The sequence below is a fragment of the Schistocerca gregaria genome, chromosome 5, assembly GCF_023897955.1.
Source record: "Schistocerca gregaria isolate iqSchGreg1 chromosome 5, iqSchGreg1.2, whole genome shotgun sequence".
NCBI lineage: Eukaryota > Metazoa > Arthropoda > Insecta > Orthoptera > Acrididae > Schistocerca > Schistocerca gregaria.
Window position 1 is genome coordinate 97,891,744 of NC_064924.1, and position 576,716 is coordinate 98,468,459.

Consider the following 576,716-nt stretch of genomic DNA (forward strand, 5'->3'; position numbering starts at 1 on the left):
CATCTCGAGAAATCTCGTGCACTTGGATGGGTTGGGGCTTGGAGAGAGATTTTCATTCATGAGACGTGGAGTGGAGCACTCTTCTTCTGATCCCTTGGAGATTAATTCTCCAGCGGTGCTGCAGGGAGTGTTGGTCAGTGGCTGTATAAGGTTGGACTTTTACCCTAAAACGGGGAGAATGCTCTGTGACTCCCATACTCTGAGAGATAGATCGTAAATGCTCGAAGTGTTACAAATATGTATAGTTTTGTCTGATGTACTTTTATCATGAATGTGTTGGAGAATTAACAATGAATGCACGTACTGCACAGTAATCTACCCACGTTCGCAATCATACTCGCGAAGTGATGTAAAAGGGGCGGTTTAGCTGTGATACTGAAATTGCGGTGCCATGCTGTCTCATCAGTGGCCGTTGCTGAACTTAGTGTAAAATTCTTCGCACTATCAAGTCTGATGCTTAATATTACAGTACATGGAAGATTTCTTTTCCATCACATCCACACATCGGTTACCACATAATAATTGACATAGCTTGTTTGAGTTGGGGGAGAAGTTTTGTGGGTGGGAGACAACTTCTGGGGGCTGCTAGCGGCTATACAGCGGTCGTGTACATGAGTGCAAAATTACCAATAACCCGAAATGGAAGGCCGAGTCATCATCTATTCCGTCATGATGACATATGAACTTTAATGTAGAGGTCATTAAAGACACAACGCTACCAAGCACTTCTACTTTCTTTATGTTGTAAGTGTATTTTATTTTATTTTTAAATAATTCAGTGTTAGGCTATCCATGGTAAAAATATGATTTACATAGCGTGATGCCTAGTATTCTGTGAGTGGTCATGGATTAGAGAGTCTTAATGCCAGTTTAGAATGTGCCATAGCGGTGGAAGTTGTGGCAGAAAAAAGAAATGTTTGGCAGTGTACCAAGCTCTTTAGAAAACAGAGTTTCAAACAAGTAAATGGGGCCACAGTGGGCGTTTCTTGCGATTTACAATATAGTACGTGGGATACGATCATTCTCCTAATGGCGTCTATGTGCGGCTTTTTGTCAACGCGCGAGTAATGGCGTCTATGTGAGATCTATATCGGATGGTGTTATTTGAGCTTCTATAGTTGTTAATTTTTGTTTGCTGGGGGGGGGGGGGGGTGTAAAGAACAACGATGAAAGGATGCTGGGCTTATAGATTTGACTGGATGTGACTCTGTGGTACTAGGGGATGGACCACAATGCGAATGGTCAAAACACGACCCTGTCGCAGTAACTCAGTTCGCTTTGTTTCTAGACGGGCGGCAGAAGGTGATGGATATGGTTTTGCCCGACTTCTGCTCGGTCCTGACTTAAGATGGTATGATCACATGTGCAAAGCTGTATAAATGGGAGCAGTTGCAAGATGTGTAGGGACTGACTAAGACCACGCTGGATTTTTACTGTAGCAGATAGGTACGAGAAAGGTGACTCGTTTCGAGATATGATTCACTTGTGGCTGTGATTTTTCTCAATGAGTCATCGCCTGTAACTCAGTGGATATATAAGGGAACATCTGACATGGTATCGGGACATAATGCGTTACACATACTGGATAAATATCTAGCGGCGTGAGGGAGTTGCAAATACCGGTCACATACTGCGTTCCGTAGCCGAATGACTTTCAAAATTCATCGGGCGTGTGTGTGATATGTCCGCATTTGAGGATCAGGTGTATAAAGTATATCTATTTGTGTAATGGAAATGTCTATTTGCTGTTGTAGGGGGATGTATGGGTTTGACTTGAGGTTGACCGCAAATGCACGCGAAAGAGATTCTAGCATTTGTGCTCTGTAAGTATGTCTTTGCTCCCTTCTGATTGGCATCTAGGTGAATACATATTGGGATAAGACTTTATCAGAAATGAAGTATGAATGAGATGGCGCCGCTTGTGGGACGCGGGCAGGGGCCTGTGTGTGGTTTGACAGTTGACTGATGTGTAAGTTATTGCTACCTCCTGTGTACTTTACTGGCAGGAGCGGTGGATTGTGCTTGCGAATGTCGACTGCATTATTTTGCGAGCATGTTGCGACCGAACCGCCGAGTCTTTTCGTCAGTAAATACGGTATGCTTTCAACTGACTCGATTGTTTTAACCCCCTCCACTGACGGAATGACCCACTTCCTAATTCCGTATGTATATCACCAATACGGACTTGTAGGTGTCATGACTTTGTGATTACTGCTACATATTTTAACAGTAAATAGCTCAGTCCTAATGGTAAGAGGTATTAGTGACTTCCAGTTGTTAATATTTCAATACAGCACAGCTTCCACAAGCTCAGTTCACTTTTACTCCGCTCCTACCCTCGCCATTGCACAACTTTAACTATGGGCTACGTGGACCTTGCTAAGCTATTAAATTCACTTGCATGTACATTTTGACCGTTACTCGCCAGTATTTACCTAATGATTAAAGCACACTCCTAACTGAACTATTTCCCAAAGATCTGTGATGATTGAACGGGTTCGATCCACGGACTACAATGCCCTACAGTTCACATGGTAACACTGCCTACCTGACCCACTTAACTTGGTAGTGATCCCTTGTATCGAATCATCACTGCTACCAGCAGTGGATAATCCAATCAGCACGACAAGAGCAGCAGACTTACTGTAGAATCCTCCTGAAAATACTTATAACTACAGTCACCAGCTCTGAAGGAGCAAAAGAATAAATCAATTTTTGGCTCGTTTCAAAGTGAAATGGCTTGAGTTGAATATAAACTTATTTGGAATATTACTATTACTGATCATTCAAGGTGATTCAACAAAGCAAATACTCTTTCAATTTCTGTGTGTTGACTTGGTAATTACTACCAAGGCTATTTATGCAACTTGGGCTAACAAAATTCTATCCTTCAACTTTATGTAATGATTTTGGATATTACTCTTTGAACAATTGATATAGAATTATTTAAGTGACGTTACTTAAAAAGTTACTCAGAATAATTTAAGTTAACTATGAAATGACGACTCATTCTGGTGTGACCATTGCTCTTTTCAACATTCTTATACACTAAAGTATTCTACAACAAAAGGAATTGTAAATGAATGAGGTGATGGTGGCCTCAGTCTGATTTCACTTTACTATGTTTAAGGTTACTACACTTTACAATGAACAACATGCGTCGTAATTTTACTCATAACTGTATTCTGTCCTCTGTACTTGCATAAAAAGAAAACTGGTATTCTCCTTTTACATTTCTATAAAGTACGAATTAACAATTGGAAGCAGTTTTGCCTTGGGTAGACGTGCTGGTGGTGAGATGTATGTGGATAACGCAACTCTGCACGCCTCATGCCCTTAATGGCGGCTGGAACCACTAGCCGTAGCACTCGTATAAGCTACTGCACGTTCACCAAAAAATCTGGGCGCAGGAACTCTTACAATCAGCCCCAGTGACATAGTGGCGACTGCGATAACCATTCGAAGCGTTTTACTCCACAAACGGCCACGACATTCGCCTCTTCGCCGTTGCACAATCACTTTTGTATGAGCACAGTTACACACGTCCGATCACGTCAACACTACCCAGGCCATTCTATTGTTCAGTCCCAGTGTCTCCAGCTACCACGAGCGAAGCTCGTATCACCAAGAGTGGGGGCCTTCCCCCACCACATTTTTATCGAAATCATTTAGTGTTTAAGAAATTTTATATTTATTACCCTGGAGTTCATACCAGTCAGAGTGATTTATTACTAGAGCTTAACAACATTAAATTATACAGTAAAACTTATAATTAACAAAAAAGCAATACATTTGTGTCCCAGAGCTTAGTGAATTGTCTGACAGGTAGTGCTAATTCCCGGTTTCGGCAATAGATGGCATCACGGTGCGCTCCCTGGCAGTCTCAGGCCAGCGCGCCCGTTTCCGACGCGTGGGCTCCAAATTACTGGCAGCCTACCATCATTTCAGTTACATTACAAGGTCTGAAGGCTGTGATATGCGCTATTTGGACAGTTTACGAGTACTTAGCGTGTCTAGACATCAATGTGCTGTATTATTTAGGAGTAGTTTGCTATTGTGTGCTGAAATTACGAGTTGGATGCGTGTCTGTGGGCTGTGCAACATGGCATGGCCCCCGGCACATCTGGGTTGGTGTTTTGTGATAGTGTGATAGATACACTCTATCGTTAAATAAGTTGCTTCAAAATAAATAGAGTGTTGTCAATCCTTACTCTCCTTTGCATCTCAGAGCAGCCTGAGTCGTTTCCCCTCACCTTCTTGGTTCACATAACGGAAGAGGCTATAGCGTCCTCTGCTGGTGGTACTGGGTACTAGACCTCGTGGAGAACACACGGCTTGCCGCCATCATGGACAACTGTACTTGCGTCATCAGTTGGACTCACTGTGGCGTCCTCTGGACACGACGAAATGTAGTAGGCCAGTTGGGATCTGGAGCGTGTGGTGAACCTACTAGGTGGCGCCATCTTAGATTACGGTACTTACGTCACTACAGCATCCTCTAGTGGCATCGATATGAACTAAGTCAGTAGGGCTATGGACTTAGTGGTGAATACACTTGGTGGTGGTGCTGCCTCTAATTGTTTAAATAAAGGCTGGTGTTGACGATTAGCAAGCAGAGTCTTTTGGATGGATTATTATTTTGACAATATACGATTTGATTGGCTATCAGGACATAAAATCTCTGCATTGTTTATGAGTAGTTCACATGTCTGCAGGTTGTGCAATGTATAATTTTTGATGGTTTACAATTAGCAAGAGTGTGTTTAGAGCTTCATACATTAGTTATGTTGGAGTAGTTTGCCAGTCTATATGCTGTGTGGCATGTCAGAGCATGTGTTCTGTGATACATATACTCCATCCATAAATACATTGCCTCCCAAATAAATAATGTACACTCCTTCCTCTCTCCATCAGCATAGGGCATGCTAATTCCTTTCACCACCCGCCCCTAGGAAGAGGTAGCGGTCTGGCGATTTAGGTTAGTGGTGGTGGTGGTGAGCTTTGTTTCCAGCAATTTTCTTAAGTTGGTATCGAAAACGCAAGTCAGCTTTGTTTACTGGCAGATTTCACACCTGACACCGGTTCCTAGGAGGAAGTGGCGGTCGGGTGGCTAAGGCTAGTACAAGTGTCGTTTCTTTTGCACAATTTTGTTCGGTTGGTAGCGAAAATGCAAGTGACCTTTCTTTACTGCCAGAATTCAAACTCGGCGATGGTTTCTAGGAAGATGTGGTGGTCTGATCCTTGAAAATTAGTTGAAATTAGATATTTGAACGCCTTTTCATACCTCTATGAAATTGTAAATTGAATTAATATGATTAAAATTAAAATGCAGTTAAGTACTTAGGTAATTGTTAGGTTAATGCGCGATGAGCGTGTTAGCATATTTACGGAAGACTATGTCCGGCTCGTGTATGGAGGGTGGCGGCCGAGGGTGTGTGACGTAAGGGGTCAGTCGCTCGCTGATCAGTGGCGTGGCACGTGTCTGGTTATAATGCGCGTGTGAGAGAGAAAGAGAGAGCAGACAATCTTGTGTCATCAGGTGACGTCTCGGTAGTGTGCTGTGCCGGTCACGATATGAACTGAGCTCCGGAGCTCGTGGCAGATACATTGGGTGCAGCCATTTTGAATAACTGTACTTGTGTCCTGATCTGACGTCAAGAGAGTGCCCTTTGGTGGCACCAATATGAACTAAGCCAGCTGCAGTGGAGAACACACCTGCCTGAAATTCGTTAAATAATAAAGTCAAGTGCATTTCCTACATGTGATGCATTATCATTTTGGAAGTTGGACTTCCCCCCATTTCCTAGGGGGTGGGGAGGGGGTTTGTTTAGTGGAGGTAGCCCAATTGACCTTCTTCCTGCCAAAAATCAAACTTCCCACCAAATCAGTGGCGCTCTCTGGTGGCGACGATACGAACTAAGCTGGTTGGGCTTTAGAGCTCGTGGAGAACACACATGCTTGAACCTGGTTAAATAATAAAGAGAAGCCCCTTTTTCCCGCCATGTTTCTTGGTGTGATGCATTATCATGTTGGAATTTGAACTTCCCGCCATTTTTCGGGGCCAGGTGGGTCAGGTTAGTGGACGTAGCCCAAATGACCTTCTTCCCCCAAAATTCAAACTTCCTGCCAAAAACCACTATCTTGGATGACGTTATCGCCGCCATCTTGGGTGACGTTACTTTGTGCTAGAACACAGGTAGTTCCAATACTCACTGGGCTTTTGCCCCACTTACATCCCTCCTTCCCCCCCCCCCCCCCCCAGACAGACCCCCTCTCAAACTACTTCTATAGAGGGCGATAACTAGCTCTCAGCAACTCCGATTTACACGAAAACCCTGTTGGTGGTGGTGGTGGGGGTGATGCCACGATATATTCTGTTCTACAGTAGTTTTTGCACATTACAATTTGCTGCTCTGTCGTCTTGAGTTGAGTGTAATATTATGTCGATAATTGTTATTTAAATCTGTCTATCACAAATGAGTAAAACAATTTTTTCTTACTATCTTCAATGGCAAATTTCATAGATACTATCTACATGTGTTTTTTTCCTATTTTCATCCATTTTGTAGTGCTGTGGAAAGTAAATTTCGTATGGCGAAAAGCAGATGAAGAACAGTTGTGTAACAGGAAAAAAGAAGGCAGGTAGAACAGAATATATATGAAATTTGCCACTAAAGATGCTGTACAAATATTAAGTCGTCATTTAAGTGATAAGAAATATTTGTTTTATTCAGTTGTGATAGGTGGATATGAAGTAATAATTATCATATAAACTTTCCAGCATCTTGTAACAGAAGCTTAGTAGTGGGAGAGGAAGGTAGTTCGCTGTATCTTCTTTAGATTTTACTTGCTCTAGTACAGCAATTGTTTTTGCAATTTTATATTGCTGAGAGATTTTTCCGCTGTTCAGCTTTTCACAGTAAAATTTAAGTAGCTATTGTCATGCTAACCATCCTAGTTACTTAATGAACTCGGGAAATATGTCATACAGTCCAGTAACTTTCCTATTTTTGGAGGAATGTTGTTACTAAGTCAGGTTCCTCATCAGCAAAGGGCAGGGAGATGATATTGTCTCATACTTTATCTCCCTTGTCCCTCTCTTTTTCGAAAACGGTCTTTGGGAAGATGTTATATCAAATTCCTGATCCAGAATGACTATTTCCCCTGTTTTCCTACTCCTGTTAGTGCTGCGAGACCTTGCTATTCCTGCTCCCACACCACCTTTCCTCCTGCAGGCAACTAGCAAAAGGTCTACAGGTAGTACATAGTGTTGTTTCGGTTAAGTATTTTTAAAGAAAAGATGTTAACAAGGGCCGAGTGAATGGTAGAGCAATATAAGCGAGGTGAAACTATACTACTGGCCATTAAAATTGCTACACCACGAAGATGATATGCTACAGACGCGAAATTTAACCGACAGGAAGAAGATGCTGTGATATGCAAATGATTAGCTTTTCAGAGCATTCACACAACGTTGGCGCCGGTGACGACACCTACAACCCGCTGACGTGATGAAAGTTTCCAACCGATTTCTCATACACAAACAGCAGTTGACCGGCGTTGTCTGGTGAAACGTTGTTGTGATGCCTCGTGTAAGGAGGAGAAATGAGTATCATCACGTTTCCCGATTGTAGCCTAACGCAATTGCGGTTTATCGTATCACGACATTGCTGCTCGCGTTGGTCGAGATCCAATTACTGTTAGCAGAATATGGAATCGGTGGGTTCAGGAGTGTAATACGGAACGTCGAGCTGGATCCCAACGGCCTCGTATCACTAGCAGTCGAGATGACAGGCACCTTACACGCATGGCTGTAATGGATCGGGCAGCCACGTCTCGATCCCTGAGTCAACAGATGGGGACGTTTGCAAGACCACAACCATCTGCTCGAACAGTTCGACGACGTTTGCAGCAGCATTGACTATCAGCTTGGAGACCATGGCTGAGGTTACCTTTGACGATGCATCACCGGCAGTAGTGCCTGTGATGGTGTACTCAACGACCAACCTGGATGTACCAATGGCAAAAGGTCATTTTTTCAGATGAATCCAGGTTCTGTTTACAGCATCATGATGGTGGCATCCGTATTTGGCGACATCGCGGTGAACGCACATTGGAAACGTGTATTCGTCATCGCCATACTGGCGTATAACTCGGTGTAATAGTATGGGGTGCCGTTGGTTACACGTCTCGGTGACCTCTTGTTCACATTGACGACACTTTGAAGAGTGGACGTTACATTTCAGATGTGTTACGACCCGTGGCTCTACCCTTCATTCGATCCCTGCGAAACCCTACATTTCAGCAGGATAATACACGACCGCGTGTTGCGGTTCTGTACGGGCCTTCCTAGTTACAGAAAATGTTCAACTGCTGCCCTGGCCAGCACATTCACCAGATCTCTCACCGACTGAAAACGTGTGGTCAATGGTGTCCGAACAACCGGCTCATCACATTACGCCAGTGACTACTCTTGATGATCTGTGGTGTCGTGTTGAAACTGCATGGGCAGCTGTACCTGTACATGCCATCCAAGCACTGTTTGACCCAATGCCAATTGGTATCAAGGCCGTTATTACGGCGGAGGTGGTTGTTCTGGGTACTAGTTTCTGAGGATCTAAAACAGAATTTATATTTTAAACAAACACATTGTATAGTTTTAGAAAAACCCACGTAACCAGAAGGGCAATTCATTTACACAGCTAAGAATAACGAAACTTTCAACAGCGCCAATTATTGTTTGCCCGTACACTGTTTTGATTCTACTTACTGTGACATTTAGTGCGTAATATCGCTCTGGTTTCTGACAAGGGAAACTCCTCATGGCACCCCCCTCAGATGCAAGGTTGAGGTGGTTCAGACGTCGGCCGTTGTGGCCGAGCGGTTCTAAGCGCTTCAGTTCGGAACTGCACTGCTGCTGCGGTGGCAGGTTCGAATACTGTCTCAGGCGAGGATGTGTGTGACGTCCTTAGGTTGGTTAGGTTTAAGTAGTTCTAGGGGACTAATGACCTCATATGTTAAATCCCAGTGCTTAGAGCCATTCGATCCATGGTCCAATGGACAGGCCGTCAAGAACTGAACATAGATGAACCATGAAAGCAGGAAGGAGGTGAACTGAACAAAATAGGAACAGTGAACGGTCGAAGGACGGCAAGTTCAATATAGAGCAGCACGCAACAGCAGCGGCGCTGTGGCTTCATATTAACTGCCCGCTGTACTTAAAACAATCGAGTTAATGGAGCAAGCAAGTATGTTTTGACAGAGCTTAATTTGTGTGATTGTGAAACTTGTGTTTCTTTGCATCAGCTTATGTGACAAACTATTGTTTCCATCATTTCTTTGACAGTGATCACATTCATACAAACACCTAAATCTGACAAGGAGGCATGCCTCACGTACCAGGCGTAGAAATTAGATGTGTCGCTAGTAGATTCTTCTTGTATGACACGTGCTGTCACCAGTGCCATGTATGACACACCAGACTTGTTTTCCAGGGAGGATTCAGATGACGTGTCACCTTGTCATCGAACATTGCGGTTCGCATTCGAAAGCCGCTGCCTTTCAGCTGTTAATAGGGTAGTTGTGCAGAATCAATTTTCATTATAGGTCCCTTCCTTACATCTCACTGTCTCAAATGGACGTTACTTAACAACACACACACAAATTTGAATGCCGCGGACAGTGGGGTAAGAAGAAGGGGGTGGGAGGAGGAGGAGAAGAAGAAGAAGAAGAAGAAGAAGAGGGGGAGAAGAAGAGGGTAAGAAGAAAAAATGCACGTATGAGGTTTGAACTCTGTTCGCCCACTCGGGAGTCCAACGCTGTGACAATTTATCTTATTTTGCTCATCGCGTTTATCCAGGGCGGACATCCCGTGACACACAGCAAGTTCATTGTCCCGTTCAATCAGTTTTTTTATTACAGAGGGCACCTAACCCTATGAGCGAACACAATGAGCTACCGTGCCGGCTATCAGTTCACTGTTTCTATTTTGCCTTTTTTTTTACAATTTTTTTTTTACAATTCAGTACACCAGTACACCTTCCTGTTCTCGTGCTTTATCTGTGTTCAGTTTTTGACGGGCTATCCACTGCGTCAACTTGATCTCGGAGGGGGGCGGGGGAGAGATACGATGGGGAGTTTCTGTTGTCAGTTAAAGCTAATGTCTAGACACTGTACAATCTAAGATATTGTTGTTTGCTGCATAACTCAAACTCTGTTTGAACCCCGCATAAGCTAGAAAAAAATTCGTGAATTGTATTCGCAGTCGCAAATATGCAGAAGCACTCATACAACAGTGAAAACGTGCCGGACCGGGCACTTCAGGAGAGCCGTCGCCTTAAGTGCTTTGGCTATCCGTGCAGGACTCACGGCAAGGGTGCCTGTTCTGTATCTTCCCGCCACTGTGCCGCTAGTTTCGGTACGCAAAAGCTCCGAACAATCTAGTACTGGAACTAGAGTGCCATTTTTAATCAGTATGCATTTCGGTAGCGATACCGTTCGGGTCTAGAGAACCGAAGCGCTGTTGTCGGTTCGCGTCGCGCAAACCAATCAAAAGCAAGCGGCCGCACATCCTCGCATGCGCACAGCGCCACTAACAAAAGCGGGTAGCAGACGACGCAGGCGCGCTATTCTTCGCAGTACCGAACTTGCGTTTTCGCAGTACGAAGTGTTGCTAAAATACCAGAGTAAATGTCGGACGAAAATGAGGTTAGTAGGTTCAACAATGACATTGAAAGTGCATTAAGGATTGCTATTGTGATTATCGTTTATGGGTATTTTGGTTCAAATGGCTCTGAGCACTATAGGACTTAACTTCTGAGGTCATCAGTCCCCTAGAACTTAGGTTAGTTAGGTTTAAGTAGTTCTAAGGACATCACACACATCCATGCTCGAGGCAGGATTCGAACCTGCGACTGCAGTGTCGCGCTGTTCCACACTGTAGCGCCTAGAACAAGACGGCCACTCCTGCCGGCAATATGGGTATTTTATTTGTAACAAAAACGGCAAACCTGCGTATGGAGAGGCACTTATAATTGAAGTCTAAAAATATTACGGTGGAGATCTTTCATTTCTGTTTACTGTTGTTGACGATTCGATCGCAGATAAAGACTTGTGACAAGCAAGATTATGAGGATGACTGCTGCTAATTACATTCCCAGTAATTTAAGTTGTGCTCTTAGATTCCTGTCCAACCGCATACTCGGAAATCGCTACATATTCGGAAAAAATGGTGAATATTTCTGACAAGAAAAAATATAAAGGTCACTGTCGGTTGTTTCACTCACAGCAATGTCATCTCCAACAATTTCGTATTTTAAACACACAGAAATCACGAACTCAATACTGAGGAAGTGCGCTCTTACTTGTAAGTAATATTGCAGAAAAATCTTAACTTACACGAATAACAATGTCTCAGAACGTGTTGTGTATATGAAAAGGAAAAAAAATTTGCACCCATCTGTGCGCAAACCTGTGTCCTTTCGAGTAGCAATCCCGCGCGCGCTAACCACTTTTTATTTATTTATTTATTTATTTTGTTCGATATAGTTCGCTGATTTTGGTCTGGGCGGACGTCCCAAGACATCAGTTCAAGTTGATCGTCGATGCCTTGACTCCCGTATTATTATTATTATTATTTTTTTAATCGCAGAGGGCGAGCAGCTCTCTGACCGACCACGCTGAGCTACCGTGCCGGCTCTACTTGTCTACTCTAAACAACAGCTACGCGTGGCTCAATTCTTGTACTATTGTGGAGGAACGTCGGCTGACTTCGTTGCCAAACGATGCTGCGTAAGTCAGAAATACGTAATAGTTTGGAAGGTTTCTAATATCAGGCTTCACATAATTGCTTTCCATTGTTACTTGAAAGTTGTTAACACGTTTCGATAATTACTAACTAAACCATTTGTGGGAAAAAGTACACAAAGTCACTAGTAACGTCAGTTCACACTGCTGTAAATATACGTAAGCAGAGCCGATGACTTGCTATCTAATGGTCTGTAAGCCATTATTAGCATTAAAGTAACACGTATTTCGAGAGAATATTGACCGAAAACTTTTTCTTTTTGGATTTAATCATTCACAGTAACAATATAACATAACCATATTTCTAACAAAGGAAAATAGTCTATTATGAACTGTAGTGCTACAACGATGAAAATAAATAATACAACGATGTCAAACCTTATTTTCGTTATTTAAGGAAGTATTCATGATATTAAAAATGTAATTATAATTTTATTATTTTCATTTTTGTGCTCAGTCTATCAAAGACTTTCTAGTGCACGGAATAAATTAGCATTGTTTGTACTACGAAACTATATATGATTGTTAAGGGTTAAGCATGTAATAATTCGATGTAAGTCATTTTGTTGGGTGTGAATATTGTTGTCGTAGTGGTCGGTAGAGAAGGAAAAGTTCCTTAATCGATGTGAAGGTATAAAGGCTGTAAAGAGAGAGAGAGAGAGAGAGAGAGAGAGAGAGAGAGAGAGAGAGAGAGAGAGGGTAAATACAAGTTATTCAAAACAAATATCTCTAAAGTGTAAAGTCTTGTGATTTCGTATAACTAAAAGTTGCAAGGTCAAATCTGAGCCTGTCCTGACTAACAGCGACGATACATTTATGTTATCAATATTTTCTTCGTTTGATCACAGTTGTGATTCGCATGTTTCATTTTTGTTACGCGACGTGTTATGAATATTTTCATTATATGCGCAAAAGTGCACACAGATTTACTGGAACTTGCGTCTTTCGGAAACGATAACTTTTAATCAGCACAATTACGCGAATACCGTCTAAATCGCAACCGTGATCGCAAAAGTGTTTCCTGGACCAAATAATTCTCATAAAATGTGTATTCTTCAAAACGCGCAGCATTTTACTATAGCCAACTCGCAACAATCGAAAGAGTAAAAACAGTGCTTAAATAAAATTGCCACATTTTAACAATTATTATTATCCCATTAAATAAATAAATAGCAATTCAGTGGCTATCCAATCAATAAACAGATAGGGCAATTCACAACTCACTTTCCAACCGGATGCGTCCTCTGGTGATTCCTTAGTAACACAATCACTAAATCCAAAGCTAAAACAGCTAAATATGTTTAAAATAACAAATTATAGGTGTACATAAACCACAGCTCACCGATCGACAGGGCCACACCGAAATCCAAAACCTCTCGGTACAATTGTCGTAAAAGTCGGTGGGAGGACCTTCGGTAACATGTCTCAGAAGCTCACTGTCGAATTACTCAGTCTAGCTGCAGTCTCTAAGCTAGCATCAAAGCGTCTAAACTTTTGCTTTGTGTGGGCAGTTATCGAACGTATATTGTTCGTAATAGCGGCTAATGAACCGACACCTGGACCTTCAAATGTGAAAAGGAGCAGGAAAAGTGTTAAATAGACAGAGGAACAGTTACTTAAGTGTACTAGACGACAGTGATTTTCTGCGTAGTGAGGACGAGGCATACCACGGAGATTGTCATTTAGAGGCTGCAGAAGAATTGCAGAGTGAGGATAGCGTGGAAGCACAGCTTCAGAATCATCCTGCTAGCAATTCTCCTATGGATTTCTTCTGATTTTGGTAACAGACGAATTATTCCGACTTATAGTTGACGAAACGAACGATAAAGCAGTCAACATATTCTGAGCGAAAATACAGAAGAGGGATCTAGGATCTGTAAATGGAAACCTCTAAGTATAGGCGAATTACTAGTTTCGTTACATATGGGTTACGTTAAGTATCCGCGAGTACAAGACTACATGAAGAAAGAACCGGTGTTTGAGAATAGAGCAATAGCGATGAGTATAGGCAGAGGCCGGTATTTGATCATATTACGCTCTCTGCATTTTGCAAAAAATCCACTTCGAGGAAACCCAAAACAAGGCGATCGTTTATATGAGATACGACCCATATTGGATTATTTCATCACGAGAATGCCTCAAGTGTATTACCAGGGAAAAGATGTATCAATAGATGAATCAATGATTCTTTGGAGGGGAAGATTATCATTTAGCCAATACATAAAAAGCAAAGGTAATGAATATGGCATTAAATGTACATGCTCAACAATCCAGACGGTTTCATAAATAAGTGCGCTGTGTACACGGAAAGTAGTGGAGACATGTTTTTGATGGCAGAAAAGCTGCATGTTGGTCATCACATTCACTTGGACTATTATTATAGCAGTTTTAATTTAGCTACAACTCTGTTGAACCTTAAAACACATTCCACAGGTACCCTGAGATTAAATAGGAAATACACCCCCGAAGACGTTATATCGGCAAAACATGTGAGAGGAGAGACAGTTGCGAGGTATTCTAATGGAGTTGTGATTGTAAAATGGAAGGATCGACGAGAGGTTTCCCACATTTCCACATAACATCTAAATGTTATGCAGCAAGTGACTAATGCGCGCCAGCAAATAGTCACGAAACCTAGTTTTCAGTTCTCTATATTTGTACAACAAATACTCAGGAAATAAAATGACCATTCCTTCCACCAATGGACGTTCCACGAGATGTGAGAAAGAAACATCACACACACACGTTGTCAAAAAGCGGGAATCTACTGCAGTGAAGAAGCAAGTTATGACAAAGTGGTGTAGAAGTGCGCAGAACAAGGCAAGCTCACTGATACGCCATACGAGTGTACAACCTGTCCAGACACACCTGGATACTGCTGGAATTGCTGTATAATTTCCCATGAGTAGCAAAAAACGCGATAATATCGGGGAAATTCCGATTATGAAAGACAACTTCTTTTATTTCTTTTGCCATTGCATGGTTTCTTTTCATGACGAGAAAGGTTAGCACTTTTATTCGCGAATACTCAGAAAATGAGGTTTTCTTTTTTGTTATGTCGGCTTATTTCTTATTGCGTTGTAAAGCATTCACTTCAGCTTTTTGCGAAAGAATTTGTTGTGCTAAATTTGTTTTGATAACACCGCAATTGAAGTGATGGGGGACACGAGAGAAGCCTCCCCGTAGGGTGTGTTTCGCTTACAAATTTCCACGCATCCGGGCGCCCCTTGGGCGTCTATGATAAATGTAGACAGCTAATTCTCTCATTTCAGGAGCAAACATGCTACTAAATTGACGACCCCTATCAGAGTCAATCTTAAAAATGCCCATTTCTTGTAAATATAATTTCAAATCAATCCAGTCTCCTTTTTCCTTCTTAAGAATTTGCGTTTTGGAATCCAAATTTTCCCTGAATGCTGTGGATGTGTTGCTCGTTTGAATTGTATTTTTTGTTAGATTATCAACAAATCACGAACATTTAAATGACACCTGTGACCCCTATAGGTGTCAGACAGCAAACAGACTTTGAAACATGACCACAATACAGTCGAAGCTTATTGGAAGTAGTGTATCTCAGGTGTGATGATTAAGTCAGTATAGAACATGATCCAACAGATCTTACAAGGGCTTGACGTCAGGCTGTAGCTGAGGTGTGCTTAGGAGCGTCGGCTACGAGCGTTACCGGCCCTCACTCGCATGTTGCCGGGCCACACTGGAGAGTTGCGCGCCTGCACCGATGCCGCAGCGAAAGTGTTTATGAATAGGATATTGCGATAAAGAACCGAAAATGACGTCACTACTGAAACGAACCAACTACACCGATCGATATGAACGATACAGAATAGGGCCCCAGACAAAGTTCCACATGTCGTAGTTCCTGTGTCACTGCCTGTATTCTAACTCAAGGGACGTAATTCCTGAACAGCGATGACATTCGTAATGGGAAGACGCCGCTTGGTATCTGCGGATATACACGATATTGCAGTTCCTACGTTGAGATGAACGGTGCAATGTTCGCAGCACAGGCACCGCACTATCGTAAGAAAGGAACACGTTCCCAATCTTTTCCACTTGAATTTGACGGAATTTTTCTAGTTTCGTTAGACATCTTACGAGGTCTACTGAAATGTAGTGGAGGTTCTAGTGTTCCATATGAGTCCTACTAGGTTATCTTAGTATCTGCATTACATCCTGAATGATTTAGCACTTTCGTGTTCGTCCACTAACTTTAATTTCTAGTGTCTAATACCTTCGAAATTTGATACTCGATTGTGACAGCTTCGCAATTAACCTTGTTAACAGAGCTGAATATTAGTAGAGAAAGCAAGCTTTGTGTAGTAAGTGAAAACAAATTCTACATTAGTTCCCATGAGAACTTTTCTGCCCACAGATTTAATACGGCACGTTGGCTTGCTGAAACAATTTCCAGCGATGTTGAAAGCGTTCTATAGTTCATTTCTTTTATCTTGGCGGTTCGCCCATGCACACCCACACGCGGGAGATTGCTGCGTTGGCACGCGCGAAGAGGAGAAGCGCCATAGTGTAGCTCGCAAACTTACGTACGTTTAGGGGGAGGGCGCAGTCTATGAAGTAAAGCCACCGCGGCCGCATTAACCCTTTCGCTGCTACAGAGACGTGCTCCCCGCACTCCTCGTGATTTTGTCTTCACTGCACTGCTCGCCTGTGCAAACACATGGAGTTTCGACTGCTTTGACACACATTGTCATTCGATTCCAGAAAAACTATTTCGCCCAAAAATTTGATTTTTACCCATCTCGACTGATAACTTCCCCTCATAAATGAATGAATTTTGTTTCGATGTTCGACGCAGTTCTTGTGCAGCATTAGATGTAGTAAACCATTGCTCGAACTTTTGAAGAGTTTGCAGAGGGAAAAATCCATAGCGTATAGTTTCCGTATGGTCGATTTTAGTTGCCACTAGAAATTTCAAAAAATTTCATTCAAACGAACAAAATTCGTGACGTAAGACACTTCGATATCTACATCTACATGACTACTCTGCAATTCACATTTAAGTGCTTGGCAGAGGGTTCATCGAACCACAATCATACTTTCTCTCTCTACTATTCCACTCCCGAACAGCGAGCGGGAAAAACGAACACCTAAACCTTTCTGTTCGAGCTCTGATTTCTCTTATTTTATTTTGATGATCATACCTACCTATGTAGGTTGGGCTCAACAAAATATTTTCGCATTCGGAAGAGAAAGTTGGTGACTGAAATTTCGTAAAAAGCTCTCGCCGCGACGAAAAACGTCTATGCTGTAATGACTTGCATCCCAACTCGTGTATCATATCTGCCACACTCTGTCCTCTATAACGCGATAATACAAAACGAGCTGCCCTTCTTTGCACCCTCTCGATGTCCTCCGTCAATCCCACCTGGTAAGGATCCCACACCGCGCAGCAATATTCTAACAGAGGACGAACGAGTGTAGTGTAAGCTGTCTCTTTAGTGGACTTGTTGCATCTTCTAAGTGTCCTGCCAATGAAACGCAACCTTTGGCTCGCCTTCCCGACAATATTATCTATGTGGTCCTTCCAACTGAAGTTGTTCGTAATTTTAACACCCAGGTACTTAGTTGAATTGACAGCCTTGAGAATTGTACTATTTATCGAGTAATCGAATTCCAACGGATTTCTTTTGGAACTCATGTGGATCATCTCACACTTTTCGTTATTTAGCGTCAACTGCCACCTGCCACACCATAAAGCAATCTTTTCTAAATCGCTTTGCAGCTGATACTGGTCTTCGGATGACCTTACTAGACGGTAAATTACAGCATCATCTGCGAACAACCTAAGAGAACTGCTCAGATTGTCACCCAGGTCATTTATATAGATCAGGAACAGTAGAGGTCCCAGGACGCTTCCCTGGGGAACACCTGATATCACTTCAGTTTTACTCGATGATTTGCCGTCTATTACTACGAACTGCGACCTTCCTGACAGGAAATCACGAATCCAGTCGCACAACTGAGACGATACCCCATAGCTTCGCAGCTTGATTAGAAGTCGCTTGTGAGGAACGGTGTCAAAAGCTTTCCGGAAATCTAGAAATACGGAATCAACTTGAGATCCCCTGTCGATAGCGGCCATTACTTCGTGCGAATAAAGAGCTAGCTGCGTTGCACAAGAGCGATGTTTTCTGAAGCCATGCTGATTACGTGTCAATAGATCGTTCTCTTCGAGGTGATTCATAATGTTTGAATACAGTATATGCTCCAAAACCCTACTGCAAACCGACGTCAATGATATAGGTCTGTAGTTCGATGGATTACTCCTACTACCCTTCTTGAACACTGGTGCGACCTGCGCAATTTTCCAATCTGTAGGTACGGATCTATCGGTGAGCGAGCGGTTGTATATGAGTGCTAAGTAGGGAGCTATAGTATCAGCGTAATCTGAAAGGAACCTAATCGGTATACAATCTGGACCTGAAGACTTGCCCGTATCAAGCGATTTGAGTTGCTTCGCAACCCCTAAGGTATCTACTTCTAAGAAACTCATGCTAGCAGATGTTCGTGTTTCAAATTCTGGAATATTCCATTCGTCTTCCCTGGTGAAGGAATTTCGGAAAACTGAGTTCAATAACTCCGCTTTAGCGGCACAGTCGTCGATAACAGTACCATCGGCACTGCGCAGCGAAGGTATTGACTGCGTCTTGCCGCTTGTGTACTTTACATACGACCAGAATTTCTTCGGATTTTCTACCAAATTTCGAGACAATGTTTCGTTGTGGAACCTATTAAAGGCATCTCGCATCGAAGTACGTGCCAAATTTCGCGCGTCTGTAAATTTTAGCCCATCTTCAGGATTTCGCGTTCTTCTGAACTTCGCATGCTTTTTCCGTTGCCTCTGCAACAGCGTTCGGACCTTTTTTGTGTACCACGGGGGATCCGTTCCATCTCTTACCAATTTATGAGGTATGAATATCTCAATTGCTGTTGCTACTATATCTTTGAATTTGAGCCACATCCCGTCTACATTCGCATAGTCAGTTCGGAAGGAATGGAAATTGTCTTTTAGGAAGGCTTCTAGTGGCACTTTATCCGCTTTTTTAAATAAAATTATTTTGCGTTTGTTTCTGATGGATTTGGAAGAAATGGTATTGAGCCTAGCTACAATGACCTTGTGATCACTAATCCCTGTATCAGTCATGATGCTCTCTATCAGCTCTAGATTGTTTGTGGCCAAAAGGTCAAGTGTGTTTTCGCAACCATTTACAATTCGCGTGGGTTCGTGGACTAACTGCTCGAAATAATTTTCGGAGAATGCATTTAGGACAATCTCGGAAGACGTTTTCTGCCTACCACCGGTTTTGAACAAGTATTTTTGCCAACATACCGAGGGTAGGTTGAAGTCCCCACCAACTATAACCGTATGAGTGGGGTATTTATTTGTTACGAGACTCAAACTTTCTCGGAACTGTTCCGCAACTGTATCATCGGAGTCTGGGGGTCGGTAGAAGGAGCCAATTATTAACTTAATTCGGCTGTTAAGTATAACCTCCACCCACACCAATTCGCACGGAGTATCTACTTCGACTTCACTACAAGATAAACCACTACTGACAGACACCAACACTCCACCACCAATTCTGCCTAATCTATCTTTCCTGAACACCGTCTGAGACTTCGTAAAAATTTCTGCAGAACTTATTTCAGGCTTTAGCCAGCTTTCTGTACCTATAACGATATCAGCTTCTGTGCTTTCTATTAGCGCTTGAAGCTCGGGGACTTTTCCAGCGCAACTACAACAGTTTACAACTATAATTCCGACTGTTCCTTGATCCAAGCACGTCCTGTATTGTCTTTAACTAAATAAAATATGAAGCACCAAACACGGTCTGAACTCTGAACCGTGCACTTAGCAGCCAAACACTTCAACCATTAGGCTAACGCAGCTTCTCGTTTAATAGACCTCCTGGAGGACTAAAATATCACGCAGAATACCGACAAATGCTGTTTCTACGACTATGAAGTACTCACGTCTCGTCGAAGTACAACAGGAAATAAGCAATTACCGCTGTTCTTTATTGCGAAAAAGCGGTTAGTGAGAATGATACAAACGCCTTTCCTTGCTATCGCCTGAATTACGAGGCTTAGTGCTCGATTGGATTAATTAATTAGTAGAATATGAAGCAATTATAATAAATAATGCTTTATCCAAACGTTCTTTTATAGAAAGTCTGCTATCGAGACATTGCTTTTGTTGTATTACCTATTTTTAACACTGAACGTTTCTAAAACTGAAGACATTCGTCCGTGCACTGCACTGCAGTTGAGCTCTGGCAACGTTCTCTGTTCATTGTTTTGTGACGTCAGATGCGGAGAACGAACCTAAGCTCGTCCGCCGTCGTAAATGACACGCACTTCAGTATGCCATTATTTGAGTTATGGATTGAAAGTAGTGTACACATAAATAGCAGCATTTTGTTTTATTTCACCAATAACTTAAAATTGGTTGACTACATGCATTATACAAAATTTCGAATTACGGGAAGATATCTGGCGGTGATCACTGCTGCGGCAATGGGATCAACTGCTCCGTGTGGAATGAGTCCGTGGACTGAGCTGTGGGCAACGGCTGCTCCTCGGAAGTCGTCGGAGTCGGCAGTCTGGCGGATGGGGCGCCACTGGAGGACGAAGACGGGGAAGGGGCGGCTGTGGGCGGCGGCGCCTCCCTGAAGAAGCGGCCCACGAGCGGCGCCCGCGACAGCAGCCAGAGGGCTGCCCCCACCTGGAAGGCGGCCAGCGCCGTGGTGGCGCCAACTCCCAGCCGCAGCGCCTGCCGAACGTGGCCCGCTGGGGGCGCAGGTGTCGGGCTGGCGGTGGTTGTTGTCTGGGTCCGTGCCGCAGAAGATGTCGCCTCTGCCGCAGCTGTCTCTGAATCTGAACAAGGAGACACACCGAGTCACGCCAAGGCCGGCAAGCAGCGTTCTCGCAGTGTGAACAACTTCGGAAGTAAACACTGTTTTGGACGTGTTACCTCCTTTTGTTTTGTGTACTGGGGGACATGGTCCTGAAAGGAGGATATAAGATGATGAACAAAAGCAAAACGAGGATAATGGAATGTAGTCCAATTAAGTCGGGTGATGCCGAGGGAATTAGATCAGGAAACGAGACACCTAAAGTAGTAAAGGAGTTTTGCTATTTGGGGAGCAAAATAACTGATGATGGTCAAAGTAGAGAGGATAGAAAATGCAGACTGGAAATGGCAAATAAAGCGTCTATGAAGAAGAGAAATTTGTTAACATCGAGTACAGATTTGAGTGTGAGGAAGTAGTTTCTCAAAGTATCTTTATGGCGTGTAGCCATGTATGGAAGTGAAACATGGACGATAAATAGCACAGAAGAAAAGAAGCTTTCGAAATGTCGTGCTGCAGATGATTAGATGGGCAGATCATGTAACTAATGAGGAGGTATTGAATAGGATTTCGGTGAAGAGAAATCTGTGGCACAACTTGACAAGAAGAGATCGCTTGGTAGGGCACATTCTGAGGCATCTAGGGATCTCCAATTCAGTAATGGAGGGCAGCGTGGATGGTAAAAAATCGAAAAGGGAGACCAAGAGATGAATACACTAAGCAGATTCCGAAGGATGTGGGTTGCAGTAGGTACCGGGAGATGAATAGCCTTGTACAGGCCAGAGTAGCATGTAAAACTGTATCGAATCACTCTCTGGAGTGATGGCAACAACACTGGGGGAGTGCTTAACAGAAAACTAAAGTGGCAAAGGTATTGTGCATGAAGCAACGAGTATATAGAACTACGATTAATTATTTAATACGACTCATCAATTCGAAGGTGAACACAGACACAGACACATCGCCAAGTCCTTGCAAATCAGCAACATTGACTGGATATGCCAGCTGCTATTAAATCCGACCAGCTCGCATACTAACGCACAAACCGCTAACACTACCCGTCGATGTTAATGCGATATATTACCTGACACTGAACGATGAACCAAACCACTATAGGAATGATGATGCTGACCGAGAACCAGGACTGGACCTAGCTGCAGCCGCCGACTAACACCACCCCACACCAAAGGAGTCGGCCTGCATAGTACCTAGTGAGGCGCTTCAGTCTGGAACCGCGCGCCCGCTACGGTCGTAGGTTCGAATTTTGCCTCGGGCACGGATGTGTGTGCTGTCCTTAAGTTAGGTTGAAGTAGTTCCAAGTTCTAGGGGGACTGATGAACTCAGTCCCCTAGTGCTCAGAGCCATTTGAACCCACCAGTATTAAAGATTATCTTTCCGTGACTCGCAGGCGGCAAGAAACCCGAACTTTCAACTGTCTGAGGTTTTCCGTCCGTTCTCCCTCTCCTTCCTTGGCTCTTGCCTTACCACTTTTGTCTGTTCTTTAAACCGTTACCCGTCGTTCAACTTTCGACCCAATTTATCCCCAGATAAGAACGTGTTAGTCGTCAACTTAACAGTACTCACATCTTGCGATACGTTACCTAGTGAAAACCATTATGGAAGACATGGTATTAGATCTTTGGCGTTGACCATCATGCCGGTATGGGCCTTGAGTGGCTTTAAGTTATAAATTAAAATATTTTTTCATGTCTGAATTGCATGCTAGGTGCAATAGAGATATTAAATTGATGATCCTTTTGAGATAAGGAAACGCAACAGGAAATTCAAGCTTCTGCAGTATCATTCCATGTAATGCACAAAATGTTGTATGCAACCTTTTCCAGGATAAGTACATATTCCACGCATTTGTGAAAAATGAGTAGATAAGTAGGAAGTCTTGCGTCACTCTTGTTTCATTGAATACTAACTGTTACTGCTAAAAACTCGGCACGTTACTCACCAGAAGCTGTTTCAGCTTCTAAGCCGTTCAGTTGGTTCTCCAGCTTGTCCATCCAGCTGTCCACTATCTTGATCATACTATTGTATTTGTTTATTATCGTTTTAGCAACCCTGTCAAGTCTCTTCCTGCCGATTTCGCTTAACGCTTCGGTTTTATCTAGTGCGGGGCGCACGATCTTCGTTATGTGTTGTGTGATAGCATCGTAAAGCTGAAAAGGAAAAAGATTTGTTATGCTGTTTTCACGTAACCATTTCGGAGTTCACATTTATTAACAGTTACCTTTTCCGGCGACTCCCTCACTGCGGGAAATTTCTTCTCTATTACTACCACGCCTTCGCTAACTGCTTTGTCTGCGTACTGAATAATTGGCCGCAAGCTGCTCAGTTTGCGTTCTGCAAATTCGAGAACCGAAGCAACAACTTTCTCGGACAAGTTAAGTGACCAGGTGATAATGCTGGCCTTTTGCTTTACAGAGCAATACGCATCTCTGCTCTTCTGGATAGCGATTACCACCGTAGGCCAGTGTTTCAGCAGCTCAGCCATCTTGTATGTCTGCTCTGGCGCCTCCCCAACTGCAGAAAGTTTGGCCGGTGCAGTAGTAGGTGCTGCTGGAACAGAGCCCTCAGACTGGACTGGCTTGCCATCTTCAGACTTCATAACGGTTGATTCACACATGTCGGGTTGCTAAAACTAATTTAAACATACAATTACCACTCATACATTATAAAATTCAGTTACTTATAACCACCACTATTAAACTGTGCAATGAGATCGGAGAACGTCCCCATACCAGGCTGTTAAGAAACCGGTGATCACCACAAGACTACGTTCAGATTGGGCTCAGGCGGGAATTTATAGCACTGAGGCGCTCGTCATTGTGCGTTCCACGGTAGAGGGCGTGACTGTCTGACGTGTCTCACTGTTACTAACATTACCGTTAGCTCTTTCATGCACACATTTATTTTCAAAACAAGTAGCAATATTTATTCAGTATCTAGATGCTTTTATGTTGATTCATCTAAATACAATACTTCAGTAGTATAATCCGCCCAACAAATTGTGTGCTGTGTGTAGCGATGTAGTGCCAATCGCCCAACAAAAATATGTCTTTCGCCACTGCGCACGGGTCTAAATGCTGTTCTAATACACACGACATGGTGCAAGACGGATAAAATTTTAAAGACTGCAGATGTCTGTGGAACACTTCATGCGAGAAGTATAGCAGTATATATGAAACAAATGAGAAGCACTTTTTTTTTTTCATGTTGAGTACGTAACGGTTTCGTGTGGCACATAGAGGGGACAAAAGTCCTCAGCCGTGTGTATTTAAGTTTATAGGTTTTGTTTCCGATATTTAACGGAATATTTAACGGGAATGACATCTAAAAACCGAATCACCGATAGATTAGATATTAGATTTCACTTCCGATACACATCGGAAAAACGCTGAAAAACAGACAGTTGATGGACTCGTATTCATGAAGCATACTACCTTCACTGTTAGAAATGTGACAAAAGTCCAGGCTACGTCCACACCTTCTATTACGAAGAGGAAAGTGTAGGACCATTTTTACAGTTCTAACAGCTGGTAAATGCTTCATTTCTTATATGTCTGTTCCTGTATTTATTAGACGATGTGCGCTGATACTGCTGTTGCCTTTCTTCTTCTAGTTCGAAATTTATTTGTTAAACTTACAAATGACTCAAATGGCTCTGAGTACTATGGGACTTCTGAGGTCATCAGCCCCCCAGATCTTTGAACTACTTATACCTAAGTAACCTATGGACATCACACACATCCACCCCCGAGGCAGGATTCGAACCTGCGACCGTAGCAGTAGCGCGGTTCCAGACTGAACCGCCTAGAACAGCTCGGCCACTAGGGCCGGCTGTTAAACTTACAGGGGACGCCGTTTCTTCTACATACTTAATTTGAGGTTCTCGTAGCTTTCGCCAATGGCTAGAACTGACATCATCTCCTTGCAAGCTTGCAGCCTCTTTCACGTATGCACCGTATTCTTTTTCGTTAAGAATGGTTTGGTGATTTTCCAACAGTTCCGGGAAGCACTTTTCATCATTACTTAGACGATAACGAAAATAATTAACTGCCAGCTGATTAAGTAACAGAATGGGGGTGAATTGCTTTCCTTGTATTAGCCACTTTGCGCACAGCTTCTCCCGACTTTCTTTTCGTCTTTTTTTTTTTAATTTGGGTCTTGTTGCACCTATAACAGCCAAGGTAAACTCCCGTTTCTGTTTCTGTGTAAAACCAAGCGGGATCTCAATGAATTTAAGCAAACATATCACAACAACAGCACGGTGCTGTAATCACCGAGTTCAGTCGGTTGGAATGTGTGTAGGCTGGGACGAAAGTGGGCGGTCGGTCGGCCGATAAATTGGTGCGCGTGTAGACGACCGAAACCGTGACGCCATGGCAAAATTGCTTGCTACACCAGCGCCACATTCGTGGGGTTTCTACCGGGAAACATTTACACTAATCAGTCAGACGCAAAGTTTTAACTCCTATGCATGTACTTTATTCCGGTAGTACTGTTGAATAGTGCATGTTTGTTTTCGTTTTACTGGAGATACGTTGTTTTTGAAAAACTGAAAGAATTCCGAAATAAATGTGTCATTAAGCTTTCGGTATACAGGTGTTGCATTCCTGTTTTTATTCACTCTGCTACGATTCTTCTGAAATAATGTAGCATTTCTAATGTAGGTAGTTCGTTAATTATTTTTTAATGTTGCTGGAGCTCTATTTGATACGCGAAGATGTCATACATAGCTAAATGCTGAAGATTGTCACGTAAATTACGCTGCCTTATGAAATAGCGTAACGCCATCAAAAAATCCAAGTCCTTTCACTTTCCGTAACAGACCAGCGTAGTCCACATAGCCGCGTGTAGGACACTTTACATTTCTCCCGAACAATAAATGTTTTATTTAATATTTGGCATAAAATTTTCTGCATAGAATATTAGCAAGTTTAGCGAAAATGTTTTAACCAATGTGATAATTTTTTTTTGTTATGTTGAAAGCTGACATTTAGTGGTTGACTTGTAATTAAAATTCAATTAGTAAAATGCACTCAGGGCCTCCGTAAGGAATTTTTGTAGTTTCACACCAAATTTAGAGGTGTCCACACTGACTTGCTTCCGTCCCTATGACGGTGAGATGGTACGTTCTTATTTTTCTAACTGCTTTTTCTAGTATTACTAACAACCCCCAGACACTGCTAAGCAGGTGCCATATGCGTATGGCTGTTTAATGGGCGGTGCTTATCTTATGTACATAGTTGTTGGACCTCTCTCGTAATGTAGAATAAGTGAGATATTTTGGAGACTTTGGTGGTCTTTTCTGCGAGACGTTGTTGCATGGTTCTAGTGCATGATACTGAATACATAACATGTGGGCAGTGCAATGCAAATTTTGCTTACCCTGATACAGCGGGTAAGACTCTACAAATTTCTATTACGCATTAATGGAACCTCGTTTAATGGAGTCTGCTGTCTGGAACGAGAGGGGACATCGATTAACTTTAAGGAAAATTTAAACCCGTCGGTAGGTGGTGATTTGGGCTGGAATTTACAAAAATTTGAGTCAAGCTTTTACGTAAAGTTGTTTTCTTTCCAGACAAGATAGAAAATTTAGAGTAATTCATACAGCCGTAGTGAATTATTTACTGCTACTGTGCCTCGTGTAGCTTTAGTTACTCACCATTCTAGAACAATAGTTTTCCAAAGGCACTAAGCTGTTGATGATCCTTAAGGAAGCAATCGTATATCAGGACACCGAATGTTTAAATAAGTAGCAGAAAGTAATTGAACCTAGTTTTGTACTTCGTACAACAATTTAATATACGTTGGATGGACATTTGTGTACTTACGTATTTAAGGTCGAAACCGAATAACTATTCGAACAGATATGGCAAATCGAATATTACAGTAAAAGCAGATTCTCTCATTGAGCACAAAAATTCACCAGAGAAATAAATTTTAGGACTAGAAACGATATATAATCAAATCGCATTATTTTGTCTCTCGCTGGGTTGCTTTTAACATCGTGAAATATGCAAAGAAAGATAAGGTTCTAAATGAACTATCAAAATGTCTGTAGACTATCAACTAAATTTCCGGTGTTTAAAGAGAAAAATAGATTTGTCCATGTTATATCCATTTGAGTTACTTAGTCACATACATATATCAAATTTTGTGCCATTACATAGTTGTCCACCTAAATTACGTTTAAGAATAGCAGGACGCATTTCATTGCCTGTATGACGTGGTAGTTCGATTTTGAAATTTTCTTGTAATTTGATGATTTGCGCAAATCAAAGTTCCTCTGGAATAATCAGCGACTGACCATGCAGCTACAATAATTGCTTTTGATGCCATCTGAAAATCATTTATATTATAGTTATACGTTGACAACGAGACAGACTGCAAATTAGTGATGTCAACTTTTCAGCAATTTTAACATGAGTATGTAAAAAAAAACAGGCTGACCCAGGAGGAATGTACATTATACAGGTATATGGCAGGAAACATAAGAGCCAAAAAATACAGTAAACATGACCTCTAAAGTGCATACCTTAAGAGCAATGAACACTTGTTCATCTTCACGACTGTAAAACACATTTCTACTGAACACTTACGGTATGCATATTAGAGGCAATATTTACCAGACGTTTATGGTTCGAATGATAGGAACTATCGTAGGAACTGAAATTTGACCATTCCTTTGATTTGCAGCCACATATATACTGAAAAAATTAAGTGCATAGTAGAGAGTACTTCGGACTGTACCAGTTATTAGTGTTTTCTTCTTGTTCCATCCAAGTATGAAGCGCGGAAAGAATGACTTAAAATGACTGTGCGCGCCATAAGTAAACTTTGTCCTCATGATCACTATGGGAGCGATGTGTAAAGAGTTGTAGTATATCCTAACAATAGTATTCAACACTGTACGTTTAAATTCAGAACGAACGGTTGTGAAGCTCTTGTACCTTCACAAAATGTGTACAGTGCTTTCGTAACTGTAGCAGGTAGCTGCTGATCAAGAATTCTTCCCCAATGTCTCACGTAATACCCATCCTTTCTGTATTTTTAAAGTTTTAGGGTGCTGGTAACTTTGCATAATTTTGTATTCCTTGGCGCTCTTCCAGTCGGCAGGCTATTTTTAAATGTCGATTCAAAATTTACAAATTTGTTTCACTTATTTTGGTGTATCCGAGTTAATTCCCGTTCTTGGCAGTTCGCGTGTAGTCTCCTCTCGTATGGCCCATGGTAACGATAATCCGTAAAAAGTAGAGCTCTTAGGCTAGAACACAATACAGGGATCTTGTTAGATTCGTAGTTAATCGGAGATAGTAGGGCAAACGTAATTTTGGTAACAAATGGAAGCCTTACAGTGAAAAGCAGCTACATCAAAAAACACACAAGTTATAGCTTTCCTAAAGCTTGGAGAACTAGAAGCCTCATTCCATCTCCCAGAGAATTAAGACAAAAACCACGAGGTACATTCTAGAATATGACAGTGACACATTCACCCCGTTGACATGAGGCTGCCAAAACCGGATTTCGTAAATAGATTTCCCAACACTGCACCTGGAATTGATTTTGGAAATCCGCTTCTTCTTGCCGGATTTCAAATTCCGCAATCGATTTTATCTCCCATGTGAACGCAACCGCTTTCAAACGTGTTTCTGTTGCCAGGTTACATCTTGTTTTTAAAAATTTTCGGCTAGTGTAGACAGGATTTTTGTACAATGAAGGATAAGTAGAAATATTAGACTAAAGCTGTTTATACCTCATCTAACTGATGAGAAATAGCGATTGTGCTGACTAAATCAGAAACTCTGACATCGGTTTTCCAGGCACCGTATTTACTGGCCTCGCAAATGGGCTTCCTACCTTAACATGTAAACACGACAGCGAAAAACGGTTTCCGAAATTAGGTTTTTGTCTTTCGGAAGGTGTCGTCTGAAAACGTAGGGAATGTACCAACTAAAAAAACAGTTGGTATCTGATTTTGCTTTTTAAGAGTATGTCAGCCTTACATTTTGGACGTTGTAACCTTGATATTTGACACCGCGTGACTTCGTTGAGAAAACAATGAATGTGGGCAGTAAACAATGCTTCATGAAGAGTATAACTTAGAAATGGGAGTATGGCGAGGATTCAAATGAACTTCGAAGAGATGAATGATAAATTTCGCATTAATTTCCTAGTGCCGTGCTGAATGAAATGTTTTCAAAATGCTCGACAAAAAAATTACAGAAATGTGTATAGAACAGCCATACCTGAATGCATCTAAAGATTATACATAAGTGACGACCATTTTTTAGAAATAAAATTAACAATTTTTAGAAGGGGTTGTTTTGCATTTGCAGTTTGCTTTTAAAGTTTCGTTGACAATGTAATCATTACATACGGAGCACAAGCTTGATCGGAAAACATGGTAAAGGAAATCAGCCATGTCTTTTTCGAAGGCACCATTCTAAGCCTCTGAAGGGCCCTGTGGAAAATTGAAATCTGTGACTGGATGAGGTTATAACTGCTGTCCTCCCAAACACGTGTCTAGTGTTTTTACCACTGCAGCACCTCACTTGGTTAGTGGTGCTGATCTACTTTTTGTCCAAATTGTTGTTGAAATACTGAGCTCTGTTCCTAACATTTTCGTATGCTGTAGTTTAAATTTCTATATTTTTTTTCGTGTAGAATCTCTCCTCCCTGTCACATCCCTCTCCCTCCCCCCTCTTCCTCTCGCCCTCTCTCCCTTTCTCCCTCCCCCTCTTCCTCATGCCACCTCTAAGTCTCTCGCCCCCCCTCTTCCTCTCTCGCCCCCCCCGTCTTCCTCTCTCGCCCCCCCCTCTTCCTCTCTCGCCCCCCCTCTTCCTCTCTCGCCCCCCCCTCTTCCTCTCTCGCCCCCCCCTCTTCCTCTCTCGCCCCCCCCTCTTCCTCTCTCGACCCCCCTCTTCCTCTCTCGGCCCCCCTCTTCATCTCTCGGCCCCCCCCTCTTCATCTCTCGCCCCCCCCTCTTCCTCTCTCGCCCCCCCTCTTCCTCTCTCGCCCCCCTCTTCCTCTCTCGCCCCCCTCTTCCTCTCTCGCCCCCCCTCTTCCTCTCTCGCCCCCCCTCTTCCTCTCTCGCCCCCCCTCTTCCTCTCTCGCCCCCCCTCTTCCTCTCTCGCCCCCCCCTCTTCCTCTCTCGCCCCCCCTCTTCCTCTCTCGCCCCCCCTCTTCCTCTCTCGCCCCCCCCCTCTTCCTCTCTCGCCCCCCCTCTTCCTCTCTCGCCCCCCCTCTTCCTCTCTCGCCCCCCCCTCTTACTCTCTCGCCCCCTCTCTCTTGCCCCTTTCTCTCTCTCTGCCCCTCTCTCTCCCTCTCCTCCCTGCACCCTAACATCCTCCCCTCTCTACCCTTCCCCTCCCCTATCCCCCCTCCCTCCCCTATCACCCCTCCCACCAGCTCTCCCTTTTCTCCCCTTCCCTCCCTCTCTCGGCTACTTCTATAGAGAGAATCACAAAGTGCTTAAAACATACTAATACGTACAACACAGTGTTGACCTCTGTATGAATTGTATGTTATTTTCAATTTCGTGTAGCACAGGAAATAATTAAGATGACTTATTCTTAATATCAATGGTAAATACAGTTGTAATTGCAGAATACTCAATTCTACTAATGTGTAATGATGTTCTCTGATATGAAAGGTTGCAAATTAGAAAGTGCAACACCATTAAAGCCAACTTAATTGAGTTCTGCTATTTTCAATAAAAAGTAATGTACATTCATTGGGCGCCTTAGCCCCACACACTTTAGTTTTCTGAGGGCCTCTCGTTATTAGACTATTATGTTTCACATACCTTTCGTCGTTTGCAGACGCACAGTATCACTCTGTAACACGAAGCTGAAATGCTGTTTTAAAAGTGCACCAAAATCTTGTCGGTTACGTGAAAGGATTTAGTTGTTGTGCGAGTAATGTTAATTTGTTTTCAACTGCGAGTTTAAGCAGTCTAGTATGTTTGTGTTTAACGTATTAGACATGAAATGTAGCAAAGCTAAATGTCGCACACATTAAAATCCGACAGGCTTCGTTGTTGTGTTAAAGAAATGAGACTGTGGGTTTTTTATGAGGTTCGCATTGAAACCTTGTTATAGCACCGATTACAAATCTCCGAAAGCTATTTTCTATTTACATCTGAATTACAATTATTTTTTATGTATGAATCGTGAGACCTGATCCGTGCTGACTGGTCCAGGTTAACACAAAAATCTCTTTCTGCAATGAAATATTAAGTCACTTTCAGGTGAAACACTTAAGCAGATAATTATCAGCGAGTGAGTTCCTATTTTCAGGCCGTGTGGCGTAATACAAAACTTGAGATTATGTTATCGCCCGTAAAGGAGTCTTTGAAACAAAATCTGCTTTTTATATGAAAGCTTCAAATTATTCAGTGATAATTATGGGATGCCATTCCCTACACTATTGAAAGGAAAACACAAGTTCACACATTTATATGATTAATAATTTTCATAAGAATGCTTTTTCTTACAGTATTAGTAACAAACACATACCATTCTCATCACGAATCGTCAATGGCGTCGTTCTACAATCAAGAACAAAACGAAGAGTAGTTGGGTTTTTCTCTTTCATCCTCGTTAGAGGATTGTCTATTCATTTTTGTCTTTGTTCACATATTATCCTTGAAATACATAGTTTTTGTATAATACTAATTTTCATTGTTATTTTCTGTATTTTACAATATTCACTGCAATAATCACTATACATCGTCTTTATGGCTTTTATCAATATTTTCGTTACTACGATTGTCTTTATATCGTCGCACTAGTTTCGCAAATTTTCACAATGTCATTGGTATGGCACATGGCCCCCAAAAATGTTGTAGTTATTTGTCCCTTAGCAAGCTACGAACAGTACCCACATTTTTAGATCTTGAGTCCATTTAAAATTTGTATTATTGCATTTCTCTCTTAATTAGGCATTACTATTTTACTGGGATAAGTTGTACTAAGTAACAAGTATTATCCCTGTAGTTACTTCAGTGATCTTTCCTACTCCCCTATATGACTTGCGTGTTGTGTGTTACGAAGCTAACAAAGTCAACGGGTTAAAAAAAAGAAAAAACCGCCTATTCAGGTTTAGACAGGAGTGGAAAAACCCAGGAAAGAACCACCCCAGGGCCTCATACTACGCACAAAACAAGTGTCTAATTTGCTTCAATACAAAGACGAATATTGTAATTTCCCATGAATTTGTTATGACAAGTAACATATTATATGAGAAAATCGTATTATAGAAACGTTTCAAATTTACAATATAGGTAGATAATTGTAAGGCTGCCATCCCAGAAATGGAAATTGAAGAAACAAGAGTCATTTGCTTCTTATAACGAAAAGTTTCTCTCTTTCGTTGGTGGTGATTTGTTGCGTCGCTCTTCGGTAAGATGAAGACGGCATGCTGCTGCGGCGTTGAGACTGCAGTCGTCCACCCGCTCTGCAGTATTGTCCATCCACTAGCCCGCTCGCGTGTCTTGTCCACAGCAGTACCGTCGTGTAGATGAAATAAGTCACATACGCATTAGAATACACAATTAGACATCTTACATCTGGAAGGATGTTTTATTAACACAGTTCACTTTGTGTCCCCTTCTGTATAGTTACTGTTCGAGTATGTTTGTGAACTTATTTAGTTCGTCCAGTTCTTTTCGTCTACACGTAACTTGATTATTTAAAAGTGTAGCAATCTTTCTCCATATTGCACACAGCACAGTTTAAGAAAGTGGCTACTTTCTGCACATATGCACTATGGTGGATGTCCATGTATATACCGTATATCGAAAAGATGATCTGACGGGGGAAAGGGCAAAGGGTGGTGTGGCGGTTTTTGTCAGTGACATGCACCCCTCATCTGAGCTCCCTCTCATCACCGACTTGCAAGCAGTCAGTTGACATTCTTGTGGGTCGGAGGCTCACAGTTTGTTCAGTTTATTTCCCTCCTCAGGATGCAATAGACTCTGAGGCTCTCACAGACCTTATTAGCCAACTCCCCCACCCATTTCTTCTTCTGGGGGACTTCAACGCTCATAATGTCTTATGGGGCTCTCCGACTACTTGCCCCAGGGGTCTCATTCTGGAAAGCCTCATGATGTCTGAAGAACTGTGCATCTTCAATTCTGGTGCTCCCACTCATTTCTGTACTGCTTCCGGGTCGTCATCGGCTATTGACGTTTCCTTTTGCTCTCCAGCACTCGCGGATTCTGCTCTGTGGGAGGCTGCAGCTGACCTCCATTCTAGTGACCACTTCCCCCTTTGGATTCGCCTCCTGGATGAGGCTGTGGCATTACCAGTGCCACCCCGGTGGCACCTCTGCAGAGCTGACTGGACACTTTTCAGCCAACTGGCTGTTTTGGAACACCGTACCAGCATCCACGAATGGGTAGACCATGTTTCAGCCGTGATCTCCCATGCTGCTGAATTGTCAATCCCACGGTCATCCGGTCATCCCAAGACGCGTCCTGTTCCTTGGAGGACCACTGAGTGCCGCTCAGCCATCCGAGCCCGCCGTGCAGCACTGCGCCGCTTCAAGTGCCGTCCCTCAGCTGACAATCTTGCGGCCTTTCGGGTGACAAGCGCCAGAGCGCGGCGAGTGATTAAAGAGAGCAAACGACGGTCATGGCAATCGTTCTTGAACTCCATCTCTCGCTCCACTACTTCTATGAAAGTATGGGAAGCCATCAGGAGGATTTCCGGGAAACTCAGCCATCTCCCTGTCACGGCATTGCTGCATCAGGGATGTCTCCTCACGGCGCCGAGAGACATTGCCCAGACACTGGCCATGCATTTTGCGGACTCTACTGCCACTATTAACTGTGATCCAGATTTCTGCCGCTACCGCACTGCCATCGAGAGGGGTCACTTGGACTTCCGGTCTCTAAATTCTGAACCCTATAACTGCCCGTTCACAATGTGGGAACTGGATTCTGCGCTGTCTGTGGCTCATGAAACTGCGCCTGGTCATGATCAAATCCGGTACAGCATGCTGCGGCACCTGTTGCTGCCATCCAAGGACGTTCTCCTGAACTGTTTCAATATGATATGGTTATCTGGCACGTACCCTGACTCGTGGAGGGAGGCGATTTTGATTCCCCTCCTCAAACCAGGGAAGGACCGAACGCATCCCAGTAGTTATCGGAGTATTGCTTTGACGAGCTGTGTTGGGAAGACGTTGGAACGCATGGTCAACCGCCGCCTGGTTTGGCTGCTCGAGACCAGGCAGCTCCTTAGCCCCTCTCAGTGTGGCTTTCGGAGATGTCGTTCCACTATAGACAACTTGACCCTGCTTGAGGCCGCCATCCAGCAGGCCTTTCTACGTAACCAGCATTGTCTAGGGGTCTTCTTTGACATTAATAAGGCGTATGACACTACTTGGCGCCGCCTTATCCTCAATCAACTCCATGAATGGGGCTTTCGTGGCCGTCTCCCCATCTTCATTCGGTCCTTTCTTTCTCACCGCCTCTTTCGGTATCTGGTTGGTAATGTGCTATCGGATTTGTACGTGCAGGACAATGGTGTTCCTCAGGGCAGCGTTTTAAGTGTCACCCTCTTTGTCGTCGCTATTAACAGTATCACGTCCACTATCCGGAGTCCTGCCCAATGCTCCTTGTTTGTGGACGATTTTGCTGTTTTCTGTTCTTCCTCCAGTCTTGTCACTGCTAGTCGGCAGTTGCAGCTTACAATAAAGCGCTTAGAGGCATGGACTCCAAAGACGGGTTTTACCTTTTCTACAGACAAATCTGTGTGTGTTCATTTTAATCGTTCTCGGCGTCTTTTTACCTCCCCTGAATTGCGTCTGAGGGACACCGTTCTTCCTTTTAGAGACACTGTGAGGTTCCTGGGCCTCACTTTTGATTCAAAGTTGTCGTGGTTGCCTCACCTTGAAGACCTCAAGGTGCGGGCCCTGAAGGCACTGAATATTTTGAAGTGTCTGAGCCATCTGTCCTGGGGAGCAGATTGGGCGCGTCTGCTGCAGTTTTATAGGGCTTTCGTCCGATCGCGTCTTGACTATGCTTGCACCGTGTATGGGTCAGCAAGGCCTTCGTATCTGAAGATCCTTGACGCAGTACACTATGAGGGTATCAGGCTGGCCACTGGTGCCTTCCGTACCAGTCCCATCCCCAGCCTGTGTGCTGAGGCAGGGGAACCGCCGCTCGCCATCCGGCGGAAACTCCTCATGGTGCGACGGGTGTGTCATTTCCTTGCCTGTCCCACCTCCCCTGCGTACCCTACCGTTGCCCGACCGCCTATGGAACGTCTCTTTTCCAGTCGTCCCAGGGCAACGAGACCATTTGGGATTCGTGCCAAGCATTTGCTTGAGTCCCTTGGTGTGGAGCGTGTGGCCCCCCAACGACAAGGTTTTACTCCCCTGCCTCCCTGGTTGCTCCAGAGGCCCAGCATCCTTCTAGACTTGTCGGAGAACCGGAGGAACTGCACTCCGGCGTTTGTTTTTACCTCCTTATTTTACGATATTTTAGACCAGCGTCCGGACCCTGTACCTGTATTCACAGATGGCTCTAAACCGGGGGACTCTGTTGGTTGTGCTGTTGTTTTCCCTGATCGAGTCGTCAAGTTACGGCTTCCTGCGGCGTTTACCATCCTCGATGCCGAATTGTTTGCAATCTTGCGGGCATTGGAGCAGATGAGATATGTTCCCAGTCTTAAGTTCCTCGTCTGTTCTGACTCCCTGAGTGCCCTTCAGACCATGCAACACCTGTACCCAGTGGATACGGTCGTCCAGAACATCCATGATGCCCTACTCCACCTGCAGCGGCAGGGGAAGGAGGTTTCTTTCTGCTGGGTGCCGGGGCACGTGGGTATTAGGGGAAACGAACTGGCGGATGTGGCTGCCAAAGATGCATGTTCCCTCCCTCACGTTGTTGAATGTGCCGTCCCACTCCATGCTGTAACCTCCCTTTTGCGTTTTCGTGTTTGCATCAATGGGAAGAGGAGTGGCTGGCAGTTTCTGACAATAAGCTGCGTCTGGTAAAGGCCACTACGCGACCATGGCGTACGTCCTACCAGTCATACAGGCGGGATGAGGTTCTCCTCACTCGCCTCCGCATCGGGCACAGTCCCTTAACGCATGGTTTTTTACTCCAGCGGGAGGACCCCCCAATCTGCAGTGCTTGTGGCGTCCAGATTACTGTCCGCCACATTTCACTTGACTGTGTTTTATTCTCTGACCAGAGGGCGGTGGTTTCTTTGCCACCGGATTTGCCCTCTATTTTGCAAGACGACGCAGCGACTGTGGTTAAGGTCTTACGGTTTTGTGTCCTGTCCAATCTGTTGCCTCGGATTTTAGGGATAGGGTTTTAATGTGCTGCTGGGTGACTGGCTCACCCAGGTTTTAGGTAAGAGGTCCGCCAGTTACGATTACCTCCTTGTTTCCCTTCGGTTTCTGTTCTCTTTTCCTTGTGTTTCCTTTCCTTTTTTAGTGTGTTTTTTCTCCTCTTGTTTTGCCTCTGTATGTGAGCATTTGGAACTACGTCAGGCCTGTGTCTTTTAGCCGTTCTCCTTGTTCGGTGTCCGTCTTCGTCCCTTCACCGCATGTGTTCCTGTTTCTATGCGTTCGGGCGCTGATGACCACGCTGTTTAGCGCCCGTAAACATCAAACACCCACACACTTAATTGTAAGTATAATGATAGAAGAAATATGTGAGACGTTTTCTAGAATGTGTTCGTCTATGCAAAGTCTGTGGTGGTATTGTCTCGCGTTCCCACGTTAATGGTAGCTGTCTTCCGAATGCAGAGGCCTCTAGGAGTGTAGGAATGTATGATAGTTAACTTTACCATGTTCTAGACGACCGAATAGTGAACTAAGTATGTCCTGGGCTGCTTTCGTGATCAAGTGTAACTTTAAGCAGATATAAATTATTCAGTCTACTGCTTCCACACATTTGATGCCTTTATTTAGTTGAGGTAATATGGACTGTCGTGTGTTGGACACACGTCTGCCTGTTCTCTAGACGTAGGAACGATGATAGTTGGTTTGTAGCTAATATTTATCATCTCGGATCGGTTAGATGAGCGACTTTGGTATTCGAGACTGCTAATATCAGTTATCTCTACTTGTTTCTAGTTAGTCAAGGGTTTACAGCACGCCGCACATCGCTAAAGTTTTGTGTGTGTGGAGAAATAATTTATAGTGTACATGTTGTGCATTATGCTACGTTAGCGATCGGGAGGCTAGTGGGCTGTTCTTGATATCGAGTACAGCGAAAATTGACGGTACTCGGTGATATATTCCCTGGTTGGAGATCGGTTAGACGGTCCAATATTCTTGCGAGTATGGTTTGTATTTGATGACCTGAACACAACTTCGTGATGTTTAGTTGTCTGTGAAAAATAATCAGTGTAAAATAGTTTATTACCATTGCGTGTAGCGTCTGTAGAAAGAAAGAACAGGTTGGCGGTGTATAGATTGAGGGCACTGTCCGTGCAAATTAGCAATCTTTGCAAAATAACGAGAGAGAGCGCCAGAAAGAAACGGTGGATGTTGCTTCGATAGCGACAGCGTTAGTAATTCGACTGTTAAATTGGATAAGACCTAATGAGAATGCTCAATTGATTGTGATGTGATGTAGGAGCGGTGAGAACATTTGCTTGTGTTGTGAGCAGGAAGGCTATCACGTAAATTCCGGAGGAAGACTGGATTCGGCGATATTTCGGTAAACAGGTTCTGTTATGGAAGGAATTTCCATGCGTACAAGCTAAGGCATGAAGAAAGCAAGCGTTAACTATTTCTAGGACACTATACAGTCCCCGAGAGGTCGACTTGGCCCTAATTTTGTGCAAAGAGATGTGACATAAGAATACTGTTGAGAACGGTTTAGATAGCGAGTCGTCACGCAGACGTTTCGCGGCGAGGCGAGAGCCGTGCTGGGTAATTAAGTATGGTTGAACGCGTGTGTTTGTGTCAACACGCCTTGCATTCAACAGGAGGGACAAGCAGCACCTGGAGATGCCTCGAATATGAGACTTGTGTGAGCGCTGCTTGGAATGCATCTTTCACCGGTGTTCGGTGTTGGCCGCTGGCGAGTGCGAGCTGTGGCTGCCTCAGTTCGCGGAGGTTGTGGCGCGAGCCGTGAAGTGTCAGTCAGTCTTCACTTATGGTCCGTTAGAATCGCAAAGGGGGGAAAGCAGTTTCTGATATTGTGGAATGGAATGCTGAACTCTCTTCGCCGGACCGCAGTTAGAGTGTGAAGGCTGAACGCGTGCGGCTGTGCCTGGAGTGCGCGTTGTGTGTAAATAAACGGCCGCTCATCAACGGCGCCTGCATACAGCTTTGGCCTGCGTTCGGCTGCAGCTCGCGGTTGCGCTTCCCCTCGATCACATCAGCACGTGTGTGTAGGTGAACACGTATTTGGATAGGAATTTCATGGACGTCAAGTATGAGTGTGGCTGTCGCCATCTCATGTTTGCAGACGCCGAGCAGGGACCTATGCATTGTTTGACAGCTGACGTACATGTGACTTCGCTTGGGGGGGGGGGGGGGGGGGGAGGTTTGGTAGAGAGTGCTTGCGTGCGTCTGTTGTGTCATTTTGAGAGCGGCCCTGTAGTCTGTTATATGCTTTATTTGGGCAGTTTACGTGTATTTGCGGATAGTATACTGCATTATTTGGGAGCAGTTTGCTATTGTGTACTGAAGTTTGGAGTTGTATGCGCGTCTGTGGGCTATGCAACATGGCCCCAGGCACATCTGGGTTGGTGTTTTGTGATAGTGTGATATGGATAATCCATGAAATAACAAAACGTTCTCGAAAATAGCGTGCAGTCATTCCTTGCTCCCCCCCCCCCCCCCCCCCCCCCCCCCCCGACCATCGTCAGCGGCCCAGAGCGGGCTGAGTCGTTTTCCCTTACCATCTTGATTTACATCAGGAACAGATGACAGCGTCCTCTGCTGATTGTATTATTTTGCGAGCAGCTCTGTAGGCTGTGATATTCACTCTTTGGACAGTTTACGAATCCGTAGCGTGTCTAGAAATCAATGTGCCGTATTATTTAGGAGCAGTTTACTATTGTGTGCTGAAATTACGAGTTGGTTGCGTGTGTGTGGGCCGTGCAACGTGGGCCCCGGCACATCTGGGAGGGTGTTTTGTGATTGTGTGATAAATATACTCTATCGTTAAATACGTTTCTTCAAAATAAATAGAGTGCTGTCAGTCTTTACTCTCCCCTGCAGCCCAGAGCAGGCGGAGTCGTTTCTCTCATCATCTTGGTTTACGTCACGAAAGAGGCGATATCGTCCTCTGCTGGTGGTACTGGGTACTAGACCTCTTAGAGAACACACGGTTTGCCACCATCATGGATAACCGTACTTGCGTCATCAGTTGGTCTAACTGTGGCGTCCTCTGGGCGCGACGAAATGTAGTAAGCCAGTTGGGATCTGGAGCTCTTGGTGAACCAACTACGTGGGGCCATCTTAGATTACGGTACTTGCGTCACTACAGCGTCCTCTAGTGGCATTAATATGAACTAAGTTGGGCTATCGAGTCAGTGGTGCATGGACTTGGTGGTGGTGCTGCCTCTAATTGTTTGAATAAAGGCTGGTGTATGGCTTTGGCAGTTGACGATTAGCAAGCAGAGTCTTTTTGATGGATTATTATTTTGACAATTTACGAGTTGTTTGGCTATCTGGATGTAAATGCTCTGCATTGTTTATGAGTGGTTCACATGTCTGTAGGTTGTGCAATGTGTTATTTTCGATGGTTTACATTTAGCAAGAGTATGTTTAGAGCTTTATACATGAGTTACATAGGTGTAGTTTGCCTGTCTGTATGCTGTGGGGCATGTCAGAGTGTGTGTTCTGTGATACATATACTCTATCCATAAATATATTGCCTCCCAAATAAATAAAGTACACTCTTTCCTCTCTCTGCATCAGCGTAGCACATGCTGACTCCTTTTACCATCCGCTCGCAGGAAGAGGTGGCGGTCTGGCGATTTAGGTTAGTGGTGGTGGTGGTGAGCTTCGTCTGCAGCAATTTTCTTACATTGGTACCGAAAACGCAAGTGAGCTTTGCTTACTGGCAGATTTCACACTTGACGCCAGTTTCTAGGAGGAAGTGGCGGTCGGGTGGCTGAGGTTAGTACAAGTGTCGTTTCTTTCGCACAATTTTCTTCGGTTAGTAGGGAAAGTGCAACTGACCATTCTTTACTGCCAGAATTCAAACTCGGCGCTGGTTCCTAGGAAGACGTAGCGGTCTGGACCATTGAAAAGTAGTTGAAATTAGATAGTTGAACACCTTTCAATACCTATATGAAATTGTAAATTGAATTATGTAATATAATTAAAATAAAATGCAATTAAGTACTTAGGTAATTGTTAGATTAATGCGCGATGTGGGTGTTAGCATATTTACAGAAGACTATGTCCGGCTCGTGTATGGAGGTGGCAGCCGAGGGTATGTGACGTAAGCGGTCAGACACTCGCAGATCAGTGGCGCGGCACGTGTCCGGTTATAATGCGCGTGCGAGAGAGAGAGAGAGAGAGAGAGAGAGAGAGAGAGAGAGAGAGAGAGAGAGAGAGAGAGAGAGCAGACGATCTTGTGTCATCAGGTGATGTCTCGGTAGTGTGCTCCGGCGGTCACGATATGAACTGAGCCACTTGAGCTCTGGAGCTCGTGGCTGATACATTGGGTGCAGTCATTTGGAATAACGGTACTTGCGTCATGATCTGATGTCAGGAGAGCGCCCTCTGGTGGCACTACTATGACCTGAGCCAGTTGCTGTCCAGCTGCAGCGGAGAACACACCTGCCTGAAATTCGTTATATAAGAAACACAAGTGTATTTTCCTAGGTGTGACGCATTATCATGTTGGAATTTGAATTTCCCGCCATTTCCTGGACGGAGGGGGGTTAGGTTAGTGGAGGTAGCCCAATGAACCTTCTTCCCGCTAAAATTCAAACTTTCCGCCAAAATCCGCCATCTTGGATGATGGTACTTCGGGTTCTCAATCTACCTCTATAGAGGGCAAAAACTTGCTCTCAACATCTCCGATTTACACGAAAACCCTGTTGGTGCTGGGGGTGGGGCTATGCCTCTATATATTCTGTTATACAGAAGTTTTTGCAACATCACTATTTGCTGCCCTGTCTTCTTGAGGTGCATGTAATATTATGTCGTTAAATGTTATTTAGATCCGTCTATCACAAATGAGTAAAACAAATTTTTCCTGCCATCTTCATTGACAAATTTCATAGATGTTATCTACATGTGTTGTTTTTCCTATTTCCCTATTTTCATCCATTTTGTAGTGCTGTCGAAACGAAATTTCCTATGGCGAAAAGCAGATGATGAACAGCTGTAAAACAGGACAAAGAAGGCAGGTAGAACAGAATACATATGAAATTTGACACTGAAGGTGCCATACAAATAATAAGGCGTCACATAAGTGATAAGAAAAATTTGTTTTATTTAGCTGTGATAGGTGGATATGAAGTAGTAATCATTACATAATCTTTACAGCATCTTGTAGCACTAGCTTAGTACCGCGATAGTCAGATAATTCGCTGCATCTTCTTTAGATTTTCCTTGCTGCATTACAGCAACAATTTTTGCAATTTTAAATTTCTGAGAGATTTTTCCGCTGTTCAGCATTTCACAGTAAAATTTTAGCAGCCATTGTCGTACTATCCATCCTAGTTGCTTAATGAACTCGGGAAATATGCGATACCGTCCGGTAACTTTCTTATTTTTCCAAGGATGTTGTTACTAAGTCAGGTTCTTCGTCAGCAAAGGGCAGAGAGATGATATTGTCTCATATCTTTTCTCTCTTGTCCCTCTCTTTTCCGATAACTTGTACGTTTCATGCCCGTTTTTTTGGTGTGTAGCGGTCTTTGGGAAGATGTCATATCAAATTCCTGATTCAGGATGACTGTTGCCCGCTGTTTTCCTACTTCTGTTAGTGAAATCTAGATTTTCGTTGTTTCCTGCGTCTTCCTTTGTGCGATTCGTTGAAAGACTGTAGGATCCTTTCTCCTAGGGCTGGACTGACACGTATTTGATATTCTCTACGTAGGTTTCCGCACCCTTGCTCCAAAAGAGGGCGTATTCTTTCCTGCAACGTCACGAAATATGAGTTTTGCTGTCATTCCAACGCACATATTCTGGATGGTTTCTCTAGGTGTTATCAAGTACGTGAATGAATCAATCACATTCCGGGCCAGCCAACAAAGCAGTCAAAGTGCTGCGCGACCTTGCTACTCCTGCTCCCACACCTCCTTTCCTCCTGCAGGCATCTAGCAAAAGGTCTACAGGTAGCACTAACTGTTGTTTCGGTTAAGTATTTTTAAATACAAGATGTCAACAAGGGCCGAGTAAAGGTTAGAGCAATATCAGCGAGGTGAAAACTACACTACTGGCCATTAAAATTGCTACACCACGAAGATGACGCGGTACAGACGCGGAATATAACAGACAGGAAGAAGATGCTGTGATATGCAAATGATTAGCTTTTCAGAGCATTCACACAAGGCTGGCGCCGGTGGCGACACCTACAACGTGCTGACATGAGGAAAGTTTCCAACCGATTTCTCATACACAAACAGCAGTTGACCGGTGTTGTCTGGTGAAACGTTGTGATGCCTCGTGTATGGAGGAGAAATGCGTACCATCAAGTTTCCGACTTTGATAAAGGTCGGATTGTAGCCTATCGCGATTGCGGTTTATCGTATCGCCACATTGCTGCTCGCGTGTTGCAGGTCCTGTACGGGCCTTTCTGGATACAGAAAATGTTCGACTGCTGCTCTGGCCAGCACAAGCTTCAGATCTCTCACCAACTGAAAATGTGTGGTCAATGGTGGCCGAGCAACTGGCTCGTCGCAATACGCCAGTCACTACTCTTGATGAACTGCGGTATCGTGTTGAAACTGCATGGGCAGCTGTACCTGTAGACGCCATCCAAGCTTTGACTCAATGCCAAGGCGTATTAAGGCCATTATTGCGGCCAGAGGTGGTTGTTCTGGGTACTGATTTCTGAGGATCTAAAACAGAATTTGTATTTTAAACAAACACATTGTACAGTCTTAGAAAAACTGAGACATTAAGTACGATGTATCGCTCTGGTTTCTCACAGGGGAAACTCTCGATCGCACCCCCGTCATATAGAAGGGTGAGACGGCTCAGTGGCCGGCCAGTGTGGCCGAGCGGTTCTAGGCGCTTCAGTCCAGAACTGTGCTGCTGCTACGGTCGCTGGTTCTAATCCTGCCTCGGGCGTGAATGTGTGTGATGCCCTTAGGTTCGTTAGGTTTATGTAGTTCTAGGGGACTAACGACCTCATATGGTAAGTCCCATAGTGCTTAGAGCCATTTGAACCATGGTTCAGTGTACAGGCCGTCAAAAACTGAACACAAATGAACCATGAAAGCAGGAAGGAGGCGAACTGAACTGTGAAGAAGAAAGAAGCAAAATGGGAAAAGTGAACCGTCGAAGGACGGCAAGTTCAATATAGAGCAGCACGAAACAACAGCGGCGTTGTGGCTGCATATTAGCTGCCCGCTGTACTTAAAACAATCGAGTTAATGGAACAAGCACGTATGTTTTGACAGAGTACAATCTGTGTTATTGTGAAACTTGTGTTTATTTGCAACAGCTTATGTGACAAACTATTGTTTCCATCATTTCCTTGATAGTGATCACGTTCATACGAACACCTAAATCTGACAAGGAGGCATGGCTCACTTACCAGGCGTACAAATTAGATGCGTCGCTAATAGATTCTTATCGTATGGCACGTACTGTCAGTAATGCCGTGTATGATATACCAGACATGTTTTCCAGTGGAGGATTCAGGTGGCTTGTGGCCTTGTCATCGAACTTTTGCGGTTTGCATTCGAAAGCCGCTTTCTTTCAGCTGCTGAAAGGGTAGTTGTGCGGATTCAGTTTTCATTATAGGTCCCTTTCTTACATGTCGCTGTTGCAAATGGTCGTTACTTAACTACACAAACACAAATTTGAATGCCGCGAACATTGGGGTAAGAAGAAGGGGGTGGGAGAAGAAGAAGAAGAGGGGGGAGAAGAAGAGGGTAAGAAGAAAAAATGTACGTATGAGGTTTGAACTCTGTTCGCTCACTCGGGAGTCCAACACTGTGACAATTTATCTTATTTTGTTCATCGAGTTTATCCGGGGCGGACATACCGTGACACACAGCAAGTTCATTGTCCCGTTCAATCAGTTTTTTTTTATTGCAGAGGGCACCTAACCCTATGAGCGAACACACTGAGCTACCGTGCGGGCTATCAGTTCACTGTTTCTATTTTGCCCTTTTTTTTACAGTTCAGTACACCTTCGTGTTCTCGTGATTTACCTGTGTTCAGTTTTTGATGGGCTTTCCACTGAGTCAACTGCCATCTTGATCTCGAAAGGGGGGGAGGGGGGTTGGAGAGAGACGATAGGGAGTTATCCCTTGCAGTTAAAGCTATTGCCTAGACATTGTACAATTTAAGACTTTGCATCGGCTATAAAAAATTCGTGAATTGTATTAGCAGTTGCGAATATGCACAACCAGCCATACAAAAGTGAAAACATGCTGGACCAGGCACTTCAGGAGAGCCGTCGCCTTAAAGGGGGGAGGGGGGGGGGGGAGGGCGTCAAACGGGCCGACTTTGAGCAAGAGGATATTTTAATTTCCAATGTCTATACTTTTACAAATAAATTCATAAAACTTTGTCAGCATCACCACGAACGATTCAGCATTCACATTCATTGCAGTGGAACTTCGAAAACATGACAACTTTTTTTTAACATGTGAAATTTCATCATTTTTTCCACCTACTAAAGTCTGCTTTTCTTCATAAGTTAGAGAGATTCTTCGATGAATTTTGCACAGCATACATACCATAGTTAAAGGTGTATGAAACTCTAGACTTTATTTAATTTATGAAAAAACGAATGAGCTGCTTTATTTTAAAGTTCATGTTTAGAAGAAACACAAATTTCATTATTAATTACCTCAATTTGTACCACAGTTTTTAATAGATTTGGAAAATTCTAGAGTTTCATACACCTTTAAGTGTGGTTTGTATGCTGTGCAAAATTCATCTCTTACTTATGAAGAAAAGTGTACCTATAACAAGAAACGCTGCCATTAGTAAGTCAAAAAAAAATTATCAAATTTCAGATGTAAAAAAAATTACTTCCTTATGTTTACGAACTTCCACTGCTGTGAGTGGAAATTCTGAATCCTTTCTGGTCATGCTGACGAAGTTTTATGAATTTATTTATAAAAGTATAGACAGTGGAAATTAAAATGTCCTGTGGACCTCTGCTGCTCCAAGTCGGCCTGTTTGACGCCCCTTCACCGCTTTGGCTATCCGCGCAGGACTCAGGGCCATACCGAGAGTTCCACATGTCGTGGTCCCTGCCTCACTGCCTGTACTCTAACACAAACGGCGTAATACCTGTACAGCGATGACGCTTGTAATGGAAAGTCGCCGCTTCGTATCTGCGGACGTACAAGATATGGCAGTGCCTACGTTGAGATGAACGGTGCAATGTCCGTAACACAGACACCGCACTATCGTAAGAATGGAACACGTTCCTAATCTTTTCCACCTGAATTTGACAGAATTTTTCTAGTTTCTTAGACATTTTACAAGACCTACTGAAATGTGGGAGACAAGTAAACGAGTAACTTTCCTTTTGGTGGAGGTGTTTACTTGATTGGTCATGTATATGTCCCAGTAACTTTGAGCGCCAGTTCGAGTGTCGGGATATAAGTTACCCAGCTCTGCACGGTGCTGCCATCTAGAGACGACTGTACTGAACCTGAGAAAAAATCGGGACTGCACTGCAAAGGCAGGAGTGCTAGTTCTGCAAGGTTCGCAGAAGAGCTTCTGTAAAGTTTGGAAGGTAGGAGACGAGATACTGGCAGAAGTAACGCTGTGGGGATGGGGCGTGAGTAGCGCTTGGGTGGCTCAGTTGGTGTGCAGTCGGCTTTTGGCGGCCGTGGTGTGCGGACCTGCGGTCTGCTGTGCTGCGCTCGGTAAGTCAAGCGGCTGTTGCAGTAGTTAGCTGCGTTATTTGAGACTCATGATGGATTCATATTAGAAGGAGAGATGGATCAGCCTAATAGAAGAGACACATTGAAATTTGTGTTTGGTCAGAAAGGGTGGAGACCGAATTCGTTCGAAATTGAGACATGGTTACAAGAAGTTGTGAAAATTTCGTTTGAGGATATTATGGGTATTCACCTTTCAATTGTGAGTAGCATTTTGTATGTCAAGCTTAAAAACACGGAATTGTGTGACAAAATTGTTGAATCTAGTGGCAGAACATTTAAGTTCAAACATCACGATGGCAAAGTTAGTGAATTTCGTGTTAGGCATGCTGGCTTTGGATTAAGGACTGTCCGTATCTTTGAGCTACCATTTGAAATCACCGCTGAGCAGATCAGTTCTGTGATAGCACCTTATGGGAGGATAATTAGCAATTTTGCAGAAAAGTGGTCTCCTGCTCACTAGTTCCCCATCTTGAGTGGTATCAGGCAACTGCGAGTTGATTTACACAAGCACATACCCTCGTATATAAATGTTTGTGGTTATCGGGCTTTAGTAATATATGATGGGCAGCCAAGAACATGCGCGTCTAGCGGCGGCACAGGCCACGTCCGCTCGCAGTGTATCCAACGCCGAGTGGCCCAGCTACCTGCGGGCGAAGCAGTGAGACCCCAGCGATGTGAACATTGCCTCCAACTTATGCAGCGGCAGCCGCTGGACAACTCCATACGCGTGACGCTCCAGACGCTACTCGGGACGCTACTCAGGTTGATGCGGCTCGCGACATTGACGTGATAATGGAAGTTAGCGACTCGGCGGTGACAACACAGCCAACGAGTCAAGAAAAAGATCCAAATATCTCTGTTCAAATAGAAGAACCTCCTGAACCGGTTATAGTGCTTCAGAATGAGCAGTCTCCAGAAGACCACAAGGAAACCAACCCATCACTTGCCAGCGAACAGGACCGAGCGGAAGAAAGCCAAGAGGTAATGGAAAACGATGAAACGTCCCCAAGAGTCAGTTCTAAAAGGACACACAAGAAAAGGAGACTAGCTCATAAGGGCGCTGAAAAACTGGCACCGCCTTTGCGAGAAAAAGCAAAGCAGATTAGCAACAAACTGCATGAAGAACAACATAGTAATCCGGTTCTGAATATGCAGGCACCTGAACCCTTTTTAGCCAAATCAAATACACTATGCCCCATGTCAACGGACCATTCGTCACACAAGAGGTCGAAGCTGCTAGCAAATTTCGATGCAGACAAGGTTTTCCTTGATACTAGAAATGCAGAAAAAAGAGACATCGAACGCTAATCAACACAAAACCTGGGCTGATGAATCGGATGAAATGAATCAAGATGAGTAATTGAATGAAACTGGAGGAACGGAACAGACTCCTTCCCCAAGAGATCAACTGAACACGATGGATACATCAGTGCCGGAACATACATGTGAAAAAGGATTTTCCTCCGACAGCACTTCGTATGACGAATATTGACTTCGGTAATGAATAGGACAATATGAACGCAACACAAGCCTACAAAATCGCTACGTTGAACATTAATAAGATACGCTCCTCTCTGCATTTACAACATCTGCAAGACTTGCTATACGCAGCTGACGTTGATATACTACTGTTACTGGAAGTAACAGATATTAAATTAGAAAACATACGTGGATACAACGCCATAATAAACCCCGGTATCGGTGCAGAGCTGGGAACCGCAATTCTAAAGAAAGAAGGCATCCGTGTCACACAACTAGCAAAACTTGAGAACAGCAGAGGGGTTGCAGTGACTGTTAATAATGCCCGCATCATCAACGTTTATGCACCGTCAGGCAACAACAGGCGTGCTAGAGCGGATTTTTTAAAAGGTGAAATCGTTTATCTCTTCGTTACACGTCAAGATTATATAATCCTAGCCGGCGATTTTAATTCTGTACTTAGCCCGAAAGATCACACACCGAATTTCAACAAGTCCTTAGAACTGGAAAGAATAGTCCGCCAAATCGATACCTGGGAACATACCCATGGCACACAGCCCGGTTTCACATATTTTACCAAGCACTCAGCAAGCAGGCTAGACAGAATTTACGTCTTGTCCAAACTTAAGAACCATTTACTCCAGTCTGAGGTCTGGCCCACACTGTTTTCTGACGACGCCGCGTACATCACCGCAGTAACTTTGGAGAAACAAGAGATTTACCGAGCGAGGGGCATATGGAAACTCAACATTACACATCTAAAAGATGAGGAATGTCGCGTAGTATTTCCTAATGGGTGGCAAGAATGCGAGAAACGATTCCCGCTTTACAGTTCTGCCATACTTGGTGGTTACAATGTGCGAAGCCTAAAATAAGAAGAATGCTGATCGATTACTCACGACAGAAAAGTTTCTGGATTAAAAAGACGACTGAATTTTATTTTAGCTCCCTTAGAGACCTTTACATCTTGGACACACAATTAATGGGGAATTTTAGCCGGATTCAGAAAGTTAAAGCAAAACTTTTAGCACTGAAACGGCGACAGTCAGAACGTTTTAAAGTCAGATCGAGAATACACAACATTGTAGAAGGGAAAGAAACAGCTATGTGACATTTAATGCGTGAGAATAAGAGAGGAAACAGAAAAATACTGACAGAAGTTAAGTTACCTGATGGGACCAGGCACACAAAACAGCATGAAATTCGAAACGCTATTCATAAATATATCTCAGATATGATGTACACCAAACCTACCGTCGACGAGGCGCGGCGTGATCTTGTTAGAAGCGTATCAGGACGAATTAGTACAGAGCAAGAAGAAAATCTCACGGCTGAAATAGAAGAGGACGAATTGAAAGACGCAATAGCACAGAGTCCTAAAAATAAGTCTCCAGGACCTGATGGTATCCCGGTGGAATTCTACCAAGTGTTCTGGCCACAAATGAAAAGCAAGTTGCTATGTATGTACAACGAAATCATGAATGGCACTTTTGCCGCTCCCAAAGAATTTCCTGAAGGGATCATAGTTCTAATTCCTAAAAACTCTCTTAGCTAAGCAATTGAAAACCTTCGCCCAGTGACATTACTCAACAGCGATTAGCGTATTAGCAAGAAGAATAAAAATGGTTATTAACTCTGTAACTGGCACGGTACCAAACATGACAGAAACATATATCAGAATATATGCGAATATAGGGATATAATATCAACCGCAAATGTATGCCGAATAAAATGAGCTTTAGTGTTATTAGACTTCGAGAAGGCGTTTGACAGAGTAGGTCGTAAGTATCTCCTTGGTATCATGGAAGTAATGGGATTCCCACCAAGATTCGTGAGGATTATTCAACAAATCCTGAACAATAGTGTAGCACGAATAATGATAAACCGACAACTAAGTAGAGAGATTGAATTGACTGGAACCGTACGTCAAGGTTGCCAAATGTCAATGGCCCTTTCGCAATAGCAATAGAACCTCACCTGGTAACACTCACGCATCACCTGCAAGGATTGTATATAAACGGCAAAAAAAATAGTGTGCAACACCTAAGCAGATGATGTGGGCGTCCTGGTTATAAATGAAGATGATGTGGTGAAAGCTCTTCAGATTGTAGACACATATGAACTTGCTTCTGGCGCCAAACTAAATAAAAGGAAGTCCGGCATCATGAACCTAGGCAGAGGAATATGCATGCAAAATCGGGGACAATTGACGGAAGTATCCACATTGAAATGTTTGGGTATCGAATTTAGGAGCAACATCCAACACACTATTGCCATCAATTATTAAAAAAAAAACTACTTGCAAATGTACGAGCCTCTGTACAAGGAAAGAGTATGAGGCTACTGGACGAGATACAGAAAACCAAACTACTAAATGTGTATATAACATCCAAACTTAACTATGTTGTCCAAGCTTTTCCGATGCCATTAGAAACAGCCAGAAGAATTTTTTCCGCGATAGGAAGCTTTGTAGGCCAAGGCAACATTTTCAAAGTGAAGTTTAATACACTAACCGTCCCAACAAGGAAAAGAGGTTTAAACCTTATTGATGTCAGTTACAGGTCACGAGCGTTATATGTGTATCGGATGTGCAAGCAATGGAAACAGATGATCGACAGCTTAACGGCCTACTTGCTGAATGAAATTGCTCCAGCAAGCATGCAGCCGCCAATAGATGTAAAGCATATGCCAGCTGGTCTTTGTCACCTAAAAACGTTTCCCGCTGAGTGCAGTTATATCTCCTCGAGGCTCTCAGAACAGCAGTTGAAGGGAGTAAAGGACATCTATACATAGATCCACGATCGGAACTTACCCTCTAAGGTGAAAGCAACTTGGTATAATGCAGTCAACAGGAAAATAGCAACTAATTCCAAATTGCATGCTATACATCTCACAAATTCGCCCTTGCGCGCGTCACGCAACCTTCTTGACACTGAAGAACACCGATTCGTGTGAGAAATAGTAAGAGACATTTGGCATATAGTTAACCAGAAATTATCGACCGTCAACAGAACATGTCCAACCGTTTTCACAGCCGCAGATTTTCTGACTCCAGACGCATGAAAAGACATGCTGTTAACTGGCTAAAAGGGCACACAGTGCACTATATCTTGAAGGCAGAAAATAAAAGCAAAGAAGATTACTCGGTGTATCTAACGACTCAGCACCATCATCTCATGCGGACAAAAGACTACAAAAAAAATTACGCATGCTTCCTAAATAGAATCATGGAATAAAATTATACAGAGAACAATAACAGATTAAGGTTGGTACGGAATTCAGAGATGTCAGCCTTGCACGATAACAGATAATCTGGAACCGGAATGTCTTCGATTCTTTCACGAGACACTACAGAAAAGAAATCAAGTCCGTGGCAAGACGCACCGGACTCCATCCTCATGAAGGAATTAGACATCAAATTTATGTATTTAATTTTTTTAATCATCTTATGCCATACGCAGAGAAGTTTTAAGTTCTAAAAAACGTTTTTCAAGGAGATGCAAAATTTTATGTTTTCCTTATAAGATGAGAGACTTTATGTTTCAGTTTATTTTAATACACTTGTCTTTCCATTAGCAAGAGGAAGATTCATCACCTTTAATTAATATTAAGAAGAAATATGCGTTCTCATTTATGTTAGCTAAGGTAATTTTGGCATCTAGCTTAAAAAAAGCCAAAATAAAAAAATAAAAAACTACAAAAAGAAAAAGTGGCCGAGCACTCGCAAAAAGTAAGAAAAATGAGGAGTTGGCATCAGAAACATAAAAAAGTACATAAAACAAAAAATAAAAAAAAGAAGTTGGTAAAGGACGGACTCTTAATAATAAAAACGACAAAAGCAAAGAAGGTAGCCAAAGAAGGCAAAACAAGGTGAGCGTGTGGAAGGGCTGGCTGTGAGGGGAGAAGGGAGGCCCTAAAACTAAAAAAAAAAAAAGTTGGTAGAGCACTTGCCCACAAAAGGAGAAGGTCCCGAGTTCGAGTCTCGGTCCGGCACACAGTTTTAATCTGCCAGGAAGTTTCATATCAGCGCACACTCCACTGCAGAGTGAAAATCTCATTCCGAGAACAAAAGCTGTTTGCACTGCTTGTGGTGTACCACTTTGTGCCACACCATGTTTTTCCAAGTTTCATGGAATGTAAAATTTTGTAAGTATTGGTCATGTATCATGAAAACTGAAATATAATGAATATTTTTTACACTGGCTCTACACAAATAAAAAGATTACATGCATGTATAATTTGTAGTTATTTTATTCTCCACAAAATCCAGTTTATGGCTAAAAAATAAAATTACAAAATCAGTCGGTCAGCAGAAAAAGTATCTCGCATTGGTTCATGGGACATGTTTGTCCCATTTCCTGTTGTGAAAAAATGGAGAACTTAAAAAACATTTTGGTGGTGAAAAGAAAATAATGGGACTGAAAAGAAAACGTTATCACCTTAATATTTTAAAAATCTGTAAAACATGAATTTTATCCATGAAAGGGTTAACTTGGTTCTGGATGCAACAAACGCAAAATAGTTTTATTTAAAAAAGCGGATAAAGTGTCACTACAAGCCTTCCTAAAAGACAATTTCCATTCCTTCCGAACTGACTATGCGAATGTAGACGAGATGTGGCTCAAATTCAAAGATATAGTAGCAACAGCAATTGAGATATTCATACCACATAAATTGGTAAGAGATGGAACGGATCCCCTGTGGTACACTAAAAAGGTCCGAACGCTGTTGCAGAGGCAACGGAAAAAGCATGCCAAGTTCAGAAGAACGCGAAATCCCGAAGATGGGCTAAAATTTACAGACGCGCGAAATTTGGCACGTACTTCGATGCGAGATGCCTTTAATAGGTTCCACAACGAAACATTGTCTCGAAATTTGGTAGAAAATCCGAAGAAATTCTGGTCGTATGTAAAGTACACAAGCGGCAAGAGGCAGTCAATACCTTCGCTGCGAAGTGCCGATGGTACTGTTACCGACGACTGTGATACCTTAGGGATTGCGAAGCAACTCAAATCGCTTGATACGGGCAAGTCTTCAGGTCCAGATTGTATACCGATTAGGTTCCTTTCAGATTACGCTGATACTATAGCTACCTACTTAGCAATCATATACAACCGCTCGCTCACCGATAGATCTGTACCTACAGATTGGAAAATTGCGCAGGTCGCACCAGTGTTCAAGAAGGGTAGTAGGAGTAATCCATTTAACTACAGACCTATATCATTGACGTCGGTTTGCAGTAGGGTTTTGGAGCATATACTGTATTCAAACATTATGAATCACCTCGAAGGGAACGATCTATTGACACGTAATCAGCATGGCTTCAGAAAACATCGCTCTTGTGCAACGCAGCTAGCTCTTCATTCGCACGAAGTAATGGCCGCTATCGACAGGGGATCTCAAGTTGATTCCGTATTTCTAGATTTCCGGAAAGCTTTTGACACCGTTCCTCACAAGCGACTTCTAATCAAGCTGTGGAGCTATGGGGTATCGTCTCAGTTGTGCGAGTGGATTCGTGATTTCCTGTCAGGAAGGTCGCAGTTCGTAGTAATAGACGGCAAATCATCGAGTAAAACTGAAGTGATATCAGGTGTTCCCCATGGAAGCGTCCTGGGACCTCTGCTCTTCCTGATCTATATAAATGACCTGGGTGACAATCTGAGCAGTTCTCTTAGATTGTTCGCAGATGATGCTGTAATTTACCGTCTAGTAAGGTCATCCGAAGACCAGTATCAGTTGCAAAGCGATTTAGAAAAGATTGCTGTATGGTGTGTCAGGTGGCAGTTGACGCTAAATAACGAAAAGTGTAAGATGATCCACATGAGTTCCAAAAGAAATCCGTTGGAATTCGATTACTCGATAAATAGTACAATTCTCAAGGCTGTCAATTCAACTAAGTACCTGGGTGTTAAAATTACGAACAACTTCAGTTGGAAGGACCACATAGATAATATTGTCGGGAAGGTGAGCCAAAGGTTGCGTTTCATTGGCAGGACACTTAGAAGATGCAACAAGTCCACTAAAGAGACAGCTTACACTACACTCGTTCGTCCTCTGTTACAATATTGCTGCGCGGTGAGGGATCCTTACCAGGTGGGATTGACAGAGGACATCGATAGGGTGCAAAAAAGGGCAGCTCGTTTTGTATTATCACGTTATAGGGGAGAGAGTGTGGCAGATATGATACACGAGTTGGGATGGAAGTCATTACAGCATAGACGTTTTTCGTCGCGGCGAGAGCTTTTTACGAAATTTCAGTCACCAACTTTCTCTTCCGAATGCGAAAATATTTTGTTGAGCCCAACCTACATAGGTAGGAATGATCACCAAAATAAAATAAGATAAATCAGAGCTCGAACAGAAAGGTTTAGGTGTTCGTTTTTCCCGCTCGCTGTTCGGGAGTGGAATAGTAGAGAGATAGTATGATTGTGGATCGATGCCAAGCACTTAAATGTGAATTGCAGAGTAGTCATGTAGATGTAGATGTAGATGCTATTTACAACTGACAGTCTGAAGTTCCTTTGGTCTTTGTATGTTAATCTTATTCTCACATATCTCTGATACTTGACAAAGTGTCTATACATTTATCTTCATGGCTATGTACAGGAATATGATAATCTTATTAGGTGCAGACTGAAACTTGACTACAGGCTAATGCAGACTGACTAATCGGAGGTCTGTACACCCGTTATAATACCTCGCACGTTCAGGTATCACTATGCGAATGTGATCCGCGAGGAGAAAAGGATCTACGTTAGCAGCAATCTCATTGGCTGCGTTACGTATTAATACGCGGATCGGCGGAAGCAGAATTTGGTCTGTCTCTAAGGCAGCGCAATCTCGTAGTGCGGAGACGGACGAGCGCTGCGGCTGTACTGTTGTGCTTAGCGGGGCGCGCTCTAGTGGGCAAGTTGTGTACGCGCCGACTACGCAGAACTATGTACACAACAGAAACTATGAAAAAATAAGCAAAATATACAAACTGAGTAGTCCATGTGCAAGATAGGCAACATCAAGGATAGTGAGAGGTCAAGAGCGCCGTGGTCTCGTGGTTAGCGTGAGCAGCTGCGGTACAAAAGTGCTTGGTTCAAGTCTTATCTCGAGTGAAAAGTTTATTTTTTTTATGTTCAGACAATTATTATCTGTCCGTCCGTCCGATCCGAGGTAACTGCGCCGTGGTATGGGGACGCTACACCTAAACAAACATCGAAACACACGACGTCAGTCGACTACAGCGCACGGAAGAGAGAGTATTCCTGCTAACGACGTTCCCTGGCTGGCAGTTGACTGCTCGCTACTTTGGACGAGAGTGTACCAAATACGTGAGATGTATTGCGTGGGAAATATGAATTCTGCAAATATAGCTCGCGACTTCAATGACAAGGTCAATGAATATTTTCCGAAATGTAGGGAATCGGAAAGTTCCTTAAGGGATCGAATCGATTGACCTATGACCTTAGGATCAAATGTTTTCGTTTCCCATTGTAGAGGCACGTCCTTTTGTCTACTAATCGCACGGTTTTGCGGTGAGGTCGCAAAACACAGACAGTAAACTTATTACGGTGAACAGAGGCGTCAATGAACGAACGGACAGATCATAATTTTGCGAAAATAAAGAAAGTAAACTTTTCACTCTAGGGATGACTTGAACCAAGGACCTCTTGTTCATAAGCTGCTCACACTAACCACGGGACCACGGCGCACCTGACATCAAACTATTCTTGATGTTGCTTACCTTGCACATGGACTACTCAGTTTGTACGTTTTGCTTATTTTTTCATAGATCCACATAACTTCTTCCTGTTTTCTTGATTCCTCTGTGTTCAATTTTTCCAAGGCCTATCCACTGTGTCAACTTATAACTAAATATGAGGAGAGGGGGGGTGACAGGTAAGGTTCCCTTGTAAGTAAAAACAAATTCTGCTTTTGTTCCCATGACAACTTGACTGGCCACAGATTTAACACGGCACGTTGGCTTGCTCAAATTCCAGCGATATTGAAAGCGTTCTATAGTTCAATTCTTTTATCTTGGCGGTTCGCGCATGCCCGCCCACACGCAGGAGATTGCTGCATTGCCAGTTTGCACGCGCCAAGAGAAGCTGCGCCGTAGTATACTATAGTTTTTTTCTTGTTGGCCGGGGGGGGGGGGGGGGGGGGGACGAGCGCGCAGTTTATGAAGTAAAGCCACCACGGCCGCATTAATCCTTTCGCTAATGTGTTGTTGTCTTCAGTCCTGAGACTGGTTTGATGCAGCTCTCCATGCTACTCTATCCTGTGCAAGCTGCTTCATCTCCCAGTACCTACTGCAACCTACATCCTTCTGAATCTGCTTAGTGTACTCATCTCTCGGTCTCCCTCTACGATTTTTACCCTCCACGCTGCCCTCCAATGCTAAATTTGTGATCCCTTGATGCCTCAAAACATGTCCTACCAACCGATCCCTTCTTCTAGTCAAGTTGTGCCACAAACTTCTCTTCTCCCCAATCCTATTCAATACCTCCTCATTAGTTACGTGCTCTATCCACCTTATCTTCAGTATTCTTCTGTAGCACCACATTTCGAAAGCTTCTATTCTCTTCTTGTCCAAACTAGTTATCGTCCATGTTTCACTTCCATACATGGCTACACTCCAAACAAATACTTTCAGAAACGACTTCCTGATACATAAATCTATATTCGATGTTAACAAATTTCTCTTCTTCAGAAACGCTTTCCTTGCCATTGCCAGTCTACATTTTATATCCTCTCTACTTCGACCATCATCAGTTATTTTGCAACCCAAATAGCAAAACTCCTTTACTACCTTAAGTGTCTCATTTCCTAATCTAATTCCCTCAGCATCACCCGATTTAATTTGACTACATTCCATTATCCTCGTTTTGCTTTTGTTTATGTTCATCTCATATCCTCCTTTCAAGACACTATCCATTCCGTTCAACTGCTCTTCCAAGTCCTTTGCCGTCTCTGACAGAATTACAATGTCATCGGCGAACCTCAAAGTTTTTACTTTGTCTCCATGAATTTTAATACCTACTCCAAATTTTTCTTTTGTTTCCTTCACTGCTTGCTCAATATACAGATTGAATAACATCGGGGAGAGGCTACAACCCTGTCTCACTCCTTTCCCAACCACTGCTTCCCTTTCATGCCCCTCGACTCTTATGACTGCCATCTGGTTTCTGTACAAATTATAAATAGCCTTTCGCTCCCTGTATCTTACCCCTGCCACCTTTAGAATTTGAAAGAGAGTATTCCAGTCAACATTGTCAAAAGCTTTCTCTAAGTCTACAAATGCTAGAAACGTAGGTTTGCCTTTTCTTAATCTTTCCTCTAAGATAAGTCGTAAGGTCAGTATTGCCTCCCGTGTTCCAACATTTCGACGGAATCCAAACTGATCCTCCCCGAGGTCTGCATCTACCAGTTTTTCCATTCGTCTGTAAAGAATTCGCGTTAGTATTTTGCAGCCGTGGCTTATTAAACTGATAGTTCGGTAATTTTCACATCTGTCAGCACCTGCTTTCTTTGGGATTGGAATTATTATATTCTTCTTGAAGTCTGAGGGTATTTCGCCTGTTTCATACATCTTGCTCACCAGCTGGTAGAGTTTTGTCAGGACTGGTTGTCCCAAGGCTGTCAGTAGTTCTAGTGGAATGTTGTCTACTCCGGGGGCCTTGTTTCGACTCAGGTCTTTCAGTGCTCTGTCAAACTCTTCACGCAGTATCGTATCTCCCATTTCGTCTTCATCTACATCCTCTTCCATTTCCATAATATTGTCCTCAAGTACATCGCCCTTGTATAAACCTTCTATATACTCCTTCCACCTTTCTGCCTTCCCTTCTTTGCTTAGAACTGGGCTGCCATCTGAGCTCTTGATATTCATACACGTGGTTCTCTTCTCTCCAAAGGTCTCTTTAATTTTCCTGTAGGCAGTATCTATCTTACCCCTAGTGAGATAAGCTTCTACATCCTTACATTTGTCCTCTAGCCATCCCTGTTTAGCCATTTTGCACTTCCTGTCGATCTCATTTTTGAGACGTTTGTATTCCTTTTTGCCTGCTTCATTTACTGCATTTTTATATTTTCTCCTTTCATCAATTAAATTCAATATTTCTTCTGTTACCCAAGGATTTCTAGCAGCCCTCGTCTTTGTACCTACTTTATCCTCTGCTGCCTTCACTACTACATCCCTCAGAGCTACCCATTCTTCTTCTACTGTATTTCTTTCCCCTATTCCTGTCAATTGTTCCCTTATGCTCTCCCTGAAACTCTGTACAACCTCTGGTTCTTTCAGTTTATCCAGGTCCCATCTCCTTAATTTCCCACATTTTTGCAGTTTCTTCAGTTTTAATCTACAGGTCATAACCAATAGATTGTGGTCGGAGTCCACATCTGCCCCTGGAAATGTCTTACAACTTAAAACCTGGTTCCTAAATCTCTGTCTTACCATTATATAATCTATCTGATACCTTTTGGTATCTCCAGGGTTCTTCCACGTATACAACCTTCTTTCATGATTCTTAAACCAAGTGTTAGCTATGATTAAGTTGTGCTCTGTGCAAAATTCTACTAGGCGGCTTCCTCTTTCATTTCTTAGCCCCAATCCATATTCACCTACTATGTTTCCTTCTCTCCCTTTTCCTACACTCGAATTCCAGTCACCCATTACTATTAAATTTTCGTCTCCATTCACTATCTGAATAATTTCTTTTATTTCATCGTACATTTCTTCAATTTCTTCATCATCTGCAGAGCTAGTTGGCATATAAACTTGTACTACTGTAGTAGGTGTGGGCTTCGTATCTATCTTGGCCACAATAATGCGTTCACTATGCTGTTTGTAGTAGCTTACCCGCATTCCTATTTTCCTATTCATTATTAAACCTACTCCTGCATTACCCCTATTTGATTTTGTGTTTATAACCCTGTAGTCACCTGACCAGAAGTCTTGTTCCTCCTGCCACCGAACTTCACTAATTCCCACTATATCTAACTTTAACCTATCCATTTCCCTTTTTAAATTTTCTAACCTACCTGCCCGATTAAGGGATCTGACATTCCACGCTCCGATCCGTAGAACGCCAGTTTTCTTTCTCCTGATAACAACATCCTCCTGAGTAGTCCCCGCCCGGAGATCCGAATGGGGGACTATTTTACCTCCGGAATATTTTACCCAAGAGGATGCCATCATCATTTAATCATACAGTAAAGCTGCATGTCCTCGGGAAAAATTACGGCTGTAGTTTCCCCTTGCTTTCAGCCGTTCGCAGTACCAGCACAGCAAGGCTGTTTTGGTTAATGTTGCAAGGCCAGATCAGTCGATCATCCAGACTGTTGCCCCTGCAACTACTGAAAAGGCTGCTGCCCCTCTTCAGGAACCACACGTTTGTCTGGCCTCTCAACAGATACCCCTCCGTTGTGGTTGCACCTACGGTACGGCCATCTGTATCGCTGAGGCACGCAAGCCTCCCCACCAACGGCAAGGTCCATGGTTCATGGGGGGGGTTTTTCGCTAATACAGAGACCAAAAATTTGATTTTCACACATCATCTTGACTGATACCTTCCCCCCATAAATGAGTTTTGTTTCGATGTTCAACGCAGCTATTGTGCAGCATTAGATGTAGTAAGGCATTGCTCGAAATTTTGAAGACTTTGCAGAGGTAAAAGTCCCTACTTTCCGTATGGTCGATTTTAGTTGCCACTAGAAATTTCAAAAAATTATATTCGGACTAATAAAATTCATGAAGACACATCGATATTGTTTTTAAATGAAGAAAATATTAAGCACCGAACACGGTTTGAACTGAGAACCGATCACGTTGCAGTCAAACACTTTTTTTTAATCTCATTTTGTTTGCTCATGTTCATTTCATCTGCTGGGGGCAGACGTCGTAAGACATCCGGTTTAGTCCATAGTTGATCGATTAAGTCTTTTTTTATTATTACAGAGGGCAGCTAACCCTCTGACCAAACAGGCTGAGCTACCGTGCTGGCTGTCTAACCATTACGCTAACGCTGTTTGTCGTTCAATAGACCTCCTGGAGGAGTTCAAAATGTTACACAAAATACCGACAAAACACTGTTGGTACGACTATGAATTACGTTTTGTCGAAGTACAATGGGAAATGAACAATTACCGCTGTTCTTTATTGCGAAAAAGTGGTTAGTAACGATACAAACACCTTTCCTTGCTATTGCGTCAATTAGGAGGCTTCTTGCTTGTTTGGTTTTTGTTTAATAGAATATAAAGCAATTGGTATGAAGAATACTTTCTCCAAGCTTTCTATAAAAGAAAGTCTGCTATCAAGACATTGCTGTTGTTCAGTTACTCTATTTATGACTGAACGTTTCTAAAACTGGAAACACTTATCCGTGCTCTGCACTGCGGTCAAGCTATGGCAATGTCGTTCTCTGTTCATTGGCTGACTTTTGTGACGTCAGATGCGCAGAACAAACCTAAACTGGGGCGCCATCGTAAATGACGCGAATTTTAGTATGCCATTTCTGCAGCAATACGAGTTAAAGTAGTGTACACATAGATAGCAGTATTTTGTTTTATTTCACCAATAAATAAGTTGAAATCAATTCTGTGGACTATATACATTAAGCAAAATTTCGAATTACGGGAAGATATCTGGCGGTGATCACTGTTCCGGGAATGAGATTAACTGCTCTGTGTGCAATGAGCCCGTGGACTGAGCTGTGGGCAACGGCTGCTGCTCCTGTGAAGCCGTCGGAGTCTGGAGTCTGGCGAATGGGGTGCCGCTGGAGAACGAAGACGGCGAAGGGGCGGGTGTGGGCGGCGGCGCCTCCCTGAAGAAGTGGCCCACGAGCAGTGCCCGAGACAGCAGCCAGAGGGCTGCTCCCAACTGGAAGGCTGCCAGCGCTGTTGTGGAGACAGCTCCCAGCCGCAGGCCTGCCAAACGTGGCCCGCAGGGGGCGCAGGATTCGGGCTGGTGGTGGTGGTGGTGGTGGTGGTGGTGGTGGTGGTGGTGGTTGTGGTGGTGGTGGTGGTCGTCGTCGCCGTCTGGGTCCGTGCCGCAGGAGATGTCGCCTCCGCCGCAGCTGTCTCCGCATCTGAACAAGGAGACATACCGAGTCACGCTAATGCTGGCAAGCAGCGTCTTCGCAAGTTTTCACTTCCGGGACGGCTGCATTTTGAACAACTTTGGAAGTAAACATTCTGTAAGACGTCGTGGTCTGACCTTCATTGCTTACATATTGCGCCCTCAATCATATTCTGCAAATCAAGACGCTTCCTTCGAACCCAAACTCGATAAGATAAAGTCAGTGTTTTATGAATTCATGTAAACGATATGACAATATCTTTGGGGTTGAAATACTCCAGACTGGCGGACACACACACACACACACACACACACACACACACACACACACACAGAGGAAAAGGTGGGAATTTAAGGACATGGGATCTGGATAAGCTGAAAGAACCAGAGGTTGTACAGAGTTTCAGGGAGAGCATGAGGGAACAATTGACAGGAATGGAGGAAAGAAATACAGTAGAAGAAGAATGGATAGCTCTGAGGGATGAAGTAGTGAAGGCAGCATAAGATCAAGTAGATAAAAAGACGAGGGCTAATAGAAATCCTCGGCTAACAGAAGAAATATTGAATTTAATTGATGAAAGGAGAAAGTATAAAAGTGCAGTAAATGAAGCAGGCAAAAAGGAATACAAACGTCTCAAAAATGAGATCGACAGGAAGTGCAAAATGGCTAAGCAGGGATGGCTAGAGGACAAATTTAAGGATGTAGAGGGTTATCTCACTAGAGGTAAGATAGATACTGCCTACAGGAAAATTAAAGAGACCTTTGGAGAGAAGAGAGCCACTTGTATGAATATCACGAGCTCAGATGGAAAACCAGTTCTAAGCAAAGAAGGGAAGGCGGAAAGGTGCAAGGAGTATATAGAGGGTTTGTACAAGGGCGATGTACTTTAGGACAATGTTATGGATATGGAAGAGGATGTAGATGAAGACGAAATTCGAGATACGATACTGCGTGAAGAGTTTGACAGAGCAATGAAAGACCTGAGTCGAAACAAGGCCCCAGGAGTAGACAACATTCCATTAGAACTACTGACAGCCTTGGGAGAGCCAGTCCTGACAAAACTCTACCATCTGTGAGCAAGATGTATGAGACCGGCGAAATACCCTCAGACTTCAAGAAGAATATAATAATTCCAATCCCAAAGAAAGCAGGTGTTGACAGCTGTGAAAATTACCGAACTATCAGTTTAATAAGTCACAGCTGCAAAATACTAACGCAAATTATTTACAGACGAATGGAAAAACTGGTAGAAGCGGACCTTGGGGAAGATCAGTTTGGATTCCGCAGAAATGTTGGAAAACGTGAGGCAATACTAACCTTACGACTTATCTTAGAAGAAAGATTAAGAAAAGGCAAAAATACGTGTCTAGCATTTGTAGACTTAGAGAAAGCTTTGGACAATGTTAACTGGAATACTGTCTTTCAAATTCTGAAGGTCGCAGGGGTGAAAAACAGGGAGCGTAAGGCTATTTACAATTTGTACAGAAACCAGATGGCAGTTATAAGAGTCGAGGGGCATGAAAGGGAAGCAGTGGTTGGGAAGGGAGAAAGGGAGGATTGTAGTCTCTCCCCGATGTTATTCAATCTGTATATTGAGCAAGCAGTAAAAGAAACAAAAGAAAAATTCGGAGTAGGTATTAAAATTCACGGAGAAGAAATAAAAACATTGAGGTTCGCCGACGACATTGTAATTCTATCTGAGACAGCAAAGGACTTGGAAGAGCAGTTGAATGGAATGGATAGTGACTTGAAAGGAGGATATAAGATGAACATCAACAAAAGCAAAACAAGGATAATGGAATGTAGTCGAATTAAGACGGGTGCTGCTGAGGGAATTAGATTAGGAAACGAGACACTTAAAGTAGTGAAGGAGTTTTGCTATTTGGGGAGCAAAATAACTGATGATGGTCGAAGTAGAGAGGATATAAAATGTAGACTGGCAATGGCAAGGAAAGCGTTTCTGAAGAAGAGAAATTTGTTAACATCGAGTATAGATTTAAGTGTCAGGAAGTCATTTCTGAAAGTATTTGTATGGAGTCTAGCCATGTATGGAAGTGAATCATGGACGATAAATAGTTTGAATAAGAAGAGAATTGAAGCTTTCGATATGTGGTGCTACAGAATAATGCTGAAGATTAGATGGGTAGATCACATAACAAATGAGGAGGTATTGAATAGAACAGGGGAGAAGAGGAGTTTGTGGCACAACTTGACCAGAAGAATGGATCGGTTGGTTGGACATGTTCTGAGGCATCAAGGGATCACCAATTTAGTATCGGAGGGCAGTGTGGAGGGTAAAAATCGTAGAGGGAGACCAAGAGATGAATACACTAAGCAGATTCAGAAAGATGTAGGTTGCACTAGGTACTGGGAGATGATGAAGCTTGCGCAGGATAGAGTAGCATGGAGAGCTGCATCAAACCAGTCTCTGGACTGAAGACCACAACAACAAACAACAACATATAAGTGATAAGAAATATTTGTTTTATTCAGTTGTGATAGGTGGATGTGAAGTAATAATTATCATATAAACTTTCCAGCATCTTGTAACAGAAGCTTAGTAGTGGGAGAGGAAGGTAGTTCGCTGTATCTTCTTTAGATTTTACTTGCTCTAGTACAGCAATTGTTTTAGCAATTTTATATTGCTGAGGGATTCTTCCGCTGTTCAGCCTTTCACAGTAAAATTTTAGTAGCTATTGTCGTGCTATCCATCCTAGTTGCTTAATGAACTCGGGAAATATGTCATACAGTCCAGTAACTTTCCTATTTTTGGAGGAATGTTGTTACTAAGTCAGGTTGCTCATCAGCAAAGGGCAGGGAGATGATATTATCTCATACTTTATCTCTGTTGTCCCTCTCTTTTTCGATAACGATCTTTGGGAAGATGTTATATCAAATTCCTGATCCAGGATGACTATTTCCCCCTGTTTTCCTACTCCTGTTAGTGCTGCGAGACCTTGCCACTCCTGCTCCCACACCACCTTTCCTCCTGCAGGCATCTAGCATAAGGTCTACAGGTAGTACATAGTGTTGTTTCGGTTAAGTATTTTTAAAGAAAAGATGTCAACAAGGGCCGAGTGAATGGTAGAGCAATATAAGCGAGGTGAAACTATACTACTGGCGACATCGCGGTGAACGCACATTTGAAGCGTGTATTCGTCATCGCCATACTGGCGTATCACTCGGTGTAATGGTATGGGGTGACGTTGGTTACACGTCTCGGTCACCTCTAGTTCGCATTGACGACACTTTGAAGAGTGGACGTTACATTTCAGATGTGTTACAACCTGTGGCTCTACCGTTCATTCGATCCCTGCGAAACCCTACCTTTCAGCAGGATAATACACGTACACGACCGTGGGTTGCAGGTCCTGTACGGGCCTTTCTAGTTACAGAAAATGTCCGACTGCTACCCTGGCCAGCACATTCACCAGATCTCTCACCGACTGAAAACGTCTGGTCAATGGTGGCCGAGCAACCGGCTCATCACAATACGCCAGTCACTACCCTTGATGAACTGTGGTATCGTGTTGAAGCTGCATGGGCAGCTGTACCTGTACATGCCATCCAAGCTCTGTTTGACCCAATGCCAATTCGTATCAAGGCCGTTATTACGGCCGGAGGTGGTTGTTTTGGGTACTAGTTTCTGAGGATCTAAAACAGAATTTATATTTTAAGCAAACACATTGTACAGTTTTAGAAAAACCCACGTAACCAGAAGGGCAATTCATTTACACAGCTAAGAATAACGAAACTTTCAACAGCGCCAATTATTGCTTGTCTGTATACTGTTTTGTTTCTACTTACTGAGACATTTAGTGCGTAATATCGCTCTGGTTTCTCACAAGGGAATCGTCTCATGGCACCCCCCCTCAGATGTAAGGTTGAGGTAGTTCAGTGGTCGGCCGTTGTGGCCGAGCGGTTCTAGGCGCGTCAGTTCGGAACTGCACTGCTGCTACGGTCGCAGGTTCGAATCCTGTCTCAGGCGAGTATGTGTGTGATGTCCTTAGGTTGGTTAGGTTTAAGTAGTTCTAGGGGACTAATGACCTCCTATGTTAAATCCCAGTGCTTAGAGCCATTCGATCCATGGTCCAATGACAGGCCGTCAAGAACTAAACACAGATGAACCATGAAAGCAGGAAGGAGGTGAACTGAACAAAATAGGAACAGTGAACGGTCGAAGGACGGCAAGTTCAATATAGAGCAGCACGAAACAGCAGCGGCGTTGTGGCTGCATATTAGCTGCCTGCTGTACTTAAAACAATCGAGTTAATGGAACAAGCAAGTATGTTTTGACAGAGCACAATCTGTGTGATTGTGAAACTTGTGTTTTTGTTTGCAGCAGCTTATGTGACAAACTATTGTTTCCATCATTTCTTTCACAGTGATCACATTCATACAAACAGCTAAATCTGACAAGGAGGCATGCCTCACGTACCAGGCGTACAAATTAGATGTGTCGCTAATAGATTCTTCTTGTATGACACGTACTGTCATCAGTGCCATGTATGAGACACCAGACATGTTTGTCAGTGGCTTGTGACCTAGTCATCGAACGTTTGCGGTTCGCATTCGAAAGCCGCTGCCTTTCAGCTGTTAATAGGGTAGCTGTGCAGAATCAATTTTCATTATAGGTCCCTTCCTTACATCTCAGTGTTGCAAATGGACGTTACTTAACTACACAAACACAAATTTGAATGCCGTTAACAGTGGGGTAAGAAGAAGAAGAAGAAGAAGAAGAAGAAGAAGAAGAGGGGGAGAAGAAGAGTAAGAAGAAAAAATGCACGTATGAGGTTTGAACTCTGTTCGCCCACTCGGGAGTCCAGCGCTGTGACAATTTATCTTTTTCATCGCGTTTATCCAGGGCGGACATCCCGTGACACACATCAAGTTCATTGCCCCGTTCAATCAGTTTTTTTTTATTACAGAGGGCACCTAACCCTATGAGCGAACACACTGAGTTACCGTGCGGGCTATCAGTTCACTGTTTCTATTTTGCCCTTTTTTTTCAATTCAGTACACCTTCCTGTTCTCGTGCTTTATCTGTGTTCAGTTTTTTACGGGCTATCTACTGCGTCAACTTGATCTCGGAGGGGGGCAGGGGAGAGATACGATGAGGAGTTTCTGTTGTCAGTTAAAGCTAATGTCTAGACACTGTACAATCTAAGATTTTCTTGTTTGCTGCCTAACTCAAACTCTGTTAGAACCCTGCATAAGCTAGAAAAAATTCGTGAATTGTATTCGCAGTCGCAAATATGCAGAAGCACTCATACAACAGTGGAAACGTGCCGGACCGGGCACTTCAGGAGAGCCGTCGCCTTTAGGTGCTTTGGCTATCCGTGCAGGGCTCACGGCAAGGGTGCCTATTCTGTATCTTTCCACCACTGTGCGGCTTGTTTCAGTACTCAAAACCACCGAACAATCTAGTACTGGAATTAGAGTCCCATTGTTAATCAGTATGCATTTCGGTAGCGATACCGTTCGGGTCTAGAGAACCGAAGCGCTGTTGTCGGTTCGCGCCCCGCAAACCAATCAAAAACAAGCGGCCGCACATCCGCGCATGCGCACTGTATCAGACGACGCAGGCGCGCTATTCTTCGCAGTACCGAACTTGCGTTTTCGCAGTACGAAATGTTGCTAAAATACCAGAGTAAATGTCGGACGAAAATGAGGTTAGTAGGTTCAACAATGACATTGAAAGTCCACTAAGGATTGCTATTGTGATTGTCGTTTATGGGTATTTTGGTTCAAATGGCTCTGAGCACTATGGGACTTAACTTCTGAGGTCATGAGTCCCCTAGAACTTAGAACTACTCGAACCAAACTAATCCAAGGACATCACACACATCCATGCTCTAGGCAGGATTCGAACCTGCGACCGCAGCGCCGCGCTGTTCCACACTGTAGCGCCTAGAGCAAGTCGGCCACTCTGGCCGGCAGTATTGGTATTTTATTTGAAACAAAGACGGCAAGCCTGCGTATGGAGAGGCACTTATAATTGAACAGTCTAAAAATATTACGGTGGAGATCTTTCATCTCTGTCTACTGTTGTTGACAATTCGATCGCAGATAAAGACTTGTGACAAACAAGATTATGAGGATGACTACTGGGAATTACATTCCCAGTAATTTAAGTTGTGCTCTTCGATTCCTGTCTAACCGCATACTCGAAAATCGCTACATATTCGGAAAGAATGGTGAATATTTCTGACAAGAAAAAATATAAAGGTCACTGTCGGTTGTTTCACTCAAAGCAATGTCATCTCCAACAATTTCGTATTTTAAACACACAGAAATCACGAAGTCAATACAGAGGAAGTGCGCTCTTACATGTGAGTAATATTGCAGAAAAATCTTAACTTACACAAATAACAATGTCTCAGAACGTGTTGTGTATATGAAAAGGAAAAAAAAATTGCACCCATCTGTGCGCGATCCTGTGTCCTTTCGAGTAGCAATCCCGCGCGCTAACCACTTTTTATTTATTTATTTCGTTCGATATAGTTCGCTGCTTTTGGTCTGGGCGGACGTCACAAGACATCAGTTCAAGTTGATCGTCGATGCCTTGACTCCCGTATTATTATTATTATTATTATTTTAATCGCAGAGGGCGAGCAGCTCTCTGACCGACCACGCTGAGCTACCGTGCCGGCTCCACTTGTGTACGCTAAACAACAGCTACGCGTGGCTCAATTCTTGTACTATTGTGGAGGAACGTAGGCTGACTTCGTTGCCAAACGATGCTGCGTAAGTCAGAAATGCGTAATAGTTTGGAAGGTTTCTAATATCAGGCTTCACATAATTGCTTCCCATTGTTACTTGAAAGTTGTTAACACGTTTCGATAATTACTAACTAAACGATTTGTGGGAAAAAGTACACAAAGTCACTAGTAACGTCAGTTCACACTGCTGTAAATATACGTAAGCAGAGCCGATGACTTGCTATTTAATGATACATATGCCATTATTAGCATTAAAGTAACACGTATTTCGAGAGAATATTGACCGAAAACTTTTTCTTTTTGGATGTAATCATTCACAGTAACAATATAACATAACCATATTTCTAACAAAGGAAAATAGTCTATTATGAACTGTAGTGCTACAACGATGAAAATAAATAATACAACGATGTCAAACCTTATTTTCATTATTTAAGGAGGTATTCATGAAATTAAAAATGTAATTATAATTTTATTATTTTCATTTTTGTGCTCAGTCTATCAAAGACTTTCTAGTGCACGGAATAAATTAGCATTGTTTGTACTACGAAACTATATATGATTGTTAAGGGTTAAGCATGTAATAACTGTATGTAAGACATTTTGTTGGGTCTGAATTTTGTTGTCGTACTGGTCGGTAGAGAAGGAAAAGTTCCTTAATCGATGTGAAGGTATGAAGAACGTAAAAAATAAAGAAAAAGAGAGAGAGAGAGAGAGAGAAAGAGAGAGAGAGAGAGAGAGAGAGAGAGAGAGAGAGAGAGAGAGAGAGAGAGAGAGATGGTAAATACAAGTTACTCAAAACATATATCTAAAGTGTAACGTCTTGTGATTTCCTGTAACTAAAAATTGCAAGGTCTAATCTGAGCCTGTCCTGAATAACAGCGAAGAACATTTATGTTGATCACGGTTATGATTCGCATGTTTCATTTTTGTTACGCGACGTGTTATGAATATTTTCATTATATGCGCAAAAGTGAACACAGCTTTAATCGAACCTGTGTCTTCCGGAAACGATAACTTTTAATCAGCACAATTACGCGAATACCGTCCAAATCGCAACCGTGACCGCAAAACTGTTTCCTGGACCAAATAATTCTTATAAAATGTGTATTCTTCAATGCGAGCAGCATTGCACTATCGCCAATTCGCAACGATCGAAAGAGTAGAAACAGTGCTTAAATAAAATTGCCACCTTTTAATAATTATTATTATCCCTTTAAATAAATAAATAACAATTCAGTGGCTATCCAATCAATAAACAGAGAGGGCAATTCAGAACTCACTTTCCAATCGGATGCGTCCTCTGGTGATTCCTTAGTAACACAATCACTAAATCCAAAGCTAAAACCGCTAAATTTTTAAAAACAACAAATCGTAGGTGTACATAAACGACAGCTCACCGATCGACAGGGCCACACCGAAATCCAAAACCTCTCGGTACAATTGTCGTAAAAATCGGTGGGAGGACCTTCGGTAACAGGTCTCAGAAGCTCACTGTCGAATTACTCAGTCTAGCTGCAGTGTCTAAGCTAGCACCAAAGCGTCTAAACTTTTGCTTTGTGTGGGCAGTTATCGAACGTATATTGTTCGTAATAGCGGCTAATGAACCGACACCTGGACCTTCAAATGTGAAAAGGAGCAGGAAAAGTGTTAAATAGACAGAGGAACAGTTACTTAAGTGTACTAGACGACAGTGATTTTCTGCGTAGTGAGGACGAGGCATACCACGGAGATCGTCATTTAGAGGCTGCAGAAGAATTGCAGAGTGAGGATAGCGTGGAAGCACAGCTTTCGAATCTGTTTCGTGACAGTTCCGAATCTGACGATACGGATCACGACGATTGTGTGGAAATCGACGACGAAAAGAGCCCGACATGTCACACGGAGATAATCCAGCTGAGTCCTGGCATAAAGAACCACATAATATGAAGTATCACCCACTTACGAAGGAAGAAAGTTTTCAGATTCGTCCTGCTGGCAATTCTCCTATGGATTTCTTCTGATTTTGGTAACAGACGAATTATTGCAACTTGTAGTTGACGAAACTAACGCTAAAGCAGTCAACATATTCTGAGCGAAAATACAGAAGAGGGATCTAGGATCTGTAAATGGAAATCTCTAAGTATAGGCGAATTACTAGTTTCGTTACATATGGGTTACGTTAAGTATCCGCGTGTACAAGACTACTTGAAGAAAGAACCGCTGTTTGAGAATAGAGCAATAGCGATGAGTATAGGCAGAGGCCGGTATTTGATCATATTACGCTCTCTGCATTTTGCAAAAAATCCACTTCGAGGAAACCCGAAACCAGACGATCGTTTATATGAAATACGACCCATATTGGATTATTTCAACACGAGAATGTCTCAAGTGTATTACCCGTGAAGAGATGTATCAATAGATGACTCAATGATTCTTTGGAGGGGAAGATTGTCATTTAGCCAATACATAAAAAGCAAAGGTAATGAATATGGCATTAAATGTACATGCCCAACAATCCAGACGGTTTCATAAATAAGTGCGCTGTGTACACGGAAAGTAGTGGAGACATGTTTTTGAAGGCACAAAAGCTGCATGTTGGTCATCACATTCACTTGGACAATTATCATAGCAGTTTTCATTTAGGTACAACTGTGTTGAACCTTAAAACACATTCCACAGGTACCCTGAAATTAAATAGGAAATACACCCCCGAAGACGTTGTATCGGCCAAACTTGGGAGAGGAGAGACAATTGCGCGGTATTCTAATGGAGTTGTGATTGTAAAATGGAAGGATCGACGAGAGGTTTCCCACATTTCCACATAACATCTAAATGTTGTGGAGCAAGTGACTAATGTGCGCCAGCAAATAGTCACGAAGCCTTTGTCTATTATTAGGTATAATGCCCGTATGTCTGGTACTGATAAACAAGATCAGATGTTGTCTTATTATTTATGCGAACGAAAGACTATCCGCCGGTCGAAAAAACAATTCTTTCATGTCATTGACATGCTAGTTTTCAGTTCTCTATATTTGTACAACAAATATTCAGGAAATAAAATGAGCATTCCTTCCACCAATGGACGTTCCACGAGATGTGAGAAAGAAACATCACAAACACACGTTGTGAAAAAGCGGGAATCTACTGCAGTGAAGAAGCAAGTTATGACAAAGTGGTGTAGAAGTGCGCAGAACAAGGCAAGCTCACTGATATGCCATACGAGTGTACAACCTGTCCAGACACACCTGGATACTGCTGGAATTGCTGTATAATTTCCCATGAGTAGCAAAAAACGCGATAATATCTGGGAAATTCCGATTATGAAAGACAACTTCTTTTATTTCTTTTGCCATTGCATGGTTTCTTTTCATGACGAGAAAGGTTAGCACTTTTATTCACGAATACTCAGAAAATGAGGTTTTCTTTTTTGTTATGTCGGCTTATTTCTTATTGTGTTGTAAAGCATTCACTTGAGCTTTTTGCGAAATAATTTGTTGTGCTAAATTTGTTTTGATAACACCGCAATTGAAGTGATGGGGGACACGAGAGAAGCCTCCCCGTACGGTGTGTTTCGCTTACAAATTTCCACGCATCCGGGCGTCCCCTGGGCGTCTATGATAAATGTAGACGGCTAATTCTCTAATTTCAGGAGCAAACATGCTACTAAATTGACGATCCCTATCAGAGTCAATCTTAAAAATGCCCATTTCTTGTAAATATAATTTCAAATCAATCCAGTTTCCTTTTTCCTTCTTAAGAATTTGCGTTTTGGAATCCAAATTTTCCATGAATGCTGTGGATTTGTTGCTCGTTTGAATTGTATTTTTTGTTAGATTATCAACAAATCACGAACATTTGAATGACACCTGTGACCCCTATAGGTGTCAGACAGCAAACAGACTTTGAAACATGACCACAATACAGTCGAAGCTTATTGGAAGTAGTGTACCTAAGGTGCCATCATTAAGTCAGTATAGAACATGATCCAACAGATCTTACAAGGCCTTGACGTCAGGCTGTAGCTCAGGTGTGCTTAGGAGCGTCGGCTACGAGCGTTACCGGCCCTCACTCGCATGTTGCCGGGCCACACTGGAGAGTTGCGCGCCTGCACCGATGCCGCAGCGAAAGTCTTAATGAATAGGATATTTCGATAAAGAACCGATAATGACGTCACTACCGAAACGAACCAACTACACCGATCGATATGAACGATACAGAATAGGGCCCCAGACAGAGTTCCACATGTCGTAGTTCCTGTGTCACTGCCTGTATTCTAACACAAACGACGTAATTCCTGTACACCGATGACATTTGTAATGTGAAGTCGCGGCTTGGTATCTGCGGATATACACGATATTGCAGTTCCTACGTTGAGATGAACGGTGCAATGTTCGCAGCACAGGTACAGCACTATCGTAAGAAAGGAACACGTTCCCAATCTTTTCCACTTGAATTTGACGGAATTTTTCTACTTTCGTTAGACATCTTACGAGGTCTACTGAAATGTAGTGGAGGTTCCTAGTGTTCCATGGGAGTCCTACTAGGTTATCTTAGTATCTGCATTACATCCTGAATGATTTAGCACTTTCGTGTTCGTCCACTAACTTTAATTTCTAGTGTCTAATACCTTCGAAATTTGATACTCGATTGTGACAGCTTCGCAATTAACCTTGTTAACAGAGCTGAATATTAGTAGTGAAAGCAAGCTTTGTGTAGTAAGTGAAAACAAATTCTACATTAGTTCCCATGAGAACTTTACTGACCACAGATTTAATACGGCACGTTGGCTTGCTCAAACAATTTCCAGCGATGTTGAAAGCGTTCTATAGTTCATTTCTTTTATCTCGGCGGTTCGCCCATGCGCACCCAGACGCGGGAGATTGCTGCGTTGGCACGCGCGAAGAGGAGAAGCGCCATAGTGTAGTTCGCAAACTTACGTACGTTTAGGGGGAGGAAGCAGTCTATGAAGTAAAGCCACCGCGGCCGCATTAACCCTTTCGCTGCTACAGAGACGTGCTCCCCGCACTCCGCGGGATTTTGTCCTCACTGCACTGCTCGCCTGTGCAGACACATGGAGTTTCGACTGTTTTGGCACACATTGTCATTCGATTTCAGAAAAACTATTTGGCCCAAAAATTTAATTTTTACACATCTTGACTGATACCTTCCCCTCATAAATGAATTAATTTTGTTTCGATGTTCGACGCAGTTCTTGTGCAGCATTACATGTAGTAAACCATTGCTCGAACTTTTGAAGAGTTTGCAGAGGGAAAAATCCATAGCGTAGAGTTTCCGTATGGTCGATTTTAGTTGCCACTAGAAACTTCAAAAAAATTACATTCAAACGAATAAAATTCGTGATGTAAGACACTTCCATATTGTCTTTAACTAAGTAAAATATGAAGCACCAAACACGGTCTGAATTCGGAACCTTGCACTTAGCAGCCAAACACTCCACCACTTTTTTTTTTTTTTTGATTCTTGGTCTCACGTTTGTTTTTCTTGTTCGTCCTAAATATCCACGAAAACTTCAGTCCAGGTTTAGAAAAGTAGTTTACAGAAAGGCGGCAAATCCAGAAACAGTATATAGGAAATCGGCTAACACAGGCGACCTTAGCCAACACCCTCCCTTTCAAATGTCAGGCTAAGCACATTTGCAAAATCTTCACGGAGTCCTGGCAAGCGCAATCGGTTCCAGTAAGCAGTAAGAATGTACTGTCGAAACGTTAGGTGTTCATCCTCTTCATGACAACTAATAACAAAATGTACGAAATGTCCAATCAACCACATAACGGTATTGAGCTTCGTTCGCGGATAAAAAGAAGAATCGGGCCGTACGATGATGTCAATGGTATAAGCGGCTTCAGCAGTTCTAGTGACAAAAGCCAGTTGTTTCCTGAGCCAACGCCAATTAGCAAGGTGCCCACAGCAGGTGAATCGATGGTCAAGGGTGTCCAGGAGACCACACCGAGTGCAGTTGTCCGTGTCGGAAAGACCAATACGGTGCAGTCGTACGTTGGTGGGGACCAAACCATTAACTACCCTATACCACGTGGACGCCACAGCCATAGAGTGGATCGGCAGACTAACATTCTTCCAGACGTTCCTCCAGGACACTGATGGAGACGCCAGTTCGATTGGATTGGGACCGGCCAGCCCCTCCCAACGGGCACTCAAGCTCTTGGTCGTTGGCACCGGTCGTCGCAAGAAGACGTCACCGAGGTAACTAACCGCAATATAAAATTCCCGGACGTGTTTCAACTTAAAATTGAGGCGACCGACGTCGACAGGTGGAGCAAGGCTCTTCGGACGCACAACAGTAAAAAGTCTGGATGTAATTGAAGTCACTTCTTGCGTAACAATTAGAGTCGTACGGCGGACGTACAAGGCAGATGCCTTGCGAGTAATGTCAGTGAGGCCCAAGCCTCCGGAGATACGCGGTTTCGTCATAACCTCGTAACGCAACTTGAATAGATGACCCTTCCATATAAACCTGCTAGACAATTGGCGCAACCGTTTCGCCACCATAATGGGAAGGGGGAACAGCTGAGCAACATAATAGGCTTTACATAACACGTATGTGTCTAAAATTCTGATTTTTTGCAAAATGGTAGCAGAGCGCTGCTCATGGACCATCAGAGCCCCCTGTATCTTCTCGGTGACAGATTTCCAATTAAGAGCCGCCATTTTTATAGGACACCGATCAATGGTAATCCCCAATGACGTATGGCGATCGACAAAAGTGGCCCAGGGGACATCAGCATCGCGAAACCCTCGAATATCAAGGAACTTACACTTACCCTGATTAAGACGCGCTCCAGAGACACAACAGTATGCATCGACTGCCCCTTTCAACAATGTGATATCATCACGTTGACGGAGGAGAACAACAACATCGTCCGCGTACGCCTTAACAGTGAGCTTCCCGCCAGAGAGGGTCATACCCTGAAGCTTGAAAGCAAGAGTCCGAAGCAGCGGTTCCAGGGACAATATGAATAGCGACATAGAGAGCGGACTACCCTGAGGTACCCCTCGGCAGATAGCAAAGGGCGGCGTCAGCTGCCCATTGACTGACACCCGAGCTGTTATTCCCCTATACAAATTGCCAAGAACACCACGTGATGAAGCGTTAAAACCTATTGTATCTAAAACATGATCTAAAAACAGATGACTGACGTGATCAAAAGCCTTATAAAAATCGAGGAAAGCAAAGGCACAATGAACGTTTGTAACCGCCGCAACCGAGACAACATCCCGATATTCGGCTACTGGGGTCAGAATAGATCTACCAGAAAAACAACATTGATGTGCACCAATGTGCAGTGAAGTCAATCGACTATTGAGTGCTCTAGCAGCTGTCTTGTAATCAAAGTTCAGCAATGTGAGCGGACGAAGATTGGCAGTAGATAAACGACCAGTGGACTTCGGAATTAAAACAATTTTCCCTACTTTAAAATCGGCAGGCACATCCATCCCCCTGACAATCTCATTTAAAATCTGCGTAAAAGTGCCACCCAAAAGAGGCCAAAAACGGAGATAAAATTCTTTAGGCAGGCCGTCTGGACCCGGCGATTTACCGGACGGAGAGCGAGCAATAAAATCAAAAACATCATCTACCTGGAACTCCCGGAGAAAGTCGCCGTTCGCGTCAGGCGTGATCGTCGCAGGAAGATCCTCAAGGACATCATCAGAAAGTGGCGCATCAGAATCATCGGCAGAATAGAGACTAGCGTAATACTGATGAAGAGCACGAGTCATTTCCTCCTGTACAATAAGCTGTCGTCCAACATCCACCATAAGAGAAGAAATGAAGGAGCGACGACGTCGAGTCTGATGCCGCAGCAGGTGGTACAAAGAAGTCAGTTCACCTTCAACAAGAGAGTGAGATTTCGACTTTACTCGCAGACCATCCAACTGTCGTCGTTTGAGGGTCAAGAGCTTGGCTTTAATACGACGAACATCATGGATCCGCAGAGGAGAAGGACCCGCCGCGTCATACAGTTCACGCAGGACAGAGTAGTAAAATTCATACGTGTTCTTAAAATCCCGCGCCCTTGCGGCACAGTAAAAAATCAAAGTCTGACGAATCTTGGGCTTGGCAAACGCTGTCCACCAAACGAGCAAGGAGGGGTAACGCGGGACAGAGCGAAGACATCGCTCCCACACGGCACTTACAACTTCATCAATGGCACTGTCGGCAAGGTGGGAAACATTTAACATCCACTAGGAACGATAAAGTTTTGCTGGTTGGTGACTAAGATTTACAGTTTCAGTAAAAGCACAATGGTCAGAAAAACTAGTAGGAATAACATCGACAGAAAGAATGTTATCACATAAAAAATCAGAGAAGTAGAATCTGTCGAGTCTACTGCATGAGGACGCGGTAAAAAACGTAAATTTCACCAGGGTGGGATATTTGTGTTCCCAAACATCACGCAGGTGCATCGTACGAACCAAGTCATGTAGATCTCGGCAATGATTAAAATTGGGGGACTGGTCTTCAGGGCGTAAAACACAATTAAAATCGCCTCCGAGCAGGAGACTCCGAGGACTCTTGCGCAAAAGATAAATAAGCTCTTCCTTATAAAAGCGCGATCGAGCCACAGTGCGACCCGAACCAGAGGGGGCATACAAAACAACTAGGTGGAGATCAAAAAGACGACAACCAATCCCACGGCCAGAGTCAAGGAATTCAATGTCAGTAATAGGAATACCTTCTCGAAAGAAAAGAGCAGTTCCTGTTGAATTCTCCGGTGCGACATTAAAAACAGTTTGAAATCCAGGTAGAGAGAGATCAGAAAACAATACTTCCTGCAAAAATACTACGTCCGCACAGGAGTCGTAAAGAAACTGCCGCAAAGAGGCAATTCGAACGTCGGACTCAATACGGTTAACATTTAAGGTAATAAAGGTGTATGCTTGAACCATGGAGAGAAAAGCGAGGGAAGAAACCACCTACACCGACGCATCAACATCACAGTCCATAGCAGGGGAGACGGAGGCATCCGAGGGAGGGGGACTGCTACCCCCTTCCGCGGATCCCTTACGTTTCGGTTTTTTACGAACAGCATTGACGTTCGGCTGAACGCGCAACTTGCGTCGGCTGACGGGCAAGGAAGCGGCAGCCGCCGGTGACGTAGGAGGGTCAAGTTCTGTATCCGACACCACCCGCGCCGGTCCACAATCAGGGTCCGGGGTCGCGGGGGAAACATCTGACGAAACGGACTGGTCTACACCAATACTAGCTTCCGGCAAACATGGACTACACGGAGGCGAAACGTGAGCAGGAAGCTCCGAAGCTGCTAAGTGGGAAGGAAGCGGAGCAGCTCCGCTGGCAGAGGTGTGGGGCAGCGAAGCAGGAAGTTGTTGCGACTCAACTTGTTGTGACAACGAAGTCGGTTCGGAAGGCGGCGCAAACAGGCCCGACCGACGAGCCGACTCGAGAGAAGCCGCGTCGGAAGCCGGAGGGGCGTCAGCAGCCGCTACCGGAACAGCTACTTCAGGGGAACAGGGAGCATCTACTCTACTCTGTGGCTCGGAGGATGTCGGTCTCTCGGATTGGGGCATCTCGGGGAGATCCTCATCCGTACTATTTCCATCTTGTGCGCGACGCCGTTTATTATTCAAAGGCGGCACACCCACCTGAGGAACAGACGGAACAACATCAGATTTGGCACGCAAAGGAGGAAATTCTGTGTCAGGGGCGTGCAAAACCTGCGGTGGGGCGCTACTACCACTGGACTGTTCGACACCAAGAGCAGAAGCACCTGCGACGAGGTCAGCGACCGTTAACTTGCGACGCTGTTCGAGAGAATTCTTTAACACAAAAACCCTCCGCGGACAGTTGGTACGCACGTGGCCACTCTCATTACACAAAAAACAGGTGCCAACCTGACCACTATATGTTACATGGACACGATATCCACCGATCTGCAGGTGCGAGGGGATATTCTGCTTCACGTGCATTTCGACGGAACGAATGCCACTGTAACACTGCAGGCGATGTTGGCTGGACCAGCGTTCAAGGCGAATACTCTTAACATCACCATACTTGAGTAAACCCTCCTTAAGATACACATTATCAACCTCCGGCGGAAGGTTGTAAACACGAACACTGGTGTACGTAATGGAAGCATTTGAAAGCAGTACGGTACTGACAGAATCATCCCGATGCCGAAAGAGAACCTGATGACCAAATTTGGAAATAATTTTATCAACCTGTAGGGGGTCCATAAATTTAACAAAGAAAACATAGAGTTCTGTATCAAAATATGCAGTGTGCACCTGATCCGAATTAATGGCAAAGGTATCCGCTAACCAATCATGAATCTCAAGGGAACTAGGTTGCACATGGCGGGTGGACTTGTCGAAAGCAAAACTAACTGTAGCCTGACGAGGAATAACCTGAGACGACATTTTCAAAAACTACGCGGTCTAAACCGCTACACAAAAAACACTGAAATACACACAGAAAGTAACACAAGGAACGAAACAACGACGGAGAAAAACTTACAGAAGATACGACACTACACGTAAACAAACGATATCCCACTATACGTAACGCTAGGCGGAGCGGAAGACTAGGCACGTCCACACTGCACGGCGTCTGAAGCGGAACTTCCACTAGGCTAACGCAGCTTCTCGTTTGATAGACCTCCTGGAGGACTAAAATATTACACAGAATACCGACAAACACTGTAGCTACGACTTTGAAGTACTCACGTCTCGTCGAAGTACAACAGGAGATAAGCAGTTACCGCTGTTCTTTACTGCGAAGAAGCGGTTAGTGAGAATGATACAAACGCCTTTCCTTGCTATCGCCTGAATTACGAGGCTTAGTGCTCGATTGGTTTAATTAATTGAAATTAAGCAATTAAAGAATGCTTTATCCAAACGTTCTTTTATAGAAAGTCTGCTATCAAGACATTGCTTTTGTTCTATTACCTCAGATATCACTGAACGTTCCTAAAACTGAAGACATTCGTCCGTGCACTGCACTGCAGTTGAGCTCTGGCCACGTTCTCTGTTCATTGTTTTGTGACGTCAGATGCGGTACACATAAATAGCAGTATTTTGTTTTATATTACCAATAACTTAAAATTGGTTGACTACATGCATTAAGCAAAATTTCGAATTACGGGAAGATATCTGGCGGTGATCACCGCTGCAGCAATGGGATGAACTGCTCCGTGTGCAATCAGTGCGTGGACTGAGCTGTGGGCAACGGCTGCTCCTGCTCTGCAGCCGTCGGAATCTGGAGTCTGGCGGATGGGGCGCCGCTGGAGGATGAAGACGGCGAAGGGGCGGCTGTGGGCGGCGGCGCCTCCCTGAAGAAGCGGCCCACCAGCGGCGCGCGTGACAGCAGCCAGAGGGCTGCCCCCACCTGGAAGGCGGCCAGCGCCGTGGTGGCGCCAACTCCCAGCCGCAGCGCCTGCCACACGTCGCCCGCTGGGGGCGCAGGTGTCGGGCTGGTGGTGGTTGTTTGGGTCCGTGCCGCAGAAGATGTCGCCTCTGCCGCAGCTGTCTCTGCACCTGAACAAGGAGACACACCGAGTCACGCCAAGGCCGGCAAGCAGCGTCCTCGCAGTGTCTCACTGCCTGGACGGCTGCATTTTTGAACAACTTCGGAAGTAAACATTGTTTTGGACGTGTTACCTCCTTTTGTTTTGTGTGCTGAGGGACATGGTCCTGAAAGCAGGATATAAGATAATGAACAAAAGCAAAACGAGGAAAATGGAAAGTAGTCCAATTAAGTCGTGTGATGCCGAGGGAATTAGATTAGGAAACGAGACACCTAAAGTAGCAAAGGAGATTTGCTATTTGGGGAGCAAAGTAACTGATAATGGTCAAAGTAGAGAGGATAGAAAATGTAGACTGGAAATGGCAAGGAAAGCGTTTCTGATGAAGAGAAATTTGTTAACATCGAGTACAGATTCGAGTGTGGGGAAGTAAAGGCTTTCAGAAATTACTGCAACCAGTCGCCTTTTATGTAGATGTATTTTATTTAACCATGACCGGTTTCGAGCTGCCCAGCAACTCATCATCAGATGGTACATACATTCAGTGCTTTTTTGTACCCATTGTGTGGGTGGTTGAGTATCTGTGGCTAGACAGAAACGAGAACAAATAATCGCTACATGTGGTACAGTAACACGAAATATTTACAGCATAATTTATGTTTAACGTATAAGAGCAAATAATCACTACATGTGGTACAGTTACACGAAATATTTACAGTTTAATTTACGTTTTGAGGTGTTACTTACAGATAAATCTTTCTGCAGGTATATATATCTCTTTTAGGAGATATTTTTGAAACCATTGTTGTTCTTGTTTTTCACAATTTCACAAGTTAAAACTTTCTCTAGATGTATATTACTTTTATGAGGCACTGTTGGAAACATATATCTTGTTTTTCGTAATCATCGCTGAACACACTTAGCCACAGATACGAATACAGGATTTACACATTATAAACAAGTCAAAGATTGCAATATAACTACAGTATCAAAGATTCCAAGTTGACCAGAGACATTATTAGCCATCACTCACACTGACAAGAGATTTGTCTTTATTACATAGAAAATAAATGTAAATTAGCTTAAACTAGTAAAATGTATTTATAAATTAACTGTGCAATTTTAACAGGTATATAAAACTAGATTTTTTACATTATATTTCAGTTACATTCAAGATTATTGGTATTGAGACTATTATGACAGCTAATTTCTTGCTCCTTCCATTGGCTGATCTGGGCATATGATGTCTGGGATGAGAAGGTTGATGGTTAACTTAAAATAATAAGTAATGCTGGTATTTGATAGGGTGTGGAAAAGGAGTTGGCGATGGAGGGGGGGAGGGGGTATAGGAAAATAGAGAGGGGGGGGGGTTGAGAGGGTGATGTGGAGAGAGAAGAGAGCTGAAGGGGGGGGACAGAAGTGGCAGAAGCTTTTATGTGTGTGTGTGTGTGTGTGTGTGTGTGTGTGTCTGTTTAGTTTTTTAAGTTCAAAGAATCTTTAAAATTCTGAAAGAAGGAGTTATTCGCCAATTCTGTCTGCTCATTTAAAATGGTATGTGGGGAATTATGTTTGTGGGTAAAAATCTCTAATTGTTCGAGAAGATCCATCTTGATTCCCTTGTCTACAGTGTGTAGGATTTGAAGGTTAGTTTTAATGTCTGTTATGGAATGTTTATTATCTGCTAGATGGGTAGCAAAAGTGGATCTATTTAAGTTGTTTAGGCGAAGTGCATCAGTGTGCTCTTTGTATCGGATCTCAAAATTTCTACCTGTTTGCCCTATGTAGTAGCAGGAGCAGCTGTCACATCTTAATTTATATATACCAGATTTTTGGTAGGGTGTGCTGGCTCTTTTGGTGTTGTGGACTATTTTGTTCGGTATTTTGTTGTTAGTGTGAAAACTTATTTTGACATTATGTGGTCTGAATAGCTTAGCAAGTTTGTATGAGATATTGCCGAGAAAAGGCATACAAACTAATTTGGTTTCTTCTGCTACTGATGTCTGGTTTGCTGGTTTTGCTTTGTTAGATATAATGTTTTTATCTAATTTTTCAATTATGCTTGGGTCATAAGCATTGTTTGATTTAATTAATTTTTGCAGTAGGATCAGCTTGAATCTTGTTGATACGGTTAAGTTCGGATTTGAAAAAAGCTAGTTTATGCTGATTTGGGTGGCATGATGTATTGTTTATTATGACATCTGAAGTGGTGGGTTTCCTATATATCTGAAATTTATGTTTGTTGTTGTGATGTGTTATGTTTAGGTCAAGAAAATAGATTCTTTTTTTTGTTTGGTGTTCTACTGTGAACTGTATTTTGGGGTGAACATTATTAAGTTGACCAGCTAAGGCCTCAATTTCAGTGGCTGTCCCATCATATAACAACAGGGTGTCATCAACATAACGTTTATAATAAATGATTTTGTCTGTTTCTATTGGGTTTGCCCAGAACCTGAGTTACAGGTTTTAGTCACCAAACAAGCGTCTATCATCTGTTGTCATATCCTAACAATAGTATTCAACACTGTACGTTTAAATTCAGAACGAACGGTCGTGAAGCTCTTGTACCTGCACAAAATGTGTGCAGTGCTTTCGTAACTGTAGCAGGTAGATGCTGATCGAGAATTCTTCCCCAACGTCTCACGTAATACTCTTCCCTTCTGTATTTTTAAAGTTTTAGGGTGCCGGTAACTTTGCATAATTTTGTATTCCTTGGCGCTCTTCAAGTCGGCAGGCTATTTTTAAATGCCGATTCAAAATTTACAACTTTGTTTCACTTATTTTGGTGTATCCGAGTTAATTCTCGTTCTTGGCAGTTCGCGTGTGTAGTCTTATCTCGTATGACCCATGGTAACGATATTCCGTAACAAGTAGAGCTCTTAGGCTAGAACACAATACAGGAATCTCGTTAGATTCGTAGTTCATCGGAGATAGTAGGGCAAACGTAATTTTGGTAAGAAATGGAAGCCTCAGAGTGAAAAGCAGCTACATAAAAAATTCACAAGCGATAGCTTTTCTAAGACTCTTGGAGAACTAGAAGCGATATTCCATCTCCCAGAGAATTAAGATAAAAAACACGCGGTAGATTCTAGAATATGACAGTGACACAGTCACCCCGTTGACATGAGGCTACCGAAACAGGATTTCGTAAATAGATTTCCCAACACTGCACCTGGAATTGATTTTGGAAATCCGCTTCTTCTTGCCGGATTTCAAATTCCGCAATCGATTTTATCTCCCATGTAAACACAACCGCTTTCAAACGTGTTTCTGTTGCCAGGTTACATTTTGTTTTTAAAAATTTTTGGCTAGTGTAGACATAGGATTTTTGTACGATGAAGGATAAGTAGAAATATTAGACTAAAGCTGTTTACACCTCATCTAACTGATGAGAAATAGCGATTGTGCTGACTAAATCACAAACTCTGACCGGTTTTCCAGGCACGTATTTACTGGGCTCGCAAATATGCTTCCTACCTTAACATGTAAACACGACAGCGAAAAACGGTTTCCGAAATTAGGTTTTTGTCTTTCGGAAGGTGTCGCCTGAAAACGTAGTGAATGTACCAACTTAAAAAACAGTTGGTATCTGATTTTGCTTTTTAAGAGTATGTCAGCATTACATTTTGGACGTTGTAACCTTGATATTTGACACCGCGTGACTTCGTTGAGAAAACAATGAATGTGGGCAGTAAACAATGCTTCATGAAGAGTATAACTTAGAAATGGGAGTATGCCGAGGATTCAAATGAACTTCGAAGAGATGAATGATAAATTTTGCATTAATTTCCTAGTGCCATGCTGCACGAAATGTTTTCAAAATACCCGACAAAAAAAAATTACAGAAATGTGTATAGAACAGCCATACCTATATGCATCTAAAGATTATACATAAGTGCCGGCCATTTTTTACAATTAAAATTAACAATTTTTTGAAGGGGTTGTTTTGCATTTGTAGTTTGCTTCACCTTGATATCCTGAAAGTGTTTGATTTTTTTATCTGTGCCTTTTGTTTTTTGAGTGTAGTCATCAGATATAACGGTCTTGTCATTGAAAAGTGAGAATGGGGTTTTAAAGTTTCGTTGACAATGTAATCATTACATACGGAGCACAAGCTTGATCGGAAAACATGGTAAAGGAAATCAGCCGTGTCTTTTTCGAAGGCACCATTCTAAGAGTCTGAAGGACCCTGTGGAAAATCGAAATCCGTGACTGGATGAGATTTGAACTGCTGTCCTCCCAAACACGTGTCTAGTGTTTTTACCACTGCAGCACCTCACTTGGTTAGTGGTGCTGATCTACTTTTTGTCAAAATTGTTGTTGAAATACTGACCTCTGTTCCTGACTTTTTCGTATGCTGTAGTTTTCTCCACCCTGTCACATCCCTCTCCCTCCCCCCTCTTCCTCTGGCCCCTTTTTCTCTCTCGCCCCCTCCGCGCCCCCTATTCCTCTCTCGCCCCCTTTTCCTCTCTCTCGCCCCCTCTTACTCTTCACCCCGTTCTCTGCCGCTCTCACTCCCTCTCCTCCCTGCGCCCTCCCATCCTCCCCATCTCCTCCCTGCGCCTTCCCATCCTCCCCCTCTCTACCCCTCCCCCCCTCCCCTATCCCCCCTCCTGCCCCTATCACCCTTCCTACCAGCTATCCCTTTCCCTCCCCCTCCCTCCCTCTCTCTGCTACTTCTATAGAGAGAATCACAAAGTGCTTAAAACATGCTAATACGTACAACACAGTGTTGACCTCTGTATGGATTGTATGTTATTTTCAATTTCGTGTAGCACAGGAAATAATTAAGATGACTTGTTCTCAATATCAATGGTAAATACAGTTGTAATTGCAGAATATTCAATTCAACTAATGTGTAATGATTTTCTCTGATATGAAAGGTTGCAAATTAGAAAGTGCAACACCATTAAAGCCAACTTAATTGAGCTCTGCTATTTTCAATAAAAAGTAATGTACATTTCTTGGGCGGCTTGGCCCCACACAGTTTAGTTTTCTGAGGGTCTCTCGTTATTAGACTATAATGTTTCACATACCTTTCGTCGTTTGAAGACGCACAGTATCACTCTGCAACACAAAGCTGAAATGCTGTTTTAAAAGTGCACCAAAATCTTGGTTACGTGAAAGGCTTCAGTTGTTGTGCGAGTAATGTTAACTTGTTTTCAACTGCGAGTTTAAGCAGTCTGGTATGTTTGTGTTTAACGTATTAGACATGAAATGTAGCAAAGCTAAATGTCGCACACATTAAAATCCGACAGGCTTCGTTGTTCTCTTAAAGAGACGAGACTCTGGGTTTTTTGTGAGATTCACATTGAAACCTTGTTATAGCACCGATTAAAAATCTCTGAAAGCTATTTTCTATTTACATCTGAATTAGAATTATTTTTATGTAGTGAATCGTGAGACATGATCCGTGCTGACTGGCCCAGGTTAACACAAAAATCTCTTTCTGCAATGAAATATTAAGTCACTTTCAGGTGAAACACTTCAGCAGATAATTATCAGCGAGTGAGTTCCTATATTTAGGCCGTGTGGCGTAATACAAAACTTGAAATTATGTTATCGCCCGTAAAGGAGTCTTTGAAAGAAAATCAGCTTTTTATATGAAAGCTTCAAATTATTCAGTGATAATTATGGGATGCCGTTCGCTACACTATTGAAAGGAAAACACAAGTTCACACATTTATATGATTAATAATTATCATAAGAATGCTTTTTCTTACAGTATTAGTAACAAACACATACCATTCTCATCACGAATCGTCAATGGCGTCGTTCTACAATCAAGAACAAAACGAAGAGTAGTTGGGTTTTTCTCTTTCATCCTCGTTAGAGGACTGTCTCTTAATTTTTGTCTTTGTTCACATATTATCCCCGAAACACATAGTTTTTGTATAATAGTAATTTTCATTGTTATTTTCTGTATTTTACAATATTCACTGCAATAATCACAACACATTGTCTTTATGGCTTTTATCAATATTTTCGTTACTACGATTGTATATCGTCGCACTAGTTTCGCAAATTTTCACAATAACGTCATGGGTATGCTACATGGCCCCCAAAATGTTGTAGTTATTTGTCCCTTAGCAAGCTACGAACACTACCCACATTTTTAGATCTTGAGTCCATTTAAAATTTGTATTATTGCATTTCTCTCTTAATTAGGCATTAGTATTTTACTGGTATAAGTCGTACTAAGTAACAAGTATTATCCCTGTAGTTCCTTCAGTTACCTTTCCTACTCCCCTACCTGACTTTCGTGTACTGAAGACAACAAAGTCAACGGGTAAAAAAAAATAAATAAAAAAATAAAAATAAAAAAATGCTCTCCTATTCAGGTTTAGCCGGGAGTGGGAAAACCCGGAAAAGAACCACCCAAGTGCTTCAAACTGTGCACAAAACAAGCGTCTAATTTGCTTCAGTACAAAGACGAATATTGTAATTTCCCATGAATTTATTATGAGAAAATCCTATTACAGAAACGTTTCACATTTTCAATATAGGTAGATAATTGTTAGGCTGCCATCCCAGGAATGGAAACTGAAGAAACAAGTCATTTGCTTCTCATAACGAAAAGTTTCTCTCTTTCGTTGGTGGTGATTTGTTGCGTCGGTCTGCGGCAAGATGAAGACGGCATGCTGCTGCGGCGTTGAGACTGCAGTCGTCCACACGCTCTGCTGTGTTGTCCGTCCTCTAGCCCGCTCGCGTGTCTTGTCCACAGCAGTACAGTCGTGTAGATGAAATAAGTCACATACGCATTAGAATACACACTTAGACATCTTACATCTAGAAAGATGTTTTATTAACACAGTTCACTTTGTGTCCCCTTCTGTATAGTTATTGTTCGTGTATGTTTGTGAACTTATTTAGTTCGTCCAGTTCTTTTCATCTACACGTAACTTGATTATTTAAAAGTGTAGCAATCTTTCTCCACATTGCACACAGCACAATTTAAGGAAGTGGCTACTTTCTGCACATATGCACTATGGTGGATGTCCATGTATATTTCCTGTGCGTATTTCACCAGTCCATGTTGTCACAGATTGCATGTGGTTGGCTACACCGTCACTGACGTCTATGACAACGTGCACTGATTTGTATCACTGATCCAGGTCCACCACATCGGATGATGCACTTCTATTTCAGGAAATTGTCATATACTGTGACGACAACATTTAATACAGTTATAAAACACCGTTCAATTTAAAGATTGCTACTGCGTCGTTTGAAACAGCAACAGTCCTTTTACTAAATATACTAGTTTGCAGGCAAGAGTCTTTCACAAAATGAAACTGTAATCATCTAATAATGACAGTAATCAAATGAAGTTTGTTTATTCACAACCCAACGTTACACATAGTAAACATCCTTCTTAGTGTCTCGGAAAAGCATCAGCTAAATAACCATCCGGACGAGCCAACGCTTCAGGTTTAAAATGTTGTTGCCCATATTATTTACTGATTTAGCCCTTGTTCATTTTTTGTTTTGTCATTTATTGATCGTGTGTAGGACATTAGTTCAAGTAAAACCAGCAACCAGTCCCTAACTGAACGATCGCGGTCGCGAAACATTATTTCAAATTCTTACAACTTTTCAAGATGGGATTCTATGTAACTTTGGAATAATTTCACGTAATCCAGATTAGTAACAAGTTCCCATTGTGGAGCATGCTATATTTATTGATCCAAGGTGCACTTATTCACACATCTCTTTAACTGAAATTGCAAAATTCTGAAGCGTCTTCGCTGGACCGCAGTTAGAGTGAGGAAGGCTGAACGCATGCGGCTGTGCTTGGAGTGCGCGTTGTGTGTCATCAACGGCGCCTGCATACAACTTTGGCCTGGGTTCGGCTGCAGCTCGTGGTTGCGCTCCCCCTCGATCACATCAGCACGTGTGTGTAGGTGAACACGTATTTGGATAGGAATTTCATGGACGTCAAGTATGAGTGTGGCTGTCGCCATCTCATGTTTGCAGACGCCGAGCAGGGACCTATGCATGGTGTGACTTCGCGGGGGGGGGGGGGGGGGGGGGGGAGGAGGTTTGGTGGAGAGTGCTTGCGTGCGTCTGGTGTGTTATTTTGAGAGCGGCGCTGTAGTCTGTTATATGCTTTATTTGGGCAGTTTACGAGCATTGAGCGTATTTGCGGATAGTATACTGCATTATTTAGGAGCAGTTTGCTATTGTGTACTGAAGTTAGGAGTTGTATGGGCGTCTGTGGGCTATGCAACATGGCCCCAGGCACATCTGGGTTGGTGTTTTGTGATAGTGTGATATGGATAATACATGAAAAAACAAAACGTTCGAAAATAGAGTGCAGTCATTCCTTCCTCCCCCCCCCCCCCCCCACCCCCCCACCCGACCATCGTCAGCGGCCCAGAGCGGGCTGAGTCGTTTTCCCTTACCATCTTGATTTACATCAGGAACAGATGACAGCGTCCTCTACTGGTGGTACTGAGTACTAGAGATCGTGGAGAACATACTTTTTTCTGACATCATGGATAACTGTACTCGCGTCATCAGCTGGTGTCACGGTGGCGTCCTCTGATGGCAACGAAATTTACTAAGCCAGTTGGGGGTCTGGAGCTCGTGGTGAACCCACTAGGTGGCACCATTTTAGATTACAGTACTTACGTCACTATAGCTTCCTCTAGTGGCATAGATATGAACTAAGTCAGTTCGGCTATCGACTCTGTGGTGAGTACACTTGGTTGTGGTGGTGCTGCCTCTAATTGTTTAAATAAAGAGTAGTGTACGATTTCGACAATTGACGATTAGCTAGGAGAGTCTTTCAAGTGGATTATTACTTAGACAATTTAAGAGTTGTTTGGCTATCCCGACGTAAATGTATTGCATTATTTAGGACTGGTTTGCATGTCTGTAGCGCCGCGCGGGATTATCCGAGCGGTATAGTGTGCTGCAGTCATGGACTATGCGACTGGTCCCAGCGGAGGTTCGAGTCCTCCCTCGGGCATGTGTGTGTGTGTGTGTGTGTGTGTGTGTGTGTCTTTAGGATAATTTGTCTTTAGGATAATTTAGGTTAAGTAGTGTGTAAGCTTGGGGACTGATGACCTTAGCAGTTAAGTCCCATAAGATTTCACACACATTTGAAAATTTTTTTGAACATGTCTGTAGGATGTGCAATAAGTTATTTTTGAGAGTTTACAATTAGAAAGCGTGTGCGTAGAGCCTTATAAATGAGTTATGTAGGAGTGGTTTGCAGGTCTGTATGCTGTAGGGCATGTCAGCGCGTGTGTTCTGTGATACATATACTCCATCCCTAAATAAAATGCTCCCAAATAAATAACGTACATTTCTTCCTCTCTCCATCAGCCTAGTGTGGGCTGCCCTTTTACAGCTGCCCCTAGGAAGAGGTTGCGTCCTGGAGTCTTAGGTTAGTGGTGGTGAGCTTGGTTTGCAACAATTTTGTTGGGATGGTAGCGAAAGCGCAAGTGACCTCCTTTATGTGCCAGACTTCAAATTCGGCGCCAGTTCCTAGGTAGAGAAGGCGGTCTGGTCCTTGAAAAGAAGTTGAAGCTAGGTGGTTGAAAGCGTACCGAACCCCTTTTCTAACCTATATGACAGCATAGAGCAGACTTTCACCTGCGATCGGCGGCAGTCCTGGACGGACGTCTGTGTGCTTTGACAGCTGACGGGTGCGTCGACCGCAAATGGGCGCGAAAGAGATTCTAGTCTTTGCGGTCTGTAAGTATGTCTTCGCTACCTTCCAAAAAAAAAAAAAAAAACAATTTCAAAAGGCTCTGAGCACTATGGGACTCAACTGCTGTGGTCATCACTCCCCTAGAGCTTAAAACTCCTTAAACCTAACTAACCTAAGGACATCACACACATCCATGCCCGAGGCAGGATTCGAACCTGCGACCGTAGCAGTCGCACAGTTCCGGACTGCGCGCCTAGAACCACGAGACCACCGCGGCCGGCCGCTCCCTTCTGATAGGCGTATAGATGAGTACGTATTGGGATAGGAATTTATCAGAAACGAAGTACGAATGAGATGCCGCCACTGGCAGGACGCGGGCGGGGGCCTGTGTGTGGTTTGACAGTTGACTGATGTAAAAGTTATCGCTACCTCCTCTGTACTCTACTGGGCAGGGAGCGGTGGATTGTGCTTGCGAGTGTTGATTGTATTATTTTGCGAGCAGCCCTGTAGCCTGTGATATGCACTCTTTGGACAGTTTACGAGTACGTAGCGTGTCTAGCAATCAATATGCTGTATTATTTAGGAGCAGTTTGCTATTGTGCGCTGGTTGCGTGTCTGTGGGCCCTGCAACGTGGGCCCCGGCACATCTGGGTGGGTGTTTTGTGATAGATATGCTCTATCGTCAAATACGTTTCTTCAAAATAAATAGAGTGCTGTCAATCTTTACCCTCCCCTGCAGCCCAGAGCAGGCTGAGCCGTTTTCTCTCATCATCTTGGTTTACGTCACGAAAGAGGCGATATCGTCCTCTGCTGGTGGTACTGGGTACTAGACCTCTTAGAGAACACATGGTTTGCCACCATCATGGATAACCGTACTTGCGTCATCAGTTGGTCTAACTGTGGCGTCCTCTGGGCGCGACGAAATGTAGTAAGCCAGTTGGGATCTGGAGCTCTTGGTGAACCAACTTAGATTACGATACTTGCGTCACTACAGCGTCCTCTAGTGGCATCGATATGAACTAAGTTGGGCTATCGAGTCACTGGAGCATGGACTTGGTGGTGGTGCTGCCTCTGATTGTTTGAATAAAGGCTGGTGTATGGCTTTGGCAGTTGACGATTAGCAAGCAGAGTCTTTTTGATGGATTATAATTTTGACAATTTACGAGTTGTTTGGCTATCTGGATGTAAATGCTCTGCATTGTTTATGAGTCGTTCACATGTCTGTAGGTTGTTCAATGTGTTATTTTCGATGGTTTACATTTAGCAAGAGTATGTTTAGAGCTTTATACATGAGTTACATAGGTGTAGTTTGCCTGTCTGTATGCTGTAGGGCATGTCAGAGAGTGTGTTCTGTGATACATATACTCTATCCATAAATACACTCCTGGAAATGGAAAAAAGAACACATTGACACCGGTGTGTCAGACCCACCATACTTGCTCCGGACACTGCGAGAGGGCTGTACAAGCAATGATCACACGCACGGCACAGCGGACACACCAGGAACCGCGGTGTTGGCCGTCGAATGGCGCTAGCTGCGCAGCATTTGTGCACCAAGCCGTCAGTGTCAGCCAGTTTGCCGTGGCATACGGAGCTCCATCGCAGTCTTTAACACTGGTAGCATGCCGCGACAGTGTGGACGTGAACCGTATGTGCAGTTAACGGACTTTGAGCGAGGGCGTATAGTGGGCATGCGGGAGGCCGGGTGGACTTACCGCCGAATTGCTCAACACGTGGGGCGTGAGGTCTCCACAGTACATCGATGTTGTCGCCAGTGGTCGACGGAAGGTGCACGTGCCCGTCGTCCTGGGACCGGACCTCAGCGACGCACGGATGCATGCCAAGACCGTAGGATCCTACGCAGTGCCATAGGGGACCGCACCGCCACTTCCCAGCAAATTAGGGACACTGTTGCTCCTGGGGTATCGGCGAGGACCATTCGCAACCGTTTCAATGAAGCTGGGCTAAGGTCCCGCACACCGTTAGGCCGTCTTCCGCTCACGCCCCAACATCGTGCAGCCCGCCTCCAGTGGTGTCGCGACAGGCGTGAATGGAGGGACGAATGGAGACGTGTCGTCTTCAGCGATGAGAGTCGCTTCTGCCTTGGTGCCAATGATGGTCGTATGCGTGTTTGGCGCCGTGCAGGTGAGCGCCACAATCAGGACTGCATACGACCGAGGCACACAGGGCCAACACCCGGCATCATGGTGTGGGGAGCGATCTCCTACACTGGCCGTACACCTCTGGTGATCGTCGAGGGGACACTGAATAGTGCAAGGTACATCCAAACCGTCATCGAACCCATCGTTCTACCATTCCTACACCGGCAAGGGAACTTGCTGTTCCAACAGGACAATGCACGTCCACATGTATCCCGTGCCACCCAACGTGCTCTAGAAGGTGTAAGTCAACTACCCTGGCCAGCAAGATCTCCGGATCTGTCCCCCATTGAGCATGTTTGGGACTGGATGAAGCGTCGTCTCACGCGGTCTGCACGTCCAGCACGAACGCTGGTCCAACTGAGGCGCCAGGTGGAAATGGCATGGCAAGCCGTTCCACAGGACTACATCCAGCATCTCTACGATCGTCTCCATGGGAGAATAGCAGCCTGCATTGCTGCGAAAGGTGGATATACACTGTACTAGTGCCGACATTGTGCATGCTCTGTTGCCTGTGTGTATGTGCCTGTGGTTCTGTCAGTGTGATCATGTGATGTATCTGACCCCAGGAATGTGTCAATAAAGTTTCCCCTTCCTGGGACAATGAATTCACGGTGTTCTTATTTCAATTTCCAGAAGTGTACTACTGTTACAGGAAGTAACAGATATTAAATTAGAAAACATACGTGGATACAACGCCATAATAAACCTCGGTATCGGTACAGAGCTGGGAACCACAATTCTCAACCCGTGTCACACAACTAGCAAAACTTGAAAACAGCAGAGGGGTTGCAGTGACTGTTAATAATGCCCGCATCATCAAGGTTTATGCACAGTCAGGCAACAACAACAGGCGTGCTACAGCGTATTTTTTTAAAAGTGAAATCGTTCATCTCTTCGTTACACGTCAAGATTATATAATCCTAGCCGGCGATTTTAATTCTGTACTTAGCCCGAAAGATCAGACACCGAATTTCAACAAGTCCTTAGAACTGGAAAGAATAGTCCACCAAATCGATACCTGGGAACATACCCATGGCACACAGCCCGGTTTCACATATTTTACCAAGCACTCAGCAAGCAGGCTAGACAGAATTTACGTCTCGTCCAACCTTAAGAACCATGTACTCCAGTCTGAGGTCTGGCCCACTATGTTTTCTGACCACGCCGCGTACATCACCACAGTAACTTTGGAGAAACAAGACATTTACCGAGCGAGAGGCATATGGAAACTCAACATTACACATCTAAAAGATGAGGAATGTCGCATAGCATTTACTAATGGGTGGCAAGAATGCGAGAAACGATTCGCGCTATACAGTTCTGCCATACTTGGTGGTTACAATCTGCGAAGCCTAAAATAAGAAGAATGCTGATCGATTACTCACGACAGAAAAGTTTCTGGATTAAGAAGACGACTGAATTTTATTTTAGCTGCCTTAGAGACCTTTACACCTTGGACACACGATTAATGGAGAACTTTAGCCGGATTCAGAAAGTTAAAGCTAAACTTTTAGCACTGAAGCGGCGACAGTCAGAAGGTTTTAAAGTCAGAGCGAGAATACACAACATTGTAGAAGGGGAAGAAACAGCTATGTACCATTTAATGCGTGAGAATAAGAGAGGAAACAGAAAAATACTGACAGAAGTTAAGTTACCTGATGGGACCAGGCACACAAAGCAGCATGAAATTCGAAACGCTATTCATAAATATATCTACCGTCGACGAGGCGCGGCGTGATCTTGTTAGAAACGTATCAGGACGAATTAGTACAGAGCAAGAAGAAAATCTCACGGCTGAAATAGAAGAGGACGAATTGAAAGACGCAATAGCACAGAGTCCTAAAAATAAGTCTCTAGGACCTGTTGGTATCCCGGTGGAATTCTACCAAGTGTTCTGGCCACAAATGAAAAAGCTAGTTGCTATGTATGTACAACGAAATCATGAATGGCACTGTTGCCGCTCCCAGAGAATTTCCTGAAGGGATCATAGTTCTAATTCCTAAAAACTCTCTTAGCAAAGCAATTGAAAACCTTCGCCCAGTAACATTACTCAACAGTGATTACAAAATTATGGCCCGCGTATTAGCAAGAAGAATAAAAATGGTTATTAACTCTGTAACTGGCACGTACCAAACATGACAGAAAAATATATCAGAATATATGCGAATATAGGGATATAATATCAATCGCAAATGTATGCCGAATAAAATGTGCTTTATTGTCATTAGACTTCGAGAAGGCGTTTGACAGAGTAGGTCGTAAGTATCTCCTTGGTATCATGGAAGTAATGGGATTCCCACCAAGATTCGTGAGGATTATTCAACAAATCCTGAACAATAGTGTAGCACGAATAATGATAAACCGACAACTAAGTAGAGAGATTGAATTGACTGGAACCGTACGTCAAGGTTGCCCAATGTCAATGGCCCTTTACGCAATAGCAATAGAACCTCACCTGGTAACACTCACGCATCAGCTGCAAGGATTGTGCATAAACGGCAAAAAAATAGTGTGCAACGCCCACGCAGATGATGTGGGCGTCCTGGTTATAAATGAAGATGAAGTGGTGAAAGCTCTTCAGATTGTACACACATATGAACTTGCTTCTGGCGCCAAACTAAATAAAAGGAAGTCCGGCATCATGAACCTAGGCAGAGGAATATGCATGCAAAATCGGGGACAATTGACGGAAGTATCCACATTGAAATGTTTGGGTATTGAATTTAGGAGCAACATCCAACACACTATTGCCATCAGTTATATAAACAACTACTTGCAAGCGTACGAGCATCTGTACAAGGAAACAGTATGAGGCAACTGGACGAGATACAGAAAACCAAACTAGTAAATGTGTATATAACATCCAAACTTAACTATGTTGTCCAAGCTTTTCCGATCCCATTAGAAACAGCCAGAAGAATTTTATCCGCGATAGGAAGCTTTGTAGGCCAAGGCAACATTTTCAAAGTGAAGTTTAATACACTAACCGTCCAAACAAGGGAAGGAGGTTTAAACCTTATTGATGTCAGTTACAGGTCACGAGCGTTATGTGTGTGTCGGATGTGCTAGCAATGGAAACAGATGCCCAACAGATTAACGGCCGACTTGCTGAATGAAATTGCTCCAGCAAGCATGCAGCCGCCAATAGATGTGAAGCATATACCAGCTGGTCTTTGTCACCTAAAAACGTTCCTCGTTGAGTGCAGTTATATCTCCTCGAGACTCTCAGAACAGCAGTTGAAGGGAGTAAAGGACATCTATACATAGATCCACGATCGGAACTTACCCTCTAAAGTGAAAGCAACTTGGTATAATGCAGTCAACAGGAAAATAGCAACTAATTCCAAATTGCGTGCTATATATCTCACAAATTCGCCCTTGTGCGCGTCACGCAACCTTCTTCAAACTGAAGAACACCGATTCGTGTGAGAAATAGTAAGAGACATTTGGCATATAGTTAAGCAGAAATTATCGACCGTCAACAGAACATCTCCAACCGTTTTCACAGCCGCAGATTTTCTGACTCCGGACGCACGAAAAGACATGCTGTTAACTGGCTAAAAGGGCACACAGTGCACTATATCTTGAAGGCAGAAAATAAAAGCAAAGAAGATTACTCGGTGTATCTAACGACTCAGCACCATCATCTAATGCGGACAAAAGACTACAAAAAAAATTACGCATGTTTCCTAAATAGAATCATGGAATAAAATTATACAGAGAACAATAACAGATTAAGATTGGTACGGAATTCAGAGATGTCAGCCTTGCACGATAACAGATAATCTGGAACCGGAATGCCTTCGATTCTTTCACGAGACACTACAGAAAAGAAATAAAGTCCGTGGCAAGACGCACCGGACTCCATCCTCATGAAGGAATTAGACATCAAATTTATGTATTTAATTTTTTTAATCATCATATGCCATACGCAGAGCAGTTTTAAGTTCTAAAAAACGTTTTTCAAGGAGATGCAAGATTTTATGTTTTCCTTATAAGATGAGAGACTTCACGTTTCAGTTTATTTTAATACACTTATCTTTCCATTAGCAAGAGGAAGATTCATCACTCTTCTTTAATTAATATTAAGAAGAAATATGCATTCTCATTTATGTTAGCTAAGGTAATTTAGGCATCTAGCTTTAAAAAAAGCCAAAATAAAAAAAAACTACAAAAAAGAAAAGTGGCCGAGCACTCGCAAAAAGTAAGAAAAATGAGGAGTTGGCATCAGAAACATAAAAAGTACATAAAACAAAAAAGCAAAAAAAGAAGTTGGTAGAAAGACTGACTCTTAATAATAAAAACGACAAAAGCAAAGAAGCTAGCCGAAGAAGGCAAAACAAGGTGAGCGTTTGGAAGGGCTGTGAGGGGAGAAGGGAGGCCCTAAAACTAAAAAAAAAAGAAAAAAGTTGGTAGAGCACTAGCCCACAAAAGGCGAAGGTCCCGAGTTCGAGTCTCGGTCGGCACACAGTTTTAATCTGCCAGGAAGTTTCATATCAGCGCACACTCCACTGCAGAGTGGAAATCTCATTTTGAGAACAAAAGTTGTTTGCACTGCTTGTGGTGTACCACTTTGTGCCAACCATGTTTCCCAAGTTTCATGGAATGTAAAATTTTGTAAGTATTGGTCATGTATCATGAAAACTGAAATGTAATGAATATTTTTTACACTGGCTCTACACAAATAAAAAGATGACATGCATGTATAATTAGTAGTTATTTTATTCTCCACAAAATCCAGTTTATGGCTAAAAAATAAAATTACAAAATCAGTCGGTCAGCAGAAAAAGTATCTCGCATTGGTTCATGGGACATGTTTGTCCCACTTCCTGTTGTGAAAAAATGGAGTGCTTAAAAAACATTTTGGTGGTGAAAAAATAATAATGGGACTGAAGAAAACGTTATCACCTTAATATTTTAAAAATCTGTAAAAAATGAATTTTATCCATGAAAGGGTTAACTTGGTTCTGGATGCTATTTACAATTGACAGTCTGGAGTTCCTTTGGTGTTGGTATGTTAATCTTATTCTCACATATCTCTGATACTTGACAAAGTGTCTATACATTTATCTTCATGGCTATGTGCAGGAATATGATAATCTTATTAGGTGCAGACTGAAACTTGACTACAGACTAATGCAGACTGACTAATCGGAGGTCTGTACACCCATTATAATACCTCGCGCGTTTATGTATCACTGCGCGAATATGATCCGCGAGGAGAAAAGGATCTACGTTAGCAGCAATCTCATTGGCTGCGTTACATATTAATACGCGGATCGGCGGAAGCAGAATTTGGTCCGTCTCTAAGACAGCGCCATCTCGTAGTGCGGAGACGGACGAGCGCTGCGCCTGCACTGTTGTGCTTAGCGGGGCGCGCTCTAGTGGGCAAGTTGTGTACGAGCTGACAACGCGGAACTATGTACACAACAGTAAGTATGAAAAAATAAGCAAAACATACAAACTGAGTAGACCATGTGTGATATTGGCAACTTCAAGGATAGTGAGAGGTCAGGAGCGCCGTGGTCTCGTGTTTAGCGCGAGCAGTTGCGGTACAAAAGTACTTGGTTCAAGTCTTATCTCGAGTGAAAAGTTTATTTTTTTGTGTTCAGACAATTATTATCTGTCCGTCCGTCTGATCCGAGGTAACTGCGCCGTGGTATGGGGACGCTACACCTAAACAAACATCGAAACACACGACGTCAGTCGACTACAGCGCACGGAAGAGAGAGTATTCCTGCTAACGAGGTTCCCTGGCTGGCAGTTGACTATTTGCTACTTTGAACGAGAGTATGAAATACGTGAGATGTATTGCGTGGGAAATATGAATCCAGCAAATATAGCTCGCGACTTCAATAACAAGGTCAATGAATATTTTCCGAACTGTAGGGAATCGGAAAGTTTCTTAAGCGATCGAATCGATTGACCTATGACCTTACGATCAAATATTTTCGTTTCCCATTGTAGAGGCACGTCCTTTCGTCTTCTAATCGCACGGTTTTGCGGTGCGGTAACAAAACGCAGACACTAAACTTATTACGGTGAACAGAGGCGTCAATGAACGAACGGACAGATCATAACTTTGCGAAAATAAAGAAAGTAAACTTTTCACTCTAGGGATGACTTGAACCAAGGACCTCTTGTTCAGAAACTGCTCACACTAACCACGGGACCACAGCGCTCCTGACATCAAACTATCCTTGATGTTGCCTACCTTGCGCATGGACTTGTCAGTTTGTATACTTTGCTTATTTTTGTATAGTTCCACATAACTTCTTCCTGTTTTCTCGATTCATCTGTGTTCAATTTTTCCAAGGCCTATCCACTGTGTCAACTTATAACTAAATATGGGGAGGGGGGGGGGAGACTAGTAAGGTTCCCTTGTAAGTAAAAACAAATTCTGCCTTTGTTCCCATGACAACTTGACTGGCCACAGATTTAACACGGCACGTTGGCTTGCTCAAATTACAGCGATATTGAAAGCGTTCTATAGTTCAATTCTTTTATCTTGGCGGTTAGCGCATGCCCGCCCAGACGCAGGAGATTGCTGCATTGCCAGTTTGCACGCGCCAAGAGAGAAGCTGCGCCGTAGTATACTATAGTTTATTTTTTGTTGTGCGGGGGGGGGGGGGGGGGAGGAGCGCGCAGTTTATGAAGTAAAGCCACCACGGCCGCATTAATCCTTTCGCTAATACAGAGACCAAAAATTTGATTTTCACACATCATCTTGACTGATACCTTCCCCCCATAAATGAGTTTTGTTTCGATGTTCAACGCAGCTATTGTGCAGCATTAGATGTAGTAAGCCATTGCTCGAAATTTTGAAGAGTTTGCAGAGGTAAAAGTCCCTACTTTCCGTATGGTCGATTTTAGTTGCCACTAGAAATTTAAAAAAATTACTTGCAAACTAATGAAATTCATGAAGACACATCGATATTGTTTTTAAATGAAGAAAATATTAAGCACCGAACACGGTTTGAACTGAGAACCGATCACGTTGCAGTCAAACACTTTTTTTTTAATCTCATTTTGTTCATTTCATCTGCCCAGGGCAGATGTCGTTTGACATCCGGCTTAGTTCATAGTTGATCGATTAACTTAGTTTTTTTTTTTATTACAGAGGGCAGCTAACCCTCTGACCGAACAGGCTGAGCTACCGTGCTGGCTGTCTAACCATTACGGTAACGCTGCTTGTCGTTCAATAGACCTCCTGGAGGAGTTCAAAATGTTACACAAAATACCGACAAAACACTGTTGGTAAGACTATGAATTACGTTTTGTCGAAGTACAATGGAAAATGAACATTTACCGCTGTTCTTTATTGCGAAAAAGTGGTTAGTAACGATACAAACACCTTTCCTTGCTATTGCGTGAATTAGGAGGCTTCTTGCTTGTTTGGTTTTTATTTAATAGAATATAAAGCAATTGGTATGAAGAATGCTTTCTCCAAGCTTTCTATAAAAGAAAGTCTGCTATCAAGACATTGCTGTTGTTCAGTTACTCTATTTATGACTGAACGTTTCTAAAATTGAAAACACTTATCTGTGCTCTGCACTGCGGTCAAGCTATGGCAATGTCGTTCTCTGTTCATTGGCTGACTGTTTTGTGACGTCAGATGCGCAGAACAAACCTAAACTGGGGCGCCATCGTAAATGATGCGCACTTTAGTATGCCATTTCTCCAGTAATACAAGTAGTGTACACATAGAGACCAGTATTTTGTTTTATTTCACCAATAAATAAATTAAAACCAATTCTGTGGACTATATACATTAAGCAAAATTTCGAATTACGGGAAGATATCCGGCGGTGATGACTGTTCCAGTAATGAGATAAACTGCTCTGTGTGCAATGAGCCCATGGACTGAGCTGTGGGCAACGGCTGCTGCTCCTGTGAAGCTGTCGGAGTCTGGAGTCTGGCGGATGGGGCGCCGCTGGAGCACGAAGACGGCGAAGGGTCGGCTGTGGGCGGCGGCGCCTCCCTGAAGAAGCGGCCCACGAGCGGCGCGCGAGACAGCAGCCAGAGGGCTGCCTGGAAGGCGGCCAGCGCCGTTGTGGAGACAGCTCGCAGCCGCAGCGCCTGCCAAACGTGGCCCACAGGGGACGAAGGAGTCGGGCTGGTGGTGGTGGTGGTTGTGGTGGTGGTGGTGGTGGTGGTGGTGGTGGTGATCTGGGTCCGTGCCGCAGGAGATGTCGCCTCCACTGCAGCTGTCTCCGCATCTGAACAAGGAGACACACTGAGTCACGCTAAGGCTGGCAAGCAGCGTCCTCGCAAGTTTTCACTGCCGGGATGGCTGCATTTTGAACAACTTTGGAAGTAAATATTCTGTAAGACGTCGTGGTCTCCTGACCTTCATTGCTTACATATTGCGCCCTCAATCATATTCTGCAAATCAAGACGCTTCCTTCGAACCCAAACTCGATAAGATAAAGTCAGTGTTTTATGAATTCATGTAAGCGATATGAAAATATCATTGGGGTTGAAATACTCCAGACTGGCGGAGACACACACACAGGAGCTTTTAGTTCGAGAGAGGCAACCTCACGCCAGGAGGCCAGTCCCAACCCATCTATGTCGGCCGGTGGACGCCTGTGGAGCAGCCAGCGTTCGCCCGAGGGAAAGAAGGAACGACCCCGTGTTCAGCTTAAAAGCAAATTCCGTTGCATTGTGTGGGAGCGGCCAGCCTATGCATTCTTTACACATAGCATGCAGTTTCAGAGATTTTCACAGGGAGACAGAAAAAGCCAAATGCCGACACTACAGATTTCCGGATTGGTCGCCTTAAACACAAGGTCATTAACCAGTTTTAGAAGAGCAATGCTGATTGGCAGACGAAATTTCTGTCGCCTTGAGCTGAAGGAGTAATGGAAGAGACCGAAAGATATAGCCCTTCACGTCTGGCGTGAAGAGGGGCCGCTCTTGGAGCGAGAACACGTAACGAGAGTGTGTGCGCTCGTACATGTACTCAAAGAGAGAGGAACAAGTCTCTCCTCAGTACTTCACTGGGAGAGCACTTCTGTCGAGAGTGAATTGGAGTGCGATTCTATACTGGGTCCTTGCGATTAAGCGTGGTTCACTGTGTTGGATGCCACACTTATCGTGTCGTATGAACGGAGAGAGTTTTAGCTTAACGCATGCGAATTAATTTTTTTTTTTTTAGTGGCTTCACGGTGGACTGTTTATCTGACTAGTGTACCACGCCAATAGTTAGATTAGGGGCGAATAGGAGTCCTCGACTTCATCAAGGCTGATGGTAGTTTGGCGATGGTCAATCCAGATAGAACGAGAGCTATCTTATTTGTCAGCAGCGAGCGGCGCAGACAGCAGTCATCGCAGCTTTACGGTATTGTGCGCTACGGTTATAGCGACCCCCCCCCCCCCCCCCCATATTTTCTTCACGACAGTACACTTCACTGTATTTCACACGCGACAGCTTCGACCATACCCGACAACCTTCTAACGGATAATTATTCAAGTTGAGTAGGTGTGGTTCTCAGCCATTCTGCCAAGTCAACAACCATCTTAAACCATGTATAGATATTTCGTTAGCGAATATTATCCTTGAGAGGAAACTTCACATTACAAAAAGAACCAGGATATAACTTGTTCAATTCATAACTAAAAGTGTCATTGTGATTTCTAGGATTTTTGCAAAATAAATAATAACCTTCCGTTAGTTTCATGTTTTTCTTACACTAACTAGCGCTACTTCAGTACCCAAATATCCCACTAGTTATGTAAGAAATATTGTCAATTCTTGTGTCATTTCCTTACAGTGGACGACTCCAGAAGATATTTATTGCTGAAAGTTTTTCAGGCATTTCTCTTCAGAACGTTAGGAGCGTCTGTCTGACTTCTGTAGTAGTGTGGGGGTGGAAATTGTATCTTGCAGGAGCCACAGGGTGAAGGGTACATCTCACATTAATCCGTTGCTCAGAACAACAGAATAGCAACCCACATGCTAAATTTTTTGGCCGTTTTAACCACTTTTGTTTTGTGCACTAAAAAAATAACAACTTTGACAAAGTGCCGAAGGAGGTATTGAATAGAATTGGGGAGGAGTTTGTAGCACAAATTGACTAGAAGAAGGCAACGGTTGGTAGGGCATATTCTCAGGCGTGAAGGGATCTCTAATTTAGTATTGGAGTACAGCGTGGAGGGTAGCAAAATCGCAGAGGGAGATTAAGAGACGCATACACCAAACATATTCAGAAGGATGTAGGTTGCAGTAGGTACTGGGTGATGAAGAAGCTTGCACAGGATAGAGTAGCATGGAGAGCTGCATCAAACCAGTCTCTGGACAGAAGATCACAACAACAGCAACAACAACAACCCTTCGTTCAATTTCGACCCAATTGATCTCGAGATAAAAAACGTATTATTCATCAACCATAACCAGACAGGTGCAAACGCAATAGTACCCACATCTTGTGGGACGTCACAAGGGAACCTCCGCATCGCACCACCCTCAGATTTAGTTGTAAGTTGGCACAGTGGATAGGCCTTGAAAAACTGAACGCAGATGAATCGAGAAAACAAGAAGAAGTGTGGAACTATGAGAAAAAAAATAAGCAAAATATACAAACTGAGTAGTCCATGCGTAACATAGGCAACATGAAGGATAGTTTAAGCTTAGGAGCGCCGTGGTCCAACGGTTAGCGTGAGCAGCTGCGGAACGAGACGTCCTTGGTTCAAGTCTTCCCTTGAGTGAATAGTTTCCTTCCTTTATTTTCGTAAAGTTATGAGCTGTCCGTTCGTTCATTGACGTCTCTGTTCACTGCAATACGTTTAGCGTCTTTAGGTCAACCGATTCCTCCACAGGAAGACATGTCTGATACATTCTATACGACACTGGTGACGGCATGTGCGCCACATGACAGGAATATGTTGTCGACCCACCTAACTTGTACACTCGGCAAATGGGTAAGAAGATTCTTTTACATTGCCCGATTTAGGTTTTTTTGTGGATGTGATAATTACTCACAAAAAGTGACGAGAACAGAAGAGTGTCACAAACTGCAACAAATGAATGCACACAGTTTTCTCTGTGCTCTGTCAAAGCATGTTTCTAACGTTTTCTAATTTCTTTGTGTGTAGACCGCCAAATCCCGCATATGTCCAAGCAAACCTGAACGTGTCCTGGAAATTTGTAGAGCGAAGTTGATTGTGTGTGAGTGCCTGAACTTTGATAATTGTCTGAAAATAAAAGAAATAAACTCACTCGAAGGAACCAGGGACGTCTCGTTCCTCACTCGCTCACTCTAACCAGTGGACCACGGTGCTCCTGAGCTTCAACTACCCTTCATATTGCCTATGTTGCCCATGGACTACTTTGTCTCTATTTTGCTTACTTTTTTCATAGTTATATACAACTTTCTCTTCTTTTCTTGATTGATCTGTGTTCAGGTTCTCAAGGCCTATCCACTGTGCCAACTTACAACTAAATCTGAGGGTGGTGCGATGGGGAGGTTCAGTTGTTAGTGAAATTGAAAATTCAGAGATAGCATCAGGTCTTCCGCGATGGCCATGATGTCGGTGTGGGCGTCGAGGAGCTCCACGCTATAAATAAAAAAAGAAATATTCCATGTTTGAGGTGGATGCTAGGTCCAATATAAATAATTTTGAACTAACGAGTCTTTCGAAAGAAAAAAACAGGAAATTCAGGATTTTGAAGTACTACTCACATAATGCACAGGCTGTTGCATACAACTTTTTTCAGAATGAAGACGTTTTCCATGAAATTGTGGAAAATGAGTAAACAGTTAAGAAGTCGGTCTTGTCTTGTTTCATTGAATTAACAGTTAACACTAACAACTAAGCAGAGGCTGTCCACGATCTTGATGACACTGTTGTACTTCTTGATTATCGTTTTAGCAACCCTGTCAAGTTTCTTCCTGCCGATTTCACTTACAGCTTCGGTTTTATCTTGTGCGTGGCGCACCATCTTCGTTATGTGTTGTGTGATAGCATCGTACAGCTGAAAAGGAGAAAGATTTCACATTTATTAACAGTTACCTTTTCAGGCGACTCCCTCACTGCGGGAAATTTCTTCTGTATTACTACCACGCCTTCGCTAACTACTTTGTCTGCGTACTGAATAATTGACCGCAAGCTGCTTAGTTTGCGTTCTGCAAGTTCGAGAACCGAAGCAACAACTTTCTCGGTCAAGTTAAGTGACTATTTGATAATACTGGCCTTTGGCTTTACAGAGCAATACGCATCACGTCTTTTCTGTATGGCCATTACCACCTCTGGCCATTGTTTCAGCAGCTCAGCCATCTTGTATGTCTGCTCAGGAGCCTCCGCAGCTGCAGAAAGCTTGGACATTACAATAGCAGGTGCTGCTGTAACAGAGCTCCCAGGTTGGACTGGCTTGCCTTCTTCTTGATACCAGTTGACTCGCACATGGTGGATTGCTGAAACTATTAATTAAAACACAATTACCACTCTCATGTTATAAAACTGTTGTACGAGAACTGCGAACTTTCACATACCGGGCTGTTAAGGCACCGGTGATCACTACAAGACTACGTTCACATTTGGCTCAGAGCGGGAATTTATAGCAATGAAGCGCTCGTCATTGTGCGTTCCACGGTAGAGGGCGTGACTGTCTGACGTGTCTCACTGTTACTAACATTACCGTTAGCTCTTTCATGCACACATTTATTTTCAAAACAAGTAGCAATATTTATTCAGCATCTAAATACAATACTTCAGTAGTATAATCCGCCCAACAAATTGTGCTGTGTGTAGCGATGAGGTGCCAATCGCCCAACAAAAGTTTGTCTTTGGCCACTGGGCATGGAACTAAATGCTGTTCTAATGCACACGACAGGGTGCAAAACGGATAAAATTTTAAAGAAAGTGTTTCTGGAAAAATTTAAAGACTGCAGATGTTTGTGGAACACATCATGCGAGAAACATAGCAACGAATGAAGCACTTTTTTTTCATTTTGAACACATAGTGGTTTCTTGTGGCACATAGAGGGGACAAAAGTCCTCAGCCTTGCATTTAAGTTTATAGGTTAAATTTCCGATATTTAACGGAAATGAAATTTAAAAACCGAGTCACCGATAGATTAGATCTTAGATTTCATTTCCGATACTTATCGGAAATAAGACCGAAATACAGACAGTTCTGTGTAAAACCAAGCGGGATCTCGTAGAACATAAACACAATGAACTTAGGTATACATATCACAACAACAGGACGGTCTTGCAATCGCCGTGTTTAGTCGGTTGGAATGTGTTTAGGCTGTGACGAAATTGATCGGTCGGTCGGCCGATCAATTGGCGTGTGTGTAGAGGCCCGAAACGGTGACGCCATGGCACAACTGCTTTGCTACACCAGCGTCACATTCGTGAGGTTTCTACCGGGAAGCATTTACACTAATCAGTCAGACGCAAAGTTTCAACTGCTATGCATGTACTTTATTCCGGTAGTACTTTTGAATAGTGCATGTTTGTTTTCGTTTTACTGGAGATTCGTTGTTTTTGAAAAACTGATAGAACTCCAGAATAAATCTGTCATTACGCCTTCGGTATATAAGTGTTGCATTCCTGTTTTTATTCACTCTGCTGCAATTCTTCTGAAATAATGTAGCATTTTTATTGTAAGTGGTTCGTTAATTATTATTTAATGCTGCTGGAGCTCTGTTTGAAGCGCGAAGCTGTCAAACATAGCTAAATGTCGACGTTTGTGTCCCGTAAATGACTCTGACTTTGAAGTAGCGTAACGCCATCAAAAAATCCAAGTCCTTTCACTTTCCGCATCAACCAGCGTAGTCTACATAGTCGCGTGTAGGACACTACATTTCTCCCCAACAGTAAACGTTTTATTTAATATCTGGCATAAAATTAATTTTCTGCACAGAACATTAGCGAGTTTCGCGAAAATGTTTTCACCAATGTGATAGTCACTTGTTTTGTCATGTTGAAAGCTGACATTTATTGGTAGACTTGTAATTAAAATTCAATTAGTAAAATGCATTCAGGGCCAGTGTAAGGAATTTTTGTAGTTTCACACAACATTCAGAGTCGTCCACATTGACATGCTTCCTTCTCTCTGACGGTGAAATGGAACGTTCTTATTTTTCTAACTGCTTTTGCTAGCATTACTGACAACCACCAGACACTGCTAAGCAGCTGCCATATGCGTATGATTATTTAATGGGCAGTGCTTATCTGATATACAAAACAACGGGTAAGAGTCTACAAATTTATATTAGAAGACACTAATGGAACCTTGTTTAATGGAGTCTATGTGGAACGAGAGGGGACATCGATTAACTTTAAGGCAAATTTAAACCCGTTCGTAGGTGGTGATTTGGACTGGAATTTACCAAAATTTGAGTCAAGCTTTTACGTAAAGTTGTTTTCTTTCCAGACAAGATAGAAAATTTAGAGTAATTCATACAGCCGTAGTGAATTCGTTATTGCTACTGTGCTTCACGTAGCTTTAGTTATTCACCATTCTAGAACAATAGTTTTCCAAAGGCGCTAAGCAGTTCATGCTCCTTAATGTAGCAATTGTATATCAGGACACCGAATGTTTAAATATGTAGCAGAAAGTAATGGAACCTAGTTTTGTACTTGGTAGCACAATTTAATACAAGTTGGATGGACGTTTGAGTACATAGGTATTTAAGGTCGAAACCGAATAACTAATTCGAACAAATATAACAAATCGAATATTACAGTAATACCAGATTTTCTGAGTGAACATAAAAATTCACCAGAGAAATAAAATTTAGGACTAGAAACGAAATATAATCAAATCGCATTATATCTCTCGCTGGGTTGCTTCTAACATCGTGGAATATGCAAAGAAAGATAAGGTTGCAAATGAACTATCAAAATGTTTGTGGACTATGAACCTAATTTCCCTATGTTCTCCTAAGGAGAAAAATAGATTTCTCCTTGTTATATCCATTTGAGTTATTTAGTCGCATACATACATAAAATTTTGTGCCATTACATAGTTGACCTAAATAACGTTTAAGAATGGCAGGACGCATTTCACTGCTTGTAAGTTGTAGTAGTTTTATTTTGAGATTTTCTTGTAATTTGATAACTTGCGCAAATCAAAATTTCTCTGGACTGATCAGCAAATATGACCATGCAGCTACAATAATTGCTTTTGAAGCCATCTGAAAATCATTTATATTATAATTAAATGTTGACAACGAGACAGATTGCAAATTAGTAATGTCAACTTTTCAGCATTTGCAATATACGTATGTAAAAAAAAAAAAAAAAAAAAAAAAAAAAAAACAGGCTGACCCAGGAGGAATGGTCAATATACAGGGGTATGGCAGGAAACATTAGATCGAAAAAATACAGTAAACATGAGCGCTAAAGTGCATACCTTAAGAGCATTGAACACTTCATCTTCGCGACCGTAAAACACATTTCTACTGAACACTTAAGGTAAGCATTTTAGAGGCAATGTTTACTAGACGTTTTTGCTTCGAATGTTAGGAACTATCGTAGGAACTAAATCTTGAAAATTCCTCTGGGGACGTCATGTATATTTCACATCTTGAGATGCCGATTGTTGATTTGCAGCCACATATGTACTCAGAAAATGAAGTGCATAGTAGAGAGTACTTCGGACTGTACCAGTTATTAGGGTTTTCTTCTCGTTCCATTCAAGTATGAAGCGCGGAAAGAATGACTTCAAATGACTGTGCGCGCCATAAGTAAACTTTGTCCTCATGATGACTATGGGAGCGATGAGTAAAGAGTTGTAGTATATCCCTAGCATCATTTAAAACCGAGTTTTCAAATTTACAAGTAGACTTTCACAGCGTAGGGTGCCTCTATCTTCGTGTCAGTTTGCTTAAATAATTCCTTGTTGGTCAACAGCCAGATGAAAGTCTTTCGACTGGACTACTTCGACAACTTGCGGGTCCCTAATCTACACCAGGTAGCCAGCCGGGGAAAGCGAACTTCCGATTTAATGGGGAACCACTTGGCGTCACTGGCGACTCCTTACATCTTAGATAGATGAAGACTTGAAATTTCCTTGTTCCGAATGGAATGTGACCAAACACCAATCGTGTTTCACGGTCGCGCTTGTCAGACAACCAAGCTCCTAATACAAACTTAACTGTGGACTGGAATGGCTTCCTAGCGTAACAGTTTCGCTGAGAAACAGGTGTTAGTCACCAAACAGGCGTCTATCATCTGTTGCAATATCTTAACAATAGTATTCAACACTGTACGTTTAAATTCAGAATCAGAACGAACGGAAGTGAAATTGTTGTACTTTCACAAAATGTGTGCAGTGCTTTCGTAACTGTAGCAGGTAGCTGCTGATCTAGAATTCTTCCCCAATGTCTCATGTAATACTCTTCCCTTCTGTGTTTTTAAAGGCTTAGGGTACTGGTAACTTAGCCATTTTTGTATTCCTTGGCGCTCTTCACGTCGGCAGACTATTTTTAAATGCCGATTCAAAATTTACAAATTAGTTTCACTTATTTTGGTGTAACCGAGTTAATCCTCGTTTATGGCAGTTCGGGTGTATAGTCTTCTCTCATATGCCCCTTGGTAACGATATTCCGTAACAAGTAGAGCTCTTAAGCTAGAACACAATACAGGAATCTTGTTAGATTCGTAGTTCGTCGGAGATAGTAGGGAAAACGCCATTTTGGTAACAAATGGAAACATTAGAGTGAAAAGCAGCTACATCAAAAAATTCACAAGCGATAGCTTTTCAAAAACTCTTGGAGAACTAGAAGCGATATTCCATCTCCCAGAGAATTATGACAAAAACCATGTGGTACGTTCTTGAATATGTCGGTGACACATTCACCCCGTTGACATGAGGCTCCCAAAACCGGATTTTGTAAATAATTTCCCAATACCGCACCTGGAATCGATTTTGGAAATCCGCTTCTTCTTGACGGATTTCAAATTCCACAATCGAATTTCGCCCCCATGTAAACGCAATCGCTTTCAAACGTGCCTCAGTTGTCAGGTTACATCCTGTTTTTAAAAATTTTCGGCTAGTGTGGACAGAGTGGATTTTTGTACAGTGAAGGATACGTAGAAATATTAGACTACAGCTGTTTACACCTAATCTAACTGATGAGAAATAGCGATTGTGCTGACTAAATCAGAAACTCTGACAGCAGTTTTCCAGGCACCGTATTTACTGGGCTCGCAAATGTGCATTCTACCTTAACATGTAAACACGACAGCGAAAAACGGTTTCCGAAATTCGGTTTTTGTCTTTCGGAAGGTGTCGCCTGAGAACGTAATGAATGTACCAACTTACAAAACAGTTGGTATCTGATTTTGCGTCTTAGGAGTATGTCTGCCTTACATTTTGGATGTTGTAACCTTGATATTTGACAACGCGTGACTTCTTTGGGAAAACACAATGAATCTGGGCGGTAAACAATGCTTCATGATGAGTATAACTTAGAAATGGGAGTGTGGTGAGGATTCAAATGAACGTGGAAGAGGTGAATGATAAATTTTGTATTCATTTCCTTGTGCCTTGCTACATGAAAAGTTTTTCAAAATCGACAAAGAAAGAAAATTACAGAAATGGGTATAGAACTGCCATACCTGTATGTATCTGAAGATTATCCGTTAGTGACGACCATTTTTTTAGAACTAAAATTAACAATTTTTAGAAGAGATTGTTTTGCATTTGCAGTTTGCTTGCCCTTGATATCCTGAAAGTTTTTGTTTTTTATCTGTGCGTTTTTTTAGTGTAGTCATCAGATATAACGGTCTTGTTGTTGAAAAGAGAGAGAGAGAGGTTTTAAACTTTCGTAACTTATGTAATCATTACATAAGGAGCACAAGCTCAACGGAAAACATGGGAAAGGTAATCAGCCGTGTCTTTTTTTAAAGGCACCATTCTAAACCTCTGAAGGGCCCCACCGGATATAGAAATCTGTGGCTAGATGAGGTTTGAACTGCTGTCCTCCAAAACACGTGTCTAGTGTTTTTACTAATGCAGCACGTCACTCAGTGTTGCTGATCTACTTTTTGTCCAATTCGTTGTTGATATACTGAGCTCTGTTCTTGACTCTTTATATGCTGTAGTTGAAATTTCCATATGTTTGTGGTGAAGAATCTCTCCAACCTGTCACATCCTTCTTCCTCTCCCCCCCCCCTCCCTCCCCCCCTCCCTCCCCCCTCTCTGCCCCCACCCTCTCTCTCCCCACCCTCTCTCCCCACAATTCCCTGGGAAAGAACCGCCCCAGGCCACGCACAAAATAAGCGTCTAATGTGCTTCAATATAAAGAGAAATATTGTAATTTCCCCTGAATTTGTTATGACAACTAACATATTATATGAGAAAATCCTATTATAGAAACGTTTCACATTTACAATACTGGTGGATGATTGTAAGGTTACCATCATAGAAACGGAAACTGAAGAAACAAAGTCATTTACTTTTCATGAAGAAAAGTTTCTCTTTCGTTGGTGGTGATTTGTTGTGTCGGTCTGCGACGAGATGAAGACGACGTGCTTCTGTGGCGTTGAGACAGCAGTCGCTCACGCGCTCTGCATTGTTGTCCGTCTGCTCTCCGCAGCAATACAGTCGTGTAAATGAAATAAGTCACACACGCATTAGAATTCACATTTACACACCATAATCTGGAAAGAAGTTTTATTAGCACATTTCATATTGTCCCCCCCATTCCGTGTTCTTACTGTTCGTGCATGTTTGTGAACTTATTTTGTTCGCTCAGTTTTTTTCGTCTACAAGTAACTTAATTCTTTAAAAGTGTAGCAATCTTTCTTCGTATTGCACACAGCACAATTTAAGAAAGTGGGTACCTTCCGCACACAAGCACTGTGGTGGGTGTCCATGTATGCTTCCTGTACGTATTTCACCAGTCCGTGATGACACACAACGGATGTGATTGGCTACACCGTCACTGACGTCTATGACAACGTGTACTGATTTGTATCACTGATCCAGATCCACCACATCAGATGATGCACTCCTTTTCCCGAAAATTGTCATATACGGTGACCACAACATTTAATACAGTTATATAATAATACTGTTCGTTTTGCAGATCGCTACTGCGTCGTTTGAAGGAGCAACTGTCCTTTTACAAAATATACTAGTCGGCAGACAAGAGTCTTTCACAAAATGAAACTGTGATAATTTAATAATGACGATAATCAAGTGTAGTTTGCTTATTGACAAATCAACATTACACATAATAAACATCCTTCGTAGTGTCTAGGAATTGAATCAGCTAAATAGCCATCCGGACGAGCCAACGCTTCAGGTTTACAGTATTGTTGACCAGATTATTTACTGATTGAGCCCTTCTTCATTTTTTGTTTTGTCATTTGTTCATGGTGTGTAGGACATTAGTTCAAGTACAACCAGCTACCAGTCCCTAACTGAACGGTCGCGGTCGCGAAACATTATTTCAAATTCTTCCAAGTTCCTAAGATGGAATTCTATGTACCTTTCGAATAATTTCACGTAATCCAGATTGGTAATAAGTTCCCCCCTGTGGTGCATACCATATTTATTCACCCAAGGTGCACTTATTCACACATTCAAGATATATTTACAAAGAACATAAAATAGTAACTGCAAAAAAATCTCTTTAACTGCAACTGCAAAATTTAAAGAAATAAATTTGACCTTCCAATCGTCTTACGTTTTCTTTTCATTAGCTATCTTAACTATATTTACCAGAAAAAGCTAAGTCCTGACAACTTCCTTCTTTTCATTATCAGTTAACTCTAACTCGATGAAATTATTCCTTCCAGAAACAATGCTTTGACTTTGTAGTCAATGATATATACTAATATTTACATCTTATGGTATCACTTCTATACATTTTCACATATACACAGTTATCGTAAAAAAATGAGATACAGAGTAATAGTAAAAAACACAAATACATTACAATCCTATAAACACCGATGAAATTTTCATCCTTACTCTGCCAAAGTGCGCCCCCCCCCTCCCTCCAAGGACCCAGTCCCATCGGCTGGTGGACCAAACTTCGAACGTGTCCGGACGTAACGCTTGATTGGTCCACCCACGAACCCTATCGTAGATGTGGCGCTTGGTGGATCCGTCTCCGAAAATAGCTCCATACATACAGTCCGCAGCAGAGCCACACCCGAACGCTAACTCGCATGTGATTGTGGATCTGCATCCCAACAACGTTTCATACATTACGCGTAACGGATCCACCTCCGGACCCTATCCCGTGAGCGGTATATTGTGTGGATTCGCATCTCAACACCGATCTTTCGGCGGATCCACGGTCGAACACTAAAGGCCGGTTCCCACTAGAGCGCGGCAGGCGTCGCGTGGCAACGGCAGCAGGAAGCGTTTTCCGCGGGCCGCGGAATTTGTGTTCCCATCTGGAAGTGGCAGACGCTAGCGGTAGCCAATGGCGGACAGCCACTGAAGTACGGGGCGCGACCCACTGCAACGCCTGGTGCGTTTGACTAACTATATCTTACACCTACTTGAAGGAAAGACGAAGTTGGGTGAAGACATACCAATTTCTCATTTTCTGTACAATGTACTCTTTCACATATTTCATTATTTATGTTTTCTCATTTCGCTATAAACAGGTTTCATGACTACCGTTTATGATTGTTCACTACCTTTTAACACATTGAAACAATGTACAGCAAAAGAGATTATTCAGATAATTAAGCAAGACAAAAATTTAAAATGTGATACAGTAGCAGGTACACAAAAACAGTAGGAACACAAAGACTTGGGGGAAGGGATGAAAGTGGAAGCCACCTGATAGAATTTCGCACAGAGCATAATGTAATCATCGTCAGCACCTTGCTTAAGAATCATGAAAGAATAATACATATTTGGAACAAAGTTTTCAAAATCAGGTTTTAAATTATAAGACATTTCCCGGTGCAGACGCAAACCTACAATACCTTAGTGGTTACGAGCTGCAGTTTACAACTAAAGAGACAGTAAAGGGTAGCAAAATAAGGAAATGGAACTTGAATAAGTTAAGACCCACAGTTTTTAGATAATCTTAAAGTTACCGTAATGCAACAACTGACTGAAACAGAGGAAGGAATCAGCTAGAATACGAATGGATATCTTTGAGAGAAGAAGTGGTGAATGCAGCAGAGAATGTGAATGGGAAGAAGGTACAGTAGAAATCGTTAGATAAAACATGATATATGAAATTTGACAAGAGGGAAAAATATTAAAATGGAGCGAATTAAGTAGGCCATGGGAAACAGAAATGTCTAAACATGACGTTGACAGAAAGTCCAAAATTGCAACACGATTTTGCATTTGTAAAACATAGGGGAATAAAAATGAGAAAGAACAAAGAAAACTTTGCTCAAAGGAGAAGCAACTGTCAAGAAATCATTTGGCAAGCCAGAACTAAGCAAATAAGAGAAGGCTAGAAAGTTGTAGGAATATGTAGAGAGGAAATGGGGAGGGGTTGTACAAACTAATATAAGCACAATGTGAGATGTCTGAAGACACAAGGCAATACTGATCCTACCATTTGGCCAAGTAGACGCACTGAAGAACTACGAAACTGTGTTTATAGCACTTGCATGTTTAGAGAAAGGTTTTGACAATCATAATTAAAACATTCTTTGAAACTCTGGAGATGTCACCGATAAAACACAGGGCCACAAGATTATCTACAGCTTGTACAGAAACCAAACAGCATTTCTAAGACTTCAATGACTTGAAAGGGAAGCAGTAATTAAGAAGGCAGAAGTAGAGAGGATATAAAATGAAGACTGTGAATAGCAAGAAAAGCGTTCTGAAAAAGAAAATTTGTTCACGTCAAATATAAATTCTAATGATTGGGTTCTATTTTACAAAGGTATTTGTGTGGAGTGCGGTATTTGTGTAGAGTGCAGCCTTGTATGTAAGTGAAATATGGGCGATGAACAGTTCTGTCAAGAAGACAATGGACGCTTTCAAAATGTGGTGATCAATAAGAATGCTGAAGATTAGTATGAGGATGGTGTAACTAAAGAAGAGGTACGGAATTAAACAGAGTAGGAAGAGGAAATTACGGCACAAATTTGACTACAAGAGGGGTAAGTTGACAGGACATATTATGAGGCGTCAAAGAGTGAGGATAAAGGGGTTGGGTGATAATATTCTCATAATAATCATCTGTTGAAATGCTATTCTACTGTTTTATCTATTAATGTAAGCAGTGAATTTACTCTTCCATGCACTCCTCAACAAAACATTTACACCAAAACTGAAATCAGCTGAACATATCTTTCAACCACTGTCTGACAACTACTGCATTCACTTCCTACTTTCTGTAACTATCACTGGATAACCGCACACACATACAGATATAAGGAGAACAGAAATAAACATACATTAGTTTTCAGCATATAATTCTTTAGGTTGGCAACATGTACATAAACAAACCATATGGGAAGGGACATGAGGTGAACACACTGTAGTTACGACTTCAAATCAGTGTTTTCGGTAAAATGTCTACATCTAGTGACAGAAGAAAACAGAGCAAACATAAAAATGTGCTTATGTTCCATAATCTAAGTTTTAGTTCAACCTCCAGCACGTGACCAGCTGAGGGGAAACGCGGATGTCCGCCAAAAACTCGATTCACTATAAGTAATCAGTTATTCACTTCAAAAAAGATGTGAACTGTTTTATGATCTCCAAGTATCACATATCAAAACAAAACTGAATTATTCTAGATTACACCGAAGATGCCTTAAAGTAAATGGCGAAACGCGTCTTGAACCAATAAAGTACACTGGACAAAGAAAAAAAAAAGGTTTGTTACTTAGCAAAGGAAATAATCAATAGCTGTAGATACTTAGCAAATTACATCTTATGACATACCAGCAAATTAGTCTCGGTTTAACTTCTCATTGCACATGCTATTAAATGCCGTTTTAAAAGAATTCATCTATCCCTTCTGCAAAACTGTAGTTACTTTCATATCTCGGTACATAAACAGATTTTGGATATTTATCATGCGACGAAATACATGACTTTTTACGAGTTATCCCTTGCAAAAAAAAAAAAAAAAAAAAAAAAAAGAGAGAAACACGTTTCGATTTCCTGAGCCGTTTACGAAATTTGCAGTTGATACAACCACATGGTTTACGACGAGCAGGACTTCGTATCGGTCACCGCACAGCCCGTCCGCCGACATATCATTCAATATCTCGAGATCGGTGATAGCTATCGTTCTGCTCTCAGCTTTAAAAACAATTTCAATATGTTGACTAAACTTCATACGCAATAATTTATTACCTAAAATGAACTGTACGCAAAGTCCACGCAATGCGTTTTTACCTCTGCACACTCATTAAAATTTCGTGTAAAGGTTTACGTAAACGCGATACAGCAAGTAACCACGAAGAATAACGAAAATAAATTGGGTCCTTTATCGAGAGAAGATATCAGGCTGTAACATGCCCAAGAATCAAATTTTTCTACCGATTAGTTTTCTTGGAATCGGATCATATGTATTTCATAGGTGCCGCCGCGTCAGCGCCAGCGGTTCGACGAAAGTTCGTGTGGCCCGGGGTTCCGTACCCTTGTCACGCTCAGCGCGTTCTGTGATTGGCGGCGCGCACCTGGAGCGCGGATCGCGGCAGCGGAAGTGGTTCGATATGGGCAAACTGCGACGCAGAGCCCGCCGCGCCGTGCCGCGGACGGCGTTTCCATGGCAACCACGCCGCTCACGCGCAGTTTTGAAGCGCGGCAGCCATAGTGGAAACCGGCCTTAACTCTGCTCTCCTGCGCGTCCTGGGAATCGTCCGCGAGGCGTACATATACAAAGACATACAGAAAGCAGAGTAAACGCTCTCCGAATGTGGAGGTGACTGGATACAGTCGAGTGCAATGCTGTATTACACATTCCGATCAATGCATTTGGTCTAGGTGGTGGCATCTGTGCTACATTTATACTACATTTTAGAACACAGAACGAGATGTTATGAGATGATCGCACGTATAGATCTGGTCTCAAATCGATAGAATTGCGAAAAGTGATCAGGGAATATGTATATATCGACCAAATATAGAGCCTTATGGTTCGCACCGAACAATTTGTATATCGGACCTAGTATGCTGCAGTGGGAGGAATCCCGAAAAAAACGTGGACATCGAAACGAAGGGAATAAGGGGGGCAGTCAATTTTATTCCCTTTGAGGGTGATTATACTGTATGTCTATTGATGTACCAGTGATTCCAGACGCATCAGTCACGTGACATAGTCTGCGTTCTAAACGTATACAGCTACGTGTCCCGTATGTGTTTTAAAGCACTCTCTACTTGCGATCGTTAACGATAAAAATGTTGGGCATCACAAGGCTTCCAACTCATGTGTGAAGAAACTTGACACACGCCTCTAAAGGAGCTTTCATTTATGCGATCACCCCTGTCGCATCTTGGGTGTAAAATCGAGAATTCAGGGCCATAACTAACTTAGCGGTAAGAGCTTGTGACGTGCTGCAATCGCTGTGTATGCATTGCCCGACTGATGCACTGTTTACAGAGTTAGTGACAGAAGGAGTTGTAATTTTCTCATGTCACACGCTGCTGCTTTGCGTTTATCTGTCTCCTTGTAGGATGTATCCCCCTCTTTATCATTTTATGTAGGCCTTATGTAGGCATCGTATAATTTCTGAACCGTGATCGCATGTGAACAGTGGACACTATACGTCTTCGCAAAGCTATATTGCGTTCGTATCATGAACAGGGAATGTTTTACGACTCGATAAGATTGTTCAGTGCAGAGAAACTGTGGACCAAGATGTTTGTCTGATAGGAGAGAAAGGTTTTCGATCTAATGTTACAGCCAGTTTATAAGTGCAAAACGCCGTAGTCGTAGGAGTGAGTATGTTTATGTTCTCCATCTTACGAATACCCTCCAAGTACAGATCTAAGACTCTAGAACAATAATTTAGAGTTGATACCTTCGTTGATTTAGGTAAAAATGTATCCAACTCAATTCGTCTCGAACGCCATCGCGTATAAAAATAAGTCTTGTCTTGCTCTTCTTAACTGTGTGCTATTACATTACAGCACTTTGAAATCTGTTACTACACAGTGGTAAGGAGTGCTAAAGCTCCTCGACATGGTAACATCTCGAAAAATCTCGTGCTCTTGGATGGGTTGGGGCTTGGAGAGTTATATTCATTCACGAGATGTGGAGTGTAGCGCTCTTCTTCTGATCGCTTGGAGATTAATTCTCTAGCGGTGCTGCAGAGTGTGTTGGTCAATTACTGCGTGAGGTTAGTCTTTTACACTAAGATGGGGAGAATGCTCTGTGACTCGCATACGCTGAGAGAGATAGATCGTAAATTAAACACTATGCTCGAAGTGTTACAAATATTTAGAGCGTTGTCTGATGTAATTTGATCATGTATGTGTTCGAGAATTAACAATGAATGCACGTACTGCACAGTAATCTACCCAAATTCGCAATCATACTCGCAAAGTGATGTAAAAGGGGCGGTTTAGCTGTGATACTGAAATTGGGGGTTGGGGGGGGGGGGGGGGGCATGCTGTCACAACAATGGCCGCTGCTGAACTTAGTGTCAAATTCTTCGCACTATCAGGTCTGTTGCTTAACATTACAGTACATCGAAGGTGTCTTTTCCATCACATCCACGCATCGGTTACCACATAACAATTGAGAGACATAGCTTGTTTCAGGTGGGGGATTGCGTACATGAGTGCAGATTTACCAGTAACTCGAAATGGAAGGCTGAGCCATCATCTGTTCCGTCACGGCGACATATGGACTTAAATGTAGAGGTCATGAAAGTCTTTCGCACGGTAGTTTGGAAACCCTCACACAACGCTGCCAAACTCTTCTACTTTCCTTATGTTGTAGCGTGTTTTATTTAAAAGTAATTGTTATGCTATCCACGGTAAGAATATGATTTACATAGTGTAATGTCTAGTTTTCTGTCAGAGGTCGTGGATTAGAGCGTCTTAATGCCAGTGTAGAATGTGACATAGAGGTCGAAGTCGTGGCAGAAAAAAGAAATTTTTGTCGGTGTCCAAGTGCGTTAAAAACACTGTTTCAAACAAGTAAACAGGGCCACAGTGGGCGTTCCTTGCGATTTACAGTATAGTACGTCGGATACGATAATTCTGCTAATGGATTAGGTTATTTCAGCTTCTATAGTTGTTAATTTTTATCTGTTTGGCGGTGGGGGGGGGGGGGGAGAATAACGATGACAGGATGTCGGGCTTGTTGACTTGAATGGATGTGGATCTGTAGTTCTTGTATGTAGTTTGGGGACGCAACACAATGCGCGCATTTCGGCCGAATGGTCAAAACACGGTCCTGTCGCAGTAACTCAGTTCGCTCTGTTTCTACACGGGCTGCAGAAGGTGGTGGATATGGCTTTGTCCGACTTCTGCTCAGTCCCCGACTTAAAATGGTATGATCACATGTGCAAAGTTGTTGCAAGATGTGTACGGACTGACTAAGACCATGTTGGATTTTTACAGTAGCAGATAGGTTCGAGAAAGGTGATCTTTCTCAATGAGTCATCGCCTTTAACTCAGTGGATAATTAACACAACATCTGACATAGTATCGAGACATAATACGTTACACATACTGGATAAATATCCAGCGGCGTGAGAGAGTTGCAGATACCGGTGACCTACTTCGTTCCGTAGCCGAATGACATTCAAAATTCATTGGGCGGGTGTGTGATATGTCCGTATTTGAGGATCAGGTTTAAAAAAGTACATCTATTTCTGAAAAGGTAACGTGTATGTGCTGTTGTAGGGGGGGGGGGGGGGTTGTTGATTTGACTTGGGGTACTGTGATAGTGAAGGAAAGAGTATGTCTAGTGCTAAGGAAGGTACAGGTATTTCCAGAGCCACAGCATTCAACAGAGTGTATTTCCAATACTTCGCTCATTGCCGAATACCTTTCAGCTGAGATTAAGGTCGTAAGATTTAATTGTAAGTATAATGATAGAAGAAATATGTGAGGCGTTTTCTAGAATGCATTCGTGTATGCAAATTCTGTGGTGGTAATGATTCGCGCTCCCACGTTAATGGTAGCGGCTTTCCGAATGCAAAGCCTGTTGGAGTGTAGGAATGTATGATAACTTTACCATGTTCTAGACAACCGAATAGCGAACTAAGTATGCCCTGGGCTGCTTTCGTGATCAAGTGTAAATTTGAGAAGATGGCGCGTTTGCGGTGGAACATTATTCCCTCCCATGTAAATTGTTAGGTCGACTGATTCTGCACTTTGATGCCTTTATTTAGTTGAGAAAATATGGATTGTGGTGTGTTGGACACACGTCTGCCTGTTCTCTAGACGCGGGAACGATCATAGTTGGTTTGTAGAGAATATTGATCATCTCGGATCTGTTAGATGACCGACTTCGGTATTCGGGAGTGCTAATTTCACTTTACTCTACTTGGTTCTAGTTAGTCAATGGTTTACAGCACGCTGCACATCGCGAAAGTTTGGTGTTTGTGAAGAAATAATTTACAGTGTATATGTTGTGCATCTTAGATTACAGTACTTACGTCACTACAGTGTCCTGTAGTGGTATCGATGTGAACTAAGTCATCTGGGCTATCGACTCGGTGGTGAATACACTTGGTGGTGGTGCTGCCTCTAATTGTTTGAATAAAGGCTGGTGTATTACTTCGGCAGTTGACGATTAGCAAGGAGACACTTTTAGATGGATTATTATTTAGAAAGTTTACGAGTTGTTTGGCTATCTGGAGGTAAATGCTCTGCATTGTTTATGAGTGGTTCACATGTCTCTTGATTATGCAATGCGTTATTTTTTACGGTTTACAGTTAGCAAGAGTGGGTTTAGAGCTTTATGGATGAGTTATGTAGGAGTAGTTTGCCGGTGTGTATGCTGTGGGTCATAACGGAGCATGTGTTCTGTAATACATATACTCCAACTATGTGGTGTGCGTACTGTAAGACCTTCCATACACACACCATCAGATTATGTGACTTGTCGCTCTAACGAAGTACGCGAGCGTCAGCAATATGTCTCATGATCTTATTGTGGCGTGTTTATCTTCTGCCGTTAGGTCAGAGGATAGAAATGCCACTTGCACGCTTAGAGTAGCAGATTGACGGTGACCAACTTTAAAAAGAATTGATTAATTTTCACACACATTAATTAAAATAATAACAAGCATAAAATTACTTAACTTGCTTCTGGATGATCTTCATAATTCACAATCTGAAGCTCCTTTGGTCTTGGTGCGTTATTCTTATTCTCACATATCTCTGATACTTGACAAAGTGTCTATACAGTTATCTTCATGGCTATGTACAGGAATATGATAATTTATTAGGTGCAAGCTGAAACTTGACTATAGACTGGTACAGACTAATGCAGACTGGTACTGACTGGTGCAGACAAATGCAGACTGGTTCTGACTGGTGCAAACAAATGCAGACTGACTAATCGGAGCTCTGTACACACATTATAATACTTCATGCGTTCAAGTATCACTGCGCGAGTGTGATCTGAGAGGAGAAAAGGTTCTACATTAGCAGTAATCTCATTGGCTGCGCTAAATATTAATGCGCGGATCTGCGGAAGCAGAATTTGGTCCGTCTCTAAAGCAGCACCATGTAGTAGCGTGGAGACAGATGATCGCTGCGCCTGCTCTGTTGTGCTTAGTGGGGCGCGCTCTAGTGGGAAAGTTGTGTATGCGCTGACTACGCGGAACTATGTACACAACAATCCATAAATAAATTGCCTGCCAAATAAATAAAGTACATTCCTTCCTCTCTCCATCAGCGTAGTGCGTGCTGAGTCCTTTTACCACCTGCCCCCTAGGAAGAGTCTGGCGACTTAGGATAATGGTGGTGGTAGTGAGCTTCGTTTGCAGCAATTTTCTTGCGTTTGTAGCGAAAATGCAAGTGAGCTTTGTTTACTGTTAGAATTCAAACTCGGCGCTGGTTCCTAGGAAGAGGTGGCGGTCTGGTCCTTGAAAAGTAATTGAAACTATATAGTTGAACACCTTTTCATACCTATATGAAATTGTAAATTGAATTATTTCATATAAATAAATTTAAAATGGATTTAAGAACCAAGGTAATTGTTAGGTTAACGCGCGATGTGGGTGTTAGCATATTTACAGAAGGCTGTGTCCGGGGGTGGCGTCCGAGCGGTAACGTAGGCGGTCGGTCGCTCGCGGACCGGTGGAGCGGCGACTTTCCGGTTATAATGGGCGCGCGAGAGAGAGCAGATAATCTTGTGTCATCACGCGACGACTCGGTAGTCTCCTCTGGCGTTCACGATATGAACGAAGCCACTTGAGCTCTGGAGCTCATGGTGTATACATCGGGTGCAGCCATTTTGAGTAACTGTACTTGCGTCATGATCTGACGTCAGGAGAACGAACTCTGGTGGCACTGATATGAACTAAGCCAGTTCCTGTCTAGCTGCAGTGGAGAACACACTTGCCTGAAATTCGTTAAATAATGAAGACAAGTCCATTTTCCTAGGTGTGACGCATTATCATTTTGGAATTTTAACTTCCCTCCATTTCCTGGTGGGGGGAGGGGGGTTAGGATAGTGGCGGTAGCCCAATATTCCAATTGACCTTCTTCCTACCAAAATTCAAACTTCCCGCCAAAATCCGCCATCTTGGATGACGTTACTTTGGGCTAGAACACAGGTAGTTACAATACTCACTGGGTTTTTGCCACACTTACACACACACAACCCCCACCCCCAAGACAGACCCCCTCCCAATTTACTTCTATAGAGGGCGACAACTTAGTCTCAACAACTCCGATTTATTACACGAAAACCCTGTTGGTGCTGGTGGTGTGGGGGCGATGCCACGATATATTCTCTTATTCAGAAGTGTTTGCAACATCACTATTTGCTACCCTGTCGTCTTGAGGTGCGTGTAATATTATGTCTACAATTGTTACTTAGATCCGTCTATCACAAATGAGTAAAAAACAAATTTTTCTTGCCATCTTCGTTGGCAAATTTCATAGATGCTATCTACATGTGTTGCTTTCCCTACTTTTATCCATTTTGTAGTGCTGTCGAAACGAAATTTCGTATGGCGAAAAGCAGATGAAGAACAGCTGTGAAACAGGAAAAAAGAAGCCAGGTAAAACAGAATATATATGAAATTTGCCACTGAAAATGGCATACAAATATTAAGTCGTCACATAAGTGATAAGAAAAGTTTGTTTTATTCAGTTGTGATAGGCGGATATGAAGTAATAATTATCATATAATCTTTCCAGCATCTTCTAGCAGAAGCTTAGTAGCGCGATAGGAAGGTAGTTCGCTGCATCTTCTTTAGATTTTCCTTGCTCTAGTAGAGCAATATTTTTTGCAATTTTATATTTCTGAGAGATTTTTCCGCTGTTCAGCCTTTCACAGTAAAATTTTAGTAGCTATTATCGTGATATCCAACATAGTTGCTTAATGAACTCGGGAAATACGTCATACAGTCCAGTAACTTTCCTATTTTTGGAGGGATGTTGTTACTAAGTCAGGTTCCTCATCAGCAAAGGCCAGGGAAATGATATTGTCTCATACTTTTTCTCTCTTGTCCCTCTCTTTTTCTAAAACGGTCTGTGGGAAGATGTTATATCAAATTCCTGATCCAGGATGTCTATTTCCCCCTGTTTTCCTACTCCTGTTAGTGATCTCTAGATTTTCGTTGTTTCCTGCATCTTGCTTTGTGCAATTCATTAAAAGACTGTAGGCTACTTTCTCCTAGGCCTGGACTGACCGTTATTTGATGTTCTCTACGTAGGTTTCCGCACCCTTGCTCCAAAAGAGGGCGTATTGTTTCCTGCGAGTCACGAAATATGAGTTTTGCTGTCATTCCAGCGAACATATTCTGGATGGTTTCTCTAGGTGTTATCAAGTACGTGAATGAACCAATTACTTTCCGGGCCAGCCAACAAAGCAGTCAAAGTGCTGCTACTCCTGCTCCCACACCACCTTTCCTCCTGCAGGCATCTAGCAAAAGGTCTACAGGTAGCACTTACTGTTGTTTCGGTTAAGTATTTTTAAATACAAGATGTTAACAAGGGCCGAGTGAATGGTAGAGCAATATCAGCGAGGTGAAACTATATTGTGCTTGTTCCCAAGGATAATACAGAGATGATTTTCTTTGGCATAATTATACACTCCTGGAAATTGAAATAAGAACACCGTGAATTCATTGTCCCAGGAAGGGGAAACTTTATTGACACATTCCTGGGGTCAGATACATCACATGATCACACTGACAGAACCACAGGCACATAGACACAGGCAACAGAGCATGCACAATGTCGGCACTAGTACAGTGTATATCCACCTTTCGCAGCAATGCAGGCTGCTATTCTCCCAGGGAGACGATCGTAGAGATGCTGGATGTAGTCCTGTGGAACGGCTTGCCATGCCATTTCCACCTGGCGCCTCAGTTGGACCAGCGTTCGTGCTGGACGTGCAGACCGCGTGAGACGACGCTTCATCCAGTCCCAAACATGCTCAATGGGGGACAGATCCGGAGATCTTGCTGGCCAGGGTAGTTGACTTACACCTTCTAGAGCACGTTGGGTGGCACGGGATACATGCGGACGTGCATTGTCCTGTTGGAACAGCAAGTTCCCTTGCCGGTCTAGGAATGGTAGAACGATGGGTTCGATGACGTTTTCGATGTACCGTGCACTATTCAGTGTCCCCTCGACGATCACCAGAGGTGTACGGCCAGTGTAGGAGATCGCTCCCCACACCATGATGCCGGGTGTTGGCCCTGTGTGCCTCGGTCGTAAGCAGTCCTGATTGTGGCGCTCACCTGCACGGCGCCAAACACGCATACGACCATCATTGGCACCAAGGCAGAAGCGACTCTCATCGCTGAAAACGACACATCTCCATTCGTCCCTCCATTCACGCCTGTCGCGACACCACTGGTGGCGGGCTGCACGATGTTAGGGCGTCAGCGGAAGACGGCCTAACGGTGTGCAGGACCGTAGCCCAGCTTCATGGAGACGGTTGCGAAATGTCCTCGCCGATACCCCAGGAGCAACAGTGTCCCTAATTTGCTGGGAAGTGGCGGTGCGGTCCCCTACGGCACTGCGTAGGATCCTACGGTCTTGGCGTGCATCCGTGCGTCGCTGTTGTCCGGTCCCAGGTCGACGGGCACGTGCACCTTCCGCCGACCACTGGCGACAACATCGATGTACTGTGGAGACCTCATGCCCCACGTCTTGAGAGATTCGGCGGTACGTCCACCCGGCCTCCCGCATGCCCACTATACGCCCTCGCTCAAAGTCCGTCAACTGCACATACGGTTCACGTCCACGCTGTCGCGGCATGCTACCAGTGTTAAAGACTGCGATGGAGCTCCGTATGCCACGGCAAACTGGCTGACACTGACGGCGGCGGTGCACAAATGCTGCGCAGCTAGCGCCATTCGACGGCCAACACCGCGGTTCCTGGTGTGTCCGCTGTGCCGTGCGTGTGATCATTGCTTGTACAGCCCTCTCGCATTGTCCGGAGCAAGTATGGTGGGTCTGACACACCGGTGTCAATGTGTTCTTTTTTCCATTTCCAGGAGTGTATTTCTTGATTAGGGGTGTAACTGTGACAAGCTGCTTGTATCACAGTAGATTAGGCAGAAAAAGTTTGTACAGACCAGTTCTCACGCTACGGTACCCGTTCACTGTGGCGCACACATTCGTTCAAGAAACTGGAGCACAGCTCATTTTACGACGAGGTATTTTCCGTGTTCGACATTCAAATTGATTGCTAAACTGTTGCCGGTCGGTGTGGCTGTGCAGTTCTAGGCGCTTTAGTCTGGAACCACGCGACCGCTACGGTCGCAGGTTCGAATCCTGCCTTGGGCATGGATGTGTGTGTGATGTTCCTAGGTTGGTTAGGTTTAAGTAGTCTAGGGGACTAATGACCTCATGTGTTAAATCCGATAGTGCTTAGAGTCATATGAACCATGAAAAGAGGAAGGAGGTGAACTGAACTGTAAAGAAGAAAGAAGCAAAATGGGAACAGTGATCGTTCGAAGGACCGCAAGTTCAGTATAGAGCAGCACCAAACAGCAGCGGCGTTGTGGCTGCCGGCACGGTAGCTCAGCACGTATGTTTTGACAGAGCACAAATTGTGTGATTGTGAAACTTGCGTTCATTTGTTGCAGTTTATGTCAAACTATTGTTTCCATCATTTCCTTGATAGTGATCACGTTCATACGAACACCTAAATCGGACAAGGAGGCATACCTCACTTACCAGGCGTACAAATTAGATACGTCGGTAATAGATTCTTATCGTATGACACGTACTGTCAGTAATGCCGTGTATGATATACCAGACATGTTTTCCCGTGGAAGATTCCGGTGGCTTGAGACCTTGTCATCGAACATTTGAGGTTCGCATTCGAAAGCCGCTGCCTTTCAGCTGCTAATAGCTGTGCAGGATCGATTTTCATTATAGGTCTCTCCGTTACATCTCGCTGTTGCAAATGGACGTTACTTAAAACACATACACAAATTTGAATACCGCAAACGGCGGGGGAGCAAGAAGAACAAAGATGCACATATGAGGTTTGAACTCTATTCATCCACTTAGCAGTCCAACACCGTTGGAATTTTTCTAATTTTGTTCATCGCGTTCATTCTAGTCGGACGTCCCATGACACCCGGCAAGTTCATTTTTCAATGAGTTCTTTTATTACTGAAGGCAACTAACCCTCTGAGCTACCGTGCTGGCTATCAGTTCGCTGTTCTACTTTTTTTTTTTTTACATTTCAGTACACCTTCCTGTCCTCATGCTTATCTGTGTTCAGTTTTTGATGGGCTATCCACTGAGCCAACATTATCTCGGAGGAGGAGGAGGAGAGGGCGGGGGGGGGGGGGGGGGGGGGAGAGAGAAACGATGGGGAGTTTTCCCTTGTCAGCTAAAGCTATTGTCTAGACACTGTACAATCTATATCTCCATTGTTCGCTGCCTAACTCAAACTCCGTTAGAACCCTGCATCGGCTAGAAAAATATTCGTGAATTGTGTATGCACACAACCAGCCGTACAAGAGTGAAAGCGTGCCGTACCGGACACTTCAGGCCATACCGAGAGTTCCATATGTCGTAGTTCCTGTATCACTGCCTGTACTCTAAACACAAACGACATAATTCCTGTACAGCGATAACATTTGTAATTGAAAGTCGCCGCTTGGTATGTGCGGATATATACAATACAGCAGTGCCTACGTCGAGATGAACGGTGCAGTGTTCGTGATACAGGCACCGGACTATCGTAAGAAAGGAACACATTTCTTATCTTTTCCACCTGAATTTGATGGAGTTTTTCCTAGTTTCCTTACACATCTTACCAGACCTACTCAACTGTAGGAGACAGTTAACTTTCCTTTGGTAGAGGTGTTAAGTGTTCCATGGGAGTCCTATGTTATCTTAGTATCTGCATGACATCCTGAATAATGTAGCAGTTTCGTGTTCGTACACCAATTTTAATTCTTTCTGTGTCTAATAGCTTGCAAACTTGATACTCGATTGTGACAACTTCACATTTAACCTTGTTGGTTATGGCTCTGAGCACTATGGGACTCAACTGCTGTGGTCATTAGTCCCCTAGAACTTAGAACTACTTAAACCTAACTAACCTAAGGACATCACACACATCCATGCCCGAGGCAGGATTCGAACCTGCGACCGTAGCAGTCGCACGGTTCCGGACTGCGCGCCTAGTACCGCGACCTTGTTGGTTAACAGAGCTGAATATTAGTAGTGAAGGCAAGCTTTGTGTACTAAGTAAAAACAAATTCTACCTTAGTTGCCACGACAGCTTCACTACCCACAGATTTAATACGGCACGTTTGCTTGCTCAAACAATTTCCAGCGATACTGAAAGCGTTCTATAGTTCAATTCTTTTATCTTAGCGGTTCGCGCATGCCCGCCCAGACGCGGGCGCCCCAAGAGAAGTAGCGCCATAGTATAGTTCGCAAACTTAAGTTTATGGGGAGGGCGCAGTTTATGAAGTAATGCAACCACGGCCGCATTAACTCTTTCGCTGCTACTTTTTTTGTGGTTTTAGGGCGCACAACTACAATGGTCATTAGCGACCTTAATTTTCGCTGCTACAGAGACGTGCTCCACGCAGTGCGCGATTTTGTCATCACTGCACTGCTCACCTGTGCAGACACATGGTATTTCGACTGCTTTGACACTATTCACGAAAACTATTTGACCCAAAAATTTGATTTCTTTTTTTACACATCTTGACTGACGTTCTCCCCATAAATGAATTAGTGTTGTTTCTATGTTCAACGCAGGTATTGTTCAGCATTAGACGTAATAAACCATTGCACGAAATTTTGAAGAGTTTGCAGAGGTAAAAGTCCATAGCGTATACTTTCTGTATGGTCGATTTTAGTTTACACTATAAATGTCAGAAAATTACATTAAAACTAATAAAATTCATGGAGACACTTCGATATTGTTTTTAAATAAAGAAAATATTAAGCACCGAAGACGGTTTGAACTCTTAACCTTTCACTTAGCAGCCAAACAATTTAACCATTATGCTAATGCACCTTATTGTTCAATAAAGCTCCTGGAGGACTTTAAAATACTAAGCAACATACCGAGGAACACTGTTGGTGTTACTATGAATTACGCATGTTTCGTCGATGTATAATAGGAAATAATTACCTCTGTTTATTGCGAAAACGCGCTTAGCGAGAATGATACACCTTTTCTTGCTATCGCCTGAATTATGAGACTTATTGGTTGTTTGGTATAATTAAATACTAAGCAATTGGTATAAAGAATGCTTTTTACAAACTGTCTATAAAAGAAGGTATGCTATAAAGACATTGCTTTTGTTCAATTGCTTTATCTATGACTGAACGTTTCTAAAACTGAAGACAGTCGTCCGTGCTCTGAACTGTAGTCGAGCTCTGGCAACGTCGTTCTCTAATGATTGGCTGACTGTGTTGCGACGTCAGATGTCCAGAACGAATCTGAACTCGTCCGCCGTCGTAAATGACGCGCACTTTATTATGCCATTATTCCAGTAATACGAGTGAAAGTAGTGTACACACGGATGCCAGTATTTCGTTTTATTTCACCAATAAATAAGTTAAAACCAATTCTCTGGACTACATACATTAAGCAAAGTTTCGAATTACAGGAAGATATCTGGCAGTGATCACTGCTGCGGCAATGAGATGAACCGCTCCGTGTGGAATGTGTCCGTGGACTGAGCTGTGGGCAACGGCTGCTCCTGTGAAGCCGTCGTAGTCGGGAGTCTGGCGAATGAAGCGTCCCTGGAGGACGAAGACGGCGAAGGGGCGGCTGTGGGCGGCGGCGCCTCCCTGAAGAAGCGGCCCACGAGCGGTGCCCGAGACAGCAGCCAGAGGGCTGCCCCCACCTGGAAGGCGGCCAGCGCCGTGGTGGCGCCAGCTCCCAGCCGCAGCGCCTGCCAAACGTGGCCCGCAGGTGTCGGGGTGGTGGTTGTTTGGGTCCGTGCCGCAGAAGATGTCGCCTCTGCCGCAGCTGTCTCTGCATCTGGACAAGGAGACACACCGAGTCACGCCAAGGCCGGCAAGCAGCGTCCTCGCAAGTTTTCACTGCCAGGATGGCTGCATTTTCCAACAACTTTGGAAGTAAACATTGTGTAAGACGTCGTGGTCTCCTGACCTTCATTGCTTAGATTTTCCGCCCTCAATCACATTCAGCAAATCATTCGAACCCAAACTCGATAAGATAGTATCAGTGTTGTAGGAATTCATGTAAACGATATGCAAATAAGTGCGCACCGGGGTTGAAAACTCGAGGCTGGCGTACACATACATTCCAGACAACGTTCACAGGAGCTTAGTCCAAACACATCTATGTCGGCCAGTGGACGCCTGTGTAGCAGACAGCGTTCGCCCAAGGGAAAGAAGGAACGACCCCGTGTTCGGCTTCAAAGCAAATTCCGCTACATTGTGTGGGAGCGGCAAGCCTACGCATTCCTCACATATAGCACACAGTTTCAGAGATTCACAGGGAGACAGCAAACGCCAAAAGCTCATGCTACAGATTTCGGGATTGGTCGCCTTAAACGCAAAGTCATTCTCCAGTTTTAGGAGAGCAATGCTGATTGACAGACAGTATTTCTGACTCCTTGAGCTGAAGGACTAATGGAAGAGACCGAAAGATATAGCCCTTCACGTCTGGCGCGAAGAGTGGCCATTCCGTAGTCGCTCTTGGAGCGAGAACACGTAACGAGAGCGTGTGCGCTCGTACGTGAACTCGAAGAGTGAGGAACGAGTCTCTCCTCAGTACTTCACTGGGAGAGCACCTCTGTCGAGAGCTAATCGGATTGCGATTCTATACCGAGTCCTTGCGATTAAGCGTTGTTCACTGTGTTCGTTGCCACTTATTGTGCAGTGTGAACGGACAGAGATACAGATAAATGCCTGTGAGCTAATTTTTTGAGTGGCATTGCAGTGGACTTTATCTGACCAGTCTACCACGCTAATAGTTAGACTGGGGGGGGGGGGGGGGGGCGGCCGACAGGAGTTCTCGACTTCCTCAAGGCTTAGGGAGAGTTTGTTGGCGAAGGTCAATCCAGATATATTTCGCTCTATGTTATTTGTCAGCAGCGAGCGCTGCAGACAGCAGTCATCATAGCTTACAGTATTGTGCGCTACAGTTATTGCGACCTCCATGTTTCCTCCACAACAGTACAGTCCAGTGCAATTAATTATAATTGATAATTATTCAAGTTCAATCAATAACAATATTAAACTGTATAGAAAGTTTATTGGTGAATCCTGTTCTTAAGAGTAGACTCCACATTCCGAAAACAAACCAGAAGTAACTTGTTCAGTTCGTAACTGAAAATGCTATTGTGACATTTCAGATCTTTAGCAAAACCTGAATTATCGTTAGTTTCATGGTTTTCTTACACTAACTACAACTACTACAGTACCCAAGTATCATTAGTTACGTAAGATATTGTTAATATCTGTGCCATTTCCTTACAGCGGACCACTCCAGAAGATGTTGCTGAAAGTTTTTCCTGGCATTTCTCTTTAGAACATTAACAGGTCAGTTCTGAAGTAGTGGGGTGGTGGTGGGGGGTGGAAATTACATCTTGCAGGGGCCACAGGGTAAAGGGTACATCTCAGATTAATCCATTGCGCAGCATAACAGAACAGCAACCCACACGGTCAATTGTTTTAGCCGTTTAAGCCTTTTGCTGTGTAGTGTGGCGGAAGGGGGGGGGGGGGGGGGGAGGAGAGAAGAAAACTTTGACAAAGTGCTAAAGGTATCGTACATGAAGTGACAAGTATATAAAACAAAGAATCAGATTATTTTGATATGACTCATGAATTATGAACTCAACAACTGTCAAGTGATTGAGCAGAGCATTTAATAATGCATGTTGCCCCTCATGTCTACCCAATGTTTAACAAGGAAGGTATCCTGAGTAGGAAGGCGTGGAGGTCCATATATGTCATTGATTAAGCCTCTGAAGTATTCAGCTTCTACATACCCGCAGGTCCTACGGAAAGTGCTATCATTAGCAACGCTCCACGTGCTACTTGGTAGAGCGGAACCACCTACGCCGAGATAACACACAAAACACCATGAGGAAGTCCTTGCAAAGGAGGAACATTTGCTTTGGATATGCCAGCTGCTATCAAATCCGACCAGCTCTTATACTAACGCACAAACCACTAACACTACCCGACGATGTTAATGCGATATATTGCCCGACATTGAACGATGAAATTAAATACAGCAATGCTGACGGAGAAGCCAGCACCGGTACCTAGCTGCAGCAGCCGCCGCCGCTGAGTACCCACTCCACATCAAAGGTATCGGCCTGTGTGATACCTATTACTAATAACGACTACCACTGCACGACTTTTTTCGCAGGCATCAAGAAAACCGCTGCTGCATTTACAACCCACCGCAACTGTTTCCCTGACACTTTCTCCGTTCAACTTTCGACCCAATTTATCTCCAGATACAAATGCATAAGTCATCAACCATAACCCGACACGAGCGAACTGAACAGTACCAGCCTGTTGTGATTCGTCACCGAGTGAAAACCAGAGACATGGCATGAAGTGGCGCTACGTTATAAATAAAACTCTTCGATGTCCGAATAGGATGGTATGTGCAAAATAAACATTTTTAAACTAACGACTCTTTGGAAAGTAAAGAAACAAGCTTTTTAAGTATTATTCACGTAATGTACAGATGAAGTATGCAACTTCCAAAATAAAGACGTTTCCATGAATTTGTGGAAAACGAGTAGCTAAGTAGGAAGGCTTACGTCGCTCTTGTTTCCATTGACTTATTGTTGCCGCTAACAACTCCGAATGTAACTCACCACTGGCTGCTTCAGCTTCTGCGCCGTTCAGTCGGTTCTCCAGCTTGTCCATCCAGCTGTCCACGATCTTGATCACACTGTTGTACTTCTTGATTATCGTTGTAGCAACCCTGTCAAGTCTCTTCCTGCCGATTCCGCTTACAGCTTCGGTTTTATCCAGTGCGGGGCGCACGATCTCCGTTATGTGTTGTGTGATAGCATCGTACAGCTGAAAAGGAGAGAGCTTCGTTATGCTGTTTTCACGTAACCATCTCAAAATTTACATTTGTCAACTGTTACCTTTTCAGGTGATTCCCTCACTGCGGGAAATTTCTTCCCTATTACTACCAAGCCTTCGCTAATTGCATTGTCTGCGTATTGAATAATTGGCCGCAAGCTTCTCAGTTTACGTTCTGCAAGTTCCAGAACCAAACCAACAACTTTTTCAGTCAAGTTAAGTGACCAGGTGATAATAGTGGCCTTTTGCTTTACAGAGCGATACGCATCTCTGCTCTTCTGGACTGCAATTACAACGGCAGGCCATTGTTTCAGCAGCTCTGCCATCTTGTATGTCTGCTCTGGCGCCTCCCCAGCTGCAGAAAGCTTGGCCGGTGCAGTAGTAGGTGCTACTGGCACAGAGCCCTCAGACTGGACTGGCTTGCCATCTTCAGACCTCATAACGGTTGATTCACACATGTTGGGTTGCTAAAACTAATTTAAACATACAATTACCACTCATACATTATAAACTTCAGTTACTTTTAACCACCACTATTAAATTCTGCAATGAGAACTAGGAACTTCCACATACCAGGCTGTTAAGAAACCAGTGATCACCACAAGACTACATTCTGATTTGGCTCAGGCGGGAATTTATAGCATTGAGGCGCTCTGCATTGTGCGTTCCACGGTAGAGGGCGTGACTGTCTGACGTGTCTCACTGTTACTAACATTACCGTTAGCTCTTTGATTTATTTATTTTTTATTTTCAAAACAAGTAGCAATATTTATTCAGCATCTAGATGCTTATAGGTGGTTTCATCTAAATACAATACTTCAGTAATATAATCCGCCCAACAATATGTGTTGTGTGTAGCGATGTAGTGCCAATCGTCCAACAAATGTTTGTCTTTCGCCACCACGCACGGGACTAAATCTGTTCTAATACACACGACATGGTGTAAAACGGATAAGTTTTTGAGGAAAGAGTTTCTGGAAAAATTGAAAAACTGCAGATGTTTGTGGAACACATCATGCGAGAAGTATATCAATATATATGCAACAAATGAGAAGCACCTTTTTTGGTTTTGAGTACGTAATGGTTTCGGGTAGCACGTAGAAACGACAAAAGTCCTCAGCCTTGTGTATTTAAGTTTATAGGCTTTGTTTTCCGATATTTAACGGAATATTTAACGAAAATGAAATTTCAAAACCGAATCACCGATAGATTAGATCTTAGATTTCATTTCCGATACATATCGGAAATAAGACCGAAATACAGACAGTTGATGGACTCGTATTCATGAAACATACTAACTACATTGTTAGAAATGTTACAAAAGTCCAGGCTACATCCACAACTTCTACTACGAAGAGCAAAGTGTAGGTCTGTTTTTACAGTTATAACAGCTGTTCAATGCTTCATTTCTTATATATATATGTTACTGTACTTATTAGACGATCTGCGCTGATACTGCTGTTGCCTTTCTTCTTCTAATTCGAAATTTATTTGTTAAACTTACTAATGACTCAAATGGCTCTGAGCACTATGGGACTTAACTTCTGAGGTCATCAGCCCCCCAGAACTTAAAACTACTTAAACCTAACTAACCTACAGACATCACACACATCCATGCCCGAGGCAGGATTCGAACCTGCGACCGTAGCAGTCGCGCGGTTCCAGACTGAAGCGTCTGGAACTGCTCGGTCACTCGGGCCGGCTGTTAAACTTACAGGGGACGTCGTTTTTTTACATACTTAAATGTGAGGTGCTCGTAACTTTCGCCAGTCGCTTGAACTGACATCCTCTCCTTGCAAGCTCGCAGCCTCTTTCACGTCTGCACCGTATTGTTTTTCGTTAAGAATGGTTTGGTGGCTTTCCAACAGCTCCGGAAAGCACTTTTAATCATTACTTAGACGATTACGAAAATAATTAGCTGCCAGCTGATTAAGTAACAGAATGGAGGTGAATTTCTTTCCTTGCATTAGCCACTTTGCGCACAGCTTCCCTCGATTTTATTTTTATTTTTTTTAGACCTCGTTTCTTCTAAAACAGCCAAGGCAAACACCCATTTCCGTTTATGTGTAAAACCAAGCGGGATCTCGTAGAACATAAACTCAATGAACATAAGTAAACATATCACAACAACAGGACGGTGCTGTAATCGTCGAGTGCAGTCGGTTGGAATGTGTGTAGGCTGGGACGAAATTGGGCGGTCGGTCGGCCGATAAATTGGTGCGTGTGTAGAGGCCCGAAACGTTTACGCCATGGCACAACTGCTTGCTACACCAGCGCCACATTCGTGAGGTTTCTACCGGGAAACATTTACACTAATCAGTCAGACGCAAAGTTTCAACTCCTATGTGTGTACTTTATTCCGGTAGTACTTTTGAATAGTGCATGTTTGTTTTCGTTTTATTGGAGATTCGTTATTTTTGAAAAACTGAAAGAACTCCAGAATAAATCTGTCATTACGCCTTCGGTATATAAGTGTTGCATTCCTGTTTTTGTTCACTCTGCTGCAGTTCTTCTGAAATAATGTAGCATTTGTAATGTAGGTGGTTCGTTAATTATTAATGTCTCTGGAGCTCTATTTGAAACGCGAAGATGCCAAACATAGCAAAATGTCGACGTTTGTGTCATGTAAATGACGCTGGGTTATGAATTAGCGTAACGCCATCAAAAAATCCAAGTCCTATCACTTTCCGTAACAGACCAACGTAGTCTACATAGTCGCGTGTAGGATAGTTTACATTTCTCCCGAACAAGAAAAGTTTTATTTAATATCTGGCATAAAATTAATTTTCTGCATAGAATATTAGCGAGTTTCGCGGAAATGTTGTCACCAATGTGATAACCACTTTTTTTTGTCATGTTGAAAGCTGACATTTAGTGGTCGACTTGTAATTAAAATTCAGTTAGTAAACTGCATTCAGGACCTGCGTAAGGAATTTTTGTAGTTTCACACAATTTTTCGAACTGCTTTTTCTAGTATTAGTAACAACCCCCAGGCACTGCTAAGCAGGTGCCATATGCGTATTGCTACTTAATGGGCAGTGCTTATCTGATATACATGGTTGTTGGACCTCTCACGTAATGTAGAATAAGCGAGATATTTTGGGAACTTTGGCCTTTTTTGCTAGACGTGGTTGCATGTTTCTAGTGCATGATACTGAATACGTAACAACCTGTGGGCAGTGCAATGCAAATGTTGCTTACACCGATACAACGGGTAAGAGTCTACAAATTTCTATTACACAACATCAATGGAGACTCGTTTAATAAAGTCTGCTGTCTGGAACGACAGGGGACATAGGTTAACTTTAAGAAAAATTAAAACCCCGTCGGTAGGTGGTGATTTGGGCTGGAATTTACCACAATTTGAGTCAAGCTTTACGTAAAAGTTTTCTTTTCAGACAAGATAGAAAATTTAGATTAATTCATATAGTCGTAGTTCATTTATTACTGTTACTGTACCTCATGTAGCTTTCGTTATTCACCCATCTAGAACAATAGTTTTCCAAAGGCACTAAGCAGTTCGTTCTCCTTAATGTAGCAGTCGGGTATCAGGATACTGAATGTTTAAATAAGTAGCAGAAAGTAATTGAACCTAGTTTTGTACTTGGTACTACAGCTTAATGTAAGTTGGATGGACATTTGTGTACATACGTAATTGAGGTCGAATCCGTATACCTAATTCGAACAAATAAGGCAAATCGAATATTAGTGAAAGCAGATTCTCTGATTGAGCACAAAAATTCACCAGAGAAATAAATTTTAGGACTAGAAACGATATATAATCAAATTGCATTATTTTGTCTCCCGCTGGGTTGCTTCTAACATTACACGTGGAATATGCAAGGAAAAGAAAAGATTGCAAATGCACTATCAAAATGTCTGTAGACTATCAAGCTAATTTCCCGATGTTCTTGTAAGGAGAAAAATATATTTGTCCATGTTATGTCCATTTTAGTTATTTAATCGCATACATATATAAAATTTTGTGCCATTACATAGTTGACTACCTAAACTACGTTTAAGAATGGCAGGACGCATTTCATTGCCTGTATGTTGTGGTAGTTTGATTTTGGAATTTTTTGTAATTTGATAATTTGCGCAAATCAAATATGACCATGCAGCTGCAACAATTGCTTTTGATGCCATATGAAAATCATTTATAATTGTTGACAACGAGACAGATCGCAAATTAGTTATGTCAACATTTCAGCATTTGCAATATACGGATGTCAAAAACAGGCTGACCCAGGAGGAATGGTCAATATACAGGGGTATGGCAGGAAACATTAGAGCCAAAAAATACAGTAAACATGGGCTCTAAAGTGCATGCCTTAAAAGCGATGAACAATTGTTCATCTTCACGATTGTAAAACACATTTCTACTGAACACTGAAGGTATGCATTTTAGAGGCAATGTTTTGTAAGGTGTCAGGCAAATCCAACACCTTACATGAAAACCCTGACATGATAAGCAAATTCAGTAGTATGTCACATAGCTCCAAATAAATCGTGACATTAAATTAACCAAAGTAATACGAGTAACGAGTGAGCAAATGGAATACCACAGACTAACACAAGAATGCCTAAATGCATGTCGTACCTTCCCACCGTGAGGCAGACGCAGTTCCGAGGGGAGAAACGAGGACAGAAGCCGAGAGCAGAACTGTGTTAAGCTAGAAAAGGGAGGGGCTGGGCACCCACGCCGCGAGCCTACCTGTACAACTATACAACCCGCACGTTTTAGCGTGAGGCTTTTTCGCGTCTCAGGTATGTCAAGGACAACCCCCAGCCCATGTTAAAAGCTAGAGCCCTCCAGAAAAGCAGTATAGATCTTACTATAACACAAAAAGGGCCACTACCACCCGCAAGTTTTAGCGTAAGACTTTTTCGCGTGTCTGTTACATTAGGATCACTCCCCAGCCCATGTTAAAAGATAGAGCCCTCCAGAAGAGCAGTATAGATCTTAGGATAACGCTAAAAGGACCACACTAGCTGCAGGTTTTAGCGTGAGACTTTTTAGCGTCTCTGTTACGTTGCAAACTTTAAAAACATTGCCCCCCCACGAAAAGTATAACGTTTCCCATTGGATAGACAGAATTTTTGTAGGCGGAGCGTAAGGTTAACATTGAGACCCTGATTGGTCAGATGAAAACACAGCCAGATAGCTTTTTTAAACTAACTTCGGTAAATTGTAGTAAGGAGAAGTTCGAGAGTTAGTTCCGAGACGGCGGGCTGGACGGCTGGTGCGCCGGCCGCTGTCGCCCTGACGCTGCCTAAACACCGACAAGGTAATGAACGCACGCGATGCCGCATTTTTGAGCGCATAAGGCTTCACTCAGAACTGCAGAAGTCTCATCTGTTACACCCCCTTTTTGCGTAATACTAGTGTCGATCGTTAATTAAAACTCATGGTGTTCACATTTGCCACTTGAAGTAAAGATCTGAAACGCGATGATTTTTCTATTTTATAGTTATTGAGAAGCCACATCAGCCACTGTAATTTACGACAAGTTAGATAAGTTATTAAAGATAATTGAGGGTCACTGTAGACCATTTTTATAGTTTTCTCTTTTGTGAAACTTAAATTAAACCTAGATTATAGATGTGATATGGCATAGGTCATCCTTCGATCGATTGTAGAACTTGGAAACCCATTTAGGGAATATTCGTTCACATTTTTGTTGAACGCTGTTGGTTTTTACCATCCTGTATTAAAACATTCCCTTTTATCAATAGTGCAATTTATAAACGATGTTTTGTGATTAGAATAAATTTCCAATGGTAAACTTAACTGCTTTTTCGACGTTATTTTACCAGCTAACTAAAAATAGGAAAGCCTTGAACCCTTTCCACTATATTTAGTTAGAATTAAGATTCTTTTACAGGGAGTGCAGTGGAGCTGACGCTGAGATCATTTAGTATTTGGTTATATCATCGCTAGTCTCACTGAACTCTTCTGAACTCTACATGTCATGTGTGGTCTGGCGTCTCCTTACCAGCAACAGGTCCCAGGTTCAAGTTAATTCCCTAAAAAACACGCTCAGAGCGTCGTTGCGCAAAAGTGGTAGGGAGACACGATATAGTACAATCAGACACCACCATGAATGTTTAGAGTTTACCAGACGTTTTTGCTTCGAATGATAGGAACTAGCGTAGCAACTGAAATTTGACCATTCCTTTGATTTGCAGCCACATCTATACTCAAAAAATTAAGTGCATAGTAGAGAGTACTAACGAACTGTGCCCGTTATTTGGGTTTTCTTCTCGTTCCATTCAAGTATGGAGCGCGGGAAGAATGACTTCAAATGACGTTGTCCTCATGATCACTATGGGAGCGATGAGTAAAGAGTTGTAGTATATCCCTAGCATCATTTAAAGCCGAGTTTTGAAATTTACAAGTAGGCTTTCACAACGTAGTGTGCCTCTGTCTTCGTGTCAGTTTGTTTAAATAATTCCTTGTTGGTCAATAGCCAGATGAAAGTCTTTCAACTGGACACCACTTGGAAGACTTGAGGGTCCCTAGTCTACACCAGCTAGCCAGCCGGGGAAAGCGAACTTCCGATTTAATGGGGAACCACTTGGCGTTCCTGGCGACTCCTTACATCATAGAGAGATGAAGACTTGACATTTCCTTGGTCCGACTGGAATGTGACCCACACACCAATCGGGTTCCACGATCGCGCTTGTCAGACAACCAAGTTCCTAATACATAAATAATTGTGGATTGAAATGGTTTCATAGCGTAACCGTTTTCCTGAGATACCGGTATTAGTCACCAAACAGGCGTCTGTCATCTGATGCCATATCTTAACAATGCTATTCAACACTGTACGTTTAAATTCAGAACGAATGGTCGTGAAGCTGTTGTACTTTCAAAAACTGTGCGCAGTGCTTTCGTAACTGTAGCAGGTAGCTACTGATCAAGAGTTCTTTCTCAATGTCTCATGTAATACTCTTCCCTTGTGTATTTTTAAAGTTTTAAGTTACTGGTAACTTTGCCAATTTTTGTATTCCTTGGCGCTCTTCACGTTGGCAGTCTGTTTTTAAATGCCGATTCAATGTTAACAAATTTGTTTCACTTATTTTTGTATATCCAAGTTAATCCCCGTTCGTGGCAGTTCGCGTGTATAGTCTTCTCTCGCATGGCCGATGGTAACGCTATTTAGCAACAAGTAGAGCTCTTAGGCTAGAACACAACACAGGAATCTTGTTAGATTCGTAGTTCATCGAAAATAGTAGGGCAAACGTAATTCTGGTAACAAATGGAAGCCTCAGAGTGAAAAGCAGCTACATAAAAAATTCACAAGCGATAGGTTTTCTAAGACTCTTAGAGAACAAGAAGCGATATTCCTTCTCCCAGAGATTTAAGAAAGAAAAGAAAAATGAGGTACATTCTAGAATATGACAGTGATACATTCACTCCTTTGACATCAGGCTCCCAAAACCGGATTTTGTAAACAGATTTCCCAATACCGCATCTGGGTTGTCATGTACACACTTCAAAATCGATTTTGGAAATCCGCTTCTTCTAGCCGGATTTCAAATTCGGCAATCGATTTTCGCCCCCATTTAAACGCAACCGCTTTCAAACGTGGTCCAGTTGTCAGGTTACATCTTGTTTTTAAAAACTTGCGGCTAGTGTAGATATAGTGGATTTTTGTACAGTGAAGTATAAGTAGAAATCTGTTTGCCCCTCATCTAGCTGATGAGAAATAGCGATTGTGGGGACTAAATCAGAAACTCTGACGGCTGTTTTCCAGGCACCGTACTTACTGGGCTCGAAAATGCGCTTCCGACCTTAGCATGTAAACACGACAGCGAAAAACGGTTTCCGAAATTCGGTTTTTGTCTTTCGGTATATGTCGCCTGAAATCGTAGTGAATGTACCAACTTACAAAACAGTTGGTATCTGATATTGCTTCTTAAGAGTATGTTTGCCTTACATTTTGGATGTTGTAACCTTGATATTTGACACCGTGTGACTTCTTCTGGAAAACACAATGAATGTGGGCGGTAAACAATGCTTCATGAAGAGTACAACTTAGAAATGTGAGTATGGCGAGGATTAAAACGAACGTGGAAGAGATGGGTGATAAATTTTGCATTCATTGCCTAGTACCACGCTGCATGAAATGTTTTTCAAGATACTCGACAAAGAAAGGAAAATTGCAGAAATGTGTGTAGAACAACCATACCTGTATGTATCTACAGATTATTCATAAGAGATGATCATTTTTTTAGAATTACAATTAACATACACTCCTGGAAATTGAAATAAGAACACCGTGAATTCATTGTCCCAGGAAGGGGAAACTTTATTGACACATTCCTGGGGTCAGATACATCACATGATCACACTGACAGAACCACAGGCACATAGACACAGGCAACAGAGCGTGCACAATGTCGGCACTAGTAGAGTGTATATCCACCTTTCGTAGCAATGCAGGCTGCTATTCTCCCATGGAGACGATCGTAGCGATGCTGGATGTAGTCCTGTGTAACGGCTTGCCATTCCATTTCCACCTGGCGCCTCAGTTGGACCAGCGTTCGTGCTGGAAGTGCAGACCGCGTGAGACGACGCTTCATCCAGTCCCAAACATGCTCAATGGGGGACAGATCCGGTCGTCTTGCTGGCCAGGGTAGTTGACTTACACCTTCTAGAGCACGTTGGGTGGCACGGGATACATGCGGGCGTGCATTGTCCTGTTGGAACAGCAAGTTCCCTTGCCGGTCTAGGAATGGTAGAACGATGGGTTCGATGACGGTTTGGATGTACCGTGCACTATTCAGTGTCCCCTCGACGATCACCAGAGGCGGTACGTCCACCCGGCCTCCCGCATGCCCACTATACGCCCTCGCTCAAAGTCCGTCAACTGCACATACGGTTCACGTCCACGCTGTCGCGGCATGCTACCAGTGTTAAAGGCTGCGATGGAGCTCCGTATGCCACGGCAAACTGGCTGAAACTGACGGCGGCGGTGCACAAATGCTGCGCAGCTAGCGCCATTCGACAGCCAACACCGCGGTTCCTGGTGTGTCCGCTGTGCCGTGCGAGTGATCATTGCTTGTACAGCCCTCTCGCAGTGTCCGGAGCAAGTATGGTGGGTCTGACACACCGGTGTCAATGTGTTTTTTTTCCCCATTTCCAGGAGTGTATATCCAGATCGGTGTTGAGATGCGGATCCACAATATGCCGCGCACGGGATAGGTTTCGGAGGTGGATCTGTCACGCTCGATGTATGAAGCTTTGTTGGGATGCAGATCCACAATCTATCAAATGCGAGTCAGCGTTCGGGTGTGGATCTGCAGCAGACTGTATATAAGGAGCTATGTTCAGAGACGGATCCACCACCCGCCACATATATGATAGGATTCACGGGTGGACCAGCCAAGCGTTCCGTACGGACACGTATTCCATGTTCGAAGTTTGATCCACCAGCCGATGGGACTGGGTCCTGAGAGGGAGGGGGAGGGGCACTTGGCCAGAGTAAGGATGAAAATTTCATTGGTGTTAATAGGATTGTAATGTATTTCATTTTTTTTACTCTGTATCTGTATCTGTATCAATTACTGTGTACATGTGAAAATGTATGGGAGTGATAGCGTAAGATCTACATATTAGTGTATATCATTGACTACAAATTCAAAGCATTCTTTCTGGAAGAAATAATTTCATTGAGTTAGAGTTAACTGATAATGAAAAGAAGGAAGTCATCAGTACTTAGAAGCTTTTCCTGGGAAATATAGTTAAGATAGCTAATGAAAATGAAACCTAAGTCCATTTGAAGGTCTAAGTTATTTCTTTACATTTTCCAGTTTCAGTTAAAGACTTTTTTTTGCAATTGCCATTTTATGTTCTATGTAAATATATCTTGAATGTAAGTGTGAATAAGTGCCCCTTGGGTGAATAAATATGGGATGCACCACAGGGTGGCGAGAGGGGGGGACTTGTTACCAAGCTGGATTCCGGGAAATTATTCCAAAGTTACATAGAATCCCATCTTGGGAACCTGTAAGAATTTGAAATAACGTTTCGCGACAGCGCCGGTTCGGTTAGGGACTGGTAGCTGGTTGTACTTGAACTAATGTCCTAGGCACCATGAACAAATGACAAAACAAAAAATGAAGAAGGGCTCAACCAGTAAATAATCTGGGCAACAATACTGTTAATCTGAAGCGTTGGCTCGTCCGGATGGCTGTTTAGCTGATGCTTTTCCGAGACATAAGAAGGATGTTTACTATGTGTAAAGTTAGGTTGTCAATAAGTAAACTTCACTTGATTATTGTCATTATTAAATGATTACAGTTTCATTTTGTGAAAGACTCTTGTCTGCGGACTAAAATATTTTGTAAAAGGACTGTTGCTATTTCAAACGACGCAGTAGCGATCTGTAAAACGAACAGTGTTATTATATAACTGTATTAAATGATGTTGTCACCGTATATGACAATTTTCGAAAACAGAAGTGCATCATCTGATGTGGTGGATCTGGATCAGTGATACAAATCAGTGCACGTTGTCATAGACGTCAGTGACGGTGTAGCCAACCACGTCCGTTGTGTGTCATCACGGACTGGTGAAATACGTACAGGAAACATACATGGACACCCACCACAGTGCGTGAGTGCGGAATTTACCCAATTTCTTAAATTGTGCTGTGTGCAATATGGAGAAAAATTGCTACCCTTTTATATGATTAAGTTACGTGTAGACGAAAAGAACTGGGCGAACTAAATAAGTTCACAAACATACACGAACACTAACTACATGGGAGGCGACACAATATGAAATGAGCTAATAAAACTTCTTTCCAGATTATGGTGTGTAAGTATGAATTCTAATGTGTGTGTGACTTATTTAATTTACGCTACTGTACTGCTGTAAACAGACGCATGAGAGGGCTAGCGGACGGACAACAATGCAGAGTCTCAACGTCACAGCAGCACGTCGTCTTCATCTCTGCGCGGACCGACGCAACAAGTCATCATCAACGAAAGAGACAAACTTTTCGTCATGAAAAGTAAATGACATATTTATTTCTATAATTTCCATTTCTATGACGGCAAATTAACAATTATCTACCTATATTGTAAATGTGAAACGTTTCTGTAATAGGATTTTCTCATACGTTACTTGCCATAATAAAGTCATGGTAAATTACAATTTTTGTCTTTGTACTGAAGCAAATTAGACGCTTGTTTTGTGCACAGTCTGAAGCCCTGGGGTGGTTTTTTCCCTGGTTTTCCCACTCCCGGCTAAACCTGAATAGGAGAGCATTTTTTTTAATTTTTTTTTATCCGTTGTCCTTGTTGTCTTCGGTACACGCAAGTCAAGTAGGGGAGTAGGAAAGGTAACTGAAGGAACTACAGGGATAATACTTGTTACTTAGTACGACTTATACCAGTAAAATACTAATGCCTAATTAAGAGAGAAATGCAATAATACAAATTTTAAATGGACTCTAGATCTAAAAATGAGGGTAGTGTTCGTAGCTTGCTAAGGGACAAGTAACTATCACATTTTCGGGGGCCATGTGCCATACCCATGACGTTATTGTGAAAATTTAGAAAACTAGTGCGACGATATAAAAACAATCATAGTAACGAAAATATTGATAAAAGCCATAAAGACCATGTGTTGTGATTATTGCAGTGAATATTGTAAAATACAGAAAATAACATTGAAAATTACTATTATACAAAAACTATGTATTTCAAGGATAATATGTGAACAAAGACAAAAATGAATAGACAGTCCTCTAACGAAGATGAAAGAGAAAAACTCAACTACTCTTATTTTTGTTCTTGATTGTAGAACGCCGTCATTGACCATTCATGATCAGAATGGTATGTGTTTGTTACTAATACTGTAAGAAAAAGCATTCTTATGATAATTGTTAATCATATAAATGTGTGAACTTGTGTTTTCCTTTCAATAGTGTAGGGAATGGCGTCCCATAGTTATCACTGAATAATTTGAAGCTTTCATATAAAATGTTGATTTTGTTTCAAAGACGCCTTTACGGGCTAGAACATAATTCCAAGTTTTGTATTACGCCATACGGCCTAAAAATAGGAACTCACTCGATGATAATTATCTGCTTAAGTGTTTCACCTGAAAGTGACTTAATATTTCATTGCAGAAAGAGATTTTTGTGTTAACCTGGACCAGTCACCACAGATCAGGTCTCACGATTCACTACATAAAAAATAATTGTAATTCAAATGTAAATAGAAAATAGCTTTCAGAGATTTGTAATCGGTGCTATAACAAGGTTTCAATGCGAACCTCACAAAAAACCCAGAGTCTCGTCTCTTTAACAGAACAATGAAGCCTGTCGGATTTTAATGTGTGCAACATTTAGCTTTGCTACATTTCAGGTCTAATACGTTAAACACAAACATACTAGACTGCTTAAACTCGCAGTTGAAAACAAATTAACATTACTGGCACAACAACTAAAGCCTTTCACGTAACCGCCAAGATTTTGGTGCACTTTAAAACAGCATTTCAGCTTCGTGTTGCAGTGCGGCAGTGTGCGTCTGCAAACGACGAAAGGTACGTGAAACAATATTCTAATAACGACAGGCCCTCAGAAAACTAAAGTGTGTGGGGCGCCCATGAAATGCACATTTCCTTTCATTTAAAATATCAAAGCTCAATTAAGGTGACTTTAATGGTGTTGCACTTTCTAGTTTGCAACCTTTCTTATCAGGGAACATCATTACGTGTTAGTAGAACTGAGGATTCTACATTTACAACTGCATTTACCATGATACTACGAATAAGTCATCTTAATTATATCTTGTGCTACACGAACATTGACAAAAACATCATACAGTTCGGATAGTAGTACACTGAGGTCAACACGGTGTCACACTTATCTAAGGATCATATATTAGTACGTTTTAAGCACATTGCTACTCTTTCTATCAAAGAAGGGGGATGAGTGGGTAGGGGAGGAGAGAGTGCGGGAGGAGGGGAGGGTGGTGGGGGGAGGAGGAGGAGAGGATGGGAGGAGGAGGAGTGGGCAGGGGGAGGAGAGGGGGGAGGGGAAGGAAGGAGAATTGGAGGGGAGGGGGAGAATAAGGGAGGGGAGAGAGGGTGTGGATGAGAGGGTGAGGGGATGAGAGTGGGAGGGGCTAGGGTGTGGGAGGGGTTAGGGGGTGGGAAGGAGAAGGGTGATGGGAGGAGAGGGTGGATGGGAGGAGAAAGGGAGGGGAGTTGAGAGGATAGGAGTTGAGGGGCAGGGGAGGAGAGAGGATGGTGTGGGGTAGAAGGAGGGGTGGAGAGGGGGAGGAGAAGAGAGGGGGAGGTGTGGAGAGGGTGGGGCCAGAATGAGAGGGTGGGGCCAGAATGAGAGGGTGGGGGAAGAGGAGAGGGTGGGGGAGGAGGAGAGGGTTGATGAAGGATGAGAGGGTGGGGAGGAGGAGGGTGGGGGAGGTGCAGGGAGGGGGAGGAGGAGAGGGCACGGAGAGGGGAGGGTGGTAAAAAAACTAGACATGTGTTTGGAAGGACAACGGTTCAAATCTCCTCCAGCCACAGATTTCGATTCTCTGCAGGGCCCTTCAGTTGCTGACAATGGTACCTTTGAAAAAGACATGGCTGATTACCTTTCCCGTGTTTTCACTTCGAACTTGTGCCTCATATGTAATGACGACATAATCAAAGAAACTTTAAAACCCCTTTCTTTTCAACGACAAGACCGTTACATCAGATGACTACACTCAGAAAAGGCACAGATAAAAAAAATCAAACACTTTCAGTATTTCAACGCAAATCAAACTGCAAATGCAAAACAATCTCTTCTAAAATTCACTCCTGGAAATGGAAAAATGAACACATTGACACCGGTATGTCAGACCCACCATACTTTCTCCGGACACTGCGAGAGGGCTGTACAAGCAATGATCACACGCACGGCACAGCGGACACACCAGGAACCGCGGTGTTGGCCGTCGAATGGCGCTAGCTGCGCAGCATTTGTGCACCGCCGCCGTCAGTGTCAGCCAGTTTGCCGTGGAATACGGAGCTCCATCGCAGTCTTTAACACTGGTAGCATGCCGCGACAGCGTGGACGTGAACCGTATGTGCAGTTGACGGACTTTGAGCGAGGGCGTATAGTGGGCATGCGGGAGGCCGGGTGGACGCACCGACGAATTGCTCAACACGTGGGGCGTGAGGTCTCCACAGTACATCGATGTTGTCGCCAGTGGTCGGCGGAAGGTGCACGTGCCCGTCGACCTGGGACCGGACCGCAGCGACGCACGGATGCACGCCAAGACCGTAGGATCCTACGCAGTGCCGTAGGGGACCGCACCGCCACTTCCCAGCAAATTAGGGACACTGTTGCTCCTGGGGTATCGGCGAGGACCATTCGCAACCGTCTCCATGAAGCTGGGCTACGGTCCCGCACACCGTTAGGCCGTCTTCCGCTCACGCCCCAACATCGTGCAGCCCGCCTCCAGTGGTGTCGCGACAGGCGTGAATGGAGGGACAAATGGAGACGTGTCGTCTTCAGCGATGAGAGTCGCTTCTGCCTTGGTGCCAATGATGGTCGTATGCGTGTTTGGCGCCGTGCAGGTGAGCGCCACAATCAGGACTGCATACGACCGAGGCACACAGGGCCAACACCCGGCATCATGGTGTGGGGAGCGATCTCCTACACTGGCCGTACACCTCTGGTGATCGTCGAGGGGACACTGAATAGTGCACGGTACATCCAAACCATCATCGAACCCATCGTTCTACCATTCCTAGACCGGGAAGGGAACTTGCTGTTCCTACAGGACAATGCGCGTCCGCATGTGTCCCGTGCCACCCAACGTGCTCTAGAAGGTGTAAGTCAACTACCCTGGCCAGCAAGATCTCCGGATCTGTCCCCCATTGAGCATGTTTGGGACTGGATGAAGCGTCGTCTCACGCGGTCTGCACGTCCAGCACGAATGCTGGTCCAACTGAGGCTCCAAGTGGAAATGGAATGGCAAGCCGTTCCACAGGACTACATCCAGCATCGCGACGATCGTCTCCATGGGAGAATAGCAGCCTACATTGCTGCGAAAAGTGGATATACACTGTACTAGTGCCGACATTGTGTATGCTCTGTTGCCTGTGTCTATGTGCCTGTGGTTCTGTCAGTGTGATCATGTGATGTATATGACCCCAGGAATGTGTCAATAAAGTTTCCCCTTCCTGGGACAATGAATTCACGGTGTTCTTATTTCGATTTCCAGGAGTGTAACATGCAGCGGATCCACAGTCGAACGCTAACTCTGCTCTCCTGCGCGTCCTGGGAATCGTCCGCGAGGCGTGCACATACAGACACATACAGACACATACAGAAAGCAGAGCAAACGCTCTCCGAATGCGGAGGTGACTGGATACTGTCGAGTGCAGTGCTATATTACACGTTCCGATCAATGCATTTCGGCTAGGTGGTGGCATCTGTGCTATATTTACAATCCATTTTAGAACACAGAACGGGATGTTATTTCATGATCGCATATATAGATCAGACCTCAAATTGATAGAATTGTGAAAAGTGACCAGGGAATAGGCGTATATCGATCGAATATAGAGCCTAGAGGAGTGAACTTGAAGTCCTTTTCTGTCTTCTGGTTCGCACCGAACAATTTATATATCGGACCAAGAATGCTGCAACAGGAGGAATCCCGGAAAAACGTGGACATCGAAACGAAGGGAATAAGGGGGCAGTCAATTTTTTTTCACATTGATGATGCATTAAAGTGTATGTCTATTGAGGTACTAGTAAGTCCGGATGCATCAGTCAGGTGACATAGCCTGCGTTCTACTCGTATACAGCTACGTGTCCCGTATGTGTTCGAAATCACTACCTAGTTGCGATCATTAATGGTAAACCTGTCGGTTATCAGAGGACTTCCATCTCATGTGTGAAGCAACGTGACACACTCCTCTAAAGGAGCTTTCATTTATGCGATAACCTCTGTCGCATCTTGGGTGTAAAATCGAGACATCAGGGTCGTAACTAACTTAGCGGTAAGAGCTTGTGATGCGCTGCAATCGCTGTGTACGCACTGCCCGACTGATGCGCTGTTTACAGAGTTAGTGACGGAATGAGTTTTAATTTTCACATGTTATACGCTGCTGCTTCGCGTTTATCTGTCTCCTTGTAGGATGTATCCCCCACTAGTAAGCATCATTTTATGTAGACCTTATGCAGGCATCGTATAGTTTCTGAACTGTGATCAGATGTGAACAGTGGACACTATATGTCACTGCAAAGCTATATGGTGCTTGTATCATGAACAGGAAATGTTTTACGATTCAATAAGACAGTTCAGTGTAGAGAAACTGTGGAGAAGGATGTATGTCTGATAGGGGTGAAAGGTTTTCGATCTAATGTTACAGCCAGTTTATAAGTGCAGAACGCCGTAGTCGTAGGAGCGTGTGTATTTATGTTCTCTGTCTTACGAATACATTCCAAGTACAGATCGTAGACTCTAGAACAATTTAGAGTAGATACCTTCGTTGATTTAGGTAAAAATGTATCCAACTCAATTCACCTCGAACTCCATCGCGTATAAAAATAAGTCGTTTCTTGCTCTTCTTAACTGTATGCTTTTACATTACTGCACTTTGAAATCTGTTACTATACATCGGTAAGGTGTACTAAGCTCCTCGACATTGTAACATCTCGAGAAATCTCGTGCACTTGGATGGGTTGGGGCTTGGAGAGAGATTTTCTTTCATGAGACGTGGAGTGGAGCACTCTTCTTCTGATCCCTTGGAGATTAATTCGCCAGCGGTGCTGCAGGGAGTGTTGGTCAGTGGCTGTATAAGGTTGGACTTTTACCCTAAAACGGGGAGAATGCTCTGTGACTCCCATACTCTGAGAGATAGATCGTAAATGCTCGAAGTGTTACAAATATGTATAGTTTTGTCTGATGTACTTTTATCATGTATGTGTTGGAGAATTAACAATGAATGCACGTACTGCACAGTAATCTACCCACGTTCGCAATCATACTCGCGAAGTGATGTAAAAGGGGCGGTTTAGCTGTGATACTGAAATTGCGGTGCCATGCTGTCACATCAGTGGCCGTTGCTGAACTTAGTGTAAAATTCTTCGCACTATCAAGTCTGATGCTTAATATTACAGTACATGGAAGATTTCTTTTCCATCACATCCACACATCGGTTACCACATAATAATTGACACAGCTTGTTTGAGTTGGGGGAGAAGTTTTGTGGGTGGGAGAAAACTTCTAGGGGTTGCTAGCGGCTAAACAGCGGTCGCGTACATGAGTGCAAAATTACCAATAACTCGAAATGGAAGGCCGAGTCATCATCTATTCCGTCATGATGACATATGAACTTTAATGTAGAGGTCATTAAAGACACAACGCTACCAAGCACTTCTACTTTCTTTATGTTGTAAGTGTATTTTATTTTATTTTAAAATAATTCAGTGTTAGGCTATCCATGGTAAAAATATGATTTACATAGTGAGATGCCTAGTATTCTGTGAGAGGTCGTGGATTAGAGCGTCTTAATGCCAGTTTAGAATGTGACATGTGGAAGTCGTGGCAGAAAAAAGAAATGTTTGGCAGTGTACCAAGCTCTTTAGAAAACAGCGTTTCAAACAAGTAAATGGGGCCACAGTGGGCGTTTCTTGCGATTTACAATATAGTACGTGGGATACGATCATTCTCCTAATGGCGTCTATGTGCGGCTTTTTGTCAACGCGTGAGTAATGGCGTCTATGTGAGATCTATATCGGATGGTGTTATTTGAGCTTCTATAGTTGTTAATTTTTGTTTGCTGGGGGGGGAGTGTAAAGAACAACGATGAAAGGATGCTGGGCTTATAGATTTGACTGGATGTGACTCTGTGGTACTAGGGGACGGACCACAATGCGAATGGTCAAAACACGATCCTGTCGCAGTAACTCAGTTCGCCTTGTTTCTAGACGGGCGGCAGAAGGTGATGGATATGGCTTTGTCCGACTTCTGCTCGGTCCCAACTTAAAATGGTATGATCACATGTGCAAAGCTGTATAAATGGGAGCAGTTGCAAGATGTGTAGGGACTGACTAAGACCACGCTGGATTTTTACTGTAGCAGATAGGTACGAGAAAGGTGACTCGTTTCGAGATATGATTCACTTGTGGCTGTGATCTTTCTCAATGAGTCATCGCCTGTAACTCAGTGGATATATAAGGGAACATCTGACATGGTATCGGGACATAATATGTTACACATACTGGATAAATATCTAGCAGCTTGAGGGAGTTGCAAATACCGGTCACATACTGCGTTCCGTAGCCGAATGACTTTCAAAATTCATCGGGCGTGTGTGTGATATGTCCGCATTTGAGGATCAGGTGTATAAAGTATATCTATTTGTGTAAAGGAAATGTCTATTTGCTGTTGTAGGGGGATGTATGGATTTGACTTGAGGTTGACCGCAAATGCACGCGAAAGAGATTCTAGCATTTGTGCTCTGTAAGTATGTCTTTGCTCCCTTCTGATTGGCATCTAGGTGAATACATATTGGGATAAGACTTTATCAGAAATGAAGTATGAATGAGATGGCGCCGCTTGTGGGACGCGGGCAGGGGCCTGTGTGTGGTTTGACAGTTGACTGATGTGTAAGTTATCGCTACCTCCTGTGTACTCTACTGCGCAGGAGGCGGTGGATTGTGCTTGCGAATGTCGATTGCATTATTTTGCGAGCATGTTGCGACCGAACCGCCGAGTCTTTTCGTCAGTAAATACGGTATGCTTTCAACTGACTCGATTGTTTTAACCCCCTCCACTGACGGAATGACCCACTTCCTAATTCCGTATGTATATCACCAATACGGACTTGTAGCTGTCATGCCTTTGTGATTACTGCTACGTATTTTAACAGTAAATAGCTCAGTCCTAATGGTAAGAGGTATTAGTGACTTCAAGTTGTTAATATTTCAATACAGCACAGCTTCCACAAGCTCAGTTCACTTTTACTCCGCTCCTACCCTCGCCATTGCACAACATTAACTATGGGCTATGTGGACCTTGCTAAGCTATTAAATTCACTTGCATGTACATTTTGACCGTTACTCGCCAGTATTTACCTAATGATTAAAGCACACTCCTAACTGAACTATTTCCCAAAGATCTGTGATGATTGAACGGGTTCGATCCACGGACTACAGTGCCCTACAGTTCACATGGTAACACTGCCTACCTGACCCACTTAACTTGGTAGTGATCCCTTGTATCCAATCATCACTGCTACCAGCAGTGGATAATCCAATCAGCACGACAAGAGCAGCAGACTTACTGTAGAATCCTCCTGAAAATACTTATAACTACAGTCACCAGCTCTGAAGGAGCAAAAGAATAAATCAATTTTTGGCTCGTTTCAAAGTGAAATGGCTTGAGTTGATCATTCAAGGTGATTCAACAAAGCAAATACTCTTTCAATTTCTGTGTGTTGACTTGGTAATTACTACCAAGGCTATTTATGCAACTTGGGCTAACAAAATTCTATCGTTCAACTTTATGTCATGATTTTGGATATTACTCTTTGAACAATTGATATAGAATTATTTAAGTGACGTTACTTAAAAAGTTACTCAGAAAATTTTATGTTAACTATAAAATGACGACTCATTCTGGTGTGACCATTGCTCTTTTCAACATTCTTATACACTAAAGTATTCTACAACAAAAGGAATTGTAAATGAATGAGGTGATGGTGACCTCAGTCTGATTTCACTTTACTATGTTTAAGGTTACTACACTTTACAATGAATCATGAGCCGTACACACGTACAAGCTACTGCACGTTCGCGAAAAAAATCTGGGCGCAGGAACTCTTACAATCAGCCCCAGCGACATAGTGGCGACTGCGATAACCATTCGAAGCGTTTTACTCCACAAACGGCGACGACATGCGCCTCTTCGCCGTTGCACAATCACTTTTGCATGAGCACAGTTACTCACGTCCGATCATGTCAACACTACCCAGGCCATTCTATTGTTCAGTCCCTGTGTCTCCAACTACCACGAGCGAAGCTTGTATCACCAAGAGTGGGGGCCTTCCCATACCACATTTTTATCGAAATCATTTAGTGTTTAAGAAATTTTATATTTATTTTCCTGGAGTTCATACCAGTCATAATGATTTATTACTAGAGCTTAACAACATTAAATTATACAGTAATAACTTATAATTAACAAAAAAAGCAATACATTTGTGTCCGAGAGTTTAGTGAATTGTCGGACAGGTAGCGCTAATTCCCGGTTTCGCCAATAGATGGCATCACGGTGCGCTCCCTGGCAGTCTCAGGCCAGCGCGCCCGTTTCCGACGCGTGGGCTCCAAATTACTGGCAGCCTACCATCATTTCAGTTACATTACAAGGTCTGAAGGCTGTGATATGCGCTATTTGGACAGTTTACGAGTACTTAGCGTGTCTAGACATCAATGTGCTGTATTATTTAGGAGCAGTTTGCTATTGTGTGCCGAAATTACGAGTTGGATGTGTGTGTGTGCGCAACATGCCCCCCCGGCACATCTGGGTTAGTGTTTTGTGACAGTGTGATAGATACACTCTGTCGTTAAATAAGTTGCTTCAAAATAACTAGAGTGCTGTCAATCCTTACTCTACTTGCATCCCAGAGCAGCCTGAGTCGTTTTCCCTCACCATCTTGGTTCACATAACGAAAGAGGCTATAGCGTCCTCTGCTAGTGGTACTGGGTACTAGACCTCGTGGAGAACACACGGCTTGCCGCCATCATGGACAACTGTACTTGCGTCATCAGTTTGACTCACTGTGGCGAACTCTGGGCACAACGAAATGTAGTAAGCCAATTGGGATCTGGAGCTTGTGGTGAACCTACGAGGTGGCGCCATCTTAGATTACGGTACTTACGTCACTAGAGCGTCCTCTAGTGGCATCAATATGAACTAAGTCAGTAGGGCTATGGACTTAGTGGTGAATACACTTGGTGGTGGTGCTGCCTCTAATTGTTGACAAGCAGAACCTTTTAGATGGATTATTATTTTCACAATTTACGATTTGTTTGGCTATCAGGACATAAACGAGAGAGCAGACGACCTTGTGTCATCAGGTGAAGTCTCGGTAGTGGGCTCTGCCGGTCACAATATGAATTGAGCCACTTCAGCTCCGGAGTTCATGGAGGATACATCGGGTGCAGCCATTTTGAATAACTGTACTTGCGTCATGATCTGACGTCATGAGAGTGCCCTTTGGTGGCACCGATATGAACTAAGCCAGCTGCAGTCAGGCTGCAGTGGAGAACACACCTGCCTGAAATTCGTTACATAATAAAGACAAGTGCATTTTCCTAGGTGTACTGCATTATCATTTTGGAAGTTGGACTTCCCCTCAATTCCTAGGGAGGGGGGGGGGGTTGGTTAGTGGAGGTAGCCCAATTGACCTTCTTCCCGCCAAAAATCAAACTTCCCACCAAAATCACCCATCTTGGATGATGTCACAGTGGCGCTCTCTGGTGGCGACGATACGAACTAAGCCGGTTGGGCTTTAGAGCTCGTGGAGAACACACTTGCTTGAACCTGGTTAAATAATAAAGACAAGCCCCTTTTTCCCGCCATGTTTCTTGGTGTGATGTATTATCAAGTTGGAATTTGAACTTCCCGCCATTTTTCGGGGCCAGGTGGGTTAGGTTAGTGGACGTAGCCCAATTGACCTTCTTCCTCCAAAATTCAAACTTCCTGCCAAAAACCACTATCTTGGATGACGTTATCATCGCCATCATGGATGACGTTACTTTGTGCTAGAACACAGCTAGTTCCAATACTCACTGGGCTTTTGCCCCACTTACATCCCTCCTTCCCCCCCCCCCCTGCCCGCAGACAGACCCCCTCTCAAACTACTTCTATAGGGGGCGACAACTTGCTCTCAACAGCTCCGATTTACACGAAAACCTTGTTGGTGCTGGTGGTGGGGGTGATGCCACGATATATTCTGTTATACAGAAGTTTTTGCAGATCACAATTTGCTGCTCTGTCGTCTTGAGTTGCGTGTAATATTATGTCGACAATTGTTATTTAGATCTGTCTATCACAAATGAGTAAAACTATTTTTTCTTGCTATCTTCAATGGCAAATTTAATAGATGCTATCTGCATGAGTTTTTTTTCCTATTTTCATCCATTTTGTATGGCTGTGGAAAGTAAATTTCGTATGGCGAAAAGCAGAAGAAGAACAGTTGTGCAACAGGAAAAAAGAAGGCAGGTAGAACAGAATATATTTGAAATTTGCCACTGAAGATGCCGTACAAATATTAATTCGTCATATAAGTGATAAGAAATATTTGGTTTATTCATTTGTGATAGGTGGATATGAAGTAATAATTATCATATAAACTTTCCAGCATCTTGTAACAGAAGCTTAGTAGTGGGAGAGGAATTTTCCTTGCTCTATTACAGCAATTGTTTTTGCAATTTTATATTGCTGAGAGATTTTTCCGCTGTTCAGCCTTTCACAGTAAAATTTTAGTAGCTATTGTCGTGCTATCCATCCTAGTTGCTTAATGAAATCGCGAAATATGTGATACAGTCCGGTAAGTTACTCATTTTTCCGGGGATGTTGTTACTAAGTCAGGTTCCTCGTCAGCAAAGGGCAGAGAGATGATATTGTCTCATACCTTTTCTCTCTTGTCCCTCTCCTTTGCGATAACTTGTACGATTCAGGATGACTGTTGCCCCCTGTTTACCTACTTCTGTTAGTGAAATTTAGATTTTCGTTGTTTCCTGCGTCTTCCTTTGTGCTATTCGTTTAAAGACTGTAGGATCCTTTCTCCTAGGGCTGGACTGACCCGTATTTGATGTTCTCTACGTAGGTTTCCGCACCCTTGCTCCTGCGAGTCACGAAATATGAGTTTTGCTGTCATTCCAACGCACATATTCTGGATGGTTTCTCTAGGTGTTATCAAGTACGTGAATGAACCAATCACATTCCGGGCCAGCCAACAAAGCAGTCAAAGTGCTGTGTGACCATGCTACTCCTGCTCCCACACCACCTTTCCTCCTGCAGGCATCTAGCAATAGGTCTACAGGTAGCACTTACTGTTGTTTCGGTTAAGTATTTTTAAATACAAGATGTTAACAAGGGCCGAGTAAAGGTTAGAGCAATATCAGCGGGGTGAAAACTACACTACTGGCCATTAAAATTGCTACACCACGAAGATGACGTGGTACAGACGCGGAATTTAACAGACAGACAGACAGAAGATGCTGTGATGGACAAATGATTAGCTTTTCAGAGCATTCACACAACGTTGGCGCCGGTGACGACACCTACAATGTGCTGACGTGATGAAAGTTTCCAACCGATTTCTCATACCCAAACAGCAGTTGACCGGAGTTGCCTGGTGAAACGTTGTTGTGATGCCTCGTGTAAGGAGGAGAAATGAGTACCATCACGTTTCCCGATTGTAACCTAACGCAATTGCGGTTTATCGTATCACGACATTGCTGCTCGCATTGGTCGAGCTCCAATTACTGTTAGCAGAATATGGAATCGGTGGGTTCAGGAGTGTAATACGGAACGTCGAGCTGGATCCCAACGCCCTCGTATCACTAGCAGTCGAGATGACAGGCACCTTATACGCATGGCTGTAACGGATCAGGCAGCCACGTCTCGATGCCTGAGTCAACAGATGGGGACGTTTGCAAGACAACAACCATCTGCTCGAACAGTCCGACGACGTTTGCAGCAGCACTGACTATCAGCTTGGAGACCATGGCTGAGGTTACCCTTGACGATGCATCATCGGCAGTAGTGCATGCGATGGTGTACTCAACGACGAACCTGAGTGCACCAATGGCAAAAGGTCATTTTTTCGGATGAATCCAGGTTCTGTTTACAGAATCATGATGGTCGCATCCGTGTTTGGCGACATCGCGGTGAACGCACATTGGAAGCGTGTATTCGTCATCGCCATACTGGCGTATCACTCGGTGTAATGGTATGGGGTGACGTTGGTTACACGTCTCGTTCACCTCTTGTTCGCATTGACGACACTTTGAAGAGTGGACGTTACATTTCAGATGTGTTACTACTACCCGTGGCTCTACCCTTCATTCGATCCCTGCGAAACCCTACATTTCAGCAGGATAATACACGACCGCGGGTTGCAGGTCCTGTACGGGCCTTTCCAGTTACAGAAAATGTTCGACTGCTGCCCTGGCCAGCACATTCACCAGATCTCTCACCGACTGAAAACGTGTGGTCAATGGTGGCCGAGCAACTGGCTCATGACAATACGCAAATCACTACTCTTGATGATCTGTGGTGTCGTGTTGAAGCTGCATGGGCAGCTGTACCTGTACACGCCATCCGACATCTGTTTGACCGAATGGCAATTCGTATCAAGGCCGTTATTACGGCTGGAGTGGTTGTTCTGGGTACTGATTTCTGGGGATCTAAAACAGAATTTATAATTTAAACAAACACATTGTACAGTTTTAGAAAAACCCGCGTAACTAGAAGGGCAATTCATTTACACAGCTAAGAATAACGAATCTTTCAACAGCGCCAATTATTGCTTGTCTGTACACTGTTTTGTTTCTACTTACTGAGACATTTAGTGCGTAATATCGCTCTGGTTTCTGACAAGGGAAACGCCCCATCGCACCCCCCTCAGATGTTAAGTTCAGGTGGTTCAGTGGTCGGCCGTTGTGACCGAGCGGTTCTAGGCGCTTCAGTTCGGAACTGCACTGCTGCTACGGTCGCAGGTTCGAATCATGTCTCGGGCGAGGATGTGTGTGATGACCTTAGGTTGGTTAGGTTTAAGTAGTTCTAGGGGACTAATGACCTGATATGTTAAAACCGAGTGCTTAGAGCCACTTGATCCATAGTCCAATGGACAGGCCGTCAGAAACTGAACACAGATGAACCATGAAAGCAGGAAGGAGGTGAACTGAACTGTGAAGAAGGAAGAAGCAAAATGGGAACAGTGAACGGTCGAAGGACGGCAAGTTCAATATAGATCAGCATGAAACAGCAGCGGCGTTGTGGCTGCATATTAGCTGCCCGCTGTACTTAAAACAATCGAGTTAATGGAGCAAGCAAGAATGTTTTGACAGAGCACAATCTGTGTGATTGTGAAACTTGTGTTTATTTGCAGCAACTTATGTGACAAATTATTGTTTCCATCATTTCTTTGACAGTGAACACATTCATACGAACACCTAAATCTGACAAGGAGGCATGCCTCACTTACCAGGCTTACAACTTAGATGCGTCGCTAATAGATTCTTATCGTATGGCACGTACTGTCAGTAATGCCGTGTATGATATACCAGACATGTTTTCCAGTGGATAATTCAGGTGGCTTGTGGCCTTGTCATCGAACATTTGCGGTTCGTATTCGAAAGCCGCTTTCTTTCAGCTGCTAAAAGGGTAGTTCTGCGGAATCAATTTTCATTATCGGTCCTTTCCTTACATCTCACTGTTGCTAATGGACGTTACTTAACAACACACACACACACAAATTTGAATGCCGCCAACAGTGGGGTAAGAAGAAGAAGAAGAAGAAGAAGAAGAGGGGGGAGAAGAAGAGTAAGAAGAAAAAATGCACGTATGAGATTTGAACTCTGTTCACCCACTCGGGAGTCCAACGCTGTGACAATTTATTGTATTTTGTCCATCGCTTTTATCCGGGGTGGACATCGCATGACACACAGCAAGTTCATTGTCCCATTCAATCAGTTCTTTTATTACAGAGAGCACCAAACCCTATAAGCGAACACACTGAGCTACCGTACGGGCTATCAGTTCACTTTTTCTATTTTGCCTTTTTTTTACAATTCAGTACACCTTACTGTTCTCGTGCTTTATCTGTGTTCAGTTTTTGATGGGCTATCCACTGCGTCTACTTGATCTCGGAGGGGGGGACGGGGTAGAGATACGATGGGGAGTTTTTGTTGTCAGTTAAAGCTAATGTCTAGACACTGTACAATCTAGGATTTTGTTGTTCGCTGCCTAACTCAAACTCTGTTAGAACCCTGCATAAGCTAGAAAAAATTCGTGAATTGTATTCGCAGTAGCAAATATGCAGAACCAGCCATACAACAGTGAAAACGTACCAGACCGAGCACTTCAGGAGAGCCGTCGCCTAAAGCGCGTTGGCTATCCGTGCAGGACTCACGGACTCTGTGTGCCTATTGTGTATCTTTCCACCACTGTGCCGCTTGTTTCAGTACTCAAAGCCACCGAACGATCTAGTACTGGAATTAGAGTCCCATTGTTAATCAGTATGCATTTTGGTAGCGATACCGTTCGGATCTAGAGAACCGAAGCGCTGTTGTCGGTTCGCGTCGCGCAAACCAATCAAAAGCAAGCGGCCGCACATCCACGCATGCGCACTGCAGCGCGCACAGCAGCGCGCACAGCGCCACGAACAAAAGCGGGTAGCAGACGACGCAGACGCGCTATTCTACGCAGTACCGAACTTGCGTTTGCACAGTACGAAGTGTTGCTAAAATACCAGAGGAAATGTCGGACGAAAATGAGGTTAGTAGGTTCAACAATGACATTGAAAGTGCATTAAGGATTGCTATTGTGATTGTCGTTTATAGGTATTTTGGTTCAAATGGCTCTGAGCACTATGGGACTTAACTTCTGAGGTCACGAGTCCCCTAGATCTTAGAACTACTCGAACCAAACTAATCCAAGGACATCACACACATCCATGCTCTAGGCAGGATTCGAACCTGCGCCCGCAGCGCCGCGCTGTTCCACACTGTAGCGCCTAGAACAAGTCGGCTACTCTGGCCGGCAATATGGGTGTTTTATTTGAAACAAAGACGGCAAGCCTGCGTATGGAGAGGCACTTATAATTGAACAGTCTAAAAGTATTACGGTGGAGATCTTTCATCTCTGTCTACTGTTGTTGACGATTCGATCGCACATAAAGACTTGTGACAATCAAGATTACGAAGGTGACTGCTGCTAGCTACATTCCCAGTAATTTAAGTTGTGCTCTTAGATTCCTGTCCAACTGCATACTCGGAAATCGCTACATATTCGGAAAAAATGGTGAATATTTCTGAAAAGAAAAAATATAAAGGTCACTGTCGGTTGTTTCACTCACAGCAATGTCATCTCCAACAATTTCGTATTTTAAACACACAGAAATCACGAAATCAATACTGAGGAAGTGCGCTCTTACATGTAAGTAATATTGCAGAAAAATCTTAACTTACACGAATAACAATGTCTCAGAACGTGTTGTATATATGAAAAGGAAAAAAATTGCACCCATCTGTGAACGAACCTGTGTCCTTTCGAGTAGCAATCCCGCGCGGTAACCACTTTTTGTTTATTTATTTATTTATTTTGTTCGATATAGTTCGCTGCTTTTGGTCTGGGCGGACGTCACAAGACATCAGTTCAAGTTGATCGTCGATGCCTTGACTCCCGTATTATTATTTTTTTTTTTAATTGCACAGGGCGAGCAGCTCTCTGACCGACCACGCTGAGCTACCGTGCCGGCTCCACTTGTGTACGCTAAACAACAGCTACGCGTGGCTCAATTCTTGTACTATTGTGGAGGAACGTAGGCTGACTTCGTTGCCAAACGATGCTCCGTAAGTCAGAAATGCGTAATAGTTTGGAAGGTTTCTAATATCAGGCTTCACATAATTGCTTTCCATTGTTACTTGAAAGTTGTTAACACGTTTCGATAGTTACTAACTAAACCATTTGTGGGAAAAAGTACACAAAGTCACTAGTAACGTCAGTTCACACTGCTGTAAATATACGTAATCAGAGCCGATGATTTGCTATTTAATGATCTGTAAGCCATTATTAGCATTAAAGTAACACGTATTTCGAGAGAATATTGACCGAAAACTTTTTCTTTTTGGATGTAATCATTCACAGTAACAATATAACCTAACCATATTTCTAACAAAGGAAAATAGTCTATTACGAACTGTAGTGCTACAACGATGAAAATAAATAATACAACGATGTCAAACCTTATTTTCATTATTTAAGGAAGTATTCATGATATTAAAAATGTAATTATAATTTTATTATTTTCATTTTTGTGCTCAGTCTATCAAAGACTTTCTAGTGCACGGAATAAATTAGCATTGTTTGTACTACGAAACTATATATGATTGTTAAGGTTAAGCATGTAATAATTGTATGTAAGACATTTTGTTGGGTCTGAATTTTGTTGTCGTACTGGTCGGTAGAGAAGGAAAAGTTCCTTAATCGATGTGAAGGTATAAAGGCTGTAAAAAAGAGAGAGAGAGAGAGAAAGAGAGAAGGTAAATACAAGTTATTCAAAACAAATATCTCTAAAGTGTAACGTCTTGTGATTTCCTGTAACTAAAAGTTGCAAGGTCAAATCTGAGTCTGTCCTGAATAACAGCGAAGAACATTTATGTTATCATATATTTTCTTCGTTTGATCACAGTTGTGATTCGCATGTTTCATTTTTGTTACACGACGTGTTATGAATATTTTTTTTATTATATGCGCAAAAGTGCACACAGCTTTAATCGAACCTGTGTCTTCCGGAAACGATAACTTTTAATCAGCACAATTACGCGAATACCGTCTAAATCGCAACCGTGATCGCATAAGTGTTTCCTGGACCAAATAATTCTTATAAAATGTGTATTCTCCAAAACGAGCAGCATTTTACTATCGCCAACTCGCAACAATCGAAAGAGTAAAAACAGTGCTTAAATAAAATTGCCACCTTTTAATAATTATTAGTATCCCATTAAATAAATAAATAGAAATTCAGTGGCTATCCAATCAATAAACAGAGAGGGCAATTCAGAACTCACTTTCCAACCGGATGCTTCCTCTGGTGATTCTTTAGTAACACAATCACTAAATCCAAAGCTAAAACAGCTAAATATGTTTAAAATAACAAATTATAGGTGTACATAAACCACAGCTCACCGACTGACAGGGCAACACCGAAATCCAAAACCTCTCGGTACAATTGTCGTAAAAATCGGTGGGAGGACCTTCGGTAACAGGTCTCAGAAGCTCACTGTCGAATTACTCAGTCTAGCTGCAGTGTCTAAGCTAGCATCAAAGCGTCTAAACTTTTGCTTTGTGTGGGCAGTTATCGAACGTATATTGTTCGTAATAGCGGCTAATGAACCGACACCTGGACCTTCAAATGTGAAAAGGAGCAGGAAAAGTGTTAAATAGCCAGAGGAACAGTTACTTAAGTGTACTAGACGACAGTGATTTTCTTCGTATTGAGGACGAAGTATACCACGGAGATCGTCATTTAGAGGCTGCAGAAGAATTGCAGAGTGAGGATAGCGTGGAAGCGCAGCTTTCGAATGTGTTTCGTAACAGTTCGGAACCTGACATTACAGATCACGACGATTGTGTGGAAATCGACGACGAAAAGAGCCCGACCTGTCACACGGAGATAATCCAGCTGAGTCGTGGCATAAAGAATCACATATTATGAAGTATCACCCACTTACGAAGGAAGAAATTTTTCAGATTCATCCTGCTGGCAATTCTCCTATGGATTTCTTCAGATTACTGGTAACAGACGAATTATTGCAACTTATAGTTGACGAAACGAACGATAAAGCAGTCAACATATTCTGAGCGAAAATACAGAAGAGGGATCTAGGATCTGTAAATGGAAATCTCTAAGTATAGGCGAATTACTAGTTTCGTTACATATGGGTTACGTTAAGTATCCGCGAGTACAAGACTACATGAAGAAAGAACCGGTGTTTGAGAATAGAGCAATAGCGATGAGTATAGGCAGAGGCCGGTATTTGATCATATTACGCTCTCTGCATTTTGCAAAAAATCCACTTCGAGGAAACCCAAAACAAGGCGATCGTTTATATGAGATACGACCCATATTGGATTATTTCAACACGAGAATGCCTCAAGTGTATTACCAGGGAAAAGATGTATCAATAGATGAATCAATGATTCTTTGGAGGGGAAGATTATCATTTAGCCAATACATAAAAAGCAAAGGTAATGAATATGGCATTAAATGTACATGCTCAACAATCCAGACGGTTTCATAAATAAGTGCGCTGTGTACACGGAAAGTAGTGGAGACATGTTTTTGATGGCAGAAAAGCTGCATGTTGGTCATCACATTCACTTGGACTATTATTATAGCAGTTTTAATTTAGCTACAACTCTGTTGAACCTTAAAACACATTCCACAGGTACCCTGAGATTAAATAGGAAATACACCCCCGAAGACGTTATATCGGCAAAACTTGTGAGAGGAGAGACAGTTGCGAGGTATTCTAATGGAGTTGTGATTGTAAAATGGAAGGATCGACGAGAGGTTTCCCACATTTCCACATAACATCTAAATGTTATGCAGCAAGTGACTAATGCGCGCCAGCAAATAGTCACGAAACCTAGTTTTCAGTTCTCTATATTTGTACAACAAATACTCAGGAAATAAAATGACCATTCCTTCCACCAAAGGACGTTCCACGAGATGTGTGAAAGAAACATCACAAACACACGTTGTCAAAAAGCGGGAAGCTACTGCAGTGAAGAAGCAAGTTATGACAAAGTGGTGTAGAAGTGCGCGGAACAAGGCAAGCGCACTGATACGCCACACGAGTGTACAACCTGTCCAGACACTCCTGGATATGGCTGGAATTGCTGCATAATTTCCCATGAGTAGCAAAAACGCGATAATATCGGGGAAATTCCGATTACGAAAGACAACTTCGCTTATTTCTTTTGCCATTGCATGGTTTCTTTTCACGAATACTCAGAAAATGAGGTTTTCTTTTTTGTTTTGTTAAGTCGGCTTATTTCTTATTGTGTTGTAAAGCATTCACTTCAGCTTTTTGCGAAGATAAAGAACCGAAAATGACGTCACTACTGAAACGAACCAACTACACCGATCGATATGAACGATAGAGAATAGGGCCCCAGACAGAGTTCCACATGTCGTAGTTCCTGTGTCACTGCTTGTATTCTAATACAAACGACGTAATTCCTGTACACCGATGACATTTGTTATGGGAAGTCGCCGCTTGGAATCTGCGGATATACACGATATTGCAGTTCCTACGTTGAGATGAACGGTGCAATATTCGCAGCACAGGCACCGCACTATCGTAAGAAAGGAACACGTTCCCAATCTTTTCCACTTGAATTTGACGGAATTTTTCTAGTTTCGTTAGACATCTTACGAGGTCTACTGAAATGTAGTGGAGGTTTCTAGTGTTCCATGGGAGTCCTACTAGGTTAACTTAGTATCTGCATTACATCCTGAATGATTTAGCACTTTCGTGTTCGTCCACTAACTTTAATTTCTAGTGTCTAATACCTTCGAAATTTGATACTCGATTGTGACAGCTTCGCAATTAACCTTGTTAACAGAGCTGAATATTAGTAGTGAAAGCAAGCTTTGTGTAGTAAGTGAAAACAAATTCTACATTAGTTCCCATGAGAACTTTTCTGCCCATAGATTTAATACGGCACGTTGGCTTGCTCAAACAATTTCCAGCGATGTTGAAAGCGTTCTATAGTTGATTTCTTTTATCTTGGCGGTTCGCCCATGCACACCCACACGCGGGAGATTGCTGCGTTGGCACGCGCGAAGAGGAGAAGCGCCGTAGTGTAGTTCGCAAACTTACGTACGTTTAGGGGGAGGGCGCAGTCTATGAAGTAAAGCCGCCGCGGGTGCATTAACCCTTTCGCTGCTACAGAGACGTGCTCCCCGCACTCCGCGGGATTTTGTCTTCATTGCACTGCTCGCCTGTGCAGACACATGGTGTTTCGACTGCTTTGGCACACATTGTCATTCGATTCCAGAAAAACTATTTGGCCCAAAAATTTGATTTTTACACATCTTGACTGATACCTTCCCCTCATAAATGAATGAATTTTGTTTCGATGTTCGACGCAGTTCTTGTGCAGCATTAGATGTAGTAAACCATTGCTCGAACTTTTGAAGAGGTTGCAGAGGGCAAAATCCATAGCGTATTGTTTCCGTATGGTCGATTTTAGTTGCCACTAGAAATTTCAAAAAATTTCATTCGAACGAACAAAATTCGTGACGTAAGACACTTCGATATTGTCTTTAACTAAATAAAATATGAAGCACCAAACACGGTCTGAACTCTGAACCGTGCACTTAGCAGCCAAACACTTCAACCAATAGGCTAACGCAGCTTCTCGTTTAATAGACCTCCTGGAGGACTAAAATATCACGCAGAATACCGACAAATGCTGTTTCTACGACTATGAAGTACTCACATCTCGTCGAAGTACAACAGGAAATAAGCAATTACCGCTGTTCTTTATTGCGAAAACGCGGTTAGTGAGAATGAAACAAACGCCTTTCCTTCCTATCGCCTGAATTACGAGGCTTAGTGCTCGATTGGTTTAATTAATTTATAGAAATGAAGCAATTAGAATAAAGAATGCTTTATCCAAACTTTCTTTTATAGAAAGTCTGCTATCGAGACATGGCTTTTGTTCTATTACCTTATTTATCACTGAAAATTTCTAAAACTGAAGACATTTGTCCGTGCACTGCACTGCAGTTGAGCTATGGCAACGTTCTCTGTTCATTGTTTTGTGACGTCAGATGCGGAGAACGAACCTAAGCTCGTCCGCCGTCGTAAATGACGCGCACTTCAGTATGCTATTATATGAGTAATGGATTGAAAGTAGTGTACACACAAATAGCAGCATTTTGTTTTATTTCACCAATAACTTAAAATTGGTTGACTACATGCATTATACAAATCCGTGTGCAATCAGTGCGTGCACTGAGCTCTGGACAACGGCTGCTCCTGCTCTGCAGCCGTCGGAGTCTGGAGTCTGGCGGATGGGGCGCCGCTGGAGGACGAAGACGGCGAAGGGTCGTCTGTGGGCGGCGGCGCCTCCCTGAAGAAGCGGCCCGCGAGCGGCGCCCGCGACAGCAGCCAGAGGGCTGCCCCCACCTGGAAGGCGGCCAGCGCCGTGGTGGCGCCAACTCCCAGCCGCAGCGCCTGCCAAACGTCGCCCGCTGGGGGCGCAGGTGTCGGGCTGGCGGTGGTTGTTGTTTGGGTCCGTGCCGCAGAAGATGTCGCGTCTGCCGCAGCTGTCTCTGAATCTGAACAAGGAGACACACCGAGTCACGCCAAGGCCGGCAACCAGCGTTCTCGCAGTGTGAACAACTTCGGAAGTAAACACTGTTTTGGACGTGTTACCTCCTTTTGTTTTGTGTACTGGGGGACATGGTCCTGAAAGGAGGATATAAGATGATGAACAAAAGCAAAACGAGGAAAATGGAATGTAGTCCAATTAAGTCGGGTGATGCTGAGGGAATTGGATTAGGAAACGAGACACCTAAAGCAGCAAAGGAGTTTTGCTATTTTGGGAGCAAAATAACTGATAATGGTGAAAGTAGAGAGGATAGAAAATGTAGACTGGAAATGGCAAGGAAAGCGTTTCTGAAGAAGAGAAATTTGTTAACATCGAGTACAGATTTGAGTGTGAGGAAGTAGTTTCTCAAAGTATCTTTATGGCGTGTAGCCATGTATGGAAGTGAATCATGGACGATAAATAGCACAGACGAAAAGAGAATAGAAGCTTTCGAAATGTCGTGCTACAGAAAAATGCTGAAGATTAGATGGGTAGATCATGTAACTAATGAGGAGGTATTTAATAGGATTTCGGAGAAGAGAAATTTGTGGCACAACTTGACAAGAAGAGATCGCTTGGTAGGTCACATTCTGAGGCATCTAGGGATCACCAATTCAGAAATGGAGGGCAGCGTGGAGGGTAAAAATCGAAAAGGGAGACCAAGAGATGAATACACTAAGCAGATTCCGAAGGTTGTAGTAGGTACCGGGAGATGAACAGCCTTGTACAGGCCAGAGTAGCATGTAAAACTGCGTCGAATCACTCTCTGGACTGATGACAACAACACTGGGGGAGTGTTGAAGAGAAAACTGTAAAGGGCAAAGGTATTGTGCAAGAAGTGACGAGTATATCGGACTAAGATTAATTAATTTAATACGACTCATCAGTTCGAAGGTAAACACACAGACACATCGGCAAGTCCTTGCATATCAGCAACATTCACTTTGGATATGCCAGCTGCTATTAAATCCGACCAGCTCGTATACTAACGCACAAACCGTTAACACTACCTGACGATGTTAATGCGATATGTTACCTGACACTGAACTATGAACCAAAGCACTATAGGAATGATGATGCTGACCGAGAACCAGGACTGGACCTAGCTGCAGCCGCCGACTAACACCACCCCACACCAAAGGAGTCGGCCTGCATAGTACCTAGTGAGGCGCATCAGTCTGGAACCGCGCGCCCGCTACGGTCGCAGGTTCGAATTTTGCCTCGGGCATGGATGTGTGTGTGCTGTCCTTATGTTAGGTTGAAGTAGTTCCAAGTTCTAGGGGGACTGATGAACTGAGTCCCTTAGTGCTCAGAGCCATTTGAACCCACCACTATGAAACATTACCTTTCCGTGACTCGCAGGCGGCAAGAAACCCGAACTTGCAACTGTCTTTGAGGTTTTCCGTCCGTTCTCCCTCTCCTCCCTTGGCTCTTGCCTTACCACTTTTATCTGTTCTTTAAACCGTTACCCGTCGTTCAACTTTCGACCCAATTTATCCCAGGATAAGAACGTGTCAGTCGTCAACCATAAACAGACACGTGGAAACGGAAGTCACCTAGTGAAAACCAATATGCAGGACAGGGCATTAGAACTTTGGTGTGGGCCATCACGCCGGTATGGGCGTTGAGTGGTACTACGTTATAAATAAAAACATTTTTGATGTCCGAATTCGATGGTAGGTCCAATATGAATATTTTTAAATTTAAGATTCCTTTGAGAAAAGAAAACGCAGCAGGAAATTCAAATTTTTGACGTAATAATCCACGTAATGCACAACATATATGCAACTTACTTCCAGGATAAGGACGTATTCCATGAATTTGTGAAAAATGAGTAGATGAATAGCAAGTCTTCAGTCGGTCTTGTTTCCATTGAATTAACTGTTACCGCTAAGAACTCAGCATGTTACTCACCAGAGGTTGATTCAGCTTCTACGCCGTTCAGTTGGTTCTCCAGCTTGTCCATCCAGCTGTCCACGATCTTGATCACACTGTTGTATTTGTTGATTATCGTTTTAGCAACCCTGTCAAGTCTCTTCCTGCCGATTTCGCTTAACGCTTCGGTTTTATCTAGCGCGGGGTGCACCATCTTCGCTACGTGTTGTGTGATAGCATCGTACAGCTGAAAAGGAGAAAGATTTGTTATGCGGTTTTCACGTAACCATTTCGGAGTTCACATTTATTAGCAATTACTTTTTCCGGCGACTCCTTCACTGCGGGAAATTTCTTCTCTATTACTACCACGCCTTCGCTAACTGCTTTGTCTGCGTACTGAATAATTGGACGGAAGCTGCTCAGTTTGCGTTCTGCAAGTTCGAGAACCGAAGCAACAACTTTTTCAGTCAACTTAAGTGACCAGGTGAGAATGCTGGCCTTTTGCTTTACAGAGCAATACGCATCTTTGCTTTTCTGTATGGCGATTACCACCGCTGGCCATTGTTTCAGCAGCTCCGCCATCTTGTAAGTCTGCTCTGGCGCCTCCCCAGCTGCAGAAAGCTTGGACGGTGCAGTAGTAGGTGCTGCTGGAACAGAACCCTCAGGCTGGACTGACTTGCCATCTTCAGACTTCATAACGGTTGATTCACACATGTCGGGTTGCTAAAACTAATTAAAACATACAATTACCACTCATACATTATAAAATTCAGTTACTTATAACCACCACTATTAAAGTCTGCAATGGGATCTGAGAACATACACATACCAGGCTGTTGAGAATCCAGTGATCACCACAGGACTACGTTCAGACTTGGCTCAGGCGGGGATTTATAGCACTGTGCGTTCCACGGTAGAGGGCGTGACTGTCTGACGTGTCTCACTGTTACTAACATTACCGTTAGCTCTTTCATGCACACATTTATTTTCAAAACAAGTAGCAATATTTATTCAGCATCTAGATGCCTATATGTCGATTCATCTAAATACAATACTTCAGTAGTATAAACTGCCCAACAAATTGTGTGCTATGTGTAGCGATGTAGTGCCAATCGCCCAACAAAAATATGTCTTTCGCCACTGCGCACGGGTCTAAATGCTGTTCTAATACACACGACATTGTGCAAGACGGATAAAATTTTAAAGACTGCAGATGTTTGTGGAACACTTCATGCGAGAAGTATAGCAGTATATATGAAACAAATGAGAAGCACTTTTTTTTCATGTTCAGTACGTAATGGTTTCGTGCGGCACATAGAGGGGACAAAAGTCCTCAGCCGTGTGTATTTAAGTTTATAGGTTTTGTTTCCGATATTTAACGGAATATTTAACGGGAATGACTTCTAAAAACCGAATCACCGATAGATTAGATATTAGATTTCACTTACGATGCACATCGGAAAAACGCTGAAAAACAGACAGTTGATGGACTCGTATTCATGAAACATATTACCTTCACTGTTACAAATGTGACAAAAGTCCAGGCTACATCCACAGCTTCTATTACGAAGAGGAAAGTGTAGGACTATTTTTACAGTTCTAACAGCTGGTAAATGCTTCATTTCTTATATGTCTGTTCCTGTATTTATTAGACGATGTGCGCTGATACTGCTGTTGCCTTTCTTCTTCTAGTTCGAAATTTATTTGTTAAACTTACAAATGACTCAAATGGATCTGAGTACTATGGGACTTCTGAGGTCATCAGCCCCCAGAACTTTGAACTACTTAAACCTAAGTAAGCTATGGACATCAAACACATCCATGCCCGAGACAGGATTAGAACCTGCGACCGTAGCGCGGTTCCAGACTAAAGCGACTAGAACTTCTCGGTCACTAGGGCCGGCTGTTAAACTTGCAGGGGACGCACTTTCTTCTACATACTTAATTTGAGATTCTCGTAGCTTTCGCCAATGGCTAGAACTGACATCATCTCCTTGCAAGCTTGCAGCCTCTTTCACGTATGCACCGTATTCTTTTTCGTTAAGAATGGTTTGGTGATTTTCCAACAGTTCCGGAAAGCACTTTTCATCATTACTTAGACGATTACGAAAATAATTAACTGCCAGCTGATTAAGTAACAGAATGGGGGTGAATTTCTTTCCTTGTATTAGCCACTTTGCGCACAGCTTCTCTCGACTTTCTTTTATTTTCTTTTTTTTTTTTTTTTTGTTAATTTGGGTCTTGTTGCACCTATAACAGCCAAGGTAAACCCCCGTTTCTGTTTCTGTGTAAAACCAAGCGGGATCTCAATAAATTTAAGTAAACATATCACAACAACAGCACGGTGCTGTAATCGCCGAGTTCAGTCGGTTGGAATGTGTGTAGGCTGGGACGAAAGTGGGCGGTCGGTCGGCCGATAAATTGGTGCGTGTGTAGACGACCGAAACGGTGACGCCATGGCAAAATTGCTTGCTACACCAGCTCCACATTCGTGGGGTTTCTACCGGGAAACATTTACACTAATCAGTCAGACGCAAAGTTTTAACTCCTATGCATGTACTTTATTCCGGTAGTACTGTTGAATAGTGCATGTTTGTTTTCGTTTTACTGGAGATACGTTGTTTCTGAAAAACTAAAAGAATTCCGAAATAAATGTGTCATTAAGCCTTCGGTATACAGGTGTTGCATTCCTGTTTTTATTCACTCTGCTACGATTCTTCTGAAATAATGTAGCATTTGTAATGTAGGTAGTTCGTTAATTATTATTTAATGTTGCTGGAGCTCTATTTGAAACGCGAAGATGTCAAACATAGCTAAATGCCGACGATTGTCACGTAAATTACGCTGCCTTATGAAATAGCGTAACGCCATCAAAAAATCCAAGTCCTTTCACTTTCCGTAGCAGACCAGCGTAGTCAACATAGCCGCGTCTAGGACACTTTACATTTCTCCCGAACAATAAATGTTCTATTTAATATCTGGCATAAAATTTTCTGCATAGAATATTAGCAAGTTTAGCGAAAATGTTTTCACCAATGTGATAACATTTAGTGGTTGACTTGTAATTAAAATTCAATTAGTAAAATGCACTCAGGGCCTACGTAAGGAATTTTTGTAGTTTCACACCAAATTCAGAGGTGTCCACACTGACTTGCTTCCGTCCCTATGACGGTGAGATGGTACGTTCTTATTTTTCTAACTGCTTTTTCTAGTATCACTAACAACCCCCAAACACTGCTATGCAGGTGCCATATGCGTATGGCTGTTTAATGGGCGGTGCTTATCTTATGTACATAGTTGTTGGACCTCTCTCGTAATGTAGAATAAGTGAGATATTTTGGAGACTTTGGTGGTCTTTTCTGCGAGACGTTGTTGCATGGTTCTAGTGCATGATACTGAATAAATAACATGTGGGCAGTGCAATGCAAATTTTGCTTACCCTGATACAGCGAGTAACACTCTACAAATTTCTATTACACGACATTAATGGAACCTCGATTAATGGAGTCTGCTATCTGGAACATCGATTAACTTTAAGGAAAATTTAAACCCGTCGGTAGGTGGTGATTTGGGCTGGAATTTACAAAAATTTGAGTCAAGCTTTTACGTAAAGTTTCCTTTCCAGACAAGATAGAAAATGTAGAGTAATTCATATAGTCGTAGTTAATTCATTACTGCTACTGTGCTTCATGTAGCTTTAGTTATTCACCATTCTAGAACAATAGTTTTCCAAACGCACTAAGCTGTTGATGATCCTTAAGGAAGCAATCGTATATCAGGACACCGAATGTTTAAATAAATAGGAGAAAGTAATTGAACCTAGTTTTGTACTTCGTACAACAACTTAATGTAAGTTGGATGGACATTTGTGTACTTACGTATTTAAGGTCGAAACCGAATAACTATTCGAACAGATATGGCAAATCGAATATTACAGTAATAGCAGATTCTCTCATTGAGCACAAAAATTCACCAGAGAAATAAATTTTAGGACTAGAAACGATATATAATCAAATCGCATTATTTTGTCTCTCGCTGGGTTGCTTCTAACATCGTGAAATATGCAAAGAAAGATAAGGTTTTAAATGAACTATCAAAATGTCTGTAGACTATCAACTTAATTTCCGGTGTTCCCGTAAAGAGAAAAATACATTTGTCCATGTTATATCCATTTGAGTTACTTAGTCGCATACATATATCAAATTTTGTGCCATTACGTAGTTGACTACCAAATTACGTTTAAGAACAGCAGGACGCATTTCATTGCCTGTATGACGTGGTAGTTAGATTTTGAAATTTTCTTGTAATTTGATGATTTGCGCAAATCAAAGTTCCTCTGGACTGATCAGCGACAGACCATGCAGCTACAATAATTGCTTTTGATGCCATCTGAAAATCATTTATATTATAATTAAATGTTGACAACGAGACAGATTGCAAATTAGTGATGTCGACTTTTCAGCATCTGCAATATACGTATGTCAAACAGGCTGACCCAGGAGGAATGGTCAATATATAGGGGTAGGGCAGGAAACATAAGAGCCAAAAAATACAGTAAACATGACCTCTAAAGTGCATACCTTAAGAGCAATGAACACTCGTTCATCTTCACGACTATAAAACACATTTCTACTGAACACTTAAGGTATGCATATTAGAGGCAATATTTACCAGACGTTTATGGTTCGAATGATAGGAACTATCGTAGGAATTGAAATTTGACCATTCCTTTGATTTGCAGCCACATATACACTGAAAAAATGAAGTGCACAGTAGAGAGTACTTCGGACTGTACCAGTTATTAGGGTATTCTTCTTGTTCCATCCAAGTATGAAGTGCGGAAAGAATGACTTCAGATGACTGTGAGCGCCATAAGTAAACTTTGTCCTCATGATGACTATGGGAGCGATGATTAAAGAGTTGTAGTATATCCCTAGCATAATTTAAAGCCGAGTTTTGAAATTTACAAGTAGGCTTTCACAGCGTAGGGTGCCTCTATCTTCGTGTCAGTTTGCTTAAATAATTCCTTGTTGGTCAACAGCCAGAGGAGTCTTCGACTGGACTACTTCGACAACTTGCGGGTCCCTAGTCTACACCAGCTAGCCAGCCGGGGAAAGCGAACTTCCGATTTAATGGGGAACCACTTGGCGTTCCTGGCGACTCCTTACATCTTAGGGAGATGAAGACTTGAAATTTCCTTGGTCCGACTGGAATCTGAGCCAGCTCCAATCGGGCTTCACGATAGCGCTTGCCAGACAACCAAGCTCCTTATACATACATAACTGTGGACTGGTATGGTTTCATAGCGTAACAGCTTCCCTGAGTAACCAAAAAAATGGCTCTGAGCACTATGGGACTCAAATGCTGTGCTCATCAGTCCCCTAGAACTTAGAACTACTTAAACCTAACTAACCTAAGGACATCACACACATCTATGCCCGAGGCAGGATTCGAACCTGCGACCGTAGCAGTCTCACGGTTCCGGACTGCGCGCCCAGAACCGCGAGACCACCGCGGCCGTTCCCTGAGTAACAGGTATTAGTCACCAAACAAGCGTCTATCATCTGTTGCCATATCCTAACAATAGTATTCAACACTGTACGTTTAAATTCAGAACGAACGGTTGTGAAGCTCTTGTACCTTCACAAAATGTGTGCAGTGCTTTCGTAACTGTAGCAGGTAGCCGCTGATCAAGAATTCTTCCCCAATGTCTCACGTAATACCCATCCTTTCTGTATTTTTAAAGTTTTAGGGTGCCGGTAACTTTGCATAATTTTGTATTCCTTGGCGCTCTTCAAGTTGGCAGGCAATTTTTGAATGCCGATTCAAAATTTACAAATTTGTTTCACTTATTTTGGTGTATCCGATTAATTCCCGTTCTTGGCAGTTCGCCTGTGTAGTCTTCTCTCGTAAGACCCATGGTAACGATATTCCGTAACAAGTAGAGCTCTTAGGCTAGAACACAATACAGTAATCTTGTTAGATTCGTAGTTCATCGGAGATAGTAGGGCAAACGTAATTTTGGTAACAAATGGAAGCATTAGAGTGAAAAGCAGCTACATCAAAAAACACACAAGTTATAGCTTTCCTAAAGCTTGGAGAACCAGAAGCGACATTCCATCTCCCAGAGAATTAAGACAAAAACCACGCGGTAGATTCTAGAATATGACAGTGACACAGTCACCCCGTTGACACGAGGCTATCAAAACCGGATTTCGTAAATAGATTTCCCAACACTGCACCTGGAATTGATTTTGGAAATCCGCTTCCTCTTGCCGGATTTCAAATTCCGCAATCGATTTTATCTCCTATGTGAACGCAACCGCTTTCAAACGTGTTTCTGTTGCCAGGTTACATCTTGTTTTTAAAAATTTTTGGCTAGTGTGGACATAGGATTTTTGTACAATGAAGGATAAGTAGAAATATTAGAATAAAGCTGTTTATACCTCTTCTAACTGATGAGAAATAGCGATTGTGCTGACTAAATCACAAACTCTGACCGGTTTTCCAGGCACGTATTTACTGGGCTCGCAAATGTGCTTCCTACCTTAACATGTAAACACGACAGCGAAAATCGGTTTCCGAAATTAGGTTTTTGTTTTTCGGAAGGTGTCGTCTGCAAACGTAGTGAATGTACCAACTTAAAAAAAGTTGGTATCCGATTTTGCTTTTTAAGAGTATGCCTGCATTACATTTTGGACGTTGTAATCATGATATTTGACACCGCGTGAAATCTTTGAGAAAACAATGAATGTGGGCAGTAAACAATGCTTCATGAAGAGTATAACTTAGAAACGGGAGTATGGCGAGGATTCAAATGAACTTCGAAGAGATGAATGATAAATTTTGCATTAATTTCCTAGTGCCATGCTGCATGAAATGTTTTCAAAATACTAGACAAAAAAAATTACAGAAATGTGTATAGAACAGCCACACCTGTATGCATCTAAAGATTATACATAAGTGACGGCCATTTTTTAGAATTAAAATTAAAATTTTTTTGAAGGGGTTGTTTTGCATTTGCAGTTTGCTTTACCTTGATATCCTGAAAGTGTTTGATTTTTTTATCTGTGCCTTTTGTTTTTTCAAATATAATGGTCTTGTCATTGAAAAGTGAGAATGGGGTTTTAAAGTTTCGTTGACAATGTAATCATTACATACGGAGCACAAGCTTGATCGGAAAACATGGTAAAGGAAATCAGCCGTGTCTTTTTCGAAGGCACCATTCTAAGCCTCTGAAGGGCCCTGTGGAAAATCGAAATCTGTGACTGGATGAGGTTATAACTGCTGTCCTCCCAAACACGTGTCTAGTGTTTTTACCACTGCAGCACCTCACTTGGTTAGTGGTGCTGATCTACTTTTTGTCCAAATTGTTGTTGAAATACTGAGCTCTGTTCCTAACTTTTTCGTATGCTGTAGTTTAAATTTCTATATTTTTTTCGTGAAGAATCTCTCCTCACTGTCACATCCCTCTCCCTCCCCCCTCTTCCTATCGCCCTCTCTCCCTCCCCCCTCTTCCTCATGCCACCTCTTCCTCATGCCACCTCTTCCTCTCTCGCCCCCTATTGCTCTCTCGCCCCCCCCCCCCTCTGGCTCTCTGCCCCCCACCCCCTGTGGCTCTCTCGGCCGCCCTTTCTGGCTCTCCCGGCTGCCCCCTCTGGCTCTCTCGCCCCCCCCCCCCCCTTTTGCCCTCTGGGCCCCCCTCTCTCTCCCTGCGCCCTTACTTTCTCCCCCTCTCTACCCTTCCCCTCCCCTATCACCCTTCCCACCAGCTCTCCCTTTCCCTCCCCCTCCCTTCCTCTCTTGGCTACTTCTATAGAGAGAATCACAAAGTGCTTAAAACACTTACAACACAGTGTTGACGTCTGTATGAATTGTATGTTATTTTCATTTTCGTGTAGCACCGGAAATAATTAAGATGACTTATTCTCAATATCAATGGTAAATACAGTTGTAATTGCAGAATACTCAATTCTACTAATGTGTAACGATGTTCTCTGATATGAAAGGTTGCAAATTAGAAAGTGCAACACCATTAAAGCCAACTTAATTGAGCTCTGCTATTTTCAATAGAAAGAAATGTACATTTCTTGGGCGCCTTGGCCCCAAACACTTCAGTTTTCTGAGGGCCTCTCGTTATTTGACTATTATGTTTCACATACCTTTCGTCGTTTGAAGACGCACAGTGTCACTCTGCAACACGAAGCTGAAATGCTGTTTTAAAAGTGCACCAAAATCTTGTCGGTTACGTGAAAGGCTTTGGTTGTTGTGCGAGTAATGTTAATTTGTTTTCAACTGCTAGTTTAAGCAGTCTGGTATGTTTGTGTTTAACGTATAAGACATGAAATGTAGCAAAGCTAAATGTCGCACACATTAAAATCCGACAGGCTTCGTTGTTGTGTTAAATAAACGAGACTGTTTTTTTTTGTGAGATTCGCATTGAAACCTTGTTATAGCACCAATTAAAAATCTCTGAAAGCTATTTTCTATTTACATCTGAATTAAAATTATTTTTTATGTAGTAAATCCTGATACCTGATCCGTGTTGACTGGTCCAGGTTAACACAAAAATCTCTTTCTGCAATGAAATATTAAGTCACTTTCAGGTGAAACACTTCAGCAGATAATTATCAGCGAGTGAGTTCCTATTTTTAGGCCGTGTGGCATAATACAAAACTTGAAATTATGTTATCGCCTGTAAAAGAGTCTTTGAAACAAAATCAGCTTTTTATATGATAGCTTCAAATTATTCAGTGATAATCATGGGATGCCGTTCCCTACACTATTGAAAGAGAAACACAAGTTTACACATTTATATGATTAACAATTATCATAAGAATGCTTTTTCTTACAGTATTAATGACAAACACATACCATTCTCATCACGAATCGTCAATGGCGTCGTTCTAAAATCAAGAACAAAACGAAGAGTAGTTGGGTTTTTCTCTTTCATCCTCGTTAGAGGACTCTCTCTTCATTTTTGTATTTGTTTACAGATTATCCTTGAAATACATAGTTTTTGTATAATAGTAATTTTCATTGTTATTTTCTGTATTTTACAATATTCACTGCAATAATCACAACACATCGTCTTTATGGCTTTTATCAATATTTTCGTTACTACGATTGTCTTTATATCGTCGCACTAGTTTCGCAAATTTTCACAATGTCATGGGTATGGCACATGGCACCCAAAAATGTTGTTATTTGTCCCTTAGCAAGCTACGAACACTATCCACATTTGTAGATCTAGGGTCCATTTAAAATTTGTATTATTGCATTTGTCTCTTAATTAGGCATTACTATTTTACTGGGATAAGTTGTACTAAGTTTTATTATGGCAAGTAACGTATGAGAAAATCCTATTACAGAAACGTTTCACATTTACAATATAGGTAGATAATTGTTAGGCTGCCATCCCAGGAATGGAAACTGAAGAAACAACAGTCATTTGCTTCTTATAACGAGAAGTTTCTTTCGTTGGTGGTGATTTGTTGCGTCGGTCTGCGGCGAGATGAAGACGGCATGCTGCTGCGGCGTTGAGACTGCAGTCGTCCACACACTCTACTGTGTTGTCCGTCCTCTAGCCCGCTCGCGTGTCTTGTCCACAGCAGTACAGTCGTGTAGATGAAATAAGTCACATACGCATTAGAATACACACTTAGACATCTTACATCTGGAAGGATGTTTTATTAACACAGTTCACTTTGTGTCCCCTTCTGTATAGTTACTGTTCGTGTATGTTTGTGAACTTATTTAGTTCGTCCAGTTCTTTTCGTCTACACGTAACTTGATTATTTAAAAGTGTAGCAATCTTTCTCCACATTGCACACAGCACAATTTAAGAAAGTGGCTACTTTCTGCACATATGCACTATGGTGGATGTCCATGTATATTTCCTGTGCGTATTTCACCAGTCCATGTTGTCACAGATTGGATGTGGTTGGCTACACCGTCACTGACGTCTGTGACAACGTGCACTGATTTGTATCACTGATCCAGATCCACCACATCAGATGATGCACCCCTTTTCCCGAAAATTGTCATATACTGTGACGACAACATTTAATACAGTTATAAAACACTGTTCGTTTTACAGATCGCTACTGCGTCGTTTGAAACAGCAACAGTCCTTTTACTAAGTATACTAGTTTGCAGGCAAGAGTCTTTCACAAAATGAAACTGTAATCATCTAATAATGACAGTAATCAAATGAAGTTTGTTTATTCACAACCCAACGTTACACATAGTAAACATCCTTCTTAGTGTCTCGGAAAAGCGTCAGCTAAATAGCCATGCGGACGAGCCAACGCTTCAGGTTTAAAATGTTGTTGCCCAGATTATTTACTGATTTAGCCCTTGTTCATTTTTTGTTTTGTCATTTATTGATGGTGTGTAGGACATTAGTTCAAGTAAAACCAGCAACCAGTCCCTAACTGAACGATCGCGGTCGCGAAACATTATTTCAAATTCTTACAACTTTTCAAGATGGGATTCAATGTAACTTTGGAATAATTTCACGTAATCCAGATTAGTAACAAGTGCATGCTATATTTATTGATCCAAGATGCACTTATTCACACTTACACAGATATATTTACAAAGAATGTAATATAGTAACTGCAAAAAAATGTCATTAACTGAAATTGCAAAATTTAAAGATATAAATTTGACCTTCAAATGGTCTTAGGTTCTCTTTACATTAGCTATCTTAACTATATTTACTAGAAAAAGCTTGTAAGTCCTGATGCCTTCCTTCTGTTCATTATCAGTTAACTCAAAATCAATGAAATTATTTCTCCAAGAAACAATGCTTTGAATTTGTAGTCAATGATGCATACTAATATGTACATATTATGCTATCACTTGCATACATTTTCACATATACACAGTAACTGTAAAAACATAAATGAGATACAGAATAATTGTAAAAAACGCAAATGAAATTAATTACAATCCTGTAAACACCAATGAAATTTTTATCCTTACTCTGGCCAGGTGCCCCGCCCCCCCTCCCAGGACCCAGTCCCATCGCCTGGTGGACCAAACATCGAACATAGCATACGTGTCCGGACATAAAGCTCGGTTGATCCACCCGCGAATCCTATTGTAGAAGCGACGCGAGGTGGATCCGTCTCCGAACATAGCTCAGTATATACAGTTAAAGCACTGGCTACTTGCGATCATTAACGGTAAACCTGTTGGTCATCAGAGGACTTCCATCTCACGTGTGAAGAAACTTCACACACTCGTCTAAAGGAGCTTTCATTTATGCGATCACCCCTTTCGCGTCTTGGGTGTAAAATCGAGACTTCAGGGCCATAAGTAACTTAGGGGTAAGGGCTTGTGACCCGCTGCAATCACTGTGTATACATTGCCCGACTGATGGGCTGTTTATAAAGTTAGTGACGGAATGAGTTGTAATTTTCACACGTGACACGCTGCTGCTTTGAGTTTATCAGTCTCCTTGTAGGATGTATCTCCTGATAGTAAGTATCATTTTATGTATGCCTTATGCAGGCATCGTATAATTTCTGAACCGTGATCGGATGTGAACAGTGGACACTATACGTCTCCACAAAGCTATATTGCGCTCGTATCATGAACAGGAAATGTTTTACGATTCGATAAGATAGTTCAGCGAAGAGAAACTGTGCAGAAGGATGTATGTCGGATAGGGGTGAAAGGTTTTCGATCTAATATTATAGCCAGTTTTGAAGTGCAGAACGTTGTAGTCTTAGGACTGTGTGTGTTCATGTTCTCTATCTTACGAATACGTTCCAAGTATAGATCTAAGACTCTAGAACAATAATTTAGAGTTGATAGCTTCGTTGATTTAGGTAAAAATGTATCCAACTCAATTCGTCTCGAACCCCATCGCGTATAAAAATAAGTCGTTTCTTGCTTTCTTAACTGTATGCTTTTACATTACTGCACTTTGAAATCTGTTACTATACATCGGTAAGGTGTGCTAAGCTCCTCGACATGGTAACATCTCGAGGAATCTCGTGCACTTGGATGGGTTGGGGCTTGGAGACAGATTTTCATTCATGAGACGTGGAGTGTAGCACTCTTCTTCTGATCCCTTGGAGATCAATTCTCTAGCGGTGCTGCAGGGAGCGTTGGTCAGTGGCTGTATGAGGTTGGTCTTTTACCCTAAGACGGGGAGAATGCTCTGTGACTCCCATACACTGATAGATAGATCGTAAATAAACACTATGCCCGAAGTGTTACAAATATGTATAGTTTTGTCTGATGTACTTTGATCATGTATGTGTTGGAGAATTAACAATGAATGCACGTACTGCACAGTAATCTACCCACATTCGCAAACAGACTCGCAAAGTGATGTAAAAGGGGCGATTTAGCTGTGATACTGAAATTGCGGAGCCATGCTGTCACATCAGTGGCCGTTGCTGAACTTAGTGTAAAATTCTTCGCACTATCAAGTCTGATGCTTAATATTACAGTACATGGAAGATTTCTTTTCCATCACATCTACACATCGGTTACCACATAATAATTGACATAGCTTGTTTGAGTTGGGGGAGAAGTTTTGTGGGTGGGAGACAACTTCTGGGGGCTGCTAGCGGCTAAACAGCGGTCGTGTACATGAGTGCAAAATTACCAATAACCCGAAATGGAAGGCCGAGTCATCATCTATTCCGTCATGATGACATATGAACTTTAATGTAGAGGTCATTAAAGACACAACGCTACCAAGCACTTCTACTTTCTTTATGTTCTAAGTGTATTTTATTTAAAAATAATTCAGTGTTAGGCTATCCATGGTAAAAATATGATTTACATAGTGTGATGCCTAGTATTCTGTGAGAGGTCGTGGATTAGAGCGTCTTAATGCCAGTTTAGAATGTGACATGTGGAAGTCGTGGCAGAAAAAAGAAATGTTTGGCAGTGTACCAAGCTCTTTAGGAAACAGCGTTTCAAACAAGTAAATGGGGCCACAGTGGGCGTTTCTTGCGATTTACAATATAGTAATTGGGATACGATCATTCTCCTAATGGCGTCTATGTGCTGCTTTTTGCCGACGCGCGAGTAATGGCGTCTATGTGAGATCTATATCGGATGGTGTTATTTGAGCTTGTATAGTTGTTAATTTTTGTTTTTTCTGGGAGGAGGGGGGTGTAAAGAACAACGATGAAAGGATGTTGGGCTTATAGATTTGACTGCATGTGGATTTGTGGTACTTGGCGAAGGAACCACAATGCGAATGGTCAAAACACGATCCTGTCGCAGTAACTCAGTTCGCTTTGTTTCTAGACGGGCGGCAGAAGGTGATGGATATGGCTTTGCCCGACTTCTGCTCGGTCCCGACTTAAGATGGGATGATCACATGTGCAAAGCTGTATAAATGTGAGCAGGGTGAAGATGTGTAGGGACTGACTAAGGCCACGCTGGATTTTTACTGTAGCAGATAGGTACGAGAAAGGTGACTTGTTTCGAGATATGATTCACTTGTGGCTGTGATCTTTCTCAATGAGTCATCGCCTGTAACTCAGTGGATATATAACGGAACATCTGACATGGTATCGGGACATAATACGTTACACATACTGGATAAATATCTAGCGGCGTGAGGGAGTTGCCAATCCGGTCACATACTGCGTTCCGTAGCCGAATGACTTTCAAAATTCATCGGGCGTGTGTGTGATATGTCCGCATTTGAGGATCAGGTGCATGAAGTATATCTATTCGTGTAAAGGAAATGTCTATGTGCTGTTGTAGGGGGATGTGTGGATTTGACTTGAGGTACTGTGATAGCGAAGGGAAGATTATGTCTAGTGCTAAGGAAGGTAAAGGTAGTTCCAGAGCCACAGCATTCAGAGTGTATTTCCAATAAATCGCTCATTGCTGAATACCGTTCAGTTGAGACCTAGATAGTAAGATTTAATTATAAGTATAATGCTAGAAGAAATATTTGAGGTGTTTTCTAGAATGTGTTCGTGTAAGGTTGGTGTTTGTGGAGAAATAATTTACAGTGTATATGTTGTGCATTATGCTACGTTAGCGATCGGGAGGCTAGTGCGTCGTTCTTGATATCGAGTACAGCGAAAATTGACGGTACTCGGTGATGTGTTCCCTGGTTGGAGATCGGTTTGACGGCCCAATATTCTTGCGAATATGGTTTGTATTTGATGCTCTGTACACAACTTGACGATGTTTAGTTGTCTGTGAAAAATGGTGATCAGTGTAACATAGTTTATTACCATTGAATGTAGCCTCTGTAGAAAGAAAGTACAGGTTGGCGGTGTATAGATAGAGGGAACTATCCCAGCAAATTAGCAATCTTTGCAAAATAACGAGGGAGAGTGCCAGAAAGGAAAGGTGGATCGTACTTCGATAGCGACGGTGTTAGTAATTCTACTGGTAAATTCAATAAGAGCTAATGAGAATGCTTCATTGAGTGTGATATAGGAGCGGTGAGAAAATTTGCGTATGTTGGGAACAGGAAGGCTATCACGTAATGTCCGGGAGGAAGATAGGATTAGGCGATATTTTGGTAAACAGGTTCTGTTATGGGAGGAGTTTCCATGCATACAAGCTGAGGTATGAAAAAAGCAAGCGTTAACTATTTCTAGGACGCTATACAGTCCCCGAGAGGTCGACGTGGCCCTTATTTTATGCAAAAAGATGGGACATAAGAATAATGTTGAACGGTTTAGATGGCGAGTCGTCACGTAGACTTCCGCGGCGAGGCGAAAGCCGTGCTGGGTAGCTAAGTATGGTTAAATGCGTCTGTTTGTGTCAACACGCCTTACATTCAACAGCAGAGACAAGCGGCACCTGGAGATGCCTCGAATATGAGACTTGTGTGAGCGCTGCTTGGAATGCAACTTTCATCGGTGTTCGGTGTTGGCGGCTGGCGAGTGCGAGCTGTGGCTGCCTCAGTTCGCCGAGGTTGTGGCGCGAGCCGTGAAGTGTCAGTCAATCTTCACTTATGGTCCGTTAGAATCGCTAAGGGGGGAAAGCAGGTTCTGATATTGTGGAATGGGATTCTGAAGCGTCTTCGCTGGACCGCAGTTAGAGTGTGAAGCCTGAACGCGTGCGGCTGTGCCTGGAGTGCGCGTTGTGTGTAAATATACGGCCGGTCATTAACGGCGCCTGCATACAACTTTGGCCTGCATTCGGCTGCAGCTCGTGGTTGCACTCACGCCCGATCTCATCAGCACGTGTATGTAGGTGAACACGTATTTGAATAGGAATTTCATAGACGTCAAGTATGAGTGTGGCTGTCGCCATCTCATGTTTGCAGACGCCGAGCAGGGACCTGTGCATTGTTTGACAGCTGACGTACGTGTGACTTCGTGCGCGAGGGGGGGGGGGGGGGGGGAGGTTTGGTGGAGAGTGCTTGCGTGCGTCTGGTGTGTTATTTTGAGAGCGGCGCTGTAGTCTGTTATCTGTTATATGCTTTATTTGGGCAGTTTACGAGTATTGAGCGTATTTGCTGATAGTATACTGCATTATTTAGGAGCAGTTTGCTATTGTGTACTGAAGTTAGGAGTTGTATGCGCGTCTGTGTGCTATGCAACATGGCCCCAGGCACATCTGGGCTGATGTTTTGTGATAGTGTGATATGGATAATCCATGAAATAACAAAACGTTCTCGAAAATAGAGTGCAGTCATTCCTTGCTCCCCCCCCCCCCCCCCCGACCATCGTCAGCGGCCCAGAGCGGGCTGACGGGCTGAGTCGTTTTCCCTTACCATCTTGATTTACATCAGGAACAGATGACAGCGTCCTCTACTGGTGGTACTGAGTACTAGAGATCGTGGAGAACATACTGTTTGCTGACATGGATAACTGTACTCGCGTCATCAGCTGGTGTCATGGTGGCGTCCTCTGACGGCAACGAAATTTACTAAGCCAGTTGGGGGTCTGGAGCTCGTGGTGAACCCACTAGGTGGCACCATTTTAGATTACAGTACTTACGTCACTAAAGCTTCCTCTAGTGGCATAGATATGAACTAAGTCAGTTGGGCTATCGACTCGGTGGTGAATACACTTGGTTGTGGTGGTGCTCCCTCTAATTGTTTAAATAAAGAGTAGTGTATGATTTCGACAGTTGACGATTACCAAGGAGAGTCTTTCAAGCGTTGTTTGGCTATCTCGACGTAAATGTACTGCATTATTTAGGACTGGTTTGCATGTCTGCAGTGCCACGCGGGATTATCCGAGCGGTGTAGTGTGCTGCAGTCATGGACTATGCGACTGGTCCCAGCGGAGGTTCGAGTCGTCCCTCGGGCATGTGTGTGTGTGTGTTTGTCATTAGGATAATTTAGGTTAAGTAGTGTGTAAGTTCGGGGACTGATGACCTTAGCAGTTAAGTCCCATAAGATTTCACACACATTTGAACATTTTTTTGAACATGTCTGTAGGATGTGCAATAAGTTAGTTTTGAGAGTTTACAATTAGCAAACGTGTGTGTAGAGCCTTATAAATGAGTTATGTAGGAGTGGTTTGCAGGTCTGTATGCTGTGGGGCATGTCAGTGCGTGTGTTCTGTGATACATATACTCCATCCCTAAATAAAATGCTCCCAAATAAATAACGTACATTCCTTCCTCTCTCCATCAGCCTAGTGTGGGCTGTCCTTTTACAGCTGCCCCTAACAAGAGGTTGCGTCCTGGAGACTTAGGTTAGTGGTGGTGAGCTTGGTTTGCAACAATTTTGTTGGGATGGTTACGAAAGCGCAAGTGACCTTCTTTATGTGCCACACTTCAAATTCGGCGCCAGTTCCTAGGTAGAGAAGGCGGTCTGGTCCTTGAAAAGAAGTTGAAGCTAGGTGGTTGAAAGCGTACCGAACAACTGCCCGAGGCAGGATCCGAACCTGCGACCGTAGCAGTCGCACAGTTCCGGACTGCGCGCCTAGAACCACGAGACCACCGCGGCCGGCCGCTCCCTTGTGATAGGCGTCTAGATGAGTACGTATTGGGATAGGAATTTATCAGAAACGAAGTACGAATGAGATGGCGCCACTGGTAGGATGCGGGCGGGGGCCTGTGTGTGGTTTGACAGTTGACTGATGTGTAAGTTATCGCTACCTCCTGTGTACTTTACTGGGCAGGGAGCGGTGGATTGTGCTTGCGAGTGTTGATTGTATTATTTTGCGAGCAGCTCTGTAGGCTGTGATATTCACTCTTTGGACAGTTTACGAATCCGTAGCGTGTCTAGAAATCAATGTGCTGTATTATTTAGGAGCAGTTTGCTATTGTGTGCTGAAGTTACGAGTTGGTTGCGTGTGTGTGGGCCGTGCAACGTGGGCCCCGGCACATCTGGGTGGGTGTTTTGTGATAGTGTGATAGATATACTCTATCGTTAAATACGTTTCTTCAAAATAAATAGAGTGCTGCCAATCTTTACCCTCCCCTGCAGCCCAGAGCAGGATGAGTCGTTTTCTCTCATCATCCTGGTTTACGTCACGAAAGAGGCGATATCGTCCTCTGCTGGTGGTACTGAGTACTAGACCTCTTAGAGAACACATGGTTTGCCGCCATCATGGATAACCGTACTGGCGTCATCAGTTGGTCTAACTTTGGCGTCCTCTGGGCGCGACGAAATGTAGTAAGCCAGTGGAGATCTGGAGCTCTTGGTGAACCCACTACGTGGGGCCATCTTGGATTACGGTACTTGCGTCACTACAGCGTCCTCTAGTGGCATCGATATGAACTAAGTCAGTTGGGATATCGACTCAGTGGTGCATGGAATTGGTGGTGGTGCTGCCTCTAATTGTTTGAATAAAGGTTGGTGTATGACTTTGCCAGTTGACGATTAGCAAGCAGAGTCTTTTTGATGGATTATTATTTTGACAATTTACGATTTGTTTGGCTATCTGGATGTAAATGCTCTGCATTGTTTATGAGTGGTTCACATTTCTGTAGGTTATGCAATGTGTTATTTTTGATGGTTTACATTTAGCAAGAGTATGTTTAGAGCTTTATACATGAGTTACGTAGGATTAGTTTGCCGGTCTGTATGCTGTGGGACATGTCAGAGTGTGTGTTCTGTGATACATTATCCATAAATATATTGCCTCCCAAATAAATAAAGTACACTCTTTCCTCTCTTTCCATCAGCGTAGCACATGCTGAGTCCTTTTACCATCCGCCCCCAGGAAGAGGTGGCGGTCTGGCGATTTAGGTTAGTGGTGGTGGTGGTGAGCTTCGTTTGCAGCAATTTTCTTACGTTGGTACCGAAAACGCAAGTGAGCTTTGTTCACTGGCAGATTTCACACTTGAAGCCAGTTCCTAGAAGGGAGTGGCTGAGGTTAGTACAAGTGTCGTTTCTTTCGCACAATTTTGTTCGGTTGGTAGGGAACGTGCAAGTGAACTTTATTCACTGCCAGAATTCAAACTCGGCGCTGGTTCCTAGGAAGACGTGGCGGTCTGGTCCTTGAAAAGTAGTTGAAACGAGATAGTTGAACACCTTTTCATACCTATATATGAATTTGTAAATTGAATTATGTAATATAATTAAAATTAAAATGCAATTAAGTACTTAGGCAATTGTTAGGTTAATGCGCAATGTGGGTGTTAGCATATTTAGAGAAGACTAGTCTGGAGCTTGTATGGAGGTGGCAGCCGAGGGTGTATGACGTAAGCGGCTGGTCGGTTGTTCATGGACCGGTGGCGCGGAGCGTGTCCAGTTATAGCGCGCGCGCGCGAGAGAGAAGACAATCTTGTGTCATCACGCCACGTCTCGGTAGTGTGCTCCGGCGGTCACGATATGAACTGAGCCACTTGAGCTCTGGAGCTCGTGGGTGATACATTGGGTGCAGTCATTTTGAATAACGGTACTTGCGTCATCATCTGATGTCAGAGAGAGCGACCTCTGGTGGCACTGATATGAACTAAGCCAGTTGCTGTCCAGCTGCAGTGGAGAACACACCTGCCTGAAATTCGTTATATAAGAAACACAAGTGCATTTTCCTAGGTGTGACGCATTATCATGTTGGAATTTGAATTTCCCGCCATTTCCTGGAGGGAGGGGGGTTAGGTTAGTGGAGGTAGCCCAATTGACCTTCTTCCTGCCAAAATTCAAACTTCCTGCCAAAATCAGCCATCTTGCGTGATGTCAAAGTGGCGCTCTCTGGTGGTGACGGTAAGAACTAAGCCAGTTGGGCTCTAGAGCTCGTGGAGAACACACATGCTTGAAACTGGTTAAATAATAAAGACAAGTCGCTTTTTCCCGCCATTATTCTTTGTGTGATGCATTATCATGTTGGATTTTGAACTTCGACCCATTTTTCTGGGTGAGGGGGGTTAGGTTAGTGGAGGTAGCCCAATTAACCTTCTTCCCGCCAAAATTCAAACTTTCCGCCAAAATCCACCATCTTGGATGATGGTACTTCGGGTTCTCAATCTACTTCTATAGAGGGCAAAAACTTGCTCTCAACATCTCCGATTTACACGAAAACCCTGTTGGTGCTGGTGGTGGGGCTATGCCTCTATGTATTCTGTTATACAGAAGTTTTTGCAACATCAATATTTGCTGCCCTGTCTTCTTGAGGTGCGTGTAATATTATGTCGTTAAGTGTTATTTAGAGCCGTCTATCACAAATGAGTAAAACTAATTTTTCCTGCCATCTTCATTGACAAATTTCATAGATGTTATCTACATGTGTTGTTTTTCCTATTTCCCTATTTTCATCCATTTTGTAGTGCTGTCGAAACGAAATTTCGTTTGACGAAAAGCAGATGATGGACAGCTGTAAAACAGGACAAAGAAGGCAGGTAGAACAGAATACATATGAAATTTTACACTGAAGGTGCCATACAAATAATAAGGTGTCACATAAGTGATAAGAAAAAATTTGTTTTATTTAGCTGTGATAGGTGGATATGAAGTAGCAGTCATTATATAATCTTTACAGCATCTTGTAGCACAAGCTTAGTACCGCGATATTCAGATAATTCGCTGCATCTTCTTTAGATTTTCCTTGCTGCATTACAGCAACAATTTTTGCAATTTTAAATTTCCGAGAGATTTTTCCGCTGTTCAGCATTTCACAGTAAAATTTTAGCAGCCATTGTCGTGCTTTCCATTCTAGTTGCTTAATGAACTCGGGAAATATGCGATACAGTCCGGTAACTTTCTTATTTTTCCAAGGATGTTGTTACTAAGTCAGGTTCTTCGTCAGCAAAGGGCAGAGAGATGATATTGTCTCATACCTTTCCTCTCTTGTCCCTCTCTTTTCCGATAACTTGTACGTTTCATGCGCGTTTTTTTGGTGTGTAGCGGTCTTTGGGAAGATGTCATATCAAATTCCTGATTCAGGATGACTGTTGCCCGCTGTTTTCCTACATCTGTTAGTGAAATCTAGATTTTCGTTGTTTCCTGCGTCTTCCTTTGTGCGATTCGTTGAAAGACTGTAGGATCGTTTCTCGTACGGCTGGACTGACCCGTATTTGATATTCTCTACGTAGGTTTCCGCACCCTTGCTCCAAAAGAGGGCGTATTCTTTCCTGCAACGTCACGAAATATGAGTTTTGCTGTCATTCCAACGCACATATTCTGGATGGTTTCTCTAGGTGTTATCAAGTACGTGAATGTATCAGTCACTTTACGGGCCAGCCAACAAAGCAGTCAAAGTGCTGCGCGACCTTGCTACTCCTGCTCCCACACCACCTTTCCTCCTGCAGGCATCTAGCAAAAGGTCTACAGGTAGTACTTACTGTTGTTTCGGTTAAGTATTTTTAAATACAAGATGTTAACAAGGGCGGAGTAAATGGTAGAGGAATATCTGCGAGGTGAAAACTACACTACTGGCCATTAAAATTGCTACACCCCGAAGATGACGCGGTACAGACGCGGAATATAACAGACAGGAAGAAGATGCTGTGATATGCAAATGATTAGCTTTTCAGACCATTCACACAAGGCTAGCGCCGGTGGCGACACCTACAACGTGCTGACATGAGGAAAGTTTCCAACCGATTTCTCATACACAAACAGCAGTTGACCGGCGTTGTCTGGTGAAACGTTGTGATGCCTCGTGTATGGAGGAGAAATGCGTACCATCAAGTTTCCGACTTTGATAAAGGTCGGATTGTAGCCTATCGCGATTGCGGTTTATCGTATCGCCACATTGCTGCTCGCGTGTTGCAGGTCCTGTACGGGCCTTTCTGGATACAGAAAATGTTCGACTGCTGCTCTGGCCAGCACAAGCTTCAGATCTCTCACCAACTGAAAATGTGTGGTCAATGGTGGCCGAGCAACTGGCTCGTCGCAGTACGCCAGTCACTATTCTTGATGAACTGTGGTATCGTGTTGAAACTGCATGGGCAGCTGTACCTGTAGACGCCATCCAAGCTTTGACTCAATGCCAAGGCGTATTAAGGCCATTATTGCGGCCAGAGGTGGTTGTTCTGGGTACTGATTTCTGAGGATCTAAAACAGAATTTGTATTTTAAACAAACACATTGTACAGTCTTAGAAAAACTGAGACATTAAGTACGATGTATCGCTCTGGTTTCTCACAAGCGAAACTCTCGATCGCAGCCCCGTCATATAGAAGGGTGAGACGGCTCAGTGGCCGGCCGTTGTGGCCGAGCGGTTCTAGGCGCTTCAGTCCAGAACTGTGCCGCTGCTACGGTCGCAGGTTCGAATCCTGCCTCGGGCGTGGATGTGTGTGATGCCCTTAGGTTCGTTAGGTTTAAGTAGTTCTAGGGGACTAACGACCTCATATGGTAAGTCCCATAGTGCTTAGAGCCATTTGAACCATGGTTCAGTGTACAGGCCGTCAAAAACTGAACACAAATGAACCATGAAAGCAGGAAGGAGGTGAACTGAACTGTGAAGAAGAAAGAAGCAAAATGGGAACAGTGAACGGTCGAAGGACGGCAAGTTCAATATAGAGCAGCACCAAACAGTAGCGGCGTTGTGGCTGCATATTAGCTGCCCGCTGTACTTACAACAATCGAGTTAATGGAACAAGCACGTATGTTTTGACAGAGTACAATCTGTGTTATTGTGAAACTTGTGTTTATTTGCAACAGCTTATGTGACAAACTATTGTTTCCATCATTTCCTTGATAGTGATCACGTTCATACGAACACCTAAATCTGACAAGGAGGCATGGCTCACTTACCAGGCGTACAAATTAGATACGTCGCTAATAGATTCTTATCGTATGGCACGTACTGTCAGTAATGCCATGTATGATATACCAGACATGTTTTCCCGTGGAAGATTCAGGTGGCTTGTGGCCTTGTCATCGAACATTTGCGGTTCGCATTCGAAAGCCGCTTTCTTTCAGCTGCTAAAAGCGTAGTTGTGCGGAATTAGTTTTCATTATAGGTCCCTTTCTTACATCTCGCTGTTGCAAATGGACGTTACTTAACTACACAAACACAAATTTGAATACCGCGAACAGTGGGGTAAGAAGAATGGGGTGGGAGAAGAAGAAGAATAAGAGGGGGGAGAAGAAGAGGGTAAGAAGAAAAAATGCACGTATGAGGTTTGAACTCTGTTCGCCCACTCGGGAGTCCAACGCTGTGACAATTTATCTTATTTTGTTCATCGCGTTATCCAGGACGGACATACCGTGACACACAGCAAGTTCATTGTCTCGTTCAATCCGTTTTTTATTTATTACAGACGGCACCTAACCCTATGAGCGAACACACTGAGTTGCCTTGCGGGCTATCAGTTCACTGTTTCTATTTTGCCCTTTTTTTTACAGTTCAGGACACCTTTGTGTTATCGTGATTTACCTGTGTTCAGTTTTTGATGGGCTTTCCACTGAGGGAACTTGATCTCAAAAGGTGGGGGGGTTGGAGAGATACGATAGGGAGTTATCCCTTGCAGTTAAAGCTATTGCCTAGACATTGTACAATCTAAGACTTTGTTGATCGGTGCCTAACTCAAACTCCGTTAGAACACTGCATCGGCTAGAAGAAATTCTTGAATTGTATTAGCAGTTGCGAATATGCACAACCAGCCATACAACAGTGAAAACGTGCTGGACCGGGCACTTCAGGAGAGCCGTCGCCTTAAAGGGTGGTTGGGGGGGGGGGGGGGGGGGGGGGGTAGGGCGTCAAACAGGCCGACATTGAGCAGGAGAGGCATCAAAGGATACTTTAACTTCCAGTGTCTATACTTTTACAAATAAATTCATAAAACTTTGTCAGCATCACCACGAACGATTCAGCATTCACACTCATTGCAGTGGAACTTCGAAAGCATGACAACTTTTTTTTAACATGTGAAATTGCATCATTTTTTCCATCTACTAATGACTGCATTTGTTGTTATGGGTACACTTTTCTTTATAAGTTAGAGAGATTCTTCGATGAATTTTGCACAGCAGATATATACACCATACTTACAGGTGTATGAAACTCTAGACTTTATTTAATTTATGAAAAAACGAATGAGCTGCTTTATTTTAAAGTTCATGTTTAGAAGAAACACAAATTTTATAATTAATTGCCTCAATTTGTACCACAGTTTTTAATAGATTTGGAAAATTCTAGAGTTTCATACACCTTTAAGTGTGGTTTGTATGCTGTGCAAAATTCATCGACGAATCTCTTACTTATGAATAAAAGTGTACCTATAGCAAGAAACGCTGCCATTAGTAAGTCAAAAAAAAATTATCAAATTTCAGATGTAAAAAAAAATTACTTCCTTATGTTTTCGAACTTCCACTGCTGTGAGTGGAAATTCTGAATCCTTTCTGGTCATGCTGACGAAGTTTTATGAATTTATTTGTAAAAGTATAGACAGAGGAAATTAAAATGTCCTGTGGACCTCTCCTGCTGCAAGTCGGCCTGTTTGATGCCCCTTCAGCGCTTTGGCTATCCGCGCAGGACTCACGGCCATACCGAGAGTTCCACATGTCGTGGTCCCTGCCTCACTGCCTGTACTCTAACACAAACGACGTAATCCCTGTACAGCGATGACACTTGTAATGGAAAGTCGCCGCTTGGTATCTGCGGACGTACAAGATATGGCAGTGCCTAGGTTGAGATGAACGGTGCAATGTCCGTAACACAGACACCGCACTATCGTAAGAAAGGAACACGTTCCTAATCTTTTCCACCTGAATTTGACAGAATTTTTCTAGTTTCTTAGACATGTTACAAGACCTACTGAAATGTGGGAGACAAGTAAACGAATAACTTTCCTTTTGGTGGAGGTGTTTAATGTTCCAAGGGAGTCCTACTAGGTTATGTTAGTATCTGCATAACATCCTGAATGATTTAGCAGTCTCGTGTTCGTCCACTAATTTTAATTCCTCGTGCTTGCAAACTAGATACTCGATTGTCATAAGTTCGCAATTAACTTTGTTCGTTAACAGAGCTGAATATTAGTAATGAAGGCAAGCTTTGTGTACTAACAAGGGAACCTCCCCATCGCACTCCTCTCAGATTTAGTTATAAGTTGGCACAGTGGATAGCCCTTGAAAAATTGAACACAGATCAATCGAGAAAACAGGAAGAAGTTGTGGGTTACTGTGCTATGCGTACTGTAAGACCTTCGGTACACACACCATCAGATTATGTGGCTTGTCGCTCTAACGAAGTAGGCGAGTGTCAGCAGTATGTCTCGTGGTCTTATCGTGGCGTGTTCATCTTCTGCCGTTAGGTCAGACGATAGAAATGCCACTTGTATGCTTGGAGTAGCAGATTGACAGTGACCAACTTTAATCATTACTTGATTAATTTTCGCACACATTTATTAAAATAATAAAAAGCATAGAAATAACTTAACCCTTTCGTGGTTGATGGGTCTTATATATGTCCCAGTAACTTTGAGCGCCAGTTAGAGTGTCGGGATATACGTTACCCAGCTCTGCACGGTGCTGCTATCTAGGGACGACTGTACTGAACCTGAGAAAAAATCGGGACTGCACTGCAATGGCAGCAGTGCTAGTTCTGCAAGGTTCGCAGAAGAGCTTCTGTAAAGTTTGGAAGGTAGGAGACGAGATACTGGCAGAAGTAACGCTGTGGGGATGGGGCGTGAGTAGCGCTTGGGTGGCTCAGTTGGTGTGCAGTCGGCTTTTGGCGGCCGTGGTGTGCGGACCTGCGGTCTGCTGTGCTGCGCTCGGTAAGTCAAGCGGCTGTTGCAGAAGTTAGCTGCGTTATTTGAGACTCTTGATGGATTCATATTAGGAGGAGAGATGGATCAGCCCAATAGAAGAGACACATTGAAATTTGTTTTTGATCAGAAAGGGTGGAGACCGAATTCGTTCGAAATTGAGACATGGTTAGAAGAAGTTGTGAAAATTTCGTTTGAGGATATTATAGGTATTCACCTTTCAATTGTGAGTATCATTTTGTATGTCAAGCTTAAAAACACGGAATTGTGTGACAAAATTGTTGAATCTAGTGGCGGAACATTTAAGTTCAAACATCACGATGGCAATGTTAGTGAATTTCGTGTTAGGCATGCTGGCTTTGGATTAAGGACTGTCCGTATCTTTGAGCTACCATTTCAAATCACCGCTGAGCACATCAATTCCGTGATAGCACCTTATGGGAGAATAATTAGCAATTTTGCAGAAAAGTGGTCTCCTGCTCACAAGTTCCCCATCTTGAGTGGTATCGGGCAACTGCGAGTTGATTTACACAAGCACATACCCTTGTATATAAGTGTTTGTGGTTATCGGGCTGTAGTAATATACGATGGGCAGCCAAGAACCTCCGCGTCTTGCGGCGGTACAGGCCATGTCCGCTCGCAGTGTATCCAACGCCGAGTGGCCCAGCTACCTGCGGGCGAAGCAGTGAGACCCCCAGCGATGTGAACATTGCCTTCAACTTATGCAGCGGCAGCCGCTGGACAACTCCATACGCGTGACGCTCCAGACGCCACTCGGGACGCTACTCAGGTTGACGCGGCTCGCGACATTGACGTGATAATGGAAGTTAGCGACTCGACGGTGACAACACAGCCAACGAGTCAAGAAAAAGATCCAAATACCTCTGTTCAAATAGAACAAACTCCTGAACCGGTTATAGTGCTTCAGAATGAGCAGTCTCCACGAAACCACAAGGAAACCAACCCATCACTTGCCAGCGAACAGGACGGAGCGGAAGAAAGCCAAGAGGTAATGGAAAACGATGAAACCTCCCCAAGAGTCAGTTCTCCAAGGACACACAAGAAAAGGATACTAGTTCATAAGTGCGCTGAACAACTGGCACCGCATTTGCGAGAAAAAGCAAAGCAGATTAGCAACAAACTGCATGAAGAACAACATAGTGATCCGGTTCTGAGTATGCAGGCACCTGACCCCTTTTTAGCCAAATTAAATACACCATGCTCCATGTCAACGGACCATTCGTCACACGAGAGGTCGAAGCTGCTAGCAAATTTCGATGCAGACAAGGTTTTCCTTGATACTAGAAATGCAGAAAAAGAGACATCGAAAGCTAATCAACACAAAACCTGGGCTGATGAATCGGATGAAATGAATCAAGATGAGTAATTGAATGAAACTGGAGGAACGGAACAGACTCCTGCCCCAAGAGATCAACTGAACACGATGGATACATCAGTGCCGGAACACACAAGTGAAAAAGGATTTTCCTCCGACAGCACTTCGTATGACGAATATTGACTTCGGTAATGAATAGGACAATATGAACGCAACACAAGCCTACAAAATCGCTACGTTGAACATTAATAAGATACGCTCCTCTCTGCATTTACAACATCTGCAAGACTTTCTATACGCAGCTGACGTTGATATACACTCCTGGAAATGGAAAAAAGAACACATTGACACCGGTGTGTCAGACCCACCATACTTTCTCCGGACACTGCGAGAGGGCTGTACAAGCAATGATCACACGCACGGCACAGCGGTCACACCAGGAACCGCGGTGTTGGCCGTCGAATGGCGATAGCTGCGCAGCATTTGTGCACCGCCGCCATCAGTGTCGGCCAGTTTGCCGTGGCATACGGAGCTCCATCGCAGTCTGTAACACTGGTAGCATGCCGCGACAGCGTGGACGTGAACCGTATGTGCAGTTGACGGACTTTGAGCGAGGGCGTATAGTGGGCATGCGGGAGGCCGGGTGGACGTACCGCCGAATTGCTCAACACGTTGGGCGTGAGGTCTCCACAGTACATCGAAGTTGTCGCCACTGGTCGGCGGAAGGAGCACGTACCCGTCGACCTGGAACCGGACCGCAGCGACGCACGGATGCACGCCAAGACCGTAGGATCCTACGCAGTGCCGTAGGGGACCGCACCGCCACTTCCCAGCAAATTAGGGACACTGTTGCTCCTGGGGTATCGGCGAGGACCATTCGCAACCGTCTCCATGAAGTTGGGCTACGGTCCCGCACACCGTTAGGCCGTCTTCCTCTCACGTCCCAACATCGTGCAGCCCGCCTCCAGTGGTGTCGCGACAGGCGTGAATGGAGGGACGAATGGAGACGTGTCGTCTTCAGCGATGAGAGTCGCTTCTGCCTTGGTGCCAATGATGGTCGTATGCGTGTTTGGCGCCGTGCAGGTGAGCGCCACAATCAGGACTGCATACGACCGAGGCACACAGGGCCAACACCCGGCATCATGGTGTGGGGAGCGATCTCCTACACTGGCCGTACACCTCTGGTGATCGTCGAGGGGACACTGAATAGTGCACGGGACATCCAAACCGTCATCGAACCCATCGTTCTACCATTCCTAGACCGGCAAGGGAACTTGCTGTTCCAACAGGACAATGCACGTCCGCATGTATCCCGTGCCACCCAACGTGCTCTAGAAGGTGTAAGTCAACTACCCTGGCCAGCAAGATCTCCGGATCTGTCCCCCATTGAGCATGTTTGGGACTGGATGAAGCGTCGTCTCACGCGGTCTGCACGTCCAGCACGAACGCTAGTCCAACTGAGGTGCCAGGTGGAAATGGCATGGCAAGCCGTTCCACAAGACTACATCCAGCATCTCTACGATCGTCTCCATGGGAGAATAGCAGCCTGCATTGCTGCGAAAGGTGGATATACACTGTACTAGTGCCGACATTGTGCATGCTCTGTTGCCTGTGTCTATGTGCCTCTGGTTCTGTCAGTGTGATCATGTGATGTATCTGACCCCAGGAATGCCCAATAATGTTTCCCCTTCCTAGGACAATGAATTCACGGTGTTCTTATTTCAATTTCCAAGAGTGTACTACTGTTACAGGAAGTAACAGACATTAAATTAGAAAACATACGTGGATACAACGCCATAATAAACCCCGGTATCGGTGCAGAGCTGCGAACCGCAATTCTCAAGAAAGAAGGCAACCGTGTCACACAACTAGCAAAACTTGAAAACAGCAGAGGGGTTGCAGTGACTGTTAATAATTCCCGCATCATCAACGTTTATGCACCGTCAGGCAACAACAACAGGCGTGCTAGAACGGATTTTTTTAAAAGTGAAATCGTTCATCTCTTCGGTACACGTCAAGATTATATAATCCTAGCCGGCGATTTTAATTCTGTACTTAGCCCGAAAGATCAGACACCGAATTTCAACAAGTCCTTAGAACTGGAAAGAATAGTCCACCAAATCGATACCTGGGAACATACCCATGGCACACAGCCCGGTTGCACATATTTTACCAAGCACTCAGCAAGCAGGCTAGACAGAATTTACGTCTTGTCCAACCTCAAGAACCATTTACTCCAGTCTGAGGTCTGGCCCACACTGTTTTCTGACGACGCCGCGTACATCACCACAGTAACTTTGGAGAAACAAGAGATTTACCGAGCGAGGGGCATATGGAAACTCAACATTACACATCTAAAAGATGAGGAATGTCGCGTAGCATTTCCTAATGGGTGGCAAGAATGCGAGAAACGATTCCCGCTATACAGTTCTGCCATACTTGGCGGTTACAATGTGCGAAGCCTAAAATAAGAAGATTGCTGATCGATTACTCACGACAGAAAAGTTTCTGGATTAAAAAGACGACTGAATTTTATTTTAGCTGCCTTAGAGACCTTTACACCTTGGAAACACAATTAATGGGGAACTTTAGCCGGATTCAGAAAGTTAAAGCAAAACTTTTAGCACTGAAACGGCGACAGTCAGAAGGTTTTAAAGTCAGATCGAGAATACACAACATTGTAGAAGGGAAAGAAACAGCTATGTGCCATTTAATGCGTGAGAATAAGAGAGGAAACAGAAAAATACTGACAGAAGTTAAGTTACCTGATGGGACCATGCACACAAAACAGCAAGAAATTCAAAACGCTATTCATAAATATATCTCAGATATGATGTACACCACACCTACCGCCGACGAGGCGCGGCGTGATCTTGTTAGAAGCGTATCAGGACGAATTAGTACAGAGCAAGAAGAAAATCTCACGGCTGAAATAGAAGAGGACGAATTGAAAGACGCAATAGCACAGAGTCCTAAAAATAAGTCTCCAGGACCTGATGGTATTCCGGTGGAATTCTACCAAGTGTTCTGGCCACAAATGAAAAAGCAAGTTGCTATGTACGTACAACGAAATCATGAATGGCACTTTTGCCGCTCCCAAAGAATTTCCTGAAGGGATCATAGTTCTAATTCCTAAAAACTCTCTTAGCTAAGCAATTGAAAACCTTCGCCCAGTAACATTACTCTACAGCGATTAGCGTATTAGCAAGAAGAATAAAAATGGTTATTAACTCTGTAACTGGCACGGTACCAAACATGGCAGAAACATATATCAGAATATATGCGAATATAGGGATATAATATGAACCGCATATGTATGCCGAATAAAATGAGCTTTAGTGTCATTAGACTTCGAGAAGGCGTTTGACAGAGTAGGTCGTAAGTATCTCCTTGGTATCATGGAAGTAATGGGATTCCCACCAAGATTCGTGAGGATTATTCAACAAATCCTGAACAATAGTGTAGCACGAATAATGATAAACCGACAACTAAGTAGAGAGATTGAATTGACTGGAACCGTACGTCAAGGTTGCCAAATGTCAATGGCCCTTTCGCAATAGCAATAGAACCTCACCTGGTAACACTCACGCATCACCTGCAAGGATTGTATATAAACGGCAAAAAAATAGTGTGCAACACCTAAGCAGATGATGTGGGCGTCCTGGTTATAAATGAAGATGAAGTGGTGAAAGCTCTTCAGATTGTACACACATATGAACTTGCTTCTGGCGCCAAACTAAATAAAAGGAAGTCCGGCATCATGAACCTAGGCAGAGGAATATGCATGCAAAATCGGGGACAATTGACGGAAGTATCCACATTGAAATGTTTGGGTATTGAATTTAGGAGCAACATCCAACATACTATTGCCATCAATTATAAAAAAAAAAAACTACTTGCGAGCGTACGAGCATCTGTACAAGGAAAAAGTATGAGACAACTGGGCGAGATACAGAAAACCAAACTAGTAAATGTGTATATAACATCCAAACTTAACTATGTTGTCCAAGCTTTTCCGATGCCATTAGAAACAGCCAGAAGAATTTTATCCGCGATAGGAAGCTTTGTAGGCCAAGGCAACATTTTCAAAGTGAAGTTTAATACACTAACCGTCCCAACAAGGAAAGGAGGTTTAAACCTTATTGATGTCAGTTACAGGTCACGAGCGTTATATGTGTATCGGATGTGCAAGCAATGGAAACAGATGCCCGACAGCTTAACGGCCCACTTGCTGAATGAAATTTCTCCAGCAAGCATGCAGCCGCCAATAGATGTGAAGCATATACCAGCTGGTCTTTGTCACCTAAAAACGTTTCCCGTTGAGTGCAGTTATATCTCCTCGAGGCTCTCAGAACAGCAGTTGAAGAGAGTAAAGGACATCTATACATAGATCCACGATCGGAACTTACCCTCTAAGGTGAAAGCAACTTGGTATAATGCAGTCAACAGGAAAATAGCAACTAATTCCAAATTTCATGCTATACATCTCACAAATTCGCCCTGGTGCGCGTCAGGCAACCTTCTTGTCACTGAAGAACACCGATTCGTGTGAGAAACAGTAAGAGACATTTGGCATATAGTTAAGCAGAAATTATCGACCGTCAACAGAACATCTCCAACCGTTTTCACAGCCGCAAATTTTCTGACTCCAGACGCACGAAAAGACATGCTGTTAACTAGCTGAAAGGGCACACACTGCACTATATCTTGAAGGCAGAAAATAAAAGCAAAGAAGATTACTCGGTGTATCTAACGACTCAGCACCATCATCTCATGCGGACAAAAGACTGCAAAAAAAATTACGCATGCTTCCTAAATAGAATCATGGAATAAAATTATACAGAGAACAATAACAGATTAAGGTTGTTACGGAATTCAGAGATGTCAGCCTTGCACGATAACAGATAATCTGGAACCGGAATGTCTTCGATTCTTTCACGAGACACTACAGAAAAGAAATCAAATCCGTGGCAAGACGCACCGGACTCCATCTTCATGAAGGAATTAGACATCAAATTTATGTATTTAATTTTTTTAATCATCTTATGCCATACGCAGAGAAGTTTTAAGTTCTAAAAAACGTTTTTCAAGGAGATGCAAGATTTTATGTTTTCCTTATAAGATGAGAGACTTTACGTTTCAGTTTATTTTAATACACTTGTCTTTCCATTAGCAAGGGGAAGATTCATCACCTTTAATTAATATTAAGAAGAAATATGCATTCTCATTTATGTTAGCTAAGGTAATTTAGGCATCTAGCTTAAAAAAAAGCCAAAATAAAAAATAAAAAACTACAAAAAAGAAAAGTGGCCCAGCACTCGCAAAAAGTAAGAAAAATGAGGAGTTGGCATCAGAAACATAAAAAGTACATAAAACAAAAAAGCAAAAAAAGAAGTTGGTAGAAGGACGGACTCTTAATAATAAAAACAACAAAAGCAAAGAAGCTAGCCGAAGAAGGCAAAACAAGGTGAGCGTTTGGAAGGGCTGTGAGGGGAGAAGGGAGGCACTAAAAAAAAAAAAATAAAAAATAAAAAGTTGGTAGAGCACTTGCCCACAAAAGGCGAAGGTCCCGAGTTCGAGTCTCGGTCCGGCACACTGTTTTAATCTGCCAGGAAGTTTCATATCAGCGCACACTCCACTGCAGAGTGGAAATCTCATTCTGAGAACAAAAGTTGTTTGCACTGCTTGTGGTGTACCACTTTGTGCCACACCATGTTTTCCAAGTTTCATGAAATGTAAAATTTTGTAAGTATTGGTCTTGTATCATGAAAACTGAAATGTAATGAATATTTTTTACACTGGCTCTACACAAATAAAAAGATTACATGCATGTATAATTTGTAGTTATTTTATTCTCCACAAAATCCAGTTTATGGCTAAAAAATAAAATTACAAAATCAGTCGATCAGCAGAAAAAGTATCTCGCTTTGGTTCATGGGACATGTTTGTCCCACTTCCTGTTGTGAAAAAATGGAGTACTTAATAAACATTTTGGTGGTGAAAAAATAATAATGGGACTGAAAAGAAAACGTTATCACCTTAATATTTTAAAAATCTGTAAAAAAAGAATTTTATCCATGAAAGGGTTAACTTGGTTCTGGATGCTATTTACAATTGACAGTCTGAAGTTCCTTTGGTGTTGGTAGGTTAATCTTATTCTCACATATCTCTGATACTTGACAAAGTGTCTATACATTTATCTTCATGGCTATGTGCAGGAATATGATAATCTTATTAGACGCAGACTGAAACTTGACTACAGACTAATGCAGACTGACTAATCGGAGGTCTGTACACTCGTTATAATACCTCGCGCTTTCAGGTATCACTGTGCGAATGTGATCCGCGAGGAGAAAAGGTTCTACGTTAGCAGCAATCTCATTGGCTGCGTTACGTATTAATACGCGGATCGGCGGAAGCAGAATTTGGTCCGCGTCTATGACAGTGCCATCTCGTACTGCGGAGACGGACGAGCGCTGCGCCTGCACTGTTGTGCTTAGCGGGGCGCGCTCTAGTGGGCAAGTTGTGTACGCGCTGACTACGCGGAACTATGTACACAACAGTAACTATGAAAAAATAAGCAAAATATACCTACTGAGTAGTCCATGTGCGAGATAGGCAACCTCAAGGATAGTGAGAGGTCAGGAGCGCCGTGGTCTCGTGGTTAGCGCGAGCACCTGCGGTACAAAAGTACTTGGTTCAAGTCTTATCTCGAGTGAAAAGGTTAATTTTTTTATGTTCAGACAATTATTATCTGTCCGTCCGTCTGATCCGAGGTAACTGCGCCGTGGTATGGGGACGCTACACCTAAACAAACATCGAAACACACGTCAGTCGACTACAGCGCACGGAAGAGAGAGTATTCCTGCTAACGAGGCTCCCTGGCTGGCAGTTGACTGTTTGCTACTTTGGACGTGGGTATGAAATACGTGAGATGTATTGCGTGGGAAATATGAATCCAACAAATATAGCTCGCGACTTCAATAACAAGGTCAATGAATATTTTCCGAAATGTAGGGAATCGGAAAGTTCCTTAAGGGATCGAATCGATTGACCTATGACCTTACGATCAAATATTTTCGTTTCCCATTGTAGAGGCACGTCCTTTCGTCTTCTAATCGCACGGTTTTGCGGTGCGGTCGCAAAACACAGACACTAAACTTATTACGGTGAACAGAGGCGTCAATGAACGAACGGACAGATCATAACTTTGCGAAAATAAAGAAAGTAAACTTTTCACTCTAGGGATGACTTGAACCAAGGACCTCTTGTTCAGAAGCTGCTGACACTAACCACGGGTCCACGGCGCTCCTGACATCAAACTATCCTTGATGTTGCCTACCTTGCGCATGGATTACTCAGTTTGTACATTTTGCTTATTTTTTCGTAGTTCCACATAACTTCTTCCTGTTTTCTCGATTCATCTGTGTTCAATTTTTCCAAGGCCTATCCACTGTGTCAACTTATAAGTAAATATGAGGGGAGGGGGGGTTTAACTGGTAAGCTTCCCTTGTAAGTAAAAACAAATTCTGCCTTTGTTCCCATGACAACTTGACTGCCTACAGATTTAACACGGCACGTTGGCTTGCTCAAATTCCAGCGATATTGAAAGCATTCTATAGTTCAATTCTTTTATCTTGGCGGTTCGCGCATGCCCGCCCAGACGCAGGAGATTGCTGCATTGCCAGTTTGCACGTGCCAAGAGTAGCTGCGCCGTAGTATACTATAGTTATTTTTTTTTTTGGTGGGCGGGGAGGGGGGGGGGGGGGGAGGAGCGCGCAGTTTATGAAGTAAAGCCACCACGGCCGCATTAATCCTTTCGCCAATACAGAGACCAAAAATTTGATTTTCACATATCATCTTGACTGATACCTTCCCCACATAAATGAGTTTTGTTTCGATGTTCAACGCAGCTATTGTGCAGCATTAGATGTAGAAAGCCATTGCTCGAAATTTTGAAGAGTTTGCAGACGTAAAAGTCCCTACTTTCCGTATGGTCGATTTTAGTTGCCACTAGAAATTTCAAAAAATTACATGCAAATTAATGAAATTCATGAAGAGACATCGATACTGTTTTTAAATGAAGAAAATATTATGCACCAAACACGGTTTGAACTGAGAACCGATCACGTTGCAGTGAAACACTTTTTTTTTAATCTCATTTTGTTTGCTCATGTTCACTTCATCTGCCGGGGGCGGATGTCGTAAGACATCCGGTTTAGTTCATAGTTGATCGATTAACTCAGTTTTTTTTTTTTTATTACAGAGGGCAGCTAACCCTCTGACCGAACACGCTGAGCTACAGTGCTGGCTGTCTAACCATTACGCTAACGCTGCTTGTCGTTCAATAGACCTTCTGGAGGAGTTCAAAATGTTACACAAAATACCGACAAAACACTGTTTGTACGACTGTGAATTACGTTTTGTCGAAGTACAATGGGAAATGAACATTTACCGCTGTTCTTTATTGCGAAAAAGTGGTTAGTAACGATACAAACACCTTTCCTTGCTATTGCGTGAATTAGGAGGCTTCTTGCTTGTTTGGTTTTTATTTAATAGAATATAAAGCAATTGGTATGAAGAATGCTTTCTCCAAGCTTTCTATAAAAGAAAGTCTGCTATCAAGACATGGCTGTTGTTCAGTTACTCTATTTATGACTGAACGTTTCTAAAACTGAAAACACTTATCCGTGCTCTGCACTGCGGTCAAGCTATGGCAATGTCGTTCTTTGTTCATTGGCTGACTGTTTTGTGACGTCAGATGTGCAGAACAAACCTAAACTAGGGCGCCATCGTAAATGACGCGCACTTTAGTATGCCATTTCTCCAGTAATACGAGTTAAAGTAGTGTACACATAGATAGCAGTATTTTGTTTTATTTCACCAATAAATAAATTAAAACCAATTCTGTGCACTATATACATTAAGCAAAATTTCGAATTACGGGAAGATATCCGGCGGTGATCACTGTTCCGGGAATGAGATTAACTGCTCCGTGTGGAATGAGCCCGTGGACTGAGATGTGGGCAACGGCGGCTGCTCCTGTGAAGCCGTCGGAGTCGGGAGTCTGGCGAATGGGGTGCCGCTGGAGGACGAAGACGGCGAAGGGGCGGCTGTGGCCGGCGGCGCCTCCCTGAGGAAGCGGCCCACGAGCGGTGCCCGAGACAGCAGCCAGAGGGCTGCCCCCACCTGGAAGGCGGCCAGCGCCGTGGTGGCGCCAACTCCCAGCCGCAGCGTCTGCCAAACGTGGCCCGCAGGGGGCGCAGGTGTCGGACTGGTGGTGGTGGTTGTTTGGGTCCGTGCCGCAGAAGATGTCGCCTCTGCCGCAGCTGTCTCCGCATCTGACCAAGGAGACACACCGAGTCACGCAATGCTGGCAAGCAGCGTCTTCGCAAGTTTTCACTTCCGGGACGGCTGCATTTTGAACAACTTTGGAAGTAAACATTCTGTAAGACGTCGTGGTCTCCTGACCTTCATTGCTTACATATTGCGCCCTCAGTCATATTCTGCAAATCAAGACGCTTCCTTCGAACCCAAACTCGATAAGATAAAGTCAGTGTTTTATGAATTCATCTAAAGTATATGAAAATATCGTTGGGGTTGAAATACGCCAGACTGGTGGACACACACACACACACACACACACACACACACACACACACGAGCTTTTAGTTCGAGAGAGGCAACCTCACGCCAGGATGCCAGTCCCAACCCATCTATGTCGGCCGGTGGACGCCTGTGGAGCAGCCAGCGTTCGCCCGAGGGAAAGAAGGAACGACCCCATGTTCAGCTTAAAAGCAAATTCCGTTACATTGTGTGGGAGCGGCCAGCCTACGCATTCTTTACACATAGCATGCAGTTTCAGAGATTTTCACAGGGAGACAGCAAACGCCAAATGCCGACACTACAGATTTCCGGATTGGTTGCCTTAAACGAAATGTCATTCTCCCGTTTTAGAAGAGCAATGCTGATTGGCAGACGAAATTACTGACGCCTTGAACTGAAGGAGTAATGGAAGAGACCGAAAGATATAGCCCTTCACGTCTGGCGTGAAGAGGGGCAGCTCTTGGAGCGAGAACACATAACGAGAGTGTGTGCGCTCGTACATGTACTCAAAGAGAGAGGAACAAGTCTCTCCTCAGTACTTCACTGGGAGAGCACCTCTGTCGAGAGTGAATCGGAGTGCAATTCTATACTGGGTCCTTGCGATTAAGCGTGGTTCACTGTGTTGGCTGCCGCACTCACAGTTATAGTTATACGCATGCGAGCGAATTTTTTGAGTGGCTTCGCGGTGGACTGTTTATCTGACCAGTGTACCACGCCAATAGTTAGACTAGGGGCGAATAGGAATCCTTGACTTCATCAAGGTGTATGGTAGTTTGGCGATGGTCAATCCAGATAGAACGAGAGCTATCTTATTTGTCAGCAGCGAGCGGCGCAAACAGCAGTCATCAAAGCTTACGCTATTGTGCGCTACAGTTATAGCGAACCCCATATTTTCTTCAGGACAGTACACTTAACTGTATTTCACACGCGACAGCCTCGACCGTACCTAGCAACATTGTAACAGGTAACTATTCAAGTTCAGTCAATAACAGTCTTAAACTTTGTATAGAAAGTTTATTGGTGAATCCTATCCTTGAGAGTTGACTGCACATTCCGAAAAGAACCCAGATATAACTTGTTCAGTTCATAACTAAAAATGCTATTGTGATTTCTCAGATCTTTAGCAAAACCTGAATTATCGTTAGTTTCATGTTTTTCTTACACTAACTAGCACTACTCCAGTACCCAAATATCCCACTAGTTACATAAGAAATATTGTCAATTCTTGTGTCATTTCCTTACAGTGGACGACTCCAGAAGATATTTATTGCTGAAAGTTTGTCAGGCATTTCTCTTCAGAACGTTAGGAGCGTCTGTCTGACTTCTGTAGTAGTGTGGGGGTGGAAATTGTATCTTGCAGGAGCCACAGGGTGAAGAGTACATCTCACATTAATCCGTTGCTCAGAACAACAGAATAGCAACCCACATGCTCAATGTTTTGGCCGTTTTAACCCCTTTTGGTTTGTGCACTAAAAAAAATAACAACTTTGACAAAGTGCCGAAGGAGGTATTGAATAGAATTGGGGAGAAGAGGAGTTTTTAGCACAACTTGACAAGAAGAAGAGATCGGTTGGTAGGGCATATTCTCAGGCATGAAGGGATCTCTAATTTAGTATTGGAGTGCAGCGTGGAGGGTAGCAAAATCGCAGAGGGAGATCAAGAGACGCATACACCAAACATATTCAGAAGGATGTAGGTTGCAGTAGGTACTGGGAGATGAAGAAGCTTGCACAGGATAGAGTAGCACACAGAGCTGCATTAAAGCAGTCTCTGGACTGAAGACCACAACTGTCTCAAAGTGCCGAAGGTATTGTACATGAAGTGACAAGTATATAGAACTAAGGGTCAGATTAATTACTTTAATACGACTCATCAATTCGAAAGTTAACAGCTGGAAAGTGATTATTAAAACAAAAGAAAAAAAATGTGAAATCTTATGGGACGTAACTGCTGAAGTCCTCAGACCCCAAGCTTACACACACACACACACACACACACACACACACACACTATTTAACCTAAATTATCCTAAGGACAAACACACGCCCATGCCCGAGGAGGACTCGAACCTCCGTCGGGACCAGCCGCACAGTCCACGAGTGCAGCGCATGAGACCGCTCGCTTAATCCCGCGCGGCCAACTGATTAAGCAGAGCATTTCATAATGCACGTTACCTCTCATGTCTACCCAATGTTGAACAAGGAAGATATACTGAGTAGGAAAGCGTCGAGGTCCATATAAATGATATTGGTTATACCCCTGATGAATGCAGCTCCTACATGTCTGCAGATCACACATAAAGTGCTACACATCACTAGAAACGCTCCGCCCGCTACTCGGTAGAGCGTAACCACCTATGCCGAGCTAGCATACACAGCAACAACATCGGTAAGTCCTTGTAAATCAGTAACAAGCACTTTGGACATGCGAGCTGCTATTAAAGACGACCAGCTCGTACACTAACGCACAAACCGCCAACGCTACCCGACGAAGTTAATGCGATATATTGCCCAACATACCACGAACCCAACTATTATAGGAATACTGATGCTGACCGAGAAGCCAGCACCGGTACCTAGCTGTTGCCGCCGCCGAGTAACCACTCCACATCATAGGTATTGGCCACCACGATACCTACTACTAAGGCCCTTCAGTCTGGAACCGCGCGCCCGCTAAGGTCGTCGCAGGTTCGAATCCTGCCTCGGGCACCGAAGTGCGTGACGTCCTTAGTTTAGTTAGGTTTAAGTAGTAAGTTCTAGGAGACTGATGACCACAGATGTCAAATCCCACAGTGCTCAGAGCCATCTGACTCAACTACTAACAAAGCCTGCCTTTGCATGACTTGTCGCAGGCAGCAAGAAATCCGTTGCTGCACTAACAACCCGCCGCAACTGTCTTAGAGGTTTCCTGTCCGCGCGCTCTCCCTCTTTTTTAAACCGTTACCCTTCGTTCAATTTCGACCCAGTTGATCTCGAGATAAAAAACGTATTATACATCAACCATAACCAGACAGGTGCAAACGCAATAGTACCCACATCTTGTGGGACGTCACAAGGGAACCTCCGCATCGCACCACCCTCAGATTTAGTTGTAAGTTGGCACAGTGGATAGGCATTGAAAAACTGAACACAGATCAATCGAGAAAACAGGAAGAGGTTGTGTGGAACTATGAAAAAAAATAAGCAAAATATAAAAACTGAGTAGTCCATGCGTAACAAAGGCAACATGAAGGATAGTTTATGCGCAGGAGCGCCGTGGTCCAATGGTTAGCGTGAGCAGCTGCGGAACGAGACGTCCTTGGTTCAAGTCAACCCTTGAGTGAAAAGTTTCCTTTCTTTATTTGCGTGAAGCTATGAGCCGTCCGTTCATTCATCGACGTCTCTGTTCACTGCAATAAGTTTAGCGTCTTTAGGTCAACCGATTCCTCCACAGGAAGACATGTCTGATACATTCTATACGACACTGGTGACGGCATGTGCGCCACATGACAGGAATATGTTGTCGACCCACCTAACTTGTACACTTGGCGAATGGGTAAGAAGATTATTTTATCTTGCTCGATTTAGGTTTTCTTGTGGATGTGATAATTACTCCCAAAAAGTGATGGGAACAAGAGCGTCACAAACTGCAACAAATAAATGCACACAGTTTTCCCTGTGCTCTGTCAAAGCACGTTTGTAACGTTTTCCAATTTGTGTGTAGACCGTCAAATCCCGCGTATTTCCAAGCAAACCTGAACGTGTCCTGGAATTTTGTAGAGCGAAGTTGATTGTGTGCGAGTGCCTGAACTTTGATAATTGTCTGAAAATAAAAAATGAACTCACTCGAAGGAACCAGGGGGCTCTCGTTCCTGACTCGCTCACGCTAACCAGTGTACCACGGTGCTCCTGAGCTTCAACTACCCTTCATGTTGCCTATGTTGCCCATGGACTACTTTGTCTCTTTTTTGCTTACTTTTTTCATAGTTACATACAACTTTCTCTTGTTTTCTTGATTGATCTGTGTTCAGGTTCTCAAGGCCTATCCACTGTGCCAACTTACAACTAAATCTGAGGGTGGTGCGATGGGGAGGTTCAGTTGTTAGTGAAATCGAAAATTCAGAGATAGCATCAGGTCTTCCGCAATGGCCATGATGTCGGTGTGGGCGTCGAGGAGCTCCACGTTATAAATTAAAAAAAAAATCTTCCATGTCCGAGGTGGATGCTAGGTCCAATATAAATATTTTTGAAGTAACGACTCTTTCGAAAGAAAGAGAAACAGGAAATTCATGATTTTGAAGTACTAGTCACATAATGCACAGGCTGTTGCATACAACTTTCTTCAGAATGAAGACGTTTTCCATGAAATTGTGGAAAATGAGTAAACAGTTAAGAAGTCGGTCTTGTCTTGTTTCATTGAATTAACAGTTAACACTAACAACTAAGCAGAGGCTGTCCACGATCTTGATGACACTGTTGTACTTCTTGATTATCGTTTTAGCAACCCTGTCAAGTTTCTTCCTGCCGATTTCGCTTACGGCTTAGGTTTTATCTAGTGCGGGGCGCACCATCTTCGTTATGTGTTGTGTGATAGCATCGTACAGCTGAAAAGGAGAAAGATTTGTTATGTGGTTTTCACGTAATCATTTCGGAGTTCACATTTATTAACAGTTACCTTTTCAGGTGACTCCCTCACTGCGGGAAATTTCTTCTGTATTACTACAACGGCTTCGCTAACTGCTTTGTCTGCGTACTGAATAATTGGCCGCAAGCTGCTCAGTTTGCGTTCTGCAACTTCGACAACCGAAACAACAACTTTCTTGGTCAAGTTAAGTGACCAGGTGATAATACTGGCCTTTGGCTTTACAGAGCAATACGCATCACGTCTTTTCTGTATGGCGATTACCACCTCTGGCCATTGTTTCAGCAGCTCAGCCATCTTGTATGTCTGCTCTGGCGCCTCCCCAGCTACAGAACGCTTGGACGTTGCAATAGCAGGTGCTGCTGTAACAGAGCTCCCAGGTTGGACTGGCTTGCCTTCTTCTTGATACCGGTTGACTCGCACATGGTGGATTGCTGAAACTATTAATTAAAACACAATTACCACTCTCATATTATAAAAGTCTTGTACGAGAGCTGCGAACTTTCACATACCGGGCTGTTAAGGAACCGGTGATCACTACAAGACTACGTTCACATTTGGCTCAGAGCGGGAATTTATAGCACTGAGGCGCTCGTCATTGTGCGTTCCACGGTAGAGGGCGTGACTGTCTGACGTGTCTCACTGTTACTAACATTACCGTTAGCTCTTTCATGCGCACATTTATTTTCAAAACAAGTAGCAATATTTATTCAGCATCTAAATACCATACTTCAGTAGTATAATCCGCCCAACAAATTGTGCTGTGTGTAGCGATGTAGTGCCAATCGCCCAACAAAAGTTTGTCTTTGGCCACTGGGCATGGAACTAAATGCTGTTCCAATACACACGACACGGTGCAAAACGGATAAAATTTTAAAGCAAGCGTTTCTGGAAAAATTTAAAGACTGCAGATGTTTGTGGAACACATCATGCGAGAAGTGTAGGAATATATATGCAACAAATTAGATGCACCTTTTATGGTTTTGAGTACGTAATGGTTTCGTGTGGCACATAGAAAGGGCAAAAGTCCTCAGCCTTGTGTATTTAAGTTATAGGCTTTGTTTCCGATATTTAACGGAAATGAAATCTGAAAACGGAATCACCGATAGATTAGATCTTAGATTTCATTTCCGATACATATCGGAAATAAGACCGAAATACAGACACTTGATGGACTCGTATTCATGAAACATACTAGCTTCATTGTTAGAAATGTGACAAAAGTCCAGGCTACATCCCCACCTTTTACTACGAAGAGCAAAGTGTAGGACTATTTTTACAGTTCTAACACCTGTTCAATGCTTCACTTCTTATATGTCTGTTACTGTATTTATTAGACGATCTGCGATGATGCTGCTATTGCCTTTCTTCTTCTAATTCGAAATTTATTTGTTAAACTTACAAATGACTCAAATGGCTCTGAGCGCTATGGGATTTAACTTCTGAGGTCATCAGCCCCCCGGAACTTAGAACTTCTTAAACCCAACTAACCTATTGGCATCACACACATCCACGCCCGAGGCAGGATTCGAACCTGCGACCGTAGCAGTAGCGCGGTTCCAGACTGAAGCGCCTAGAACAGCTCGGCCACTAGGGCCGGCTGTTAAACTTACAGGGGACGCCGTTTATTCTACATACTTAAATTTGAGGTTTCTACCGGGAAACATTTACACTAATCAGTCAGACGCAAAGTTTCAACTCCTATGCGTGTACTTTATTCCGGTAGTACTTTTGAATAGCGAATGTTTTCGTTTTAAAGGAGATTCGCTGTTTTTTGAAAAACTGAAAGAACTCCGGAATAAATCTGTCATTACGCCTTCGGTATATAATTGTTGCATTCTTGTTGTTATTCCTCTGCTGCAGTTCTTCTGAAATAATGAAGCATTTGTAATGTAGGTGGTTCGTTAATTATTATTTAATGTCGCTGGAGCTCTATTTGAAACGCGAAGATGCCAAACATAGCTAAATGTCGAGGTTTGTGTCACGTAAATTACGCTGGGTTATGAAATAGCGTAACTCCATCAAAAAATCGAAGTCCTTTCACTTTCCGTAACAGACCAACGTAATCTACATAGTCGCGTGTACGACAATTTACATTTCTCCTAAATAATAAATGTTTTATTAACGAGTTGCGCAAAATGTTTTCACCAATGTGATACTTTTTTTGTCATGTTGAAAGCTGACATTTAGTGATCGACTTGTAATTAAAATTCAGTTAGTAAACTGCATTCAGGACCTGCGTAATGAATGTTTGTAGTTTCACACAATTTTTCGAACTGCTTTTACTAGCATTACTAACAACCCCCAGACACTGCTAAGCAGGTGACATATGCGTATGGCTACTTAATGAGCAGTGCTTATCTGATATACATGGTTGTTGGACCTCTCTCGTAATCCAGAATAAGTGAGATATTTTGGAGACTTTGGTGGTTTTTTCTGCGAGACGTGGTTACATGGTTCTAGTGCATGACACTGAATACGTAACAACCTGTGGGCATTGGAATGCAAATGTTGCTTACCCCGATACAGCGGGTACGAGTCTACAAATTTATATTACACGAAATTAATGGAACCTCGTTTAATGGAGTCTGCTGTCTGGAACGACAGGGGACATCGGTTAACTTTAAGGAAAATTTAAACCCGTCGGTAGGTGGTGATTTGGGCTGAAATTAACCAAAATTTAAGTCAAGCTTTTATGTAAAGTTTTCTTTCCAGACAAGATAGAAAATTTAGAGTAATTCATACAGTCGTAGTGAATTCATTGCTGCTACTGTGTCTCATGTAGCTTCAGTTATTCATCCTTCTAGAACAATAGTTTTCCAAAAGCACTAAGCTGTTCATGCTCCTTAATGAAGCAATCGTATATCAGGACACCGAATGTTTAAATAAGTAGCAGAATGTAATTGGACCTAGTTTTGTACTTCGTACCACAATTTAATATAAGTTGGATGGACATTTGTGTACATACGTATTTAAGGTCGAATCCGTATAGCTAATTCGAACAAATATGGCAAATCGAATATTACAGTAAAAGCAGATTCTCTGATTGAGCACAAAAATTCACAAGAGAAATAAATTTTAGGACTAGAAAGGATATATAATCAAATCGCTGGGTTGCTTCTAACATTACACATGAAATATGCAAAGAAAGAAAAGGTTGCAAATGAACTATCAAAATGTGTGTACACTATCAACCTAATTTCCAGATGTTCTGGTAAGGTGAAAAATAGATTTGTCCATGTTATATCCATTTGAGTTATTTAATCGCATACATATACAAAATTTTGTGCCGTTAGATAGTTGGCATCCGAAGTTACGTTTAAGAATGGAAGGACGCATTTCACTGTCTGTGGTTGTGGTAGTTTGATTTTGAAATTTTTTTGTAATTTGTTAATTTGCGTAAATCAAAGTTTCTCTGAACTGATCAGCAAGTATGACCATGCAGCAACAATGGTTGCTTATGATGCAATCTGAAAATCATTTATAATTAAATGTTGACAACGAGACAGACTGCAAATTAGTGATGTCAACATTTCAGAGTTTGCAATATGAATGTCAAAAACAGGCTCACCCAGGAGGAATGGTCAATATACAGGGGTATGGCAGGAAACATAAGAGCCAAAAAATACAGTAAACATGAGCTCTAAAGTGCATGTCTTAAGAGCAATGAACACTTGTGAATCTTCGCGATTGTAAAACACATTTCTACTGAACACTTAAGGTATGCATTTTAGAGGCAATATTTACCAGACGTTTTTGCTCCGAATGATGGGAACTATCGTAGGAAATGAAATTTGACCATTCCTTTGATTTGCAGCCACAGCTATACTGAGAAAATGAAGTGCATAGTAGAGAGTACTTCGGACTGTACCAGTTATTAGGGTATTCTTCTCGTTCCATTGAAGTATGAAGCGCGGGAAGAATGACTTCAAATGACTGTGCGCGCCATAAGTAAACTTTGTCCTCATGATCACTATGGGAGCGATGTGTAAAGAGTTGTATATCCCTAGCATCATTTAAAGCCGTGTTTTGAAATTTACAAGTAGGCTTTCACAGCGTAGGGTGCCTCTATCTTCGAGTCAGTTTGCTTAAATAATTCCTTGTTGGTCAATAGCCAGATGCCAGTCTTCCGACTGGACACCACTTAGACGACTTGCGGGTCCCTAGTCTACACCAGGTAGCCAGCCGGGGAAAGCGAACTTCCGATTTAATGGGGAACCACTTGGCGGTCCTGGTCACTCTTTCCATCTTAGAGAGATGAAGACTTGAAATTTCCTTGGTCCGACTGGAATGTGTCCCACACACCAATCGGGTTCCACGATCAAGCTTGTCAGATAACCAAGCTCCTAATACATACATCATTGTGGATTGGAATGGCTTCATATCGTAACAGTTTCCCTGAAAAACATGTATTAGGCACCATACAGGTGTGTGTCATCTGTTGTCATATCTTAACAATAGTAACTCGACACTGTACGTTTAAATTCAGAACGAATGGTCGTGAAGCTGTTGTACTTTCAAAAAATGTGTGCAGTGCTTTCGTAACTGTAGCAGGTAGCTGTTGATCAAGAATTCTTCCCCAACGTCTCATGTAATACTCTTCCCTTGTGTATTTTTAAAGTTTTAAGGTACTGGTAACTTTGCCAATTTTTGTATTCCTTGGCGCTCTTCACGTTGGCAGTCTGTTTTTAAATGCCGATTCAATATTAACAAATTTGTTTCACTTATTTTTGTATATCCAAGTTAATCCCCGTTCTTGGCAGTTCGCGTGTATAGTCTTCTCTCGCATGGCCGATGGTAACGCTATTCCGCAACAAGTAGAGCTCTTAGGCCAGAACACAATACAGGAATCTTGTTAAATTCGTAGTTCATCGAAAATAGTAGGGCAAACGTAATTTTGGTTACAAATAGAAGCCTCAGAGTGAAAAGCAGCTACATAACAAATTCACAAGCGATAGCTTTTCTAAGACTCTTTTAGAACTAGATGCGATATTCCTTCTCCTAGAGATTTAAGAGAAAAAACCATGCTGTACATTCTAGAATATGACAGTGATACATTCACCCCTTTGACATGAGGCTCCCAAAACCGGATTTTGTAAACAGATTTTCCAATACGCATCTGGGTGGTCATGTACACACTTGAAAATCAATTTTGGAAATCCGCTTCTTCTTGCCGGATTTCAAATTCCGCACATCGATTTTCGCTCCCATTTAAACGCAACCGCTTTGAAACGTGGACCAGTTGTCAGGTTACATCTTGTTATAAAAACTTTCGGCTAGTGTGGACAGAGTGGATTTTTGTACAGTGAAGGATAAGTAGAAATATTAGACTAAATCTGTTTACACCTCATCTAGCTGATGAGAAATAGCGATTGTGGGGACTAAATCAGAAACTCTGACGGCTGTTTTCCAGGCACCGTACTTAGTGGGCTCGAAAATGCGCTTCCGACATTAGCATGTAAACACGACAGCGAAAAACGGTTTCCGAAATTCGGTTTTTGTCTTTCGCAAACAGTTGGTATCTGATATTGCTTCTTAAGAGTATGTCTGCCTTACATTTTGGATATTGTAACCTTCATATTTGACATCGTGTGACTACTTCTGGAAAACACAATGAATGTGGGCGTTAAACAATGCTTCATGAAGAGTATAACTTAGAAATGTGAGTATGGCGAGGATTAAAACGAACGTGGAAGAGATGGATGATCAATTTTGCATTCATTGCCTAGTACCACGCTGCATGAAATGTTTTTCAAGATACTCGACAAAGAAAGGAAAATTACAGAAATGTGTATAGAACAAGCATACCTGTATGTATCTACAGATTATTCATAAGTGATGACCATTTTTTTAGAATTAGAATTAACATACTTTAGAAGAGATTGATTTGCATTTGCAGTTTGGTTTCCATTGAAATCCTGAAAGTGTTTGACTTTTTATCTGTGCCTTTTCTGAGTGTAGTCATCAGATATAACGGTCTTGTCGTTGAAAAGAAAGGGGTTTTAAAGTTTCTTTGATTATGTAATCATTACATATGAGGCACAAGCTCGAACGGAAAACACGGGAAAGGACATCAGCCATGTCTTTTTCAAAGGCACCATTGTCAGCCACTGAAGGGCCCCGCAGAGAATCGAAATCTGTGGCTGGATGAGATTTGAACTGTTGTCCTTCCAAACACATGTCTAGTTTTTTTACCACCCTCCCCTCTCCCTGCCCTCTCCTCCTCCCCCTCCTTCCTCCTCCCCCACCCTCCCCTCCTCCCCCACCATCTCCTTCTGGCCCCACCCTCTCCACACCTCCCCCCTCTCTTCCCCTCCCCCTCTCCACCCCTCACCGTACACCATCCTCTCTCCTCCCTGCCCCTCGACTCCCATCCTCTCGACTACCTTCCCTCTCTCCTCCCATCCAACCCCTCCTCCCATCACCCTTCTCCTTCCCACCCTCTAGAGCCTCCCACTCTAATCCCCTCACCCTCTCATCCCCTCCCTCTCTCCCCCTCCCCCTATTCTCCCCTCTCCCGTCCTTCTCCTTCCTTACTCTCCCCACACCCTCTCCACTGATTAAAAATCTCTAAAAGCTATTTTCTATTTACATCTGAATTACAATTATTTTTTATGTAATGAATCGTTAGACCTGATCCGTGCTGACTGGTCCAGGTTAACACAAAAATCTCTTTCTGCAATGAAATATTAAGTCACTTTCAGGTGAAACACTTAAGCAGATAATTATCAGCGAGTGAGTTCCTATTTTTAGGCCGTGTGGCGTAATACTAAACTTGGAATTATGTTCTAGCCCGTAAAGGCGTCTTTGAAACAAAATCAGCTTTTTATATGAAAGCTTCAAATTATTCAGTGATAATTATGGGATGCCGTTCCTTACACTTTTGAAATGAAAACACAAGTTTACACATTTATATGATTAATAATTATCATAAGAATGATTTTTCTTACAGTATTAGTAACAAACACATACCATTCTCATCACGAATCGTCAGTGGCGTCGTTCTACAATCAAGAACAAAACGAAGAGTAGCTGGGTTTTTCTCTTTCATCCTCGTTAGAGGACTTTTTACAATATTCACTGCAATAATCACAACAAATCGTCTTCATGGCTTTTATCAATATTTTCGTTACTACGATTGTTTTTATATTGTCGCACTACTTTCGAAAATTTTCACAATAACGTCATGGGTATGGCACATGGCCCCCAAAAATGTTGTAGTTATTTGTCCCTTAGCAAGCTATGAACACTACCCACATTTTTAGATCTAGAGTCCATTTAAAATTTGTATTATTGCATTTGTCTCTTAATTAGGCATAAGTATTTTACTGGTATAAGTCGTACTAAGTAACAAGTATTATCCCTGTAGTTCCTTCAGTTACCTTTCCTACTCCCCTACTTGACTTGCGTGTAGCGAAGACAACTAAGTCAACGGGTATAAAAAAAATAAATAAATAAAAATGCTCTCCTATTCAGGTTTAGCCGGGAGTGGGAAAACCAGGGAAAAAACCATCCCAGGGCTTCAGACTGTGCACAAAACAAGCGTATAATTTGCTTCATTACAAAGACAAAAATTGTAATTTACCATGACTTTATTATGGCAAGTAACGTATGAGAAAATCCTATTACAGAAACGTTTCACATTTACAATATAGGTAGATAATTGTGAATTTGCCGTCATAGAAATGGAAATTATAGAAATAAATATGTCATTTACTTTTCATTACGAAAAGTTTGTCTCTTTCGTTGATGATGATTTGTTGCGTAGGTCCGCGCAGAGATGAAGACGATGTGCTGCTGTGACGTTGAGACTCTGCATTGTTGTCCGTCCGCTAGCCCACTCATGCGTCTCTTTACAGCAGTACAGTAGCATAAATTAAATAAGTCACACACACAATAGAATTCACACTTACACACCATAATCTGGAAAGAAGTTTTATTAGCTCATTTCATATTGTGTCGCCTTCCATGTAGTTAGTGTTCGTGTATGTTTGTGAACTTATTTAGTTCGCCCAGTTCTTTTCGTCTACACGTAACTTAATCATTTGAAAGTGTAGCAATCTTTCTCCATATTGCACACAGCACACTTTAAGAAAGTGGGTACATTCTGCACCCACACACTGTGGTGGGTGTCCATGTACATATTTCACCAGTCCGTGGTGACACACATCGGATGTGGTTGGCTACACTGTCAGCTGACGTCTATGACAACGTGCACTGATTTGTATCACCGATCCAGATCCATCACAAAAGATGATTCACTTCTTTTTCCGAAAATTGTCATATACGGTGACCACAACATTTAATACAGTTATAAAACACTGTTCGTTTTACAGGTCGCTACTGCGTCGTTTGAAGCAGCAACAGTCCTTTTACAAATTATATTTGTCCGCAGACAAGAGTCTTTCACAAAATGAAACTGTAATCATTTAATAATGACAATAATCAAGTGAAGTTTATTTATCGACAACCTAACTTTACACATAGTAAACATCCTTCTTATTGTCTCGGAAAAGCATCAGCTAAATATCCATCTGGACGAGTCAACGCTTCAGATTAACAATGTTGTTCCCCAGATTATTTACTGATTGAGCCCTTCTTCATTTTTTGTTTTGTCATTTACTCAAGGTGTCTAGGACATTAGTTCAAATACAACCAGCTACCAGTACCTAACCGAACCGTCGCTGTCACGAAACATTATTTCAAATTCTTACAAGTTCCCAAGATGGGATTCTATGTAACTTTGGAATAATTTCCCGGAATCCAGCTTGGTAACAAGTCTCCCCCACTCGCCACCCTGTGGTGCATCCCATATTTATTCACCGAAGGTGCACTTATTCATACTTACATTTGAGATATATTTACATAGAACATAAAATGGCAATTGCAAAAAAAAATTCTTTAACAGAAACTGGAAAATGTAAAGAAATAAATTTGGCCTTCAAATGGACTTAGGTTTCATTTTCATTAGCTATCTTAACTATATTTCCCAGGAAAAGCTTCTAAGTACTGATGACTTCCTTCTTTTCATTATCAGTTAACTCTAACTCAATGAAAGTATTTCTTCCAGAAACAATGCTTTGAATTTGTAGTCAATGATATATACTAATATGTACATCTTATGCTATCACTTCCATACATTTTCACATGTACACAGTAATTGGAAAAACACAAATAACATACAGAGTAACTGTAAAAAACAGAAATGAAGTACATTACAACCCTATTAACACCAATGAAATTTTCATCCTTACTCTGGCCAAGTGCCCCTCCACCTCCCTCTCAGGATCCAGTCCCATCGGCTGGTGGACCAAACTTCGAACATGGAATATGTGTCCATACGGAACGCTTGATTGGTCCACCCGTGAATCCTATCATATATGTGGCGGGTGGTGGATCCATCTCTGAACATAGCTCCTTATATACAGTCCGCATCAGATCGACACCCGAACGCTGACTCGCATGTGATAGATTGTGGATCTGCATCCCAACAAAGCTTCATACATCGAGCGTGACAGATCCACCTTCGAAACCTATCCCGTGCGCGGCATATTGTGGATCCGCATCTCAACACCGATCTGGATGTAACATGCAGCGGATACACAGTCGAACGCTAATTCTGCTCTCCTGCGAGTCCTGGAAATCGTCCGCAAGGTGTGCTTATACAGACACATACAGAAAGCAGAGCAACCGCTCTCCGAATGCGGAGGTGACTGGATACAGTCGAGTGCAGTGCTATATTACACGTTGCGATCAATGCATCTCGGCTAGGTGGTGGCATCTGTGCTATATTTACAATCCATTTTAGAACACAGAACGAGATGTTATGTCATCATCGCATATATAGATCAGACCTCAAATTGATAGAATTGTGAAAAGTGACCAGGGAATAGGTGTATATCGATCGAATATAGAGCCTAGTGGAGTGAACTTGAGGAAGTCCCTTTCTGTCTTCTGGTTCGCACCGAACAATTTATATATCGTACCAAGAATGCTGCATCAGGAGGAATCCCGGAAAACGTGGACATCCTACCTAGTTGGAATCGTTAATGGTAAACCTGTCGGTTATCAGAGGTCTTCCATCTCATGTGTGAACCAACTTGACACACTACTCTAAAGGAGCTTTCATTTATGCGATCACCTCTTTCGCATCTTGGGTGTAAAAAGGAGACTTCAGGGTCATAACTAACTTAGCGGTAAGAGCTTGTGATGCGCTGCAATCGCTGTGTACGCACTGCCCGACTGATGCGCTGTTTACAGAGTTAGTGACGGAATGAGTCTTAATTTTCACATGTTATACGCTGCTGCTTCGCGTTTATCTGTCTCCTTGTAGGATGTATCCCCCACTAGTAAGCATCATTTTATGTAGACCTTATGCAGGCATCGTATAGTTTCTGAACTGTGATCAGATGTGAACAGTGGACACTATATGTCACTGCAAAGCTATATGGTGCTTGTATCATGAACAGGAAATGTTTTACGATTCAATAAGACAGTTCAGTGTAGAGAAACTGTGGAGAAGGATGTATGTCTGATAGGGGTGAAAGGTTTTCGATCTAATGTTACAGCCAGTTTATAAGTGCAGAACGCCGTAGTCGTAGGAGCGTGTGTATTTATGTTCTCTGTCTTACGAATACATTCCAAGTAGAGATCCTAGACTCTAGAACAATTTAGAGATGATACCTTCGTTGATTTAGGTAAAAATGTATCCAACTCAATTCGCCTCGAACTCCATCGCGTATAAAAATAAGTCGTTTCTTGCTCATCTTAACTGTATGCTTTTACATTACTGCACTTTGAAATCTGTTACTATACATCGGTAAGGTGTACTAAGCTCCTCGACATTGTAACATCTGAAGAAATCTCGTGCACTTGGATGGGTTGGGGCTTGGAGAGAGATTTTCATTCATGAGACGTGGAGTGTAGAACTCTTCTTCTGATCCCTTGGAGATTAATTCTCTAGCGGTGCTGCAGGGAGTGTTGGTCAGTGGCTGTATAAGGTTGGACTTTTACCCTAAGACAGGGAGAATGCTCTGTGACTCTCATACTCTGAGAGATAGATCGTAAATGCTCGAAGTGTTACAAATATGTATAGTTTTGTCTGATGTACTTTTATCATGTATGTGTTGGAGAATTAACAATGAATGCACATACTGCACAGTAATCTACCCACGTTCGCAATCATACTCGCGAAGTGATGTAAAAGGGGTGGTTTAGCTGTGATACTGAAATTGCGGTGCCATGCTGTCACATCAGTGGCCGTTGCTGAACTTAGTGTAAAATTCTTCGCACTATCAAGTCTGATGCTTAATATTACAGAACATGGAAGATTTCTTTTCCATCACATCCACACATCGGTTACCACATAATAATTGACATAGCTTGTTTGAGTTGGGGGAGAAGTTTTGTGGGTGGGAGACAACTTCTGGGGGTTGCTAGCGGCTAAACAGCGGTCGCTTACATGAGTGCAAAATTACCAATAACTCGAAATAAAAGGCCGAGTCAAATCTGTTCCGTCGTGATGACATATGAACTTTAATGTAGAGGTCATGAAAGACACAACGCTACCAAGCACTTCTACTTTCTTTATGTTCTAAGTGTATTTTATTTTATTTTAAAATAATTCAGTGTTAGGCTATCCGTGGTAAAAATATGATTTACATAGTGTGATGCCTAGTATTCTGTGAGAGGTCGTGGATTAGAGCGTCTTAATGCCAGTTTAGAATGTGACATAGCGGTGGAAGTGTAAGTAGGCTGTTTAGGTTTTCTTATTGGTAACGCCACATAGCGCTCTGTATGAAAAATCACTGGCTGTGCTGTGCGCAGTCTGTGGCTAGTTTGCATTGTTGTCTGCCATTGTAGTGTCGGGCAGTGGCAGCTGGATGCTAACAGCGAGTAGCGTTGCGCAGTTGGAGGTGAGCCGCCAGCAGTGGTGGACGTGGGGAGAGAGATGGCGGAGTTTTGAAATTTGTAAGAATTGGTGTCACGAACTGATATATATATATTATGTCTATTAAGGTAAATACATTGTTTGTTCTCTATTAAAATCTTTCATATGCTAACTGTGCCTCAGTAGTTAGAGCATCCGTACTTTGATTCTTTTAGTTAGCTGGCAGTAGTGGCGCTCGCTGTATTGCAGTAGTTCGAGTAACGGAGATTTTTGTGAGGTAAGTGATTTGTGAAACATATGGGGCCACAGTGGGCATTTCTTGCGATTTACAATATAGTACGTGGGATACGATCATTCTCCTAATGGCGTCTATGTGCGGCTTTTTGTCAACGCGCGAGTAATGGCGTCTATGTGAGATCTATATCGGATGGTGTTATTTGAGCTTCTATAGTTGTTAATTTTTGTTTTTGCTGGGAGGAGGGGGGTGTAAAGAACAACGATGAAAGGATTTTGGGCTTATAGATTTGACTGGATGTGGATTTGTGGTACTTGGCGACGGACCACAATGCGAATGGTCAAAACAAGATCCTGTCGCAGTAACTCAGTTGGCTTTGTTTCTAGACGGGCGGCAGAAGGTGATGGATATGGTTTTACCCGACTTCTGCTCGGTCCCGACTTAAGATGGTATGATCACATGTGCAAAGCTGTATAAATGGGAGCAGTTGCAAGTTGTGTAGGGACTGACTAAGACCACGCTGGATTTTTACTGTAGCAGATAAGTACGAGAAAGGTGACTCGTTTCGAGATATGATTCACTTGTGGCTGTGATCTTTCTCAATGAGTCATCGCCTGTAACTCAGTGGATATATAATGGAACATCTGACATGGTATCGGGACATAATACGTTACACATACTGGATAAATATCTAGCAGCGTGAGGGAGTTGCAAATACGGGTCACATACTGCTTTCCGTAGCTGAATGACTTTCAAAATTCATCGGGCGTGTGTGTGATATGTCCAGATTTGAGGATCAGGTGTATAAAGTATATCTATTTGTGTAAAGGAAATGTCTATTTGCTGTTGTAGGGGGATGTATGGATTTGACTTGAGGTTGACCGCAAATGCACGCGAAAGAGATTCTAGCATTTGTGCTCTGTAAGTATGTCTTTGCTCCCTTCTGATAGGCATCTAGGTGAATACATATTGGGATAAGACTTTATCAGAAATGAAGTATGAATGAGATGGCGCCGCTTGTGGGACGCGGGCAGGGGCCTGTGTGTGGTTTGACAGTTGACCGATGTGTAAGTTATCACTACCTCCTGTGTACTCTACTGGCAGGAGACGGTGTATTGTGCTTGCGAATGTCGATTGCATTATTTTGCGAGCATGTTGCGACCAAACCGCCGAGTCTTTTCGTCAGTAAATACGGTATGCTTTCAACTGACTCGAATGTTTTAATCCCCTCCACTGACGGAAAGACCCACTTCCTAATTCTGTATGTATATCACCAATACGGACTTGTAGGTGTCATGCGTTTGTGATTACTGCTATGTATTTTAACAGTAAATAGCTCAGTCCTAATGGTAAGAGTTATTAGTGACTTCAAGTTGTTAATATTTCAATACAGCACAGCTTCCACACGCTCAGTTCACTTTTACTGCGCTCCTACCCTCGCCATTGCACAACATTAACTACGGGCTACGTGGACCTTGCTAAGCTATTAAATTCACTTGCATGTACATTTTGACCGTTACTCGCCAGTATTTACCTAATGATTAAAGCACACTCCTAACTGAACTATTTCCCAAAGATCTGTGATGATTGAACGGGTTCGATCCACGGACTACAGTGCCCTACAGTTCATATGGTAACACTGCCTACCTGACCCACTTAACTTGGTAGTGATCCCTTGCATCCAATCATCACTGCTACCAGCAGTGGATAATCCAATCAGCACGACAAGAGCAGCAGGCTTACTGTAGAATCCTCCCGAAAATACTTATAACTACAGTCACCAGCTCTGAAGGAGCAAAAGAATAAATCAATTTTTGGCTCGTTTCAAAGTGAAATGGCTTGAGTTGAATTTAAACTTAATTTTGAATATTACTATTACTGATCATTCAAGGTGATTCAACAAAGCAAATACTCTTTCAATTTCTGTGTGTTGACTTGGTAATTACTACCAAGGCTATTTATGCAACTTGGGCTAAAAAAATTCTATCATTCAACTTTATGTAATGATTTTGGATATTACTGTTTGAACAATTGATATAGAATTATTTAAGTGACGTTACTTAAAAAGTTACTCAGAAAAATTTAACTATAAAATGACGACTCATTCTGGTGTGACCATTGCTCTTTTCAACATTGTTATACACTAAAGTATTCTACAACAAAAGGAATTGTAAATGAATGAGGTGATGGTGGCCTCAGTCTGATTTCACTTTACTATGTTTAAGGTTACTACACTTTACAATGAACAACATGAGTCGTAATTTTACTCATAACTGTATTCTGTCCTCTGTACTTGCATAAAAAGAAAAACCGGTATTCTCCTTTTACATTTCTATAAAGTACGGATTAACAATTGGAAGCAGTTTTGCCTTGGGTAGACGTGCTGGTGGTGAGATGTATGTGGATAACGCAACTCTTCACGCCTCATGCCCTTAATGGCGGCTGGAACCACTAGCCGTAGCACTCGTATAAGCTACTGCACGTTCACCAAAAAATCTGGGCGCAGGAACTCTTACAATCAGCCCCAGTGACATAGTGGCGACTGCGATAACCATTCGAAGCGTTTTACTCCACAAACGGCGACGACATTCGCCTCTTCGCCGTTGCACAATCACTTTTGTATGAGCACAGTTACACACGTCCGATCACGTCAACACTACCCAGGCCATTCTATTGTTCAGTCCCTGTGTCTCCAGCTACCACGAGCGAAGCTCGTATCACCAAGAGTGGGGGCCTTCCCCCACCACATTTTTATCGAAATTATTTAGTGTTTAAGAAATTTTATATTTATTACCCTGGAGTTCATACCAGTCATAGCGATTTATTACTAGAGCTTAACAACATTAAATTATACAGTAATAACTTATAATTAACAAAAAAGCAATACATTTGTGTCCCAGAGCTTAGTGAATTGTCTGACAGGTAGTGCTAATTCCCGATTTCGCCAATAGATGGCATCTCGGTGCGCTCCCTGGCAGTCTCAGGCCAGCGCGCCCGTTTCCGACGCGTGGGCTCCAAATTACTGGCACCCTACCATCATTTCAGTTACATTACAAGGTCTGAAGGCTGTGATATGCGCTATTTGGACAGTTTACGAGTACTTAGCGTGTCTAGACATCAATGTGCTGTATTATTTAGGAGTAGTTTGCTATTGTGTGCTGAAATTACGAGTTGGATGCGTGTCTGTGGGCTGTGCAACATGGCATGGCCCCCGGCACATCTGGGTTGGTGTTTTGTGATAGTGTGATAGATACACTCTATCGTTAAATAAGTTGTTCAAAATAAATAGAGTGTTGTCAATCCTTACTCTCCTTTGCATCTCAGAGCAGCCTGAGTCGTTTCCCCTCACCTTCTTGGTTCACATAACGGAAGAGGCTATAGCGTCCTCTGCTGGTGGTACTGGGTACTAGACCTCGTGGAGAACACACGGCTTGCCGCCATCATGGACAACTGTACTTGCGTCATCAGTTGGACTCACTGTGGCGTCCTCTGGACACGACGAAATGTAGTAGGCCAGTTGGGATCTGGAGCGTGTGGTGAACCTACTAGGTGGCGCCATCTTAGATTACGGTACTTACGTCACTACAGCGTCCTCTAGTGGCATCGATATGAACTAAGTCAGTTGGGCTATGGACTTAGTGGTGAATACGCTTGGTGGTGGTGCTGCCTCTAATTGTTTAAATAAAGGCTGGTGTTGACGATTAGCAAGCAGAGTCTTTTTGATGGATTATTATTTTGACAATTTACGATTTGATTGGCTATCAGGACATAAAATCTTTGCATTGTTTATAAGTGGTTCACATGTCTGCAGGTTGTGCGATGTATAATTTTTGATGGTTTACAATTAGCAAGAGTGTGTTTAGAGCTTCATACATGAGTTATGTTGGAGTAGTTTGCCAGTCTATATGCTGTGTGGCATGTCAGAGCATGTGTTCTGTGATACATATACTCCATCCATAAATACGTTGCCTCCCAAATAAATAATGTACACACCTTCCTCTCTCCATCAGCATAGGGCATGCTAATTCCTTTCACCACCCGCCCCTAGGAAGAGGTAGTGGTCTGGCGATTTAGGTTAGTGGTGGTGGTGGTGAGCTTTGTTTCCAGCAATTTTCTTAAGTTGGTATCGAAAACGCAAGTCAGCTTTGTTTACTGGCAGATTTCACACCTGACACCGGTTCCTAGGAGGAAGTGGCGGTCGGGTGGCTAAGGCTAGTACAAGTGTCGTTTCTTTCGAACAATTTTCTTCGGTTGGTAGCGAAAATGCAAGTGACCTTTCTTTACTGCCAGAATTCGAACTCGGCGATGGTTCCTAGGAAGATGTGGTGGTCTGATCCTTGAAAATTAGTTGAAATTAGATATTTGAACGCCTTTTCATACCTCTATGAAATTGTAAATTGAATTAATATGATTAAAATTAAAATGCAGTTAAGTACTTAGGTAATTGTTAGGTTAATGCGCGATGTGCGTGTTAGCATATTTACGGAAGACTATGTCCGGCTCGTGTATGGAGGGTGGCGGCCGAGGGTGTGTGACGTAAGCGGTCAGTCGCTCGCAGATCAGTGGCGCGGCACGTGTCTGGTTATAATGCGCGTGTGAGAGAGAAAGAGAGAGCAGACGATCTTGTGTCATCAGGTGACGTCTCGGTAGTGTGCTGTGCCGGTCACGATATGAACTGAGCCACTTGAGCTCCGGAGCTCGTGGCAGATACATTGGATGCAGCCATTTTGAATAACTGTACTTGTGTCCTGATCTGACGTCAAGAGAGTGCCCTTTGGTGGCACCGATATGAACTAAGCCAGCTGCAGTGGAGAACACACCTGCCTGAAATTCGTTAAATAATAAAGACAAGTGCATTTCCTAGGTGTGATGCATTATCATTTTGGAAGTTGGGCTTCCCCCCATTTCCTAGGGGGGGGGGGGAGGGGGTTTGTTTAGTGGAGGTAGCCCAATTGACCTTCTTCCTGCCAAAAATCAAACTTTCCGCCAAATCAGTGGCGCTCTCTGGTGGCGACGATACGAACTAAGCTGGTTGGGCTTTAGAGCTCGTGGAGAACACACATGCTTGAACCTGGTTAAATAATAAAGACAAGCCCCTTTTTCCCGCCATGTTTCTTGGTGTGATGCATTATCATGTTGGAAGTTGAACTTCCCGCCATTTTTCGGGGCCAGGTGGGTTAAGTTAATGGACGTAGCACAAATGACCTTCTTCCCCCCAAAATTCAAACTTCCTGCCACAAACCACTATCTTGGATGACGTTATCGCCGACATCTTGGGTGACGTTACTTTGTGCTAGAACACAGGTAGTTCCAATACTCACTGAGCTTTTGCCCCACTTACATCCCTTTAACAGACAGACAGACAGAAGATGCTGTGATGGACAAATGATTAGCTTTTCAGAGCATTCACACAACGTTGGCGCAGGTGACGACACCTACAACATGCTGACGTGATGAAAGTTTCCAACCGATTTCTCATACACAAACAGCAGTTGACCGGCGTTGTCTGGTGAAACGTTGTTGTGATGCCTCCTGTAAGGAGGAGAAATGAGTACTATCATGTTTCGCGATTGAAGCCTAACGAAATTGCGGTTTATCGTATCACGACATTGCTGCTCGCGTTGGTCGAGATCCAATTACTGTTAGCAGAATATGGAGTCGGTGGGTTCAGGAGTGTAATACGGAACGTCGAGCTGGATCCCAACGGCCTCGTATCACTAGCAGTCGAGATGACAGGCACCTTACACGCATGGCTGTAATGGATCGGGCAGCCACGTCTCGATCCCTGAGTCAACAGATGGGGACGTTTGCAAGACAACAACCATCTGCTCGAACTGTTCGACGACGTTTGCAGCAGCATTGACTATCAGCTTGGAGTCCATGGCTAAGGTTACCTTTGACGATGCATCACCGGCAGTAGTGCCTGCGATGGTGTACTCAACGACCAACCTGGCTGCACCAATAGCAAAAGGTCATTTTTTCGAATGAATCCAGGTTCTGTTTACAGCATCATGATGGTGGCATCCGTATTTGGCGACATCGCGGTGAACGCACAGTGGAAACGTGTATTCGTCATCGCCATACTGGCGTATCACTCGGTGTAATGGTATGGGGTGCCGTTGGTTACACGTCTCGGTCACCTCTTGTTCACATTGACGACACTTTGAAGAGTGGACGTAACATTTCAGATGTGTTACGACCCGTGGCTCTACCCTTCATTCGATCCCTGCGAAACCCTACATTTCAGCAGGATAATACACGACCGCGTGTTGCAGGTCCTGTATGGGCCTTTCTAGTTACAGAAAATGTTCGACTGCTGCCCTGGCCAGCACATTCACCAGATCTCTCACCGACTCAAAACGTGTGGTCAATGGTGGCCGAGCAGTCACTACTCTTGATGATCTGTGGTGTCGTGTTGAAACTGCATGGGCAGCTGTACCTGTACACGCCATCCAAGCACTGTTTGACCCAATGCCAATTCGTATCAAGGTCGTTATTACGGCCGGAGGTGGTTGTTCTGGGTACTAGTTTCTGAGGATCTAAAACAGAATTTATATTTTAAACAAACACATTGTACAGTTTTAGAAAAACCCACGTAACCAGAAGGGCAATTCATTTACACAGCTAAGAATAACGAAACTTTCAACAGCGCCAATTATTGTTTACCCGTACACTGTTTTGATTCTACTTACAGTGACATTTAGTGCGTACTATCGCTCTGGTTTCTGACAAGGGAAACTCCTCATGGCACCCCCCTCAGATGCAAGGTTGAGGTGGTTCAGTGGTCGGCCGTTGTGGCCGAGCGGTTCTAAGCGCTTCAGTTCGGAACTGCACTGCTGCTACGGTCGCAGGTTCGAATCCTGTCTCAGGCGAGGATGTGTGTGATGTCCTTAGGTTGGTTAGGTTTAAGTAGTTCTAGGGGACTAATGACCTCATATGTTAAATCCCAGTGCTTAGAGCCATTCGATCCATGGTCCAATGGACAGGCCGTCAAGAACTGAACACAAATGAACCATGAAAGCAGGAAGGAGGTGAACTGAGCTGTGAAGAAGAAAGAAGCAAAATGGGAACAGTGAACGGTCGAAGGACGGCAAGTTCAATATAGAGCAGCACGAAACAGCAGCGGCGCTGTGGCTGCATATTAGCTGCCCGCTGTACTTAAAACAATCGAGTTAATGTAGCAAGCAAGTATGTTTTGACAGAGCACAATCTGTGTGATTGTGAAACTTGTGTTTATTTGCATCAGCTTATGTGACAAACTATTGTTTCCATCATTTCTTTGACAGTGATCACATTCATACAAACACCTAAATCTGACAAGGGGGCATGCCTCACGTACCAGGCGTAGAAATTAGATGTGTCGCTAGTAGATTCTTCTTGTATGACACGTGCTGTCACCAGTGCCATGTATGACACACCAGACTTGTTTTCCAGGGAGGATTCAGATGACGTGTCACCTTGTCATCGAACATTTGCGGTTCGCATTCGAAAGCCGCTGCCTTTCAGCTGTTAATAGGGTAGTTGTGCAGAATCAATTTTCATTATAGGCCCCTTCCTTACATCTCACTGTTGCAAATGGACGTTACTTAACAACACACACACAAATTTGAATGCCGCGAACAGTGGGGTAAGAAGAAGGGGGTGGGAGGAGGAGGAGGAGAAGAAGAAGAAGAAGAAGAGGGGGAGAAGAAGAGGGTAAGAAGAAAAAATGCACGTATGAGGTTTGAACTCTGTTCGCCCACTCGGGAGTCCAACGCTGTGACAATTTATCTTATTTTGCTCATCGCGTTTATCCAGGGCGGACATCCCGTGACACACAGCAAGTTCATTGTCCCGTTCAATCAGTTTTTTTATTACAGAGGGCACCTAACCCTATGAGCGAACACAATGAGCTACCGTGCCGGCTATCTGTTCACTGTTTCTATTTTGCCTTTTTTTTTTTACAATTTTTTTTTTACAATTCAGTACACCAGTACACCTTCCTGTTCTCGTGCTTTATCTGTGTTCAGTTTTTGACGGGCTATCCACTGCGTCAACTTGATCTCGGAGGGGGGCGGGGGAGAGATACGATGGGGAGTTTCTGTTGTCAGTTAAAGCTAATGTCTAGACACTGTACAATCTAAGATATTGTTGTTTGCTGCATAACTCAAACTCTGTTTGAACCCCGAATAAGTTAGAAAAAATTCGTGAATTGTATTCACAGTCGCAAATATGCAGAACCAGCCATACAACAGTGAAAACGTACCAGACCGAGCACTTCAGGAGAGCCGTCGCCTAAAGCGCGTTGGCTATCCGTGCAGGACTCACGGCAAGGGTGCCTATTGTGTATCTTCCCGCCACTGTGCGGCTTGTTTCGGTACGCAAAAGCTCCGAACAATCTAGTACTGGAACTAGAGTGCCATTTTTAATCAGTATGCATTTCGGTAGCGATACCGTTCGGGTCTAGAGAACCGAAGCGCTGTTGTCGGTTCGCGTCGCGCAAACCAATCAAAAGCAAGCGGCCGCACATCCTCGCATGCGCACAGCGCCACTAACAAAAGCGGGTAGGAGACGACGCAGGCGCGCTATTCTTCGCAGTACCGAACTTGCGTTTTCGCAGTACGAAGTGTTGCTAAAATACCAGAGTAAATGTCGGACGAAAATGAGGTTAGTAGGTTCAACAATGACATTGAAAGTGCATTAAGGATTGCTATTGTGATTATCGTTTATGGGTATTTTGGTTCAAATGGCTCTGAGCACTATAGGACTTAACTTCTGAGGTCATCAGTCCCCTAGAACTTAGGTTAGTTAGGTTTAAGTAGTTCTAAGGACATCACACACATCCATGCTCGAGGCAGGATTCGAACCTGCGACTGCAGTGTCGCGCTGTTCCACACTGTAGCGCCTAGAACAAGACGGCCACTCTGGCCGGCAATATGGGTATTTTATTTGTAACAAAAACGGCAAACCTGCGTATGGAGAGGCACTTATAATTGAAGTCTAAAAATATTACGGTGGAGATCTTTCATTTCTGTTTACTGTTGTTGACAATTCGATCGCAGATAAAGACTTGTGACAAGCAAGATTATGAGGATGACTGCTGCTAATTACATTCCCAGTAATTTAAGTTGTGCTCTTAGATTCCTGTCCAACCGCATACTCGGAAATCGCTACATATTCGAAAAAAATGGTGAATATTTCTGACAAGAAAAAATATAAAGGTCACTGTCGGTTGTTTCACTCACAGCAATGTCATCTCCAACAATTTCGTATTTTAAACACACAGAAATCACGAACTCAATACTGAGGAAGTGCGCTCTTACTTGTAAGTAATATTGCAGAAAAATCTTAACTTACACGAATAACAATGTCTCAGAACGTGTTGTGTATATGAAAAGGAAAAAAAAGTTGCACCCATCTGTGCGCAAACCTGTGTCCTTTCGAGTAGCAATCCCGCGCGCGCTAACCACTTTTTATTTATTTATTTATTTATTTTGTTCGATATAGTTCGCTGATTTTGGTCTGGGCGGACGTCCCAAGACATCAGTTCAAGTTGATCGTCGATGCCTTGACTCCCGTATTATTATTATTTTTTTAATCGCAGAGGGCGAGCAGCTCTCTGACCGACCACGCTGAGCTACCGTGCCGGCTCCACTTGTCTACTCTAAACAACAGCTACGCGTGGCTCAATTCTTGTACTATTGTGGAGGAACGTCGGCTGACTTCGTTGCCAAACGATGCTGCGTAAGTCAGAAATACGTAATAGTTTGGAAGGTTTCTAATATCAGGCTTCACATAATTGCTTTCCATTGTTACTTGAAAGTTGTTAACACGTTTCGATAATTACTAACTAAAACATTTGTGGGAAAAAGTACACAAAGTCACTAGTAACGTCAGTTCACACTGCTGTAAATATACGTAAGCAGAGCCGATGACTTGCTATCTAATGGTCTGTAAGCCATTATTAGCATTAAAGTAACACGTATTTCGAGAGAATATTGACCGAAAACTTTTTCTTTTTGGATTTAATGATTCACAGTAACAATATAACATAACCATATTTCTAACAAAGGAAAATAGTCTATTATGAACTGTAGTGCTACAACGATGAAAATAAATCATACAACGATGTCAAACCTTATTTTCGTTATTTAAGGAAGTATTCATGATATTAAAAATGTAATTATAATTTTATTATTTTCATTTTTGTGCTCAGTCTATCAAAGACTTTCTAGTGCACGGAATAAATTAGCATTGTTTGTACTACGAAACTATATATGATTGTTAAGGGTTAAGCATGTAATAATTCGATGTAAGTCATTTTGTTGGGTGTGAATTTTGTTGTCGTACTGGTCGGTAGAGAAGGAAAAGTTCCTTAATCGATGTGAAGGTATAAAGGCTGTAAAAGAGAGAGAGAGAGAGAGAGAGAGAGAGAGAGAGAGAGAGAGAGAGAGAGAGGGTAAATACAAGTTATTCAAAACAAATATCTCTAAAGTGTAAAGTCTTGTGATTTCGTATAACTAAAAGTTGCAAGGTCAAATCTGAGCCTGTCCTGACTAACAGCGACGATACATTTATGTTATCAATATTTTCTTCGTTTGATCACAGTTGTGATTCGCATGTTTCATTTTTGTTACGCGACGTGTTATGAATATTTTCATTATATGCGCAAAAGTGCACACAGGTTTATTGGAACTTGCGTCTTTCTGAAACGATAACTTTTAATCAGCACAATTACGCGAATACCGTCTAAATCGCAACCGTGATCGCAAAAGTGTTTCCTGGACCAAATAATTCTCATAAAATGTGTATTCTTCAAAACGCGCAGCATTTTACTATAGCCAACTCGCAACAATCGAAAGAGTAAAAACAGTGCTTAAATAAAATTGCCACCTTTTAACAATTATTATTATCCCATTAAATAAATAAATAGCAATTCAGTGGCTATCCAATCAATAAACAGATAGGGCAATTCACAACTCACTTTCCAACCGGATGCGTCCTCTGGTGATTCCTTAGTAACACAATCACTAAATCCAAAGCTAAAACAGCTAAATATGTTTAAAATAACAAATTATAGGTGTACATAAACCACAGCTCACCGATCGACAGGGCCACACCGAAATCCAAACCTCTCGGTACAATTGTCGTAAAAATCGGTGGGAGGACCTTCGGTAACATGTCTCAGAAGCTCACTGTCGAATTACTCAGTCTAGCTGCAGTCTCTAAGCTAGCATCAAAGCGTCTAAACTTTTGCTTTGTGTGGGCAGTTATCGAACGTATATTGTTCGTAATAGCGGCTAATGAACCGACACCTGGACCTTCAAATGTGAAAAGGAGCAGGAAAAGTGTTAAATAGACAGAGGAACAGTTACTTAAGTGTACTAGACGACAGTGATTTTCTGCGTAGTGAGGACGAGGCATACCACGGAGATTGTCATTTAGAGGCTGCAGAAGAATTGCAGAGTGAGGATAGCGTGGAAGCACAGCTTCAGAATCATCCTGCTAGCAATTCTCCTATGGATTTCTTCTGATTTTGGTAACAGACGAATTATTCCGACTTATAGTTGACGAAACGAACGATAAAGCAGTCAACATATTCTGAGCGAAAATACAGAAGAGGGATCTAGGATCTGTAAATGGAAACCTCTAAGTATAGGCGAATTACTAGTTTTCCTGGGTGTTTCGTTACACATGGGTAACGTTAAGTATCCGCGATTACAAGACTACTTGAAGAAAGAACCGCTCTTTGAGAATAGAGCAATAGCGATGAGTATAAGCAGAGACCGGTATTTGATCATATTACGCTCTCTTCATTTTGCAAAAAATCCACTTCCAGGAAACCCGAAACCAGACGATCGTTTATATGAGATACGACCTATATCGGATTATTTCAACACGAGAATGTCTCAAGTGTATTACCCGGGAAGAGATGTATCATTAAATGAATCAATGATTCCTTGGAGGGGAATATTGTCATTTAGACAATACAAAAAAAACAAAGGTAATAAATATGGCATTAAGATGTACATGCTCAACAATCTAGACGGTTTCATAAAGAAGTGCGATGTGTACACGGAAAGTACTGGAGACATGGCGGCGGGGGGGGGGGGGGGGGGGGGGGGGGAAGAGGTATCGCTGAAACGTCGTTTTGTTTTTGATGGCAGAAAAGCTGCATGTTGGTCATCACACTCACTTGTACAATTATTATAACAGTTCATTTAGCTACAACTCTGTTGAACCTTATAACACATTGCACAGGTACCCTGAAATTAAATAGGAAATACACCCCCGAAGACGTTGTATCGGCAAAACTTGGGAGAGGAGAGACAATTGCGCGGTATTCTAATGGAGTTGTGATTGTAAAATGGAAGGATCAACGAGAGGTTTCCACATAACATCTAAATGTTATGGAGCAAGTGACTAATGCGCGCCAGCAAATAGTCACGAAACCTTTATCTATTATTAGGTACAATGCGCGTATGTCTGGTACTGATAAACAAGATCAGATGTTATCTTATTATTTATGCGAACGAAAGACTATCCGCTGGTCGAAAAAACAATTCTTTCATGTCATTGACATGCTAGTTTTCAGTTCTCTATATTTGTACAACAAATATTCAGGAAATAAAATGACCATTCCTTCCACCAATGGACGTTCCACGAGATGTGAGAAAGAAACATCACAAACACACGTTGTCAAAAAGCGGGAAGCTACTGCAGTGAAGAAGCAAGTTATGACAAAGTGGTGTAGAAGTGCGCAGAACAAGGCAAGCGCACTGATACGCCATACGAGTGTACAACCTGTCCAGACACTCCTGGATACTGCTGGAATTGCTGTATAATTCCCCATGAGTAGCAAAAACGCGATAATATCGGGGAAATTCCGATTATGAAAGACAACTCCTTTTGTTTCTTTTGCCATTGCATGGTTACTTTTCATGACGTGAAAGGTTAGCACTTTTTTTCACGAAGACTCAGAAAATGAGGTTTTCTTTTTTGTTAAGTCGGCTTATTTCTTATTGCGTTGTAAGGCATTCACTTCAGCTTTTTGCGAAAGAATTTGTTGTGCTAAATTTGTTGTGACAACACCGCAATTGAAGTGATGGGGGACACGAGAGAAGCCTCCCCGTAGGGTGTGTTTCGCTTACAAATTTCCACGCATCCGGGCGTCCCTTGGGCGTCTATGATAAATGTAGACGGCTAATTCTCTCATTTCAGGAGCAAACATGCTACTAAATTGACGACGTCTATCAGAGTCAATCTTAAAAATGCCCATTTCTTGTAAATATAATTTCAAATCAATCCAGTCTCCTTTTTCCTTCTTAAGAATTTGCGTTTTGGAATCCAAATTTTCCATGAATGCTGTGGATTTGTTGCTCGTTTGAATTGTATTTTTTGTTAGATTATCAACAAATCACGAACATTTAAATGACACCTGTGACCCCTATAGGTGTCAGACAGCAAACAGACTTTGAAACATGACCACAATACAGTCGAAGCTTATTGGAAGTAGTGTACCTAAGGTGCCATCATTAAGTCAGTATATAACATGATCGAACAGATCTTACAAGGTCTTGACGTCAGGCTGTAGCTCAGGTGTGCTTAGGAGCGTCGGCTACGAGCGTTACCGGCCCTCACTCGCATGTTGCCGGGCCCCACTGGAGAGTTGCGCGCCTGCACCGATGCCGCAGCGAAAGTGTTAATGAATGGGATATTGCGATAAAGAACCGAAAATGACGTCACCACTGAAACGAACCAACTACACCGATCGATATGAACGATACAGAATAGGGCCCCAGACAGAGTTCCACATGTCGTAGTTCCTGTGTCACTGCCTGTATTCTAACACGAACGACGTAATTCCTGTACACCGATGACATTTGTAATGGGAAGACGCCGCTTGGTATCTGCGGATATACACGATTGCAGTGCCTACGTTGAGATGAACGGTGCAATGTTCGCAGCACAGGCACCGCATTATCGTAAGAAAGGAACACGTTCCCAAACTTTTCCTCTTGAATTTGACGGAATTTTTCTAGTTTCGTTAGACATCTTACGAGGTCTACTGAAATGTAGTGGAGGTTCCTAGTGTTCCATGGGAGTCCTACTAGGTTATCTTAGTATCTGCATTACATCCTGAATGATTTAGCACTTTCGTGTTCGTCCACTAACTTTTATTTCTAGTGTCTAATACCTTCGAAATTTGATACTTGATTGTGACAGCTTCGCAATTAACCTTGTTAACAGAGCTGAATATTAGTAGTGAGAGCAAGCTTTGTGTAGTAAGTGAAAACAAATTCTACATTAGTTCCATGAGAACTTTTCTGCCCACAGATTTAATACGGCACGTTGGCTTGCTCAATTTCCAGCGATGTTGAAAGCGTTCTATAGTTCATTTCTTTTATCTTGGCGGTTCGCCCATTCGCACCCACACGCGGGAGATTGCTGCGTTGGCACGCGCCAAGAGGAGAAGCGCTATAGTGTAGTTCGCAAACTTACGTACGTTTAGGGGAAGGGCGCAGTCTATGAAGTAAAGGCACCGCGGGTGCATTAACCCTTTCGCTGCTACAGAGACGTGCTCCCCGCACTCCTCGTGATTTTGTCTTCACTGCACTGCTCGCCTGTGCAAACACATGGAGTTTCGACTGCTTTGACACTATCATTCGATTTCAGAAATACTATTTGGCCCAAAAATTTGATTTTTACACATCTTCACTGATACCTTCCCCTCATAAATGAATTTTCTTTTTATGTTCGACGCAGTTCTTGTGCAACATTAGATGTAGTAAACCATTGTTGGAACTTTTGAAGAGTTCGCAGAGGGAGAAAAATCCATAGCGTATAGTTTCCGTATGGTCTATTTTAGTTGCCACTAGAAATTTCAAAGAAATTACATTCAAACGAATAAAATTTGTGACGTAAGACACTTCGATATTGTCTTTAACTAAATAAAATATGAAGCACCAAACACGGTCTTAACTCGGAACCTTGCACTTAGCAGCCAAACACTCAACCATTAGGCTAACGCCGCTTCTCGTTTAATAGACCTCCTGGAGGACTAAAATATCACACAGAATACCGACAAATGCTGTTTCTACGACTATGAAGTACTCACGTCTCGTCGAAGTACAACAGGAAATAAGCAATTACCGCTGTTCTTTATTGCGAAAAAGCGGGTAGTGAGAATGATACAAACACCTTTCCTTGCTATCGCCCGAATTACGAGGCTTAGTGCTCGATTGGTTTAATTAATTAGTAGAATATGAAGAATTAGAACAAGAATGCTTTATCCCAAGTTTCTGTTAAAGAAAGTCTGCTATCGAGACATTGCTTTTGTTCTATTACCTTATTTATCACTGAACGTTTCTAAAACTGAAGACATTCGTCCGTGCACTGCACTGCACTGCAGTTGAGCTCTGGCAACGTTCTCTGTTCATTGTTCTGTGACGTCAGATGCGGAGAACGAACCTAAGCTCGTCCGCCGTCGTAAATGACGCGCACTTCAGTATGCCATTATTTGTGTTATGGATTGAAAGTAGTGTACACATAAATAGCAATATTTTGTTTTATTTCACCAATAACTTAGAATTGGTTGACTACATGCATTAAGCAAAATTTCGAATTACGGGAAGATATCTAGCGGTGATCACTGCTGCTGCAATGGGATGAACTGCTCCGTGTGCAATGAGCCCGTGGACTGAGCTCTGGACAACGGCTGCTCATACTCTGCAGCCGTCGGAGTCTGGAGTCTGGCGGATGGGGCGCCGCTGGAGCACGAAGACGGCGAAGGGTCGGCTGTGGGCGGCGGCGCCTCCCTTAAGAAGCGGCCCATGAGAGGCGCCCGCGACAGCAGCCAGAGGGCTGCCCCCACCTGGAAGGCGGCCAGCGCCGTGGTGGCGCGAACTCCCAGCCGCAGCGCCTGCCAAACGTGGCCCGCTGGGGGCGCAGGTGTCGGGCTGGTGGTGGTGATGGTGCTTGTGGTTGTTTGGGTCCGTACCGCAGAAGATGTCGCCTCTGCCGCAGCTGTCTCTGCATCTGAACAAAGAGACACACCGAGTCACGCCAAGGGCGGCAAGCAGCGTCCTCGCAGTGTCTCACTGCCGGGACGGCATTTTGAACAACTTTGGAAGCCAACATTGTTTTGGACGTGTTAGCTCCTTTTGTTTTGTGCGCTGAGGGACATGGTCCTGAAAGGAGGATATAAGATGAACAAAAGCAAAACGAGGATAATGGAATATAGTCCAAGTCGGGTGATGCTGAGGGAATTAGATTAGGAAACGAGACACCTAAAGCAGCAAAGGAGTTTTGCTATTTGGGGAGCAAAATAACTGATGATGGTCAAAGTAGAGAGGATAGAAAATGTGGACTGGAAATGGCAAGGAAAGCGTCTATGAAGAAGGTAAATTTGTTAATATCGAGTACAGATTCGAGTATGAGGAAGTAGTTTCTCAAAGTATTTTTATGGCGTGTAGCCATGTATAGAAGTGAAACATGGACGATAAATAGCATAGACGAAAAGAGGCTTTCGAAATGTCGTGCTGCAGAAGATTAGATGGGTAGATCAAGTAACTAATGAGGAGGTATTGAATAGGATTTCGGCGAAGAGGAATCTGTGGCACAACTTGACAAGAAGAGATCGCTTGGTAGGGCATATTCTGAGGCATCTAGGGATCACTGATTTAGTAATGAAGGGCAGCGTGGATGGTAAAAATCGTAAAGGGAGACCAAGAGATGAATACACTAAGCAGATTCCGAAGGATGTAGGTTGTAGTAGGTACCGGGAGATGAAGAGCGTTGCACAGGCCGGAGTAGCGTGTACAACTGCATCAAACCACTGTCTTGACTGAGGACAACACTGGGGGAGCGTTGGAGAGAAAACTAAAGTGGCAAAGGTATTGTGCAAGAAGCAACTAGCATATAGAACTACGATTAATTATTTTAATACGACTCATCAATTCGAAGGTGAACACAGACACAGACATATCGCCATGTCCTTGCAGATCAGCAACATTGACTTTGGATATGCCAGCTGCTATTAAATCCGACCAGCTCGTATACTAACGCACAAACCGCTAACACTACCCGACGATGTTAATGCGATATATTACCTGGTACTGAACGATGAACCCAACCACTACAGGAATGATGCTGACCGGGAAGCCAGGACTGGACCTAGCTGCAGCCGCCGACTAACACCACCCCTCATCAAAGGAGTCGGCCTGCGTAGTACCTAGTGACGCGCATCAGTTGGAACCGCGCGCCCGCTACGGTCGTAGGTTCGAATTTTGCCTCGGGCACGGATGTGTGTGCTGTCCTTAAATTAGGTTGAAGTAGGTCCAAGTTCTGGGGGGACCGATGAACTCAGTGTCTTAGTGCTCAGAGCCATTTGAACCCCACCACTATTAAAGACTACCTTTCCGCGACTCGCAGGCACCAAGAAACCCGAACTTACCCTTACCAACCCGCCACAACTGTCTTGGAGGTTTCCCGTCCCTTCTTTCCCTCTCCTCCCTTGGCTCTTGCCTTACCACTTTTGTCTATTCCTTAAACCGTTACCCGTCGTTCAGCTTTCGACACAATTTATCCCCAGATAAGAACGTGTTAGTCGTCAACTTAACAGTACTCACATCTTATGATACGTTACCTAGTGAAACCATTATGGAAGACATGGTATTAGATCTTTGGCGTTGACCATCATGCCGGTATGGGCGTTGAGTGGCTTTAAGTTATAAATTAAAATATTTTTTCATGTCTGAATTGGATGCTAGGTGCAATACAGATATTGAATTGATGATCCTTTTGAGATAAGAAAACGCAACAGGAAATTCAAGCTTCTGCAGTATCATTCCATGTAATGCACAAAATGTATGCAACTTTTTCCAAGATAAGGACGTATTCCACGCATTTGTGAAAAGTGAGTAGATAAGTAGGAAGCCTTGTGTCACTGTTGTTTCATTGAATACTAACTGTTACCGCTAACAACTCAGCATGTTACTCACCAGAGGCTGTTTCAGCTTCTACGCCGTTCAGTTGGTTCTCCAGTTTGTCCATCCAGCTGTCCACGATCTTGATCAAACTGTTGCATTTGTTGATTATCGTTTTAGCAACGCTGTCAAGTCTCTTCCTGCAGATTTCGCTTACAGCTTCTGTTTTATCTAGCGCGGGGCGCACCATCTTCGCTACGTGTTGTGTGATAGCATCGTACAGCTGAAAAGGAGGAAGATTCGTTACACGTTACCCGTAACCATTTCGGAGTTCATATTTATTAACAGTTACCTTTCCCGGCGACTCCTTCACTGTGGGAAATTTCTTCTCTATTGCTACCACGCCTTCGCTAATTGCTTTGTCTGCGTTCTGAATAATTGGCCGCAAGCTGCTCTGATTACGTTCTGCAAGTTCCAGAAGCAAACCAACAACTTTTTCGGTCAAGTTAAGTGACCAGGTGATAATACTGGCCTTTTGCTTTACAAAGCAATACGCATCTCTGCTCTTCTGGATAGCGATTACCACCGTAGGCCAGTGTTTCAGCAGCTCAGCCATTTTGTATGTCTGCTCTGGCACCTCCCCAGCAGCAGAGAGCTTGGACGGTGCAATAGCAGGTGCTGCTGGAACAGAGCCCTCAGGCTGGTCTGGCTTTCCATCTTCCGACTTCATAACGGTTGATTCACACATGTTGGGTTGCTAAAACTAATTAAAACATACAATTACCACTCATACATTATAAAATTCAGTTACTTATAACCACCACTATTAAAGTCTGCAATGAGATCGGAGAACGTCCACATACCACGCTGTTAAGAAAGCGGTGATCACCACAAGACTACGTTCACATTTGGCTAAGGCGGGAATTTATAGCACTGAGGCGCTCGTCATTGTGCGTTCCACGGTAGAGGGCGTGACTGTCTGACGTGTCTCACTGTTACTAACATTACCGTTAGCTCTTTCATGCACACATTTATTTTCAAAACAAGTAGCAATATTTATTCAGCATCTAGATGCCTATATGTTGATTCATCTAAATACAATACTTCAGTAGTATAATCCGCCCAACAAATTGTGCTGTATGTAGCGATGTAGTGCCAATCGCCCAACAAAAATTTGTCTTTCGCCACTGCGCACGGGTCTAAATGCTGTTCTAATACACACGACAGGGTGCAAGACGGATAAAATTTTAAAGACTGCAGATATTTGTGGAACACATCATGCGAGAAGTATAGCAGTATATATGAAACAAATGAGAAGCACTTTTTTCATTTTGAGTACGTAATGGTTTCGTGTGGCACATAGAAAGGACAAAAGTCCTCAGCCGTGTGTATTTAAGTTTATAGGTTTTGTTTCCGATATTTAACGGAATATTTAACGGGAATGACATCTAAAAACCGAATCACCGATAGATTAGATTTCACTTACGATGCACATCGGAAAAACGCTGAAAACAGACAGTTGATGGACTCGTATTCATGAAACGTACTACTTTCACTGTAGAAATATGACAAAAGTCCAGGCTACGTCCACACCTTCTATTACGAAGAGCAAAGTGTAGGACTATTTTTACAGTTCTAACAGCTGTTAAATGCTTCATTTCTTATATGTCTGTTCCTGTATTTATTAGACGATGTGCGCTGATGCTGCTGTTGCCTTTCTTCTTCTAGTTCGAAATTTATTTGTTAAACTTACAAATGACTCAAATGGCTCTGAGTACTATGGGACTTCTGAGGTCATCAGCCCCCCAGAACTTTGAACTACTTAAACCTAACTAACCTATGGACATCACACACATCCATGCCCGAGGCAGGATTCGAACCTGCGAACGTAGCAGTAGCGCGGTTCCAGACTGAAGCGCCTAGAACAGCTCGGCCACTAGGGCCGGCTGTTAAACTTACAGGGGACGCCGTTTCTTCTACATACTTAATTTGAGGTTCTCGTAGCTTTCGCCAATGGCTAGAACTGACATCATCTCCTTGCAAGCTTGCAGCCTCTTTCACTTCTGCACCGTATTCTTTTTCGATAAGAATGGTTTGGTGATTTTCCAACAGTTCCGGAAAGCACTTTTCATCATTACTTAGACGATTACGAAAATAATTAACTGCCAGCTGATTAAGTAACAGAATGGGGGTGAATTGCTTTCCTTGTATTAGCCACTTTGCGCACAGCTTCCCTCGGCTTTTTTTTTTTTTTAATTTGGGTCTTGTTGCACCTATAACAGCCAAGGTAAACTCCCGTTTCTGTTTCTGTGTAAAACCAAGCGGGATCTCAATGAATTTAAGTAAACATATCACAACAACAGCACGGTGCTGTAATCGCCGAGTTCAGTCGGTTGGAATGTGTGTAGGCTGGGACGAAAGTGGGCGGTCGGTCGGCCGATAAATTGGTGCGTGTGTAGACGACCGAAACGGTGACGCCATGGCAAAATTGCTTGCTACACCAGCGCCACATTCGTGGGGTTTCTACAGGGAAACATTTACACTAATCAGTCAGACGCAAAGTTTTAACTCGTATGCATGTACTTTATTCCGGTAGTACTGTTGAATAGTGCATGTTTGTTTTCGTTTTACTGGAGATACGTTGTTTTTGAAAAACTGAAAGAATCCGAAATAAATGTGTCATTAAGCCTTCGGTATACAGATGTTGCATTTCTGTTTTTATTCACTCTGCTACGATTCTTCTGAAATAATGTAGCATTTGTAATGTAGGTAGTTCGTTAATTATTATTTAATGTTGCTGGAGCTCTATTTGATACGCGAAGATGTCAAACATAGCTAAATGCCGACGATTGTCACGTAAATTACGCTGCCTTATGAAATAGCGTAACGCCATCAAAAAATCCAAGTCCTTTCACTTTCCGTAACAGACCAGCGTAGTCCACATAGCCGCGTGTAGGACACTTTACATTTCTCCCGAACAATAAATGTTTTATTTAATATCTGGCATAAAATTTTCTGCATAGAATATTAGCAAGTTTAGCGAAAATGTTTTCTCCAATGTGATAATTTTTTTTGTTATGTTGAAAGCTGACATTTAGTGGTTGACTTGTAATTAAAATTCAATTAGTAAAAAGCACTCAGGGCCTAAGTAAGGAATTTTTGTAGTTTCACACCAAATTTAGAGGTGTCCACACTGACTTGCTTCCGTCCCTATGACGGTGAGATGGTACGTTCTTATTTTTCTAACTACTTTTTCTAGTATTACTAACAACCCCCAGACACTGCTAAGCAGGTGCCATATGCGTGTGGCTGTTTAATGGGCGGTGCTTATCTTATGTACATAGTTGTTGGACCTCTCTCGCAATGTAGAATAAGTGAGATATTTTGGAGACTTTGGTGGTCTTTTTTGCGAGACGTTGTTGCATGGTTCTAGTGCATGATACTGAATAAATAACATGTGGGCAGTGCAATGCAAATTTTGCTTACCCTGATACAGCGGGTAAGACTCTACAAATTTCTATTACACGACATTAATGGAACCTCGTTTAATGGTGTCTGCTGTCTGGAACGAGAGGGGACATCGATTAACTTTAAGGAAAATTTAAACCCGTCGGTAGGTGGTGATTTGGGCCGGAATTTACAAAAATTTGAGTCAAGCTTTTACGTAAAGTTGCTTTCTTTCCAGACAAGATAGAAAATTTAGAGTAATTCATACAGTCGTAGTGAATTATTTATTGCTGCTGTGCTTCTTGTAGCTCTAGTTATTCACCATTCTAGAACAATAGTTTTCCAAAGGCACTAAGCTGTTGATGCTCCTTAAGGAAGCAATCGTATATCAGGACACCGAATGTTTAAATAAGTAGCAGAAAGTAATTGAACCTAGTTTTGTACTTCGTGCAACAACTTAATATAAGTTGGATGGAAATTTGTGTACTCACGTATTTAAGGTCGAAACCGAATAACTAATCGAACAGATATGGCAAATCGAATATTACAGTAATAGCAGATTCTCTCACTGAGCACAAAAATTCACCAGAGAAATAAATTTTAGGACTAGAAACGATATATAATCAAATCGCATTATGTTGTCTCTCGCTGGGTTGCTTCTAACATCGTGAAATATGCAAAGAAAGATAAGGTTGTAAATGAACTATCAAAATGTCTGTAGACTATCAACTTAATTTCCGGTGTTCCCTTCAAGAGAAAAATACATTTGTCTATGTTATATCCATTTGAGTTACTTAATCGCATACATATATCAAATTTTGCGCCATTACATAGTTGACTACCTAAATTACGTTTAAGAATAGCAGGACGCATTTCATTGCCTGTATGACGTGGTAGTTCGATTTTGAAATTTTCTTGTAATTTGATGATTTGCGCAAATCAAAGTTCCTCTGGAATGATCAGCGACTGACCATGCAGCTACAATAATTGCTTTTGATGCCATCTGAAAATCATTTATATTATAGTTATATGTTGACAACGAGACAGACTGCAAATTAGTGATTTCAACTTTTCAGCAATTTTAACATGAGTATGTAAAAAGAACAGGCTGACCCAGGAGGAATGGTCATTATACAGGGATATGGCAGGAAACATAAGAGCCAAAAAACACAGTAAACATGACCTCTAAAGTGCATACCTTAAGAGCAATGAACCCTTGTTCATCTTCATGACTGTAAAACACATTTCTACTGAACACTTATGATATGCATATTAGAGGCAATATTTACTAGACGTTTATGGTTCGAATTATAGGAACTATCGTAGGAACTGAAATTTGACCATTCCTTTGATTTGCAGCCACATATATACTGAAAAAATAAAGTGCATAGTAGAGAGTACTTCGGACTGTACCGGTTATTAGGGTTTTCTTCTCGTTCCATTCAAGTATGGAGTGCGGGAAGAATGACTTCAAATAACTGTGCGCGCCATAAGTAAACTTTGTCCTCATGATGACTATGGGAGCGATGATTAAAGAGTTGTAGTATATCCCTAGCATCATTTAAAGCCGAGTTTTGAAATTTACAAGTAGGCTTTCACAGCGTAGTGTGCCTCTATCTTCGTGTCAGTTTTCTTAAATAATTCCTTGTTGGTCAACAGCCAGATGCAAGTCTTTCGACTGGACTACTTCGACAACTTGCGGGTCCCTAATCTACACCAGCTAGACAGCCGGGGAGAGCAAACTTCCGATTTAATGGGGAACCACTTGGCGTTCTTGGCGACTCCTTACATCTTAGAGAGACGAAGACTTGAAATATCCTTCGTCTGACTGGAATCTGAGCCAGCTCCAATGTGGTTTCACGATCGCGCTTGTCAGACAACCAAGCTCCTAATACATACATAACTGTGGACTGGTATGGCTTCATAGCGTAACAGCTTCCCTGAATAACAAAAAAAAAAAAAAATGGCTCTGAGCACTATGGGACTCAACTACTGTGGTCATCAGTCCCCTAGAACTTAGAACTACTTAAACCTAACTAACCTAAGGACATCACACACATCTATGCCCGACGCAGGATTCGAACCTGCGACCGTAGCAGTTTCACGGTTCCGGACTGCTCGCCCAGAACCGCGAGACCACCGCGGCCGTTCCCTGAGTAACAGGTATTAGTCACCAAACAAGCGTCTATCATCTGTTGTCATATCCTAACAATAGTATTCAACACTGTACGTTTAAATTCAGAACGGACGGTCGTGAAGCTCTTGTACCTTCACAAAATGTGTGCAGTGCTTTCGTAAATGTAGCAGGTAGCTGCTGATCAAGAATTCTTCCCCAATGTCTCACGTAATACTATTCCCTTCTGTATTTTTAAAGTTTTAGGGTGCCGGTAACTTTGCATAATTTTGTATTCCTTGGCGCTCTTCAAGTCGGCAGGCTATTTTTAAATGCCGATTCAAAATTTACAAATTTGCTTCACTTATTTTGGTGTATCCGAGTTAATTCCCGTTCTTGTCAGTTCGCGTGTGTAGTCTTCTCTCGTATGACCCATGGTAACGATATTCCTTAACAAGTAGAGCTCTTAGGCTAGAACACAATACAGGAATCTTGTTAGATTCGTAGTTCATCGGAGATAGTAGGGCAAACGTAATTTTGGTAACAAATGGAAGCATTAGAGTGAAAAGCAGCTACATCAAAAATCACACAAGCTATAGCTTTCCTAAAGCGTGGAGAACTAGAAGCGATATTCCATCTCCCAGAGAATTAAGACAAAAACCACGCGTTAGATTCTAGAATATGACAGTGACACAGTCACCCCGTTGACATGAGGCTACCAAAACCGGATTTCGTAAATAGATTTCCCAACACTGCACCTGGAATTGATTTTGGAAGTCCGCTTCTTCTTGCCGGATTTCAAATTCCGCTATCGATTTTATCTCCCACGTAAACGCAACCGCTTTCAAACGTGTTTCTGTTGCCAGGTTACATCTTGTTTTTAAAAATTTTCGGCTAGTGTAGACATAGGATTTTTGTACAATGAAGGATAAGTAGAAATATTAGACTAAAGCTGTTTATACCTCATCTAACTGATGAGAAATAGGGATTGTGCTGACTAAATCAGAAACTCTGACAGCGGTTTTCCAGGCACCGTATTTACTGCCCTCGCCAATGGGCTTCCTACCTTAACATGTAAACACGACAGCGAAAAACGGTTTCCGAAATTATTTTTTTGTCTTTCGGAAGGTGTCGCCTGAAAACGTAGTTAATGTACCAACTTAAAAAACAGTTGGTATCCGATTTTGCTATTTAAGAGTATGTCTGCCTTACATTTTGGACGTTGTAACCTTGATATTTGACACCGCGTGAATTCTTTGAGAAAACAATGAATGTGGGCAGTAAACAATTCTTCATGAAGAGTATAACTTAGAAACGGGAGTATGGCGAGGATTCAAATGAACTTTGAAGAGATGAATGATAAATTTTGCATTAATTTCCTAGTGCCGTGCTGCATGAAATGTTTTCAAAATACTCGACAAAAAAAAAAAGTTACAGAAATGTGTATAGAACAGCCATACCTGTATGCATCTAAAGATTATACATAAGTGACGACCATTTTTTAGAATTAAAATTAACAATTTTTAGAAGGGAGTGTGTTGCATTTGCAGTTTGCTGTACCTTGATATCCTCAAAGTGTTTGATTTTTTTATCTGTGCCTTTTGTTTTTTGAGTGTAGTCATCAGATATAACAGTCTTGCCATTGAAAATTGAGAAAGGGCTTTTAAAGTTTCGTTGACAATGTAATCATTACGTACAGAGCACAGGCTTGATCGGAAAACATGGTAAAGGAAGTCAGCCGTGTCTTTTTCGAAGGCACCATTCTAAGCCTCTGAAGGGCCCTGTGGAAAATCGAAATCTGTGACTGGATGAAGTTATAACTGCTGTCCTCCCAAACACGTATCTAGTGTTTTTTACCGCTGCAGCGCCTCACTTTGTTAGTGGTGCTGATCTACTTTTTGTCCAAATTGTTGTTGAAATACTGAGCTCTGTTCTTAACTTTTTCGTATGCTGTAGTTTAAATTTCTATATTTTTTTCGTGAAGAGTCTCTCCTCCCTGTCACATCCCTCTCCCTCCCCCCTCTTCCTCTCGCCCTCTCTCCCTCCCCCCTCTTCCTCATGCCACCTCTTCCTCTCTCGCCCCCCCTCTTCCTCTCTCGCCCCCCCTCTTCCTCTCTCGCCCCCCCCCTCTTCCTCTCTCGCCCCCCCTCTTCCTCTCTCGCCCCCCCTCTTCCTCTCTCGCCCCCCCTCTTCCTCTCTCGCCCCCCCTCTTCCTCTCTCGCCCCCCCCTCTTCCTCTCTCGCCCCCCCCTCTTCCTCTCTCGCCCCCCCCTCTTCCTCTCTCGCCCCCCCTCTTCCTCTCTCGCCCCCCCCTCTTCATCTCTCGCCCCCCCCTCTTCATCTATCGCCCCCCTCTTCCTCTCTCGCCCCCCTCTTCCTCCTTCGCCCCCCCCCCTCTTCCTCCTTTGCCCCCCCCCTCTTCCTCTCTCGCCCCCCGTCTTCCTCTCTCGCCCCCTTTTCCTCTCTCGCCCCCTTTTCGTCACCACTTCCTCTCTCTCTGCCCCTCTCTCTCCCTCTCCTCCCTGCGCCCTCCCATCCTCCCCCTCCTCCCTGCGCCCTCCCATTCTCCCCATCTCCTCCCTGCGCCTTCCCATCCTCCCCCTCTCTACCCCTCCCCTCCCCTCCTCCCCTCTCCTATCCCCCCTCCCGCCCCAATCACCCTTCCTACCAGCTCTCCCTTTCCCTCCCCCTCCCTCCCTCCCTCTCTCTGCTACTTCTATAGAGAGAATCACAAAGTGCTTAAAACATACTAATACGTACAACACAGTGTTGACCTCTGTACTAATTGTATGTTATTTTCAATTTCGTGTAGCACAGGAAATAATTAAGATGACTTATTCTTAATATCAATGGTAAATACAGTTGTAATTGCAGAATATTCAATTCTACTAATGTGTAATGATGTTCTCTGATATGAAAGGTTGCAAATTAGAAAGTGCAACACCATTAAAGCCAACTTAATTGAGCTCTGCTATTTTCAATAGAAAGAAATGTATACTTCTTGGGCGCCTTGGCCCCAAACACTTTAGTTTTCTGAGGGCCTCTCGTTATTACACTATTATGTTTCACATACCTTTCGTCGTTTGAAGACGCACAGTATCACTCTGCAACACGAAGCTGAAATGTTGTTTTAAAAGTGCACCAAAATCTTGTCGGTTACGTGAAAGGATTTATTTGTTGTGCGAGTAATGTTAATTTGTTTTCAACTGCGAGTTTAAGCAGTGTAGTATGTTTGTGTTTAACGTATTAGACATGAAATGTAGCAAAGCTAGATGTCGCACACATTAAAATCCGACAGGCTTCGTTGTTGTGTAAAAGAAATGAGACTGGGTTTTTTGTGAGATTCGCATTGAAACCTTGTTATAGCACCGATTAAAAATCTCTGAAAGCTATTTTCTATTTACATCTGAATTACAATTATTTTTATATAGTAAATCGTGAGACCTGATCCGTGCTGACTGGCCCAGGTTAACACAAAAATCTCTTTCTGCAAGAAATATTAAGTCACTTTCAGGTGAAACACTTCAGCAGATAATTATCAGCGAGTGAGTTCCTATTTTTAGGCCGTGTGGCGTAATACAAAACTTGAAATTATGTTATCGCCCGTAAAGGAGTCTTTGAAACAAAATCAGCTTTTTATATGAAAGCTTCATATTATTCAGTGATAATTATGGGATGCCGTTCCCTACACTATTGAAAGGAAAACACACGTTCACACATTTATATGATTAATAATTATCATAAGAATGCTTTTTCTTACAGTATTAGTAACAAACACATACCATTCTCATCACGAATCGTCAATGGCGTCGTTCTACAATCAAGAACAAAACGAAGAGTAGTTGGGTTTTTCTCTTTCATCCTCGTTAGAGGACTCTCTCTTCATTATTGTCTTTGTTTACAGATTATCCTTGAAATACATAGTTTTTGTATAATAGTAATTTTCATTGTTATTTTCTGTATTTTACAATAATCACAACACATCGTCTTTATGGCTTTTATCAATATTTTCGTTACTACGATTGTCTTTATATCGTCACACTAGTTTCGCAAATTTTCACAATGTCATGGGTATGGCACATGGCCCCCAAAAATGTTGTAGTTATTTGTCCCTTAGCAAGTTACGAACACTACCCACATTTTTAGATCTAGAGTCCATTTAAAATTTGTATTATTGCATTTTTCTCTTAATTAGGCATTAGTATTTTACTGGTATAAGTCGTACTAAGTAACAAGTATTATCCCTGTAGTTAGTTCAGTTATCTTTCCTACTCCCCTATTTGAATTGCGTGTTGTGTGTTACGAAGCTAACAAAGTCCACGGGTAAAAAAAAAAAAAAAAGAAAAAACCCTCCTATTCAGGTTTAGCCTGGAGTGGGAAAACCCGGAAAAGAACCACCCCAGGGCTTCAAACTGTACACAAAACAAGAGTCTAATTTGCTTCAGTACAAAGACGAATATTGTAATTTCCCATGAATTTATTATGGCAAGTGACGTATGAGAAAATCCTATTACAGAAACGTTTGACATTTACAACATAGGTAGATAATTGCTAGGCTGCCATCCCAGGAATGGAAACTGAAGAAACAACAGTCATTTGCTTCTTATAACGAAAAGTTTATCTCTTTCGTTGGTGGTGATTGGTTGCGTCGGTCCGCGGCAAGATGAAGACGGCGTGCTGCTGCGGCGTTGAGACTGCAGTCGTCCACACACTCTGCTGTGTTGTCCGTCCTCTAGCCCGCTCGCGTGTCTTGCCCACAGCAGTACAGTCGTGTAGATGAAATAAGTCACATACGCATTAGAATACACACTTAGACATCTTACATCTAGAAAGATGTTTTATTAACACAGTTCACTTTGTGTCCCCTTCTGTTAGTTATTGTTCGTGTATGTTTGTGAACTTATTTAGTTCGTCCAGTTCTTTTCGTCTACACGTAACTTGATTATTTAAAAGTGTAGCAATCTTTCTCCATATTGCACACAGCACAGTTTACGAAAGTGGCTACTTTGTGCACATATGCACTATGGTGGATGTCCATGTATGTTTCCTGTGCGTATTTCACCAGTCCATGTCGTCACAGATTGGATGTGGTTGGCTACACCGTCACTGACGTCTATGACAACGTGCACTGATTTGTATCACTGATCCACATCCACCACATCAGATCATGCACTTCTATTTCCGAAAATTGTCATATACTGTGATGACAACATTTAATACAGTTCTATAACAGTGTTCGTTTTACAGATCGCTATTGCGTCGTTTGAAACAGCAACAGTCCTTTTACTAAATATACTAGTTTGCAGGGAAGAGTCTTTCACAAAATGAAACTGTAATCATCTAATAATGACAGTAATCAAATGAAGTTTGTTTATTCACAACGCAACGTTAGACATAGTAAACATCCTTCTTAGTGTCTCGGAAAAGCATCAGCTAAATAGCCATCCGGACGAGCCAAAGCTTCAAGTTTAAAATGTTGTTGCCCAGATTATTTACTGATTTAGCCCTTGTTCATTTTTTGTTTTGTTTTTTATTGATGATGTGTAGGACATTAGTTCAAGTAAAACCAGCAACCAGTCCCTAACTGAACGATCGCGGTCGCGAAACATTATTTCAAATTCTTACAACTTTTCAAGATGGGATTCTATGTAACTTTGGAATAATTTCACGTAATCCAGATTAGTAACAAGTTCCCCCTGTGGTGCATGCTATATTTATTGATCCAAGGTGCACTTATTCACACATCTCTTTAACTCAAATTGCAAAATTTAAAGATATAAATTTGACCTTCAAATGGTCTTAGGTTCTCTTTACATTAGCTATCTTAACTATATTTTCCAGAAAAAGCTTGTAAGTCCTGATGCCTTCCTTCTGTTCATTATCAGTTAACTCAAAATTAATGAAATTATTTAGCTCAGAAACAATGCTTTGAATTTGTAGTCAATGATACATACTAATATGTACATATTATTCTATCACTTGCATACATTTTCACATATACACAGTAACTGTAGAAACATAAATGAGATATAGAATAATTGTAAAAAACAAAACTGAAATTAATTACAATCCTGTAAACACCAATGAAATTTTCATCCTTACTCTGGCCAGGTGCCCCGCCCCACCTCTCAGGACCCAGTCCCATCGCCTGGTGGACCAAACTTCGAACATAGCATAAGTGTCCGCACATAAAGATCGGTTGATCCACCCGCGAATCCTATTGTAGTTGCGATGCGAGGTGGATCCGTCTCCGAACATAGCTCAGTACATACAGTCCGCGGCAGATCCGACTGCTAACTTGTATTTGATAGAATGTGCATCTGCATCCCCTCTCACCCTCTCACCCTCTCTCCATCCCCCCTCTCTCTCCCTCTCCCCGCACTGGATCACCAACGCAGCTTTCCGTCAACGCGCGAGTAATGGGGCCTATGTGAGTTCTACATCGGATGAAGTTATTTGAGCTTCTATAGTTGTTCGGCGTCTATGTGAGTTCAACATTGGATGAAGTTATTTGAGCTTCTATAGTTTTAATTTTTGTCTGCCGGGGGTGGTAGAGAATAACGATGGCTGGATGTTGGGCTTATAGATTTGAATGGATGTGGATCTGTAGTTCTTGTATGTAGTTTGGGGATGCACCATAATGCGCACATTTCCCCCGAAGGTCAAAACACCGTCCTGTCACAGTAACTCAGTTCGCTCAGTATGCCTATGTCCGAATTTTGATCAGTCCCGACTTAAAATGGTTTTATCAATGTGCAAAGCTGTTTAAAAGGTAGCAGTTGCAAGATGTGTAGGGACTGACTAAGACCATGTTGGATTTTTACTGTAACAGATAGTTTCGAGAAAGGTGACTCGTTTCAAGATATGATTAACTTGTGGCGGTGATCTTTCTCAATGAGTCACCGCCTTTAACTCAGTGGATATATAACGAAACGTCTGGCATGGTATCGAGACAGAATACGTTACACATACTGGATAAATATCTAGCGGCATGAGGGAGTTGCAAATACCGGTCACATACTGCATTCTGTACCCGAATGACATTCAAAATTCATCCGGCGTGTGTGTGAAATGTCCGCATTTGAGGATCAGGTTTATAAAGTATATCTCTTTGCGTAAAGGAAGTGTCTATGTGCTTTTGTAGGGTGGATTTGATTTGGGATACTGTGATAGCGAAGGGAAGAGTATGTCTAGCGCTAATGAAGGTACAGGTATTTCCAGAGCCACAGCGTTCAACAGCGTGTATTCCTAATACTTCGCTCATTTCCGAATACCGTTCAGTTGAGTCGGTAAGATTTAATTGTAAGTATAATGATAGAAGATATATGTGAGGCGTTTTCTAGAATGTGTTCGTGTATGCAAAGTCTGTGGTGGTATTGATTCGCGTTCCCACGTTAATGATAGCGGTTTTCCGAATGCAGAGGCCTGTTGGAGTGTTGGAATGTATGATAGTTAACTTTACCACGTTCTAGACGACCGAATACCGGAGTAAGTATGTCCTGGGCTGCTTTCGTGATCAAGTGTAACTTTGAGCAGATGTAAATTGTTCAGTCTACTGCTTCCATACATTTGATGCCTTTATTTAGTTGAGGGACTATGGATTGTCGTGTGTTGGACACAAGTTTGCCTGTTCTCTAGACGTAGGAACGATCATAGTTGGTTTGGAGAGAATATTTATCATCTCGGATCTGTTAGATGAGCGACTTTGGTATTCGGGAGTGCTAATATCAGTTTACTCTACTTGTTTCTTATTAGTCAATGGTTTACAGCACGCTGCACATCGCTAAAGTTTGGTGTGTGTGTGGAGAAATAATTTATAGTGTACATGTTGTGCATTATGCCACGTTAGCGATCGGGAGTCTAGTGCGCTGTTCTTGATATCGAGTACAGCGAAAATTGACGGTACTCGGTGATATATTCCCTGGTTGGAGATCGGTTAGACGGTCCAATATTCTTGCGAGTATGGTTTTGTATTTGATGACCTGAACACAACTTCGTGATGTTTAGTTGTCTGTGAAAAATAATCAGTGTAAAATAGTTCATTACCATTGCGTGTAGCGTCTGTAGAAAGAAAGAACAGGATGGCGGTGTATAGATTGAGGGCACTGTCCGTGCAAATTAGCAATCTTTGCAAAATAACGAGAGAGAACGCCAGAAAGAAACGGTGGATGTTGCTTCGATAGCGACAGCGTTAGTAATTCGACTGTTAAATTGGATAAGACCTAACGAGAATGATCAATTGATTGTGATGTGATATAGGAGCAGTGAGAACATTTGCGTATGTTGCGAGCAGGAACGCTATCGTGTTATGTCCGGGTGGAAGACTGGATGAGGCGATATTTTGGAAAACAGGTTCTGTTATGGGAGGATTTTCCGTACATACAAGCTGAGGCATGAAGAAAGCAAGCGTTAACTATTTCTAGGACACTATACAGTCTCCGAGAGGTCGACTTGGCCCTAATTTTGTGCAAAGAGATGTGACATAAGAATAATGTTGAACGGTTTAGATGGCGAGTCGTCACGCAGACTTTCGCGGCGAGGCGAGAGCCGTGCTGGGTAGTTAAGTATGGTTAAACGCGTGTGTTTGTGTCAACACGCCTTGCATTCAACGGGAGGGACAAGCAGCACCTGGAGATGCCACGAATATGAGACTTGTGTGAGCGCTGCTTGGAATGCAACTTTCATCGGTGTTCGGTGTTGGCGGCTGGCGAGTGCGAGCTGTGGCTGCCTCAGTTCGCGGAGGTTGTGGCGCGAGCCGTGAAGTGTCAGTCAATCTTCACTTATGGTCCGTTAGAATCGCTAAGGGGGGAAAGCAGGTTCTGCTATTGTGGAATGGAATTCTGAACTCTCTTCGCTGGACCGCAGTTAGAGTGTGAAGGCTGAACGCGTGCGGCTGTGCCTGGAGTGCGCGTTGTGTGTAAATAAACGGCCGGTCATTAACGGCGCCTACATACAACTTTGGCCTGCGTTCGGCTGCTGCTCGTGGTTGCGCTCCCCCTCGATCACATCACCACGTGTGTGTAGGTGAACACGTATTTGGATAGGAATTTCGTGGACGTGAAGTATGAGTGTGGCTATCGCCATCTCATGTTTGCAGACGCCGAGCAGGGACCTATGCATTGTTTGACAGCTGACGTACGTTTGACTTCGCGGGGGGGGGGGGGGGGGGGGGGGGGAAGATTTGGTGGCGAGTGCTTGCGTGCGTCTGTTGTGTTATTTTGAGAGCGGCGTTGTAGTCTTTTATATTCTTTATTTGGGCAGTTTACGTGAATTGAGCGTAGGCTGAGTCGTTTTCCCGCACCATCTTGGTTTACATCAGGAAACGGATGACAGCGTCCTCTGCTGGTGGTACTGAGTACGAGAGCTCGTGGAGAACATAGTGTTTGCTGACATCATGTATAACTGTACTTGCGTCATCAGCTGGTGTCATGGTGGCGTCCTTTGACGGCAACGAAATTTACTAAGCCAGTTGGGGATCTGGAGCTCGTGGTGAACTCACTAGGTGGCACCATTTTAGATTACAGTACTTACGTCACTAAAGCTTCCTCTAGTGGCATAGATATGAACTAAGTCAGTTGGGCTATCGACTCGGTGGTGAATACACTTGGTTGTGGTGGTGCTGCCTCTAATTGTTTACATAAAGAGTAGTGTATGATTTCGACAGCTGACGATTAGCAAGGAGAGTCTTTCAAGTGGATTATTATTTAGACAATTTAAGAGTTGTTTGGCTATCTCGACGTAAATGTATTGCATTATTTAGGACTGGTTTGCATGTCTGTAGCGCCGCGCGGGATTATCCGAGCGGTATAGTGTGCTGCAGTCATGGACTATGCGACTGGTCCCAGCGGAGGTTCGAGTCCTCCCTCGGGCGTGTGTGTGTGTGTGTGTGTGTGTGTGTGTGTGTGTGTGTGTGTGTGTGTGTGTTTGTTAGTTTTTAGGATAATTTAGGTTAAGTAGTGTGTGAGCTTGGGGACTGATGCCCTTAGCAGTTAAGTCCCATAAGATTTCACACCCATTTGAACATTTTTTTGAACATGTCTGCAGGATGTGCAATAAGTCATTTTTGACGGTTTACAATTAGCAACCGTGTGTGTAGAGCCTTATAAATGAGTTATGTAGGAGTCGTTTACAGGTCTGTATGCTGTGGGGCATGTCAGTGCGTGTGTTCAGTGATACATATACACCATCCCTAAATAAAATGCTCCCAAATAAATAACGTACATTCCTTCCTGTCTCCATCAGCCTAGTGTGGGCTGTCCTTTTACCAGCAGCCCCTAGGAAGAGGTTGCGTTCTGGAGTCTTAGGTTAGTGGTGGTGAGCTTGGTTTGCAACAGTTTTATTGGGATGGTAGCGAAAGCGCAAGTGAGCTTTCTGTAGTGCCAGAATTCAATCTCGGCGCTGTTTCCTAGGAAGAGGTGGTGGTCTGGTCCTTGAAAAGAAGTTGAAACTAGGTGGTTGAAAGCGTAGCGAAACCCTTTCCTTACCTATATGACTGCATAGAGCAGACCTTCACCTGCGATCGGCGTCCACGGTTTGGGGCTATGACGGAGTGCAGTCCTGGATGGACGTCGGTGTGTGCTTTGACAGCTGATGGGTGTGTCGACCGCAAATGCGTGCGAAAGATATTCTAGCGTTTCCGCTCTGTAAGTATGTCTTCGCTCTCTTCTGATAGGGGTCTAGGTGAATAAGTATTGGGATAAGACTTTATCAGAAATGAAGTATGAATGAGATGGCGCCGCTTGTGGACGCGGGCAGGGGCCTGTGTGTGGTTTGACAGTTGACTGATGTGTAAGTTATCACTACCTCCTGTGTACTCTACTGCGCAGGAGGCGGTGGATTGTGCTTGCGCGTTTTGATTGTATTATTTTGTGAGCAGCTCTGTAGGCTGTGATATGCAATATTTGGACAGTTTACAAGTACTCAGCGTGTCTAGACATCACTGTGCTGAATTATTTAGGAGCAGTATGCTATTGTGTGCTGAAATTACGAGTGGGTTTCGTGTCTGTGGGCCGTGCAACGTGGGATCCGGCACGTCTGGGTGGGTGTTTTGTGATTGTGTGATAAATATACTCTATCGTTAAATACGTTTCATCAAAATAAATAGAGTGCTGTCAATCTTTACCCTCCCCTGCAGCCCAGAGCAGGCTGAGTCGTTTCTCTCATCATCTTGGTTTACGTCACGAAAGAGACGATATCGTTCTCTGCTCGTGGTATTGGGTACTAGACCTCTTAGAGAACACATGGTTTGCCGCCATCATGGATAACTGTACTTGTCATCAGTTGGTCTCACTGTGGCGTCCTCTGGGCGCGACGAAATGTAGTAAGCCAGTGGTGATCTGGAGCTCTTAGTGAACCCACTGCGTGCGGCCATCTTAGATTACGGTACTTGCGTCACTACAGCGTCCTCTAGTGGCATCGATATGAACTAAGTCAGTTGGGCAATCGACTCAGTGGTGCATGGACTTGGTGGTGGTGCTGCCTCTAATTGTTTGAATAAAGGCTGGTGCATGACTTTAGTAGTTGACGATTAGCAAGCAGAGTCTTTTTGATGGATTATTATTTTGACAATTTACGATTTGTTTGGCTATCTGGATGTAAATGCTCTGCATTGTTTATGAGTGGTTCACATGTCTGTAGGTTATGCAGTGTGTTATTTTTGATGGTTTACATTTAGCAAGAGTATGTTTAGAGCTTTATACATGAGTTACGTAGGATTAGTTTGCCGGTCTGTATGCTGTGGGGCACGTCAGAGTGTGTGTTCTGTGATACATTATCCATAAATATATTGCCTCCCAAATAAATAAAGTACACCCTTTCCTCTCTCTCCATCAGCGTAGCACATGCTGAGTCCTTTTACCATCCGCCCCCAGGAAGAGGTGGCGGTCTGGCGATTTAGGTTAGTGGTGGTGGTGGTGAGGTTCGTTTGCAGCAATTTTCTTACGTTGGTACCGAAAACGCAAGTGAGCTTTGTTTACTGGCAGATTTCACACTTGAAACCAGTTGCTAGGAGGAAGTGGCGGTCGGGTGGCTGAGGTTAGTACAAGTGTCGTTTCTTTAGCACAATTTTGATCGGTTGGTAGGGAACGTGCAAGTGAACTTTATTCACTGCCAGAATTCAAACTCGGCGCTAGTTCCTAGGAAGACGTGGCGGTGCGGTCCTTGAAAAGTAGTTGAAACGAGATAGTTGAACATCTTTTCATACCTATATGAAATTGTAAATTGAATTATGTAATTTAATTAAAATTAAAATGCAATTAAGTACTTAGGTAATTGTTAGGTTAATGCGCGATGTGGGTGTTAGCATATTTACAGAAGACTATGTCCGGCTCGTGTATGGAGGTGGCAGCCGAGGGTATGTGATGTAAGCGGTTGGTCGGTTGTTCATGGACCGGTGGCGCGGAGCGTGTCCAGTTATAGCGCGCGCGAGAGAGAGAGAGAAGACAATCTTGTGTCATCACGCCACGTCTCGGTAGTATGCTCCAGCGGTCACGATATGAACTGAGCCACTTGAGCTCTGGAGCTCGTGGCTGATACATTGGGTGCAGTCATTTGGAATAACGGTACTTGCGTCATGATCTAATGTCAGGAGAGCGCCCTCTGGTGGCACTGCTATGAACTGAGCCAGTTGTTGTCCAGCTGCAGTTAAGAACACACCTGCCTGAAATTCGTTATATAAGAAACACAAGTGCATTTTCCTAGGTGTGACGCATTACCATGTTGGAATTTGAATTTCCCGCCATTTCCTGGAGGGAGGGGGGTTAGGTTAGTGGAGGTAGCCTAATTGACCTTCTTCCTGCCAAAATTCAAACTTCCTGCCAAAATCAGCCATCTTGCGTGTTGTCAAAGTGGCGCTCTCTGGTGGTGACGGTAAGAACTAAGCCAGTTGGGCTCTAGAGCTCGTGGAGAACACACATGCTTGAAACTGGTTAAATAATAAAGACAAGTCCCTTTTTCCCGTCATTATTCTTGGTGTGATGCATTATCATGTTGAATTTTGAACTTCGCCCCATTTTTCTGGGTGAGGGGGGTTAGGTTAGTGGAGGTAGCCCAATTAACCTTCTTCCCGCCAAAATTCAAAATTTCCGCCAAAATACGCCATCTTGGATGATGGTACTTTGGGGTCTCAATCTACTTCTATAGTGGGCAGGTAGGACAAAGAAGGCAGGTAGAACAGAATACATATGAAATTTTACACTGAAGGTGCCATACAAATAATAAGGCGTCACATATTTGTTTTATTAACTGTGATAGGTGGATATGAAGTAGTAATCATTATATAATCTTTACAGCATCTTGTAGCACAAGCTTAGTAGCGCGATAGTCAGGTAATTCGCTGCATCTTCTTTAGATTTTCTTTGCTGCATTACACCAACAATTTTTGCAATTTTAAGTTTCTGGGAGATTTTTCCACTGTTCAGCATTTCACAGTAAAATTTTTGCAGCCATTGTCGTGCTATCCATCGTAGTTGCTTAATGAACTCGCGAAATATGCGATACAGTCCGGTAACTTTCTTATTTTTCCAGGGATGTTGTTACTAAGTAAGGTTCCTCGTCAGCAAAGGGCAGAGAGATTATATTGTCTCATACTTTTTCTCTCTTCTCCCTCTCTTTTCCGATAACTTGTACGTTTCGTAGCCGTTTTTTTGTGTGTGTAGCGGTCTTTGGCAAGAATTTATATCAAATTTCTGATTGAAGTTGACTCTTGCCCCCTTTTTTCCTACATCTGTTAGTGAAATCTAGATTTACGTTGTTTCCTGCGTCTTCCTTTGTGCGATTCGTTTAAAGACTGTAGGATCCTTTCTCCTAGGGCTGGACTGACCCGTATTTGATATTCTCTACTTAGGTTTCCGCACCCTTGCTCCATAAGAAGGCGTATTCTTTCCTGCAACGTCACGAAATATGAGTTTTGCTGTCATTCCAACGCACATATTCTGGATGGTTTCTCTAGGTGTTATCAAGTACGTGAATGAACCAATCACTTTCCGGGCCAGCCAACAAAGCAGTCAAAGTGCTGCGCGACCTTGCTACTCCTGCTCCCACACCACCTTTCCTCCTGCAGGCATCTAGCAAAAGGTCTACAGGTAGTACTTACTGTTGTTTCGGTTAAGTATTTTTAAATACAAGATGTTAACAAGGGCCGAGTAAAGGTTAGAGCAACATCAGCGAGGTGAAAACTACACTACTGGCCATTAAAATTGCTACACCACGAAGATAACGTGCTACAGACGCGAAATTTAACAGACAGGAAGAAGATGCTGTGATATGCAAATGATTAGCTTTTCAGAGCATTCACACAAGGCTGGCGCCGGTGGCGACACCTACAACGTGCTGACATGAGGAAAGTTTCCAACCGATTTCTCATACACAAACAGCAGTTGATCGGCGTTGTCTGGTGAAATGCTGTGATGCCTCGTGTAAGGAGGAGAAATGCGTTCCATCAAGTTTCCGACTTTGATAAAAGTCGGATTGTAGCCTATCGCGATTGCGGTTTATCGTATCGTCACATTGCTGTTCGCGTTGGCGAGATCCAATGACTGTTCGCAGAATATGGAATCGGTCAATACGGAACGCCGTGCTGGATCCCAACGGCCTCGTATCACCAGCAGTCGAGATGACAGGCATCTTATACTCACGGCTGTATCGGATCGTGCAGCCACGCCTCGATCCCTGAGTCATCAGATGCGGACGTGTGCAAGACAACAACCATCTGAACGAACAGTCCGACGACGTTTGCAGCAGCATGGACTATCAGCTCGGAGACCATGGCTGCGGTTACCCTTGACACTGCATCACAGACAGGAGCGCCTGCGATGGTGTACTGAACGAAGAACCTGGCAGCACTAATGGCAAAAAGTCATTTTTTCGAATGAATGCAGGTTCTTTTTTACAGCATCATGATGGTCGCATACGTGTTTGGCAACATCGCGGTGAAAGCACATTGGAAGCGTGTATTCATCATCCTCATACTTGCGTATCACCCGGCGTGATGGTATGGGGTGCCATTGGTTACACGTCTCTGTCACCTCTTGTTCGCATTGACGGTACTTTGAACAGCGGACGTTACATTTCATATGTGTTACGACCCGTGGCTATACGATTCATTCGATCTCTGCGAAACGCTACATTTCAGCAGGATAATGCACGACCGCATGTTGCAGGTCCTGTACGGGCCTTTCTGGATACAGAAAATGTTCGACTGCTGCTCTGGCTAGCACAAGCTTCAGATCTCTCACCAACTGAAAATGTGTGGTCAATGGCGGCCGAGCAACTGGCTCGTCACAGTACGCCAGTTACTACTCTTGATGAACTGTGGTATCGTGTTGAAACTGCATGGGCAGCTGTACCTGTACACGCCATCCAAGCTTTGACTCAATGCCAAGGCGTATTAAGGCCATTATTACGGCCAGAGGTGGTTGTTCTGGGTACTGATTTCTGAGGATCTAAAACAGAATTTGTATTTTACACAAACACATTGTACAGTCTTAGAAAAACTGATACATTAAGTACGATGTACCGCACCCCCGTCAGAAGGGTGAGACGGCTCAGTGGCCGACCGGTGTGGCCTAGCGGTTCTAGGCGCTTCAGTCCAGAACTGTGCTGCTGCTACGGTCGCAGGTTCGAATCCTGCCTCGGGCGTGGATGTGTGTGATGTCCTTAGGTTCGTTAGGTTTTAGTAGTTCTAGGAGACTAACGACGTTATATGGTAAGTCCCATAGTGCTTAGAGCCATTTGAACCATGGTTCAGTGTACAGGCCGTAAAAAACTGAACACAAATGAACCATGAAAGCACGAAGGAGGTGAACTGAACTGTGAAGAAGAAAGAAGCAAAATGGGAAAAGTGAACCGTCGAAGGACGGCAAGTTCAATATAGAGCATCACGAAACAGCAGCGGCGTTGTGGCTGCATATTAGCTGCCCGCTGTACTTAAAACAATCGAGTTAATGGAGCAAGCAAGTATGTTTTGACAGAGCACAATCTGTGTGATTGTGAAACTTGTGTTTATTTGCTGCAGCTTATGTGACAAACTATTGTTTCCATCATTTCTTTGACAGTGATCACATTCATACAAACACATAAATCTGACAAGGTGGCATGCCTCACTTACCACGCGTACAAATTAGATGCGTCGCTAATACACTCCTGGAAATTGAAATAAGAACACCGTGAATTGATTGTCCCAGGAAGGGGAAACTTTATTGACACATTCCTGGGGTCAGATACATCACATGATCACACTGACAGAACCACAGGCACATAGACACAGGCAACAGAGCATGCACAATGTCGGCACTAGTACAGTGTATATCCACCTTTCGCAGCAATGCAGGCTGCTATTCTCCCATGGAGATGATCGTAGAGATGCTGGATGTAGTCCTGTGGAACGGCTTGCCATGCCATTTCCACCTGGCGCCTCAGTTGGACCAGCGTTCGTGCTGGACGTGCAGACCGCGTTAGACGACGCTTCATCCAGTCCCAAACATGCTCAATGGGGGACAGATCCGGAGATCTTGCTGGCCAGGGTAGTTGACTTACACCTTCTAGAGCACGTTTGGTGGCACGGGATACATGCGGACGTGCATTGTCCTGTTGGAACAGCAAGTTCCCTTGCCGGTCTAGGAATGGTAGAACGATGGGTTCGATGACGGTTTGGATGTCCCGTGCACTATTCAGTGTCCCCTCGACGATCACCAGAGGTGTACGGCCAGTGTAGGAGATCGCTCCCCACACCATGATGCCGGGTGTTGGCCCTGTGTGCGTCGGTCGTAAGCAGTCCTGATTGTGGCGCTCACCTGCACGGCGCCAAACACGCATACGACCATCATTGGCACCAAGGCAGAAGCGACTCTCATCGCTGAAGACGACACGTCTCCATTTGTCCCTCCATTCACGCCTGTCGCGACACCACTGGAGGCGGGCTGCACGATATTGGGGCGTGAGCGGAAGACGGCCTAACGGTGTGCGGGACCGTAGCCCAGCTTCATGGAGACGGTTGCGAATGGTCCTCGCCGATACCCCAGGAGCAACAGTGTCCCTAATTTGCTGGGAAGTGGCGGTGCGGTCCCCTACGGCACTGCGTAGGATCCTACGGTCTGGGCGTGCATCCGTGCGTCGCTGCGGTCCGGTCCCAGGTCGACGGGCACGTGCACCTTCCGCCGACCACTGGCGACAACATCGATGTACTGTGGAGACCTCACGCCCCACGTGTTGAGCAATTCGGCGGTACGTCCACCCGGCCTCCCGTATGACCACTATACGCCCTCGCTCAAAGTCCGTCGCGGCATGCTACCAGTGTTAAAGACTGAGATGGAGCTCCGTATGCCAGGGCAAACTGGCTGACACTGACGGCGGCGGTGCACAAATGCTGCCCAGCTAGCGCCATTCGACGGCCAACACCGCGGTTCCTGGTGTGTCCGCTGTGCCGTGCGTGTGATCATTGCTTGTACAGCCCTCTCGCAGTGTCCGGAGCAAGTATGGTGGGTCTGACACACCGGTGTCAATGTGTTCTTTTTTCCATTTCCAGGAGTGTATATACGATACTTACAGGTGTATGAAATTCTAGACTTATTTAATTTATGAAAAAAGAATGAGCTGCTTTATTTTAAAGTTTATGTTTAGAAAAAACACAAATTTTATAGTTAATTACCTCAATTTGTACCACAGTTTTTAATAGATTTGGAAAATTCTAGAGTTTCATACACCTTTAAGTGTGGTTTGTATGCTTTGCAAAATTCATCGACGTATCTCTTACTTATGAAGAAAAGTGTACCTACAGCAAGAAACGCTGCCATCAGTAAGTCAAAAAAAAAATTATCAAATTTCAGATGTAAAAAAAAAAAAATTACTTCCTGATGTTTTCGAACACTTCTCTGAGTGGAAATTCTGAATCCTTTCTGGTCATGCTCCAAGTCGGCCTGTTTGACGCCCCTTCAGCGCTTTGGCTATCCGCGCAAGACTCACGGCCATACCGAGAGTTCCACATGTCGTGGTCCCTGCCTCACTGCCTGTACTCTAACACAAACGACGTAATCCCTGTACAGCGATGACACTTGTAATGGGAAGTCGCCGCTTGGTATCTGCGGACGTACAAGATATGGCAGTGCCTACGTTGAGATGAACGGTGCAATGTCCGTAACACAGACACCGCACTATCGTAACAAAGGAACACGTTCCTAAACTTTTCCACCTGAATTTGACAGAATTTTTCTAGTTTCGTAGATATTTTACAAGTCCTACTGAAATATGGGAGACAAGTAAACGAGTAACTTTCCTTTTGGTGGAGGTGTTTAATGTTCCATGGGAGTCCTACTAGGTTATCTTAGTATCTGCATAACATCCTGAATGATTTAGCAGTTTCGTGTTCGTCCACTAATTTTAATTCCTTCTGCTTGCAAAGTAGATACTTAACAGAGCTGAATATTAGTAATGAAGGCAAGCTTTGTGTACTAACAAGGGAACCTCCCCATCGCACCCCCCTCAGATTTAGTTATAAGTTGGCACAGTGGATAGCCCTTGAAAAATTCAACACAGATCAATCAAGAAAACAGGAAGAAGTTGTGGGTTACTGTGCTATGCGTACTGTAAGACCTTCGGTACACACACCATCAGATTATGTGACTTGTCGCTCTAACGAAGTAGGCGAGTGTCAGCAATATGTCTCGTGGTCTTATCGTGGCGTGTTCATCTTCTGCCGTTAGGTCAGACGATAGAAATGCCAGTTGCACGCTTAGAGTAGCAGATTGACAGTGACCAACTTGAATCATTACTTGATTAATTTTCGCACACATTTATTAAAATAATAAAAAGCATAGAAATAGCTCAACCCTTTCGTGGTTGATGGGTCATATAGATGTCCCGGTAACTTTCAGCGCCAGTTCGAGCGTCGGGATATACGTTACCCACCTCTGCACGGTGCTGCCATCTAGGGACGACTGTACTGAACCTGAGAAAAAATCGGCACTACACTGCAAAGGCAGGAGTGCTAGTTCTGCAAGGTTCGCAGAAGAGCTTCTGTAAAGTTTGGAAGGTAGGAGACGAGATACTGGCAGAAGTAACGCTGTGAGGATGGGGCGTGAGTAGCGCTTGGGTAGCTCAGTTGGTGTGGAGTCGGCTTTTGGCGGCCGTGGTGTGCGGACCTGCGGTCTGCTGTGCTGCGCTCGGTAAGTCAAGCGGCTGTTGCAGTAGTTAGCTGCGTTATTTGAGACTCTTGATGGATTCATATTAGAAGGAGAGATGGATCAGCCCAATAGAAGAGACACATTGAAATTTGTTTTTGATCAGAAAGGGTGGAGACCGAATTCGTTCGAAATTGAGACATGGTTAGAAGAAGTTGTGAAAATTTCGTTTGAGGATATTATAGGTATTCACCTTTCAATTGTGAGTATCATTTTGTATGTCAAGCTTAAAAACACGGAATTGTGTGACAAAATTGTTGAATCTAGTGGCGGAACATTTAAGTTCAAACATCACGATGGCAATGTTAGTGAATTTCGTGTTAGGCATGCTGGCTTTGGATTAAGGACTGTCCGTATCTTTGAGCTACCATTTCAAATCACCGCTGAGCACATCAATTCCGTGATAGCACCTTATGGGAGAATAATTAGCAATTTTGCAGAAAAGTGGTCTCCTGCTCACAAGTTCCCCATCTTGAGTGGTATCGGGCAACTGCGAGTTGATTTACACAAGCACATACCCTCGTATATAAATGTTTGTGGTTATCGGGCTGCCAAGAACCTGCGCGTCTTGCGGCGGTACAGGCCATGTCCGCTCGCAGTGTATCCAACGCCGAGTGGGCAAGCTACATGCGGGCGAAACAGTGAGACCCCCAGCCATGTCAACATTGCCTTTAACTTAGGCAGCGGCAGCCGCTGGACAACTCCATACGCGTGAGGCTCCCTACGCTACTCGGGACGCTACTCAGGTTGATGCGGCTCGCGACATTGCCGTGATAATGGAAGTTAGCGACTCGACGGTGACAACACAGCCAACGAGTCAAGAAAAAGATCCAAATATCTCTGTTCAAATAGAAGAAACTCCTGAACCGGTTATAGTGCTTCAGAATGAGCAGTCTCCAGGAAACCACAAGGAAACCAACCCATCACTTGCCAGCGAACAGGACCGAGCGGAAGAAAGCCAAGAGGTAATCGTAAACGATGAAACCTCCCCAAGAGTCAGTTCTCCAAGGACACACAAGAAAAGGACACTAGATCATAAGGCGCTGAAAAACTGGCACCGCCTTTGCGAGAAAAAGCAAAGCAGATTAGCAACAAACTGCATGAAGAACAACATAGTGATCCGGTTCTGAGTATGCAGGCACCTGACCCCTTTTTAGCCAAATCAAATACACCATGCCCCATGTCAACGGACCATTCGTCACACGAGAGGTCGAAGATGCTAGCAAATTTCGATGCAGACAAGGTTTTCCTTGATACTAGAAATGCAGAAAAAGAGACATCGAAAGCTAATCAACACAAAACCTGGGCTGATGAATCGGATGAAATGAGTCAAGATGAGTATTTGAATGAAACTGGAGGAACGGAACAGACTCCTGCCCCAAGAGATCAACTGAACACGATGGATACTTCAGTGCTGGAACACACATGTGAAAAAGGATTTTCCTCCGACAGCACTTCGTATGACGAATATTGACTTCGGTAATGAATAGGACAATATGAACGCAACACAAGCCTACAAAATCGCTACGTTGAACATTAATAAGATACGCTCCTCTCTGCATTTACAACATCTGCAAGACTTTCTATACGCAGCTGACGTTGATATACTACTGTTACAGGAAGTAACAGATATTAAATTAGAAAACATACGTGGATACAACGCCATAATAAACCCCGGTATCGGTGCAGAGCTGGGAACCGCAATTCTCAAGAAAGAAGGCATCCGTGTCACACAACTAGCAAAACTTGAAAACAGCAGAGGGGTTGCAGTGACTGTTAATAATGCCCGCATCATCAACGTTTATGCACCGTCAGGCAACAACAGGCGTGCTAGAACGGATTTTTTTAGAAGTGAAATCGTTCATCTCTTCGGTACACGTCAAGATTATATAATCCTAGCAGGCCATTTTAATTCTGTACTTAGCCCGAAAGATCAGACACCGAATTTCAACAAGTCCTTAGAACTGGAAAGAATAGTCCACCAAATCGATACCTGGGAACATACCCATGGCACAAAGCCCGGTTTCACATATTTTACCAAGCACTCAGCAAGCAGGCTAGACAGAATTTACGTCTCGTCCAACCTTAAGAACCATGTACTCCAGTCTGAGGTCTGGCCCACTATGTTTTCTGACGACGCCGCGTACATCACCACAGTAACTTTGGAGAAACAAGAGATTTACCGAGCGAGGGGCATATGGAAACTCTACATTACACATCTAAAAGATGAGGAATGTCGCGTAGCATTTACTAATGGGTGGCAAGAATGCGAGAAACGATTCGCGCTATACAGTTCTGCCATACTTGGCGGTTACAATGTGCGAAGCCTAAAATAAGAAGAATGCTGATCGATTACTCACGACAGAAAAGTTTCTGGATTAAAAAGACGACTGAATTTTATTTTAGCTGCCTTAGAGACCTGTACACCTTGAACACACGATTAATGGAGAACTTTAGCCGGATTCAGAAAGTTAAAGCAAAACTTTTAGCACTGAAGCGGCGACAGTCAGAAAGTTTTAAAGTCAGAGCGAGAATACACAACATTGTAGAAGGGAAAGAAACAGCTATGTACCATGTGATGCATGAGAATAAGAGAGGAAACAGAAAAATACTTACAGAAGTTAAGTTACCTGATGGGACCATGCACACAAAACAGCAAGAAATTCAAAACCCTATTCATAAATATATCTCAGATATGATGTACACCAAACCTACCGTCGACGAGGCGCGGCGTGATCTTGTTAGAAATGTATCAGGACGAATTAGTACAGAGCAAGAAGAAAATCTCACGGCTGAAATAGAAGAGGACGAATTGAAAGACGCAATAGCACAGCGTCCTAAAAGTAAGTCTCCAGGACCTGATGGTATCCCGGTGGAATTCTACCAAGTGTTCTGGCCACAAATGAAAAGCAAGTTGCTATGTATGTACAACGAAATCATGAATGGCACTGTTGCCGCTCCCAGAGAATTTCCTGAAGGGATCATAGTTCTAATTCCTAAAAACTCTCTTAGCAAAGCAATTGAAAACCTTCGCCCAGTAACATTACTCAACAGTGATTACAAAATTATGGCCCGCGTATTAGCAAGAAGAATAAAAATGGTTATTAACTCTGTAACTGGCACGTACCAAATATGACAGAAAAATATATCAGAATTTATGCGAATATAGGGATATAATATCAACCGCAAATGTATGCCGAATAAAATGTGCTTTAGTGTCATTAGACTTCGAGAAGGCGTTTCACAGAGTAGATCATAAGTATCTCTTTGGTATCATGGAAGTAATGGGATTCCCACCAAGATTCGTGAGGATTATTCAACAAATTCTGAACAATAGTGTAGCACGAATAATGATAAACGGACAACTAAGTACAGAGATTGAATTGACTGGATCCGTACGTCAAGGTTGCCCAATATCAATGGCCCTTTTCGCAATATCAATAGAATCTCTCCTGGTGACACTCACGCATCACCTGCAAGGTTTGTGTATAAACGGCAAAAAATAGTGTGCAACGCCTACGCAGATGATGTGGGCATCCTGGTTATAAATGAGGATGAAGTGGTGAAAGCTCTTCAGATTGTACACACATATGAACTTGCTTCTGGCGCCAAACTAAATAAAAGGAAGTCCGGCATCATTAACCTAGGCAGAGGAATATGCATGCAAAATCGGGGACAATTGACGGAAATATCCACATTGAAATGTTTGGGTATTCAATTTAGGAGCAACGTCCAACACACTATTGCCATCAATTATATAAAAAACTACTTGCAAGCGTACGAGCATCTGTACAAGGAAACAGTATGAGGCAACTGGACGAGATACAGAAAACCAAACTAGTAAATGTGTATATAACATCCAAACTTAACTATGTTGTCCAAGCTTTTCCGATCCCATTAGAAACAGCCAGAAGAATTTTATCCGCGATAGGAAGCTTTGTAGCCCAAGGCAACATTTTCAAAGTGAAGTTTAATACACTATCCGTCCAAACAAGGAAAGGAGGTTTAAACCTTATTGATGTCAGTTACAGGTCACGAGCGTTATGTGTGTGTCGGATGTGCAAGCAATGGAAACAGATGCCCGACAGCTTAACGGCCCACTTGCTGAATGAAATTGCTCCAGCAAGCATGCAGCCGCCAATAGATGTGAAGCATATACCAGCTGGTCTTTGTCACCTAAAAACGTTTCCCGTTGAGTGCAGTTATATCTCCTCGAGGCTCTCAGAACAGCAGTTGAAGAGAGTAAAGGACATCTATACATAGATCCACGATCGGAACTTACCCTCTAAGGTGAAAGCAACTTGGTATAATGCAGTCAACAGGAAAATAGCAACTAATTCCAACTTGCATGCTATACATCTCACAAATTCGCCCTTGTGCGCGTCATGCAACCTTCTTGACACTGAAGAACACCGATTCGTGTGTGAAACAGTAAGATGTTAGCTAAGGTAATTAAGGCATCTAGCTTAAAAAAAGCCAAAATAAAAAAATAAAAACTACAAAAAAGAAAAAATGGCCGAGCACTCGCAAAAAGTAAGAAAAATGAGGAGTTGGCATCAAAAACATAAAAAGTACATAAAACAAAAAAGCAAAAAACAGAAGTTGGTAAAGTACGGACTCTTAATAATAAAAACGACAAAAGCAAAGAAGCTAGCTGAAGAAGGCAAAACAAGGTGAGCGTTTGGAAGGGCTGTGAGGGGAGAAGGGAGGCCCTAAAACTAAAAAAAAAAAAAATAAAAAGTTGGTAGAGCACTTGCCCACAAAAGGCGAAAGTCCCGAGTTCGAGTCTCGGTTCGGCACACAGTCTTAATCTGCCAGGAAGTTTCATATCAGCGCACACTCCACTGCAGAGTGAAAATCTCATTCTCAGAACAAAAGTTGTTTGCACTGCTAAAATCACAAAATCAGTCAGTCAGCAGAAAAAGTATCTCGCATTGGTTCATGGGATATGTTTGTCCCACTTCCTGTTGTGAAAAAATGGGGAACATAAAAAATATTTTGGTGGTGAAAAGAAAATAATGGGACTGAAAAGAAAACGTTATCACCTTAATATTTTAAAAATCTGTAAAAAAAGAATTTTATCCATGAAAGGGTTAACTTGGTTCTGGATGCTATTTACAATTGACAGTCTGAAGTTCCTTTGGTGTTGGTATGTTAATCTTATTCTCACATATCTCTGATACTTGACAAAGTGTCTATACATTTATCTTATGGCTATGTACAGGAATATGATAATCTTATTAGGTGCAGACTGAAACTTGACTATAGACTAATGCAGACTGACTAATCGGAGGTCTGTACACTCGTTATAATACCTCGCGCGTTCAGGTATCACTGCGCGAATTTGATCTGCGAGGAGAAAAGGATCTACGTTAACAGCAATCTCATTGGCTGCGTTACATATTAATACGCGGATCGGCGGAAGCAGAATTTGGTCCGTCTCTAAGGCAGCGCCATCTCGTAGTGCGGAGACGGACGAGCGCTGCGGTTGTACTGTTGTGCTTAGCGGGGCGCGCTCTAGTGGGCAAGTTGTGTACGCGCTGACTACGCGGAATTATGTACACAACAGAAACTATGAAAAAATAAGCAAAATATACAAACTGAGTAGTCCATGTGCAAGATAGGCAACATCAAGGATAGTGAGAGGTCAGGAGCGCCGTGGTCTCGTGGTTAGCGTGAGCAGCTGCGGTACAAAAGTACTTGGTTTAAGTCTTATCTCGAGTGAACAGTTTAATTTTTTTATGTTCAGACAATTATTATTTGTCCGTCCGTCCGATCCGAGGTAACTGCGCCGTCATATGGGGACGCTACACCTAAACAAACATCGAAACACACGACGTCAGTCGACTACAGCGCACGGAAGAGAGAGTATTCCTGCTAACGAGGCTCCCTGGCTGGCAGTAGACTGCTCGCTACTTTGGACGAGAGTGTATCAAATACGTGAGATGTATTGCGTGGGAAATATGAATTCAGCAAATATAGCTCGCGACTTCAATAACAAGGTCAATGAATATTTTCCGAAATGTAGGGAATCGGAAAGTTCTTTAAGGGATCGAATTGATTGACCTATGACCTTACGATCAAATGTTTTCGTTTCCCATTGTAGAGGCACGTCCTTTCGTCTACTAATCGCACGGTTTTGCGATGCGGTCGCAAAACACAGACACTAAACTTATTACAGTGAACAGAGACGTCAATGAACGAATGGACAGATCATAACTTTGCGAAAATAAAGAAAGTAAACTTTTCACTCTAGGGATGACTTGAACCAAGGACCTCTTGTTCAGAAGCTGCTCACACTAACCACGGGACCACGGCGCTCCTGACATCAAACTATCCTTGATGTTGCCTACCTTGCGCATGGACTATTCAGTTTGTACATTTTGCTTATTTTTTCATAGATCCACATAACTTCTTCCTGTTTTCTCGATTCATCTGTGTTCAATTTTTCCAAGGCCTATCCACTGTGCCAACTTATAACTAAATATGAGGGGGGGGGGGGGGGGGGGGGGGGGGTTACTGGTGAGGTTCCCTTGTAAGTAAAAACAAATTCTGTCTTTGATCCCATGGGAATTTGACTGCCCACAGATTTAACACGGCACATTGGCTTGCTCAAATTCCAGCGATATTGAAAGCTTTATCTTGGCGGTTCGCGCATGCCCGCCCAGACGCAGGAGATTGCTGCATTGCCAGTTTGCACGCGCGAAGAGAAGCTGCGCCGTAGTATACTATATTGTTTTTTTTTTTTGTTGGGTGGGGAGGGGGGGGGGGGACGAGCGCGCAGTTTATGAAGTAAAGCCACCACGGCCGCATTAATCCTTTCGCTAATACAGAGACCAAAAATTTGATTTTCACACATCTTCTTGACTGATACCTTCTCCCCATAAATGAGTTTTGTTTCGATGTTCAACGCAGCTATTGTGCAGCATTAGATGTAGTAAGCCATTGCTCGAAATTTTGAAGAGTTTGCAGAGGTAAAAGTCCCTACTTTCCGTATGGTCGATTTTAGTTGCCACTAGAAATTTCAAACAATTACATGCAAACTAATGAAATTCATGAAGACACATCGATATTGTTTTTTAAATGAAGAAAATATTAAGCACCGAACACGGTTAGAACTGAGAACCGATCACGTTGCAGTCAAACACTTTTTTTTAAATCTCATTTTGTTTGCTCGTGTTCATTTCATCTGCTCGGGGCGAACGTCGTAAGACATCCGGTTTAGTTCATAGTTGATCGATTAACTCAGTTTTTTTTTTCTTTTATTACAGAGCGCAGCTAACCCTGTGACCGAACACGCTGAGCCACAGTGCTGGCTGTCTAACCATTACGCTAACGCTGCTTGTCGTTCAATAGACCTCCTGGAGGAGTGCAAAATGTTACACAAAATACCGAAAAAACACTGTTGGTACGACTATGAATTACGTTTTGCCGAAGTACAATGGGAAATGAACATTTACCGCTGTTCTTTATTGCGAAAAAGTGGTTAGTGAGAATGATACAAACACCTTTCGTTGCTATCACGTGAATTAGGAGACTTCTTGCTTGTTTGGTTTTTATTTAATAGAATATAAAGCAATTGGTATGAAGAATGCTTTTTCCAAGCTTTCTATAAAAGAAAGTCTGCTATCAAGACATTGCTGCTATTCAGTTACTCTATTTATGACTGAACGTCCTAAAACTGAAAACACTTATCCGTGCTCTGCACTGCGGTCAAGCTATGGCAAGCTCCATCACGTATAAAAGTAAGTCTTGTCTTGCTCTTCTTAACTGTATGCTTTTACATGACTGCACTTTGAAATCTGTTACTATACATCGATAAGGAGTGCTAAGCTCCTCGACATAGTAACATCTCGAGAAATCTCGTGCACTTGGATGGGTTGGGGCTTGGAGAATTATATTCATTCACGAGACGTGGAGTGTAGCGCTCTTCTTCAGATCGCTTGGAGATAAATTATCTAGCGGTCCTTCAGGATGTCTTGGTCAATGGCTGTGTGAGGTTGGTCTTTTACTCTAAGACGGGGAGAATGCTCTGTGACTCCCATACACTAAGAGATAGATGGTGAATTAAACACTATGCTCGAAGTGTTACAAATATGTAGAGTGTTGCCTGATGTACTTTGATCATGTACGTGCTGGAAAATTTTACAATGAATGCACATACTGCACAGTAATCTACCCACATTCGCAATCATACTGGCAAAGTGTTTTAAAGGGGGCGGTTTAGCTGTGATACTGAAATTGGGGGAGGGGGGGGGGCATGCTGTCACAACAGTGGCCGTTGTTGAATTTACTGTAAACTTCTTCGCACTATCATGTCTGTTGCTTAATATTACAGTACATCGAAGATTTCTTTTCCATCACATCCACGCATCGGTTACTACATAATAATTGAGTGACATAGCTTGTTTCAGTTGGGGGAGAAGTTTTTTGGGTGGGAGACAACTTCTGGGGATTGCTAGCAGCTAAACAGCGGTCGCGTACGTGAGTGCAAAATCACCAATAACTCGAAATGGAAGGACGAGCCATCATCTGTTCCGTCACGGTGACATATGAACTTAAATGTAGAGGTCATGAAAGAGACAACGCTACCAAACACTTATACTTTCCTTATGTTCTAAGTGTATTTTATTTAAAAATAATTCAGTGTTAGACTATCCGCGGTAAAAATATTATTTACATGGTGTGATGTCTAGTTTTATGTAAGAGGTCGTGGATTAGAACGTCTTAAAGCTAGTTTGGAATGTGACATAGATGTGAAAGTCGTGGCAGAAAAAGAAATGTTTGACAGTGTACGAAGCGCATTAGAAAACAGTGTTTCAAACAAGTAAACACGGCCACAGTGGGCGTTTCTTGCGATTTACAGTATAGTACAGGGATACGATCATTCTCCTAATGGCGTCTATGTGAGTTCTATATCGGATGAGGTTATATGAGCTTCTATAGTTGTTAATTTTTGTCTTCTGGGGGTGGCAGAGAATGACGATGACAGGATGTTGGGCTTCTTGACTTGAATGGATGTGGATCTGTAGTACTTGTAAGTAGTTTGGGGACGCAACACAATGCGCGCATTTCCGACGAATGGTCAAATCACGGTCCTGTCGCAGTAACTCAGTTCGCTCTGTTACTCGACGGGCTGCAGAAGGTGGTGGATATGGCTTTGTCCGACTTCTGCTCAGTCCCGACTTGAAATGGTATGATCACATGTGCAAAGCTGTATAAATGGAAGCAGGGTGGAAGATGTGTAGGGACTGACTAAGGCCATGTTGGATTTTTACTGTAGCAGATAGGTACGAGAAAGGTGACTCGTTTCGAGATATGATTCACTTGTGGCTGTAATCTTTCTCAATGAGTCATCGCCTGTAACTCAGTGGATATACAACGGAACATCTGACATGGTATCGGGACATAATACGTTACACATACCGGATAAATATCTAGCGGCGTGAGGGATTTGCAAATACCGGTCACATACTGCGTTTCGTAGCCGAAGGTCTTTCAAAATTCATCGTGAGGGTGTGTGATATGTCCGAATTTGAGGATCAGGTTTATAAAGTATATCTGTTTGTGTAAAGGAAGTGCCTATGTGCTGTTGTAAGGGGGGAGGGGGCATTTCACTTGGGGTACTGTGATAGCGAAGGAAAGAGTATGTCTAGTGCTATGGAAGATACAGGTATTTCCAGAGCCACAGCGTTTAACAGGGTGTATTTCCAATACTTCGCTCATTGCCGAATACCATTCAGTTGAGACCTAGATAGTAACATTTAATTGTAAGTATAATGACAAAAGAAATATGTGAGGCTTTTACTGGAATGTGTTCGTGTATGCAAAGTCTATGGTGGCATTGATTCGCATTCCCACGTAAATGGTAGCTGTCTTCCGATTGCAGAGGCCTGTTGGAATGTAGGAATGTATGATTTACCATGTTCCAGACTTAGTATGTCCTGAGCTGCTTTCGTGATCAAGTGTAACTTTAAGAAGATAGTGCGTTTGCGGTGGAGCATTATTCCCACCCATGTAAATTGTTCGGTCGACTGCTTTTGCACATTTGATGCCTTTATTTAGTTGAGGAAATATGGATTGAGGCGTGTTGGACACACGTTTGCTCTTTCTCTAGACGTGGGAACGATCATAGTTGGATTCTAGAGAATACTTATCATCTCGGAAGGCTATCACGTTATGTCCGGGAGGAAGACTGGATTGGGCGATATTTTGGTAAACAGGTTCTGTTATGGGAGGAATTTCCGTCCATACAAGCTGAAGCATGAAGAAAGCAAGCGTTAACTATTTCTGGGAAACTATACGGTCTCCGAGAGGTCGACCTGGCTCTTATTTTTTTGCAAAGAGATGTGACGTAAGGATGTTGAGAAAGTTTTACGTAGCGAGTCGTCACACAAGACGTTTCGCGGCGAAGCGAGAGCCGTGCTGGGTAGCCAAGTATGGTTAAACGCATGTGTTTGTGTCAACACGCCTTGCATTTAACAGCAGAAACAAGTGGTACCTGGAGACGCCTCGAATATGAGACTTGTGTGAGCGCTGCTTGGAATGCAAATTTGACCGGTGATGGGTGGCGGCGGTTGGTAGATACGAGCTGTGGCTGCCTCACTTCAGCAGGGGTTGTGGGACGCACGGTGAAGTGTCAGTCCATCGTCACTTACGGTCCGTTAGAATCGCTAAGGGGGAAAGTAGTTTCTGATATTGGTGAATGGAATTCTGAACTGTCTTCGCTGGACCGCAGTTAGAGTGAGGAAGGCTGAACGTGCGCGACTGTGCTTGGAGTGCGCGTTGTGTGTAAATAAACGGCCGGTCATTAACGGCGCCTACATACAACTTTGGCCTGCTTTCGGCTGCAGCTCGCGGTTGCGCTCCCATCACATCAGCACGTGTGTGTAGGTGAACACGTAATTGGATAGGACTTTCATGGACGTGAAGTATGAGTGCGGCTGTCGCCATCTCATGTTTGTGGAAGCCGAGCTGGGACCTGAGCGTGGTTTGACAGCTGACGGGCGTGTGGCTTCGCGGGGATGGTGGGGGGAGGAGGGGCTGTAGTCTGTTATGTGCGTTACTTGGACAGTTTACGAGTACTGGTCGCGTTTGCAGATATCTGTGATGCAATATTTAGGAGCAGTTTGCTATTGTGTACTGAAATTAGGAGCTGTTTGTGTGTATGTGGGCTGTGCAACATGGCCCCAAGGACATCTGGGTGGGTGTTTCTGTGACAGTGTGATAAATATACCCCACGCCCGAATAAAATGTTCGAAAATAAATAGAGTGCAGTCATTCATTGCTCTCCCCAGCAGCACAGAGCAGGCTGAGTCGTTTTCCCTCGCCATCTTGGTTTACGTCAGGAAACGGATGACAGCGTCCTCTGCTGGTGGTGCTGAGTACTAGAGCTCGTGGAGAACATACTGTTTGCTGACATCGTGGATAGGTGTACTTGCGTCATCAGCTGGTGTCACGGAGGCGTCCTCTGACGGTGACGAAATGTACTAAGCCTGTTGGAGTCTGGAGCTCGTGGTGAACCCACTTGGTGGCGCCATCTTAGATTACGGTACTTGCGTCACTACAGCGTCCTCTAGTGGCATCGATATGAACTAAGTCAGTTGGACTATGGACTCTGTGGCGAATATACTTGGTGGTGGTGCTGCCTCAAATTGTTGAAATAAAGGCTGGTGTATGACTTTGACACTTGACGGTTAGCAAGCAGAGTCTTTTAGATGGATTATTATTTTGACAATTTACGAGTTGTTGACGTAAATGCTCTGCATTGATTGAGTTGTTCACATGTCTGTAGGTTGTGCAGTGTGTTATTTTTGACGGTTTACAATTAGGAAGAGTGTGTTTATAGCTTTATACATGATTTATGTAGGAGTAGTTTGCCTGTCTGTATGCTGTGGGGCATGTTAGAGTGTGTGTTTGCTGTGATACATATACTCCATCCATAAATAAATTGTTCCCAAATAAATAAAGTACACTCCTTCCTCTCACAATCAGCGAAGCTTGTGCTGAGTCCTTTTGTTGCGTTGGCAGAAGATCCAACACCGTGTTACGAGGGGAGGCCGAAATGCACGTGTTTTAGCTCACTAGGCTGGCGTGAGGAGGGAAGAACTCTACCGATGTGAGGTCTGGAACATGACAAGGAATTAGAATTCAGAAAGCGGACATAATTAGTTCGATACTTTGATACTCCATTAATGATGAACGTCGCTCTTGACGGTACACGATTCACAAAATTAACTGTGAAAATTAATTAACTGTTCAGAATACATCCTTGAAGATGCTATCATTACTAACTGAATATAGCGCCTTGCTAGGTCGTAGTAAATAACGTAGCTGAAGGCTATGCTAAACTGTCGTCTCTGCAAATGAGAGCTTATGTAGACAGTGAACCATCGCTAGCTAAGTCGGCTGTACAACTGGGGTGAGTGCTAGGGAGTCTCTCTAGGCTAGACCTGCCGTGTGGCGGCGCTCGGTCTGCAATCACTGATAGTGGTGACACGCGGGTCCGGCGTATACTAACGGACCGCGACCGATTTAAGGGCTACCACCTAGCAAGTGTGGTGTCTGGCAGCGACACCACACCTTTTACCACCCGCCCCTAGGAAGAGATGGCGGTCTGGCGACTGGTGGTGGCGGTGGTAAGCTTCGTTTGCAGCAATTTTCTTACGTTGGTAGCGAAAACGCAAGTGAGCTTTGTTTTCTCGGCGCTGGTTCCTAGGAAAATTGGCGCTCTGGTCCTTGAAAAGTAGTCGAACAGCTTTTCATACCAATATGAAATTGTAAATTGAATTTTTTAATATGATTAAAATTCAGTTAAGTACTTAGGTAATTGTTAGGTTAATGCGCGATGTGGGTGTTAGCATATTTAGAAAAGACTATGTCCGGTGCCTGTGTGGAGGTGGCGGCCGAGGGTGTGTATTGTAAGCGTTCGGTCGCTCGCGGACCGGTGGCGCGGCTCGTACACGGTTATAACGAGCGCGCCTGCGCGCGAGAGAGAGCAGACGATCTTGTGTCATCACGAGACATCCCGGGGAGAAGGGGTTAGGTTAGTGGAGATAGCCCAATTGACCTCCTTCCCGCCAAAATTCAAACTTCCTCTCAAAATCCGCCATCTTGCATAACGTCATCGCCGACATCTTGGGGGCTAGAACACAGGTAGTTCCAATACTCGCGGGGTTTTTGCCCCACCTGCCCCCCCCCCTCTTCCCCCAAGACAGACCCGTTTCTAATGGGGAAGGGGGGGGGGGAGAAGTTGCCCCAGTCAGTTAAGGCTATTGTCTAGACACTGTACAATCTAAGATTTTGTTGTTCGCTGCCTAACTCAATTTCCGTTAGAACACTGCATCGGCTAGAAAAAAAATTCGTTAATTGTATTCGCAGTTGCGAATATGCACAACCAGCTGTACAACAGTGAAACGTGCCGGATCGGGCACTTCGGGAGAACCGTCGCCTGAAGCGCTTTGGCTATCCGCACAGGACTCAACGGCCAGACAGAGTTCCAGATGTAGTTCCTGCGTCACTGCCTGTACTCCAACACAAAAGGCGTAATTCTGTACAGCGTTGACATTTGTAATTGAAAGTCGTCGCTTGGTATGTGCGGATATATACGATATTGCAGTGCATATGCTGAGATGAACGAAGCGAAACGTAGTTTCAGGAGGGCGATGCGAGAGGCGTTTCCTTCTGGTAGCGGTGTTTAGTGTTCCACGGGAGTCCTACTAGGTTATCTTAGTATCTGCATTACATCCTGAATGATTTAGCAGTTTCGTGTTCGTCCACCAATTTTAATTCCCTCTGTGTGTAATAGCTTGCGAACTTCATACTCGATTGTGACAACTTCGCAATTAACCTTGTTGGTTAACAGAGCTGAATATTAGCAGTGAAGCCAAGCTTTGTGCACTAAGTAAAAACAAGTTCTACCTTAGTTATCATGACAACTTGACTGCCCACAGTTTAATACGTCACGTTGGCTTTCTCAAACAATTTCCAGCGATATTGAAAGCGTTCTATAGTTCGATTCTTTCATCTTGGCGGTTCGCGTATGCCCGCCCAGACGCGGGAGATTGGTGCGTTGTCAGTTCTACGCGCGAACAGAAGCAGCGCTATAGTATAGTTCACAAACTTACGTTTATGGGGAGGGCGCAGTTTATGAAGTAAAGCCACCACGGCCGCATTAACCCTTTCGCTGCTACAGAGACGTGCTCCCCACATTCCTTGCTGTTCGCGATGTTGTCATTTCGGCACTGCTCGCCTGTCCAGATCCATGGTGTTTCGACTGCTTTGACACACTATCATTCGATTTCACGAAAACTATTTGGCCCAAAAATTTGATTTTTTGCACATCTTGACATACCTTCCCCCCCCTCCCCCTCCCCCCCCAAATGACTTAATTTTGTTTCGATGTTCTACGCAGTTATTGTGGAGCATTAACTGTAGGAAACCACTGCACGAAATTTTGCAGAGGTAAAAGTCCATAGCATACACTTTCCGTATGGTCGATTTTAGTTGAGAATGAAATGTGGACAAGATACATAAATTTCATATAAAGTTTACTGTATAACAATATCTTATTAAAGTACCAGATAAGTGTCGTATGTAATATTGAGAAGTATTGTGTCTTTCCCGACTGCAATGAAAGTTTTATTTACACCGTGCGCATTTGGCTTTATTTTAAAGCACTTCAATCGGAAGATAGAAATACATTAAACAAGACTGTGGACTTACAACAACATCAGGACTTTAACATACTGTGCGTCAGTGAAGTGCTCTGAGCTATGTCAAATAAAAGTTGTGTGTGGCACATATAAACAGCATTTATTTGCTGAAACACTGATCAGCCGATACAAACGTTGAATATTATGTTACCGCAACACAAAACTACGAAAGGTTACTTGGCAATGGAGAGAGAAAAAAAAAAATAACATTGTATGTGAGCCTTTTCGTTGTCTTTAATTGCTGTAAAAAGACATATTGGAGGACAAAATTAGAAAAACCGAAAACCTATGGTTGTAGTGAAGAGAAAGCACTAGAAATTTCAAAATAATTACATTCAAACTAATAAGATTCGTGAAGTAAGACACTTCGATATTGTTTTTAAATAAAAAAATCTGTGCGCAGACCCAAATTTGATTAAGTACCTTACATATCACAGTGTAACATCCTATCCAGTACGCTAACGCGGATCATCAGTCAGTTAAGTCCAGGAGGAGACTTAAACAGCACGCAGTATACCGAAAAAACACTGTTGGTATGACTATGAATCATTCACTTTTCGTCGAAGTACAATAGAAAAGAAACAATTACCGGTGTTCTTTATTGCAAAAAAGCAATTTTTGAGAATTAAACAAACACCTTTCCTTGCTGTCGCCTGAATTAGGAGGCTTATTGCTTGTTCGGTTTAATTAATTGAATATGAAGCAATTGGGTAGTAAGAATGCTTTTTCAAAACTTTCTATAAAAGAGTTTGCTATCAAGACATTGCTTTTATTCAATTATTTATGACCGAACGTTTCTAAAACTGAAGACACTCGTCCGTGCTGTGCACTGCAGTCGAGCTCTGGCAACGTTGTTCTCTGTTCATTGGCTGACTTTTGTGACGTCAGATGCGCAGAACAAACCCAAACTGGGGCGCCATCGTAAATGACGCGCACTTTAGTATGCCATTTCTCCAGTAATACGAGTTGAAGTAGTGTACACATTGATAGCAGTATTTTGTTTTATTTCACCAATAAATAAGTTAAAACCAATTCTGTGGACTACATACATTAAGCAAAATTCCGAATTACGGGAAGATGTCTGGCGGTCATCACTGCTGCGGCAATGAGATGAACTGCTCTGTGTGCAATGAGTCCGTGGACTGAGCTGTGGGCAACGGCTGCTCCTGTGAAGCCGTCGGAGTCTGGAGTCTGGCGAATGAAGCGTCCCTGGAGGATGAAGACGGCGAAGGGTCGGCTGTGGGCGGCGGCGCCTCCCTGAAGAAGCGGCCCACGAGCGGCGCCCGCGACAGCAGCCAGAGGGCTGCCCCCACCTGGAAGGCGGCCAGCGCCGTGGTGGCGCGAGCTCCCAGCCGCAGCGCCTGCCGAACGTGGCCCACTGGGGGCGCAGGTGTCGGGGTGGTGGTCTGGGTCTATGCCGCAGGAGATGTCGCCTCCGCCGCAGGTGGCTCCGCATCTGAACAAGGAGACACACCAAGTCACACTAAGGCTGGCAAGGAGCGTCCTCGCAAGTTTTCACTGCCGGGACAGGCTGCATTTTGAACAACTTTGGAAGCAAACAGTTGTTGACTTGTTAGCCCCTTTTGTCTTGTGTGGTGGGGATGAGGGGGGGAGGGTGGAATCCTGAAAGGGGGATATAAGACGAACATCAACAAACCCAAAACGAGGTATGCTCAGGGTATTAGATTAGGAAATATGACCAAGTAGTACAGGTGTTTTGCTATTTGGGGAGCAGAATAACTGACGATGGTCCAAGTAGAGAGGATACATAGAATGTAGAGTAGAAATGGCAAGGAAAGCATTTGTGAAGAAGAGAAGCTTGTGAACATGGAGTAAAGATTTAAGGGCCAGGAAGTGGTTTCTTAAAGTATTTGTATAGAGTGCAGCCATGAATGGAAGTGAAACCTGGACGATATATAGAAGCTTTCGAAATGTGGTGCTACAGAAGAATGCTGAAGATCAGATGGGTAGATCACATAAGTGATGATGTATTGAATAGTATTGGGGAAGAGAGAAGTTTGTGGCACAACTGGACCTGAAGAAGGTATCGGTTGGTAGGACATGTTCGGAGGCATGAAGGGATCAACAATCTAGTATTGGAGGGTAAAAAAAAATCGTAGAGGGATACCAAGAGATGAATACAATAAGCAGATTCAGAAGGATGTAGGTTGCAGTAAGTACTGGGAGATGAAGACGGTTACATAGGATAGAGTAGCATGGAGAGGCACATCAAACCAGTCTCAGGACTGAGGACCACAACTGTGTCGAAGTGCCGAAGCTATTGTACATGAAGTGACGAGTATATTGAACTAAGGGTGAGGTTCATTACTTTACTACGACAGATCAATTCGGTGTTTAATAACTGGCAAGTGATAAATAAAAGCATTTAATAATGTACGTTGGCGTTCATGTTTACCCAATGTTGAACAAGGAAAGTATCCTTAACAGGAAGGCGTCGAGGCCATATACACATAATTGATTATACCCCTGACGTATGCAGCTCCTACATGCTCGCAGATCATACAAGAAGTGCTATGCATCATTAGCAACGCTCTATCTGTTACTCGATGGAGAGTAACCACCTATGCCGAGATTACTACACAGCAACAACATCGGCAAGTCCTTGCAAATCAGCAACATTGACTTCGGATATGCCAGGTGCTATCAAAGCTGACCAGGTCGTACATTAACGCTCAAATCGGTAACACTACCAGACGTTAACGCGGTACATTACCTATCTGATACTAAAAGATGAATTGAACTACTATAAGAATGCTGATAAGGAAGCAATCATCGATATTTAGCCGCCGCCGCCGCCGCCGCCGCCAAGTAACACTGCCCCACAGCAAAGGTATCGGCGCCTGCACGATACTTACTACTCTTACTACTACTACTGCTACTACTGCCTACCTTTGCATGACTTGTCGCAGTGCAGCAACGGTTTTCTTGCTGCCTAACAACCCGCCGCCACTGTCTTTGAAGTCTCTCTCTCTCTCTCTCTCTCTCTCTCTCTCTCTCTCTCTCTCTCTCTCTCTCTCTCTCTCTCTCTCTCTCTCTCCGCCTGCTCCTGCCTTGCCACTTTGTTTTTTTTTTAAACAGTTACCGTTTGTTCAACTTTCGACCCAATTTATCTTCAGGTAAGTATTTATCGTCAACCATAACTAAACACATGGAAACGTAATGGTGTCCGTATTTTGCGAGACGTCGAAAGAGGAGGCCACAACGTATGGAACGCCCATTACTTTAAAATTCGTACACTGGTAGTATTCCGTGAGGACCACAAAACGTGGTAGCAGTAGCGCTTACTTCTCAAGCGTTACTGAGAAAATAAGTCCGGTCGTCAATATACATATATATATATGTATATTTTACACCCGTGCGTGGCTTTTTTTTATCACGAAACGACGGCAGCCGAATGGATGCCGGCACGGTAGCTCAGCGCATCATTAAAAAAATTAAAAGAACCTGATCAACTTGAACAAATGTCCTGTTACGTCCGCCCAGACCGAACGCAAAGATCGACACCGGAAAAAAAAGTCGCTAGCATTCAAGCCCCGCAATCGCTGGATCGAGTCCCGTTTGTCAGATTTTTTATCTTCCTTGGACACTACGAATACAAGTTGCAAGATACTATTATTCGTAAAAACATGGAAAACAAAGTAAAACTGCACCACACGGATTTAACAATTGCCGTGTTTCCGTATACGCAAGGTCTTTTAAGGCTTTCCGTGGGAAAACAAACCTCGTTAACATTTTCAAAAACCAACAGTTGATAGTTAGAAGCAAAGCAGGCATAAAGCAGTATTTCTTTCAATATCGGTGCTGATAACTGGCCATGTAATATTAAGTCTTCACAAAGCAGCAATTTCGCTTCGCGTTGCGATTAAATAGGAACAATTTTAAAGAGACGGATAAGCATACATTTTAAGTATCATCTTATGCGTTTGGTCGTTTACTAGTCTGCAGTTACGAATATTATTTGAGATGAAAGTTTGTAGACTGCCAAATAACACTAAATTTAATAGAAGTTTGGAGAGTACACGTATTTTTCTGAATATATGAATTGCAATAAAGATTGCAAAGAAAACATGTTAAAAACGAAAAGACGAACGGGACTCGATCCCTGTATTACGGGGCTGTAACGTTAACCACAAGACTGCGGCCTCTCCATGGCCAAAATCACCACGGACAGGAATACAATTCACGACCTAAATTCTATTGGATTTTTTTTCCAATAACGCCCGAGAAGTACGCGCTATTGCCAACACATTTTATCGTCCTCACTGAGGACTATTAGTAAACGAAGTTTAGAGTAAATCCGTCTTCCAAGCGTTGGGGTCCCCCTCGTTATAGAAAACAAATATACAGAGATGGTAGATATTTTGGGTGGAAGGGCTGCACGCTACAAATAAAAAACCTTCCCTGTCCAAATTGGCTGCTAGATGCAACAAACATTTTTTATGTAACGACTCCTTGGGGGGAGGGAGGGAGGAAAGGGTAGGAATTAACAGGAAATTCCAGCTTCTGCAGTATCATTAACGCAGTGTGCAGAATGCAACTTTCTTCCAGAATGAAGACTTTTCCATGAATTCGTGGAAAATGAGTTGATAAACAGGAAGCCTTAACTCGGTTTTTCCTTGTTTCATCGAATACTAAATGTTATCACTACCAACTCTGCATGTAACTCACCACAGGCTGCTTCAGCTTCTGCGCAGTTCAGTTGCATCTCCAGTTTGTCCATCCAGCTGTCCACTATCTTGATCAAACTATTGTATTTGTTGATTATCGTTTTAGCAACCCTGTCGAGTTTCTTTCTGCTAATTTCGCTTATCGCTTCGGTTTTATCTAGTGCGGGGCGCACCATATTTGTTATGTGTTGTGCGATAGCATCGTACAGCTGAAAAGGAGAAGGATTTGTTATGCGGTTTGCACGTAACAATGTCGGAGTTCACATTTATTAACAGATACCTTTTCCGGCGACTCCCTCACTGCGGGAAATTTCTTCTCTATTACTACCACGCCTTCGCTAACTACTTTGTCTGCGTACTGAATAATTGGCCGCAAGCTGCTCAGTTTGCGTTCTGCAAGTTCCAGAACCGAACCAACAACATTCTCGGTCAAGTTCACTGACCAAGTGATAATACTGGCTGTTTGCTTTACAGAGCAATACGCATCTCTGCTCTTCTGGATAGCGATTACCACCGTCGGCCATTGTTTCAGCAGCTCAGCCATCTTGTATGTCTGCTGGGACGCCTCCCGAGCTGTAGAAAGCTTGGACATTGCAATAGCAGGTGCTGCTGGAACAGAGCTCTCAGGTTGGACTGTTTTGGCTTCATCAGACTTGATATCCGTTGATTCGCACATGTTGACTTGCTGAAACAATTAATCAAAACACAATTAGAACTCATACTATAAAAGGCGATTACTTATAATCATCACTGTTAAACTCTGCTATGACAACTGCGAACTAGCACATACAGAACTGTTGAGGAGGCGGCGATCGCTACAAGACTACGTTCAGATTCGGCTAAGGCGGGAATTTATAGCACTGAGGCGTTCGTCATTGTGCGTTCCACGGTAGAGGGCGTGACTGTCTGACGTGTCTCACTGTTTTTAACATTACGTTAGCTCTTTCATGCACACATTTATTTTCAAAACTAGTAGCAATCTTTATTCAGCATCTAGATGCTTATAGGTGGATTCATCTAAATACAATACTTCAGTAGTATAATCCGCCCAACAAATTGTGCTGTATCTAGCGATGTAGTGCCAATCGCCCAACAAAAGTTTGTCTTTCGCCACTGCGCACGGGACTAAATGCTGTTCCAATACACACAGCAGGGTGTAAAACGGATAAAATTTTGAAGAAAAAGTTTCTGGAAAAATTTAAAGACTGCAGATGTTTGTGGAACACATCATGCGAGAAGTATAGCAATATATATTCAACAAATGAGAAGCACTTTTTTCTCATTTTGAGAACGTTATGGTTTCGTGTGGCACATAGAAAGGACAAAAGTCCTCAGCCTTGTGTATTTAAGTTTATAGGTTTTGTTTCCGATATTTGACGGAATATTTAACGGAAATGAAATCTAAAAACCGAATCACCGATAGATTACATCTTAGATTTCATTTCCGATACATATCGGAAATAAGACCGAAATACAGACAGTTGCTGGACTCGTATACATGAAACACACTAGCTTCATTCTTAGAAATGGTACAAAAGGCCAGGCTACATCCACACCTACTGCGAATAGCAAAGTGTAGGACTACTTTTAAAAAACCTAACAGCTCTTACATGCTTCATTTCTTATATGTCTGTTACTGTATTTATTAGACGATCTGCGCTGATACTGCTGTTTCGTTTCTTCTTCAAATTCGACATGTATCTGTTAAACTTACAAATGGATGTGAACACTATGGGACTTAACTTCTGAGGTCATCAGTCCCCCAGAACTTAGAACTACGTAAACCTAACTAACCTATGGACATCACACACATCAATGCCCGAGGCAGGATTCGAACCTGCGACCGTAGCAGTCGCGCGGTTCCAGACTGAAGCGCCTAGAACAGCTCGGCCACTCCGGCCAGCTGTTAAACTTACAGGGGACGTCGTTTGAGCTTCTCTCGGCTTTTTTTTAATTTAGGCTTTGTTACCTCTAAAACAGCCAAGGCAAACCCCCGTTTCCGTTTCTGTGTAAAACCAAGCGGGATCTCGTAGAACATAAACTCAATGAACTTAAGTAAACATATCACAACAACAGGACGACGTTGTAATCGCCGTGTTCAGTCGGTTGGAATGTGTGTAGGCTGGGACGAAATTGGTCGATCGGTCGGCCGATAAATTGGTGCGTGTGTAGAGGCCCGAAACGGTGACGCCATAGCACAACGGCTTACTACACCAGCGCCACATTCGTGAGGTTTCTACCGGGAAACATTTACACTAATCAGTCAGACGCAAAGTTTCAACTGCTATGTGTGTACTTTATTCCGGTAGCACTTTTGAATAGTGCATGTTTGGTTTCGTTTTACTGGAGATATGTAGTTTTTGAAAAACTGAAAGAACTCCGGATAAATCTGTCATTAATCCTTCGGTATACAGTGTTGCATTCCTGTTTTTATTCACTCTGCTGCGATTCTTCTGAAATAATGTAGCATTTGTAATGTAGGTGGTTCGTTAATGGTTATTTAATGTTGCTGGAGCTTTATTTGAAACGCGAAGATGTCAAACATAGCTAAATGTCGACGTCTCTGTCACGTAAATTACGCTGGCTAATGAAATAGCTTAACACCATCAAAAAATCGTAGTCTACATAGTCGCGTGGAGGACACTTTACTTTTCTCCCGAACAATAAATGTTTTATTTAATATCTAGCATAAAATTTTATGCATAGAATATTAGCGAGTTTCGTGAAAATGTTTTCACCAATGTGATAACCACCTGTTGTGTCATGTTGAAAGCTGACCTTTAGTGGTTGACTTGTGACTAAAATTCAAGTAGTAAAATGTATTCAGGACCGGCGTAAGGAATTTTTGTAATTACATACCAAATTCAAAGGTGTCCACACTAACATGCTTCCGTATCTTTGATGGTGAGATGGTAGGTTCTTATTTTTCTAACTGCTTTTTCAAGCGTTACTGACAACTCCCAGACACTGCTAAGCAGGTGCCATATGCCTATGGCTGTTTAATGGGCAGTGCTTATCTGATGGTCATGGTGGTTGTACCTCTCTCGTAATGTAGAATAAGTGAGATATTTTGGAGACTTTGGCAGTCTTTTTTGCGAGACGTTGTTGCATGGTTCTAGTGCATGATACTGAATAAATAACATGTGGGCAGTGCAATGCAAATGGTTTTTACCCGATACAGCGGGTAAGTGTCTACCAATTTCTATTACACGACGTTAATGTAACCTCGTTTAATGGAGTCTGTTGTCTGGAAAGAGAGGGGACATCGGTTACCTTAAGGAAAATTTAAATCCGTCGGAAGAGGGGGGGGTGGAGGTTTGGCCGGAATTTCATAGAGTCGTAGTGCATTCATTGCTGTTACTGTACCTCCTGCAGCTTTATTCACCCTTCTAGAACAATAAATTTTCCAAAGGCACAAAGCAGTTCATGCTCCATAATGTAGCAATCGTGCATCAGGACACCGAATGTTTAAATATGTAGTAGAATGTAATGGAACCTAGTTTTGTACTTGGTCCCACAATTAATATAAGTTGGATGAGCATTTGTGTACGTACGTATTTAAGGTCGAAACCGAATAGCTAATTCGAACAAATGGTAAATCAAATGTAGTAATAGCAGATTCTCTGAGTGAGCACAAAAATTCGCCAGAGGAAATAAATTTTAGGACTAGAAACGACATACAATCAAATCGCATTATTTTGTCTCACACTGGGTTGCTTCTAACATTACACGTGGAATATGCAAAGAAAGAAAATGTTGCAAATAACCTATCAAAATGTGTGTAGACTATCAACCTAATTTCCAGGTGTTCTCGTAAGAGAAAAATAGGTTTACCCGTGTTATATCCATTTGAGTTATTTACTTGCATACATATGTAAAATTTTGTGCCATTACATAGTTGGCTACCTAAATTACGTTTAAGAATGGAAGGACGCATTTCACTGCCTGTATTTTGTCGTAGTCTGATTTTGAAATTTTCTTGTAATTTGATAATTTGCGCAAATCAAATAAGACCATGCAGCTACAACTGCTTTTGATGTCATCTGAAAATCATTTATAATTTTATATTGACAACGAGACAGATCGCAAATTAGTTGTGTCAACATTTCAGCATTTGCAATATATGTATGTCAAAAACAGGCTGACCCAGGAGGAATGGTCAATATACAGGGGTATGGCAGGAAACATTAGAGCCAAAAAATACAGTAAACATGACCTCTAAAGTGCATACCTTAAGAGCAATGAACACTTGTTCATCTTCACGACTGTAAAACACATTTCTACTGAACACTTACGGTATGCATATTAGAGGCAATGTTTACCAGACGTTTTTGCTTCGAATGATAGGAACTATCGTAGGAATTGAAATTTGACCATTCCTTTGATTTGGAGCCACATCTTTACTCAAAAAATTAAGTGCATAGTAGAGAGTACTTTGGACTGTCCGAGTTATTAGGGTTTTCTTCTCGTTCCGTCCACGTATGGAGCACGGGAAGAATGATTTCAAATGACTGCGCGCGCCATAAGTGATCTTTGTCCTCATGATCACTATGAGAGCGATGAGTAAAGAGTTGTAGTATATCCCTAGCATCATTTAAAGCCGAGTTCTGAAATTTACAAGTAGGCTTTCACAGCGTAGTGTGGCTCTATCTTCGTGTCAGTTTGCTTAAATAATTCCTTGCTGGTCAGTAGCCAGATGCAAGTCTTTCGACAGGACTACTTCGACGACTTGCGGGTCCCTAGTCTACAGCAGCTAGCCAGCCGGGGAAAGCGAACTTCAGATTTAATGGGGAACCACTTGGCGTTACTGGAGACTCCTTACATCTTAGATAGATGAAGACTTGAAATTTTCTTGGTCCGACTTGAATGTGATCCACACATCAATCGGGTTCCACGATTGCTCTTGTCAGACAACCAAGCTCCTCGTACATACATAATTGTGGATTGGAATGGCTTCATAGTGTAACCGTTTCCCGGAGAAACGTGTAATAGTAACTAAACAGGCGTCTATTATTTGTTGACATAGCTTAACAATAGTATTCAACACTGTACCTTTAAATTCTGAACGGACGGTAGTGAATCTGTTGTACTTTCACAAAATGTGTGCAGTGCTTTCGTAACTGTAGCAGGCTGCTGCTGATCAAGAATTCTTCCCTAACGTCTCATGTAATACTCTTCCTTCTGTATTTTTAAAGTTTTAGGGTACTGCTAACTTTGCCTATTTTTGTATTCCTTTGTACAAACTTGTTTCACTTATTTTGGTGTATATTAGTTAATTCCCGTTCTTGTCAGTTCGCGTGTATAGTCTTCTCTGGTATGGGCCATGGTAACGATATTGCGTAACAAGTAGAGCTCTTAGACTAGAACATAATACAGGAATCTTGTTAAATTCGTAGTTCATCGGAGATAGTAGGGAAAACGTAATTTTGGTAACAAATTGAAGCCTTAGAGTGAAAAGCAGCTACATCAAAACATGCACAAGCGATAGCTTCTCTAAAACTCTTGGAGAACTACAAGCGATATTCCCTCTCCCAGAGATTTAAGAAAAAAAACCATGCGGTACATTCTAGAATATGACAGTGACACATTCACACCGTTGACACGAGGTTACCAAAGCCGAATTTTGTAACTAGATTTCGCAATACCGCATCTGGGTGGTCATGTACACACTTCAAAATCGATTTTAGAAATCCGCTTCTTGCCGGATTTCAAATTTAGCAATTGATTTTCGCTCCCATTTAAACGCAACCGCTTTCAAACGTGGTCCAGTTGTCAGGTTACATCTTGTTATTAAAAACTTTCGGCTAGTGTGGACAGAGTGGATTTTTGTACAGTGAATTATAAGTAGAAATATTAGACTAAATCTTTTTACACCTCATCTAGCTGATGAGAAATAGCGAATGTACGGACTAAATCAGAAACTCTGACGGCTGTTTTCCAGGCACCGTACTTACTGGGCTCGCAAATGCGCTTCCGACCTTGGCATGTAAACACGACAGCGAAAAACGGTTTCCGAAATTCGATTTTTGTCTTTCGGAAGGTGCCGCCTGAGAACGTCATGAATGTACCAACTTAAAAAACTCCTTGTATCTGATATTGCTTCTTAAGAGTATGTCTGCCTTACATTTTGGATGTTGTAACATTGATATTTGACACCATGTGACTTCTTTGGGAAAACACAATAAATGTGGGCGGTAAACAATCCTCCATGAGGAGTACAACTTTGAAATGGGAGTATGGCGAGGATTCTAATGAACGTGGAAGAGATGGATGATAAATTTTGCATTCATTTCCTTGTGCGATGCTGCACGAAGTGTTTTTCAAAATACTCGACAAAGAAAGAAAATTACAGAAATGTGTATAGAACTGCCATCCTTGTATGTATTTAAAGATTATTCATAAGTGACGACCATTTTTTTAGATTTACAATTAACAATTTTTAGAAGAGATTGTTTTCCATTTGCAGTTTGTTTTCCCTTGACATCGTGAAAGTGAGTGGTTTTTCTTATCTGTGCATTACATAGGGACCACAAGCTCGAACGGGAAACATGGGAAAGGGAATCAGCCGTGACTTTTTCAAAGGGACCAATGTAAGCCACTGAAGGGCCCTGTGGAAAATCGAAATCTATGGCTGCGTGAGGTCCTTCCAAACACGTGTCTAGTGTTTTTACCACTGCAGCACCTCACTCTGTTAGTGGTGCTGATCAACTTTTTGTCCAATTCGTTGTTGAAATACTGAACTCTGTTGCTGACTTTTCGTATGCTGTAGTTGAAATTTCCACATGTTTTGGTGAAGAATCTCTCCACCCTGTCACATCCCCCCTCTTCCCCTCTCCCCCTGCCCTCCCTCCTCTCTCTTCCCCCTCTCCCCCTTCCCTTCCTCCTCTCTCTTCCCCTCTCCCCTTCCCCTTCCTCCTATCTCTTCCCCCTCTCCACCTCCCCTTCCTCCTATCTCTTCCCCCTCTCCACCTCCCCTTCCTCCTCTCTCTTCCCTCTCTCCACTCCTCTCCCACCTCTCTCTCATCTCCCTTCCCCCTCACCCCTCCCCTCCCACCTCTCTATCCTCTCTCTCCCCCCTCTCCCCTCCCCTCCCTCCTCTCTCCTCCCCTCCCTCCTCTCGCCTCCCCTCCCTCCTCTCTCTCTCTCTTTCCCCCTCTCCCCCTCCCCTCCCCTCTCTCTCTTCCTCCCCTCCCTCCTCTCTCTTCCTCCCCTCCCATCCCCGATCCTCCCCCTCCTCCCCCCTCCTGCCCCTCTCTCTCCTCCCGCCCCTACCACTCCTCCCCCTTCTTTTATAGAGAGAATCGCAAAGTGCTTAAAACGTACTAATATATGACCCTTGGATACGTGAGACACTGTGTTGGCCTCAGTGTACTACTATCCGAACTGTATGATGTTATTGTCAATATTCGTGTAGGAAAAGAAATAATTAAGATGAATTATTCTCAGTATCAATGGTAGATGCAATTGTAAATGCAGAATACTCAATTCTACTAACACGTAATGATGTTCCCTGATATGAAAGGTTGCAAATTAGAAAGTGCAACACCATTACAGCCACCTTAATTGAGCTTTGCTATTTTCAATAAAAAGAAATGTACTTTTCTTGGGTGCCTTGGCCCCACACACTTTAGTTTTCTGAGGGGCTGTCGTTATTAGAATATTATGTTTCACGTACGTTCCGTCGTTTGAAGACACACAGTGTCGCTCTGCAACATGAAGCTGAAATGCTGTTTTAAAGTGCACCAAAATCTTGGAGGTTACGTGAAAGGCTTTGGTAGTTTTGCGAGTAATGTTAATTTCTTTTCAACTGCGAATTTAAGCAGTCTAGCATGTTTGTGTTTAACGTATTAGACATGAAATGCAGCAAAGCTAAAAGTCGCACACATTAAAATCCGACAGGCGTCATTGTTCTGTTAAAGACATGAGACTCTGTTTTTTTCTGTGAGGTTCACATTGAAACCTTGTTATAGCACTGATTAAAAATCTCTGAAAGCTATTTTCTATTTACATCTGAATTACAATTATTTTTATGTAGTGAATCGTTAGACCTGATCCGTGCTGACTGATCCAGGTTAACACAAAAATCATTCTCCGATGAAATAATTATCAGCGAGTGAGTTCCTATTTTTAGGCCGTGTGGCGTAATACAGAACTTGAAATTATGTTCTCGCCCGTAAAGGCGTCTTTGAAACAAAATCAGCTTTTTATATTAAAGCTTCAAATTATTCAATAATAATTACGGGATGTCTTTCCCTACTGTATTGAAAGGAAAACACAAGTTCACACATTTATATGATTAATTATTATTATCATAAGAAAGCTTTTTCTTACAGTATTAGTAACAAACACATACCATTCTGATCATGAATCGTCAATGACGGCGTTCTACAATCAAGAAGAAAAATAAGAGTAGTTGGGTTTTTCTCTTTCTTCCTCGTTAGAGGGCTGTCTATTCATTTTTGTCTTTGTTTACAGATTATCCTTGAAATACATAGTTTTCGTATAATAGTAATTTTCATTGTTATTTTTCTGTGTTCTACAATATTTCACTGCAACACATTGTCTTTATGGCTTTTATCAATATTTTCGTTATTACGATTGTTTTTATATCGTCGCACTGGTTTCCCAAATTTTCGTAATAACGTCATGGGTATGGCACATGGCCCCCAAAAAATGTGATAGTTATTTTTCCCTTAGCAAGTTACAAACACTACGCACGTTTTTAGATCTTGAGTCCACTTAAAATTTGTATACTTACATTTCTCTTTTAATTAGTCTTTAGTATTTTACTGGGATAAGTTGTACGAAGTAACGAGTATTATCCCTGTAGTTACTTCAGTTATCTTTCCTACTCCCCTACTTGACTTGTGTGTTACGAAGATAACAAAGTCCACAGGTAAAAGAAAAAAAAGCCCTCCTATTCAGGTTTAGCCGGGAGTGGGAAAACCCGTGAAAAAACGCCCCAGGACCTCAGACTACGCACAAAGCAAGCGTCTAATTTGCTTCAATACAAAGACAAATATTGTAATTTCCTATGAGTTCGTTATGACAAGTAAAATATTATATGAGAAAATCCTGTCATAGAAACGTTTCACATTTTCAATATAGGTAGATAATTGTTAGGTTGCCATCATAGAAATTAAAATTGAAGAAACATATAGTCATTTACTCCCAATATAGTCATTTACTCCCATTCCTGGCGTCTGATGCTTTCTGCTGTGTTTGTGGCGACTCACCTTTAATATTTCAATACCTGTGAGTTGTAAATAGCAGCGAGTTCTTAAACGATTCTTAATTTATTGCCATTCTTGGTGTGTAAGGCCTTCAGCTGTGATTGTGGTCACTTGCCTTAAAATTCTAATTTTGCATTTGTATTTAAGCAATAAGCCTTTAGAACCTTATTTATTGCCATTCCTGGTGTGTAAGGCCTTCTGCCCAGATCACAGTGCACACTGGACTCGCATTCGGGAGGACGACGGCTCAATCCCGTCTCCGGCCATCCTGATTTAGGTTTTCCGTGATTTCCCTAAATCGCTTCAGGCAAATGCCGGGATGGTTCCTTTGAAAGCGCACGGCCGATTTCCTTCCCAATCCTTCCCTAACCCGAGCTTGCGCTCCGTCTCTGATGACCTCGTTGTCGACGGGACGGTAAACACTAACCACCACCACCACCACCAGATCACAGTGACATGCTCTCAAAACATTATCTACTGTATTTGTATTTAATCGTGATTTGCTAAATTCTTACTCACTGAAAACACTGTTATTTACACAGTTCTTTATTCCTTCATTAATAACGTGAGGATTTTTATTTACTGTTGGGTCTGGAATTAATGGTTTAAAATAAAAGGCAACCAGTAGTAACTGATTACGGCTCCGTCCACAATCGTAACCGAATCCTGCCTTTCCTTGACTACCAGGTTTCATAAATAAATGTGCCAAGAGAAGCCTGCCCTTAGTGTGCTACCACCGGGTGGCACTGACGTAAATTTGTAGTTTAGTAAGGGCCAGCTGTGCATGCCGTTAACCGTGCACGTCGCTTATTAAATCCGTACGTATTTGGCCCGTAAGGCAACTACGTCACGCAACTCACGCTCAAAAGCTACTAAAAACGTGCACAAGGTAAGGTATGCTTGCGACCCTGTCGCCAAGTTTCGTCGAGTATAGAGGAGCAATGTAGGATAGTGCCGTAGATTTAGTGTCGTGTATTTAAACTTACCGCATCTACGTTACCTTTAACAGCATTCAAAGGAAAATAATCAATAAATTAGCAAGGTGTCAAAAGTTGGGGTGTTCACTCGCTCTTGTGCGCTAACAGCACTGACTTGTCGTCGTCGTCGTCGTCGTCGTCGTCGTCGTCGTCGTCTTCACTACTGAGACTGGTTTGATGCACCTCTCCATGCTACTCTATCCTGTGCAAGCTTCATCTCCCAGCACCTACTGCAACCTACATCCTTCTAAATCTGCTTAGTGTATTCATCTCTTGGTCTCCCTCCAATGCTAAATTTGTGATCCCTTGATGCCTCAGAACATGTCGTACAAACCAGTCCCTTCTTGTCAAGTTGTGCCACAAACTCCTCTTCTCCCCAATTCTATTCAATACCTCATTAGTTATGTGATGTACCCATCTAATCTTCAGCGTTCTTCTGTAGCACCACATGTTGAAAGCTTCTATTCTCTTCTTGTCCATACTATTTATCGTCCATGTTACACTTCCGTACATGGCTACACTCCATACAAATACACTCCTGGAAATTGAAATAAGAACACCGTGAATTCATTGTCCCAGGAAGGGGAAACTTTATTGATACATTCCTGAGGTCAGATACATCACATGATTACACTGACAGAACCACAGGCACATAGACACAGGCAACAGAGCATGCACAATGTCGGCACTAGTACAGTGTATATCCACCTTTCGCAGCAATGCAGGCTGCTATTCTCCCATGGAGACGATCGTAGAGATGCTGGATGTAGTCCTGTGGAACGGCTTGCCATGCCATTTCCACCTGGCGCCTCAGTTGGACCAGCGTTCGTGCTGGACGTGCAGACCGCGTGAGACGACGCTTCATCCAATCCCAAACATGCTCAATGGGGGACAGATCCGGAGATCTTGCTCGCCAGGGTAGTTGACTTACACCTTCTAGAACACGTTGGGTGGCACGGGATACATGCGGACGTGCATTGTCCTGTTGGAACAGCAAGTTCCCTTGCCGGTCTAGGAATGGTAGAACGATGGGTTCGATGACGGTTTGGATGTACCGTGCACTATTCAGTGTCCCCTCGACGATCACCAGAGGTGTACGGCCAGTGTAGGAGATCGCTCCCCACACCATGATGCCGGGTGTTGGCCCAGTGTGCCTCGGTCGTATGCAGTCCTGATTGTGGCGCTCACCTGCACGGCGCCAAACACGCATACGACCATTATTGGCACCAAGGCAGAAGCGACTCTCATCGCTGAAGACGACACGTCTCCATTCGTCCCTCCATTCACGACTGTCGCGACACCACTGGAGGCGGGCTGCACGATGTTGGGGCGTGAGCGGAAGACGGCCTAACGGTGTGCGGGACCGTAGCCCAGCTTCATGGAGACGGTTGCGAATGGTCCTCGCCGATACCCCAGGAGCAACAGTGTCCCTAATTTGCTGGGAAGTGGCGGTGCGGTCCCCTACGGCACTGCGTAGGATCCTACGGTCTTGGCGTGCATCCGTGCGTCGCTGCTGTCCGGTCCCAGGTCGACGGGCACGTGCACATTCCGCCGACCACTGACTACAACATCGATGTACTGTGGAGACCTCACGCCCCACGTGTTGAGCAATTCGGCGGTACGTCCACCCGGCCTCTCGCATGCCCACTATACGCCCTCGCTCAAAGACCGTCAACTGCGCGTACGGTTCACGTCCACGCTGTCGCGGCATGCTACCAGTGTTAAAGACTGCGATGGAGCTCCGTATGCCACGGCAAAATGGCTGACACTGACGGCGGCGGTGCACAAATGCTGCGCAGCTAGCGCCATTCGACGGCCAACACCGTGGTTCCTGGTGTGTCCACTGTGCCGTGCGTGTGATCATTGCTTGTACAGCCCTCTCGCAGTGTCCGGAGCAAGTATGGTGGGTCTGACACACCGGTGTCAATGTGTTCTTTTTTCCATTTCCATGAGTGTACTTTCAGAAACGACTTCATGGCACTTAAATGTATACTCGATGTTAACAAAGTTCTCTTCTTCAGAAACACTTTCCTTGACATTGCCAGTCTACATTTTATATCCTCTCTACTTCGATCATCATCAGTTATTTTGCTCCCCAAATAGCAAAACTCCTTTACTAATTTAAGTGCCTCATTTTTAATCTAATTCCCTCAGCGTCACCCGACTTAATTCCACTACATTCCATTATCCTCGTTTTGCTTTTGTTGTTGTTCGTCTTATATCCTCCTTTCAAAGACCCTGTCCATTCCGTTCAACTGCTCTTCCAAGTCCTTTGCTGTCTCTGACAGAATTACAATGCCATTGGCTAACCTCAACGTTCTTATTTCTTCTCCATGGACTTTAATACCTACTCCGAATTTTTCTTTTGTTTACTTTACTGCTTGCTCAATATACAGATTGAATAACATCGGGGAGAGACTACAACCCTGTGTCACTCCCTTCACAACCGCTGCTGCCCTTTCATGCCTCTCGACTCTTATGACTGCCATCCGGTTTCTGTACAAATTGTAAATAGCCTTTCGCTCCCTGTATTTTACCCCTGCTTTCTTTAGAATTTGAAAGAGTGTATTCCAGTCAACATTGTCAAAAGCTTTCTCTAAGTCTACAAATGCTAGAAATGTAGGTTTGCCTTTCTTGAATCTATTTTCTAAAATAAGTCATAGTGTCAGTATTGCCTCACGTGTTCCCATATTTCTACCGAACCCAAGGTGATCTTCCCTTAGGTCAGCTTCTACCAGTTTTTCCATTCGTCTGTAAATAATTCGTGTTAGTATTTTGCATCCGTGACTTATTAAACTGATAGTTCGGTAATTTTCACATCTGTCAACACCTGCTTTCTTTGGGGTTGGAATTATTATATTCTTCTTGAAGTCTGACGGCATTTCGCCTCTCACATACGTCTTGCTCACTAGATGGTAGATTTTTGTCAGGACTGGCTCTCCCAAGACCGTCAGTAGTTCCAATGGAATTTTGTCTACTCCATGGGCCTTGTTTCGACTCAAGCCTTTCAGTGCTCTGACAAACTCTTCATGCAGTATCGTATCTCCAAATTCATCTTCATCTACATCCTCTTCCATTTCCATAATATTGTCCTAAAGTACATCGCCCTTGTATAGACCTTCTATATACTCCTTCCACCTTTCTGCTTTCCCTTTTTTGCTTAGAACTGGGTTTCTATCTGAGCTCTTGATATTCATGCAAGTGGCTCTCTTTTCTCCAAAGGTCTCTTTAATTTTCCTGTAGGCAGTATCTATCTTACACCTGGTGAGACTGCAGTGAACACCACACTCCCCGCACCTAGCGGCCGACTCGTGACTGTGGCGCAGCGGTTCTGGGTCCGTGTCGCCATTCTGCTGCCTAATAGACGCCGTGGCAATCACGAGTTCACCGCGCCGCATCGCAACTCTCGGTCTTTTTTTTTCTGCGCTGTAAGCGGGGCGGTTATTAAGTTGGGCCAAAAATAGACGACGCCTTAACGAAGAGAACGTAAGATTGCGATCGACGCTGTCGATAGCTGGACGGGACACAGCTGTCGATAATGGCCGGCGGACACCTGGACCTGGGTCGTGGGAGTGAGCTCGCCGCTTAACGTCCTTCGCGCCACAGCTGACCAGACCTCGTCCTGTGGTGGTGCCTGTTCCACGCCACTTTATCGTAAAGGTATGCCTCGCGGCCAATAATATCAGAGTAATCAAAGTATACACCTTATCGAAACACCTCTCATGAAACCCACAGAAGTACTGTTGACATGTAGATATTGCCAGTCGCACCAAACAGGACGATAGCAGACCAAAAGCGGAGGTGCTGAACTCTGTTTCCAAATTTCCTTCTACAGTCAGAAGACAGTCGTTGCGCCGTAATTCAAGTCTTTCATCAACCGAAAGATTTATGATAAGTAGTAGCTGACCCAGCCACGGGTTGCTGTGGCTCAATAGTTGTAATAGGATGAATTAATTTTGTACTCATCTTCGTAATACAGCCAAGTCAATATTCACTAACAAAGCTGAGAATACTTTAGCGACATTCCGAAAATGATTGGTAAAGTATCAAAATGTTGAAATTAACCTCAAGCCAAGAAACAATTTTTAAAGTTACATTTTATTCATCTCATATTCAACTATACTTCGTAATTAATGAATTATTTACAAAATACTTAATAAATAAATAACACATAAAAATTGAATTTTATAAATGAGGTAGATAACATTGATTTTAACTAGTATTTCTATGGTGTCACCGCCAGATACCACACTTGCTAGTTGGTAGCCTTTAAATCGGCCGCAGTCCGATAGTATACGTCGGACCCGCGTGTCGCCATTATCAGTGATTGCATACCGAGCGCCGCCACACGGCAGGCCTAGTCTAGAGAGACTCCCTAGCACTCGCCCCAGTTGTAGAGCCGACTTTGCTAGCGATGGCTCACTGTCTACATACGCTCTCATTTGCAGAGACGACAGTTTAGCATAGCCTTCAGCTACGTCATTTGCTACGACCTAGCAAGGAGCCATATTCCGATACTATAAGAACTATCTTCAAGAATGTATTCTGAACGGATAATATTGTGAATTATGTTCCGTCAAGAGCGACGTTCATCATTAATGGATTAAAGTTAAGTATCAAACTAATTACGTCCCCTTTCTGAATACTCATTCCTTGTCATGTTCCAGACCTCACGTCAGTATAGTTCTTCCCTCTTCACGCCAGCCTGCGTGATCTAAAACGCGCGCATTTCGGCTTCCACTCGTAACACGGTGTTGGGTCTTCTGCTAACACAAAAATTTTAACGAAGAGCGCTGCTCTCCGTTGGATCTTTGCTATCCTTTCTATCAACCCTATCTGGTACGGATCTCACACCGGTGAGCAGTATTCAAGCAGTCGGCGAAAAAATGTACTGTAACCTACTTCCTTTGATTTCGGACTGCATTTCCTTAGGATTCTTCCAATGAATCTCAGTCTGGCATCTGCTTTACCGACGATTAATTTTATATGGTCATTCCATTTTAAATCACTCCTAATGCCTATTCCCAGATTAGTGATGGAATTAACTGCTTCCAGTTGCTGACCTGCTATACTGTAGCTAAATGATAAAGCATCTTCCTTTCTATGTATCCGCAGCACATTTCACTTGTCTACATTGAGATTCAATTGCCATTCCCTGCACCATGCGTCAATTCGTTGCAGATCCTCCTGTATTTCAGTACAATTTTCCATTGTTACAATCTTTCGATATACTACAGCATCATCCGCAAATAGCCTCAGTGAACTTCCGATGTTATCCACAAGGTCATTAATATAAATATATATATATATATAAATATATATATATATATATATATATATATATATATATATTTATTGTGAATAGCAACGGTCCGACGTCACTCTCCTGCGGCACACATGAAAACAATCTTACTTCGGAAAACTTCTCTCCATTGAGAATGACCTGCTGTGTTCTGTTATCTAGGAACTCTTCAATCCAGTCGCACAATTGGTCTGATAGTCCATATGTTCTTGCTTTGTCCATTAAACGACTGTGGGGATCTGTATCAAACGCCTTACGGAAGTCAAGAAACACGGTATCTACCAGGGAACCCGTGCCTATGGCCCTCTGAGTATCGTGGACGAATAGCACGAGCTGGGTTTCACACGATCGTCTTTTGCGAAACCCATGCTGATTCCTACAGAGTAGATTTCTAGTCTCCAGAAAAGACATTACACTCGAACATAATACGTGTTCCAAAATTCTACAACTGATCGACGTTAGAGATATAGGTTTATAGTCCTGCACATCTGTTCGACGTCCCTTCTTGAAAACGGGGATGACCTGTGCCCTTTTCCAATCCTTTGGAACGCTACGGTCTTCTAGAGACCTACGGTACACCACTGCAAGAAGGGGGGCAAGTTCCTTCGCGTACTCTGTGTAAAGTCGAACTGGTATCCCATTAGGTCCAGCGGCATCTCCTCTTTTGAGCGATTTTAATTGCTTTTCTATCCCCCCGTCATCTATTTCTATATCTACCATTCTGTCATCTGTGAGACAGTCTAGAGAAGGAATTACAGTGCAGTCTTCCTGTGTGAAACAGCTTTGGAAAAAGAAATTTAGTATTTCGGCCTTTAGTCTGTCATCTGTTTCAGTACCAGTTTTGACACAGTGTGTCTAGACATTTTGGTTTGATCCACCTACCGCTTTGACATAAGACCAAAATTCCTTAGAATTTTCTGCCAATTCAGTACACAGAACGTTACTTTTGAATTCGTTGAACGCCTCTCGCATAGCCCTCCTCACACTACATTTCAGAAATTGGTTCGAAAATACTTGTGCCGATGGATCATTTTGCAATTTTACTCCCATGTTCAAATGGTTCAGATGGCTCTGAGCACTATGGGACTTAATATCTGAGGTCATCAGTCCCCTAAAACTTAGAATTAGTTAAACCTAACTAACCTAAAGCCATCACACACATCGATGCCCGAGGCAGGATTCGAACCTGCGACCGTAGCGGTCGCGCGATTCCAGACTGATTCGCCTAGAACGGCTCGGCCACACAGGCTGGCACTCGTTTCTCATGGTTAGTCAAAGTGACTCGACACTTAACCGTAAAAACGATTGTTTCAAGCATGCGTTAATCTCATCGGCCAAAGTAGAGCGAGAAATGACTGGTGATGTTTGCCGGAAGTCACCAGACAGTAATAAGACACTACCACCGAAAAGTTTATCGTTCTCTTTCAAATCTTGCATAGCTCTATGAAATGCTTTGAGTGAATGTTTATGAGCCATAGTACATTCATCTCAATTTATAATTGAACTCTTTTGCGACACAGCAGCCATTCCCCTCTTTTTTATTTGGGTTTGGTTTGTTATGAATGTCTAATGGCAACTTAAATGCTGAATGTGCCGTTCGCCCACCAGCTAGCAAAGTGGCAGCAATACCTGACGATGCAACTGCCAATGCAATTTTCTGTTGCGACCGTATCTTCGCAAGGATCAGTGATATTAAAAATGTCTTCCCGGTTCCTCCTGGTGCGTCTAATGAAAAAAAAAACGTCTTTTTCAGCATCAACGGTCATCATAAATGGATTACAAATATTTTTTTTATTCAGCTGTCAGTAACGGCTCATGTCAACGCTGCATCAGCACGTGTCAAATCTCAATGATTGTCTTCTTCCAGTAATTGCAACTCGCGACATGCTTCTTCATATGTATTGAACACTCTACCATGAACTGTTCGCAAAAATTCGAAAGATGTTGGTCCGGGAATATCCATCAACAACAAACGCAAAAAAAGCATTCACGTGGTTTCGATGTACTGTGTAAAGTCGTCCCAATGTCTCGGCTTTAAATATGCTTTGGATCGATGGGTGTGGTTCTCCATATTTACGTGGCTCCCATTCTTTCCCTAATTTATTCCATGTGAAATCAGTGGAACATCGGCATATGATAATGTTTCTGCCAATCTCTCCTCTCGAACAGGCCATGAAGGCCCAACGGTACCGACCGACCGCCGTGTCATCCTTAGCCCATAGGCATTGCTGGATGCGGATACGGAGGGGTATGTGGTGGCACACCGCTCTCCCGGCCGTGTGTCAGTTTCCGAGACCGGAGCCACAGCTTCTCAATCAAGTAGCTCCTCAGTTTGCCTCACAAGGGCTGAGTGCACCCCGCTTGCCAACAGCGCTCGGCAGACCGGAGGGTCACCCATCCAAGTGCTAGCCCAGCCCGACAGCTGTTAACTTCAGTGACCTGACGGGAACCGGTGTTACCACTGCGGCTAGGTCGTTGGCCTGTTTTTGCTAATTTGACGAACACACAAGATTTTTGACACAATGTGAAAAATTCAGTTAGTGTCGTTTTTGGTGGCTCAAGTGCTCCCTTGAGAATATTTCCTTCGATAAAAGGTATACGTTTACCGTTTTTGAGATACACTGCAAGATGCTGGATAGAACGGTCTCTTTCGTGTATGGGAAAACTAAAAATACGAGCAATGGTGAGTATGGTACTGCCCACTGATTGACAGTTTCAACTTGAATTGTATAATTTGACATTCGCATTGTAAATGCGTGTCCACCATTTTCAGCGTTTCTACGGCATTACAATAAATAACCGTCGATATCCGTAATGGTGTCATTTGTGTATTGTTTTGGGAGACGCTTCTTACATTTTCCATCTCCCATGCACTGCTATGTCATGTTAAAACCACCGCATGGTCCGTGGATCATGTAACTGGTAAGAATATCAAGCAATGCTGGTTAAAATAATGGATCCGGAACTTTGGCAAAAGTTATTTGATCAATTTCTTCTGAGCGGATTTAACTTCAAGCCCAATCAAAATGTCAGAATGGGGCAAACCTCACTCAATAGAATACAGCCAACAACTTGAGTTACCGAAAACCGAATGTTTTACTATTAAATCAGTTAATGATTTGAATTTTTTGTTTGAACAGACGTGCAGTGATATCATGACAATGTATTGATTGTTGGCCTGGTAATAACAAAGTTTGTATTCCCTCACAATTCGGATTACATGCAAATGTAATAAACAAATCACGAAGACAGCAATGACGTACGTAAGTTATCGCATCTTGTATTCCTTCATGTTCCGTGGACTGCAGATGTAGCTTGAAGGTAATATAAATGCATTACCGATGTCTTTGGTGTTTAAATTGCCAGGTAAAATAAATGCATAAATAAATAAAATAAATAAATAAATTTTCATCGATGTTTCCCATAAGAGCATCTCGTAAATGGATGTATTATTACGATCGTAATTTAGCCTTGTTGTATCTAATAAATTGTAAACGTTCACTTTCGCTCTTAGCGTACATATCCACAACGTACTGATGGTACAGCTGACGATATCGAAGGATATAATTATCTTAATTAAGTCTAGTCATCAATCGGTGGATGTGGTAGTCCATTGTACTAACTTTTTTACTCGTTTCATAACCTAAAAAAATATGAATAGTTGAATAGTCAGAAAAATTAAGACTAAGAATAGCTGAATATCAAACGTGCCAGTAACTAACTGGATCACACTGTTTGATGTTGATGCGATATTCATCCTGCCCTTGCCAGAATATTAGAGGATACTGAAGTGCGTCATACGAACGGTGTAGGTCTGAAATTGTACTAACAGTGCTGTCTCCACGTGTGATTTTGATGTCTGCTGTCAACTGGATCTCCAACCGTAATAACAGGAACTTCATGCACGGTTAGCGCGTTGAGCCTGCCAGCGTGTTCACCTGATGGTACTTCGTCTACTTTTTGAGGATTTGATAGTTGTCATTTCTTAATTTTGGAGACATTCTTTTAAACAACTGAATAAGATGATTACAGTTTTCCAAAAAAATTTCCATCAATTCCACAATTGTTCTCTCTTCTGCTTGTTCGATAAAATTACACTTGCACCCAGTTGTCACGTGTTCCTCACAATTGCCCCAAAAATAAAAGCGGGGAAACTTCGGATCATCATTACGCCTCTGCATCAGTGACCCAATCTTATGATACACCAGGCCTTGGATTTTGAATATAGTTACAAAATTATGTTCAGCAGATGTGAAATCACAGATTTTAGTTGCCCCAAAGGACGTCATTTGAAAGCAAGAACTGAATTTGCATGTCTTGCGTAAAAATCCCACCCTCACCAGCATCTCACAGCTGTCAACAGAAACGCACGTTTCCAACGGACTCTGATAGCTGCCACGCAGGGACCCAGCAGATCTAATAATGCGCACCAACTGAGCCACGCCTTCGGTGGCTCCGAGAGATAGGACGGCCGGTGGCAGCTGCATGCCCAGTCTGGAGTAATAGTTGGAGTTTATTACTGTTTGTCCTTTTGTATAGTTTCTTGCCAGCACATCTACATCTACATTTATACTCCGCAAGCCACCCAACGGTGTGTGGCGGAGGGAACTTTACGTGCCACTGTCATTACCTCCGTATGGTTTGCGGGAAGAACGACTGCCGGAAAGCCTCCGTGTGCGCTCGAATCTCTCTAATTTTACATTCGTGATCTCCTCGGAAGGTGTAAGTAGGGGGAAACAATGTATTCGATTCCTCATCCAGAAACGCACCTTCTCGAAACCTGGACCCTGGACAGCAAGCTACACCGCGGTGCACAGCGCCTCTCTTGCAGAGTCTGCCACTTGAGTCTGCTAAACATCTCCGTAACACTGTCACGCTTACCAAATAAGCCTTTGACGAAACGCGCCGCTCTTCTCTGGATCTTCTCTACCTCCTCTGTGAACCCGACCTGGTACGGATCCCACGCTGATGAGAAATACTCAAGTATAGGTCGAACGAGTGTTTTGTAAGCCACCTCTTTTGTTGATGCACTACTTTTTCTAAGGACTCTCCCAATGAATCTCAACCTGGCACCCGCCTTACCAACAATTAATTTTATATGATCATTCCACTGCAAATCGTCCCGTACGCATACTCCCAGATATTTTACAGAAGTAACTGCTACCAGTGTTTGTTCCGCTATCATATAACCATACAATAAAAAAATCCTTCTTTCTATGTATTCGCAATACATTACATTTGTCTATGTTAAGGGTCAGTTGCCACACCCAACATCAAGTGCCGCTGCAGATCTTCCTGCATTTCGCTGCAATTTTCTAATGCTCAACTTCTCTGTATGCTACAGCATCATACGCGAAAACCCGCATGGAACTTCCGACACTATCTACTAGGTCATTTATATATATTGTGAAAAAGCGACGGTCCCATAACACTCCCCTGTGGCACGCCAGAGGTTACTTTGTCTGTAGACGTCTCTCCATTGAGAACAACATTCTGTTTTCTGTTTGCTAAAAACTCTTCAATCCAGCCACATAGCTGGTCTGATATTCCATAGGATCTTACTTTATCAGGCGACAGTGCGGAACTGTATCGAACGCCTTCCGGAAGTCAATGACAATGGCATCTATCTGGGAGTATGTATCTAATATTTTCTGGGTCTCGTGAACAAATAAAGTAACTGGAGAATGCTACATTGTAGTAAAACTTGTGCTGTGTTCACATGTTCGCTAATAATTTCAGCTCTTGTCCAGCTGCCCTACGAAGGCAGCTACTGCACCACTCTGTAACGGTAACCCAACTCTCCTTCCATTGCGTATTAAGTAGTAAACGGCTTTGACCTTTTATTATCATGTGGAGCATTAATTAACTGACAAATAATAATAATTTATAATGCACCCCATTTAGTTCCTGTCAGTTTAATCATCAGATCGTGCGATTATATACCTGTATGGATCAGAATCAGGGTATTGGTTCCCAGCCAATCTGAATCGAAATGGGGAAGGTGTAAAAATTACTGTTGTAAATTATAATAATCACTCCCACAATTTACTAACGTCGAAACTGTAATGGATTAAACCATACATATTATAAAAATGGATGTATGTACGAGGGTTCGAACTTCAATAGTGGCAACTATTTATTTACAGCTCGTACAAAGGAGAAACGTGTTTCAAAGTTTTACTGACCTTCAAAGTAGTCACCAGCATTGTGTATAACCCGTTGCCAGTGATGTGTAAGTCTTAGGATACTCTTAGCAGTGCCAGTTGTGTTGACAGTTCGAGCGGCGCGGTCTATTGCCTGACGAATTTGTAGCAGTTCTGAAGCGAATGCCACGAACTGCTTCCTTCAGTTTAGAAATGAAGTTGAACTTACGAGGGCATAAGTCAGGAGAGAGCAGTAGATGGTATAGCACTTCGCAGACCCATCAGTCAAACAAATCAGTAACAGCTTGCACTATACGCGCTTTTCATTGTCCTGCAAAATGATGGTCAGGTCCTGCAGAAAGTGTCATAGCTTCTGTCTCTATGCTGTTCATTTTTGGAACACAACCTACGACTTAGTACTTGTCAGAAGGGCAGGGGTGGGGGTTAAAATTCTGTATAGCCCACGAAGCGCAAATACCCGTACTTTAGTTATACAGTACTTTATAATGAGAGCACTTAGAGACTTGCGACAAACTTTACACATGATTTCCAATCTTAACGAAACTTTTTATTGCTATCGAGCCTCACAAAATGATGAAAGGAAAACGGTTTATCGCTCACTACATTTTCACTGTTCACACAGTAAAACTGCCGCATGAAGCATGACGTTTTAATTTCTTACTTCATTAATTATAAATACGAACTGTATTCGCGACACATTTTGCAGACGGTATTCACATATAGCATTGAATGTAGTAGAAACATCATATCGTTGTATGACACATATTTTAGAAAATGTAACGTCATAAACACTGAGATACGTGAGAAACAGCCACATTGTACATTACGTTTTAATTAATTGCGACTTTACTACTAACTCTATTCGTAACACATTTCGCAGACTACCAAGTATGCCACTGAATCTACATGCAAGACTATATAATTGTACGACATATAGTTTAGGAGATATGGTGTCAAACATTGAAATGCGTAAAAACCTGCCGCATCATGTTTGACATTTTTATTTATTACTTCTTTAGTACTGACTCTGTTAGCAACACATTTCGCAAACAGTAGCTGCGTATACCACTGCATGCATCTGCCAAATTATATCGTTGTACAGCTTATAATTCAGAAGATACGACGTCATAAACATTGAGCTGCGTGAAAATGAAACTGCAGTGAGAAATTCGCTGGAGATGCAGGCGAAATATGTGTACAAATGCGTGTGAAATATTTAAATGTTAGTGAAATACATTTTACATGTGCGTACTCTCGTAAAATCATGGGTAAAGAAGCTCATCCTAAACCCCTGGAAAGATTGCAACCAGATTTGGTACCCATATTGATTAGAATATGGAAAGAAATAATGGGGATGGGGGTTAAGAACTAACAATCTCTTGATGCGTTTGGGATAATAACGTGGTGAGACAAGTGAGAGGACTAGATAGACAGAAAGCGAGGGGAATGACGAATGAGCACCGACAACGGAAGGAGCAGATAGATACAAAAGGAAGAAATCGGGAAAAGGACGGAGAGAGGAGGGAGGGGGCGACGAACAGACAGAGGCCGAGGAGGAAATGGATAGAGAAAGAGAAGAGGAGGAGATAGACGGATGGTCTCCGGATTTGAAAGCATACAGAAATTGGAATAGAACAGGGAACACTCGGCGACTTTGTTCCTCGGTCAGGCCAGACGCTATTGGCAGTTTGGTAGTAGGTTTCTCCACCTGTTTGTAGCGGTGGCGGAGCACTATTCTTCGTCGATGGAACTGAGCTACCTATCTTGAAGTGGTTCGGCTGTTTTTGCACGCATATTTTTAGGGTTGAATAGTGGCAGTTAGTGACAATTATTGATCCAAGTTCCCCATGACTATACGCAAAGCTTTTGATCGTCGCTGGTATGTAGATTTGTTTTGTGAGCCTGAGCATTTTTCTGCAATCGACAAAAACTTTACAGTTTAACTGAACATCTAGACTGATCACTGGAACTCCTCTCGTTGATGACTGTGGAATGACGACGTCTTCAACGGCAAGCAACCGCCCACTGTAATCTTTGTTATTTGAACTTGTTCGAAAGTTTGAAGCTCTGATCATACACAGTCCATAATGGCCACGAGGAGTCCCACCCGAGAATAACATTACGACTATTTTCAATTAAAACGACAAATTCCAATGGCTGCGTTCAATCATCGATAGTTATTCTTGCAACATATGCTCCTGTCGGCTGTAAGTGTTTCCCATTTGCGACCTTCATCACAATCGCTTTCGTACTGCGGAAGACAATCTTCTTTAGCTGGCGACGATGAGCATTCGACACAAGAAAAAGAAGCCACTGAACCGACTAATGCCCGGTCAGGTTGGCCGTCGATGAAATTTCCTGACGTCTCGGAAAATGTCGTCCATACATGATTTTCATCTGTGGTGGCCCCAGCTCTAAGGTGACCATCTTGTTTACTTTTCCTAAATTCGGTACCTAGACGGCCGGACGGGGAATGGCTACGACGTCTTGAGCAGCGACCTCGTCTGCGATTTGTCCCACTTCCCGAGCTTCTGTCCGTTGTTTTCGAACCACTGCTGGGCTCTGCCGTACACATAAAAGTCCACATTTGCCAAACACATCATGGTAGCTCTGTTTATGTTTGTGACGACTTGATAGACTCCTTCCAGCCATTTCTTCGGGCCCGTACCATCATTTCCGGAAAACACTGATGGATGCTTCATGTGCAGCTGACTTACTGCTGTTTCGTACTCCGTTGGTCTCCTGAATACCAAGACCTTTGTATCGAAGTACCGCTTTTATCAGTTTTCAGTGCCTATAGGCGACTGCTTTTACGTTGCCTAATTGCATTTTTTGAAGGTCCCGGGGTCTCCACCTAACAGTCGTATCGTAAGCAGCATCCAGTCCAAATTCGAAAGTAGGATCGTTACTGAAGCAAAACACTTGAACACTGAAAGCACATTTATTACAGACACCAATGTACAGCCAGAAAAGAGCTGACTCAAGAACGGAGAGTACTGTAGCTTACACATAAATCGAATACTCCACAATAAGCGAACATTACAAAATTAAGCAATTTCATGTACCTTCCAGAAGTGATAAAAAGTAAATAACAAGTATTTTATGGTGCTTGCTCATATTTGGACTGGTGAGTCACAGAACGCCGGCGACCGACGCTAACATCTACTCCACACTGCAGCACATCGCGCGGGTATATGAAGACATACATTTCAGCTGTTGCAGCACATGATGTTCAAAAACTTAGGACTCCAAAGATATTGAAGCTGACTTTGCAGACTGTACATGCTTTGTGTAATGAGAAGTGTCTACGCTGAAGTACCTTCATTATTTCCGGATAACAAACCTTAGATACCTACCTTACTTGCGCTTAAGTTGCGTTTTCGTATCTTTACTATTTTGAGTTAGGGAACATAACGAAAATATATTACAAGCCGTACATCTGTTGTACGAATGAGAGATTGTACAGTTACTCAAGCTAAACCAGCATCAAATTAATTAAAAACGCCGCTGTTGATTTCTATGAGAGTGAGACGTGTGACGAGGGCCTCCCGTTGGGTAGACTTCTCGCCTGGTGCAAGTCTTTCGATTTGACGTCATTTCGGCGACTTGCGCGTCGATGGGGATGAAATGATGATGATTAGGACAACACAACACCCAGTCCCTGAGCGGAGAAAATCTATGGCCCAGCGGGGAATCGATAGGATTGATAGTCTGTCGCGCTGACCACTCAGCTACCGGGCTATAAAATCTTTCATTAGCCAGTATTGTATATAGGAAAAAAAGGTAATTAGTTTCGACCGTTTTCGGTCAGCTTAGAATCTGAAAGGTTATGAAGTGAGGTGCAAGGTTAAAAGACAAGAATTGCATTCAACATTGATGGCATTACAAAAGATTTTAACGAAATTATTGAACAGTACAGAATATAAAAAGCCATGTCTTAAATAAGCTCTTGGCAGTTGCCTGTTAATGCAAAGAGATATCAGCTGGAAAAAAACGTTTCAAAAACACACGAAACATCGCAGAATTAAAACAACAATAGTTACCGTTATCTAGAAGTTTCGTCGAACAGACCCACAAAACTATAGGCCTATGTCTTTGACATCGATCTGTTGTTGTATTTTGGAAAATGTATTATGATATTTTTCGAGACCTACAATCTCCTACGTAGAAATCAACATGGATTCCAAAAACAATGTTCAGTCGAAAGCAAGCCCACTCCATTCATCTGTCAATTGCTTGATGCGCCCTTCCTTGCAAATTGAATAGAATATCGGTAAAGCACTTTTTAAAACAGTTCTTTCCATATTCGGTCTATTTCTCATCTTCAATGAATTCGTACAAAGTCTCCAAAAACCATGAAAGTATTTGTGTTCGCTGGTACTTGGGTCATAGTTTTCATGCATTCCAATGCTTAGTCCACACTGGGACTCAATGTTGTGCTCCTTTGTTATGCGGCTGAATCTACACTGCTGCGATTCAGACCTGCAATATTTTGCCATGCTACAGGCGTGATAAAAAAATCTGAATCCCATCGAAATGGGACTGTCTGCAACATTAGAAGTTTTGAATCTTCAGTGGAAGCCTGCTTCAGTCTGGCGCTGCTTTCAGTGTTGTCGTCGTCCGACGTGATTTTTTTATTTTTTTTTATTTTTTTTGTTTTTGCAGCATGTGGAAGACGGAAGCTACTTTGAAATAAAATGAAGAGCTTCAAACGAACAACTGCTTACTGAATTTCACTCATATCGAGTACAGAAACCGCGAGAAACATGGACAGGCATTAAAATGTTTGCCAGAAAAGTTTGGCTTTGGAACATGGGAAAGGGAAAAAAGTTCACACTTTCAAATGCCATTCTCAGCGAGAACACAAGAAATTAGAGGAAATCAGAAAGAGTGAAACTTATCCTGAAAAAAAAAAAAAGTTCGTCATTTGGATATGAACCTCTCATGTTTCTCCCGACGACAAATCAATCAAGCAAAAGTCGTAGCATTGATGTATATCAGGAAAGATAAAATTAATAACTGTTATGAACTACAAATCACATTTATATCTTTAGAAGTACAGAATAATTAGGAAAAAATAACTTATATACACTTTTTCAAATTATTTCATCTTTTCAAGGCACTGAACCTTCAGATGATATAAAGTAACCTCTAAAGTCATTTCTGATTTCCTGCATTTCATTTGGAGATCTCAGTAAAGACTGCAGCCCTAGCAGTTGTGATTCTTGTAGCATTAATATCCACACTCCATTTATTAAGTGACCATCGGAATCTCCTCGGAATCTCCTCAAAAGTGGCAGATGGAGTATAATTTGTTTTTGACTGGCACCGTAAAAGATTATGCAAATAGGCACTTGCAAGGACTACTGTTCCCACTTTACTGGGTTGTAGTGCTATGGATTTCAGTAAAACCCGAAATTTCGAGACTCATATGCAAAAAACATTTTCAATAATGCGGCGTGCACGACAGTAATTGAATATCAAAACGTGATAATGATCTGTTGTTGTAGCCAGGGTATGGCTTCATCAAATTTCGTAACAGAGGAAACGCATCATCTATTACAAAAACGAACGGTATGGGGTTTAATCTCCATGCCAATAAGGGGGTCTTAGGCACACTCAATGTTCCATTATTTTTTCATGATGCATTGTATATTTAAAGACTCCACAGTCGGAAATTCTCCTTGACACCTCACATCCAAGCATATGAAATTGTAATTGACATCAGCTACAGCAAGCGCCATTACGCTGAAGAACACTTACAATTAAAAGACATACTTCGACCGTTTTCTAAAGCCACAGTCTCTACATTTTTTCCATCAACACAACTGGCACAGTTACGAAAATTCCATTTTCTTGAGAAATCATGGGTCACGAAAATCAGAGCATATAGTGCGTATCTGAAACTTTAACATAAGGTCGACTTTTACAGACCTACTTACATAAAAAGTGTGAGTTACCTGATTTTGAAACACACGCGCGACACTTGTCTAGATAAATACAATTTCTTGGACATTTTGGGGATTTAACAATATTTGTATCAAATTACGTTCGTTACTACTTTCAAATATTTGTTGCGTTTGTGGATAAATACGTTACCAGCCTTAAAATTTTATTTCAGGAGATGAATGTTGAAAGCAACGACGACACGGGCACGCAAACATCACAATCAGAGGCGCAAAATGAAACGTCACTGCGTGAAACAAAAACTAATGCTGATGCCTTCTGAGCACCTATCGTGCGCTCAAAAAACTCGTAAAGAACAGATGTTTTCGGAAATGAAGCTTTGGAATGCATGAAAACTATGACCCAAGCACCAGCTAAACAGAAATAGTTTCATGGTTTTTGGGTGCTTTGTACGGACTCATTGAGGATGATAAATAGACCGAGTATTGAAAGAACAGCCGTAAAAAACTGTTTTACCTATATTCTATTCAATTTGCAAGGAGGGGCGTATCAAGCAAATGAGACGAGCTATTTCATTTGACCGAATGAAAAAGTAGACACTTTTCCTCTACACAGTTTGGACATTCCCAACCCTAATCGAACAAATAATCCGTCTCTAGGTGGCAGTAGCGGTTTCAGTTCTCCATCTCCCAATTGTGAAAGCGGTTCCTGCGCCGGGTATAATATACAACCATATGTATCCATCTATAAACGGCTATAAATTTGTGTAGCGTACATTTCCACGTTACAATTATGTAATGGAGTTCATTTACACAATGTATCATTATAATGTTTATATGAAACTAAATTATCAAATGTTTCAAAATGTGCTATTGTTTTATTTCATTCTTCTTCTTCTTCTTCTTTTGCTGCTGCTGCTGCATATCACATACTCGTGATCACATTTGCCCAGTCTTGTCTCTCTCTTCCAGTATAGATCAAGTCCCCCCACATTCCTTATTGCTGTCCACTGTCTGACATTGCAGAGTGACCACATCCTCCTCCTACCAATTCCTCTCCTGCCTTCAATCTTCGACTCGATTATCAGTTGAAGAAAGTGATACTTTTCATTTCGTATCCCATGACCTAAGTAAGCTGTTTTATTACGTTTGATTGTGGGTAGCAGTTCTCGCTCTAGTTTAACTATTTTCAAGATCTCTGCATTTGGTTTCCTTGTTGTCCATGGAATTTTAAGGATTCTTAGATATAGCCACATCTCGAACTCTTCCAACTTCTTTATAACGTTTACATTCAGCGTTCAACTTTCCACGCCATACAAAAGTCCTGACCACACGAAGCTCTTTATAAATCTGATTCTGAGATTAAGATAAAAATCAATGTATGTTAACACTTTGTTAATTTCATGAATGCACTGCAGACCTTCTCTATTCTGCGTCTGATTTCCATGAAGGACGACCAATTTTCGCACAATCACCTCCCTAAGTAGTTGAATCTGTTCTCCCTTTCGATTGGTGGATTGTTATGCATTAGTTCTATATTTTAATGTTCTTTGCAGAATCAGACATAATGTCTGATAGAATAGCCGCAATCAGTGATTTTGCAATGTTACTTTTAATCTGTCTTGATTGCAAATGTTTATTCATATGACCGGCTTCGGTTCATCTAGAACCATCTTCAGATCTGTAACGATAACGATACTAATTTGCTATTTCACGAATGCAAATATTTTCATCCTATCTAATCAAAATCAAATGTACCAGAACGTACCTGATATTTCGGTTACAGGCGCAACCCGTCCAGATACAGCAACTTTCACATGCTGCGTTACATAAAATTGGTTGGCAGAATGCACGTCATTTGTATTAATTAAAACACTATTACAGACAAGTGGCGCCTGGTACATTTGTTACGTTACACATGCAGATACTGTATTCAGTAGATTTTAGTGATTAACTTTTATCTCCAAAAATACTTAATTAAAATCTGTAGATGTCAAGGTTAAAATCTGTACTCTATGGCGGGATAACTGGCTCTGAACACTATGGGACTTAACATCTGTGGTCTTCAGACCCCTAGAACTTAGGACTACTTAAGCCTAACTAACCTAAGGACATCACACACATCCATGCCCGAGGCAGGATTCGAACCTGCGACCGTAGCGGTCACGTGGTTCCAAACTGAAGCGCCTAGAACCGCATGGCCACATCGGCCAGCTCGGGATAACTTCCGTATCCTTCATCTTCTCCGTATTTGTTTATTCAGATTTTTAATCACAAATAAAAGCGAAAGGTAGAGGTCTGCTTAGGCTAGTTCCCGAGACATTCCGAGCGGAGCTGCCGCTTGTAGTGTGGACGAGAATAGATGAGAAGTATTGAATCGGGGCAGCCCTGATATTGGTCGTAATTCCGTGCTTCTGACCTATTTCCGTTTTCATAAACAGGCGTGTCCAGCGCCATATCGCGTTCACACGGGACTACTCGCTGCGCAACCAACTCAAGATAAATACGAGTTGGGGAAGGTACTATTCCCGTGGCGTATTCAGTGTAAATTTCACCAGGGCCTGGTGCCTTATAGGAAGGGTCGGTGCGAAACGGTTAGTCAGGAATTCCTTGGGTTCCACTCAGGGAGTGCGTATTTTCATTGTTGACATCGCAAGCGAACAATAGGCACACGACCAATATGACTACAGTACTATGCTGCGTACACCGGTTTATTTTTGACGCTCGCTGATAATGCGATAATTGTAATCTTCTGAAGATGGGCGCTAGTTGCCCGTAACCGGTGGAAAAAAAAAAATTATGTATATGAGGTGACTTTTATTTCGGACATGTCCGAAAGAATAGACACCATTTTGATCCAGTAGCCACTGTGAATTAAGGCACAAAGGACTTACAGACATTGGCTAGGAGTGGGATTGATATACACCAACGGAGATGGTTAAAAATTTTGTGCTGGACTGGGGTTCGAACCTGAGTCTCGTAGTTACGTTTTTTTGTTGGTCTCATTTGGTTCGTGATTGTTCGTTCAATTTGTTCGGGGCGGACGTCCCACGATGTTTGTCCAAGTTCTTCATCGTTCCATTAACTCAGTTTTTTTACTACAGAGGGCGGCTAACCCTATGACCGAACACGCTGAGCTACCGTGCCGGAATGAACGTTAGGCAGATGCACTGACCACTGCGCCATCCTGGCGCATAGACTACTCCAGCACACGTCCCGCCAGATCCAAATTCTCAATGTATCCACACGCTACGAACGTAGTGCCCCCTTGCCCATTATCCTTGCCTTAAGCCCACATGGCGCAGTGGTCTACGCATCTGCCTAGTAGCTGAGCGTGTTCGGCCAGAGAGCTGGCTCGCCTCTGTAATTAAAAAAACTGTGATCGCCGAAATATTGTGTCCGTTGGACACTGTAGACCGGCAGTACACCTGTGGATATTTTGATTTTAAAAAAACTGAATTAATGGATCAACAACGAACTTTAATGGATGTCATGTAGTGTCCGCTACGACAAAATGCAAAAAAGTAAGCAGGAGAGCTGGGTTCAGTTCCCAGTCCCGCACGAGTTTTCAACTTTCACTCCCAGCCAATGTCTGTAAGTTCTTTGTAAGAAATAAAATTTTTACTCTGAAACTGGTTGCTGCTATTTTCTTCAGTTTCTGAATATAGATGAAGCAATAAATACGTTTTCAAATTACTTGCAGCCCATGTGTACGAACATTAATTTATTTGTATGTTTCGTCACGTAAACCAGAAAGAAGCAGTATGCGGAAGACGATGACCACAGTACTATATCTTGACTGCAATATACAGGGTTGTCAGAAACAGTCTGAAAACCTTTTAACAATGTTGCAGGGTAGGATGCACTGAGAAGTAACTGTTAAGAAACAAATTCGAAAAGTTGCACCGTTTCGGAGTTGACTAGTTCTAAAGTTAGCCACTCAGGTCGTTGAGTGTGCAAATTCAAGCGGCCCGCCAGAGACGGGTTGCCAGACATGTTCTTCCTTATGTTTCCTAAAACCAAACAAGAGAGCGATAAAAAGTTGGATCTGAGATGGTGATAAAGATCGAACCCCAGCCAAAGGCTGAGCAGTCTCGTGCGCTGTTACCTACACTATGAGGACAACTGACACTATTAACTGTATCACGTAGGCCTTTTGAATTTACAAGCGCAACTTCAATGCAACTCAGTTCGGAAGCAGCGCAACGTATCTAATTTTTTTTCTTGACAATAATTTCTCAGCACAACTTACCCTGCAACGCCCTTATAAGCAAGCTTTTCTGGCTGTTGGGTGTTCGGAAATTCCCGTTGCAAACTTGTGGGACTTGAAGAGGGGCTGGGTACATAATATTTTGAATAGGAACCCATGTCCTCCTAAGACGGTTTCAATTGAAATGTGTAATGCATCCACGTCTGCTGAGGGCGCGAGAAGCATCTTAGAGTTGTTCCTCCTAGTATGCAGCAGGATAGACAGGATGGCGTGTACTACGTCACATGGTCACCTTGAATATACGCTCTCCACTACGTGTTGCTGTGTGAAATTTAGCCCAAATTTTACCTTCCACTCTATAAAAAATCTATACATTACCAAAATTATATACGCACAAACTGTCATTCAACTTAAACTCGTATATTAATCTTTGACTAAACAGGACCTAACCTGAATTGAACTGTATCTGGTCTAAATATAACTAGTCTTTATATTAAATGCGCAGCTCAAGTAAAACAATTATCTGGCCTCATTGAAAATTTCCACATACCTCGCGCCTTGACAAACATCGTTGCAGACTTCTTTAAATCACAAGATCAAACAGCAAGCAGACAGCGGCTAAGGTAGATTTCTATTTTTAAATAAAACTTCGCCTTTCATTATATACAATACATTCATCCATGCTGCCCTTTGCAATAAATCTTTCTTTATCTAACAGGCACAATCACAAGTCAGCATAGTACTGCCGAATACATCCACCACCTACCACATTTCAGCTAAGAATGAGATTGCGCTGACGCAAAGACTGTGCACACAAGAAGACCAAAAACTGTTTAACTGTGACATAACTTGTTCTCTCTCTCTCTCTCTCTCTCTCTCTCTCTCTCTCTCTCTCTCTCTCTCTCTCTCTCTCTGAAGTGCACGTTGAAACGTCCCCTTTGAAAAATTATACATGACTGTGCTTAAACTGACACACAATATTTTTAGCGCAACGCAATCTGACTATCAAAAATCCCTACAAAAGAATGGCACTGACTAACATTAACCTATACCTTTCACAAATCACTTACCTCACAAAAATCTTGGATACTCGAACTACTGCAATACAGCGACGCCACTACTGCCAGCTAAATAAAAGATTCAACCTACGGAAGGCACTAACTACTGATAGGCATAGTTAGCAAATGAAAGATATTAATAGAGAACAAACAATGTATTTACCTTAATAGTGTTCTAAAGTCTTAATATATATAGCAGTTCATGACATCCAGTCTTACAAATTTCAAAACTCCGCCATTTCTCTCCCCACATCCACCACTGCTGGCGGCTCACCTCCAACTGCGCAACGCTACGCGCCGCTAACAGCCAACTGCCCAACGCTACAATGGCGAGTGTTACAACAATGCCAACCAGCCACAGACTGCACACAGCACAGCCAGTGATTTTCATACAGAGATGGTGTTACAAATAAAAAAACCTAAACAGCCTACTTACAACGTCGTAACTTCCAAAAATAAAAATGACATGCCCACCTTAAAGCCTGGTGTCACGTAACGTCTGCTCTCCAGTAGAGACACAGGAAGATCTGCTGGTACGAGTTATGGGCGCTGCACTAGAAACTGAAGAGACACCAGATAGGATGGAGTGTGTGCCAGAACATGCTTCGTACGTACAATGTCTGTAAAACGTTAGTGGTCACCACATCGAGTCGCTGTTGTAATGCACCAGTACTGTTCTGTACATACAGTATGCTGGGTTCTTCTCTGTTTCGGAGTAATGTAAACATATAATGTTTAAGTGTTAACGCAAACAAATGTGCTTAAGTGATAAATCGGTGTTCCTGTACGTTTCCTTTCCAATATCCTTCACACTTGTGATTTTATTCCGGCATTCAGCACCGTCTTCGAGATTTTTTATGTAGATCTGCTGGAGATCCCTCTGGATCTCTTTCAGCCATTCTGTGCCGCATTTACTCTTTGTTATAATGCTAAAAAGTTTCCCTGCTGTTCTGGAGTATTCCACCCTGTAGAAATGTGTATAAAATTTGCCTCGGCGTTTTCTGATTTCGTCTGTTACTGTGTTGGTCTTTATATAGAGCCCTTTTTTGGTCTCTTCATCCAAATGCCGTTTTTGTTGATAGTTCCGCGGTAAACAGCAACGGCCTATCACACAACCTTGTAGAACACCAGATGCTAGCTTCGCTTCGGACGATGTCTCCCCATCATGAACGATTTATTGCTAGGATGTATTCAGTCCAACTACACACCTTTTTCGACATTTGTGCTGACTACATGTTAGCCATTCTTTCCAAAACCTTACTGAAGTATAGGAATGAATGACCTGCATAATGATCGTTCTGGATCAACGTCTAATCGACGACGAGATCATTAGAAACGTTATGCAAATTTGAACTGGGAAGGGGATGATGGAAGTAATCGAAGGATGTCTACTGACATTGGACTTCTGTGATTTAGAAAAACCATGCAGAACGTAAAATGATCGGAGGGGGCTTGAACCATCACCATCGACCAGAATGAGAGTCCCTTGTTTCGTCACCCCGCCGAGTGTCAGGAGCCAAGTTGGGACAGATCGGATAGTATTAATAATGGGACTCAGCCTTTTAACAGTCTGGAGCAAACGTCCCGTACCCAGTTTGCCAGCTGGTTTAGTGAGCTATCGCTCGACACGTCGGCCATCTTGAGTTAATTTCTTTCCTTCTTTTTGGCTTCATTTATTTTAAGGTTGTTCCTTCCGTTCGTATAAGGGATGTGGAGCGAGGGAAGTATTCACTCTATACGCCCACAAACGCGCTCGCGCGGGCGCAAGCAGGGAAAGAAAGACAGTGTGTATCCAGTTACTATAGCAAGAGTTCTAACACACAAGAGTTAAGAGTTACAGTGATGAGCCACAACATTAAGAAACACATTAAACATTTAACTGTGGATATGGACAACCGACAGCTGTATAATGGAATGACGACAGTGAAAATTTTTGCCGGACTGAGGCTCGAACCCGGATTTCCCGCTTATGGTGAACACGCATGCATGTCCGAAGGAATTCGGAAGAAGACAGGCACTGCAATATTGTATTTATCCTCCAACACCGGGCAAGCGACTTTCAAGTGAAGTGTTTCCCCTGTACGGGAATATACGTAATGGATGTACGAGTACAGGTTATAGATAAGTGGTTGACGACATATGAATGTTTGGGTCTGACCGTGAGTTGTGCTCGGATAGCCAAATGGTAAGGCGACTCCTTGCGATAAGCGAAAGATCCGGTTTTGACTCTCGGTCCGATAGAAATTTTCATTGCCGTTATTCCATTATTCAGCTTTTCGTTGTCCATATTCGCAACTGTGAATACATTTATTGTTTCATTAAGGCTGTAGTCGCCGCATTGCTATTCATTCGGATACGTCAGACGCGTGGCGCTACACACCACCAGAAGGTTACAGAGGATCTGCAGATCCTGAAGAAAGTGGCTGGCTGTTTGTACGTACAGTGCCGGGAAAAAACTTCATCACCAGTGTGGAGTTGTGCGGTATAAACGAAAGCTGGCAGGCGTGTTTCTACTTCTGAAATGTGATGTCTGCTTAGTCGCGTAAGAGAGGCGCTGGCAGCTCTACTTTGAGGATACAAGTCAGTTTTGCTTTAAATACACGCTCAACGGTCATGAGAATTTGTTACCTTTGAGATTGAACCTGGTGAGTTAATGTTAGTGAAAAACGCCTTTTAGGCGACAAAGAACATTATAGTACAATAGGGCTACGAGAAGATAGCTGTTCCTTGGCAAGAATGTAGCACTGTACGTGATTGATGGCAACGGCGGTCACGGGAAACTACGATCGCAAAAAGACTGCTTCGGACGGCCACGTGGCACTACCCAGAGGGAAGACGATTGTGTTCAACTTATGGCTCTGTCATGTCATGCTACATCTTTAGCAGCAATTTGAGCAGCAGGTGGCACCACAGTGGTCAACGAACTGTTACAAGTTGGTTACTTCAAGGACAACTCTGAGTGAGACGCCCTGTAGTGTACACCCAAAATACAGCCATCTGCGATTTCAGGGTGTCCAGTGAGAGTTCATTGGAGAACAATGTGGAGATCTGTTGTATTTTCTGATGTAAGCTGGCTCTGCCTCAGTGTCAGTGATGGCTGAGTGTTGGTTAGGAGGAGGCCAGTTGAGGGCCTGCAACCAAGCTGTCTGCGTGCCAGACACACTGGACCTAAGCCTGGAGTTGTAGTCCGGGATGTTATTTCGTATGATAGCAAGAGCACTCACGTGGTAAACTCACGCATCCCGTCAGGTACCGAGCGCCGCAGGTTTCGAATCTATGCCAGGCGGCATAGATCTCGATTACCACTAGAGATGTCTACAGCCGTCGTACCGTAAGCCGTGCCTGCGCACGTTCCTGGCCCACGTAGAACGTGAGGGCGCCATGGTGGAGCACGTGGTCCCAGCAGTCAATAGCGACGTACCGTATGCTGTATATAAGTGCCTGCCTCACGCTCAGCTAGATTTCTACCTCACCATTTATGGCCGTCCTATCCACCTCACTCCTACCCTCAAATACCTTGGCCTCACACTCGACCGCCACCTCAACTGGACTCCCCATCTCCTTACCATCCAAAACCAAGCTCACAACCACCTCCGCCTCCTGAAACTCCTGTCCGGCCAGACGTGGGGTCTGCATCCTTCCACGATCCTTCACACATACAAATCCTTGATCTGCTCCATCCTCTGTTATGCCAGCTTGGATTTCCGCCCCTCCCCGGTTCTATAAAGCCCTCCAAATCCTCGAACGCCATTCGCTCCGCCTCGCCTTCCGCATCTGCCTTCCGTCACCCACGCGCATCCTCTACGACCTCGTCCCATTCCCTCACCTTCTCCTTTTCCTTGAACACATCCGCACACTACACATTGCCCACCACTTTGATCCCCCTAACCCCCTGGTGTCTCCCTTCCTCTCCACCCCCAACCAGTTGCTGCCCCTTTACCGTTGTGTCCCACCCCCTCTCCATCTCCACACCCTCCATCTCCTTTCCCAATGCAATTTCCACCGTCTACCCCTCCCAGATGATGAGCTTTGCCCTGACATCTACCCTTCCTACCAACTCAAACCCCATCTTCCTGCCTCCTCCTCAGGGCTCCTTCTCCTCCCCCTCCCTCCTCCTGAGCGGCTTCCCACTCCTACTCCCCCTCCATCTCTTGTGCCTCCTTTCAGTGTCTCTGCGCTCCCTCCTGCCCTGTCTTCCCTCTTCATCTCCCGCCCCACGTGTCTCATGCCCCTTTGTGTACCCACTGATGCCCCTCCTCTCTTCATCCCGCCGCTTCTCCTGCTGCCCCATGCTCTCCCCTGCTTTTCCATCCTCTCTGCCCTTTCCCTCGGCAGGTCCCACCTGGCAGTTTTTTAGTCGTGTGTGCTCCAAGTGGGTTTTAAGTGTGTTGTTCTGGAGTGTTTTTACTACTGTGGCTGACTTTCAAAGTGTGCATGTCCATTCAGTGTCTTCTGAGTTTTGAAGACTCGGCAACTGTGTTTTTAACTTTCTGGTGACTTTTAACTGTCCTACATGAACGTCTCCGTGTTAGTCTATTTTTTATCTCTGTTTTTTTCCAATATTCTGTTTCAAGTTCCCCTTTCTCGCCTTATGTATGTAACATTTAATTCTTATTTTAAGTTATTATGTCACTCGGCTGAAGAGCGGCGGATTGTGCCGCTGACAGCCCTCCCCTGCCCATATGGGGCAGGGGAATGAAATCACAATAAAGAAAAAAAAAGCTCAGCTAGGCAGTCCGAATGAAATAATACTTGCACATGGCGGCCAAACTTCCCTGAATAGGGGCTTCGTAGCCAACGATGCCATACACTCATTTCATTTTTTTTATGCCATGGAGGTACAGATCACAGTCATTCAGAGTGATGCACTTTTTTCCGGCAGTATATGTAAATAATTTCTTTGATTTTTTTCTGTACATTTTAAGTTTAGCCAATGTGATGCTAACAGGAGTTCGTCCTAACTTTCATGTACACAGAAGCGCCAAAGATACTGGTATAGGCATGCGTATTCAAATACAGAGATATGAAACACACAGAATACGGCTCTGCGGTCAGCAACTCATATATAAGACGACAAGCGTGTGGCGCAGTTGTTAGATCGGTTACTGCTGCTACAGTGGCAGGTTATCAAGATTTAGTGAGTTGAACGTGGTGTTACAGTCAGTGCACGAGCGAAACTGGTATATGCGAGGAAGCGATGAAGTGGGCATTTTCCTGTACGAACATTTCACGAGTGTACAGGGAATATCACGAATATGGTATCAAATCTCCGATATCCCTGCATCCGAAGAAGATCCTGCAAGAACGAGACCAACTAAACTGAAGAGAACCGTTCAACGTGACAGTAGTGCAACTCTTCCGCAAACTGGTGCAGGTTTCAATGCGAGCCATCAACAAGTGTCAACGTCCGAACCTTTCAACGAAACATCATCAATGTGGCCCACTCGTGTACCCTTGATGACTGCAAGCCACAAAGTCTTAACCCTCGTCTCCGCTCGACATTGGACTGTTGATGACTGGAAACATGTTGCCTGCTCGGATGAGCCTCGTTTCAGATTGTGTCGACCGAATGGACGCGCCCGAGTTTGAAGACAACTCATGAATCCATGGACCCTGGATGTCAGCAGGGGACTGGTCAAGCTGGTGGAGCTCTGTAATGGTTTGGGGCGTGTGCAGTTGGAGTTATATGGGACCGCTGATATGTCCAAATCCGACTCCGACAGGTGACACATACGTAAGCATCCTGTATCGTTACCTGCATCCATTCATGTCCATTGTGCATTCCGACAGACTTGGGCAATTCCAGCAGGAACACTCTTCTGAGTTTAGACACTTTCGCTGGCCACCAAACTCCCCAGACATGAACATTATTGAGCATATCTGAGATGCCTGGCAACGTGCTGTGGAGACGAGATTTCCTCCCCTCGTACTCTTACGGATTTATGGACAGTGCTGCAAGATTCATGGTGTCAGTTCAGCACTACTTCAGACATTATTCGAGCCCATGCCATGTCGTCTTACGACACTGCTGCCTGCTCGCGGTGACACTACACGATTTTAAGCAGGTGTACCAGTTTCTTTGGATCTTCAGTGTAGACACTCGCTATATTAACCGGACGTGTCCTCTAAACTCCGTCGTGGCGCTAGAACGTGTGACAGCGCTGACGTACTCACTCTGTTTACGAACTTGTTCTCTGTACTGCGGTGCGGCCGTTACGGACAGATTACGTGTGTCGCTGTCGCGTATTTCACACTCGGCAGTTCGTAACAAGTCCACTCCTGCTGCGTCTTTAAATTAGACACAGTAAAAGCCTCACGTGATCGTGCTACAAAACGGAGCACGTGTCATCAGAGAACGGCACACATTATATATGGTGACACGAGTTGCCGCGCCGGCGCGGCCGTTATAATATAGCAAACAACGCAGTGTGACCTCGGTAGGATTGGCTGGGAGCGGCGCGCAGGTGTTGCAGCTGCAGCACGCGCTTCGTTTCCCGCGCAGACCGCCTGTACTGCCCTAAGCAGCAGTTCGTCAGACACACGAGAAGCGCAACGCTCAGAGGATTGGACATCCACTGTGTGGACAACTGCGGGGTGACGGTTCCGATACGACGCTGCTGGCCACTGAAGTTGCAACGCAAATGACGTAATTTAAACTCTTGCGGACTTACAATATAGTGGGAAGAACACATGATTAAATTAGGTGATTCTGAGAGCACAGAGGGTGCGAAATTAAGCACATCTTGCCACCTCTGTCAGCATCAACGGTTATAACCTATTGTTACATTACCATTCTTATGCAAGGAGAAAGAAATTTCATTTCGAGTGCTTCATCTACCAATTGAGGATAATTTTAAATCATACACTGCTGTCCAAAATTAAAGCAGCAGACCTCTATTTCACCGTCCTGAGTCTAAGTCACGATAGAATCATACCAACTGTTAACCAAATGTCCGTACGATCTTGTTCTGCACGGAAGATGGCATTTCCGTCAAAGGACAACCACGTCAGCGATGATTTCGGGGCACCCATCAAACGCGGTAGCCGCACATCCACAATCGCTCTGTACACAGTCACAGACGGTACATTATGGCACAGAGAAGACACCTGCCAGACTCTCTGCAGTGAAGAGGCGTAGGACGAATGGAACTGGTGCCACCCTATGGCCCTAAGTGAAGCTTTCTGTGGTTTCTCGGATGTGGCGACAGTTTATAGAGGCCTGAACTGTATTATCAAAAGACCAGGGCAGGGCCGATCGCGTGTGGCATCAGAAAGAGAAGGCCGTTATTGGGCTATAATGGTACAACGGTATCGCCTTAGTAAAGCACGGCACGGCGACTGGCATGATTTCGCATCACCCTCTGGACGAGTTGTATCCGGGCAAACGGTGCGCAGAAGAGCTCGGTAGAATGGTCTTTATTCTCGGAGACTTACTGTATGTGTACCTCTGACGCGTCATCACAGAAAGGAATGTTTAGACTGGAGTCGTCAACATGTTGCCAGGACGGTCGAACAGTGGACCAATGTCCTTCTCATAGATGAGTCCCGATTTGGTATGGAGAGTGATTCTCGACGGATTCCCATCTGGGGGAACGTGGAACTCGATTTAAGGACCCAAACATTGCGGAAACAGATCGATATCGAGGAGGATCCCTAAGGGTGTGGGCAGGTATTACGTTGACTTTTTTTCGTACTGTATCTATGAGCAGCCTTAGCGTTTGTAAGGCACTGTGGATTTTAATAATAAAAATAATTGTGAAATACAGGCTGAAATATATAAAGAATATTTCATATGTGAGAACGGCAACTAGTCAATAAAATAATAAGAGTTTGCAATCATGTTTCTCTCAAATTCTAGAGCTTTCTCTCATCCCACGATATAGTGAAGTCTGATGGTACTATCTCCACTGTAATTTATTGTCGTGATAGGATATTCCCCGTGGTCTAGGGGATGCTGGCACGGTGGCTCAGCGTGTTCGGTCAGAGGGTAATGTGCCATCTGTAATAAAAAAACTGAGTTAACAGACCAACAACGAACTTAAATGGATGTCTTACGACGTCCGCCTCGAGCAGATGCAACGAACTAAAGCGAAAAAGAAGAAGGGTAGCGTCTTTGATTCATAATCAAAACGTCTTCGGTCCCGGGTTCGATCCCCGCCACTGCCTAAATTTTGATAAATAATCAGCATTGGCGGCCGAAGACTTCCGGCATAAGAAGTCAGCCTCATTCTGCCAACGGCCTTGTCAAAGAGGGCGGAGGAGCCGATAGAGGTTCAGGGCACTCTCTTGTCCTAGGGGTGGGAAATTGCCCCTAAAGGCGGAAGAATCAGCAATGATCAACGACATGAGGATGCAGAAGGCAATGGAAACCACTGCATTAAAGACACGTAACGTGTATCCATAGGATATGTGGCCTGTAGTTGAAGAAGTGTCATGATGATCTCTCCATTGGCAAAAGATTCCGGAATAGTCCCCCATTCGGATCTCTGGGAGGGGACTGCCAAGAAAAAGATTGAATAATCAACGAAAGGATAACGTTCTACGAGTCCGGGCGTGGAGTGTCAGAAGCTTGAACGTGGTAGGGAAACTAGAAAATCTGAAAAGGGAAATGCAAAGGCTCAATCTAGATATAGTAGGGGTCAGTGAAGTGAAGTGGAAGGAAGACAAGGATTTCTGGTCAGATGAGTATCGGGTATTATCAACAGCAGCAGATAATTGTATAACAGGTGTAGGATTCGTTATGAATAGGAAGGTAGGGCAGAGGGTGTGTTACTGTGAACAGTTCAGTGACCGGGTTGTTCCAATGAGAATCGACAGCAGACCAACACCGACAACGATAGGTCAGGTATACATGCCGACGTCGCAAGCTGAAGATGAACAAATAGAGAAAGTGTATGAGGATATTGAAAGGGTAATGCAGTATGTAAAGGGGGACGAAAATCTAATACTCATGGGCGACTGGATTGCACTTGTAAGGGAAGGAGTAGAAGAAAAGGTTACAGGAGAAAATGGGCTTGAGACAAGGAATGAAAGAGGAGAAAGACTAATTGAGTTCTGTAACAAGTTTCAGCTAGTAATAGAGAATACCCTGTTCAAGAATCACAAGAGGAGGAGGTATACTTGGAAAAGGCCGGGAGGTACGGAAAGATTTCAATTAGATTACATCATGGTCAGACAGATTCCGAAATCATATATTGGATTGTAAGGCGTACCCAGGAGCAGATATAGACTCAGATCACAATATAGTAGCGATGAAGAGTAGGCTGAAGTTCAAGACATTAGTCAGGAAGAACCAATACGCAAAGAAGTGGGATACGGAAGTTCTAAGGAATGACGAGGTACGTTTGAAGTTCTCTAACGCTATAGATACAGCAATAAGGAATAGCGCAGAAGGCATTACAGTTGAAGAGGAATGGACATCTCTAAAAAGGGTCATCATAGAAGTTGGGAAGGAAAACATAGGTTCAAAGAAGGTAGCTGCGAAGAAACCATGGGTAACAGAAGAAATACTTCAGTTGATTGATGAAAGGAGGAAGTACAAACATGTTCCGGGAAAATCAGGAATACAGAAATACAAGTCGCTGAGGAATGAAATAAATAGGAAGTGCAGGGAAGCTAAGACGATATGGCTGCAGCAAAAATGTGAAGACATCGAAAAAGATATGATTGTCGGAAGGACAGACTCAGCATACAGGAAAGTCAAAACAACCTTTGGTGACATTAAAAGCAACGGTGGTAACATTAAGAGTGCAACGGGGATTCCACTGTTAAATGCAGAGGAGAGAGCAGATAGGTGGAAAGAATACATTGAAAGCCTCTATGAGGGTGAAGATTTGTCTGATGTGATAGAAGAAGAAACAGGAGTCGATTTAGAAGAGATGGGGGATCCAGTCTTAGAATCGGAATTTAAAAGAGCTTTGGAGGACTTACGGTCAAATAAGCCAGAAGGGATAGATAACATTCCATCAGAATTTCTAAAATCATTAGGGGAAGTGGCAATAAAACGACTGTTCACGTTGGTGTGTAGAATACATGAGTCTGACGACATACCATCTGACTTTCGGAAAAGCATCATCCACACAATTCCGAAGACAGCAAGAGCTGACGAGTGCGAGAATTATCGCACAATCAGCTTAACAGCTCATGCATCGAAGCTGCTTACAAGAATAATATACAGAAGAATGGAAAAGAAAATTGAGAATGAGCTAGGTGACGATCAGTTTGGCTTTAGGAAAAGTAAAGGCACGAGAGAGGCAATTCTGACGTTACGGCTAATAATGGAAGCAAGGCTAAAGAAAAATCAAGACACGTTCATAGGATTTGTCGACCTGGAAAAAGCGTTCGACAATATAAAATGGTGCAAGCTGTTCGAGATACTGAAAAAAGTAGGGGTAAGCTATAGGGAGAGAAGGGTCATATATAATATGTACAAGAACCAAGAGGGAATAATAAAAGTGGACGATCAAGAACGAAGTGCTCGTATTAAGAAGGGTGTAAGACAAGGCTGTAGCCTTTCGCCCCTACTCTTCAATCTGTACATCGAGGAAGCAATGATGGAAATAAAAGAAAGGTTCAGGAGTGGAATTAACATACAAGGTGAAAGGATATCAATGATACGATTCGCTGATGACATTGCTATCCTGAGTGAAAGTGAAGAAGAATTAAATGATCTGCTGAAGAGAATGAACAGGCTAATGAGTACACAGTATGGTTTGAGAGTAAATCGGAGAAAGACGAAGGTAATGAGAAGTAGTAGAAATGAGAACAGCGAGAAACTTAACATCAAGATTGATGGTCACGAAGTCAATGAAGTTAATGAATTCTGCTACTTAGGCAGTAAAATAACCAATGACGGACGGAGCAAGGAAGACATCAAAAGCAGACTCGCTATGGCAAAAAAGGCATTTCTGGCCAAGAGAAGTCTACTAATATCAAATACCGGCCTTAATTTGAGGAAGAAATTTCTGAGGATGTACGTCTGGAGTACAGCATTGTATGGTAGTGAAACATGGACTGTGGGAAAACCGGAACAGAAGAGAATCGAAGAATTTGAGATGTGGTGCTATAGACGAATGTTGAAAATTAGGTGGATTGATAAGGTAAGGAATGAGGAGGTTCTACGCAGAATCGGAGAGGAAAGGAATATGTGGAAAACACTGATAAGGAGAAGGGACAGGATGATAGGGCATCTGCTAAGACATGAGGGAATGACTTCCATGGTACTAGAGGGAGCTGTAGAGGGCAAAAACTGTAGAGGAAGACAAGGAAGACAGAGACTGGAATACGTCAAGCAAATAATTGAGGACGTAGGTTGCAAGTGCTACTCTGAGATGAAGAGGTTAGCATAGGAAAGGAATTCGTAGCGGGCCGCATCTAACCAGTCAGTAGACTGATGACAAAAAAAAAAGGAAGTACACTCAGTTACCACGATATGTTTCATTTGAATGTAGACACTTGAAGTATTTCGGTCTAGCATTTTCGAGAAGTTTGGTAACAACGTTTGTCCTTTATATATTTTATGTATATATTTATTCATAGTGTATATTAAAATATATATAGTCTCTACTGACCCAAGTCTTCATTAGTGGATGTAGAAATCTGAAGTATATCGCCCAGGAACGTACAGAGATTTTTGGTAACAAAGTTTCCACTTTATATATTTACGTACGAATATGTTTCGAATTAGATGACGAAATCTTGTGCATGCAATGATCTTCCTCTTATCTTGAAGGTACAGTGTGCAAAATTTCGTCAAGATAGGAATGCAACTGTATTTTTGTATTTATAAGAGATATAGCTGGCGTCACTTTCAGATTTTTCGTTCGATTGCACTGAAAAAGCAAAACAAAAAGTGTTCTTGAGATAGCGTAAGCTTTCACAGCTGGTACTGACAGCACTTAGAACTTCTCGGATAATAGGTCTAGGTCGATGTACAAAACTTCCTGCTAACGTTTTTCCTCTCCGACTGCGGGAGACGTCTTCAGAGGTAAAGTTCACCACTTTACTTCTGAAGATATTTCTGGCAGTCAGAGAGGAAACGTTAGGAGAATACTTTATATATCTACCAAGGGTTATTAGCCTGGAAGTTTTAAAAATGTTTATCATTTGCACATCCAAGTACAGGGCAGACAATAAAACCTCCCTCATTTTAATAGGTTGTCACAGAAAAACTAAATATGATAGAGAAAAAATTACTTTTATTTGTGAAAAATACATACTTTGTCATTTTGGATTATTTGGTTTTAAAAATTATACCTGCTAAATGACGTTCACCATTCATCTTCGTGTTATTTCTCTTGGAATGGCTGCCACTTCTTGGATAATGGCCTCTCTAAGTGCTTGCAGTGTTGTGGGACGATGTTTCCACGCAAGAGCCTTAAGTGTCCTCAAAGAAAAAAAACCACAAGGCGATAAATCAGGTGGCCTTGAGGGCCACGCGATGTCTTCTCGCAAAGAGACAAGATGACCAGGAACGAATACGCGCAACATTTCCATATAACGCCGAGAGGTGTGGGATGTTGCTCCGTCTTGCTGGAACCACACTTCTTGATCTTCATGATCTGCAATAAACCCGTTTAGCCTAAGTTGGAGGGTGATCTCTAGCACGTGCCAGTAACGGTTTGAATTAACCGTTACCGAACAGTCCCCTTCTTCGAAAAAATACACAAAACATCCAGCAACGCCGCACCAAAATGTCACATGAGGGATGTATAGTTGTCGCTGACGATGTTCACGAAGGTTTTTTGCACCACAGTCGTGGAAATTATGTTTGTTACAGTTCCTGATAAGTGGAAATGTCCCTCATCCGAAGAAATAAACAAAGTGCCAGCTGGAATGTTTTGAAGAATTTCCTCACACCCAGCTCTGCGAATTTCAAAATATCTTTCACTTAAATCCTGGGTAACCATCGTTTTGAAGGGGTATATACGAAGTTCTCTATGAAACATTCTTCTTACACTCCTATCAGATAGTCCCAGGGCAGCTGCATGTTTTAAGTGCTGAACGCAGTGGTGATTGTTGCACAGACGCTCTCACACGCGCCACATTTTCTGGCGTTGTTGCAGTCCGAGGAGGGCCAGTGCTGAAACTGTCTTTCTAAAGTTTGACACCCACAGTTGAATAGTTTTTTTAACCGGGACAGAATAATGTCGGCCAACCTCGAATCCTCTACTAAACGCTCGCTGAGTAATAATCACAGAACCACCGTTACGGATAAATTCCTCCACAACAAACGCTCGATGCCATGGCACGCACACCTCTTTCAAACAAAACACACTCCGCATCAGTTCCCTTCACTACGACTCGAACGCTGGCTACGTCAAATGCGGAAGGTTTCATTGCCGGACCCTGTACACAGTACGCTTCATGCCATTCTGTCGTTTGGTGCATGTCGCTATCGGGCTGTTGCAATTCAAGTGCATGAAAACGATATAATAACAATTGAGGAGCTTAATGGACTGTGGGCGTAAATCCGAAAAGTGCATTTCCGGTAAAAGTGAGTTGAAGATTTGGATGTTTATATCTTATTGAAAAACAGTTACTCGTATATTTCAATGATGTAATAATTCTGTCTTAGATCATACTTTTAACATACAGAATCATTCCTTACAGCTGAAGATATTTCTTCCATTTGTGATATATTATCCAAAATATGATGAATGGCTTACACCCTTTTTCCATCAAACCATGATACCTCTACAAAATATCATGAAAATTGAGTTGATAATTGCTTTTATTATTTTATTATCCAGTTAAACTGTACATGAACAAAAAAATATCTTCATGGCAATTATAGTTTATGTTCCTGTTCAGGATCAGTAACTTCTTCACTATTTACTCTGTCTAGAAGTTCTTCATACCAGCCTGTTACTACACCAAGAAGAAAAGGCAACAGGCCTTGAATATCTTTTAGCTTTGCTGTTGCTACAGCTGGTTTCTCTGTTAATGTCAAAAATGAAATGTCTTCAGGGAGTGTTGTTGATTTCTTAATGAACTTAAAGGGTATAAAGACCGTCCAATATGATTTTGTGCCATCGTTGAAAAAGTGCATCCTCACATATGACTGGAACTGGAAAAGAAATTTCCCCTGTGGCTTTGATGAGAAGAAGCCCATTAAACTTTTATTCCAATCTTTAACAAGCTCACTTCCGTCAATGACTTGAAATGGCTCTGGGTTCTCCCTGCATTGTTTAAGGATTAAGACATACTCTTATTTTGAATGTACAGTTTCCCTCTTCTTCAAGGTTCTTCCATAAATGCCAAAATTCCGGTCACACTGACTTATTTTTGTCTGTAAAGTCATTTTCTGACTCTTTACCACTCAATTCACTCATTATATCACTTAAGTTAACACGCAACGCAGCTCAGAGTCAATACAATAACCCATATGCAGTAAACAAGGTGGTTCCCAGAAGAGCTGTAAAGTTTGGAAGATAGGCGACGAGATTCTGGCAGAAGTAAAGCTATGAGTACCGGGCGTGAGTCGTGCTTCGGTAGCTCAGACGGTAGAGCATTTGCCCGCGAAAGGCAAAGGTCCCGAGTTCGAGTCTCGGTCGGGCACACAGTTTTAATCTCCCAGGAAGTTTCAAGGTGACAACTGCCTGTCATTCACTGCTTATCCTACACCAAAAATATCGAGCTGAAATTTTCAGGGTGGGTAATTCAAATATGGAGGTATCGATATTGCACTTTGACGAGAACAGGGCGTAAATCCAATTACGCCCATAGTCCATCACACTTCTCAGTTGTATTGAGTACTGTATCTTACAAGAAGCTGAGTAACTTCCGAGGCAAAATTAAACCATCAACGCTTTCTTGGTGACATCGCACAGGAATGAAGGGCAGTGATGAAGTTGACGTACGGGCTAAGAACACGGAACACTACAAAATACCACCAACGACCTTCTATGGGCCCAAATCGAATTCATTGTAATGACTAGTACGCCTGTCATTGATAGTAATGAAAGGGATTATGTAGCACTGGTCACTCACCTGCTAAAATATCCTAAGCATGAAATACAAAATTTTGAAACAGAATCGTGCCTTGGAGTTAATCACGGGCGGTACAGCCAGCTCCTTTATCGAGTCGGCAGAATTAAATTTCTCTACAATGAACGCGACGTCGAAGAAGATCTCAGCCATAATTTCTCTGGCTGCTCCCGAAGGTAGCACAGTCAAGTCAAAGTAGTCGCATACTCAAAAAATGATCGCAGGGAAGCAGCTATACGAATCCCACCTCACCGTTCTAGGCAAGGTCGTGGTGGAGTTGGATTGCCACTGCCTTCCTATGAGCTGTTAAGAAGCGTCAAGTGTGTATTTGTGTCGCTTGGATCACTATGATCAGTACTTGTACAGTACGGTGTAGACTTGGATGTGGGTCGTTATGATTGAAGGGGAGGGAGACGGCAAATCCCGGTGCCGCCCACACAGCCACCTCCTCGCGATTAGCACGAACCGAGACCGCCGAACTTCAGGACCGTATCCAACGGATGGATCACCATCAACTATATCACAAACCATCACTATATGAGACACTGCGGAGAGCTTTCGTATTTAATCCAGGACAGTTGCGAAAAGACTGGTGATCAGTAACTTCACGCTGGTACCTCTCGCCCCTTGCTGCCCAAATGTTGTTTTTGTTGTGGTCATCAGCCCAGAGACTGATTTGATGCAGCTCTCCGTGCTACCCTACCGTGTGTAAGCTCCTTCATCTCCAGGTACCTATTGCAACCAACATCCTCCTGAATCTGCGTAGTGTATTCATTTCTCGGTTTCTTTCTACAGGTTTTACCCTCCACGCTGCCTTCCAACACTAAATTAGTGATCCCTTGATGCCTCAGACCCAACCGATCCCTTCTTCTAGTCAAGTTCAGCCACAATTTCCTCTTCTCCCCAATTCTATTCAGTACCTCCTCATCAATCCATATAATCTTCAGCATTCTTCTGTAGCAGCACGTTTCGAAAACCTCTATTCTTATCTAAATTATTTATCGTCCATGTTTCACTTCCATATATGGCTATTCTCCATAAAAATACTTTCAGAAAAGACTTCATGACACTTAAATCTATACTCGACGTTAACAAATTTCTCTTCTGCAGAAACGCTTTCCTTGCCGTTGCCAGTCTACATGTTATATCCTCTCTACTTCGACCATCATCAGTTATGTTGGCTCCCCAAATACCAAAACTCATCTACTACTTTAAGTGTCTCATTTCCTAATCTAATTCCGTCAGCATCACCCGATTTAATTCGACTACATTCCATCATCTTCGTTTTGCCTTTGTTGATGTTCATCTTATATCCTCCTTTCAAGACACCGCCCATTCCTTTCAACTGCTCTTCCAGGTCCTTTGCTGTCTCTGACAGGATTACAATGTCATCGACGAACCTCAAAGTTTTTATTTGTTCTCCATGGATTTTAATTCCTACTCCAAATTTCTTTTGTTTCCTTTATTGCTTGCTCAATATACAGATTGAATAACTTAGGCGATAGGCTACAACCCTGTCTCAGTCCCTTCCGGACCACTGCTTCCCTTCTATGCCCCTCACCTCTTATAACTGCGTTCTGGTTGCTGTGCAAATCGTACATAGCCTTTCGTTCCCTGTATTTCACCCCTGTCACCTTCAAAATTTGAAAGAGAATATTAGAGTCACCATTGTCAAAGGTTTCTCTAAGTCCATAAATGCTAGAAACGTAGGTCTGCCTTTCCTTAATCTTTCTTCTAAGATAAGTCGTAATGTCAGTATTGCCTCACGTGTTCCAGTCTTTCTACGGAATCCAAACTGATCCTCTCCAATGTCGGCTTCTATCAGTTTTTTCATTCGTTTGTAAACAATTTGTGTTAGTATTTTGCAGCCGTGCCTTATTAAACTGATAGTTCGGTAATTTTCACATCTGTCAACACCTGCTTTCTTTGGGATTAGAATAATTATATTCTTCTTGAAGTCTGAGGATATTTCGCCTGTCTCATACATCTTGTTCACCAGATGGTAGAGTTTTGTCAGGACTGGCTCTCCCAAGGCCGTCAGCAGTTCTAATGGAATGTTGTCTACTCCCGGGGCCTTGTTTCGCTCAGGTCTTTCAGTGCTCTGTCAAACTCGTCACGCAGTATCGTATATCCAAATTCATCTTCATCTACATCCTCTTTCATTTCCATAATATTGTCCTCAAGAACATCGCCCTTGTGCAGACCCTCTATATACTCCTTTCACCCAAACAGTATACTCCCCTGCCTAAATACTCGTAGTGAAAGTACCATCCATCACCGGGATACGAACCGGCTTACCTCCGAGTAGAGAGCCACCGCAAAGGCGTGCGGTAGCGACCTCGGCTACGGAGGCGGGTGAAGCTTGCATCAGACCACGAAACTTAATAGTAGCAGTAGCGTCGGAAAGCAAAAGTGAAACCCTTCGTCGCAGAGTGAAAGATTACCATATTATACGGACTATAGGACGCACCTTAATTTTTAAGCATTTTTTAAATAACGTTTTTACCATTTTTATTATTAAACTGCAAAGCCATACCAAAAAATGCTTAGTTTATAAAACCGAACTGACTTTTAAAATTCCTGAAAACTGTCATTTCAGCTTCATTTTTCTTCGCCACGGTCGTCATCGTTGCGCTCTTCACATATATATAAGATGGTCTCCACTGTCTCGAGAGTGTTACTTACGCTACACTTCTTGAAAAGCTTACGAATACTATCTTCTCTCACTTTAGACAACGACTGTTTTATCCACTGACCCACTTGTTTGATTGTAGGTGGTTTTAAAGCTCCCTTCGGCGTAAATTCATGTTGGGTTTCATCCATTGTCCATTTGTTCCGTTCCTGTATCATATACAGTTTAAATGGATTATTTATCAACACATTTTCACAGAAGTTTCGAAATGACTGATAAACAGATCTAGCACAAGAAGAGAACTCTTCCTTAATAAGCCACCTTCCCGCCTCTCCCACACTCCGTTTATCCATAATTTCGTATCAGCCTCGTCCATCCACCCTCGTCATGTACGTGAGCGACAACACCTGGACATATTTGAAAATTATCATTAAATTAAGTACCGTACCGTCAGCTCAACATAAAAGAACAACAGTGTAAGAATTTTTTCGTGTCCACTTACTTTTATAGTTGCACGTTTCTTGGCAACAGTTTGGTTACTCGGCACATAAAATGTCAGAGGAGTTTCGCCCATATTCGCTATTTGGCTTGCTTCCACACTGGCTATCGTTCGATGGAAAGAAACCCTTGTGGCATTTTCTGAGATATTTTGGTTTTGGTTTGCATGACGCTTCGCAAACCTGTAGCTCCAACTAACTCCACCCTTAAAGTCTGTTAAGTTCTACTGTGTATTTCAATCATTTTGCATTAATTCCAATGCAATTTTGAAGTCGTCTTCTAATTTTGGCCGTTTTGCATTCAGTTCTCTATTTGTACATTTAGTATTCCTCATTTTTTTCGGTTCTTCTTTACTAGCCTGCAAATCGCGAATGTTTTTTTCTATTGGTGGATGTCCGATAAGTCGCTCAGCTGTTCGGTTTCCATGTTCTTCTGCATATGCTATTACTTTCAATTTATAACTCGTATCATACGAATACCTTTTATTTTTTCCATTACGAAAAGTTACTAACAAAAATATTGTACCGCTACCGATAGCAAAATCAGTTGCATTTCTAGTTCACTGGCGCCGTAGACAGTAATGACGTATCATAGGCTAGACAATGTGCTGGGTTTGTGATGGCAGGGTGGGAGGGAGGCAGTGTTACAAGCTTGTGACTACCTGCAACCCATGTTCGTCGCATCGGTGCACTACTGCTGCCAGTTGAACCCAGTGTTGCCAGACAGAGATAGGTTCCCCGCGGCATCGAATATATGTCTGTTGTCGAGACTTGTGGGAATTTTAAATCAAAACTGGAAATGTTCATACTAAATTCGAGTATAAGGCGCACCTGACTTTTGGAGGCAATTTTTCGAAGAAAAAAGTGCGTCTAACAGTCCATAAAATGAGCCATTCTTTCATTGAAAGAAGAGGCTCACTGCGCATTGACTGCCGGAATTATCTGTTTCGATACAAGTCGGAAGATGGTGTGTGACTCTGGAGCGAATTCGTTTGTTTCTAATCGCCAGCAACCTTAGCTTTCAATACTACATCCAAGTACGTAGGCGCGCGAGACAGCCGTGCGGTCTTGGGCGCTTTGTACGGTTCGCGTGGCTCCCCTCGTCGGAGGTTCGAGTCCTCATTCGGGCATGCGTGTATGTGTTGTCCTTAGCGTTTTGGTCACATAAGAACGTACCACCACAAGTATGCCGACATTATTGTTCCTACATTGTTTCGGTATTGTAACCTTCGCAAGCGTAAGTGGCGACGGACTCTTGAGGATCAGAAGAAAATGACTGTACGGGATATTGATTAGCTACAGACCGATCGGAATTACACTATAGTTGATGTCTGTCACTTGCCGCTGTCGGCTACCGCTCGGTTATAGGCGATACACAAACACGGCGGATCACTTCCGCAAATACCGTTAATGTTTAACGCGGATTAATTTGGGAAGCAGCCACCACGAGGTATGATGCAAATGTTCTGTCGATAGGTGGTTTGAAGTGACTAATGACTGAGCTACAACAGACAAGTTTGTAGACCTGAATTAAAATCTTGTACTAACGTAACCACAGCCTTGCTATGTGCAATGTATCCGAGAAAACGGCGATCAGCAATCTGCAGCAGAACTAATGCCACGAAAGCTTTGTTCACGGCGTTTAAAGCTAATCTTTACGATCAACTGAAGACAGAAAAGTTTCATAATGTTTATTTTCATAGGCATCTTCCACAGCAGAATTTCAGTTATAGCAGGAAAAAAACAAACTAATTTTTCGTTGTCATATGTTACCTGAAACGATCCTCGCTCTGGCTACAAGGGATGCCGCGTTACCAACCGATTATCAGTCCTGTTTGGCAATTGGTTGCAGATTACAGGCGACACAAACAGGTTCTAAACGGAAAACGAATGGCAGGAATAGAAAGAGCAAATAAAAAAGTCAATACAATGAATACGACGCTGCGACTAATAAAAAAATTACATTTAAAACAAATAACTGAATAAAAATGATCATCAGAGTATTCTGATTAGGTTTAGAAAAATAAAAAAATATCGCTGCATTTGACGAGACTCAAACTTTCGAACTTCTACACGCCTGGTTTATACGCTAACCACTACACAATGCTCTTACACTCCAAAACGCTAGTGTAGTTATGATGATGTTGCCCCGTTCGCAACGATTAACTGGCGGGTCTTCAAATATGTCGTGAGAAGCTTATTTACTGTAAGCCGATGTCTGTGATTATAATCACTGTATAAATGACGCCGAATAGCGTCTTGTGCGGAAGCTTCAAGCAGTGTCTGGTTATTGCTGTGTTTATTTCGCTAGCATCGTTGTTTGTGTATGCGTGTGTGTGTGTGTGTTTATGGCGTGGTTATCACGTGTGACAAGATACGAAATAAAAGGGCGAGTCCCAGGATTCAGGATCCAAACTCATCAAGAAAGGAAACCGAACAAGGAATTGGAAAATTAATTGTTGTGGCATTTTGGCAACGGCGAGCAGCTTGGGCGTGACGTTGAGCTTTCTGATTGGAGGAACCCAGCTACAATGCATGAAGTATCAACTATCAAGTAATTTTAATCGGACTATAGTTCCCTAAAATGTAGATTAGGAAGAGCAAAGCCTTCTATCTCTTAACGTTGGACACACCTTACAGGAAATCATTTATCCACTTGCTATAGTCTGTTATAACTCGGCACATTACTTATGTACAACCACTAATCTGTGAATACAAAACGAAGTTTTATATGAGCATATAATGAGAGCTGATCTACAGCGAGTACTGACTTCGCTGCTGCATCAATCTCCTGTATCGCTAGACTTGCGATACCATGCGTTACCTATGTTCAAAAAATACAGCTCAAGGTAACGAGCTCTTTCGGGACTCATACCTCTGATTTCATTGGCGATAGTAAAGTAAGATCGAGTGTTTTGGATAGCCCTTGGACTAGGGACCATTTATATACAGAACAAAAGGTTGCTCTTAGTGTGACTACTCTACAGTACAGGATCAAAGTATGATTATTACACACTCCCTCCTGCTAGACAAAGAGAGCAGCCGGCCGCGGTGGTCTCGCGGTTCTAGGCGCGTAGTCCGGAACCATGCGACTGCTACGGTCGCAGGTTCGAATCCTGCCTCGGGCATGGATGTGTGTGGTGTCCTTAGGTTATTTAGGTTTAAGTAGTTCTAAGTTCTAGGGGACTGATGACCACAGCAGTTGAGTCCCATAGTGCTCAAAGCCATTTGAACCATTTGAACAAAGAGAGCAAATCAGTTGGTTCTTTTTGCATTTGATGTGGTGGGACAATACAGGCACCATTGTTCCATGTGCGGTTCCTTAAAAAACTACCAAAAAAAAGATATTTCTACCATGTTTTCGTACCAAAACCGAACCGCGGGTTCCAAGATGGCTATGAACAGCAAATGGTCGAAATTTTTACGATATATTCCTAAGATCCGACAACAACAACATACTCCTAAGATCCTGATCATGAGCAACGTTGAAAATTTTCTTGATATCTTTATCCGTTTCCTAGATACGGAGGTTCAAATTTACCTTACATATACACATAGAATACGCAGGTAAAATCAGGTGTGAGGCGAAAATATAGTTTATGAGGTGACGTAGCACGGAGAAATATGCTGTGATGTGTTTCCGTTATCATAAGTCGTATTCTGGGGACCCCATGTTGTAGTACTGAAGCATATGAAAAATTCTTGTGCACGTAAAATCTCGAGTGTGGTGTAAAATTAGTTTTGCGTTATTTCAGTTTCACATAAGTAAACTATCAAAATTTACTGACCCATAAATTTCTTCTCATCTGAGTAACGTGGCATTCTCCGGCAGGATAAAAGAAGGGAACCAGCGGAAAATGTTGCTATCGGAGCAGAAAAAACGCCAATATGCTCTTATTTAAAAGATCAACAAAAAATTAAGGTACCAGCTGTCTCATTCTACCTTCCTCAGGCCTTTAACAATTTCTTCAAAAAATTTGGCGCATGAAGATATTCGCACTTTTTATGCTGAGAGAGAGGGAGATAGTGAAAGTGGAAAAAAGACGGAAGTGTAATAAATACTGGAAGATAGTGGACAGTGGTTGTGGGATAGAAAGAGCGAAGGAGGCAATGGCAGTGTAAGAGAGGGACTCATTGTCAGTGGTAGTGGAACATACACTGAAGCGGCAAAGAAACTGGTATATTCATGCCTTTTCAAATACAGTGATATGTAAACAGGCAAAATACAGCGCTGCAACGGCTATATAAGACAACAAGTGTCTGGTGTAGTTGTTAGATCGGTTACAGCTGGTACAATGGTAGGTGATCAACATTTAAGTAAGTTTCAACGTGGTGTTATAGTCGGCGCACGAGCGATGGGACACAGCATCTCCTAGGTAGTGACGAAGTAGGGATTTTCTCGTGCCACCATTTTTACGAGTGTACAGTGAGTATCAGGAATCCTGTATAACATCAAATCTCAGACACCGATGCGACCGGAAAAAGATACTGCAAGAACGGGACCAACGACGACTGAAGAGAATCGTTCAACTTGACAAAAATGCAACCCTTCCGCAAATTGCAGTAGATTTTAGTGCTGGTCCATCAACAAGTGGCAGCAATCATTGAACGAAACATCATCGATATGGGCTTTCGGAGCCGAAGGCCCACTCGTGTACCCTTGATGACTGCACGACACAAAGCTTTACTCTTGGGCCCATCTACACCGACAATGAACTGTTGATGATTGGAAGCACGTTGCGTTGCGTGAGACTCATTTCAAACTGTATCGAGCGGATGTGCTTGTATGTGTGTGGAAACAACCTGATGAATCCATGGACCCCGCATATCAGCAGGGGACTGTTCAAGCTCATGGGAGCTCTGTAATGGTGTGGGGCGTGTGCAGTTGGAGTGATATGGGACCCCTGATACTTCTAGATACGATTCTGACAGGTGATACGCACGTAAGCTTCTGTCTGATCACATACATCCATTCATGCCCATTGTGCATTCCGACGGACTTGAGCGATTACAGGAGGAAAATGCGACATCCCACTCGTCCAGAATTGCTACAGAGTGGATCCAGGAACACTCTTCTGAGTTGAAACACTTCCGCTGGCCACCAACCTCCCCAGACATTAACATTATTGAGCATATCTGGAATGCCTTGCAACGTGCTGTTAGGAAGAGATCTCCACACATTGTAATGTTTCGGATTTATGGACCGGCCTGCAGGATTCATGGTGTCAGTTCCCTCCAGCGCGGCTTCATACATTAGTCGAGTCTATGCCACGTCGTGTTGCGGCACTTCTGCATGCTCGCGGGGGCCCTACAAGATATTAGGCAAATGTACCGGTTTCTTTGGGTCTTCAGTGTATTCGTAGTTGACAGTGACAGAACAGTGCCAGGAAAATAGTGAAGCAGACATCGCCAGTTTGGCAGAAATAAAGAGAAGGAGAAAGCTGAAGTGGGTGAGAGCGGCAAATATGTAGACATGACGAATAAGATGTAGAATGTTAAAGCGTTTATTTAATTTAAGAAGGTTTAAGAGTTTTCACAGAAAAAATTTGGTGGAATTAGTTATCAATTCGCCCTCGTCTAATAACATTCATAGCGGTGGGGAACTCATAAGAAATTTGTGAACAGAGGTACAGTTAAACGGGGCGTGGAATCATGGAATGGCATTGTGCAGACTGTGATCTTACGTAAGCACGTGATTAGGGGGAAATAAAGAAAGTTTCGTATGTACATTGAATGTCACTGATCGCCAGCGAGAGTCAAAGTACAAAAGAAAGATACCACTTTACAGGATACATAAAATAAAGTTGTGAAAGATTCGAACTTGCTTGTCAGTGAGTGAGAGAGAGGTTTTGTATGTAATATGATCAGGCGTGGCAATAGAACGCATACAACTGCATCCCATTCACAAAGAGCTAGCTTCCGTTTTCAATCAGAACGCATAACAAAAGTAAACGATTTACTGTCACTCCAATGTTCAAGAAAGGTAGTAGGAGTGATCCACTAAATTACAGGCACATATCATTAACGTCGACATGCACCAGGATTTTGGAACATACAGTATTGTGTGTTCGAACATTACGAACTACCTCTGAGAGAACGGTCTACTGATAGACAGTCAACACGGATTTAGAAAACATCGTTCTTGCTAAACACAACAAGCAGTTTATTCACACTACGTGTCGAGTGCTGTTGACAAGGGATTTGAGACTGATTCCGTAATTTTGGATTTCCGGAAGGCTTTTGTCTCTGTACCACAGAACCGGCTTGTAGTGAAACTGCGTGCTTATTGAATATCGTCTCAGTTATGTAACTGGATTCGTGACTTCCTGTCAGAAGTCACAGTCCGTAGTAATTGACGGAAAGTCATCGAGTAAAACGGAAGTGATTTCTGACATTCCCCAAGGTAGTGTTACAGGATCTCTGCTGTTCCTTATCCACACAAACTATCTGGAGACAATTTGAGCAGCTGTCTTAGGTCGTCTAGTATATTCATCAGAAGATCAAAAGAAAGTGCAAAACGATTTAGAAAACATATCTGAATGTTGCGAAAATTGGCAATTGACCCTAAATAATGAAAAGTGTGAGGTCCTCCACATGATTGCTAAAAGGAAACCGTTAAACTTCGGCTACACGATAAATCAGTTTAATCTGAAGGCCGTAAATTCAACTAAATACGTAGGTACTACAATTACGAACAATTTAAATTGGAAAGAACACACAGAAAATGTTGTGAGGAAGGCAGACCAAAGACTAAGTTTTATTGGCAGAAGACTTAGAAAATGTAGCAGATCTACTAAAGAGATTGCCTCACTGCGCTTGTTCGTCCTCTTTTGGAGAACTGCTGCACTGTTTGGAACCCTCACCTGATAGCATTAACGGAGTACATCGAGAAAGTTCAAAGAAGAGCAGCACGTTTTCTATAATCGCGAAATATGGGAGAGAGTGTCACGGTCATGATACAGAACTTAGGACGGACACCATTAACACGAAGGCGTTTTTCGTTGCGAATGAATCTTATCGCTAAATTTCAATCACCCACTTTCTCCTCTGAATATTTTGTTGACGCCGACTTGTATAGGGAGAATCGATCATCGTCAAAAAATAAGGGAAATCTGAGCTCGCACGAAGGTATAGGTGTTCGTTTCTTCACGCGCTGTTAGTGAGTGGTATAACAGAGAATTACTGTGATGGTGGTTCGACAAATCCTCAGCCAGACACTGAAGTGTGATTTGCAATGTATCCATGTAGATGTACAGGGTGTTTCAAAAAGACCGGTATATTTGAAACGGCAATACAAATTAAACGAGCAGCGATAGAAATACACCGTTTGTTGCAATATGCTTGGGACAACAGTACATTTTCAGGCAGACAAACTTTCGAAATTACAGTAGTTACAATTGTCAACAACAGATGGCGCTGCGGTCTGGGAAACTCTATAGTACGATATTTTCCACATATCCACCATGCGTAGCAATAATATGGCGTAGTCTCTGAATGAAATTACCCGAAACCTTTGACAACGTGTCTGGCGGAATGGCTTCACATGCAGATGAGATGTACTGCTACCGCTGTTCGATTGTTTCTGGATTCTGGCGGTACATCTGGTCTTTCAAGGATCATCCAAATATTCATTCAGGAAATTAAAGACGTCGGCCGTGCGATGTGGCCGGGCACCATCTTGCATAAACCACGAGGTGTTCGCAGTGTCGTCTAAGGCAGTTTGTACCGCCACAAATCCACGAAGAATGTCCAGATAGCGTGATGCAGTAATCGTTTCGGATCTGAAAAATGGGCCAATGATTCCTTTGGAAGAAATGGCGGCCCAGACCAGTACTTTTTGAGGATGCAGAGACGATGGGACTGCAACATGGGGCGTTTCGGTTCCCCATATGCACCAGTTCTGTTTATTGACGAAGCCGTCCAGGTAAAAATAAGCTTCGTCAGTAAACCAAATGCTGCCCACATGCATATCGCCGTCATCAATCCTGTGCACTATATCGTTAGCGAATGTCTCTCGTGCAGCAATAGTAACGGCGCTGAGGGGTTGCCGCGTTTGAATTTTGTATGGATAGAGGAGTAAACTCTGGCGCATGAGACGATATGTGGACGTTGGCGTCATTTGGACCGCAGCTGCAACACGGCGAACGGAAACCCGAGGCCGCTGTTGGATCACCTGCTGTACTAGCTGCGCGTTGCCCACTGTGGTTGCCGTAAGCGGGCGCCCTACCTTTCCAGCACGTTCATCCGTTGAAATTTTTCAAACAGATCCTTTATTGTATCGCTTTTCGGTCCTTTGGTTACATTAAACCTCCGTTGAAAACTTCGTCTTGTTGCAAAAACACTGTGTTCTAGGCGATGGAATTCCAACACCAGAAAAATCCTCTGCTCTAAGGAATAAACCATGTTGTCCACAGCACACTTGCACGTTGTGAACAGCACACGCTTACAGCAGAAAGACGACGTATAGAATGGCGCACCCACAGACTGCGTTGTCTTCTGCATCTTTCACATCACTTGCAGCGCCATCTATTGTTGAAAATTGTAACTACTGTAATTTCGAAAGTTTGTCCGCCTGAAAATGTACAGTTGTCCCAAGCATATTGCAACAAACGGTGTATTTCTATGGCTGCTCGTTTAGTTTTTATTGCCGTTTCAAATATACCGGTCATTTTTGAAACACCCTGTAGATTGATGCTCGTAACCAAGACATTGGGAAAACAAGTTCGTCCCACATGAATGCTGTTGCGCATAATCGTATTTAGATTGCGTTGTTTTAGACGGAAGCATATTGGGATCTCATCAACAGATCTGTTGCAGTATGAAATATACAGCACCACTGACGACCGCGCAGTCAGCCGGAACCAAGACGAAAAACGATAACTGAGCTCACACCACGCCATAGTTCAAAGAGAAATTCTCGAGGAAAGCGTGTGATTGGTCACCGTAATCCTAAGAGCGTCCTGTGAGAAATATCACACATCCAGCTACCTGCGAGACCACAGGGCTACACAAGACTATGCACCATCAACAGTGGCATATCTATGTGTTTGCCGTTTTATGTAAGACAGGATAACGCCGTCATACTGCATCAGAGGCGAAAAGGAGACGCGCTTCTATTTCAGCCTTTGATTACTATAACATGCAGAGTAATCCACGTACCAGTATTTGAAACAAATAATATAGTTTCTTTTACACGAGCATAAACCCATAATTCTAAGATATTGTGGTTTTAATACGTAGATGTAATGTATCATATTTGATTACACTGCCGAAAAAGACGCAACACCCTGAGGAACAACATTATATTGAGAAGTGTTGTGACAAGTACTCCATTGCAGGTCATCAGGATAGGCCGTGCACATTAAAAGACGCTAATTAGATTTCCTCGGATAGTAAAGTATAGCCGTTTTAACAAGTGCTTTGTCTGCGTGGTAACTCATTATTACAGGATTACATGAACAGTTGAGTTTGTATTTAATTTCGTAGTTATATTTAAGAAAACTGTGCTATTACCAATAATGCAAGCAATCCGACTGCGAGAAAAATATGAAATATAAATAACCAGCAAGAATGCACTGTCTGAAAAGTGCGTCACCGTTGAAGTTTTAATTGTATCACACGTAAATTAGAAATGGCGTACCTGTTTTTGCAATGAATAAATGCTGTGCAGCTGCTATCTCCAAACTATTGCGCATGCTGCTGCTTACTAACAGTAACGCAATGTCCAATGCGTGCTATAAATTAAGGAGACATCCACAAAACGTCTGAACTAGTAAAACTTATTACTGCAGTGATCATAGTCAATTTGGGAAAGCAAAATTATTTATGCGAAACTTGAAATAAAGAGCCGAATACTGATCGACAGAAAAACAAAGTAATTGTATTAACAAACTTCACATCACTAAGACAAAATATTTGAACGCTTAATATATTAAAGCTTCACTTTACATTAATAGCGGAAAATCCTGAAAAAATTCTCTTTACTTTCTTACAAATACGTATGCTATCTATCTTTGAAGAAAAATCAATAAATCACACATTGTTACATTATCATAAAATCCACCAATTCTAAATCCCTGACCTGAATGTCTCAGCAAATGCGCTATTACGATACTTTTTGAAGTCTTCTGAATGAATTTACAAAATATCTCTCCGTAAATGAAAAAAATACAAACCCCCCAGGTTAGCTGGACTCGGGTAGGCGTGCCGTCTCCGAATCAAATTCGCACGGCGGATTACCGATGTCGGACGGTCTGCCGGCTAGCCTGCCAGCCTGGATGTGGTTTTTAGGTGGTTTTCCACATTCCGCTAGGTGAATACCGGGCTGGTCCCCACGTTCCACCTCAGTTACACGACTCGCAGACATCTGACCGCGATCGCACTATTCCATGTATTACACTAGACACAGACAGCAGCGGTACACTAATTCCGTCCCGTGGGGTACAGAGTGACGGCAGGAAGGGCATCCGGCGACCCCTTAAAAATTAACCTTGCCAAATCCGTTCTAACCATGCTGCCCCTGCGAAACTGCAGGACAAGGCTCCAGTGCCAGAAAGTGAAAGAAATGAAAAAAAAAAAATAGGAAATTATGCCTGGCACACAGCACGGCTTACAAATATCTTATTCCATCACAAGATACATCACGATTCCTTCTCACACTCTCTCCAAGACTGCACTCCACTCACTGGCAAGGGTTCTCCTAATAGTCTGACGCAGAGATGTTGCCGGCTGTAACTCAGATGCTTTTGAACCTTTACTTTTACGCGTGACATCCAAGGTTAAGTTTTATTGTGACTGTTACTGACATTAAATGAAACCAAGTTTACTGTTACCAGTCGCTGTTTTTTCTTCACAAGGCATTTCAAAGGTTTAAACCTCCATCAGGTGGATTTACATTTGTTGTTATGACATATGTGTGTGTGTGTGTGTGTGTGTGTGTGTGTGTGTGTGTGTGTTGCATGGGGGCTTAATTAAATAAAATGCAAATAATTTTATTTTTAGTCGCTGTATGTCCGGTTACGAAGTCTCGTAACCGGTTGGCCCTGAGTAGTATTAGTACGCAATCTGATTGCGCAAAATAACAAGAAAGAATGAAAAGAAATTTCCGTTAACAAAATTGATTAATTAAGTCCCCAGCAATTATAAAAGCTACGAAACAACAAAGCACAAGTGTAACTGTTCTGTGTGTGAAAGTGTGATTCAACGTACACATCTGGCACGGTTCTTCCTCAACACGACAAGATGCTTTAAACGCCATTTACAATGATATAATTAAAAAACCAGAAATACTATGATTGCACATAGAAACCAGAATTACAGTCTAATACAAGAACACTAGCCAGATGCTTTGTTGACTGAACCTGTAACCAAGAGGCAATGTTATTTAGGACATCTGAAATAAAAAATTTTATTTACCTTCATATATATTGACGAAAAATACACTTTGATCATTACAACATCCTCAATCGAATAACATATGGTGTCTTGCCCAACAGAACAAATGCACACGACATGCTCACAACTAGTACTCTATCGACATCGTCTCAACAAGCACTGATTACGCCTTCCTCAGAAATACAACTGCCCACAGCAACTTCTGAACTACAACTGCCAGTGGAGGCGGCTGAATAATACTCTTTGGCGCAATCTCTGGCGCTGTGACTCAGTGTAGCCACCTTTCAGTGTGTGTGTGTGTTGCGTTACGACTTTTTGGAAGAACTTGTAGCACTATCTAGTGTAGATACACTATCTAGAGTAGAGATGAAGAGGATTGCACGGAATAGAATAACATGGAGAGCTGCATCACACAGTCTTCCAAGTGAAGACTATAACAACGACATGGTGAGGTGTTTCTAGTGAGGGGGGGGGGGGGGAGAGACAGGGGAATTTCAGTCCAAGGTCTGAATAGAGACACTTTTCTGTTAGGCCTGAATTAACGTAATTCATTGTGTGCTGAGGGACTTCGCTTTGCGGTTAAACGATGACCACCAGTGAGAATCATAGCAGGTCCAAGCCGGCTGCTACTGCAGCACTCTGCTCCCATCACCTGCACATACTGTTCATCTCCAGAAGCAGCGTGGACGCTGTACAGGAGCTGTGCAGTCACAAAAACACACTTTCTGGCAACGACATCCATTTTAGTTCCCTCTTCGCTTTCAGTCTGCAGATGATCTGTTGTCTCAAAGTAACAATAACACCTAGGAAAGCGACCTGAGAATTTTCTTGAATATAATGGTCCTCCTATTGTTTTCTTATGTTAATAATATTGATGGAAAGATATTAATTGCTCTGGAGAGGCCTGAATGGCTGTTTCACACAGTCCCTTATAAAGGAAGTGTACTTCATTATTTGACTAACAATGTTTCCAGTCACGGGAGGCAAAAATACATATCCAATGACTGATCATATACGGACTGCGTGAGTATTAGTGAAGTCAAAAAACTAAATAGGCGAATTTCAGTTATAAGACGAATGTGTTGCCTAGATGCAGGACCATTGGATGGCAGGTGCGAATCAATTTTAATTTCAGCCGAAACAGTGTGAGACAGTCACACGGTAGCATAAACGGCTAAAGAACAGAGCCGTTGCGTTCTAATTGGCGACTCAAACACAGCAGCACAAAATAAGACAGGTTTTTTGTTGGAGTCGCCGGCTTGAAGCCGCCACAAGATGCCCAACCTAAGCGCCAGCGTCTCTGACGAGCAGTTGCTGGAATGATCATCGCTGACTGCCCCCGAAAACACTGGCTACGAGAACTCTTTTTTTTTCTGGAGTAGGCACTAGGCTTGCTTCCTCTGAGACAATAAATCGATGGGGAACTATTCTCCGAGCCTATTCGGATGCAGATTTCAGACAGAGCCCATTCGAACACAGCTTTGCAAAGAAGTCTTTAAATCGTTAGTACCTAAGCTGCCGCCGTCTTTAGTTAACATGAACTCATTTTCATTACTTTGAAGTTAGTGAAGAGTAAAATCACATTGACAGAATGCCTTCCGCACTGCGAGAGTATGCACGCCTTACCTCGAGCACTGCCATTACGCTCACCCGCAGCTTGCTTTGCGAGCTGCCTGCACAACACTCACCTATGCTGGTGTTGTGAGAGTGGTATGTTCATTTGGGAGAGGGGACCAAACAGCGAGGTCATCGGTCCCATCTGATTAGGTAAGGATGGGGAAGGAAGTCGGCTGTGCCAAGGAACAATCCCGACATTTTAAGGAAATTACGGAAAACCTAAACCAGGGTGGCCGGACGCGGGGTTGAACCGTCTTCCTCCCGAATGCGAGTCCAGTGTGCTAATCACTGCGCCATCTCGCTCGGTATGGCGTAAGAATTGTCGGGTGTACTGCTCTTTGAATTGGAATCTCTTGTCTCACATTGTCAAGAACAATATCTCCTGCAAGTTTCTTAAGATGGGTTTTCACATTTCACGAGTTAGGACCATCTACAGTTGGACAAAAATTTATTTCATGTTCAATTTTTTTCTCATGTAACTTTTAATTCGTGTGGATGACTCGCTATCTGACGAATAATCGAGAACTGTCGACTGAAGTTGTCCTATCCTGTTACAACGCTGTTAGGTCAATCCCTGATGATGCTACAGTCAGGGGACAGAAAATCTGCAGGTAAAATACCTTTTACCTGTTGCAGGTGATAATAGATAAAACAGCTCTTATCCTCAACGAACTTACCAGTTTCGTGCATGCTGAAAAATCATTAAAACAGAAACATGTTTACCCATCTAATATTCTTATTACATTTAAACACTTGATCAATAATGTTAAGAAAATGTAACTCTTTTGAAAAATTATTGGCTAGATTTTCCAAAAAACGATGTGTCGTACACGATACACTGGCATTCAAGGCAAACACGTTATAAAAATTGAGTCGTGTAATGTACTGATTTATATTTTTTGCAACTTGTAACGAAAAGGGAATCAGGACACACAAATTATTTAATGCATCATGGTACATGGAAAAATAGGTATCCTTTCAGGTGGAGGTTATGTACCCTCTAGGATAGCCAAGATATTACATCTTCATAATTTCCAAAAAAAATACCTTTATTTCCTCAGCTGTTGTGTTTCGTAAACTTGCCAGTCTGTATGAATGACATGGTAAGTAGGCTGTTTAGGTTTTTTTATTGGTAACGCCGCCACCATGTAGCGCTCTGTATAAAAATCACTGGCTGTGCCGTGTGCAGTCTGTGGCTGGTTTGCATTGTTGTCTGCCATTGTAGTGTTGGGTGGCTGGTTGTTAACAGTGCGTAGCGTTGCGCAGTTGGAGGTGAGCCACCAGCGGTGGTGGACGTGGGGAGAGAGATGGCGGACTTTTGAAATTGAAAGAATTGATGTCATGAACTGATATATATATATATATATATATATATATATATATATATATATATATATAATGACTATTAAGGTAAATACATTGTTTGTTCTCTATTAAAATCTTTCATTTGCTGACTCTGCTTATCAGTAGTTAGTGTCTTCAGTAGTTTGAATCTTTTATTTAGCTGGCAGTAGTGGCGTTCGCTGTATTGCAGTAGCTTGAGTAACGAAGATTTTTGTGAGGTAAGTGATTTGTGAAACGTATAGATTAATGTTAGTCAGGGCCATTCTCTTGTAGGGATTTCTGAAAGTCGGATTGCATTGCGCTATAAAAATATTGTGTGTCAGTTTAAGCACAGTCGGGTATAATTTTTCTAAGGGGACGTTTCAACATCTTAGTTGAGTCAGTTACTCTTGAATTTCATTTTCGTAACAAAATTGCGTAAGTTTTCTTCTCAACAGTACTGTAGTTTTTTTTTTGAGGTACTGAATCTGAATTTCATGTTTTCTGCCTTGTACGGTGTCGGCTTCACAGAGAAAAATGTGAAAAACCTTAACATACTAGCAGTTTTCTTCAGTTTTTCGCTTATAACTCCAAAACTGCGCTTTTTCGAAGATGACCGCTTGATTCGAAATTAAAGTGGACAAAATTACCTACAACACACTCTGCCAGGTCTGATTTTCTGCCGAGCGGTATGGGCGCTAGAGCGCGCTGGAGAGCAGCGATTTTTGGCCCTCCTGCGAAAACGTCAAAAATATCCACTTCAACCCCAGCAACTCTAAAAATGTGTTATTAACAGACACCGCTACACCACGTGAAAGTACATTACATTTCTTACAAGAGGCTGGTGTAACATTAAAAGCGAAAATTATGAAAATGCCTTACGCGCCGTACAGCCATACAGCGTCTCCAACTTGCCTCTCTCTCTAAAAAAATGGTTCAAATATCTCTGAGCATTATGGGACTTAACATCTGAGGTCATCAGTCCCCTAGACTTAGAAGTACTTAAACCTAAGGACCTCACAATCATCCATGCCCGAGGCAGGATTCGAGCTTGCGACCGTAGCAGCCACGTGGTTCCGGACTGAGCGCCTAGAACCGCTCGATCACAGCGGCCGACTCTCTCTCTCTCTCTCTCTCTCTCTCTCTCTCTCTCTCTCTCTCTCTCTCTCTCTCTCTCTAGCATTAACAAATTATATTTTCAATATATTAGGTTGGTGAGACTGAAAAAAAAGTGAATATGAAATCTGTATGCGTCATTAAATAAGTGAATATTGAGGCCAAGAGTGGGTCATTAGTTTAAGTAGATTCTCCATCTGGAAAAGGAACAAGTCCTTCAGCGATAGTATATGGATAAGAGAAATAGATAAGTTTTATAGTGAACTATCGATGTGTGGCCAGGAAAATTTCTTGGAAACTAAAAAGTCCAAGTTTAGGATCTTGGCCAATGGAAGATCCAGACAAAGCGTCAGGGGCTGTGAAAGGCCCGGACTAAACAGCGAGTTGTGGCCGTTCAACTGAATAAATTATTGAATGACTAATATTATGATTGAAAAAAAAAGAACTGGTTACATATTTCTGCGAAATATTACATGAATTAATACCTTCTGCCGCCTCAGTTGCTTCCGACGGTGATTCTGCAATAGGCTCATCCGGATTGCGCTCGTCTTCTGTAACAAATTGTCGTCCATGTTGGAGCGGGACTATTCATGTTGCTGGCGTAATTTCGTGTAGAACAGTGCTACTCACCTACAACCTCACCGACCTTGCCAATCTGTCTTGTATTTGCAAGATATCAGCTGAAGAAGTCCCTCGGGAGCCAGGCGCTTCAGTGGAATTCATGGAAGTCAACCCATTTTTTGTTAATTTCCACCCACTCTGCTCTGGATCCAAGTAGCTTCCGATACACTGCTGCACCCGTTGGAAAAGTCTCATGGTGTGCTCTTGAGCTGTAGTTTCAATGGAAGGTATGGAAACCGTGTTTGCTGATGCCTTGTGGGTTGATGACATGTATTGTTTGTAGTTCAGCTTGTTGAGTGTTGAGATTGGGCGGTTACCACCAGAAAAATGTACCACTATCTTATACGGCTCTAGGTCGTAACTTAAGATAATAAAAATAATTAGTTCACAAAGTTTAACAAGCATTTGACATATAGTATTAATATTGGAACAATTAAATTCCTAAGAACCTCTAGGCTACAAAAGCCAAAGATGTAACATTTTTTGTTTTCCTTTTCTTGTAAATAGCGAAGTAACCCTTTGTCTCTCTCCCTGTTCATGTCCCTTGTGTGTTTGTGTGTTTCTCAGAGGCGCACCGATGTCTATCACTGCACAGAAAAGTTCTGATGTGTGGAAATCGGTAAGTTGAGGAGTGGAAAGGACCAAGTTTATAAAGGATTCCCAACAATAAACTTTATTTATCAACACTGGTAACAGCACAGACATAATCATATTACTACTTACTATTTGTTCAAATAATGCATCAATCCAAACATTCAGAAAACTCTTGCAAGGCAACAAGGGTAAAGCTTAAGAACACGTGTTTTAATTAAGACAAATAGCAGTAATTTTCTTCGATAAAAAAGTTTTTAAAAACTTGGAAATTGTGACAAAACTTTGTTGCAAAATATAGGTTCCTTAAAAAAATTTTACGAAAAGGTTTCACAAATATTCTATTCTTCAATTCAAATACTTTAGACAAAATTGTTTGACAGAGTACTAACAAGCCTGGCGGTTCCGGAAGCATTTGAAACGTTCTACAGCTTTAAATCAGAAAAAAATTCCTGCAGGTAGAATACAAGGTTAGTTACAGTACAGCTCAAACGGAGCAGCCTTCGGCAGCCCAGTCGGGTTCTATAACATAGGAAACAAACTATTAGGACATGGCCAGTTTTAGGCCAACTATGAAGCCAGCCAACCTCTTGCGTGCAAGATGTTAAATCAGATATTAACCTACAACCTTGCAAACAGTCAATAAGCCCGAAGTTCTTACAGCAAATTGCGTACTTTAAAGATCTTAAGACACTTGCATTGCAATTTTAACCATCAAACGATTTAAGCAGGAGGCTCATTGAGAAACTCTAGCCGTGAGCGAAGCAGGTAAAATTGCACCTTTAAAATAACAACTAAAGCGCATTGCCTAATTTGAGCTGCTTGCGCACGCATTTGAACAGAGGTATCCGGCACGTAATCACCTACTGCAAGAGCAAACGTTACCAGTAATTTGACTGACTCTCATTTAAGACTACACAGGCTGCTATTCAACACTACATACTGCAAACAACATAGCAGACTTTATCACAGTCGCGATTATACAACTTGCCAGGCAAAAACACACAAAACGCGACAACACGTTTGAGGCACCACAGCTCAACAGGAAAGTCGTGAAGGGCCACCCAACAGTTAATCGTACTCACCAAAATTATCATAGCTGAAGGTGACTGCGGCGGACAGAAGTCTTGGCGCGGTGATAGGACGTAGCCGGTTGTATTCAGGCCTTTGCATGGCTACACTGCCATGTAGCAAGTCCCCAGTTCCGCTGTTAGCGCGAAGTCTCAGGTCACGTCGTCCACCCACGAGCGTTGCTTCTGTACTCGGCCAAAACAAACTCCGGGCTCGCACCGCTCACCACCGACCACGGCACAACCAGTGCTGCAACGACGACTGATAGGGGTCACTGCCCAATCTCGGTAACCATCGTAACTACCACTGCTTCTCGCTGCTGCACCGACCCCTTTCGAAACGATCCGCGCGCGCCTAAATAGGCAATCTCGACCAATCCCACCGCGGCAAAGTGCGCGGACAAGAAAGAGCCGACACACTAACCGCTCCAGAGATAAGTTACGGCTCAGAAACATATTGAAAAGGGAGAAAGTATGGGATTTTATTTGACAAAGCTTCAACTTGAGAAAACCTGTGAATATAACTGGACAGATAATTAATACTTTCAAATCTTCATAGAAATTACTTAGTTAAAAAGGAGAAATAACTAATTTGAACGGCTTTTTTTGGACATTTATAGGCAGTGATGTATTAACTGAAAATATTCAATAATATTAAACGGCAAATTCACGCTACGCAGTGTAGGCGCAGTTCGCTTGTCTCATTAGATTGTCGATTCTCGTGTTGTTCTGATATCTCTGCCAGCATTGTTTGTCACGGTCCGCGCGGCTTCTCCCGTCGCAGGTTTGAGTCCTCCCTCGGGCATGGACGTGTGTGTCGTCCTTAGCGTAAGTTAGTTTAAGTTAGATTAAATAGTGTGAAGGCTTAGGAACCGATGACCTCAGCAGTTTGGTCCCATAAGAGCTTACCACTAATTTCCAAATTTTGACCTTTGTTACCTCTGTGAAGCTTTCCCATTATAGGACCTAATGCAGTCTCTCACTACATAAACGGCCCTTAAAATGCGACATAAAAAAAATGCAAGTTGTACTATAAGCTACATAAAATTCCTCTGGACGTAAATCCGAAATGGCGTGTATTTGCTTCACAAGTAGATGCAGCCAGTTGCAAGTGGGCCAAAGTTGTTTAAATCATGTTGGCTCAGCCGATTCCATTATGCTGATAAGCGTCCCTACATGGGCGTTAGCTCGGCGAGGAAGACGTCCGCGTCTGGCAGAAGAGACAGGAGGGAAAGGTCTGGGCTGCGTGCTATGTAGCGGCCGTCCGCGCGCAGGTGGAAGTTCCAGCGGGCAGGCGATATATCTGCCGGCCAGATAGAGATCTCGCGCTGCAACCCGGGCGATCGCCAGCCCCGCAGCCGACACAGCACGGACAGTAACAGATGGCGGCGTCCCTGCGCGTACACGACGCCTGGGTACCTGACCGACGGCGCTGCGAGCCTTGTCAAGCGTCAGTCCACGCCCACCAGCCATTCCTTCGAGTGAGAAACACATCACGCGTTCCGCACCCAGTGCTGTCCGGTGTCCACACAGGCTCCTCTACTTGCCTCACTGTTTAGTCCAGGGTGCAACTCGGAAGTCATCAGGTCGCTGTGTATAAAGTTTAGTCATAAACGCGTGTTTTGTAGGGCCTAGTACGAAACTCGTTTGGTGAAGCGGCATACAGAGGGTATACCGATCTGCGTGACTACTCTGCTATTCACAATAAAGTGCCTGGCAGAGGGTTTCTAACAACCCTACCACAAAAAAGGTCAGCATTTAATAACGATTGTGGTGTTGCTCACGCTGCTATATACTGTATTTTCGGGCAACAACAGTCATATTATGTGGCAGGTGTCATTAGAGCACAGTCATTCCATGTAATAACAAAAAAAACTTGGCACTCATCTTTTTGTGTTTCCCACGCTGGTCTCGTCGTAAAATCATGGCTCAATCGTTGAGTATCTAGGTGGTTATGATTCCAAGCTCGGGTGCAATAAGACCTAGGTTTTATTCTGCTATATTCAAAAGTTTTGTAGATGCGCTTCTCAAACCACACTTGGAGATTACACATTTGCTCGACAATGGTGATGTAAAAAAGTTACACTTCCTTTTAATTGCTTTTATTGCAATATCACGTATCACACAAAACATCACTTGACAATACAAAACATACTTGAAAACATCTTCCTCACATTTTATAAGCCAACTATAATATGCGTCTTTCCAACATGACGTCCAAGACTTGACCTTTTCAAGGTCCGACTAACAACTTAACAACTAACTATCGCTTACGCGCCCAAAACTCAGAGTTACAAGTACGTCGAAGATCATAGTGACAAAAAAAAAGAATACACATAAGAATAATATCATTGCAATATAAACATATCGATGTATCACAAATGAAGTCAAATCTGAATATTGTCTCAGAAATATGTTAAGTACTTAACAGAAATACAGTAGAATATTACTGGTATCGAGAGGTTCAGGTGAGGTGCCGTAATGGTTGCGTAATTCAAGTACCATTACAGGTTCAATGAACCACGTTCATGCAGTCTCTCTACCGTTCCACTCTCGAACGGAACACGGGAAAAACGAGCACTTAAATTTTTCTGTACGAGCCCTGATTTCTCTTATTTTATCGGGATGATCATTTCTCCCTATGTAGGTGGGTGCCAACAGAATCTTTTCGCAATTGGAGGAGAAAACTGGTGATTGTAATTTCATGAGAAGATCCGGTCGCAACGAAAAAGCCTTTGTTTTAATGATTGGCGCTCCAATTCACGTATCACGTCTGTGACACTATCTCTCCTATTTCGCGATAATACAAGACGATCTGCCCTTTTTTGTACTTTTTCGATGTCATCCATCAGTCCCACCTGTTGCGGGTCCCACACCGTACAGCAATATTCCAGAATAGGGCGGACAAGCGTGGTGTAATCAGTCTCTTTAGTAGACCTGTTGCACCTTCTAATTGTTCTGCCAATTAATCGTAGTCTTTGGTTTCTCTACCCACAATATTATCTATGTGATTGTTTCAATTTAGGTTATTTGTAAATGTAATCTCTAAGTATTTAGCTGAATTTACAGCCTTCATATTTGTGTGACTTGTTGCGTAATCGAAATTTAGCTGATTTCTTTTAGTACTCATGCGAATAATTTCACACTTTTCCTTATTCAGGGTCAGTTGACACTTTTCGCACCATACAGATATCTTATCTAAATCATTTTACAAGTCGTTTTGATCATCTGATGACCTTACAAGACGGTAAATGACAGCATCATGTGCAAACAATCTAAGACGGCTACTGAGATTTCTCCTATGTCGTTAATATAGATCAGGAATAATAGAGGGCCTATAACACTTCCTTGGGGAACGCCGGATATTACTTCTGTTTCACTCGATGACTTTCTGTCTATTACTGCGAACTGTGACCTTTCTGACGGGAAATCACGAATCCAGTCGCACAACTGAGGTGATACTCCGTAGGCACGCAGTTTGGTTAGAAGACGCTTGTAAGGAATGGTGTCGAAAGCCTTCTGGAAATCTAAAAATATGGCATCAATTTGACATCCCCTAACGATAGCACTTACTAAGTTAGGAGTATAAAGAGCTAGTTGTGCTTCTCAAGAACTATATTTTCTGAAACCATGCTGACGATGTGTCAATAAATCGTTTTCTTCGAGGTATTTCACAATGTTCGAATACAATATATGTTCCAAAACCCTACTGCAAATCGACCGAAAGAAGAAATATTTTTTGGAAATCATTTATCAAGCATATACTGCATTAGGAGAAGAGACCCTCTCGGTAATACTTTAGGAACATTGCTATTCTTGGTATACATTCCATAAATTATTTCATAAACCCGAAAAAAAATTGAAACTTACATAGAGCGGAATCACCATACACAGATACTAGCAAAGGGAATCTCAAAAGCATGACATGACTTTAGAAACCTGTCGTCAGGACGTTACAGAAAATGATACGTAGGTACTTACTAATATCATGTACAGTCTCTTCTCAGATATGGCATCGTACTTTGGAGATCACGTGCAAAAACTATGTACAAGTTTTTAAAATACTGAAAAGCTGAAAGGTATGTGCTGAGATTCGATCAGGATAGAGCCAGTGGAAAATGTCGATAGTTCCCAACCGCAAGGTTTGACGAGTAGTACATCTTCGAGTAGTAAGATCTTTGACAGCTAACAGAGCTAGGTGCACGCGGTAAAAGTATGAGTAGTGGTGAGGAGATGCGCAGTGACAGCAGACGTGATTCGAGTCGGAGCTAGATGCCTGCAGGAGGTAGCCGGGTTGTGACAGCATCAAAGTAAGAATTGGCGCTACGCACATAATAAGCTATATATTGAGCGAATCTCGGCACATACCCGGGGAAACTAGAAAGAATAATTAATAAAATAGATTTTCTTTGGTTAAATAATGTCTAAAAGCTAGATAGAAATCTCATTGTTGATGCATTAAGCGTTTTGTGAAACTTTCTCGTAAATCCATGTTATAGAAGTTTTTTTTTTTTTTAGTTTTTCACATGTGCCTTTGAAGTTTGAACAATAAACATTTTTTTAGTTAAAATTAGAGTTTCATCTCACACCTTATGTCGTTCTCCGCATCCCGTGCTGGCATTGAACCAAAAGGTACATTAAAGTAAAGTTCCCATGAGTAAAGCTAATAATTTCATTTATCAGAGTAAAATAATCTATATGCCATTGCACAGTTGGCAAATTATTCAGATCAGGACAGAATTTTTATTAAGTAACAAACAGGGCCAAATGAGTAAAGTTATCTAGAATGACAATTTTATGCCATTGCACTACGGCTGAGTTGAATATATGTTTTATTATCGGCTAAATGGAAAGGAGTGCACGAGCTAAGTCCACAGACGCAGTTAGATGCAGGTTGGTGACTTTCATTTATTTTTACCACTGATCTTTCATGCAGTCAGATGTGTATTTTGAGTGTTAATTTTCCAACAATATTTTCATGCAGTCAGATAAAGTTAATTTCAGTTAAATACGCAGTCAGATGCAAGTTTTATTAAAGACTAAAGCAGTCACATGCAGTTCAGTCAAGTTTAAATAGAGAAGTTTTATCAACAACACTTTCAGAGTCTGTGAGAGAAATGATTGAAAAGAGTACTGAGGCCCATCGTGAAAATGTGTTAAAATTGTTGGTGATTCAAACTATAGCCTCCAAGTACTTATACCAATCCATTACGTAAACTAAGAAAAATAACAGTAATTTTAAGCTGTCGGAACAAGAGACATTTACTAGGAAAAATTAAAGGAAATTTAAAACAGAATTTTAAAAAGGAATCAAACTGTACAAAAACTGCAGAACGGAGTTGAGAAGATAAGTGAAATTACTAATTATTTGTAATTATATTTTTTTATTAGATTTCGTGTCATCCATCGCACATCGTAACTCATGCTGCCAGTTCAGGGTACTCGTCATCAACCTTTCGGAAAATTCGTTCCGGCTCTATCAGAATCCAATTTCAGTGTCTTCTGTTCGCGGAGTACAAGATGTTATACTTCGGCTCGAATGTGACTGCACGAAAATATTTCTTCATTCACTCAAAATTCTTTAAGAACCCAGGTTTTTTTTCTGCCTATTTTTCAGTTCCGGGCAATGGCTGTTAATAGGATTTATTACTTATTTTATCTGTGAGGAGCACTTTTCATTGATTTTGGAAATCATCATCGACAACTCTGGGTATATTGGAATGTCCTCAACTTAAACCCTGCGTTGGTAAAGCCCAACTTTATAAGGAAAGCTGGCAATCTTATTTTTGTTGAAATATTCACTATATTTCCCTGCAAGTCGAGGTAAAACGAATTAAGCGTATGTATTTCCCCAAAGAATTAAATATAGTATCTGCTAGTATGCAACGAACAACTGAAGGGCCAAACTGTTATCAACAAGTGAAGCGATAACTCAGACGAACTAATGGGAGCCTTGCATCAAGTTGGCTCCTGGTTCTTGTACATTGTGATTCTGCGCAGTACTATCTGTCTGGAGGAATACATCTTAGACCACTGATTCCAAACCTGACGGTAATTAACCCCTGAGGCGTAAAATGAAATTTTGTCAGAGGTAAAACAAAGTGGATTCAAGGTTATCACAAAGCGATTTTTTTAAAATCATCTTCTCCACGGCTATTTCGTTGTACTTAAAATACTTGAATACGATGAAATATGGCCTTCGGGTTCTACTATGGAAACCGCTTTTCTAGTAAGGAATACTGACCGTACACTAATCGGGCACTCTACGTCGTAATGTTTTCTTCAGGCAACTGTCGGCAACGAATATATGTTTCAGGAAATTAATAACAATAGGCTGCATTATTAATTTGCTACCGGTTTTGGTCACTGACAATCATCTGACACCTGAATCAACATTAGAACTCAGAAATGACAACAAAACCTCATGTGCAAAACATCATAAAGACATGAAATCCAGAAACACGCCTTACGAAAAACTGGCTACTGTACGTCACATGTCAACCATGCTGAACCATAAAGTTGTGTTAACAATCGGTTTAATAAGTAATAATAAAGAAGCACAATACTTTTCATACAACAACAGAAGTAGGAAAATGGCGGTGTCAGTGCAATTTGTTAGTGCGGGTTGCCTATATCAGTGGCAAGACATACTTTCAGGTGCAAACATATTGTTCTGCTCCATGTCAGCCCTCTTTTGATTGACAGTTCCTTAACATGTTGTTATACACCACTTTATATCAAATTAATTAAAGTGAGACAGCTGATTGATTTGTGGCACCCTTCCCTCTGCTAAATGGTTCATGACTCCCTGGGAATAATGCGTCCTGCCGAGGAACCTTCCATCCCTCCCCCTCTTCCTCCCCTTCTTCCTTCCCCACACCTCTGTGACTCCCCTCGCTGATACAAGCACACTTTTGATATCAAATAAATTGACTAAATAATTAAATCGACAAATTAATCGACCCCTCCCTCTCTGGGAAACACCCCAGCCCTCCCCCTCCATTCCCCAACCTGAAAATAGCGGAAAAAAGACTGTTGATTTCCTTGTTTAGACAATTTCTGGTAGAAAAGGCAAGTTGTAGAATATTACTTATTTAAAAAATTTGTTGGATACAAGACGGTGTATGGAATATAGTTCAGTTATTTATTTTAAGAATTCGGTGGAAATCAATTGCTGTGTATGGAATATTGTTTCAAAAATTTCTGGTAGACAAGGCAATATGTGGAATATTATTTATTTAAACTCTTTATGTTATTCAAGGCAGTGTTTGGAATATAGTTTAATTGTTTACATAAAGAATTTGCAGTGTATGGGCTACTGTTTATCTAAACATTTTGAAAGTGTCATAGCAGTATGGAATGTTTAAACAATTGTGGCGCTTTTTTATTCCAGTCGCACAGGGGATACCATCAACATAACATACCACATGTAAATAAACAGTTAAAAATCTTTCGATCGTAATGCAAGTGCTGTCTGTTGTCCACTGGGCCGGTCACTTCACTTATTCCTCCACATGCAGGCCACACTGTCCACTCGGGCCCCGCGAACACCAAACCAAATGTTGCACTAATCCCCAAACAAAAGTGGCAAGTGGTGGCAGCCCTTTGACATTTGACACCTGAGAAATTCCTGTCAGAACACACGCTCTCTCTGCCCCTCTCTCTTGCTCTCAAGTGACCACATCCTATTGCATGCTTCTACCAGGCATGCATGCACCATCAGCCATGGTCAGATCAACCCGCAAACAAAGCAGCGTTTATCTGGTAAACCCTTAGCTGTCGATATCTAGGAAATATTCCCTTACTCTATCACACCTTTGTGTGGGACAGTTTTTCCCTTGCATCCTATTGGTGGATATGAAGACTGGAATATTTGGTGGGATTAGATCCCACAACCCCTGCTTTCAAACCCTTCAAGATTTTTTTCTGTTGCCTCCTATCGGTGGATAGTGGCACAGTTTGATCATTTGGTAGAAAGTCCACTACATTGGAGGCAGTTTAAAATTTCAAATTTCAGCTTAATTTCATTCTACATTCTTAAACAACCTGTGGGATGGTTGTGCTGGTGTGTGTGCTCACAATAACACTATCGGTAACAATAAAGTAATCAATCGAGAATTTGACGTTACGATTGGCTTTTAAAGCACTACAGAATTCCTAATTTGACTCTCTCCGGTACATTCGGAAGTAGAAGCAGGGTCCTACTGCATGATAGGATAGAGACGACGACAACAAAAAATACTTCTGCAAGACAGAGTCCACTGCAATGTATTGAGAAGCACTAAACACGACACATTCAAACCACGATCCACTTCATAGCTGTAGTTGTCACGGTTAGATGTTGGAGATCACTGAAACACTCACACATGCTGCGTGGTCATTCGTAATGTTCACACGCAGTGCGCCAGTCCCTTCGTACACCTCCAGCACCAATGCTCAGAGGTCAGAGAAAACTGCCACCGTGACCGCTGCTGCGTGTATGCCAGAATACACGAACACCGACCGAGGAGAGCATCTGGGAAAGATTGGAGTGGTAGGAATTCGGACGTTATCAATGTGTCCAGCGCCAACACCTGGCAGTGATCGATACTGAATTGCTCAATTTTCCGCAGAGAATGCATGCAACGCATGCAATCGCAGAGACAACCCAATGTGTACTGAGTATTAGTTTGCTATACAGCTATCTGTCGCTATGACTTGCCTCTGCAGTTGCGGACAGGAACCGAATAGTCAGCTGGTTGGAACTTTTTTCTGTACCCACCACTCTTGAGAGCCTTAAGCTGGAAATGCCCATTCGTTCCGGCCACAGGCTACTTCTGCTATGCCCCCCCCCCCCCCCCCCCTCCATTTGCCAAACGGTGTCGTCTTAGGAAGCCAGCCACATATTTATCACTGTAATTACAATTAAATATTGCGATTGCAATCTCAATCTGATGAGTGAAGTATTGGGAATACATCCTTTTGACGCCCGTGGATCTGGAAAAATCAATATCCATATCCCTCTTATGACCAGACATAGCCCTTTCGGATATTGGTCCGCTGAAATCGCAGTCTTCCACATCATATCCACAGCTCCCTTATGACAGGATATAGTCATTTTCTTTGCACATGTCAGAACAATGACCACAGTAACTTTACACCCCAACACAAACTTCATAAGCCTGACGATCATAGCGAATCTATCACACATTTCCTACTAAGTTTAACACTTCGTCAATAACTGAATGCTCGTGGCACCAAACAATAATAAGTGAAAATCCGTGATGGATGGACATGCTCCATTTGTTTTCCTTGCAAGTTGTACTAGTGGGTCTTAGGAAAGAATTCATCAACGTCAGTTAAAATTAAGTACATCTTAAAATATTACTGTCTCTGAAAGTATTTTTGCTTCTTACTGGTCAGGAAGCTCGTAATGTTACTTAATTTTTTTTACATGGGTTCCAGTCGCTAAAGTCAACTCACCTAGCCGGCCAGAGTGGCCGAGCAGTTCTAGGCACTACAGTCTGAAACCGCGCGACCGCTACGGTCGCAGGTTCGAATCCTGCCTCGGGCATGGATGTGTGTGATGTCCTTAGGTTAGTTAGGTTTAAGTAGTTCTAAGTTCTATGGGACTGATGACCTCAGATGTTAAGTCCCATAGTGCTCAGAGCCATTTGAACCATTTTTGAACCCACTCCCCTCTCTCTCTCCGTCTGTCTCTCTCTTATTTATATGTATATAGAACAAAGGCGACGCCACAGGAAGGGAGGTGGCTTGGACCCTGGCTGGCGAAATTATGCAGAGTCATGAGGTATCACGTGAGATGATATGGAGAAGCCATGAGGCATGGCAAGATGTGTGTTTGGGGCCATATATGGTCACATACGAGGCCCCAAAGGGCAATGGCTGGAAGCACCGACATGGAAGGAGTGACGCAGCCTGCTCCACAAATAAAAGATGGGGGTGTGTAGCCTGCGAGGAGAGTTCAGTACAGAGAGAGGTCCAGATGAGGCCTTGTGTCTGTACTTGTACTATTCCCTCTGGCTCTGGTCGTACTCGTACTTAGCAATATATCTCCCTTCTTGGGATTTCGCAATTCATTATCGAATTCTAGCTCACACGAGCAATTAAAGATTGTTATTGTTCAAGACTTGTCTTCTTTTGATTATTTCTCGACCGAGTTCCGTAACTCTCAGTTAGCCATCTTGACGTTAGCTGACTCGCCGGACGTTCTCCAGTCTACAGTGTCATTGAGCATGTATGCTGCTTGCTGGACGCGACGTAGGGAAGTCTTTTCTGTTGTCAGATGTGAGACTAGATCGTGGAATTAGCGTGCAGATATCACGCCACGAATTATAAAAATCGGTCGCCTCTCGTTGGTCTACCGAATCTGCTCAGCCCAATGTCACATAAAACGACAGAACAGCTTTCAGAACGCCTTTTGCATTACTTGAATAACCCGTGCGCAGACCACGGCCGAGTCAGGAGCCAGGATAGAAAAGAAAGAGGATTCCTCTCTCACTTTCGAGAAGAAGTCAAGGAGGACATACCAGAAAGTGGCCAGCGGTGGCTGACGGCAGCGCGAGGTCGCGGACGACGGCGCGAGGGAAAGCAGAGGGTCACTAGACGGCACACAGAGGCAGATACCGCCGTGGACCACAGAAGGCGCGAGGGTGCCCAGCAGCAGTGCAGCCGCGGCGGGCAGCGCGGGCTCACAGACGCCACAGCGGCGGTGCACCGCGACCATCAACGACAGGGGCGCAGGTGAGCAGGTGGCACTTAGCGCGAGGGCAGCCAGCAGTGGCCGAAGAGCACCAGGTCGCAGGCGGCAGTGTGAGACGGCGGCGGCGACGACAGACGACAGACAGCGCTTTGCAGCAGATGGCGCACAAAAGCAACGGCAGCAGTGGGAATTCCAACGGTTCGTTAAAAAATTAGCAGGCATGTCGCGAGAAGGAGATATTGTTTCCAGTGCAGTCTCTGATGTGCCTGACTCACAAATGAGCCAATTTCTTACTTTGTCAGATGTGCTAAAATTAATACTACATTCGTTTGATGGCACTAAGAACACTCTAAATGAATCCCTTGAGAATTGTGATCTTGCATTTGAACTTTAGACCCAGAGCAATATGACACCTTTTTGAAATTTTTTTAAACTAAAGTATGGGCTCAACACATAGCAAGTTGTGAAACATCCCCTTAGAAAAATTTATACACGACTGTGCTTAAACTGACTCACAATATTTTTAGCGCAACGCAATCTGACTTCCAAAAATCCCTACGAAAGAAAGGCCCTGACTAACATTAACCTATACGTTTCACAAATCACTTACCTCACAAAAATCTGCGTTACTCAAGCTAGTGCAATACAGCGAGCGCCACTACTGCCAGCTAAATAAAAGATTCAAACTACGGAAGGCACTAACTACTGATAGGTATAGTTAGCAAATGAAAGATTTTAATAGAGAACAAACAATGTATTTACCTTAGTAGTCATAATATATATATCACTTCATGACACCAATTCTTACAAATTTCAAAACTCCGCCATCTCTCTACCCACGTCCACCACTGCTGGCGGCTCACCTCCAACTGCGCAACGCTACGGGCTGTTAGCATCCAGCTGCCGCTGCTCAACACTACAATGGCAGACAACAATGCAAACTAAACACAGACTGCGCACAGCAAAGCCAGTGATTTTTCATACCGAGCGCTAAGCGGCGTTACCAATAAGAAAACCTAAACAGCCTACTTACAGTTGTTAGTCACAGATCTAAGCGCCACTTGTCGGGATGCGTGTGCCATATTAGTAGAATACTACGCTAGTATAAGGATGCTTGATTTCTGTGTATGTAAGATGTTTGCAAGTCGGTAAGAGTGTGGGGAATGAATAGCTCAGTGGACCTGGATACCATGTAGTATTATTTCAGGGAAGCAATCAGAGGCACTATGTGACAATCGGAGCTAAAAGGCAGCCTTGCTCTCATTTAGAAATTAAGGCGAACAGTGTGTATCCGAGATATTTATGATGGCATGCGCGAGTGAGCAACTAACATTAACAGAGGCTATAAAGCTACCTCTGCCAAAGAAAAACGCGATAGCCTTGGCACAAGAAAAGATGATCGTCCGACGTGGTCGTACGGTGCCACGGACTAAGAAGAAAGCTACGAAGTCTTTCACGTGTGGGAAGCCAGGCCAGTGTCGTGCAGATAATAGAGTAAGAAAGGTGGGGACAGTTGTATTAAGGAAAGGCAGGTAAACGGGCCAGTTACGAGCAGTGAGGTGCTCACAATGTAATTCTCCAAGTCACAGAGGCCCAGGTGTGCATCTGGAGTCCGAAACGTGTTTTAAATGCAAACAAAACGGTCATTACGTGGTAGACTGCGCAGAAAGCGCTTGGTATGAACGGAATGCACATAGGAGAAGTAAGAGCCAGGAAAACCAAGTAACAGCGTAAGAAAGCAGTCGCCTTTCCTGGAAAGATATAAACAGTCAACTGTGAAAGTAGAAATGACTGTCAGGATGGCATTACTAATTGCCTGATGTTTCTTGTGGATAGCGATGCGCAGATACGTCTAGTTAGGAGAAGTAGTTTGAGAAACAGTAGCAGTATAATCCAGCCAAACGTATCACGATTTTGGGGATCACTAATATGGTTGCAAGTACAGAGGGAACTGTATCCCTCGAGTTATGAATGAGAAACGGAATGCAAGTCAGGCATCGTTTCCACGTACTTGTGGAAAATGTGGACCTACCATTTGATAGTTTGGTGGCCCGTGATTTTTTTTAAAGAATATGGAGTCGTAATCAATTTTGCCACCCAAAGCCTGTGGATGCACAATGAATGGATCAATATGGCGATGGAGCAAAATGTGAGCTCCTCCGGATGCAGATTACTATTAGAAGTCGGAAACTTGCTAATGAGGTTGTGCGGGTTCAACAAAGCGAAGGCTCTTTTGGAGAAACCTCAGACGTGGAACGAAAGGCGTTAAAGGAAATAAAGACGGAGTCACAGGGTGAGCTCCGCACAGTACATTCAAAGAAAATGGAAGGCTCTTGTGAGAGACATCTAAGCACAAAACGAGAAACATGTAGATAGCGTGAGTGAATAGTGACAGAAACTCATTGACTGTTGGAAAGCAACAGAGGCAGGTGACGGATAATGGCGGAAAGAAGCAAAAAGAGCGCAAACAAATTGTTTCAGGATTAACAATAGGACTCCGGAAGTAACGGATGTGTGAAATAAAAACAGAGCCGAATGGAATGAGAGAGGCTATCATTCCGAAACAGGAAATCACCAAAGTCGTGTATTTACCATAGGCGTTAATAAAAGTAGAATCAGGAGAATGCTTAACGAGTGCGACGAACACTACAGATGCCCACAGGTGGTAGCAGAAGCTACTCCAGAGTGGACATTGTTATGGCAATTGTTCAGTGTGAACCGTGTCAGTGAAAATAAGACGCAGCTGAAATCAAGAATAACTGAACTAAAGGAGAACATTCACACGGGACATTTTATTGCATTCAGCAATCATAGAGCTATGCACCACGTGCTATGACGTTTTCCATTTTCCTAGAGACATATTATCTTACACAAATAGTATCACACGTGAAATTAAACTGCTACTGGAAGCAGAAGGTAAAGTGCTTTGTTCGAGACCATACAGAATACTGCAAGCACAAAAAGGAGGTGCTCCAGCAGAAAATTGAAAAGATGTTAGAAGATTACCTCATAGCGTTAAGTAAAAAATCATTGAAGTTTTCCTTCGATTTTAATTCCAAAAAAGATGAATGCCAGTGGAAAGCAAAAGACGCAAATAGTCCCCGACTGTAGGCAACGTAATGAGATCTTCCTAAATTCAGTATGCCCAAGAATAGATGAAATTTTTAACGGTCTAGCGAAGGCAAAGTATTTCTCAACCCTTGGCTATTGTCAAGTCTCATTAGATGAACAGGATCGAGAAAAGACGGCTTCAGTACGCTCTATGAGCATTACGAGTACAAATCAATTCCCATGGGTCTTAAAACAGCTTCTAGTTTATTTCAGGGCTTAATGAACTACATTTTAACAGGGCTACACAGTGACAAATCGTTCGTCTATTTTGATGACAGGCTAATATTTGGCTCCTCCTTAGAGAAACATAATGTGCAGCGGACAGATGTTGAAAGGCTTCGACTCCACAGTTACCAAAGGAAGTGTGCTATTTGGGTCATATTTTATCGGCCCAGGGCTTGAGACCAGATCCACAGAAGGACAAGGTGTTAAATGAGTATCCATAATCCAAAACAACTAAGCAATTAAAGTCGTATTTAAGCCTTGTGGGATATTACCGGCATCTTTTAAGCAACTTCAGTAAAATCTCGAAGCTGCTACATGAATTATTAAAGAAAGAAGTAGCTTAGACGGGGCGTCGCGGAAGGAAACGCCTTTCAGCATTTAAAAGTAAAGCTGATAAGTCCTCCTATACTAGAGTACCATGGGCTGAGCGAGGTGGCGAAGTGGTTAGCACTTTGGACGCATTCAGGAGGATGATGGTTCAAACACAGGTCCGGCCATCCAGATTTCGGTTTTCCCTGATTAAATCGCTTCAGGCAAGTGCCAGGATGGTTCCTTTGAAAAGGCACGGCCGACTTCGTCCCCCATCCTTGCCTAATCCGCTGGGACCGATGACCTCGCTGTTTGGTTCCCTCTCCCCAAATCAACCAATGACCACGGACGCTAGCCAGTCAAGTAGTGGAACGGTTTTAAGTCAGGGAAAAATCGGAAGTGACTTACCCGTCGTATACGTCACGAGGAAGATGAACAAGGCAGAATGAGGGTATAGTATGGTTGAGTGGGAGATGTTGGGCAATGAAATATTTCAGACCACATGTATTTGAAAGAAAGTTCCTTATATGTATTGGCCATGAAACCTTAACATGAGCTGGTAGTATATCAGATCCGTGATCCAGATTGATGAAATCCAGGTTAAAGATGGAGAAATATGACTATCCAATACTGGACAAGAGTGGCAAACGAAATGAAGTCGCCGACGCACTCTCACGAGTGAGAAAGGTCAAGGCGGCTGGTAGGAACGTGACAGTAGTCTAAGTCAAGACAGGGCGGAAACGGAAGCCGTGGCGCGGGTCAAGGCGGTGGCAGTAGGGCTGTAGGTGCACCCGAGCAGGCGGCGGGCGCAGCCGACAAAGGCACAGGCCACAAAGCAGGTGATGTGAGCACAATAAAAGATATTATTCACGAGTGCGAAAACTTCATCAAGGATACAGAGAAGCACACCTAGAAACAAGAGACAGCTGAGTTGGGAAAGATGGAAGAAATAAGTGCGACTCAAAAAGTCATAGTATTAAAACAGTTTCACGATTCTCCTACAGGAGGTCAACTGGGCATAGGAATAACCTGTGGGCGAAAGAGGTACCGCGTGTAGAACGATATGAAGAAAGATAGAGAAGAATATATTTGGAAATGCAAGTTGTCAAAAGAATAGGAAACACAAAATGATGCCTATAGAGATCACAAAGGCGCTTGAGCACGATTTCTAAAAGTGTGACATTGACATAGAAAAACTAAACTAATCTGAACTTTGCCTGAACAGGCCATGAAGGCCCAACGGTACCGACCGAACGCCGGGTTGTCTTCAGCCCACATGGTCGCTGTGTAAGGTGTCAGGCAAATCCAACACCTTACATGAAAACCCTGACATAATAAGCAAATCTACTAGTATGTCACATAGCTCCGAATAAATCGTGACATTAAATTAACCAAAGTAATACGAGTAACGAGTGAGCAAATGGAATACCACAGACTAACACAAGAATGCCTAAATGCATGTCGTACCTTCCCACCGTGAGTCAGACGCAGTTCCGAGGGGAGAAACGAGGACAGAAGCCGCGAGCAGAACCGTGTTAAGCTAGATAAGGGAGGGGCTGGGCACCCACGCCGCCAGCCTACCTGTACGACTACACAACCCGCACGTTTTAGCGTGAGGCTTTTTCGCGTCTCAGGTACGTCAAGGATCACCCCCAGCCCATGTTAAAAGCTAGAGCCCTCCAGAAAAGCAGTATAGATCTTACGATAACACAAAAAGGGCCACTACCACCCGCAAGTTTTAGCGTGAGACTTTTTCGCGTGTCTGTTACATTAGGACAATCCTCCAGCCCATGTTAAAAGATAGAGCCCTCCAGACGAACAGTATAGATCTCACGATAACGCTAAAAGGACCACACCAGCTGCAGGTTTTAGCGTGAGACTTTTTAGCGTCTCTGTTACGTTGCAAACTTTAAAAAACATTGCCCCACCACGAAAAGTATAACGTTTCTCATTGGATAGACAGAATTTTTGTAGGCGGAGCTTAAGGTTGGTCAGATGAAAACATAGCCAGATAGTTTTTTTAACTAACTTCGGTAAATTGTAGTAAGGAGAAGTTAGAGAGTTAGTTCCGAGACGGCGGGCTGGATGGCTGCTGCGCCGGCCGCTGTCGCCCTGACGCTGCTTAACACCGACAAGGTAATGAACGCTCGCGATGCCGCATTTTTGAGCGCATAAGGCTTCACTCAGAACTGCGGAAGTCTCATCTGTTACACCCCTTTTTCGCGTAATACTAGTGTCGATCGCTAATTAAAACTCATGTGTTCACATTTGCTACTTGAAGAAAAGATCTGAAACGCGATGATTTTTCTTTTATATAGTTATTGAGAAGCCACATCAGCAACTGTAATTTACGACAAGTTAAATAAGTAATTAAAGATAATTGAGGGTCACTGTAGACCATTTTGATAGTTTTCTCTTTTGTGAAACGTAATTTAAACCGAGATTATAGTTGTGATATGGCATAGGTCGTCCTTCGATCGATTGTAGAACTTGGAAACCCATTTAGGGAATATTCGTTCACATTTTTGTTGAACGCAGTTGGATTTTACTATCCTGTATTAAAACATTTCCTTTTATCAATAGTGCAATTTATAAACGATGTTTTGTGAGTAGAATAAAATTTCCAGTGGTAAACTTAACTGCTTTTTCGGCGTTATTTTGCCAGCTAACTCAAAATAGGAAAGCCTTGAACCCTTTCCACTAAATTTAGTTAGTATTAAGATTCCTTTACAGGGAGTGCAGTGGAGCTGACGCTGAGATCATTTAGTATTTGGTTATATCATCGCTAGTCTCACTGAACTCTACATGTCATGTGTGGTCTGGCGTCTCCTTACCAGCAACAGGTCCCAGGTTCAAACTAGTTAATTCCCTAAAAAACACGCTCAGAGCGTCGTTGCGCGAAAGTGGTAGGGAGACACGATATAGAACAAACAGACACCACCATGAATGTTTAGAGCTGAAGGCGGATATGGAGGGCATGTGATCAAAACACCGCTGTCCCTGCCGTATGTCAGTTTAAGAGACCGGAGCCGCTACTTCTTCCTCAAGTAGCTCCTCAGTTTGTCTCACAAGCGCTGAGTGCACCCCGCTTGCCAACAGCGCTCGACAGACAGGATGGTCACCCATCCAAGTGCTAGCCCAGCCGGACAGCGCTTAACCTCGATGATCTGACGGGAACCAGTGTTAGCACCGCAGCAAGCTCGTTAACTTAGGGAGGTCCTTTAAACCAGACGGGCAGAGGGTTTCAGGATGCGCTGATGAACTTTATGGTAGCTCAACCCACTGAAAAGCTGATACACTAGTTAGAGTGCTAGTGGAGAACATAATAGTGAGATATGAAATACCGTCAGTACTGTTAAGTGACAAGGAAAGTAGCTTCATGAGTGCGACTATGAGAAGAGAATTTAAACTACTGCATATCGAGAAGATACAGACAACAAGTTATCACCCTCAAATAAACGGAGCGTTAGATACGTCGCATCGAACATTAACGTAGATACTGCGACACTATGTAAATAGAGTACAGACAAATTGGAACTGTTTGTTTCAGTTCTCAGTTTTTGTGTAGAACACAACACTGGATAGTGCGACAGGTTATGCGCCACAGGAATATACTGGAAAAACATGTTGCGTTCCAGGAGTACTACAGTAATATCCAGTTCGATAGGGGTATTATTTTGATAATGATGTGGCAGAGCTAAAGGAGCTCATGCAAGGATTGCACCGATGTGCAAGATCACAGATTTCACAACGCAAGATAAAAAAATAAGGAATACTATGACGGGAGTCAAAATCAATAGGAATTCCGTTGTAAGGATAAGGTTTTGTTGTTTGATGAGAGCGTACGACGAGGCGGATCATGGAAGTTAGATACACAGTGGCGAGGTCCATATGCGGTGGTACAAACAAAGGGCACTAATGTTGTAATCTGTCTGAAACGAAATAAACATCTCACAGTTTCTGCAAACAGACTGAAGGATTTTTATAATTTAGATAGCGGCGTCATACTGCTTCATCAGTGTTATCCTACTGCTCATTGGGATTGAGCACACCAGACAAGAACCGTACACGCAACTAACGAAGTTCTACCCATCACCTGGACTGTATTATACAGTGTATCGTGGAAAATTGTGAGTTATTTTAATGTAATGGAACTGAGAATGCACTAAGGTTTTCACGATGCGAGCAATCGTATATTGTAAAGACAGGTTGGCATTGTTGAATATGAGTCCTAAAGAGTGTAACAGTTGGAACGTGCTCTAAAATGGCACGTTTGAAAAACTAAAGAGGCACTGGGTCTGACTGGGCTATTGGCACGGCATGAATCCCGTATAAAGAAACAAGGAGTCTTACACTTCGTGGGCGATATCGGTAAGATTCTGTTCGGAACACTTGGCGAAGATGACACCACGTATATCAAGGCGAAGGCTCTTATCAGGTGTGGCTGGTGTAAAGAAAATGATTCTTTTAGTCATCCAATAGACATATTTTTGTGACAACTACGGGGAATAAACAAGGAACTCTTTCATTGTCAGCAAAGTAAGAACTGTGCTGCGGGAAATGTGTTAAAATATACACGGTGCCCTATTTATCTTGACCATCCGAAATAAGTGTTTGCCCAGATGCAAATCACAAAATCTTTCAAGCAAATGTTCTTTAGCCGTCAGGGGGACATCAATCAGCATGATTGCCTTCGTTGTAGATTTGTTTTTTACAAAGATATGAACAGCGGTATGACTTTTTTAATTGGCACCCTGTATTTTTTATTCGGTAATTCCTTTCCTTTGCTAAATACCTGTTAAAAATGTATCACAGTGTACCATTCACTGAAACACAACGTTACTAACTACATAACACAACATTGACGTTGACGCTCCCAGCGCTTAGTGCAGGTACTCGGTGCAATGGAACACATCCACGTGCTGACGTTGACAGAGGACAAATGTAAAAATAAGTAATTGCATACTCGTCAACCATCGTCAGTTGAAGAGTTGTATGAGCAGAATGTACACCAGCGAAGAGAAGGTAGAAATGCTACTCATCTATGGGATATGTAAGTTAGCAGAATAGTAATTGCAGTACTGTTTTCGTATGTACGGGTACATTTAGTACAGTAGTATAGTCCTTTTAAATACTGTTGTGTAGAGTAGGCGTACAGGAAAGGCTATCCTTCCTACAAACTGCATCAACATAACGTTTCTTTTATTGTTGCTGTTGTTGTTGAACGCAACGGAACTGTACAGAGAGCGATATCCTGACAAGAACCGACCAAGTTTCAACCCACGACAACGCAATCGTCGTAGCAGTCACACAGACGAAGCTACCGAAATTACTGTTGTCGCTCCCGTTGCTATGAATCCACATGTGAGCACACGACAGCTCGAACACGAGATTGGCATTCCTAACACCAATGTACGTCGTATTCTTGCACGTCACCGGTTCCATCCTTACCATGTACACCTACGTCAAGAATTGCATGGGAATGATTTCCAGAATCGTGTACAGTTCTGTTAGTGGGCAAAGCAGCAAATCTTCGCCCATCTGAACTTATTCTTCAATGTTCTATTTACCGATGAATGTTTCTTCTCAAACAAAGAACAGATAAATACAAGGAACATGTAATATTGGTCCAGCGAAAATCCACGATGACTTAGACAGGTGGAACATCAACAGCGTATGCCAACTTCCTCAGACGAATTCCTCCTCCTCTTCTGGATGAAGTGCCGCTAAGAACCAGAATGCCACGATGGATGTCCAGCACATAACGCCTTGCGTGCACGTCGTGTTCTGAACCAAAGGTATCCTGCCAGATGGACTGGTCGAGGACGAAACGGTTACTTGGCCTGCTAGGTCTCCTGATTTAAACCTTCTGGACTTTTTCCTTTGGGGATGCGTTAAGGACGTTGTCTATCCCGATATTCCAACAACTCCAGAGAACGTGCAGGAATTCATCTAGCTTGCTTGTAATTCTTTTCAGCAGGCGACACTGGAAGCAGTAAATAATTTTTTTCATTCAACTAGTGCACCGATGTATCGGTGTCCAGGGTCACCGCTTTGAGCACCTTTGAATGTTCTACTCCTGGGCAATGGTACAGGAGTCAAAGTCAATTTTGTGTTATGTTTTTATTAGGTTTTCATTTGTTTTCTGACAACTCCAGCAAGTGGTCCAGTTTGTGACCCCGGTCTCAAAGTTGTGTTATGTAATTAATAACGTTGTATTTCAGTGAATGGAACACTGTGATGCATTTTTAAATAGGTCTTTAGGAGAGGAAATTAATTACCGAATATAAAATACAGGGTGCCATTTAAAAAAGTCATACCGCTGTTCATATCTTTGTAAAAAACAAAACCACAACCAGGGCAATCATGCTGATTGATGTCCCCCTGACGGCTAAAGAACATTTGCTTGAAAGATTTTGTGATTTGCATATGGACAAACAGATATTGAGGGTGGTCAAGATAAATGGGACCCCTTGTATAATGACAACAGATTAAAGTCTCGACTGATGGAAGTCGTCTGTAATGTAACATCATACATTGCCTTGATTTTCTTTCATCTGCTAGTCACTTGTGCAACAACTGCATTTACAACAATTTAACTGTCGATATGAACTGCAAGTCCTTGAAAAAAATTAATGATTTGAGCCGTTTATGGTATGGTTTAAGTGCTTAAGACACACGTGCGTGCACACTTTGGACTACGTGCTAACAGCGCAACGTTCTCTTGCCACGGCTGCGTCTGCTTATCGGCCGATGCGCGGGCTATGGCTGTACAAACCGCTGTTACAAGCGGTTCTTCGTGTAGCAAAAATGATTAACATTTAAAACAAAAGTACTTGCAGTGCTGTTTAGCAGCAAAAATTTTGACAGTGCATTTATTTCTGTGTATTTTTCGTGCGTGAAAAATTTCAGAGTAGGTTTATACGTGTCGGATTGGACCATTCCTTTGTCAGCCCTGTTCCGTCTGACGGACTGCTGCCTGCTAGGCTGTACGAGAAGCGATCTACAGTATATCCGTGAGATTCGTGACCAGCATGTTGGCAATCCCTCCAGCCGTTACTGCCAGTAGATGAATGTTGGTGATGCGGTTGCAACTTGGCATTCTTATTATTTCTCTACCGTTATTGTTTGCTAACTTCGCCTCTTTTTTATTTGGATAGCTATTGTAAGTATCTATACTTATCTATTGGGGACAGTGCGTCGACATACGTTCGTGCAGTAATTTGTTCAGTAATTTTACGTATTTAAAGGTTCTATTTGGTAAAATGTCTGATCTGTGGCATCTACCATTAGTTTCTGGCTCCAACAAATCGGGTCAAAGCACATAATCTCTCATCTGGGCAAGGTACAAGCACAGTGGGAACTTTGATATGACAGCTGCCCGATGGCAAGAAATTGCGCTTACCGCCTGGAACTCGCCATATTGTAATATTTATCGAAGTCATGAGTGAGTCTGCTTACTTTTGTAAACACAATTGAGCGATATTACAATATACTCTACCATTTTTTTACAGAAGTATTCATGGAGTTTTTGTGATTGTTCTCTTTTAGGGCTGTTCAAAATGGTTCAAATGGCTCTGATCACTATGGGACTCAACATCTGAGGTCATCAGTCCCCTAGAACTTAGAACTACTTAAACCTAACTAACCTAAGGACATCACATACATCGATGCCCGAGACAGGATTCGAACCTGCGACCGTAGCAGTCACGCGGTTCCGGACTGCAGTGCCTAGAATCGCACGGCCACCGCGGCCGGCTTTTTAGGGCTGTGTTTACTACATTGGATCAAGGTGTTTGTAGTAACTTTGGAGTTCTTCAGAGTCTGGAATCATTAAATTTTACTTTTTTACGTCTCCAAGTTAAATACGAGGGTCGTGCACAAAGTAAGTTCCGTTTCTATTTCTATACGCGGAAGCGCTATGATCGCAGTTCCGAGCATGCGCGGCAGTTACTCTGACCCAGGAAGAAGACATTTACGCCGTTTCCAGATCGCTGCTGCGGACTTGTGCTTTGTAGTGATTCTTCATAATGTCAGCCGTAATTGAAAAAGGCCGCCGCGTGTGAAATCAGATCTGTGATTCGTTTTGTAAATGCAAAGAAAGTTAAATCGAAGGAAATTCATCGGCAAATCTGCAAGATTTACGGACAAAATGCTATGAGTGTTTCAGTGGTCAGAAGATGGGTCAGCCTGTTCAGTGAAGGACATGATAAAGTGCACGATGAGGAAAGAAGTGGACGCCCGTCTGTGGTTACTGATGAACTAGTTCACACCATTGAAGAGAAGGTAAAGCACAACCGTAAGTTTACACTTAGTGCCCTTGCTATGGAAGTTGCACAAATCTCACGGCCACTAATTCATGAAATTGTTACTGAAAAACTAAAATTTTGAAAACTTTGCTCACGTTGGGTACACAAAATTCTTACTGAACGACACAAAAAACGACGGATGGGCAGTGCACTTCAGTTTTTGACACGCTACAGTGAAAAAGACGTTTTCTTTCTCGGATAGTCACGTAGAATGAAACTTGGGTATCGTACGACAGCCCTGAAACAAAACAGTAATCAATGAAATGGAGGCAGACTTCATTCACAACGAAGGTTAAGCCTAAGCAAATCTTGACACCTCGAGAAGTCATGTGCATCATTCTTTGGAGTCAGAAAAGGCATTTTGCTGAGTAATTTCTTACCACGAGGCCATACAATAAACGTACATGGTTACTGCGAGACTATTAAGAAATTGCGCCGCGCAATACAAAAGAAGCGCCGAGGATTACTGTCAAAAGATGGTGTTTTTTCCTACGATAATGCCCGACCTCACACGGCGAATGTGACCAAACAACTCTTACAGGAATTTCAGTGGGACGAATTTGATCATCCTCCGTACAGCCCGGACCTCGCTCCTAGCGAGTTTCATCTCATCTTATACTTTAAATTTGTCCTTGGTGGTCAACACTTCAACTATGAATTGACAGGCGGCAACCTTCTATGAAGAAGGCATACAAAAACTTGTGCCACGCTATGACAAGTTCCTACAAAATTTCGGAAGCTATGTAGCCTCTACCCGATGCTGTTCAATCTGTATATTGAGCAAGCAGTAAATGAAGCAAAAGAAAAGCTCGGAGTAGGTATTAAAATCCACGGAGAAGAAATAAAAACTTTGAGGTTTGCCGATGACATTGTAATTCGGTCACAGACAGCAAAGGTCTTGGAAGAGCAATTGAACGGAATGGACAGTGTCTTGAAAGGAGGGTATAAGATGAACATCAACAAAAGCAAAACGAGGATAATGGAATGTAGTCGAATTAAATCGGGTGATGCTAAGGGAATTAGATTAGGAAACGAGACACTTGAAGTAGTAAAGGAGTTTTGCTATTTGGGGAGCAAAATAACTGATGGCAGTCGAAGTAGAGACGATATAAAATGTAGACTGGCAATGGCAAGGAACGCGTTTCTAAAGAAGAGAATTTTGTTAACATCGAGTATAGATTTAAGTGTCAGGAAATCGTTTCTGAAAGTATTTGTATGAAGTGTAGCTATGTATGGAAGTGAAACGTGGACGATAAATTGTTTAGACAAGAAGAGAATTGAAGCTTTCGAAATGTGGTGCTACAGAAGAATGCTGAAGATTATATGGGTGGATCACATAACTAATGAGGAGGTATTGAATAGAATTGGGGAGAAGAGGAGTTTGTGGCACAACTTGACTAGAAGAAGGGATCGGTGGGTAGGGCATGTTCTGAGGCATCAAGGGATCACCAATTTGGTACTGGAGGGCAGCGTGGAGGGTAAAATTCGTAGAAGGAGACCAAGAGACGAATACACTAAGCAGATTCAGAAGGATGTAGGTTGCAGTAGGTACTGGGAGATGAAGAAGCTTGCACAGGATAGAGTAAGATGGAGAGCTGCATCAAACCAGTCTCAGGACTGAAGACCACAACAGCAACATGTAGGAAAGTAGTTTAAAGTTGTAGATTTTGGTGCAATAAATATTTTTCTGCATCTGTACACGTTTGTTTTATATTACCAAACGGAACTTACTTTGTGGACATAGCTCGTATTTCAGCACATTCGCGGCCAAAATTCGATATTTTATCGTTTTCAGAGCCGGTTTCGTTGCCCTGGTCTCGCAGCGAGCAGCCGGCAACGGCACGCCGACACGTCCCCGGGCCCGGTGTAACACGGCGGCAGTCACGAGCAGCGGCCGAATGCAGCGTCCGGCCCTGCGCTGTGGGCGACGCGTGCCGGCGCCGCCGTATAAGGCGAGGGCGGAGCGCACTCGCGGCGCCCACGGCTCGCTCGCCTACAACAGGTGTTCTCCTCCGCCGCCCGGCCGCGTCTGCTGTTATTACAGACAGAGGCCGCTGCGCAGCCCCGACACCTGTTCCTGTCGCGCCAGATGTGCCGGGCAGAGGAAACACTCTCAACGGCACCGGGTCCCCGGCAGGCGTTCATCCTAGTGATGAGCTAAACTACTATACTTGGGTATTGCTCATCAGTGTGGGATCCGTAACAGGTCGGATTGACAGAGGAGGAAGAGAACATCCAAAGAAGAGCGGCGCATTTCGTCACAGGGTTGTTTGGTAAGCGAGATAGCGTTACGGAGATGTTTAGCAAACTCGATTGGCAGACTCTGCAAGAGAGGCGCTCTGCATCGCGGTGTAGCTTGCTGTCCATGTTTCGAGAGGGTGCGTTTCTGGATGAGGTATCGAATATATTGCTTCCCCCTACTTATAGCTCCCGAGGAGATCACGAATGTAAAATTAAAGAGATTCGAGCGCGAACGAAGGCTTTCCGGCGGTCGTTCTTCCCGCGACTGGGACAGGAAAGGGACGTAATAACAGTGTCACGTAAAGTGCCCTCCGCCACACACACACAAAAAAAAAAAAATGGTTCAAATGGCTCTGAGCACTATGCGACTTAACTTCTGAGGTCATCAGTCGCCTAGAACTTGGAACTAATTAAACCTAACCTAAGGACATTACACAGATCCATGCCCGAGGCAGGCTTCGAATCTGCGACCGTAGTGGTAGCCCGGTTCCAGACTGTAGCGCCTAGAACCGCACGGCCACGACGGCCGGCCCTCCGCAACACACCGTTGGGTGGCTGGCGGAGTATAAATGTAGATGTAGATGTAGATGCACTAATACGAAGGGGCGTTCAATACGTAATGCCTCAACATTTTTTTCTGAAAGCAGGTTGGTTTTATTCTGAATTCCAGTGCACCATATCATTCCCCACTTTTTTGTCTGCAAAACTCTGTTTTTCAATATAATTTACGTTGAACGCGATGGCCTTACGTCACCTATGACTGTCCCGCTCTAGTACTGCCAAACCGACACGATCATCGTCCTCACAAGACTGAATAATACACTCCTGGAAATTGAAATAAGAACACCATGAATTCATTGTCCCAGGAAGGGCAAACTTTATTGACAATTCCTAGGGTCACATACATCACATGATCACACTGACAGAACCACAGGCACATAGACACAGGCAACAGAACATGCACAATGTCGGCACTAGTACAGTGTATATCCACCTTTCGCAGCAATGCAGGCTGCTATTCTCCCATGGAGACGATCGTAGAGATGCTGGATGTAGTCCTGTGGAACGGCTTGCCATGCCATTTCCACCTGGCGCCTCAGTTGGACCAGCGTTCGTGCTGGACATGCAGACAGCGTGAGACGACGCTTCATCCAGTCCCAAACATGCCCAATGGGGGACAGATCCGGAGATCTTGCTGGCCAGGGTAGTTGACTTACACCTTCTAGAGCACGTTGGGTGGCACGGGATACATGCGGACGTGCATTGTCCTGTTGGAACAGCCAGTTCCCTTGCCGGTCTAGGAATGGTAGAACGATGGGTTCGATGACGGTTTGGATGTACCATGCACTATTCAGTGTCCCCTCGACGATCACCAGAGGTGTACGGCCAGTGTAGGAAATCGCTCCCCACACCATGATGCCGGGTGTTGGCCCTGTGTGCCTCGGTCGTAATCAGTCCTGATTGTGGCGCTCATCTGCACGGCGCCAAACACGCATACGACCATCATTGGCACCAAGGCAGAAGCGACTCTCATCGCTGAAGACGACACGTCTCCATTCGTCCCTCAATTCACGCCTGTCGCGACACCACTGGAGGCGGGCTGCACGATGTTGGGGCGTGAGCGGAAGACGGCCTAACGGTGTGCGGGACCGTAGCCCAGCTTCATGGAGACGGTTGCGAATGGTCCTCGCCGATACCCCAGGAGCAACAGTGTCCCTAATTTGCTGGGAAGTGGCGGTGTGGTCCCCTACGGCACTGAGTAGGATCCTACGGTCTTGGCGTGCATCCGTGCGTCGCTGCGGTCCGGTCCCAGGTCGACGGGCACGTGCACCTTCCGCCGACCACTGGTGACAACATCGATGTACTGTGGAGACCTCACGCCCCACGTGTTGAGCAATTCGGCGGTACGTCCACCCGGCCTCCCGCATGCCCACTATACGCCCTCGCTCAAAGTCCGTCAACTGCAAATACGGTTCACGTCCACGCTGTCGCGGCATGCTACCAGTGTTAAAGACTGCGATGGAGCTCCGTATGCCACGGCAAACTGGCTGACACTGACGGCGGCGGTGCACAAACGCTGCGCAGCTAGCGCCATTCGACGGCCAACACCGCGGTTCCTGGTGTGTCCGCTGTGCCGTGCGTGTGATCATTGCTTGTACAGCCCTCTCGCAGTGTCCGGAGCAAGTATGGTGGGTCTGACACACCGGTGTCAATGTGTTCTTTTTTCTATTTCCAGGAGTGTACATTCAAATCGGCTTCTACAGATTCCGTTCCCTACAACTGTCTCTAAATTTACTGTCATACTGCCTCTGGTTTCTCCACAGTTTATCACGTTGAAAATGCCCGTGTTCAACATTAAGGCGGCGGTTTGGGGAACTAATCCCCAACACCGCCGCCTCCGTGTTGGACACACCGATTTCCTCATGATCATTACTATCATTGAGCCATCTCGTAAACTCATCTTTGGACCTGTTTCCTTCATATTAAGTCAGTTGATTTCCATGGTTGCGGGATTAGATTGAAAATTGTTAATACCACACTGAAAAAACTCCCGGTCAACGTCCTGCGAGCTGCTATCTCTTCCAGTACTCCCATAATTTCTTTCATCAACGGCACCTCTGTTCCGTGAACACAATGTTTTGTGTTAGCAGAAGAGCCAACACAGTGTTACGAGTGGAGGCCAAAATGTTTTAGCTCACGCAGGCTGGCATGAGGAGGGAAGAACTATACTGACGTGAGGTCTGGAACATGGCAAGGAATGAGAATTCAGAAAGCGGACGTAATTAGTTTGATACTTAACTTTAATCCATTAATGATGTACGCCGCTCTTGACAGTACATGATTCACAATATTATCTATTCAGAATACATTCTTGAAGTAATTATAGTAACTGATTATGGCGCCTTGCTAGGTCGTAGCAAACGACGTAGCTGAAGGCTATACTAAACTGTCGTCTCTGCAAATGAGAGCGTATGTAGACAGTGAACCATCGCTAGCAAAGTCTACTGTGCAACTGGGGCGAGTGCAAGGGAGTCTCTGTAGACTAGGCCTGCCGTGTGGCGGCGCTCGGTCTGCAATCACTGATAGTGGCGACACGCGGGTCCGACGTATACTAACGGACTGCGGCCGATTTAAAGGCTACCACCTAGCAAGTGTGGTATCTGGCGGTGACACCACACAATCCCCCATCCATTCGTTCTACGAATTCAAGAAAGCTCTCCATAGTTCCCGTGGAATAGTCGACCAAATCCCAGTGCAATTAATCTGCCAAACGCCTTTTGAGAGTTGGGATCTCTGTCAGCGTACCCAACGGCCTACCCAAATGCACCAGTTTTTGCAGCTCAGATTCGCAAAATTCCCGCATGCTACCATAGTTACTGCTGTAGCTTGCAGCGTTCAGGAACGCGTTCTGCAGTTGCATCTTCTTTCCTGCACTCCAAAAATACTTATTTAGCGGCAGAGTCTCGGACGAAGCGTAATCTGTGAATGCTACTACATTTTGATTTTCCCACGTCTGCGAACCTCTGCCAAGCTGCCATTTTACGAACTTGACTTTCACCTCATCGGATATGTCCTCCACAAAACAATCCTTGCGCGAGGACAAGAATTTTACCACGTGGTATTTTCCCTACCACCAAAATATTTTATTTTGGGACTTGCAATGAAATGCGTAGGCTCTCCCTTATCATAACAATGTTATTTAACGTGATCTTAACGTACGCGATTTCTCTCTTTCTTAATTCTGTCTCTTTAAGGACAGCAGCGTGCACACCACTCATCACAGATTTTACAGAATCCAGCTCTGCCTCCGTCCGGAACTGAATCCCATAGCCTGTGCTGTCTGACATCGATTTCAGCACAGACGCCGTCTCTTTCGCCTATTCATTGTACTCTGTCCGCACAGACCTATCTTCTGTCCCAAATCACTCTCGACAGCAGTAATTCGATCTGCCAGCTATTTTTTTTCCTACATCGCTAATCCCCTCTAAAATGCTCAGAGTTTCGTGCTTCCGAGCTTTTAAATCCTTTTAAGTTCCACATTTTGATCTTTCAATTCATCAATCCTCTTCACTTGATTTTAAATCTCATCAATTACCCCCAGAGTCTGCATAACAACTTGCAACAGCTATTGCGAATCTTCTGATAACGACACCCTATCCACTCCACCAAAAATTTTATTCTCGCCCTAGGGCTTCCCACATCTGTGTCTACTCGATCTGAACCGCACTCACTGAGCGATTGCTCGATACCATCGGCCATGGCTAACAAACTGCAGACGACAAAGTGACTAGGGAATGCTGCTTAACTGAACCTCGATCTGCGATCGATGTACTGCTACTCCTGGTCTGAAGTTGATGTTTGCGTGCGTCGCGTCGGCTGCCCGGCGTGGAGATGTCAAACGGGTAGCGCACTGGAGCTTCAGACTATTACTTCTGAGTGTTTCACTTTTTACAAACAGTGGTGTATAAAGGAAGTCCTTTTTCACTGCCACTCCCCCACCCAAGAAGTATTAATCCAGAGAGGATAATTGAACGCCATAATAATAACTGTTTTAATAAAGCAGTCAATATTGTAGGAATATGAAACACTTAAATTCATGAGTAGAAAAGGAAGTGGGACATGATATATTTACTGCACTTGATATTCCTTGGTGGCTTGCCATTCTTGTGTTCTTAATTAACTTCAGTATCAGTATGTATTATGGTCATATTCATCCCTGTGTCAGAAAACTTAATGGGCCTTCCAGAATGAGATTTTCACTCTGCAGCTGAGTGTGCACTGATATGAAACTTCCTGGCAGATTAAAACTGTGTGTCGGACCGAGACTCGAACTCGGGACCTTTGCTTTTCGCGGACAGGTGCTCTACCGACTGAGCTACCCAAGCACGACTGACGCCCTGTCCTCACTGCTTTACTTCTGCCAGTATCTCGTCTCCTACCTTCCAAACTTTACAGAAGCTCTCCTGCGCACACTCCGCTGCAGGGTGTAAATCTCATTTTGGAAACATCTCCCAGGCTGTGGCTAAGCCACGTCTCCGCAATATCCTTTCTTTCAGGAGTGCTAGTTCTGCACGGTTCCCAGGAGATCTTCTGTAAAGTTTGGAAAGTAGGAGACGAGATACTGGCAGAAGTAAAGCTGTGAGGACGGACCGTGAGTCGTGCTTGGGTAGCTCAGTCGGTAGAGCACTTGCTCGTGAAAGGCAAAGGTCCCGAGTTCGAGTCCCGGTCCGGCACACAGTTTTAATCTGCCAAGAAATTTCTTAATGGGCCTTTCCATAAGAGTAAATTGAAGTCGAGCTTAACCATGGAACGCAACGATCAGCATGACGTGGAGCACTTCTGTCATTGAATAATTGTCAAGCATAAGCATGTAAGAAACAAACGATACCATGCAGTACATGCATAATGATGCACTACCACACTTTCAGGTGGCTATTCTTCAATATGTAACACGGATCTTTAGTAACGTGTATCGGTCATGGCTCGCCAAATACCGTGGTCTTCCAGGTCTGCCAACTTGTACGTGTTGCATCTTTTTGTTTGTTTTTAGGACATTGTGGACAGTTGTCAACGAGCCTTTGAGTTTTGAGCGTTTACGGACATCAATGGGCAGACATTCTGAAGCGTGCCTTCACATTGTGGTGCTCTGAGACACTACACAAGAAGAATTTGCGACAGTTCGTACAAGAAGCACTGCGGAACTACGTCCGCAGCAGGAACATCTCTGCGAGCAAACCAGTCACGCTTCGAAGAGAGACACGCCCTTAAGTAATGGCGTGCGCAAGCAGCAGTTGCCAGCTCCAAGTTTAGTCCGTGTCTCGCTAGGGAGTTCCCGCAGAACGTTTGTCGCCTCTTCAAGTCGTCGAGTGAGGCAGAGATAGTGGCAGATAGACAGACAGTGGTTAGTCTTCGGCAGAAACAGGAGAGTGAATAGGATTATCGTGTATGGATAGAGACCGCCTGCCTAGAGATTTAACTAAGTACTGTTAGCTTGGACCTGTTCTTCGAACAGTACATCAAGACAGAAGATTGGTTTGCTTCCGACTGCACTTCAGAGAATATTATTTACTTTGTGTTTATGAAACAGTGATCAAGCAAGCATCCTATTCTGTCATTATGTGTGTGTTGTCCTAGAACCTACGCATCCGTCTTACCAAGGCACCTTTATTAGCCTTTTTTAGAGCAAGCGAGATTTTCATCAAAGTTGACGCCCCCAATCCACAACCCAAGTCAACAGTGGCCATGTGTAACACTCGTCATAACGTGTTTTTCTTCAAGTGCATATCGACAGTTTGGAGCCTCGATAGCTCTTTTATAGCACTCATGTACTCAGTCATAATAGTGAGATTATTTGGTTGTCTCATTGTCCTCTGCTCGCACCTTTCGTTTCCACCTCTAATCATGGTCTAACAAATACAATGACGACACTCTCTGGTGCGAAAGTTGTTACCGTTTCACAGATGGAGCCACACTATTAACCGTTCATCATAAGAATAAACTTGATGTAAACAAACACAAACGCGATGATTGGTCAGCAGCCATAGCACACGTACACTGGTGTTGTTACCCTATTGGAACTAGGTCCTACGTATGTGTTAGATATGATATTACTAAGTTACATTAAATGAAACTTAAAGATATTCAAATGTATTAAAAGTTAGCAACGTTTTCCTTAATCACGCTTTAGCTACGTAGTTTTTATTTAAAAAATCGTGTACAGTCACAGCCTCTGTAGCTTTGTGCTCTGATTGTCGCACTGTTGAGACGCAGTATGAAAAGGGCTGAAGCTGCTTTCTGTTCCGCAGTGAAACACGCGTGTGGAATACGGTTAAAAACTACCGAGGCATAGGCTGTTCTTAATGTTTTGATAAATTTACGGAGAATTGGCTTTAAAGTTTTCCCAGCCACTGCCACTGTATGTGCAACAGTTCATACGTAAACCTACATTGTACGTATAGCACAGCTGGTAACGTAATAGGGAGCTAATCATATACGGGTAATGGTTCGGTAATTAATATCTCTCCAGTATTATTTTTTTCTCGTTCTATTTCAGATACCTACATCTCGTAATTATAAAAATCATCATCATTTTTTATGAATAAAGCACATCTTCTTGCTTCTAATTACAGACTGGACGCGAAATTCCTGCTTTCATTTCAAATGCAAATTCTTAATTATCGATGATTTATGAAAGACTGTTCACAAACGTTACATAAATTAAGAAAACATAACAATTTAATTTTTAAGGCAAAAATGAAAAACCAAATCCTTTTTATTTGGTCTACGTCCATCGTTTTATACCACAGAAATAGATAAGTATCATAGGAACATGAAAAAAAAATCATTTTCACAGTATCGAATCGAGCACATCATACAAATACTGCATTTTTCATTTGCTACTGTACCAATACGATATGAAGCCAACAGAATTGATCTGAACCCAAACTGCTGGATTTGGCCTGAGGAGAAACAAGACTGTTAAGCTGCCAGACGCACTGGAACCTATGAATGCAGCTTTTTCACACGTCACACTGCCGATCGCTGGCGGTATATAGAACAGATCGTCATAAAAGAAGAAGAGAAAATGCGGCGCCTGGTTGTCTTCGTGGATTCTCTTGTTGACAGGCTCCATATCAACGTAGCAGGTGACACATCCAGAACTGAAGTGTATTTCTTGAATTCGGATAAGGAAGGAGCTAAGAGATTACCATACGACTGGCTGTAATTAATACCTTCAGTGGCTTCAGTATTCAACAGTACGGAGAAATCCCTGCAGCATGCTTTTGCGTTACACACAGCTCGCTTAGAAAAGTTACGATGTGTTTAGGTTAGAAATTTTCATCACCTTTGTTTTTAATTAGAATACTCTGTCAGGTGAGAACGAGTGCGTTTTATGCTTCCCATCTGGTCACCTAAGAAATTGGAGCTTATCCGAATATTATTTCATTCTCTTCAAAAATTAAATGACTTTCTAAGCTGCATTGTTCCTCTGCTCGTCTCTTTTTACGTCGGCACTGCAACTGCTCACACCATTGCAGGTTAGTTGGACCGTTGGCTGGCCAGTGCTGTCCAAGTTAAATGCGCCTGTAAAGCTGTTGTCCCGCATTATAGCTCAGTCTGTGTGCGTGTAACACAGCATAAAACGTATCCTTATGATCCTACTTGACTGTTCTGGACACAGCTTGGCTTCCTCTCCTCGTGAAACGAAATCCAAGCAAACGCGGAGGAACACATTGAAACTTCTATGTTTAATTCTGAAACTGCTTAATGCAACTGAACCTCGCGCTAATACCAACCTCCATCACTGCTAACTATTAACTTTTAACTGCGAGTCCGACCAGGCACAGAGCCTCTTACAGAGGGGGCACAGTGCTGTCAGTGATATTAATGCAGTCTATAGCGCTGCCAACTTACAAACACATAAACAGGCTACTTACATAGTCCCCCTTCTCCCCTCAAAAACTTTACAAAGTGCTTTGGACAGTGGCCAATACTAATTTGTTACAAAAATTTATATTGACAATATCAAATAGATCAGATGCACGCAATTAGTAATATACTGTTGGTAGATAAAGCAAAGATTCTCTTATAGTCCCTAAAGACAGTCCTCATCATTCATCAGAAGAGTAGTTTATGACAGTTTTATGCACAAAGGCTGAGCAGTAAAAGAAACCAACATGCATTGTTGAAGAAGTAGTACTGTGGTCCCTATGGAAACACAGTGCTGACTCTTGATATGAAGATTACAGTTGCGAAGATTGGTAATGAGCCACAGCAGAGAAGACCCACAGCAGAGTCATTCGAAGTCTTGAAGAATATTGATAAAACTGGTTGGTCACCAGAGAGCAGACCCACAGTATTCCTTGCAGAAGTTAAAGTAGTAATGGATCACCAGGCCACCAAAGGTGCAGATCCACTGTAGTCCTTGTAGATATTATGGTAGTAATAGGCCAACAAAGGTGCAGACCCACTGTAGTCCATGTAGAGATGGCCAGCAGCCATCCGTTGCAACTGTGCGGGTGCACAATCACAACTGAAGAGTCTTGAGGATAATGTAGCAAGTCCATGAACCACCACTTGTGCACTCACTTATTTTTTTTTGCAATGCCCTTACAACCAGCATGCTGTTAACCAATCCTTTGCTGAATTTTCAACACATGTGCAGGCAATAACACAATCATATAACTTCTGAGATTTTATACATATAGTATGTTCAACAGACAAATGTGTGCAGTGAGAAGAGTCCCTACCATTTACTTAACTTGAAGAACTGGTGTCTATGAAATTAAAATTTTACAGCATAAGAGTACAATAACAAACGTAAAGGAAACATCATTACAGTGAAGAACATCATACTAAATACATTTGTAGTAAAACAGGCTTTACAAAAAGAATAAAAAAAGCATATACATGAGTATTGCCGGAATTATGACATATGTAAATAAATGAAAAAATAAGAATATTCTTAGAAACATTAACTTGACACATAAAAACTAAAAGAAAACATAACTGAATAAATAATGTTTAAACATCTTCCTAAAGTAAAGAAAATACTACAAAAACAGATTCGATCTGAGGATAACAATATTCCTCATCATAGTAAATGCAGCTTATTAGTAGAAGAAAAAAATTCTACCAAATTTCTCTCATCAGATAAACACACAGAGACAGGAATAACGCAAACACACAAGAGCACACATGAACATAGCGGAATAACATGAAAGGAAAGGACAGGATCTGTTTTCAGTGTAACATTTAGTACTGCAGTACTTGTGGTGAGCATTCTACATCTTTGTTTCATCTTTCTCCTTTCAATAATATTCATCAAGCTGATACCTGTTTAACTTTCAACCAAAATTACTTCGTTCCCAACCAAAACTTCATTTACCTCTCTTACTTCAACATTTGTTCCCACAAAAAATACTATCTAAGCATGCTATCTGAATTTATACTTCCACATATTTGTTACCTTCTCATTCGTTTCCAAGAAAATCCTACCTAAACCTGTTGTCCCTATACCCTACTTCTATCTGTTGATTCCTTATTTCAAAATAATTGTTCCCCATTATACAATACTTTTTGGCCAATGTTTTTCCTTATAGCATCTCAACGCATTTCTTCCCAACTCATCACAACTCATTTTCTTAAAGAGCATTTGTTGTTGTTGTTGTATTCAGTCCTGAGACTGCTTTGATGCAGCTCTCCATGCTTCGCTATCCTGTGCAAGCTTCTTCATCTCCCAATACTTACTGGAACCTACATCCTTCTGAATCTGCTTAGTGTATTCATCTCTTGGTCTCCCTCTACGACTTTTTCCCTCCACGCTGCCCTCCAATGTTAAATTTGTGATCCCTTGATGCCTCAGAACATGTCCTACCAACCAGTCCCTTCTTTTTGTCAAATTGTGCTACAAACTCCTCTTCTCACCAATTCTGTTCAATACCTCCTCATTAGTTATGTGATCGACCCATCTAATCTTCAGCATTCTTCTGTAGCACCACATTTCAAAAGCTTCTATTCTCATCTTGTCCAAACTATTTATCATCCATGCTTCACTTCCATACATGGCTACACTCCATACAAATACTTTCAGAAATGACTTCCTGTCACTTAAATCTATACTCGATATTAACAAATTTCTCTTCTTTAGAAACGTTTTCCTTGCCATTGCCAGTCTACATTTTTTATCCTCTCTACTTCGACCATCATCGGTTATGTTGCTCCCCAAATAGCTAAACTCCTTTACCACTTTAAGTGTCTCAGTTCCTAATCTAATTCCACAGGATCACTCGACTTAATTCGACTACGTTATAGAGCATACCCCCTCTTAAGCTAACTTAAATAGTGGTAGCATCCTCCAATAATCTCAAAGCCTCTAGAAAATGCTCTCTGCTCGTTTCAATAGTGTTATCTACTTCAAACGTACTTCAAAAATTACGCTTCCGATACAAAATATATCACTCAAAGCTCTTACAGTACCACAATGGTTCTGAAAATATACGTGAACAGTTCGCAAAATGTAAACAAAGTACAATTTCATAAGTGCAAAGTAATCCAAATGTGTAATTATGCAGACATGTGTCAGTGACATAAAAAAATGCTTAATTCTCTCTGCAAAATGTCTAGATAGCTGTGTAGGTCTGTGTTAGAGAAATATGGTACCAACGTGTAAAACTGAATATGCATATGTCATATTAGCTAGGGCTCCTTGAGCTTGCCACATGCATGGTACACAAAATAGGTGTACCACCATGAGGGATAATGTAATTATACCTCAGATGTTACAGATTAAAACTGCGGAATGAAATGTATCACCAAAAACCTTATCTGTATCATTGTAGTTAAAAAATATTTCTAAAAATGTTCCAAGTACAAAAAGTAATCACTCAAATGCATGTCATGTAGCGCTAAACTGTGCTTCTTGCTGTAAGAAAATTTCTGTCAGTGCTTAACGGTAGAAATGTGCCACGTGTCGTAGTTATCGTCGTCCATAAGCAAAATTCTCCAAAAATCGATGTTCTTACCTTGTCATATACAAAAGTAAAATGCTATGAGTATAAATTTCTTAGTTATTACGTTCACTGCCGAGATATTGAAAGTACTGTACTGTAATGTATAGTTGTGTTACGAAAAAAGCTGTCTCATTGTAGCCATGCCACAAATGTCATTACTAAAACACGTTTGACTTTCCAGAAGAACGCAGAAAAACTGTGCAGACATAAAACAGATACAGTGTAAAAGCAATAACGAAAATTGTGTTACTCATTAATAGCATCGCAGTACAATCGTGCAGCTGTCAAACAAATCAAACATTGTGTCAGCTGTGATCAGAAAGTACTTTAATTAAAAGATGTTTTTTTCAAGTAAACCAAAATGTTGTAGTAAAACTTCATTATCAGTATATGTTCCAAGAATGTGGACTGTATAGTCGTGACGTAATCGTGCAACTAAGAAGCAAAAATGTGCACACAGTAAGACTGTGTCATTTGTTCCTTATAAAAGTGAACTCGTAAAATTACTGTGTTAATTGATAGTCAAAGTAGCTACATCGTCAGCTTCGTAAGAACGTTTTGTGGCTGCCTGCGGTGTGAGTCATTGTCTATTATCTGTTTGTTGTCGCACATCGTTACTGAGATTTGGAGGCCTAATTTCTTGAGAGGGCCCTGTCCTATTTGAACCACGCCAATTCTGATTAAATTCGGGTCTGTTGTCATAACTATAGAGTTTGTCGTCATGTCGGTAATTTCTGAAATTTCTTTCTTGTCCATCACGTGGTGGAGAATCTCTCCTGGAATCATAATTACAAGGTGGACCTTTGCGTCTGAAGTTATTTTGTCTCCCTTGATAATAATTATTTTGGTTCCCAAATTGTCTGTTTCTACAGTTATCTCTGTTATAGTCATTGCTACAGAAATACGATCTTTCTCTGTATTATTATTCTGCCAATGATTGTCATATGGGTGGTGTCAGTTTTGATCACGATTTGAGTTATAAGAATAGCCTTGTCCGGTTATTATTTCTGTCGTCACGGAATTGTGACGGATGTGACCTGTAATTGTTGTTTTCCTGTTTTCACATCATGCGATTGTCAGTGTCGGTTTCCAGTTCTTGCAAAGGTCCCTGAAAAGCTTCGATATCATTTTTTCAACGTCCAGCCAAAATAATGCTTCTTAAATGTTCTTGCAACTTAATTAAACAAATGTGGATAAGTTCCAAGGGGCTATGCGGTTTTGACAAATACTGACTTTTGTATAACATATCTTCAAAATTACTCTACAGGGCTGGAAAATTCAGACTGTTCGAAATGTTTCATCATCATAATATTCTGTTTTACTAGATCTTGAGCAGCCTGAGACCAACATGCAGAAAGGAAGGCATGATAAAAAGCTCCTTCACTGTCACAGTCGCGTTTAAACGATCTCATTCTAACAGCTGCTTCATTCTATAGATAGCCACACATAAATCCTAATCTATGCTCTAATGACCAATTAAGAGGAAAACAATGAGAAAATTGATGAAGCCAAGCTTGCGGGTGTATGTCATTACTGGAGTTCCTGAATCTTTTGAATTTACGCGATTTGATGAAGAGTTTATAGTCAAAGTCATCGTGACGCCGAGTCGCAAATCGGTCATTCTTACGCCGTGTCGGCGGTTCCATCTCAAGGTTCGGTGCACCCTGCCGATTCCTTTCAAAATCTCCGAAACACCCAGTGTTATTACTTTGTGACTCTTCCGTATTTCTGAAACCCACTTCCCGCGTCGGAGCGCGAGTATCCACTGAAATACGTAATTCTTGTATCACTTGTGCCAACTGATCTTGTACTCACCGCATTTCTCTTTTATGTCGCATATTAATTTGATTCTGACTTTGTTTAAATTTCCTAATTTCCTTGTACTCCTCTGTGTCAGTAAGGGGTACCGGTCTTGTATCATTCAAATCATCTACCTTCGTAGATAAATTTGTTAAATGATCCGAAAGTTCGGCTTCTTTTTCCGATAATATGCTAATTTCCTCAGTGTGTTTTTCTGAACCAAATTTTAGTGGGTCCATTTTTGTCGTAACCGTATTTACTGTGTCTTGTAAGTTTCCTCTCTTTTTACATGTTGCGTGACCGAATCGGTAGATGCAACAGACTCAATTTTAGTCTGCAAGGTGTCGTGATTTTCGTAAACAGTGATCTTCAGTTCTTTTATGGCTGTTTCATGGTTCTGTAATGCGTTTTCATATCGCGAAAAAATAGGCTTTAAGTGCTCACAGATTTGTGTTTTTACACCTTCACAAATTTTTTGACATTTCGATTCGATTTTAAGTAACTCAGCAGTTAAATCTTCACATGTTTGTGCAAGCGTTTGCTCAATTATGTCTACCTTTGGAGTTGTTTCTGTGTTCTCTAGTGTAACGACGTAAGTTTTGTATAAATGATTTTCTTTTGACATATGACCATTTGCAGACTTCGTCACCTACGTCAGTTACAAAACACTTCAAAATTATTTCAATTCTTTTGAAAATTGTCTCTGACTGGTTCTTGAACGAAACTGCAATTAAAACATCATCATTTGAGTCGTATGCGCAGAATTACGTCACTCCGTCCAATTGGTTTGCGCAAACTTTTTTCAATTTAGATGTCGCTTGTTTCTTCTCAGAAATTATATTAATGCAAGTTATCTGCTTTAATAAATATTAAAACCCCATTGAAGAAACTTTCAAGACTCAAACTCGCGATGAAAGTTGTCAAAAATTAAAAATCTTGTCAAATAAATTAGTAATGCTTCTTCCATAATATAATTCTTCATAAATAAATTCTCGGAATACGTATTTAAACCGTATACACTAGTTTATTATCTTCCTATATACTACATATAGGCATGAACCTGAGCCTTGACAAGATAGGACTGAACATTTACAACATGATTAAACTTTCTATGCTGTCATTGTTGTAGAAACATTAATTCTTATTTTTTCAGTTTTTAGGAGCACGACGCAACAACTCGGTTTCAGGATCTTCTGGTGCTCTTTGGCTGTCGACGCGCGACGTATAGTGGCCAGCAATTTTCTCTCTGGTCCCGGCAGTGAAGATGCTGTCTCCGTTCGTTGCGCCGCCCTCTCCGTACATGAAACATAAAAATAAATACAAAACTTTAGATAATTCACAACCATTACAAATGTTACAAAATACATAAACAAAACACTAAATTAAACTTATATTCACCTGCAAAAAGGGCTGACACTGGTGGATGGGTGACGCTTCAATTTCGCGTCCCACTACAGTTCGTTTTTGACTTTGTTTCATTTGTTGCCTTGTTAGTTTCTGATTTTGTTCCATTTGATGCTGTGTTTGTTTCTGATTTAGTTCCATTTGTTGAATTAATTGCAGTAACATTGTATTAGTGAATGAAACATGTTAGTTTCTGCTTTTCGGCTGTGCATTTGCACCGGCAATATTCGTATTTTGAAGAGCAAAGAATGAATCTTGAATTAATTGAGAAAAGGGTAATGACGCAAAACCTGAATCTACGGTATTTGCAAGATTTTGTTCTGTTGTTTCATGTTTCTTTGTGCTTTTCGGCAGTGCATTCGCCCCGGCAATACTCATATTTCTAAAAGCAGGAAGTATGTCTTGATTTAATTGAGGAAAATGACGCAAAACCTGAATCTACAGTATTTGCAAGATTTTGTTCTGTTATTTCGCATTGCTGAAGCGAACTGTTACCTACTGATCGATCGACAATAGTTCCCTGTTCACTGATTTTTTTTTCCATTTCTACACCATTATTTGCTGCATGATCCATCTTCCTATGCACAATTATCAAATTATTGTCTTGAATATTTGTCACCCTAGTTTTACGTCTCCCACATGTCATGGTTGTCACACAATAACACATAAAAGCAATTAGAAAAGCAAAAGTAAGAAAACGCACTAAAGTAGCACTGAAAATGATCAATATCTGATTAATTGCAAAAGCGTCTGTGAGATACTTGGTGCAAATCCACATGCATCCCACTACTGCTTTACTCATTACGGTATAGTACAACAATATGAAACTAAAATGACATAGGAAATTCCATATACACAATTACGCTCTAGCGGTAAGCAATAACTAATTTATAATCATACACTAATTATTCAAAGTACAAGAAAACCAGAAGATTCCAGTGAAGCATCCAAGCCTAAGGGTCGACAATTGAAACTTCTATGTTTATTTCTGACACTGGTGAATACAACTAAACTTCTTAAAATGCTGATACGAATATAACCTACTGTCTCTTTGCTTGTTCTTATCATTTCAACACTGACCTAGAGAATTTTCCCTGAGAAATACAACTCAAACCTAACGTATTCATTTATTACCCACAATATACAAGGATAACGCAGTCTGACTGCACAGATAGTTAACTCAAAAGAACGACCCTGAATTACAAGAAATCCTAACAATAACCTACACTTTTTCATAACACACTTACCTCACAGTGAACCTTCATAACTCGAACTACAGCAATTACAGAAAACAGGAACTACAGCCAGCTAAATAAAAGGATTCCAACTACTGTAGGCTCTAACTACTAATAGGCATGTGGTTAGCAAAGGAAAGATTTTGTTGCAGAGCAAACAATGTATTTAGCAGATTTTACCTTAATCATGAGACATCCAGTTCAAAAAATTGTATAATCGTCAATAATTCCATTTCCCAAACATTAGAAAATGCATCAGTAATCATTTACAACCAATACCAACTCTCCATGACGGACACACGTCCAGACCGTCCGCTCGCGCTAACACTACCAACCTCCATCACTGCTAACTATTAACTTTTAACTGCGAGTCCGACCAGGCACAGTCTCTTACAGAGGGGGCACAGTGCTGTCAGTGATATTAATGCAGCCTATAGCGCTGCCAACTTACAAACACATAAACAGGCTACATGTAACATGGCGTAATGTTTACATCAGGTTTATTCTTATATTGACATGCGTCGTAAGGATAATATTTGTTCTTAATTATTTTCTACTTAATTATCGGAATAGTGGTTATTTTTTTACGTTCCATGCGTTAGTAAGTTTTCAAGAGACATGAATTATAGTGAAATACATCTAAAAACAGCCGAATCACACTGATTCAGTGACAACTATAACTCATTCATGGAGAAATACTTTCGGATAGTCTATATTTGCAGCTTATTCCATTGAAAGCAAGATAATGTTGACACATTTCATGCAGGAGAAGCATATATTCCTGTTATTGTCGGTTGTTACTATCATAGGCACATTTCTTGACATTTAAACAATTTTTTGGACGTCAATGATTTACCCTCTCTTTACACTTCACTCGACTTTCTAGAAAACGACTTTCTTTTTGTAAATGTAATCGATTTTGCTTCAAAAGCTAGTGCTAAATATTCTTTCCGATTGTGGCTCATATTCAGCAACAATTATGGAATAGGTTTTTCCTGTGTTTTGAAACAGTTTCATTGCTTTTGTTGATTTATTGTCACGTGTGTGTGTTTTTCCCTTAAGCCACAGTTGTGGTGGCTTATTTGATGCGTTGTATAATGTAGGTAATACATTCCATACAGGTTTCGTACATTCCACATTCACTGGTTTGCTCAGTAGCTATATGACGTCTTTCTGTGAAAGGTTGGGTCTTCTGTAGTAGTAGTAGTAGTAGTAGTAGTAGTAGTAGTAGATTTATTCATCCGCAGATCTCTTTTTACAGGGATATAGGACATGTCAAAGTATTTACAAATTTAGATCAATTTAAAATAAGCTAATTCATATACCCATTTATTTACAGACTTTTAGTTAGAGACAATCATTAGATTTCCTCCTTATATACAACACTTTTTTTGCAAATAGCTTATTAAATAATGTAATGCCACATTGTTCACTCATATATCACTATGTGTCCCTGTACACACTATACACACATTGTTTCATAACACTTCACTCTCTAAACACACACACACACACACACACACACACACCTTGGTGATCTCTGGGCCATTTTCTGTACTGCAACTTCCCATTTGCTATCCAAAAAAACTGAGTCAGCATCCCTCCATAATGAGTAAGATGTTGAGCGCAGAAAGAGGAAGAGGTCTTAGTATTGCGCTATGCATAGCTTTGGGGTAGGTATTTCTAGAAAGGAAAAAAAAGAAGGGAAAAAACATAAAGCGAAGGTGTTATGTCAAATGTCCGATATTTTATACTCATTATTATTATTTATTTGTATAACGTTCTTGATCAAAGATCTACTCTGTCTTAGCTAAGTAATCCTTCAATGTATAAAATGTATCGCATAACAGGTACTTTTTAGCTGCCTTTTTAAATAAGTGTATTTCGGCAATTTCTTTAACCTCTTTTGATAATTTATTGTAGAGTTTTATTCCTTGGTAGAAAATGCTGTTTTGAGTTTTATGTTTATTTTTTCTTGGTAAATGTAAGTTGAGTCTATCTTTTGTTGCATGATGATGGACAGAACTGTTTGTGCAGTAATTACCAATGTTATTTTTGATGTGTGCAACTGACTGGTAAATGTATTCACATGGAGCAGTTAAAATCCCCAGTGCTCTGAACAGATCTTTACAATGAGCTCTACTAGTATTTTGGGTTATTATTCTTATGGCCCTTTTCTAGAGTTTGAAAATTGTGTTCATATTTTGTGCATTTGTTCCCCAAAAAAGAATTCCATAACTAAGAACTGAGTGTACATATGAATAATATGTAACTAACAGACACTGCATGTTACACACTGATGATAGGATTGTAAGGGCATAACATGCTGATGACATTCTGCTGGCAAGTACCTTTGTGTGTTCACACCACTTCAACTGAGAATCAATATTCATTCCTAGAAATTCTGCATTTGTTACACAGTCTCTAGAGGTGCCATCTATATTTAATTTAACATTCTCATTTTTCCTCTTCAAACTGAAATTCATGGCATTAGTTTTCTTTATGTTTACTAGTAATTTGTTGTTATTAAAGTACAACGACATTATTCAGTAAACGTCTGTATGTTATAAAGAGGATTGTAAATAATCTGTCCCGTAACGCATCGTTTCCCAAGGTCCTTAGGAAACTATGTAAATAATCCCCGTCAGGTGTAATTTTTTAGTTATTGTCGATTTTGACGGCGCTACATACACAACCTATTGTAAAAATTATGGTAATCAGTATAAAAGTTAGTATTCGCTCTCATTCGATATCATATTCAGAACTGCCATTGCTGGCCGCTTGGTGCGCTGCTATCTTTGGTGGTGGTGGTGGTGGTTAGTGTTTAACGTCCCGTCGACAACGAGGTCATTAGAGACGGAGCGCAAGTTCGGGATAGGGAAGGATTGGGAAGGAAATCGGCCGTGCCCTTTCAAAGTAACCATCCCGTCATTTGCCTAGAGCGATTCAGGGAAATCACGGAAAACCTAAATCAGGATGGCCGGAGACGGGATTGAACCGTCGTCCTCCCGAATGCGAGTCCAGTGTGCTAACCACTGCGCCACCTCGCTCGGTGCTATCTTTGGGGGTAACAATAATGAGACGGAGCGTCGCGATTGTTATGTTAGACTGTGCCATAATAGTCAGACACCCTGCATAACGTATCGCGATTCCGGACGCTCCTGAAGAGCGCAAACCTCGCAGGCCGTTGCCGATCGGCAGCTTGCAGCAGAACGCTATATAGACGTACGGCGCTGGAGACGCGCACTTTGCGCCTTATTTACTGCCCCACTGTGCGGTGCGGCTCGTAAATCTGGCCGCCACGAGCGGGCGCGCGCTCTCCGCAGTCCACGGCTGCCTTTTGCAGGGCGCTGCTGGCCCTTATTTAGCCCCACTTAGGAGACAAGGGCCGCTTAGCCGCCGATGAAAACGGCCGTAACGAGCGGCGCCGGCTTCCGTGCATAGGGGCCGCGTGCCGCAGGTCGCCATGGCAACGGCGAGCGGCGAGCGGCGAGCGTAGCAAGTATGCGAGCTCAGACAACCCTAGCATGAAACTGACTATATTCTCAACGGCAGATACAATCGGTTAAGGTCAAAGTTACACAACTGTAGAGAATTAAAGTTGTTCACATTCAGACAAAGCAACAATGATTAGAAATTAATATTCAAATTTTGGATTACTGCCTGACAAAAAAAAGTGAGGCGCAGTGAACTGGAGTAGAAATTGCATTGGTTGAGTGGGCTTACAGAAAGCTTTTGACAGTGTTGACTGGAATACTTTGATTCAAAATCTGAAGGTGGCAGGGGTAAATCACAGGGAACGAAACGATATTTATAGCTTGTACAGAAACCAGAAGGCAGTTATAAGAGTCTAGAGGCATGAAAGGGGAACAATGATTGAGAAGGGAGGGAGACAGGGTTGTAGACTGTCCCCAGTGTTATTCAATCTCTACAATGAACAACCAGTAAAGGAAACCAATGAAAAATTTGTAATAGGTTCAAAAATGGTTCAAATGGCTCTGAGCACTATGAGACTTAACTTCTAAGGTCATCAGTCCCCTAGAACTTAGAATTACTTAAACGTAACTAACCGAAGGACATCACACACATCCATGCCCGAGGCAGGATTCGAACCTGTGACCGTAGCGGTAGCGCGGTTCAAGACTGTAGCGCCTAGAACCGCTCGGCCACTCCGGCCGGATTTGAATAAGAATCAAAATCCAGGGAGAAGAAATAAAAAGTTTGAGGATTGCCGATGACATTGTAATTCTGCCGGAGGCAGCAAAGGACTTGGATGAACAGTGAAACGGAATGGACAGTGTCTTAAAAGCATGATATGCAAAACGATGATAATGGAATGTAGTCGAATTAAATCAGGCGATGCTGAGGGAATTAGATTAAAAAATAATACATTTAAAACAATATATGGATTTTGTTATTTGGGCAGCAAAATAACTAAGGAATGTCGAAGTAGAGAGGATATAAAATATAGACTGGAGAAGAGAAAATTGTTAACATCGAGTATAGATGTAAGTGTGAGGATGTCTTCTCTGAAAGTATTTGTATGGAGTGTAGCCTTGTATGGAAGTGAAACATGGACGATAAATACTGCAGTTTAGGCAAGAAGAGAGTAGAAGTTTTCGAAACGTAGTGCTACAGAAGAAGCTGAAGATTAGATAGGTAGATCACGTAACTAAAGGTGGAGGGGGGGGGGGGAGGAGGTACCGAATGGAAGTGGGGAGAAAAGGAATTTGTGGCACAACGTGACTAGAAGAGGGAATCGGTTGGTAGGACACGTTCTGAGGCATCAAGGGATCACCAGTTTAGTACTGAAGGGAAGCAGTAGTTACTCGGAAATGAAGAGGCTTACACAGGATAGAGCAGCATGGAGAGCCGCATCGAACCATTCTTTGGACTCAAGACCACAACGACGAGAACGGGTAGGTATGTGATGCCATTTCAGTGATTATAAAATCGAAGAAATTGGCATCATGAGCCCACTTATGAGATAAAATTACAGACTGTACAAGTTCGCCCCCGGGGTGACCGAGCGGCTCTAGGCGCTACAGTCTGGAACCGCGCGACCGCTACGGTCGCAGGTTCCAATCCTGCCTCGGGCATGGATGTGTGTGGTGTCCTTAGGTTAGTTAGGTTTAAGTAGTTCTAAGTTCTAGAGGACTGATGACCTCAAAAGTCAAGTCCCATAGTGCTCAGAGCCATTTTTGTACAAGTTCCGCGAAGCTTTTTTTTCCATTCGTACGCACATTCATGTCTGCTGTTTCCCGCCTGGAATATCATAACTCCATTTCACTATTTACGTTGTGGACATCTCATGCAATCACTACTCTTGGTCTGGTGCGAGCACCATCACAGAACGGTAAGTATGGAATTTCTGATGTACAGGACAGTTGTAAGTGATCTGATAACAAAGTGACATACAGAAGATGTAAGTACAGAGACACACACACCACAAATCAGGAATGAGAAATAACTGCCAACAGAAGGATCATGGAAAGTAAAGAGTGCATATTTTCATCCCACCTATATGGATGCACCTTTGCTGTTGGGAAGGCTGTCATTAAGCTGTTGTATCCTGTTCTGAAGCAAGATGGCCGCCAACTGTTGTGACTCGTCCTCGATATTCCGGGTAGTGGCGCTGGGACGGAGTTGACCTCCAAGGTGGTCCCACACATGTCGCATCGGGGACAGATCTGGCGATCTCGCTGGTGACGGAAGTACCTCAACGTCACACATACAGTTCATAGAGACACGTGCCGTGTGTAGGTGAGCGCTGTACTGTTGAAGAAAATCCAGTTCGATACTGTCGCACGACAGGTAACACAGGGAAACGCATGATGTCAGTGGCGTACTGTTCTACTGTCACACCTTCCTCAGTCACCACCAGCTGTGACCCGAGGCTATCCGCGACGGTTCCCCACACCGTAACGCCTGCAGTAACACCGCTGTGCCCTTCTCAAACATAGGATGCACAGCATCTCTTCTCAAGTCGCCTTCATACCCGCCGACGATGGTCATCCAGTGTGATTAATCTCTGAACACAACGCGACGCTATTAGTCAGCAGTTAGCGCTTCCCGCGCAAGTCGAAGAAGTGGAGTCAACTCAAAAGACTTGCACCAGGCGAACGGTCTATCCGAAGGGAGGCCCTCGTCACACGGCATTTCATTTCTATCCCATTTTCCTCCAAGTGTGGTGTCCAAACATTTCGGTTACGTCCTTCATGATTTCCTGCTTCATGAAAGACCCTGTCTCAGACAAACGATGAAACACTGTTGCAAACATTGAATGCTGTAGTTTTTGTAGCTCTTTTGAATACTCTTTTTCAAATTCTAAAGGTGGCAGGGGTAAAATACAGGGAGCGAAAGGCTATTTATAATTTGTACAGAAACCAGATGGCAGTAATAAGAGTCGAGGGGCATGAAAGGGAAGCAGTGGTTGGGAAAGGAGTGAGACAGGGTTGTAGCCTCTCCCCGATGTTATTCAATCCGTATATTGAGCAAGCAGTAAAGGAAACAAAAGAAAAATTTGGAGTAGGTATTAAAATTCATGGAGACGAAGTAAAAACTTTGAGGTTCGCCGATGACATTGTAATTCTGTCAGAGACGGCAAAGGACTTGGAAGAGCAGTTGAACGGAATGGACAGTGTGTTGAAAGGAGGATATAAGATGAACATTAACAAAAGCAAAACGAGGAAAATGGAATGTAGTCAAATTAAATCGGGTGATGCTGAGGGAATTAGATTAGGAAATGAGACACTTAAAGTAGTAAAGGAGTTTTGCTATTTAGGAAGTAAAATAACTGATGATGGTCGAAGTAGAGAGGATATAAAATGTAGACTGGCAATGGCAAGGAAAGCGTTTCTGAAGAAGAGAAATTTGTTAACATCGAATATAGATTTATGTATCAGGCAGTCGTTTCTGAAAGTGTTTGTTTGGAGTGTAGCCATGTATGGAAGTGAAACATGGACGATAACTAGTATGGACAAGAAGAGAATAGAAGCTTTCGAAATGTGGTGCTACAGAAGAATACTGAAGATAAGGTGGATAGATCACGTAACTAATGAGGAGGTGTTGAATAGGATTGGGGAGAAGAGAAGTTTGTGGCACAACTTGACTAGAAGAAGGGATCGGTTGGTAGGACATGTTTTGAGGCATCAAGGGATCACAAATTTAGCATTGGAGGGCAGCGTGGAGGGTAAAAATCGTAGAGGGAGACCGAGAGATGAGTACACTAAGCAGATTCAGAAGGATGTAGGTTGCAGTAGGTACTGGGAGATGAAGCAGCTTGCACAGGATAGAGTAGCATGGAGAGCTGCATCAAACCAGTCTCATGACTGAAGACAACAACAACAACTTGAAGTCTGAGGGTATTTCGCCTGTCTCATACATCTTGCTCACCAGCTGGTAGAGTTCTGTCATGACTGGCTCTCCCAAGGCTGTCAGTAGTTCTAATGGAATGTTGTCTACTCCGGGGGCCTTGTTTTGACTCAGGTCTTTCAGTGCTCTGTCAAACTCTTCACGCAGTATCGTATCTCCCATTTCGTCTTCATCTACATCCTCTTCCATTTCCATAATATTGTCCTCAAGTACATCACCCTTGTATAAACCTTCTATATACTCCTTCCACCTTTCTGCCTTCCCTTCTTTGCTTAGAACTGGGTTGCCATCTGAGCTCTTGATATTCATACACGTGGTTCTCTTCTCTCCAAAGGTCTCTTTAATTTTCCTGTAGGGAGTATCAATCTTACCCCTAGTGAGATAAGCTTCTACATCCTTACATTTGTCCTCTAGCCATCCCTGTTTAGCCATTTTGCACTTCCTGTCGATCTCATTTTTGAGATGATTGTATTCCTTTTTGCCTGCTTCATTTACTACATTTTTATATTTTCTCCTTTCATCAATTAAATTCAATATTTCTTCTGTTACCCAAGGATTTCTAGCAGCCCTCGTCTTTTTACCTACTTTATCCTCTGCTGCCTTCACTACTTCATCCCTCAGAGCTACCCATTCTTCTTCTACTGTATTTCTTTCCCCTATTCCTGTCAATTGTTCCCTTATGCTCTCCCTGAAACTCTGTACAACCTCTGGTTCTTTCAGTTTATCCAGGTCCCATCTCCTTAATTTCCCACCTTTTTGCAGTTTCTTCAGTTTTAATCTACAGGTCATAACCAATAGATTGTGGTCAGAGTCCACATCTGCCCCTGGAAATGTCTTACAACTTAAAACCTGGTTCCTAAATCTATGTCTTACCATTATATAATCTATCTTTTAGTATCTCCAGGGTTCTTCCACGTATACAACCTTCTTTCATGATTCTTAAACCAAGTGTTACCTATGATTAAGTTGTGCTCTGTACAAAATTCTACTAGGCGGCTTCCTCTTTCATTTCTTAGCCCCAATCCATATTCACCTACTATGTTTCCTTCTCTCCCTTTTCCTACACTCGAATTCCAGTCACCCATTACTATTAAATCTTCGTCTCCCTTCACTATCTGAATAATTTCTTTTATTTCATCGTACATTTCTTCAATTTCTTCGTCATCTGCAGAGCTAGTTGGCATATAAACTTGTACTACTGTAGTAGGTGTGGGCTTCGTAACTATCTTGGCCACAATAATGCGTTCACTATGCTGTTTGTAGTAGCTTACCCGCATTCCTATTTTCCTATTCATTATTAAACATACTCCTGCATTACCCCTATTTGATTTTGTGTTTATAACCCTGTAGTCACCTGACCAGAAGTCTTGTTCCTCCTGCCACCGAACTTCACTAATTCCCACTATATCTAATTTTAACCTATCCATTTCCCTTTTTAAATTTTCTAACCTACCTGCCCGATTAAGAGATCTGACATTCCACGCTCCGATCTGTAGAACGCCAGTTTTCTTTCTCCTGATAACGACATCCTCCTGAGGAGTCCCCGCCCGGAGATCCGAATGGGGGACTATTTTACCTCCGGAATATTTTAACCAAGAGGATGCCATCATCATTTAATCATACAGTAAAGCTGCATGTCCTCGGGAAAAATTACGGCTGTAGTTTCCCCTTGCTTTCAGCCGTTCGCAGTACCAGCATAGCAAGGCCGTTTTGGTTAATGTTGCAAGGCCAGATCAGTCAATCATCCAGACTGTTGCCCCTGCAACTACAGAAAAGGCTGCTGCCCCTCTTCAGGAACCACACGTTTGTCTGGCCTCTCAACAGATACCCCTCCGTTGTGGTTGCACCTACGGTACGGCCATCTGTATCGCTGAGGCACGCAAGCCTCCCCACCAACGGCAAGGTCCATGGTTCATGGGGTGGGGGGGGGGGGGGGGGAATGGGCTCCACATACACAATACTTGTGAGATGGCCCCATAAGCAGAAATCGTACGGGGTGAGATCTGGAGAACGAGCAAGCCGTGCTACTGGTCCCCTTTGTCCGATCCATCGACCAGGGAAGACACGACATTCACCGCGAAGTTGGCTGGAGCACCATCATGTAGCAGCCTCATAATCATCGATGTCACTTTCTGCAGCAGGGGAGGCAAAGTCACCCGCAAGAAACGCCGATAGTTCCGGCCTGTTAGACGATTTGTAAGGAAGACTGGTCCCAGAATACGGTCCCCAGTTATCCCGTGCCACACATTCCGGCTGCACCGATGCTGATGATTCGCTGTCACCATACTATGGGGGTTCTGTAAACTATCACACAGATGAGTATTACAAAAGTTGACGATACCTCTCGGCAAAGATGGCCTCATCTGTTGGGTTGGGTTGATTTGGGGGGAAGAGGCCAAACAGCGAGGTCATCAGTCTCATCGGATTTGGGAAGGGAATCGGTCGTGCCCTGTCAAAGGAACCATCCCGGAATTTGCCTGAAGCGATTTAGGGAAATCACGGAAAACCTAAATCAGGATGGTCGGACGCGGGATTGAACGGTCGTCCTGCCGAATGACCACATCTGTGAATAGGATGGATGACACAAATCCCGGAATCTTGGTTGCCTGGTGAAGAAACCAGTGACAATACTTCCCCCTATGTGGAAATACTGTCGCTAGTAAACGTTGCACACGTAAGTGATAAGAGTAGTAACAATTGTCATGGAGAATGTTCCACACGGTCATCTGGCATGCCGTGTACTGACAGGCCAACTGCCTGGTACTGGCACGGCGGTCGCCTTTAGCAGTGTTAATCACCTTTTCCTTCGACGCGCAAGTCGACGAAGTGGCGTCAACTCAAAAGACTTGCACCAGGCGAACGGTCTATCCGAAGGGAGGCCCTCGCCACACGGCATTTCATTTCTATCACATTTTCCTCCAAGTGTGGTGTCCAAACATTTCGGTTACGTCCTTCATGATTTCCTGCTTCATGAAAGACCCTGTCTCAGACAAACGATGAAACACTGTTGCAAACATTGAATGCTGTAGTTGTTGTAGCTCTCTTGATACAACCTTGCTGCCAGTCGCCCACTGTCATTTGCCTTTCCATAACAGAACATCATGTCGGCAAGCTCTCGATTCGAATACGGAACCATTGTGTACAACGCTGATCACATCCACTTAAAGGTGAGTCAGCAGGTGAAGTGAATTGGACACATTACCAATTACTGTGGCAGGAGAGGTTGTTAGCGCACGACGTATAAGGAACAGTACCACCCTCTAGGAGGAGAACATGCAAACTGTAACTGTGGCTGCATGATACAGCACATATTAGACCTCAGTCTCTGTAACAAATTATGATTGAATTAATGGTCTCTAGCATGGAATCCATGCATTTCCAGACATAAGTTCATTAGACCTTTTTTGTTTTCTAGCCGGCTGCTGTGGCCGAGCGGTTCTAGGCGCTTCAGTCCGAATCCGCGCGACTGCCATGCTCGCAGATCCGAATCCCGCCTCGGGCAAGGATGTGTGTGATGTCCTTACGTTAGTTAGATTTAAGTAGTTGTAAGTTCAGCGGACTGATGAACTCAGATGTTAAGTCGCATAGTTCTCAGAAACATTTGAACCATTTTTGTTTCCTATCTTTTCGTCAATCAATCACCCAGAATTGACATAACATAGACGAACGGAGATACGGGGCACAAATGGGGAAATTCACTGACATAAACGATCTTGATAAATAGCAGACTTTTGTGACCCGGTGGTTGGGAACGGGCATCTCAGGAACGGCAAATATGGTCGACTGCTTGCTTGATACTGTCCTGAGCCTCTATGGATAGTGACTGAAGCACTGTAAAGCCACGAGGAGTTGGACGGCCACACTTCATCATAGAAAATCCAGTTCGGAGGCCTGCTTAATCTGTGAAGGAGGATAGGAGTCGATGTGTGACATTTCCGACAACTGATGAAGATGCATACACAGGTGTTTCAGAGGAGGAGAAGGAGGAGATTAGTGTATAATGTCCCGTCGACAACGAGGTCATTAGAGACGGAAGGCACTAAATAAGGATGCGAAAGGATGTCGGCCGTGCCCTTTCAAAGGAACCATCCCGGCATTTGCCTGAAGCAATTTAGGAAAATAACGGAAAATCTAAATCAGGATGGCCTGAAGCGTGTCTGAACCGTCGTCCACCCGAATGTGAGTCCAGTGTGCTTACCACTGCGCCACCTCACTCGGTAGGTGTTTCGAACTACATCATTTAGCGCACACTGTTGAACATAGGGCTCCGCAGCAGACGACTTGACCTCCCCTCCACACCCCCCCTCCCCCTCCCTCCCATGGGTCGATATTGACCGACCGACATCGTCAATTACGATTACAGTGGTTACGAGGTTATCGGGTTGGATTGACGGAAAGACGTCGCTTAGTCGAGTGAACCACGGTTCTTATTACATCAGTTCAACAGTCACGGCCGGATACAGCATGATCCAGGCAGATGGCTGTTGTAAGCATACACCGCGCCACGGGCGTACGCAGGAGGGAACAGTATTATGCAATGCAGGACACTCACCTGATCTTTGATGACACCTGTGGCAGTAATCGAAGCACCATGAGAGCTGTGGTCTCTGAATATTGTTGATGACGACCACATCCCTTCATGTTTGATGCCTGCCCTGACAGCAGTCACCTTCCAGCAGGATAGCTGTCGATATCACAAGGCCAGAATGGTTACAAGCGTGCAGCGAACTCACGTTGGCTGGAGAGGGTAGGGGAATGCGGATTAGCGGGAATAATTATGCCCAGTTATACAAATAAGCATACCGAACCCGGGAACTGTTACTTGCCAGTTGTCGGTGTAAGAAGCAAGAGTGTGTTTTGTCTTTGTTTCTTGTAACATCTGCCCTTTAGTTCCCAAGAGGTAGGCCGTTTCCTACTACGTTAAAAGACAAGATTTTGTTGTTATGCCCATCTCTGCACATTAACAGCCACTACTATATCAGTATTCTTCGTCCTACACAAGGCTTGAGTGTGGAAATATAGTTTTATATAAACCATGTTAGTTGGGGTAATGTGAGATCTCGCGGGTTGGATCCCCTCACTTCGAAGACGGCAGATTACAAATCCTGGGCTACTCTCCGGGTGCAATCTACATTTCCTTTTGCTGTTGCTCTGTCCGTCCATCTGTCTGTCTGCCTGTCTCTCTTCATCTGCGTGCCGGCCGCTGTCGTTCGTCCGCCGTCACCGCAGCCTGCCAGCCCGCCTGCCTGCCTGTTCGCCGCCGCCTGGTGCTCGCCGCCGCCTGACGGCTGTCCGTCGCATCCTATTCCACAACATGCGCACCGACAAATACCTACTCATGGACACCTCTTAGCCACAAACAATCCAGAGCTAATAGAGAGCATCATGACTGATACAGGGACTAGTGGTCACAAGGTCGTTGTAGCTAGGCTCAATACCGTTTCTTCCACATCCACCAGAAACAAACGCAAAATAATTTTATTTAAAAAAGCGGATAAAGTGTCACTAAAAGCCTTCCTAATAGACAACCCCTATTCCTTCCGAACTGACTATGCAAATGTAGACGAGATGTTGCTCAAATTCAAATATATAGTAGCAACAGCAATTGAGAGATTCATACCTCATAAATTGGTAAGATATGGAACTGATCCCCCGTGGTACACAAAACAGGTCCGAACGCTGTTGCAGAGGCAACGGAAAAAGCATGCGGAGTTCAGAAGAACACGCAATCCCGAAGATTGGCTAAAATTTACTGACTCGCGAAATTTGGCACGGATGCCTTTAAGAGGTTCCACAACGAAACATTGTCTCGAAATTTGGTAGAAAATCCGAAGAAATTCTGGTCGTATGTAAAGTACACAAGCGGAAAGACGCAGTCAATACCTTCGCTGCGCAGTGCCGATGGTACTGTTACCGACGACTGTGCCGCTAAATCGGAGTTATTGAACGCAGTTTTCCGAAATACCTTCACCAGGGAAGACGAATGGAATATTTGAAACATTAACAGGTGCTAGCATGAGTTTCTTAGAAGTAGATACCTTAGGGGTTGCGAAGCAACTCAAATCGCTTGATACGGGCAACTCTTCAGGTCCAGATTGTATACCGATTAGGTTCCTTTCAGATTACGCTGACACAATAGCTCCCTACTTAGCAATCATATACAACCGCTCGCTCACCGATAGATCTGTACCTACAGATTGGAAAATTGCGCAGGTCACACCAGTTTTTAAGAAGGGTAGTAGGAGTAATCCATCGAACTACAGACCTATATCATTGACGTCGGTTTGCAGTAGGGTTTTGGAGCATATACTGTATTGAAATATTATGAATCACCTCGAAGGGAACGATATATTGATACGTAATCAGCATCTTTTCGGAAAACATCGTTCTTGTGTAACGCAGCTAGTTCTTTATTCGCACGAAATAATGCGCGCTATCGACAGGGCATCTCAAGTTGATTCCGTATTTCTAGATTTCCGGAAAGCTTTTCACACCGTTGCTCACGAGCGACTTCTAATCAAGCTGCGGGCCTATGCGGTATCGTCTCAGTTGTGCGACTGGATTCGTGATTTCCTGTCATGAAGATCGCAGTTCTTAGTAATAGACGGCAAATCATCGAGTAAAACTGAAGTGATATCCGTTGTTCCCCAGGGAAGCGTCCTGGGACCTCTGCTGTTCCTGATCTATATAAATGACCTGGATGACAATCTGAGCAATTCTCTTAGGTTGTTCGCAGATGACGCTGTAATTTACCGTCTACTGAGGTCATCCGAAGACCTGTATCAGTTGCAAAGCGATTTAGAAAAGATTGCTATATGGTGTGGCAGGTGGCAGTTGACGCTAAATTACGAAAAGTGTGAGGTGACCCACATGAGTTCCAAAAGAAATCCGTTGGAATTCAATTACTCGATAAATAGTACAATTCTGAAGGCTGTCAGTTCAACTGAGTACCTGGGTGTAAAAATTACGAACAACTTCAGTTGGAAAGACCACATAGATAATATTCTGGGGAAGGCGAGCCAAAGGTTGCGTTTCATTGGCAGGACACTTAGAAGATGCAACAAGTACACTAAATTGACAGCTTACACTACACTCGTTCGTCCTCTGTTAGATTATTGCTGCACAGTGTGGGATCTTTACATGGTGGGATTGACGGAGGACATCGAAAGGGTGCAAAAAAGGGCAGCTCGTTTTGTATTATCACGTAATAGGGGAGAGAGTGTGGCAGATATGATTTTCGTCGCGGCGAGATCTATTTACGAAATTTCAGTCACCAACTTTCTCTTCCGAACGCGAAAATATTTTGTTGAGCCCAGTCTACATAAGTAGGAATGATCATCAAAATAAAATAAGAGAAATCAGAGCTCTAACAGAAAGGTTTAGGTGTTCGTTTTTCCCGCGCGCTGTTCGAGAGTGGAATGGTAGAGAGATAGTGTGATTGTCGTTCGATGAGCCCTCTGCCGATCACTTACATGTGAATTGCAGAGTAATCATGTAGATGTAGATCTAGATGTAGATGTAGATCCTCTCCCACCACCAGGTCGACCGCTTCCTCCTGAACGAAACCTTTCTCCAGCCCCACCGTATCCTGTGCACAGACGCTCCTGGTCCTCGAGTGCAGGGTGGAGTCGCCATTGGCCACCTTAAGCATATCCCCGTCCGGCCACAACCCCTCCTCAATGACCCCACCGAACACCTTATGCTCAGCATCTTCTTCCCCTCCCTCACCATTACCTGCGCCACCATCTATGTCCGCTCCACTGCTCCTCTTCCCTATGACTTCATCTCCCACATTGAACGCACCTTCTCCACCTACTTGGTTGCCGCCGACCTCAACATCCATAGCCGCTCTCTTGCCGCCCTTCGGCGGTGGCATCAGCTCCTCTCCACGATCCACGGTGACCTTGTTCCCCTTCCTTAGCACACCCATCCCACAAGTCACACCACCAATATTGTAATTGCCTCCGCCAACCTCCTTTAGCATATCACCACCGACTCCTTGACCCCACAGGTAGCGACCACCTGCCTGTCCTTCTCACCATAACATCTGCTCACCATCCTCCTCCGGCTCCCCGCCCTGCACCCCCTTACAAGGTCATCCATTACTACCTTCATGCCAACTGGGACACCTACCGGAATCCATAGCCACCCAGGTCGAAAGACACTCTCTTACCTACCGCCATCCTGACGACATCATCCATGCCTCATCCTTCCTTCAGAAGGCAATTACTGACGCCGTGGTGGCCAATGCCCCTCTTAAAACCATCCAGCTCCCCCATTCCACTCTCCCTTTGTGGGCTGTACTCCTCCTCCACAAATCCCACTGCCTCTATCGCCCCTTCCTGTGCACTCGTGACAGGGATACACTCCAACGCCACCAGCACACGTACTGAACCTTATTACAGCAAAGAATTGCCGGGACTGGCGCCAGACCTGTACACGACTCAACGCCACCCTCCCTATCGACTCCTTCAAGTACTCGTCCACCTTCCATCGCCTTACTGGTTCCCATTCCGCGCCCCATTACTCCCTTCTCCATAACGACCTCCCCCTTCCTCACAATCCCAGTAAGGTCAACCACTTCGCTTCTCACCTTCCCGAGGTCTTCTCTGTCCCTGATGATCCCCATTTTGATTATTCTATTTTCTCCACTGTCATGGAGTGTGACGATACCTTGGTCGCTCCACTTGCTCCTAGTCCCCAATACTTGTGGCAGTTGGCCCCCTCCGACATCAATACTCCAATCCCAGCACAAGACATTAAACTTATCCTCTGGTCCAAACGCAACACGGCCCCTAGTCACGACTGTGCTACCTACTGACACCTTAGAGGAAGCCTGTTCTCCTTCCTGAGAGTCCTTGCCAATCTCTATAACATCATCCTCTCTACCAGCTTCTACCCCGATCTGTGGAAGACTTTCCACATCCTCTTATTCCTCAAACCCAACAAACCCCCTTCTGTCACCACTTCCTAGCGTCCCATTTGCCTCACCTCTGTCTTCAGTAAGGTCTTCGAATACATCCTCTCGGATCGTATCCATCAGCACCTGAATCAACACCACCTCATCAGCCTTACCCAGTGTGACTTCCGACCCTCCCTCTCCACTGAAGATCAACTCCTTAACCTCGTCCACCTTCTCTCCCTCCAGCTTAACTCCCGTCCCTCCGCCATTTTTGTTTCCCTAAACTTCCAAAACGCCTATGGCCGCGTCTGGCATCCCGCCCTCCTCTTTAAACTACAAACCTACCCCCTGCCTATCAATTTTGTCTGTATGGTCGCTTCCTTGCTCTCACACCACCCTTCCTATCTCACCATCTACACCAACTCCTGTATCCTTTAACCTGCTGCTGGTGTCCCCCAGGGCTCCGTCCCTTCCCCTCTCCTCTGTCTCATGTACACTGCTGATATGCCCCAGCCACACCCACCTATCCACCTTCTCCAATATGATGATGACACTACCTTCCTGGACCTTACAAACCCACCTTGACCAGTTAATCACTTGGTGTAACCAGTGGTTCCTTCATTTCAACCCCTCCAAAACCCAGGTAATCATCATAGACCGCACCATCCGCTCCTTCCGTCTCCATGATTTCTACCTCACCATTTATATTCGTCCCATCCACCTCACCTCCACCTGGCCTCACCCTAGAACATCACCTCACCTGGACCTCTCACCTCCTGACCATCCAGCAACTGGGGAAAGAATGTACAGTAATCGTCACATTCTTTTCGAGAGAGATATAGATCATTCACATGCATACGGCTTCTTTTTGAGAGCAAAGGCGCTGTGCAACACTCGCCTCCCAGCACAGAGGTCTCGTTTCCATTCCCCTATAAGGTTAACATCTAACCTACTTCATACACAGAATAGATTCTAACCTAACCTGACATAACGTAACCTCCTTGACCCCACCAAAAACTGACGAAGGAGATCGGATATACTGTGATCAAGCTGTAGGCTGATGTCACCAGGCGACCTCTGTCGACGGTATCTGTCGACAATTGTCGACTGTGAACGCAGCCTTAGACAATTTGATGGTCGCTGCAGAGCAGATGGAGGTCACGAACACAGTCGGCTCATGCAATGTGTACTATCAGGGCAGTAATTACAAAGACTTCACACAGCATCCAACTTGTAGACGAAATCATCACCCGATGAACGCCCGCAGTAACTACTTTACGTGCGAGACAGTAAAACAAAAAAATCATATCTGAAAAAATGGGAGGCTATATCTCTACATATGTGTATATATGTAGGAATTCTGACGAGTAGCGCTTTATTTAGTCAAAACGTTACTTCGAAGAAATGCGATTCACTACTGAGCTGCAAACGACAAACGACTAACTTCAGAGTATAATAAATCCAGCCTTACAAGCCCAATGTGTGCAAGGACAAGTGTTTTAGTTAAAAAAAAATGGCTCTGAGCACTATGGGACTCAACTTCTGAGGTCATTAGTCCCCTAGAACTTAGTACTAGTTAAACCTAACTAACCTAAGGACATCACACACATCCATGCCAGAGGCAGGATTCGAACCTGCGACCATAGCGGTCTCGCGGTTCCAGGCTGCAGCGCCTAGAATCGCACGGCCACTTCGGCCGGCAAATGTTTTAGTCGTCTGTTACCTACACCGCCTAATAACCTGAAAACATGGAGCTCGTTCTGTGAAAGCGATGTCTTAAAATGACGTAGTCTCTGCCGCGGGATTATCTCAAAGAAATGCATCATTACCTGGATTGTTGAAATTTCTTATGAATGATAAATGTAAAAAGATGGCACGCATGTACAGTATGGCCCTTGAGCAAAATGCAACGTAAGAGTGAAGAACATGTTTTACATGATACCACGGTGAAATATTCAAACTTGGAAGCAAAATTACCGTGGTGGATTTGGAAGATCAAAGAAGTAGGTTTAAGATAATGAATTCGTGAAGTCGGAATGTATAAGGGGCTATCAAAAAGTTTCAGTTTGAGGCCGTTGCTGCAGCGTATATGCAACGTTGCGCAACTCCGACGCGAGTATATAAGCACCGACATGAAGGCAAGGGATGAGTGCAGCATTCGTGTCTTTCCGACAAGCATGCGTTAAATGCGGAAATGTGAACTATGGCGACATTATTACCAAATCCGTCCAGACAGGACCATCGTGCTGTTATTCCTTTCCTGCCTGTTGGAGGACAAACGACGGTAGACGTCCACTGGAGAATGAAGAATGTTTACCGCGCAGCAGGTTTGTCGAAAAACACTGTTGTAGACTGGTGCGCCAATTTCTGAGCTGGTTGCGGATCGACGCAAGACACATGTTCATCTGGGGCGCCAACCTCATCCATTACGAACGAACACAAATGGGAGACACCGAGCACCAGTTCTATAGTCCTGATCTCTCCCCACGCGATTATCACGCCTTCAATCCCTTAAAAAAATACCTTGAAGGGTCGACAGTTCCTATCGGATGAAGACTCGCAGCAAGCAGTTGCAGACTTCTTCACGCACCAGGATGCAGTGTTTAACCAAACGGGTATCCCCAACCTGGTACGTCAGTGGGATGATAGCCGCAATGCTCATGGCAATTTTGCCTCATTGACACATCGATTCTGCACTGTACGGTTTTCGAACTTTTTGATCGCCCCTTGGATGAGAAACTGAATGTAATACATAAGCAGATCGTATGTACAGGTTAGTCATTGTGGCTGTGAGGAAAAATCACGTCAGAAAATCTAACAACTCTTCAGACAACAAATCAGAGAATTACACACAATAAAGTAAAAAAAAATCGATACAGATGATCTGGAAACATAATCACAAGTTAGAGAGTCTGTTTGGTGGTGGTTGTGGCAAGTTCCAATGGGACCAAAATGCTGAGATCATCGAAAAAAAGGCTCTGAGCACTATGGGACTTAACACCTATGGTCATCAGTCCCCTAGAACTTAGAAATACTTAAACCTAAATAACCTAAGGACATCACACAACACCCAGCCATCACGAGGCAGAGAAAATCCTTCACCCCGCCGGGAATTGAACCCGGGAACGCGGGCGTGGGAAGCGAGAACGTATACCGCACGACCACGAGATGCGGGCTCAGATCTTAATCTAACTTAAACTAACTAACGCTAAGGACAACACACACACCTATGGTCGAGGAAGGACTCGAACCTCCGACAGAGGGAGCCGCGCGAACAGTGACAAGGCGCCCTAGACAGCGCGTCGGCTGTTTGGAAGCCCCTTGAATTTACAGATGCTTAACACAGAGCCGATTCCGGCCACCACTTGTTCTGAAGTGAGTGAAAACGGGAACAAAGATTCAGCATAATATAAATGAACTCTGCATTAGGACTGTTGAGATTTTTAAAAATATCGGTAATTCAATATATCGATATTTAAGAAAACATCACTATCGGCCCCCAATATGACGAACAAAGTATCGACATAACGACGGAGAAATATCGACGTACTGGCTTTTAAAAATATCGACCGCACATTGTAAATGTACCGCCGGTCTTGAGCTGTATGTTTAAGTATTGATTTATTCATACAATGAAGGCTTTCAAGACCGGATGTTTCAGCTGCCGAGAATTGTTCCGGGTTTTATGGCCGTGGTCCATGGAACTCTTTTATTCCTGACGTTTCGTCCATGGACATCTTCGGAGGTGCTCCTGGTGTGCCGACTCTTACCGACTATTATTATTATATATTCTGTTCATCAACGAGATGCCAACTTGCTTATTCCCCTTAGAGCAAGGATTGAAAGAAAAACGACACACGTTCACGCCTGACAGTAACCACTTTGGTAGCAATAGTACCTGCATGTAAGTGGCACAATAAAAGGTGTCCGATGAGTCCGTCGATCGGTTTCGTCACACATCGGATTTGGCCGGAACACTTCATGTAGATTTCCCCGTTTTTCATTTCTGCTAACGCCAGCGACCTAGCAGCTGTAGTGTCAAAATCGGGTGGTGAATTTAATTTAAACGTTGCAGGTTCTGTTGGTGGCGCCGAGCGCCGATTACGTCACCATTTCCCCTCTCACCTCTCCGCCCGCCGCAGAAACCTACCTTGTCATTCAGATTTCTGTTCATCAGTTTCACCAACGGTTTTTGAACAACGCCCGTGTGAAGAAATAGCACATTAGTGGCGTTAAAAATGGTCTTTTAATGCAACTGGCGTGCTATTTCTTCACATCTGAAGTCTCGTTACTCCATTCACAACACCACCCCCTCAGTGCAATCGGACTTCTTTTGAGCCACTTATACTTCCTTCACACAGTCAAAGAGAAAGACTGGACGTGATATAAGCTCAAAAAGTAATAAGACTCCTTCACACTGTGAAATTCAGCCTCCGGTAGCTGAATGGTCAGCGTGACGGATTGTCACTCCTCTGGGGCTGGGTTCGATTCCTGGCTGGGGTGAGGAATTTTCTCCGCCCAGCGACTGGGTGTTGCGCTGTCCTCATCATCATCCTATCATCCTCATCGACTGCAGGTCGCTGAAGTGGCGTCAAATTGAAAGACCGGCACCCGGCGAACGGCCTACCCGACGGGGGGCCCTAGTCATACGAATAAATAAAAAACACTGTGAACGTTAAATTATGTTCTACTAGAATATCAAACGAGCAATTTCAAATACTTACCGAAAATTTCGAAAGAAGTATGATATGAAATAAAAATATCGGCACCCTATGTTACCATTTCAGCCGGTCGTGGTGGCCGAGCGGTTCTAGGCGCTTCAGTCTGGAATCGCGCGACCACTACGGTCGCCGGTTTGAATCCTGCCTCGGGCATGGACGTGTGTGACGACCTTAGGTTAGTTAGGCTGAAGTAGTTCTAAGTTCTAGGGGACTGATGACCTCAGATGTTAAGTCCCATAGTGCTCAGAGCCATTTTAACCATTTCTGTTACCATTTCGATATAGATATATCGGTGAAAAATACATCACCAATTAGTATCGATATTTTTTGGGAAATCAGCTCTGCTCTTCATGCAAAAGGCGAAACAAAACAGAGACAACTTCATCCAGCATGAGTATTTTCATGGATCCCAATGAGATGAATGCCACTGAAATGCTCGCTACTTGCTGCAGTCTCACTATTACACCGAATGTCGCTGATGGCATGCGTCCACATCAAACACCTATGTATTGCTGCTACAGCGCGTTGACCACGACGAAGGACAAGACGTGAGTGGCTTTGTGTTTCAAAATCAAGGGGGAACTAACCGAACAATGCGCGTCTACCGCTCTGCCTGAATCCATCCAAAGTTTTTGCCTAGCAGCCTTGCACAGAGCCCGGTTTCACGATGAATGAAAGTAGCTCGCACCTTTCAGTGCTCAGCAGGAGACAACACTTCAATTGTATGTAAGACCTCTTGAATGTGCCCATTGTCGCTACCTCCATTTTCCTCTTTCCCAGTTGTAAACACGACGGAGTCGCCGTTTTGAGTGCGCCTTGTTTGTTGATGCACAAGGCCGGTTGGAAGTGGCGAACAGGACTGAGCTAAGCAGCGACACTACTCCGGCAGAAGAATGTGGCGACCGTGTCAGGAGCGAGAGCCGCCGACCTTGTGCTCTTTACGTCCAGGTTGCACGAGCAGGGAAAAGGAAAGACAGCGATATTCGAGTTGCGTTATTGAGGAATCGCATCGGAACTGCCAGGCTCACGTAATTGCATGTTTCTGGACGTTTAAATTAGACGTACAGATTCAGTCCCGTGGGGAGTGACTCTGTGCAGGACTAAGAAACCACCAGTAGCGGCGGCCTTGTGGAGGGCGGAACAAAAACAAAGGATTTCCGCGGCCAAGTCGAATTAATTCCGGGGTGGGCTGTTATTTGGCCTCTCCTCCTGTACGGGTGTTATTCCAGCTGCCGCGCCGTCCTCCCAGCAGTGCACGGCTACTGTTTTTATTCCCACTAATTTCCCGCTGCACACCCGACCCACGGAGCGCCAGCTAGCCTGGCTGTCTGCTTTTTATTGTTTCTCCAGCGGCGTCGTTCACATTCCTCTTGTTCATCCCGCTTCTCCCATCACTTCGGACGCGCACCGCTTTGTAACCGTACTGAGAACACGAGAGAGGTGTAGAGGGGAACGAAAGAAGAAAGCATCATGTGTGTGTGTGTGTGTGTGTGTGTGTGTGTGTGTGTGTGTGTGTGTGTGTGTGTTTGAGAGACAGGCAGAGGGAGAAGAGGGAGGGCAGGGGGAACAGAGACCACGTCAAATGCAGCTTGCAGCTACTCCTGAGAGTCTGACGTAATTGCTGCACCTGTGTTCGTTAGGTGGCAGCGAGGCGAATTCCTGCTCATATTACTCATTTTTATGGGTGGCAATTTTGTGCGATGTCTACTGCCAGTGCGGTAACGAACCACTGTTTCTGTCAGCAAGAGGAAGGCGTTCACGAGACAACGTCGCCCCCGTTCGATTAAAAAGTGCCTCGCAGCAAAGATCGAGGAGGCGTCATTGTGACCGCGAGTTTGATGACGTCATTGCAAACTTATCGTCGATCAGAATGCGCCCAATTAAAAGGAACGTTCAGTAAATAATACAATGCTCTTTTTCCTGGAAGTAAGCTGGTTTTATCCAGGATTCCAACACACAACATTCCTTCCCACTTTTTTGGTTGAAAACCCCTATTTTTCTACATCATGCTCTCGTGGTACCACTCTCCTGGTCGGCGTCGGAGCGAATGTCTTGCTGCACCAGCAACCTCCCCAACACCATCGTGCTGCTTCCTGCAGAGTGCATCCTTGATTTGGTCAGACAGATGGCAGTCGGAAGACGCGTTATCCGGGCTGTAGGGTTGATGAGGAAGAACAGTCCAATGAAATTTTGTGAGTCCCTGTCGGGTGCGCAAGCTTGTAGACGCCTTGAGTTGCCGCGGAGAAGGAAAAGTTCGTTTTCATTTTTATCGCGACGAATACTCCGATGTCATTTCTTCAGTTTTCTGAGGGTAGCACAATACACTGTAAAATTGATCGTTGCACCATGAGCGAGGGCATCAAACGGAACAACACCTTTAGATTCCCAGAAGACCTTCGCCATGAATGTACCGCCTGAGAGTGCGGCTTTCAACTTTTTCTTCGGAGCAGATGTGGTGAGACGCCACTCCATGGAAGGCATTTTGCATCCGATTCGAAGTGATGAAGCCTCTTTCACGCCTGTGACGATGTTCGACAAAAATATTTCGCGATCAGCCTCGTAACGCGCAAGCAATTCCGCACAGATTCGTTGCTCCTTATGATCTTCTGTTAGGGGGCGAGGAACCCCAATTGGTGGACGACTGTGTTAGCACTATCAATAGTGAAGTCCAGTTCTGCAATAAGGTGTTTGATTGTGTCCGACGATCACATCGAATGAGAGTGTCTACACGTTCCAACATTGCAGGAATTGTGTTCTGCCGCCGCGCGAGAGATCACCCAGGTGTGCGTGATCTTGTTGCGTTGATGATAGAGGCTTCGCCCAAGCACTCACCGTGCGTTTTTTCGCTGCTAGTTCGTAAACACTCTGCAAACGCCTATGAATATCTACGATGTTCTGGTTTTCCACCAAAAGAAACTAAATGACTGCTCTCTGCTTGGGACGAATCTCCGTTACAGACACTAATTTGAAGTCCCATCGCGTCGGAACTTTATGAAATTATAAGGGCTGAAGGGAGGCAACACCATGATGTTTAATAACAAATGTCGCAGTTTTTCAACTAAAACTGAGCGGAAAAAACGTGTAGCATTACTTATCGAACGCCACTCGTAATTACGTTGGTGGCTGCGCAGAACTACCGTAAATGGGAAAAAGGACCCGCCCCCCCCTGAGATGACGAAATTATCGTATTTTTGTCTATATGAAGTAAGTCTTGCCTGAAAAGTGTTTGCCTGGACTGTGACCTTATACAGAAGCTATACGTGACCGATATGCAGTACCGACAATGGACGAAAAGAACTTTTGAAATTCGGTGATACAGAACACTGATACTGATTGCATATACAAATGAATAACTAATTAAATTATTCTGCATATGACTGCGGAGAAAAGAGCTTTATGACACATTTTTAGTAAAAGAAGGGATCGCTTGATAGGGTACGTCCTGATATATCAAGAAATCATCTGTTTGGTAATGAGGAGAAGTGTGGTTCGTTGAAACTATCGTGGGAGACCAAGTCTTGAATACAGGCAGCAGATTCAAGTCAACGTAGGTTTCAGTAACTATTCAGAAATGAAGAGACTTGTGCAGGATGTACCAGCAGGAACAGAAGACTGCAACGACAACTCGTAAAATAATATGTAGAGCACTTACCCGCGAAAGGCAAAGGTCCCGAGTTCGAGTCTTGGTCCGGCACACAGTTTTAACCTGCCAGTAAGTTTCATATCAGCGCACACTCCGCTGCAGAGCGAAAATCTCATTCTGGAAACATCCCCCATGCTGTGGCTAAGCCATGTCTCCATAATTTCCTTTCTTCCAGTAGTGCTAATTCTGCAAGGTTCGCAGGAGAGCTTCTGTAAAGTTTGGAAGGTAGTCGACGAGGTACTGGCAGAAGTAAAGCTGTGAGGACGTCGCGTGATTCGTGCTTGGGTTGCTCAGCTGGTAATTTTTAGAGCACTTGTCCGCGAAAGGCAAAGGTCCCGAGTTCGAGTCTCAGTCTAGCACACAGTTTTAATCTGCCAGCAAGTTTCATATCAGCGCACACTCCGCTGCAGAGTGAAAATCTCATTCTGGCATATGTATATCGCTAATTTGCTCGAAAGGACATACATTGTTAACAAAAGTATTGGGAGTCGTTGAATTTAGGCTATAACTCGTCATTTACAATAACTGGTTGAGGCTTTGATACAATCATTTGTGCAACCATAAACCGAGGATGCACACGATTGGACATGGAAACGCTGAGACCATTTCTCTGAAACTGTTGTACAGGTCACATGTTAGTATTTGAACTGATATCTTTACCGGTTTCGTGCCTCTGTTCCCAGTTTGTCCCTCTGCTACATGCCCAATAATTCCTAAAGGCTTTGGTAACACAACTGAGTTACGTATCGTGATGCACATGTCTTGATTATATCAATCAATCTGATATTTAAGAATTCACGATTACTCATTATCTTTGTGAATAGTTCGTGTGCAAAAAGTCGACAGATGTAAAGGTAATTTCCGAAGTAATCCAAGGAAATGTGATTTTACAGTATGTATTAATGGTCTAGTGGAAAATGTCGGATGCTCTTTAAGGCTGTTGTCTATACCAAAGTAGCTACGCCAAATATAGTAACGATTTGCAGAATGACCTCCAGAGAACTGATGAATCGTGCAAGCTCTGACTGTTGACACTGAACGTAAATAAATGTAATGTATTGCGCATACATAGGAAAAAAATCCGCTACTATACAGCTACACTGGAAACATATGTACCGTAAAACATCAAGGATTAACTATTCAGAGCGACCTTGAGCGGAGTCACCACATAAACTAAATAGTGAGAAAAAAGCAGATGCCAGACTCAGATTCATCGGAAGAGTCTTAAGGAAACGTATATCATTTACGAAGCAAGTTGCTTCTAAGGCGATTGTTCGACCGATTCTTGAGTATTGTTCGTCTATCTGGGATCCTCCACCAGGTAGGAGTGATAGAAGAGATAGGGAAGATCCAACAGAGTGCGGCACGTTTCGTCACGGTATCATTTAGCCGGCGCGAGAGTGCTAAGGAGATGCTCAACAAACTCCTTTCCGGGAAGAGCCAGAGAACATATTACCACTCGCGTATTGACCACGAAGGGAAAATACGAGAAATTAGTGCCAATACGGAAGCTTACCGACAATCATCCTTCCCAAGCGCTCTTCGCGAGTGGAACAGGGTTGGAGGGCTCAGTTAGTGGTATAAAGGTTGTTGTATTCTATTTAGCCGCTTTTATTTCGTTTCGTTGTCTCTGTAGCGCTGTAACATGGGGAGCAAAGACAGGATGTTGCATGGTGGCTGGTATCCCCATTCTATAACACAAACCGCACGCAACTACACTCCTGGAAATGGAAAAAAGAACACATTGACACCGGTGTGTCAGACCCACCATACTTGCTCCGGACACTGCGAGAGGGCTGTACAAGCAATGATCACACGCACGGCACAGCGGACACACCAGGAACCGCGGTGTTGGCCTTCGAATGGCGCTAGCTGCGCAGCATTTGTGCATCACCGCCGTCAGTGTCAGCCAGTTTGCCGTGGCATACGGAGCTCCATCGCAGTCTTTAACACTGGTAGCATGCCGCGACAGCGTGGACGTGAACCGTATGTGCAGTTGACGGACTTTGAGCGAGGGCGTATAGTGGGCATGCGGGAGGCCGGGTGGACGTACCGCCGAATTGCTCAACACGTGGGGCGTGAGGTCTCCACAGTACATCGATATTGTCGCCAGTGGTCGGCGGAAGGTGCACGTGCCCGTCGACCTGGGACCGGACCGCAGCAACGCACGGATACACGCCAAGACCGTAGGATCCTACGCAGTGCCGTAGGGGACCGCACCGCCACTTCCCAGCAAATTAGGGACACTGTTGCTCCTGGGGTATCGGCGAGGACCATTTGCAACCGTCTCCATGAAGCTGGGCTACGGTCCCGCACACCGTTAGGCCGTCTTCCGCTCACGCCCCAACATCGTGCAGCCCGCCTCCAGTGGTGTCACGACAGGCGTGAATGGAGGGACGAATGGAGACGTGTCGTCTTCAGCGATGAAAGTTGCTTCTGCCTTGGTGCCAATGATGGTCGTATGCGTGTTTGGCGCCGTGCAGGTGAGCGCCACAATCAGCACTGCATACGACCGAGGCACACAGGGCCAACACCCAGCGTCATGTTGTGGGGAGCGATCTCCTACACTGGCCGTACACCTCTGGTGATCGTCGAGGGGACACTGAATAGTACACGGTACATCCAAACCGTCATCGAACCCATCGTTCTACCATTCCTAGACCGGCAAGGGAACTTGCTGTTCCAACAGGACAAATCACGTCCACATGTATCCCGTTCCACCCAACGTGCTCTAGAAGGTGTAAGTCACTGGATGAAGCGTCGTCTCACGCGGTCTGCACGTCCAGCACGAACGCTGCTCCAACTGAGGCGCCAGGTGGAAATGGCATGGCAAGCCGTTCCACAGGACTACATCCAGCATCTCTACGATCGTCTCCATGGGAGAAGAGCAGCCTGCATTGCTGCGAAAGGTGGATATACACTGTACTAGTGCCGACATTGTGCATGCTCTGTTGCCTGTGTCTATGTGCCTGTGGTTCTGTCAGTGTGATCATGTGATGTATCTGACCCCAGGAATGTGTCAATAAAGTTTCCCCTTCCTGGGACAATGAATTCACGGTGTTCTTATTTCAATATCCAGGAGTGTAATAACTGCATTCTTTATTCATAAACAAAGAGTTACCTATCTTAAGTTTACGTGTGATGTGGAACAAGCCCTCTTCTCTATAGTCCACGTATTCTCAGTCCTGTTGAAGTAGAAGTCAGCTATGTTCACTATAAGGTTGCTATATGCTGCCTGCCTCTGTGCTGACGCTAAGTCTGCGGCTCCGTCTCAGTGAGACGCTGGAATTCTCAGGGCGTACAGACTCGAACTAACTGACGTAAGGAGCGTGAACGAACCGGCTGAACTCGAAGAAACTGGCTAACTAACTGGTCCTCCGGTACGGGACAGCGTTCCTAAATACTGGCGGCTCAGAGGGCGTTGGCAGCAAGTTTCCAGCGAGTCTTGTCATTGGCCGTTACCGATACTCGTAATGTCTATACCGCATGGTGTGCTAGCGCCAGCGTACGACAGCACAAAGGTATCCTCAATCTCACTCTCTTGCGGAGTATGATGAATATCAAAACCTAACAACAGGAAGGAAGTTGCCAATAATAATTTATGAATAACCACAAGGAAATAGCGATAAGTAGGTATCCACAATTTCCTTCAAATCAGTAGGCTGTATGAACTGTTTTAAACCAAAGATTTTTATGAAAATATTCAACAGCTTATTAAAGTGAATGTTGGATTTTCAGGCCTCTGGATTGGTGGTAGCTTTGGGTCAATGAATGACCAGTCCCTGCCCATGTACGACACATTGTGAGCTAGTCCACCAGCGATGGGTCAGCAATAAGTGTTCCGCCAAAAAAAAAAAAGGTGAACCTTTGGATTAACAGTAGCTTATGTAGGTAGTAATGAGTCGAACAATGTTTAGCAACTAGCATGTGCAACACTCTTGAAATGTAATTAAATTTACTACACATACTGTGTGGCTTGTGTGGAAATTTAATTGTATCAAACAAAAACCACAGTTTTTACATCGTATGTTTTTTTCTCTTACTGTCTGTATCTGATTCCCTATTTGCGTTTCACAGGTAGAGCTTCTGACAAACTAATATAAATTACGACTGAAATAAAAAAAATTAGATGTAACAGAAAACAACGGAGCAAACTACATCAAGAGAATGCACTTCGCATTTGTCCCGCAGTTGTTCGTATCAAAAATTCTAAGCTGTGAACATCAGGTGTGATTTGGTAATGGGAAAGCACACCACAAAATTCAGGAGGAATTGAATATGTATTCGTGAATTTATAATTGGTAAATGCAAGAAAATACGTGAGTCAAGGCAAAATGTGTTTGAATGTTACGCTCAGATAAGCTCTAAACTGGTTCGCTTAGAGGGACTGTTGGAGCAAATGTCGTCATGAAATTAATTGATCGGCGTGATGTAAACTGGCAAACGGAATGAAAAGCAATCAGAACGTAAAAGTCTTGTTAGCACAACCTAATCGAAGTACCTCCACAAGCCTAGAAAACGCCACAGTTGATATGCAGCCGTGTTTATCGGTTGCACAGCATGTAGTTTTTTTATTATGTGTATTTTCTTGAATTCTACAAAGACGGAGAAATGTGCCAAGTGATTTTCATAAGGCAGTTCGAAAGTAGGTACAGTGGCAAAAAAAGTTAGATAAAGATGACAGTTTCCCTACCTATGGGAGCTGTAGCGTTGGAAACCAGAAATCGCCAAAAAGTGAACCTGAGCGTATGCCAAAATATGGGTTCCAGCAATAAGTTATCACAGTCCAGTGCAACCTTTGATCACTTGGAAACATCTATATCTACATGATTACCCTGAAATTCACAATCAAGTGCCTGATGGAGGGTTCATTGCATCTCCTTCAAGCTATTTCTCTACTACTACACTAGAGAACAGCGCACGGAAAAACTGTGAGTGGGCAGTTGGATGTGAAGAGCCCGTAGCGTTGGAGGTGAGCCGCCAGCAGTGGTGGAGGTTGGGACAGAGATGCCAGAGTTTTGAGAGCGTGGAAATTTGTAAGACTGGATATCATGAACAGATATATGACTTTTGAACATAATTAAGATTAATACATTGTTCTGTATCAAAATCTTTCATTTGCTAACTATGCCTAGATTTTTGTGAGGTAAGTGATTCATGAAAGGTATAGGTTATTGTTAGTCAGGGCCATTCTTTTGTAGGGATTATTGAAAATCAGATTGCGTTGCGCTAAAAAAAATTTTAAAAAAATGTGTCAATTTAGTGATGATCGGAATAAGTAAAGAGAGAACTTTCTGAGTACGTTCCGTTTTGGTCAGCTCTTTGAAAATCAAATAACGTATGAGTTTTTCCAGCACAGTCATTTATAATTTTTCTAAGGGGACGTTACAAAACGAAATGCCATCTATTAGCCCGCATCTCGCGGTCGTGCGGTAGCGTTCTCGCTTCCCACGCCCGGGTTCCCGGGTTCGATTCCCGGAGGGGTCAGAGATTTTCTCTGCTTCGTGATGGCTGGGTGTTGTGCGATGTCCTTAGGTTAGTTGGGTTTAAGTAGTAGGGACTGATGACCATAGATATAAAGTCCCATAGTGTTCAGAGCCATTTGCGCCATCTATTAATGACAGTCCTTCGTCCACTTTCCCCACAGCATTACCTATGTGATCGTTCCAGTTTAAGTTATTCGTAGTTGTAACCCGTAAGTACTTAGTTGAATTCACAGGCTTTAGACCTGTGTGACGTTTCGTGTAACAGAAATTTAGCGGGTTCCTTTTAGTACTCGTGTGGATGACTTAACACTTTTCATTATTTAGAGCCAACTGCCACTTTTCGCACTGTACAGATATCTTGTCTACGTCGCTTTGGAGTTAGTTTTGATCATCTGGTGACTTTACAACACGGTAAACGAGAGCATAATCTGCAAACAATCTGAGAGAGCTGTCCGTATTGTGCCTTGTATCTCTTATATAGATCAGGAACCACAGAGCCTGTAACATTTCTTTGGGCAACGCCAGATATTACTTCTGTTTTACTCGAAGACTTTCCGTCAATAATTACGAAATGTCACCTTCCTGACGGGAAATGAATCCAGTAGCGCAACTGAGACGATACTACATAGGCGCGTAGTTTGATTAGAAGTCGCTGTGAGGAACGGTGTCAAAAGTATTTTGGAAATCTGAAAATATGGAACCAATTTGACGTCCCCTGCCGATAGCACTCATTACTTCATGAGAATAATGAGCCAGTGGTGTTTCACGAGAACGATACGGGTCTGTAATTCAAAGAATTACTCCTATTGCCTTTCCTGAATAGCGATGTGACCCGTGCAGTTTTCCCGTCTTAGGTACGGATCTATCGTTGAGCGAGCGGTTGTGTAAGTTTGCCAAGTACGGAGCTATTTTATCAGCATACTCTGAAAGGAACCTAAGTTGTGTCTACATCTACACAGATACTCGGCAAGCCACCGTACGGTACATTGCGGAGGGTACCCTATACTACCACTAGTTATTCCCTTTCCTGTTTCACTCGTAAATAGCGCGAGGGAAAAACGGCTTTGTGTCTAAGTATAAGCCCTAACTTCTCGAATCTTATCTTCGTGGTCCTTACGCGCAATATATGTTGGCAGCAGTAGAATCGTTCGGCAGGCAGCATCAAATGGCGATTCTCTAAGTTCTCTCAATAGTGTTTGTCGAAACATATTCACAAAGATTACGTATTGTCCGTAACTACAGGTAACAAATCTAGCAGCCCGCCTTTGAATTGCTTCGATGACTTTCTACTATCTGACCTGGTACGGATCCCAAACACTCGAGCAGTACTCAAGAGTAGGTCGCACCAGCATTCTATATGTGGTCTCTTTTCTAAAATTCTCCCAAAAAATCGAAGTCGACAATTCGCCTTCCCCACCACAGCTCTCACATGCTCTCATATCGCTTTGCAACGTTGTTGTTGTTGTTGTTGTTGTTGTGGTCTTCAGTCCAGAGACTGGTTTGATGCAGCTCTCCATGCTACTCTATCCTGTGGAAGCTTCTTATCTCCAAGTACCTCCTACTGCTTACGTCCTTCTGTATCTGCTTAGTGTATTCATCTCTTGGTCTCCCTCTACGATTTTTACCCTCCACGCTGCCCTCCAGTAATAAATTTGTGATCCCTTGATGCCTCAGAACATGTCCTACCGACCGTTCCCTTCTTCTTGTGAAGTTGTGCCACAAACTCCTGTTCTCCCCAATTCTATTCAATACCTCCTCATTAGTTATGTGATCTACCCATCTAATCTTCAGCATTATTCTGTAGCACCACATTTCAAAAGCTTCTATTCTCATCTACTATCATCAACTATTTATCGTCCATGTTTCACTTCCATACAAATACTTTCAGAAACAGCTTCCTGTCACTTAAATCTAAACCCGATTTAACAAATTTCTCTTCTTCAGTAACGCTTTCCTTGCCATTGCCAGTCTACATTTTATATCTTCTCTACTTCGACCATCATCAGTTATTTTGCTCCCCAATTAGCGAAACTCCTTTACCACTTTAAGTCTCTCATTTCCTAATCTGATTCCCTCAGCATCACCCGACTTAATTCGACTACATTCCATTATCCTCGTTTTCCTTTTCTTGATGTTCATCTTATATCCTCGTTTCAAGACACCGTTCATTCCGTTCAACTCCTTTTCAAGTCCATTGCTGTCTCTGACAGAATTACAATGTCATCGGCGAACCTCAAATTTTTAATTTCTTCTCCATGGATTTTAATTCCTACTCCGAATTTTTCTTTTGTTTCATTTACTGATTGCTCAATATACAGATTGAAGAACAGCGGGGAGAGACTACAACCCTGTCTCACTCCCTTCCCAACCACTGCTTCCCTTTCATGCTCCTCGACTCTTTATAACTGCCATCTGGTTTCTGTATAGATTGTAAATAGCTTTTCGCTCCCTGTAGTTTATCCCTGCCACCTTTAGAATTTGAAAGGGAGTATTCCAGTCAACATTGTCAAAAGCTTTCTCTATGTCTACAAATGCTAGAAACGTAGGTTTGCCTTTCCTTCTAAGATAAGTCTTAAGGTCAGTAATGCCTCACGTGTTCCCATATTTCTACGGATTCCAAACTGATCTTCCCCGAGGTTGACTCCTAGCACTTTTTTCCATTCGTCTGTAAAGAATTCGTGTTAGTATTTTGCAGCTGTGACTTATTAAACTGATAGTTCGGTAATTTTCACATCTGTCAACACCTGCTTTCTTTGGGATTGGAATTATTATATTCTTCTTGAAGTCTGAGGGTATTTCGCCTGTCTCATACATCTTCCTCACCAGATGGTAGAGTTTTGTCATGACTGGCTCTCCCAAGGCCGTCAGTAGTTCTAATGAAATGTTGTCTACTCCCGGGGCCTTGTTGCGAGTCAGGTCTTTCAGTGCTCTGCCAAACTCTTCACGCAGTATCGTATCTCCCATTGCATCTTCATCTACATCCTCTTCCATTTCCATAATATTGTCCTCAAGTACATCGCCCTTGTATAGACCCTCTATATACTCCTTCCACCGTTCTGCTTTCCCTTCTTTGCTTAAGACTCAGTTTCCATCTGAGCTCTTGATATTCATACAAGTGGTTCTCTTCTCTGCAAAGGTCTCTTTAATTTTCCTGTAGACGGTATCTATCTTACCCCTAGTGAGATAAATCTCTACATCCTTACATTTGTCCTCTAGCCGTCCCTGCTTAGCCATTTTGCACTTCCTGTCGACTCATATTTGAGACGTTTGTATTCTTTTTTGCCTGCTTCATTTACTGCATTTTTATATTTTCTCCTTTCATCAGTTAAATTCAATATTTCTTCTGAAACACAAGGATTTCTACTATCCCTCGTCTTTTTACCTTCTTGATCCTCTGCTGCCTTCGCTACTTCATCCCTCAGAGCTACCCATTCTTCTTCTACTGTATTTCTATGCCCCAATTTCTGTCAATTGTTCCCTTATGCTCTCCCTGAAACTCTGTACGACCTGTGGTTTAGTCAGATTATCCAGGTCCCATCTCATTAAATTCCCACCTTTTTGCAGTTTCTTCAGTTTTAATCTACAGTTCATAACCAATAGATTGTGGTCAGAGTCCACATCTGCCCCTGGAAATGTCTTACAATTTAAAACCTGGTCCCTAAATCTCTGTCTTACCATTATATAATCTATCTGATACCTTCTAGTATCTCCAAGATTTTTCCAGTAGTAGTAGTAGAGGGGTTTTGGGCGCACGACAGCACGGTCTTCAGCGCCCGTTCAGTAACATAGTGAGACAGGAATATAAAACGGAACAGAAAACATGGGTAACAATCGTTGAAAAACATGTGCTCATCCACACCAAAGCGTGGGATGAAGCAGAGCGTCAGCAGTAAAACATGGACAACACAGGAAGAAAATGATAGAGGAAGCTAAAACAATGTAGCAGATGGAAGTGGCTGGCTGACCGCAAGGAAAAAGGGGAGGAGTCAGCCACTCTGCAATACACTAAAACCTACAGCCTAAAATTTTAGGCCAGAGTCCAGACACATCACAAAACTTAAAAACCCTAGACACACACGTCTCATCATTAGCTAAAACAGAAGGCAGATCCCCATCAACTTGTGCTTCTGCCCCTGCATCACGGTATAAAATGCAGTCTGTTAAAATGTGCCGGACAGAGATGTGCACACCACAAGCATCACAAAGCGGTGGATCCTCCCGCCGTAATAAAAAGCTATGTGTGAGAGGACAGTGCCCAATCCGAAGACGTGTGAAGGCGACCTCCTCCCACCTGAGCAACCGGCAGGAGGAACACCACGGCCGAGTGGTTGACTTTATCAACCGCAGTTTATTGACCGTCACCGCCAGCCATTCGTCCTCCCACAACTCCATGCACTTCGTGTGGAGTGCAGCGATGACTGACTGCAAGGGAATAGGACACTGGACCACTTCCTGCTCTCTGCAGGCTTCCTTGGCAGCCTGATCGGCCTGTTCATTGCCCCATATGCCGACATGACCAGGCACCCAACAGAAGGATAGTTCCGTAGTCCGCCGTTGGAGCAAGTACAGTTGTTTATGTATCAGCTGGACCATCTCCTCAGTCGGGTACAGGTTCTGCAGTGATTGTAAGGCAATAAGAGAATCGGAGCAGAGAAGAAATCGATCGCCCCGAACACGCACGATTCATCTGCTCCAGTGCCTTCAGGATTGCGTGAAGCTCCGCTGCGAAAACGGTATATTCAGCAGGGAGGCGAATCCGGGTAACTTGATCAGGGAACACCACAGAACAGCCAAGGAAATTCTCCTGTTTGGAGCCATCAGTGTACACGACAGTGAAACCGTGATGTACATCTAAAATGTTAAAAAACAGAGATTGGAATGTAAAATCTGGTGTGCGATCTTTCTTAAAATTAGTCAAATCTAAAATAAGTTTGGGTCTTCGGAGGAGCCAAGGTGGGGATCTGCTCCAACCGCGACGCAAAACACGAAGACCAGCCATAGACATCGCAGCGAGGCAATCCTGTGCGCGAATCCCATAGGGCTGCGTCGCACTTTGCCGGTGATCAAGTAACTGTGCCAGAGGAGGCTGAGCAACGGCAGGGTATGCAGGGGTGTATGGTGTGGACAAAGTTTTACACGCCTGGCGCACTGTAAGTAGCCGTCGTCGCATAGGAAGTGGCGGTTCACCAGCCTATTCACAGAGGCTCGGTATAGGGCTAGTTCGGAGTGCCCCAGTGGCCAACCGAAGCCCTTCATGGTGCACAACGTCCAACATCTTTAAGTAAGAAGGTCTCGCAGACCCATACACCAAGCACCCATAATCGAGCCGAGATCGCACAAACGCCCTGTAAAACTGGAGCAGACAAGTCCTGTCAGCTCCCCATGTACTGTGGCTAAGACATTTTAAAATACTTAAAGCCTTAAGTGACCGCCGTTTCAGGTCTTTAAGATGAGGTAACCACGTGAGCTTCGAGTCAAAAATGAGCCCCAGGAACCTCACCGTGTCCTTAAAAGTAAGAATAGTGTCCCTCATCCGCAACTCAGGAAAGGTTAAAATTGAACGAGAACGGTTAAAAAGAACACATACAGACTTCTCGGTGGAAAACTTAAAACCACTCTTCCGCGCCCAGTCATCCAAACGTCTGATCGTAAGTTGCAACTGACGAGTTGTCGTTGCAAGGCTTGAAGAAGAGCAAAACAAAGAGAAATCATCCACAAACAAAGAACACTGGACAGGACTTTTCACTATGGACGTAATGCTATTCATAGCGATGGCAAAGAGAGTCACACTTAAAACGCTACCCTGAGGGACACCGTTCTCCTGCTCAAAGCGATCAGACAGGACGTCACCAATTTGGTATCTAAAATATCGTGGCGAGAGGAAAGACTGAATAAAAAGAGGAAGACAACCACGAAAACCCCATTCGTGAAGTTGCTCCAGGATGAGACGCCTCCAAGTGGTATCGTAGGCCTTCTCAATGTCGAAAACTACACCTAGAAGGTTATGGCGTAGGAAAGCTTGTTGTATAGCCGCCTCCAGGAGGGCAAGGTTATCGAAGGTGGAACGAAACCTCCTGAACCCACACTGAAAGCGACTAAGGAGTTGCCAGGATTTTAACATCCAGACAAGGCGGCGGTTGACCATCCGCTCCAAGGTCTTCCCTATGCAACTAGTGAGGGCAACACTACGGTAGCTACTTGGGCTCGTGCAGTTCTAAAAAAGGGATTAAAACTGCCTCACGCCACGCCTCAGGAAAGTGACCCGACGCCCAAATTGCATTAAAAAGTGCGAGGAGGATTTCTTTGTTGCGCCTTGTGAGGTGCCATAGCATACTGTAATGGATCCTGTCGTGACCAGGGGATGTGTCACGAGCTCCAGACAATGCAGAATCCAGCTCCCACATAGAAAATGGGCAGTTGTAAACTTCATGAGTGGTAGACTGGAAGTCCAGACTACATCTCTCAGCAACGGCCCTATGGCGCTGGAAACCTGGATCCTGACTGGTTGTTGCAGTAACTGTGGCAAAATACGCTGCCATAGTCTGGGCAATGTCTCGCGGATCGTGTGGAGAGTGCCGTCATTCATTACAGCAGCTATGGGACACCTCCCTCCTCTGCCAGAAATTCTCCTGATGGTCTCCCACACAATGGAACTTTTGGTGGAACGATTAATGGTGTTCAGGAACTGTTGCCATGACCTCTTCTTGCTCTCACAAATAATGCGGCGACACCTTGCCCTCGCCACCTGAAATACTGCAAGATTCTCAGCAGTCGGCCGAGACTTGAACCGACGCAGAGCCGCACGTCTGGTCCTGATTGCAGAGCGGCATTCGGCGCTCCACCAAGGCACAGGTGGCCTCTTACGGGGGCCCATGGACTGTGGAATGGATGCTGCAGCGGCGTGGTGGACCGTTTCGGTAATGTGAGCCACCCACATCTCAACAGTCGCACAGTGTTCGATTTGGGCCAACTGGCTATAAAGTGTGCAGTCAGCTCCACTGAGCACCCATCGTGGTGGTCTCCTTTCGGGGCCCACGCCATCTGGTAGGTGAATCCAGATGAGGAAATGATCGCTGCCATGCAAGTCATCGACCACTTCCCAGTGAGCACTGGCGGCAAGAGCTGGAGAGCAAAGCGAGAGATCAATGGCCGAGAACGACCCAGTCGCTGTGCAGAAATGAGTACTCTGTCCTCCATTGAGCAAGTAGGCACAGGATGACAGGAGAAGCCTCTCAATTGCTCTACCCCTGGGGCAGGTAATTGCAGAGCCCCAAAGCACATTGTGGGCATTAAAACCACCACAAATAATGAATGGTTGGGGGAGCTGTGTAAGAAGGTCGGTGAGGGCCACTTCAAGTGCGTCATGTGGGGGCAAGTAAAGTGAACAGACAGTCAATGGATGACGTACTTGCACAGACACAGCGACAGCCTGTAAAGTCGTCATAAGCGAGAGAAGCGAGGAGTGGTAGTCCGTCCTGACGAAAATACCTCCAGCTCCTCCAGCTCTCTCTCCACGCAGGTCGTCCTTTTTGTAGAGTGCATAGCCCGCAGCTCAGGGGAGTATGAGGGATGGAAGTAAGTCCCCTGGAGACAGAGACACAGTGGTCTACCCTGAGAGAGGAGACTAAGTTCCTCCACATGCGACCTGAACCCTTGCAAGTTTCACTGAAGTATGGGAGCCATCTACGTTGGGGGTAGCACTTTCATCCTGTCTCTCCGATGGGGCGGGGAGACCGCAGCAGGTGGAGGGGCAGGTGTGGGGCGAGATGATTGCCCCACACATACGTCGTACTCCATAAACTCTGGGGAAGAGTCAGATGAAGCCTCACGTAAAACAACAGCCGCATGGTCAGACGGCTTACCACGGGATTTGACCCAGTGTTGCTGCTGTACAGGACCTTTCTGCGGTTTGGTCGGCTTTGGGGGAGCTGATGTGGGAGTGGTAATTGGCGCACTGGGCTTGGGAACAGCCTCAGCTGTTGGAGGTGACAGAGGCTGGCCCGAGTTCGCCACTGTACCCTTGTCTGCTGTTCGAGTAGGGGCTACCGGCTCTGAAACACTGGCAGCGTTGCAAGTGCACTGACAGCTGCAGGTGTTGGTGCCAACACTCACCACCTCGGTCTGCGTTGAGGCATCGACTTTTGGAGTAGGCTTCTGAACCAGGGATGCGAAAGGTGTAGCAAATGTGGGAGGTAGCATCGACTTATAGATCTTCTTGGCCTCACTGTAGGGGATACGCTTGGTTGTTTTTATTTCCTGGACTTTGCGTTCCTCTAAAAATATTTGGCAGTCCCTATTTCAAACAGGGTGGTTCCCAGAGCAATTAATACATCTGGCCGGAGACGAGCAACCAACTCCTTCATGAGCAGCCTTACCACAAGTCGCTTCACCTTTACACCCTAAGGTGGTATGCCCAAAACGCTGGCATTTAAAATAGCGCATTGGTGACGGGAAATAAGGGCGCACGCTAAGGCGAAGGAAGACAGCTTTAATATGTTCTGGAAGTTTCGTGCTACTGAAGGTCAGAATAAAAGAGTCGGATTTCACAAGATTGCCATCAACCCTCTTCATGATATGTTGAACATCAACGATACCTTCCGGAGCCCACTCACGTTGCAGTTCGTCTTTGGGAATGTCGACTAGATCCCGGCATGTCACAACACCTTTGCTATAATTCAAGGTGCTGTGCAGTTCAGTGTCTATGACATACTCCCCAAGGCATTGAGCAGCTTGCAGGTTAGTGGCTTGCTGGGAAGTGGAAGTTTCCACGAACAAGGTCCCATTACGCAAACGCTTCACTGATTTTAAGGAGCCACAGATGCCCTCCAAACCCTTCTGTATATAGAAGGGCGAAACCTTCTCAAAACTACCGTCCTTCCGTTTCACAATGAGAAACACATTCTGAGTACCAGAATGCATTCTGTTACTAAAGACTTCACTTGTCAAAGATGTGCTACAGTCAGGAGGACTGACTGCACGAGCCCTCTTCAGAGACTGGGTGTTGGAACCTTCCAGGGGCCCACCCTTTCCGCTGGGAGGAGCAAAAGAGGATTTCGAAGGATCCATCTCGGTCCCACGAGCAGCTAGGGAACTAGAAGTCCACCTAGACAGAGCCCCGCGTGCCTAGGTAAGCCTTATACAACTGAGGTGCGGCAGGTTCCCCAGAGGTTGCCCGCTAATGACTGTTCCACCTCAACAGCTATGCGTCTCATCGGCGCGCAGCACACCTTGAGATTGAGGGGTTATTTATAGAGGTTTATTCCATCCTCGCGATCCGGGCGGCCAAGCCAAGATCCCCACTCCGTGAGACACACAACATTCCACCGCCGCGCCGCACGGTGGTCGTTGAAGCATGCCCAGAGCTTACGGTGACAGGGAACTGGCGGCGCTTACCAGTGCCCAGCTCAGGAACCCCGGGGTCGCCAATCCCGTACCCAGCAAATGAATGCTGAGCCCCTGGGGGCGATTTTTCCATGTATACAACCTTCTTTCCAACGTTACGCCCAGATATTTAAACGACTTGAATGTGTCAAGCAGGGCACTAGTAATACTGTATCCGAAATTTACTGGTTTGTTCCTCCTACTTATCCACATTAACTTAACATTTTTTCTACATTTATAGCTAAATGTCATTCATCACACCAACTAGAAATTTTGTCAAGTCGTCTTGCACCTTCCTACTGTCAATCAACTTCGACACTTCACCCTACACCTCAGTATCATCAGCAAACAACTGCAGATTGGTGCCCACCCTCTCCACCACACCATTGTGTACAGAGAACAACAGCTGTCATACCACACATCCCTGGGGCACTTCTGACGATACTCCTGTCTCTTGTGAACACTCGCCGTCGACGACAACATACTGGGTTCTATTACTTAAGAAGCCTTCGAGAGACTCACATTGAGCCGTGAACGGCTCGCAGTCGTGCCATTTATTGCTCGTCATCTTTCTTTCTGTCTCCTCCTTATTACTCAATTTTTTGTTACTGTTTGCTTGCCAGTGAGTGGCAGCAGCAGCGCTTATCTGCAAGTGCACTGTTATACTATCTCTGCAGCGACCGCTAGAACACTCCTGGAAATTGAAATAAGAACACCATGAATGCATTGTCCCAGGAAGGAGAAACTTTATTGACACATTCCTGGGGTCAGATACATCACATAATCACACTGACAGAACCACAGGCACATAGACACAGGCAACAGAGCATGCACAGTGACGGCACTAGTACAGTGTATATCCACCTTTCGCAGCAATGCAGGCTGCTATTCTCCCATGGAGACGATCGTAGAGATGCTGGATGTAGTCCTGTGGAACGGCTTGCCACGCCATTTCCACCTGGCGCCTCAGTTGGAGCAGCGTTCGTGCTGGACGTGCAGACCGCGTGAGACGACGCTTCATCCAGTCCCAAACATGCTCATTGGGGGACAGATCCGGAGATCTTGCTGGCCAGGGTAGTTGACTTACACCTTCTAGAGCACGTTGAGTGGCACGGGATACATGCGGACGTGCATTGTCCTGTTGGAACAGCAAGTTCCCTTGCCGGTCTAGGAATGGTAGAACGATGGGTTCGATGACGGTTTGGATGTACCGTGCACTATTCAATGTCCCCTCGACGATCACCACAGGTGTACGGCCAGTGTAGGAGATCGCTCCCCACACCATGATGCCGGGTGTTGGCCCTGTGTGCCTCGGTCGTATGCAGTCCTGATTGTGGCGCTCACCTGCACGGCGCCAAACACGCATACGACCATTATTGGCACCAAGGCAGAAGCGACTCTCATCGCTGAAGACAACACGTCTCCATTCGTCCCTCCATTCACGCCTGTCGCGACACCACTGGAGGCAGGCTGCACGATGTTGGGGCGTGAGCGGAAGACGGTGTGCGGGACCGTAGCCCAGCTTCATGGAGACGGTTGCGAATGGTCCTCGCCGATACCCCAGGAGCAACAGTGTCCCTAATTTGCTGGGAAGTGGCGGTGCGGTCCCCTACGGCACTGCGTAGGATCCTACGGTCTTGGCGTGTATCCGTGCGTCGCTGCGGTCCGGTCCCAGGTCGACGGGCACGTGCGCCTTCTGCCGACCACTGGCGACAACATCGATGTACTGTGGAGACCTCACGCCCCACGTGTTGAGCAATTCGGCGGTACGTCCACCCGGCCTCCCGCATGCCCACTATACGCCCTCGCTCAAAGTCCGTCAACTGCACATACGCTTCACGTCCACGCTGTCGCGGCATGCTACCAGTGTTAAAGACTGCGATGGAGCTCCGTATGCCACGGCAAACTGGCTGACACTGACGGCGGCGGTGCACAAATGCTGCGCAGCTAGCGCCATTCGACGGCCAACACCGCGGTTCCTGGTGTGTCCGCTGTGCCGTGCGTGTGATCATTGCTTGTACAGCCCTCTCGCAGTGTCCGGAGCAAGTATGGTGGGTCTGACACACCGGTGTCAATGTGTTCTTTTTTCCATTTCCAGGAGTGTATTTCCCTGGTCGTCGTGTGTCTGGGGTCAGTCGGGGACGGCGCGCCAGTGAAGCGCGGACAGCCAGTACTTCCCGACCGCTGGCCACATACATGAGCTGTCCGACGGAAGGAGATTGGAGCGGGAACGACCGACGGTTGGTTGTTCAGTTGGTCGTCTCATTCGGCGACGTGTATTTGGTCTTTTGACCGTTTCTGGGCCCCGTCAGTTGGTCATCTTGCCGGACGTGGCTCGGTTCCTTCCTTGTGCAGAGACGTCGTGGCCAATGGGCAAGTGTTACCTCTGCATGGATGGGTCCAAGCCAGGGTGCCCGGGTCGCCGTATCTCCGAGTTCCGAACGGACGTGGAGTTGAGTCGGGTTGGAGCTGCAGTGAGCTCCAGACAGCCAAGACTCGCCCCACCGTTGCCGCCACTCATAACTTGAGCGGGGACGACCTTGTTCGGTCGATCGGTCGTCTCATCCGACGACGTGTATGTTGCCGACCGCTGATGGAAACTTTGTGTGTGTGTGTGACTTGTCAAATGGGCTCTGAGCACTATGGGACTTAACTTCTGAGCTCATCAGTTCCCTACAACTTAGAACTACTTAAACCTAACTAACCTAAGGACACCACACACATCCATGCCCGAGGCAGGATTCGAACCTGCGACCGTAGCGGTCGCACAGTTCCATAATGTAGCGCCTAGAACCGCTCGGCCACTCCAGCCAGCGTAACTTGTCATTTCTCATTGTTGTTCCACGGTGATTGGTTTTGAGGATTGACAGAGCTCTTGGTTGCAAGTGTTTACGTGGAACTGTGTGTAGCTTCTGTGATTTTCATCGAGACGATGAATGCTGTCTGCGTACTGGAGTAGGGAGTCGGTCGGATGGGACAGAGCAGCGAGGAAGTCATTTTCGGTTGTCGTGCCGTTGGTTCGGTTGAAGGGAACTGATTAGGTTGTTGGTTGGTTATTCAGCCGCACCTAGGTCGTGCTGCCACCAGATTGTTTAGCTTGGCTGCCTGTCTCACCTGAACTGTTGTTAGAGTTTCCTCCCCAGGCCGACTCTTGGAACACTTCTGAGCACCACTGTTCAGTTGTTTGTGATTTTCTTTTGTCGCAAGTACTGTGTCAGGCCTTCAGCAGTGTATTAATTTTGTCTGTTCTATGTTCATTGTATGGCCTTCAGCCGAACCTTATGTAAAGTATTTTAATATTAGGCCTTCAGCCGTGTTTTATTTAAAATTCTTGCTTCCTCTGTATTTAGGCATCCAGCCGCGTTTGTTTTAAAATTTGTGGCCTTCAGCCTTCCTGTCTTATAGGTTTCTCTTCAGTTACCTTGAATTCTTAAAATGGCCTTCAGTCGTAATGTGTAAATGCTTCTTTTAAATTTAGTCTAATTATTTTGAGTAATTGTTTGGGCCTTCAGCCGTTAAGATATTCCAAGTTTTCTTAACATGGTTTTCTGTTGTATTGCGTAAATGCTTGTCTTTAAAGGTTGCTTTTTGTTATGTTGAAATATTATTGGGCTTTCAGCCGAGGAATTAATTCAAATTTTCCCTAATATGGCTTTTATTCGAAACTGGTAAATGTTTCCCTTTTAAAGAATTTCTTTTGTTAATCTGAATTATTATTCGGTCCTTTAGCCGAGAAGATATTTTGATTTTACTTAAGTAAGGCCTTCAGCCGTTTTCCTATAGCCTTGTCTTTTAGAAGGAATTATTTAAACCTTAATATTGAGAAGTTACTCGGCTCTCCGCCGTCAATTGATCCTTGTTGTTTTAAAGATAAAACTGTGCATTGTGTTTCGAGGGATAAAGTTCTGTGTTCTTGTGTTACTAACGGCAACTGATCTTGGCCTCTTTCCTGCGAAACCAGATTTCACACCTATCTGAACTTATTCCATATGCTAGTACCTTCGTTAAAAGCCTGCAACGGGGCACCGCGTCAAATGCTTTCCGGAAATCTAGAAATATGGAATCTGCCTGTTGCCCTCGATCCATAGTTTGCAGTGTATTTTGTGAGGAAAGGGCAAGCTGAGTTCGCACAGTCTGGTCTGGAGATCTTCCCTTTACTAAACGATTTAATCTGTTTCGCTACACATCAGATATCTACATCGAAATTACTCATGTTGACAGTTGTACTTGATTCGAATTCTGAAATATGTAGTCCGTGTTCTTCAGTGGCGGATTTTCGGAAAGCCATGTTTAGTAACTCTGCTTCAGTGGCACTGTCATAAGTAATATTACAATAGCTTTACAGTGAAGGTACTGATAGAGTATCGCCGCTCGTGTACTTTACATACGAGCAGAAATTTCTTCTGATTTTTGCCAGATTTCTGGAAAAAGTCTCGTTGTGGAAACTGTTAAAGGGATCTCGCACTGAAGATTGTCCTAAATTTCGCGCTTCTGCAAAACTTCGCCAATCTTGGGAATTTTGTGTTCTTTTGGATTTGAAATGCATTTTTCGTTGCTTCTACAACGGCGTTTTGACTTGTTTTGGGACTACGGGGAATCATTACCGTCTGTTATTACTTTATTTGGTACATATCTCTTAACTGAGGTCGATAATAGTAAACACGCGGACCGAATCCTATTAGTGGAGCCCAATATTATTTCACGCGGAAGAGAGGACTCTTCGTTCGGTTTATCGTGAGTCAGCACATAATCGGATTTGGGGAACGAAAGAAGGACGGTACAACTACAGTCACGCAATGAAAGCTTCATTAAACTTGGTGATTGGTGTTATGAAGCAGATGACCCATCACATAGTGGGGCGAACGCCAAGTTCTTCAGCTGCTGCATCTGTTTCACTGGAATGTGCTCCAAATTCATCCGACGTGTCAGTTTGCATATCACTGTCGTTGTCATGTACTGTACATTCATCTTCACTCTCTAGGCCAACGGTGGTGATTATGTTCAAGTCAGCTGTGGATACAGTATCAAACGGATCAGCGAGTCCTTGACAAAAATCGTTAGTAGCGCAGTCCGCTGTTATCCATAACTATGAATACACATTAGAACAGAAAACAGAGGAAAGCGCAGCGATACTGGACACATTCTGGTGAAAATCAGCTTATATTCGAAGTTGCACGTTTTTGTGAGGAAGAAAAAAAGCAGAAATAGGTAGTTATAGACCTGCAGAAAGCAAGTTTGCGGGCGGCGGCAAAAACAGTAGGGTAAAATACACTTTGAAGGGCTTAAAGAGAACTGAAGAAACCGGGGAAAAAGTTAATTCTCTTGGAAAACAACGGCGTTCTATAAAGGTAGTTTCTCTAGTAATTTCGAAAAAGCAGTTATTAGAAAAAAAATCGCAGTATTATGAGCAGAAGAAGGAGATACCAACGTTGAGAAAGCTACTTGTACTTTCAAAAACGGAGGAAAATTGTTGGGGGAGGAAAGCATTTCAGTAAATTTTGAAAGATATGGGATTTAGTTTAAAAAATGTAAAAAAGAAGAGAACCAGTCCAACAGAACGTTCCGACATTGTTGTAAAGCGTGCGCAATACTTGAGGGCAATGAGAAACCTTTTAGAGGGGCCAAAAAAATCAGTGGTATTCACGAATGCATACGCATCACACCATGAAAAACTGAAGGCAGTTCCCGGTGTAACGACTAATAACAGTGCAGCCCAAAGACCTATTGTATTCTACGCAGGAGGTGCAATGGGATTCATAGAGGGAGCAGAGTTAATAATTTATGATTCGAAATCTAAACCTCAAGGGTATCATGATTATATGAATAGGGATAATTATCACAAGTGGTTAGAAGAGGAACTGATTCCTAACATCCCAGCTTGTTCAAATGGTTCAAATGGCTCTGAGCACTATGGGACTTAACATATGTGGTCATCAGTCCCCTGGAACTTAGAACTACTTAAACCTAACTAACCTAAGAACATCACACACATCCATGCCCGAGGCAGGATTCGAACCAGCGACCGTAGCAGTCGCGCGGTTCCGGACTGAGCGCCTAGAACCGCTAGACCACCGCGGCCGGTATTCTTGATAATGCATCGTCTCATGCTATTCTCTGAAATAAAGCCCCACTAGTGCTACTCGCAAAAAGGTCGTAATTGAATGCCTCAATCAGGTCAAAATCAGTTTTAAATCGAGCTTAACAAGACATGAGCTTTCACAAATTGTGCGTTATAATAAGCCGAAGCCTGTTTTTGAGGTAGATGTATTTTTAAAACGTAAGGGATGTACTGTTATCAGGCTTCCTCCGTAACATCGTGATTTGAATCCTATGGAGCTAATCCGGAATATAGTGAAGTAACAAAATTCAGAAAAAGTTTCGTCCATTAATTTAACATCCCTAAAACAAATAGTCAAATAGCCTTAATCGAAGACTTTCGAACTTTGCTCCTGAAGATGTGACAGTGATCTGAGGTGCTAGTACTTCGTTCCTGATTGTTCAAGTCCAACATAGTTTATGTGTGTTAAGTTCTTTTCGAAGTCTGTTTCAAATGGCACAGAAAAAGTATACTTAGCAGCCAAAACATTGTAACCAACTGCATAATAGCGTACTGCTCCATTTTTGGACAGCAATACAGCAGCAGTTCTGCGTCTACATCTACATCTACATGACTACTCTGCAATTCACATTTAAGTGCTTGGCAGAGGGTTCATCGAACCACAATCATATTATCTCTCTACTATTCCACTCCCGAACAGCGAGCTGGAAAAACGAACACCTAAACCTTTCTGTTCGAGCTCTGATTTCTCTTATTTTATTTTGATGATCATTCCTACCTATGTAGGTTGGGCTCAACAAAATATTTTCGCATTCGGAAGAGAAAGTTGGTGACTGAAATTTCGTAAAAAGGTCTCGCCGCGACGAAAAACGTCTATGCTGTAATGACTTCCATCCCAACTCGTGTATCATATCTGCCACACTCTCTCCCCTATAACGTGATAATACAAAACGAGCTGCCCTTCTTTTCACCCTCTCGATGTCCTCCGTCAATCCCACCTGGTAAGGATCCCACACCGCGCAGCAATATTCTAACAGAGGACGAACGAGTGTAGTGTAAGCTGTCTCTTTAGTGGACTTGTTGCATCTTCTAAGTGTCCTGCCAATGAAACGCAACCTTTGGCTCGCCTTCCCGACAATATTATCTATGTGGTCCTTCCAACTGAAGTTGTTCGTAATTTTAACACCCAGGTACTTAGTTGAATAGACAGCCTTGAGAATTGTACTATTTATCGAGTAATTGAATTCCAACGGATTTCTTTTGGAACTCATGTGGATCATCTCACACTTTTCGTTATTTAGCGTCAACTGACACCTGACACACCATGCAGCAATCTTTTCTAAATCGCTTTGCAGCTGATACTGGTCTTCGGATGACCTTACTAGACGGTAAATTACAGCATTATCTGCGAACAGTCTAAGAGAACTGCTCAGATTGTCACCCAGGTCATTTATATAGATCAGGAACAGTAGAGGTCCCAGGACGCTTCCCTGGGGAACACCTGATATCACTTCAGTTTTACTCGATGATTTGCCGTCTATTACTACGAACTGCGACCTTCCTGACAGGAAATCACGAATCCAGTCGCACAACTGAGACGATACCCCATAGCTCCGCAGCTCCGCGTGACGCGGATTCGACCAGTTCTTGATGGATTCTCGCAGGTATGTGGCACAAGATGTCTACATGCAAATCACGCAATTCCCGTAAATTACTGGGAAGTGGGTTTGTGGGCACGGAGCTGGGGCTCTACAGTGTTCCAGATGTGTTTCGTCGGGTTCGTATCAGGCGAATTTGGTGGCCAAACCATCAGCGTGAGTTCAGTGTCATGCTCCTCAAACCGCTATAGCACGTGTCTGACATTTTGACGTGGTCACCTATCCTTCTTGAAGATCCCACAGAGGTCGGTGAGGGCTTCAAGTATGAAGTGATTCAGGTGGTCTGCAATAATGTTCATATAGCCTCAAACATATGTGAGATTGGTTCTGATCTATCTTCCTACCACAGTTGCGCTAGGGCGCTCTGTGAGTATTTTAGGAATATGGCGTTGAACCTACAGCCTGCATGGCAGGCAGATACGATCTCACGCATGCAGAGTTCAGAAGAGTGTAAACAGTGATGTACTCAGACAATGATCCCAATGTCGATTCCACTACACTTCCTCTAAAGTAAACGTTATCGCTAACAGAAATCTGTGTGCGGTTTCAGAAGTAACTATATGTCAGCAAAAAATAAAAATATTAGATTTTCGTTATTCAGGTTTATATTTTCTCAAAGTATGACTTCATAATATCATAATTATAAAATGAAAAGGATGGTAAAATATTTATATTGGGTGTTCACAACTGTGAAGCGAAATTCCTGACTATTCTAAGGTTCTTTAATAGTAAGATGGTTGACGCCAATGTATGTCAGTCGATAAAATACAAACAAAATACAATTGGGGTCAGAAATATCAATTAAACCAAAATGCACAATTAAAATAATCAATTAATGGATGAGGGTCGGTAAAGAACAATCAAAGAGAGGTACACAATTAAAACAATTCAATAACTTCAGGCCTGGTCAATTCTTTTCGTTAAATCGGATATCTCGCGTTTCTGCTTCAACTAACCACAAAAATCGTGAATATGTTCACCTACAGGTCATGGTTGAATGTACGAAAAAATGGGAGAGATGAACACAACCACAGTACTGAGTGTCAATTGAGTATTACTTGCTGGCATTGCGCGCATCTACCTTTCGTCGGGGGTGGTAGTGGCTGCTGTCCATGTGAGCTGTGAACCTAAGAATCTGTCCTAAATCTCTCTCGACTGTTAAACACCGGTCAGATACATTTCCTACGCCTTTGGTGACTTCTAGACTCCTAGTTACTCCCTAGCTAAGTTATTTGGCTTGGTACACAGTATTTGGCTGGAATATTTCGTACGTCGTTGCCCTCAAATCGCTCGCAAGCGTTCTGTCAGTGCTCCGTGCAATTCTCGATACTAGCAGACTTTTCAGATTAACTCGTTACGAGTTGAGACAAGCCTGTGAACAAGTGTTCAAATAATGACTCTTGAAATCGTCTCAGCAAGGCGCGAGTCGCCTTGTTCAAATACTCCACGATTTGCTACAAGAGAAAGAGCAAATTTCTCTGTCTACAATTTGCCTGTATCAGAGCTGGTGGCTACACGTTTGCTTTCTGGCCAATTGGACTATTCATACTTGTTATACCTCCACCCACTAGAGTTTCTGTAGTCTATCATAGGTGGCGTTTCTTTTGTAGGGCTGAGTTAAACTTCTGTTACATAATACTGAGATAAACAGCTTTTTCTTTCATACACGTTTTAACATAGGTGGCTACGGTGAGTCATCAGTGTCTTGGGTTTCTCTCAACATATTCCTGCCATCTTCAGCCGTGTTCCTGTAGAAAGGTTTTGTGAACGGTTGTCGTTGAAAGCAGGGACAAGGGTGGCTTTCGCGGACGGCCTGTACAGTGGCTTCGGCGTCTCGTTGTGTCTGCTAGATGTCCCGCAGTGTGGGTTGCGGCCTAACATTGGAAAGGGTATCGCCGTCGCAAAATTCTCCTTTCCTCAGAACTGCGTCTCGTAGCTCGGCTAGGGGAAATTACTTGCATGCATTTACTAGTGTGAGTGTTAGTGGTTCATATTCACGAAATACTGGGTTATGTATTCGCTTTGTCTATCAATAATTCATACATATTCACATAACTATGTCGTATGACATATCGATTGAACCATAATTGTTTCAGGAATTCGATGTAAGCCGTGTTATTTGTTTGACAACATACAAGACCACAGCTTCGATCATTACCACAGGTTCCACGGAAGCCAATGCGGATGTCCCTTACAGCCTCCATCCGTGGCGTAGTGGAAATTTTTAGGGTTCCGCCCCTAAGTGGGTAAAAATGGAACACTTTTAGGATCACTTCGTTGTCCGTCTGTTTGTCTGTTGTCTGTCTGTCCGACTGCTAAAAATCCTTTTTCTCAGGAAAAAGTAGACGTTTCAAGCTCAGATTTACGTCATGTACAAGGCGGTGTAAAAAAGTGAACCTTCCAAATGAATGTGGTCAAAAGACACTGCCATTTATGCAACATATTTTGTATACTGGCCAACTCACTCATCAAAACCTGTATGATACTTATTGTTATGAAATATAGCAAGTTTTCACAGGTCAAGCAAACGACAAAAATATCAGAAAATCATTAATTTGTAACTACATAATATACAAAAAAGTAATCTTTTTGTCGCTTGTTATCCAACTGCAGACTTAAAATTAAAACATTCTCGGAAGTTTTGCCAGTTTCAACGTCGATAATTGTCCAGATTCTCCATTCCTGTGAGTGATGAACTGTCTATATACCAGGGGCGTTCAATAAATAATGCAACACGTTTTTTTATGAAAGCATAATAGTTTTATTCGGGTTTCAGTACCCATATTATTCTGCACTCTTTGGCTACAAAACCCTATTCTTCAGCATAATGTCTGCTCAAAGCGACCGTTTTATGCCACTTTACTGGTTCAGCCTATACGCTCACGTGGTACAATTCTACTGGTCGACATCGGAGATAAGCTCTTGCTTCATCAGCAAACCCCATAATCCACGAACTGTTTCCAACGGAGTACATCCTCCTTTGGGTCAGACATATGGAAGCAGGAAGGTACGAGATCTGGGCTGTAGGTTGCATGAGGAAGAACAGTCGAACGAAGTTTTATGACCATAGACTTGTGCGAGGCCTTGCGTTGTCATGGAGAGCAAGAAGTTCGCACAGATGTTCCTTTGCTGCTCTTCATGGTCCTCTGTTAGGCGGCGAGGAACCCAATGTGCACAAAGCCACACACCTTTGAGTATCCCAGCTGTTCGTTTCTAGACCCCCAGTTCAATACACCTATACACACACACACGCTTACACCAACTGTTGGAGAAGAGTGCGAGCACCGCCAACATATACATCCAGTTGAGTAGCGAGGTGTTTTTGATCCATTGATCACCTCGAGTAAGAGTGTCTGCACGTTCCAGCATTGCAGGAGTCACAGCTGTGTGCAGCCGGCCGGCATGCGGGAGATTGGACAGCGTTCCGATTATAACAGACGCCTCGCTCAACGACTCACCGTGCTTTTGTTCACTGCCAGATGTCCTTAGGCATTCTACAAGCGCCTATCAATAACTGCGATGCTCTGGTTTTCCTCCAAAAGAAACACGACGGCAGCTCTCAGCTTGGAATGCGCCTCCGATACAGACGACATTTTGATGGATACGTATGACGCCGCCACCTACCGCACGTCACCTAACAAATATACCATTTTTCCAGTGGAAACTGGTCGTGAAAAAAATGTGTTGCATTACTTTCTGAACGCCCTTCGTACGTAATGAAGTTTGTACGGCCATTTTTTGAACAGACGTTCGCCTGGATGAAGCGTACCGAGGCACAACCATCGACTTTTCATGATCATTTTCATCATTGACTCGCAAGTCGCCAAAGTGTGGTCAAAATGGACTTGCAATACGGTGGCCGAACTCCCTCGAATGGGGCCTCCCGGCCAACAATGCCATGCGACCATTTCCATTTTTTTATCTAACAAGAAACGTGATCCATATGACCAAACGGCAAGTTTTCATTGAGCCACGGTCCAATGTCGATGATACCTTGCCCATATTATTGAGGAGAAGGTAATCAAGAAATATGGATCCGTGAAAATGGCTGAAGGAATAAATCGAAGACATGGTGATTTCTTTCAGCGCGAGTACTAATCCGGGTGAAAGGAGTGGGTGTAGCTGTGATTCTTCCCTTGGAGTCGCGCCGTTTATGCCACAATCGGTAGTGTTTCTCAAATTTTCGTGCAAATAAGTCACCTATTCGATATTGTCGTTTATTGTTTAACATTGCTTCAGTGACAGCCCACTAACGTCGTACACTAAGGCGAGCGTCCATCGGGACAAACAATATCATCTGGAGAGCGGCAGTGAAGCTTGATAGGATCGCTTTTGTTTCCTAGACACATAAACGAATTGACACATAGGGCTAGCGGCAATCTGGATTGTTTAATGATGACGTTATGGTCTATAGTAAAATGAGGAGAATTCTCGGAAAGTGTAGCTCACCTATTAATGAGACCAAGTACAGAACACTGTACACTAAACCCAGCCTTTCTTGATTTCACGATTATAAAAGCATTTTGTAAGGTGTCAGGCAAATCCAACACCTTCCATGAAAACCCTGACATGATAAGCAAATCCAGTAGTATGTCACATAGCTCCGAATAAATCGTGACATTAAATTAACCAAAGTAATACGAGTAACGAGTGAGCAAATGGAATACCACAGACGAACACAAGAAAGCCTAAATGCATGTCGTACCTTCCCACCGTGAGACAGACGCAGTTCCGAGGGGAGAAACGAGAACAGAAGCCGAGAGCAGAACCGTGTTAAGCTAGAAGGCCCTAGGATAAGGGACGGACTGGACACCCACGTCGCCAGCCTACCGCTAAGACTACACGACCCCTACGTTTTAGCGTGAGACTTTTTCGCGTCTCTGTTACGTCAAGGACCACCCCCCAGCCCATGTTAAAAGCTAGAGCCCTCCAGAAAAACAGTATAGATCTTACGATAAAAGGGCCACTACCACCCGCAAGTTTTAGCGTGAGCCTTTTCGCGTGTCTGTTACATTAGGACCACCCCCCAGCCCATGTTAAAAGATAGAGCCCTCCAGAAGAACACTATAGATCTTACGATAACGCTAAAAGGACCACACCACCTGCAGGTTTTAGCGTGAGACTTGTTAGCGTCTCTGTTACGTTGCAAACTTTAAAAACATTGCCCCACCACGAAAAGTATAACGTTTCTCATTGGATAGACAGACGTTTTGTAGGGGGAGCTTAAGGTTAACATTGAGACCCTGATTGGTCAGATGAAAACACAGCCAGATAGTTTTTTTAAAACCAACTTCGGTAAATGTAGTAAGGAGAAGTTAGAGAAGAGTTGCTTCCGAGATGGCGAGGTGAGCGGAGCTGTGCTGCCCGCCGCTGCCCTGACGCTGCCTAAACACCGACAAGGTAATGAACGCACGCGATGCCGCATTTTTGAGCGGATAAGGCTTCACTCAGAACTGCAGAAGTCTCATCTGTTACACCCGCTTTTTTGCGTAATACTAGTGTCGATCGTTAATTAAAACTCATGGTGTTCACATTTGCCACTTGAGGAACAGATCTGAAACACGATGATTTTTCTTTTATATAGTTATTGAGAAGCCACATCAGCCACTTTAATTTACGACAAGTTAGATAAGCAATTAAAGATAACTGAGGGTCACTGTAGATCATTTTGATAGTTTTCTCTTTTGTGAAACTTAATTTAAACCTAGATTATAGATGTGATATGGCATAGGTCATCCTTCGATCCATTGTAGGACTTGGAAACCCATTCAGGGAATATTCGTTCACATTTTTGTTGAACGCAGTTGGCTTTTACCATCCTCTATTACAACACTTCCTTTTATCAATAGTGCAATTTATAAACAGTGTGTTGTGAGTGGACTAAAATATCCAATGGTAAACTTAACTGCTTTTTCGACGTTATTTTACCAGCTAACTAAAAATAGGAAAGCCTTGAACCCCTTCCACTAAATTTAGTTAGTATTAACATTCTTTTACAGGGAAGGTCCCAGGTTCAAACTAGTTAATTCCCTAAAAAAACATGTTCAGAGTGTCGTTGCGCGAAAGTGGTAGGGAGACACGATATAGAACAAACAGACACCACCATGAATGTTTAGAATTTTTTCTAAATTTTTTTATTTATTAATTTTGGCAGAGTTAGTGTTTATGAAAATGTAATATGCGCTGAAATAGCAAGTAAGAAATAATTATGTCAATTCGTTGTCGTAAATACGCTGGCAATGTCACGGAAATATATGTTGTACGAAACACAAAGAATATCTTTCGTGTAACAATAACATCGTTGACGCAATAGCGCGCAGTCAAAGAAGTCAAGGCAGAGAAGGGTTGCGAAGCATATGTGGTGTGGTACAGAAGTGCGTGTTCGTTCGCAAATACCAAATGGATATTGTGCTGCAAATGTTATTATAATAAGTGGCAAGGCAAAACATAAGTGAGTGACCCATGTATCCGACAGCACGTAATCGCAAGAGGATTTTAGAATTAACGAAGAATACCGTGTGGCTCAAATGTATTCAAGACGATCGCTAATCAAGAACAGCCTGTTGCTAACACTGAATTTCGTAATGAGCTTTGCACGGCACCACAAGCAACTCATCACAAACTGAGATCCAATCAGTATTTTTACAGCTGTATAATAGGCATTCCACCGCAATAGCGATTTTTTTAAACATTAGAGTGTGTTTGATCAAAGCATAAACTTTGTTAATGAAACTTTATTGATTCAAGTCCTATCTTCCTAATTATAATTTCAGAGAAAGTCATGCGTGAAAAAAATAGCTAAAAATATTCAACTGAAATTACAGTTGATTTTCAATGAAGTAATTAATGTAAAAAAAGCATTAGTAACTATAGCTGTTGATATAGTGTTCTCTCTCTCTCTTTCCAAGCATTTATCCCGACTTGCGGGGTCTGCTAGTTAATCAGATGTGACATGTTAATTTGAAGGGGTGGCTAGATGCCCTTCCTGTTTCCACTCTGTACCCCCCGGGAAGGAATTTGAGCACCCCAACTGTCTGCATGTTGTGTAATCCATGGAATAGCGCGATTGTCTTCAGATGTCTGTGAGCAGTATAACTGAGGCGGATCGTGGGACCAGCCCCGTGTTCACCTAGTAGGATGGGGAAAACCGCCTAAAAGCTGTATTCAGTCTGGTCAGCACACCGGTCCTCGTCGTGAATCCGCCGGAGGATTCGATCCGGGGCCGACGCGCCTGCCTGAGACCAGGAAGCAGCGCATTAGCACTCCCGGGTATCCTGGTGGGTCTGCTGTTCATATAGTGTTGCTCCACAAAACGAATTTCAGGCATTACCTTTCAGCACGGAAAACGCAGTGGCCGACGGCCTTCACCGAACGATGGAGAGCAGTGGCGTTTGCTTAGAGCTGTCAATGCTAACAGACAAGCAACACTACGTGAAATAATCGCAGAAATCAATGTGGGACGTAAGACGTTGCAACGAAATTTGGCGTTAGTGGTCTATGGCCGTAGACGACCGACGTGAGTGATTTTGCTGACAGCACATCGCCTCCGACTTCTCCCCTGGGCTCATGATGATATCTATTGGACCCTAGACGCCTGGAAAACCGTGGTGCGGTCAGCTCTCTCCCGATTTCTGTTTGCATGAGCTGATGGTATTATTCAAGTGTCACGCAGCCTCCACGTAGCCATGGACCTAATTTGTCAACAAGGCACTGTGCAAGCTGTTGGTGTCGTCACAATGGTTCTAAGTAGGCAGCTTGGGGTTTTATATTGGTAACGCCACGTAGCGCTCTGAATGAAAATCACTGGCTGTGACGTGTGTAGTCTGTGGCTGGTTGGCATTGTTGTAATATTCGCTATTGTAGTGTTGGGCAGTTGGATGTGAACAGCGCGTAGCGTTGCGCAGTTGGAGGTGACCGGCCAGCAGTGGTGGATGTGGGGAGAGAGATGGCGGAGTTTTGAGAGCGGATGATCTGGACGTGTGTCCATCAGAGACAGTGAATTTGTAAGACTGGATGTCATGAACTGATATATATGACTTTTGAACGCTATTAAGGTAAATACATTGTTTGTTCTGTGTCAAAATCTTTCATTTGCTAACTATGCCTATCAGTAGTTAATGACTTCAGTAGTTAGAATCTTTTATTTAGCTGGCAGTGCTGGCGCTCGCTGTATTGCAGTAGTTCGAGTAACGAAGATTTTTGTAAGGTAAGTGATTCATGAAAGTTATAGGTTATTGTTAGTCAGGGCCATTCTTTTGTAGGGATTATTGAAAGTCAGATTGCGTTGAGCTAAAAATATTGTGTGTTAAGTTAGTGTTGATCAGAATAAGTAAAGAGAGAAATGTCGAGTACGTTCAGTTCTGCTCAGCTGTTTGAAAATCAAATAACGTAAGGGGTTTATCAGCAGAGTAATTCATAAAATTTCCAAAGGGGACATTTCATGGTGTTGGCTGTGTTTACGTGGAATGAACTTGGTCCTCTTGTCAAAGTAAACCGATCATTGAATGGCAGTGGTTGTGTTCGGCTACTTTGAGACCATTTGCAGCCAGTCGTTGACTTCATATTCCAAAACAAAGATGGATTTTTTGTGGATGACTACGTGGGATGTCACCGAGCCACATTTGTTCGTGACTGTTTGAAGAACATTCTGGACATTTCGAGCGAATGATTTGGCCATACAGGCTATCCGACATGAATCTCATCAAACTTTTATGGGACATAATCGAGAGATCAGTTCGTGCATCGTGCACAAAATCCTGCACCGGCTACACTTTCGCAATAATGGACGGCTATAGGGGATTTCCGACTATTTGTTGAGCCAATGCCATGTCGAGTTGTTGCACAACTCCGGGCAAGAGGAGGTCCAATATGGTATTGGGAGGTATCCCATGACTTTTGTCACCTCGATGTACGAAGAGGTAGATGTAGACAACATGAGGAAAGTAGGTGTGCCACTTTCGGATGGTGCCATCGACAGCACTCCCTTCCGCTTGCAGAAGTGTCAATAGTTGCAACTGAACTGAATCGCACAGTGGTGACGGACGTATGGTGTTAGTAATACCTGAAACAAGCAGTGGTATCTGTTTTTTTCTGTTTCCCATTGTCATAGACAGCGGCCTTGTCATATATACAGTGCAAGGAAATGTTGCACGGCTGGGAGTATTACGCGCAGACTGGACCACTTCATCTTGGCGTCACGTGAGGAGGGAGAATAATGGCCCAAAGAATGAGAGTCGTTAAGCAGCGGAGATTAGTATCGGCGACGGCGGGCAGGCGCGGGCAACATCATAGAGCAGCAGGCGCTATTAACGAGTGGCCAGCTGCGCGCCGTAACTCACCGATGCGCCACATGAAGATGTTGCCGGCGTGTCGAAACGACGCGCACGCCGACAGACACGCACGAATGCAGCTGCTGCCTAGCAGCCTGTGAGCGTCTCAGAACGTCCAGAGCCGTCCGACAATGCCAGGGAGATCTGACCATGTTATTCATCCCTGTGGACGTAAATTATGGAATCCACACATATTATAAAAATCTTCTTATATCCATAATTGAAATGGACGATTTAGGACGTCAGCTACTATAATATATGTTAAAAAGTGACGAAATTCCTCCAGCTGTATTAAGGTGTTGGTTTTATTGGCGACTAGTTTCGATGTTATTACAACATCATCTTCAGGCCCATACTTGTTGCACTAGTAGTCATGGGTGAGATAGGCGTCTTCCATGCTGAAGGCAGGTAGTTGATCCCTCCCTTCCGCATGGAACACGCCTATCTCACCCATGACTACTAGTGCAATAAGTATGGGCCTGAAGATGATGTTGTAACAACATCGAAACTAGTCGCCAATAAAACCAACACCTTAATACAGCTGGAGGAATTTTGTCACTTTTTAACATATATTATAAAAATGCATGTACATACGCACGTTGTGGCATATGTATACATCTGTGCATGTACCACATATCCTCCTACAACACTGGACCAATTTCAGCCAGACTTGACACACACGTATTACTACTGTCTGTGAGGAATCGCTCTGTGGTTAATAATCACCTGCCTATAAAGGTGATGGGGATGGAAAACCAAAGTAGCGGTTACTTCATTCATCCAGTATGTGAGACCTCGCTTTGCTCATAATTTAAAACCTTTACGAAGCTTTTTCTCGTTGACGTCCCCTGCAAAATGACGGTGGGAAAAAGTTTATCGTTTACTAAATTTTTGCTGTTCCAGTAGTAAAACTGCTGCAGAAAACAAGTTTAATTTTTTACTTCTTTACTACTAACGACGCATTTTGCATACAGTATTCATTTATAACCCTGAATGTACCAGCAAATTGTATTACTATACGACACATACTTCAGAAGATATGACGTCATGTATGCTGAGATGCGAAAAAATGCCGTATGATGCATTACTACTTCACTACTAATTCTCCGCAACGCATTTCGCAGACAATATTCACATACGTCGATGCTTGTATCTGCAAAAATATATCATTGTATGACACGTAGTTCAGGGGATATAACGTTATAAATACTGATATGCATGAAAAAGACGCATTATACATGTTGTTTTAATTTATTACTTCTTTACCCTCCTTGTCTATTCACAACAAATTTCGCAGACAGTAGACACATATACCACTGTATGTACCTGCGTAATTATGTCATTCTACGACACATAGTACAGGAGACACTGTGTCATAAACATTGAGCTACGTGAAAATGGAACTGCAGGGAGATGCAGCTGAAATATGTATACAAATTAGTGTAAAATATGTTACATATATGCGAAATATATTTGACACGTTCGTACGTAGGGCAAAGTCATAAGTAAAAAGCTCATCCTAAATCCTTGGAACAGTTTCAGTCAAATTTGCTATGCATGTTACTATCTGAAAAGAAATACTCTGTAGGCAAGATACATCGGCCTCCCATTGGGCTGGAGAGTGAAGAGTGGAGAACGAGACGGACAGACAGAGAGAGAGGAAGGAAAATATGGACACAGGGTGAGAAGAAGTGGTGGGCAGAGACAGGAGAGGGGGAAACGGAGAGAGAGATGGGAGACGAGGAGATGGATAGAGAAAGGAAATAGGAGGAGATGGCCAGAGGCAAGGGGTGGGGGGGAGGGGAGAGGAATGGGCACAGGAAGAGGGAAAGAGGAGATGCACAGAGACGGAAGGAGGGGATCGACAGAGGGAGAAGGAGCAACTGGCAGGGGGAGCAGCAGATGAACGGAGAGGGGGGGGGAGGTGTAGATGGACAGAGAGAGATGTAGGAGGAGATGGACAGAAAGAAGGGCAAGGAAGGTGAACAGAGAGAGGGAGTGGAGGAGATGGAGAGAGAAAGGTGAAAGGAGGAGATGCACTAATAGAAGACTGGATTTAATACTTAACCGAGCAATGCTGCGTACTCAGCTAGTATTACAATATGCAAAAAAAGTTCCTTGGAACAGACTGTAGAAATGCATTAAAAACTGGAATATCGCAACAACTGGACCCATACATGTAAATAGGTAATATACATTTTCAGTGAAATTTGCATTTCCAGGGCCAGGCTAGTCCTCTGCTAGTCTCTTTGGTGGGCTTGCTCGACTTCCTCCCTTCTTGATGCAAGTGTCATGATGCTCACCTACCTTTAATTTCATCTACGAACTACTATCCCGCTCGTCCCGTCTGTCTCATTCGGACGCCATATTGGACTGTTGTTACTGTGGTCTTCAGTCCGAAGACGGTTAGATGCACCTCTCCATACTAGTCTATCCTGTGCAAGCGAATCCATCTCTGCATAACTACTGCAACCTACCTCCATATGGAGCAGCTTACTGTAGCATACTTCAGTTCGCTTTCCAAATTCCTACGTTGTTTCCTTACTTCTTGCTCTGTCTATAGATTGAATAAGATTGGGGGAAAACTACAACACTGTCATACTCCCATTTCAACCACGGCTTCTCTTTCGCGTCATTCAACTCCCACGGCTGCAGCAGGCTTTCTGTACAACTTGTAGACAACCTTTCACTCAGTATATTATACCTGCGCTACATTCGGAACTCCAAAAGTATATTCCTGTCAACATTGCCGAAAGCTTTCTTTAAATCAGCAGATGCTATAAATGTATGTTGTGTCTGTTCTTTGGGATATGTCCGAAAGGAAAGACCCCATTCTTGATCCAGCAGCCACTATAAATTAAGACACAAATGAATTACAGACGTCGGTGCGAGTGGGCATTGGTGTAACGAGGGGGGACATTTTGTCAAGACTGGGATTCGAACCCAGGTCTCCTGCTTATTAGCTAAATTATATAAACGTAGGTCTTTCTAACACAACATCCTTCTTTGAATCTTCCCTAGCTCCTTCCAGGGGCGGTTTAAGGCACAAGCGACAAAAGCCGACGTTTGGGCCGAAAGCTCAGAGGGGTGCCACACCTACCAGATCTGTAAGATTTCTATACAGAACGTAACACAATTGCTGGGTTCACGCATAAGTTCGTAGCGTTTGTCATAAGTTTAGTAAATACAAAGGTACAAATAACAGAGCATTTAGTCATGAATAATATATTCTCTTTCACTATTTACAACAGTCTGCCCACGCTATAGTAACTTTTCGATTCTATGACTGTAGAAATCACGTGGTTTTGAAATGAAGAACCCGTCGAGGCATGTGTGGAGCGCTTTTTCTTCCGAAAAGGAAGTTCGTTGAAGGTTGTTCGACAGAGAGCGGAAAAGGTGAAAATCTCAGGGCGCAAGATCAGGTGAATAAGGTGGGTGCGGAATCACTTCTCAACCCAATTCCTGTACAAGGCCGTACATTCAACAAAATACATAGGAATTACAATTAAGAAGAATTTAAATTGTAGAGAACAGATAGAAAATGTTGTGGATAAGGCAAACGAAAGACTGCGTTTTATTGGCAGAACACTTAGAAGATGTAACAGATCTACTAAAGAGACTGTATACACAACGTTTGTCCGTCCTCTTTTGGAGTATTGCTGCGTGGTTTGGGATCCTTGCCAGATAGGATTAACGGAGTACACCGAGAAAGTTCAAAGAAGGGCAGCACTGCACGGGATGTATTACCGCGAAATAGGGAAGAGAGTGTCACTGACATCATAGAGGATTTGGGATGGACACCAGTAAAACGAAGGAATCTTTCGTTGCAGCGGGACCTTCTCACGAAATTTGTCACCAACTTTCTCCTCCGAATTCGAAAATGCTTTGTTGACATCGATCTACATACAGAGAAGCGATCATCGCAATAAAAAAAGGGAAATCAGAACTCGCATGGCAAGATATAGGAGTTCGTTTTTTTCGCGCAGTGGTCGAGAGTGGAATAATAGAGGATTATTGTGAAGGTGGTTCGATGAACTCTCTGGTAGGCACTTAAGTGTGATTTGCACAGTATCCATGTGGATGTACATGCATTAACACTCAGAAAACATGGTCAGATTTAATGAAATTTCATACACGTACAACACAATCGTCGACTGTTTGAAAGTTGGATTTGCAATTCTCTGAGAGAAGTAGAGCGACCACCAGAATGCTTTAGTGTTGTTCGTGTTTAGTGTTGTTACCAGGCCTTATAAGCTATACAAGGGCGTGAACAGCGACAGATGTGGAGTTATCACTGTGAAGGACACGGAGATGCCGCGTACTCGGGTGAGGCAGCGTAATCAGCACCTAACAGAAGCTGAAACGTGTTCCATTGTGGGTTTCCATTTAGCCAGCTGGTCGACTTGTCGAATATTGGTATGTGTGGGGTTTTCGAATGTTTCGATGTTTGACAGCATGCGAAGGTGATGGCAGCAGTAGACGTCATCAAGATTCCGATCGGAGGTGTCTGATCACCACACGAGAGCATCGCCGCATTCTGCACCGAGCACGTCGTAACTGTTTCGCATCTGCACCTGTCGTCCGAAAGCAGGTGATGGACTGCCTGTCACGTTCTATGTCATGCCGCACAGTTGGTCGGAGACTGGCGGCAGCTGGGCTACGAGATCACCGTTCAGCGCGCCGGCCGGTGTGGCCGAGCGGCTCTAGGCGCTTCAGTCTGGAACCGCGTGACTGCTACGATCGCAGGTTCGAATCATGCCTCGGGCATGGATGTGTGTGATGTCCTTAGGTTAGTAAGGTTTAAGTAGTTCTACGTTTTAGCGGACTGATGACCTCAGATGTGAAGTCCCATAGTGCTCAGAGCTACACTCCTGGAAATTGAAATAAGAACACCGTGAATTCATTGTCCCAGGAAGGGGAAACTTTATTGACACATTCCTGGGGTCAGATACATCACATGATCACACTGACAGAACCACAGGCACATAGACACAGGCAACAGAGCATGCACAATGTCGGCACTAGTACAGTGTATATCCACCTTTCGCAGCAATGCAGGCTGCTATTCTCCCATGGAGACGATCGAAGAGATGCTGGATGTAGTCCTGTGGAACGGCTTGCCATACCATTTCCACCTGGCGCCTCAGTTGGACCAGCGTTCGTGCTGGACGTGCAGACCGCGTGAGACGACGCTTCATCCAGTCCCAAACATGCTCAATGGGGGACACATCCGGAGATCTTGCTGGCCAGGGTAGTTGACTTACACCTTCTAGAGCACGTTGGGTGGCACGGGATACATGCGGACGTGCATTGTCCTGTTGGAACAGCAAGTTACCTTGCCGGTCTAGGAATGGTAAAACGATGGGTTCGATGACTGTTTGGATGTACCGTGCACTATTCAATGTCCCCTCGACGATCACCAGAGGTGTACGGCCAGTGTAGGAGATCGCTCCCCACACCATGATGCCGGGTGTTGGCCCTGTGTGCCTCGGTCGTATGCAGTCCTGATTGTGGCGCTCACCTGCACGGCGCCAAACACGCATACGACCGTCATTGGCACCAAGGCAGAAGCGACTCTCATCGCTGAAGACGACACGTCTCCATTCGTCCCTCCATTCACGACTGTCGCGACACCACTGGAGGCGGGCTGCACGATGTTGGGGCGTGAGCGGAAGACGGCCTAACGGTGTGCGGGACCGTAGCCCAGCTTCATGGAGACGGTTAGGAATGGTCCTCGCCGATACCCCAGGAGCAACAGTGTTCCTAATTTGCTGGGAAGTGGCGGTGCGGTCCCCTACGGCACTGCGTAGGATCCTACGGTCTTGGAGTGCATCCGTGCGTCACTGCAGTCCGGTCCCAGGTCGACGGGCACGTGCACCTTCCGCCGACCACTGGCGACAACATCGATGTACTGTGGAGACCTCACGCCCCACGTGTTGAGCAATTCGGCGGTACGTCCACCCGGCCTCCCGCATGCCCACTATACGCCCTCGCTCAAAGTCCGTCAACTGCACATACGGTTCACGTCCACGCTGTCGCGGCATGCTACCAGTGTTAAAGACTGCACTAGCTCCGTATGCCACGGCAAACTGGCTGACACTGACGGCGGCGGTGCACAAATGCTGCGCAGCTAGCGCCATTCGACGGCCAACACCGCGGTTCCTGGTGTGTCCGCTGTGCCGTGCGTGTGATCATTGCTTGTACAGCCCTCTCGCAGTGTCCGGAGCAAGTATGGTGGGTCTGACACACCGGTGTCAATGTGTTCTTTTTTCCATTTCCAGGAGTGTATTTGAACCATTACCGTTCAGCACTGTAAAGAAACGTGAACATGAAAACATGTACAGACACAGACTTAGGAAGCAGTATAGCGTACAGCAGCCAAGCTTCATTGTCAATCTGTTGTTTATATTACCTAGCATTTTAATTTTCTGTTTATGTGTGAATGTACGTGGAGTGATTTGTTTATTTATGTGTTTTTCTTTCATTCTACTTGTTTTTGATGTGTGTGCCATGCTTTATTGGTTGACCTAAAGATGAAACCCCTCCCACAGTACCTCACAGGTAGTTAATGTACGGATTTTGCCTCATTTGTAGACAATTTCTGTAAGCCCTTTTGGTGCATTTATTTTTTGTATGGCCTTTTCGATGTATAAGTGCATTTGTAGCACGATTCTAAGTTAGGGAAGTGCTGTTGTTCTCGAAAACGTGATCTCTTATGCCCTGTGAGATAAAAATGAAATGAGCGTGTGGCATTGTTGACCGGGAGGCCCCATCCGGGGAACTTCGCCATCGAGTGCAAGCCGTATTTCATTCGACGCCACCACACTGGGCGACTTGCTTGACGGCGATGAGGATGAAGTGATGATGAGGACAACACAACACCCAGTCCACGAGTGGAGAAAATCTCCAACCCGGACAGGAATTGAACCCGGCCCCAAAGCGTGGTAGGCAAGCACACTACCACTCAGATAAGCAAGCGGACGCCCTGTGAGATGTAAGATAGTATTTTGATCGCGAACTGTGGTACTAGAGGCACGTATTTTCTGAGAGCACATTCAACTAAACACAAGGACACTGTGCCGTTAGCAAGCTAAATAATAAAGTGCAGTACTTACCTACGTACAGTGGTCGCTTCTCACAACCAATGTGTACGACGAGCTGAGGCAGGTGCAGTAGTTTCGTAAACTACTGCGAAAGCTGCACAAAACACTTCACAAAGATGTATTGACCGGAACGTGCGGCATCGTTACCCGGCAGTGGGTGCGCAGCTACTGGACTCCAAACGGTGCGTAGCGTGCTGCAAGACTAATTTTTACGTGTTTGGTTACTTGTAACTGACGCGTTATTGGCTGACGGCGTGACGCAGTACGACAATTTGAATGGAAAGCAAAATCTACCTTTAAATGGACACTCACCATAGTGCAAAAAGACGTAGAGACACGATTTCCTGACCCACTATATAAAGACTCACCACTGCAGCTCATGATTTACATTCCACGTTACGAAATGAAAACGACACGCATGTTCATTGAACTTAAGGCAGAACAGCACCTATGTTTTGTATATGTTTGTGTTAAGTAGGACTAAGTAGTAATCTCTGTGAATTTTATTTGTTACATGTTTATGTTGCCCATGACGGGACAACTAAAAAACCCAGAAAGGATATACACTCCTGGAAATGGAAAAAAGAACACATTGACACCGGTGTGTCAGACCCACCATACTTGCTCCGGACACTGCGAGAGGGCTGAACAAGCAATGATCACACGCACGGCACAGCGGACACACCAGGAACCGCGGTGTTGGCCGTCGAATGGCGCTAGCTGCGCAGCATTTGTGCACCGCCGCCGTCAGTGTCAGCCAGTTTGCCGTGGCATACGGAGCTCCATCGCAGTCTTTAACACTGGTAGCATGCCGCGACAGCGTGGACGTGAACCGTATGTGCAGTTGACGGACTTTGAGCGAGAGCGTATAGTGGGCATGCGGGAGGCTGGGTGGACGTACCGCCGAATTGCTCAACACGTGGGGCGTGAGGTCTCCACAGTACATCGATGTTGTCGCCAGTGGTCGGCGGAAGGTGCACGTGCCCGTCGACCTGGGACCGGACCGCAGCGATGCACGGATGCACGCCAAGACCGTAGGACCCTACGCAGTGCCGTAGGGGACCGCACCGCCACTTCCCAGCAAATTAGGGACACTGTTGCTCCTGGGGTATCGGCGAGGACCATTCGCAACCGTCTCCATGAAGCTGGGCTACGGTCCCGCACACCGTTAGGCCGTCTTCCGCTCACGCCCCAACATCGTGCAGCCCGCCTCCAGTGGTGTCGCGACAGGTTTGAATGGAGGGACGAATGGAGATGTGTCGTCTTCAGCGATGAGAGTCGCTTCTGCCTTGGTGCCAATGATGGTCGTATGCGTGTTTGGCGCCGTGCAGGTGAGCACCACAATCAGGACTGCATACGACCGAGGCACACAGGGCCAACACCCGGCATCATGGTGTGGGGAGCGATCTCCTACACTGGCCGTACACCTCTGGTGATCGTCGAGGGGACACTGAATAGTGCACGGTACATCCAAACCGTCATCGAACCCATCGTTCTACCATTCCTAGACCGGCAAGGGAACTGGCTGTTCCAACAGGACAATGCACGTCCGCATGTATCCCGTGCCACCCAACGTGCTCTAGAAGGTGTAAGTCAACTACCCTGGCCAGCAAGATCTCCGGATGTGTCCCCCATTGAGCATGTTTGGGACTGGATGAAGCGTCGTCTCACGCGGTCTGCACGTCCAGCACGAACGCTGGTCCAACTGAGGCGCCAGGTGGAAATGGCATGGCATGGCAAGCATGCTCTGTTGCCTGTGTCTATGTGCCTGTGGTTCTGTCAGTGTGATCATGTGATGTATCTGACCCCAGGAATGTGTCAATAAAGTTTCCCCTTCCTGGGACAATGAATTCACGGTGTTCTTATTTCAATTTCCAGGATTGTATATTGGGACGTTATAAAAAGATCCTGGTATAAAAGAGGAAGGCAGTGGGGAGCATAAACAACTATAAGGAAGATTTTTCACACTTACCACTCCAGATACCCTTGCTAACCCTACAGCGTGGATTGGCACACCAAAATATAAGACATTCTTGTGAATTTTTTTTAATTTTCAGGAACAATATAATTCTAGAATCATAGAAAAGACTTGTAAAGTATAATTTTGTTGTCAACGTGCTACTGAAAATGTTATTTGTATGCAGGAACAATGACGCTGCAAACCATCATAAAGACTGAACTATGGATTCGTATAAGATGTAATGTAATATTCATGTATTTGATGTAAAGTAATTTTTGTGCGTAGTATGTTTAGTTGTGTACCCTAGAGTATGTGTTTTGTTCTCATTGCTAAAAGCCATAAATATACGAGAGAGACAAATGTTACAACAAGTGAATAGCTGAATGCCAGGACTTGCAGCAGAACTATATAAGCAAAGTGGTGGAGAGAATTCCTTAAAAGACACGAACAGTGCAATTCAATTACGTGTGTTAAGGAGTGAAAAGAACTACCATTGTGTAAAGTGGTTGAGATCATTGCCCGGAATTTGGCATTTCTTCAGACAATTCACCCAAGGGGACAAGTAAAGAAATTTAATAATTTTTTCTTATTGATAAAGATATAGATAATTATTCGAGTCTCATACCAAAGATTAATTTCAGGAGTATTTAACACTGACGCACAAAAGAAGATTTACCCTCTTCTTTTAATAGTTTTAGGAATAGTTACCTTTTATAGTTCTCATGCCTTGGTGATAAGACGTATAAACGAATTGCTCGGAAATTTCAAGTGAAATTGCGCTAAATAATGAAAGTAATTTCTGAAACAACACGATTTTCTCATTTAAGGTACCATAGATTTCAGCTCCTGTAAAAGGTTATTATTATTTTAATTTTGTATGGAGAATTTAGATGGGGGCGACGATCTTCACGACGGCATTGCCAGACAACAGAGGTACATGAATGTGTTCATCTCTTTCCCTTCGTGTCCGCGAATGTTAATTTCAATATTTAAGTCATATTTGCCGCGACATTCAGAAATTGCACTCTTGCTTTTCATTTAATTACCAAGTCCGATAAATTTCTTTCTCAGATGAATAAATGCATTTTAACCAAAATTCCTTTTAACCAGGCAACGGGAAATGATAGTGCTTAGAACGTACGTGCCTCTATCCCGATCGTACGTTCGCATAAAACTGAGTGTGTACCCACGTAAGTAGACATATGACCCATTTCCCTTCCAGTATTAACTCTTATTTTGAACCACTCACTCGCGAATGTACGTGCCCTCTTATTTTGTGTACTCAGTCGGGTGTATTCCTTAATAACGTTACTTTTAATATTCAGTGGCTTAGTTTCCACAATTGACGTTTGCCTGTGTCGCAACGGCGCTTTACGCGAAATATTTATTACGCGATATTGATTTTTTTTTTTTAGTCATCAGTCTACTGACTGGTTTGATGCGGCCCGCCACGAATTCCTTTCCTGTGCTAACCTCTTCATCTCAGAGTAGCACTTGCAACCTACGTCCTCAATTATTTGCTGGACGTATTCCAATCTCAGTCTTCCTCTACAGTTTTTGCCCTCTACAGCTCCCTCTAATACCATGGAAGTCATTCCCTCATGTCTTAGCAGATGTTTTATCATCCTGTCCCTTCTCCTTATCAGTGTTTTCCACATATTCCTTTCCTCTCCGATTCTGTATAGAACCTCCTCATTCCTTATCTTATCAGTCCACCTAATTTTCAACATCCTTCTATAGCACCACATCTCAAATGCTTCGATTCTCTTCTGTTCCGGTTTTCCCACAGTCCATGTTTCACTACCATACAATGCTGTACTCCAGACGTACATCCTCAGAAATTTCTTCCTCAAATTAAGGCCGGTATTTGATATTAGTAGACTTCTCTTGGCCAGAAATGACTTTTTTGCCATAGCGAGTCTGCTATTGATGTCCTCCTTGCTCCGTCCGTCATTGGTTATTTTACTGCTTAGGTAGCAGAATTCGTTAACTTCATTGACTTCGTGACCATCAACCCTGATGTTAAGTTTCTCGCTGTTCTCATTTCTACTACTTCTCATTACCTTCGTCTTTCTCCGATTTAATCTCAAACCATACTGTGTACTCATTAGACTGTTCATTCCGTTCAGCAGATCATTTAATTCTTCTTCACTTTCACTCAGGATAGCAAATGTCATCAGCGAATCGTATCATTGATATCCTGTCACCTTGTATTTTAATTCCACTCCTGAACCTTTCTTTTATTTCCATAATTGCTTCCTCCATGTACAGATTGAAGAGTAGGGGCGAAAGGCTACAGCCTTGTCTTACACCCTTCTTAATACGAGCACTTCGTTCGTGATCGTCCACTCTTATTATTCCCTCTTGGTTGTTGTACATATTGTATATGACTCGTCTCTCCCTATAGCTTACCCCTACTGTTTTCAGAATCTCGAACAGCTTGCACCATTTTATATTGTCGAACGCTTTTTCCAGGTCGACAAATCCTAGGAACGTGTCTTGATTTTTCTTTAGCCTTGCTTCCATTATTAGCCGTAACGTCAGAATTGCCTCTCTCGTTCCTTTACTTTTCCTAAAGCAAAACTGATCGTCACCTAGCGCATTCTTAATTTTCTTTTCCATTCTTCTGTATATTATTCTTGTAAGCAGCTTCGATGCATGAGCTGTTAAGCTGATTGTGCGATAATTCTCGCACTTGTCAGCTCTTGCCGTCTTCGGAATTGTGTGGATGATGCTTTTCCGAAAGTCAGATGGTATGTCGCCAGACTCATATATTCTACACACCAACGTGAATAGTCGTTTTGTTGCCACTTCCCCCCAATGATTTTAGAAATTCTGATGGAATGTTATCTATCCCTTCTGCCTTATTTGACCGTAAGTCCTCCAAAGCTCTTTTAAATTCCGATTCTAATACTGGATCCCCTATCTCTTCTAAATCGACTCCTGTTTCTTCTTCTATCGCATCAGACAAATCTTCACCCTCATAGAGGCTTTCAATGTATTCTTTCCACCTAACTGCTCTCTCCTCTGCATTTAACAGTGGAATCCCCGTTGCACTTTTAATGTTACCACCGTTGCTTTTAATGTCACCAAAGGTTGTTTTGACTTTCCTGTATGCTGAGTCTGTCTTTCCGACAATCATATCTTTTTCGATGTCTTCACATTTTTCCTGCAGCCATTTCGTCTTAGCTTCCCTGCACTTCCTATTAATTTCATTCCTCAGTGACTTGTATTTCTGTATTCCTGATTTTCCCGGAACATGTTTGTACTTCCTCCTTTCATCAATCAACTGAAGTATTTCTTCTGTTACCCATGATTTCTTCGCAGCTACCTTCTTTCAACCTATGTTTTCCTTCCCAACTTCTGTGATGACCCTTTTTAGAGATGTCCATTTCTCTTCAACTGTAATACCTACTGCGCTATTCCTTATTGCTGTATCTATAGAGTTAGAGAACTTCAAACGTACCTCATCATTCCTTAGTACTTCCGTATCCCACTTCTTTGCGTATTGATCCTTCCTGACTAATGTCTTGAACTTCAGCCTACTCTTCATCACTACTATATTGTGATCTGAGTCTATATATGCTCCTGGGTACGCCTTACAATCCAGTGTCTGATTTCGGAATCTCTGTCTGACCATGATGTAATCTAATTGAAATCTTCCCGTTTCTCCCGGCCTTTTCCAAGTATACCTCCTCCTCTTGTGATTCTTGAACAGAGTATTCGCTATTACTAGCTGAAACTTGTTACAGAACTCAAATAGTCTTTCTCCTCTTTCATTCCTTGTCCCAAGCCTATATTCTCCTGTAACCTTTTCTTCTACTCTTTCCCCTACAACTGCATTCCAGTCGCCCATGACTATTAGATTTTCGTCCCCCTTTACATACTGCATTACCCTTTCAATGTCCTGATACACTTTCTCTATCTGTTCATTTTCAGCTTGCGACGTCGGCATATATATACCTGAACTATCGTTGTCGGTGTTGGTCTGCTGTCGATTCTGATTAGAACAACCCGGTCACTGAACTGTTCACAGTAACACACCCTCTGCCCTACCTTCCTATTCATAACGAATCCTACACCTGTTATACCATTTTCTGCTACTATTGATATTACCCGATACTCATCTGACCAGAAATCCTTGTCTTTCTTCCACTTCACTTCACTGACCCCCTACTATATCTAGATTGAGCCTTTGCATTTCCCTTTTCAGATTTTCTAATTTCCCTACCACGTTCAAGCTTCTGACATTCCACGCCCCGACTCGTAGAACGTTACCCTTTCGTTGATTATTCAATCTTTTTCTCATATTCATACTAACACTTATTTCAAAATTACGACACCGGCTGACTCAGTTTCTAACAATTTAACAGCGCAGTTACAGCACGTAGGCTGCTGTCAACACCACAATAATGCCGCGGCCGGGAAGCACAGACTGCTGGTGAATGGCTTAGCACTGTGTTCAGTGTTACCCCGGATAACGGGGCAAAGTCGTTCATCCTTGCGAACTAGTTCACCGATGATCGCTCTTTTTTGGGAACCGTTCGTTTTTACTCGTTCACCGTTCATTGAGCTTGGCATAAGGTTCCTATGAGAAACTGAAAATTAGTAGCACAGGTGACTGAAGATGGAAGGCGCCAAGAGGGGGTACTTGCCTCCCCCTGGAGTACAGAGTTTTTATCATTACAGAATTCTCACACACTTGTGATTTTCGCGATTCTGCAAAACATCTCATTTAGGCAACTGTAGCGTTATGTGGCTGATCGCAAGGAAATAATGTAAGGTGGCGCACTAAAAACCAGCCCCGAGTAGAGACTGCTCGCCAGTTGCGCAAGATTTGTTGACCGGTACCAGCAGAGCAGATAAACATGTAATAATTAAGCAGTGAAGAAATAACAAATAAGCTAATGCAGACAATTTCCAAAAAATGGATGACGATTGGTAAGCGACAATGAGCAGTCTTGTACTCGGGGCCGATTTTTCGTGCGCCTCCCTGTACCACTGAAATAATGTTGTAGGAGTTATCATTTTCTCTTTACAGAATGTGACAGCATACACTCGACTGCGGAGCGCGACCTTCATTCGGTTGTAAGTCGGTCTGCCTTCCATAACAATGAAGATGCTCTTTTACCTTGGATTTAAAAAAAGGACGGGAAATGGCCACTCGTTTGTGCCGTGCCGACGTCTTTTGTATATGTAATAACAAAAAATATTTGCCTTTTTACAAGTATTTCTTCTGCTGTTCATCGAAATAGTGAGGTAAGCTAATACTCTGTTTTGTTACGTGAGAAGATGTATGTAATACATACCATGTAATTTTTATGTAATTTACGTAATTATAAAATACATTTTAATTACCGGTTGTGGACGCTGAATAGAATACGGAAAGGACCAGAAGTTCAGAGTTCAAAAAAGGTTTGAAACACATCTACAATGGGCGTGCGAAGCGAACGAAACGGACAACAACAATTCGATACTGAACCAACTATGAACAGTCGGCAGTGGAACTGCGACGAGTGGCCACGCGAAGAAGGACGAGTCCGGCCGAACGAGACCGAGACAGATGGGAACGGGACCGACCCTGGAACGAGACTGGGCGATGTGCCGTTGCGGGAACGAGAGCGACTGTTTCCCGTTCCCGGGAACTACAAGTAGAAAGGCGCGACCGAAGTCAACTATGAAAGACCGTTTCTTAGAATTCGTTCCTCTCTCGTCCCGTTCATCTTGGTGAAGCGTTCCTTCGGACACGTTAGTTCGCGAACGACCCGTCTCTAATGGTTACCTGGGACGAGGTCCCGTTCTTCCAATGTTTTCAAGACGCCCAGCGGTGTTACCCGTGGCGTCGTGGTGTGAGGAGCCATCACGTGTGAATTCACATCATAGCTGGTGATTATCAGGGGAACTCTGACGGCACAACCGTACTTCACGGACATCCTACGTCCTCAAGTGTTGCCACTTACGCCACAGTGTCGCGGTTCTCGTCCACGCATAGCAAGTGTGTCTATGAACTATCTCGATGTTGAGGTATTCCTATGGCACACAAGGTCCCTAGACCGGTCCACGATTCAACACGTGTGGGGACAGCCAGGGCGTCTACCGTGTCCCAGTGCTAGTATCCAGCATATCAAGGACCGGTTACAACAGTTGTGGGCCAGATTGCATCAGTAGATGACACAATGGCTTTACGGCACCCTTCCCAACAGTACTTTCGTCCAGGCGAGAGACGGTGCAGCGTCATAGTGACAAATTGGAGCCGGCCGGAGTGGCCGAGCGGTTCTAGGCGCTTCAGTATGGAATCGCGCGCCCGCTACAGTCGTAGGTTCGAATCCTGCCTCGGGCATGGATCTGTGTGATGTCCTTAGGTTAGTTGGGTTTAAGTAGTTCTAAGTTCTAGGGGACTGATGACCTCAGACGTTAAGTCCCATAGTGCTCAGAGCCATTTGAATCATTTGATAAATTGGCTCACAGTGCCAAATTCCTTGTAAATTTGATTCAATATTGTAATCATTCAAACATCACCTACGCTCTCAATTTCGTGAAGTTTCCTCCTCTCTTTATGCATGCTTGAGTTGTGAAAACACATTATTCTCACCCTATGGGTCATCTTGTGGTCAAAATTTCTATATTGACATTAAAACATCCCAACACCAAGAAGGTGATCTGTAGCATAAAGAAAAGTCGGTAGGCGTCTTTCTACATCTGAAGGACGATGTCTGTTCAAAGTTCGTAGAAGCTGTATAAGAATGGCATTAGTAGCGCCACAATGAGGATGGAAATCAGGTTTGCTTTAAATACGCTCTGTAACGGTCGTCAGCACAGAGACTGGATGTGGTGAATTGATGTTGGTCAAGAATGCCTTAACGGCCACAAAGACGTCAGTATCAACATCTCACTGAGTTTCAACGAGGTCGTGTAATAGGGCTAATGTAATTTTTCTGGCTTAGTCAGCCATCATATTAGACTCCAAGAAGCTGTTCCCAGAGCAGTGGAGATGCAATAAGTATATAGATGACGAAATGTGCTGTGCCTTTGACAGATGTTAGATTCGGTACCATTCCCGGGAGAAAGACCGCCTGCATAATGCTACTGCTCTGTGATTGGCTGATGTGTTCGGAGCAAGGGCTCCAAAACGTTAAAGTAAAGTTATTATTATTAGTTAAATTACTCATTGGAATGACTTCTCTTTTTAATATAAATACGAGTATCTCTCAACATCTGACTATCAGTCAGTCGTTTTAGAATTATTAAAAACAATTTAAATCAAAAACAAAAGACTGGCGAAATTGCAGACGAACCACTTCGGAAGCGTTGGGGTCACGCCTTTTCTGGTACGGCGCGCGAAGTGTTTCGGGCTGTTCGTCACTCTCGATTAGGCAGTCGAGAAGAACAGACATGTTGTCTGTGGTAGGCTGTGTTTCCAATTTTTATTTAGGTTCCTATTCGTCACTCTGGATTAGGCAGTCGAGAAGAAGAGACATGTTGTCTGTCGTAGGATGTGTTTCCAATTTTTATTTAAGTTCCTGTTCGTCACTCTGAATTAGGCAGTCGAGAAGAACAGACATATTGTCTGTCGCAGGATGTGTTAGCCAGTATTCTGTATTAAAAGATTCACTCCGGTAGTCATGAGGCACAGACACGTGCCACAAACAGTGTAAAGATACATTTTCGTAAACATTGTGTTTGATCATGTACTTTGCTGTATCAGAAGGTGTTGTATTAAGATCATGTAGTTTTCTCGTGTGGCTGTATTAAAATACGCGAGTGGCATGCCAAAGAAGTGATACATTATTTCTGAACAGAACCTCGAAAAAAGTCAGTTTCAGCCTCAAGATACAGAACCTACGACCTGCGTGCTGTTTTCTGCGCTGGGGACATCAACTTGAAGACAGCATGCTAGTGAACTATAACAGAACCTTCGTATTCCACGCAGTGCAGTGGAAACAACTAGGCGCCTCACGTGTACTGCATGCACAGAACAAATGTGCTCAGTGACCCGTCATCTGCAGTAATGCAGAGGAGGTAAAGGTGGATCATTGCTATTTACACCAACAATCAATTCATTCTTCCTTTCTTGCCGTACTAACTGAAGTTGCATGTCCTTCTGCGATGTTGCAGAAAGACTTGTCAGGAATGTAGCCACTGCACGTAATTGCTGTCAGCGGCGGTCACGAGAATGTAAGATCGCAAGACGACCGGTCTCCGAGCGGCCAAATGGCACTTCCGAGAGGGAAGGCATGCTGTCTGTCTGTCGCACCGTACTGCATCTGCTGCAGCAATTTGACCAGCAGTTCGCACTAAAGTGACACAACTAACTGTCACAACTCGGTTACTTCAAGGACAGCTTGGAGCCAGACGCCCTTGAGCTTGCATTCCACTGACTCCAAACCATCGCCATTTGCGTCTTCAGTGTGTCAAGCGAGAGCTTATTGGAGGGCAGAGTGGAAGCCTGTTGTGTTTTATGATGGTAGCTGGTTCTGCCTTGACCTGCTCGATCACCAGATCTGTCTCCAGTCGAGCACATATGGGATGACATTCGATGACAATTCCAGAGTCGTCCACAAACAGCATTAACAGCCCCAGTACTGAGCAACTAAATGCAACGGAGCTGGAGCCCCATACACTCACTGATATCAGGAAACTGTAAAACACATTGCATTCACGTTTGCATGATTGCATTCAATACTTTGGCGGTTACACCGCTTATTAATGTAGCAACATTTCACATTCGCAATAGCTTATCTCGCACTTACATTAACATGTGATCTTCCAACGTTAATCCCTTAAATACGAGGGCTATTCGGAAAGTAAGGAACGATAGGTCGCGAAATGGAAACCAAGCTAAAAATCAAAACTGTTTTATTTGCAACGGTTAGCTACACCTTCCAGCTACTTCTCTACACAGTCGCCGCTCAGACTTAGACATCTGTCGTAGCAATGTACCAACTTTTCAATTCCCTCGTTATAGAAGACAGCCACCAGTGCTTTTCGACAATTTTCTACTCTGGACTGCAGTTTGTTGTCTGTGTCAAAATATTGTCGTCATAGCCAGCGGTTCATTTGAGCAGAGGTGAACCTCAAGGGGTAGCCAATTACGGGCTGTATTGTGGGTGATCAAACACTTCACATCGAAAACGCTGCAGGAGCATCCTCATTGCGTCTGCGGAGTGCGGCCAAAAATTGCAGTGCAGAACGAACCGCATGACAGTTATGTTATGTGGAATGCATATCTTCAGGCGAAATCTGTCGCCAGGCCCTCATACTTGGCCGGAGACGCTAATTTGTAGCCAATTTTACGTTCTCACTGTGAGCTCAGAACTGAAATGAGCGACATGATGCGATCGACGGACGTACGAGACGCAGTGCCCAACCCATCTGTGCAAAGCTTCATCAGATTTTCACTGTATTTTCCATTTCGCGACCGATCGTTTCTTACTTTCCGAATAACCCTCGTGTATTACCGAGACAAATGTATTCCAGAATTTTCATTACTGTGCATTAATTTTTTTTTGGTGCTGCGTATTTCTCCCGTCTGTATATTTGTCTTCTGAAAAGAAAAGCAACAGAAACAAAGCAGCTGAAGGCCAAGGAACGTCCTATGTTGTCAAGACTGTGGTTCTATGAAAGGAGGCTAGTCTACGTTTCACTTCTTTCACCACTTGTTATTTTTACATATGCGTTTTTTGATCCTTGATGTATTTCCTCAATGGCAAGCTATGAGCTGCCTGTAGTCAATCAGCGTAAAAACTGAGCACAGAGTCCCAAATTAATGCAAATACACTGAAGAGCCAAAGAAACTGGTACACCTGCCTGATATCGTTTAAGGCACCCACTAGCACTCAGAAATGTCTCAGCACGACGTAGCATGAACTCGACTAATGTATGAAGTAGTGCTGGAGGGAGCTGACACCATGAATCCTGCAGGGCTGTCCATAAATCTGTAAGAATACGAGGGGGTGGAGATCTCTTCTTAAATGCACGTTGCAAGTCATCCCAGATATGTTCAATAATGTTCATATCTGGCGAGTTCGGCGGCCAGCGGAAGTGTTTAAACTCAGAAGAGTGTTTCTGGAGCCACTCTGTACCGATTCTGGACGTGTGGGGTGTCACATTGTCCTGCTGGAATTGCCCAAGTCCGTCGAAATTCACAATGGACATGAATGGATGCAGGTGATCAGATAGGATGCTTACGTACGTGTCAACTGTCAGAGTCGTATCTACACGTGTCAGGGGTCGCGTATCAGTCTGGGAGGAAGACCGTTGGGGGACGATAAGTGAAGGGGCGTCCATATCATCGGCCGGAAGGGGATCGGTAGCTGTCGCTGTTGGTAGTCAGGTTTTGAGCGTGAAGCGTCGATCCCGGCGGTATCCGTAGCAGCGGGAAGGGTCACACGCCCCATACTATTACAGAGCCTCAATCAGTCCCCTGACATGTAGGTCCATGGATTCATGATGTTGTCTCCATACTGGTATCCGCTCGATACAATTTGAAACGAAACTCATCCTACCAGGAAACATGTTTTCAGTCATCAACAGTCGGTGCCAGGCGAGGCGTGCATCTTTGTGTCGTGCAGTCATCAAGGGTATACGACTGGTCCCTCGGCTTCGAAAGCCCATATCGATGATGTTTTGTTCAATTGTCCTCATTCTGCCGCTTATTGATGGCCTAGCATTGAAGTCTGCAGTAAATTGCGGAAGGATTGCACTTCTGTCACGCTAAACAATTCTCTTCAGCTGTCGTTTATCTCGTTCTTGCAGGATCCTTTTCCGGCCCGAGCAATGTCGGAGATTTGTTTTACCGGATTCATGATATTCACGACACACTTGTGAAGTGGTCGTACGGGAAAATCGCCACTTCATCGCTACCTCGGGAGACACTGTGTCACGTCGCTCGTGCGCCAACTATAATACCATGGCCAAACTCAATTAAATCTTGATAACCTACCATTGTAGCAGTAGTAACCGATCTAATAACTACACCAGACACTTGTTGTCTTATATAGACGGTTCACATATCACTGTATTTGAATACGCATGCCTACACCAGTTTCTTTGGAGCTTCAGCGTCTTATCACATGTATGTACCCAATAAAAACTGCGCAGAAAAATCGCCTGTCATCAGAGATCGTTTGTGTTAACACATTAGCACTGATAACGTCAAAAATTGCGTGTCTACTGTGATTTTCGACGGCCAGATTGTTGGTGATAAGGACGAAAATCCACTGGTGACTCTTATATGTTCACACTGGACGAATCGTCGAGATTGTTTCAGATGGCATAGCCCAGTACTGAATGATGAAAGTGAGGTAATAGAATATGTCGGATGTCTTTCATAAGTGTCTCTGGTGTTTCGGCAGACATTTCAAATTTACTTTTCGCATTGCGTATCAGGAGTCAGCTCAAATAATGCTCATCTTGTCGGTTTGTTTCCCATTACAAAGAAAATGAATTTTAAATTAGAATTTTGCATGTCCATTCGACAGGGCGCTCCCAAATTAGTCTAGTGCGATATTCGTTTTATCGATGTGTATTAATGGGGGACAGTGAAACATAAAGAATACACAGCCATCCAGCAGCGACAAAGTAGCGCTGTGTGCTTGGCAATAGAAATCAGCGCGGACCAAGTCGCTGCATCAGCCAATTGCACTAAATGTTCAGCAAATGTCGAACCAGGTGTGCAGTCTCCAGTTTTAGTCGGAATATGCTCCTTATACTTTGTTAATAAGGCTCTTCCTTTTTGGCCAATATAAAATTTCGGACAGTCGCCACACGTGATCTTGTATACTCCAGATAATGACAATTTATCTTTAGGCTTTTTTAAACTATGAATCAGATTCTTCTGAAGACTATTATTCAAAAGACGCCCAATTTTATACGAAACTTTGTCTATGAAAGGAATAGGCACTATGGCCGACGGAGTAGCATCTGACACGGTACCTAACGTAGAAGCTGTACTCGTTCTGTTATTGTTTACTTCCTTGTTATAGAGCCGTATCACAATTTCGGGCTCATATCCGTTATTTCGGGCTATTGTTTCAAGAGTTACCAGTTCGTGTTCCAAGGCTTCCGTGGACAAAGGAACCGACATCGCTCTTTGTAAACTAGAATGAAAAAATGCCATTTAATGCACTAGCTGGTGCGCCGAATCATCAGGTACAATATTATCCGAAAACGTACATTTCCTAAAGATATCATTATAACGACGATGTTGGCTTTAAATTATCTTCCCACTCCTAATTTCTTTATAGGTGATTAAACTTCGTGCTTAAGCACAAAACTTTCCTAGACAGGCCATACGTAGCAAGCACGTGATGTCTTCCTCATTTCATGACCAACGAATACTTCATAAATGTTAACACAGTCGATATAAGTACGTGCTACAAAGGATAACATATACGCCCTTTTCCTCAGCTGTACCTTTCTTTTATTTCACTTTAATAGTAAATTCAAGGTCAGGACTTAGGTTCGCGTCTTGTCCCAACAAGTACCCATCAGAAGTAAAGCTTTGAGTACCGGGCATGAGTCGTGCTTCGGTAGCTCAGATGCTAGAGCACTTGCCCGCGAAAGGCAAAGGTCCCGAGTGAAAGTCTCGGCCACACAATTTTAATCTGCCAGAAAGTTTCATATCAGCGCACACTCCGCTGCAGAGTGAAAATCTCATTCTGGATCCATCACATAGTTTATGCATAGGAGCAAGGTATTGTGTCCGCCTAGGCGGGCCTCATGACGCTACGGTCAGTTCCAGTACAGCACTCGTTGCTGCCGCATCGCGGTCGCGAAGCGGGGCCGAAGCAGTTTCAGTTAAGTTTTTACAGTCTGACGATAATTTACGGATTTGTAGTTTCAGCTTGACGATGTCCACTATGGACAAACGGTTGTTACTGTTATTCTGAAGAAGGTTTGGTTACCCCGACTGAAACCTAGACAAATGTACGTAAACTTTGCAACTGAGGCTGTTGGTTTTTAAAACTAAAATTAACAACTGTAGTATTTGTGATAGTGAAATTCCACGAACGTGTTTTGTGCTTTGAGCAACAACAAAGTTTACGGACCTTTCTTTGCTCAAGAGAAAACTCTCAACGGTGTAGTGTACATAGATATCCTGGAAAACTTTTTAAAACTTCTGATTTACATTGATTATCAAGGACGTAGCGTACTGTTAGTGCTATATGGTGCATCGTTACACTCTCTCTACGACGTGTGGGATTTTCTAAACGTCCGCTTTCCAGGTAAGTGGCTGGATCGAGATGCGCCAATTGCGTGGGTCTCACGATTATCGGACCTGACACCTATCGACTTTCTCTTTTGGGGATCCCGTGTCTGTTCCACCCTTACTGGTTGCTCTGCCAGAGCTAAGAACTAGAATCTACCTCGCAACTGAAAAGTCGCACCTGATACAGCAGCGAGTTTACCACGAAATGGACTTCAGATGAGGTATGTGCTGCATAACCAATGGAAACCACTTTGAACCTGTCTTGGCATAAGATAAAAAAAGTGATGTGCCTAGCTATAAAGTGACACCAAAACAACGTCTGTAAATGAAATGAATAAATGACTGAATTTTCAAAGTTGTAACGTCTTTTTTGATACACCCAGTGTTGCCAGCATTTAGAAACAACAACGATAGTAGAGTTTAGTAATGAACAAACCGAAATTGACGGTGGATGTTCGTGGCGAAAGTCGGGTGGTAGATTCTCCATTCTGGTGACAACTGAAAGAATGGAAAAATTGTTATCCAGACACTTCAAAATATTTATTTGATGGTAAAAACATACAGATACAAATATATATGAAACACTTCCAGAATGAATCTTTTAGTCATCAGTGGAGTGTACTGTTTTGAAAATCCTTGGCATATTAGAACTGTGTGCGAACTGGAACTCGAACACGAAACCGATAAAGACCAGCGCACGCGCCGCTGCAGGGTGAAAATTCATTTGGGACACAAATCCTCCCATGCTGTGGGTTAGCCATTTCTCCGCAATATCCTTTCATCCAGGAATCCTAGTCCTGCAAGGTGTGCAGGAAAATTTCTGTGAAGTTTGCAAGCCACTGGCTGAAGTACAGCTGTGAGGGTCGGCTGCCGGTCGTACCTGGGTAGCTCAGTCGGAGCCGGCACGGTATAGCTCAGCAAGTTCAGTCAGAGGGCTAGCTGCCCTCTGTAATTAAAAAAAACTGAGTGAACTTAGCAACGCTGAACTTTGACAGACGTCAAGGGACGTCCGCTTCAAACACATGCAACGAACAATTACCATCAAAATGAGATTTAAAAAAAGGTAGGCAGAACATTGTCCACAGAAGGCACGATTCCTGATTCGATTCCTGGCCCGAATACAGTTTTAATCTGCCACAAAGTTTCACGGGAATCATGGTTTAGATATTCGTAAAAATGCCTTTTTACATTGTCTTTAGTAACTCGTTTTCTACCATAAATGTCAAATAACACTAAATACTTTTTTCTCCTTAAATAAAGTTGATTTTTCGTTGAAACACTTTGCGTTAAAAAAAACTTCTTCTTCTGTCATCGTTCTCATTTATGCACAATATAGGCTTTTCTTTGGCCAATTACTGTTAACCACTTTTTTCAATCATATAGTTATCTGCCTTGAGGGAAATCATTTCATGTTCAGGCAGTTATTTTACCAAGTACCTAATTTCATCCGCTTGGTCAAATGGTTCAAATGGCTCTGAGTACTATGGGACTTAGCTTCTGAGGTCATCAGTCCCCTAGAACTTAGAACTACTTAAACCTAACTAACCTAAGGACATCACACACATCCATGCCCGAGGCAGGATTCGAACCTGCGACCGTAGCGGTTGCGCGGTTCCAGACTGTAGCGCCTAGAATCGCTCGGCTGCCCCGGCTGGCCCTCTTGGTCATCATGAAACTATACTGAAGAGCCAAAGTAACTGGTACACCTATCGTGTAGGGCCTCCGTCAGCAAGCAGATGTGCCGCAACACGACGTGGCATGGACTCGACTAAAGTCTGAAGTAACGCTGGAGCGAATTGACACCGTGAATCATGTAGGGCTGTCCACAAATCCGTATGAGGGGGTGAAGATCTCTTCTGAACAGCATGTTGCAAGGCATCCCAGATACGCTCAATAATGTTTATGTATGGAGAGTTGGTGGCCAGTGGATGAGTGTTTCTGGATCTACTCTGTGGTAATTCTGGACGTGTGGGCTGTCGCATTGCCCTACTGTAATTGCCGAAGTCCGTCCATCGAAATGCACAATGGACGTGCATGAATGGACGCAGGTGATCAGAAAGAATGCTTACGTATATGTCACCTGTCAGAGTCGTATCAAGGGTCCCATATTACTTCAACTGCGCACGCCCCACACCATTATAGAGCCTCCACCAGCTTGAACAATCTCCATGAAAGTTGCAGCAGTTTGCGGAAGGGTTGCACTCCTGTCACGTGGAACGATTCTCTCAAGTCGTCGTTGGTCCCGTTTCTGTGGGATCTTTTTTCGGCCGTAGCGATGTCGGAGATTTAATGTTTTACCAGATTCCTGATATTCACGGTACACTCGTGAACTGGTTGTACCGGAAAATTCCCACTTCGTCGCTACATCGGAGATGCTGTGTCCCATCGCTTGTGCGCCGACTATAACATTACGTTCAAACTCAAATATTGATAACCTGCTATTGTAGCAGCAGCAACCGATCTAACAACTACGCCAGACACTGTAAGTCGGCTGCTTCTGTGTTGGCAGCTCTGTGTAACGCTTTGCATTGGATCTCTGGCTGCGCTTTCTTTGTAAGAGACTCTGTGGCATGTCGGACTTGTTGGACGTTAATCATCAGTACTGTTGGGCAGTTGGGAGTTTGTCGCCAGCAGTGATGGAAGTATTGTTTGGTAGCTGGAGGTGAACAGCCAGCAGTGATGGATGTTAGAGATGAGAAGTTAGCATTGATGGAGGTTAGAGGTCTGAAGTGTTAGCGTAGGCTAACGATCTGGAAGTATCCGACTTGGAGATTGAAAATTATTCATGATTTTATACCTTTGTACTAGATGTCAATGATGATTTATTCGTGTTTGAACTGGATGTCACATTATTAAGGTGAAAAATACATTATTTGGTTTGCAACAAAATCTTTCCTTTTCTAATCACATGCTTATTAGTAGTTAATGGATTTAGTAGGTAGAATCTTTTATTTAGCTGGCAGTATTGACGCTCGCTGTATTGCAGTAGTTCGCGTAATGAAGATTTTTGTGAGGTAAGTGCTTAATGAAATGTATAGGTTATTGTTAGGATTTCTTTTCAGTCAGGGCCATTCTTTTGAATTAATTGCCCGCGGGATTAGCCGAGCGGTCTGGGGGGCTCCAATCATTGACCGTGCGGCTGGTCCCACCGGAGGTTCGAGTCCTCCCACCAGCATGGGTGTGTGTGTTTGTCCTTAGGATAATTTAGGTTAAGTAGTGTATAAGCTTAGGGACTGATGTCCTTAGCAATTAAGTCCCATAAGATTTCAGACACACATTTTGAACTAATTATTTGATGACAGGTTGTAGTTTTTTTGAGCGGTCAGACTGCGTTGCGCTAGAATATTGTGAATCAGTGTTGACATAATAATAAAAAGTAAAGAGAAGGTAGGCTCAGTACGTTCAATTTTACTCAGCTGTTTCAGAATCAAATAACGTAGAAGTTTCATCTTCTCAGTCATTCTGCAGATAATGTTCAGACACGCACATTTAAATTAAGAAGTTTCGGGTTGAACGATTCTCTTCAGTCGTCGTTGGTCCTGTTGCTGCAGGATGTTTTTCCGGCCGCATCGATGTTAGAGATTTGATGTTGCACCTGATTTCTGATATTCAGGGTTCACTCGTGAAATAGTCATACGGGAAAATCCCCACTTCATCGCTACGTCAGCTTCCCATCGCTCGTGCGCCGACTATAACAACACGTTCAAGGTCACTTAAATCTTGATAACCCGCCATTGTAGTAGGCGTAAGCGATCTAACAACTACGCCAGACACTTGTCTCATATAGGCGTTGCCGACCGCAGCGCCGTGTTCTGCCTGTTTATATATCTCTGTATTTGACGGAAGAAGATGCTGTGATATGCAAATCATTAGCTTTACGGAGCATTCACACAAGGTTGGCACCGGTGGCGACACCTACAACGTGCTGACATAAGCAAATTTTCCAACCGATTTCTCATACACAAACAGCAGTTGACGGGCGTTGCCTGTGAAACCTTGTTGTGATGCCTCGTGTAAGGAGGAGAAATGCGTACCGTCACATTTCCAACTTTGATAAAGGTCGGATTGCAGCCTATCGTGATTGCGGTTTCTCGTATCGCGATATTGCTGCTCGTGTTGGTAGAGGTCCAATGACTGTTAGCAGAATATGGAATCGATGAGTTAAGGAGGGTAATACGGAACGCCGTGCTGGATCCCAACGGCCTCTTATCACTAGCAGTCGAGATCACAGGCATCTTATACGCACGGCTGTATCGGATCGTGCAGCCACGTCTCAATCCCTGGGACGTTTGAAAGACAACAACCATCTGCACGAACAGTTCGACGACGTTTGCAGCAGCACGGTCTATCAGCTGGGAGACCATGGCTGCGGTTACCCTTGACGCTGCATCACGGACAGGAGCGCCTACGATGATGTACTCAACGACGAACCTGGGTGCACGAATGGCAAGACGTCATTTTTTCGGATGAATCCAGGTTCTGTTTGCAGCATCATGATGGTCACATCCGTGTTTGGCGACATCGCTGTGGAAGCACATTGTAAGCGTGTATTCGTCATCGCCATACTGGCGTATCACCCGGCGTGATGGTATGGGCTGCCATTGGTTACACGTCTCAGTCACCTCTTGTTCGCATTGACGGCACTTTGAACAGTGGACGTTGCATTTCAGATGTGTTACGACCAGTGGCTCTACCCTTCATTCGATCCCTGCGAAATCCTACATTTCAGCAGGATAATGCACGACCGCAGGTTGCAGGTCCTGTACGGGCCTTTCTGGGTACAGAAAATGTTCGACTGCTGCCCTGGCCAGCACATTCTCCAGATCTCTCATCAACTGAAAAGGTCTGGTCAATGGTGGCCGAGCGACTGGTTAGTCACAATACTTCAGTCACTACTCTTGATGAACTGTGGTATCGTGTTTAGGCTGCATGGGCAGCTGTACCTGTACACGCCATCCAAGCTGTGTTTGACTCAATCCCCAGGCGTATCAAGGTCGTTATTACGGCCAGATGTGGTTGTTGTAGGTACTGATTTCTCAGGATCTATGCACCCAAACTGCGTGAAAATGTAATCACATGTCAGTTCTAGTATAATATGTTCGTCCAATGAATACCCGTTTATCATCTGCATGTCTTCTTGGTGTAGCAATTTTAATGGCCTGTAATGAGTTTTGTCACTGTGCTAGCATACTCGGCACAGCCCGTTCTTAACTGACACCACCGACCCATTCGACGTCGTGGTTAGCGGTTGATTTACACTCCGACATGTGCCCGCCAAGAGCAGTCGTTTTGGACGAGAAAGACACTCGTGTGGGACAGGCTTTGAGACAGGCGGCCCACGACTCACTGTCGGACGTAAGCAACATCTGTACCCGAGTCGTAGTTGTACGTGCTGCCCACGTCGTCCGGAAGCTCGGATTATTGACTAATAAACGGTGTCGGCGAGCGTGGGCAGATTGATCGCGGCTCGCATTCCTGCCCTCGGCTCGAGATGGCTGGCGGCTGGCGGTCAGGCAGGGAAGCAAGCGGGCAGGTGGACGTGGGAGCTGCGCACGGACTTCACGGTCCGGTGGGCGCGCCTCAGCAGCTGCGGCAAAAAGAGGGGGTAGCGGCCAGCGCTCTCTGCAGATGGCCTCTGGCGGCGACACCGCCCCACCCAGGGCGCTGCATGCACGCCGCCCTGCTGACGACACTGCACACTTTCATCGCTTTGCTTTACAGGCACACTAACAGTCTTTCTCTAACCTAGCAAGCAAGCAGGGCTATTGTCTTCCCTATCTAGATCTCTAACACACTGACGTGTAAAAATTATGGACGAAAGTAACTTTGTCGGCCGGAATGACCGAGCGGTTCTAGGCGCTTCAGTGTGGCACCGCGCGACCACTACGGTCGCAGGTTCGAATCTTGCCTCGGGCATGGATGTGTGTAATGTCCTTAGGTTAGTTAGGTTTAAGTAGTTCTAATTTCTAGGAAAACAAATGAAAAGTTCGGAGTAGATATTAAAATCCATGGAGAAGAAATAAAAACGTTGAGGTTCGCCGATGACATTGTAATTCTGTCAGAGCCAGCGAAGGACTTGGAAAAGCAGCTGAACGGAATGGACAGTGTCTTGAAAGCAGGGTATAAGATGAACATCAACAAAGCCAAAACGAGGATAGTGGAATGTAGTCGAATTAAGTCGGGTGAAGCTGAGGGAATTAGATTAGGAAATGAGACAATTAAAGTAGTAAATGAGTTTTGCTATTTGGGGAGCAAAATAACTGATGATGGTCGAAGTAGAGAGGGTATAAACTGTAGAATGGCAATGGCAAGGAAAGCGTTTCTAAAGAAGAGAAATTTGTTAATATCGAGTATAGATTTAAATGTCAAGAAGTCGTTTCTGAAAGTATTTGTATTGTAACGTCCCCTTAGAAAAATTAATGAATTACTGTGCTGATAAACCCCTTACATTATTTGATTTTCAAACAGCTGGGCAGAACTGAACGTACTCAGACATTCATTAAAGTGACACACAATATTTTTAGCGCAACGCAATCTGACTTTCAGTAATCCCTACAAAAGATGCCCGCATCTCGTGGTCGTGCGGTAGCGTTCTCGCTTCCCATGCCCGGGTTCCTGGGGTTCGGTTCCCAGCGGGGTCAGGGATTTTCTCTGCCTCGTGATGGCTGGGTGTTGTGTGATGTCCTTAGGTTAGTTAGGTTTAAATAGTTCTAGGTTCTAGGGGTCTGATGACCATCGATGTTAAGTCCCATAGTGCTCAGAGCCATTTGAACCATTTGAACCTACAAAAGAATGGCCCTGACTAACAATAACCTATATCTTTCATGAATTCTTACCTCACAAAAATAATCGTTACTGGAACTACTGCAATACAGCGAGCGCCAATACTGCCAGCTAAATAACAACATTCTGACTATTGAAGGCACTAACTACTCATAGGCATAGTTAGCAAATGAAAGATATTGATAGAGAACAAACATATATATATATATATATATATATATATATATATATATATATATATATATATATATATATATATCACTTCATGATATCCAGTCTGTCCCTGATGGAACACGTCCAGATCATCTGCTCTCAAAACATCCACCACTGCTGGCGGCTCACCTCCAACTGTGCAACGCTACGCGCTGTTAGCGTCCAGCTGCCCAACACTACAATGGCAAATTCCAGCAATGCCACCGAGCCACAGACTGCACACAGCACCGCCAGTGTTTTTCATACAGAGTGCTACGTGGCGGTGGCGTTACCAATAAAAAAACCTAAACAGCCTACTTACAGTATGGAGTGTAGCCATGTATGGAAGTGAAAAGTGGACGATAAATAGTTTAGACAAGAAGAGAATAGAAGCTTTCGAAATGTGGTGCTACAAAAGAATGCTGGACATTAGATGGGTAGATCACATAACTAATGGGGAGATATTGAATAGAATTGGGGAGAAGAGGAGCTTGTGGCACAACTTGACTAGAAGAGGGGATCGGTTGGTAAGACTTGTTCTGAGACATCGAGGGATCACCAATTTAGTTTTGGAGGGCAGCGTGGAGGGTAAAAATCGTAGAGGGAGGTCAAGAGATGAATCCACTAAGCAGATTCAGAAGGATGTAGGCTGCAGTAGGTACTGGGAGATGAAGCGGCTTGCACAGGATAGAGTAGCATGGAGAGCTGCAGCAAAACAGTCTCAGAACTGAAGGACACAACAACAACAACAATTTCTAGGGGACTGATGACCTCAGCTGTTAAGTCCATAGTGCTCAGAGCCATTTGAACCATTTGAAAGTAACTTTCGTACGATGCGTCATGCCATGTAACTTAGTTCGATAAATCTTGGGCTGTACATGAAAACAATGGTACTCTATAGTACAGTCGGATGCTCTCTAAGGCTGTTCGCAGATGATGCGATTGTCTATAGCAACGTATCAAGATAGTAACGATTTGCAGAATGACCTCCAGAGAATTGATGAATGGTGCAGGCTCTGGCAGTTGATCCTGAACATAAATAAATGGAACGTATTGCGCATACATAAGAAAAGAATCAACAGCTACACTGCTGATGACAAACTGCTGGTAACAGTATCTACCGTGAAATATCTAGGAGTAACTATCCAGAGGAATGTTAAGTGGAATGACCAAATAAAACAAATAGTGGGAAAAGCAGATGCCACACTCAGATTTATAGAAAGAGTCTTAAGATGTAATTTGTGGTTAATTCCTATGGGACTAAACTGCTGATGTCATCGGTCCCTAGGCTTACACACTGCTTAATCTAACATAAACTAATTTACGCTAAGGACAAAACACAGACACACACACACACACACAATATATATATGCCTGAGGGAGGACTCGAACCTCCGACGGGGGAAACCGCGCGAACCATGCAAGGCGCCTTGACCACGCGGAAAGGAAATGTAACTCGTCCACAAAGCAAGCGCAGTTGTACTATTCAACCACTTATTTTCGAGAGAAGCAGCAGCAGATGTTGGACGTACCAACTTTCTTTTATTTGCCCATTTAATTTCATTTAATTTAATTCTACGTATCTTTACGCTTAGAGAAAGAAAACTGTTCAATCCTTGTTCGACTTTTACTTTTATTACAGGAAATAACAGGAAAAAATGGAAAATCTGTCACTTGAGAAACCAGTTCACCTGACAGTGAACTGGTTGTAATAGTCAGGTTAAATTGCGTGGGAAAAAATGACACAACCGAAAACCGGTTGTTTCAGCGATAACCGCCATCCCTACTGAGAAATAGCCTCAAATGCTTTTTGACGAACTGCGGAGGGCTATCGAGGTAGCCACGTTGTCTGCACTCCAACAGACTGCATCCTGACTTTCTATTCGTGCCTCCTGCTCCCGCACCAAAGGTGAATTGATCACCTTGCTATCACGTGCTCAGTCACGAATGTCAGCCGGCCGGAGTGGCCGAGCGGTTCTAGGCGCTACAGTCTGGAATCGCGCGGCCGCTACGGTCGCAGGTTCGAATCCTGCCTCGCAGGTTCGAATCCTGCCTCGGGCTTGGATGTGTGTGATGTCCTTAGGTTAGTTAGGTTTAAGAAGTTCTAAGTTCTAGGGGACTGATGACCTCAGAAGTTAAGTCCCATGGTGCCCAGAGCCATTTCAACCATTTGAACGAATGTCAGCGTAAAAAAGAAGCCCACGTAAATTGGAGGACACAAAGGAGAGAGTCGCAATACTAACGCATCAAAGACTCAAGGATGCATAGCACCTCGAATGTTGGAACTCGTAATGTCGGGGAAGAGCAATCTGAAGATCCGACAGCGCACCACGGATGCAATCGCGTGTTACAGCCGTCGCAGTCTGCACGTCTCTCAGCGTTGTTCCACGGACGTAACAAAACCACGCTAATTTACTCTGTTTTTTGTTCAGGACTGATTCCTGGAACTTCATTGTAACATTCGAGGGAGTCAGTATGAACTGCTTACTGACCGTCTACGGTAATGCAGTCTGTGTTAAGCATCTAGTGGGAAATCGTGTATTTTACGAGTGGTGGACTGGTTGAGGCTATTACAGTTGCTTCATACAGTTCAGTTTAGGGTGAGCTACTTCAATGACTGAATATCACCGACGGCACTTAACGGGCAACTTTACCTCGTTACGTAAATAGCAGCGTTTGTAAGCTCCGGAAAAGCACTCGGAGAACTTATTGTGTATAATATCAACTGTAACCCTATTACAAAGTTTTTAGACAACATAGTTGTTTGGAGATAACAGCGATTGGTTTACTTATAATCAGTTGTTCAAAATTACAGTCACAATCGCATTATTTATGTAGCCGCCAACCGGTTTCAACCCGCGATGGGGTCATCATCTTCAGGGCAATTTACACCATTTGGTCGCCCGCTGGAGTCGTCACGCTGCCTACCAACAGGGCACACGCAGGGTGACGACTCCAGCGGGCGACCAAATGGTGTAAATTGCCCTGAAGATGATGACCCCATCGCGGGTTGAAACCGGTTGGCGGCTACATAAATAATGCGATTGTGACTGTTATTTTCAATAATTGACTATTACAAAGTGTAGAGAACTTAATCGTCGAAAACAGTAGCCTTAAGAATAATCTGGTTTATCAAAGAACTGGGTTCAAACAATTTAGTAGACTGCATTACTTACTCTTCTAGTATGAACTTGTATTGCAGAGCTACTTTTAAGGATAAGTTGCAGCTATCAGGTGACACACCTGAAAGGAGCCTGAAGAGTAGGAAGTCATGGGGGAGCACTGCTTTTTCCGGCATTCTTCAGGCGTTTATACTGTCGGCTCGCTGTGGCACGAATTGATAATATAACCCACCAAACAACACGTTAGTAACCTATGCTGTGTAACGCTATGTTTAAGTAAACTCTAAACGGAGCGACAACGTGACGTAGCGGTCGACATTTATATTGTGTCGCTACAAGGTTAAGCAAGGAAACTGACCGGCTTTCCTTTGATTTACTTACACTCTTTCACTATTTTGAATGAGATAAAACGTACTTAAATGGCAGACGCGTGAAGAGAGCGCATTAAAATTCACTTACAGCCTAAGAAGCTATCTCTACTCTGGTCAACATACAAATGTGTAGAGAGCGATTATATACGGCTTACCCCTATTCCCACGATATAATGCTGTACTAAATCTGAATTAAATAGTAATGTCTCTCTGTGAGCTTCAGAAATATGATCATTTGATCCACCTTTTGTTATATACGACTTAAAATAACTAAGGTCTATTTTAATCATGAGTCAAACATACTGTTCAACTGAGAATGGTCAATTTCCATGGAGCTAAAAATAAGGAGAGAGATGGTATTACGGCACGAACTTGAAACCAATGTCCGCCATCTTAACTAGCCCAAATCATCGGGTTCACCGCATTCACACCCCGATTGTTCACCGCGGTAACACTACCCCGTGACGTCGCTGTGTCGAATTAGTAGAGAAATATCCATTCAAGAATAGAAAAAAATGTTCGAAATTGCCTTCCTGACACTATGTTATTCATGTAACCTCCATAATTTTTAGTTTTTAAAACAGTTGTTGCGCACACGCGACAGAAGTAATGAACAAGAAGCAATCGTAAACAGTAGTCTGCTAATGTTTTGGGCTACTTCAGATGGCGGCAGGCCCCGCCCACTCTGGCTTCAAAGCAATGTACAGCTAAGTCTGTAGAGCCACCTTCCTCCTCTTTTTATCTCCACGGAGATAGCGCTACAGAATTTCTCAGCGCCGGACGGTGTGGCCGTACGGTTCTAGGCGCTTCTGTCTGGAGCCGCGTGACCGCTACGTTCGCAGGTTCGAATCCTGCCTCGGGCATGGTTGTGTGTGATGTCCTTAGGTTAGTTAGGTTTAAGTAGTTTTAAGTTCTAGGGGACTGATGACCACAGATGTTAAGTGCCATAGTGCTCAGAGCCATTTGAACCATTTGAACTTACTCAGCATGTTGTTTTGAAACTGGTGCCGCCATGTTAGATGCCCCAAAACATTCCCAAACTATTTCGGCTACATGGAGATTATTTACGACTGCTTCATGTTCGTTATTTCTATCGTGTGAACGCGACACTTGTTTTAAATCATAAATATACATTACTTAAGGTAATAACATGGTGTCAGGAGGCATTTTCAATCGTTTTTCTACGTATTTGATCGAGTAATACGGCGCATTTGCCCTCCTAGACGTAACTTTATTTGTGATTTTATATTTAAGAGAGCCAAATGGTTCAAATGTCTCTGGGCACTATGCGACTTAACTTCTGAGGTCATTAGTCGCCTAGAATTTAGAACTAATTAAATCTAACTAACCCAAGGACATCACACACATTCGTGCCTGAGGCAGGATTCGAAACTGCGACCGTAGCGATCGCTCGGCTCCAGACTGTAGCGCCTAGAACCGCACGGCCACTCCGGCCGGCTAAGATAACCAAGAAGAAAAGTATGTGATGTGAAAAGGTTGCCTTCGTAATCCATTTAAATCCTCTTTTACATAATTTGCAGTGATAACTGACGAAGGTAGAGCTTCGAAATCGTTGCTTATTTCCTAACTGGTGCTAATTCTTACTCGTTACGTTCTCAACTTTCAAATTATATACACAAGATGTTTAACGTTCACGTTAGCAAAAAAACAATTGGAGACCCACAATGATGTTCCTTTCAAACTCTGCCAGGTGCTGATAACGCTGCCTCACACCAGTATGCGCCACCTCCGTGCCATTCACAGTGATCAACATCTGACGCTGTGTATCCTGACAGGCCTGGAAGCAACACTAAACACAAACAGCACTAATGCAGTTTGGTGGCTATTCTTTCTGTCACAAAAATTTGTAACTCAAGCCATTTACATAACCGCCAATGGTGTGCACGTATATGAAGTTATACTGCCATCCGACCATCTCTGCTGGATGATTCACATTTTTGTCAGGCAGTGTAGTTATTCCTAGCTCTGTTAATATGAATATCTTAATGATTTCGGTTGTTTTCGTTTTATGAATCGCATCAAAACGAGGAATCAAGAATGGTGCAGTAAAATTGTATACAATGAAAAATAAACCTTAAATGCTGTGTCATATGCTTTTAGTTCGAGAATTACTCTAAAATGCTACTTTTTGCGGATTAGCTATCACGACACTTAACTCGCTAAGGCTGGCGCCAGAGGTGCAGCCTAGAGATCTAACGATTCTAAATAGGACCCTAACAACAGGCATTAAGTAAAAGGGAATCGCAGTTGGTGATCTCACGTAACCAAATATTAAGTACATAATTACTCAACTAACATTTTTTGTGCCCAACATACTTGGTCGTGCGTCTTTATCTTTCTAAGCAGGTATTCATTTACATATAAAAACCATTAACCTGTAGGAAATAAATGAGAAACAGTTATTTTTTATGCATTAAATTAAATTCGTAAGAGTTTCTTGCTTGTGCCTTTGCCCGTGTACGCATATCGTCGGTGAAGAAACAATACCGCGTTAGTGACAGATTACAGACTATGCTTTTTTCAGTCAGTTAATATCCTTTACACTCTGCGCATCTACTCTTATTGCCCAGAATGCTGACTTCTAGTTGTCCACAAATAAAATGAACTTTAAACAATACGGCATATATGATACAGCGAAAAAAGAGATGGAAATACCGCGTAGGTGTAAAAGAATGAATACTGCTTAACAAGATTGTCTTGGAAGTAGTAAACGATAACGCGTGAATTCAAAAGCGCGCGCAGCCATAGCACATTATTATTGCTTACTACGTGTCTAACAGTGTTCGAAAGTGGTTCCTTGGTTCTACCTTCAAAGCATGAAAATGAACATCGTGTTACAAGATGATCCCTTTACTGCTGAAGAAACTTTTTCTCACGTGAACTTAGCGTACGCAAGCGGAGAATCCTTCTTGAGAGTAATTGACAGCGGTCAGAGTTCGGTTATGTTATTTACCTCCCATTAACAGTAGTCCGCGAAAACTATAAAATATATTAGCACCACAGCTGCTTTATTACAACGCTACACTTCACTTATTGTGCGCTTTAGTCCTTTCTCCTAACGATGTTTCGAATACTGACTTGATTAGAGGTTCTCATGCAAATCCGGAACGAATAACAGGCGAAAACAGTGGTAAGAGTGAAGTTACATGCAAGAAGAAGAATTAATTTCGTACACGGGGTTTTCATTCACTTTTCCTGGGCCACGTGATGACTCAGGTAATTCTTATTGTGACTATTAGTGTTATTGATGACATTATAATTTATCATAAAGACACGAATTTCAAATTCAGCTTTGGTCTTCTTGTGGTGATTTACTTTCTTGTCCAGAAACTTCGCTGACTGCATTCAAGAATATTCAGAATGACAGAACAGTCACTGTTGCTATACGATGGTGCTGATTTTTTACCTTTTTCACCAGACAATTCGGATAACTGAAAGGAAACTGACGGAAGCAAGGATGTCGAAAGTGGAGGCCAAGAATTTTGTGGTGACTTAAGCAGTGGCAGGAAAAGGAAATCTAAGGCCTGCACAGAATATTGCAACGTAAACGGCAGCATAAAAAATTGCAACGTCAACGGCAACAAAAATCTGAGAAAGCGCGGCCTAACGTATATTGGATGTAAAAGAAGTTGAAGTGGCGAAAGTACTCATCATAACCCAACAGAGGCACGAAAATTAGGTCCGATGTGTACTTCAAAGACGTGTTAGAAATCCGTTTAGAGGAAGTGTCAACAAATTTTTGCTGGTGACTGGCAAACAGTTTTAACACTTACCAGGAAACGATGTAATGGAATCAGAGGAAGATTTACGTTATCAGTCTAATGGACATAATTCCAATAAAACGTCCAGGCAAAATTACTTGTGAATCCAGGAGAAGATGCACGGTGTTTTACTAAGTGAGAAATGATACAGGAAAACATCAAATACGCAAAAAAAGGTTTGCCAGGACTCTTGGCATTAAAGAATGAACAGAGAGATTTCGGGTGGATAATTCCACATTTGGGATGAGGCCTGATTCAGAAGCGTTACGTTTCCGACTAAATCAAACGGAGAAGAAAAATGAGAGACACTTCGCAAAAGAAATTCTGGACCCCCTTCCGATACTGCCGTCACATTACTGCAGGAAGTCCTCCTCCAAGTCGTATTTTGAGCCTATTGTACGGAAAAGTGTACTAAGGAACAGGTTTCTCCATTAAGTCGAGCCACCTGTAACTTGATGTTTGACGAGTGTAACCTTATGTTATTTTGCTGCAAGGAAGACCACTGCGACTTTTGTTGTAGTTAGGGGCAGTAAAGGTTGCAGAAAGATCTAAATAAGAAAGGTGCCCAGCAGAAGCTCTGAAAAATTCACACCATGGACTGACAGGCCGTGAAAGTAGCACTACTCTTACAGGCAACTGTAGCTTCTTATAAAGCAAACTTTGAGGTCTATAACTTAACAATGTATACTTTAGAAAGTGATGATGCAGTGTGTTACTGATTCGATGAAACGCAAAGTGAATTGGTTGCATGAAATTTTGCCTCATGTATCTTGGACACAGTGTCCTAAACAATTAAGGAAAATCCTGTCCCACTCATTTTGTATTGATGGTTGCACGTATAAGAACAGAAGCGTGGTATCATCAAACTCTCTTTTAAGTTTAGAAGTTCAGGAGTATTGATTAACCAAGTTTTTAGAGAAAGATCCTAATCAGATGGAATGTGAGACAGTTCACAGTTCTATCGAGTGGAAGCTCAAAGGACTTCAAGTTACACTTCTTAGCTAATATGCCTTGATATCAGTCCCGGGTCTAGGGGGCGGGGGCGGGGGGGGGGGGCGGGAAAACGGGGTATCTGCCCTAGGCGGCAAATTTCAGTGGAAACCAAATACATACTGTTGAAGGAAAAAAGCCTTGTTTCACTAAGCGCCTAGTATCCAGCGCACGTTAGTCTATCGATTGTTCACATGATTTCGAAACGCATCCCTGTTGGTTTTATTGAACACATTCTAAGTTGATTTCTGAACGACTCGAATGCGTGCATAGTGTACGTGATGTCTCCGCCAGGGGAATCCTCGTCGCATCTAGAAAGAAAAAACTTCCCCGCAGACGAAAGCGCTCTGGTCTACACGAGCTGAGCCGAATAAACCAGAACGGGTGAATGCCAATTGCTGTTTGCTTATGTGATTGATCCGGTGTGCGATTGGTAAGCGTTCTTATAAACATCAGCGAAATCCATAGATTCATATTACCAGAGTGGAAATAAACGGTTAACAATAATAACAGGTGCTGGCCGAGCGGTTCTAGGGGCTACAGTCTGGAACCGAGCGACCGCTACGGTCGCAGGATCGAATCCTGCCTCGGGCATGGATGTGTGTGATGTCCTTAGGTTTAAGCAGTTCTAAGTTCTAGGGGGCTGATGACCTCAGAAGTTAAGTCCCATAGTGCTCAGAGCCATTTGAACCATTTTTTTTGGAATAACAGGTAAGAAAGATTACGTATTATCTTCTCAGTGTATCCAAGAAAATGAAATTTTGACAGGTAATTTTTGACAGATCGATACACTCCTAAGAGCCAGTTGCACAGTCCCCAGTTGGCAGTCGCTAAGTTCTATACTCGGAATAGCGCGGAAAACGCATTGTACGAACACGCAGTAACGCCTAACCGCAGAATAAACACGGGCTAACTGAACCGATGTTTCTGGCAGTGTTAGTGAAGTAAACTAGAAAATAAGTTTTGATAATGGCAGAATTAGTGATGACAAGTTTGTTGAGAGAGGAAGCAGAAGAAACTGAGATATAACACAAATTATATGGAACAATATAACGATTACAAATTTATATAAAAAATTCGTGCTGCTACCACTACTACTTTTCCATCTCATGATAATGGTGCTTCGACAATTATATTCTGTCGTGTTATTTATGTTCGTGAGGTAGATAAAAATGACCGTTTGTGCCAAAACTGTCTCACTTACTAGGCTTGTGTTACAATTGCTGCAATATTAGAGAGGCTTGAAAGGTCTCTGTTCGATTCCTTTCATGTTAATTTCTTAAATCTGTTGTCATTTACGGCATAAATTCCTCTTCTAAATTTACTGTGGCGTTTCTGACTATCTGGGAGGAGACTGAGCAGTGAAACGTGTTACTTTTATACATAAACAAGAACGATCTGTCACACTACTACACTTTAAAACACAGTTTATATGTAATTCATGTTACACAGTCTCATACGGAACCTACATCTGCTTTCTTTTATATACTGTATATGATAAGATACTGTCATCCCCCTTCCCTTCTGTTTGAGAGGATGAATGAGCAAATGTATTTCTAGTTGCATACTTGATGGTAGCAGACAAGCCCGTCTGCTAGAGAACAGTAGGGGCAACGTCGGAACAAGTAGCTACGCTTTCTAAAAGCAGAGAGGTTTCTATTCTTAGTATGGTCCTGTCCGTCCCTTGTCATGATGGTATAGGAAGCTACCTCTCTGGTCACTTCCGTTTGTATCTGTGAGGCACCCCTCAGGAGGCACCCACGGCAGCCTGTCCGCGGCGAGCGTCTGAAGTGGTAAGATCTCCGGCTAAGCGCGTGTCTGCTAAGTCCGTAGGACAATGGATTTCTTAAGTTTAGCCTAACTGAAAATTTAATCAACTTTATTTCAGTTTTAGATCTAAAATATCTAATGTTAACTTAAATTTCAACGCAGTGTAATTCGAGTGTGAAGTTCAGAATGTCTTCCGGTAGTTGCTTTGTCACTACTTTATGAGTAAAGTGGAACCAAGTGTTGATCAGTAACTCTAACTAAGATCATCAATCTTAAATGCGAATTTGCATGAGATTATAACGTCTCGATTGACAATATTTTTCAATATAGCAACTTTTCTTTACGTTGAACCCATGTGGGTTGTACTTTGTGAGACCAGTACCACGTGCTTATACAATTGTTTGTCCCATCAGGTTAATAGTAAGACGATAGTAACCAGTTCAAGGTTTTTCTTTTGTAAATTGCGCTTCGATGTAATTTATTTTAATTACCAAAATTATTGTTGAGTTACACTCTTTGTGTAAACCAAGTTGACCACGTGAAGCATGTGGTGTAAGCATCAAAGTAGCCCTCAGCTATTCTTTTCGGGAAGATTTCACAGAGAGTTTGTATGAATTTAGTATACCAGGGTGTGCTAATTTCATGACGGACAGGATTACGCTACGAATGTAACTTCTTTGGGTGAAAATTGAATCGGTTGGTTGTGGTTAATTTCCTCTTGCATATGTTTCAACGTTCTTTGTGTGTTATTTAATGAATGCCGTGTTGTATGCAGTCACCCAATCCTGGCTCCATATTTGATGTGTTCCGTAAGATTACAAACTCACATTTTCACAATCCTAAATAAGGCACCAGTTCAGTTATGAACCAAGTTTAATATGCAAAAATTTTTACCGCACAATGACCAATGTTAAAATAGAAACGCCCCCTTAGAAAAATTATACATGACTGTGCTTTAACTGACACACAATATTTTTAGCGCAACGCAATCTAACATTCAAAAATCCCCACAAAAGAATAGCCCTGACTAACATGAATCTATACCTTTCGCAAATCACTTACCACACCAAAAATCTTAATTACTCGAACTACTGCAATACAGCGAACGCCACTACTGGCAGTTAAATAAAAGATTCAAACTACTGAAGGCACTAACTACTGACAGGCATAGTTAGCTAATGAAAGATTTTGATAGAGAACAAACAATCTATTTACCTTAATAGTGTTCAAAAGTCATAATATATATAGCAGTTCATGACATCCAGTCTTACAAATTTCAAAACTCCGCCATTTCTCTCCCCACATCCACCACTGCTGGAGGCTCGCCTCCAACTGCGCAACACTACGCGCTGTTAACATCCAGCTGCCCAACACTACAATAGCACACAACAACGCAAACTAGCCACAGACTGCACACAGCACAGTCAGTGATTTTTCATACAGAGCGCTACGTGGCGTTACCAATAAGAAAACCTAAACAGCCTACTTACATAGCCCCCATGCTCCCCACAAAAAATTTTACAAATTGTTTTAGGCACTGGCCAATACTGATTTGAAAAAAATTTCATAATTACAGTAAGAAAGATATCAAATGCACACACTTATTAATACAATGTTGGTCAAAAGCTAAAATTTTCTCACAGTCCGTAAAGACAGTCCTGATCATTCATCACAGTAAAATAGCAGTGTTTTTCTCAAAGTCTGAGCAATAAAAGAAAAGGCACACGGAAGTAGTGGATTTCCATGCAGTCTGGAAGAAGTAGTGTTCTCCTTCCAGGGGAAAGGTAGTGTTGACTCTTGACATGCAGACTGGTAATGGGCCACAACAGAGCAAACCCACAGCAGAGTCAGTCGAAGTTTTGAAGAATATTGGTAGGTAGGTCATCACAGAGCAGACCCACTGTAGTCCTAGTAGAGATTACTGCAGTCCTTGTAGAAATAATGGTACTGGTGGGCCATCGAACATGCAGACCCACTGTAGCCCTTGTAGAAATAATGGTATTGGTGAGCCATCAAAGATGCAGACCTACTGTAGCCCTTGTAGAATAACGGTATTGGTGGGCCATCAAAGATGCAGACCCACTGTAGTCCTTGTAGATACGGCCAGCAGCCATCTGTTGCAACTGTGCAGGTGCACAATCACCATCGAAGAGCCTTGCGGACAATATAGCAAGTCCATGAACCACCACCTGTGCACTCACAAAATTTTTTTTTTAAATGTCCTTAGAACCAGCAATGCTCTTATCCAGTCACTTGCTGAATTATTAACAAAAATGGTTCAAATGGCTCTGAGCACTATGGGACTTAACATCTATGGTCATCAGTCCCCTAGAACTTAGAACTACTTAAACCTAACTAACCTAAGGACATCACAAACATCCATACCCGAGGCAGGATTCGAACCTGCGACCGTAGCAGTCACGCGGTTCCGGACTGAGCGCCTAGAACCGCTAGACCACTGTGGCCGGCAATTATTAACACACGTGCAAACTCTAACAGTCCCAACTTCTCAAATATTATGCATATAGTATGACCAACAGAAACGTGATGTGTAACTTACACGTTACTTAATTTGATGAACTGGTGTCAATTACAATTTTATATCATAAGAATACAATAACAAAGATGCAAAATACATCATTAAAGAACAAAACAATACAGAGAAACATTTGTAGTACAGGCTTTACAAAAAAATCTAAATAACATATACATAAGTGTTACAGGAATTATGACATAAGTACATACATAAAAGATCAGAATAACTTTTGAAACATCAACTTCACACATCAGCATTAAAACACAACAGAATAAATAATGTCTGAACATCAGAAAAATTCTACAACGTAAATCTTATTAGCTAAACACATACAGACAGGAAAAACACAAATTCTAATAGTGTAATAACACAAAAATACAGGACAGGGTTTGTTTTCAGTGTAACACTTGGTACTGCAGTCCGACCCAAAACTTAATTCCATAGATCTTTTGTCTTATTTCATCCTATCCAAGCATGCTTTCTGTATTTATGTTCACATATTTCTTACCTCATTATTTATATTCCATTATCTTACCTCATCATTTATTTTCGAGAAAATACTACCTAAACCTATTGTCCCTAAACCCTCCTTTTTTGTTCATATCCTCTTTCAAAATACTTTTTTTTTGGCCAAACCATTATCTTATAGCTTCTCAATGCATTTCTTCCAATTCATCACAACTTGTTCTCTTATATAGCCAACCTCATAATAAGCTAACTTAAATCTACTGAGCTCAGATGCTAAACTAAGCGACGAGGCAATGCAGCAGCACAAAACAATTAACACAAACAGCAATGACAAAAAAATGGAAATTGTCAAAGCAAGCAGCATAAATTAGCAAAGCAAAGGCAATGTTACAACTAATATAAGGCAATGCACAGCAAACAAGAAAAATAAATCCGTAGTAAAACTGGCTTAACAGAATAATACAAAGTCAAATTCAGTAACATTATGCCTGGCAAACAGCAGCGGCAAATGCAAAAACTTATATCTAAGCATGACAAAGCTCAAGCAGAAAAAAATATTACAGTAAAAATGGCCATGTTTAATACCTATGTCACATGTTAACACTAGGGTGATGCATCACCTTAACTTACACTGCTAAACAAGTTAGCCAGTCATTGACAAAAATTATGTATTCAATTCCTGTGAAGGGAAATGTCTTTTTGTGCTCCCCTGTTTTTTTGAAGTACATTATAAAGTTATTATTTACTGGATTTGTAGGCATAAAATATTTATATTAGCACATCTATAAAATTTTATTTTAATCAATGCTGCAATGCAGCTAGAAACTAGATATTAAACAAAATGAGCAATCTCTAAACTGTAAAGACAATAGATGTAAAATGTTTCTCATCATTTCATTAGGCATTTTAGTAAATATCCACAGAATAATCATATGTTTTCAAGTTTGAGCGTGACGTATTTGCGATGCTTTCTACAAAGGAATGTCAATAGCGAAGATAATGGCCTCTTTTGTTTCTCCACCTGTGCCTCTGAAAGGCCCACACCAATGCTTTTTTCCAGGCGACTGTTGTGAAGCTGGGTGCCCACGACGCATTACGTGCAGGTGGTCACTTAACTTTTATGACACCAGTTTGCACTACAGTGACAGCCTCATATAAAAATTTCACAGGTCGAGAATTTGCGTTTCCAATCTGTAGAAACAAAATCATGTAAATATAACAGTGTCCAAAAAATTTTCGCCAGCATAGTGATACGTTCACGCATATACACACATTTCATAACTCTTAAAGTACGATTCTCGGTTTCCAACATCCTTTTTCACAAACCAGAGTCCCTAACCACTACTCATTATTCCTTGCTTTATTAGTCAATGTACTTACCTCATCATAAACGAAAGTGAAATGCTTTGCATATAGATATTGTAGTCATTACATACTTTACTGTGATCAAGAAAGTACTATAATGTAACGTATTGTTGTGTTACGGAAAAGGCTATCTCATTGTAGCTATACCACAAACGTTACTACTAAAACATGTTTTACTTTCCAGAATAATTCAGAAAAACTATGCAGATATATAACAGATACACCGTTAAAGCAACAATGTAAATTGTGTCACATATTAGTAGCGTCGTGATATAATGGTGTAGCTGTCAAATAAACTAATCACTGTGTCATCTGGTATCTCTCAAAAGTACTTTAAATCTAGAATGCATTTTCAAGTAAACCAAAATGTTGCATTAAAATCTCATTAACAGTACTGGTAAATGTTCTAAGTATGTAAGCCTGATAGTCATTACGTAATCGTGCAACTAACAAGCAAGAATGTACAAATACAACACTGTCTCATCTGTTCACTATAACAATGCATTCGTAATTTCTCTTTAAAAATGTTCCCTTGGTTCCTGACTGGATATTTAACTGCAAATATTGTTGCATGTTAACAGATTCTAAGTCTGACAAAGCATACTAGCAATGTAAAGGGAAACATTATATGGCAAAGACAAAGTTAAAAAACAGATTATCTTTCAATAAACGGTTTTACATGTGAAATGTGGTGTAAACCTTTACTGTTCCTAGTACGCAGAGTTTCAACTTCAACGCAATTCTCTTGTGGTATACGTCGGATTCTGTAAGGTCCATTGTAAACTAGAAAGAATTTGTGACTCAAGTGTTTCTTCTTATGTGAAAATGAATGAGCTTTAACGAGAATTTTCTGATCAATATATAATTTCTTTGCATTTGCTTTTCCGTGTAGTTTTCTCCTTTTGTCTGCTTCAGATTTTATATTTTTAATAGCCAAATCAATTATGTCTTTGTGTCGAAGTTAACGTGTATTTGGGAAACGTACAAGCTCTCTGATTCTCTTCGGTGGTTCTTCATTCTTCAGTACAAGAATAGGTGGTAAAGCAGTGGAGTCATGAGGCATTTCATTCAGCACGTTTTGAAATAAGTGTAAATATCTGTCCCAATGCCGATGCTTTCTGTGACAATAAAGTCTGCAAAGCTTATTGATTTCTTTCATAATCCGTTCGGAGGGGTTACAATGTGGTGAGTACAATGAAATAAAAACAGGTTTGATTTTATGAGTCCGAAACATGCGTGACCAAACAGCAGATCTGAATTGCGGTCCGTTATCTGAAATGACTTTACTAACGTGCCCAACTTCACGTAAGAAATTTTTAACAAAGGCGTTGGATACAGACCGTCCAGTGGCTTTACGTAACGGTGTGAAAGAAACAAATTTTGGAGTAAGTTCAACAGCGACTAGAACGTACGAAAATTCATTAGATGTTCTGACAAGCGGTCCCAAGAGATCAACAGCAGCAAATTCTTTTAATTTAGAAGGAATGATAGGAAACTGCGGAGCACGATGGGAGATAGTAGATGGTTTCGCCTTTTGACAAAGTTTACAAATAGACAAGACTCTTCGAATTCTCTTTTCCATGTTGTTAAAATAACAAGTCGTTCGAAGAAGATGATAACATTTTCGTGGGCCAAAATGTGCATAGCTGAAATGAATGTACCAAATGAGCTTATTAACAAAATCATCAGGAATGGAAAGTACCCATAGCTTGTCATCAACAGTCCAGCGTTTGAACAGTATGTTGTTTCTAACCAGATAATAATGCCGAATCTGTGTGTGTGTGTCTTTTCATGCCATTTGCTTTTGATGTCTTTCCAAATCGGATCTTTATCATGAGCAATGTCCTTTAAAGATGTGGTGATAAAGTTTTCAAAAGCGACTTTCTGAATGTAAAGAATACTGAAATTTTTCTCGAGGTTGCCTTCTGTGTGACTTTTCTCAAGCCCAGCCGGTGCGCGTGACAGTGCGTCCGCAACAATGTTCTCCTTGCCGGGAATGTAGACTATTGTGAAGTGGAATTCTTGCAGAAACAATGCCCAGCGTTTTAACCTGCCATGATTTAATTTTGAAGACATAAGAAATTGTAATGCATGATGATCACTGTTTACTTTTACGTGCTTACCAGAAAGAAAGAAACGGAATTTGTTAAATGTGCAAACGATAGCTAAAGCTCTAATTCAGTAACGGAATAATTTTTTTGAGATTTTGTTAGCACTCGGCTAGCAAAAGCAATGGTTTTCTGAACGGTAGTGTCATTTTCTATGGCTTCTTGAAATAAGTGGGCTTTAGAAGACTTTAGAAGAATCCGTGCTAAGGCAGAAATCTTGTGACAGTTCTGGATGAGCTAGTATTGGCGCGTTAAGTAGCGATTCTTTCAAAGAATTGAATTCCAACTACGCTTGTTGGTCCCAGTACCAAATAGTATTTTTTCTAGTGAGAGAATAAAGTTTTGGTATAACAAGAATTTGCATATTCAGAAAACGACGGTAAAAATTTATGAGACCTAGAAAACTGCGGACTTGTTTTTTTGTGGATGGAACTGGAATGGTTCTGATTGCTTCTAACTTTTTAGGATCCGGCTGAATGCCTTCAGAAGAAATAATATGTCCCAAAAACCTCACCTTTGACATACCGAAATCAGACTTTTCCAAGTTAACTGTAATTCTGCAAAAATACGTAACAAACTGTTGATGATCCGGTTATGTTGTTCCCATGAAGCTTCTGCTATTAGAATATCATCCACATATAAGATGATGTGACGTTTTAAGAACTCAGGTAATATGGAATTTAGCCCGCGAATGAATGCTCCCGAAGAAATGTTCAAACCAAAAGGAAGTTTCCGAAACTGATAACAAACGCCGAAACAAACGAAAGCTGTGTATTTTCTACATTCTGGATGAAGATCGATCTGATAAAAGCTGGATCTGAGATCAATGGAAGACAACACTTTTACACCATAAAAATTTTGAAGAAGTTCTTCCAACGTTTGCGGCCTGTCTGTTTCAGGAATAATGATAGTATTGATTTGTCTCGAATCTAAGACAAGCCTGATCGATGCATTTTTCTTCTCAACAATATGTAATGGATTGTTGTATGAGCTTACTGCAGGCTCAATAATGCCCTCGTCAAGCATAGATTGTATATCTGTTCTAATACGGTCCCTATAATGTGCTGGAATTATGTATGCTCTAACACAATATTTAGTATGCTCACGACCACGAAATTGGTATTGAAATCCCTTGATTGTTCCTGTTTTGTGAGTAAAAACTGTGGAATGTGCTTGTAAAATCTCAAAAAGGTCCTGCTTATCAGTGTCATTACAATTCTCAATTCTTTGAATTTTAATTCTGAATTATGTCATAAGTTTCAAATATGCCGTCGATATCATCCCTGTCAGTACTTGCAGAGTGATTGTTAGTGTCTAGTTCCGTAGAAAATTCCGAACTGTTGTCTAACAGAAGGTAAAGCCGATTAATTTCCTCGTCATGGTTTGAGAGCCAATCTTCAAATCTCAAAGCTATTCACTTACCTTCTTTCTCTAAACTTATTTCAGCATCGTGAAAGTTTAAGATTGCTTTGTATTCATTCAAAAAGTCAACTCCCAGTATAATTTCCGTCAACAATAATGGAACAATAAGAAAGTTCATAGAGAATCTGAGGCTTTGACAAAAGAATTCTAAGTTGGTTTGTTGGCGTACATCTACACTTTTTCAAATGATTGCACCTTGTAATTTAGTCTTACGTAACGGAAGTGTGGGGCAATCGTTCGATTTGTTGCATTTGCTAAAAGTTGTTTCACTAATTACTGAAATGGGACTGCCAGAGTCAAGTACTGCCGTAAATTTTACGTCATTTACAGTAATGTGAATCACAGGATATGCAATGCTGTTATGTTTTACGTCGTGTTCCTGGAGTAAGATGTCCCTATTATCTTCCATTTTTACGTAATTACTAGCTACGGCAGCTGCGTCGTCAGTTTCATAAGTTACGTTTTGTGGCTGCCTGCGGTGCGATTCATTGTCTGTCTCTATATTGACGAGCGTCGTTATTGGGATTTGGAGACCTAACTTCTACTAATTCACCTTGTCGAGAGGGCCCTGGTCTGTCTGAATCCGGCCAGTTCTGCTGCAATTCAGGTCTGTCGTTACGATCATATCGTCTGTCGTCATGTCGGTAGATTCCATAGTTTCTTTCTTGTCGGTCACGTGGTGGAGAATTTCTCCCTGAATCGTAACTGCGCGCTGGACCGTTGCATCTAAAGTTATTCTATCTCCCTCGATAATAATTATTTTGGTTCCCATATTGTCTGTTCCTATGATTGTCTCTGTGATAGTCACTACCGCGGAGAGGTGATCTTTCCCTGTAATTATTACTACTCTGCCAACGGTTGTCATACGGGTGGTGTTTGTTTTGGTCACGATTTACGTTGTACGAATAGCCTTGTCGTGTATTATTTCTGTCATCGCGAAATTGTGACAGATGTGACCTGTAATTGTTGTGTTCCTGTTTTCGGGTTCCGCGATTGTCAGTGTCAATTTCCAGTTCTTGTAACAGTCCCTGAAAAGCTTCAATGTCGTCTTTGCAACGTCCTGCTAAAATAATATGTCGTAAATGTTCAGACAATTTGATTAAGCAAATGCGTATGTGCTCTGAGGGGCTGTATGGGTTTAAAAGATACTGATTCTTATGCAACATCTCTTCAAAATATTTCATAAGACTGGAAAATTCAGATTGTTCGAAACGTTTCATCAGTATGATGCTATGTTTTACTCGGTCTTGTGTAGCTTGAGACCAATACGCTAAGAGGAAGGCATAATAAAATTCTCCTTCACTGTGGCAATCGTGAATGACCGATCGCATTCTTACAGCTGGTTCATTCTCTAAGTAGCCACAAATAAATTCTAATCTGTGTTCTAATGACCAATTGGGAGGAAAACAATGAGAGAATTGATGAAGCCACGCTTGTGGATGAATGTCGTTGTCAGAAATCTCAAATGTTTTGAATTTACATTTAGTAATGAACAGCTTATAGTCAAAATCAACGTGTCGGCAAGTAGCATATCGGTCATTGTTACGTCGTGTCGGCGGTTCCATCTCAAAATTCGATGCACCTTGCCAATTTATTTCATAATTTCCGAAATGCCCCGTGTTATTATTTTGTGGCTTTCCGTATTTCTAAGTCCCTCTTCCCGTGCTGGAGCGCGAGTCTCCTCTGAAATACGTAATTCTTGTTATTACCTGTGTCAGCTGATCTTGTACTTCCCGGATTTCTCTTTGGTGTTGCGTATTAATTTGACTCTGATTTTGTTTGAATTTCCTAATTTGTTCGCACTCTTCCGTGTCATTAAAGACAACAGGTTTTGTGTCATTCAGATTATCATCTACCTTCGTAGAAAAATTAGTTAGCTGATCCGAAAGTTCAACTACTTTCTCTGATAATGAACTAATTTCCTGCATGTGTCTTTCTGAACCAATTTTCAGAGTATCTACTGTGTCCTTTAAGTTTTCCTGAGTTTTTGCAAATTGCGTAACCGAATCGGTAGATGCAACTGAGTCAATCTTAGCTTGCAAGGTCTCATGATTTTCATGAACAATAGTTTTCAGTTCTTTTATGGCTAGTTCGTGATTCTGCAATATATTTTCATGGCGCGAAAAAATGGGTTGGAAATGCTCACAAATTTGTGTTTTTACGTCATTACAGACTTTTTGACATTCCGATTCGATTTTATGTAACTCAGTGTTTGTTCAAGCGTATGTTCCACTGAGTCTAACTTTTGAAGCTTTTGTTCCATCGTGCCTAATTTTTGAAGCTTTTGCTGTGTTTGTCTCTGATTTTGTTCCATTGTGTCTAACTGTTGCTGCATTTGTCTCTGGCGTTGTTCCATTGTGTCTAACTTTTGAAGACTTTGTTTCATTGTGCCTAACTTTTGAAGATTTTGTCCCATTTGTTTCTGATTTTGTTCAAGCGTTGTGTCTATCTTCTGTAGCCTTTGTCCCATTTGTTGTATCAACTGTAATAACAGTGCACTGGTGTCTGAAACATGTTCCTCAGTGCTATTCGGCAGTGCATTTGAACCGGCAATATTCGCATTTTGAAAAGCAGAAAATGTGTCTTGATTTATTTGAGAAAACGGTGAGGACGCAAACCTGAATCTACAGTATTTGCAAGATTGTGTCCTGTCATTTCGGAATCCTGAGCTGTTGCCGACCGATCGATCGATAATGCTTCCCTGTTCACTAATTGTTTCACTGCCTACACCATTGTTTGCAGCCCGCTCCATTTCCCTATGCACAATTACCAAATTACTAATTTAAACATTAGTTAATTCATTACTCAGTGGCGCTAACATACTGCTTTTGTCTTCACTGTCATTTCTCAGTTTACTTTGGAGCCTAGTATTACGTTTTGCACACGAAGTTATTGTCACAATATTTCACACGATAACACAGAAAAGCACAATTTGAAGAGCAAAATAAGAAAACACATTACCATAGCCCTGAAAATAATATCTAGTTAATTGCAAGCGCAGCTGTGAAATACTTGCAGCAAATCCACATGCATTCCACAACTGTTTTACTGTACAACAATGAAAAACTACAACTACAAAGGTAATTCTCTCTACAATTACGCACTAGCAATAAACAAAGGCTGCACTAATTGCACAAACTACAAAGAAAAATCAGAAGATTCCAGTGAGGTATCCTGGCAGGGTCGCCATATGAAACGTCCCCTTAGATAAATTATACATGACTGTGCTTAAACTGAAACACAACATTTTTAGCGCAACCAAATTGACTTTCAAAAATCCCTAAAAAAGAATAGCCCAGACTAACATTAATCTATACCTTTCGCAAATCACTTACTGCACCAAAAATCTTCGTTACTCGAACTACTGCAATACAGCGAGCTCCACTACTGGCAGCTAAATAAAAAGATTCAAACTACTGAAGGCACTAACTACTGAGAGGCACAGTTAGCTAATGAAAGATGTTGATAGAGAACAAATAATCTATTTACCTTAATAGTTTTCAAAAGTCATAATATATATAGCAGTTCATGACATCCAGTCTTACAAATTTCAAAACTCCGCCATTTATCTCCTCACATCCACCACTGCTGGAGGCTCGCCTCCAACTGCGCAACACTACGCGCTGTTAACATCCAGATGCCCAACGCTACAATAGCAGACAACAATGCAAACTAGCCACGGACTGCGCACAGCACAGCCAGTGATTTTTCATACAGAGCGCTATGTGGGGTTACCAATAAGAAAACCTAAACAGCCTACTTACAAAATAAATGTCCAAATATAAACTGAATTATTTATTTTTATTTAAATTGTGTTTTTATATATATATCACCGGTTATCGTAAGATGAGTACTAAAAGATTATAATTAATGTTAGTCTGGTTGGGAATTTGGTAAGCTAGACTGGATACCTGGTGAAACAGTTGCTCAGTAATACAAGGTTAACTTCCCCAGATAGCTCACAACTTTTAACCCGCTTTTATTGTCCTGAATATCAGCACCGCTTTCAGAATAAATTAATGCAAGAACATTACACATAACAACATTACAGGCTTATTTCGTTTTATCTAGCAGGCAGTGAGAAATCAGACGTAATCGAATGAAGAAACGACACCAGTCTTAGGTACTATTCGTATTAACAGATTTTTCAGTATTAGACAAAGACATTTTGATTTGACCCTCATGAGGTAATAGATTCTTTCGCAGAAAGGAAAGCACGCGGTCTATAGCTGTAGCAAGAGTAGAGAGAAAAAATGTGTTGGGACCTATAGATTGAAGAAATGTGTACTGTCCTGCTTGTCTCTTGTCTCTACTGGCTTTGTGTTTCCTATAATTAATTTTATGTTGTCACACAAAAGAGAAAGTTATTAGCTAGTGCAAATTTTCTGAAGAGTTCTTGAATTTCTGCTGTTCACTGTCCAGAATATAGGTTTGGTGGGTACCATTACAAAATATACACGTATGAATTCCACAGAGCGAAATACAGCGACGTGTGATAGAAGAATGCTGTGTGAGGAGGGGTGGCACACTTACGACCAAATAACATGTCTTACATTTCCTCGAACTTCTTTAGAAAGATGTGCGCTAAAAAATAAACATATTATGGAAAAATCAATTTTTTTAAACTTTTGACGCCCTGTTTCAAACTTTCGACGGGCGCGCAACAATAACGTTTTAGCCCCAGTTCGGAGGTATCGTAGATTCGGGGCTGCTTGATATCTGAGGATGTGAATACTACAAGTGCACTTTCAATGAAGTGTGGCGAGAGATGCCAAGACGCCCGAGAAAAATTTATGGAAAACTTTGCTTCCTCAAACTATACAAAGAAAGACTGGAAATCGAGGAAGCCAAATGGGATCATTTACAACAACTTAAAGCAGTTGCTTCTGTGGATTGTCACTGCTATAATGACAATGTTCCTCACGAATGATCATCATCATGGGCGGTACTGGTTCAGAAGTGACCCTGCGGTGTAGTCCTTTGTTCGTCTGTTTTTTTCTAGAAGAAATCTACAGACCTTATTGTTACGGCGTAAAGTGAAGCGCCGCCACGTCAGTCGTGAACGAAGAGGTGGCTTGGAGAAGACGTCAGCCAATAGCACGCTGACTGACCCCTCTCCAGGACGAAAGCGCGACAGCATTGGCCCCTGTGTGAAGGCGACACAAGCGACGAGCCTGATTGGTCGCGGCCCAGTTCAAGAGAAGCTTCAAGACTAGCGCCTTAGAAGCGTCCAGGCTGGTTACTTCGCTTGTACCCTCTATGTAACTCAAGATTGTCTACCTAGTGAAGAAACTTGATTATTTCGTATGTCTATTTTTGTTTGCCACTCATCTGTGTAATCGCAAAGTTAAGCATTGTCTCTTTTCATTTTGTAATAAAACTCGTTAATACGGCTTGTTTGAATTGTTTTTCTAGCGAGCCGAGTATGTAGGATTCCTAGACTCGTCATATTCGACGACGAGCATAGATACATAAAAATTATCAGACTTCCGTGAACCGTGTGTATATTTGAAGTTGTTCCCCTGAACTCTTTCAATAAAGTCTTTCCAAATCGACGTTGTTAATTGTTTTTTCAGCTAAGAAACAACGTAAAAGCAGTAAGTCGTACAGGAGAATGACAATCGAATACCGCGTAAATGACGATCTTCTTCCATAAATACCGAGGCCGTAATTAAGCTTTCTAAATAGTATTTTCTTCGTTTCACTTTTTGTTACGATTCGGAATATCATTGTAGTGCAACAATGGACATTCCGAGTCCTTATAAAACGTACAAGGTATTCTAGATACTTTTCGTCTCTCCTGTAAAATTTGTGTTTTGCAACTTACGTGATGTTTCTTTACCGACGGCATGCCACCTATACATATTTCACATGTATTTAATAAACTTCACACATATTTGTAGACAATATTTAATACGTATGTCTTGCGATTTTCGCCGTACAGTTTCGTCGAATTTTGAGGAAATTTGTAATTCCGCCAGTAAATCATCATCGTTTCGAGAATAAGGATTGTAGCTCGTAACAGCCTGATACTTCGTTGTTTTCATTAAGCGCCTGTAGAGAGCACCTGTGTGTCTCTGATACTGAGCCGCGTGGTATGATCTTTGACCTCGCACACGCTAGTGAAATTATTGATTAGTTGCAATGCTCAGTCTCGTCGTATGGATGGTGCACTAAACAATGCGAATAAGAGACACATGGCCCTTCATGGTTTTAAACCCTTTCTCATCCTCACGTGCACGCGTAGTGGTGGTAGAGGTATCCGTCCTACTGCCACAGCATTTTTATACAGATAATGAATCATGTATACAGTGTGTGTCATAATTAATGGCGTACACACATGCAGTTGGAAGTGCATAATGTTGTTGTTGTGGTTTTCAGCCCACAGACTGGTTTGATGCAGCTTTCGATGCTACTCTATCCTGTGCAAGCTTCTGCATCTCCAAGTACCTACTGCAGCCTACATCCTTCTGAATCTGCTTCGTGTATTCATCTCTTGGTCTCCCTCTACGATTTTTACCCTCCACGCTGCCATGCACTACTTAATTGGTGATCCCTTGATACCTCAGAACATGTCCTGCCAACAGATCCTTTCTTCTAGTCAAGTTGTGCCACAAATTTCTCTTCTCCCTAATTCTGTTCAATACCTCCCCATTAGCTATGTGATCTAACCATCTAATCTTCAGCATTCTTCTGTAGCACCACGTTTCGAAAGCTTCTATTCTATTCTTGTTCAAACTATTTATCGTCCACGTTTCACTTCCATACATGGCTACACTTCATACAAATACTTTCAGAAACGACTTCCTGACACTTAAATCTATACTCGACGTTAACAAATTTCTCTTCTTCAGAAACGTCTTCCTTACCATTACCAGTATACATTTTATATCCTCTCTACCATCATCAGTTATTTTGCTCCCCAAAAAGAAAAACTCCTTTACTACTTTAAGTGTCATCTACTACTTTAAGTATCTTGTTTCCTAAACTAATTCCCTCAGCATCACCCGACTTAATTCGACTACATTCCATTATCCACGTTTTGTTTTTGTTGATGCTCATCTTATATCCTCGTTTGAAGACATTGTCCATTCCGTTCAACTGCTCTTCCAGATCCCCTGTTGTCTCTGATAGAATTACAATGTCATCGGCGAACCTCAGCGTTTTTATATCTTATCCATGCATTCTAATTTCTACTTCGAATTTTTCTTTTGTTCCTTTACTTCTTGCTCAATATACAGATTGAATAACATCGGAGATCCTGTCTCACTCCCTTCCCAACCACTGCTTCCCTTTCATGCCCCTCGACTCTTATAACTGCCATCTCGTTTCTGTACAAATTGTAAATAGCCGTTGCGTGGGTGGCCGAGCGGTTCTAGGCGCTACAGTCTGGGCCCGCGCTACTGCTACGGTCGCAGGTTCGAATCCTGCCTCGGGCATGGATGTGTGTGATGTCCTTAGCTTAGTTAGGTTTAAGTAGTTCTAAGTTCTACGGGACTGATGACCTCAGAACATAAGTCCGACAGTGCTCTGAGCCATTTGAACCATTTTTTGTAAATAGCCTTCAGCTCCCTGTATTTGACCCCTGCCACCTTCAGAATTTGAAAGAGACTAGAAGCAAATAGTTTCAGTAAACATATGCTCTATAATGGATACCTGAAGAGCTATGAACAGTTCTCCATCTTCGATACTTTGGAACCAACCTTTCCTATCGCAAACTATTTGTTTTCCATATTTTTGGATGAGGTAATATAGTCCAATACAATTAAGAAATGTTTAGTAAGAGCTATGAGAACTTGTTAGGGAAGAGATTTGTTTTACAGTGCTGCAGATGAAGGAGTGTTCACTGGACTTCTTTGCTTCTAGTATCGTGTACTTTCAACTGCATTCGATTGCGTCATTGTGATACACCCTGTATACTAAATCCGGTTGAAATTGCTCCACGCGTTCCTGAGTTATGATTTTGTCACCCCTTGTCACCCCAAACCCTCACCCACATGGGTGGGTGCTACGGGTGTCTTGCTGTCACAGATATTTTCATGTAACAAATGTACGTGTGCCGCTTTTGATACAAATCCCTTCAGGTGCAACAGATATGTTCTGATTTATCACTGTCTTTGCTGTTTTCAGGCATCAATTTCACCGAGCTAGTGAGTGAAAGAAATGTTATAGAGTGTGAATTAAACTACATTCTCACTTCTTTGTTACAAAATAGCCGTGGAGCCAGTTTGAAGTTACGGTTTCGACACTCATACGTAATCACAGTCGCTGTAATAGCCGGCTCATGGTATTTAACCGGACCTGCTACTGTGAAGATTACAAAACAGATTGTCTGCTGCAGAATGCACGCACTAATATTATCCAAATCAGATTCATCGATCGTTCAGTTCTCGGTCACGATTTGTATAACATGTGACGCAGATTTTTATAAATTCAAAAAGGTCCAGTTTACACATATAAAATCAGGAATTCGGCGCGTTCGCCTTTATTGCTCGTCCGCGATCACTTTACGGCACTCCACAGTCCAGTTTAACTTATAATTGCTCGTAGTATACACATCCTATTGTCGTGGTGGCTGAGCTCCGAAGTGAATCTAGACTCCACAAAGTAATTCTTCTAACCCGCCAAAACACGCTCTAATGGACTGTCGGCGGCTGCGCGGACGTACTGTCGTCTGATTGGCTGAGAAACCACATAGCCAATCCGATATCAGAACTAAATCACGCTTTCCCGCATCTTTTATGTTTTGCCAGTCACAACTTAGTACTATTAATAAGTAATTTATTACATGAAAAAATTTAAAAAATCCACAAATATCAAAATAACCCCCTCTTTATCTAAGTGAATTATTGTAGTATGTCTCGCGTTTCCCCTGTACCATAAACTGCCGAACTGCACTTTTAAAAAAATTCCGCGGAGCACATGACTCACCAGTGCCGTCTAGATAAAGTTCTCATGCTACTACATACATAGTTAATAAGCTAGACAATATCATTTATTGTACTACTTTGCGTTCACACCTTCATTTACATTAATAATCAAATATATTAAAACAGCAATAGTTAACAGAAGTCTTAATATCCACAGAAGATAAGATTTGGTCTCCAAAATACGTTATTCGGTCTACTTAAAACTTCACAGTCTGTACGATTCTCGGTCACAGACGAGTATTAAGAACTGCTGCTGGTTCGTAGCGCACATCTGTTACGGGACAGCCGTGACTGATGAGCGTCCGTAAGAAGCTGCTGCTGTAGGAGCGATGTAAAGGCGCTACACCTCAAAACCTTAACTTCTTACTGGAACATCACATTTATATCTGCATTTGCGGCTAGGCCCGCCTTTGCACGGATAGCAGTAATTGTCTATGGACGAACGTCGGTCTGGCGTAGTGGTAGTCATGTACGTACCGGTATGTTCCAAAAAGCAGAGCGCGAGAAAGTAATTTTTCAGGGGGTCATATCTCCGGTTCTACTTATCATCGAGATAAAGCATCAAGTGTGTCTGATACACCTTGACTTAGCGCCCATTTATATGTATGTCGGAAGAACAAGTATACTGTAGCTATCCTACAATACAAGGTCAAAATTTAAACATTACTCACTTCCTCCAGCCCAGGAATATTGAGCAAACCGGTTGGTTCCTTTACATTAGGTGTGGTCTGGTTCAAATGGCTCTGAGCACTATGGGACTCAACTGCTGTGGTCATCAGTCCCCTAGAACTTAGAACTACTTAAACCTAACTAACCTAAGGACATCACACACATCCATGCCCGAGGCAGGATTCGAACCTGCGTCCGTAGCAGTCGCACGGTTCCGGACTTCGCGCCTAGAACCGCGAGACCACCGCGGCCGGCAGGTGTGGTCTACGGTGGACCTTAGGTGGGTTATAAAAGCACCGTTTGTTCATAGCTGATTCCTGAGAGAAGCCCAAAAAACCGTAATTTTTGAGTACCAATTGTGGGGATGGTCGCTTCCACAATTACCGTTCATGGCAGGTCGTTGAAATTTTTATCATATGTTCTGGAGATGATATTCTCATTGACACCGTTGTGTCAGACCCACCATACTTGCTCCGGACACTGCGAGAGGGCTGTACAAGCAATGATCACACGCACGGCACAGCGGACACACCAGGAACCGCGGTGTTGGCCGTCGAATGGCGCTAGCTGCGCAGCATTTGTGCACCGCCGGCGTCAGTGTCAGCCAGTTTGCCGTGGCATACGGCGCTCCATCGCAGTCTTTAACACTGGTAGCATGCCGCGACAGCGTGGACGTGAACCGTATGTGCAGTTGACGGACTTTGAGCGACGGTGTATAGTGGGCATGCGGGAGGCCGGGTGGACGTACCGCCGAATTGCTCAACACGTGGGGCGTGAGGTCCCCACAGTACATCGATGTTGTCGCCAGTGGTCGGCGGAAGGTGCACGTACCCGTCGACCTGGGACCGGACCGCAGCAACGCACGGATGCACGCCAAGACCGTAGGATCCTACGCAGTGCCGTAGGGGACCTCACCGCCGCTTCCCAGCAAATTAGGGACACTGTTGCTCCTGGGGTATCGGCGAGGACCATTCGCAACCGTCTCCATGAAGCTGGACTACGGTCCCGCACACCGTTAGGCCGTCTTCCGCTCACGCTCCAACATCGTGCAGCCCGCCTCCAGTGGTGTCGCGACAGGCGTGAATGGAGGGACGAATGGAGACGTGTCGTCTTCAGCGATGAGAGTCGCTTCTGCCTTGGTGCCAATGATGGTCGTATGCGTGTTTGGCGCCGTGCAGGTGAGCGCCACAATCAGGACTGCATACGACCGAGGCACACAGGGCCAACACCCGGCATCATGGTGTGGGGAGCGATCTCCTACACTGGCCGTACACCTCTGGTGATCGTCGAGGGGACACTGAATAGTGCACGGTACACCCAAACCGTCATCGAACCCATCGTTCTACCATTCCTAGACCGGCAAGGGAACTTGCTGTTCCAACAGGACAATGCACGTCCGCATGTATCCCGTGCCACCCAACGTGCTCTAGAAGGTGTAAGTCAACTACCCTGGCCAGCAAGATCTCCGGATCTGTCCCCCATTGAGCATGTTTGGGACTGGATGAAGCGTCGTCTCACGCGGTGTGCACGTCCAGCACGAACGCTGGTCCAACTGAGGCGCCAGGTGGAATTGGCATGGCAAGCCGTTCCACAGGACTACATCCAGCATCTCTACGATCGTCTCCATGGGAGAATAGCAGTCTGCATTGCTGCGAAAGGTGGATATACACTGTACTAGTGTCGACATTGTGCATGCTCTGTTGCCTGTGTCTATGTGCCTGTGGTTCTGTCAGTGTGATCATGTGATGTATCTGACCCCAGGAATGTGTCAATAAAGTTTCCCCTTCCTGGGACAATGAATTCACGCTGATCTTATTTCAAATTCCAGGAGTGTAGATAAGGAACAGCAGAGAACCTGTAACAGTACCCTGGGGAACGCCAGAAATCACTTCTGTTTCACTCGAAGACTTTCCGTCAATTATTACAAACTGTGGGCTCTCTGAAAGGAAATCACGTATCCAATCACATATCTGAGACGATATTCCACAAGCACGCAATTTAATTATAAGTCGTTTGTGTGTACAAAGTCAAAAGCCTTCTGGAAATCCATAAATACGGAATCAATTTGAAATCTCTTGTCAATAGCACTCAACTCTTCGTGCGAGTGAAGAGCTGGTTGTGTTTCACGAGAACGATGTTTTCTAATTCCGTGTTGACTGTGTCAGCAGACGTTTTTCTTCAAGGTAATTCGTAATGTTCGAACACGATATATGTTGCAAAATCCTGCTGTATATATCGACGTTAATGATGTAGGCCTTTGATTTAGTGGATTGCTGGTTATGAAGGATTACCTACAGAGACTGAGTAATAGGATTTAAAATGGTCTGAGTTAAAAGGAGCACGAATAAGTTCCCACGCCACCTCTTTTGTGAGGAAGAAGGCATGAGGATGGAGCCAGCTGCTTTCCCACATTTCTGTCAGCATCTTTTGCAGGGTAACATATTCGCCTGTTTAGTGCGCCGACAGAAGCATTTTCATGCTGGTAAAATACTTACCAAACCTTCCTCGTCAGTCTGTCTGTCTGTTAGTGAAAACTGTATCAACATCCCCTCAGTAACTCCTGAGATTAGCCTTCACATACGGATAGAAAAACGGTTCGGGAATCTTTAATTTAGTAATATGTGCAGATCTTTGTCTTGATTACAAACATTCGGGTTCTTCAGGGTATGTATGAAGTTGGGAGCAAAGAACTGCCACTGACTGAGAAACTTATTCAATTACGAAAGTTTTGAAATTCTGCATTTACGAAATAAGTCCGATTTATTGATTCGTTATGGGTCCCATTTTACCCGTTATATACTTCCAGATTTTGTCCCTTACTTTCGCTAAATTACTGGAGGCTAAAAGCAGATCGTCTCCTCTATAAGATGTGCACAGTGCTTCTTCAGTCATTTTGAATATTTTATAATAGGCTTTCAGTTTTCTACGACCACATAGCATGACCGTAAAATTCTGCGACAGTGGTAGATTCATCGTTAAGAAGTTGGTGGTTCGTGCTAAGTTACAGTTTTGTGTTGCCCCGTTTTCATTTCTTTACGACTCAACCTCCCATTTGTTTGTAAACCCCTGTTTTAGGCCGAGCGGGATAGTCGCGCGGTCTGCGGCGCCTTGCCACGGTTCAAATGGCTCTGAGCACTTTGGGACTTAACTTCTGAGGTCATCATTTCCCTAGAACCTAGAACTAGTTAAACCTAACTATCCTTAACACATCACACACATTCATGCCCGAGGCAGGATTCGAACCTGCGACCGTAGCAGTCGCTCGGTTGCGGACTGAAGCGCCGAGAACCGCTTGGTCATCGCGGCCGGCTTGCCACGGTTCGCGCGGCTGCCTCCGTCTGAGGTTCAAGTCCTCCCTCGGGCATGGTTTTGTGTATTGTCCTTAGCGTAAGTTAGCGTAAGTAAGTTTAAGTTAGATTAAGCAGTGTAAGCCTGACCTCAGCAGTTTGGTCCCATAGGAATTTACCACCACCACCTCGTCTTAGTTACTCAACTAATATTGGAGATCATTTATGGTTGGTTGACTGATCTGGGAGAGGGGACCAAACAAGGAGGTCATCGGTCCCATCGTGTTAGGGAAGGATGGCGAAGGAAGTTGGCTGTGGCCTTTCAAAGGAACCATCCCGACTTTTGTCGGAAGCAATTTAGGGAAATCACGGAAAATCTAATACAGCACTGCCGGAGGAGGGCTTGAACCGCCGTCCTCCCGAATGCGTGTCCACTGTACCACCTCGCTCGGTGAAGGTAATTTATGGCAATCCGTGCCTGGCCGAATATTGGTAGCGGCCAGCGCAGGTATGTGGGACACACACGCGCCACTGCCTGCGGTCGTGAAGAGCTGGCTGAGCTGGGCTGGCAGTTCCACGGCGGACTCAGCGCTGCCTCGCTACAGTAGCCGCCGGAATGCCAGCGCAGCAGGCGGCAGGAAGCGCCGGCTCCGCTGTCCACTGGCGGAGACAACTGACTGGCGAGACAACTGACTGCCGCAGCGGCGCTGTATCCCTCGCGCTCACACGTGCGCCTCGTGGACTTCCGTAAGCTGTGCAAAGGTGTGCTGCACACTGGTGAAATGAACGCGACACACGCATTCAAAATGGTTCAAATGGCTCTGAGCACTATGGGACTCAACTGCTGTGGTCATCAGTCCCCTAGAACTTAGAACTACTTAAACCTAACTAACCTAAGGACGTCACACACATCCATGCCCGAGGCAGGATTCGAACCTGCGATCGTAGCAGGCGCACGGTTCCGGACTGCGCGCCTAGAACCGCGAGACCACCGCGGCCGGCGACACACGCGTAGTTTACATCTCCCAGTTGACCTTGAGCTAACCAAAGCACTTGATCACATCGCACTCCGGCAAGAGCAGTGACACAATTAAAAAATGATGTACTTGAGAAAAATCGACTTCCACAATTCTATAAAACTCGTTCTGAAGCAGTATAAGCTTCCTATAAATATCAAATAATATTTGACAGTAAATTCCATTATATTCTATACAACAATAATACGAACTTGTTCTGTTTTCGCCGATTATGAGGTGTTATCATAGTATTCTATGTGATCAAAAGTAACCGGACACCTGGTTGAAACGTACAAGTCCGTGGCGCCCTCTATCGATATTGCTGGAATTCAATATGGTGTTGGCCTACCCTTAGCCTTGATTACAGTTTCCACTCTTGCAGGCATACGTGAAACCAGGTGCTGGAAGGTTTCTTGGGGAATACCAGCCCATTCTTCACGCAGTGCTACACTGAGGAGAGGTATCGATGTCCGTCGGTGAGGCCTGGCAGGAAGTCGATGTTCCAAAATGTCTCAAAGGTGTGCTATAGGATTCAGGTCAGGACTCTGTGCAGGCCAGTCCATTACAGGGATGTTATTGTCGTGTAACCACTCCGCCAGAGGCCGTGCATTATGAACATGTGCTCGATCGCGTTGAAACATTTAATCACCATCCTCGAATTGCCCTTCAACAGTGGGAAACAAGAAGATGCTTAAAACATCAATGTAGGCCTCTGCTGTGATAGTGCTACGTAAAACAACAAGGGGTGCAAGCCCCCTCCAGGAAAAACACGACCACATCATAACACCACCGCCTCTGCATTTTATTGTTGGCACTACACACGCTGGCAGATGACGTTCACCGGGCATTCACCATACCCACACCCTGCCATCGGATCGCCACATTGTGTACTGTGATTCGTCACTCCACATAACGTTTTTCCACTGTTCAATCGTTCAGTGATTACGCTCCTTACACCAAGCGAGGCGTCGTTTTGCATTTACCGGCGTGATGTGTGGGTTATGAGCAGGCGTTCGACCACGAAATCCAAGTTTTCTCACCTCCCGTCTAACTGTCATAGTACTTGCAGTTGATCCTGATGCAGTTTGGAATTCCTGTGTAATGGTCTGTATAGATGTCTACCTATTACAAGTTACGACCCTCTTCAACTGTCGGCGGTAACTGTCAAACAACAGACGATGTCGGTCTGTACGCTTTTGTGCTGTACGTGTCCATTCACGTTTCCATTTCACTATCACATTGGAAACGGTGGACCTAGGGGTGTTTAGGAGTGTGGGAATCTTGAGTACAGTAGTATGACACAAGTGACACCCAATTATCTGATCACGTTCGAAGTCCGTGAGATCTGTAGAGCGACCCATTCCGCTCTCTCACGATGTTTAATGACTTCTGAGGTCGCTGATATGGAGTACCTCGTAGTAGGTGGCAGCATAATGCACCTAATATGAAAAACTTATGTTTTTGGGGGTGACCAGATACTTTTGATATGTAGTGGTCAGAGCATCTGCCTGGTATGCAGCACATCTGGGTGCGAATTCCCCTCCAGCACAAATCTTCAATTTTCCCCATTGATGTCAGTCCGTAAGTAGGCTGTTTAGGTTTTTTTATTGGTAACGCCACGTAGCGCTCTGTATGAGGATCACTGGCTGTGCTGTGTGTGGCTAGTTTGCATTGTTGTCTGTTGGGCAGCTGGCTGATAACAGCGCGTAGCGTTGCGCAGTTAGAGGTGAGCCGCCAGCAGTGGTGGATGTGGAGAGAGATGGCGGAGTTTTGAAATTTGTAAGACTGGGTGTCATGAACTGCTATATAATGACTTTTGATGATATTAAGGTAAATATATTGTTTGTTCTCTATTAAAATCTTTCATTTGCTAACTATCCCTATCAGTAGTTAGTACCTTCCGTAGTTTGAATCTTTTATTTAGTTGGCAGTAGTGGCGCTCGCTGTATTGCAGTAGTTCAAGTATCCAAGATTTTTGTGAGGTAAGTGATTTGTGAAACGTATAGGTTAATGCTAGTCAGGACCATTCTTTTGTAGGGATTTTTGAAAGTCAGATTGCGTTGCGCTAAAAAATATTGTGTGTCAGTTTAAACACAGTCATGTATAATATTTCTAAGGGGGCGTTTCAAATCATTATCCGCTCGCAGCCAGTGCCTGTAATTCCTATGTGTCTTAATTCATAATGGCTACTGGATCCACTGTCTTTTCTTTCAGACATGTCCGAAAAAACTGAATATATATAGGGTGTTCCATTGATCGTGATTGGGACAAATATCTCACGAAATAAGCGTCAAACGAAAAAACTACAAAGAACGAAACCTGTCTAGCTTGAGGGGAAAACCAGATGTCGGATATCAACTGCGTTTTTTTAATCAGGAAGCCCCATTTTTTATTACATATTCGCGTAGTACGTAAAGAAATATGAATGTTTTAGTTGGACCACCAGATGGCACTGTAATAGTCACAAACGTATGGCTCACAATTTTAGAGGAACGGTTGGTAACAGATAGGTTTTTTAAATTAAAATACAGAACGCAGGTACCTTTGAACATTTTATTTCGGTTGTTCCAATGTGATACATGTACCTTTGTGAACTTATCATTTCTGAGAACGCATGCTGTTACAGCGTGATTACCTGTAAAAACTATATTAACGCAATAACTGCTCAAAATGGTGTCCGTCAACCTCAATGCATTTGGCAATACGTGTAACTACATTCCTCTCAACAGCGAGTAGTTCGCCTTCCGTATGTTCACACATGCATTGACAATGCGCTGACGCATGTTGTCAGGCGTTGTCGATGGATCACGACAGCAAATATTCTTCAACTTTCCCCACAGGAAGAAATCCGGAGACGTCAGATCCGGTGAACGTGCGGGCCATGGTATCGTGCTCAACGACCAATCCACCTGTCATGAAATATGCTATTCAATACCGCTTCAACCGCACGAGAGCTATTTGCCGGACATCCATCATGTTGGAACTACATCGCCATTCTGTCATGCAGTGAAACATCTTGTAGTAATATCAGTAAAACATTACGTAGGAAATCAGCACACATTGCACCATTTAGATTGCCATCGATAAAATGGGGGCCAATTATCCTTCCACCCATTATGCCACACCATACATTAACCCGCCAAGGTCGCTGATGTTCCACTTGCCGCAGCCATCGTGGGTTTTCCGTTGCCCAATAGTGCATATTATACTGGTTTACGTTACCACTGTTGGTGAATGACGCTTCGTCGCTAAATAGAACGAGTGCAAAAAATCTGTCATCGTCCCGTAATTTCTCTTGTGGCCAGTGGCAGAACTGTACACGACGTTCAAAGTCGTCGCCAAGCAATTCCTGGTGCATAGAAATATGGTACCGGTGCAATCGATGTCGATGTAGCATTCTCAACATTGACGTTTTTGAGATTCCCGATTCTCGCGCAGTTTGTCTACTACTGATGTGCGGATTAGCCGCGACAGCAGCTAATACACCTACTTGGGTATCATCATTTGTTTCAGGTCGTGAATGACGTTTCACATGTGACTGAACACTTTCTGTTTCCTTAAATAACGTAACTATCCGTCGAACTGTCCGGACACTTGGATGATGTCGTCCAGGATACCGAGCAGCATACATAGCGCACGCCTGTTGGACATTTTGATCACAACAGCCACACATCAACACGATATCGACCTTTTCCGCTATTGGAAACAGTACATTTTAACACGGGTAATGTATCATGGAGCAAATACCGTCCGCACTGGCGGAATGTTACGCGATATAGTCGGCCGGTGTGGATGTGCGGTTCTAGGCGCTTCAGTCTGGAACCGCGCGACCGCTGCGGTCGCAGGTTCGAATCCTGCCTCGGGCATGGATGTATGTGATGTCCTTAGGTCAGTTAGGTTTAAGTGGTTCTAAGTTCTAGGGGGCTGATGACCACAGATGTTAAGTCCCATAGTGCTCAGAACCATTTGTTACGTGATACCACGTATTTACACATTTGTGACTATTACAGCGCCACCTATCACAAAGCGAAAAAAGTGGTCCAACTAAAACATTCATATTTCTTTACGCCCTACACGAATATGTAATGAAAAATGGGGGTTCCTGTTCAAAAAAACGCAGTTGATATCCATTTGACCTGTTTGCAGCGCCATCTAGCGGGCCAACCACAGCGCCATCTGGTTTCCCCCTTCAAGCTAGACGAGTTTAGTTCTTTGTAGTTTTTTCGTTGATGCTTATTTCGTGAGATATTTGGCCCAGTCACTATCAAGGGACCACCCTATATATATATATATATATATATATATATATATATATATATATATATATATATATATATATATATATAATGTCGTTTCTTTCAGACATGTCCGAAAGAACAGAAAATATATGTATATAGTCTGTTCTTCCGGTTATGTATGAAAGAAAAGAGACTGGAGGGGGATTCGAACCCAGATCTGCTGCATACCAAGCAGATGCTCTGACCACTGAGTCATTCCAACATAGTGAATGTTCTACCTGCATGGGCTACCCTAGCACACATCACGTCAGATCCAAATTCTCAATTCTTCCCGTTATCCTAGTTACTCGTGGCATTTGGCCAATTTTCGTATGAGTTGGAGAAGAGACACAACATGTGTATACGCCACAAGTAATGAAGATAATGGGCAGGGGGCATACTTAAGTAGCGTGTGCATAAGTTGAGGATTTTGGTCTGACGTGTGCGTGCTCGAGCAGTCCGCGTTGGTACAATGACACTGTGTTGGAATGGCGTAGTCGTCAGAGCATTTGCCTAGTATGCAGGAGGTCAGGAGTCGAGTCCCTGTCCGGCACGAATATTCAACTTTCCCCACTGATTTCACTCAATGTCTACTCGCAATTAATATCTGTAACTCATTTGTATCTTAATTAATAATTAGTTATTTGAATTGTGTAACTTTTCTTACTTTTCTAAAACCTTTTTTGTTTTTGTTATGACCCCAGTTTCCTACCTAAAATAATGTTTATATTTTTTACTTAGTGTAATACATCATTCGGACCTCCATCAAGCAAAATTGGTACTTAAGATAAAATAAAAAATGAAAACCAAATTGAAATTGTTTCACTAGAAAAATAAAAAACGCAAAATTATAATTTATTTAAGGTAATAAAATGTAATAAGAAATATCAATTAGGTATGATTTAAGAAACGTAATTGACGAAAACAAAGAATCATTAATGGGTGACTATAATGTACGATTACCTTTCGCCGAGAAAACGGATTCAATATGAATTTTATTTATAGCAGAAATTTCTATTTTTTCTTGTACACTGCAAAGCATAAATGTTCGTAACATTGATAACAGTTGTAAACGTCAAAACAGTGTGGCATGTCTTAAGGACATTGTAACGTAAGATACAGGCACTGTATAATAGCAGATATTGTAACAATCAATGATATTAAATATTCCATACAGTTTACTTTACACGCGAAGAGTGTCACAACTCAGAATGTGCCGCTATTCTTGAATGACCCAGGTACACCTGCCAGTAGGAAAGCTAAGGCGACACTATTCTCGCTGTGGCGAATGATACAAAACAAAAGTGACACACCTGCCGTGTGAACTGGCCACATTACATGATAAAGATGCGACGTTTTTTGATCGCATTGGCGCACTTCCCTTGTCTTTCTCACTGACATAAACAAGAAAAGCCGTTTTGTGACCTGTATCACTTTTGTTGTCTCGTATCTGCACGGTTACTCTGCGGTTGACACGTACTCTATATGACCAAAAGTATCCGGACACCCTCGCGTAATTCAGGACTGAGCACTAGATGTCACGAGAGACGGTCCCGCGAGTATAAAAGTTGCCAGGGAGTACTGTGTTGCCCTTTTCGCCATAAGATCAAGAAAATTGTGACTCATTTGTACTATCTCGAAAACGTACCTGGTGTAGAAATGTGAAGCCGGAATTTCCCCTATAGATGGTGTTAGCCTCAGTGTGGGGCCCGTGAGACTGCGTCTGCAGCGCCATCTGCTTCCTGTAACGGCTGACGACGTATATCAACACACAGTAACCCAAGTTCCATACGTCGATATCTGTTTCAAACCTGTAAACATGTCGAGTTTTGTCCCTACGAACTACGATTTCCGCACAGCATTGATCTTCTGTTATCATTTAAAGAAAACTGCTACAGAGCCGCATCGAATGCTTGTCGAAGCTTTCGGCGAACACACTTTTGGGAAAACACATTGTTCCGAGTGGTTCAAAAAATTCAAAAGCTGTGACTTTGACGTGAGAAACGACGAGCGCAGGAAACAACCGAAGAGGTTAGAAGACAACGAATTGCAGACCTCATTGTATGAGATGGTACTCAAAGCCAACATGAACTCGCGGAGCAATTGAACGTGACGCAGAAAGCCGTTTCTCTTCGGTTGGAAACTAGTGGTAATAAACACAGCTACACGCTACTGAGTAGCTTCGTCGCTTCCTTTAGTCATATCTGGTGGAAATCCCAAATACTAATACAGTTGTCAAGAATGGGTCGCCTATGCTTTCTGTACTTTCCCAGAACTCTCCCACTGAAGCGTACCCGCAATTCGTCTTCCCCACAAATGACATGTGCTCGTTCCATTCTATGCCGTTACCAACCGTTACGCTTAGACATTTAATCGACGTAGCTGCATGAAGTGGCATACTAGAAATACTGTACCACAGTGAAACACAATTTTGAATATATCATAAAAGCAGTTCATCCGAAAAATGGTAAGATCAGTGAAAAAGTAAAACATTGCATACCAGTTAATACAAGACTGGTGATTTTGGATACTGGTGATTCATGTGTAAGTTTGACCTAACTCTTTAAAGTTCACCTCTCATCGATATGCCTCGCTTCTGGACGTGTTCGTCAAAGGAGTTTATTAAGGTAGTTTTAAATAACAATCAACTGCGTATAGTATACAGGATGTCTCACCTAACTCTGCCATCTCAAATATCTCTGGAACAACAATAGATATTCAAAAACGGTTTTCAACAGCACGAATGTACGCCAGGGACTTAGGAAACCAAATACTATGCGAAATTTTAAAATGTAAACAAATACCATTTTCAACGCAAACTTGTGTATTTTTAAATGGACACCCCCTATTATTTCGTATGTAATCAATAGCATGAAAAATCACAAAATAATGGCGTTGTTTGTATCGCAACATCCCGAGAAATTGCGAAGCGAAGTTGACGCTTGAAATAAATGAAATGCACAGCTAGCGCACGTCCTGAGACTCAAGCGTGCACCTCACACTGCCTGTATCAGCGGGTCGCACAATGGGAAGGTATGCACAATCCACAAAAATAAACACGTAACAATTCCACCGCAAAGCTACGTTTTTCAAATTGTAAATGTATGTTTATTCTAGCGAAGTGACAACTAGAGCTACAATTAGAGATAACACACTTGAATTCACTTAGCTAAACACATTTACTAGTGCCTTGTCACCCACAGAAACTTTATTGTTGTGCATTACACTCAGAATAGAAAATACACCGACATCTCGACCAATGAAACTGTGTCACGTCAACATATGTTCGAAGTGCACTCCGTTTGCATTAATACACGCTGGTAGACTGGTAACGAAAGGGGAGTGTTGCACAGATTGTAGTGTTTCTACAGATATTGCCGCACACGCCGCAGTAATACGATGTTGCATATCCTCTGCTGTCGTTGGCGGTTCTTGATACACTCTGCCTCTCACTGCGCAACAGAGAAAGAAGTCTAATGGCGTCAAGCAGGGGGACCGTACTGTCCATCGGACAGTACCTCCCCGCCGTATCCACCTATTTGGAAATGTCGCATCTGGAAGGTCTCTGGCAACTTTTGCGTTGTGTGCGGGACATCCGTCATGTTGGAACCACATTGATGGACGAGTTTCCAATCCTAGCTCCTCCATGAGCAGCGCTAGTGTGTGTTGAAGAAATGATGCATATCGCTGTCCATTCAATGTTCCACGGTAAAAATAGGGACCTACAGTACAGTTAGCAATGATACCGCACCAAACACCTACACTCCATTGTTGTTGATGAGCAACTTGGCGAATCCAGTTGGGGTTTTTCACGGAACGGTAATCCACAGATTCACATTACCGTGATTTGTCCGTAATCAACGCATTGCTTACGAATACTGGATTACCTTGCAACTGATGAAGTGCAAAACAATAGAATGCAATGCGGGATTCAGAGTCATTCCCGTACAATTATTGGTGCAGTGAGATACGGAACGGATAAAACCGATGCCGATGCAAGAATCTGCGCACACTGCTGTGGCTTATTCCTACACCTCGTGCAATTTATCGTACACCCACCTGAGGATTGTGCTCTACAGCAGCCAAAACAGTAATTTCGTTTCCATTGCCAGTCGCTGGCGTTATACGTCGACGTTTTGTGGGGGCCCAGCTTCCTGTTTCCGTGAGTTCTTGCAGATGTCAATGGTTCGACGTGACGGACAACGCCGATCTGCGTAGCCTTCAGCATACAGTGTCACAGCTGCCGTTGCATTTATGTGACATTCGCCATAAATTAAAATAGTATCTAGTTTTTCTTCAGTACTAAAGGCCGGCATATCGACTAGATGACGGCAAATGTAACAAGCCACAAGAAAACAGGTTTTATGTGGCAACGTATGTGAATTACGTTACAGTGTGAGAGCAGTTCTGCAGACCAGATTAGGAGACGTACACAGAAGGTAGAGCGTGCCGTGGTGATATTGGTATGTTTGTGGCAGGATGAAGGCACCAGTGCAGGCAACCCCTGCTCTGAGCATAGTACTACATGAGATGCATTACGTCAGAAACTGTGGCGCCGTTGCTATCCTTTACAAGCCACATATTTCAGAGCTTACGGGGTTTAGAAACGTGAAACCAAATGTGTTACCACTAATTGTACCTCTAGTTGTCAATAAACATTACTCGCAAGACATCCATCATTCTAATACCGCGTTATTTGACACATTACAAGAGGTGGACCAGTCCAAGTAAGGTACAGCTTAAGAAGGGGCTAAACTGTCCCCTTTTAGAAGTGCCATCAATGAAATGTGGGCCAATGATGTATTGTCATACAGTACCACACCATACAGTAACAATCCACTAACGCAGTACGTCAATCACATCACGATTACTGGCAGCGTGAGGTGCACATTTGAGTCTCAGGACGTGCGCTAGCTGTTCGCTTCATTTATTTCGAGCGTCGAATTTGCTTCACAATTTCTCGGGGTGTAATTGACGTATTGCGACGCAATCAACGCATTTTTGTGATTTTTCATGCTTTGTTGCATATGAAGTAATACACAAGTTTGTATTGAAAACAGTATTTGTTTACGTTTTAAAATTTCGCATAATATTTGGTTTCCTTAGCCCCTGGCGAACGTTTGTGCTGGTGAAAATCATTTTTGAATATCTATTATTGTTCCAGAGATATTTGAGGTGGCAGAGTTAGGAGAGACACCCTGTATTTTACCCTGATTCATTAGTGGAGTGAGAGCTATTAATTTCATGAATTCGATACACCCGTGACAAGAATTATACGAAGTGAAAAGTGATGTATACAGGGGCAATAATAAAAAAAAGGACAGTTTGCCAGTTGCTGCCCATGAACATGAAACGAGTGTATGAAGCTTCAATAAAGTTTAAAAGTCTTAGGAACGTATGTACTATGTAGAGTAAATTTATGGTTCACTACTGCAGACCTTCTACTGCGACAGAAATGAGGAAGTTCTTTTTTTAGGCTGCGCTCTTTGTACACTGTCTTATCAAATGTATCTGGAGTCTTCTTAGGGGAGATAAATACGGTGTGTGCGTCCACCCTCCACCTTTATGGCGGCTTGAACTCTGCTGGAGACACTATTCGTGAGGTGTCTGTGGAGGAATGGCAGCACAGTATTTTTCAAGAGGCGAAACCGGGGTAGATGGTGATGTCGGATGCTGGGATGTGGAGCGAAGTCGACGTTCTAATTCCTCTCCGAGGAGTTCGATCAGATTGAGGTCGGTATTCTGGGCAGGCAACTCCATTTGCGGATTGTTGTTGCCCACAAACCACTGCCTCACAGATTCTGCCTTACGACAGGGTGCGTTGTCATGGTGGTACAAACAATCATTCCCTTCTTCTACTGTACGCAGTACACAGTGCTGTATGAAGTGTTCATATCCTTCTGCATTTAGCACACCCTTATCACGAAAGACAACACTATATAACACCACCTCTTCCATACATTAGTGTTGGCACAACAGATGGTGGTTGGTACCGTTCTCCAGAGATTCGCGAAAACCAAACCATTCCATCGAATTGCCCCACGGTACAGCGTGATTCATCTCTTCAAATCAATCGTTTCCAGTCACCCAATGTCCAGTGACGTCTCCCTTCACACCACCTCGAGCGTCGCTTAGCACTGACCGCAGAAATGTGTGACTTATGGGGAATTGCTCGACTACTGTGGCGACGGAGGTGGCGCAGTGGTTAGCACACTGGGCTCGCATTCGGGAGGACGAAGGTTCAAACCCGTCTTTGTCCATCCTGATTTAGGTTTTCCGTTATTTCCCTAAATCTCTTCAGGCAAATGCCGGGATGGCTCCTTTGAAAGGGCATGGCCCACTCCCTTCCCCATCCTTCCCTAATCCAATGGGACCGATGACCTCGCTGTTTGGTCCCCTCCCCCAAATCAACCAACAATTGACTATTGTACCTCATTCTTTTTAACTTCCCAGACGCAATCACTGGCTGCTGGTACCACTTTGGGATGCAAAGCTCGACGGTCCCTGTCTGTCAGTACATGAGGGGTACCTGGTCTTGGTTTATTTGTGGTTCTCCCTTCGCGTTTCCATTTGACAATCACATCACCAGCAGCCAACTTGGGCAGTTTTAGAAGGACTGGGATGTCTCTCATGGGTTTTCTACCCAAGTGACGTCCAATGACTGGGTTAGGTTCGAAGTTATTGAGCTCTCCTGACCATAGACTCTGTTGCAGCGGTTTCTCTACTGACAACAGTAGTCGGCGCCTGCTTTGTACAAAAGGAGGCTGTGTTGTGGGTCCGCCTCTCGCGGCAGGAAGCGTTCAATTTCGCAATTCTTAGCGGTGTCCCGATACTTTCGATCAGACTTCCTGTGTTCCATAGCTCTGGTCACAAATGTACGTACAACATTTATGAAACTCATGGTTGTCTCGAATAAAACGTTCACAGTTTTCCAGCCGCGTCAATTCGCATAAAATCCTCGAGCTTTCGATGGCCATCTCCACTATCGTCGTCAGGAGTTCACTGACTGCCGGGGCTGCTACGGTTTCTCGCTTATATAGGCATCAGCAGCCAATCAAATCGATCCAATGTGGCGCGCGTGCCCGTAAGTCGACCCGGGCAGCTAGCGGAGCTATTGCCCGTGACAGCACCGGTGACGTCAGGTGGCGCCAGGGGCAGGCGCTACGTTTGAAACTGCCGTCCCCGCGTCACGCATCTGTCTTTGCTTTCTTTCGATGTTCAACGACCGTCCCCATGCCCTGCTGAGTGTGTATCCATGGTCTCTGTTGAAATTGTTGTTGTTTAAACGAATCATTCGGCCGCTTCCTGTATAACTGAGTCCCAATATGTAGACACATGAGCAAACACTTTTGTATTTTCGAACAGTATTTTATGTCCGTTTTCTAGGCAATTCTCCGCTGTGGCCGACTTGTCAAGCTCCCTTTGTTTTATATGGCGCTTGTGCTCAGTACAACGCTCCGCAACCGTGCGAATTGTTTGTCCGATATACCTGCTGCCACACTCACAGGGTACACCATACACACCGGACACTCGAAGAGAATTGTCGTCTTTAACAGGGCGCAACATATGGCGTATCTTGGGGACGGGCCGGAACCTTGGTCTTAGTCCATGTTTCTGCAGCAGAAGTCCGAACTTACTGCTAGTTGCTCCACAGTATGCCAGGAATACAGTCCGTTTGGTCTCTTCTACTGATTCACCAGGTGTCTACTGATTCGCCAGGTGTCTACTGATTCACGAGGTGTCTACTGATTCACCAGGTGTGTACTGATTCACCAGGTGTCTACTGATTCACCAGGTGTCCACTGATTCACCAGGTGTGTACTGATTCACCAGGTGTCCACTGATTCACCAGGTGTCTACTGATTCACCAGGTGTCTACTAATTCACCAGGTGTCTACTGATTCACCAGGTGTCTACTGATTCACCAGGTGTCTACTGATTCACCAGGTGTCTACTGATTCACCAGACGTCTTTGGTTCATAGAGCCACGATTATCCCTGACGACGACCATGTACAGTCTGAACTGCAGAACTTAAAACGTGTTTTTGGGGAAAATGGATACAGCGAAAGAGATATCGCAAATGCTTTCAAGGGCCGCCGACGAAAGACACCTGCTGAATGGAAGTTGAATTGTATTGTGTCACTGCTCAGATTACGTCACTTGGCACCGGAGCGATGGTGGCATGAGAAAGAGGAAGTTTGGTTGAGAGATGGAAGTCTTGAAAACGACGGACTGTCAGCAGAGGTAACTGATGTAGATGCGCCGACAGGTGTGCGGCAAATGACAGCACTGAACACTAGAGGCTCTGATAAGGACAAACGCCGTCATATTAAATTCATCAGCGTCATTCGACCCATCACCTGGGATGACAGTTTGCAGCTACATTGGATACATAACACGATCACCTCTGGTTCGCATAGCCGGTGATTTGGAGAGCATTCGGTTTATTTCTGACGTGTTAAGGCCGGTGGCTATGCACTGTCTTCGAGATCCCCGTTGTGTTATCATTCAACAAGATGACGTAAGACTGCACGTTATCCGTACTGTCCTGACGTACATTGATTCAGATGGTGGTCGTCAGTCGGACTGGTAAGAACATTGTCCAGATATGTGATCCACCGTAAACACTTGGTCATGAGTTGCCGACGGAAAGGTATGCCAGCACTCGCCAACCATTACGACTGATAGTATTTGGCATGAAGTTGAAGTAGCGTGGAATGACCTACCCGTGTGTCTCCAGACTCAGTTCGACTCGATGCCCTGCAGAGTTTGAGCCATTCTGCTCCACGCTCGGCAGCTCCGGGTACTGAATTTCTCACCCTACACAGTCCCGAATGACTTGTAAATTTAATTACGTACTCAAAACACTTTGTAACAACCACAGTCACGTTAAATGATGATGAGAAATAGAACCGCTTCAGCTGTAAAATTTTTGCCGGCCGAAGTGGCCGAGCGGTTCTAGGCGCTACAGTCTGGAACCGCGCGACCGCTACGGTCGCAGGTTCGAATCCTGCCTCGGGCTGGATGTGTGTGATTTCCTTAGGTTAGTTAGGTTTAAGTAGTTTTAAGTTCTAGGGGACTGATGACCACAGCAGTTAAGTCCCATAGTGCTCAGAGCCATTTGAACCATTTTTTTGTAAAATCCTTCACTACACTCAACAGCTGCGTCTTCAAGTACACACTTGTATATAAGTGGAAAAACTATCATGTAGAAAAATAAATTATCCCAATCCTATGACAAAAACTGTAATAAAAAATGTTCTCGCTGGAGTCAAGTCATGATACACTTAACATAGAACAGAACGAAAGTAAGTCAACATTATCCGCAAAAAAGGCGTAGGGGACACTCCCGTAAAACGCATTTGAGAAGGGTAAAAATCAATAAAGAGGAATATTATGTAATTTCACAATGGATAAGAAGGAAATAGAAGAAGCTTTCATCGAACATCAACATAGAGAGGTGAACACCCATTATAACACGGAATATAGATGACAGTCCACAATAGCATTATGTCAAGGAAAATGGACTGCAGCATTAGAGTTCCCATTAAAACCGCAAATAAAAAAAAAATACTATAACAAGCAGGCGTAATCCATCGCCAGCAAGTTTATCTAGCAACTCACACTTGCATATGGTGTTAAAATTAGAAAATACTGACGTGTAGCGTAGCAACGGCAGTACTTGCACTATATCGTACCTAAAAACAGAATAATATGCTGCAAATATGGAAGGGATGACAAACATCTTTTGCAAAAACAGAGGTAGCCCCGATGTGGGGGGTGCACACCATAATGCCCAAGCACCACTGAGAAACACGAGTCACCGACCGGCAAGCAGCACGGGCGTGGGCGATGGAATGTGCGGACGGACACAGAAGCAGCAACGATATGGAGCGTGTGTGTCAAATTCTTCATGGGTTTTACGGGCTAGCCGTTCACCGTTTCTTATCAGTTGTAGGACATACGCTTTTTGCTGATAATTTATTGCTTGGGACTTACAATGCCGCGCGGGATTAGCCGAGCGGTCTCAGGCGCTGCTGTCATGGACTGTGCGGCTGGTCCCGGCGGAGGTTCGTGTCCTCCCTCGGGCATGGGTGTGTGTGTTTGTCCTTAGGATAATCTAGGTTAAGTAGTGGGTAATCTTAGGAACTGATGACATTAGCAGTTAAGTCCCATAAGATTTCACACACATTTGAACATTTTTTTTTTTTTTTTTTTGGACTTATAATGAACGCTGGGCCTTCACATAATACACTGGGGTGGAATAGCGATACAGATGGCAGTACCATTGCGCACATAATATATAAAGGGGCAGTGCGTTGGCTGAACTGTAATTTGTAACCAGGTGATTTATGTGAAAAGCTTTCCGAGATGATTCTGGCCGCATGACGGGAAAACAACAGACTTTGAACGAAGAATGGTAGTTGGAGGGAGACGCATGAGACACTCCATTTCGGAAATCGTAAAGGCATTCATTATTCCGAGATCCACAGTGTCAAGAATATGTCGGGAATATCAAATTTTACATTACCTCCCATCACGGACAACGCAGTGGCCGACGGCCTTCACTTCACGACCCAGATCAGCAGCGTTTGCGTAGAGTTGTCGGTGCTAGCAGACAAGGACCACTGCTCGAAATAACCGCCGAAATCAATGTGTGACGTACGACGAACGTACCCATTAGGACATTGCGGCGAAACTTGGCACAAACGGGAACAAATGGGCTGTGGCAGCACACGACATACGGGAGTGCCTCTGCTAACAGCACGACATCGCCTGCAGCGCCTTTCCTTGTCTCGTGACCATCTCAGTTCAGCCCTCGAACACTGGAAAACCGTGGCCTGGTCAGATGAGTCCCGATTTCTTTTGTTAAAAGCTGATGCCAGGGTTCGAATGTGGTATAAGACTCCAAGAATCGCCAGGCTCTGTAGCCGAGCTGTTCTAGGCGTTTCAGTCCGGAACCGGACTGCTGCTACGGTCGCAGGTTGGAATCCTGCCTCGGCCATGTATGTGTGTGATGTCCTTAGGTTAGTTAGGTTTACGTAATTCTAAGTCTAGGGGACTGACGAACCCAGATGTTAAGTCTGCCGGCAGAGCACAGCGGTTCTAGGCGCTACAGTCTGGAACCGCGTGACCGCTACTGTCGCAGGTTCGAATCCTGCCTTGGGCATGGATGTGTGTGATGTCCTTAGGTTAGTTAGGTTTAAGTAGTTCTAAGTTCTTGGGGACTGATGACCTTAGAAGTTTAGTCCCATAGTGCTCAGAGCCATTTGAACCATTTTGTTAAGTCCCATAGTGCCTAGAGCCATTTGAACCAATTTGAACTCCAAGAATCCAGGACCATTGTCGTCAACAAGGCACTGTGGTGGCTCCATAAAGTTGTGGATTGAGTTTACATGGAACAGACTGGGTCCTCTGGTCCAACTGAATGTATCAGCTACTGGAAATGGTGATGTTCGACTATCTGGAGACCATGAGCAGCCATTCATGGGCTCCAGGCTCCCATGAAAATGCGCCATGTTACCGGGCCATAACTGTCTGCGATTTGTTTGATGAACAGTTCCAGCAAATGATTTGGCCACCCAGATCGCACGACATGTGTCCCATCGAACATTTATGGGACATAATCGAGAGGACAGTTCGTGCACAAAATCCTGCATCGGCAACACTTCAGCAATTATGGACGTCTTTAGTGCCAGCATGGCTCATTATTTCTGCAGGAGACTTCCACCGACTTGTTGGGTCCATGTCACGTCGATTTACTGCACTACTGGGCAAAACGAGGTCCGATACGTTATGAGGAGGTATCCCGTGGTTTTTGTCACCTCAGTGTGTGCTATGTATGTCACGACTTGACTCCAGTGAGTACGTTTCTCATTACGGTTTCTTATTGGGAATTATTATTTTTCTATATGATCGTTTTTCCACTTATACAGGGTGTTACAGAAAGGTACGGCCAAACTTCCAGGAAACATTCCTCACACACAAATAAAGAAAAGATGTTATGTGGACATGTGTCCGGAAACGCTTAATTTCCATGTTAGAGCTCAGTTTAGTTTGTCAGTATGTACTGTACTTTCTCGATTCACCGCCAGTTGGCCCAATTGAAGGAAGGTAATGTTGACTTCGGTGCTTGTGTTGACATACGACTCATTGCTATACAGTCCTAGCATCAAGCACATCAGTAAGTAGCATCAACAGGTTAGTGTTCATCACGAACGTGGTTTTGCAGTCAGTGCAATGTTTACAAATGCGGTGTTGGCAGATGCCCATCAGATGTATGGATTATCACGGGGCAATAGCGTGGCGCGGTACCTTTGTATCGAGACAGAATCCCAGAACGAAGGTGTCCCGACAGGAAGACGTTCGAAGCAATTGATCGGCGTCTTAGGGAGCACGGAACATTCCAGCCTATGACTCGCGACTGGGGAAGACCTAGAACGACGAGGACATCTGCAATTGACGAGGCAATTCTTCGTGCAGTTGACGATAACCCTAATGTCAGCGTCAGAGAAGTTGCTGCTGTACGAGGTAACGTTGACCACGTCACTGTATGGAGAGTGCTACGGGAGAACCAGTTGTTTCCGTACAATGTACAGCGCGTGCAGGCACTATCAGCAAATTTTCACAATCAACATGTGTGGGATGACGATAATCCGCACGCAATTGTTCAATCACGTCATCAACACAGATTTTCTGTGAACGTTTGGGCAGGCGTTGTTGGCGATGTCTTGATTGGGCCCCAGGTTCTTCCACCTACGCTCAATGGAGCCATACGGGATACTCTTCCTGTGCTGCTAGAACATGTGCCTTTACAAGTACGACACAACATGTGGTTCATGCGCGATGGAGCTCTTGCACATTTCAGTCGAAGTGTTCGTACGCTTCTCAACAACAGATTCGGTGACCGATGGATTGGTAGAGGCGGACCAATTCCATGGCCTCGACGCTCTCCTGACCTCAACCCTCTTGACTTTAATTTATGGGGGCATTTGAAAGCTCTTGTCTACGCAACCCCGGTACCAAATGTAAAGACTCTTCATGCTCGTATTGTGGACGGCTGTGATACAATATGCCATTCTCCAGGGCTGCATTAGCGCATCAGGGATTCCATGCGACGGAGGGTGGATGCATGTATCCTCGCTAACGGAGGACATTTTCAACGTTTCCTGTAACAAAGTGTTTGAAGTCACGCTAGTAAGTTCTGATGCTGTGTGTTTCCATTCCAAGATTAATGTGATTTGAAGAGAAGTAACAAAATGAGCTCTAACATGGAAAATAAGCGTTTCCGGACACATGTCCACATAACATACTTTCTTTCTTTGTGTGTGAGGAATGTTTCCTGAAAGTTTGGCCGTACCTCTTTTTAACACCCTGTATACAGATGTGCACTTGAGGATGGAAATGTAAGTGCTGTGAAACCGGTTTTATTTCTCAACATTAATCGCGCATTCTTCCTACCATACTGCATAGTATACTTTTAATGGCCATCTGCGTACACAGAAGCTCGAAACAAGCAGCTCTTGCAGGTAATAGATAATTAATGGTAATATGATGCAAAGTGGACCTGTAATACATCAGTATCCCACTGATAAATGAATAAATGAACGAATTAAATATAAGTGGGAATTTCGAATTGCAAGTGATAATCTCAAACGCGGCAGCAGAGGCATCAGCCTCTCTGGAGGCCACACAACTCCGCCTCATTTGCGGGCGCCGCCAGGAAGCGCTTGCGTGACTGAATATTCGAGCAGGTTATTGGGTGTGGTTGCCGTTCCAAGAAGCTGCGCAGATAGTCGCTTTAATGTCCTTCGCAGAAGAGGCGAAGACCTCGTCCGACTGGAGAAACTTCATTGAAATGATGCAGAGAGCTGCTGCGAATTCATTTGCATAGCGGACTACGTGGAAAACGTATTGCCAGGTACATCATCAGTGAAGGTAAAAGTGCAGAATCTTACTTCATATGCCAATTACATAGCTAGCTTGCATATTGCGTTACGCTGAGCTGAAGCGGTCTCCTGGCTCAAAACTGTCAAGCAAGCGGTTTACTTTAGAAAGACCTACTAGCATAAATTACCGTAGCCATGCAAAGAATGTAATAAACACCTTGCAGTAATTACAGTCTTGATTTGGATAAATCACGTTGTCTTTTTACTGTTATTTCAAGCTTACGAGCAGAGACTGGTTTTCAAATGGTGACAGTTCACCCACAGGCTACGTTATGTCATTTAATGAAGCTTGGATTCGTCAAATAATTTAATTATTCCTTACCCTTGTTAAACTCTATGGCAGTTTTTTATATCTAAGCTTGATGAATTCTCAAAAGATTACACTTCATGATTTGTATGAAGATAGTGACTCGACCACGCTTCGCTATCCTCCGCCCTACACTTTGTTCAGAACCTGCTGGTAGCTTCGTCCGTTTCAATAACGTCTGGAATTCATCTCCCTCTGCCCCCCCCCCCCCCCGTCTTCCCCTCGTAGACTTATCTTTCTAGGCAGTTTCACAATCTTAATATGTTCCTTATTCTTTTCGTTTCCAGAAGTAATTATTCCCATCGGTAGAAGTAATCCCCCGTTTCTCATTTACATTCACATTAGTGTGGCTCATATATGGCATTTCTACAAAAAAAATTATACAATTTCATTTGCGCTATCCTATTTTGGTTCTATCCCCCGAAAAATGAGCTGTGGGAAGTTCGGGTTCAATAGGACAAGGGTAATGGGTGCCCTGAACTTTCAAAGACTATAATACAGAAAATAGGAACCATAACTTTTTTTGTAAAAACGGAGGGACGCGGCCTTTTAAATGATTATATAATAATTTATTGCGTCAAGATCGCTTAACAGTTACAGTCTTTCACCTTATCGGTTTCAGCAATTGACTGCCATCGCCGGATGCGATTAATCCACTGCTATGGTCGCAGGTTCGAGTCCTGCCTCGGGCATGGATGTGTGTGTTGTCTTTAGGTTAGTTATGTTTGATTAATTCTAAGTCTAGGGGACTGACGACCTCAAATGTTAATTCCCATAGCGCTTAGAGCCATTTGAACCATTTTTTGATTAATCCACAAACACGTTTGTCACGGTATATAACAATTTCAGTTATGCACTCTGAACATCATGGAGCCGTATAAAGTATATCTACGAATTATGCAACATGTTGTCACATGTTAAAAGAGTCTCGTAGCCTTTAAGATCATGATTAGTGTATTAATCACATGGCAGTGAATTTCCGAAATCTTTAATGTGAAGACTGTAATCGTTAAGCAACCTTGACACCATAAATTATTACATATACACCATCAACTTCATAAAATATTCTTTCTGTATGATAAATTCTTACATCTACGTAATGTAGGCTGGTCGTTACCTTATTTTCATGAACTGAATGCTTTCACATTTCAGAGATCATATTCGTCGGATGATGTGACGGGCCAGAGACCGCGAGATAGAGAGACAGAGAGAGACGCAGAAAGAGCTGCATTGTGCTTTCTTACGACACAATGCAGCCCACACCAGTAGTTTTTCACTTTAGCGGGAAAGTAGCAAGGACAATATTTTCGTATGCAGTTCATTTACAGGATGAAACATATTTATTCCTGTATTACTCACAATACGAAAACAGGAAGCTATATATTGCCGAAAGGAACTCAATGACAGCTCTCTGCTTGGAACACACCTCCATTACAGACGCTATTTTGAATGGTACGTGGGCTACAGCGCCGCCATCTATCGCATCTTCATGAAACTATAAGTGTGAAGCGTGAATACACCTCGATCCCCACAGCAAATTCCGCATTTTTTTCAACCAACACTGACCGAGAAAAAAAAACAAGTTGTGATTCTCGTTTCAGTTTAATAAGTCACAGTTTCAAAATACTAACACGAATTCTTTGCAGGAGAATGGAAAAACTGGTAGAATCCGATCGCGGAGAAGATCAGTTTGGACTCCGTAGAAATGTTGAAACACGTGAGGCAATACTGACCCTACGACTTATCTCATAAAATAGGTTAAGGAAAGGCAAACCTACGTTTCTGCCATTTGTAGACTTAGAGAAAGCTTTTGACAATGTTGACTGGAATACTCTCTTTCCGATTTTGTAGGTGGCAGGAGTAAAACACAGGGAACAAAAGGCTATTTACAATTTGTACAGAAACCAGTTGGCAGTCATAAGAATCGAGGGGCATGAAAGAGAAGCAGTGGTTGGGACGGGAGTGACACAGGGCTGTGAAGGAAACAAAAGAAAAGTTTGGTGTAGGAATTAAGATCCATGGAGAAGAATTAAAAACTTTGAGACTTGCCGATGACATTGTAATTCTGTCAGAGACAGCAAAGGACCTGGAAGAGCAGTTGAACGGAATGGACAGTGTCTTGAAAGGAGGATATAAGATGAACAACAACAAAAGCAAAACGAGGGTAATGGAATGTAGTCAAATTAAGTCGGGTGACGCTGAGGGAATCAGATTAGGAAATGAGACACTTAAAGTAGTAAAGAAATTTTGCTATTTGGGGAGCAAAATAACTGATGATGGTCGAAGTAGAGAGGATATAAAATGTAGACTGGCAATGGCAAGGAAAGCGTTTCTGAAGAAGCGAAATTTGTTAACATCGAATATAGATTTAAGTGTCAGGAAGTTGTTTCTGAAAGTATTTGTATGGAGTGTAGCCATGTATGGAAGTGAAACATGGACGATAAATAGTTTAGACAAGAAGAGAATAGAAGCTTTCGGAATGTGGTGCTACAAAAGAATGCTGAACATTAGATGGGTAGATCACGTAATTAATGAGGAGGTACTGAACAGAATTGGAGACAAGAGGAGTTTGTGGGACAAGACTAGAAGATGGGATCGGTTTGTAGGACATGTGCTGAGGCATCAAGGGATCACCATTTTAGTATTGGAGGGCAGCGTGGAGGGTAAAAATCGTAGTGCGAGACCAAGAGATGAATACACTAAGCAGATTCAGAAGGAAGTAGTTTGCAGTAGGTACCTGGAGATGAAGAAGCTTGCACAGGATAGAGTAGCATGGAGAGTTGCATCAAACCAGTCTCCGGATTGAAGACCACAACAACAACAACAACAGTTAGATTGCGTTGTTACTCATTCGTGGGTGGAATTTCACACGAAGGGAAATAATTTTAGGGCATTAATACCGGGGTCATAGTTTGCTATGCTCACAGGTTACCAGTGACAGCGCTTTCAATAATAAAGATATTCGTTAATCATCTTCATCTGAACAATAGTTTCTGAGTCTAAAAAAAATTGATAGACTTTGTGATTTATCTGATTTTTCCAGCTGTAAGAGACAAGGCACACTGCTTACGCTTTTCCTTCGAGGCCCCAATTCAAAGAATTCCTTTTTTGTGAACTGGAACCAAACTAGGTACTAGCACGAAGAAAAAAATCACATCTGAAAAATAAGCAGCACTGTAATCTGCATCTACGTCTACATATATACTCTGAAAATTACCGGAAAGTTCATGGCATAGGGTAGCACATGTTAGGGGTTTCTTCCCGTTCCAATCACTTACGGAGTGCAGTAAGAATGATTGTTTAAATGCCTCTGCGAGTTGTGATTAAACTAATGTTGGGTTAACGGACCCTACGGGATGAAACACATTTTTACATTCCTCACTTGATACTGCAACTGGAAACTTTGCAAGTAAGCTTTCACGAAATAATTCTCGTCTGTCTGCAAGCGTTTGTCAGTTCGAATTTTTCAACATGTCCGTGACACTATACGGCGAATTAAGCAAACCTGTTGCTCTCTACACGTTCAGTGTACCCTGTTTGTCCTTTTATGTTACGGGCCTCCCACGCTTAGTTAATGTTCTAAGGCGGTAGGCAGAGGTTATCTGTAAACAACCGAAGTCTGCCACTCGCTTTACATACTATTGATTCTGGGGGGATGAAGAGTAGGGTTCTTCATTAGACAGCCACAGTGACACTTTAATGCTCAAATATTTTAATTTCTCAACATATATTTTAAGTTTCACACACATATAGACATTTAAGTATATATGTGTTTCTGTAACCATGCTTGTCACGTATCCAAGCTACACTGACAGTAAAAATCGCAACACAAATAAGTTAATGTACGAGATGTACAACTTTGCTTCCGCCGTTTGCCGATAGGTGGCGACAACGGTAAGTAGCGGTCGAAAGAAGCAGATAGCAGATGTCAGGCAGTTAGCTTGGACCTCGGTCAATATATCCTCGTTCAAACATTAATCTATTTGTGTCTGCATCATAAATTTGTTCTTGATTGAAAATGTCAGTTTACGAGCGTAATTCTCGTCATTTGCTGGAGGTGTTACTGTTTTGTTTCAATATGAAGATAACAGCTCTCAAGTACGTATGGTAAGGACGCTGTTAGTGAAAGAACGTATCGTGAGTGGTTTCAACGCTTCAAGAACGGTGATTTTAACATGGTAGACCGGCATAGTGGTGGAAGAGAGAATATTTCGAGAAGATGCAGAATTGGAGACATTGCTGATTGAAGACTCGCGTCAAACTCAAGAATAATTGGCACGATTAGTGGGAGTGACACAGCAAGTCATTTCAAAAAGTGTCAAGGCTATGGGCATGATTCAGAAAGAAGGAACTTGTGTCCCGTTTGAGCTCAAACCAAGAGAGATTGAACGGCGTTTGTGTGTTTGTGAACAGTTGCTTCAGAGGCAAAAACGGAAGGGATTTCTGCATCGCATTGTGACCGGGGACGAAAAGTGTGTTCATTACGATAACCCTAAACGCAAAAGATCATGCGGATATCCCGGCCAAATATTCATGGCTCCAAGATCATGCTCTGCATTTGGTGGGACCAACTCGACGTCGTATACTATGAGGTGTTAAAACCAAGTGAAACAATAAAAGGTGTTCGTTATCGAACGAAGTTAATGCGTTTGAGCAGAGCATTAAAAGACAATCGGCCGCAATACAGCGAGAGGCACGATAAAGTGATTTTGCAGCACGTCAACGCTCGACCACACGTTGGAAAAGAGGTCAAAACTACTACTTGGAAACGTTAAAATGGGAAGTCCTACCCCACCCACCGTATTCTCCAGACATTGCCCTCTCCGACTATCACCTGTTTTCGTCAATGGCGCATGGCCTGGCTGACCAACACATCCGATCTCATGAAGAAGTCACAAATTGGATCGATTCATTGATCACTTCAAAAGATGAACAATTTTTTCGACACGGGATTCGTACACTGCCCGAAAGATGGGAGAAAGTAGTGGCCAGCGGTGGAAAATACTTCGAATGATACATGTGTAACCAATTTGTTTCATTAGAGCCTCAAATGTTGGGGAAAAACGGCGGGAGCAAAGTTGTACGCCTTGCAGAGTAATGGAATTTCGGGAATAAATTTGTCCAGATAACATATTAACATTACAAGATCACAGATTAATGTACACGCGAGATAAGCCGTTGCAATTGGCGAATACTGGTACAGTACATTAATAACTGATGTAACAGCCACGATGTCGAATGAAAGCATGCAAAAGTGCATGAACTGTGCTGTACAAGTGCCAGGTATCAGTGGGATGGAGTTGTGCGCTTCTTGCACTTGGTCCGTCAGTACAGGGACGGTTAACCCTGGTTGTGAACGACGGGGGAGTAGTCGTCGATGATGTCCTGTGCACGTTCGACTGGAGACAGATCTGGTGATCGACAGGCCAAGGCAACGTGTCGGCTCACTGTAGTGTAGAAACTGTTGGGTGACAACAGCAGAATGTAGGCGTTACCCAGTTTGAAAACACCCCCTGGGATGCTGTTCATGGATGGCAGCACAACAGGCCGAACCGCCAGACAGAAGTACAAATCTGCAGTCAGGGTGCGTGGGATAACTACGAGAGTGGTCGTGCTGTCATACGAATCGCAACCTAAGCCATAACTGCAGGTGTAGGTCCAGTGTGTCTAACACGCACACAAGTTGGTTGCAGGTCCTCAACTTAAAACGTTATCACTACTTCGCTAGCGTGTGCTATCAATTACCAAATTTGGTTTTCTACGCACTATGTCCCAACAGGAACTAATAGTCCTGTCACGGCGTAAGCCACGTATAACACTACCACTGCCTTTCGTTTATGTAATGAGACTATTTTGTTAATCAAATATGGTATAAAGAAGCAGTGCAATGTTACCCCATGAAAGGAATTTTGTTGTTTTGACCGTGATGTACCTAAAGGAGGCTGTCTATCGGACGTGAAAGTCAGAATTACGTAATTATACAACAAGTAACACATAATATTTTTCCTATTTAAACTGTTCAAATAATAAAGAAAAACGGTCGCCAGCCTAACTAGGAATAGGAATCTATAACATTCCTGTTCAAAGAAATAGGTATAAATAACTTGGATGGAAAGTCACAGCCTATACTTTCTCGCTTGAGAGCGCAATGAACCCAGTCACAAGCAAATGATAACGTTAAATAAAGTACTGACAGTCATAGAAGAACAAACCTATCTGCAGGGACATAACAGATACTGACACACTTTAGTATTCAACGCTTAGTCAAACTAACTAGTTTTAATAACATTACTGTTGACATTCACTGCTGAATTATAAGTTGGGCATAGGTTTAGTCTTACTTTAACAGGTGCTTTTCTATTTGACATGAAAATTAAGTAGAGTTCACTAGCAAACACATTCTCACTGCCCTCTGAATAATAAAAATTACTGTTTTCATAGAAAATGTTCTTTCTGTCAGTAATTTTCTATCATTGAGCACAATAGACAAACTATGGATTCTGTTGCACTGGTAATATGCACTTTCAACAAATATAAGGATCAAGAATTTAGGAAGTATAAGTATATATCTTTCAACAGCGATAGTTTTGAACTTTTACTGCAGTGAGACACAAATTGACATAGTTATAAGACAATGATTCACCTTTTTGCAATTTTCAACAGGCTGCACTATGATCATTTAATATGCAAAACTCTATAAGCTAAAGTTTTGCTTTTGAAGTTGATTGCAAATTGTTTTAATGCCTGTTTGTACTACTTTATTACTTTAAATTCAATTATTCACTTTAAGTTTTTGAAAGCCCACAAATTTTTAATAAGCAGTTTTAGTTGCAAAATTATTTTGAGCAAGCATAATTTACTATATCACACACTTTTGCCACATTAACTTTAACTTTGATTAGTTTCCTCTTAGCCGTCCGGAGTGACTGAGCGGTTCTAGGCGCTACAGTCTGCAACGGTCGCAGGTTCGAATCCTCCTCGGGCATGGATGTGTCTGATGTCCTTAGGTTAATTAGGTTTAAGTAGTTCTAAGTTCTAGGGGACTGATGACCTCACAAGTTAAGTTCCATAGTGCTCAGAGCCATTCTAACCTTTTTTTTAGTTTCTTCTTATTATATTCAGGTGGCATAATTATATTAATAATTGGGCTTTCCTATTTTCACAACATGGGCACTCGGTAAGAATATTTAGCATTGGAAGAACCCTAAGTGGTTATGTGACAGGGGATAATCAAGGTAAGTTTTCAAAATTAGTTTTTAATTTACCTTATTACTGGAAACAATTAACACAGCCACATAAGCTGTACATTTCTATTCCTTCAATCTGTTGCAGTTATTGCGCTTTGTGGTAGCGAGTACGTCTTGATAGGTGGATTTGTAGTCGGTAATGCTGAGCTCTGACATTTCTTGGTAGCGACGATCTTCAGATTAATTCGTATCATTTTCAGAATAGAGCCAGCTATTTATCCATCTGTCCGACGCTTTGGCACAGTGGAAACCAGCACAAAAAGCCTCTCTCGACACCAGCGCAACTCGCTGTTGGAACATAAGCTGTTGGCGGTTCGGTAGCTCGTCTCCGACTGACTCTTGGTGCCACCTGTCTATTCCTGCCAACCACATTTTGCGCGCGCTGCAACTTTTCGTTCCAGAGGGAAACTACACCACCTTTTCTTCTTACAATAAACTAAAAGCCCTAAGTGAAGGTCAGTAATTACATAGTAGCAACAAGACATTTTGAACAAAATATATCGTTTGGACATACTGGCAATTCTACAAAAAATTATTTAAACAAATTTTCAGTTATATATATAATTTTTGTTTCCCTCCAAATGAGGCAAAGACTTTAACGGATAGAGACACTGCCTTACATAGGATCAAACCATGACATCAAAGCTTTTACAAAGGAAAAAAAGCAAGCACTCTTATGGTATCGATACCGTCAAATAATATTTACAACAGTTTAACTACAGAATGTTAAATAAAACAAAAAGGCAAAATAAATTAATAGAGCTATAGAGCTCTGGTGTTACAAACTGACCTCCTTTTAGCCGACACATGGCCATCAAGGTACCTAGGCAGGACCAGCTTTCATCAGAAAACACAACACGCCTCCATCCTGCTCTCCACTGGCCTCTCGCTTGACAACACGGAAGTACCAAATGGCTGTGCTGTGGGGTCAGCGGAATGAACGCTACGAGGCGCCTGGTCCGGAGCTGTCCTAGAAGTAACAGTTTTTTGCGTCACTTTGGTGCCACCTGCTGTTCAAACTGCTGCTTCAGATCCAGTGCGATGAACTCGCATCCGGGAGGACGACGGTTCAATCCCGCGTCCGGCCATCCTGATTTAGGTTTTCCGTGATTTCCCTAAATCGCTTCAGGCAAATGCCGGGATGGTTCCTTAGAAAGGGCACGGCCGATTTCCTTCCCCATCCTTCCCTAATCCGAGCTTGTGTTCCGTCTCTAATGATCTCGTTGTCGACGGGACGTTAAACAGTAATCTCCTCCTTCTCCTCCTCCAGTGCGATGTGCCACAGCCATACGCCAAACGCGATGGTCTCTCTCTGTTATGCTACCTGGCCATCTCGAACCCCATCTTCTTTTGGCAGTACATTCTAGTGACCACCTCTGGCAGCAGTTATGTGCAGTAGCTACATTCCATTTGTGCCATGTCTTTCTGCAATATCGCAGAAGGGCCATGCAGCTTCTTGTAGCTTTATTACACTAAACGACCTCATTCAAAATCAGTGAGGTTCTAATAATAGTGTCTCTGTCCCCTTAGAGGCATTCTTCACTAGTATCAACCCACCACATCCAATCCCACAGGTGACTAACGCTCACAACAATTACAGCATGTGTTTAAAGCAAACTTGATTTACACCCTCGTAGAGGCACTACTAGCGCCAGTCTTACGCCACTGGTGCGAAATTTTAATCATCATCTTTCAGATGTCGAAACACGCCTACCAACGTTCGTTTATGTCACATTACTCCCTCCTGGTTTTGCAATTTTTTTCTGTCAATGTATGTTTCTATGTTCCATCCCTTGTTTCTGTGTTTCCTTTTACCTACTACTCATCTCGTCTGCTACACATCGTATTTGAGTGTCTGTGACGCTGTGTGATGCTTCCATGTAGTTTGGTTCATGGCTACGAGTTCTTCGAATGGTAGTGGCGATGCAGTTAACTTTTGTGTCGACTAAAGTGGAGTTCTTCTGAGTCAAGGAAACATTAGCAACTATTGTGCAGTGTGGTACAGGCAGCCGGGACGTATTTCCTCTGGACATTTCTACTGTCGCCAGTGGGCCTCGTTCCGGTAGCATGGAACGGCACTTTTCGCTGGCTCTTTGGTAAGTAATTTGGTAAGTGTCTGTTATGGTCGTCTGTGGACTCTAGTAATGTGAGTTAGGAAACTGGAATGTGTAAGATCATGGTTGAGATGCTAATGCGTTTTTTCAGGTGTAGCCGTGGTAAATCATACTGCCAAATATTTTCAGTTCCTGAGAGCCATCAAGTTTATTAATATTTCATTTCTTTAACTCGATTCTTTGTCCTTACGTGGCTTAGTGATGGTAGAGTGCCATGGCCAATCTATATCTCATTCAGTTTGTTTGGATATCTTGCGTGACTGTAAGCTCGTATTAGGACTTTTTTCTGTAATTCGATCTGATTTCATTTCACGATTTTCGTGCTCCTTATAGAGTGAGAAATGGTGATCGAAACCACGTGCTTCTCATGTGGTATATTGAGCCTTTTCTGCTCTGTTAGTTTATTCTTCTCTTATGGTAACTTCTTTCAAAAAATTTCCGTTCGAGTGTAACTTCATTTTATTTTCATATCATTCGTAAACCCTGTGTTTTTCTTTGTGTTTTGTTATCTGAATTAGACCATATGCATTACTTCCACATGGAGAGCTCTCACCTCGCCATTATTATTTGTTGAGGTTCGTTGTTCAACCAGTGTTTCAAGTAGCGTGCCAGTTTCGAAGTATTTCTATATACTTCATATTTTCAAAATGGAGAATATCTATACGAGATACTGATCACGCAGTCAACCGATAAAGCCCTCTGGCCCATCGTACATGAATTTGGTGTACGGTATTTATGGTTTCTTCTTTCTGTGTGTGGTTTATTGGTAGTAATGTGGATGTGCGTGTAGTCTGACAAATCCTTCGTTTATTACTTATGCTGTACTGTTCCGATGTTTTGAGATACGGTTTATGAAGCAGATACTGTAATGAACCTCAAGTATTTCTTTGCGATTCTGTTTTTAATGAATGCTGTTATTGTAATTTATATCCGTTAATAAATATTCAACAGTTTCTCAGTTGAGATACTAACGTTACTTAGTGCAGCTAACCTAAACTTTCACTCTCGCTTCTTTAAAGCCATCTGATTACCAATTATAATCTTGTTTTTTAATATTTCACTTTATGTGTTAATATGAGTTTCTGTTTTGGGTGTAATCAAATGCTAATCAGGGAGATAAAGTTCTAGTGGTTCAGTGAAATCTAAATACAGGGTGTTACAAAAAGGTACGTCCAAACTTTCAAGAAACATTCCTCACACACAAAGAGCGAAAATATGTTTTCTGGACATGTCTCCGGAAACGCTTACTTTCCATGTTAGACCTCATTTTATTGCTTCTCTTCAAATCACATTAATCATGGAATGGAAACACACAGCAACAGAACGCACCAACGTGACTTCAAACACTTTGTTTCAGGAAATGAAATCATGATAACGTGCTCCATTGAGCGTAGATGGAAGAACGTGGGGCCCAATCAAGACATCACCAACAATGCCTGCCCAAACGTTCACAGAAAATCTGTGTTGATGACGTGATTGCACAATTGCATGTGCGGATTCTCGTCAGCCCACACATGTTGATTGTGAAAATTTACAATTTGATCACGTTGGAATGAAGCCTCATCCATAAAGAGAACATTTGCACCGAAATGAGGATTGACACATTGTTGGATGAACCATTCGCAGAAGTGTACCCGTGGAGGCCAATCAGCTGCTGATAGTGCCTGCACACGCTGTACATGGTATGGAAACAACTGGTTCTCCCGAGCACTCTCCATACAGTGACGTGGTCAACGTTACCTTGTACAGCAGCAACTTCTCTGACGCTGTCATTAGGGTTATCGTCAACTGCACGAAGAATTGCCTCGTCCACTGCAGGTGTCCTCGTCGTTCTAGGTCTTCCCCAGTCGCGAGTCATAGGCTGGAATGTTCCGTGCTCCCTAAGACGCCGATCAATTGCTTCGAACGTCTCCCTTTCGGGACACCTTCGTTCTGGGATTCTGTCTCGATACAAAGGTACCGCGCAACGGCTATTGCCCCGTGATAATCCATACATCTGATGGGCATCTGCCAACACCGCATTTGTAAACATTGCACTGACTGCAAAACCACGTTCGTGATGAACACTAATCTGTTGATGCTACGTAGTGATGTGCTTGATGCTAGTACTGTAGAGCAGTGAGTCGCATGTCAACACAAGCACCGAAGTCAACATTACCTTCCTTCAATTGGGCCAACTGGCGGTGAATCGAGGAAGTACAATACATACTGACGAAACTAAAATGAGCTCTAACATGGAAATTGAGCGGTCACATATCCACATAACATCTTTTCTTTATTTGTGTGTGAGGAATGTTTCCTGAAAGTTTGGCCGTACCTTTTTGTAACACCCTGTATACTTATTCATCAACTCACGAATCGTGAGACTCACTCCATACAAACGAACACTAGGTTCGCTTACAATTTGACCATAGAGTACGATGTGCAGCTGAAAAAGGAAAGGAATCATTCAGTATAAATAAATAAAATAAAAGCAGTTTTCCTGACCAATGCAGAGTAATCGCATAATACAGTCTAAAGTACCTGCAAGATTTGCCTCTCAGTAGTTATGCTGTTGTACAGTTTGAAAGCCTTGCACTTATTTTTATTTTACCCTGTGGGTTCATCAAAGATTATGGCCCGTTTATATAAAATACAGTGTTTGTATTTGATGGCAGACGGCATTTATCACTATGCATGGGCAACAGATAAGGTGATCGCATTTTAAAACCTTCCTTGGGCATCTTCTTGACGAGACGATTTGAATGGTACGTTACACGCCATACTTTGGGTGTTACAGACTTAATTTGCATAATGATAATGAAAATGTACTCGGCTGATCCGAAAACGATTCCAACTAATCTCTTTTCCCATTTGCATGTATATATAGGTTGGAACTTAAATAGTTGCAACACTGCTGTGGAGACACTGTGCAATGGAATTTACTACTGTCGCTGATAGCACACGTTGTTTACATACCTACCTTACGTCCGAGCAAATGGACTCGCCCGTCGCACGTCACCGACATGCGCACAATCAAGGGAAACACAGTCACTAGTGAACGAGCGTTCTAACGTAACGGTGTCATCATGTTTTCGAAACAGTAACAACAGAGTTAGATCAAGATTAAATGCGCCAGAGGTCGTACAGCACGACAGTGTCATCAAGGTCTTCAAGAGGTGTGCGGGGAATCGGCATTGTCGTACAGAACAGTGGCTCGGTGGGTAAAAAGCTTCAACGAGGGTCGTCAAACTGTGGCGGACATGCATCGGGCAGGTCGTCCTAGCTTCTCTGTTGAAGTGCATGCTGTTGCCGCGTTAGTGGACAGCGATCAACGCCATAGGGGACTCGTGAGCTCCCCCACGAAACCGGATCAGCGCATACTATTGTGCTTCGCATCCTGAAGGAACTCCTGGGCATGCGAAAAATTGCATCAAGATGGGTTCCGCATGACTTGACGGAAATGCAGAAATGGATGCGTTACGTCGCTGCTCAGACGTACTTGGAGCGCTAAGAACGCAAGGAGAGGCTTTCTTACGCCGTATCGTAACACTGGTTGAGATATGGGCCATGTCGTACGGGCCAAAACTGAAACGCCAATCCAGTCATTATGGGTCGCCGTGAAAGTCGGAAGTGCGACAGAGCCCCAGTATGGTGAAAGTTTGTCGTGTACGACTGTGATGGTGTTATCCTAACGCATTACGTTCCTCCACGGCAGACCGTCAATGCACAATATTACTGTTTGTTTTTGGAGCATCACCTGCGACCAGCTTTGCGAAAGAAGCGGCGACACGTTCTGCGCAACCCACCCATCATTTTGCACGACAATGCGCCGGTGCATACTGCGCAAGCTGTGGCTGCTCTGTTCGCTCGATGGGACTGAGAAGTTCTGTACCATCAACCACACTCCCCGGACTTAAGTCCTTGTGCCTTTGATTTGATTCCGAAGATGAAGGAACCACTTCGTGGCATTCGCTTCAGAAATATTCCAGGGATTCGACAGGCAGTAGACTTCTCCATTCACACAATCAACTGAACAGGCTCTGCTAACGGTATACTATGCCTTCCGCATCGTTGGCAACGAGTTCTACACAACGCTGGTGACTACCTTGAAGGTCAGTAACAGGTGCAAACATGTTACTCTTTTATATCGGTTGCGAATAAACAATTGCCACTATTTAAGTTCCAACCTTCGTATATGAATGCTAGTAAAGGTCTGGGGCTCTCGCAGAGCGTCCTCCTATTGGCGGAACAGTCTGAAAATTTCGAGGGAAGGGAGATTGCACCTTTTACATCATTTCTTTACGGAGATGCAGATAGCGGACAGGACGACTGAAAGCAATGTTTTGAGAGTGGATGAAATAATTCCTGTATGTAGCAGTATTGTTGGTAAACACCAATTTTGGAAGGAGGCAATGTTCTTCACAGGGAGGGGAGAGATAGCGTGGCATATGCAGTTTGGAGATTAGCGCTCTCTGCGAAACGTTGTGTTGATACACGGAGTGCTTAATGCTCGGTGGGTCAGAGAGAGCTTTATTCTGTGAATACTTTGAATACAAAGGACTCTAAGTAGATCAGCGTTAAATAAGCTGAGAGTCTCATATACGAGGAGTTACATCCCCCCCCCCCTCTCTCTCTCTAAAAAAAAAAGGAACAACATCACAATGGGCGGGGCTTGTCTAAGTCGCTGGACGTGTATAGCGCAACTCATTGCCAGTTCAGTGCCGCAACTGTTGTCGACCTGGCTTGTTTTGTTTATCTGTAGTGATTGTTTTTGCTAGTGCTGCTTTGTTCTTTTTTCGTTTTTTGTGATTGCAAGTTTAAGTGGACAATGTTGCACCTGTGAAATTTTGTTTTCTACCTGGTAAAATGCTGCTGAAACTGTTTTAATGTTGAGAACAGCTCACCAAGCTGACGCTATGGGAAGAACTCAATTGTACGAGTGGATTGCTCGATTTAAAAATGGCGACATACCGATTGATGACAAACCTCGTTCTGGAAGTCCATCAAAAAATTCGAGAGCTTGTGCTCACAGACCGTCGGCAGTCAATTGATCAACTGTCAGAGGTAAGTGGGTTATCTTGGAGCTCAGATCAGCGAATTTTAACAGAGGATTTGGAAATAAAAAGGATTGCTGCCTAGTTAGTTCCTCGGGTCCTGACTGATAATCAGAAAGAATGTGTAGCTGAAACATGCCATGCTTTGAAACAACATCTTGAAACTGATCCATATTTTCTGTCAAAGGTCATTATTGGTGATGAGTCATGGTGCAATGGTTACGATCCAGAAACAAAGCAACAGTTAAATCGGTGGAAGGAGTCATCGTCACCCCATCAAAAATATGTCGACAAGTCAAATCAAACATCAAAACAATGCTAATTTCCTTTTCTGATGCCAAAGGCACTGTTCATTCAGAGTTTGTCCCCCAGCGCAGACCGTCAATCAAACCCTTTATTTGGAAGTTTTTAGAAGGTTGAGCAAGTGTGTTCGTCAAAAAAGAGCAGATTTGTGGCAGACAGGAGATTGGTTCTTCCATACGACAACGCACCTGCACACACAGCCATCTCTGTTAGACAGTTTTTGGCTAAAAGTGGCATGGTTTCGCTGCCCCATGCACCTTAATCGCCTGACCTGGCTCCGCGCGAATTTTTTCTTTTTTTTTTTTTTGTTTCCACGCATGAAAATCACATGAAGGGACATCGATCAGCATTACATTTTCAGGACCATGGATTGGACGTGATGGAGCTGCGAATTGGGCTCCACGTTCTCCTGACATGACATCATTAGATTTTTTTTCTCTGGGGCTACGTGAAGGATAGGGTGTTTTCCACTTCAGCGCGGGACCTTCAAGACCTCCGTACTCGGATTGCGGAAGTCATCGGTACCATCCCTCTGAACATGTTGCAGCAGACTTAGATGGGAACTTGAAACAGACTGGACCACAGGGGCTCATGAGATAGTCGTTTGATTTAATGCTCTATTTTTTTTTTTTTTTTGAAAGACTGACTTGACAAAAAACTTGAGTTGAATAATTTTATGTCATTTAATTTTTTGTTGTGAGCAAACTGAAAACAACGCATTTCGGTTTATACATCCTGCATTATTCCATCAGTGCAAGAGGAAGCCTGGATCACTGAATAAATGTTCCGTGTTGATTGTCCACTGTGCTAACCACTGCGCCACCTCACCCGTTACCTAACCTTTTTCTAGTTAAAAGCGACTGCAAAGTACCTCACAGAAAGAAATCTGATGCCTGTAATCTGAGAGGCCATGTAACATACAACCACGTAAATTCCATGCAAGTGTACAAGGCAGCAGCCATCTCACCATAATACAGAAAAATGTCACTTCATTGTGCTCATTTCATTATTACAAGACAACGAGTGTATACTAAACCGATGATCACGTCCCCAAGGAAGAAAGCAGACTAAGAGAGTGTCCAGTCAAGAGGACCCCTTTATATGCTGACCAACTACAGGGCCTCGCGAACTGATTCCTCTGTCAAGCTTTTCTATTGGCTGACTCAAGTCAAAGTTCAGACGACTTGCTAAGACAGTAGGGTTTTGGAACATATACTGTGTTCGATCATGATGAATTACCTCGAAGAAAACTGTTTATTGACATAGAGTCAGCATAGATTCCGGAAATCTTTCTTGTGAAATATAGCTAGATCTTTATACTCATGAAGTAATGAGTGCTATCGACAGAGGATGTGAAATTTATTTCATTCTTTTAGGTTTCCAGAAGGCTTTCGACACCATTCCTCACAAGCGTTTTCTAACCAAACTGCGTGCCTATGGAATATCGCCTCAGTTTTGCAACTCGATTCGTGATTTGCTGTCAGGATGGTCACAGTTCGTAGTAATAGACGGAAAGTCATCGAGTAAAACAGGAGTAATATCCGGCGTTCCCCAAGAAAGTGTTATAGCCCCTCTATTGTTTATGATCTATATTAACGAAATAGGAGATAATCTGATTAGCCCTCTTAGACTGTTTGCAGGTGATGCTGTCATTTACGGTCTAGTAAAGTCATCAGATAACCAAAACGAATTGCAAATAATGCAGATATCGGTATGGTGCGAAAAGCGGCAATTGACCCTGAATAAAGAACAGTGTAAAGTTATTTGCATGAGTACTAAAAGAAATCCGTTAAATTTTGATTACGCAGTAAGTCACACAAATCTGAAGGATGTAAATTCAACTAGATAGTTAGGGATTATAACTACAAATAACCTAAATTGAATAGATAATATTGTGGGTAGAGCAAACCAAAGACCGATGCTTACACCACGCTTGTCTGTCCTATTCTGGAGTATTGCTGTGCGGTGTGGGATCCGCTTCATGTGGGACTGATGGATGAAATCGAAAAAGTACGAAGAAGGGCAGTTCGTTTTGTATTATCGCGAAATAGGGGAGATAGTTTCCAGAATGAGATTTTCACTCTGCAGCGGAGTGTGCGCTGATATGAAACTTCCTGGCAGATTAAAACTGTGTGCCGGACCGAGACTCGAACTCGGGAGCTTTCCCTTTCGCGGGCAAGTGCTCTACCAACTGAGCTACCCAAGCATGACTCGCAGGAGAGCTTCTGTAAAGTTTGAAACGTAGGAGACGAGGTACTGGCAGAAGTAAAGCTGTGAGGACGGGTCGTGATTCATGCTTGGGTAGTTCAGTTGGTAGAGCACTTGCCCGCGAAAGGCAAAGGTCCCGAGTTCGAGTCTCGGTCCGGCGCACAGTTTTAATCTGCCAGGAAGTTTCAGGGGAGATAGTGTCACAGACATGATACGTGAATTGGAGTGGGAATCATTAAAACAAAGGCGATGTTCATTGCGACGGGATCTTCTCATGAAATTTCAATCACCAGTTTTCTACTCCGATTGCATTTGCATCTGGTGTTCAACAGCTGAATATAACATAAATGTGCACCCCTTTTTAATTAAAAGGGATCAATGCTAAATCAGTTAATGTCAACACTGCCACCGCAGTTCCATCAAATGTCACACGACCTTATTACTTTCTTTGCATTATCCGACATTGCGACAGTTTTGCACTCTCAGTTGATCTGTTAGTCAATTACCTGGGGTGAACACACCCCAAAACCGGATAAGTGACGGGTGGGGTGTTACAATCTGTACGGTGTGAAAAGTGGCAATTGACCCTGAATAGCCGACAGCGGTGACCTCGCGGTTCTAGGCGCGCAGTCCGGAACCGTGCGTCTGCTACGGTCGCAGGTTCGAATCCTGCCTCGGGCATGGATGTGTGTGATGTCCTTAGCTTAGTTAGGTTTAAGTAGTTCTAAGTTCTAGGGGACTAATGACCACACCAGTTTGTAACCTCCCCACAAAAATAAAATAATATGAAAAATATTCTCATTTAGCGTAACTACCCAACAGTGAAAAATATAATACAGGTACAATGTGACAAACCTATAACCTTTCAATAATTGACAGTCAATTTAACCTGGTAAATTTTGGACGTCAGCAATGCTGCGTCATGGCCCTGATACATCATTCTTAATAAACTGAAAAATCTTACCTTAATTAGATCGCCGGATAACGCGAATATATCTGCTCCTATAAGAAATTTCCTGGCGCAGCTAAGTGCAATGTTGGCCGATAGATTTGCTTATATAAAAGGAAAGAACTGACTTTTCTTTTCAATACTCGGGATTGCCAAGGATTGCAGAAATTAGTGATTTATTTAAATTGAGATAAATGTCAAAAGTTACTTTTTATGAGAAGGATTATTATTAACAGATTTTTTTTAAAAACATTTACATGGGACTTGATGTAACAATACTATATAAGCGCGAGGCTGCTTTTACCTTATCCTACAACGCTCAGGCTCTGCCATCGCTGCACACGACCGGCCCAGCCAACACGATACATCAGACACGACTACTCGCTAGCAACAACATACTCCTACTGCTACACAGTTCCTACTGCAGTCAATACTGCTCTTTGGTCTCAGATTCTCTTCTAGTTTACATATCGCAGGCAGCGCGTGAGCAATACATCGAAATTACTTCAGCTCGAGTGCGCTAGCAACAAGTTCTCTAATTATGGACCTCTTACATAACCCTCCACTGGGGGGGCAAAAATTTGGCAGCGATGGTGAGTCAATTGGACTTGCCATGAGCAACAAATTTTTCTATAAACTATGTATTTAGTTTACTAAGGCTACAATCACAGAGTATATACATCATTGATAAGTGCAGAACATATTAAGAAATTAAATAGAGTGCACATGCACTGAGTACAAAACATATTCATAAATGACAAAGTATATACGCAATGAGTACAATATATATTATCAAAATAAAGTGCACACGCACGATAAAAGTTTTTATCATTTTACAAGAATTTAAATGCAATGTATAAGCCTTTTCTATTTTACAGGAACTAGGAAAGGAATGGGAAGGATCGCATCATGGTTGTAGTACAGTAGGTTGCACGTAGCTACACTGAAAGTCCATATCTTTCTACAGAAGCACAACACCAAGTGAGACAATCTTAAGTTCTCTTCCCTGAAGTATTTATCAGTGTAGCCAAGACACTGAATGTTGTATTAATATTCAATGTTATCATTTTGGTAGTACATTAGGTACACCAAACAATGGGACCATAATAATATCTGTATAGTTCAAGGTTGTGGACAGCTTGATATGTCAACACCATATTCTTGTAGAATCCATACTCTTACAGCAACGTAGCATTAGTGCAAAAACCACTATAGTGCTCCATGATCGTGAGGATGGACATGATAAACGGATATTGCAGTAATTAGGTCAGATGGTGAAGGACACATTAAGTCTTATGCTGGTCATCATAGAATTACACTAGTGTATCAACCGATATGAACAATATTGAGTATTACGAAACACTATTCATAACTCATCTGACTGAATCAGTGGCATTCATTGGCCAGTTACAAAGTATTCATATAGTGTTACAACACACTATTCAGTGTTATTCACAAGTCATCATTTAAAACAGGAGCTATTGAGCGTAGCATCAAGTTACTGGTGTTTATATACGATATCATGTAAGTGACATAAGACATATTTAAAATGTAAGACATTAGAACTATTACTCGAGGTCGGTAGTCCAATAATACATAGACATAATGGAATCAATACACAGAAAATTTGCATTAGCTTTAGGACTAAAAATATATCTTAAACAGGTAGCATTATTTAGTTGTATACTGGTAATAGTTGGGACTCTTGATAATTTTTTTTTTTTTTTTTTTTTTTTTTTTTTTTTTTTGCTGGCAATGCATTGTACTGGGATCGATAATTAATTGCTGGGGCATGAAAATATTTGCTTTTGACTTATTGCTGGAAATAAGGATTATTAACGTCATTCGTCATGAGTCAGCTGTAGCAAGGTTATGAAACAAGTACAGTATGTGTGATCACATTCATAAATGATAGACACAACTGGGTAAAACAATGCAAGTACTAGAACAGGTTTAATAAGTAACAGGTTTAGTAAGTATCATGTAAAGCTTCTCCTGGAAAAAATACAAAGTGGATTATTGAGCTGAAAGAAGAAATGCATGTTATGCTGAAAAGTAGTGAACTTCGAATTAACAGGTAATGAAACGTGTACTTAATATGTATGTACTCTAGCTGTCTTTCCCAAAACATTCAATCATTATACTATGCGATATAAGACATGCTGTCAAAGGGAACTACAACAAACACTTAAATGACTACATAGTATTTCTTAACTAACAGTAAATATATAAACTTCATCATTATCATCATCTACAAAGAAAAACTCCATTATTCATATTACCATACCTTCATCACTATAATCACCTGCAAAGAAAAACTTCATTATTCATATTAGCATATTCTTCATATAACTATTCATCATCATTTATTATCATCTGCAAAAAATGGACACTTCATTATGCATATTCATATTACCATTTACTTCATACAACTATTCATTACTACATATAGTATAGAGTTTCTTACTTCTAGCATATTTCATCACTAAAATTAACATCTGTAGTTCTGTCTGACAGTCTGCATCAACCGCCTTGTATTCTGAAAGAAAAATAATTAGTCAAGACTGCTATCATACGATGTGTGTAGTATATTCTGGTTAATGATTGTTAATTCTGATCCATTTACTCTTCATGACAATATATTGCATTTTCTTTCCTTCATTCTGATGGTAAAATTTCCATTTCATAGTAAACCACTGTGGTTGTTTAATTCATTTCTTTTACACGGTATTGCTTTCTGAAAAATGATGAATAACGATTAATATCTTGCATTTGATCACATACTCATTAAATAAAAACTTGTTTCTAGTAATATAATTAAGCATACAGCATAGCATGACAGAAAACATATTAGGTCAAAAACATAGACCGTTTTCAAGTGCAAAATGTACACACAGTATCATAATGTAGTAACAAAAAATGTAAAATAGTCAAGATGTTGAGATATCATAAGGAAAAATGTCAAAGTCAACTGTTGTTTGTTACATCTTAAAGATTTCATAGTGCATATAGACAAAATTCTACTTTCGATAGGAAAACAATCATATATACACAAAAAATCGAAAATGTATACGGTCTGATATATAACGACAAGAAAAGCGACCTGCTAACCTTACCGTGCCGGGCACTTGCTAGGAAAAAATATGATAATCATCAGTAAGTGTTCATATCAATAACCGGAAAAGGCATTAAAATGTGATAAATCATAAAGTATGTTCATTCAATAAAGGGTTTAATATTGAAGACATGGTGATTGCCTTTGCTTTTTCTGGTTCTCAAAGTTTCAACATGTACCACATTGGAATGAGGAATGCTGCGAATTCTGTATGGACCTGTGTATAGAAGTTCAAATTTACTGCATCTACTCTTTCCTCTGTTGGATAAATAGTGTGTGCGTACTAATATCTTCTGTCCAATGTGATTGTCACGGCGTGTACAAACCTGTTTTTGCTGTCTTCTCCGGCGCTCTGCGGCACGTTTGATGTTGTTGAGCGCAATGTCAATTATTTCATGGTGACGTAGTCGACGAGATGTAGGAAAAGATACTAATTCTTTAATTTTGTTAGGTGGTTCAACATTTTTCAATATAACAGTCGGAGATAGCATAGTAGATTCATTTGGTATGGAATTAATTACATCCTGGAATGAGAGTATGTATGTATCCCAATCAATATGTCTTTTATGGCAGTACATTCTACACAGTTTACCAATTTCTTTCATCAGTCGTTCACAAGGGTTCGAAGAAGCGTGATACTTGGATACATAGATCGGAGAAATGTTTCTAGCTCGTAACATACGTGTCCATATCGCAGATCGAAATTGTGGTCCATTGTCGGAAATTACTTTCAACACGTGCCCTACATGAAATAAAAAATGTTTTACAAATGCATTCGAAATAGATTTAGCAGTGGCTTTGCGCAATGGAGTGAAGGTAACAAATTTCGAAGTGAGTTCAACAGCGACAAAGATGTAGCAAAAACCTCTATTCTGGGAATCGGTCCAAAAATGTCTACAGCGGCCATGTGTCTCAATTTAACAGGTGCAATGGGATGTAACGGAGGAATATGTGAAGTCGTGTCTGATTTAGCTTTCTGGCAGGTTTTACATGACGCTAAAACTCGTCGAATACGTTTCTCCATGTTCGCAAAATAACAGTTCTGTCTCAGTATAAGAAAACATTTTCTGGCTCCATAATGTGCGTAACTTAAATGAGTATACCAAATTAATTTGTTAACAAGTTCGTCAGGAATGCATAATAACCAGTTGTTGCTGTCAGGGTGAGAGCGGCGAAACAGAATGTTATTGCGTATCGTGTAATGGTTTCTAATGGTAACATTCTTATCTTGCCAAAGGTGTTTAATTTCTTTCCATACGTTGTCTTTACTCTGCTCTTGTGCTATGTCTCGTAATGACGATGAAATGCAGTTTTCAAATGCGACTTATTGAATTTACATGAGGCTAGAATTTGCTTGGCAGAAGTTGGTTGCCATGTCTTGCTGATTGTTGCTGAGAGAGCGGGATAGTGCGTCTGCTACAATATTTTGTGTACCGGGAATGTGAACAATTGTAAAATTAAATTCCTGTAAATACAGTTTCCATCTGCTTAATCTGTCATGTGTAAATTTAGCGGAAAGTAAAAACTGGATAGCTCTGTGGTCTGTGTAAACGGTAGTATGTCTTCCATAAAGAAAATGCCTAAATCGGGTAAATGCCCATACAACACATAATGTTTAAAGTTCTGTAACAGAATAATTGCGTTCAGCAGGTGACAGAACGCGACTTGCAAAAGCGATGTTTTTAATTACTGTATTACCGTCTTCTTCAATTTCCTGAAAAATGTGTACGCCTAAAGCTGTGTTAGAACTGTCGGTGGCAATGGAAAAATTTCTAGTGAGATTTGGTTGTGTTAAAAGTGGTGCATACAACAAAGCTTGTTTCAGATTGACAAATTCAGACTGCGCTTGGCTAACCATGACCAAATAGTGTTCTTACCCGTCAGTTGGCATAATCTAGGGGTGTCTAAAGCAGAGTAATGAATAAATTTACGAAAAAAGTTAATTAATCCCAGAAAGCTGCGTAGTTGTTTCTTCGTCGTTGGAACAGTAATGTCACGTAAAGCTTGAAGTTTTTCCGGGTCAGGCGCAATGCCTTCTGCTTAAATTACATGTCCAAGAAATTTTATGGAAGTTCTGCCAAAGTGCGATTTGTTAAGATTAACTGTGAGTCCTTGTGCACGAAAAGTTTGCAACAGTTGTTCCAGAATCAAATTGTGTCCAGACCAGTTAGCTTCTGCAATAAGAATGTCATCTACATACGTTGTGATTCTGTCTTTAAGTTCTGTCGGAAGTATACTATTCAAACCGCGAATAAATGCTGCTGAAGAAATTGTTAAACCGAACGGTAATTTTCAAAATTGATAACAGTCACCAAAACAGAGAAATGCTGTGTACTTTCTGCAGTTCGGATGGAGCTGAATTTGCCAAAATCCCGATTTCAATTCTACTCTGGAATAAACAGCAGTACCATGAAATTTCTGTAGAAGTTCTTCTAGTGTCTGTGGGCGATCTGTTTCATTAATAATAATGTCGTTGATGTGACGTGAATCAAGTACGAGGCGAAGAGAGCCATCCTTTTTCTTAACAGTATGGAGCGGATTTATGTACGGACTGACTGCTGGTTCAATAATACCTTGGTCAAGCATAGCTTGCAATTCTTTCTTAACCTGTTCTCTGTGAATATACGGAATGGGATACTGTTTAGCTTTAAATGTGTCGTGCTGTTTAACTTGAAATTCATACATGAAACCGGACATAGTACCAGGGATGTTGTCAAAAACTGGAGCTTGCTGTAAAAGGAATTTGCGTAGTTGCGTACGTTCGTCGTCTGTATTTGCACTGCTCTGTTTAACCTTATCCGAAATCATTTGTATAACGTCATAGACGGCTTCGTCTGGTGTATTGTAGTTGTGAACATACGTATCTGTGAACAATGTGGAATGACAGTTTATGTTACGTGATGCAGAAATGACCTCTGTCCGATTAATTGTTTGTTCTTCTGCAGATAAAGAGTGCTGAAAATCTAATGCCAGTTGTACATTTTCATCCTTTAACATTAAATAGGAATTTTGAAAGTCAATAATTGCGTCGTGTTGTACCAAAAAATTCGTACCTAAAATAACGTCTGTTGTCAATAAGGGAACAATCCAAAAATTTGAGTGGAACGTATGGCCTGCAATACAAAATGATAAGTGTGTCTGTAATTTTACATCTACTCCTTTACCAGTTACTGCTCCTTTTACTTTAGTTTTGCCTAATGGTAACGTAGGGTAAGTACTCTCTTTGTTACAAGTGTTGAAAGTTTCTCCATTTATAACTGTAATAGGTGATCCAGAGTCGATTACTGCCGAAAATGTGGATGATCCAATCTTTACTTCAATGACAGGGTGGGAAATGGTTTTTTGAATAACTGGTTTTTCATGCAAAAGAGTCTCTCGGATGTCGTCAAAAGTAATAACATTTTCGTGAACAAGAGTCTGTTGCTGGAAGGATCAATCTGTGCTGTATCTAGTCAAATTCTATCTGACGTGCTGTTATTTGCGGGAGGATGCTGTGGCATTTCCACTATTTGTACTGTTCTGTTATTTCTCCCTGACGAATTACGTTCGGGATGATATCTACTGTCTGGTTCATTCATGATAATCTGTTGTTGCCGATGATTCTGCTGCTGATAAGACCGACTGTTACCCTGAAAACTGTGCTCATTGCTTTTACGTCTGTCATAATAATCGTTGCTATACGGCCCATTGAGATATGAGTTGAAATGGTGTGTTCTCTGTACGTAGTTATTTCCTTGTTGCTGTGCGTTACTATTTGGTGGAGCCGACGCTATACGTGTAGGCGGCGAAACATTAAAGCTTGGTTGACCTTGCAGACTACATTGTTGGTTTGGTATGCTAACCGGCTGCTTTTGAGGCTGTTGCGGTGAAAACCCTCTATTGTTCCCAAAATGTGTTTGCGATTGCTGATAATTTTGCATATACTGATGATTAAAATTTTGTCTCTTATTAAAATTACGCTGGTAGTTCTTGTCACTTCGGGAGTGTCTAAAGAAAACTGTCACTTTCGGTAAAACTTGTCATATCTCTTCACTCATTCATAGCCCTAGATAGGTCGATAGTTGAAGAGTTGTTTCGATAGATATAAAGGATATTAAAATAGAAGGCAGCAGTGCAGAAAACTAAAGATGAAATAGCACTACTACGGCTCGGGGCCCTGTGCACGCTACGGCACATATTCATCGAAGTGTAATGAATCCCCTGAGGTCTCTTACGCGCTCCGAATAAAATTTAGTTTCTGCGTTACAGGCAATGCCGGTGAAAATTCAAATGCAAATTGTTGTATCCAGTCCAATTCTAGTTTCTGCATTACAGGCCAAGCTGATGAAAATACAAAAGCAAAGTGTCGTATCCAGTCCAAAGGGTGTATTTGTGTTTTGTCATTCTTGAAAACTTTAATTTTCTCATAGATAGAAAGTGCTTATAATCAAAAGTATCGTCTCTGTGTGTCTGAGCAGGTTCACGATTGTATGAGAACCGATTTGTCTTTGTCTGTTCGGATTCTAAGTCACGTACTCTCTGTAGATTACCGAAGTTACACTGGCTGTGTGAGTGTGACAAATGTTCGGAATGTGGCGTATGCTGTGTCGTGGTACAGGTTGAAATATTTTTCATTTCTGTCATTTCTTGCTGTAAAGACGACACTTTTTTTACCCAATATATTATTGGACGAACCTATCTCACTGATTGTTTGCTGTATGTTTTGGAATTCACGTGTCTGATTAAACGAAACTGGTGACATATCGTCTGATTTGGTGTCATTGTTATTTTCGATAACGGCAATACGACTGGCCAATTCATCAAATTTTTCAGTCAGTGCTTTAACCTGATCATCATTTTTAGTGTCACAAGCATTAATTTGTTTTTTGATTTTACGGGTAGTTTTGTTCAATTTCTTAGCGTCTGCTTTAATGGCATCGGGATCCTGTATTAATTCTAATTGTTCAAGTCTGTTGGTCATTGAAAGTCTACTGTGTGTGTGTCTGTTTTTGTTTTAAGATCGGAGATTTTATCATGCAATTCGGTGTTCAACTGTTTGATTTCGTCTGATACTGTTGCAATATTGTTGTCTACGTAGGTTTTCGCCTTCGTAAATAATTTACGCTTATCTTCCTGTCTCTGTGCAGTAATTGTTTCCATGACTTGTTTCTTTACTTTGTTCTGTTCCTCTATGAATTTACGGTAACGCGTTTCACTGTTTTGTAGGTGATGATTAAAACGTTCGTCAATTAGGCTGTTCTGTTGTTCGAATTTCGTGTCTACTTTCGCATCCAGTGTGCGTGAAAGTTCTGATGACATTAATTTAAACCCGTCGCGTAACTGTGTTGCGTTCTCAGAACATTGTTTAGAGACTGCACTAATTTCATCTCTAAGTATTTTTTTGTGGCTGCATGTGTATTACATATTTCTTGTGCAACGGATCTAATTTCTTCACTACTATTCCTAGCACTAGCCTTAATTTCCTCACGTAGCTGTTTTTTAGTTTCATTACACTGCTCGGCAACGACTGTAATCCGTTCAGTAAGCTGTTCAGTAGAGGTGTCAAGTTTTTTTATTAATCTGTTTGGAATTGTTGTCTAGTTTTTCATTAAGTTGTTTGTTCGATTCATTAAGTCGTTTGAAATTGTCGTCTTGTTCTTTCTTCGACTGTTTGAGATTTTCATTAAGTTGTATGTTCGATTCATTAATTTGTTGTTTGAGATTTTCATTAAGTTGTAGCAATAATGCCATAACTCGATCCATGCCAAAATTAGCTGCTGTATTGTCTGTGCTGTGTGATGGTGTATCTGCATGTGTCACGTTTTGTATAACCATTTGGTCATTGTCAGATTCACAAAAAGGTTTGCTAATCGCATGTGCTGTGTTGGTCACTACAGCGGAATCAAATAAATCTGACGTGCTTTGTGTATATTGGTCACTTTCGTTAGAAACAATTATCTGTTCGCTACGTAAATTTTGCAAATCATGTGTTTCAAACTGGACAGCGTTCATTGTAGCGGAACGTGCCGCATCATCAATTGTCGTTAAATTAACAGAGGACAACATTGAATTCGTTTGCTCATCATTAGCATCAAAATCATTACTAGTGATCGACACACACTGATTATCTGTAATTAGAGGATTATCACTATTACACTGAGTGTCGCTAGTATTATCAGTCAAATTATTCGATTCGGCTTTTTCACTCCTTGCACATCGCGATGCACTGTTAGCAGTTTTGCGCGGCATTTTCACAACTCAAAGTTAAGCACAAAATCAAACAAAGACAAAGCAAAAATGGAACAAATACAGTTACAACAAAGAGCAATAAATTGCCGATTATCTGAGAAAGAAAAAGTGACAAATTAGTAAATGCGTTGCGCCAGATGCAAACTACTTTTAATATTAAGTAAATAAGAGCAGATATATAGCTGACTACTTCTCAGAAATTCACAAAAATACGATCCTGGCCGGTTGTCGCCAAGTGTAACCTCCCCACAAAAATAAAATAATATGAATAATATTCTCATTTAGCGTAACTAGCCAACAGTGAAAAATATAATACAGGTACAATGTGACAAACCTATAACCTTTCAATAATTGACAGTCAATTTAACCTGGTAAATTTTGGACGTCAGCAATGCTGCATCATGGCCCTGATACATCATTCTGAATAAACTGAAAAATCTTACCTTAATTAGATCGCCGGATAACGCGAATATATCTGCTCCTATAAGAAATTTCCTGGCGCAGCTAAGTGCAATGCTGGCCGATAGATTTGCTTATATAAAAGGAAAGAACTGACTTTTCTTTTCAATAATCGGGATTGCCAAGGATTGCAGAAATTAGTGAATTCTTTAAATTGAGATAAATGTCAAAAGTTACTTTTTATGAGAAGGATTATTATTAACAGATTTTTTTAAAAACATTTACATGGGACTTGATGTAATAACAATACTATATATGCGCGAGGCTGCTTTTACCTTATCCTACAACACTCAGGCTCTGCCATCGCTGCACACGACCGGCCCAGCCAACACGATACACCAGACACAACCACTCGCTAGCAACAACAAACTCCTACTGCTACACAGTTCCTACTGCAGTCAATACTGCTCTTTGGTCTCAGATTCTCTTCTAGCTTACATATCGCAGGCAGTGAGTGAGCAATACATCGAAATTACATCAGCTCGAGTGCGCTAGCAACAAGTTCTCTAATTATGGACCTCTTACAAGTTGAGTCCCATAGTGCTCAGAGCCATTTTTTGACCCTGAATAAGGAAAAGTGTGAAGTTATTCACATGAGTACTAAAAGAAATCAGCTAAATTTCGATTACGTGATAAGTCACACAAATCTGAAGGTTGTAAATTCAACTAAATACTTAGGGTTTACAACTACAAATAATCTAAATTGGAACGATCACATAGATAATATTGTGGGTAGAAAAAACCAAAGGCTGCGATTCATTGGCAGAACATTTAGAATGTGCAACAGGTCTACTAAAGAGACTGCTTACACCACGCTTGTCCGCCCTATTCTGGAGTATTGCTGTGCGGTGTGGGATCAGCATTAGGTGGGACTGACGGATGACATCAAAAAAGTACAAAGAAGGGCAGCTCGTTTTGTAATGCGCGAAATAGGGGAGACAGTGTCACAGACATGATACATGGCAATCATTAAAACAAATGCGGTTTTCGTTGCGACGGGATCTTGTCATGAAATTTCAATCACCAGTTTTCTCCTCCGATTGGGAAAATATTCTGTTGGCACCCACCTACAAAGGGAGAAATGATCATCCCGATAAAAAAAGAGTAATCAGGGCTCGCTCAGAAAAATGTAAGTGCTCATTTTTCCCGCTTGACGTTCGAGAGTGGAATGGTAGAGAGACAGCATAAGATGGTTCGTTGAACCCTCTGCCAGACACTTTATTGTAAATAGCAGAGTAATCACGTAGATGTAGATGTAGAACTCACAATTCCCAGCCACAGATGTACTGCTCCAGCAAATAGAGAAGCCACTCCAGATCCTATGAGGGAGATGCGTTGACTGTCGACGGATGCATGAGTACTCAACACAGAAGACGTCTAACAACAGACGCCTTTCAAGTTCCTTAACTTTGAGGAGTTTTCTGTGTGTTAAAGAGCTGATAGAGGATCTCACTTTCTGTTAACGGGCCATCCTTTTTTTTATTTATTGCTGTTAGAAATGATTCGGTCTTGTGACTCTAAGGCACGTTATTGTAAACTATACGGTCGATATTTCATTTAGTATGATATTAAATATAGATTATTAGACATCTACAGGTAAATTCTACAGCCTCGTTAATAGAAAAATGTGAAAATGATACAAACCAAGAAAGAGAAGTGAAATAAAAACGACTACCTATACCTATTCTGTTAAAATAGTAATCAGCAATCTTGGAATTGCTCAAGGCTGTTGAACCTGCAGTTCTCTACATTTATGGTTATTCGTATGCTGAACTTCCGCCAAATGATCCTGCGTTGCTGTACAGCACCCGAGCCTTCACATTACCTTTGCGGTGCCTAGCCTAATTTTTTAAAAAGTGTAATGTAAACAATTGTGTACTAGAAATAAAGAAATTACTTCACCACTTAGACCACTATCCGAACTCTGAGTGACAGATGAGCTTTCCTCTTCACTGATGCCTGGTTGGACTCCTTCTTTACTGATCTTGACCCACTGGGTTAACCAGGCGGACTGCCCCCTACTTCGTCATCAGTCACCCTATCTTATCTGTTGTAAAACTCGCACCGCAGTGCTGCTGATGTTCTATTCGCTGAAGAGCTAAGTAACTTCCATCAGTTGGTATGCTGACCAATTCTATCCCACTCCAGATCATCTAGTCCATTCCCAATTTCTATTCTGGCGTAATTCACAATGAAGCACCATACATTCAGTCGTCCCCATTTCCCCGAAATCCCATAGAGCTGTTTGCCACCTCCATATTCAGTGTGGCTCAGCAGGGTCAGGACCATTTTCGGTAAGGAAGGGGAACATTCCTACAGTCAGCTCATCTGGAAGCGGTCGTAGTACACTATGTAACCAGAAGTATCTGAACACCTATTATTGGACGTTAATGTGGGTGGGCGGTCACCGTTCGACTTTATGATGGCTTTAACTCGGCTAGTAAACACTTTTAGTAAGATGTTTGAATGACTGTCGAGGAATGGCAACCCATTCTTCCTTCAAAATTGGTTCAAATGGCTCTGAGCACTATGCGACTTAACATATGAGGTCATCAGTCCCCTAGACTTAGAACTACTTAAACCTAACTAACCTAAGAACATCACACACATCCATGCAGAATTCGAACCTGCGACCGTAGCAGCAGCGGGGTTCCGGACTGAGGCGCCTAGAACCGCTCGGTCACAACTGTCGGCATTCTTCCTTAAGAGCCGAAACTAGAGAAGGTAGTGCTGTTGAACAATGGGATTCTAACTCATGCCAGAGATGTTCCATTGGGTTTCGATCGAGACTCTGAGCACACCAGTCCTTCCCCGAGATGTTATTGCCCACAAGCCACAGCCTCGCACATGATGCATTATGAAAATTTCCAATGTCATGCCAATATAAACAGTCATCGTCTATGAACTGTTCCTCTACTGTAAACAGTGCGCAATGCTGTAAAACGTGTTCTTATCCTTCCGTACTAAGAATTTTCTTAAGTGTAATAAGGGGACCACGTCTTAACCACGAAAAACACCTCCGCATAACACCACTCTCCTGTACTTCGCAACTGGCACTAGACATGACGGTAGGTAACGTTGTCCAAGAATTCGTCAAGCCCAAACCATTCCATTAAATTGCCACAGGGTATAGCGTGGGTCACACTCAAAATCGCTTGTTTCCAGTCATTCTGTCTCCAGAGGCGTCGCTCTTTACAAAATCTAAAGCGTCACTTAGCACTGACTCCAGAAATGTGTCGCATATCAAGAACTGATTAGGCATTGTACTCCATCCCTTTTAGCTCTGTATCCACAGTCGCTGTGCATCCTGGACTGCTGGCAGCACTTTGCAAGTCACGAGTCATTCCTTTCAATGATTTCAGCTGATTTTTCGTAGACACCCTCCGCAATTCTCGGCGATTCCTGTCCGTCAGCGCATGAGATCTGCCTGGTGTTGGTTTAGTTGTGGCTGTTGCCCCTCGTTTTTTACTGCGCCGCTCTTTAAGTACCACTGACTCGCAGGAGATATACTGTATGAACAGGCTCTGATACCATTACAGTACATAGGTGAAAAGCAACGTGCGGCAATGTAGCTCACTCTCATAATACTGCAATAAGTCCTACTGACAGGGCCTTGCTTTAACTCAACGACGTAATCTGTATGAGATGAAAAAATCGTCCGTAATAACACAACGACGTCACGTAAAATTTGGTACTCAGCTTCTCACGCTATAAATCACACTACATCTCGCTACATCGCTGTGTGTAAAAAGATGGACAGAGCAACACTTTTCGTGGTATAATGACGTCAGAGGTGGCTATCTGAACATTAATTACAACAGCGCATCTGATTGTCACGGTTCACTAGATTCAAAAGATAAACAGCCACCAAAGCTAGTATTAGTCACCATAAAAATACTAAATGCGAGAGTCTACGGCGAGTAGAAATGATATATTTACTTTACCAATAACGGCTACCTATAGCGAAGATTAACTCTGCGTACTCTGACAGCACAACTAAACACTTTCTCAACAACGTAGGTACCAGACACGACAGCTTTCGTGTATAACTGATGAATACGTCACATAGATACGTTGCCTCTTGTAGTTTCTCCTCTTTTAAAGTTTCAGCGAATAATCATATGTGCAATCAATCAGTCTGAACGTTATAAATTTTTACGTAAATTGCAGAATAGGTTCACAAGTCAAAGAAATAATTTAATACTGTTTCTCTTTCGTTGTAAGTCAACGATAACCTATATAAATAGCGCCTTGCTACAACAATATCCTTGACTCTATTGAAATTTTATCGTAATAAACTATTTCGTCAATCTCAACCTTTCAAAATTAAATGGAATAACTTTCCATTTATAATTAATCACTTTTCAGTAAAACGTAAACTTGCCTTTCCTGTCTAAATAAAGATTAATTACGTTTCTAATAAAGATTAATTATCTTTCTTTTCGTTGCAAGGTGTCAACTGAAAATACTATTCCTTTTCTTTAATTTATTTCAACTTTGCTTTTATCAATACTCCAGTCTTGCACTTGTTTGCCTTTGGATTTACATTGTTACGAAAAGATTTATTCAAGATATTCGTCTGCTTTGAAATAAGCCGTTGATTATTTTTCTTGTAATAGCTTGGGCATAAAGGCAAGTCGTGTACTGAATTTTTCAGCTAAAAACCTCTAATTCTTTATTTCCTGCAATTAATTTGTTTACAGCTACATGTCAGCGTTTTACTTTACGAGTGCTGATTGTCTGTTCCAAACACCACTAAGCGGAAATGTAAAAGAATAAATAAAAAATTTAAGAAAGAACCTAAATGTCACTGCCACTTTTCAACTAGATGAACTTGACATAACCAAACAAAGCTCAATCACTTCAGGCATTGACTTCCGCAACCCACTAATATTCAATTCTCAAAACCCAGCACTCGATGATCTCTCTTAGAGAGAATTAGCGTGGTCTCTAATAAATGGCGCTTGATTAGTCGCTTACAGGCCAGGGGACAAGCTATCAAATTCTCAATTAACTTCGATTGTCACTCTAACTATTATGTAGACCGATCGTTCTCTTTAACATAGATTACACATTCAGTGAATGCACGGAAATTAACTATATTACGACGCTAACGCTTAAGTCAGACAATAAATCCTAATCAAACGTCTCTGAGTCACTACTCAGTGACAGCGTGCACCTATACAACCACAATAATGCAATGAAACGCTACTATACGTCAGTGCGTGCTTTTAATCCTCAACCACAAAATAACTAAATGACTTCGCGTGAACGTCTCCTCACGTACACCATCCGACGGAAAATTTCACAAAAATATTGAAACATGGTTCGCCTGCCATCGCGTGGCTATTATGCAGCGCAACGCACCATTAACCACAAACAGGAGAAATTACTCTCACATTTCAGTATATCAGATCCTTTCCTACACCTGGCGAGTCTACACTCTACCAAAATCAGCGAAATAATCATTTTATACATAAGCCAATAATATTCTAAAAATATCTTTCTAAACGACTTTGAACACACTTGAGTTCTATCCCCGTGCAGACTAATTCAAATAACGTACGACGTGTGAACCGAACGTATCAAAATTTTGACATAAACTCTCTCATGGCTCACTACGCGAACAATAATCGGACACTACTGAAATTCTAAAACGAGAAGCCAAGAACCATTCTCTGTGAACAGATGTACACTCCTGGAAATGGAAAAAAGAACACATTGACACCGGTGTGTTAGACCCACCATACTTGCTCCGGACATTGCGAGAGAGCTGTACAAGCAATGATCACACGCACGGCACAGCGGACACACCAGGAACCGCGTTGTTGGCCGTCGAATGGCGCTAGATGCGCAGCATTTGTGCACCGCCGCCGTCAGTGTCCGCCAGTTTGCCGTGGCATACGGAGCTCCATCGCAGTCTTTAACACTGGTAGCATGCCGCGACAGCGTGGACGTGAACCGTATGTGCAGTTGACGGACTTTGAGCGAGGGCGTATAGTGGGCATGCGGGAGGCCGGGTGGACGTCCTGCCGAATTGCTCAACACGTGGGGCGTGAGGTCTCCACAGTACATCGATGTTGTCGCCAGTGGTCGGCGGAAGGTGCACGTGCCCGTCGACCTGGGACCGGACCGCAGCGACGCACGGATGCACGCCACGACCGTAGGATCCTACGCAGTGCCGTAGGGGACCGCACCGCCACTTCCCAGCAAATTAGGGACACTGTTGCTCCTGGGGTATCGGCGAGGACCATTCGCAACCGTCTGCATGAAGCTGGGCTACGGTCCCGCACACCGTTAGGCCGTCTTCCGCTCACGCCCCAACATCGTGCAGCCCGCCTCCAGTGGTGTCGCGACAGGCGTGAATGGAGGGACGAATGGAGACGTGTCGTCTTCAGCGATGAGAGTCGCTTCTGCCTTGGTGCCAATGATGGTCGTATGCGTGTTTGGCGCCGTGCAGGTGAGCGCCACAATCAGGACTGCATACGACCGAGGCACACAGGGCCAACACCCGGCATCATGGTGTGGGGAGCGATCTCCTACACTGGCCGTACACCTCTGGTGATCGTCGAGGGGACACTGAATAGTGCATGGTACATCCAAACCGTCATCGAACCCATCGTTCTACCATTCCTAGACCGGCAAGGGAAGTTGCTGTTCCAACAGGACAATGCACGTCCGCATGTATCCCGTGCCACCCAACGTGCTCTAGAAGGTGTAAGTCAACTACCCTGGCCAGCAAGATCTCCGGATCTGTCCCCCATTGAGCATGTTTGGGACTGGATGAAGTGTCGTCTCACGCGGTCTGCACGTCCAGCACGAACGTTGGTCCAACTGAGGCGCCAGGTGGAAATGGCATGGCAAGCCGTTCCACAGGACTACATCCAGCATCTCTACGATCGTCTCCATGGGAGAATAGCAGCCTGAATTGGTGCGAAAGGTGGATATACACTATACTAGTGCCGACATTGTGCATGCTCTGTTGCCTGTGTCTATGTGCCTGTGGTTGTGTCAGTGTGATCATGTGATGTATCTGACCCCAGGAATGTGTCAATAAAGTTTCCCCTTCCTGGGACAATGAATTCACGGTGTTCTTATTTCAATTTCCAGGAGTGTATCAGGCCTTTTTTTTTTTTTTTTTTTTTTTTTTTTTTTTTTTTTTTTTTAAAGGAGTTGGCGACAAACATTCGTAGTGATCAGCTGCATTGCAGTTGTTATCTTTGCCGCACGCCGCAACTCAGCTGTCAGCTGGGGGTACCAAACTCGCTGACTAACCTAGACACAGCATTTCTCGACCGTCAAGTTTAATATTTTTAACACAATATTTAACAATATTTTTAACACAAAAATATAAGAAAACTATACAAACAACTGAACAAACTCTTCATTCCCCTAGCACATAAAAATCGGCAGTGAGTTGAGGGGTTACAAACAAGTGATGCTTTTTTTTCGGGATGAAGACAATTTGGCGTATTACAGTTTGCATTTCACACTCTTATCACCAGCTGTGAACTTGGGCAGTAACAGAAGTGCTGAAATGTCCCCAATGGATTTGTTACTCAGCTGACATGCAGTGACTATTCCACATTCGAAGACACTAAGCTGTCGTGACTGTTTCTCTACTGACAACAAAAAACTCCCCGTTTCCTTTTGATCTGCCAGTACCATCTCTTTTGACACGCAGCGGTCAATTGTTCATTAAATCCTTTCAGCCAGATGATGCATGTCTTTGACATTTGGGAAAAGATTATACACACACTGATCCTTAGAGATACAAGTGATGACATAATCCACTTATATTTTCTTTTCAAGTACGGAAGAGTGTAAAATAAATGAAGCAGTTACTAAGATTAAGTGAGCTCAACAATTGTCAATTTGTGAAAATTGACGACACTGTATGATCAAAGGGGAAACGTAAAAAATGAACAGCGTGTTATGAGGAAAAATTGGTAGTCAGGCTTCTGCACCAGACGGCAAAAGAATCTCCCTCGAGGTTTCCCAGGCCATTTGGGCCGCGTAGTTAACTGCCCTGAAATACTGTTTGCCGAAGCGGGCGGTCCCGCTCGCTCAAGGGCAGGCGTCGGCCAATCTGGAACTAAAATATTAAGACGCTGCGCGTGACGTTTACGAGCTTTCTTTAGAGTAAATAATTAGCGGTTAGGGCCCGTCTGGACGGCGTCGGGACGAGACCCCGGCGCCACAGTCGGTCCTCGTCCGCTGCCTGGGGTCTGTGAACCGCAGCAACAGCCGGGCACCACCACGGCACGGGAACTCTCAGGAGACCCGTGTTCAGGCATACCAACATGCAACCAGTAGCAGCCTACGTGAGAATGTAGGTTTCCACGCCGACATTCACTGATAAGTGTTCACGGAGTTTTTACCACGTCACATTGCGTGTGTGTGAAAGCTTAGGGGACTTAACTGCTAAGGTCACCAGTCCCTAAGCTTACACACTACTTAACTTAAATTATCCTAAGGACAAACACACACACCCATGTCCGAGGGACGACTCGAACCTCCGTCGGGATCACGCGTCACATTAGCACAAAGAGTGATCAGAAAGAACGGAAACTATTATTATTCCGCGGGCTTTATACATCCGATTTTCATTTTTTAAATCTTTTTGGTGCACGAATTCCTGTTGCACTATTTGGATTTTCATCGATTTTTAATATTTTGCTTATTGTTGAGAGTCGAAAAGGTTATACGTATTATCGAGTGCTAGGACAATTTTTACTTTCGAAAAAGATGGATCACAGATTTTGCATTAAATTTTGCTTGAAAAATGGAAAAAGTGCAGCAACGCATTTGAAATGATGACTAGGTTTTGGTGACTCTACTATCAGTAAGACCAGAGTTTCTGAGTGCTATATACACTATTGCCCATTGAAATTGCTACACCAAGAAGAAATGCGGATACACGGATATTCATAGGACAAATATATTATACTAGAACTGACATGTGATCACATTTTCACGCAATTTGGGTGCATAGATCCTGAGATAAGTACCCAGAACAACCAAATCTGGCCGCAATAATGGCCTTGATACGCCTGGGCATTGAGTCAAACAGAGCTTGGATACCGTGTATAGGTACAGCTGCCCGTGCAGCTTAAAAACGATACCACCGTTCATCAAGAGTAGTGACTGGCGTATTGTGACGAGCGAGTTGCTCGGCCACCATTGGCCAGACGTTTTCAATTGGTGAGAGATCTCGAGAATGTGTTGGCCAGGGCAGGAATAGAACATTTCCTTTATCCAGTAAGGCCCGTACAGGACCTGCAACATGCGGTCGTGCATTATCCTGCTGAAATGTAGGGTTTCGCAGGGGTAGAATGAAGGGTAGAGCCACGGGTCGTAACACATCTGAAATGTGACTCCACTCTACAAAGTGCCGTCAATGCGAACTTGAGGTGACCGAGACGTGTAGTCAATGGCACCCTATACCATCACGCTGGGTGATATGCCAGTATGGCGTTGACGAATACACGCTTCCATTGTGCGTTCACCGCGATGTCGCCAAACACGGATGCGACCGTCATGATGCTGTAACCAAAACCTGGATTCATCTGAAAAAATGACGTTTTGCCATTTGTGCACCCAGGTTCATCGTTGAGTACACCATCGCAGGCGTTCCTGTCTGTGATGCAGCGTCAAGGGTAGCCACATCCACGGACTCCGAGCTGATAGTCCATGCTGCTGCAAACGTCGTCGAACTGTTCGTGCAGATGGTTGTTGTCTTGTGAACGTCCCCATCTATTGACTCAGGGATCGAGACGTGGCTGCACGATCCGTTAAAGCCATGCGGATAAGATGCCTGTCATCACGGCTACTAGTGATGCGAGGCCGTCGGGATCCAGCACGGTGTTCCGTATTACCCTCCTGAACCCACCGAATCCATATTTTGCTAACAGTCACTGGATCTCGACCAACGCGAGCAGCAATGTCGCGTTACGATAAACCGCAATCGCGACATGCTACAATCAAAGTCGGAAACGTGATGGTACGCATTTCTCCTCCTTGCACGAGTCATCACAACAACGTTTCACCAGGCAACGCCGGTCAACGGCTGTTTGTGTACGAGAAATCGGTTGGAAACTTTCTCATATCAGGACGTTGTAGGTGTCGCCACCGGCGCCAACTTTGTGTGAATGCTCTGAAAAGCTAATCATATGCATATCACAGTGTCTTCTTCCCGTCGGTTAAATTTCGCGTCTGTAGCACTTCATCTCCGTGGTGTAGCAATTTTAATGGCGAGTAGCGTACATTTCAAAAGGGGCGAGAAGACGTTGAAGACGACACCTACTCTGGACGCCCTAGCGCATCAATTAGTGACTACAATGTGGAAGCAGCAATGAAAATGGTTATGGAACATCTCCGTATCATCATCAGAGTATTTCTGATGATGGTATATCCTTTCGTTCATGCCAAGCAATTACTTCCAATATTTGTTCCGTAATTGTTGAAATTCGGCCATAAACGTCGGTTCGTAGAATGGCTAAGTAACTGCCGAATGAAGTCGACAACGATCCAGAACTGCTAAAGGAGGTTATAATAGGTGACGAAACATGTGTGTACGGATATTTCGTCGAAACAAAGGCCCAATCGTACGAATGGAAAGTGGCTGAAGTGCCAAGACCGAAACAAATTTGACAAGTTCGATCACATGTGAAGGTTCTCCTCACCGTTTTCTTCGATTATAGCGGGATAGTGCATCGTGAGTTCCTGCTTCATGGTCGTACGGTTAGTATGGAATACTACATGGAAGTTATGAGGCGCCTGTGTGAAGCAATCCGAAGAAAACGACCAGAACTGTGGCAAAACTATTCGTCGAAATTACAACAGGAAAATGCTCCCGGTCACACCTCAATGCTTGTTCATGACTTTTCGAGAAAAAACAAAACCGTTATGTTCCTCAGGCACCGTACTCGCCGGTACGCCCCCCTGCGATTTTTTTCTATTTCCGAGGCTGAAAAGAACCATGAAAGGAAATCGTTTTGCCATCATTGATGGGACAGAAGTTAAATCGCTGCATCAGATGAACACCATTACAAAAAGCGAGTTCCATTTAAGAGCTACCGAGATCGGAAAAAGCGCTGGCACCATTATATTAATTTTGAGGGGAATTACTTTCAATGGGACTAAGTAGATGTCCTCATCTACATTTACGTCATTCCTCTCCTATTCACGATAAAGTGCCTGGCAGAGGGTTCAATGAACCACCTTCAAGCTGTCTCTCTACCGTTCCACTCTCAAACGGCACGCGGGAAAAACGAGCACTTTCATTTTTCTGTACGAGTCCTGATTTCTCTTGTTTTATCGTGATGATCATTTCTCCCCCTGTGCCAACAGAATGTTTTCGCAATCGGAGGAGAAAACTGGTGACTGAAATTTCATGACAAGATCCCGTCGCAACGAAAAACGACTTTGTTTTAATGATTGCCATGTATCATGTCTGTGACACTATCTCCCCTATTTCGAGCACTACAAAACGAGCTGCCCTTCTTTGTACTTTTTCGAAGTATTTAGTTGAATTTACAGCCTTCAGATTTGTGTGACTTATCGCGTAATCGAAATTTAGCTGATTTCTTTTAGTACTCATGTGAATAACTTCACACTTTTCCTTATTGAGGATCAATTGCCACTTTTCACATCATACAGATTGTAACACCCCACCCGTCACTTATCTGGTTTTGGTGGGTGTTCACCCCAGGTAATTGACTAACAGTTCAACAGAGAGTGCAAAATTGCCGCAATGTCAGATAAAGCAAAGAAAGTAATAAGGCCGTGTGACTTTTGATGGAACTGCGGTGGCAGTGTTGACATTAATTGATTTAGAATTGATCCCTTTTAATTAAAAAGGGTACACATTGGTGTTATATTCAGCATTACATGACTCTCCTAACAGGCAGTGGTAATAAATTGCGTTTGTGTGGAGTATAGTGCGATAAATCAAAAGTAATTCCTATCGACTGATGCAGGAGTAATGCGAAGTGCGAGAAGAATTCTACAATACACAGCCCATGAAACCCTCATGGTAACTCTGCCGACGTGATCCAACAAATTAATCAGTGGCCGGAGCGGGCACAATGTCACTGAATTCAGCGTGGTGGAGCGGCGTCGTTGTGCAGACATTGGACGACCTCGTGGTGCTGCAAGGCTGCGCTCGTCTATTCACTCCTAGCTATCTTGCTCAGTACATAGCTGAACCAAAACTTCCTATCTCCAAGCTCAATCGTTCCATGTGCTAAGTCCTAAACTTCAGAGATGCTCACTCTTTCTCAGGCAAGCCAAGTAAAGAACGTCACGTCCGCACTCTAGGCAAGCTGAGAACGGAAGACCTCTACTGAGACTTCTGCCAGTCCGCTCTTCGCCTCAATTTCCTCTCCAGCAAAATCACTTACGCCAATTGTAGCACAAGTCGCATTAATTATGCGTCGCTTCCCAGTGCCGACCAATGCCTGCTCTGGGAATTGAACAAACTCCCACATAATTTCCCTTCCTCTCAACTTCTTCTATTTAGCTACCCCCAGGCCACCCATCAAGGTTAGCGTCTGCACAACACCAAGTTTTCCGGAATTCTGACTCCCAGGAGAGTACTTCAAATTCCTTGGTCCAGCGTCCCATCGGAGGCCGGAGTATTTATTCTGTCACTCTTCACCTAATTTACTTCAAACTCTGCAGACCGTGAATTCAGCATGAAGTTGCTATAGTCACGAATATGCATATTTTGGCGTCTGTTGACCGCTCCACCGTAGCATTGTGTGGCTTTCTCGTATGTTTCCCTGAAAACAGGATGATGGATATTGATCAACAGGCATACAAGTTCTCCGTCTGCTTCCCGGTACATCAGCATGGGGTCGGTGTCAACCACCCATCCTGTCACTCATCTTAAGGCACCTGGAGGCCGTGCCACGTTACCGCTTTCTCAGAGCTTGAGCCGCGCTAAGCTGCCTATTGTGTCTTCCCTTCGCCGTTCCCCAGCCAGCCATGGTCAACTGTAAATACATCCCTGGGGTAAACTAGCGTATAGTAAATCGACTCGTTTCCACAAGGTTTTCATGTCATGTGAATTACTTTAAAACCATCACCCGACATTAATTATTCCACTACGTCCATACTCCCTCTACAAGATGCATTGTGCCTTGTCAGTCATTTTGTTCAGCCCTACTGTTCGCTCAACGTGAGTTAGGTGATCTTTAATGACTTCATGTAGGGGGCATAGTTCTTGCCACCTTACCAAGATATCTTATCTAAATCATTTTGCAAGTCGTTTTGATCATCTGATGACTTTACAAGACGGTAAATGACAGGATCATCTGCAAACAATCTAAAACGGCTACTCAGATCGTCTCCTATGTCTTTAATATAGATCAGGAACAATAGAGGGCCTATAATATTTCCTTGGGGAACGCCGGATATTACTTCTGTTTTAGTTGATGACTTTCCGTATTTTACTACGAACTGTAACCTTTCTGGCAGGAAATCACGAATCCAGTCGCACAACTGACGAGATATTCTGTAGGCACTCAATTTGGTTAAAAGACACTTGTGAGAAAATGTGTCGAAAGCCTTCCGCAAATCTAAAAATATGGAATCAATTTGATATCCCCTGTCGATAGCACTTACTACTTCATGAGTATAAAGAGCTAGTTGTGTTTGAGAATAACGATATTTTCTGAAACCATGCTGACTAATTGTCAATAAACCGTTTTCTTCGAGGTACTTCATAATGTTCGAATACAGTATATGTTCCAAAACCCTACTGCAAATCGATGTTAGTGATATAGACATGTAATTCAGCGGATTACTCCTACTTCCCTTTTTGGGTATTGGTGCGACTTGAGCAATTTTCCAGTCTTTAGATACGGATATTTCTGTGAGCGAGTGGTTGTATATAATTGCTAAAATATGGAGCTATTTTATCAGTATACTCTGAGGGGAACCTGACTGGTATACACTCTGGACCGGAGGCCTTGCATTTATTAAGTGATTTAAGCTGCTTCGTTATTCCGACGATATTTCTATGTTTCTCATCTTGGCAGTTGTTTTTGATTGGAATTCAGGAACATTTACTTCGTCTCCTTCGGTGAAGGAGTTTCGGAAAACCGTGTGTAATAACTCTGCTTTAGTGGCAGTGTCTTCAGTGACTTCACCGTAGTTATCGCGCAGTGAAGGTGTTGATTGCGTCTTGCCACTGGTGTGCTTTATGTATGACCAGAATCTCTTAGGGGTTTCTGCCAGATTTCGAGACAAAATTTCGTTGTGGAAATTATTAAAAGCATCTCGGATTGAAGTACCCGCCATATTACAAAACGTTGCCAATCTTGGGTATTTTGGGTTCTTTTAAATTTAGCATGCTTTTTTCGTTGCTTATGCAACTACGATCTGACCCGTTTGTGTACCATGGGGGATCACTGCCATCACTTATTAATTTATGTGGTATATATCTCTCAATTGCTGTCGATACTACCTCTTTGAAAACATTCCACAACTTTCCTACACTTACGTGATCAGATCGGAAGGAGTGAAGACTGTCTCTTAAAAAGACGTTAAGAGCATTTTATCGGCTTTTTTAAATAGATATACTTTGCGTTTCTTTTTGATGATTGTAGGTGTTGCGGTATTCAGCCTAGCAGCAACTGCCTTGTGGTCGCTAATCCCTGTATTTGTCACTATACTCACTATTTGTCTAGGATTATTTGTTGCTCAAAGGTCAAGTATGTTTTCGCAACCATTTACGCCTCGAATGGGCTCATGACCTAATCGCTCAAAATAATTTTCTGAGAAAGCATTCAGTACAATTTCGGATGGCGTTTTATGCCTGCCGCCGGTTTTAAACGTATAATTTTTCCAGCGTATCAAGGGCAGATTAAAAGTCACCACCGATTATAATTATATGAGCGGGGCACTTATTTGAAATGATTAATAAATAAAGATTCTTTAAGAAAAACCAAAATTCCCCGTACTTTTTGCTCACGCCTCGTACGTAAACTCAAGTTTTCGGCGATTTTCTCTGCCGTAGTCGTCAGTAGTCATCTGGTGGCCGAGTGATGCTTTACTTGATTCTTGTTGTGGTGTTGAGTCCGGTAACTGGTTTGATGCAGCTCTCCACACTTACCTCTCCCTCTATCATTTTTACCACACACACTTCACTCCAATACCAAACTGACGGTTTCTTGGTGCCTCAGGACGTGTTCTATTACAGTGCAATTTCAGTGCCTTCTCTCCAGGAATAATTTTCTTCTTCCTGGTATTTATGCTTTTTCCACAGGAACCGCCATTTCCTCTCAGGTGTTCTTCGGAAATTGAAGTGCTTCATCTACACGGTAATTTTTTGGGATTTCAGAAAAGATCTTGAGTCTTCTAATCTAAGCAATACATATTCCGAAGTTGATCCAATAATCTGTTAATACTTTTGAGCATAGGTGACTTCTTCTAAGACAGCCCTCTATAAAGACAAAGAACACAAAAACGAGAAATGACACAATGCAGGCAACAAAGTCAGAGCAGCTGTTCTTGTTTCTATAGTTTCTGAAAAAATCAGACAATCCTTCAGTCACATTGATAGTCTTTTTAAAGTACTGAAACACACGTTTAACAGCTCGTAGTCAGCACTCCATGGTGTTTCTGGAAATCTCTTAAATGTAGCTCCAAGGGTTTTCATAATGATACTGCATCTGCGATCAGAAGCTGAGTAAAACATGTCAAACTTCCTAAGATTCCAAGAAAACGTCATAGATATTGGAAGTGTTGCAAAAGCATGTAATCCGCACAGCTGGAGAGAGTTGTGTGCAGAGGGTACAATCAATGGTTTAAGATTAACTTCCGAAATTCTTTCCGGAGCTCCTGAACGCACTACAGCCATTGCAGAAGCGTTGTCGTATCCTTGTCCTGGGCTCGCTATAATATCCAGACCGTCCTGTTCAACAGCTTGTGAAATATATCCCTTTATGCTAACGGTGTTCTTGCCATTGTACTGAAAATAACCTATAAATGACTCCTTTACTTCCACCTTTCTATGCGAATATAGCGAATCATTTCACTGGTATGAACTATCCATGGCAAATTGCTGGAAACAGTAACCACAGTAAAGTATCTAGGAGGTCCTATCCGGAGCGACCTGAAGTGGAATGACCACATAAAACAAATAGTAGGGAAAATCAGATGGCAGACTGAGAGTCATGGGAAGAATCTTAAGGCAATGTGACTGACCCATTAAAGAAATGGCTTATAGGGCACTTGTTCGACAGATTTCTCAGTATTGTTCATCAATCTGGAGCCCATACAAGGTAGAAGGTGACAGAAGATGTAGAGCGGCGCCTTTCGTCACTTGATCCTTTAGTCAGTACGAGAGTGATGCAGAGATGCTCAATAAACTCCATTACTTCCCCACATATACGCACCGCGAAATGACCACAACGCGAACGAAACAGGGAAGGAGGGATCAGTCAGTGATACCAGACGTACCCTCCGACACACACCATCATGTGGTCTGCGCAGTAATTATTTAGATGAAGATGTAGATGTAAGGAGCAGTTATATGAAAATTACGCCGATGGAAAAAGTAAACGGTTAATTACTCCAAAAGAAACCGCCGTAAATGTTAATGTACACTACTGGCCGTTAAAATTGCTACACCAAGAAGAAACGCAGATGATAAACGGGTATTCATTGGACAATTATATTATACTAGAAATGGCATGTAATAACATTTTCTAGCAGTTTGGGTGCATAGATCCTGAGAAATCAGTACCCAGAACAACCACCTCTGGTCGTAATAACGGCCTTGAAGCTCCTGGGCGTTGAGTCAAACAGAGCTTGGTGGCGTGTACAGGTACAGTTGCTCATGCAGCTTCAACACGATACCACAGTTCATCAAGAGTAGTGACTGGCGTATTGTGACGAGCCAGTTGCTCGGCCACCATTGACCAGACGTTTTCAATTGGTGAGAGATCTGGAGAATGTGCTGGCCAGGGCAGCAGTCGAACATTTTCTGTATCCAGAAAGGCCCGTACAGGACCTGCAACATGCGGTCGTGCATTCCTGCTGAAATGTAGGGTTTCGCAGGGATCGAATGAAGGGTAGAGCCACGGGTCGTAGCACATCTGAAATGTAACGTCCACTGTTCAAAGTGCCGTCAGTGCGAACAAGAAGTGACCGAGACGTGTAACCAATGGCACCCCATACCATCACGCCGGATGATACGCCAGTATGGCGATAATGAATACACGCCTCCAATGTGCGCTCACCGCGATGACGCCAAACACGCATGCGCCCATCACGATGCTGTAAACAGAACCTGGATTCATCCGAAAAATGACGTTTTGCCATTTGTGCACCCAGGTTCATCGTTGAGTACACCATCGCAGGCGCTCCTGTCTGTGATGCAGCGTCAAGGGTAACCGCAGCCATGGTCTCCGAGCTGATAGTCCATGCTACTGCAAACGTCGCCGAACTGTTCATGGAGATGGTTGTTGTCTTGTAAACGACCCCATCTGTTGACTCAGGGATCCAGACGTGGCTGCACGATCCGTTACAGCCATGCCGATAAGTTGCCTGTCATCTCGACTGCTAGTGATACAAGGCCGTTGGGATCCAGCACGGTGTTCCGTATTACCCTCCTGAACCCACCGATTCCACTTCTGTATTCTGAACATCTCTTGGAGCCACCGGTATCAGGTTGTATGCTTTCTTGCAATCGAGGACGCTAAAAATGTTCTTGCCAGCCAAAGCACATGTGAAGTCCTGTATATTAGGGACTGGGTATCTTTCTGGAATGGTTCTTGAGTTTAATGCTCGGTAATGCCACATGGTCTCCATGATCCATCTTTCTTACGTAAGTGTAGGGGATGAAGACCACGGACTGTCTGATTATTCCCGACTGTAACATTTCCTCGAATATCGACTTTGTTTCTGTCAGTCTCTCTGGTGCGATTCTACTTGCTCGTCGTGAAACTGGTTATGGTTATACTAGCGTGGTACGAATATAGTGAACCGTTTAACTTCTTTTGTCTGTCTGTCAGAACATATCCGATTCTTCTCTTCGTCATGTAGCTCTTCGACTACAGAGTTGCCAATCGCCTGTAGCTTCTCACAAGTTGTATGCCCTTTAGTGCTTCATATTGGACTGTAGTCTGTCAGATTTAACCAACGTTTTCCTTGTAAGTCGACCGCCAACTCGAAATGTGCCAGAAAATCAGAGCCCAAAATAGGTTCTGATATACCAGCTATCACAAAAGACCAGGTAAACTGTTTGGAAAAACCCACATCAATCTTGCACATTTTACATCCGGTCTTGTTAATCACCGAGTTATTCACTGCCTTCAAACGTGGCGGTATGTCTTTTTCGTTGCGTGGCGCATGGCTGACAGGAAGCGAACTAATGGCTGACCCGGTATCCACCAAAAACCTTGTACCCGTAAGTACGTCTGATAAATACAATCTTTTCGAAACAGGAGGCATATGTATTGACGATTGCTGCCACTGACATGAAAACACTGTACTGTTTCTGTACATACCTTGGTTGTCTGAGTAGGCGCACGGTGATGTACATCTTGTAGCATCTCTCCCAAAACGTTTATGGTACCAACACACCTTAAGCTCGTCCTCTTGTTGACTTCGTGTTTCACGCCCAGCCTGGTCTCTCTTGCGCTTAAAGATAACTTGTGGTCGCTGTAGCGTGCGTAGCTGCGTTCGCAAATCCTCTATTGCAATTTTTAAATCTCTAATGCCGTTTGAACTTTTTGTTGTTTGTCGCATTGCGACCGCGGCACAGTTTACTGTTATATCGTCAGTTTGGTCTTGCTGGTAATGGTAGTTATCGTACGTGGCATCTGTCGACGTCATTGCGACTGTTGCAGTAGGCTCATGCGTCTCGAAGATTCTGTCTGCAGCGAGCAGCAGTTTGTCAACTGATCTTTCGTCATATATAGCTAGTGTAGTTCTTACTTGCGTTGGTATCTGTTGTTGCCATACGTGGAGTAACAGTCTATCAGAGACTGCCGAACTATCTACCAGGCTGCGTAAATGACGCCAGTATTCTGACGGGGTCCTATCTCCCTGTCTCTCTTGATACAGTACTTGTTTGACTCTGATGTCGACTGACTTCACACACCGAGAAATTAATTCTTCTTTCAGTCTACAGTATGCTCCTTCTGCAGGCGGGTTCACTATAATGTCAGATATCAAAGCCAAGGTCTGATGCTCCAAATTACTTATCACCAAGGTGAACTTCTCGTGATCACTGACTATTCTTTGTTGTAGAAATATATATTCCATTACCGCGAACCATGTGTGTGGCTGAGTAGGTATGAATGGGGGCGCTCGTAATTGCAGCTGTTGAGTTGGTGAAGCGCCGAAACCAGCGGGTAGTTCCATTGCTGTTTCTTACTGTTGTTGTGCTGCAGTGGTCCCAGTTTCCGATGATGTTGCCTTGCTGGTGTGTGCCATGGTTGTTGAGCCAACGTTCTTCCTTTGGTCCGGTATATGCCTGAAGTTCATATCTTTCGAAATATGGAACTGTAAAGTTCCTATCTCATTCTGAAACCTATGAATTTCTTCCGTTATCGAACCGTATCGTTTGCCGTCGTCGTTCATTGCTTTTACAGTTAATATATGACGTAGCTAACGAAAGGTTTAAAGTTCCTTAATCGGAGGTCACCAATTATGTAGGCGACTTGCCTACAACAAATAATTGCATAGCCGTCCGGTATAATGTGTTAACGAAAAAATATTTATTCGCAAAAACTCACAATGAGAAGAAACTAAAACAACAACAGAGTAGTAACAAAAACTAGGAGACTCTATAGTCTTACGGCAAAGATAAAAAAACAGCACATGAGCAGAAAAAAACTCTCGCACGCTTTTAATATCACTTTGCAGCACACATGAAAAATATCACTGCCCCACAGTTTTCGCTGTACCACAGCAATACAACTCCCTACGACTGTACAAACTTGTCTCTCTCTTACAACAGTCCAGACAAGTTTCTGTATTCCAACCGACTTCATATGACTTATTACTAATACCGCAAAGAGCGAGGTAGAAGAACAGAGATACTACAATATTCTAAGCAGAGTGCGTAAGTATGTACTTAGCTGGCGACGTAAGTATTTAAATTTTCTTCACAAAAGTTTTTCTGTATGTATTACAATATTTTGTGAAAACATTATTGTAAATAATGTTACAAAATGCACATACTTATTTTGTTAATTATCTACAAAACTGTTCAATCTATATCAAGTGAAACCAGAGGTGCACAAATCACATACCCAGAAATCATTTTGCAGGATATTATTATTTTTTCTAGGTGAAATGATCGATCACCTCTGGTTTCGCAGGATTCCCCATTTTGATTTGATGAGATTAAAAAATCAGAAATCGTTAACGTATTTAACACAATTTATTAAGGGTGGTATGAATAACTATATTTTTTAGTGAGTGAACAAAAAGATGAGGTTGACATGCTTTCTCACATATGCGTTACGTTTTCACATCTCTCATTAACAGTGGCAAACATTAGAACAGAACTGAAACTATTTTTCAATTAACACCAGCGAAGGAGCCGCTTAGAGCCACTGGCAATAGCAGCAGAATGTCGACGTAGGTACGGATTCGGTGGGCAGGGAGTGTCTGCCGTGAAGCATACAAAAAGTTAGAAAAAAATTAATTTATAGTTTTTCAATTACGCAGTCTTTTATAAAAGATCGTTGATTAAGAATTTTTGTTTGCAACGAAAACGAGATTTTTGTGCACCATAATATATTGTTAGAAATAAGACGACGTGTATTTTTCATAAAAATAGCTATTCCATGTGTTTATTAGTTTGTATTTGATGACTTTTATATTTAAATGATGTAAGTGTTCTAAATGAACAAAAAAAAAAATAAACACAGTGATCAAAATAGGCCCCTCTAGATTTCTTCTGAGACATTTGTGGGGTGATTTTAGATAAAAAGTGCAATGAGATAGACAAGAATAAGCCTATAGAGCTGAGAAAATAACGTGATTGATAAAATAAATGGGGAAAGAAGCCAAGTGGATGAAACAAAAACAAAAAATAAATAACGGGACCGACCGACCGCATCACCCGATTTAATTTGACTTAATTTGACTACATTCCATTATTCCGGGTGATGCTGAGGGAATTAGATTAGGAAATGAGACACTTAAAGTTTTGCTATTTAGGAAGTAAAATAAGTGTGGATGGTCGAAGTAGAGAGGATATAAAATGTAGACTGGCAATGGCAAGGAAAGCGTTTCTGGAGAAGCGACATTTGTTGACATCGAATATAGATTTAAGTGTTCGGAAGTCGTTTCTGAAAGTATTTGTTTGGAGTGTAGCCATGTATGGAAGTGAAACATGGACGATAACTAGTTTGGGCAAGAAGAGATTAGAAGCTTTCGAAATGTGGTGCTACAGAAGAATGCTGAAGATAAGGTGGATAGATCACGTAACTAATGAGGAGGTATTGAATAGGATTGGGGAGAAGAGAAGTTTGTGGCACAACTTGACTAGAAGAAGGGATCGGTTGGTAGGACATGCTTTGAGGCATCAAGGGATCACAAATTTAGCATTGGAGGGCAGCGTGGAGGGTAAAAATCGTAGAGGGAGACCAAGAGATGAATACACTAAGCAGATTGAGAACGATGTAGGTTGCAGTAGGTACTGGGAGATGAAGAAGCTTGCACAGGATAGAGTAGCATGGAGAGCTGCATCAAACCAGTCTCAGGCCTGAAGACAACAACAACAACAACGACCGACCGCCGTGTCATCCTCTGCCCACAGGCTTCACTGGATGCGGATATGGAGGGGCATGTGGTCAGCACAGCACTCTCCCAACTGAATGTCAGTTTACGGCACGGAAGCCGCTACTTCTCAATCGAGTACCTCCCCAGTTTGCTTCACGAGGGCTGAGTGCACTACCTCGCCAACAGCGCTCTGCAGACCAGAGTGTCACCCATCCAAGTGCTAGCCCAGCAGGACAGCGCTTAACTTTGGTGATCCGACGGGAACCGGTGTTACCACTGCGGCAAGGCCGTTGGCGATGAAACAAAAGACTGGAGTAAGTAGTGAGAGCTCTCTGATGGCGTAGCCGCATAGTCTAACGTAACAGTCGCGACAGCTGACTCGCTATTGTTACCCACAGCGATAGCAGCGCGCCATGTGGCCGACAAGCTATACTTCTGAATACGGTATCGGATGAGTGCGGATAGTATGCTCTGTATTGATCTATAATACAGTTTTTACAATAGACAGCATATGTAGTGCCATAAAAAGGAACAATAACTAAAAAATGACATCACAGTTGTTCTTTAATCTCCTAAGGACATTGGGGGCGATATGAAACGGTAAACTACAGAACAGTTCATTTACGATTCTCTTGTAACATACGCATATTTACCAAAGAATGTGCTTTTCTTTAAAGAACAAAAAATTGATAGTAAACAGCAGAAGACCTGACCTTTCGCAGAAAGACTTGTTATATCTGCGCAACAACGGGAAGTTTTGTTCCCTGCACTTCCAGCCAACTTAGTGAATGTGGAACGTAGAAAACTGGTACGGAGTGCAATACCACCGTTATTTCAACTACCAAATAAGGCACCACACTTGTAGCGAAAGGGACAAAACACGGTCGTGATAGTAAAACGTCAGAAACAATCAAACTGTTTCCCAACACAGAAGAAACTAATTACAACATTGTTTCTACATCTGAGTCAAAACGGCAAGTATCATCAAGACATTCGCTTTTGAAGCAAAAGTAATTACATTAATAAAAATTACCGGCTATCAGAAACTTGAGTAAAATTTTTACGTGTCGATGATATTGCCTATCATAACAATAACAGACCACAACAGAAATCTATGCTTCTCATGCATGAAATTCCTGTTTATATTTATTGTTTCTAGAGGAGTAAGCTGCAGTTATGGATATATTGGAAAGTACTTCTTCATAAATAAGTTGAAGCTAATGTCCATTGAATCAGTGAGATTAGGCTGTTTTTACTTATATTTCACAATAATTAATGTCTCTTGATAACTTATTAACGCATGGAACGCAAAAATACAATAATTTTTTCGTTAATTAAATAGAAAAAATTAAGAACAAACGTTATCCTTAGACGCATGTGACTGTCTGCTGTCTCACCGCTTGGAGCGCTAGCGTCGCTCTAGCTGTCGAACGGTAACAAGGTCCACAGCAGAAATGTCGCGACTGTATGTGTTAGATTAGGGGTAGTCAATTTTTTTACCGCTCACTTTTTTACCGTATTAGTGTTAAAATGTTCTAATCTCTCACTGGTTCCACATCGGTACTGATTTATAAAAGTCCGGACGTAATTTTTCTTTATAAAATTTACAGCAAGTTGAAGCGTATAATAATAATAATAATAATAATAATAATAATAATTACTTATAAAATCCTTTATGTCAAAATTTTATGAAAACTAATGGAAATGTTTTTAAAACTTCCTACTAATACACCCCTCATGATAGCTGCATGGCTCGCTGGCGGGCGGTAGGAACTTGAGTCCCACTGTGTTAAATTGTAGGCGCCAGAAAGTGGTATAGGCAAAAGGAAATTTAAGGGACTTAAGCGCCAAAGGGCATCTCGTACCCAGCTGAACAGG

At 43.1% G+C, this 576,716-nt stretch overlaps 3 protein-coding genes across 5 annotated transcripts; all 3 read right to left on the bottom strand.

Moving 5' to 3' along the window:
- Positions 1 to 20,249: 20,249 nt before the first annotated feature.
- LOC126272006 (uncharacterized) lies at positions 20,250 to 236,445 on the bottom strand. Its single transcript, XM_049974493.1, has 4 exons — positions 236,439 to 236,445; positions 22,933 to 23,337; positions 22,654 to 22,861; positions 20,250 to 20,718 (listed from the first exon to the last, which is right to left on the bottom strand). The coding sequence occupies exons 2-4, from the start codon at positions 23,326 to 23,328 to the stop codon at positions 20,345 to 20,347; spliced, it is 978 nt and encodes a 325-aa protein (XP_049830450.1). The 5' UTR covers positions 23,329 to 23,337; positions 236,439 to 236,445; the 3' UTR covers positions 20,250 to 20,344.
- On the bottom strand, positions 126,393 to 165,635 carry LOC126272009 (uncharacterized). 3 transcript variants are annotated; one of them, XM_049974496.1, is made up of 4 exons: positions 165,293 to 165,635; positions 129,959 to 130,011; positions 129,680 to 129,887; positions 126,393 to 126,855 (listed from the first exon to the last, which is right to left on the bottom strand). In XM_049974496.1, the coding sequence occupies exons 1-4, from the start codon at positions 165,633 to 165,635 to the stop codon at positions 126,497 to 126,499; spliced, it is 963 nt and encodes a 320-aa protein (XP_049830453.1). In that variant the 3' UTR covers positions 126,393 to 126,496. The 3 variants fall into 3 exon arrangements, with proteins under 3 accessions (XP_049830453.1, XP_049830454.1, XP_049830452.1); XM_049974497.1 differs by lacking the exon at positions 165,293 to 165,635 and adding an exon at positions 130,470 to 130,506 and having other exon boundaries at positions 129,959 to 130,369; XM_049974495.1 differs by lacking the exons at positions 129,680 to 129,887; positions 129,959 to 130,011 and adding an exon at positions 164,961 to 165,168 and having other exon boundaries at positions 165,240 to 165,635.
- On the bottom strand, positions 233,213 to 280,305 carry LOC126272011 (uncharacterized). Its single transcript, XM_049974500.1, has 3 exons — positions 279,989 to 280,305; positions 235,651 to 235,858; positions 233,213 to 233,686 (listed from the first exon to the last, which is right to left on the bottom strand). Exons 1-3 carry the CDS (start codon positions 280,298 to 280,300, stop codon positions 233,298 to 233,300), a joined length of 909 nt encoding a protein of 302 aa, XP_049830457.1. The 5' UTR covers positions 280,301 to 280,305; the 3' UTR covers positions 233,213 to 233,297.
- Positions 280,306 to 576,716: the final 296,411 nt, after the last annotated feature.

What these genes read in the sequence shown, in the direction of transcription:
- LOC126272011 (XM_049974500.1), bottom strand. Translation starts at nt 280,300, where the DNA reads ATGTCCAAGCTTTCTACAGCTCGGGAGGCGTCCCAGCAGACATACAAG. An exon ending in TGAGGGAGTCGCCGGAAAAG is followed by an intron (nt 235,859 to 279,988) that starts GTATCTGTTAAT and finishes CCTCCTTTTCAG; the next exon opens with CTGTACGATGCTATCACACA. An exon ending in AGAAGCTGAAACAGCCTCTG is followed by an intron (nt 233,687 to 235,650) that starts GTGAGTAACATG and finishes CTCTTTGTTCAG; the next exon opens with ATGCAGAGACAGCTGCGGCA.
- LOC126272006 (XM_049974493.1), bottom strand. Translation starts at nt 23,328, where the DNA reads ATGTGTGAATCAACCGTTATGAAGTCTGAAGATGGCAAGCCAGTCCAG. An exon ending in TGAGGGAGTCGCCGGAAAAG is followed by an intron (nt 22,862 to 22,932) that starts GTAACTGTTAAT and finishes TTTCCTTTTCAG; the next exon opens with CTTTACGATGCTATCACACA. An exon ending in AGAAGCTGAAACAGCTTCTG is followed by an intron (nt 20,719 to 22,653) that starts GTGAGTAACGTG and finishes CTCCTTGTTCAG; the next exon opens with ATTCAGAGACAGCTGCGGCA.
- LOC126272009 (XM_049974496.1), bottom strand. Translation starts at nt 165,635, where the DNA reads ATGTGTGAATCAACCGTTATGAAGTCTGAAGATGGCAAGTCAGTCCAG. An exon ending in AGACAAAGCAGTTAGCGAAG is followed by an intron (nt 130,012 to 165,292) that starts GCGTGGTAGTAA and finishes CAATTAGCGAAG; the next exon opens with GCTTGGTAGTAATAGGGAAG. An exon ending in TGAGGGAATCACCTGAAAAG is followed by an intron (nt 129,888 to 129,958) that starts GTAACAGTTGAC and finishes TCTCCTTTTCAG; the next exon opens with CTGTACGATGCTATCACACA.